This window comes from Carcharhinus amblyrhynchos, chromosome 23 (assembly GCF_965287045.1).
Source record: "Carcharhinus amblyrhynchos chromosome 23, sCarAmb.v2.hapA, whole genome shotgun sequence".
NCBI classification, from domain to species: domain Eukaryota; kingdom Metazoa; phylum Chordata; class Chondrichthyes; order Carcharhiniformes; family Carcharhinidae; genus Carcharhinus; species Carcharhinus amblyrhynchos.
This window is the reverse complement of record NC_137346.1, coordinates 34150865-34727580: the sequence shown is the minus strand read 5'-3', so window position 1 is coordinate 34727580 and position 576716 is coordinate 34150865. Positions and strand designations below refer to the sequence as shown.

General features: G+C 42.9%; 2 protein-coding genes across 27 annotated transcripts; both read right to left on the bottom strand.

The window, feature by feature from the left end:
- Positions 1 to 6499: 6499 nt before the first annotated feature.
- Positions 6500 to 77211, bottom strand: limk1a (LIM domain kinase 1a). 5 transcript variants are annotated; one of them, XM_080210392.1, is made up of 17 exons: positions 76557 to 76654; positions 73949 to 73988; positions 73371 to 73834; positions 53193 to 53331; positions 52495 to 52604; positions 51020 to 51226; positions 48217 to 48322; positions 45788 to 45966; positions 42478 to 42652; positions 35024 to 35110; positions 25761 to 25892; positions 24768 to 24827; positions 23470 to 23535; positions 23039 to 23210; positions 20325 to 20380; positions 15200 to 15357; positions 6500 to 11549 (listed from the first exon to the last, which is right to left on the bottom strand). In XM_080210392.1, the coding sequence occupies exons 4-17, from the start codon at positions 53193 to 53195 to the stop codon at positions 11399 to 11401; spliced, it is 1662 nt and encodes a 553-aa protein (XP_080066518.1). In that variant the 5' UTR covers positions 53196 to 53331; positions 73371 to 73834; positions 73949 to 73988; positions 76557 to 76654; the 3' UTR covers positions 6500 to 11398. The 5 variants fall into 5 exon arrangements, with proteins under 5 accessions (XP_080066518.1, XP_080066516.1, XP_080066520.1 ...); XM_080210390.1 differs by lacking the exons at positions 73371 to 73834; positions 73949 to 73988 and adding an exon at positions 77025 to 77211 and having other exon boundaries at positions 76557 to 76653; XM_080210394.1 differs by lacking the exon at positions 73949 to 73988.
- Positions 77212 to 101642: 24431 nt separating this feature from the next.
- On the bottom strand, positions 101643 to 426113 carry elna (elastin a). Of its 22 annotated transcripts, none has more exons than XM_080210601.1 (46): positions 425911 to 426113; positions 407754 to 407828; positions 376927 to 377001; positions 362366 to 362431; positions 360889 to 360930; positions 355075 to 355143; positions 353548 to 353577; positions 346249 to 346311; positions 345004 to 345030; positions 335197 to 335232; positions 313134 to 313193; positions 296219 to 296254; positions 282207 to 282239; positions 270453 to 270497; positions 251388 to 251423; positions 244456 to 244476; positions 231421 to 231444; positions 223720 to 223800; positions 210016 to 210051; positions 208423 to 208458; positions 207606 to 207629; positions 203814 to 203849; positions 201927 to 201986; positions 198383 to 198418; positions 197670 to 197753; positions 193490 to 193525; positions 192717 to 192824; positions 191750 to 191785; positions 189969 to 190052; positions 185558 to 185593; positions 183956 to 184075; positions 181702 to 181737; positions 180291 to 180398; positions 178684 to 178719; positions 177940 to 178023; positions 171903 to 171938; positions 170102 to 170173; positions 168611 to 168646; positions 163779 to 163886; positions 148096 to 148131; positions 146743 to 146826; positions 141738 to 141773; positions 124798 to 124845; positions 123454 to 123510; positions 108474 to 108530; positions 101643 to 103514 (listed from the first exon to the last, which is right to left on the bottom strand). In XM_080210601.1, exons 1-46 carry the CDS (start codon positions 425972 to 425974, stop codon positions 103468 to 103470), a joined length of 2496 nt encoding a protein of 831 aa, XP_080066727.1. In that variant the 5' UTR covers positions 425975 to 426113; the 3' UTR covers positions 101643 to 103467. The 22 variants fall into 22 exon arrangements, with proteins under 22 accessions (XP_080066727.1, XP_080066729.1, XP_080066733.1 ...); XM_080210603.1 differs by having other exon boundaries at positions 197694 to 197753; XM_080210607.1 differs by lacking the exons at positions 123454 to 123510; positions 124798 to 124845 and adding an exon at positions 138980 to 139039.
- Positions 426114 to 576716: the final 150603 nt, after the last annotated feature.

Sequence of the window (576716 nt, the reverse complement as noted above, 5' to 3'; positions counted from 1 at the left end):
TTCATCAAATCCCCCCCCCAAAACCTCCTGCCCCTCACCTTGAACCTATGTCCCCTCATAACTGACCCTTCAACTAAATGTCTCTCATAATCTTGTACACCTTGATCAAGTTGCCCCTCAGTCTTCTCTGCTCCAATGACAACAACCCAAGTCTATCCCATCTTTCTTCATAACTTAAATGTTCCATCGCAGGCAGCAGCCTGTAAATCTCCTCTGCACCCCCTCCAGTGCAGACACATGCTTCTGACAATGTAGTGACCAGAACTACACACAGTATTCTAGATGTGGCTTCACCAAAGTTCTATACAACTCCAACATGACTTCCCTGCTTTTGTAATCTATGTCTCGATTGACAAAGGCAAATGTCCCATTATGCCTTTTTCACCACCCTACTAACATACACTTCTGCTTTCAGAAATCTATGGACAAACATGCCAAAGGTCCCTTTGTTCTATAGAACTTCCTAGTGTCTACCATTCATTAAGTACTTTGTCAAATTATTCCTTCCAAAGTGCATTACCTCACATCTTTCAGGGTTAAATTCCATCTGCCATTTTTCTGCCCATTTGACCGTTCCATCTATATCTTCCTGTAGCCCAAAACACTCGGCCTCACTGTTAACTATCCAGCCCACAAACTTACTAATCCTACCCCTCACTTAGTCATCAATGTCACTGATGTAAATGACAAATAATAGGGGGCCTGAAGTGGGGTAATAAGATTAGTGAGATTTTTTAAACTCAGTATACATTAAGGCACTGACAGAATTAGAAGCATTCAGTTAAATGACTTTAAAATAAGCTAACAAGTGACAATTTACATATGAGATGTGGTAATTAATTCAAATAAATGATTATGACTGTGAAACATAAGTGCTGATATTTTAAATGTATTATAATTCATTTTAAAGAATATTGTACACTTTGGTCTTAAAAGCATTTTACCACAAAGCATCATGGTAAAGATCATTAGGATGAAGTCATATTTCAAGAGAATATTTGAACCTTGGAAATATGCAAGATTTATCAGCTAAAATTTTCAGATGGAAGAACACTTCATCATAATTGATGAATAAGGCTAATTCACTGTTTAGGCAAGATGGACTGGTGCCCAGATGTGATGTCACGAGTTTGGTCAGACAGTGAACTCTAAGGGAACTCATGGGAACATAATTTGAACTCTGGGCTAGGCATCTTAGGTTTCCAGGCAACAAGGGTAGGGAGGTGAGTCAAAACAGGAGTTAGCTTCTGGATTTCATGGACTAATGAAATACTATTATTTTGAGGAATGAAATGTGATTTGTAAAGTATTTGACAGGTATTATTATTGATTTGTGTTTCCTGAAGATGATTGATTTTAAGTTATTGTAAGGCGGAAATGATTGATAAGAAAAATCTATAATTGATCAGTTTTTTGAATGCATCATTAAGAATCATCGGAGAGATTCTGTCGCTCTATGCCAGAGCCACTTAACCCTTTGATCTCCTGACACTTGCTAGTTTAATAAAGTTACTTTTTTATATTAGAAAACGCTGACTTTGTGAGTCACGTATTGTCTAAGTTTTCCTGACAGTACTGGTTACCTCATCAAAAGTCTCCAACACAGATTGTTGTGATACACCCTGGGCACTGGCTTCCAGTCACTAAAGCAGTCTTCTGGTGTCATGCTGTCTCCTAAAACGGAGACAATTTTGAATCTATAAAATCACCCTGTATCCATGTGAATTTACTTTCTTTATAAGTCTCCCATGTGGGACCTTGTCCAAAGGCTTAGCTGAAATCCATATAAACTACATTGACTCAACTACCCTTATCTATACATTTGTTCACCTCAAAAAATTCATTCTCAGCCAGCTATGTATTTGCAGAGTTTGATTTTTTTATTTTTGAAAATAATATACGGGACTTTGTTTTCCTCATGCCCGCCCTACTCCCCCATCTTTGGCTTGTGCTCTTTAGGGGCCAGGGTCTGTGCGGGAAGTCAAGAGAGAGAGCGCGAGAACATGCTTTCTTAAAACAATGGAGCAGCCACTCACCTTCACATTGTCCACTACTCCTCCAATCAAAGATTGATTCTTTCCAGAATTTCCTGCTGATAGGCAACTGTGGGAGAGAAACAGCCAGTGATTGGAGGAACCACTCCTTGGTGGGTATCTCATTCAGTTTTCTTGAGGTTTGAACAGTGAGTCTGCAGGATGGAAATAGAGGCGTCAAAGGCTGGGTTTTAGTCCACAGATTGGACGTTGTATATAACAGATTTCTTCAATCACGAAACAGAAGTGTCTTTTTTGTGATATCATCCCTGGCATGCATGTTTAAATTAATACCCTAGAAGCAGATTTAAAGCTTGCTTTTAGTACCATTGTATATTGGTGATGCTGCATATATAAACTCCATCCACCAACCCTCACTATGATTCCACTGGTCATTGAAATGTATTGCAACCCTTCAAATAAAAACTTCTATCTTTTTGAAATAGTTGATTTTTGAGCCTCAATTTATTTCTCAGGAATTCCACTTGTCACAGAGCTGTTTGCATGTAGTTAATGTTTCATGTATTGTTCATTTGCTTTGTTTTCTTTTGAAAACTGATTTATTTAATTAATTCTTGGTACACTTGGGAGGTACTCCCATCACTTCCACATGTGAAACCTTATACTCAAAACAACATTCTCAATCTCTTCCTGATCAATTCCATCAGGTTTCCTTCCTCACATATATGCACACAGTTCCATCACTTCCATTCATATCTGTAACTGTAACATTCTGCACCCTCTCTTTTCCTTCCCTATGCACACTATGAATGTAATGTTTTGTCTATACAGCATGCAAGAAACAATACTTTTCAATGTATCCCAATACATGTGACAATAATAAATCAAACTTAGATTTATCTCCCATTTTAATCTTACTGCTCTCCATTCTGACACAACTGCCTATGTTCATGTTGGGTCTACATTCCTCCTAGTGCTCAGTTAGATGCTCCTCACTCTCATCCTCCATTGCCATTCTTTTCCAACTATAATTTCAAAACGTTCACACATTTTCTAGCCTGCAAGCTACTTCCACAAGCCCCCAGGCACCCAATACTCCATGTTTACTAGATAACACCCACTTACCTCTCCAGCATACATTCTGTACATATTCATTACTGTTCTGCCAAATACTACCTCCACACAAAGTAATTCCGCCCCCCACATCCTCCGCAACATGTTGATCTTGTCCATGCCACTCAAGTTGATCATCCACTACCTCCACCTGCTATGTATTCCCCATCATTTTGCTACTTGGTACTGCGTCCCATTTGTCAATAATTTCCTCCCTTAAATACCTGGTTTTCCACAAGCTACTCAGTAGCTCACAGTAAGTCAGGTCACTTCGCTTCCCCATTTTGGTGAACAATTAAATGGAGATCGCTATTTGCCCTCATGGGAGGCTATAAAGAAAATCTCCATTACTTTTAAAAGAGAACAATTTCTTCCTGCTATCCAAGCTGATCGTCAATCTTTAACCATTATTACTGAAAATGTACAGCTTATTTTGCTGTTTGTAGGAGCTTGATTTGGCAAATTTACTGTCATGTTTCCTACATTACAGCAGCGTCTACATTTTAAAAATACTTCAACTGTAAAGCACTGAGGTTATGAAAACTGCTTTATAAATGCAAATCTTTCATTTCACTCTCATCACCAACAGCATACATGGTGGCTATGGCAGCACAGTGACTAACACTGCTGCCACATAGCACCAGGGACCCAGATTTGATTTCTGGCTTGGGTGACAGTCTGTCTGTGTGGAGTCTGCACGTTCTCCCCGTGTCTGTGTAAGTTTCCTCTGCTGCTCTGGTTTCCCCCCACGGTCCAGAAGATGTGCTGGTTAGGTACATTGGCCATGATAAATTCTCCTCAGTGTACATCAGTGTCTCCTCAGTGTTTTGTTTTGTTTTGGTCTTCACGGAGGAAAATGTGAATAATTTGCCAGGTGTTAGCGATGGAAAGGTGGTAGGACTGGAGGGTCTCAATGACATTGTTGTTACTAGAGAGGTGGTGCTCAACAGACTGGAGGGACTGATTGTGGACAAGTCCCCAGGACCGGATGGAATGCATCCGAGGGTTCTGAAAGAAATGGCGGAGGTGACAGTGGATGCCTTGATGGTTATTTTCCAGACATCGCTGGATTCCGGGGAAGTGCTGGAAGATTGGAAAGCGGCGAATGTTACGCCATTGCTTAAGAAGGGTGGCAGGCAAAAGGCAGGGAATTATAGGCCGGTTAGTTTAACGTCTGTTGTAGGTAAAATGTTAGAATCCATCATCAAGGAGGAAATAGCGAGGCATCTTGAGGGGAATTGCTTGATAGAGCAGACGCAGCACGGTTTCATTAAGGGGAAGTCGTGTCTGACAAACTTATTGGAGTTCTATGAGGATGTGTTTAGGGCGGTGGATAGAGGAGAGCCGGTGGATGTGGTCTTTCTTGATTTTCAGAAGGCGTTTGACAAGGTACCTCACAAGAGGTTATTGCAGAAGGTAAGGGGGCATGGAGTTGGGGGTAGGGTGTTAGCGTGGATAGAGGATTGGTTGTCAAATAGGAGGCAGAGAGTGGGGGTTAATGGGTGCTATTCGGATTGGCGGATGGTGACTAGTGGAGTGCCCCAGGGGTCGGTGCTGGGGCCTCAGCTATTTACCATTTATATAGATGATCTGGAGGAGGGAACCGAGTGTATGGTGTTGAAATTTGCTGATGACACCAAGATTGGGGGAACAGCAAATTGCGCGGTGGGTGTGGAGAGTCTGCAGAAGGATCTAGATAGGCTGGGCGAATGGGCCAGGAAATGGCAAATGGAATTTAATGTTGGCAAGTGCGAGGTGGTCCACTTTGGTAGGAATAATGGTAGGAAGGACTATTTCTTACGGGGCAAAAAACTGCAGCAGGCGACGGTGCAGAGGGACCTCGGGGTCCTTGTGCATGAGTCGCAAAAACCCAGCCTGCAGGTGGTCAGGAAGGCTAATGGGATGCTGGCCTTCATAGCGAGGGGGATTGAATATAAAAGTAGGGAGGTCTTGATGCGGCTGTATAGGGCATTGGTGAGGCCGCAGCTGGAGTACTGTTGCAGTTTTGGTCGCTGTACTTACGCAAGGATATTTTGGCCTTGGAGGGAGTGCAGAGGAGGTTCACTAGGCTGATACCGGAGTTGAGGGGGTTGAGCTATGAGGAGAGGCTGAATAAACTAGGCTTGTACTCGTTAGAGTTTAGAAGAATGAGGGGAGATCTCATTGAGACGTATAAGATGATGAATGGGATGGATAGGATAGAGGTGGAGAGACTCTTCCCGCTCAGAAAGGACAGTAGGACTAGGGGGCACAGCCTCAAGATAAAGGGGGGGCGCGGTTTAGAACGGAGTTGAGGAAGAACTTCTTCACTCAAAGGGTGGTGAATCTCTGGAATTCTCTGCCCGTTGAGGTGGTGGAGGCTACCTTGCTAAATATTTTTAAGACGTGGGTGGATGTGTTTTTGATAAGCGAGGGGATGAAGGGTTATGGGGAGAGGGCGGGAATGTGGAACTGAGCCACGACAGATCAGCCATGATCTTATTGAATGGCGGGGCAGGCTCGAAGGGCTGGATGGCCTACTCCTGCTCCTATTTCTTATTTTCTTACCCGAACAGGCGCTGGAGTGTGGCAACTAGGGGATTTTCACAATAACTTCATTGCAGTGTAAGCCTACTTGTGACACTAATAAACAAACTTAAAAACGTTTCTGGTTATGTTCACAATTGATCCCATTTTCAATTAGTTTCAGTTATTTATTCTTCTTAATTGTGTTTAACTTCTTTATATTAACCCATGAATTCTGATAAGTCAGGAGGGAAAACTACAATCCCACTTTGAAACAATTCCTTTCAATCTTTTAATAGAGTTTTTCACCAGCAGAGGATGCTGTTTAATCAATAGCTGCTGAATCTTACTTAATAGAGGAACTTCATCTTTCTGCCTTGTTTATTGTGGCCATTTTTGTTCTGGACCTTTTCATGCAAAGCTCACAGGATGTGTATTCAGGTCAACTATGGTACAGCCAAATGTAGTATAACGCCAAGGGATGGAATACTTTCCATTTGGATATCCCATGTCAATGTTAAGCATCCCACTTAGACAAAGTACTGTTAAATGCAGTGAAGCTCTTCTACTTGCCCCTCAAGTGTGCCTCAGCCCAAACCTCAAAAGATCACCCCTATCAGAAAATAAAAAGCCATTCTCATTCTTTTCTTATTAACGTCCTCTCCTTGTGAGCTACATTTCCATGTTACTGATCCTTTGATTATATATTAAGATTTTAGTGAAATAACCTTTTAAGGATTGTTGACAGCACATTTAACATTCACAAATTCACTCAAATACTCCCCATTTCCAACAGGATTCAGTGAGGAGGAAGTCTGGCTGATTTATACCCTCGGTCTGAGATTTGTTTTTTAAAAACAGAATGTACAAGATGCTGATAAAGTTGCTGGTTGAGATGAAGCTGGTTTTATTCATTTTCCTGTTACAATACTTTACAGAATTGCTGTCATAGTCACCCTTGTGTGTAAAGTGCACTATGTTCACAGTTTCAAAACATAAACATGAGGAATGAAACACTGGAATGATATGACTAATTCCACAGAAACAATAAATTAACAATGTTAGAAAATGCAAGTTGATTTCATAAATAACATAAACCAACCACTGGTCCTTGACAGCTCTGGCTAAACAAGGCACAGATTAACTTAAGTGCGAAGAGTTTCTCAGGTTTTTCGGTGAGCACGTCTGGTCCCGTACACTGACGGCAGAGGTTTACAATGAATGTTTTGCACATGATTATCCAATTATTAACTTGTACCTTTTGTATGGCCCACAGTACAAATACGATTGCGTGAAGTTTAAAGACAAATCGATGCCACTGTATGACAGATATAATTCCTCCATTGTTACCGAAGTTTCTACCTTGTCTACAGAAGGCACCCACATCTGCCAACAGTCCAATGTGCCATTCTTCAAAGGCATTTAGACAATAAATATCACCAGGCTATTTAACCATGGAAGACATTGAAACTTGTTCCAAACATTACTCCCTTGTTGCAGGTGTTAATTGAATGCAAATCTTCACCATTCCTAAACCAGGATCATTGAGGCCAATTGTAATATGCCACTGTTAATTCAGCACTGATCAGGGATTGAACTGCTTGTCCACACTGCACACTGAACCAGCAAGCAGTCCCATTTTGGGTTTTTATTCTGGTAATTTGAATGAGTCCAACATTCAAACATGCTAGTTTCTGAAGTAATTTAAGGTTGAGAAATACACCCTTTTCTCCCTGTCAACTTTCCTTTGACTCATTTAACCATAACATTTATGTTCCGACTATGGGAGCTATTTATAAGTTTGAATTACAGAGATCAATAGGATCCCACGGCATAAAAAAGAACAGGTTGGATCCACAGGATTGCTTCGTGCTTATTGCCCATGTCCCTCTGTGCAAACTAATGGATTCAGAAACCACAAAGCATTTTATTTTGGGAGCTCAGCAACTTGCAAATTTGCACAAACACTGTCCCACCCTACTCCCTACAAAGTTTGCCAATTTCAGGGACATTCTGGGCAATAGATTCTCAGGTGCGACTGCCAATTCAGTTGGAAATTCTTACCAGCTTATTTGACAGTCAGAGCCAAACTCAATTCATTCTTCAATCAATGGCCACGCAAGAGAATTGCCCAGCATTTGTTAATGGCATTCAAGGGAAAAATCCTAAACTGATTTATTACCCTCTGTAATAGAATTAAACTAATAAGGCCCAGACATGGGCCTCATTATCCACAATGCCACTCCCATTCATCTTAATAATTGCATCTCTGCCTCCATCAAAAGTTAAACATTGAAATCAGGGTGAGAAAGCAATAACACAATCCCTTCACTGCAAGTAATCTGCAAAAGCAACAATTTCAGCTTTCTATACTCTCTTGCCATGTGTAAGCTGGTGAATATTTTGAATTGGATTTACCATTTACACAGTGTATAACGAATGGAATGTTGGTCTTCAAACTTACTGAAAACAGTTAGATGGGGACAATAATGATACAGAGCAACAGCCACTTGTAATCAGGCTGTCAACACTAAGTGCAGTACAGTGTTTTAAGGCCAAGCATTAGAGGAACACTTACAAATATTTACCTCATGGAGCCCCACATCTGTCAGGCAGATGATGCTGAGAGATTGCAGAATGCGTTCCCTCCACCTTCAGTACATCCGTGTTAGTACAGACATGGTAATACAGGACTGCGAAATATCTAACAAAGTGAATCCTGAGATACTTGGGACATTTAACTCAAATACATTATTGACATATGGCATCTCTGCATTAAGACACAGTGCTTGGAATAGCCAATTCTAATTTTCTAAACACCAGCTGGCAGACCACGGGTCAGCGCAGGAAAAGGCGGGGGATGTGTCAATCGTTTCTGTCCTTGCCTTGTAAAGCTAAAATGGCAATTCTCCAGTACACACTGCAGAGCTAAATAAAGTTGTGGCTTGGGTCCTAACGCACGGTGAAAAAAATCACTCTCAAAACAATCTTCTTAATTTACACAAGCTGCAGATCTTTCTAATGTCAACAGATATTTAACAGTTCAAAGTTCACACATCTCAATAGACTGGCACTAAGCCTATGGGTGTCTGGAAGTCTGTCTTTTACGTGTAGTAAACATCCTTATGTATGAGGGTATAATGTAGATTAAAGCCCCCTTAGCATTGTTTCATGGAATACCTTCAAATCAGGTACAGCACAGGTTAATTCAGAGCCAAGTTTCCTGTACATATTTCCCCTTGTTCCTTAGCCCAATCTCAAAACCACCATCATCCAAATAGATTATTGTACATTTTTCCAATTCCTACACTAGCCATCACTGTGAAGTTATCTTTAGGATTCGGATATTCAGACTGTGGTCACAATAAAAATGTATTTGAGCAGCGCAGTTCTTCCCCCTGCCCGAGTCTGGAGTGGGTTAGCACTCAGGTCCCAGAAGTGTAAGAGTATCTAACATCACATCACTAAGTTCCTGAAATGTGACTTGCTTTTGTCCAATGTAAAGCAGATAATCTTGAAAGCAGAACAGCCTGAGAGTTAAAAAAAAATGTACAATTGTAGATGTGAGGTGGAAGTAGAGAAGTGAAAATACAATCTCAAATGTCTATGGAAAGCAGGAATTATGCAAATTACAATTTAGAAATAAACACAAGAAATAAAGAACAGAAAACAAAGTGAAATTTGTCCTTTGGAAATAGTGTGAGTCTGCAAAGTGATGTTCGGCAGCCACAAGTGCTACATTCAGAGTCACTAGATACAGAGCAGATGGTGCTTCTGTCCCAGCCAGGCTTGGATAGTTGAATGGAAAGCTTGACTTGGCTTGAGAGCCAGCGTATTCGGCCTGGCTTCATCCCAGTCTTGGATACCCAAGGGGGATGCTTTTGGCTTTACAGAAAGTCAAGTCCGTATCTGATTACAGTTCAGAGTGGAATAAACAAGCGAGAAGAAGATGAATGTTCCCAGGAAACACAATGAACGGGAAGCTGAGTTTTTACGTCCCTGGTCTTGGAGGGCCATCTCCAAAACCTAAAGCTCAAGGAAAAGCAATGGCTATACGTTGGATGGTGCAATGATTAAAATGACATTGATTTAGACGGACACAATACTTTGATGAAAGACCAACTTCACTTCAAAAATTTCAGTGAGTGCTATATCCATGAGGTGTCAAGATTTTTCAGAGAAGGGGACCATTGTGGTCATCTTACTGATAGGTAGGAAGAGAGAGAAGGGGAGGATGAGTGTGTCAGAAGATGCAAGATAAACTACAGTCACAAACTCCAAATGGACACCTTGGAAACCAGGTGATTCAGGTGAATAGAAGTGACTGTGGTACTAGGGGTGCGAGAAATTCCTGGAGCAGAAAGCAACATTGAAGGAGCAAGATTAATAGACAGTACAACAGAAATGGAAAGGTGTGTGTGATAGAGAATGCAGAAAAGGAAGGAGAAACCATCACAGAGCTCTCTTGAAAATGGGAAAGAAGCCAAATAGAATTCTAACAAATGAGCGGCACTGTCAGATGTTGGTGCTTTGCACCTCTTGTTCCAAAAGAAGGATGAGTTGCTGTCAATGGGGATAGTGGTCAAAGCCAGAGGATAAAGCAGTGTGTAAATGGAAAGACTGGATGAAGCTCGAGGGGCTGAAGACACTCAGTGGAGTCAGGTTAGGACAGACTCATTCTCTGTGAACACTCAAGAATGAGGAAGTACAATGCAGTGACAAGATTCATAAAATATTGCAAACTTGCAGTGTCTAAAGTTATAGCAGAATTACCATTTTGAAACTCTTTCATTCCTTAAATAGTTTCATCAAGCACATAATTAATTTTTCAGTCCATTAAAGGGGTTTAATCTCAATTAAGTAGCTCCTCACTAAATGTTGCATGGCTATAAACCCTGATAAACTAACATGTTAATACTAGACCATATCCCTGATCCCTCCACTTGATTCAATAATTTGTGATGAGATGTAACTGCTGTTTGAAATTTCAGCTGTAGATTTTTCTACCCCTGTCACCAATGTTTCCAAATTGGGAATGAGCTATAACAGTTTGTCTTTCCCTCTGGACGCACAACACCAGTTTCTAATCTGGCGCTCATCATCAAGATAAGGGATATTAGTGCTTGGAATGGAAAATTTCAGTTCAGGCTCGTGCTGCCAGTATCATTCAGTCCCAGCTCAGGCACAGCAGTCAGGTGCAGTCCCTCCGCCACTCCAGTCGAAACAGCATCTCTTTCTCCACAAGATGGCAACTTTCCAACTCTCACCAGCCATCCTGTTGCCCCTCTATTAGACAGAGAGGTGGCCAAGTCAGCGGCATTTCCTGCTGAGAGTTCATTGTGCTGGATAGCACAGCCCAAATACCTTTCACACATTACCACAAAGTGGGTTTCTCTGTATTCAGAGTTGGAGCAGTAACTCTATCCTGCCACTAACTGCAGGGCTTCATTTATCTACAAATCATGTGTCAGGTGCCCTGGGTTCAAGAGATCACTGTGGAAATAGCCACTTACACCAATATCCTATAAACCGTCCCACGCCCTTTCCGTGTCCAACTGGAGGTGGCCAGCTATTTACATTAGTTGAGTAGCCTTGTTGTCCGGTGAAATGTTAAAAGCTGAAGGGGTCTTCCCGCAGGATTATAAACAGCACAGTGGTGTACTTGCAGGTTTGATTGTGCCCAGTACGCTGATGAAATGTGTCATTATGTGAAGGTGGTCAGCTGAACATCAGCATGCTTGTAGATTACACTGCAACGGTTCAGCTTTGTGTTCAAGTGGGCCAGCTCACATGGTTTCTAGAAGCTTCTCTTTGCTTCTTGAATGATTCTGGAAGAAGGAATGATTGAGCTGTTCCAGATCAGAGGTGAGTGGAAGGTGCATCTCCATGTGCAGTTTCAGAGCTAATAGCCACTGTTCCAGCTTCATGAAGGATGGCCTGTGAAAAAGAAACAAGCATCAGAACATAAGAACATAAGAAATAGGAGCAGGAGTAGGCCATCTAGCCCTTCGAGCCTGCCCCGCCATTCAATAAGATCATGGCTGATCTGTCGTGGCTCAGTTCCACTTTCCCGCCCTCTCCCCATAACCCTTAATCCCCTCTCTTATCAAGAACCCATCAACCCACTTCTTAAAAATATTTAGCGAGGCAGCCTCCACCACTTCAACGGGCAGAGAATTCCAGAGATTCACCACCCTTTGAGTGAAGAAGTTCCTCCTCAACTCCGTTCTAAACCGCCTCCCCTTTATCTTGAGGCTGTGCCCCCTAGTCCTACTGTCTTTTTTGAGCGGGAAGAGTCTCTCCACCTCTATCCTATCCATCCCATTCATCATCTTATACGTCTCAATGAGATCTCCCCTCATTCTTCTAAACTCTAACGAGTACAAGCCTAGTTTATTCAGCCTCTCCTCATAGCTCAATCCCCTCAACTCCGGTATCAGCCTAGTAAACCTCCTCTGCACTCCCTCCAGGGCCAAAATATCCTTGCGCAGGTGCGGCGCCCAAAACTGCACACAGTACTCCAGCTGCGGCCTCACCAATGCCCTATACAGCTGCAGCAAGACCTCCCTACTTTTATATTCAATCCCCCTCGCTATGAAGGCCAGCATCCCATTCGCCTTCCTGACCACCTGCTGCACCTGCAAGCTGGGTTTTTGCGACTCATGCACAAGGACCCCGAGGTCCCTCTGCACCGTCGCCTGCTGCAGTTTTTCGCCACGTAAGTAATAGTCCTTCCTACCATTCCTCCTACCAAAGTGGACCACCTCACACTTGCCAACATTAAATTCCATTTGCCATTTCCTGGCCCATTCGCCAGGACTAGCTTAATATAGTGGTTATAACAGCAACACAGTAGGCTTTGGAAGATGTTGTGAAACATGGTTTGAAATAACTTCAAAATTAAATCTAACCACCCCCCCACACTCAAAGAACAGAACAACAGAGGAACAGACCCTTCGGCCCTCTAAGCCTGCACCTAACTGGACCATCCGTTTGTATCCCCCTATTCCCAGTCTGTTCATGTGACTATCTAGTTAAGTCTCAAATGATCCTAGTGTGTCTGCCTCAACCACCTTTCTTGGTAGAGCATTCCAGGCCCCCACCATATATCTGTATTGAACATTGCCGCGCCCCCACCTTGAACTTGTGACCCCTTGTGTTTGTCATTCCTGACTTGGGAAAAAGCTTCCAACTGTTCACCCTATCTATGCCCTTCATAATCTTATAAACCTCTATTAGGTCGCCCCTCAACCTCTGTCTTTCCAGGGAGAACAACTCTAGTTTACTCAATCTCACCTCATAGCTAATACCCTCCATACCAGGTGACATCCTGGTAAACTTTTTCTGCACTCTCTCCAAAGCCTCCACATCCTTCTGGTAGTTTGGCGACCAGAACTGGACACAGAATTCCAAATGTGGCCTAATCAAGTGTTTTATATAACCGCAACATCATATGCCAACTTTTAAACTCTACACCCCGTCCAATGAAGGCAAGCATGCCATATGCCTTCTTCACCATATTTTCCACCTGTGCTGCCACCTTTAAGGATCTGTGGACTTGCATACCCAGATCCCTCTGTGTGTCTATAGTCCTCATGGTTCAGCCATTTATTGTATAGCTCCCCCTGCATTAGATCTACCAAAATGCATCACTTTGCATTTATCTGCATTAAATCCATCTGCCATTTCTCCACCCAATTTTCCAGCCTATCTATATCCTGCTGTAATTTCTGACAATGTTCATCACTATCTGCAACTCCAGCAATCTTTGTGTCGTCTGCAAACTTACTAATCAGACCAGCTCCATTTTCTTTCAAATCATTTATATATATCACAAACAGCAGAGGTCCCAGTGCACAGCCCTGTGGAACACCACTAGTCACAGACCTCCAATCAGAAAAAGGCCTGCTACACTCTGTTCTATGGCCAAGCCAGTTCTGTACCCATCTAGCCAGTTCACCTTTGATCCAGTGAGATTTAACCCTTTGCACCAGCCTGCCATGAGGGACCTTGTCAAACGCTTTACTAAAATCCATATAGACGTCATCCATGGCCCTTCCCTCATCAAATCATTTTTGCCACCTCCTCAAAAAACTCAACCAAATTTGTGAGGCATGACCTCCCTCGTACAAAACCACGTTGTCAATCGCTAATGAGACTATTCAGTTCTAAATATGTATAGATCCTATCTCTAAGAAACTTCTCCAACAATTTCCCTACCATGGACGTCAAGCTCAATTTCCCTACCATGGCCTATAATTACCCAGGTTATCCATGCTACCCTTCTTAAATAACACAACCTCATTTGCAATCCTCTAATCCTCTGGGACCTCACCTGTTTCCAATGAAGAAACAAAGATTTCTGTTAGAGAACCAGCAATTTCATCTCTCGTCTCTCTCAGAAATCTACTGAACTCCCACTGAAGAACAGAACGTCAGGCTTCCCTTAATCCCACCTCCTCATTTACATTCATTAGCAAAACTATCAAAGATGCCTGTCTTCATTATGCAAGTTTGGCAGTTGCTTGCCTCCCTGTACAGTCACCCCCAGATATGTTTGAAGAATTATTGAAGATTGAGGGTTAAGATGATTTAGTAAGAGGACGACAAATGGGCAAAGTAATAATGAATTTTCATTGAGGATAATTCCAAGAGTTCATCACAATGCTGTGAATATAATGTAAATGCAAACTAGTCAAAGTTATTCAACTGCAAATATGTCACAAATATTATAAATTGAATAGTGTAATATATTTACAGGGCAGAAACAGGCCATTTGGCCAGACACGTCCATGAAGAAAATTCATTAAAAACGTCAATAAATTTTGATGGTTAAAGGCAGCATAGTAGGCACAACAAAACTAACGATATTCCCTACTAACACTCAGCACCGCTCAACATGTCCAAGCTATTTTTTCCCCCCGAAGCTGTCAGGTCTGGGCCGATTGTAGAATAATTGTTGGCTACAATTAGTTAATAACTTCATTCATGTTATGTCATGTAGCTACCGAGATGGTAGAAGGCAGAATCGTTTTCACGGCAGTGCCATCCAAACTGTTCCATATTAAATTTTGGTGCTGCAAACAAGCCCTTTCACTCCGACTATCACTCATAACCCAGAAATCAACTTTAGTGTTAAGCCCAATCTGGACATCCCAACAGCAATGTCACCCAAATCCTTACACTCCAACTGCAGAGTCATCCAAATTCTTATGCAACAAACCATAAATGTCTTCAAATCTCCCCCAGTTGGTTCTATTCAAGCCTTGCCACCTTTTTCAGTTAATAGCACAATTCAATCTTTAGCCACCTCCATCTTTACTCATTCAAACCCTTCCATTACAACCTCAAACACATTCAGATCTTTAGCCTTAGTCAAACCTATCCATCGCAAAACCTTCCACCTCACATTTCAAATAATACCAGAAAACGCTGCAAAGTCAGGAGGTCAGGCAGCACGTGTAGAGAGAAAAAGAGTTAACGGTTTATGTCAATGAAGGCACCATTTTGCCTTTCAGATTTCCAGTATGTTGTTTTCACATTGGTCCTTACACTTCAAAGTTTGCTTAAATCATTGAGGGACCCACCTCTTTTCAGGATCCAGGTCACAGCACATGACTGCAATCGGAAAGAAAGCAGCTGGACATTCTTCAGGACAGTATCGATCCAAGAAAACAGGGACATTCAGTCCAAAATCAGTAGTCCGGGGTAGATAATCCGGGTCCGCGTTTACTCTACCAATCAGCTGCAAGTAAAAGGATCAGTAAGTTAGAAAGAAAGCAAACAGCCTCAGTAAAGCCTTAGCCCTGTCATACATGAGGATCAGTTTACAATATTGGATTCATTGCACATTTAACACACTGCCTTTAGCACAGGCTAATCGAATGGTTGCAAGCTGTTCACAGACGTAACTTCTAAAATCAAGACTAAAGGAGCTCTTTGTACAGCTAGCTGTCCTTGAGCCTTTGGACCTAATTTTAACCCTGTGCAAATGAAAGGGTTTTGGCAGATTTAAAATCTCATGCACGAGAGAAATTTCCAGATATGGGAAGCACGAATTTCAGGAAAAATTTATCATTTTGTAACTAATGCAATCATGAGGATTTTACTCAGGACAGTATAGTGGCCCAGTGGTTCGCACTGCTGCCTCGGTGCCAGGGACCCATGGTCGATTGCAGCCTTGGGGACTGACTGTGGAATGTGCATGTTCCAGTGTCCACATGGGTTTCGCCTGGGTCCTCTGGTTTTCACCCATAGTCCAAACATGTGTGGGTTAGGCAGATTGGCCATGCTAAATGTGTGGGGGAGGGGGTCTGGGTAAAACACTCTATCAGAGAGCTGATGCAGGCTCAATGGGCCTAATTTTACCATTTTCATTCTAAATGCTGAATCTTGGCACAATTCAGATCTGACTTGGAAATCTGCTCTCAAGCACCCCCATACACACTTAGCCTGAAAAAAAAAAGGTCACGGGTCTGAATTGTGCTGCAGGCGGGGCTTAGCACGCCCGAAATGATCAGCGCTCTGAACTACACAAGGACAGTTAGAAAAAAGATTTGAAAAAGAGCGCCCGTGTCAGATTGCTCCCAGGCCACAGAAAGCGGACCGGGAGTGAAAAGCGGGAGTAATGGCCCGCAGAGACATCAATGTTCCCCCTTATACACACCCTCCTGCTACCCAGATCAATCGCGACCCCCCTGCCCCACTTCCACCCCAATGTTTGCCTGCAGAGTGGCAGCGAACCCCCCCCCCTTCACCACCCCCAGAGATACATCTTACCCACCTCCCTTCCCGCAAATCCCGAGAATGATCTGGTCTCCCCACACCACCAGGAATGATCTGGTCTCACTCGCCCTGCCCCATTCCCCCACCCCCAGAGAATGATCTGGCCTCACTTGCTACCCTCCCCCGGCACTCCCAGAGAATGATCTGGCCTCACTCTCCCCACCGCGCCCCCCCCCCCCCCCCCCCAGCAGAATGATCTGGTCTCACTCCTCCTTTCCCCCCCCACAGAGGTACATCTGACCCGCCTCCCTCTCCACCACCCCCCAACCAGACAACAATCTGCCCTCCCCCTTCCCCCAGTCAAACAACGATTGGGCCTCCCCCAGCTTCCCCACCCATCTGAATGGTCTGACTTTCCTACCTTCACAGTAAAAAGTCTGACAACGCCACACCAGCATACCCACATCTTGCCTGCCTTCCCCATTCCCACCACTGATCTGAGTCAGAGAGCTGTTGGAAACTCTGAACTCATCTCTTCAGCTGATGGAGTGCCCGATTCAGATTTTTATTCAGCATGTCTATTTTGGCACAATTCCAGATCGGTGAATGCGGAGGTAAAGGGGGAAATGCTGATAAAGTTGGGTGGGCAGTTCATTAATTCAATTGAAATACATGCAAATGCATTTAAATCGACATTGTGTCCGAATCGGATCGTGGTCACTCCCGGGTCTTGGTAAAGTGGCCATCTGCGTGGAAGCAGGCGCGGATCACGTTAATAAGAACATAAGAAATAGGAGCAGGAGTAGGCCATCTAGCCCTTCAAGCCTGCCCCGCCATTCAATAAGATCATGGCTGATCTGTCGTGTCTCAGTTCCACATTCCCGCCCTCTCCCCATAACCCTTAATCCCCTTGCCTATCAAAAACCTATCAACCTGCGTCTTAAATATATTTAGCGAGGTAGCCTCCACCACTTCAACGGGCAGAGAATTCCAGAGATTCACCACCCTTTGAGTGAAGGAGTTCCTCCTCAACTCCATTCTAAACCGTCCCCCCTTTATCTTGAGGCTGTGCCCTCTAGTCCTACTGTCCTTTCTAAGCGGGAAGAATCTCTCCACCTCTATCCTATCCATCCTATTCATCATCTTATATGTGTGAGGCCATCTTAATGGCCTCACACCCGACTTTACCACACTTTCGTGCCTGAAAATGGGCGCTAGTCAATGGTAAAATCAGGCTCAATGAGTTGAATGAACTCCTTCTGTACTATAGGGATTCTATGGATTTTTGTATCCTGACAGAAGCCAGAGTGTCTTCTTTCAAAATACTTGTGTGACAATGGGTGTATCTGATATGGTGCAGTCTTGTAAACTGCAGGAAAATCTAGTTAGCCTAAGCATATATTAAACACTTCCTGAGATGAGACCATTTCAAACTGTATCACACTAATGAAGTAATGGTAGAGTTTCTGGTTGAAATACACTGAACAATGGTTCAAGGATAATGATTTTGTATCTCATACCTCATACAAGGCAATTTTTCCTCAAATGATATTGATACTGTCAAACGTCCTCCTAATGCACCCCAAAAATCTCCTTTCCCTTATAAACAATCCAAACATATTTTTCTAATGGGCATTACACAAAACAAAGCTCTTTCTATTTATTGGAGGCTCAGCCCCCAATACTGAAGCAATGTTCAAATGCAGCAAGACTTGGATAATATCCAGGTTTGGGTTGACAAGTAACATTGGTGCCACACAAATGCCAGGCAAGGATAATCTCCAACAAGAGAGAACTTAACTATCACCCCTTGACATTCAATGGCATTGCCATCACTCAACATCCCACTATCAACATCCTGGGGACGAGGAGCGTAATGGGATATTTCTCACTTGCTTTGCCTGGATGAGCACAGCTCCAACAATCCTCAATACCATCCTAGATAAAGCAGCCAGTTTGATTGGCAACCCATCCACAAACATTCATTCACTCTCTTCACCACCAAAACATAGTGGTAACAACAAGATGCGCTGCAGGAACTCACCAATGCTCCTTTACAGACAGCACCTACCAAACCCACCACCATTACCAACTAGAAGGACACGGAAGCAGACTCATGGCAACACCACATCTGCAAGTTCTCCTCAATGCCATACACCATCCTGACTTGGAAATATATCACTGTTCTTTCAGTGTCGCTGGATCAAACCCACGAACTCCCTTCCTGAGGGTGTACCTGTTGCACATGGAGTGCAGCAGTTCAGAGGCAGCTTCTGCCACATCAGGTATAATTACCTTTTAAAGAGGATGTTCTTAAAAGGGACATGCCCCGCCTCTGGGATTAGAAAGCTCAAAGTCAGGCTGTGGCTGATATATCAGTCTTCTGGTGGTCCATCCTTCAGAGGTCCCCTGCATCACAAGAGTCTTCAGCCAATTCAATTCACTCGAGAAACATCGGATACATCAAAGGCAATGGGCCCCTAGTGTCCCAGCAATAGCACTGAAGGCTCGTGCTCCAGAACCGATTGCACTCCTAGCCAAGCTGTTCCAGTACAAATCCAACATGGGCATCCATGCAGCAATGTAGAAAATTGCCCAGGTATGTCCAGTACACAAAAAGCAGGGCAAATCTTACCCAGCCAATTACCATCCCATCATTACTAATGGTCATTAGTAATGGAAGGGGTCATCAACAGAGCTATCAAGCAATAACTTGCTCACGGACACTCGGTTTGTGTTTTGCCAGGGTCACTCAGCTTCAGGTCTCATTGCTGCCTTGAGGTTAAACATGGATAAAAGAGCCAAATTCCATAATTGAGATGAGAGTAACTGTCCTTGACATCAAGGCAGCATTTTATTGGGTGTGGCATCAAGGAGCCTCTGCAAAACTGGAGTCAATAGGTATCAGGAGAAATCTCTCTCCTGGTTGAAGTCATACCTAACGCAATGAAAGATGGTAGTGGTTTTTACGAGGTTCTCTCAGTCACAGGACATCACTACAGAAGTTCCTCTGGCTATTGTCCTAGGCCCAACTATCTTCAATGACCATCCTTCCATCATAAGGTCAGAAATGGGGATGTTAACTGATGATTGCACAATGTTCAGTACTGTTCAGGATTCCTCAGTTCCTGAAGCAGTCCATGTTCAAATGCAGCAAGACCTGGATAATATCCAGGTTTGGGCTGACAAGCAGCATGTAACATTGGTGCCACATAAGTGCCAGGCAATGATAATCTCCAACAAGAGAGAAGCTAACTATCACTTATTGACATTCAATCCCTCATTATAAACGTCCTGGGGATGAGGAGGGTGATGGGATACTTCCCATTTGCTTTGCTTAGAGTACAGCTCCAACAATCCTCAAGAAACTTAAGCAGCCAGTTTGATTGGCAACCCATCAACAAACATTCATTCACTCTCTTCCCCACCAAAACATAATGGTAACAACAAGATGCGCTGCAGGAACTCACCAATGCTCCTTTACAGGCAGCACCTTCCAACCCCACCACCACTATCACCTAGAAGGACACAGAAGCAGAAACATGGGAACACCACACCTGTAAGTTCTCCTCAATGCCACACACCATCCTGACTTAGAAATACATCACTGTTCTTTCAGCGTCGCTGGATCAAACCCAGGAACTCCCTTCCTGAGGGTGTACCTGTAGCACATGGACTGCAGCAGTTGAAAGAGGCAGCTCACCATCACTCTCTCAAGGGCAATTAGGGATGTGCAATAAATGCCAGTCTAGCCGGTGACACACACATCCCATGAATGAATTAAAAAAATTATCTTGCTACAAAGCCAACACAAAATAATCTCTGAAGTCACAAAGGAGTGAGTGACAACAATCACAAAGGAAGCGAGATGGGTAACATTTGGAATTTATGTAACTAATGGATTGAAAAACTGTGATGAAGGTGGCTTTCAAGTTTTTACTTTTCATAAGCAGTCCAAAGTCGCAGCTGCTCAGTTTAATGTCTTACCTCACACAGCATAATCCCAAATGAAAAGATGTCAACTTTCTCATCATAGCTTTTTCCTGAGAACATAAAAATATCAGTAACAATCACTACCAGAGAATACCAATGAACACCAGAATGCCACCAAATACAAGTCCTGAGGAAAATCAGAGTAAAACTGAATAACTGATTTTCAACAAGCATCGTTGAGGGTCACAGGACCACTATGCAAACGGCAAAAAAATAAAATGGGGGGTGGGGGGGGAGCGGAGTAGAGAGAATACTGCCGAGTACTGGACTGCTTTCACCAGCAAATAATTACAATAGAATATGAAAAAGGGGAGATAATATTGTTACTGGATTAGTAGTCCAGCGGTTCTGGGGACACTGATTGAACCCCACTTACAGCAGCTGCTGGAATTTAAATTTAACTAATACATTTAGAATTAAAAGCTCATTTTCAAGGTCATTTACAGAGACAGCACCAATAGTTGTAAAAATGGTAAGTAATGTTTTTTAGGAAAGGAAATCTACCATACCTTAACCGGTCTGGCCTACATGTGACTCAAGTGACAAGACGTAGGAGAAGCAGTAGGCCACTCAGCCCACTGAGTCTTTTCCAACATTCAATGAGATCATTACTAATCTAATACAGTAATTCTCAACTTCACTTTCCCAACTGCCTTAACCCCACAACACTCGATTCTTTTATGATTAATATTTACCCAGCCTCCACAGTCATCTGGAGTAACAAATTCACTGCTCTCAAGAGAATAAATTCCTCATCTGTTTTAAATGGGCGATCCCTTACTCTCAGATTATGCCCTCTGGTTTCAGACTCTGCCACAAGGGGCAATAACTTCTTAGGATTCTCAGGCATTGTAGATGCTATGTCTCAATAAGGTCACCTCATTCTTTTAAACTCCAATGAGTAGATGCAATCTCTCCTCATAAGAAAATCTAAAATGGCCAAGAAAACCACGATCAAACTGCTATCAAGTCTAAAAGAATGGATGGACTGCCCAGCATTACCTAGGCACTGGCAACATTAACTGCAAACCCAGCCCTGTTGACCCTGCAAAGTCCTCCATAATAACATGTGGGGGCTTATGACAAAATTGGGAGTTTCCCCAGACCAGTTAAACTTAAATGCTTAGATTCTGAGTCTGAAGGCACTGGATACTGCAAAGGCTATGGCCCCAGACAACATTTAAGCAATAGTACTGATGATTTGTGCTCCAGAACTTGCTGTGCCCCTGGCCAAGCTGTTCCAGAATAGTTACAACACTGGCATCTACCCAGCAATGTGGAAAATTGCCATGATCATGTCCCGTACACAAAAGGCAAGACAAATTCAATCTGGCCAATTACTGCCCAGTCTACTCTTGATGATCAATAAAGTGATGGAAGGGATTGTTGACTCTGCTATCAAGCAACCCCGCCCCCACCGATTCCCAAAATCCCGTCCATCATCTACAAGGCACAAGTCAGGAGTGATGGAATACTCTCCAATTGCCCGGATGAGTGCAGCTCCACACCATCCAGGGTTAAGCAACCCACTTGACTGGCACCTCACGCACTTGCTTCAGCAACCACTCCCTCCATTCCTGATGCATGATGACAGCAGTGTGTACCATTCACAGGATGCAGTGCAATACACAGGTTCTATCGATCATATCCTCCAAACCCATGACAAACTCGACTAAAAGGTTATGGGAATACACCACTTTCAATTTCCCCTCCAAAGCGCACACCATCCTGACCTGATTTGGAAACATATCACTATTTCTTCACTGTTTCTGCCAGAATCCCAGAACTCCCTTCCTAACAGCACTGTGGGAGTACAGAAACCACACAGACTGCTATGGTTCAAAGTAATGGCTCACCAGCACCTTAGAATAACAAACGCTGCCCTTGTCAGTACTGCCCACATCAATGAAAGAATATTTAAAGAAAACAGTCCATCTCAAATTTCACACACTCAAAATGTTGACATGCCTCCAATACTCTGTCAGCAGTTAGACCTCATTCATTCAAGGCTGAACTGTCTGCACTGGGGATCAGATGCTAGCGGAAGAAACTTGGAGAAACCTGGAAAGAATATACTTACAATCCGTTTTGAATGGAACTTGGATAACCCAAAATGAACTGCAATTTCCAGCACAGCTCACTAAGGGATTTCAGATTTATGGTTGATAATCTTCCAGAGGGAAGGGATGAGAATCTCCTTTCTAACAGATTCAATTGAGCTTTCAGCTGGACATAACAGGGCTGTGTCCTTACATAACCTCCACATATGCAGTGGCAGCACCTGCTCTGGAAATCATTTCCATACTGTTTTTTTTCGGGGGCGGGGGGAGGCAGGGAAACTTCCATTCAGTTGCAGTTGGGTACAGATATGGCCAAATGTTTGAATCAGTGTACCAGAGAATTCCAGTATGATTCCTGTCCATGGTGAATAGCAGCAGTAGCACTGTGTTAGGAAGGATAAAGGATAGATCAATCAGCCAAGAAGTCCTGATTCCGGGTCATGACCCAGGCTTGTGCAGGTTATACAAGGACAGGATGTTGTCCTGTATATCTGGATGGCTTGCTGACATTTACGGCCTTGCTCACCTCTGAATCACTGGGCAGGGTAATGAGGCTTGCAGGTATAATCTCAGTAACACTTAGTGCCCCAAAGAGAGAGGGAGGAATAAATAATTGGAGAAAAGATAGTTTCCTCTTTTTACATTTACCGTTAATCATCTCTGGAGCCATCCAGTAAGGGTTTCCCACCACAGTGTAACGCTTCTTCCTGTCTGGTTTCCTCATGGTGGACAAGTTTCCTGGAGACCGATTGTCTGTCTCTTTTTTATCATCAACCATTAGTCTAGACAGTCCAAAATCAGCAACCACCACAGTGTTGTTCTGAAATATAAAATCAGAAATTCAAAAGGAACCCTTGAGGCACCAAGCATTGTCCAGGTCACATCACCAGAAACCAGGCACTGCCTGGGGAAGAACCACACCCCACTCCCCCCGCCAGGAATCTGACTGCCCAGGGAAGAACCAACCCCGCCCCCAAAAGGAAGCGAGCACTGCTTGGGAGTGCCCTCCCCACCTCAGACAGGAATTGAGTAGCGTCCAGTGCACCTTCCCCAACTTTTCCAGTTTCACAGATGCTTACCTCACGTACTAGGCAGTTATGAGAGTTCAAGTCTCGATGGATTATGTTCATGGAATGCAGATAAGACTGAAATCAGAAAGCAAACAGGAGACAGAGTGAAGAGTTTTAAAATAACTACCATTTCTGCTTTAATTTATTCAAAGTTTTGCAGCCCAGAGAGAAGGCAGCCTGAGGGGGGATCGGTGGGTGGAGGCTGATCGGTTATCATTCCCCATGATGTGTACTGCTAGGGCACCATGAAGCAGTCTCGAAGTTACGATTAAGTGGACGATGTACACATTTACAATAGAGGGCAAAGGTTTGGAGAGGACCCCATTCCCAGTCCTGATGCTATCAATCTCTAGACTGCCCTTAAAGCTCTAGGTCATGTGTCTTTTTACATCAGTGTGTGAGAGTGATACCGTACTCGTCCCATGTTAACCCTTTAGGTATCAAATCCTTCCACTAAGAGCCCAACATAGATGCAGCACTCCAGCCTCTCTGGAAAACTGATGACAAGCACCTAGCCTGCCACAAAACTGCGGTTAAATCACACAGCCACTGTAGTTTTGGGTCACAGTTCACCACTGATACAAAGTAAAAGAAAAAAAACCGCACTGGTTCAGTTTGAAGTGGGTCCTCTCGTGTGTAGGATACTTTGCAGCATTCTAAAAAGTCCACACAAGACTGAATCTGGTATTAAAATCTCAACAGCACAGTAGCACAGTGGTTAGCACTGCTGCTTCTCAGCTCCAGGAACCTAGGTTCGATTCTGGGCTTGAGTCACTGTCTGTGTGGAGTTTGCACATTCTCCTTGTGTCTGCAGTTTCCTCCAGGTGCTCTGGTTTCCTCCCACAGTCCAAAGATGTGCGGATAGGTTGACTGGCCATGCTAAAATTGCCCCTTAGTGTCCTGAGACGCGTAGGTTAGAGGGATTAGTGGGTAAATATGTAGGGATAGGGGTAAGGGCCTGGGTGAGATTGTGGTCGGTGCAGACTCAATGGGCTGAATGGCCTCTTTCTGTGCTGTAGGGATTCTATGATTCTATGAACACCAGCAATTCACAACTCGGATGTGTTCCTATGAGAGTCTGAGACAGATGACAGAATTTGGAGAGTTGCAAAGTTCAACTTCACTACATTATTGTGAGATGAACTGGAGGTCAGGGCTTCAGTCAGATGACAGCTTTAACATGTTTGAGTTATCACATCCTGTTGAAACGAGACACCCTTTTACTATAACCAACTGGAATTCAATCCCCAGAGATCATTGTTTTGTCTGCAGTTCTCTTCAATCCTCCAAAAGTGTTAGCTCCTTACCATCCCCTCAGCAATGTCCCTGGCAAAGCTCACACGATGGTCCCATGGCAAGATGCGGTCCTGTGGAGGGAAAAATCAAGGAGAACCCAGTTACATTTGTTTGTATTTTTAAAATTTGTATCAAAAGAAAGTAGTTATCAATTGTGTTTTATTCAACTGCAGTTACTCCAATCAGCCAGATTCAGCAAAGAGCTTAAGCGCCAAGAACAGAAGTTAAAAGAGCTGAAGTTGGATGCACGAAGGGAAACAAGGGTGTAATAACTTTGTGTAGTAAGCTGACACAGAAGGACACTGAAGACAGTGAAATGGGTATAAAAGGCAATGTGTTTATGGAGCAATAAGGGGCTCAGCGATACAAATGGAACACTAAGCCAGGTTCATATATAGAAAAGCGACAGGCGTGTTGGGCTAAACGCTCTTTTCCTCTTCCTATAAATTCACCTTGTTTGCTGCTGTGTCAGAAAAAATAGCAAGAGAGATATACGATGCATCCATTTTTCAGTTACAAACCAAAGTCAAACCTTACTGCTATTGTAGTGGAACAGCCTACATTCAAATCTGCAGAAACCACTTCTATGCTAAAGAGAGAGCCTGCTCACACTTAAAACAGTCAAGTGGCCATCTGAATGTGGAAATCAGGGTCAAATACCTTTCAGAAATCTGTCTCCACCATCAGTCACATCTATCATTGTCTTTAGATTAATCAATATTCAATTTCAGACTGCATGCTTGGGACAAAATGAAATAGTATTCCAAACAGCAGATAGTGTTGCTCCTCCTGAGGAGCAACATCAGGCTCCTCCTATATAGACAGGATTGTTATAGATAGTCTTTCTATAATATAGGACTTTCTGACTATGACTATGACAACAGTAAACTACTTGGCAAACAGTCCAGTAAAGTCTTCACAGACAGTTCCAAACAGTACTGTGGCTCTAGATTAGAACAATCCTTCAACAAACAGACTAGTGTTTTCAATCCATCAGCACTTACTAAATCTTTGATGATGCTTCTCAGTGTCCCTCCTTTGATGTACTCCGTAATGAAGTTCAGCCTCTTATCTTTATAAAGGACACCAATGAACCGGAGAACATTTGGGTGGTCTAGGCAGCGCATCACTTTAACCTGATTACAGGAGAGAAAGGTAAACTTTCTTAATGGGTCACATGCCACAGAAAGCCAAGTATAAAACACAGCAAACTTCCATTCTCAATGTTACACTTGACCCGAGTGATATTACAGCCATTTTATAAGCTCTACTAGTTAGTTCTCAAAGCTGAGGTTAAACACTGAACAGTGCACTCAATCTGTAACATGCTCTCCAAACAAAGTTCTCCCCGATAGTGCACTTATTGACAGAACTGTCGTGCGCATAACTTTGCCAGACAGCTCAGGAAGAGTCCGGAAGATGCTAACATGGCGGATTTTAGGCTGTATGTGGGTGTGGTGCAAAAACTAAAGGAAAGAATGTGCAAACCAGTACATTGTATCTGATCTCAATCCAACAGCCTCTTTTAGAATAGACGCCAAGATGGGCGGCACGATAACACAGTAGTTAGCACTGCTGCTTCACACCTTCAGGGACCTGGGTTTGATTCCTGGCTTGGGTCACTGCATGGAGTTTGCACATTCTCCTCATACCTGCGTGGGTTTCCCCTGGGTGCTCTGGTTTCTTCCCACAGTCTAAAGATGTGTGGGTTAGGTTGATTGGCCATACTAAAAATTGTATTTTTAAAATTTGCATCAAAAGGAAGTAGTTATCAATTGTATGTTTTATTCAACTGCAGTTACTCCAATCAACCAGATTACAGCAAACAGCTTAAGCACCAAGTACAGAAGTTAAAAGAGCTAAAGCTGGATGCAGTCCTGAGCTGTGTAGGTTAGAGGGATTAGTGGGTAAATATGCAGGGATATGGATGTAGGGCCTCGGTAGAATTATGGTTGGTGCAGATTTGATGGGCCAAATGGCCTCTTTCTGCACTGTAGGGTTTCTATGATTCTACGTTCTTCCTCTTTTGATAATAGACTAGATCCATCTAAAGACATCTCAAAACTTGTGGAGATCACCTTCCTTACAGTGAGTCCATCCCCATAAGGGTACAGAGGATTACTGGGTGCCAACTTCACAGCTATTCTGGTAGACCAATCCCCTCCTCCCAAATTCCAGGAGACTGTCAGGATCACCACCTTCTTGCCATTTCAAATTGAAAGTTCCAACGAGACTAACTGGTTGCTCTAAAAACCAACGAGACTAATGGGACTATTTGGTTGTTCTAAAAACCAATGTAAAAACATCAGGTCTTGAAGTAGTCTTGTTCCACGATCCAATTTGTGCACTCAGGTCATAAGGTCAGAAGTGGGGATGTTTGCTGATGTGCTGTTCAGCACTATTTGTAACTCCTCACATACTGAAACAGTCCATGTTCAAATACAACAAGATCTGGGCAATATCCAGGCTCGGGCCAACAAGTGGCAAGTAACATTCGCATCATAAAAATGCCAGGCAATGATCACCACCAATAAGAGACACTATCTACTGCCTCTTGATAGTCAACGGTGTTACCATCATTGAATCCCCCACTGTCAACATCCTTGGGGTTACCATTAACCAGAAACTCAACGGGATCTGCCGTATAAACAGTGGCTACAAGAGTAGGTCAGAGGCTAGGAATACTGTGATGAGTAACTCACCCCTTGGCTCCTCAAAGCCTATCCACCATCTACAAGGCACAAGTCAGGAGTGTGATGAACAAGTCCCCACTGTCCTGCATGGGTGCAGCTCCAACAACACAAGAAGCTTGACACCATCCAGGGCAAAGCAGCCTGATTGGATGTGGTGCCAATCACTCCCTCCAGCACCAATGCTCAGTAGCAGCAGTGCATACTGCAGCAATTCACTAAAGATCCTTAGACAGCACCTTCCAAACCCATGACCACTTCCATTTAGAAGGACAAGGGCAGCAAGTACATGCGAACAGCACCACCTGCAAGTTCCCCTCCAAGCCACTCATTGTCCTGACTTGGGAATATATCACCATTGCTTCACAGTCGCTGGGTTAAAATCTTGGAATTCCCTCCCTAACGGCAGCAATTCAAGAAAGCAGCTCACCACCACCTTCTCAAGGAAACTATGGATTGGCAACAAATGCTGGCCAGTCAGTGATGCCTGTGGCCCATTAGACATACTGGAATTGTGCAGTAAAAAGAACGTTACATTACACAGCCCAGTGCGAGAACACAGGAACCTCCCGTTACACAGCCCAGTGCGAGAACACAGGAACCTCCCGTTACACAGCCCAGTGCGAGAACACAGGAACCTCCCGTTACACAGCCCAGTGCGAGAACACAGGAACCTCCCGTTACACAGCCCAGTGCGAGAACACAGGAACCTCCCGTTACACAGCCCAGTGCGAGAACACAGGAACCTCTCGTTACACAGCCCAGTGCGAGAACACAGGAACCTCCCATTAGATAGCCCAGTGCGAGAACACAGGAGCCTCCTGTTACACAGCCCAGTGCGAGAACACAGGAGCCTCTCATCAGATAGCCCAGTGCGAGAACACAGGAGCCTCCTGTTACACAGCCCAGTGCGAGAACACAGGAACCTCTCATTAGATAGCCCAGTGCGAGAACACAGGAGCCTCCTGTTACACAGCCCAGTGCGAGAACACAGGAGCCTCTCATCAGATAGCCCAGTGCGAGAACACAGGAGCCTCATTAGATAGCCCAGTGCGAGAACACAGGAGCCTCTCATTAGATAGCCCAGTGCGAGAACACAGGAGCCTCTCATTAGATAGCCCAGTGCAAGAACACAGGAGCCTCTCATCAGATAGCCCAGTGCGAGAACACAGGAGCCTCCTGTTACACAGCCCAGTGCGAGAACACAGGCGCCTCTCACCAGATAGCCCAGTGCGAGAACACAGGAGCCTCTCATCAGATAGCCCAGTGCGAGAACACAGGAGCCTCTCATTAGATAGCCCAGTGCGAGAACACAGGAGCCTCCTGTTACACAGCCCAGTGCGAGAACACAGGAGCCTCCTGTTACACAGCCCAGTGCGAGAACACAGGAGCCTCCTGTTACACAGCCCAGTGCGAGAACACAGGAGCCTCTCATTAGATAGCCCAGTGCGAGAACACAGGAGCCTCATTAGATAGCCCAGTGCGAGAACACAGGAGCCTCTCATTAGATAGCCCAGTGCAAGAACACGGGAGCCTCTCATTAGACAGCCCAGTGCGAGAACACAGGCGCCTCTCACCAGATAGCCCAGTGCGAGAACACAGGAGCCTCTCATCAGATAGCCCAGTGCGAGAACACAGGAGCCTCTCATTAGATAGCCCAGTGCGAGAACACGGGAGCCTCTCATTAGACAGCCCAGTGCGAGAACACAGGAGCCTCTCATCAGATAGCCCAGTGCGAGAACACAGGAGCCTCCTGTTACACAGCCCAGTGCGAGAACACGGGAGCCTCTCATTAGACAGCCCAGTGCGAGAACACAGGCGCCTCTCACCAGATAGCCCAGTGCGAGAACACAGGAGCCTCTCATCAGATAGCCCAGTGCGAGAACACAGGAGCCTCTCATTAGATAGCCCAGTGCGAGAACACAGGAGCCTCCTGTTACACAGCCCAGTGCGAGAACACAGGAGCCTCCTGTTACACAGCCCAGTGCGAGAACACAGGAGCCTCTCATCAGATAGCCCAGTGCGAGAACACAGGAGCCTCATTAGATAGCCCAGTGCGAGAACACAGGAGCCTCTCATTAGATAGCCCAGTGCGAGAACACAGGAGCCTCTCATTAGATAGCCCAGTGCAAGAACACAGGAGCCTCTCATCAGATAGCCCAGTGCGAGAACACAGGAGCCTCCTGTTACACAGCCCAGTGCGAGAACACAGGCGCCTCTCACCAGATAGCCCAGTGCGAGAACACAGGAGCCTCTCATCAGATAGCCCAGTGCGAGAACACAGGAGCCTCTCATTAGATAGCCCAGTGCGAGAACACAGGAGCCTCCTGTTACACAGCCCAGTGCGAGAACACAGGAGCCTCCTGTTACACAGCCCAGTGCGAGAACACAGGAGCCTCTCATCAGATAGCCCAGTGCGAGAACACAGGAGCCTCATTAGATAGCCCAGTGCGAGAACACAGGAGCCTCTCATTAGATAGCCCAGTGCAAGAACACAGGAGCCTCTCATCAGATAGCCCAGTGCGAGAACACAGGAGCCTCCTGTTACACAGCCCAGTGCGAGAACACAGGCGCCTCTCACCAGATAGCCCAGTGCGAGAACACAGGAGCCTCTCATCAGATAGCCCAGTGCGAGAACACAGGAGCCTCTCATTAGATAGCCCAGTGCGAGAACACAGGAGCCTCCTGTTACACAGCCCAGTGCGAGAACACAGGAGCCTCCTGTTACACAGCCCAGTGCGAGAACACAGGAGCCTCTCATCAGATAGCCCAGTGCGAGAACACAGGAGCCTCATTAGATAGCCCAGTGCGAGAACACAGGAGCCTCTCATTAGATAGCCCAGTGCGAGAACACAGGAGCCTCTCATTAGATAGCCCAGTGCAAGAACACAGGAGCCTCTCATCAGATAGCCCAGTGCGAGAACACAGGAGCCTCCTGTTACACAGCCCAGTGCGAGAACACAGGCGCCTCTCATTAGATAGCCCAGTGCGAGAACACAGGAGCCTCTCATTAGATAGCCCAGTGCGAGAACACAGGAGCCTCCTGTTACACAGCCCAGTGCGAGAACACAGGAGCCTCTCATCAGATAGCCCAGTGCGAGAACACAGGAGCCTCATTAGATAGCCCAGTGCGAGAACACAGGAGCCTCTCATTAGATAGCCCAGTGCGAGAACACAGGAGCCTCTCATTAGATAGCCCAGTGCGAGAACACAGGAGCCTCATTAGATAGCCCAGTGCGAGAACACAGGAGCCTCTCATTAGATAGCCCAGTGCGAGAACACAGGAGCCTCTCATTAGATAGCCCAGTGCGAGAACACAGGAGCCTCATTAGATAGCCCAGTGCGAGAACACGGGAGCCTCTCATTAGATAGCCCAGTGCGAGAACACAGGAGCCTCTCATTAGATAGCCCAGTGCGAGAACACAGGCGCCTCTCATTAGATAGCCCAGTGCGAGAACACAGGAGCCTCCTGTTACACAGCCCAGTGCGAGAACACAGGAGCCTCTCATCAGATAGCCCAGTGCGAGAACACAGGAGCCTCTCATTAGATAGCCCAGTGCGAGAACACAGGAACCTCCCATTAGATAGCCCAGTGCAAGAACACAGGAGCCTCTCATTAGATAGCCCAGTGCGAGAACACAGGAGCCTCCTGTTACACAGCCCAGTGCGAGAACACAGGAGCCTCCTGTTACACAGCCCAGTGCGAGAACACAGGAGCCTCTCATCAGATAGCCCAGTGCGAGAACACAGGAGCCTCATTAGATAGCCCAGTGCGAGAACACAGGAGCCTCTCATTAGATAGCCCAGTGCGAGAACACAGGAGCCTCTCATTAGATAGCCCAGTGCGAGAACACAGGCGCCTCTCACCAGATAGCCCAGTGCGAGAACACAGGAGCCTCATTAGATAGCCCAGTGCGAGAACACAGGAGCCTCTCATTAGATAGCCCAGTGCGAGAACACAGGAGCCTCTCATTAGATAGCCCAGTGCGAGAACACAGGAGCCTCTCATTAGATAGCCCAGTGCGAGAACACAGGCGCCTCTCATTAGATAGCCCAGTGCGAGAACACAGGAGCCTCTCATTAGATAGCCCAGTGCGAGAACACAGGCGCCTCTCATTAGATAGCCCAGTGCGAGAACACAGGAGCCTCTCATTAGATAGCCCAGTGCGAGAACACAGGCGCCTCTCATTAGATAGCCCAGTGCGAGAACACAGGAGCCTCATTAGATAGCCCAGTGCGAGAACACAGGAAGCTCCCATTAGATAGCCCAGTGCGAGAACACAGGAGCCTCCTGTTACACAGCCCAGTGCGAGAACACAGGCGCCTCTCACCAGATAGCCCAGTGCGAGAACACAGGAGCCTCTCATCAGATAGCCCAGTGCGAGAACACAGGAGCCTCTCATCAGATAGCCCAGTGCGAGAACACAGGAGCCTCTCATTAGATATCCCAGTGCGAGAACACAGGAGCCTCTCATCAGATAGCCCAGTGCGAGAACACAGGAGCCTCTCATTAGATAGCCCAGTGCGAGAACACAGGAGCCTCTCATTAGATAGCCCAGTGCGAGAACACAGGAGCCTCCTGTTACACAGCCCAGTGCGAGAACACAGGAGCCTCTCATCAGATAGCCCAGTGCGAGAACACAGGAGCCTCTCATTAGATAGCCCAGTGCGAGAACACAGGAGCCTCTCATTAGATAGCCCAGTGCGAGAACACAGGAGCCTCCTGTTACACAGCCCAGTGCGAGAACACAGGAGCCTCTCATCAGATAGCCCAGTGCGAGAACACAGGAGCCTCTCATTAGATAGCCCAGTGCGAGAACACAGGAGCCTCTCATTAGACAGCCCAGTGCGAGAACACAGGAGCCTCTCATTAGATAGCCCAGTGCGAGAACACAGGAGCCTCTCATCAGATAGCCCAGTGCGAGAACACGGGAGCCTCTCATTAGATAGCCCAGTGCAAGAACACAGGAGCCTCTCATCAGATAGCCCAGTGCAAGAACACAGGAGCCTCTCATTAGATAGCCCAGTGCGAGAACACAGGAGCCTCTCATTAGATAGCCCAGTGCAAGAACACAGGAGCCTCTCATTAGATAGCCCAGTGCAAGAACACGGGAGCCTCTCATTAGATAGCCCAGTGCGAGAACACAGGAGCCTCTCATTAGATAGCCCAGTGCGAGAACACGGGAGCCTCTCATTAGATAGCCCAGTGCAAGAACACAGGAGCCTCTCATTAGATAGCCCAGTGCGAGAACACAGGAGCCTCATTAGATAGCCCAGTGCAAGAACACAGGAGCCTCTCATTAGATAGCCCAGTGCAAGAACACGGGAGCCTCTCATTAGATAGCCCAGTGCAAGAACACGGGAGCCTCTCATTAGATAGCCCAGTGCTAGAACACAGGAGCCTCCTGTTACACAGCCCAGTGCGAGAACACAGGCGCCTCTCACCAGATAGCCCAGTGCGAGAACACAGGAGCCTCATTAGATAGCCCAGTGCGAGAACACAGGAGCCTCTCATCAGATAGCCCAGTGCGAGAACACAGGAACCTCCCATTAGATAGCCCAGTGCGAGAACACAGGAGCCTCTCATCAGATAGCCCAGTGCAAGAACACAGGAGCCTCTCATTAGATAGCCCAGTGCGAGAACACAGGAGCCTCCTGTTACACAGCCCAGTGCGAGAACACAGGCGCCTCTCACCAGATAGCCCAGTGCGAGAACACAGGAGCCTCTCATTAGATAGCCCAGTGCGAGAACACAGGAGCCTCTCATCAGATAGCCCAGTGCGAGAACACAGGAGCCTCATTAGATAGCCCAGTGCGAGAACACAGGAGCCTCATTAGATAGCCCAGTGCGAGAACACAGGAACCTCCCATTAGATAGCCCAGTGCGAGAACACAGGAGCCTCTCATCAGATAGCCCAGTGCAAGAACACAGGAGCCTCTCATTAGATAGCCCAGTGCAAGAACACGGGAGCCTCTCATTAGACAGCCCAGTGCAAGAACACGGGAGCCTCTCATTAGATAGCCCAGTGCAAGAACACGGGAGCCTCTCATTAGATAGCCCAATGCAAGAACACGGGAGCCTCTCATTAGATAGCCCAGTGCGAGAACACAGGAGCCTCTCATTAGATAGCCCAGTGCGAGAACACAGGAGCCTCTCATTAGATAGCCCAGTGCGAGAACACAGGAGCCTCATTAGATAGCCCAGTGCGAGAACACAGGAGCCTCCCGTTACACAGCCCAGTGCGAGAACACAGGAGCCTCATCAGATAGCCCAGTGCGAGAACACAGGAGCCTCCCGTTACACAGCCCAGTGCGAGAACACAGGAGCCTCATCAGATAGCCCAGTGCGAGAACACAGGAGCCTCATTAGATAGCCCAGTGCAAGAACACAGGAGCCTCTCATTAGATAGCCCAGTGCGAGAACACAGGAGCTTCTCATTAGATAGCCCAGTGCGAGAACACAGGAGCCTCCTGTTACACAGCCCAGTGCGAGAATACGGGAGCCTCTCATTAGATAGCCCAGTGCGAGAACACGGGAGCCTCTCATTAGATAGCCCAGTGCGAGAACACAGGAGCCTCTCATTAGATAGCCCAGTGCAAGAACATGGGAGCCTCTCATTAGATAGCCCAGTGCGAGAACACAGGAGCCTCTCATTAGATAGCCCAGTGCAAGAACACAGGAGCCTCTCATTAGATAGCCCAGTGCAAGGACACAGGCGCCTCTCATTAGATAGCCCAGTGCGAGAACACAGGAGCCTCATTCGATAGCTCAGTGCGAGAACACGGGAGCCTCTCAGTAGATAGCCCAGTGCGAGAACACAGGAGCCTCCCGTTACACAGCCCAGTGCAAGAACACAGGAGCCTCTCATTAGATAGCCCAGTGCAAGAACACAGGAGCCTCATTAGATAGCCCAGTGCGAGAACACAGGAGCCTCTCATTAGATATCCCAGTGCAAGAACACAGGAGCCTCATTAGATAGCCCAGTGCGAGAACACAGGCGCCTCTCATTAGATAGCCCAGTGCGAGGACACAGGAGCCTCTCATTAGATAGCCCAGTATGACTACAAAAGAAAGTAGTTCTCTCAAAGCTCTTATTGTAGTTAGGATTTCTCTTATAAGGCAGCTTAGTGCTTGTTTCATCAAAAGACAGACAAAAGAATCAAAAGTATCAAGACAGGAAAATGCATTTAGCCCACTGCAAACTACATTGTAACCGTGATTATGTTATCCACTTAAGCCCTTCCATAAACGCACTGACCAGGTAGGGATGACTGACCTTCAGACATTTTCAATTCCTCATTATTTCACAAAATGTCCCTATTCAGTAGAAAACTGTTTTAGTTCATCATATGTTGGCCTCACAGAAGAGATACATGGTTGCTGTGAACTCATACTCCCATATCTACCACATCCAAATGGAGAAATGCTTCCTCTTTCACATCTTTACTCGCTATCAGTCAGACCAACAGTACATTAGTATCATCTCAGTAACATGAATGGTAACATTAAAATATTTAACCTTGTGAATAGTGTCACAGCAGAACATAAACACAGAAATGAAACTCTTACTACCAACCTCTTTCAGAAAGGTTCTTTGGGTTTCATCATCAAAGCGGATCAGTTCCTTCATTGCCATGACCTCTCCTGTCTCTCTGTGTGTCACCTGATCAGAAGGGAAAATAAAAAAGGGAGATGGATAGTGACTCCACAACTACAAAACAACCCTAACTGTGGATTCAATGACCAACCTGTGCACAGAAAAAAAAGGCATTGCAGGGCAAACAGAATTTAGAATTAAAAGGTTTATTTGGAGGTTGCAAATATTACTGAGCACAAGGCTGTTGTAAAATATATTGTAGCAGCCTGGTGGTCAGGTTACACACATATTGTATATGTTATATGTCCTGTGATGGTATAATGATTTGCATTTATAAAGTGCCCGGCACCTTTTTCATCCACCCCAAAATAGTGTAAATCACTGAAGCACTTTTGAAGTGAACTCACCATTGTAATGTAAGAAACGAGAGCCAATTTTTGTATAGCAATGTAATAAAAGCCATTTGGCCTTACAAGGCTGTTCTCTGACATTCAATGAGATCATGGCTGAACTGTGACCTAACTCTGTCTATTGCCTTCCTCTCAGGAATAAAAACCCAAGTAACAACTGATCTAGTATCAAATACTGTTTGTGGAAGACTGAGCCAAACTTAATTCTGGATAGAAGTGTTATCCAGTTTCATGCCAAAAAAAATCAAGACTATAATTGACCTCCATTCCCTAGACTTCTCAACCAGTGGAAATAGCTTCCATCAACCCTATCTATTTCCCTTAATATCTTGAAAACTTTGATCAAGTTACCATTTAGCCATCCAATTTCCAGGAAATGCAGCCCTGGTTCATATACCCCTCTCCTCAAAACAGTTAGAGTTCCAGCATTGTTCTGGAAAATTGGCACTGGCCAACCCCAACCTCCCCAGCTCCATAAGTTGTGGTGCTCTGAACTGCTTGGAGTGCTGCAGATACGGTCTGAATGGTTTTGGTATAAATAAGTGGATTACTCTTAGTTCCTGAGATACAATGACCAGCATTCCATTAGCCCTTTTGATTACTGTCTGTACCTGTTCAGGATCCAAAATAAACAGGTTATTTACTGGTTGGCACCACATGGATGTGTTGGTGCCACAACTATTTACAATCTATATTAATAATTTGTATGAAGGGACAGAGTAGCCAAATTTGCTAACGATACAAAGTTAGGTAGGAAAGTACAGACTCTGCAAAGGAGTATAGATTGGTTAAGGGAGTGGGCACAAATTAGGCAGATAGAAGTATAATGTGGGAAAATGGGAAGTTGTCCACTTGGGCAAGAAGACTAGGGCGACAGAATATTTAAAATGGAGAGGGGTACAGAATGCTGGAGGTACAGAGGGATCCGAGTGTCTTCATACGTGAATCATAAAGTTAGCAAAGAGGTATAATAAGCAATTAGAATGGCAAATAGAAACTTGGTCTTGATTTCAAGGTTGGGGGGGTGGGGGTGGTGTGGAGTACAAAACTAGGGAAGTTTTGCTATAATTGTAAAGAGCATTGGTAAGGTCACACAGAATATTACACACACTTATGGTCTCCTTACTTAAAGGTATTTGCATTAGAGGCAGTTCAGAGAAGGTTCATCAGATTGATTCTCATGAGTTGTCTCATGAGAAAAAGTTGAGCAAGTTGGGTGTATACTCGTTGGAGCTTAGAAGAACAAGATGCAATTTTAATGAATAGTATAAAGATTGAGGGGTCCTGACAAGGTAGATGCTGAAGTAAATGTCCCCCTCATGGGGCAATCTAAAACAAGGGGATAGTTTCAAAATAAGGGGTCTTCCATGTAAGACAAAGATGAGAGGAATTTCTTCCAAGACCGATTAAGCTGTGGAATTCTTTACTGCAGAGAGAAATGGAGTTTTGGTCATTGAATATATTCAAGGCCGAGTTGGACAAATCTTTGATTTACAAGGATCGTGGGGAGGAGGGAAGAGGCTGGAAAATGAACTTGACACCATGATCAGATCAGCCGTCATCTTTCTGAACGGCAGAACAAGCTGGAGAGGCCAAATGGCCTCCACTCCTGTTCCTGTTATTTGTTTTCTAACGTTCAGAATGTTTTAATGATACATGTACTAAATTCCCAAGTCTTTTCACATCTGTGCTGTTTCCAGCTTTTCAACACTTAGATTAGATCTAAAATAAATAGAACAGGGTCCCTAAGCGAATAACCTTACATTCGCCACAGTTTTATCCATGTGCTTAATCTTTGTAATTTTATTCTTCTAGAGTACTGCCTAGTTTTTGTCAGCAAACTTTGACATGTAGCTTTCTATCCCAAAGTAGTTAATGAATACAATTACTCTGGCTTCCCAGAGTTGGATTTGGGGTTAATAAAAGCACCTCCAACTTCAGCATAACTATCTTAAAAGGGCTAGAGTGAGCCGGCACGTGACTTGCCTGGCCTATCCTCATACTGGCACTCACCAATCTCCAGATGTTTCCTCATCCTATCCTTAATTATGCACTCTACTAATTGCTCATCTATATATGTTAGGCAAACTGATCTATAGTTCCCTGGTTTTCCTGCTCTCACTTTTCTTCAAAAGTAGAGTGACATGAACCATTTCCAAGCTAAAGGAATGATTCCTGAATCAAGTAAACTTTAGATGATTTTGGCTACAACAGCTGTAACATTTTCATCAACTTTCTTCAAGACCATTGTTCCTGAGGATTTTGATACTCCATCATGCCATTACGTTCATTCATTACTGTTATTTTGCTTCTTTTAGTTTTGATGAGTCTGATACTAGCTTTCTTGGGATGCCTGGCATGCTAGCATCTTCCTCAATGTAAATACTGACACAAATCAATTATTCAGCAAATCCATCACTGCCAAACTGGGTGATCACATTAATCAAACACTTCTTTTCCTAACACAATTGCAAAGGTTTTGTTTTGAATTGAATATTCCTCGCAACTTTGTTTTCATACTTCCTTCCTCTAGATGTCCTGTCTGTTTTACATCTTTCTTACACACCAGCATCTGTGCATTTTTCTTAGTTTTATGATGTCTATTACAACTTTAGATGGTTGTTTCTTTTGCCTTTTAAGGGATTACAAACTGGTTCTGTGTCAAATTAAATTCCTTTTTGAACACCACCCATTGGTTTGTTATTTTACCCGGTTTACTGCAGACATGCTCTGAAGTTAACCTTACCCAAATCAAAAATCTCCAACTGTTTCACACATTTCTCCCTTTCAAATACTTTTAAATAAATGTTCACACAGTATCAGTCTGTTTATTAAACCTGACTCAATCTAATATGAAATTGTCCACTTGTTTAGATGACAGCGTTCCAGAAATCAACTCTGGACAGTCAAGATATTCAATACTTTTCTACCATGCATTAATCTGTTTATCACAATCTACTATATGGCTGTTTCACATCTGCATTTATTAAATCTACCATTCACAGCTGCTACCAGGAAATCTGTATGAAATTCTCACCTTTGTCTTTGGTAGTACAGAGCTTGAGTGTTGCTGAAAAAAGACATTTTGTGGAAGCGTTTCCTCTTCCACTCATCAGGCCAATGGCAAAAATATCAATGTCAGAGGAAACAACAACTATATACTGTACAAGAGAGTACTGGTTGGTTGGCAGGTGAATTCTGATTCGTAGATTGCCATGAAGAATGCTCCAGTTAATGGTGACTCCGTGGCCAGAGTCTTACACTCCCCCTAACCCCTCCCCACACCCCAATTTTCCCACCAAGCCTGAATTCTTAGGTCTGCAGGCTGAAAGTGGGAAACAGACAAAATTCTCATCCTCTATCTTGGGCGGAAGGGTGGGGGAAGGGGAAGGCCTCGACTGCAATCCCGGGACTTTATTTCAGGCACAGCACTGGGGTATCTCTGTCAGCTATTGCAGCACTTTGCCAGATTGGGTCAGAAAGCTACTGGCCAATCTGAATGGCTGACAACTCTACAAGGCAGGAAATTTGAACATTTGAATTAGGAGGAGTCTTGGCCCCGAGCCTGGTCCGCCGCCATTCAGTAAGACCAGGCTGATCTGATTGTAACTTCAACCCCCATTCTCACCTATCCCAGTAACCTTTCACCCTCTCATTAATCAAAAATCTCTCTCGCTCTGCCTGAACAACATTCAAAGATTCTGCTTCCACTGTCTTTTGAGGAGAGTTCAAAAACTCACCACCCTCAAAAATAAATTCTCATCTCCCTCTTAAATGGGTGATGCTTTATTTTTATAACTCCGAGTTCTAGATTCTCTCACAAGCGGAGACATCCTCTCCACATCCACCCTGTCAAGACCCCTCAGGATCTTGCATGCTTCAAAGTTGGCGCTTACTCTTCTAATTTGCACATACATAACCAACCTTTCCTCAGGACAATCTGCCCATTCCTGGTATAAATAAAGCATCCTTGAACTGCTTCTAATGCATTTTGACCATTCCCTAAACAAGGAGGCCAATACTTACACAATGCTCCAAATGTTGTTACAACCAATACCCTGTAAAACTGAACCATAATCTCTCTATCTTTGAAATAAATTCTCCTAAAAATAAATGATAACACTATTAGCTTTTCTAATTATTTGCTCTACTCGTACACCAGCCGTTTTTAGTCCAAGAGCGGATGGAAATCCTGCCTGCTGCTAATCAGAGTCAAATTGAGTGTGAAATGACAGCGGACAGGCTGGGAGTCGAAGAAATGATTACCAAGCACTCACCATCCTGAAAATTTCAACCTATACATCAGTAAAAGCATTTCCTCCAATTTAAATCTGTTCCTTCTACTCTGTAAGTTATATAAAGAATAATTGAGTCACATGCCCCATATTGTCCTTCTACACGTCTCTTCATTCTCTCCCAATTTACTTGCATCTTAGTTTTCCCTTTACCTGTACAGCACAAAGCACAATTTCTGACTGTTACTCTACTTTCTTCCCTTTTGGTTATTTGCATGCAAGCTGCTCAAGTAAGGGTATAAAAGTAAGCCCAATCAGTTTAATCTCAGGGGTGGGAAAGCTTTGATTAACTATAATTTGGGACAAAATTAGTAGACACTTGGGCAAATCTGGGTTCATTAATAAAAACCAGCAAGCATACCATATTTAAGGAAATTGCTTGAGATTCTTTTGATGAGAAAAATATCACTGGTGTGGTGTTCATGCACTTCTAAAACCATTTGATAAGCTGCCACACAGCAGGCTTGTGAGCACACTGGAATAAAAGGGACAGTAGCAATATGGATATAAAATTGGCTGAGTGACAGAAAACAGTAGTAGTGAATGGGTGTTCTTCTGACTGGAGAAAGGTTTGTAGTGAAGTTCTCCAGGGTTCAGTGTGGGGACCTCTGCTCCTCCTGAAATATATAGATGGCCTAGGTATAGTACTAGTGTATATAGTACTATGGCAACATTTGCAAATGATACAAAACTTGGATATGAACACACGGAACCATAAAGTAGGTTAGTGTAGAACTTCAAAGGGACATAGACAGGTTAGTGGAAGTGGCAAATAATATTTAATGCAGAAAAGTGTGAAGTGATTTATTTTGGTAAGAAAATAGATAGACTATATAAAACAAAGCATACAATTAGAAACGGGATGCAGGGCAGGGACACCTAGGTACATAGGCATATACCATTGAGGGAGGCAGGACAGATTGACAATGTGGTTAATGAGGCATATGCTATCCGAGGCTTTATCAATAGAGGCAAGGGATAGACGATAAATCTGTATAAAACACCAGCTCAGCCTCATCTGGTGTATTGTGGCCAGTTCTGGGCAGTGCACTTTTCTGTATTCAAAAATCGAGGTGTCTGGATAGAGTAGATCCAATTGGTGAAAAGATCAAGCACCAAGGGACAGAGATTCAAGGTAATGGGTGAAAGAAGCAATAGTGACACAAAGAGAACTTTCTCATGTAGTGAGTGGTTAGGATCTGGAATATGCTGTCTGCAGGTGTTATAGAAACACAGTCACTGAGGCATTCCAAAAGGGAACTGGATTATTACTGAAAACAATTGCTGGGCTACTGTTAAAAGCGGGTGAGACGCATTAGGTGAAATGATCTTTCAGAGAGGGGACCAGCACAGTCTATGGGCAGAATCGTCCTCTGTGTGTTAACTATTCAATGACTGGATGATTATACTAACGTTTGTACATGAGCATTTCCCCCATTTAGTTGTTCAAAGCCCTTCTGACCATCCTATTTTTTCTTTCCACTGAAACCATTTGCTGTGTAGGTGAAATCTATCCCAGATGCATAGTTCCCTCCTGTCCAGTGTCATAGGAAAGGAAACCACTCTTTCCCACACCACTCCTTCAACTTCATGGTCACCAGCCTAATCTCCTTCTTTCTACACCAATTTCCACACGGCCTGACTAATAATCCAGAGATTTAAAAAACACAGGAAAACTGGGTTATAAAGTTTAGCTTAGCCCTTTCCCTATGTTACTGTTTCCAGTATGGATACCCCCCTCCAAAAAAGCCAATTCAAGATGTCCCAGACCCTCGCACTGGGTAGGCAACAAACCATGTGGGATTCTTGATCCTGCTTTACAGTCCCCTAGAAATTAAAACGTTGTGTGGCCCACATTCCCCAGCGTGCACTGGGGCACCAGCCGGGCCCACATTCCCCAGCGTGCACTGGGGCACCAGCCGGGCCCACATTCCCCAGCGTGCACTGGGGCACCAGCCTGGTCTATATTCTCCAGTCTCTGGAATGAGCCTGAACCCATAACTTTCTGATTCAGAAGCCATTGAGCCAAATGGACTAGAATATTGTCCATGTCCTATCTACCAACATTTCTGGCCATCTTCATCCCAGAGGATATACCATGCTATTAGATAAATACAATTAGAAGCAGTGGGCCATTTGCCCCGGTTAGCTGCTCTGCCATTTAACAAGATTGTGGCTGATCGGATTGGCCTCAACGACACTGCCCTGCCTATTCTAATAGCACTCAACCGTTTCGAACATATTCATTGAAACAGCCTCAACCATGGGGAGGAGCACCCCAAAGACTAACCACCGTCCAACTCTCCTCTTCTCAATCTTAAAATGGGACACCTCCCCTCGCCCCTGCCAAAAGATTATTTTTTATTCCTCAAATCCAAAGACACAACCTTTCTTCATGACCAAACCCTTCGTTCTAGGGATCAACCATGTGAATCTTCTCTGAACTGCTTCCAATGCAAATGCATCCCTCCTTTAGTAAAGGGACCAGAACAGAGAAAAATTAAAGGCAGAGAGACTGGTTATAATATTCTTCAGTAATCAAGTGGATAATGAAAAATAAATCACACTGAGTCAGAGGTTTATGCTGTCATCAACCCTTTCCCACATAGCTCCTTGATGGATAATACTCTCTTGGACTCAACATGCAACTGATGCTGACAGGAGCAGGATTAGTAAGTTGTCTTCAGAAAAATTCATCTCAAAGAAATATGACTTAGGAAAAGCATACCTTTATGGCTTGTCCAAAATAGCCCTTTCCCAACACTTCCCCATGGATCAGGTCAGAAGGGCGGAAGATTCGATGCATTTTAGAGGCAATCCGCAGAGATTCAGAGCGGCCCAAATCTTTCTTTTGGGAGGCAGGTGATCCAGTGCTTGGTGATTTGTCAATGCTACAGCTTCTCCTGGAGATGGATAGAGTGTGGCTGTTACAATAACTGATACAGAATGGCCCAATAAATCAGACTCTGAGTTTCCAGTCTGTGCTAACATTAAAATAACATTAATTATTGAGCAAACAGAAGGCTTAAGCCAACAGTGACAAAGTAACACAAACACATGGGAGTTACACATACTTGTTTGAAGCAAAGACAAAAGAGCAGGTCGGAGAGAGGGAAAGAGCAAATATGAAGGCAAATTGAACATAAGAAGTAGGAGCAGGAGTAGGCCACCTAGCCCCTCAAGCCTGCCCCGCCATTCAATAAGATCATGGCTGATCTGTCGTATCTCAGTTCCATATTCCCGCCCTCTCCCCATAACCCTTAATCCCCTTGCCTATCAAAAACCTATCAACCCACGTCTTAAATATATTTAGCGAGGCAGCCTCCACCACTTCAACGGGCAGAGAATTCCAGAGATTCACCACCCTTTGAGTGAAGAAGTTCTTCCTCAACCACGCCCCCCCCCCCCCCCCCCCCCCCTTAATCTTGAGGCTGTGCCCCCTAGTCCTACTGTCCTTTCTGACCGGGAAGAGCCTCTCCACCTCTATCCTATCCATCCCATTCATCATCTTATATGTCTCAATGAGATCTCCCCTCATTCTTCTAAACTCTAACGAGTACAAGCCTAGTTTATTCAGCCTCTCCTCATAGCTCAACCCCCTCAACTCCGGTATCAGCCTAGTGAACCTCCTCTGCACTCCCTCCAAGGCCAAAATATCCTTGTGTAAGTGCGGCGACCAAAACTGCACACAGTACTCCAGCTGCGGCCTCACCAGTGCCCTATACAGCCGCAGCAAGACCTCCCTACTTTTATATTCTATCCCCCTCGCTATGAAGGCCAGCATCCCATTAGCCTTCCTGACCACCTGCTGCACCTGCAGGCTGGGTTTTTGCGACTCATGCACAAGGACCCCCAGGTCCCTCTGCACTGTCGCCTGCTGAGAGTCAATTGCTGAGAGTCCAAAACGAATTGGGCAGTAATATTAAAATTCCGCACTATTAACTGGGATAAAAAGCTATAGAGGCTTTAGAATTCTTTGAAGAAAGTATCTCTCAAATACATTTTAAGATGGTAGGTTGTGGGCAGTTCTGGTCTTAGTTTTTGAAAATTAAGCTAGGCAGGTAGAAGGGACACCAGTAGCACCAGATTTTTATTGCAGTGATCATAATTCAGTTATATTTAATGTGGTTATGGAAAAGGACCTAGACAAACCAGGAAACTGATGAAAGTCAATTTTACTGATGCGATTGAATAAGTGGAGTAGAAGTAGCTACCCAAACCGAAATCGATGTCAAGAGAAGAAGACGGGTTTCAAGGGAGAGTGAGAGGGTGCTTATGGCAAATAAATGTTCCAGCAAAGAAAAAGTGTTGTATGCCCAAACCTAGACCACCCTCTGGACGTCAAAGGGCATAGTTTCAGAAAGGAATAAAAAGGGGAAGTTTTGCTGTCAGACATCTGGTCAATAATGCAATAAGAAGACAGGAACATAGGGAGTGTAGGGGTGAAATTAAAAAAGAAAATTTGAGGAATGAGAGGACATAAAGAAAAACTGAAAGATGCTTTATGATTGCATAATGAGCAAGGAGCTAACCAGAAAAAGTAGAGCCTACTAGACACAAAAAAGGTAACAAATGTGTGTAAAGGTAGAAGATGGTGCATAGTTATCAAGGAATATTTTGCAAAGGAAGGTGACAAATGCAGATATTGTAATTAAGGAGTATGAAGTAATAGATGGGATAAACATTGAGAGAGCATATTATAGGATTTAGCATCTTTGAAAATGGATAAATAGGCTGGCTCAGATGAAATGCATCCCACGCTGCTAATAGGAATAAGGAGTGAAGTAGTGATGACTTGACCATCATTCTCTGACCTTTCTGGTAACAGGCATGGTTCCCAAGCTCTGTGAATATTGTATCATTGTTTGAAAAGGGATAGACAGAGTAACAATAAAGCAGTTGGCCTAACCTCAGTGTGGGGCAAATTATTAGAACATCTCCGATAGAGAGTATGAATTGTCAGTTAGGAAGCACAAATAGATTTCGATCCAAAAGGTACAAAATAATAGTTAGGAAAGGCAAACAAGTCAATGAAGTACACAACAAATAGTAGGATACAAAGGAACACGATGCCCACAGATCCCTGAAGGTGGTGCCCCTTACCAGCCGAGGCACAGAATATAAAAGCAGGAGGTTATGCTGGAACTGTGTATAAAAATCTCTAATTAGACCATGGCTGTAGTACTACACACAGATCTCGTCGCCAAATTACAGAAAGAATGTGATCACACAAGGAAAGATACAAAGGGGAATGTAGAGTTTTAGCTGAGAACTGATTCTGTTCTCCAGTACAGAGAAGACATTTAATTGAGACATACAAATTTTGACACTGTGTTCTCACTGTATCTGTTCCTCTGTGTAATATCCAGTTCCTTTGCAAATGTAGCCACTGGATCTTTACCATCCGTCCTAACTATCAGAGTTGGAGACTCTATCCAACAACTCATTCAAAAACAAAATTCCTGTTTTTGTAATTATATCTACCAATTTACCATTATTAATGCCATGATAAAAAATACTGATAATTCCCAGGATCATGCTAGGAGGTTTTAGTCAAATTGGAATGTTAAGCATTTTAATTTCACTCAGTCAACACTACTAAAGTCTTCGGCTTTGACAAAAGGTCATCCAGATGTTGGCTCTATTCTCTCTTTACAGATGCTGTCAGATCTGTTGAGATTTTCCAACATTTTCAGTTTTTGTTTCAGATTCTAGCATCCGCAGTAATTTGCTATAAATCACAAAATAGGATAATTAACGCACTCATTTTATCTCTCCAACCTTACGGAAAAATGTCCATCTTTCACCTGATGCTTTTCCACGGCTAAGATTGAGAACTTAAAAAGGATTTAATTTCATTGTAATAGCAAGAATGATATCTTGTAAAAGAGTGTGCATTATTCAAAGAGCCAGCACAGGTACGACAGGCTAAATTAACTCCTCAGTGCTACGTTTGTGCGGCTTTAAAAATCATATTAAAGGATGGTGCAGGTTAAGAAATCAAGTGGACGTTGAGTACAAACAAGAACATTTCTTACTTGATGGGACGTTTTTTGATTGTGCTACCATCTCCATTTGGGGCAGTTGTTCTCTGTGGGCTGAAGATGTCTGACATAGGGCTGATGGTCTCCACTTGGTCGTCCAGCAATGCATCATGTGGATCATGCTCAATAGTTAACTGAAGTAAGCGACTGGTTTCCTGAATCAGGAGGTCAATCTGAGGAGGTCAAACATCAAAACAGTTCAGGATTCAAATGCAGCAAAACTTCTCACAAGACAAGATGTCGTGAAGAGGGATGTCAGGATCACTTTACAATTTATCACACCACTCTCCAGCTGTATTTGCCAGTATTACTCTCTTCACTGCTGTATGTACAAATTGGTGACATTTTGTTCTGTCCACACCTTCCTTTCCCAACTATGTAGGATTAGCTTATACCGCTTCGCCCACTTGGTGATCCCTCCCAAATATCTCTCTCACTATAATCTTAACTGTTTTATCCTGCTATTCCTCCACGCTATATAATGGTTAGTTTTCCATTCTTCCTTCAACATTAAATGAATCATTGCCTCCCCATGACTCCATCATTTCTAATTGACTTCTACCACTTCATACATGTTGTTGGCATCTCTGAATTATACCCTTACCCAAGAATCAGTATACAGCTCACATCACCCATTCCTGCTGCAATACACCCAACATTTCCCATTGAGATAGAAAGCAATCCAACTCTGTTCTCATCCTATTCTAATGCTGGTATTCAGATTCATGACTATATAAAACTGGCACTCCACTTCCATCCCTTCTATATATGTAGTTGGAATCACCAATCTGTTCCCACCAATTGTAGCTGATGGACTTGCTTGGTCCACTTTGTATGTCTGACATTATTGGTTTCTACATCCCCACAAAATGGATCTGATACTCAACTAAAATCTATGACCACATTTGCTTCATGATGGAGACCCTCTTTTGAACACAGCAATTCCCATTTTCACAGAAGTGTGAATGGAGTCAGGGGAAGTTCCGCCATTTAAAATCATTGGCTGCCTCCACTAAAATGGGATCTGAGTAGACTTGGAGTGTGAAGCCCAAAGGTTGCAGATTAGACCTGGTAAGGACAGGTCTAAACTCTGGTGGATAATTTGGATGGTCAGGTACCCCCTTGGAACTGGGCCAAGGATATCTTTGAGGGAGGACAGGTGTCCTTTGAGCTAGGTAAATGTAGGCATAAATGTGCTAATAAAGTGAATTAATTCATTACTGTTGAGCTCATTGCACATGTCAAGAGCATGTCAAAAGGCACAGTAAGAGTTCTCTAGAGTTTCAAAGAGTCAAAGGTAATCTCATTGAAATCTATAAAATATTTAAGAAGGGATACACAGAACAGATACAAGACGTTTCCTCTGGTTGGGGAGTCTAGGAACAATTTCAAAATAAGGTGGAAGCCAATTGGAATTAAGACGAGAAATCTTTTATTCAAACAGTTGTAAATCTTTGGAATTCTCTATCCGAGCGTGCTGTGGAAGCTCAGTCACCACGTAGAGATTGACAGATTTCTAAATGCCAATGACAAATGGGATATGGGATGGGTGGGTATTGTGGAAAAAAGAAATTGAGATAGATGAGCAGCCATGATCATACTGAATGGCACAGCAGGCTCAGTGACTTACTCCTGCTCTTATATCCTCAGTCACTTAAACATTCCGCTCTTTAAATCCTCAGAAAAAAAGATTTACAATGTTAACAAAGCTTGCTATTGCACAGTTGATTGGCATTTGCCCAAGGGATTCTATTACTGATTGATTTCACAACTGTCCATTATCACAGTAGAGTGTCTGCCATTTCACAGCTTGACTGAGAGCTACAAATGGTTTAGACTCTACCAAAATGGGACCATGAATTCTAGTTCTTGTTGATTAATGGATTGTGCAATTGAATGAAATGCTTATTGTTATGAGGCTTTACTTAGCTGAAGAAATGTAAATACAGTAAATGGGTTTTTATGAATGAATGTTTCATTCAATATGGTGAATCATCTTTGCCTGGATCCTGAGATCTGCCCAGTCTTCTTCCAGACCTGGCAGTCTCCTCAGTTCTTCCAGAATCGCCTGTCCCATCTTCTAATCCAGCTCCAAAATGTAGGTCAAAAATCCACCATCTGGGCATCCATTTTTAAAGGTCAGGTTCTCAGAGCCAGGAATTCTCCCACCTCTGCTCACCCAACCCAGCTTGTGGACAAAATTCCTGGCTTATGTTTCTCCCCCAATATTTAAAGTTGGCTTTTCCTAGTCTCCCTTACCCATTTCTATAGCTAGCATCTTCCCTTTTTTCTCACAGAGGCATTTAATTATGGACAGTTTCATTTAATAGTCTCACATTCAGTTTAAATGGCTGGAGTCTGAGTAAGTGTGAATTAGGATAACGAAGGAGAAAGATAGTGTAACTGACTGATTGAGTGCTTACCTCATCCAGAGGCACGTTCCTGATTGGTGTTCCATTGATTTCCAGGATCCTATCACCAACATGGATGGAGTTTTTCACATCTGGACTGATGCAGTCCGCATCGACTCTACAACAAAAGGCATTACAATTAGGACCTACTGATAGGAGGGAACAAGATTATTCTTGACTGGATCACTGAAACCTGCAAGGTTTTGATCAAGTCCCTCAATAATTAGTTATGTCCATTGGAGGCACATGGAGTCTACCCAATTATGTAGGCAGAAACAAAAAAAATCTTCTCTGAATGGGCCACACAAATCTTCAAAAATATATTTCAATTAACATTAATTGTAATGATTATAGAAGCCAGTCTTCAGGATGCATTAGATCAACCACATGCTATATAAAAAGTAAACTAAACCTGAACCAATAAGAGATAAGCACTATATCACATTGGGAAATACACTGGCCAGGTTTTTAATCCCCTTGATGAGAAATGAAACCAAGGGAATCAAATAACTTACTGTGGCAATGGACACCAACACCAAGTTAATGCATTGGACCATATCCCCATTTATCAGTATTTCCAACCACTAAGTATGACTGGTGGCCAATGTTCCTGTAAGCTGTGCATGTACAGCTGCAGATCAACTTGAAAGTAACTACACAAGCTTCTTCCAGATAGTGAAGGGACTGTACATTGAAAAAGTGTGCACAATGAGATTTTAAAAGCAACGTTCATTGAATCCCAATTGTTACAGCACAACGGACAGCCATTCAGCCCATCATGTCTGTGCCAGCCCTCTGAAATGAGCAATTCGCTTAGTGCTTTTCCCTTACCTTCTCTTCATAACCCTGCACATTCTTCCTTTACAAATTATAATCTTGGATGCCTCGATTGATTCTACACCCTCAGGCAAGACATTCCAGGTGCCAACTTGTCACACATGGAAAGATTTCCCACCCATTGTTTCTGTTGCCAATTACCTAAAATCCATGCCCTCTGCCTCTGGGCCCTTCTACCAATGGGAAGTTTTCCCCTCCATCTACTCTATTCAGGATCCTTATGGTTTTGAGTGCCTCTATAGAACCTCTTCTCAACTTTCTTTTCTCAAAGAAAAAAAACAGACCCACCTTCTCCAACTTCCTACATAATTAATCTTCCTCGTCCCTGAACTCATTCTCTCACTCTTATAATAAAACAGTGGTACTAACCATTCGAACAGACTTTCCTCCATATATAGTTGGCATCTGCTTCAGTACTTAGTTTTTTTTTTAAGATTATACATGATCGACACCTCCCATCTCTCAGTTGTGATTTTGGGATTATGGGGAGAAGGTAAGCAAGAGTTTAACATGTCAGAATTTGTATGTCTTGCTGAGTCCATTAACAATTGGCCATTCCTGCCTTCATTGATCAACTGCTGCAAATAATTTTCTGACAGCATTGTTACACTCTGGGCATCACTGAATAAAACCAAACAAATCAAACACAAGCCACATTAATGTCATGGCTACCAGATAAGTACACTCTGCAGCCACACTTTACTGATGGTGGAGGGAAGTTTGTATTTAAGCCAATGGTTGGAGTGTCAATCAAGTGGCTGCTTTTTTGTCAGCCAGTGGCTCATGTTTTGTGTTCCCAAAGCCTCTATAAGAGGGAAAAGTGAGGAGCGATGAAATTCTTTCTGCTTGCTTAGAGCTTCAGCAACACCAAGAAGTTTGACACAATTTAGGACAAAATCCTGGGATCGACAACATTTGTAAAAGCATTTTCACCATGTGGGCCGCAACGGTTCAAGAAAGGCCACCATTTTTACCTCAAAGCCAAATAGGGATGGGCAATAAATGCCAGACTTTCTAGTAAAACTCACCAGAAAAGTGAGGAAAAAGCTACTTATCTTCTGATTTTCTTCCGCCAATATTTTGATAGAAAGGTGGCCAAGATAATAAAGGGTGGAGTCAAGCAGCAGCTAATTTACAGAAAATTTCAACAATTAACTACATAAATAGTCTTGAAATATAGTTGGACCACTTTCTGCATGAGTACTACTAAACAACGCTCTATAAGAGAGAGCTGGATCCGCATCCAAATGTTTCCCAGCTGTGATTCAGATGTCCCAGGAGTATCCGTATGGAAAGAAAAAAATCAGGAAGTTCAGCAACCAAAAAGAAAACAAAACAGAGACACAGATATTGGGATGTGTGAATCTAATGTTAAAACTAGATTTCCATCCCTTCCCAGGCAAATCTTTTGCATTTAGGGCATAATACTGCTGTCACCATCCCAGCAATACAGACCACTCAGCTGACCTTTATCAGCGCAAATCACCAACTAGAATATACACAAAATCTCAACACTGCAGAAATCCCTGCAGTCGATCAGTTACTGGCACTATACTTTCTCTCAGCTTCAGCCAGAACCAGCTGTGTTACCAAAACTTCCCTGGCGTCCAGATGTTTGGCATTAAACATGCTGAATATGCTTCCAATTTGCGGAGACAATGTGATTAAATCTGAAGTTAAGCTGTTATTAATTAGGTACCATAATTGCTGGCTCTGCCTTTTGCTGCGCATTTGATAATGTTCACCTCACAACATGTACCACATTCCCAGGGTTACCCCAGAACCAATGCTGCAGGCAACCGTGATACCCATTTTGAGCTACACGTTCAAGTTGCTCAGATTCCCCCTACCATATCAACTGAGGCAAAGGTCATTGGTTGGAGAATACCTGCAAAGTGCAGGTATCCATCGACACCTCCACCCACCATGTTGGGCGGTAACAATCTCTTCCCCATTATAACCATCATTCTCAACTTACTCCTTCACCCGCACGGTGTGCACATGTTCTGAAGAGGAACTCCTGGGACTGCAGGGCTGATCGATAGACACAGAGAGGCCTCGCTTTCCCTCCGTGGAGGCTGGGATTGAAACCAATGTCACAGTGTGTGGGATCTGAGGGCAGGGAGAGGCTGGGAGAATCTGTTCAATCACAGGCGTGACTATCGTCTGATAATAGCAGCAGCCACTGCAGGAAACACAAGCAGGTAAAATGCATAAATATAAAACAGCAACAAAGATTGTTACCAAACTCTGTTAAAGATCTAAAATTTGCACCTTTGAGATACTAGGCTTCACATTAGATTGCCCTACATTCATTACCTAATCTGTGCTAAGACAATTAATCTCTATTTGGGGAAGGGGAAGGGGGAGAAAAATCTCCTGTTGCAGCTCCTTGCAGAGGCAAAAACAGGCTAGAATGGATAGGTTAGCTATGAGGCCTTTTGTGGTCGACTAACAAGAGGTGGAGAGGGAGAAAACTAGCAACAAGGAATGCTGAGGTGCCTCGAGCACTGCTTACTATATCCAAGCTGCTTCCACGCTGATCCTCTCAATGTGGTCATGATGTGGGTATGCCGGCGTTGGACTGGCGTAAACACAGTAAAAAGTCTGACAACACCAGGTTTTGCTCTGTCTGAGGCCAGAACTCTCCATTCACCTGACGAAGAGGGAAGCCTCGAAAGCTTGTGAGTCTATTATCAAATAAATCGGTTGGACTAAAACCTGGTGTTGTCAGACTTTTTACTCCTCTCAATGTAATCAGAGAAAATAGTTCCTCCTGCTCTACAGCAATTAGAAAAATAGGCAAGAACCATAGAATAATTTGAACAGGTTTCAATTTATGGACAGAGGACCTGGAACAAATTGCACGCATGGAGACATTATCAGTACAACACAAGCCATACAGGAACCACACAGTGTCAGATTTCGGCACATTATGGAAATGTTCAGTGCATCAAGAATTATTTAACACTAAAATGTGTAACTTATCTTCCTTACAATAGTGAAAACCTCAGATTGGCTCATAGATTCCCTCCAGTGCAGAAGGAGGCCATTTGGCCCATTGAGCCTGTGCTGATAACAATCCCACCCAGGCCCTATCCCTGTAACACCACCATTTACTCTGCTAATTTCCCTGACACTAAGGGGCAATTTAGCACGGCCAATCAACTCAACCCGCACGTCTTTGGACTGTGGAAGGAAACCCATACAGACACAGGGAGAACATGTAAACTCCACACAGACAGACAGTCACCTGAGGCTGGAATTGAACACAGGTCCCTGGCTCCTTAGGTAGCTAACAAAATACCCAAACTACTGCAGTAGCACAAATATAAGCGAACTAGTTTAAAATCACAAAACTCAAAAGAATTAACCCCATCAACAGCTTATCATGTAATACTAAATACAATGGAGACTTAGCTTAGGTATCTGGCCTCCACATTCTTTTCTTACCAATAGAGCTTGGAGCGTTCTACCAATGCATACGTGTCTCCGTCACCAATAAATGCACCGCACTTGAGGCACACAAAGCATTCTGGGTGGTACTTGTGTTCTCCAGCCACCTAGAAGATTAACAAGCAAAGATTCACACAGTGTAGAGTAACACACCCAGCTGATTAATGTGGCACTGCCAAGGATAACTGGAAGTGATGTTGGGAGTTGAGGTGCTTACTTTCCTGGAACACATTATGTTGATAGAATGATTGAACTATAGTTTAACTGTGCATTCTAGCACCGTCCAACGTTATATTGTGTTAGAAGGGCTAGAACAGGGCACAGTTCACACAGACAGTGTCTTTAATCTGCATCCTTTCTTGAAATCCCCCCCATCCCAGATCAGCCGGGGGAGGGTGGGGGGGGGGGGGGGGGGGGAGGCGTAAGTAATTTCTGCCCAGCGATTACATCAGTCATTCCATGTGCATCTGCGTAAGAATGGAATTCAACTAACTGCACTCCAGCTTCACAACCTCAGAACTGCACTGGGTTTGTATCAGCAGTTAGATACGGCACTCTGAGTTTGTTCATATCTGCCAAAGCAGACATGACAATTATCCCACAAATTCATGCAAGATGTCCTTATTTAAGGAGGGTATTTTAGAAAACACATGCAATCCATTACAGCCTCACCATTCTTCATGCAGACCACTTACCATGATCAGCCCTTTGGTGATGCGCTCACAGCAGCCATGGCATAGTTCCCCAAAACGGGCCCAGTAATCCTTTTTACAATACAGCCGACCTTCCTTCTCATAATACCAGTGAGAGAGTGAAATGTTACACTCACAGCACCTGTACAGACAGAGACAGGGAATTAGCCAGGTTACTTGTCTGAGCTGCCGCTTTTCCATCAGGTACTGAGTTCAGTGCCACTCACTCTCATACTCCAGCATCTGTCCAGTTATAAATCCAAATAAAATTAAACACATCAAACAGCACCTCAGTTAAATAGCACGTGAATGCATTTACAACATATAATTCAAGGTGGCACCAATTCACCACCACATCCAAGGGCAACAAATGTGAGCCTTGCCAGCGATGCCCACATTACAAAATGGACAGGTGTGAACAGGTCGAGTGATCTCAGGCACCAAGCAAGTTCTGAAGGAATGAACTGACATGAATCTTTGAGCATCTGACCAACATGACAAATCTGCCAGACATCCGAGTGTCCATGACTTGGATTATAGTGCAAGTTACAACATGAAAGGGTTGCAATTTCAGACGTTGCTTCATCAGCATGCAGAGGGTGCAGAAGGCCCCTGTGCAATTCAATGCTAAACAGAGGGGAGGGTGCTGTTCATCGCTAATCTTTAAACTGGGAACAGTCGCTAATGCCTGACCTGGAGAGCTTCCTGCTGCAAAGATTGTAAAGAATGGTGAAAATTAACACCTCATTCTTACCAGTCCTTTTCAGCTGGACACTCGAGTCTTTAAAGTGAAGTAGCCAGAATTTTAAGGTATAAATCAGATGCCTAACCCTGATTTTAAAAGCAAAATGCTTTTCGACTTTTACTAGAGCCCTTTCAATGACCACAATAATCATGCAGCCAATTAAAGTTTCTTATTGTCAGGGCACAATCCAGGACCTCCCCTACTGCTTCTGATCTTGCCCCTCCCTCCACAAGCATCAATCACTATAGCAGCATCTTGGATAGTTAAACATCCCACGCAAGGAATATCAGTCAAAGGATCTGGGATTAGTAGAAAGATTCGGCAGTCAGACAATGAATACTGCAGGGTTTAAATGTGCTCCTCCGCAGCCAGACAAGAATAATAAGGCACTTGTGCATCCATTCCTCCCACCTCTTATACGACAGAGAGCAGGGTCCCAGCCACCAGGCTAAGGAAGCGACATTATTCAGGGTTAATTTCATCGAAGCTTCAGAAGAAATTGGATCTGTCAAAGATGGGAATAAAGCACAGCTCTGACCCATGACCTCTGGACCAACTGGCGTCTTGGAGGTCAATGCAGTGATTACCCCTTCCCTCTCTGTCTGCAGTCAGCAGTACCTGCTGGCCAACTATGAGCGCATCCGGAGTTAGAGAGAATAGCTCGGAAAAGAAACTGGCACAAGCAGCCAATCTTCTCTGGCTGCAGGCACAGTGGCAAGGACTGTAAAGTTTCCATCTCTTTTTTAAAAGAGAAAGGGATAATGTGGGTAATTACAGGCCAATCAGCCAAACCACAGTGCTGGGAAAAATAACAGGGAAAACTTTGAGAGGCAGTGTGACACAGATTAAACAAGCAGGATCAGCACGCATTTAAGGGAAAGGTTATGCCTGCCTAACTCAACTGAACTTTGGGGTAACAAGGCAGGCTGAGGGCAGCACATTTGAATAGTCTACCACGGTTTTAAAACAGGACATTTAACCTTACCCCAGAATGTTCAGAATAGCAAGAGGCCAATAATTACAGAGGTAATTATTCCAGCCATACCAGTCTAAAGGGAAGTAACAAATTGGATCAAAACTGGCTCAGTGACAAAAAGCAAAAGGTAATTGTCGACAGGCGTTTTTGTGACTGGAAAGCAGTTTCCAGTGACATTTTCCAGGACTCAGTACAAGATCCAGTGCTTTTTGTAATATTGATATACTATATATCTAATAGCAAGTTAGACTTAAATGGAAAACAGCATGATTAAGAAGTCTGCAAGCAATCCAAAAATTGATAGTGCAGAAACTGTAGACTGGAAGAAGTTATCAATGGATTGATCAGATGGGCAGAAAACTAGCAACTAGAATATAATGTGGAGAAGTGAAAGACATCACACTTGGGGAGGGGATACACAATGTATGGCAGGATTGAGAGGAGTGTGGAGGAAGAGGGGGACCTTGGAATATATGTCTACAGATCCTTGAAGGTAACAGGTCAGGTCGATGAGATGTGACAGTTAAGATGGCACAAAGGATACTTTCCTTTATTGACCAGGGACACACAATACACTTATAGGGAGGTTATGCTGGAGCCGTATCAAACACTAATTATATCACAACTGGAGTACTGCACAGTACTAGCCAATGTACTTGAAGAATGTGATCAGGCTAGGAAGGGTATAGAGGAGAATTACAAGGACGCTACTGCGAATATAGAATTTTACTGCAAGTAAAGACTGGGGTCATGCTTTTTTGGAAACAGGGAAGAAGCTGAGGGGATATTAAGTTTTATAAAGAGGGGCCTAGATAGAATTGACCCATTTCCTTTAGCAGAAAGATGAATAACCAGAGGGCATAGATTTAAAGTAATTGGCAGGAGGGATTAGAGGGCAGTTGTGGAGAAATGATTTAGGAGACTGGAACTCACTGCCTGAAAAGGGTGGGAGGGGAAAAAGGCCACAATACATTTAAAGAAAAATAATTGAATTAAGCCAGATAGCTTTTCTTGGCTGGCACTGACACAATGAGCCAAATGAACCCAAGAACTAGGAGCAGGAGTAGGCCATCTGGCCCCTTGAGCCTGCTCCGCCATTCAATAAGATCATGGCTGACCTTTTCGTGGATTCACCTCCACTTACCCACCCGCTCACCATAACTCTTAATCCCTTTACTGTTCAAGAATTTCTCTTTGCCTTAAAGACAGTCAATAAGGTAGCTTCAACTGTTTCACTGAGCAGGGAATTTCATAGATTCACAGCCTTTTGAGTGAAGATCCTTGTGTGCTGTATATTTTCTCTGTTTCAGACAGAGTCCCAAGCACAAAGTGCAACCTGGCCTCTAGTCACTGCTTTGTCAGTAGGTGAAATAAATGATCAGGTGTTTTTAGTATTTCTAGTAACAGCTCGGAGAACTTCCAGTTTTAAAAATAGAAATGTTCTTTCACTTGAATGATTCCTGTGAAACCACAGGTGGACGGTCCTGGCACCATTTTGTCATGGAGGGCGTGGAAGTTCTGTCAATCTCCTGACAGCAATCTACACTGTCATTGGCTGTTACCAATTCTGCAGCTTTTGGAGAAATTCCCTCAAAACACAGCCTGTAGCGGCGTATTCAACAACAGATTGCCCCTCACAAGAGAGGCAATATAAAGAGACTGGTATGGCTGTAATAATTACCTTAGTGAAATCACTTAGTCAGTACATTGGTCTGGGTTTTAACTTGTGATTTCCCAAAAAAAAGACACAACCTCCTGCCTCATAATTCCAGCGAAATCCTCCCCAACTATTCAGGAAGCTAAGTGCTGGTCAAATACAGGACAGTGCAACTATCAATGGCCTTCACTTCCAATGTTCAGTACAATTCGCATCCAATAGCACCATCATCACTGAATCCACTGCTATCAACATCCAGAGGATTACCATGAACCAGAAACTCAACTGGACCAGCCACGTAAATACTACAAAAACAAGTGAAAGTTTCAGAATTTTGCAGTGAGTAACTCACCTCTTCACTTCCCAAACCTGTCCACCATCTATAAGGTACATGTCAGGAGCATGATGGAATACTACACACCAAGAAACTCAACACCATCTGAAGAAAAGCAACCCGCTTGTTTGGCACCCCATCCACCACCTGAAATAGTCACACACTTCTCCAACTGGCATGTAGTGGCAGCACTGTATCATCTGCAAGATGCATTGCAGCAACTCGCCAAGATTTCTTCAATGGCATCTTCCAAACCTGCCACCTCTATCATCGAGAAGGACAAGGGTGTCAGATGCATGGGAATACCGCCACTTGCAAGTTCCCCTCCATCATTCTTGCTCTCAAAGTAGTGATTGCCTCATAGAATTTGTAGCCCACTGTTTTTAGGTGTAATGATTTGAAGAAGATCTTGTCAACTCAGACTTCAATATGGTATCAGCCCCCTGCCACTCATTGGAGCAGGTTCCTCATACACTGCCCATTCTGTAGAGGGGCCTCTCACTGTCTTTTTTCAGGCAGGCTCCAATAGTCCAATTTCTGGTCTCAATGTTTGAAAACACAATGCCTCTCAAGTGAAACTCCTGGAGCCCCTCCTCAAATAGCACTGTATGTCTACACCACGTAGGTTCCAGTGCTTCAAGGCGGCAGATGGGTGCCATCTTCTCAACAGCAATTAGTGATGGGCAATAAATGCTGACCTTTCTGTACTGGTCACATTCCATGAAGAAAAATAAATTCACTTGAAGAAAGTCAATAGACAGCAACTGAACCTAAATTAAAAAATACAGCAGGCATTTCAATCACCAAGTTACAAATGGAACTAGCCAATGCACTAAAGACCAGCTGCGATAGGTCTGCAGACTAATGTAGGAAAGGGGCCTTAAACTGAGCCTACATTCACGTTGAAAAAATTGCTGAAAGTCCAAAAAAGACTTTCATTCCCCATAATTACTGGCAACCATCTGAACCTGGGAGACAAAACTTGACTGAAGACAGTAGGCTACATATTCTTCTGAGATTTAAGAAAGTATCTTCTGCGTGACAGCGAGCTGTAACTTTGTGTAGTGATGACAAACTACCTCATGGCCAGTGTGTTCAACATTGCAGATAGGTGGGAATACCTGGGATGCAGAGGTTAGGCCCTCAGAACAGGAGTATGCTCAGAGACTGCACTACAAGCATTGAGACCAGAAATTGGACTATTGGAGCCTGCCTGAAAAAAGACAGTGAGAGGCCCCTCGACAGAATGGGCAGTGTATGAGGAACCTGCTCCAGTGAGTGGCAGGGGGCTGATACCATATTGAAGTCTGAGTTGACAACATCTTCTTCAAATCATTACACCTAAAAACCAGCGGGTACAAATTCTATGAGGCAATCACTATTTTGAGAGCGAGAATGATGGTATAATAACAAAAACAGCATATTTAACACAACTCGAGTACAAAAAAAATCCCAAAGCACTTCACCAAATGAGGAAACAGGCATTGAGCCAAGACAAAATATAAGGAAGAGAAACTCTGGTCAAAAGGGGCCTTAATGCAGGAGGATGCGACAGAGTTTAGGGAAGACATGAGTTCTTGGTAGTTAAATGCACAGTCACCCACTTTGGAGTAAAGGCCAAGAGTGTATGCACCTGATAGCAAAATCAGTAAAGGGGAGAGTTTAGCGAAGATAATTTTGTACGGCTGGATGAAGTTAGAAAGACATGTTTAAATACAAGATTGGAATTTTAAATCTGAAGACCTGGGGCAAAACATAGGTTAACAAGGGCAGAGACAAGGAGGATCTACAAGCAGATGGTCCATGGGCTGTAGAGATTTAGGAAGTATCATTTACGGTGGGTGGGAGGCTGTGACAAAAAGGTGGAATAAGATGACCTTCGAGATGGAGAAGACATAGGTCTCGAAGAGTAGAATGGGATACCGAGGTAACAAACAGGCTGATTCCATCTAAGACAGCAACCAGAGTGGGCACTGGAGCTAACAGTAAAAAGGTCAGCGTTGTTTTTTGCTAACAGTTCAGGATGAAGGCTTCAGTCTGTCACTCCCTTGGATGCTTTACAGGAAGATTTCTTCCTGCTGATGTAATGATTTCAGCATTAGCTCAAGTGGCTGATGCCAACAGCATGGGTTTGTTATTCATGAAGGCCCACCTTCCCAACCTTGCCTGAGGTGTGGTGATCCTCAAGTTAAAATCACTACCAGTCATCTCTCCTCCTTTACATACTGCATTTCTGTTCCCTCAATGATACTGAACCTTTAAAACTGTGCACTATCTCAATACCCTGATCAAACTAGAATCATAGAACCCTACAGTGCAGAAAGAGGCCCTTCAGCCCATCGAGTCTGCACCGAACACCATCCCACCCAGACCCTACCCCCATATCCCTACATATTATATCCACTAATCCCTCTAACCTACACATCCCTGGACACTAAGGGGGCAATTTCTTAGCAAAGCCCATCAACCTAACCCGCACATCTTCGGACTGTGGGAGGAAACCCACACTGACACAAGGAGAATGTGCAAACTCCACACAGACAGTGACCCAAGCTGGGAATCGAACCCAGGACGCTGGAGCTGTGAAGCAGCAGTGCTAACCACTGTGCTACCATGCCACCTCACTAGACTCAATGTAAAAAATCAGATGCTTTGACCAAAACAAGATTGAGGCAACAAAGTTTTAAACTGAAGAGTTGAGAACTCATCTGTTTTTATTTGATGATGTACAGAGGGGACGAGAATGAGGGACCAGCACCATATCCCCAGTCCTAAAACATCTCCCTGGACTTTCCTCCCATCACATACAAATGCCACTTTGCTTAGGAAAAGGGAAGAGAGTCAGTGTTAAGAACCTGGCTGATTCCCACACCTGAATTAACAGGCCAAAGAAAGATTGGTTATATAGTAATGTCACTGGGCTCATAATGCACTGACCCAGGCGAATGCTCTGGGGTCATGGGTTCAAATCTCACCACGGCAGCTGCTGGAATTTAAATTAAATTTAAAAAATCTCAAATTGAAAAGCTATTCTCGTAATGGTTATCATGAAATAGTCGATTGGCATCTCAAACCAACAGGTTCAGTAACATCCTTTTGGTAAGGAAATATGCCATCCTTACCTGGTCTAATCTGGTTGATATGTGACTCCAGACCCACAGGAACGTGACTGACTCTTAGCTGCTCTCAAGGAAAATTGGCGATGGACACAAACACTGGCCTTGCCATCAACACCCACATCCTGAAAAGGTTAAACACCAAGGTTTGGCAAGGATCAGGAGAGGTAAGCATCAAGGAACTGACACTTGCCCATCTCCCACCTTTCACTGAAGCACAATTCAGTCAATCATTTTTTAAAATTTGATTCAAGGTTTTTAAAGGAAGTTTCTGGCCCTTTTAACAATAACCTTGTCTCAGTGATGCAGCAAGTAAGTCACTGGGGTGCAGTACTGATGGGTATAAATTTGTCACTACTGATGAACTACACCATCATCTAGTATTCCTTAGGTACAGTTTTCCCACAAATTTGCTGGTGCCATTCTACTCAAAAATCAATGCAATCACTGCCTTGGCTGGGCAACTGCTGATGGCAACTTATAGATTTAAAAGGTGCAGTCGGTACCTCTGACTCTGCTACCACCTCTATAAAAGGTTGAAGAACAGCAACAATAGGCAGCAACTGGGAAAAGAGCATGGCAATGGGACACAGACAGGAGGAGAGTTGCTTCTAGCAGTAACCTCTACAAAAGGGCTGAAAGGTTGATATGGATCTCAGTCTTTGACACTTGAGCATTTTTTTAATTAAAAAATAGGATGTGGGCATTACTGACAAAAGCAGCATTTATTGCCTGTCTCTAATTGTCCTTGGAAAAAGGTGATGGTGAGCCACTGACTTGACAACTGAGAGGCTTGCTTGGCCATTCCAGGAGGCAGTTAAGAACGATTTACATTATAGTGTGCCTCGATTCACATGTAGGCCAGGCCAGGCCGACTTCCTTCCCTCAAGGGTATCAGTGAAGCAGATATGTCTTTACAACAATCCAGTAGTTTCAATTCAGTACTTAATGGGTGGCACAGTGGTTTTAGCACTACTGCCTCATAGCCCCAGGGGCCCCTGTTCAATTCCCAGCTTGGGTCACTGTTTGTGTGGAGTCTGCACATTCTCCCCGTGTCTGCGTGCGTTTCCTCTGGGTGCTCCGGTTTCTTCCCACAGCCTGAAAGAGATGCTGGTTAGGTGCACTGGCCATGCTAACTTCTCCCTCAGTGTACCAGAACAGGTGCTGGAGTGTGACGACTAGGGAATTTTCACAGCAACTTCATTGCAGTGTTAATGTAAGCCTAATTGCGACACTAATAAACTAACCAAAACTAGCTTTTAATCCAGATTTATTGAATTTAATCTCCACAACTGCTGTGGTGGGATCTGAATTCATGCCTCTGGATCAGCAGTCAAAGTCTTTGGATTACTACAGCCTTATAACAGCTATGCTCCCACTGAATTTTGGTAATGTTAGGGGTAACCCTCCTTGGTGCTCAGCTACTCACCTGACTCCATGGTTTGAGGAGCGTACCCTGTAGCAGCGAGTCAGCATCATCTGTCCTTCTGGATAATAACACTCCTGAGTTTTTGTTTCTCACCACGGAATAAGTTCTAACACTCTGCAGGGAAATCCCACTGAGACAGAAAGCCTGCAGCAGAAGTAGCAGCTCGTGGACTCTGCAGACAGTTGCCTGGACGTTGTCTCTCCAAAATTAGCCCTTCTAAAGCAGCCAGAATTGGTCTGACAACAGCAACCAAACCCACTTCCTACTGCAAACCAGATCACAGAGTATCAGATAGAGTATGTGCATGGGTGGGTGGGTGGGTGCTGAGGAGAAATGATCATTGAATGCCCCTCCTTGCTCCAAAATGCCAAACAGCTTTCAGAACACAATTTACATTTGTGTCAATTTCTTTATGACATCAAGAAGGAACTGATTTGAAGAAGTCAATCTGGAAGTGGGCTGGATTCACAATAATGTAATTTCCCAGGCTTTCAAAATTGACATCTTTCACAATCTTATCCCACCATTTAAGACCCAATCAGACAGCTCCTGTCTCCTAATTCTAATGCTGCTTATTCATACAGCTGATGTGGATAGAAGTCACTCATTTAGTGCAATGAGGTGTGCACAGACTGTGGCCATGCGCAGCACTCTGGCACTTGATGTTCTGGAAACTCCATTCTATTTGTCACTGTATTTCCCAGCTCGTCTAAGGGTGCCGATATTTCAGGAATTAAAGACCAATAACTTGTGCACTTCTGAAACTAACCTGGAGGGAAAAATCAGAGTGAATTAACAAAGAGCTTCCCACCCCCCTGCTCCCCCCCACCCATCCAATTTTCTTCAAATACTTCTGTATTGGAGAGTGGTGGAAATGATGGCTTTAATTTGGCAGGGCAGTTGGAAGAGTGAGGTCATGACAAAAATCTCCAAGATTATATCCCAACTTGAGTTGGCAGCCTTAAACCTGCCCAGCTTGAATTTTGAAAGCAAGGGGGATTGGCCTTTATGCTGGTTTTGGGAAATGAAACCTTTACCAAGTGTACTACCTGGTTTGACCTAATCACGCGATTCTGCCATCAGTCAAGCTCACTGTAGGCTGCCATGGTTGATCAGTTCGACAACTCTCGCACTGAGAGTACACTGAAGTACTGCTGTCCTCATACATGAAATGTGATGTCAGAAATAGTTTTTAAACCTCAGAAATGGTGCAAAGACACAGCTCAGAAAGACACAAATGTTCAAATCTGAACAAAAGTTCAGGAAAACACTGACTTAAAGTAAAAGGACAAAGCAATAGCAGACAAAATGAAAGCAATCACATACTGAAGGCTGCAAGTAAGTACTAGGTGAGTGAACATGAGAACCTTTGGAAACTTTCTAATCTCATCCCCAGTCAAAATGAATGGTAATGGCAGAATTGGCAGTCATTCCACATACAATGGCAAAACAATGAGATTGCAACTGACTTAAATTAACAAGCCTAAACTGGTTAAGAGTAACCATACTTAACAGTGCTGGGGAGAGACTGCTACAAGGTGTATACCATGAAATCTAATCTACAAAAGCAGGAATTCTCAACCATTTATACAGGCGGAATAGACAGGTACAATTGACTGGTGAAACTGCTCAGGGAGAAGGTATCTCACTGGGTGTACAAAATATAAAACTCCCATCAAATCCAGAGGTCCACGAGTCCCCAGCAACTGCAATGGAACAACAATAATCACCAAGACCCACAGGACCAATACTCGCCAGACAAGTAACATCACCCAGATGAACAGCCAAAGTCAATGCACATGCATCTATTAAAGGAACTTGCGTGATTTAAAGACTGTTGGCACAGTACATATGCAAATACTGACTAGCAGAGTAAATAGCTGTTAATACATGATAACAGTGGGTAACAGTCACACATGATTATGCACGCAAAGTTGTCTTTTGTTCACTATAGAAAAGGGGTTTGATTTGGAACTTTTGTTTGGTATGAAAAGGGGGACATTTGGGTTTTGGGAAATGTAATCTTTACTAAGATTGGGTTTTGATGACTACTTTTTGTGGCTAAGTGTAATATCTGACTTTCCACAGTCACATGACTCTGCCACTGTCAGCTGTCATATCTGATCCTTTCAGCGTAACCTCTTAACAAACAGCACATTGAAGTAGTGCTCCTGTCCTTACCTATGAAACAGTGCTGATCTTGGTGGATCCCTGCTTATGTCTCCTGCAAATTTGGAGATATTGCATTCAATTCCTTTGTCCAAATCATTAATGTATGTTCTGAATAACTGGGGTCCCTGCAATGAACCCTGCAGTACCCCACTCTTCACTGCCTGCCACTCAGAAAAGGACCCATTTATTTCCACTCTGCTTCCTGCCTGCCAACCAGCTCTCTACCCACATCAATACATTACCCCCAATATCATGAGCTTTAATTTTGCTCACTAGTCTCATGTGGGACCTTGTCAAAAGCCATTTGATTTGATTTGTAACATGTATTAGTATACAGTGAAAAGTATTGTTTCTTGCGCACTGTACAGACAAAGCATATTGTACATAGGGAAGGAAAGGAGAGAATGCAGAATGTAGTGTTACAGTCACAGCTAGGGTGTAGAGAAAGATCAACTTAATGCAAGGTAGGTCCATTCAAAAGTCTGAGGCAGTAGGGAAGAAGTCATTTGGTACGTGATCTCAAAACTTTTATATCCCCTCCCGCCAACCCCGAATATGTCGGGGTAAGTGGGGTCCTCAATTATGCTGTTTCACTGAGGCAGTGGGAAGTGTAGGCAGGGTCAGAGTCAGTGGATGGGAGGCTGGTTTGAATGATGGACTGGGCTTCATTCACAATCCTTTGTAGTTTCTTGCGGTCCTGGGCAGAGCAGGAGCCATACCAAGCTGTGATACGGGGGGTGGCTTTAAACGCTCGAGTGTCCCCATTAACATAGGCAGGGGCATGACCTCCACTACACATCCTGAAGTTGATAACTATCTCCTTCAATTTGTTGACAATGAGGGAGAGATTGTCATTGCACCATCTCACCAGATTCTCTATCTCTTTCCTGTACTATGTCTCGTCATAATTTAGACTGGACAGGCTAGGTGCAGGAAGAATGTTCCTGACGTTGGGGAAGTGCAGAACCAGGGGGTCACAGTCTAAGAATAAGCGGTAAGCTATTCAGGACAGAGATGAGGAAGAACTTCTTCACTCAGGCGTGAATCTGTGGAATACTCTATCACAGAAAGATGTTGGGGCCAGTTTGTTAGATATATTCAAGGGGGAGCTGGACGTGGCCCTTGTGGCTAAAGGGATTAAGGGGTATGGAGAGAAAGCAGGAGTGGGATAGTGAAAGTGCATGATCAACCAATATCATATTGAATGGTGGTGGAGGCTTGAAGGGCCAAATGGCCTACTCCTATTTTCTATGTTTCAAAGTTGGTTACTTTAAATATGAGGCTTCGCAAATCTTTTAGTAGGTGTATTAACAGACATCCATCCTATTCAATAGTTAATTCCAGGTTATTACACTAACTATTAAAGTTATACTGCACTCAATCAATACTGTCCCAGTCAACTTCCTTGCTGAGGCATCCCACTGTTTTCTTGTTTACCTTGGGAAACATTATGACCAATTATAATTACACACTTCAAGATGGTTATTGAACTCTCCAAGACGTCCGATAAATGTCCATCTAAAATGGAGGGGAAAATGGGTTTAAACTGTGTGCAGTCAAGAATCCATGGCACAAACTTTGCTGCAATCAAGAAAAAGTTGGGATTCGCTTGAGGCTCAATAACTGAAGACCAGACGTGTATTTTTCTGGATTTGAAAATACGTTTAAAAATGTGCAAGTATAAACACATGGAATACATACTTAAACGCATAAAGGGGAATTGGTCAGCATGACACACACTGCTATTTCCTGGAAAACTATCGACATATTGTGCTCTGCTAGACTGTTCCCCCCACTGCACCAGACTGCAGTGATACTTCCACAGCCCTCAGGTATTTCTCTGTGAGCAGAGAGGGAGCAGGTCATTCACCCAGAGGCTGACAGTCCAATATCATTATATCCTTAAATTTCAACACTCACACTTCATAGCAGGAGTTGACAGGACAGCAATCGAGAACAGGAGCCTTGATTATTTTAAACTATATGCACCAGACCACAAATTAGACTAAAGCTGTCTCTGCACTGGCCCATAAAACATCCCCAGGAGAGCTACAGCAGTTTCTTCAAACACGCCATCATAAACTCCCACAATTGTAAATATTTTTTCTAAAGTTGGGGGGGGCAGGAAGCTATGGGGTTTAGTCAAAGCCTGATCAAAACAGCATTTGGAAGACACCCAAGCAATAAACAGAGAGCAGAAGAATGCACATAGAGGACGTAGGCTAGGGGAAAGAATGGTCATCTTGGCTCAGTTGCAACTTTCTTGCCTGAAGTCAGAAAGTTGAGGGTTCAATCCCCACTCAGATGGGAGCACATGGTGCAACACTGCTGGAGATTGTCAGTGGCACTGTCTTTTGCATAAGATGTTAAACCAAGACTCTGCCTGACCAAAGACCTTGTTTCCTTACCAACATTCCTCTCTCATCTAACATTGCCATAAACACATCACTTGGCCTTTATCTCCTTGCTGTACTTGTGAAGCACTTTGAGCCACCTCCAGACTATCAAATATCCGGTGGAGGTGTACAAACACCTCTATCTAGGTTAGCTTTCTACATTACATTCAGCAAATACCGATGGTAGGATTTGACAGACTGGGACACCTCTTCAGGTACTGTGCCATTGTAAATCTCTTCTTTTATAGCTTAGGAGAACATCCGACATTACTCACAGGCAGCCCTTTACAGTAAGAAGTCTCACAACACCAGGTTAAAGTCCAACAGGTTTATTTGGAATCATGAGCTTTAAGAACACTGCTTCTTTACCAGGTGAGTGACTCACCCCAGTCCAATGTGGACATCTCTATATCATAGAACATAGAACATAGAACATAGAACAATACAGCGCAGAACAGGCCCTTCGGCCCACGATGTTGCGCCGACCAGTTACAAAAACAATGACCCACTAGCCTATACCAATCCCTTTTCGTCCATAAACCTATCCAGAGATCTCTTAAACGCCCCCAAACTAGACGCATTTACAACTGCAGCAGGCAGGGCATTCCAATCCCTCACCACCCGCTGGGTAAAGAACCTACCCCTGACATCCGTCCTGTAGCTACCCCCCCTTAATTTAAAGCCATGCCCCCTCGTGCTAGCTTTCTCCATCCGAGGAAAAAGGCTATCACTATCCACCCTATCTAAACCTCTAATCATCTTATATGTTTCAATAAGTTCCCCTCTTAGCCGCCTTCTTTCCAACGAAAACAACCCTAAATCCCTCAGTCTCTCCTCATAGGACCTCCCCACCATACCAGGCAACATCCTAGTAAACCTCCTCTGCACCCTCTCCAACGCCTCCACATCCTTCTTGTAATGCGGGGACCAGAACTGCACACAGTACTCCAAGTGCGGCCGCACTAGAGTAGTGTACAGTTGCAACATTACACTGCGACTCCTAAATTCAATCCCCCTACCAATAAACGCCAAGACACCGTACGCCTTCTTAACAACCTTATCTACTTGATTCCCAACTTTCAGGGATCTATGTACACACACACCTAGATCCCTCTGTTCATCCACACTATTCAAAGTCCTCCCGTTAGCCCTATACTCGACACATCTGTTGCTCCTACCAAAGTGAATTACCTCACACTTCTCCGCATTAAATTCCATCCGCCACCTCTCGGCCCAGCTCTGCAACCTATCTAAGTCTCCCTGCAGACTATGACACCCTTCCTCACAATCTACCACACCTCCAATTTTGGTGTCATCAGCAAATTTACTAATCCACCCAACTATACCCTCATCCAGATCATTAATAAAAATTACAAACAACAGTGGCCCCAAAACAGATCCCTGAGGCACACCACTCGTAACTGTACTCCATGATGAATATTTACCATCCACCACCACCCTCTGTCTCCTATCTGATAGCCAATTCCTGATCCAACTTCCTAGATTACCCACAATCCCATACATCTGCATTTTCTGCAGAAGCCTACCATGGTGAACCTTATCGAACGCCTTACTAAAATCCATGTATACCACGTCAACTGCCTTGCCCCCATCCACCTCTTTGGTCACCTTCTCAAAAAACTCAATAAGGTTAGTAAGGCACGACCTACCCACTACAAAACCATGCTGACTATTTCTAATCAATTCATTACACTCCAAATAACTATAAATCCTATCCCTAATAATTTTTTCTAAAACCTTGCCCACAACAGAAGTAAGACTCACCGGTCTATAATTCCCGGCAAAGTCTCTGTTCCCCTTCTTAAACAATGGGACAACATTCGCTATCCTCCAATCCTCCGGGACTACACCAGAGACCAATGACGACCTGAATCCTCCGGGACTACACCAGAGACCAATGACGACCTGCAGTCATGGCAGTCCTTTATAGTCTAAAGGGCTGTTAATACATGTCAGAGATCTATTATTTGTACCACATTGATACTCATCAATAGCACTACAGCAGGCGTTCCAAAACTGTGGTTTTCAGAAGTCACATAGAACAGTCCAGCACAGTACAGGCCCTTTAGCCCTCAATGTTGTGCCGAGCTATGATAAAACACAATATCAAGCTATCCCACTCCCCATCATTCTGATGTGCTCCATGTGCCTATCCAATAACCACTTGAAAGTTCCTAAAGTGTCTGACTCCACTATCACAGCAGGCAGTGCATTCCACACTCCAACCACTCTGAGTAAAGAGCCTACCTCGGACATCCCTCCTATATCTCCCACCATGAACCTTATAGTTATGCCCCCTAGTAACAGCTACATCCACCCGAGGAAATAGTCTCTGCACGTCCACTCTATCCATCCCCTCATCATCTTATAAACATCTATTAAGTCGCCTCTCATCCTCCTCCGCTCTTAAGAGAAAAGCCCCAGCTCCCTCAACCTTTCCTCATAAGGCCTACCCTCCAAACCAGGCAGCATCCTGGTAAATCTCCTCTGCACTCTCTCCAATGCTTCCACATCTTTCTTATAGTGAGGTGATCAGAACTGCGCACAATATTCCAAACGTGGTCTCACCAAGGTCCTGTATAGTTGCAGCATAACCCCATGGCTCAAACTCAAACCCCCTGTTAATAAACGCTAACACACTATAAGTCTTCTTCACGGCTCTATCCACCTGAGTGACAACCTTCAGAGATCTGAGGATACGAACACCAAGATCTCTCTGTTCCTTCACATTCTTCAGAACGCTGCAGTTGACCCTATAATCTGCATTCAAGTTATCAAAATGAATCATCTGGGGTTGCGTACTCCCCCTCCTGGAGAGCAGTATTGGGTGAATGTGGAAAGGTCAACTCCCAGTCCAGGGGCACTGGTGGGACCACTCTGCATCCAACAGATTGACGCTGCCAACAGCACAAGGCAGATGGTGAGCTCAAGGTGCTTTCACTTCAGAAAGCACTTCTTACAGCAAGTGTCAAGCGTGCCTTGGACATTTATGCATGGGCTTGGCACAAACAAGGAGGCTGTGGCATAGTGGTATTGTCACTGAACTAGCAACCCAGAGGCCCAGGGTAATGCTCTGGGGATCCAGACTCAAATCCCATCATGGCAGATGGTGAAATGTGAACTCAATAAAAAGATTGACCATTTGATTCACTAACGCCTTTTAGGGAAGGAAATCTGCCGTTCTTACCTGGTCCGGTCTACGTGACTCCAGACCCACAGCAATGTGGTTGACGCTTAAATGTCCCCTCAGGGATGGGCAATAAATGCTGACTCAGTCAAGCAAACCCACATCCCATGAACAAATAAACAAAAGCAGAGCTCAGCAAGAATGAATAACACCTTTGCAATTCTATGCTGAGTTATCACACCTTGTTAGGAACATCAATTCAAAGTACCAAGTACTGAACAGAATTTAACAGAACCAAAAGATAATACTTTACCCAGCTCTCCACCATCCCCCCTCCCCCCGCCAACGCACACACCAGGTTGAGAGTAATTCTCCTAAACTATAAAAGATTTACAATTAGTTTCTGAAGTGGTCTCTCAAAGTGTCATCTTAGTGCCTGTATGTCTATTATATAGCCCTTGGTCAATATGATCCCTCCCCTTCTTGAGGTTCCAAACAAAGAAAATTACAGCACAGGAACAAGCTGTTTGGCCCTCCGAGCCGGCACCAACCATGGTGCCCGACTGAACTAAAACCTGCTACCTCTCCGGGGGCCATATCCCTCTATTCCATCCAATTCATGTATTTGTCCAGACACCACTTAAAACTCACTATCCTCATCGTAAGAACGTAAGAAATAGGAGCAGGAGTAGGCCATCAAGCCCCTCAAGCCTGCCCCGCCATTCAATAAGTTCATGGCTGATCTGTCGTGGCTCAGTTCCACATTCCCGCCCTCTCCCCATAACCCTCAATCCCCTCTCTTATCAAAAACCCATCAACCCGCGTCTTAAAAATATTTAGCGAGGCAGCCTCCACTACTTCAACGGGCAGAGAATTCCAGAGATTCACCACCCTTTGAGTGAAGAAGTTCCTCCTCAACTCCGTTCTAAACCGACCCCCCTTTATCTTGAGGCTGTGCCCTCAAGTCCTACTGTCCTTTCTGAGCGGGAAGAGCCTCTCCACCTCTATCGTTGTCCTCATTGATGACGATGGACGAACAACAATATTCATGTATTTGTCCAGACACCACTTAAAACTCACTATCGTATCTGCTTCCACCACCTCCCTCAGCAGCAAGTTCCAGGCACCCATCGCCCTCTAAAAAAAACTTGCCTCGTACATCTCCTTTAAACCTTGACTCTCATGCCTTAAACCTATGCCCCCTAGTAATTGACTCTTCCACCCTGGGAAAAAGTTTCTGACTATCCACTCTGTCCATGCCCCTCATAACCTTGTAGATGTCTATCAGGTCGCCTCTCAACCTCCGTTGTTCCAGTGAGAACAAACCAAATTTCTCCAACCTCTGCTCATAGCTAATGCCCTCCATACCAGGCAACATCCTGATAAATCTTTTCTGTACCCTCTCCAAAGCCTCCACATCCTTCTGGTGGTGTGTGGTGATCAGAATGGAACACTATATTCCAAGTGCAGCCTAACTAAGGTTCTATAAAGCTGCAACATGACTTGCCAATTTTTAAACTCAATGGCCCGGCCTATGAAGGCAAGCATGCCGTTTGCCTTCTTGACTACCTTCTCCACCTGTATTGCCACTTTCAGTGACCCGTGTACCTGTACACCCAGATCCCTTTGCCTACTAATACTCTTACGGATTCTGCCATTTACTGTATATTTCCTACCTGTATTAGACCTTCCAAAATGCATTACCTCACGTTTGTCCGGATTAAACTCCATCTGCCATCTCTCTGCCCAAGCCTACAACCGATCTATATCCTGCTGCAACTTCTGATGGTCCTCCTCACTATCCACAAATCCACCAATCTTTGTGTCGTCCACAAACTTACTAATCAAACCAGTTACATTTTCCTCCAAGTCATTTATATATATTACAAACAGCAAAAGTCCCAGCACTGATCCCTGAGGGACGCCACTTGTCACAGCCCTCCATTCAGAAACACATCCTTCCACTACTACCCTCTGTCTCTTATGATCGAGCCAGTTTTGTATCCATCTTGCCGGCTCACCTCTGTTCCCATGCGACTTCACTTTCTGCACCAGTCTGCCATGAGGGACCTTGTCAAAGGCCTTACTGAACTGCATGTAGACAACATCCACTGCCCTACCCTCAATCAACTTCATCACTTCCTCAAAAAACTTGATCAAATTAGTGAGACATGACTTCCCCTTCACAAAACCACGTTGCCTCTTGCTAATACGTCCACTTATTTCCAAATGGGAAATCCTTCCTGTCTCAAAGAATCCTCTCCAATAATTTCTCTACCAGACAAAAGGCTCACTGGCCTGTGATTACCTGGATTATTCTTGCTACCCTTCTTAAACCACAGGACAACATTGGCTATTCTCCAATTCTCTAAAACCTCCCCTGTAGCCAGTGAGAATACAAAGATTTCTCTCAAGGCCCCAGCAATTTCCTCCCTTGCCTCTCTGTATTTTGGGATATATCCCATCTGGGGACTTGTCTACTTTTACGTTTCTCAAAAACCCCAATATCTCCTCCTTTTTGATCTCAAAATGACTCAAACTATCTACACACCCTTTCCCAGATTCATCAGGCACCAAGTCCTTCTCTTTGTTGGATACTGACTCAAAAGTACTCCTTTAATATCTTGTCCATTTCCTCTAGCTCCACGCGTAGATTCCCTCCCTTGTCCTTGAGTGGGCCAACCCTTGTCCTTAAAAATGTATAAAAAGCCTTGGGATTTTCCTTAATCCTGCTGGCCAATGATTTTTCATGACCCCTTTTAGCCCTCCTTACTCCTTGCTTAAGTTTCTTCCTACTTTCCTTGTATTCCACACTTGTGTCGTGTGTTCCCAGCCTCCTAGCCTTGACAAATGCTTTCTTTTTTTTCTTTGACTAGGCTCACAATAACCCTCGTTATCCAAGGTTCCCAAAACTTGCCATATTTATCCTTCATCCGTACAGGAACGTGCCAGTCCTGAATCCTTATCAACTTACACTTGAAAGCCTCCCACATGCCAGATGTGTATTTGCCCTCAAACATCTGCCCCCAATCTATATTCTTCAGTTCCATGCACCCTTATTTTTCAGAGCTCCTCCCGTTACACTATCCAGCCACATACCCATTTGTTTCATACACTAGTACCAGCTGCTCCCAAGGTGCAAAGCCATCCCAGCTGAAGTCAGCCCCAGACACCAGTTCTTGGTAAATATTTCAGGACCACAGCCTAGCAGCTCTGCTGGGAGGGGAACAAGTGCAAGATAGCGGGAGTGGGAGCTGGATTCTCCCCGGAAGGCAATGACTGCGGTGGCTGATAATGTGCTCAGGTCAAAACCAATCTCCAGCTTGCCGAGGTTGCATCCATCAGCTACTGTGCAGTGTACAAGGGTCAACATATGGATCAAGGTTGGAGCCCTGGCCTTTCTGACCACCTATCGAGATCCCGGATTTGGGCAGCAATGAGGTCCAGGACAGCAAGATGATCCACGTTGCCCCTGACCATCTGAAGCCCACAATGATGAGGAGCTCACCAAACTGCTGGGGGTATTCACCTTAGTCTAAGGCAGGGTCATGTTCGGCAAGTTCTTGCTGCTGCCTGAGAAAACCAGACAGTCCAGCAAGGCAAGAGGACAAGATTAGAAAGAAAAAAAACCAAGCAATAGGAAGGGGACCGGAGATTGGAGCAGCAATATAGGAGACACAGAACGTGATACTGTCTTCAACACTCGCTGCTTCTCCACCAAATACACAATGATGATTTGCTTGAATTGTCTGCCCCAGACATTGAGTTTACAGGACTACTTGTAGGTGCATCTTGAACACTGGTGGTGGGGGGGGGGGGGGAGGGGAGGAGGAGGAAGAAGAAGAGGAGAGAGAGAGAGAGAGAGAGAAATGGGAAGAAGGACATGCACACATTCGTCCATACAAATGCAGGCCTGTTCACACATATACATGCACGCAGTGGGGGAAGAGGATGTTCATCCAGTCCCTTGAATATAGCGAGTTTTGCTGAAGTCTGCAATTTTTTAATTAATTCACAGGATGTGGGACTTGCTGGCCAAGCCAGCATTTACTTCCCATCTCTAACTTCCCTCAAGAAGGTGGTGCTGAGCTGCCTTCTTGAAGGGACCACTGCAGTTTCAAGGGCAACTAGGAGTGTGTGGTAAATGGTGGCCTAGCCTGGGATATCGACATCCCATTAAAAAATCCACATGATGTAGGTGCGCTCACAACGCTGTTAGGGAGGGAGCTCCAGGAATTTGACTCTGACAGTGAAGGAAGGGTAGTATATTTCCAAGTCAGGATGACATGTGGCTTGCAGACAGTGGAGTTTCCATGTTTCTGTTGCCCCTGTCAATCTAGATGGTACAAGGTGCAGGTTTTAAAGGTGCTGTTGAAGGAGCTTGGTAAGTTGCTGAAGTGCATACTACACCAGTAGTCGAGGAAGTGAGTGCTGGTTATGGTGCCAGTCAAGCAGTTTGCTTTGCCCTGGATGATGTCAAACTTCTGGTGTTGTTGGAGCTGCACGCATCCAGATAAGGAGAGTATTCCATCACACTCCTGACTTGCGCCTTTCAGATGGATAAGTTTTGGGGAGTCAGGACGTGTGTTCGTCAGCACAGAGACCTAGCCTCTGACCTGGTCTTATAGTCACAGTATTTATATGGCTGGTCCAGTCAATGGCAACTCCAAGTCTGTGGATTGAGAGAGTCAATAGATTGTGACTATCATTAGAATTTTTATGAAATATTTTAAAGACTCAGATTTCATATTGAGATTATAACATACAAAGTTTAATCAATACCTACTGAATGTTACTGCGCTGCTTTCTTTTGTTTTGGCAGACACCTGAGGGGGGGGGGAAATGTCATCAAATGTTAAAATGGCATCATTTTGGAAAACATTTTGGAAAACACCTCGGAAACTACTACACGACAGTATAAGATTCCATTATTACAGAAATGTGGATTACCGTACAAAGCATCATTGCTGTTACTACAGTCTGTTAGTACTCTTAGCAAGATTTAAACAGTGTCAGACTCTATAGTACATGCACACCCCAGTGTAAAATACTTACCTTGCAATGTGCCCAATTACTGAGCGGGATGTCAACTGTACATAGGTCAGCCACAGCCTATTGACCCCCACAATAAATGTTAATAGATGAGCCTTACAACATTCAGCATTAAGCATCAGCAAAAATAATAGAAAACAAATAGATCTTTACAGTGATGTTTATACAGCAAGTACCATAATTCAGACAGTATCACTACTGTGGAACATGTCAGACACTTCCGTCATAGCACCCACGGCCACAACAAGCTTCCCAAGTGAAACAGCATTTAACTATACTTCAATTTGGGATGCAGCATTCACTGCTCATGATCTGGCCTCCTCTACACTGGAGGAATCAAACAGTCTGGATGATCGCTTTACAGAACACCTCTGTTCAGTTTACACACGCGACCTTCAGCTTCCTGGTGCTTGCCATTTTAATTCTCCTCTACCTTGCTCCCACTCATCTCCCTGTCTTTGACTTTTTACAGTGCTCCAAAGCTCAACGCAAGTTCGAGGAGCAACAGGTCATCTTTTGATTCAGCACACTCTGGACTTACTGAATTAAATTACAACCTCTGTCTTCATTTATTTTGTGTTTTGTTGCTCGATGCTTTTATTCCTTTACATTTGGATGACTGCTGTCCGACACGTCACACCTCATCTGGGCCACATCTTTTGTTTCTTGACTTGTGCCATTACCCTACAGCTTTTGTACCAGAACATAAGGCAAAGTGAGAGATGGTGAGCACAAGAGATTAAATGACACAGCTTTTGTATAAAAGCTGTGTCATTTACTCTCTTATGCTCATCACCTATCACCTTCCCTTATATTCTCCCTACCCCTTTCTTTGCCTTTCCTACAACCTATTACATTTCTAACTTCACTATCCCCTGCTAATGCAAAATTCCTGTCTGCACATGTGCAGTGATCCGCTGTCTCCAGCATGCCAGAAAGCCCTTTTAAAACTTAAATCACTTGGGGCTTTTGATTTAGGAACTGATAATCAGGAAGTTCTTCTCCACATACGGGCCAAAACATCTATTAGACTTACCAATAGATAAGAGATTTAAGAAATCCCAATATTGCTGTGGGGGAAGATGGAGTGTTGGTAGAGGGGAAGAGAGAGAAAATGTAGGATTTTTCTGGGTGTAAGATGGGACAAATGGAATAATGAATATGATCTTTACAAGTGTAGAAATCCCCAGAACATAGGTCCTGAAGCAGAACTCAAGCAACAAGTTTGAGGGAGCACTAGAATTGTGCATGCACTGCATTGGTAACAAATGCAGTCATCTCACAGTCCTCAGTACTAACAAAAGATCACAGATTTCAGCTCAACTTTCCCCTTCATGTTAACTTCCTCTTTCCACAGATACTGCAAAATCTTTTGGAACATTTCTGTTTTTATTTACAAACAGAATGGGGAGGGTTAGTAAAAGCATGATGCTACTTATTTCAGTGTAAACTGCATGCAGTGCACATATCCTTTTTTTCATTCATTCATGGGAGATAGGCATCATTGGCTGGCCAGCATTTATTGCCCACCTCTAACTTCCCCCGAGGTGGTGGTGGCCAGCTGCCTTCTTGAAACCCTGCAGTCCACATGCTGGGGGGTGACCCACAATGCTGGTATGGAGGGAATTCCAGGATTTTGACCCAGTGACTGTGGAGAAATGGTGATATATTTCCAAGTCAGGATGGTGAGTGGCTGAGGGGAACTTGCAGATGGTGGTGTTCCCATGTATCTGCTGCCCTTGTCCTTCTAAATGGAAGTGGTCATGAGTTTGGAAGGTGCTGTCTAAGGATCTTTGGTGATTTACTGCAGTACATCTTGTAGATAGTACACACTGCTGCTACTGAGCATCAGTTATGGAGGGAGTGGATGTGGTGCCAATCAAGCAGGCTGTTTGGTCCTGGATGATGCTAAGCTGGTGAGTGCTGTGCATTAGAGTTACATGCAGTATTGTCACAATAATTATTGATACAACTGCTTGGAGGTAAAATTGTCAATACACTTGTGATATTCTTAATTCAAATTGCTCCCACACCAGGGCCCTCATGATGCTTCACCCACGCTGTAATGCAGCTTAAAAACTCTCTTCGGACACAAACCTAACAAAGGACAAAATCAAGACCTTTACATTATGCTTTCGTGTTCTAAAACACCATGGTTGGAAAATTTTCTGCTGAATTTTCATTAACATTAATACTCCCTTGTCTATGTTATGTTATTTACATCATAAAAATCAGCTGAATCTCAGGCCAGCAAGCCTCTTTTGCTTTGAGTGTGGCGGAATGCCAATTTAAGTACAGTCTGAGTGTACAGTGCACACAGAACCAGGATCTTGGGTTCCTACCTGAAGCAGGCATTGTGCCAGTCTGTATTAAGAGCCTGAAGGTACTGACCATCATAGATAGAGCGGCCACATCCTGCACAGCATGGCAAACATCCCCCTGCAACCCAAGACAGAGTGTTAACGCATACCCTAGTAACAGAGCAGAGCCATCCATCCTTCCTATAACACACACTGTGCAGCATAACCTAGGGCCCATCCGTACAGAGACAAAGCACAATGCGAATGGAAGCCAGCAAGGCCATGCCTCCTGCTGCAGACAGACGTTAACATGCAGCACAGTAACTCAATACAACAGTAAGAGATATGAACATTAATACAACTAGGTGGAATTTAATGAAATGCAGTTTCTAACAAGCAACTAGACTCATACAATATAACTGAATAGAGGTCGGGACAGTAAAGTCCTCTGAAGTATTGCAGTATCCTGGTGTTACTGACTGCACTCAGACAGTGTGTGGGACAACCCACCCTCCTCCTCTCCCATCCGATCGTCCCTCCAGGTACAGCACAGCAGCATCAACCACATCCAGAGGAGCCAGTCTGACACCCTTAAACTGGAGTAGAGCGAGCAATCTAGAACTGAGCATCCAGCACTGCAGCTCTCTGCACTCACTCTCTCTCTCACACACACACACAGGCTGGCCAACTAGCAACTGATCCTGAGACTAGGCAAAGGATTGCTGCAAACTGCACAACAATGCAATTCCTCCGCCAGGGAGGTTCACAGCAATGCAGTCCCAGCAAAGCAACACCCACACAACCGGTTCAAAGCAATACCAGCCCTGGGGGTATACACCCTTTACATCCACTTTAAAGCTGGTTTGAATTTCATACTAGTCATGACCAGACGAGATTATTTTTCGTTTCAAGCAATTGGAACTCACAGAAATAGGCAATGAGTTTTTTTTTGCTTTGTGGGCGCTGATAAGATCTTTAACAGCGCACAAGTGAACTGTTAACCGTATTAAATTTCACCTTTTAAACTACCAATGTTTCAGGAGTTGAAAAGTACAGGCCTGGAGAATGGTATTACTTCTTCTTCAGTTTCATTGGTTTAATTGAATGGGTGGGGAAATTTGATAGTTAGTGGCCCCTGCATTTGTTCAACTGTTTTTGCTTTCTGCAAATTGAAGCTGTTTAACTGTTTGTTTCCCAGGTTTCTTTAACACTCATTTGTTAGAACAGATAAATGAATTAACACTCTCACTACAAAACTTCACCCTGATCTTAACGAACTTGGTAATGTGATGTATGGAGAGTGAAACCCAGGAGCATTCGACAAACAAACGTAACTTTATTATTGTATGTTCTCTCTCATACTTGCTGCTTGTTTCCTGCTAATACATTGCATCACTTCCTTGCATACCTAACCACAGCAAGACTCCACCGTAAGCTGAAAGGGACAAATATATAACATTTCTTCCCCAGCCCACTTAATTTAAACATTCCCAAAACAAGTCCAATATAAACAGCCAATAGGTTAGTCACTTCCATCAGTTTAGGTGGGCTGAAGGTCACGGTTACTGGTGAACCTTTGGCAGTTTCATCTTCGTACTTATGTCAGCTGTGGTTGATTTGACCGGAGTTGACATGGAAACTGGAGGTTGTTGCTGCACCTGGACAAAGGGGGAGGTGTTGACTTCTTCAACGGTGTCTGATGGTTTAATGATTGCATGAAAGTCTAGATTTGGTCAGGTTGAACCTGAATTCTCAACAGGCTCCAATCTCACCAGATCTGTTTTCCCAGCCAGTAACTGCAGGACTCCAATAACGTCATCTTTGATCTGGACAGTGTAAGAGACAGCTGCAGTCTGCGCAAGGATGGTGGTAGGAACTCATTTCTCCCCTATGCAATAATTCTGAGCCAAGGCTCCTTGTGTAAAATTCTGTCCATTTGTGCTAGTCATTGTTATCGTACCAGCTCCTTGGTCTTTGGAGGTTTTACAAGATAGAATGCAGTACGCAGCTGCCTTTTTATCATGAGGAATACAGGAGAGATCTTGGTCGTGGCATATGTAATATTTTGGTAGACCAGTAAGAATTTGTTGGAATTGGCCATTGGCGAAATCTTGAGGTTTGTGTTTTTCAACATGAATAATTTGACTGATCGCCTTTGACTATATACAATTCCAAATATCACCTTGCATGGTGCTGTTCCATGCAGGCTTGCTGTTTACTGAGTTCTGTCCTAGACTATGACTACAGACTTCACTCTGAGTGGTGCCACTCTCCAGTCCCACATTGACCCTTGCTCTGCCAATCATCTCACCTTATTATGCATGCAAGCACATATCATCACAATACAACAAAATCGTATGCCTTGACAGTTCTTACAAAATCTTGGTCAGTTATGTGTGAAAGAATGATTGTGGCGCCCTATTTCTGCTATTTAGGCCACATGATAAAGTTTATTTCTCTTTCCAGCATTTCAATTCAGCATCTTTATCATCGGCCATTTTATCATATCGGTGCTTGGGTTTTTCCACTCGGATGAGTATTTCAGCAACCTTGTTCTGATGCATAATCTGTTTTTTTTTCTGTGCCTGGATTGCTGATTCTGCTGTCGTCTTCAACGTTTTTACCTCTTTGGTTAATTTCTCATTGGCAAGTTTCCTCTTTTTTTGAACCCTTACTCTCCTGATTCAATTATTCACTGGTCTGCTTCTTATTCTTGATTTACTTTTTCATGGTATTCAGTTTATTTTACATTGTCTCCTTAATTTCTCCTTCTTCTTAACTTCATTTTGAGAATTTATTCAACTTTTTAAAAAATTTGCTGTCGGTCATTTCATCTTGCTTTACTGTCTTCTCTGAAGCTTTCATTCTTTTTGTTGATTCTTCATGTTCAATAGTTCTTGGTTTCTTCTGAAGTATTTAATTTCTGCATTTCTTTCAAGGTGAATCCAGCATGGTCTTACTGGATATGGACATTTCACAGATGGAATCTTTGTTTTTTCTTGCCTTAACCTCAGTTAAAACCCTTTTTAACTTCACTGCTGGTTGGTCTGTTTCCAATGAAGTGTTGACTTATTTCCAATCTGCAATTTTCTCATTGCTCTTCATTTGGTGATGCAGTGTAGTAGTTTGGGGAAGTGGAGAGGGTATGACCAATCCCTTCCTGCTGTCATGCAGTGGGAGAGGAAGTGGATCAGCCATTGAATTAACTTAAATGACTAATTAAAGGATCTGTGGACATTTTATCCACATCATGGGGGTGCCCTGGTGTTATGTGGTGAGACTCCCCAGTGAAACCTTGTAGCACCCCACCCCCCTCCAGTGAGGTCATGGGGGGGCTCCTGGTGGCAATGGCCATCCTCTGGTTGGGTGCACAGCTCTCGGGATGCATGCTGTTGTTCTTTATAGCACAGCAGGCTCTACAATGGCCCCCTCATTAGTTTTTGGCTCCAACAGCAGGATCTTTGCCTCTTATGTAAAATTCCAACCAATGAAGCAGTCTGTGCCCATGTGCACCAAGGCCTGGACAACATTCAGTTTGGGGCTGATAAGTGGCAAGAAACAATTACATCACGCAAGTGCCAAACAAAAGTCGTCTCCACAAAGTGAAAATCAATAGCTTTTAGTGCAGGCGGATTTGAGTAAAAGAGTAAGGAACTCTTGCTGCAGTTATATAGAGCCTTGATGAGACCGCACCTGTAGTGTTCAGTCTGCTTACCTCAGGAAGTATATACCGGCCGCAGAGCGAGTGCAATGAAGGGTCATGAAACCAAGCCCTGGGATGGTGGGATTGTCCTAGGAGGAAAGATTGAGGAGACTGGGCCAGTGATCTGTAGACGTTAGAAGGATGAGAGGGGATCTTATTGGAGTGTGCAATATCCTTTCGAGGCTCGATAGTGTAGATACAGGAAAGATGTTTCTCCTGGTTATAGAGTCGAGAGCCAGTGGACACAGCTTCAGAATAAGGGGTGGGTCATTTAGTACTGAAATGATGAGGAAATTCTTCACTCAAAGTATGGTGAATTTTTGGAATTCTTTACCCCAGAGGGCTGTAGAGGCTCAGTCATTGAGCATGGTCGAAGCAGAGGTCAATACATTGCTAGATACCAATGATTTTATGGGATAGTGGTGGGAATGTTATTAAGAAAGAAGACCAGCCATGATCTAATTAACTGTTAAAACAGGCTCAAGGGGGTGAAAGGCCTTTTCCTGCTCCTATGTTCCTATCTCCTTTTGACATTCAACAGCATTGCTGAATCGCTCACTGTTAACATTCTAAGGGTCACCATATACCAAACAGGTAACTGGAACAGCCATATAAATACTGTGCCTACAAGGATTCAATCAGCAGCTGTGAATTCCATGGTAAATGTCCTAATTCCTCCCAAAACCTGTCCATCACCCACAAGGCACAAGCCAGGAGTGTGATGGAGTTCTCTCCACTTGACTGGATGAGTGCAACAATGACGCTTGAGAAGCTCGAACCATTTCAGGATAAAGCAGCCTGCTTGATTGGCAACCCATCTACCACCTTCAATATTCATTCCCTCCACCACTGACACACAGTGCCAACAGTGTGTATTATCTACAGGAGGCACTGCAGCGACTCACCAAGTTTCCATCAGTAACATCTCTCAAACCTGCAACATCTACTAATCAGAATAACATGAAAAATAGTTGCATGGGAATATTGACATTTGCAAGTTCTTAGCCATCCAGACTTGATAATATATCGTCATCCCTTCGCTGTTGCTAGTTAAAATCCTGGAACTTCCTTCCAGCGGAGAGAAAATAGAGCCAATGTTTTGAGTCGGAAGGGTCATCCAGATTCGAAATGTTGGCTGCGATTCTCCTAAAAGTGCTGAATTGACGGGAAAACTGTTCTAAATCCTGACTGTTCTGTCAGTTCAGCTTCTCACCTGAACCTCCACACTCTATGCACTGAAGAAGTGGCAGTCAGGAATCTCATTAAAAACCAGGTTGGGGGGGGCGGGGGGGGGCAGGGGGCAGGGCCTATTCACGCTGGAGTTTGACAGTTCTGGAGCTCTGCATGTGCACAGTGGCCCCAAACTGTCCATCTCCTGTTTACTGGCCAGCCCAGGATCCCCGCTGTGCTGCCCCTCCAGCTCCCTGCCCCCCCACCCACCCACAGTCTGATCGAGGGCCCCCACAGCAATTCCTGGGCCAGCCCTGACCCTCCCCATCCTGGACTGCCTCAGTGTCCATCCCCCTCACCCTGGCAGACCCCCCTATCCCCCCCGTGAGGCAGGCCCCCCCCCACACCTGCTCCCCCCTCTCCACCCCAAGGCAGACCACCTCACCCCTAGACCTTACAATAGGCCCTGCCCCTTGGCACTGCCTGTTGCCTGGTGGGCAATGCCAAGGTGCCTCCTGGGCACAGGCATTTTGCTCCTTGAGTAGTGCTGGGGGTGCAGGCTGGCACTGCCAGGGTGCCGATGCCCAGGGAGCATCACCACCTGCCGCCCAACCATTGGAAGGCCCGAATTGTCCCCTCATTCAGGCGGGGTCTCCGGCTAGTTCCCCGAGCGTGGGGAGCTAGTCTGAATCCTGCTGGAATGAAGTATTCCTGGCGGGGTGGGAGATTCAATCGGGACCTGAAAGGTCTTGATAATGAACAAATATACATATTTAAAATACATGCAGAAAATCTTTAAATGACTTACCTGCCTTCCCACTGATTTCCAGCGTGATATGACTGGCAACTGTTTGCCGGCTCTGGGAGATGCGCATGTGTTGCTGGTGCATACGCAAATCCCTGTTCAAGGCTGGAGACACGCCTCTCCCACTGTGATCCAACAGAAAAGTTGCGGGTCCCAATGGAAGAATCATGGCCATTAGCTCTATTCTCTCTCCACAGATGCTGTCAGATCTGCTGAGGTTTTTTGTTGCAGATTCTGGCATTCACAATAACTTGCTTTTCATCCCTCTCCAGCCTTTTACTTATTGCCTAGGTTACAATCCCTGCTGATGGTACTATTGGACAGTCAGGTCCCAGAATGGAACCTGGCATGACAGAATCCAACTTTATATTTTGTTTAAAGATGGGATGAACAGAGTCACAGGACTGCTGATGAACTTACTTTACTCCTTAGTTTGCAATCTTGCCCACCTGTTGTAGGCAAGCTTGCCCTTAACGAAGATAGTAGAAAGAAATATAATTAGAAGGGATGGAGTGCAAGTTGTGAAACATGCTTGTGTGTGTGTGGTGAACCTCCCCCGGAAAAGTCTGAGAATGGAGTGTGAGCAGTATTATACATGAGAGAGCAGTGATACAGAAGCGTCAGTGAGGTAATCAGTGCTGAAATGTATTCTCCGCTAATAGTTGTGTGAGATCCCTGAAGAGAGTAGCTCTTTGAGTGCATGATGCCATGAAGAGAGCTTGATATTGGAAGAGTTGAAAGGTGACTTACTGTCATGGAGCAGATGAGATCATTCACTCTCTTCCTATACTGGATGGCGTTTTGTGTGCAGTGGCTAGCTGCACTGGCATCCCAGGCCAGAGAAGTAAGGTTGGTCTGCTTTTTGGAGCTGTCCCTGGGATCGAGCACCATGCCTGCACTCCTTGTATGGAGGCCTTGAGGGTGTTGTCGCTGAAGCGAGGTGCAGCTTTATTGTTCCAGTTTGCAGAAATGTTCAACGGTCTCCTGGAGACAGGTGGACTGGAAAGAGTGAGATGCATTTGTCCGGCTAATGTCTAAATATACGCCTTGGCATTTGACCCTGCCAGATAATGACAGGCAGTCAAATCAGCTCCTGACTCACCAGTCAGAGAGATACTCATCTGTGCATAATTAATAAACTGACAATCATGGAATTGGGCATGATTTCACACTATTCCGAGTGGCAGGATATGTGCCATGGAACCCACCTACCACCACATTTACTATGGGCGAAATTTTTATTTCTGAAACTAATTGTTTCTCCACCTTTTCCATATTGTCCATTATAAACTCTCCTGTAATGGAACCACATTTGTCCTTGTTAATCTTTCCTTTTACAGTCCATCTTTATGTTTCTTACTATCTTGCATTCATATTCTTTCTTCCCTTTCTACCAGTTTTTTTTTGGTTATCGTTAACTAGATTAGAAACTGCTGCTAATCCTTTCATTTACCACTTTTTCTGGCAACTTTATAAGCCACTTCCTTTGATCTAAAACAGTGATAAGGCAACCTAGACCAATAAGTGAGGCACGTCAGCTCCCATGACCTTCATCTCAGTGGGCCACAAGACTGAAATCAGGCTTGTTCACTAATCATGACCTTCTGAATAAGATGGTAAATAAACTACTTTTGGCTAGTCATCTACTGAAGCCTCTGGTGGATCTCACTTTCCACTGATTTATTTAGAGTTTAATTCATGCAGATTCTTATTGAGTTGTTTGGGACTATAATCATTCCTGAAGACTGGCTTGGTGACTGGTGGGTTAACCCCTTCTGTTGCATCTTTTCAATTTTTCCCTTGTCTTTGATGAAAAATGGTAAAGGACTTTCCTTAAGGTTAAAAATACAAATTGGCTTAGCATTCACTCATAGTGTGATATGGTTCTTGGTCTTTAACTTACCTGCAAACAATTTGAAAATTCATTTTGAAAAATAATGCTGTTGTTTTCATCAGCAAGTTAATCTACTTAATAGATTAATTTCAGTTTTAGTTATGCCTTTCTGCTGAGTAGATAGCTGTCTGAATTTTAAACAACACAGGAATGTTTGAGGGTTTCTCAATCTTTATATTTCAACTTTGACAGGAAAAGGCCTTTGACTTTTAAGTTTGTCCTACAAGGATCCTGTAATTTGATAGATAAGTGTCGCAATGTAATCTGTTTGAGCCATTTGACTTAATCTGTTCCTGTGTTTAGTTTAAACTCTAAGAGGTATATATTGATTTTGAGATGTGTTAGGGACCAGACCAGAAATTCTAAGGTGTTGTGAAGTTAGCCTAGAGCCCAAATTTTGCATTTGATTTTGGCATTAGGCTAAGTATAAGGAATTAAAAAGAATTAAACACAGTTCAAAGGGAACTGAAGGAATTGAAGCAGGTACAGGAGGAAAAGGAGGAGGAGATGAAGAAACTAAAGGAACAGCAGCAGGAGAGGATAGAACAAATAAAAGCCAAAAAGGACAGAGAGGTAGATTAATTAAAAAGAACCAACCAGGCAAATTTATTACATTGGGATAATTTTCAAACCCAGTATGAGGGAGCCTACCAAGATGCCCACCACGCTGTCTTGGCCAAAGGTGAAGCTGAGTAGGTGATAGCACGACTGAAAGCTAAGTGCAGTGATCTGCAAGTGGCAATAAAAGCGCTACATCAAGCTAGTAAAGAACAGACATTGGCAACCGCTGACCACTCCAAATGCCAGCGAGAAATTTCATGGTTGGAATCCCTATTATCGGTTCAAAACGGATTTATGTGTATCTTTGGGACAGTAGAGGAAGAGGAGATAGAGAATGCAGATTAGGGAGAGTTAATAAAGGAGAATATTAGACTTCATGTTACGTGAACTGAGGATTGGGGTCCACCACCATCTTTCCCAGGGGAAGTCATACCCATTCCACCCCCAGATTCATCTCCAGCACCGATACACCCAGTCACGACTGAATGTCGGGTAGGAGAGTCTCTGGACCCAGCTGTTACATACACCACCCAGTTCACGGTGGCACAACTGGCTGAAAAAATTGCAAATAAAATCCCAACTTTTGATCCACACAGTTTCTTTGAGGATGCCAGGCAGCAGAAGATAACGCACGGGCTAGATGAAAGGGAAGAAGTGAAACTGATAGTTATGCGCTTAAACAAGTCTGTACGGTCTGCCCTGCCAGCCCCTCAAAGGGGAAGGAACATTAAATGAAATTAAGGAAGCGATATTGACCGTGGTAGAGTTTAATAAAGGGGGTCCTGTAGATGGGTTAAATAAATGTAGCCAGAGGAAAGGAGAACATCCGGCTGCCTTTGCCGATCGTTTATGGATCCACTTCACGGGAGGATATGGGAATTAGATCGAGCTACATTAGATGAAGCCGATTCATCCAAATGGGCTGGATATTAGTCTCGCACAGCATAGAGAAAGGCAAGAAAGCCTGCGCTAATTTTGAGGTGGTTGAGGAGTGTTTCCCCACATTTTGACCCGCAGAGACCACACACAATGAAGCATGGGTTAGCTCAAGTCTGGGAGCAGGAAGTTCAGGGATGCCCACTATCATGGTCAGAAAGAGAAGCAAAAATGCTTCCGATGAGGGCTAGCTAGGGCCCAGGATGGATAAATGAGGATAGAGGGGATCCCCAACATCAGAGAGATACAGCTCCACCTTACATAGTGGCCCTAGAGAGAGATAGAGGGACATGTTTTAATTGCAGGCAGCCAGGACACTTCAACTGAGATTGTAGGAGACCCCTGCTCCCATATACATGGTCCCGGAGACCACCAGCTTCATCGGTTAGGCCAGCTGCTAGGTACAAGAGGTAGCATCACCTGCCATGGATAGAATGTTCCGGTCACCCCATGCATACCTTAAGCACAAGTCCATCACTGTAATGATGTAATAAATGTAACCTTTCATTTGATCCAGCTAATCGATGCATTTGGCAAATGGCTACAATTAGCAGAGTGCCATCAATCATCCCAGTGGGGACATATGCTAATAGGGTTAGCACAATAGGAGAATTCTGGTTTGATCCCTTAATGATTAGTAGTGACCCAGCCATCAGGGAGGTGCTTCAAAGAAACAGTGGGGTGTTTGCACAGCATAAGCATGATTGTGGCCAGATACCTGGGGAAGTGTTAATTGAAGGGCCAGACCCGAAACTGCAGAGACAATACAGTTTCCCCAGACAGGCAGAGGGAGAGGTGGCCAAAATAATTGATAGTCTATTTCAGCAGGGGTTGTTGAGATGAGTGGCATCCACATACAATGCACCGATATGACCTGTCAAAAAAAGACAGACGGATCATGGAGGTTAAGGATCGATTATCGGGAATTAATTTGGGGGGCATGGTCGCACAGTGGTTAGCACTACTGCTTCACAGCTCCAGGTTCCTGGGTTTGATTCCTGGCTTGGGTCACTGTCTGTGTGGATTTTGCATATTCCCCTTGTGTTTGCGTGGGTTTCCTCCAGGTGCTCTGGTTTCCTCCCACAGTCCAAAGATGTGCGGGTTAGGTTGATGGGCCATGTTAAGAAATTGCTCCTTAGCATCCAGGGATGTGTAGGTTAGAGGGATTAGTGAGTATAATATGTAGGGATATGGGGCTAGAGCTTGGGTGGGATTGTGTTCGTTGCAGACTTGATGGGCTGAAGGGTCTCTTTCTGCACTGTAGGGTTCTATGACTCTATAAATAAGGTTACCCCACTCACAGCTCCCACACTAGCTACAAGTCCCATCACCATGATGAGACAGGGAGCCCAGGCAAAGTTTTTCATGATATTGGATATCACTAACAGTTTCTGGCCCATCCCTTTAAATCGGTCCTGCCAATACAAGTTCGCCTTTACCTTCCAAGGACTTGCCTACCACAGGGTTCCCATAATTCCCCACTCATCTTCCATGGATGATTAGCTACCGGACTAGAAGAGGTATCCTGACCCAAGTGCCTGCTCTACTGTCTGAATTGCTAAAGAAAAAAGCGATCTGGAAGTGGACTGCACAGCACACAGCTGCAGTAACTGATTTAAAGCGCGCCCTCGCCACAGCGCCAGCATTACTAGTCCCTGACCCAGATCTACCATACACCTTACAGGTTGCAGCCACCGACCACACACTTACAGCAGTATTATTGCAAGAAAGACATGATAGAACAGGCCCAGTAGCCTACGCCTCATGAGTATTAGACCCAGTTGAACAGGGCTTCTCTGGGTGCGAACGACACCTGCTGCGGTATTTTGGGCCTTGCAGCATTTTGCCTGTATCACCAGACTAAACCCAATAACCATTCTCACTGAACACACCCCAACCCAGCTTCTGCTGGATGGCCGCATTAAAGACGGCTCAGTAAGCCAGGTCCGCGCTGCCCATTGGACATTACTATTATAGGGCAGGGATATCGCCATAAAGCGAATCAAAGTGCCCATGTTCCTGGTAGATAATTTAAATATGGAATATAGGGGAGATCCACATGAATGTCAGGTTAGAGCCACAAAGGGCCCCACAGGTCAGTTTACCCTGAAACAACAGGAAGCACGGTCAGGGACGAAGCAAACAGCCACCCAACGGACAGACTCAGCCATGAAAATTTATGTAGACGGTTCACCCACCATAGAGGATGGGACCAGAATCACAGGATGTGGCATCAATATGGAAAACCAACAGGGACAGCCACTAATAGAACTCGCCCTCAAACTACCCAGCCATTTGAGTGCTCAAGCTGCTGAACTGGCAGCAGTTGCATATGAAGTGAGTCACCCAGATTTATTTCCAACCCCTGCTAACATATACTGTGATAGCCTGTATGTGTGCAACTAAGTTCCAACCTTAATGGGAAACCAAAGGTTTTGTCTCTGTGGACAGAAAGCCCCTACAGCCAGTCCCCTTATTAAAATATGTTCTGCAGGCCACCGAAGGGCACACATATGGAATTATTAAGGTTAGAAGCCACCACAGGACCTCCCCACCCGGTAACTGTAAGGCCGGTCATTAGCCAAGGCCGGTGCCCGTACGGGACAGTTTTAGCAGTCACCTGTAGGAGAGCAAGAAGACACTGTGGCCATCTGCCAAACAGCCGACCTGGTCTGGGTGCAGCGCACTGACAGCTCCCTAAAACAAATTTTAGAAGGAGTCCACCCAGCTCCAAATGAGAAATGGAAGGACAAAACACAGATTCAGGATGGTTTAATACTAAAGGCAGGTATATACGTAGTCCCCACCCAGGATAGAAATCAGTTCATCTACCAGTACCACAACGGATATGGACATCAGGGGATAGAGACAAAAACCGCCCAAACTGCATGATGACATCATCCATTATATCAACGATTACTTAATTTGCGCCCAGAACAACCCTGATAGGTATGCCAGAAAAGCCTTCAAGCTCTGAGGCACTATGGAACGGACACCTCTTCGGGTCATTACTGACCGGCTGCAGTCTTATTTGAATCCCTCCGGCTAATGGTGACTGCTGCTAGAATAAAACCGGCTGCCTTGATTTTGCGGGCAGGTTAAACAAGCTCTTTTCTGGCCACTCCACAACTCATCCATTTATTGATCTGAACAAAGATTTGCTCGGCAGTGGTTCACAATTAAAATTTTAAAAAACTGCGACACGCAAGCAACAATCGATATATCCAGGTCCTCCTGACCACACCACTGTTGATAATGTTCACAAAAAAACAGTTTAAATACATGTATATACATCAATTAGAAGTGATAACAGCAGAAATTACATCGATCTCCTCAGGACAACGACAGACAGCGAGAGAGATGCAACCTACGATATACCTCATCAGACTCATCATCGGGATAAGCATGTAGGACACCCCAAGCAAGATGAACTTGTGGTATCCCGGTTATTTATGGTTTGCTCCACCTGACATGGGGGAAATGTGAGGAGGGTGTGTTATGGGTGCACCCAAGAAGAGTATAATATTTGGGTGTAACAACCAGCAGCTGGTATACAGAGAACCAAATGGTAGTTCAACTGAATGTTATCTGGGTGTCACTGTCGCAGGGGATTTTCAAATAATGGGTGCCCCGAAATTGGATGTCTGGCCAATGGCCCAGAAAAAGGCCCGGAGCTCGGGTAGCGGTGCCCCGAGATACTCATAGAGAGGAACTTTGCCTTGTATGAATTAAGAACCAACCCCAGACCCATCCCACTCAATCTGTACTGAAGCTACCCCCGGACCACAGAATGGATTGATACTGAAACACACAGGGAAAACCCTGTACGACAACATTCACCACAAATTGGTACCTGTGGTGGTGGATATAGCTGGGACCCAACTGCCAGAGTGATGCCCTCCCCAATTTAAGAGATTATACCTTCACTCGACACGCAGACTGTTAATAAAGAAGATAGGAATGGACAAAAGACAAGAAAGACCCAGGAGGAAGTTAGTCAATGACATGGCCACAGCATATGGGGCAGAGGTAGCAACCATCAACACCCTTGATTTAGCTGATTTGGACAATAAACTTCGGGTTCTGAGCCAACAGGTTAAACAGACACTGAGTTCTACCAATGAGGACAATCAGCAAAGCGCTGAGGGGGAACTGACTGGGAATGCTGCCAGCAGCCACATGGTTGCTGTATTAGAAGGACACACCAAGACAATCAATCAAATTATCAAGGAAAAATTAGAGGATGATGACTGACTTTATGTAGTGCATATGGACAGTGGATGATAGAACAGCCAAGGGAAAACCCAGAGCAGGTACGCAGTGGTCAGGTTCTGTCTTGGATTAGTGATGAACAGGTGGAACACCTATTTACGGGTAAGAAACACCCCGAGTTATCTGCCAGATGTGACAGTTGACCAAAGTCTGGTTCAATGACGACTACAAAGAGACTCCAGGAAAAGCTCTGGGAATCACCATAATCACTGACGACCGGGTTGGACTGAGGGTCTTTGACGTGGAAAATATAGGAACTATCCATGGGGATATCTGGATAGGGCACGATGGCACTTTACCATATGCAGTGGAGAGAGACGGGGGCTCATAGGCACTACTCTGAACAGATGTCAGTAAACTGACAAAATAATTGCATACCCGTGCCCAGTTTTGTTAAATGAGCATGCACTGTGTGGCTTCAGAATAAACACTAGCCTAAATTGCTCAGTGGAAGCTCATAGTCTAGACACAGGCATAAGTCGGGTGGCTTACAGGAGAGATACTGTCTCACCATCTCCCTGAAACAATATCAGTATGGCATGACACATTGTAACATTACTAACACTACATTCTGCATCAAACCAGACATACCAGCCAGGGTGGTTCTCATTCAACTAATAGACATTCATAAGAAGGAGAGGATAGATTTGACAAGCTCTGACAGACTTGATGGGAGTACCATGAGAAATAAGACACAAGCCTAAAACCCCCACCAGAGGAGTTGAACCAGATTTGGATAAAACTGGCTACAGCCCTCAGAACCTTCACCAAAGTAAACGAGCAGACCCAAGAGATGAAAAGGAAAATTAAAGAAATTAAAGTCACCTCATGGTGGAATGATCTTTGGAACTGGGGCTCAAACATTCAAATTTACCCATTCATTCGCATAATGTCACACCTGGCATTTCGTACTGATTTCATTCACCCTGGTATATCTAATCATCCTCACAGTCCAATTCAGCTGATGGAAAAAGAGGATCACCCGAAGGCAGGACATAGGGTCTGTCCTTGAACCACGGTCCCCTCTAATTCAGTAGAGCAATGTTTGCAGGAAACCTGATGTGGATATGCCGGCGTTGGACTGGGGTAAACACAGTAAAAAGTCCGACAACACCAGGTTTAAGTCCAACCGATTTATTTGATATTACACTCACAAGCTTTTGGGTTAGTCCCTTCATCAGGTGAATGAAGGGACTAACCCGAAAGCTAGTGAGTGTACTATTGAATAAATTGGTTGGACGTAAACCTGGTGTTGTCAGATGTTTTACAGGAAACCTGCCATTTTGCAATTTCTGCTAATGAACAGTTGGAAATCTTAAGAACGAAATGTACCTCAGATTCACAAATAGTTATTGTAATGTTTGAATGTTTTGGTTTGTAATTGGCTTATTGTAACAATGGTGTTTAGAATACATGGTTGTTTGTATTTGTAGAGTGCTGCTGCCTGTAGCTTCTGGAATGTAAATGTGTTGAAGGAATGTATGAATACAGTACGTGCCAATGCCTGGGCCTTGCTTGACTGTTGAGTGACTGGGGAATTCCTGACAAATACTGGTCCTGAGTTTGTGATCCATCACGCTTCGCATTCAGGATCAACAGGAGGGACCGTGGCCAAACAAGCCATTTAAAATGCCGATTTATAAAGAACTCTGGGACAATTGGGCAAGAAAGCAGGCTACAGCCTAAAAGGCAGAGATAAACAGGCTGCAACTCAATGACTAAATATGCAGGATATGGGCCACCTCCAGGACAAAGGAGACTTTCTGTTCAAACTGCATTGTTTACCAGACATAGGGGCGCCTTAACCCCATATTTGGGAGGGAGGTGTGAACTCTATGTGCCCCCAGCACTTGCAGACATGGCCGTTGGGAACACACCCAGAGATTGGTGTGGCAGCACCCGATTGGTCTTTATCGATCAGGCTGATCAAGTCCTGATCGATTGATTGGTAATGGCCAAAAGGGGTGCAAAAACCAATAGGGTATGAAGGGTGCTGCACAACCAAGAATCTCTCTCTCTCTGACCCCACGAACAAACTACAACAACGATGATCATCGCCAGCAACGACCAGCACGAGGAGAGCCACCACACCCAAGAAGGAAACATAAGAACATAAGAAATAGGAGCAGGAGTAGGCCATCCAGCCCTTCGAGCCTGCCCCGCCATTCAATAAGATCATGGCTGATCTGTCGTGTCTCAGTTCCACATTCCCGCCCTCTCCCCATAACCCTTAATCCCCTCTCTTATCAAAAACCTATCAACCCACGTCTTAAAAATATTTAGCGAGGCAGCCTCCACCACTTCAACGGGCAGAGAATTCCAGAGATTCACCACCCTTTGAGTGAAGAAGTTCCTCCTCAACTCCGTTCTAAACCGACCCCCCTTTATCTTGAGGCTGTGCCCTCTAGTCCTACTGTCCTTTCTGAGCGGGAAAAGCCTCTCCACCTCTATCCTATCCATCCCATTCATCATCTTATATGTCTCAATGAGATCTCCCCTCATTCTTCTAAACTCTAACGAGTACAAGCCTAGTTTATTCAGCCTCTCCTCATAGTTGAACCCCCTCAACTCCGGTATCAGCCTAGTAAACCTCCTCTGCACTCCCTCCAAGGCCAAAATATCCTTGCGTAAGTACGGCGCCCAAAACTGCACACAGTACTCCAGCTGCGGCCTCACCAATGCCCTATACAGCTGCAGCAAGACCTCCCTACTTTTATATTCAATCCCCCTCGCTATGAAGGCCAGCATCCCATTCGCCTTCCTGACCACCTGCTGCATCTGCAGGCTGGGTTTTTGCGACTCACGCACAAGGACCCCGAGGTCCCTCTGCACCGTCGCATGCTGCAGTTTTTCGCCACGTAAGTAATAATCCTTCCTACCATTATTCCTACCAAAGTGGACCACCTCGCACTTGCCAACATTAAATTCCATTTGCCAGTTCCTGGCCCATTCGCCCAGCCTATCTAGATCCTTCTGCAGGCTCTCCACACCCTCCGCGCAATTTGCCGTTCCACCAATCTTGGTGTCGATAAGACAAATGAAGAAATTTTTCCATCACTTTTGAGTTACAGATGTGCAACAACTTTATAAATGTGGTTTGCACCTATATAAATATATTAGGTGTTCATGTGAATGGCTTGGTCAGCTGAAGACACTACGATTGTGTATGTTTGTATCTTCTTATCCCGGGTTTAGCCATTCGCCCAGTCAGTGATAGTGTCCCTTTGCGAGGGTCACATTCACATGATGTCAAATCACTGAAGCTAGGTCCTGCATCCTTGTGCGATGTTAGGGAGATATGTTAAAATCTTTATTGGAAATGTGTTACTAAAGCACTTGTAACTATTCTTCACCAAACAGTATTTTTGAGGGCAGCTCAGCAGCCTTGAAAGATTAGTGGCAGTTTTGTCTCCTCAGTGATAATACCAAAACGCAAGATATGGGCAGGAGGCAGATATACCCAACCATGTCCTCATCCGACTGGCGCTGTTGTTTCTCATTGATCTGGTGACCACTGCTTCAAGTAAGTTTTCATAACTGTTGAATCAACTTTAACTTCCCAGAGTAAACACATATAGGGGGCACTGCTGACCTTCTTAGAGATCATTGCCTGGTGGATTACAAGAGTAGAATTTGCAAGCGTGAATGCTAAACTAGCGCTCAACGAGTGATAAGTTGGAAATCTCTTTCAATGAAATGGAACAGCATTCAAGACCAGGAGAAATGTGGCCATCTTCCCATGCCTTCACTTTGATGCTCCTGGAATCTGATAGCAATTAAAGTGCCATGGGCATATCTCACATGTTTTGCTTCATCTATGGGATTATCCATGGAAACTGCCCCTCATTATTGGTTTGAGATTCCTGGGCCTCCTGCTCTTCATCTGCCAAGGAACTTTTATCCTCCTCCATTTCACCCTCTGGCAAGCGATCACCTCTTTACAGTGCCTTTATGTGAAGCATGCAACACAAAGCGATGATGCAGGAAACCCTATCAGAAGTGTACCTTAGTGTGCCACTTCAGCGATCCAAACATCTGAAATGCATCTTCAGAATACCAATAGTCTGCTTGATTAGGGACTGAAGCTGTGAGTTGTCACCTCCAAACCACACTGAAGCTGATGTGCCAGTCTCATCAGTGGCTAGTAAGAGTTTCTATGGCTATTTACATAAGAAAGGAGTTAACAAAGTGAGTGTTGATACTTTGTCAATTCTCCAGACATACTTTCTAATGTAAAGTAGGGCAATGGTGGATGAATTAAACAGCTATTTTGCATTGACTTTCACAATGGAGGACACAACAACTAACATCCCAGAAATAGTTGTCGTGTCAATCCCAGTTGATATAATAACTGGATGGGAAGATTCCAGAATGGAATCCAGACTCAAAAGATTATAACATTTAACTTTTTTTTAGAAATATGAAGGAACAGAGCCATAGCACAGTTAATTTGTTTTTAGAAATAAGAAAAAACATTTATTAAACATGAAGGCTGTGATTCTCCCGAATTGGACCGAAGTGCCCATGCCAGTGGGCAAACCAGAGTGTTTCCTGCTGGTACCACCAGTGATATGCACGTACTATTCAGAATATGGTAATAGGCCAGTTCTCCCCCATATGATTCACGCTGACTTCCAGGTGCCTGGTGCCTGATTTGCTGCAGTCGGGATTCAGCTGTTTGCCCTCTACAAGAGGGAGCAGTATTTCAGCATTCCTTCCAATAGCACTCTCACTTCAGCAAAACGCAAGCAAAAGGTTGGTAAGTAGATTCCTCGAGTCAGAGGTGAAGAGGATGTTAAAAGCTGTGGAGGAGCGGAGGGCCACTCTTTCCCCGAAAGTTGGCAGGAGACTGCCTTCAGCCGATGTTGTGGAGGAATGGATAGCAGTGACCAGGGTGGTCTTTGGTTAAGGTGATGATTCACTATGAGGCACACTGGGATGCTGCCTGGTGCCACACAAGTCTGATTCCTACCTGTTGTCTGACTGTACACTGGCGGCTGAGCCCACCTTCATGTGGCTGAATGGGCCGGGGGCTGAGGCCTGGGGGGGGGGGGGGGGGCAGTGTGCAGTGGCGGTGTGCGGTGGGAGGAACAGAAACCAAGGGGATGATGTTTAATGCAGAGTCTGGTGGATGCTGGGGAAACCAGGGCAGGTCACTGGTCACTTTTGGCTGAGTGGCCCATATCGCGCATCACAACACTCTGCGCCTTAATGTGTGGGGTTGGGGCATGGTCAGCCCTGTGGAGGAAAAATCAGAGACAGATTAGTCACAGCTGTGGAGTGCAATAAACATTTAATAGTGATTTTAATGTGTACAAATAAATTAACCCAAACTACTGCTGACTTTCACCCGTGCCCTCTTAGTGACCCTACAACTTCCATATCTTATGTGGCCTCTTGCTACATCTAGGTGACTCCCCAGGATGCACAACAGAGGCAGAAGCACCCCACTCTGATCCATGCTCCGTGGCCTGTGATGCCCTTGATGGGCATCTCCTGGAAGGCCAAGGTCTGGAGGGCCCTGGCCGACTTGCGGATGACACTGATGTAGCCATGCCATCCTGTTCATCCCGTTGTCCGTGAGATGCCCTGCTATGAGGAAGGGGAGTCTCCCGGGTAGAAGGCTCCCGTATGGGTTCCAGCAGCCCTCCTCCCTTGGTGTGCCCATAAGCACCGGGTACACTCCATGGGATGCCAGGGCAGCTGGACTGAGCTTCACAAGTCTTGGTGTCACCTGGCCCTGTCAGTCCTTTGGGCCCAGCTAGTTCTGTGCCACAGTGTGAGATCCCTCAGTTCTGGCCCCCTGAGACTGGGCCAAGCTCTTGAACCCCTCCACTACAGCATTCTGTGAGTGAGCCAGGCTCTAGAGCGCCTCAACATTAGCCCTGTGAGGCCAGGCTAAGTTGTCACCACCCGCAGAATGTCTTCAGAATATCTGCAAGAGCCACAGCCATAACTACCTGTGTCTGTGACATGCCTCTGAAACTCATGGCCATGATCTGATGTGCCTCCCGAATGCCAGCGACACCCTCAGTTGTGACCCGTTGCATCTCCAGGATTGCCTGCACCCTTCACCCATGGGGCAAGTTCCTGACTTTGCACTGCGAATGCCCCCTTTGGCCTGGGTACCAGCAGTGCCGACACCACCTCCTGTAACAGCACTCTGTTTGACTCCCCTAAACAGCCTTGCAGTCACTGTATAGTCACCATTACCCAGGTTTGATGATGCATCTCCAGCAGCTTCGGGATGACCGATCCCAGAAGCCTGGCATCTGGCTCAGGGCCAGCTGACTCCTTGCAGACTTCTATGTGCCCAAGCCCTCGGATGTTCCCACCTTCACCTGGAGTGCATCAACAGCTGTGAAGTGCACACCAGTAAATGATCCAGAAGTCTTGCCATTAACATGTCCCACCATTGTGATAGTCTGTGTGTTGGTGGATTGTATGTTAGATGCCTGTGCCGATTCATTGGTCTTATTCTCGGAGGATTCCTCATGACCTCCCTCTGTGGTGTCATCTGATGTGTTCTGGGGAATCTCAGCAGGAGGAGTGGGTGGGGTGGTGACACTAGAAGGGCCAGGAGTATCAGGATCATCCGTTGTAAGAAAGGATGTGTGTTAGTGGAAGGGAGGGACAACTGCCTGTGCACCATGGCAGTTACTTCTAAGAAGTCCTTGGGACTAGGGTTCAGCTGATGCTCACTTGCATGCTGGATGCCGATCTGGCTGTCCGTCACCATTCTCTCCTCAGCTTGCCTTGCCAGCTCCTTGGCGTGCTACTCAAAATTAGTGAACTTGCAGCTCGGGAACACCAACTCCAGTCTTCTCCCTCTCCCTTCTATTATCTGCAGTCTTCTCCTGTGGGGACATAAGGGGGATTGAAAGCATGATATGTGGAAGGGTGTAGCGTGTGAAGGGAGTGGGGACACTCGGGTGAGCTGTATCGGGGCAGTGCCTTGCCACTGGGGTATTAATTGGGGGATGCCACAGGGGTTGGTTGTTAGAGGCCCATGGGGTGTCTGGGAATGGTTTCACATTGCAAGCGCAGCACTGGTTTTAGAAAGGGATGCACACTCACTCTTCCTGCCCAAAGAAGGTCATTTTATTTGTGGTACTGTTTGCCAGTCCGACATGCCAGTGCATGGACACTCACAGCTGCAGCCACAGCCTCCCAGACAGCACTGGCTGCGCGACTCCTGGGCCGAATTCCCTTTATTGGGTTCAGCAACTTACACTTCTCCTCCACAGCATCCAGCATCAGAGAACCTTCTTTGTGCCATCTTCCTGGCATGACTGCTTGTGTGTCCATACTTACAGCTTATGTAGCACTCTGCCTTGTTAAGGGAGTCCAGCTGCAGTCAGTTTGGGCTCATGCGGCTGTTAGGTAAATTTCATGGAGAATGTAAAAACTGCCGTATTTCTGCCCATTGGGCACTTAGTTTTTTTTGGGAAAATATTAAATCCGTAATCCTGCATTAAAACAGTGATAAATGACCTAATTTGAATGAATAATTTGACAGCTGGATGGAGGTTTCCTGCTTGCTTTAAATCCCACCCTGGAAACCTGGAAGACAAGAGAATGATTCTGGAATCCCAACTTGATGTCCCATTTATAGGATTTAATTTCAAACGTACAAAAACCCACTCCCCTTGCCTGCGAAAATTCCACTCAAGGTTTCAAGATGATTACATTTTTTAAAATCAGAATCACTGAAATGAGCAGCTTCAATGTCATTTTTTAGAGTTCCAGTCTCTCTCATTGAGTCTGATCCATTCCCCGCCCAACATCCAGCCTCAATTCAAGTTAGAGATGGGTGGGCTGGCGGCAGATTTGGGGCAGGGAACAAATTGTAGAGATTTTAAATCTCCTGGATGTTGTTTTAGGTTAAAATTCAACTTTGTGATGCTATTAGAAGGTGCATTTTTATAGTGCTCCTCACGTTTTCAGAATGTCTCAAAGCACTTCACAGCTAATAATTTTGAAATGTAATTACTCTATAGGAAAATGTAGCTGTGAAGTTGTGCACAGCAAGATCCTACGAAGAACAATAAGTAGCAATAATTAACAATAAGTGTTAATCTGTTTTGGCAGTTTTGTTTGAGGGAGAATTGTTGGCCAGGACTCAGTGGAACTCCCAGTGGACGGTCCTCTATGGAGGGATCCTTCCCCACTATCTTGGGGACCTGGGGTGGAGACTGTGCAAGCAGCAGTACCAGACAATTGTAGATTGTACTGGTTCATAGGCTCCTAAGAGACATGCCCTTTTTGTACTCTTGCAGAGTCCATAGGCCATGCCCATGTTAAATGTTTTAGACTGCACAGCCTTTTGTTTTCTCAAAAATCTTTTACTGATGTTCTGTTTGTAAGAATGGACACACAGACAGTCCCATGCTCCTGATCTACGGACACCTGGTGCAGAGGGGGGCAGCAGATTGGAGAACCTCCTCATGAACCTGCTCCTGGACCTGCTAAAACTTGCCATTAACAGATACACGCAGTGGGCGACTGAGCGGTTCGCCTGACCCGACTGTCTGCCCCTGTACCGCAGCTACATTCTCGGCTGAGTGTCCCTGGAGACAGAGCATGTGGTGTCTGAGGACACTGTGAAGGCCTTCCATGCCCATTGGGCACTGCAGGGGTTGGAGTTCATAATTGACTCCTTCAATCGCATTTTGATACTTTAAGTTTCCTTTCCTCTTAGTTTTTTTTCAGGTAGTTCCCTTCCTTTTGGGAGCTGCCCCCTTTTAATTTGTCCCTTAGTTAATTTTATTTAGTTTAATTGTTTCAGCCAGAAAGATTGACTCAGTGGAACCCCCCTACTCTTCAATGACATGATTACTTGAGTGCATCACCTGTGATTACTGATGTGTAAAATGAGTAAGAAGTCTGACAACACCAGGTTTAAGTCCAACCGATTTATTTGATAGTAAACTCGCAAGCTTTCGGGGTTTGTCTCTTCGTCAGGTGAATGGAAAGAATGGAGAACTCTCCATTTGCCTGACGAAGGGGCAAACTGTGAAAGCTTGCGAGTTTACTATCAAATAAATTGGTTGGACTTAAACCTGGTGTTGTTAGTCTTCTTACTGTGTTTACCCCAGTGCAACGCCAGCATCTCCACATCAGGTGTAAAATGAGCACAGAGGAACTGACTAACATGTCAATCTAAATGTAGGACATGTTAGGAAGAGCACCTCATGGAATAAATGTTTTCCCTGGGAAAAACAGATTCAAAGATGATATTATAATGTGCTGAAAGGAATGGTGCTGTCAATTCAGGAAATTCTCAAAACTGAACATAGAAAGAAGGATATCAAAATTTATCAAGGTTAGAGTTGGAAATGTTTGTTTTCCAGCATATGGGATAAATTCCCACAAAAGAACAGTGACTACTCTGCTTGTTAAATATTTTAGATACATTTTAGGTTAAGATTAAAATCCATAGTTATAGGAAATGTTGGCTGAGAAATTATTCATTCCTCAGAAATCTTATCTGTGGATAACATTGTCTTCAATTGGGTTCTATCCATGCTAAATGGTCTATTGAAAGGATTAATTTAAATGGTGAATACACTTTTAATATATTACTGATCATTTGTCTCCTTGCTGTTTGTAGGTACTTTGCTGTGTACAAATTGGCTGCTGCATTGTCTATAAGTTATCACACTTCAAAATACATGATTATAAAGCACTTTTGAATGTCTTGCAGTCATGAAACATGTAATATCAATTCAAGTTTTTGATCTGTTTCAATATTTCTTGTGTAGAGATTAATCATTTTGTAGCTGTGCGTAAAAGATAAAGGTAAAGGTAAAGTTGCCATAGTCCCAGGTGACCATTGTTTGCTCTCCCCTTTGAGGGAGAGAACAAACTGGTGGTGATTTAAGCTGAGAATCACCACACTTAAAGTGGGGCTGAGAAGCGGGTCTTCAAGGATAAGTTGTGAAAGGCCTGTCAGTGGGATAGGTGTTATGGAAGGCAGAGTTACGTGGGGTGCTTGTTTATTTATCAGTATTATGGTTACTCACTATATTGTTGTGTGTGATTACAATGGATTGTATGAGGTGAAGTCTACAGACAGCATAGCCTCTTAATCCTTCTTGCCCTCTATCACAGAGATCTTAGATAACAGATCTGGACAACCTAACAATGGCTGTCAAGTCCGTTGAGACAAAGAAAACTCTTGGAAATAACAGCCTACCAACTGAGTTGCATTTGACTTTGTGGGACTGGTTGGTAGAACGTCAGAATCCATGAGAAAAGGCATCATCACCCTCATCTAAACCAGAAAGGGGAGGGGGGGTGTGGTGGTGGAGGAGGGAGGAAATTCGAAATTGGTGTCCAATTTCCCTGCTGAATGAAGGCTGTAACATTCTGGACTGGGGTCATTGCCGTTGGGGTCAAGTCTGCCCTCAGGTCAGTGATCCAGCCTGATCAGACCTCTGCTGTGCCCGGCAAGATCTCTAACAGGCAACTGTGTTCCTTTGTAGTGCAAGCTATGTAAGGGACATAGAGATGGACACCTGCCTTATTAACATGGAAGAGGGAAAACTTTGACAGAATATTGCACACCTCCATATTGGATGATCTCTCCACACGGTGTTTGGGGAGGGAATCCACAATTGAACCCAACTATTTAACACAAACATAACTATGCAGTTTCAATGTATAGGTGGGAATCTCAAAGCTTTCTGATCAAATCTGAAGTAAGGAAGGACTCCCTTCTCTATCTGCCCTATTCATTTGTTGAGTCCATCAGGAAAGATGCAGGCATAAGAGTGGTGAAGAACTCTGGCAGCGAAGGTATGCAGGTCAAAGCCTCCCTGTACATGGACGACATCACTATTTTGCTCAGATCTATAATCGATGTGCGGACTGATGAATATCTGCAACCAAATTGAACTGGCCTCTGGGGCCAAGGTAAATTGTGACAACAGTTCTTTGGGAACTGGGCTGACCATCCCTTGTCCCCTTTACTGTCAGGTCAGACCCCCTGAATATGCTGGGAATATGGTTCAGAAAGGTGGGGTATGTGCCAAAAACTGGGAGGAGCATTAAGCTAAAGTAAAACAGAAACTGACCATCTGGGATCTAATCAGCACCCTGTCCATTATGGATAAGAACTTGTTCATTAGCTATGAAGCACTCTTGATGTTGCTGTACGTGGAGCAGATCTGGCCCATTCCTCACTTCTTCATTGTGGTGATCACCTTGTTTCATATTCATTGAAGGGATGTGGGCTTTACTGCCTAGGTCAGCATACATTGTTCAACCTGACGGTAATGCTGAGGGATGCACTAAAGCGTAGGGCAGCTGCTGCTAAAGTGCAGTAGGGAAAGACCTCTGTCTAAGGCCTCTTAGCCATGGTACACTGAGGGGCTAGTAATCTGCAGACCCTTTCAGGCTGCATGCTTGTCATTGAACGTATATAGTTCATCAGGAAGGATGCAGGCATCAGAGCAGTGAAGAACTAAGGCAGCGAGTGTGTAGATCAGAGCCTGCCTGTACATGGATGACGTCACGGTATTTTGCTCAAATGACCAAAAAGTGCAACATGCTCCATGGAGAAAAGCTGATGCACTTCCTGCAACATCCAATTTGAAATGTTTTGGAATGTACTTTTAATATTTTATGAATAAAGTGTATTTCTGAAAAAAAGAGTCTTATATAATGGATTACCCTCGTCTTGGCCTATTGCACAGTGAACTGAAAATTGTGCAGAAAATGCTGGTGTCTTCATTTTATCATTTTCATTCACTCTGATGTCAAACTATATTTATTGTTCAATGATTTATTTACTGAAAATATTTATTTAAACATTTTGTTTATTTTTAAAGCTGTTACTGAATTATAGTCCATCCAGTATTTTCTCAGTCACACAGTTTATGAAGATACAGCAAATGGGCATTACACCAAATCTGAAGCAATACATTAATGTTGGGGCTCAAGTTCTGCTACAGTATTTATTATTACAGAACTGATGTAAAGTATTACATACTATGGCATATCACTTATCAAAGAAGTGCATGATGGAGTGAGTAGTGTAAAGAAATTGTAATCAGTATCTAGAATGCCTAAGGTGCTCATATCAAATTACTCTCTGCTATTTTGACACAGGTATTAAACTGTGTAAAGGTCTAATATTTAAACCCATTCAAAAATAGCATTGATCATAATTTCTTACAAACAATACAGTAAGAGAAAAGAAAATAGAGCCAGAGAGAGTGGACACAGTCACAAGAAGCAGAAAGCAGGAGAGAAAGGACAGGTTCAGCAAGAGTGGCTGTGCTGGGCTTCTGCATCTTCACAACTTAGCCCCAATTCAGGTACAATACAATTCAGTTAGCCCCAGTTCAGGTATAATCTAATAATTGTATGTATTTATGTCTATATAACCTATTATGATATAATTAATTTCAGAAGATGATGCTATGCTGCAAGGATTTGTAACAGCATGCACTATGGACAGAAGTTCATCTCCGAAACAGCAGGACTATGAACACATTTGCAATTCTAAATTGGGGGAAGTTAATGAGCTGGGGCTGGTCATTTTAGGAACAATATGTATTTGTTGGATAAATCTGTTACCTAACTAATTCAGTTGGAAGAATTCTAAGAGGACATTTGAATAGAAAAAAAAAACTCATTACAATTATGGAGGTAATCAGATTGTTAAAATGTGCAGAGTTCACTTCATAACCCTGATACCGGAGGTAGTAAAGCCCTGGCCACACCACTGCCAATAGTGAAGGAATGCTTGTTATCAAGCTTTGGGGTAGATTTTCTTGTTCCTGAACCAGAGGCTATTGAGCCATCAAGCTGTGTTGGACACAGGGAAATCAGGTGGGGGAAAATCAGACAAGATAGCTGGCCCAATATTTCTGACTTTGCTATGTGCAAGAAATTCATTAGCTTCCAGTGCAGGGAGGGAAAAAAAATCTGCCCCAATATCTCCCAGCTTGTATAAACTTCAAAGCCTACCAAGTCAAAGTAATTAGACCTCTCCAGGAATGTTATGGCCAGGAAGCTAGTTCGGCCTCCAAGTGCAAAATCCTGTTGACCATGTGGACAAACATATAGAAAAGCAATATGCAAAAGTTGCATTGGTCACTTCAGGCCCCACTCATCAGGTTGAGCCATCATTTGTATGAATACAGCTGCCACTCTCAAAAATAGATTTTCATCAGCACCAAAATTCTGGTAAGGGTTGGAGCTACGGCCCAGCTGTATGATCCAGGTATCGCTCACAGTACAGTTTGTAAAGCAAAGCAAAAGCAACTAAAAATTAATATCACAATTTTATAACTTAAAATACTGGAATCAGAGTCACAAAACAATACAAATCAAGTCAAGGATGGTGTTAACTATGAATGAGATTAACAGCAAAGGACACAGTTGTAAGCTGGTCCCTAAATGCTTGAAGCACACAACAGAAAGCAGAACTTCCTTGATAAAAAGTCCATTAGATATTGTTAATGAATGCAGCCAAATTACTTCATAGATGAAATGAAGAAAGTGGGGGTTGAGGGGGAATTCCATTCCACACCATCCTTTACATTCCGAATCATGCAGTAGCACCAGAATTCTTGAGGTCACTTCTTTTCCAATTATTTCTTTACTTTCTCCTTCGGCCACAATATTTTCCCATTGCACAAGGGGATCCTTCAGAAACATAGAAACATGGCTGAATTATTTCCATCTTAACCAATGGGCGTACAGAAGCAGATCAAAGTTAAAAAGTTGATTGAAGTGAATTCAGAAGGATTGTGCCAAATGCATAATCCTGAATTTTGTAAAATATGTAGAATATCTTACAACAACTTTGCTTACAAGTAGTTTCAAGTAAAAATAAGAGTTGTGGACCCATGCTTCTGTTGGCACCATGTCCATTTTATAGATGTAAAACAGACACCTAATGCCCAATATCATGGGTGATCTTTGGGTACTTATGTCAGAAGTGCACCCACCTATCTCTTGGAAAAATATTTCGCTAAATGCATTCAGAGCCAAGCCTGTAATAAACAATTAAATCCTCTGCACACACAAAGAGGAGACTTAGGGCAGTATTTAATGGAAGCAACAGGGTGGCAGTTAACAAATTTGCAAATTTCATTAGATATAAAGGATAATCTGTTCTGTGATGTGTACTAATGGCAAAGGCCTTTTGTATGAAGAACCACTCAGGCACTTGGCAGGCTAATAGCAAGCCTTTCCTGGAATCAAGGACCCCAAGGGCAGAGGTTCCACCTGCCAAGAGTTGCTAGCCAATCAGAGGCCAGTAATCTATTGCACAGCAGCACTACGAGGGAGGCCAATTCATTCGTGACTAACTGTAGCATATGTCACACACATTAGCTGTCAAGTGCCTGAGAATACTGACAGCAAACTTTAGTCCCACCCATAGCCTTCACCCCATCCACCAAGGGACTCTGCTTACAGCCTCTGCATGGCTAATCTTTATGCTTCCAAGGGGCCTCACCTAGTGCCTGCAGTCAATGGCAAGAAATAAATGAGGCCAATGGACCATTTTCCTGTGGTTCAATTATTGGTTTCAATTAGGTGCATACACTGCTTTGTGCTTTTGCTTTGATTGGAAGCCATAGAAACCCTACAGTGCAGAAGGGAGCCATGTGGCCCATCGAGCCCTGTACCGACAACAATCCCGCCCAGATCCTAAACCCCAAGTATTTACCCTGCTGGTTCTCTTGACACTAAGGGCAAATTAGTATGGCAAATCCTGCACAGCTTCGGATTGAGGGAGGAAACCGGAGCACCCAGAGGAATCCCACGTAGACTAAGGGAGAATGTGCAAACTCCACGTGTACAGTCACTCAAGGTCGGAATTGAATCCAGGTCCCTGGAGCTGTGAGACAGTAGTGCTAACTATTGTGCCACCCAGAGTGAAGTCCAATTTCTAAGCTTTGATTTCTAAGTCAGTATCAGAACTGGTCTCTTAAGTTTAATCATTCCAATAAGCAAATTCAGATAATTGCAGCTATGTACAAATTGTTGAAGTAAATCAAAGGTTTATAAATTTCATGCTCTGGACTTTCTTTTCTCTTTAAGATACTTTACATCTACAATGAAGTGTAACAGTGTCGAGTAGCACTTCTGCTTTAGGTAAAATTAGTGATCTTGCAAATTGCATGCAAAATTATATCAGTTTTGAAAAATATTTTTCATTCCCAAGTTTTCACTCAAACCTATTGCTTTATACAAAAGCTGCCTTGAATCAGCACAATCAGGCAAAGTTTTTAAACAACTTTTAAACATATAAATTTTGCTTTTGAAAGTACTCCTTGATATGGTTAAGAGTAGGAACTTAATTAATACAACTGAAAATAGGTTTATCACAAAAAAATAAGCACTTCGAATCTGTCATACCACCAACTGTGCCTAATCTATTTTTAAATTGTAGAAAACGTGAGGCCGGAACTGTGTACAGTTCTGGTTACCCTATTATAGAGAGGGTAATAATAAACAAGAAAGAGTGCAGAGAAGATTTATTAGGATGCTACCGGGACTTGATGGTTGCATTGTAAGGAGAGGCTGGATAGACTGGGACTTTTTTTTCTGGAGTATAGAAGGCTGAGGGGTGATCTTATAGAGGTCTGTAAAATAATGAGGGGCATACATCAGCTAGATAGTCAATATCTTTTCTCAAAGGCGAGGGAGTCTAAAACTAGAGGGCATAGGTTTAAAGTGAGAGGGGAGAGATAGAAGAGTGTCCAGGGGGGCAATTTTTTTATCACAGAATGTGATGAGTGTCTGGAACAAGCTGCCAGAGGTAGTAATAGAGGGGGTACAATTTTGTCTTTTAAAAAGCATTTGGACAATTACATGGGTAAGATGGGTGTAGACGGTTATGGGCCAAATGCAGGCAACTGGGACAAGCTTAGGGGTTTCAAAAAAAAGGGTGGCATGGACAAGTTGGGCCAAAGGGCCTGTTTCCATGCCGTAAACATCTATAACTCTATAAAGCACTTTTAAAAGATGTATCCAACTTCATTGGCTGAAATATGTTTTAGAAGTCCGTGAAAAGTGCAAAATAAATGCAAGTCTTTCTTTTTCAATCTTCTCTGTACCGTCTCTAGTGTGATCGCATCATTCCTGTGATGCAGTGACTAGAACTGTATGCAGTACTCCTTCTGTGACTTAGCTAGTCTTCATGTAGTTCTAGCATAACCTGCCTGCTTCTTTATTTCCATGCCTCAGTTAATAAAGAAAAGTACCCTGTATGCCGTCTTAACTACCTTATCAACTTGTTCTGTTACCTTCAGAGAACTGTTGGCATGCACTTCAATGTTCCTGTACTACTCTACACTACATCTTATCACTAAACATGTTTTTCTTTGCCTTATTTGCCCTCCCCAAATTTATGACCTCATATTTCTCTGAATTGAATTCAATTTACCATTTTTCTGCCCACCTGACCAGCATATTGATATCTTTCTATAGTCCATAGCTTTCTATTTTACTATAAACCAGACAGCCAATTTTTGTATTGTCTGCCAATTAATTGTGCCCTTAAGATTTAAGGTTAAACCATTGCTAAATACTACAAAAAGCAAAGGATCTCAGTTCTGAGGAACTCCATGGGAACTTGCTTTCCAGTCACAAAGACACTTGTCAACTGTTAGCTTTTGCTTTCTGTCACTGAGCTGATTTTTTTGGATCCAATCTTGTCATTTGCCGTTGGAACCCATTGATTCTTACTTTTCTGTTTAATCTGTCACATGGGTTTTCGCTAACCCTTACTAAAATCCATGTAGGCTAAATCAAATGGATAAGCATAATTTTGGTCAGAAATGATTTGGAGCAAGATGGTGCCTTCGTATTATAAATTCTTGCAGGCTGTTCTTGATAAACTTATGTGTTTTTAAGTATCCCTCAAAATAATTTGTCCACTACCAAGGTTAAACTGACAAAATTGTACTTGATGTATCCCTTCTTCTCCTTTTAAACAACATTAGCTGTTGCTCTCAGATAAATCTAGTTTCTTTGTTTGCACTACTAGTGTACTGTGTTTGAAATTTTTGAGAGTTTTAGCTGTTGGAACTGAGTAATGTGGTGAGTCAACAGAAGATTTTTTTCAGGGGATTCTGGCATACATAGGCTGCAATAGAAAAGTATGTAGGCTATGGAAAAAGGAAGTGATTTCATTCACTGAACATCTAGTTAGGATACAAACAACATGCAGAGAATCATGCTGGTTTCCTGGTAGTAGCAATGGCACCATCATGTTGCACCAATACTTGAACCTGTTCATTTTCAGTCAATGCATTGGGTCAAAGATTAGCTGCTGGTGGCCAAAGACTATCCTCTCCAATATTTGGAGACTGACGCTGCAGAAACCCAAAAGATGAGGTGTAATTTGTGCCATGCTCCACTCAAGGCCTTCTAAAACATTTCATCACTACCTAGACAGGGTCAGCGGTGTTCTGCAGTGTAACTCCCACACAATGTCTTACACAACTTTGGCATCCAGGGGAAAAATCCATTCAGCCAGCTTTACTGGAAGATATGGAGGTTGAAGAGCATGTGTGAAAGAACTGATGTTGAGAACAATGAAGATAAACAAGGTGCATCTTTTCTGCCAGGTGCAAGACTGTTTTTCTATTAGCTTATGCAGGCATACTCCAGCTCTAAATCCACAACATACTCTGTGCCATCATTTCTACTAAAATCCATCCCTGTCCTTTCATCATCCTAAGGAGTCCACTTAATCCAAAGCATAAGCAAGAGGCTTTCAGACAAAACTCATTACGTGGTTCTGAAATACTCATCAAATAATAATAATTTCAAAAATAACAGTAATATGCTGCGATTTTTTTTGCCTTGACACAATCTCTAGCATCTGTTTTAAGTGTCTTCATATCTACTAAGGTGTTCTTCAGGTTGCTTCAGCTCAGAAATGCAGAATGTTATAGGATCTCAAATGAAGAAGCTTGAGATGTCTGTTGTTGGCTGGCTTTTAGAGCTGTTCACTCATCAACCTTGGTGCTTATTGACCTACATTGATTCCCAGTTAAGTAACACTTTGATCTTTAAATTTTCATGTTTATTTTTCAAACCACTCCATGGCCTTGCTGCTCTCTATCTCTACAATTTCCTCCAGCCCTACAATATTCCCAAGATATCTTCATTCTCCTAATTTTGGCCTTTTCAGCACCCCTGATTTTAATTATTCCACCACTGGTGGCTGTGCCTTCGGTTGCTAAAGCCATATGCTCTGGAGTTCCTTTACACCTCACCATTTCTTTCCTCACTTCCTTTAAGATGCTCATTTAAACCTACCTCGTTGACCATCTCCCCCAATAATTCCTTATATAGATTGCAATCAATTTTAGCTGTATAGTGCTCCTGCAAAATGCTTTACCACATTAAAAGTGTTATATGAATACAAGCTGTTGTTGTTGATTTTAAGGCATACAGTATTTCGACACAGAATGAGATACACACAGTTACCACAATTCTGTTCGATTTTAGTCGTTATACTTATAATCTGCAATATGTATATTATGAGCTTAATATGATGTAGAGATTAGTTGAACTACTGAGTACCTATATTAAATAATGTGTACATTCAGTGCAAATGAATGCAGTATTAATTTCTCATACCTCTCCTATAAGGATACCCAAACTGGCTCAGTGCCCCATACTGCTTAGGAGGTTTACCTGCAACACAAAATCTGGTCCATTAAGAATTGTTTTATCAGAATGACACGTATATTCTCTTCTATGATGGGCTGGGATGACCTGCTCATTTATGAGAAAGTTGGTGAAAATACTGATGTAAAATAAAAAAAAACTCTATTGCACTCATGATTATTACCACAAGAATAAAAGCCATTATGCTTTATAAATGCATTGAAATTCATTGATACTATAATTCAGTAGTGAAGGGCAATATTGTTGTTACAATATTATTAATAGACATTTGAGAATGTGATACTAAAATTAAGGCTCATGGATGGAATAATAGGGGTGGGGAAGAGGAGGTGATATGGATAGACAGCCCCCCTACCTTCTTTGAAGTCACATTGGTGGGGATCTTTAGCGAATGTTGAATGGAATGTCTGCCCTCATTGGGGCAGAAATCCCACCCTCTGGGCCTGTTGACCAATCTCTAGCTGGGGTCTTTGATGTGGATTTATGAATTGAATGATGACTATGTTATGGGTATCTGCTCTCCACATTTTTTGTAAATGATACTGAAGATATAATTGCGTTGAAATACAGTTTTATAATCTCTTGAGGTTATTGAGGAAGTATTAACAATGCACTTATGATTAGAACAAATCAGCATGGTTTTACTAAAGGGAAATCTTATTTGACACATTTATTAAAATTTTTTGAGGGTGTAGGTATAGGGGAACCAGTAAGTGTATACTTGGAGTTCCAAGAGGCTTTCAATAAGGTATCACACAAAAGGTTAAAACACAAAAATGAGTGTTCACAGAGTTAGAAGTAACATATTAGCATCGATAGAGGATTGGGTAAAAAATAGGAAGCTGGGGGTGGGCAAAAGTGTGACTTTTTCAAATTAGCAGGTTAGTGATGAGAAACTTCTAAGCATGAGTGTTCAAAGAAACTTGGGTCTGTTTGTACACAGATTGCAAAATGCTAACCTCTCAGTACAGCAATTAGAAAGGTAAATGGCATGTTATCCTTTATTGCATGGGAATTGGAGTGCAAGGATAAGGAGGTCTTGCTAGAATTGTATACATGGCTTTGATGAGACCACATTTGGAGTGTTGTGTGCATTTAAGAAAAAATATACTTGCATTCAAGGCAATACAGAGAAGGTTCATTAAATTGGTCCACGGGATGAAGAGTGAAAACATGATGAGAGGTTGAGCAATTGTTTTTACTTTCCCTGGTGTTTTTAAAATATTTTTCCCAAGAGACCCACTTTTAGCAAATGGACATCTCTTGTGACCCACATCAATGTGGAGGATGTGTAACGAAGTATGATCTTTCCACTTTGTAGTAGCATTATACAATATACTAAACATCAGGGGTGGGATTTTTTTGGCCACGCTTGCCCCGAAACTGGAAAATCCAGCCCAAGATCAATGGACCTTTTTATGGTTTGCCCCTTGCAAGCTACAATACTCAAGGCGGGCAGGACGGGAAAATTTTACCCAGGTGTCAGTTTCAGATCCATTTTCCACTTTATATGGGCCATATTCCAGCACAAAGCAAATTGGTGTGAATATTTTACAAACTCCTCTCGTCGTATATACATTCAAAATAAATATCTCAAATCAGACAATGCACTAAGTTACTATGTATCAGCCACCACAGAAAACTGACTGCCATTTATTTGTGACAGATATCTCATTTAAGATGCACCTTTGGAATGCAGAGCTCATCAGATCAGCATGCTGCTTTTAGGTGGAAACTTGATAGGGCAGTCACTAATTATCTCTATCTGTTATCATCCCATCAATAAACTTCATTGGTAGGTGGAAATGTCACATCAATAACTACATTCTGCTGCATCTAGTAAAGTATGTGGTTAATGTGTTGATTATCCTTTCTCATATACAGCCATAATTAAAAAAAAATCTCAATGGTTTCCCTTTTTCTCAGATGTCATTCCATTTTGAAATTGATGCAACAGCAAAATATTTTTATGCACACTGGGGAAAAACGATAAGTTGGATTGTGAGATAATGACCATACCTGTCACACTCTGAAATTATAGCCTGCTTTCATGGCAGAAAGTTTGAGACTCAAGCAGAGTCTACTGACCAGACAAGCTGCTGTCTTACTGCGACAGTTACAATTTTAAATGGGATTTACTGTAAACTTAAAAATATATCTCTCTCCTAATTTTATCTTTTCCTTTCATAAAATGCATATTACTTGAATTGTATCAGGCAATACTAAGCTTTATCTCCAAATCAAAAATCCTCATGCTAGCTATGCCATCATCTGAGAGGTCATCGTTGCTATACTGCCTTCTGCAAAATGTGTGCTATAAACAGAACATCCTCCTTTTCTTTCAACAGGGTCACAGAAAATCCCATATTCTATAACAGGATCACAGAACATCCTGTGCTTTTTTTGAACAGGATCAGTTTATAGTGCGGTGAGAGTTCACCTGGCGACCCGTTTTTTTATATCCTGCGACCCACCTGCAGATCACAACCCCCACTTTGAAAAAGTCTGGTTTAGAAGAATGAGAAGTGATCTCATTGAAACCGAAAAAATTCTGAAGTGGCTTGATAAGGTGGACGCTGAGAGAAAGGGAATCTAAACATGACACAGTCTCAAGATAAGGAGACTTTGGCTGTGGATGCTCCATCATTGAATATATTTAAGGCTGTAGTGGAAGTGGAGTTGAAGCCCAAAATCAGCCGTGATTGTACTGAATGGAAGAGTAGGTAGAAGGGCCATATGATCTACTTATTAAAATTCATTCATGGGATGTGAGCATTGCTGGCTGGGTCAGCATTTATTGCCCTTGAACAGGGTGGCTTTCTAGGCTATGTAAGAGTCATACACATTGCTGTGGATCTGGAGTCGCATGTAGGTCAGACCATATAAGGGTATTAGTTAATCATTTATGCTCAGATACAACAATCAACAATGGTCTCATTAGACTTTTAGTCCAAATTTTTATTGGGTCCAAATTTTGTCATTTGCCCTAGTGGGATTCAAACTTGGGTCCCCAGGCCTAAGTCTCTGGATTATTAATCCAGTGACAATACCACTATGCCATCGCCTTCTTCTGTTCCCATTTTTGTGTTGTTGTGTTGATATAAAATCTGCTGAGTAAGTTACATGGCCTGGAAATGAGTGCAAAGGAGGTTGATTGGGGGCTAAATGTGATAATGCCTAAAAGTCTGTACAGAGATTGTGAGATGCAGTTAAACTATAATTGCTGCTAATGAAAAAGGTAATATGGCAACTTTGTACCACCTGCTCATTTCAGTGATTTCAGCATCCAGTGCCTACTGTCTTGTTGGTGACTGGACATATTATCAGGGTATCAATATGCTGTGTGGCTAGCACCACTTAAAGCTGACCTGCACTGCTTAATGCTGGCCTCTTTTAGGTACAGCTACATTATGGCTGGAGCAGGTCCTGCAGAAAGTCAGTCTGATCTAGAAAACACTGAATAATGCCACAACATGACTGAAAGCAAAGCCAAGGGCTTCTGGACTCTTCTCTGGAGTAGATGGAAAGGAGATGTTCCGTCTCCATAGCAGTCGAGGAAATTTTCCAGTCGCATGCTTAATAGGCATATAACTGTGGAGATCAAACTCAGGAATCAAGCCCTGAGGATCTGGATGCAATGATGCAAAAATTTCAATTACCTCATACGAGTGAATGAATGCATCTTCAAATGTAATTTCTTATCAACTACAAGATGAGCCTCACACACTGTACAATGCACTACCCATCCATTATTCATCTACTGTGATGATACTCTGCCTTTACAAAATGTATTTGGGTCATTTTTTTGTGCAGGATATGTTTTAGCAGTTTGTGTTATTATCAATGCCATTTTTGCATCCACCAGTTCTGTTATTATGTCAGCAGCATAATTGTTCTAATTGTTAGAATGTTTGTTTTGACTTAGGCAAATGTTGTTCTGTTATTTTATTTCCCCCAGAGTTTTTCATTGGAGGCTTAAGTTGATTAACAGAAAAATGTGACTGGGCGGAGCTAGGCTTACACAGAGAAATCAAGCTCAGATGCTGCTTGGAATTGTTAGAGGGTTGTCCCTCTTTTTCTGAGATTCTGCTGTTTGAAGAGAGTTCCGTCTCTGAAAATTGCTGTCTGGAGTCAGAAGACATGTGTCTGTCTAGATTTCATTTCAGTCCAGAGATATTAAAAGGCTAGAAATCTAGCACACGTGAACATACCTGCTTTGTGCTGATTTTTAGAGGGGATAGTTAGTTCTTAAGAATTATACCTTGTAATGTTTAAGTATTTCCAATTGGTAAGAGTTATGTTATTGTTATATTTTAACGTGCTGTTAAAAATAAAGTTTGATATAATGGAAGTTTCCTAGTGGGTCAATTGAATCATACCCTGAAGCAAAACACCTTAGGCTCACCTTAATGCCAAAATCAAAAAAAGTTGGGATTTAGGTCTATAACATACCTTGAAGTTTCTGATCTGGTCCCTAACACTACCAATAATTTCTATCCATAAGTCAGCTTCACATCCACATCTCATAGCTTTGACACACTGCTAGCTATTTAACCGTGGCAACAATCAGCCAAACATGTTGCAGGACACTCACTCATGTTCTCTCTCTCATGCAGGAAATGGGAACGCTCAATCCGAAGCAGCAAGAGTTAAATGGAGGGGACACATGCATCTCCTTCTCCCCATGGAGAAGATGGCACTGGGCATCATCGGGACAGTCATTACTGAGATAATGGCTAGCAGCTGGACTGAAACCAAAGGTAAAGGTATCTTCATTTCTTATTCTTTTCCTCATATTCTACCAATACCTCATCTCACACTCTCCTCTACCTTGCAATTATTAAATGGTGCATGCATGACATTTTTGCACCCACTTTTTTCTCATCTTGTTGACCTTGGTGAGTTCCACACAGCTCATGTGATGGCTGATAAAGCCAGAATGCTAGATAAATTTCATGGTTAATTGCCTTTTGAATATTTTGATTACTTATTCCAGAGCTGCATGGGAATCCACCTCACCTGTGAACTTGTCCAAGTTAATTTTGATTTGATTTATTATTGCCACATGTATTAGTGTACAGTGAAAAATATTGTTTCTTGCACGCTATACAAAGTATAACGTACGTAAGGAAGGAAAAGGGAGAGTACAGAATGTAGTGTTACAGTCATAGCTAGGGTGTAAGCCTAGAGGTGGATGGAATCAGGCTCAGTTCCAAGCCTGATGCCATTTTTTGCGGTTTTAACCCTCCACCCACCTCCCATGGCAGTTATGAATTTGCTCTGATTTTCTCACTGCTTGCTTTTACAACTACATGGAGCAACCACTGTGTTTTCAGCAGAACTGGAGATAAGCTACTCAGTTTCCTACACTGACAGAAGAGATGCTTGTGGCAGATGTCCTCTGCATTTTGGAGTCCATGAGGTTCCTGCCAAAGACTGACCCAGCTCTGCATGGGCAGACTCAGCCGTCAGAGTGGGAGATAGCATATGTGAGGCTCTGTCTGGAATGGCAGAGGTGGGTCCAAGGGATGAGAAGTGGGAGCACCTCAGAAAAGTTCCCATAGACATGTGCACTTCCTTTACCTTATCTCTCATGGTTGACCTGCACTTCTCTGCTAGCCAAGAGCTGCATTTCAGTGAGGTACTGAACCACCAAGGTGAGAATTTGCTTCATCCTATTAAAATGGTGGACAGAGTGTGGAGGCTATCGTTGAGGGCTAGCTTATCTGATTCTCCATGCAGCTGGCTACTTTATCCACAGAAGAGGACATCAACAGAAATGCTCAAAACATCATGGCACTCATGCTCGAGATGAGCTCCTCCCACCTCTCTCATGCTTTGCTTTTTGAAATGCTATAGGAGCACACACATTTCCCATTGCTATTCCACACATTTCTGTTTCATTCTGGAGTCCAATGCTCAGCATCTATGTCCAGCTAAACAGAGCTCACTGTGGGCTGTCTCCTCCGATGGGAACTCCTCAATATTGTCCCAGTCTCCAACACCTGCTGCTGTTCATGTACTATGCATGTCACCATGTGACAACCTTGCTACTTCTACTCTAGCACTAACTATGATGTGCATTCTGCAGGGTATGCACAAATTATATAACAGTATATTTTCTAATTGTTCATCTTCTTCTAAGGACTTCTTGGTCTGCTCCCACATCTGCTCTTCTGTTACCCTTGGGAAATGAAAGACATGAGTTAGTACTGACACTGAGAAACTCAACAGAGTGCATACCTTGGCATTTCAGTTAGTGGTGACATCAATTCAACATCAGTGATTGTTATCAGCCAATTAGTAGTATAATATCTAATGCCATCTCTACATCTCTGTGCACTCCCATCTAACCATCACTGATACTTAATGTATCCCATCAACCTCCAGTGCAGTCAGGATGACTTTTGTGGAAGATCTTTTGCCAGTTTTCTGTCTCTCCCTAGAGTTCTGAAATCAGTGAAGGCAGAAAGCCACGAGTATGAAAAGTGAAATATAAGATGAGAATAGAATGAGAACAAGTATGGAGGGCTACCGTGGATGGAAGCAAAATATCAAGAGGATAACGCTAACTGTGAAAAGAAGAAATGTTTGGAACTGCAAGATGTGTCAGAAGCGTGTGGTGGAAGAGAATGTTAGGGGAATCAAAGAGGTGATGGCGTCATGAACATGAAATGTGCTCACCTTTCCTGACCTCATGCGGACATTACATTTTCTCTGACACTGAATCTAGGTACAGGGCACCATATACCTACTCCTCATATCCTCTGCTACTTCCAACCACTCCGCCTCAGCTTGGGTGACTGAATTCCCTCCCATTAAAAGGAAATACCTTCTCCAGGGAAGAGTCAAGAAAAATCAGGGTGGCTACCTTCCCATGTTTTCCTTCCATACTATTGCCTTTGGTAACTTTCATAAATAAGGTTCCCTGCAGCCTTGGATGGCTCCTATAAATAGAATAGAATCCATAATATGCACAAGAGACCATTCGGCCCATCGGATCTGCACCAACTCTCTGAAAGAGCATCCCTCCAGGTCCCTCACCAATGTCCTGTCCCCAAAACCCTACGCATTTACCACGGCTAATCCACCTAACCCACATATCTTTGGGCACTAAGGGGCAATTTACCATGGCCAATCCACTTAACTTGCACATCTTTAGACTGTGGGAGGAAACCGGAGCATCTGGAGGAAACACACGCAGTCACCCAAAGCTGGAATTGAACCCAGGTCCCTGTGCTATGAGACAGCAGTGCTAACCACTATGCCATCCTGCTGCCAAATAAAGTGTCTTCATTCACAGAGTGTGAGTCATCATTTTACTACCACTCTATGATTGAGCAGGTAACATGGAAGCAGAATGCTGATGTCACGGCTGAGTTAAAGTTAACTGCTTAGCTCACTAGTAGAACAAATGGGTCCCTGATTCACTACCAGACTCCCCACAATTCTGCCCATTATAGCTGCACAATGTGATTCACTTAGGTGTCCATAAAAATGATTGTTGTAAGGTGTTGGGCTTAGTTTGGTAGGGCTAAGGTAGTCATAGTTTTAGGTTGTTCAACAGTAAGTATTCATTAACTACTAGAAACCATATATAATAGGTACAGTAAAGTTCCAAGTTAGGACCTGTCTCCATGCTTGCACACGTAGTTCTGTCCAACACTACGTTGACCCCTAGGTGTGAGTCATGTGTTTCCTTGCATCACTGTGTTGGCAGTGCTATATCCAGTCCCACTGCACTGTACTCAGTTGCAGTACAGTATTATGTTACACCTCTCCTCAAGACTTTATTCAACGTATTTACAAGTTATCCCAGTTTACCCTATATTTTACATCTACTACAACTTCTCCATTACACTCCCCCACCACATGCCTCTAGAGTTCATAGGTCCAGGTGGTCTGAATCTTTCCCTATTTTGTTCTCACTACTATTGTAGAGTAGTAAGCTTTGTTGCTGCAGGAAAACTTTGTTGAAGTGGAGTTTGTTCTGGCATCTGGGTGTATTTTTATTCTCTTTTGATTCTTTAGCATTGATTCGCTATTCTTTCGCAGTGCTCTGGGTGTATTTTTATTCTCTTTTTTGATTCTTTGGCATTGAATCACTATTCTTTAGCAGTGAATTGATTTTCCAATTGTAGCGATAGATAGTGGTCGGTTTATCCCACTCTTTATGGGGCAGACTACCTCTGTGCTCACAGCTATGATGTTTTTCTCTCTTCTTCCTTCCTGAGGCTTGCTGTGATGTAAGCTGGGATGGAAGATAGTTAGATAGTTATTGCTGTTGCGATGATGTGATTTCCTGGTAAGTGCATCTTGGTATTTGGCTACATGGTGTGTGCTGTTGTCAATGGATGGCCACTATTCAGTTGTGGCACTGTCATGCTGGGTTGCAATGTCTGCTCTTTACTTTAAGGGTTTATCTTTCCAATTTGCACCAGAGCTGGAGATTGGGGCTTTTCTCATTGCTGGATCGTTTCTTGATTCCAATCTGCTTGAGGCATCATGGTAACCATCTAAGTGGTTGGCTAGTCTGATCACTGGGGGGCTTCTGTGCCTGTAACAAAAATGGACAAATCTGCTTTGCAAAGAGAGAAGACAAATCAGATCTGAAGTCCCAGTCGAGATAATTTTTCTTTTTGGAGCTTTTAGAAATTTACAGTTCTATAAAAGTTATGACTTCTGCCATTTTGAGGAGATTCAGGGCTACATAGGTATCTCTGCTCAAGAGAAAAAAGACTGGTTACGGATGATGTATATCACCTCCAAGATTTGTTAGCTTAATGGTTCCAGAATCACATTTATGACTAGAAATCAGATTTTCTCAGCCTCATTAAGTATTGTTCATAACCAGTGGTCTCAGGTCACTATTCTTTGTCAAAAGGATCGTAACACTGTCTTCCATGTCCAATTCAAAGTTTGTGAGATACCCATTACCGCACCCAACCGCACTCCAAAATGAAAATTAGGATCTTTGATCTCATGATTGTATGTCCTCTTGGTGTGCTGCCTTGACCTTGTGGATACTCTTGTGATCTTTCATGCATTTTGATGTTTTAGCATTGCACAGCTTTCCAAAGTTCCTATTCAGTTAAATTGAAAGTACAGGGCTGAAACTGCCTGACATTGATCACACCTGTGAGGGTGCTTTGCTCTACAGGGCTGGCATGGTTGCTTTACTGGTTCGTTAGGGTATTGCTTTCCTTGGCTTGGTGTGTCCCTTTCATGTGTGGCTTCACCAACTGCTCAGTGATATTTGCTTTGTACCATGGTTTGTTTTCTCCCCTTAGTATGGATCTATGCTGCAAACAGATTCAGATGTGCTTCAGATCTAACAATTTGGATGGCCTTCTCAAGGGTTAGATCTTCTTTCACCTGAGGCACGTCTGAATGTGTGTCGTCCAGCACTCGTACAACTATTCTATTCCTGAGTAGATTAGATTTTGGGTCACCGAAAACATAGCCTTCAACCGTTCTTATCAACTCAGTGATGAAGACAGATTCTCCTGGCTGCTGGACAAGGTGATTAAATTTAACCCTTTCAAGGATTTTGTTACTTCTGAGGTTAAAACAAGTGTCAAATGATTTTAAAACTGTCAAATTTTGCAGATGAATTCATCCATTCCTTCTCTGGTTGTTGGACCTACAGAAAAAAAGCAGTATGTTAACTTGTTCAGCTTCTGTACTTTTATCTGGACTTAAAGCAATGATGTATTTAAGGAATCTTTTTCTCCAAAGTCCCCAATTTTGTAATTGATCTGGGTCTTTCATAAGTCCAAATTCGTTTGGAAGAGTGGATATGTGATCCATGGTTAAAATTTTAAATTGCAGATTCAGCAGTTGTCCCACTGTTCATTTTTGCACAAAGTGGTTTCCTGCACTTGCTGGTTTGGTGGGTTCCTGCAGTAATGGTATTCCCGATCTCAACATTTGCATTTTTCATCAATGGCTGATTGGACTGACTGGTTAGAATCTTCCTTGCTTTAGCGCAATGTTCTTGGGTTGGATTCCAGCTTTTGCTGGGTTATTAAAGCTGTCTATTCAGTTGCAATTCATTTTTAATTAACTATTATTTTTTCCTTCGTTCATGTGTGGACTCAGGAATCGGTGTGTTCCAACTATGAACTTAAGTGGCAATTTCTGACCACTGCAGTATGGACATGGCCAAGCAGTGCCCCGGCAATGCCCCCAGCACTGGTTGGCATTGCCAGGTGAGCAGTTATTGTTTTTCTATTGTGAGGGAAATTGAATATAAAAGTAGGGAGGTTATGCTTCAGTTATATAGAGCATTAGTGAGACCATACTTGAGTACTGTGTATAACACTGGTCTCCTTATTTTAGGAAGGTTGTAAATGTTGTAAAAGCAGTTCAAAGGTTAACTGTACCAATACTTGGAATGGGTGGATTGTCTTATGAGGAAAGGTTGGATATGCAGTGAGTGTATCCACTGGAGTTTAGAAGAGTAAGAGGTGACTTGATTGAAACATGCAAGATCCTGAGGGGGTCTTGACAGGGTGGATGTGGAGAGGATGTTGTCTCTTGTGAAATAATGCCAACGTTTAAATAAGAGGTCACCCATTTAAGATAGAAATAAGGAGAATCTTTTTCTCTCAGTTCATATGTCTTTGGAACTTTCTTCCTTTGAAGGTGGTAGAACAGAATCTTTGATCATATTTAAGGGAGGGGTAAATAGATTCTTGCGAAGCAGTGGGGTGAAAGGTTATTGGAAACAGATGAGAATGTGGAGCAGAGGCTAAAATCAGATCCACAGAATCCCTACAGTGCAGAATGAAGCCATTTCACACATCAAGTCTACATTGACTCTACAAAGTACATCTTATCCAGGACCACACCCCCCCCCCCACCCCATTCTATCCCCATAACCCCATGCATTCACCATAGCTAATCCACCTAATCTACACATCTTTGGATTGTGGGAGAAAACTGGAGCACCTGGATGAAACCCATGCAGAGAATGGTGAGAACATCCAAACTCCACACAGTCACTTGAGGCCATATCAAACCCAGATCTCTGACAGTGTGAGGCAGCAGTGCTATCCACTGTGTCACCCTATATTACGGAGCAATCTTGAGGGGCCAAGTAGTATACTCCTGCTCATACTTTGTATGTTCTTACTGATAAGCCACATAAATCCTGTGGCTACAAAAGCAGTCATGATGTGGGTATGCCGGCGTTGGACTGGCGTAAACACAGTAAAAAGTCTGACAACACCAGGTTTTAGTCCAACCTATTTATGAATAAATAGGTTGGACTAAAACCTGGTGTTGTCAGACTTTTTACTGTGCTACAAAAGCAGGTCAGAGGTTGGATATTCAGAAGAGTACCTCACCTATTGGCCCCCAGTAGCCTTTCCAAAATCCACAAGGCAGACATCAGTAGTGTTTTGAAATATTCCTCACTTGCCTTGCGAAGTGCAGCTCCAACAACATTCAAGAAGTTCAGCATCATCAAGAGAAAGTAGGCTGCTTGATCTGCCATCACCTTAAATATTCACTTCCTCTACCAAGGGTGCACTATGGCTGCAGTGTGTACCATCTAGAAAATGCATTCAAACCTGTGGTGTCTAATGTCTAGAAGGACAAGGCAGCAGACGCATGGAAACAGCACAAGCTGCAAAGTCCTCTCCAGGTCACACACCATCCTGACTTGAAATATATCACCACTCGTTTATTTTTGCTGCATCAAAATCCTGGCATTCCCTACCAAACAGAAATGTGGGTGTACATAAACAACATGGACTGCAGCAGATTAAGGAAGTGGTTTACTACAACTTTCTCAAGGGAAGATGGAAATGAGCAATAAATGCCAACTTTGCCAATGTTGCACATACCCCTTGAAATAATTAATAAGAGAATAATTGCTCCCTAGGCACATATAGTCATCTAAGAGTCCTTCAACCTCTCTCCCAGCTCTCTCCAGAAGTTGATCTCTGCATGATCTATTTTATTCTCCAAGGCATTCTGTATTCCAACAAGAATGTCTACTATTGTGCCCATGTCTGGGACCAACTGGTTTGAGCAGAACCTTGAAGTCAACAAAACTCCTTTAGCACTTATCACATCACTCCCTCTCAACTTTTGCAACTTTATATAACTACAGGAAGTACCAAACTCTTGTAGGATTAAAGCAGCAGCCAGAAGAAATCAAACAACAGCTAACCTATATATAATTAATGGTGCCTTTGAATAGCACAAGTGGGGATTTGTTCTTTCTATTGCTGAATGCATATTCAGTTGTGTGAAGTTAAGGGAGACATTAACGGAAATATTGAACTCCAAACTGGCATGGCCAGTATCAAATTAGCAATACATGATATACTTTGTGATTGGCCTGTTCTGCATATTTCTTGTGTCAGTTCACTGTGTGCATGCTAATGCCCACATCAAGAAGGTCTCTGGTATGATCCATACCAAAAGCATGCACGTATGATATGGATGCAATTTGAGATGTAAGGGTATTCAGATAGACAAAAGATATGCACGATTTTGGCCACAAAGTATTCAGCAATCTGGATCAATTAATTATGTCAATTGAGGGATGGCAGATGTACTTAATGTTGGGGAGATGTAGGATGGGGTGGAGCGGAGAAGGCAGTTAACTCAATTGTTACATTAGAACTAGGAGCAGGAGCAGGCCATCTGGCCTCACATGCCTGCTCCGCCATTCAGTAAGATCATGGCTGATCTTTTTGTGGACTTAGCTCCACTTACCCGTCCACTCACTGTAACCCTTAATTCCTTTACTGTTCAAAAATTTTTCTATCCTTTCCTTAAAAGCATTCAATGAGTTGGCCTCAACTGCTTCACTGGGCAGGGAATTCCACAGATTCACAACCGATTGTGTGAAGAAGTTCCTCTTCAACTCAGTCCTAAATCTGCTTCCCCTTATTTTGAGGCTATGTCCCCCAGTTCTAGTTTCACCTGCCAGTGGAAACAACTTCCCTGCTTCTATCTTATCAATTCCCTTCATAACCTTTTATGTTCTATCAGTTCACCAATGAGTATAGCTCCAGTCTACTCAGTCTCTCCTCATAAGCCAACCTGCTCAACTCCGGAATCAACCTAGTGAATCTCCTCTGCACTCCCTCCTGTGCCACTATATCCCTTTTCAAGTAAGGAGACCAAAACCGTACACAATACTCTATACCCATGGTGCGCCTTATACAGCTGCAACATAATCTTGCTGTTTTTAAACTCCATCCCTCTAACAATGAAGGACAAAATTCTATTTGCCTTCGTAATTACCTGCTGCACCTGCAAGCCAACTCCTTGAGATTCCTGCACAAGGACACCCAGATCCCTCTGCACAGCAGCATGATGCAATTTTTTACCATTTAAATAATAGCCCACTTTGCTGTTATTCCTACCAAAATGGATGACCTCACATTTACTAACATTGTACTCAATCTGCCAGACCCTCGCCCACCCCCTTAGATTATCTATATGCCTTTACAGACTTTCAGCGTCCTCTGTACGTTTTGCTCTTCCACCCATTGTAGTGTCATCTGCGAATTTTGACACTGCACTTGGTCCCCAACTCCAAATCATCTATGTAAATCGTAAACAATTGCAGTCCCAACACTGATCCCTGAGGCACGCCACTAGTCACTGATCGCCAACCAGAAAAACACCCATTTACCCCCACTCTTTGCTTTCCGTTAGCTAACCAATCATCTATCTACGCTAATACATTACCTGTAACACTGTGCAGCTTTATCTTATGTCATAGTCTTTGGTGCGGCACCTTGTCAAATACCTTCTAGAAATCCAGAAACACCACCATCAAATACCTTCTAGAAATCCAGAAACACCACATCCACAGGTTCCCCATTGTCCAATGCACATGTAATGTTCTCAAAGAATTCTACCAAATTAGTCAAACATGATCTTCCCTTCGTGAACCCATGCTGCGTCTTACCAATGGGACAATTTAGGTGTCTCGCTACTTTTTCCTTGATGATAGATACAAGCATTTTCCCTACTACAGAAATTGAGTTAACCTGCCTATAGTTAGCTGCTTTTTGTCTACCTCCTTTTTTAAACAGTGGCATCACATTTGCTGTTTTCCAATCTGTGGGAACCACCCCAGAGTCCAGCATATTTTGGTAAATTGCTACCAGTGCATTTGCTATTTCCCCCACCATCTCTTTTAGTACCCTTGTTTTAGTACATTGTTAGATGGTTAATGCTAACAGCACAGAGTTCGATCCCTGTTCCACTGAGGTAAATTTGGAGTCTGCCTTTTCACCTTATCTGTAGTAAAAAAAATCATGGCACTTTGCCATAAGCACCTTTGGGTAGAAAACTCAAGATGATGAGATAGGATGGAATATATTGGAAACAGAAGCATGAAATACATTTAAATGAAATGTGTTCTTGGATAATGATTGGAAGTTCTCAATATACAGATATTATGTAATTGATTAAATAATTTGCATATTAAACGTTTCATCATCAAAACTTTATGGATCAATGGTAAGGCTTCTATGTAGTTTTGGGCTCCTTGTCTTCAAAAGGATATTTGCGTATTGAAGAAATCAGCAAAAAACAAGTTGATTCTGAGAATTCGATTTTTAAAATTCTGAGAGCCAGAAATACTATGGATAAAAGAAGGGTTTAAGAAGAGCAACCAAGCACAAAAGTAAAATAAAGTACATCAGAACATGTTCTCAGTAAAATCAGTTACAATAATGCAACTGAGAACTAAGGAGATAAAAATATAAAGGCCCGGAATTCTGATCAAAAGCTCAACATGGGCAGGTCTGACCCTTTTGTATTTGCTAGCAAAACTTTGAGGGAATGGGGCTGGGATGGCTTAATTTTATTCAGTAATTTAGTTATGTTATATTCTGAATGTCAACTTAATTAAATTTTGAAATTCTTTATTATCATGCTCAATATTTGGTACCTGCAGTCTGTGGACTTCCCAATCGTCCAGCTCCAGCTCCATATCCAACTCCACCTCCTGATAAGTAATTTATTAGACTAAATTAGAAGCTAAAATTGCCTCCCACACTCAATTCTTTCCGCATACACCTGTCCAAAAGGTGCTGATATTAGCAGTCACTGGTAGCCATCTGCCATTTCCATCAAATGGTCATTGTTCTTGTGGGTGCCAAGATGACTAAATTACAATGTACATTTTCTTTAATATATCGTAACTCATTTGCCCTGCTCTGTTATACCTCTTCCTTCTTTCTATGAGCTCTATATTTGTTATTTTAGGGTACCTTTGCATTTACATTTGTTTAATTACTATAATGAGAGACTGGTGTTGCAAGCACACTCTCCTTTTTATACTGTTAAAGCAAGATCCGTTATCATAGAAGTGTTTCTATGCATCTATAATTCTCAATGTTTAAGAAACAGGAACAGGTTCAAAGATGTAAGGATGAGGAGCTGGTTCACAGATGTCAGCGTCCCACAATCTGAAGTAAACAAGTGCTAATGTTAAAGCACCTTTAATCTCCTGAAAGATATCTTACTTTAACTATGACTCAATTTCCTCAGAGCTGCTTCCTTTTTGACACTAAGTGTGTTACTTTTGCACCAAACATCTACACACAAACAAATCTGTGAAAAGTACTTTGTTAAATGACTTGTTTGCGTCCAAAATTCAGTTGGAAACTTATTATCAGCAAAAACGAACTAAAATTCCCTTAACCTCATTTTCCAAACCTTCTTGAGATCTCTATCTCAAAAATATATTCCCACTTGCATAAGCACCACTGGCTTACCTTCTACTCCTTGTATTAGTTTATCCATCCATTACTCAATCTTTGCACCAGATAGACAAATTACTGTTAGTTTATTAGAGAAGAAATTGCTGATGTATCAGTAATTATTCCACTTCTCTATCTCCTTTCTTGTACCACTAGTTTATCTCTATACTGCACTCTTTTGAAAGTGACTGATCTATGCGAAATGCAGCAGCAGGATCCCCCATTCAGTATCTTTATAAATGGTCACTTATTTATAAATAAAACCATGTTAAGTTGCTGCAGAGCTATATCAGCTGCAGTAGTCTTGAATATTTCACACGTTCCTACATAGGAATGCCATCCTAATTTGTTTAATATGAAAATTGAAGTTGTACTTAACATGGTTTCACTATCAAAACTTTCCTATAGAATAAGACCCTACTCCACATAAACTTAAATCAGCGTCAACATTATCTTTGGAAATTCACGTAAGTTTGGGCTTCCTTCATATATCAGGTATATGAAGACTTTAAAATGTAGCAGGTCCTTACCAGGTTGATAATAGGGTAGATATCCACCATACCCTCCTTGTCCAAGCCCTGAAGAAGAACCAGAGTGTGAGAAATACAATAGTGATTAATTTGCCTTTGATTAAAAGTTTACTTTGTAAATTGATGTATTTTTAAAAATTAATTTTGCAGGATGTGGCCATCACTGGTTAAGCCAGCATTTATTACTAGTTGCCCTTCAAAAGATGGTGATGAGCTGCCTTCTTGAACCACTGCGGTCCCTGGGGTGTAGGTACACTCAGTGTGTTGTTAAGGAGGGAATTCCAGCATTTTGACCTAGTGGCAGTGAAGAAACGGAGTGATCTGGAGGGGAACCTCTGGGTAGTGGTGCCCCCAGGTATTTGCTGCTCTTGTCCAAGATCATAGCAGTTGTGGGTTTGAAAAGTGCTTCTAAGGAATCTTGGTGAGTCCCTGTAGTGCGTCTTGTAGATGGTATACTGCTGCCACTTTTTGTCAGTGGTGGAGGGATTGAATGTTTATTGGAGGAGTAGCAATCAAGCATGCTGCTTTGTTGATGGTGCCGAGTTTCTTGAGTGTTGCTGGAACTGCACTCATCTAGGCAGGTGAAGAGTATTCTATTACAGTCCTCACACATATCGTGCAGATGGTGGACAGGCTTTGGGTGGGGATCAGCTGATGAGTTACTTGCCACAGGATTCCTAGCCTTTGACCTGCTCTGGTAGCCCTATACTTATATGGCTAGTCCAATTCAGTTCCCAATCAATGCTAACCCCCAGAATGTGGATAGTGAGAGATTACGTGATAGTATTGCCATTGAATGTCAAGGGCAATGGTTAAATCTTCTCTTGTTGGAGATGGTCATTGCCTGACACTATGTGGTGCAAATATACTTGCTACTTGTCAGCCCAAGCCTGGATATTATCCAGGTCTTGCTGCATTTGGACATGAACTGCTTCCGTATGTGAGGAGTCACAAATGGTGCTGAATGTTGTACAGTCATCTGCGAACATCCTGAATTCTGAACACATAATGGAAGGCAGGTCATTGAGGAAGTGACTGAAGATGGTTGGGCCTAGGATGCTATGCTGAGGAACTCCTGCATTGATGTCCTGGAGCTGAAATGATTGACCCCTAACCACCACAGTCATCTTTCTTTGTGACAGTATGACTTCAACCAGCAGAGAGTTTTCCTCCTGATTGCCATTGACTCCAGTTTTGGTAGTGCTCCATGATGCCACACTTAGTTAAATGCCTTGCTGCCGAGGGACCTCACTAGTGCCATTCAGCTCTTTTTCCATATTTGAACCAAGGCTGTAATGAGGTCAGTAGCTGAGTAACCCTGGCAGATCCCAAACTGAGCATCCATAAGCAGATTATTGCTGAGTGCCACTTGATAGCACTGTTGATAATCCCTTCCACCACTTTGCTGATGATTGAAGAGTAGATTGATGGAAGCAGTAATTGCTGGGTTGAATTGGTCCTGTTTCTTGTGTACAAGATTTTTCCAGCAACTTTCCACATTGCCAGGTGGAAACCAGTGTTGTAGCTGTACTGGAATAGCTTGGCTAGGGGTGCAGCAAGTTATGAAGCACAAGTCTTCAGAACTATAGCTAGAATATCGTCAGAGCTCATAGCCTTGGCAGTATCCAGTCCCTTTAGCCTTTTCTTGCTATCACGTATCATTCAGTGGAAAGAATCAAGAGTAGAGAGTAGGGATAAATATATCTTTTTCGGATTGGCAAGCTGTAATTAGTACAGTGCCACAGCGATCAATGATGGGTCCTAAACTACTTACAATCTATTTCAATAACTTAGACAAAGGGATGAATGTATTGTAGCCAAATTTGCTGATGACACCAAGCTAGGTAGGAAAATAAATTGTCAAGATGATGTAGAGACTGATGTATAGACAGATTGAGTGAGTGGGCAAAAATTTGGTAGAGGACTGTAACTTGGATAAATGTAAACTTGTTTGTTTTGGTGGGAAGAGTAGAAAAACCATAAATTTTAAATGGAAAAAGATTGCAGAATTCGATGGTACAGAGGGATCGAGGTGTCCTGGTACATTAGTTACATAAAATTAGTCTGCAGGTACAGCAAATGATTAGGAGGGCAAATGGCATGTGGGGTGTCTGGTAATGGTAGCCTGCATTTGCCACCTGAGTTCCCAATCAGTGCTCCAGATGATATTGGTATGTTGCCAGTAATAATGCCCGGTGCTGGACCTGGGCTAATGCTATTGATGGCACCACTTTGTCCTCCTACAATGGTTTGTGATCAGTGATGATTGTGGATTTCCACTCATATTAGGTACTGGGTGGAATTTCTTTACTGCGAAAGTTACAATCTGGGCATACTTCCATTCCGCTATTGCTAGGGTCCTGGAGACATATGTTATTGGTTGTTCCTGTCCATTTTGGCATCTGTGTGTGTCAGAACTGCGCCAACACCACATGGAGATGCGTCGCAAGTAAGCACCAACTCTATCCTGAGGCCATAATGTGTTAAACTATTTGCTGAAGAGAGCTATTGTTTGATTTACTTGAAGGCTCAGTCTTGGCAGGCACACCACTTTTAGTAACTGCTGTAAAGGATCCAAGATGGACACCCCGTTCTATATGAATTTCTCATAATATGTCACTATCCCCAAAAATGACCGTAAGTCCTCAATTGTGGTAGGGGCTGGGGCATCTTTGATTGCCCACACCCAATCCTGCAGAGGATATAGGCCTGACTTATCGACTTGTAACCCAGACAGGTAATGGGCAGTGCTAAAAAGACACATTTCTCCCTCTTTAAGCACAACCCACTGCTGAAACTCTTTTAAGGATTTCCTCCAAGTTCTGCAGGTATTTTCCCTCTAATTAAGAGATCATCCAAGTAATTGGTGACCTCTGGTAACCCTTGTAATACGTATGTTCTCCATTGTTCTCTGAAATATTGCACAGGCTGATGATACTCCGAAGGGTAATCTTGTATACTGAAAATGGCCTTTCCGTGTGTTGATTGTGGAGAATTTTTGTGAATCTTCGTCCAGCTTCAGCTGTCGGTATGCATGACTCCTGTCTAGTTTAGAGAATAAGAGTCCTCCTGACAGTTTTGCGTATAGATCCTCAATCTGGGGAATTGGCTATTTATTAAGTTGTGAGCAGCAATTTATTGTCTGTTTAAAATCCCCACAAAGACAGACCCTAATTCAGTCTTGTTTAGGAGTGGTTCTGTGAACGGGCCTGGGTTCCCTAGTATTTGAATCCTTCCTAAGGGCAGCTATATAGTTGCCTGCCCCACAGTGGTAGTCCCTTAACTCAGTTGCACTGGTGTGGGCATCTACCACTATCAGAAAACTCCGTAACTCATGTGCTCCACTTACTGCTTTTTCCAAGGTCAAAGCCGGCCATAATGCTTGTTTGCAGTCGAGCACAGCCTTTGTCAACAAATGTTTTTGTATGGTCATACTATTGATTCCACACACCAGACAGTCTCGGAGCATCTCATTTAATGTCAAATCGAATTTGCAAGCCTCTGCTAACCATCTTAATTTTGTCAGGAAATTAGTGTCTGACTCCTCCATTTCTCCTCAGAACACTGAGTAAAACCAGTACTATGCAGGATCAGAGGTGGCTTAGGGTCATGATACTCTTTTACTAAGTCTGTCAATTCCTGGAAGGTTTTTGCATCTGGTGCCTTCCGAAAAGTTAAATTGTGTATAACAGCAAAATCCACCACTCCAGGCAGTCAGCAGAATGACTCATTCCTTTTCCTTCAGGACTACATCATGAGCTCAAAAGAAATACTTCGTCTACTCTACATACTGGGCCTAATCTTCCACAGCAGGGTCAAAAGAATCCAATTTCCCGAATAGAGGCATGTTTGCCAGGCAATGGCTTACCCTCAATGTGTAGCGGTTGATAGTAAGCAAGTTCCTTCGGGTTGTTCCTTTTTCCTCATTGCCACTGTAATAAGTCCTTGGAAGCAGAAGTCCCTTCCCCAAAACCCCCTTTATTTACAATTCTGAAAACAGCGTACAGAGCGTTTTCAGTTAGCAGTCTACATTGGAGTCCCAGAGGACCTGACACTCCCATTTCAGTACAAAGCAAGAGGCTCCCTGATTAGCCCCTCAATTTGGCCCTTAATCAGGGAGCTCATATTCTAACAGGCCCACCTCAATTTCCTGATTAAAGTTGTTACAGCCTAGATCCTGTGAAATAATGAAAAGCATCTATGATTTAATGGTTCTACACAGTGATCAGAATGGGAACCAAAATTGTTTCCCCCTACCCAGTAAACTCAAGGAACACATACCAATTAAAGCACTATTTGCTGTAGCCTGGCTGAGTTCAGCAATCTGCATAAAATGGCGAAACTGATTTCATTACTTCTTGCTTCAGCAAGCTATGTTAACTGTTGTCTCTAAATGACAAGACTACAATCTGTTTACTTACCAACTACTTAAAAAATTGAAACTTATTTATGTAAGTTTATTTATTAGTATCCCTAGTATATTAACACTGCAATGAAGTTACTGTGAAAATCCCCTAGTCGCCACACTCTGGTGTGTGTTCAGGTCCACTGAAGGAGAATTTAGCAAGATCTTTTGGACTATGGGAGGAAACCGGAACACCCAGAGGAAACCCACGGAGACACTAGGTGAATGCACAGTCACCACAGAGACAGTGACCAAGCCAGGAATCGAACCCCAGGTTCCTGGCACTGTGAGGCAGCAGTGCTAACAACTGTGCCATCCTGCTGCCGTAAATGCAGCAAAACATGTATAAAAGGGAACAATTTTAACCTAACCTGATTGAAGGAAACTGGGAATCAGGTCAGCTACTTATTTTACTTTCCATTGAAGTAAATAGATAGTAATAAACAGATGTTTGATCCCATCCCATTTGGCAGGTTAGATTAAAATTATCCCACACCCCCACATATTATACATAGTGGTTAAACCTGAAAGTTCCAAGCTCATGCTTTCAGCTTTCCTTTCAGCATCTCCTTGCTGTCAAAGCAGAATTTTCATATGTACCTGTGATTCTAAGGTTTATTTTCAGCATTTACGTTTCCTTCAAGTTGTAGTTGTGTTGAATTTTTATTTGAAAATTTTCTTCAGACTGTGAGAATGTCTATCATGTCTTCAATCAATTTTATTCATGATGCATGTAATCCATGCTAAAAGAACAGGATTTACTTAGCCTTCCTCAAATTACATTTGCTCGACAGGAAGCTGCTCAAGTTGTTCTGTAAGTTAAATGCTGGCCTACATCTTTTTAAGAATGAACAAGACCCACAGTATAGCCTGGCATCTTCAAACCATATACTAATAGTGATGAGTCAAATGGCTTGATGGACATATTGCAATCACTGTAATTGCTTTATCAGATGATCCTCCAATACCTCAAGTCAACAGGAAGTGTTTAATTTTACCTAGTTTGGCTGCTTTAGCTCCAAAGCCTGGCTGCACTCCAGCTGTTCAAAAAAGAGTTCAGAAGCAAGTTATTTTAAGGAACAAGAGTTGAATTTCTTTGCAGAAATAGGGCAGTAGTACCCACAAATCTTGAAGGTTCTGTTGAACGTTTGCTTGCCTTAATCGGAGGCTCAAGTTCATGTAAGTTTACTACTACTTAAAGCCCACTAGCACTACTTAAAGTCTGTCTGCATCTCCTGCATCTGCATGAGGTGCATTTTACTATCAAGAGGGTCTAGAAATTGTGAACGGAGTTAAAAAGCAGGAGGAGCCTTGAAAAATAGTGCAGAAGGCCTTAATGTATGTTCCAAGAAATTTCCAATGCAGTGCTAGAGTCTTGGAGTAGGAAGTACACAAGAGGGGAGATAATTTCTTCCCTCAGGGGCCTGGAATCCTTCCAGGCAGATATTAAGAAGGCAGTAGGAGCAGGTAGTTATTGCAATCAATGACAGAGTCTAATCCTGAGGATCTGGATTCAGTGGCCCAAGAAGTTGAATGACCCTATATAAGTGGTCAAGGCCAGTGAATGTTCATCCTCAACACTGGTGTCCCACAGGGCTGTGTTCTCAGCCCCCTACTACATCATTATACACATATGATTGCGTGGACAAATTCCCCAACAATTTGATTTTCAAGTTTGCTGACGACACCACCATAGTGGGACAGATCTCAAACAATGATGAAACGGAGTACAGAATGAGATGGAGAATCTTGTGAACTGTGCAGCAACAATAATCTCTCCCCCAATGTCAACAAAATGAAGGAGATTGTCATCAACTTCAGGAAACATGAAGGAGAACATGCCCCCGTCTACATCAACGGAGACGAAGTAGAAAGAGTTGAGAGCTTCAAGTTTTTAGGTGTCCAGATCACTAATAACCTGTCCTAGTCCCCCCATGCCAACACTATAGTTCAAACAACCCACCAACACCTCTACTTTCTCAGAAGGCTGAGAAAATTTCACTTGTCAGCTACGACTCTCACCAATATTTACAGATGCACCATTGAAAGCATTCTTTCTGGTTGTATCATGACTTGGTATGGCTCCTGCTCTGCCCAAGACTGCAAGGAATGATAAAAGGTCGTGAAAAAGCCGAATCCTTCTTCCTCCAGGAATAATACACAAAAGTCTGATGTCACGTACCAACCGACTCAAGAATGGCTTCTTCACTGCTGCTGTCAGACTTTTGAATGGACTTATCTTGCATTAAGTTGATCTTTCTCTACACCCTAGCTATGACTGTAACACTACATTCTGCACCCTCTCATTTCTTCTCCACAAAAGATATGCTTTGTCTGTATAGCGTGCAAGAAACAATACATTGTATGTTAATGTATGTGACAATAATAAATCAAAATCAAAAAATCCTACCAACTGCACCATTGACCTCATGCACTTTCATTCATTACGTTCCCTTCATTTCCCTCCCAAGCACCTCATTCAACCACCATTCATACCTTACATTCACAAGTTCATCTCACTATTATACATTTAGCACCACTGAAAGCTGTAATCATATTCACATCTCACTGTTTGCACACATTATGCTGGCTGATTTGCTGAGGCAGCAGGAAGTGTAGACAGAGTCAATGGATGGGAGGCTAGTTTGTGTGATGCCAGCAAATGTATGACAGGAGTTCAGAGAATTTGAAATCGTCTAGAACGTTATCTAGGTAGCTTTTCCTAGTCTAACAGTTGAGTTTAAAAAAATGATTATACGAGTGAGGAAACAGAATTGTAGCATTTTGTGATGGAATTTGCAAATGTGAATCTGTGTGATTTACAAATTTAACACTGTTTTCATTGAAAACCTTTTGTGCAGCAGTTTGGAAAATGAAATTTCTTGTAAACTGGCCAAAAGTTCACTTATACAACAGTTGTAATATATTTGAATCACCCTCTCATTAAATGTTAATTTCTAAAAAAACATTCGTGATCACAAAGGCTGGGCTCACAAAAACAAAACCAGTTTTAATGTTAAACAGGATTTTAAATATAGAAACTGCCCTAACTCTTGTCTAGTTTAAATTTTTAAAATGTTTTACAAGCAATTATGCTTGAACATGTAATGATATTATTTGCTGACTCACAGAACATTGCACCTGCCATGAAGGCTGTCAGATGTTATATCAATTATTGTGCATTTACATTGGTGGTGTACATAGTTATACATACAAAACATATGAACACATAGGTCTAACACAGTTTGTGCATAACTAGAATATTCCAAAGTCTCCTTAATTTTTTTCTAGCATCTATCAAACCTCTATCTGAGCAAATATCTGTCCATGGCCATGCCTGCAACTTTCCAAAGCAAATGTCCTCCAGTTGAGTTTGTTCAGAGAATCTCATCATATGGCAGGAAGGAAATAAATTTGTCTTTTGCTCTATTAGAATTTTTGAGTGTTCTTAAACATTCATTCTTTGAAACCTGCTCCATATATTCTACCTCTTTTATTACACTTTCTGGCAGAAGTATAGACCAAAAATTGTGAGGCATCTCTAACTATAAATATAGATTAAAAATTGTAAGGCATCCTGAACATGCTGTGCCTGATTTGCATCAATGCTGATTACATCAGTTGAAACTTACATTTTTATTGTTAGAGAAGAAATACATGGAGCTGAATGTTAACTTTCACACATGCTTGCATTAAAGGAAGTCACAAGCACAGGGAACCTGGACATTTGTCAATGGCTTTTTAACACAGCTACTGTGTTTGCAGATGACTGTTAGGTTTTCCAACCAATTAGAGCAGACAGGCATGTTGACAATACACATTAGTTTTAACTCAAACACTTAAACAGACCCTGCATGGATCTGAATTGAAGTGTTATCAGAGAGCCAAGAACTGCACAGATCTCAACATGGCAAGAAGCACCATTCTTCTCCCTGGATGTATAAGCTATAAGGAACCACAAAGAGATGCTATTCCCTGTGGATGGGAAAATGAAGACAGAAGACAATTAGGCATGACTGGAAGTTGCTGCAATAGGAATGTGGTGCCTTTTCCCTGGCTACAATGTGGCAAGATGCTCAATTAACACAGTTGGGCAAGAAAATTGAGTGACATGGCATGTTCAAGTGCAAACACTCATGCTGCTTGCTCCATCCTTTCCTGCACATCTCTCCTCACACCATCAAATCTTTCAGATGCATACATACTTTTCTCTTGAGGTATCCATTCGACCAGGTACTACTGACCTCACTGCAATGTTACACTCAACTCGCACAGTAACCCTCCACAAGTGCAGTAATATAGGCCATGTCTACTCAATCTCTCGTCATAGGACAATCCCCTCATCCCAGGGACAAGTCTTAGTTGCACTTCTCCTTGAGCAACGATGTTCTTCCTTAGGGATAGAGATCAAGATCGCACAAGAGACTATATACTCTCGCAAGTGTAGAATTCTAGGGTAAGTGGAGGGGCGTAGATTGGTAAGAATGTCTGAGGGGCCATGGGGTGGATGGGAGGGTTAGAAGCATGGGACATGGGGAGTGTCAGGGGAGGGAGGGGGCAGTGAGGACATGAAGGGGGGTGTTATTTGTTTTATTCATTTTTTGTATCTTGGATAAAGTGCCAGGTTATTGAGACAGGCCTTCTGTTTAGCCATCTCTATATCTAGGAGCCTGCCACAGCTCCCATCAGAGGACAAGCTATTGAGCTTCACATGAAAGGTTGTGGATTTTTTGTACTTCTAATAGAGAAGCCTGCTTTTTTGATGTAATTCAGTGAATGTTAATCATTGGATTTGGTAGGGATAAAAACCTTTACTGATTTGCTTTTAAATGGATAAATAAATTGTCTTATGTTTGCAAGAGATGAGAGCTGAAAGGGACTGAAAGGGGTAGTGGTGATACCTTGCAATCTTGGAATTATTCTGGGTCTATGCAAAGCAAGTGTTGATTATTTTTCTGCTTTCTGTTTGCATATTTCCGCTCCTGATTAAAAACTCCTGTTTAAAAAAGTTTTACCTTTAATGCGATAATCTAACAGGAAGACATTTCTGGCAGAAGGCCCCGGGACTGGATGGAATTCATCCCAGGGTTCTGAAAGAAATGGCAGAAGTAATAGCAGATGCCTTAGTAATTATTTGTCAAAATTCGCTGGACTCTGGGGAAGTGCCGGAGGATTGGAAAAAAGCCAATGTTACGCCGCTGTTTTAAAAAAGGTAGCAGGCAAAAGGCAGGGAATTATAGGCTGGTTAGCTTAGCGTCCGTAGTTGGAAAAATACTAGAATCCATCATCAAGGAAGAAATAGCAGGACACCTAGAAAAGAATGGTTTGATCAAGCAGACGCAGCACGGATTCATGAAGGGGAAGTCGTGTTTAACAAATTTACTGGATTTCTATGAAGATTTGACTAGTGCGGTAGACAGAGGGGAACTGTTGGATGTGGTGTTTTTAGATTTCCAGAAGGCGTTCGATAAGGTGCCTCACAAAAGGTTGCTGCAGAAGGTTAGGGTACATGGAGTTGGGGGTAAAGTGTTAGCGTGGATTGAGGATTGGTTATCTAACAGGAAGCAGAGAGTTGGAATCAATGGGTGCTTTTCTGGTTGGCAGTTGGTGACTAGTGAAGTGCTGCAGGGATTGGTGCTGGGGCCTCAACTGTTTACCATTTACACAGACGATCTGGAGGAGGGGGCTGAGTGTAGGGTAACAAAATTTGCTGATGACTCGAAGATGAGTGGAAAAGCGAATTGCGTGAAGGGCGCGGAAAGTCTGCAAAGAGATCTGGATAGGCTGAGTGAGTGGGCGAGGACCTGACAGATGGAGTATAACGTTAGCAAATGTGAGGTTATCCACTTTGGTAGAAATAATAGTAGGAGGGATTATTATTTAAAGGGTGAAAAGCTGCAGCATGCTACTGTGCAGAGGAACCTGGGGGTCCTTGTGCATGAATCACAAAAACTCAGTCTGCAGGTGATCAAGAAGGCTAATAGAATGTTGACCTTTATAGCGAGGGGGATAGAATATAAAAGCAGGGAGGTCTTGCTGCAACTGTACAAGGTACTGGTGAGGCCACAACTGGAGTACTGTGTGCAGTTTTGGTCCCCTTATTTGCGAAAGGATATATTGGCCTTGGAGGGAGTACAGAGAAGGTTCACCAGGCTGATACCGGAGATGAGGGGGTTAGCTTATGAGGAGAGATTGGGTCTGTACTCGTTTAGAAGGCTGAGGGGGGGAATCTTATAGAGACTTACAAGATAATGAAGGGGCTAGATAGGGTAGAGATAGAGAGATTCTTTTCGCTTAGAAAGGAAAACAGAACTAGAGGGCGCAGCCTCAAAATAAGGGGGAGAGGAGCAGTTTAGAATAGAGTTCAGAAGGAACTTCTTCACTCAAAGGGTGGTGAATCTCTGGAATTCTCTGCCCATTGAAGTGGAGGAGGCTACCTCGTTGAATATATTTAAATCACGGGTTGATAGATTTCTGATAGACAAGGGAATTAAGGGTTATGGGGAGAAAGCGGGGCAGGCTCGAAGGGCTAGATGGCCTACTCCTGCCCCTATTTCTGATGTTCTTATATTCTTATGTTCATTTTCTGCTTTTAAGGGTGCATTAGAAAGTATGGTCAGCAATGTTTGCAACCTTTAGCGTGAAATATTGAAATAAAGGAGTAATTGTTAGTCCTGTGGCATGTTATCTATTCAAGTTACAGATCATTTTTAGTTTATTAGATTATTAGTTTTAGTGTGTACAAAAAGCAGATCTACTTATGGTAACTATCTTATGGTTTAGAATACGAGTGAAGATTATGAAAGATGGGAGGAAGTCTAGATCTAAAGCATATTATTAAATTCAAGTGCCTCACATTACCACGAACGACGTCATGCTCTCTAAATGTCAAGTTATTTTAATTTATTTTAAAAATGGAAATGAAAAACTGGTAGGAAAATGAAAGTGACCATAAAATTGTTGATTTATCTTATAAACTGAAAAGGTTGACTGATTTTTTTAGAGAAAGCAGCTGGTCTGTTTTATATGTGACTCCAATTCAACACCAATGTCCTTCTGAAATGACGAAGCACCTATTGCACCGTGGCATTTGAACTCTCTTGTATGAGCCATTTAAGAAGGGATTAAATGATTTGAATAGAAACAATGTGCTGGAGCTTGGGAGAAAGGCAGGGTAATGGCACTAAGTCATAATGTTCATTTGGAAAGCCGGTGAATACGTGATGGGCCAAATGGACTCCTTCTGCATTGTAACAATATTGGGATACTATGATAATATGAGGATCTTCGGATATAGGATGAGCTGTGGCTGTAGAAGCATTTGAAAACAAGAATGGGGATCTCAAAATTGCTTCCCTGAGCACAATAAGTTATTGGATATGATCCTGAATAGGATCAAAGGAAAAAAAAACCTCGTAAGTGCAATTTATTATTGTTGTTGCAAATTCAAATTACCTGAAGTTTGTGAAGGTGTAATTGAGGAGAGTATGTCAGAAATTGACTTTCAAGGCCATTGAGACATCAATGAAGATTGCAGAAAAGTTAGAGATGAAGTAACAGGCAAATGTTTTGAAGATTATACATAAAGACTGTCCTGGATTAGGGATGAAAGAAATTACAAGATGGCGCCAAAGAGGGTAAATTTGTATAGGCAACCAGGAAATAAGAGGGCCTAGATTTCTGGCCCCATGAGAGGTGGGCTGGAAATCAATTGCATTCATAACATGGGTCATTTATGCTTGCTAGAAGCAACATAGATTCATATGCAGGGATCCATTTACTGCAAACAAAATGAATATATTTAAGCCTTGCACCTTTTCAGAAAATACTCAGAAGCATGGGGAGCCTGTTGTTATCTCCATGGCAATGCCTCAGTCAATCTGAGTTGAGTATCAACCAATGAGTAATCCTTTGATAGTTTGAAATTTGAAATTCTTGCATTAGTCCGGATATGTGCAAGATGAAAAACTTTGACAAGATGTCTCTCTCTTCAGCTATATTAGTTTTATGTTAATGAGGAATCTGAAAACACTAAATTCTCCAGGGGATCTTCTTCAGCCTGTGTATGCCATATTAAAATTCCAGTAAATCATTATGAGAAGTTCTGCATTTCCACAGCTTGATGTGGATGTGCCAGCGTTGGACTGGGGTAAACACAGTAAAAAGTCTGACAACACCAGGTTTTAGTCCAACCGATTTATTTGATAGTAAACTCACAAGCTTTCGAGGGGACTCCCTCTTCATCAGGTGAATGGAGAGTTCTGCATTCTCTCCATTCACTCTCCATTCACCTGACGAAGAGGGAGTCCCCTCGAAAGCTTGTGAGTTTACTATCAAATAAATCGGTTGGACTAAAACCTGGTGTTGTCAGACTTTTTACTGTGTTTTCCACAGCTTGCACAGGAACATATGCAAGGGCCACTCAGCCCTTTGAGCCTGCTCCACCATTCAATAAGATCATGGCTGATCTTACTACAACCTTACGCCTACCCTGATAACCCTTGATTCCCTTGTTTAGAAATAATCTATCTATCTTTGCCTTGAAAATATTCAAAGACAATGCTTCCTATGCATTTTGAGGAAGGGAGGTCCAAAGACTCACAACCCTCAGAGAAAAGAATTCTCCTCATTTGTCTTAAATGGGTGACCCCTTATGTTTAAACTGTGACCCCCCCTCACCCCTCTCCAGTTCAACATTCTCCTACAAGAGGAAACATCCTCTCCACATCCAGCCTGTCAACATCCCTCAGGATCTTATATGTTTCAATGAAGTCATCCTGTACTCTTCCAAATTCCAGCAGATAAAAGCTTAGCCCGTCCAACCTTTCCTCATTAGACAACATGCCGATTCCTGGTATTAGTTTAGTAAATCTTCTCTGAACTGCTTAAAAATCATATATATATTTCCTCAAATAAGGAGGACAATACTGTACAGTGTACTTCAGACCTTTAAGTTACTCCTGGGCGCAGGAAAATCCAAAGTCTTAGTCAATTGATTGACAGTAAACAGGCTATAAACAACAACAAATGGGGATTGATTGTAGTGAGTCAAATCAACAGATTGTTTTCACTTAAGGAAGTCCATTTGCTTTTTAATGCACTCATGCAAAGATACTTAAGCAGCGATAATTCTGAGGCCTGCCATATCTAAAATTAATAGCTTTCCTGGTTCCTCTGCTCATGCCCTTGACAAGCAATGATTTTCTCATCATTCACTTAAATGGACAGGATTAATTTTTTTTAAACTTAGAACATAAGAAATAGGAGCAGGAGTAGGCCATCTAGCCCTTCGAGCCTGCCCCGCCATTCAACAAGATCATGGCTGATCTGAAGTGGATCAGTTCCACTTTCCCGCTTTCTCCCCATAACCCTTAATTCCCTTGTCTATCAAAAACCTATCTACCCGTGACTTAAATATATTCAGCGAGGTAGCCTCCACCACTTCAACAGGCAGAGAATTCCAGAGATTCACCACCCTTTGAGTGAAGAAATTCCTCCTCAACTCTGATCTAAACTGCCTCCCCACCCCCCACCCCCCCCCCCCCCACTTATCTTGAGGCTGTGCCCTCTAGTCCTGAACTGAACTTACATGAACTGCAATCTATCCTTCACTTACAGCAACCCTCACGAATGCAACTATCTGCAGTTATTTTTCTTCTGCTTTTGGGATTAATTTCTGTAGTGTACTGTGATACCATCATTCACACAGAATTGGGATGAGGCAAAGATACAAAGAGTGTAATGGAGGAAAATGTATTTCAGAAGACAGTTCATTACCTACTCCGATGCCAGGCTGTAGACCCCCACCAATGCCAGGCTGCAGACCCCCGCCAACACCTACATTGTGATTACAAAAATTTAATAATTGAAAGTTGTTCTAATTTAGGATTTTTTGGTCAATAATGGCTGACAGTGAAGTAATTTGAAGCAGAACCATGCTGTTTCCTAATTCCAGACATTTATATCAACACTCAAGTCAAACTGTTATTCCCCTTAATTATTATATTTCTATGTAGTAAATAAAGACTTCCATGAAAGATGGAGGAAGTGAATTATTAGAGATGTTTTCTTTTGGGTGGATATGAACATGATGCTAGTTTTCCTGTTTGTATTGGGATAAAAGATCTTATGACACTATCCAAAGAAGGGTAAAGAGTTTACCTGGTATCCTCGCCAACATTAATTCTTGACCAACACCATTAAAATAATTCTCCATTTATTGCATTTGTAAGACCTATTGATATTGCCATTTGACTGCTCCTGATGGCAGAACAGAAAGTGGGTGCCACTTCTGGTCTCTTGCTTTGCTGGTTTTCATGTGATTACAAATAAAATTTAAACTGCTGACAGCACGCATGGCAGATACATACAATTACATGGCCAGGACGCTTTTCAGTGGTGAAATACACCATCAACTGATAATGTAATAGGGACACACTGTCTATAAAAGAATCTCTTTGACAAACATGGAGGCTCTTCATCATGGCCACAACTTTCTTGCTGGGAAGAGATATGTAAGTGTCCAGAGGGGCAATGTTTTCACACAGAGGGTGGTGAGTGTTTGGAACAAGCTGCCAGAGGTAGCAGTAGAGGCGGGTACAATTTTGTCTTTTAAAAAGCATTTATATAGTTACATGGGTATGATGGGTATAGAGGGATACGGGCCAAATGCGGGCAATTGGGATTAGCTGAGGAGTTTTAAAAAAAAGGCAGCATGGACAAGTTGGGCCTAGGGGCCATGTTTCCATAAACCTCTATGACTCTAATTCCATTGCCTTTAATATTACATTGAGAGCACAAAAGTGACATGGCTGTTTTTCAAACTTAAATTACACTTGTTAATATTTCACATTGCATTGATTTCACTTTATTCATGTGTGCAGCATTGCTTTTTGTTGAGACTAGCTTAGTCAGAGAACTAAAAGTACTGGCACACCTCGTGGTTTGCATGCATTGATGGTTACGGCAGTGTTAAGGAGAGTTTCTTTATTGTGGAAGAAATAAGGTGGGCTTTTTTTGTTCACTCTTTATTTAATGTTCATGTTAGTGTTCAGTGAGGCATGGCTGAACTTGCAGGCTCAGCTGGCCGTTCTAAGCATTATGAAGGACATTGTCCAAGATCACTCTCAACAGGGATAACTGAAAAATGAACACAAAGCCCTATAAGGACTCTGCCAGCCGACATTCTTGTGGCCAGTACTTTAGGCCTCCCATTTTCTTACCTTGACTGACTGTTCCCACCATCCCACCACACCATATCCAGGATGAGAAGTTTTTCCTTCTTTATTCTTCCATGCCCCCATCCCATTCCAATATCCTCTCTCACCACTGCCTCACTCTTGCCAGTCCTGATCCTCCAAGCACATTGCATTCTGCTGCTCCCTTCCCTTATGCCAGTGCTCAACAAAGGAAACCACAGACTTCAAATACAATTACACAAAGCTTACCATTACACGTCACCTTTAAATGAATGTGAATCATGCACCACAAGATTCTCATGCACTGTTGACTTTATCATGAAGTAAGACATTATAATGAATAGTTTTAATATAATGCACAAGAATGGTAAGCAAATGTATTATAAGTAGGAAAGTGCCACAGGACAGTGTGATGCCTGACCTGTCACAAACACTTCGCTGAATTAATCTCTAAATTTAAATCCACTGTTGGGAGACCAAAATTTGAGCTCCCCTATTTAATTCATAAGAACATAAGAAATAGGAGCAGGAGTAGGCCATCTAGCCCCTCGAGCCTGCCCCGCCATTCAGTAAGATCATGGCTGATCTGTCGTGTATCAGTTCCACATTCCCGCCCTCTCCCCATAACCCTTAATCCCCTGGCCTATCAAAAACCTATCAACCCGTGTCTTAAATATATTTAGCGAGACAGCCTCCACCACTTCAACGGGCAGAGAATTCCAGAGATTCACTACCCTTTGAGTGAAGAAGTTCCTCCTCAACTCCGTTCTAAACCGCCCCCCCTTTATCTTGAGGCTGTGCCCTCTAGTCCTACTGTCCTTTCTGAGCGGGAATAGCCTCATGCCACTCGTCACGTTTCCTGCTCTTGCAAGCCCCATAAAAGTCACCGGCATAATAACTTCATAAAATTGCAAAACTTTAGGACATTCCAGGTGCTATATTAATAAATTTTAATTAATGATTAAAAGATAAAACAAATTAATGTTAAGAGACTGAATACAAAATGTTTTGTTCTACTTTAGTTTTTGGCTAGATACATTAATTTATAAATTCGATACTCAAGACAATTTTGGAAAGAAGTGAGAAGATATGATAAAGGTTCAAACCTCATTAATAAATATTCAAGATGTTTTTGCCTCATGTTACTGGACCATCCAGCTGATGTGATGTCTCAAGAGTTAGCAAAGTAAATGTCTCTAACTGGAAATGCTTCTCATGTGTAGCAGGAAAATACTTTTCTCTTTAACATGGGGATGGTTCTAATTTATCCTCAAATATATGATAATAAATTTATGATGATATAGATTGATGAATACTTCAGAATTAGGAATATTTACCTCCATATTTAGCAGCTTTATATGCAGCAGCTGCACCTGCAACAATAGAGAATCAACAGGTAATGATACAGCTGGGACTATGTTCAGGTATAACAAGAAGTATTCTGAAGATTAACAACAATGCAGCATTCCTGAGATGCAAGTCTTTTCTGAAGTTTTCATCATGAATAAAAAATACTCAAATCCAGCTAATATTGGAATTCCACTGGATGAATATCTAGATACAGTAAGATTTGTGGCTAAGAATTTTTCAGGTTTTAACTACCTCCAATACTTGTGAACTTTCAAAGTAGCCCAGAATATTTGGCTTTGCCTCAGGGTACAAAGTTATTTTATTGGTATAAGCAGAGGCCCATACCTTTTACATGTGATGCTTGGTTTGGGTGTTCCATTAAATGGATTAACAATTGGGGTTGTTCTTGGGACTTGTATGTTTTGCCAACCTGCAAGAATTGCTTCATATTTATGTCCGTCCTGAGTAGCTCCTCAATTCTGTATGTTTTGTGCTTGTCCAACAGTTCTTTCTGGAATGCTTTCATGGGAATGGATGTAATCATCAACTCAACAGTTCTATCTGCAAGCTCTGTGTTTGAAAAGTTACAGTACATTCCCTTTTCTCTGCATCTGTTGACAAAATGATCAATGAATTCTGTAGGCTTTTTTTGAAATGACATGAACTCCAGTCAATGAATGAGGAAGTTTAACCTGATTCTGAAGTGTGCTTTTAGAGATCCTTTAGCTCTCCTGCTGTTAATCCTGATGTATTTAGCCTGTGCCGACCTAGGCAAATCTTAATGGCTTGCTTGTCTGGTTTTGACACTCCTGAATCAAGGAACTGTGGCCTGAATGTTTTGGATTGCAGAGTCTTGAATGAGCATTACGTGGCTGCAAGCAGGTCTTCAACTCTTCATCTGGGAGGAAGTCCTGCCTTAGATAGCTGCCAGCCAATCTGATTGTAGGGAGTGTGAAATTCTGGCCTATAACTCTGTAAATAGCTTGAACATTTTGAGTAGCTGCATCCCAATTTAAACTGGGGAATTTTGTGGATCTGTTGACAACATACCTTAACCTTCCTTCTCCTGAAATACCTAGGATGGGCAGGGGAGTGGGGGGGGGTCACCGTATTTAAAGCTTTATCTGTACTAACCTTTTCTATTTTTATGAGGCTTTGATTTTCATTTTGTTTGAATCTCCCTTGTTTGATATTGATCTGGCTCACACCTGGGTCATTTGCCTTTCCCAACTGAGCTAGCCCAATGCTGATCCACCTGATGAGCTGTCCCACTCAATGAACTGACAGACTATGTGCTGCAATTCGCCATGTGGGATCCATCTCCTTACCCGCTTTTTACTTGAGCATTACCCTGGCTTGTGTTTTCAAAGCTTTTCTGTGCAGTCACCAGGCTGCAATTTCAACATCCTCCAACACTTCTGTTTCATAGCAGCCCAACTAAAATACTGAGGGTTGTCTGAAAGCAAGTTGCATGATCTAAGGCTATTCACTGTATTGTATCTATACTTATTCTTGCTGTCACCTGTTTGATCACAGCTCAACACTCTGTCATGTTTTTACAATGATATAAAGGTGCCAATCACTCAAAAGGGATTGGGTAAACATGCTTTGGGCCCACTTAGAAAGCATGAAGACATCAGTACTGGGCTAAGCATGCTGTTTTCTGTTCACAGGATAAAGTAAAACATAGACTGGATCACATCACACTAGCTGAAGGCATTCTGCTATCCCTTAAAAGCATATCACAATATTTAAAGAACATCAACCAGGCAAGGAACCGCTTTAAGGAAGAGCTATGTAATTGTAATAACATTAAATTAACACAGTGTGTGAGAATGTGTCCTCTTCACTTGTTAAATAATCCATAATTTGAATTTTATGCTTGGCTATTATCAATCTGTCGGTGGCAGGTGCATCTGCCCATGACAGTATTGATAAGAGTGACCACTACACAATCTTTGTGGAGATGTGAAGTCCCACCTTCACATTGAGAATAACTTCCATTGCGTTGTGTGGCACTAACATCATGCTGAATGGGACAGATTTTGAACTGATCCAGCAACTCAAGTCTGGACATTCATGAGGCACTGTGGGCCATCAACATAGCGGAACTGTACTCCAGCACAATCTGAAACTCATAGCCCGGCATATCCCCTACTCGAACATTACCATCAAGCCAGGGGATCAACCCTGGTTCAATGAAGGGTGCATGAGGGCATGCCAGGAACAGCACCAGGCATACCTAAAAATGAGGTGTCAACCTGGTGAAGCTACCAAACAGGGCCACTTGCATGCCAAATGGCATGAACAGCAAGTGATGGACAGAGCTAAGCGAGCCCATAACCAACAAATCATATCCAAGTTCTGCAATCCTGCCATATCCAACCATGAATGGTGGTGGGAATTAAACAACTCACTGGAGGAGGAAGCTCCACAAACATCCCCAGCCTCATCAGTGCAAAAGATAAGGCTGAAGCAATCTTCAGCCAGAAGGGCCGAGTAGATGATCCATCTTGGCCTCCTCCAGTGGTCCCCAGCATCTCAGATGCCAGTCTCCAGCCAATTCAATTCAATCCACATGATAGCAAGAAATGTTTGGAGGCACTGGATACTGCAAAGGCAATGGGCCCTGATAACATTCCGGCAATAGCACTGAACTCTTGTGTTCCAGAACTTGCTGCTCTCCTAGCCAAGCTCTTCCAGTATAGTTAATGCCCAACAATGTGGAAAATTGCTCAGTTATGTCCTGTACTCAAAAAGCAGGACAAATCCAACCTGACCAATTACCGTCCAGTCTACTCTCGATCACCAGTAAGGTGATGGAAGGGGTCATCAAAGTGCTATCAAGAGCACCTATTTAGCAACAACTTGCTTAGTGACACCCAGTTTGGATTTCTTCAGGGTCAACTCAACTCCTGACCTCAATACAGCCTTGGTTCAAACATGGATGAAAGAGCTGAATTCCAGAGATGAGGTGAGATGAGGGCCCTTAGCATCAAATCCACATTCGACTGAGTGTGGCATCAAGGAGCCCTAGCAAAACTGGAATCAATGGGTATCAGGGGGCAAACTCTCTGCTGGTTGGAGTCATACCTGGCACATAGGAAGGTGGTTGTGGTTGTGGAGGTGGAGGGTCAGTCATCTCAACTCTAGGATATCTCTGCAGGAGTCCCTCAGGGTAGTGTCCTAGGCCCAATCGTCTTCAGTTGCTTCATCAATGATCTCCCCTCCATTATATGTCTCAAGTGGGGATGTTCTCTGGTGATTGCACAATGTTCAACACCATTCATGACTCCTCAGATACCGAAGCATTCCATGTTGAAATGCAACAAGATCTGGACAATATCCAGATTTGGGCTAACAAGTGGCAAGTAACATTTGTGCCATACAAATGCCAGGCAATGACTATCATCTATAAGAGACACTCTAACCATTGCCCCTTGACATTCAATGCTGTTACCATCACTGAATCCCTGCAACATTCTCAGGTTTACCATTGACCAGAAACTCAACTGGACTCACCACATAAACACACTGGCTACAAGAGCAGATCAGAGGCTAGGAATACTGTGGCGAGTAACTGACCTCTTGACTCCCCACAGCCTATCCACTATCAACAAGGCACAAGGCAGTGATGAAATACTCCCCACTTGTCTGAATGGTGCAGCTTCAACAGCACTTGGGAAGCTTGACACCATCCTGGACAAAGCAGCCTACTTAATTGGCACTACATCTACAAACATCCATTCTCTCCAACACTGACACTCAGTAGCAGCTGTGTGTACTATCTACAAGATGCACTGAAGCAATTCATCAAAGATCCTTAGACAGCATCTTCCAAACCCACAACCACTTCAGTCTAGAAGGACAAGGGCATGTACACCACCACCTACAAGTTCTCCTCCAAACCACTCACCATCCTGACTTGGAAATATATTGCTGTTCCTTCACACTCGCTGGTTCAAAATACTGGAATTCCTTCCCTAATGGCATTGTGGGTCAACCCACAGCACCTGGACTGCAGCAATTCAAGAAAGCAGCTCACCACTACCTTCTCAAGGGCAACCCTGGATGGGCAATAAATGCTGGCCAGCCAGTGATATCCATGTCTCACAAGTGAGTGAAAAAATAAAAACAGGAGTTACATAGGTCATTGGGCCAGAGCTTTGAATTGGAAACCCGGATGTCTGGGTTTTCCCATAGGTATCCACAGCTTCAGGCTTCTTTGCCTGAAAGGTTCCACGATTGGCTTAACTCGTGTTTTATAAAGTTCCAGCAAGGCAACCCTGATCTTGTATTCTATGCCTCAGCCAGTAATGTTAAGTATGCACTTTGCCTTCTTGACCACCTCATATAACTGTCCAGCTATCTTCAGGGTTCTTACGCTTCGAAGCCTCTCTGTTCCTCTATATGTCTTAGTTCTAGGAAGTCCATGAAATGGGTATGCACTTGTTAATTAAAGTTGATTGAACCCATGACCGCATAGAAACCCACCAATAGTGAAAGGTAAAAACTCCCCATATAGTGTGGGTTTGACACTTTCCTTGGATCCTGATAGACAAAGTATTTGTCTCGCAGAAAACCTGACTCAATTGTTTTTTAGTGCATTCTTGCAGTGTTACTTAAGCTGTGATTACATTAAGTTCCAAAATACCTGATATTATCAGTCTTGTTTTCTCAATTATTTTGCTTGAGCCTTCCAAATCCTGTGATTTTCCACCTGATTCATTTTAATAAGCACAGAGTGGAAAACCACAGCCATTGAGCACATTAATAGATGTTAATTTAGCAGACACTTAAACTATCTGTCAGCCTTCCCTAAGTACATCTTTCATGAAGGCAGCAATCTGCAGTTAATTTTCCTTCTGCTGTTCGTATTAATTTCACTTCGTGCCATAGCACCATTATTTATACAGAAATGGGATAAAATAGATTTGTACACTTCACAAAGAGAACATGGAGGAAAATATCTTTCAGAAAACAATAAATTACCCATTCCAATGCCAGGCTGGACACCTACTCCAATGCCTGGCCGGATTCCTGCTCCAAAACCAGCCTGTGCGCCTAATCCAAGACCTACAATGAAATCACAAGAATAATGAGGAATAGCGGCTGTTATTTAATAGAGTTGACATGATGGAGTCTTGCCCACGGGCTGCAGATGTGGCAAAAACATCATGTTGCCTCTATAGGGAAGGTGCTCTGCATTAAACACCACTCAGGCACTTATTTGGAATCAAGAACACTTGTTGAAGTCCTGCCCGCCAAAAGCCATCATTTGTAGTTGCTGAAAGAACACACATTGCTGGATCCCAGACCACAAGTGAGTGATGGTAGGAGGGAGGTTACAGGATGGGGGTCATGAGGGATCGGCAGCAAGGGCATGAGGGTGGCAGTCAGTGACAACAGCCCCCTCAAACACCCAACTTTCTAATACTATGCCCCTCAATCAGACACTGAGTGCCATCTCAAATACTGATTTAAGGATAAGGAAAGAACATTAATAAAGAGAGATATTACAAGCTGTTTAATTTTTCTACTTTGGTAGGTTAGACTTTGGTAGGTTAGGTTTTCTACTTTGGCGTGACTAATTTTGAAAAGAAGTGAGAAGATATGATAAAGATTCAAACCTAATTAATGAATGCTCAAGATTTCTTTGCCTCATGTTACTGGTTGTGTTGGACCATCTGATGAGATGCCTCAAGAATTAGCAAAGGTGACAATGTTTCTCATGTATAGTCATCACATATAGAAGAATAATTCCTTTTCTTTAACATAGGAACGTAGGAAACAGAAGTAGGTCTTCAACCTCCTGAGCCTGCTCTGCTATTTAACTTGATCATGGCTGATCTTCTGCCTCAGCACCATTTTCTTCTGTTGTCTCCATATCTCTTGATACCTTTAATATCCAGAAATTTAAAGATCTCTGTCTTGTATGTAATGACTGAGTCTCCACTGTCTTCTGGGGTAGAAAATTCCAAAGATTTACTCTCTGAGAGAATACATTTCTCCTCATCTCAGTTCTAAATAGCCTACCTCTTATTCTAAGATTGCGTACCCTGGTTCTAAACCCTCCAGCCATGAAAAACATTCTTTTTGCATCTACACTCTACTTCGTGTGCTTCTATAAAATCACCTCTTATTCTTCTAAACTCTAGAGAATAAAGGTCCAGTCTTCTTAATCTCTCTTTTCAAGACAATACCTCGTATCAGTTTGATGAATCTTTGTTGCACTCCCTTGATGGCAAGTATTTCCTGAAAATATGCGTGGCTTTATTCTATCCTCAAAAGTAAAACAATTTGATAGTTATATATAGTGAATATGTCAGAAGTAGGAATACTTACCTCTATATTTAGCAGCTTTAGATGCAACAGCTCCACCTGTAACAATAGAAAATCAATAGCTAACGATATAGCCATCACCAAGATACCCTGAAAAGAGTGAGATGTTGCATTTCGGAAGGACTAACGAGGAAATACACAATGAGCGCCACTATGAAAGGAGGTTCAGGCAGCCAGAGGGATCTTGGGGTGCATGTCCAAAAATCCCTGATGGCAACATGACAGATAGAGATGGTGGTTAAGAGTATGGGATATTTGTCTTTATTAGCTGAGGCTCAGTACATAAGAGCAGGGAGGTTATGATGAAACTGTTTAAAATGCTGTTAGTCCACAGCTAGAAAATTATGCAACCCTGGTCGCCACACTATAGGAAGAATGTGATTGCACTAGAAATGGTGCAGAAGGGTTCACCAGGATGTTGCCTAGGCTAAGATGTTACAGCTATGAAGGTTAGTCTGTGATTGCTTGCCTTAAATTAGAGAAGGCTGAGGGGGAACCTAATAGAAGTGCACAAAATTATGAGGGACGTAGAAAGATATGGTAGAAAGGAAGAAACTTTTCCTCTTAATAGAGAAATCAATGACCGGGGGACATAGATTTAAGGTCGTGGGAAGGAAATTTAGAGAGGATTTGATTAAATACATTTTACCCAGAGGGTGGTGGGAATCTGGAACTCATTGCCTGAAAAGTTGGTAGAAGCAGGAACCCTCACAACTTTTCAGAAGCATTTAGATGAGCAAGAAACATCATAACATACAAGGCAATAGATCAAGTGCTGGCAAATTGGATTAGAATAAATAGGTGCTTGATGGCCAGTGCAGACACAATGGGCCGAAGTACTGTAAAGGTCTATGATTAAGGCTGTCTGTATATAGGCATGACAAAAAGCATTCCGAAGATTAACAGCAATGCAACATTTCCAAGAAACAGCTTTTTTGAAATTTTCAACATTGGCTCAATTTGAGTAATTTTTGCTCATGTTAGTCTCTGGATTTCATTGGGTGAAATCCTGGTTACTGATAATTTGTGACCAAGAAATTTTGAGAAAGGAAGACTTGCATTTAAATAGCATCTTTCACAATCACCATCTCAATGCATTGTACAGCTAATTAAATATTTTTGAAGTGTAACTGTTGTAAAGTATGAAATGAGCCATCAATTTGTGTAGCAGCAAGCTCACACAAACATGAACGTATTTTATAATCTTGATTGAGTGGTAAATATTGGCCAGAAACTGGGATATTACTGAAAAAAAAAGACATGTCAAAGCTTTTGGTCTCGCGCACATCACGGCACTTCGCAAGAATACTAGGAAGGCACCTGGAGCACTGTAACCGGCAAAGCTTTGGACCAAATGTTGAAAAGTGAAATGGGGATGGGTAGCTCATCAGCAGGTACAAACATGATCGGTCTCTTTCTGTGTTAAAAACCTATTATTTCAAAGCGGTCTACAACAATTTATACTATATGCTATAAGAGTGCTGATTGGTTGGCAGGTGGACTTTAATTGGTAGCAGTGTTGCCATAGAGAATGCATCAGGTGATAATAACTGACAAACTGGCAGGGATTGTTTGAAATTTAAACCAGATAGCTTGACCCTGATTGGTCAAGGGGAACAAATCAGTAAATGGTTGCCACTTGTTTTGCTTAGCTGAAAAAGGTACAATGTTCTTTCTGACTCCAAAGAACATGGCCTTATGTATTCAAATACGTAGCTTCCAGTAAATGCAAATGAAGTACTTTTGAACTGTAGTCACTATTGTAATGTAGGAAATGTTCAATCAGTTATAATTCATGTCTTTCATCTTCCACAGATCCTTCAAGCATCCCTCATGACACATTGCTGCAGCAGCATAAAGATTCCTCAGGGCATTCCATTTACTATTGGATCAAGTGCACCCTCCTCCAGTTTAGATACACACACTTTGGTAAGCCTGCCAATGATTACAGTGAGTTGATGCAAGGTGAATTGCACATCATAAAAGTTGGTGACAGGTGAAACAGTGCAGAACCCCATTTGAGGATATGATATTCTAGACACAGGTAGATGCAGCTGCTGAGCCTTGGGATTGATAAAGGTGACTGTTCTGGGGCAGCAGCAGAAAATGTTGGTGTGCCAGGTGGCTTCACTGCCTCAGATTAACAATGGTGTGTCTGAATCAACCCATCCCAGGAATCGCTTGCAGCAAAGTACGGACACACTTGCCACAAAAGGCTCTTCCTCCACCTCTGAAAGTGTAGAATGTTCATCACCTTCCTCTTCCTGTAGCTCCAATTCTTGTTATGTTGCTGTGTTGGACAAGATACAGCAGACCACCACCAGTCTGGAAACCTATGCTAGTTTATACTCAAGTGCACTTCTAGATCTGTCCAGCATTCTGAATTGCATCTTAGCATTTTTATTGCTTGATCAGTGACAACCCTTGTGTTCACATGAGGTACAACATACCTTTCCTGAGTGGCTGAGTTTGGACTCCTCACAAGTCTCATCAGCTAGGTTTTTAAAGTGCAATCCATGCCACCATGGAGCCACCACTGACTCTGTTTTGGAATGTGAATATCTCTGGTAGACTTGGCTGGTGCAGGATAATTGGATCATGGCAACTTCCTGATATCTCACACAAACATAAATGTTGATGGAGCAAATCTTTTTCAGCTGATGAATATTACTGTTAGGGCTGTCACGTCAATTAAACAGCAAGCTTTTAAATAAGATGAAACTCAAAACTGGCTGACTTATATCGATGAACAAATAGTAAATTTGTCTCCACTTTCAAATAGGTCAGGTTATTCATATTGTAAGATTTTGACAATTCTACTAATTTCCAGAATCTGTAATGTCAATGTATTTTATTCTGTGAAGACAGTTTAAAATCAAATGGTTCAGTTTTGGCTTGTTGGGCAACTAACAGTCAAGGAAACAGGCAAAGCAATTATTTGTGAAGAAATAAACTTATTTTATGACAAGAGCTTATTTGAGTCTTGACCTAAAGCCAAAATATGATTAGTTGTTTAAATCAGTTTGAAGGAATAGCTAAAGCAGTCTGAACTTAAGATGATCTTATGTTTAAGCAAACTATTTAGTCTTTTAATTGGTCAGTACCTCCAATAAGAAAACCCTTATTTTCTGATATTATGAAAGGAAGTGGTCTTAACTGTTGATTTTAATAGCTTTACTGTGGGGCTTGGGTTAAGATATGTTGATAAGAGAATGTGGCTTTATTTATGGCTTCTTTGTAGCTGGAAGGAGATGTGCATTTGTTTGTGATGGAATGTAAGCTTCTGGAATTTATGATCCATAAAACAGGGGCTATTGCAAAGGTGGGTGATGTGAGATGAATTGTGTCCTATAACAAATAGAAATGAATTTGGATCATCTTCAAAACAGGAAGTAGGAATGGGAGACTGGGGATAAAAGATGAGGAATTGTGATTTTCGTTGGCAGAGTGATACTGTGGCTTCTGGGAAATGATGCTTCTGTACACAGTTCAACATTCATTTCAAAGACATAAACAAAGAAATTGTCTGTGCTGACAACACCAAAATTTCCTGGCATCTTGAGAGGTGAGGAATTTCTATATTATTTTCACTGCCTCTTATTAAGAATATGTAAAATTTTGCTTAATAAATTCTACTTGATTCATAAATACTAGTTATTTGAACCTTGTAGGTCAAGCACAATTGAGGACTCAAGTGTTAGACATTAAAAATTCAGGGTTTATTAAAAAATTAGAGTTTGTTTTAATAAGCAAGGTTTTATACTCAAAATCCTAAACCTAATAATATTAAAACATGAAAAAGTGAAACAGTCAAGATTCTTTACTAGGAATAAGGGAGGGAGAATTATTTGTGTTTGAAGCAACAAGATCAATAGAATTACAATTGGGAATTCATCGCGTTCAAATAAATTGATATTTAGGGTTGCAAATATTTTGAAATGGCAGTACATGGCATACATGGTGATGTTCTGTATGGTGCAGGAAAGAAAAATCAGAAGTGAATATATTGGAGCAGTTTTGTATACTTTAGATGCAATCGAAGGTGGGGTGGGGGTGGGGGTGGGGGGGAGACGCGGAATCGATGTGTTTTGCAACGCAATTGCATTAGGATTGCACAGGAAAGGAAAATGATGTGTGAGAAATTGTTCCCGGAGCAAGTTGAGTTGTGTTTCACAACACTGGTTTAAAACGATCAGACATTTTCCAATGACATGGGTCTAATTTTACTTGTCCAAGTGATAAAACATGTGTTTGTTAATTGTATATTTGAATGTCCATCCCACATGAACCATAAAGATTTTAGTGCTACCATTGCTTAGTACATAAATGTCTCTCCAAGTCCAAATTTCTGGTGTTTAAGTCATAATGAATGAAAAAAAAGTTAAATCAAGCAATCCACATCTATGGAAGCTGACGAGGAAGCAACTTCACAAGATGAAGCACCTGATATTAGTGAAGAACAGACTATGGAGGGTATTAAAGATAAAACTCCAAAATTTTTTATCTAACCAAAAGAAAAAAATCAATGTCCAAAAAGATTTGGGAACATAACTGTAATCATTCTGTCAAGGGCAGTCTTCCATCACCAAGACCCTTTAACAATAATACAAGAAAGAGCCATACCATGTAAGCATGCAAGTCAATATGGGGGGACCGATAGGATACCTATTGGTCCCTGTTGAAGCAACAGTTTGTAACCACCACTGCTTACTTCCCATTGGGCGGGCCTTTGCTTGCTTATTAAGGAAGATCGTGCTCCATAATGCCCACGGGGAGATCTGTTGATGATTCCCAGGGCCCCTCATGACCATCATAACATCCCTCCCCCTGTAAACCTGCCGCGAGTAGGACCGTTCCATTGCTTGACAGTTGGTCTGAGGTCCGAAGACAGGACTGGATCTGGCGGTATGACTGGCTGGGAGGGAGCATTGCAGGATGACTGATACAGGTTCCTCCTTGGGTTCCGCTTCAGCCAGGATGCCAATTCCTTCTGCTTCTATCTCAGAGACTGTGTTCTTGTTATATGGAGGGGCTAATGTGGCTTTGAGTTGTGGGCAGACACTGGTAGCAGCCACCACCATGGCCAATACTGAGACTTGTTCAGGAATGGACACTCAACCCCTGAGATGGTCCAGTATTTCTTCACAATGTTACCCTGGATTTTAATTCTAAGATACTGGTCCTGCTTCCTCTGTAATGATCCCAGGGACCCAACTGCGACCATCTCCAAAGTTCCTCATGTGAATCAGGTTATAAATGATCCTTCTGCTCTTGCAGAATCATGATTTTATCTCTGGTTTTCTCTTTAGGACCGCACCCTCTCCACCAGGTTTCGTAGGCTCAGTCTTGTGTGAAACTGTCATCCCATTAACAGTTCAACTGGGGAATTCCTGTTGTTGTGTGAAGTATGGTCCGATTATCAAACAAGAATCATGCCAATTTGTCTCCATGAATGCCGCTGGGTGTTCCTTCATGCTGCATTCGAAGGTGTGCACTGCCCATTCCATCAATCTATTTGATGACAGTTGATAAGGTGCTGTTTGAATGTGCTGGATACCATGAGAGAGCATGATATTCAAGAAGTCACTGCTAATAAAGTACATGCTGTTATCAGAATCAGGACTTTTGGTATTGTGTGTGTGCAAAAACACAGTCATAATTTCTTTATGGGAGCTTGATAGTTCATGCAGACCATGTGGTGCACTTCTAACCACTTTGAGTGTGCATCTATCATGATTAAAAACTTGGAACCCATAAAGCAAGGTTGAAATGTGTACGTCCATGGCCTACCAATCCACTCCCACGGTGGCTGATGGATAGAGCTTCTGATTCTCTTGGCATGAGTTGTAACACTTCACTAAGTCTGTGATATTTGAGTCGAGGCCGGTCTACCAGATGTAGCTCCTAGCCAGCATTTTTATCTTTGATATTCCAGGGTGGCCATTTTGTAGGTAGCTGTTAGTATTGAACTCCGCCCTGAGCAAGGGACAACTACTTGGAACCTCCAGATAATGATCCTGTCTTCAACTCTGAGCTCGCCTTTCTTAGTCAGATAGCTTTTCATTTCTTTTGAGGGTTGTCCTCGGAATCCACCATGTAGGATCACATACCTTATTCTAAACAAGGTTAGATCTTTTTTGTGTCCAGGCCTTAATTTTTTTATAAAACCCTACAGTGCAGAAGGGGACCATTCAGCTCATTGAGTCTGCACCAACCACAATCCCACCCAGGCCCTTTCTCCATAACCCAATACATTTACCTTAGCTAGTCCCCCTGATACTAAGGGGCAATTTAGCATGACCAATCCACCTAACAAGCATATATTTGGACTGTGGGAGGAAACGTAGAACCCAGAGGGAGCCTCCCAGACATGGGGAGAATGTGCAAACTTCACACAAATAGTGACCCAAGCCGGAAATCGAACCCAGGTCCCTGGTGCTGTGGGGCAGCAGTGCTAGCCACTGTGACATTGTGCTGTCTAGCAAACACTGGCATTCTCCAAAAAATTTAGGGTTATCATGACTTCTTCTAATGCTGGTAGAGGAGCCAGGCTTGTGGCAACAGGAGATGACTCAGCACGTCAGCATTCGCTATCCGGGCTCTAGGGCGGTGCTCTAGAAGGTCATCATAAGCTGCAAGTAACAAGGTCCAAATGTTGTATTTGGGTGGAGGCAATGGGATGGGGGGAAGAGATGGAATACCCCTATCTTTTTTAAAAAGGCCCAATAAGAGTTTGTAGTTGGTAACTTTAATGAAATGTCAGACATAAACATATTGAATGAATGTTTTCACACCAAATATGATTGTTGATCTTTCTTTCTTGACCTGAGAATATCTCTGCTCGTCTCTGAAGGGTTACGGATTGGTGTGCAATAGGCCTTTCCATTCCGTCTTTCCAGTGATATGAAAGTGCTACCCAAACCCCTTATGGGAGAGGCATCACATGTTAGAATGAGTTCTTTCTTAGACCAATAAGTTTGAAGACAGTAACTGTTGTTTAACTTTGTTGAAAGCCTCCACTTGTGGTACCTCCCAGACCATCTTGGTATTTTTGTAATAAGATATCCAAAGAGGTTGGCATGAAACCAAATTCGGGATAAATTTTCTGTAATAATTTACTAATCCCAGGAAGGATTTTAACTCCGTGGTATTCCTGGGTGTTGGTGCTTCCTTAATGGCCTTCACCTTATTCCCTACTGGTGTAAACCTTTGCCATCTATCCGATAATTTAAGTAGGCCAGTTCAGTTGCTTGAAAGATGCATTTTCCCTCTTCAAACATACTCCAGGTCTTGAGAATCTCTGCAAGACCTTGTCTAAGTTTGCCAGCTGCTCTTGTTCTGAAGCCTTAATGACCAGGACATTATCCAAACACACTGCCACTCTATATAGCCCTTTGAGCATGTTTTCCATAACTTGCTGGAATATGCGTTCACACTAAGACGATCCCGAAGGACAAGCAAGTATACTTGTATAGTCCCTCGTGCCTGTCGATCATCATATATTTTCAAAAAGACTCGTTCAATTCAAGCTGGAGTTAGGCATGGTTCGTTTCCAACTTGGAGAATGTTTGGCCGCCTGCTAACTTAGTGTACAAGTCATCAATGGGATTCCTATCAATTTAGAAACTCGATTGACTGTTAGCTTTACAGTCACCACAGAGACATAGTGACTTGTCTAGCTTAAGAATGGGGACAATAGGCACAGCCCATTCTGCAAATTGTATAAGTCTTATTAAGTCAAAACTTTCAAGATGCCTGATTTCAGTTTCCATCTTCTCCACCAGGGAGTATGGGACTGGTCTCGCTCTGAAATATTCAGGTGTAGAATCAAGTTTGGCATAGGTCCCTTTTATTTTACCCAGTCCTTCTTGAAGAACTTGATAACTTTGTACAGTCCCTCATGCCTAGCCTGAATATCTCCAATAGATCAGCCTGATCTGTTGGAGCAAACCTCTCCCCATAAGGTTTGTCCCTGCACAATGAGCAGGAGAAGAGCTGTTTTTTAGCCTGCAAGTCTCAGGCTCAGTGCCTTTTATTTGTAAAGGCTCCCCCATGTAGGTAGCTAATCTGGCCTTTGTCTCTTTTAAACTCAGAAGTTGGATGCCTGTCTGGAGGTGTTGGAGCCCCACATGCCATTAACAAAAGAACTTTCTGATCTTTTTCTTCTTTGATATTGTTAGTGCAAAAGAAGTAACACATGCATTCTATATGTTGGGCTATCGTCTTTCTGCTGGTATCATAGGGTCTAAGGGTCAGGCTAGGCATGAAGGACTGTACAAAGTTGTTCGCTGGAGCGGGCAGCGGAGTGAGAGGGAAGCTGAGTGAGCTGCAAGGGCTTAGGATCAAAGGGCTTGGGAGAAAAGGGCCAGGTAAGTTTGACTTGTAAACTGTGTTTAGTAATTACTAAGGGGCAATAACGGAGGGGCATGTGATGTGCTGTTTCTGTATGATGTGGGAGCTAGTGGACCCCAGGGTCCTTCCCAGTGACCATGTCTGCAGTAAGTGCTGGTTGCTGGAGGAGCTCCAGCTCAAAGTAGATGTGCTGGCCTCTGAGCTTCAGACACTGAGGCTCATCGGGGGAGGGAGGGTGCCATAGATAATGGGGTGCAAGAGACATCCACACCCCCTGGACTGGCTCACTCTAAGGGTCAGGAACAAGAGGGGGCTGCTGAGAGGAGGAAGGAGGGTGGGGAGGGGAGGAAGGAGGGTGGGGAGGGGAGGAGGGAGGGTGGGGAGGGGAGGAAGGAGGGTGGGACCCAAATGCCTCAGCCTCTCAATCTGCATAACAGGTTTGAGGTTCTTGCTTCCAGTGTGGACAAGAATGAGGGCTGTGAGGTTGATGAGCAAACTGCACACTGTACAGTGATGCAGACACAGGACATAGACAAAGAGAAGGTAAAAAGGAATGTAGTGGTAATTGGGGATAGTGTGGTTAAGGGTTTAGACACTGTCTTTTGTCACAATGATAAAGAGCACAGAAGGGCGTGTTGTCTGCCTGGTGCTCGGGTGCAGGATGTCGCATCTGGGCTGCAGAGGAACCTGGAGTGGGAGGGTGAGAACCCGGTCGTTGTGGTGCATGTCGGTGCCAACGACATAGGCAAAATGCGAACTGAGGATCTGGAGAGGGAGTATGAAAAGATGGGAATGGAATTAAAAAGCAGAACCGACAAGATGGTTATCTCTGGATTACTACCTGAACCGCGTGCAGATGGGCACAGGGTAGATAGAATTAAAGAGGTGAATGGGTGGCTCAGGGATTGGTGTGGGAGGAATGGTTTTGAATTTATGGGGCATTGGCACCAGTATTGGGGCAGGTGGGACCTGTTCAGGTGGGATGGTGTTGGTCTGAACCGTGCTGGGACTAGAGTCCTGGCGAATCGTATAACTAGGACTGTAGATAGGGTTTTAAACTAATTAGAGGGGGGGATAGTGCGAGGGTAGGTGAAATTACAGGGTCTAAAGTAAAGTTGAGGGGAGTTGAGGGGATTGAACTATGAGGAGAGGCTGAATAAACTAGGCTTGTACTCGTTAGAGTTTAGAAGAATGAGGGGAGATCTCATTGAGACGTATAAGATGTTGAATGGGAATGGATAGGATAGAGGAGGAGAGGCTCTTCCTGCTCAGAAAGAACAGTAGGACTAGAGGGCACAGCCTCAGGATAAAGGGGGGGCAGTTTAGAACGGAGTTGAGGAGGAACTTCTTCACTCAAAGGGTGGTGAATCTCTGGAATTCTCTGCCCGTTGAAGTGGTGGAGGCTGCCTCACTCAATATTTTTAAGACGCGGGTTGGTAGGTTTTTGATAGGCAAGGGGATTAAGGGTTATGGGGAGAGGGCGGGAATGTGGAACTGAGCCATGACATATCAGCCATGATCTTACTGAACGGCGGGGCAGGCTCGAGGGGCTAGATGGCCTACTCCTGCTCCTATTTCTTATGTTCTTTTGTTAAAGGAGAGGGTACAGGTACGGGAAGAGGTCAAGGATGTCCCAATAATAAAGGGAGTAGGGGGCATGAGTAAGGTTGGTAGCGTTCCTTCAAATATGGTCCAGGTGAAGGCTGGGATGAAGACACTTTATCTGAATGCACGAAGCATTCGGAACAAAGCGAATGAGCTGGTGGCGCAAATCAGCACAAATGGATATGATCTGGTGGCCATTACAGAGACGTGGTTGCAAGGTGACAAGGACTGGGAGCTGAATGTCCAGGGGTATCAAGTGTTCAGGAAGGATAGGCGGGAGGAAAAAGGTGGGGGGGGAGGGTAGCTCTGCTGATTAAGGATACTATCAGGGTGGTGGTAAGGGAAGATATAGGCGCCAAAGAGCAGAACATGGAATCATTGTGGGTGGAGATTAGGAACTGCAAGGGGAGGAAGAAGCTGGTGGGTATCGTCTATAGGCCCCCAAATAATGACCTGGAGGTGGGGTGGGCTATAAACGCGCAAATAAATGATGCGTGCAGGAATGGAACGGCGATAATTATGGGGGATTTCAATCTACGTATTGATTGGTCGACCCATGTTGGACACGGTGGGCTTGAGAAAGAGTTCTTGGAATGCTGCCGGGATAGTTTCCTTGAACAGTGTGTGCTGGAGCCGACGAGGGAGCGAGCTGTCTTAGATCTGGTGTTATGTAATGAAGCAGGTAGAATTAGGGACCTTGTTGTGAGGGATCCTCTTGGGAAGAGTGATCATTGTATGGTGGAGTTTCTGATGCAGATGGAGGAGGAGAAAGTAGGATCCCAGACCTGTGTCCTTTGTTCAAACAGAGGGGAGTACGGTAGGATGAGAGAGGAATTGGCAAATGTAGATTGCGGGCGCAGATTGGTTGGCAGGACTGCTGAGGAACAGTGGAGGATCTTTAAGGAGATCTTTCTTGGTGCTCAGCAGGAATTTATTCCGATGGTAAAGAAGGATCGTAGGAGAAGAGATAATCAGCCGTGGATATCGAAGGAGATAAAGGAGAGTATTAAATTGAAAGCTGATGCGTTTAGCGTGGCTAAAAGTAGTAGGCGAGAAGAGGATTGGGAGAGGTTTAAATATCAACAAAGAATGACGAAGAAGTTGATAAAGAAAGGAAGGATAGAGTATGAATCTAGGCTAGTGCTAAATATAAAAAAGGATAGTAAGAGTTTTTATAAATATATAAAAAGGAGGAGGCTGGCTAGGGTGAACGTTGGACCCTTAGAGGATGAGATGGGGGATTTAGTGCTGGGGGATGAGGAAATGGCTGAGGCCTTGAATAGCTTTTTTGCTTCGGTCTTCATGGAGGAGGACGCGAATAGTTTGCCGGGTGTTAACAATGGAAAGATGGTAGGAGTGGAGGGCCTGAATGAGATCATTGTTACTAGAGAGGTAGTGCTCAACAGACTAGAGGGACTGATGGTGGACAAGTCCCCAGGACCGGATGGAATGCATCCAAGGGTTCTGAAGGAAATGGCGGAGTGATAGTGGATGCCTTGGTGATTATTTTCCAAACCTCGCTGGATTCCGGGAAAGTGCTGGAAGATTGGAAAATGGCTAATGTTACGCTGCTGTTTAAATAGGGTAGCAGGCAAAAGGCAGGGAATTATAGGCTGGTTAGTTTAACATCTGTTGTAGGAAAAATGCATGAATCCGTCATCAAAGAGGCATCTTAAGAATTGTTTGATAGAGCAGACGCAGCATGGATTCGTTAGGGGAAAGTCGTGTCTGACGAATTTATTGGAATTCTATGAGCATGTGTCTAGTGCGGTGGATAGAGGGGAACCAGTGGATGTGGTGTTTCTCGATTTTCAGAAGGCGTTTGATAAGGTGCCGCACAAAAGGTTGTTACAGAAGGTTAGGGGACATGGAGTTGGGGGTAAGGTGTTAGCATGGATAGGGGATTGGCTGTCAAATAGGAGGCAGAGAGTAGGTGTCGATGGGTGCTATTCGGATTGGCGGTTGGTGACTAGTGGAGTGCCCCAGGGATTGGTGCTGGGGCCTCAGCTATTTACCATTTATATAGATGATCTGGGGGAGGGAGCCGAGTGTAAGGTGTCGAAATTTGCTGATGACACAAAGATAAGTGGAACAGCAAATTGTGTGGAGGGTGTAGAAAGTCTGCAGAGGGATCTAGATAGGCTGAGCGAGTGGGCGAGGACCTGGCAGATGGAATACAATGTTGGCAAGTGTGAGGTTATCCACTTTGGTAGGAATAACAGTAGGAAGGACTACTACTTACAGGGCGAAAAGCTGCAGCATGCTACGGTGCAGAGGGACCTGGGGGTCCTTGTGCATGAGTCGCAAAAACCCAGCCTACAGGTGCAGCAGGTGGTCAGGAAGGCAAATGGGATGCTGGCCTTCATAGCAAGGGGGATTGAATATAAAAATAGGGAGGTCTTGCTGCAACTGTACAGGGCACTGGTGAGGCCGCAGTTGGAGTACTGTGTGCAGTTTTGGTCGCCGCACTTGCACGAGGATATTTTGGCCTTGGAGGGAGTGCAGAGGAGGTTCACTAGGCTGATACCGGAGTTGAGGGGGTTGAGCTATGAAGAGAGGCTGAATAGACTGGGCTTGTACTCGTTAGAGTTTAGAAGGATGAGGGGGGATCTTATTGAGACATATAAGATGATGAAAGGGATGGATAGGGTAGAGGTGGAGAGGTTCTTCCCGCTCAGAAAGGACAGCAGGAGTAGAGGGCACAGCCTCAAGATAAGGTGGGGGGGGGTGCAGTTTAGAACAGAGTTGAGAAGGAACTTCTTCACTCAAAGGGTGGTGAATCTCTGGAATTCTCTGCCCGTTGAAGTGGTGGAGGCTACCTCGCTAAATATATTTAAGACGCGGGTAGATAGGTTTTGGTAGGCAAGGGGATTAAGGGTTATGGGGAGAAAGCGGGAAAGTGGAACTGATCCACTTCATATCAGCCATGATCTTATTGAATGGTGGGGCAGGCTCGAAGGGCTAGATGGTCTACTTCTCCTCCTATTTCTTATGTTCTTACCCACTTTTTCTTGCTGGAGAAAAGTTGTTTGTTCTTGATGATGGAGGTTAACAATAGAGAAATAAATTCATTTTTACTCCTCGTCGCCAAAGTAATAATTCCACCAAGGCCAGGCTTCCATCACTAAAAACCCTTAGTAATAATACAAGCAAGAGCTGCTTCCACCGTTTATAGCATACAATTTAATATCTGAAGATCTATAGGACATTGGTCTGGATTGAAGTTACAGGCTTTAACACCACCCCCGCTGCTCACTTCCCACAGGGCTCAGTCACTCAGTAAGGAAGATCCTACTCCATAAAGCCTATAGGAGATCTATTGATCACCCCGTGCCCTTTGTGGCCATCATAATAGTAACCGATGTTCACAGTAGGTAAGTTTTCATAAGCTGTTGTACTATTGAAGTTAAGGAGAAGGGGTGTTATGTATTGCCAACCAATACATCTTTGTTTAATTAGTCACGTGGTGTGCAGTGACATCATCAGAGACATTCATTTCCCCTCGCATCCAGCCTGGAATGTAAGCAAGCAACAGCTATCTAATGGTGCTCAACTAAATGGTTAAGAAACCCACTGTGATGCAACCTTTTCATCTCTTTGTCTTGCCCTACAAGTGAGCTGACCACATTAATATATAACAACATAGTTAAGACACTTATCACAAGGTTTGGGGAAGCAAAACAAGCTCTCCGTATTGTCATGTTACACTTGAGAGATTATACCTTTGGATATGGGCTTACCATCACCAGCAGAAATCATATTCAGAATGCAGGTAAAGACAAACCTAATGAGCCACCACCTACCCCAGATCTCAGAAATACAGGAGAAACTTCTCAAACAAGGGGTAATGAAGATGGCACAGAACTGACATGCAGTTGCAGAACTGTCTAATTTGCACGTCGGAGAGACATTTTGGGTGGTACATCCTACCAAGGGAACCCGGGTCATCTGCAGAAGTATCCAAAGTGTTCAGTGAGCCTAGGTCCTTTGAGGTCATATTGGATGGAGCTACACTATGGAGAAAGAGATGCTGACTAAGGCAATACTACACTGTATAATATCCGTACTCCAATTGCATCCAAAGTTGGATTCAGAAAGTGAAATTGTGGAAGAATACCACAAAAACACAGGGTGCGGTGCCAACATACTTACAAATCACAAACATCTAGTGACTGGAAGAGAGTGTCCAGTGACATATCACAAGGATTTGTGTTAGGCCCCCTATTATTTGTCATTTATATAAATGACATAGATGACTAGGATTAGTAAGTTTGTGCATGACACAAAGATTGGCTGGATGGTAACGGTGAGATTGAGTTTCCTAGGCTACAAGAAAATGTAGACAGGATGGTCAAATGGGCAGATAAGTGACAGTGGAATTTAACCCTGAAAAGTGAGAGGTTATACACCTTGGAAGGAGTAATTTGACAAGGAAGTATTCAATGTCTGGCATGACACTAGGAAGTTCTGTGGTACAAAGGGTCCTTGGTGTGTCTGTCCCAGTGGAGCTGGATCCAAACAGGATAAATAGAAAGAAACTATATTAATTCAATGTTAATGTATTTGTCTTTTATGTTTAGTGAGAGAGTGGTATACCGTGGCAATTCAAAATAGGTTATGAGTGTGAATGTTGGGAAAGTACCCTCAAGGCTATTAAGGCATCAGCGATGGTTTCAGGAAAGGTGAGCTAAGTATCAAGCAACTGTGCTGGAGATGTAAAATCACTGTCTTAGTTTAGGATTGAATATAATTGCAAGGCTATGCAGAGACAGGGTAATCCTACATAGGTAACAAGGGAAATCAATGAGTCAGAACTAGTAATATGTAATTAAATAAGAAGCTCTATTTTCTTTACACTGCGCGACAGAAAATTTGATTTGATAATAAGCAATCACTAAAATTGTACATTGTTATACATTTGGACTTGTTAGATTCAAATAGACAAATGCAACAATACAAAGAGGAATAACATTGGAAGTTGTAACTATCAGTTTTAAATTAACCATGAATCTGAAACTCTTAAAATGTTTCTTGGAGATCTTCTTAAACTTATTTATGCTGTTTATATCAAGACGCAGTAAATGATAGGAAGTCTTACATTTCCACATTTTGAGACCTCTGATAACACTTGAGCTTAGCAGAAAATCCAAATTCAAGTCAAATAATTGAGAGTAATTAAATTGCAAACAATTCCAAATGGGGATATTTTGATTGCAATATGGTGAATCAGCAGATGCAAATATTCTTCACTGAAGGAAGCCACAGAGATTACAAAGTGCCTCACTCACTGCTCCATAGAAAACTTGAATCAGTTATGTTGAAATGTACTTATGTACTATAATGTGTGATAATTCTCTTGAATTCTACAATACCTGATATTGCCAGTTCTGTTATTTTTTTTTAAATGGTGCATGCAACTATCTACGATTTTCACTTGATTTAGTTTAGTAGAACAGAATATTCCATGTGTGTACAAAGAAGTGGAAAACCCCAGCCAGTCAGGGCACAAGTAGACTGATGATTTTTAAACAGATTTATAAACTCCAATCCATCAATTTCCTATACTGCATCTTTCATGAATGTAGCTATCTGCAGCTTTTTTCTTTTGCTTCTGATATTGTCACTCTGCAATATATATCTCCATTTACACAGAATTGGGATGAGGCAGACATTTACACTTTTCACAGAGTATAACTGAGGAAAATATTTTTTGAAAAACAGTACATTACCCACTCCGATGAGAGGCTGAACACCTACTCCAACACCAGGCTGAACACCTACTCCAACACCAGGCTGTACACCTACTCCAACGCCAGGTTGTACACCCGCTCCAAGACCTATATTACAATAACAAGAATTTAGCAACTCGAAACAATAAATTACTTCTTCATAAAGTGCAAATTTAGGAGTTTTTAACCGAAAGTGGCCGACAGTGAAAGAATGGGAACTCAGCATCATGTTGCCTTTTTAATTCTACCCATTAATTTCAACACTTAAAGCCAAGATGTTATTCTCTATGACCATTAATTTCCTATGGAGGATTGAGGAATGTTGCATTGTCAAAGGTGTTGTCTTTTGAATGAGATGACAAACTGAGGGCAAACGATTATAGCTGAGGAACAGAGTGCATACTTGGAGTTTGTGACTGAGGGAGTTTAAAGTGTTAACTTTGTTCTTAAATTTTTAAAATCTAATCTTGTGTATAATTAGTACTAATTGGAAAGTACTCTGTAGGTAGGCTGAAGTTCTTTCTTTCTTGTAGCTCAGACAGGGTAAATATATTCTGCTCAGAGAGCTGAGTAATTAATTAGCCAAATGATTGAATCTGGTTTTTCTATCTCCAGTTCAGTTGGCTAGAAATACAAGTTTTTTTAATGTAGCCTTGGCAAATGAACGCAAACTAGGAGTTTGGCAAAGAAGGTGTTCATTTCCTTTTGTTTTTCTACCTTGTTCACCTTGTAGGAATTGTTTCTTATTCTACTATTAGGGAACTGGCTGCTTGGTGAGCATCTGGTAAGTGGTTAAGATCTACTCCAGCCTTAAAATTTAAAATAATACACAAATTGGTGACAAAGTCAATAAAATTATATAAAAAACATAAATCAGTGAATAATATAATTAGGTAATGAATAAAGCAGGACAGGTGATGTGTCAAGGTTGTGGGAGCACCTGGATACTTCATAATACATCAGGGAGAGGCAGCATTTCCTGAATGCTGTAACCTGTAGAAAGTCACACCACTTAGGATAGGGTCTTTTGATTTGGTGATGAACAAGGGGATGTGACTACAAGTTTGGCAGGTAAGAGGATGCAGAGGGCAGGAGTATCATCCCTTGCATTTGTTCAGTAGGCTTGAGGTTCTCTCAGCTTGTTTGGATTAGGGCAAGGGCTGCAGGGTAGATGCGCAAACTGACCATGGCATTGTGGTATAGAAAGTCAGACATGTGGGGTAGGGTGGAAGGATACAAAAACAAATGTCGTTCTAGCAGGGTAAATTATAATGAGGGGGATTGACACAGTTCTTTTCAGCAAAGAGTGAAATTCTAGATTGCTGTGTTGCCTGTCTAGTGCTAGAGTTCAGGACATGAGTGATATGGTGGCATACTGGTTAGCACTGCTGCCTCACAGTGCCAGGGATTGGGTTCAATTCTGGCCTTGGGTGACTGCGTGGAGTTTGCACATATCCGTCCCCCGCCCCCGCCCATGTGGATTTCCTTCCACACTTCAAAGATGAGTGGGTTAGGTTGGTTGGTTATGCTAAATTGCCCCTTGGTGTCAGAGGGATTAACAGGGTAAATATGTAGGGTTACAGGGGTAGTGTCTGAATAGGATTGTTGTCGGTGCAGGTTTGCTGGGCTGAATGGCCTCCTGCACAGTAGGGATTCTTTGATATGCTCAGTGCTAGAGAGGAATTTGCAATAGGAGGGTAAGGATCCATTTTTTTGTAGTCCATAAAGGTACCAATGCCATTGGTATAAGTAAGAAAGAGGTTCTAACTGAGGATATTAGGAACTGGATAATAAATTAAAAAGGAGAAACTCAAAAGGTTATAATCTCTCAATTTATAATCTGAAGTGCATGCAAATTGGCACAGTTTGAATTAGAGAGTTGATTTTATGGATTAAAGACTGGTATGTGAAAAATGTGTTCCAGTTTGTGGGGCGCTGGTGCCAGTATTGGAAAAAGTACCATTGAAAGGGTACCTGAACCATACTGAGACTAAAGTTCTTGTGATTGCATAACTAGTGAAGTACAGAGAGTTTTAAGTTAAGTAGTGGGGGTAAGGGATCAAATGTGGAAAGGTGTAGAATGTAAAACAGTAGAGACATGGTAATGAGGAAGATACTAATTTGGGAAATAAGGGACAAAATAAAACCCAAAGAATTATCAACAATCGAGATCGGGTAGTACAAAGATGACAACTAAAGGCATTGTGTCTGAATGCATGGAGCCTTCATAACAAAGTTAACAAATTAATAGTGCACAATGAAGCAAAGAAATATGATCTGACAGCCATTACAGAGATGTGGCTCCAGGATGACAAGGATTAGGTCCTGAATATTGAGGGGTATGAGACATTCAAGAAGAATAGAAAGCTGGGTAAAGGCTGATAACACCGATAATCAAGGACGCCACTGGCGCAATAATTAGAGGTGACCGTGGTTTCGGATGTTCATTCGATTGGAGTGGAGATGAGGAATAGAAGAAGAAAGAAGTTATTGGAGAGAATGACCTACAGGCCTCCTAAACAGTAAGCACAATATAGGACAAAACATACAAGAAGAAAAAAAAAGGAGGGGTGGTGGTGGTGGTGTTGTTGTGGTGAAGGGAAGGCAATAATCTTGGTTGACTTTAAGTCAAAATATAAACTAGAATAATCAGATTGGCGGTAGAAGCCTGGGTGAAGAGTTCATAGAACCAGAGAGTAGGTTACATTAGACTTGATGGTGTGTAATGTGGCAAAATTAATTAATGACCTCAGAGTAAAGGCACCTCTAGGTAGCAGTGACCACAATATGATTGAATTTTACATCTGGTTGGAAACTGAGAACGGTTTAAGACTAGTATTTTAAATTTAAATAAGAGCAATTATGCAGGCATGAACGCTAAGTTAGCTGAAGTGAACAAGAGGATAGATTAATATAGTATCAGTGACAGATATTTCAGGAGATATTTTAGAGTACTCAGAATAAGTACATTTCTACTATCAAGAAAAATTCTAAAGGGAGAACCCACCATCCATGGTTAACAGAAGAAGTCAGAGTAAGTATTAAACTTGAAGGTGAGTAATTAAAACATCTTGAGCCAATAGAGTTTGAATTTTGATTAACAAGGGAATGAAAGATTATTGTGGGTAGGCAGGAATGTGAGGCTGAAGTTACAATCAAATCAGCCATGATTTTAATGAATGATTGGGCTAGCTTGAGGGGCCAAATGGCTTACTCCTGCTCCTAATCCATATATATGGCAGGGCAGGTTAGATGATTGGTGAGAGCATAAAGAACAGCAGAGAATGACTAAAAGGTTAATCAAAAGTAGTTAGAAATCATTAACGAGATTATAACTGGGCACTTAGAAAGATGCAAGGTAATCACAAAGAATCACCATGAATTTGTGTAAGAGAAATGATGTTTAACCAATTAAATGGGGTTCCTTGAAGGAGTAACACGTGCTGTGGATAAAGAGGAGCCTGTCGATGTACTGTACTTGAATTTCCTGAAAGTATTTGGTAAGGTGCCATATCAAAAATTACTGTGGAAAATAAAAGCTCAGTGTATAGAAGGTAACATATTTACATGGATAGAGATTGGCTAACTGTCAGAGTATGCAAAAATGGCTATTTGTCCAATTGGCAGGATGCAATGAGTGGAGTTCTGCAAGGGTTTACACTGGAGCCCCAACTTTTTACTATTTTCATCAATGAGTTAGAGGTGAGTGGAGGCATTCTAGCTAAATTTAGGAAGTAAGGGACAGAAAATAAAACCAAAGAATTATCAACAATTGAGACTGGAGGTGAGTAGGGAAGTAAGTAGATATAAAAGATCCTATGATATTATGGACACAACGGTGAGATATTCTTGCCAACATAATACCACCAAATGGTTTGACTGTGTACTTATAAACTCAGCACTAATTTTGGAAAGAATTGCATTCTTGTGATAAAGATTCAAACTCTATTAGCTTAAGATGTTTTTTGAATGTTACTAGTTGGGCCTGATTCATCGTGTTCCAAGAATTAACGAAGATACATCACTAAAATGAAAATACTTCTCACATGTAATCATTGTGGGACATAACTTGCACCCAGTGTCGTGAAGTCATGACCTGCTGTAATTACAAGAATTTAAAGCAGACATAACTGTTCTTACAAAGTTTGCGGAAACCTTTGCTGACTGGACCCTGCAATGAAAGAGTCTCTGAAGACCACAGCGTGGTGTGAATCCAGACAAGCCACACTCCTTTTTAACTAAACTGACTATCAGTAAGCATGTTGATTTAAAGGGCCCAGTGAAATTGACAGATCAGGGAGAAGGTAAGTAGATGGAATTTGGCTGATTCAGGGTGAGGTGCTATCGGGTCTGTTCGCAGCAGGGGTGGGGGGGACAGGATGTTGGGTTGGGGATCGGTTTTGGAATACCCTGAGGGTTCATTAACCAGGATGTGGCAGACTGGAGTATTTAAAATAGTTATGCTGAAGTTATAAATGGTTTTGTTTCTTCTAACTCTTTCTGAGTACTATTGGTGTATAATTGGTAGAACCATCTGAAATTAGTGATTAAATTGTTTTGTCGATAATTCCCAGCACAGTGTATTGCCCAGATGAAGTTAGCACTTCTGGATAATTATCATATGAGGATTTACCTAGGAAGAAGGATTTCCCAGTGCATCTTTGGAATATTCCCCAAATTTGATGCCGGGGAGCCAGGAAATTCCGGGTCTGCATATAGCATGAAAATACCTTTCTCTTTAATATGAAGATGGCTTCATCTATCTTCAAAGATGTAATAATAATTTGATAGCCAAGCAGAACAGTGAATATGTCAGAGGTAAGAGCATTTACCTCCATATTTTGCAGCTTTAGATGCAGCAGCTCCACCTGTAACAACAGAAAATCAACAGGTAATGATGCAGCTAAAATAAGCTTTATGAAGGCTGACCAGAAGCATTCTGAAAATTAACAACAACTGAGCAATCCTAAGTTATAATTTTTCTGAAGTTTTCCACATTTAAGACAAATTCACTTAAATTAAGCAAACACAGTCCTCTGAATTTCATTGGGTGAGTGGCTAGCTGCTTAAAATTTGTAACTAAGAATTTCTTGAGGTTCTAACTGTCTTTGGCAAGTTAATTTTAATACATGTTGAACAAGACTGATATTTGTGAAATCTCAAAGTATCTTGAGGTTTGGTTTTGCCTCAGGCTATAATAGATGTTTTAAAACATTATTATTCTATTGATCTGGCTATTAACATAGGTGGATTAGATAGGCAGGCAGCAGAGGGTCAGAACGAAACCCTGAAATCCAAGCTTCAGCATATGCATCTTTTTGTGACTTTCAAATAAGATTGCATTGTTTTGCTTTCACTCAAATGCTTTATTTAATGCCTTCAAATGTGGTAGATTCAAACACAATGAGAACTACAGGCCAGTGAGCCTCACACCTGTGGAGGGTAAATTGTTGTAAGATATTTTGAAAGATAGAACCTACAGGCATTTAGAGACACAAGGACTAATTAGGGACAGTCAGCATGGCTTTGAGTGGAAAATCATGTCTCACAAATTTAATTGAGTTTTTTGATGGTGACCAAGAAGGTGGATGAGGGCAGTGCAGGTGATGTTGTCTACATGGACTTAAACAAGGCCTTTGACAAGATACCACATGGTAGGTTGTTACATACAGTTAAATCTCTCAGGATCCAGGGTGAGGTAGCTAAGTGGATACAAAATTGGCTTGATGATGGAATGTCATGATGTGGATGTGCCGGCGTTGGACTGGGGTAAACACAGTAAAAAGTCTGACAACACCAGGTTTTAGTCCAACCGACTTATTTGATAGTAAACGCACAAGCTTTCGAGGTTTCCCTCTTCGTCTGTGTCGATATGCGCAATCTTCTTGGAGATCCTCTCTACTTGGATCTGGCGGTTTGCAGTGTCGATAGTAGTCATGATGTGGATGCGCCGGCGTTGGACTGGGGTAAACACAGTGACTACTATCGACACCGCAAACTGCCGGATCCAAGTAGAGAGGATCTCCAAGAAGATTGCGCATATCAACACAGACGAAGAGGGAAACCTCGAAAGCTTGTGCGTTTACTATCAAATAAATCAGTTGGACTAAAACCTGGTGTTGTCAGACTTTTTACTTGATGATGGAAGCCAGAGGATGGTTGTAGAGGGTTGTTTATACTGTAGATAGCAAGCTGAAATGCAGGCACTTGAATAACAAGTTAAAAAGAAAAATGGAATAAGTGTGTGTGAGAGCATTGTTAAAAAAGCAGTGTGATATGCAGAGTTTAATGGAGGAAAATGTCTTTAAAAGAAAGTAAATTACCTGCTCCGATGCCAGGCTGGATTCCTATTCCAGTGCCTGGTCGCACACCTAACCCAGCACCATATCCAAGACCTACAATGAGATTACAAGGAATTTAATAATTGGAAATAAAGAATCATTTATTATAAAATTTGGGATTTTTAGGCCAATTGTGGCCAATGGTGAAGTAATGTGAAACCAAGAATCATGTTGCCTTTTTAATTCCAGACATTTACTTTAACACTTAAGGCAAATGTGGATATGTGGTCAGGTATCTAGGTGGGTAGAGAACTGGCTTGCAAAGAGGAGTCAGAGAGTAGTAGTGGAGGGGTCTTTTTCTAGCTGGAGGTCTGTCATTAGTGGTGTGCCGCAGGGCTCAGTACTGGGACCTCTTCTCTTTGTTGTGTATATAAATGATTTGGAAGAGGGAGTAGGTGGTGTAATCAGCAAATTTGCTGATGACACCAAGATGGCTGGATTGGTGGGCAGTGAGGAGCAGTGTCTGGCAATACAGCGGGATATTGATAGGCTGGTTGATTGGGCAGATACGTGGCAAAAGGAGTTTAATCCGGATAAATGTGAGGTGATGCATTTTGGCCAGAATAATGTAGGGGGAAGTTATATGATAAAGGGTAGGCCCGTAAGCAGTATAGAATCGCAGCGAGACCTGGGGGTGCAAGTGCACAAGTCTTTGAAGGTGGCAGTGCAAGTGGAGAGTGTGGTGAAGAAAGCCTATGGTATGTTAGCCTTTATAGGAAGGGGTATAGAATATAAGAGCTGGAATCTAATGTTGCAGTTGTACAGAACGTTGATTAGGCCGCATTTGGAGTATTGTATCCAGTTCTGGTCGCCTTACTACCGGAAGGACGTGGAGACTCTGGAGAGAGTGCAGAGGAGGTTTACCAGGATGTTGCCTGGTATGGAAGGACTGGGGTATGAGGAAAGATTGAAGAAATTGGGGCTCTTCTCCCTTGAAAGACGCTGACTGAGGGGGGATCTAATAGAGGTATATAAGATTATGAAGGGTATAGATAGAGTAAACAGGTAAGCTATTTCCTATGACAGAGACACGTAGGACAAGGGGCCATGGACTTAAGGTGAGGGGGGAGAGGTACAACACAGAAATTAGAGGGAGGTTTTTCACACAGGGTAGTGGGGGTATGGAATGCTCTGCCAAGTAAGGTGGTGGAGGCAAACACGCTAGAGTCCTTTAAGAGTAACTTAGACAGGCACATGACTGAGTTGGAGATGGGTGGATATAGGAGATCCATTTAAATAAGGGTCATTAGCATTGGGGCGTCCCTGGTAATGTAAATGGGCTGATTTTTGTTCTTTGTTCAAACTGTTATTATCATGAACTATTTTTCTCCTATGTAAAATTGAGGTGGTGCTGCACTGTTAGAGGTGTCAGATTTGAAGGTCTATCTGCCTGGTTACATGAAAGGTCCAACAACACTACCCACAGAAGAACAAGGCATTCTGCTGTTCTTGCTGGCACTAATATGACTAAAATTGTTTGACTGCATATTTATAAACTGAACACTATTCAACACAAATTTTGAAAAAAATTGAAATTACGCAATAAAGGTTCAAACCCCATTAATGAATGCTTATGATGTTTTCTACCTCATGCTAATGCTTGTGCTAGATCATTTAGCTGATGTGACTTCCAAGAATTGATGAAATATAGGTTACCAATATGAAAATGCTTCTTGCATATAGACATAGCAGGAAAATTCCCATTTCCTTGACGTTTAAATTGACTTTTCTTGTTTCTCAAAGATAATTTGACAGTTATGTAGATCAAAGAAGAAGAATGTACCTCCATATTTAGCAGCTTTAGATGCAGCAGCTCCACCTGCAATGAGAATTGACGGATAATGATTCAGCTCAAACTCTGCATACAAATTCTGAAGAGTACAACAACAAGACATTCCTGAGGAAATGCTTTTTTTTGGATATTTTCTTCACTGACAAATCGTTTAAATTGAACCAAGATTGACTTTTGAATTCTATTAATTGCATGAATGCCCAGCTACTTGCGACTAACAATTTCTTAAGAGGTTTTGACTATCTTTGGCAAATTTGATCAATATTTTAAAACTAGATTAATACTCCTTGAAGTCTCAAATATCCCAAGATGTGTGGGAGCTTGGTACCATTTTAGTTCCAAACAGGATTTGTTCTAAATATTATTTTACAAGTACCTAGCAGTGGCTTTCAAGTTAATGTTCCATATATATATAGCTTGCCTAAGAATGCCTAAAAGTGATGACAGTGGTTTTGGACATTTATCTACCCCAAATTCTGTCACATGTCACATGTCACATGGAACATTGCAAGCAAGTCCATTCACAAGAACTATCTGGTGGGAATTAATGAACATGTATATGCCGCGTAAAGCTTGTGCTAACTATAGTATGTTCAGGATGTTCGTTTTCTTCCCCATTGTGTTTATCTACTTTTCTTTAAATGTCATTGCCACAAATACTCACATTAGTATCAAATTCCACATTCAAACCACGCTCTGGATAAAAACATTTATTGTGAACTCCCTTTTGGATGAACACTAACACGTTTACTGCTATCGAGCGTCACGAAGGCATTGAAAGTTCCTGGAAGCTGATTTACAATGGAACCAGGAACTTCTGATCCCCAAGAAATGGTATTTGGGAGCCCTTGTAGATGGTCCACCCCTCCCAGACCTGAAATGCTCAAATTTAGGCAGTATGCCCAAAACCTACCCTATTTCTTTCAAGGTGTTCCAAAATGGGCTTAAAGCCTGCTCAGGAGTGTAGCTCTAAGTAAATCAGGTGGAGTGTCAAAGCACAATGGCAACTGTAACATTACTCATCATGTCCCTCAAACCTCCAACATAAATCACCACCTGACAGAACTGATTTATCCCCCAAGACACAACTTATCTGCTTCTAACACAGCTCATCTAACCTAGTGATACAGTTCAACCCCTCCTAACATAGCTCACACTCCTCCAGTGCAACTCACTTCCCCCTCAACACAGCTTAGCTCAGCTCTGCCCCCCAACCCTCCCTTCCTATCTGCCAGGGAAAATCAATGAGTCACATCCAGTGACATGTAGGTACCTGTGGCTGTTTTATAGAATCCTGACAGTGCTGAAGGAGGCCATTAAGTCCATCAAGTTTGCACTAGCTCTTCGACAGGGCATCCCATCCAGGTCCTATCCTCATAACCCCACATATTTTCCCCTCTAATCACCCTAACCTACACATCTTGGGACATGAAGGGACAACTTTGTGTGGCCAATCCATCTAATGTGCACATCTTTGGATGATAGAAGGGAACCAGGGCACCTGGGGGAAACCCATGCAGACACAGGAGAACGTGCATACTCTACACAGTCACCCAGATCCCTGGCACTGTGAAGCAGCAGTGCTAACCACTGTGCTGCCCACTTGTGCTGTAGATTCACCGAATGGACTTTGATTCAGCTACTCTACACATTTTGTTTAACATTTGTTTCAAAGAGCTTTTAATCAATGGTGACTGGATTTGGCCCACGGTGAAAGATCATCCTGTTGAAATGAAAAAGCATTTCATTCATAAGATGTGTAAGACGGAGAATACCAAGAGATCATAGCTGATCTGTATCTTAAGTCAATCTACCTTGGTTCCATAATTCAGAATATTTTAGTGTAATAAAAAATCTCAATTTTGAAATTATGACCCTGTTCCTACTACGAGGGAAAGGCAGGAGAATGGTACTAAGTCATTATGTTCATCTGGAGAACCAGTGCAGACATGATGTGCTGGATGGCCCCCTTCTGCACTGTAACAATTCTATAATGATATTCATTCGATTCATTTTAATAGAAAGGAATATGCTAGGCTGGTAACACAGGCATGTAAAGCCCTATTCATTCAGAGCAGTACAATGTTCTTTTAACAGGCTTATTAATTACAATCCATTGACCAGGTCATACTACATCCTTGACGAATGGAGCTATCTGCAATTATTTTTCTTTTAATTTTGATATTAATTTCACTCTACGGTGGATACTTCCATTTGCACAGTAAGAAGTCTCACAACACCAGGTTAAGTCCAACAGGTTTATTTGGTAGCATAAGCCACAAGCTTTTGGAGTGCTGCTCCTTCATCAGATGAGAGGGAGTTCTGCCCACAAACAGAGCACATAAAGACACAAACTCAATTTACAAAATAATGGTTGGAATGCAAGTCTTTCCAGGTAATCAAGTCTTAAAGGTACAGACAATGTCAGTGGCGAGAGCGTTAAACACAGGTTAAAGAGATGTGTATTGTCTCCAGCCAGGACAGTCAGTGAGATGTTGCAAGCCCAGGCAAGTCGTAGGGGTTACAGATAGTGTGACATGAACCCAAGATCCTGGTTGAGGCTGTTCTCATGTGCGCGGAACTTGGCTACCAGTCTCTGTTCAGCGACTCTGCATTATTATGTGTTGCGAAGGCCGCCTTGGCGGATGCTCACCTGAAGATCGGAGGCCGAATGCCCATGACCACTGAAGTGTTCCTCAACAGGAAGAGAACACTCTTGCCTGGTGATTGTCGAGCGGTGTTCATTCATCTGTTGTCATAGCGTCTGCATGGTCTCCCCAATGTACCATGCCTCGAGTCATGCTTTCCTGCAGTGCATCAGGAAGACAACGTTGGCCAAGTTGCAAGCGTATATACTCTGTACCTGGTGGATGGTGTTCTCACATGAGATGATGGCAACCGTATGAATGATCTGGCAGATCATGCCGTGGTTGCTGTGGCAGCGTTGTGTGGTGTCATAATCACTATTCTCCTGAAGTCTGCATAGTTTGCTGCAGACAATGGTCTGTTTGAGGTTGTGCATTGCTTGAAGCAAGAAGTGGGAGTGTGGGGATGGCCTTGGCGAGATGTTCGGTTTCATTGATGACATGTTGAATGCTCTGGAGAAGATGCCATAGCTTCTTCACTCAGGGGAAGTATTAGATGACGAAGGGTACTCTGTCCATCGTGTCCCGTGTTTGTTTTCTGAAGAGGTCAGTGTGGTTTTCCGCTATGGTGCATCGGAACTGTTAATCATCTTTTCAGGGCATCTTTCAGCGTCAGGAGGTGTCTGTTGTGATCGCCTCATCTGAGCAGATCTTGTGTCTACGGTGGGCTTGTCCATAGGGGATGGCTTCTTTAATGGTAGCTTTACTCACCTGACGAAGGAGCAGCAAGTGCTCAGAAAGCTAGTGGCTTTTGCTACCAGATAAACCTGTTGGACTTTAACCTGGTGTTGTGAGACTTCTTACTGTGTTTACCCCAGTCCAACGCCAGCATCTCCACATCAAAGATCTTGATCAGTCTGTTGAGTTGATAGGTGTGTTCTTTGGATCTGTGTGTAACTGTCTGTAGTGTTCGTCGTTTTCAGTTGCGGGTAGACTTTTTTTGGTAATAATCCATTGTGTTCAGTATGACGATGGCCCCTCCTTTGTCTGCTGATTTGATGACAATGTTGCAGTTGGTCTTGAGAGCGCAGATGGCGATACGTTGTGCTTGGGTGATGTTTGGGCTGTCTTGAGTGTGTCTGATGAATTTAGCATTGCCACACCTCCTGATGGCTTGGGCATACATGTCGAGTCGAGGCCAGCAGGCTTCTACAGCAGTCCAATTCAACTCTTCCTCTTCAATTGCTGCACTGCGGATCTCAGTCTGTTCATTGGCTTTCTCGTTGTGTTCGCTGTTAGCCTCTTGGGGTTTGTGGCTGATTTGCCTGATGAATTCCTCTGTCTGCTGCGAGACTGATGGGGTCTATTTTGGTATTGGGCAGAAATTGAGCCCTCGTCTGAGAACTCTGATTTCATCTGGTTAAAGTGTGTAGTCCGACAAGTTGACAATGGACTTCCCTGCTGTGATACTGTTTACTACTGTGGTACTGGGGGGAGCTTGGTTGCTGCTGGTGGTGATGCCGAGTTTCTCAAACTTCCTGTTCTTGGTGTGCGTACAGATGGCATAGTTCTTTTGTCTAGTCTGCTTGGCAGAGTTTCACAGTTGGTCTGTGTCCTGAGCACAAGTTGAGAATATGGACTCTACCTTGATTTTGAGGATGCGACGTTTGCTGTAGAGCTGGTGTATCAAGTGGTTGAGGAGTGTGAGAGAGGTGCAATGGCAAAGTCTCTCAGCATATCTTGGCACTCTATACCAGCATCCCCATGACAATGGCATTGCTGCAACTGCCTCAGTGTTCAATGCCGACAACTGCCAATCTCTAGATGCAGTTTTAAAACTCATCTGCTTCATCCTGGACCACAATGTCTTCACCTTCAACAACCAATTCTTCATTCAAACACATGGAATAGCCATGGGGACCAAATTCGCATCTCAATATGCCAACATCTTCATGCACAGGTTCGAACAAAACCTCTTCACCGCACAGGACCTTCAACCAATGCTATACATTAGATACATCAATGACATTTTCTTCCTTTTGGACTCATGGTGAACAATTACTGAAACAATATGATGACATCAACAAATTCCATCCCGCCATCAGACTCTCCATGGACTACTCTCTGGAACTGGTTGCATTCTTGGACACAAGCATCTCCATCAAGTACGGTCACCTCAGCACTGCACTATATTGCAATTCCACGGATAATCTCACAATGTTCCACTTCTCCAGCTTCCACCCTAAACAAGTTAAAGAAGCCATCTCCTATGGACAAGCCCTCCATGTACAAAGGATCTGTTCAAATGAGGTGGATCGCAACAGACACCACCTGACGCTGAAAGTTGCCCTCATAAGAATAGGATACGGCACTCAACTCATTGACAGTTCCGACGCGCCACAGCGAAAAACCGCACCAACCTCCTCAGAAGACAAATGGCACACGGCGGACAGAGTACCCTTCATCGTCCAGTACTTCTCCGGAGCGGAGAAGCTACGACATCTTCTCCGGAGTCTTGAACATGTCATCGATGAAGACAAACATCTCACCAAGGCCATCCCCAAATCCCCATTTCTTGCCCTCAAACAACCGCACAACCTCAAACAAACCATTGTCTGTAGCAAACTACCCAGCCTTCAGGAGAACAGTGACCACGACACCACACAACTCTGCCACAGCAACCTCCTGCCAGATCATCGACACTGATACCATCATCTCAGCCAATGTTGTCTACCTGATGCGCTGCAGAAAAGGATGTCCCAAGGCATGGTACATTGGGGAGACCATGCAGATGCCATGACACGGATGAATGAACACCGCTCGACAATCACCAGGCAAAAGTGTTCTCTTCCTGTTGGGGAACACTTCAGTGGTCATGGGCATTCAGCCTCTGATCTTCAAGTTACGTTCTCCAAGGTGATCTTCACGACACACGACAACGCAGATTCGCTGAGCAGAGACTGATAGCCAAGTTCTGCACATGAGGACAGCCTTACTCAGGATCTTGGGTTCATGTCACGCTATTTGACTCCCACGCTTGCAAAATCTCACTAACTGTCCTGGCTGGAGACAGTACACATCTCTTTAACCTGTGCTTAACCCTCTCTCCACTCACATTGTCTGTACCTTTTAAGACTTGATTACCTGGAAAGACTCACATTCCAACCATTATTTTGAAAATTGAGTTTGTATCTTTATATGCCCTGTTTGTGAACAGAACTCCCATTCACCTGATGTAGGGGCAGCGCTCCAAAAGCTTGTGACTTGTGCTACCAAATAAACCTGTTGGACTTTAACCTGGTATTGTGAGACTTCTTACTGTGCTTATCCCAGTTCAACACCAGCATCTCCACATCATACTTTCATTTGCATAGAGTTGGGATGAGACAGATTTAGAAAGAGAATAATGGAGAAAAAAATCTTTTAAGAAGACTGTAAATTACCCACTCCGATGCCAGGCTGAACTCCTATTCCAGCACCTGGCTGCACACCTACACCAATGCCAGGCCGCAAACCCACACCAAGACCTATATTGAGATAACAATAAGTCAATAACTGGAAACAATGAATGAATCATTTCTTTATCAAATTAGTGCAAATTTGGGATTTTTTGGCAAATTATGACCAATGATGAAATAATGCAAACCCAGGAATCGTGCTGCCTTTTTAATTCCAATATTCATTTCAACACTTAAGCCAAATTGTTATTCTCCTGAACTACTTTTATTCTGTGAAAAATTGAGGAAGTGCTGCATTATTGGAAATGCCATCTTTTGGATAAAATGATAAAATGTTTATCATATTTATATGCATTATCCAAAGATTCCGCTGTCCATGCCAACATTAACATCACTAAAATGTTTCAACTGTACATTTGTAAACTGGACACTATACAACACTAATTTTGGAAAAAATGACAACATATAATAAAGGTTCAAGCCCCATCAATTAATACTCATGATGTTTACAGCCTCACTGTTTACTAATTCTGCCTGATAATTTTCCTGATGTGATGTTCCAACAATTAGCAAAGTATAGGTCACTAATGAGGAAGTGCTTCTCATGTAGTCATTACATATAGCAGGAAAATTGGTTTCACTTTAATCTAAATTTTGGCTTTTCCTAATCCTCAATGATATTAATTTAACAGCTATGTAGAGGAGTGAATATGTCAGTGTTAGATTTACCTCCATACTTAGCAGCTTTAGATGCAGCAGCTCCACCTGAATTAATAGAAAATTGACAAATAATAATACAGCCATGACTATCTATATAGAGATATGACAAGAAACATTCTGAAATTCACAAAACATCGCAGTCCAGAGAAATTACTTAAATCAAGCTAATGTTGGGCTTTGCATTCAATTGGGTGAATGTACAATTACAGAAGAATTTTCACAGAATTTCTTAAGACCGTCTTTGCACGTTTGTTTCATATTTTCTGAACTAGATTAATATTTGTAAATGCTCAAAATATCCCAAGTAGCGCAGTTTGGTTTCAAATCCTAACAGTTCTTTTAAAAAAAATTATAAGAACCGTGTTTTTAATGTTTTGCAAGTACTTAACTGTGGTTTTCAAATTAAGGTGTTCAGGTTCCTTACACTCTTCATGGTATTCTTTGCTGACCTATAGAACTTGACTAAGCATTATTTTGGGTACTCACTTGCCTTAAAGTCTGTCAGAAATCCTATCAGACATTGCCCATTATAAGCATGTCCCGTTCTCAAGAATGGGTCTGGTATAAGCAGTAGGAGTTGATGAATATGCCATATGTCAAATACTTGCTGTATGTCGAAGCTCGCATTAAAAACAACCCAATTGCCACAGAGCTCACCTGTTGACATAGCAATCCTGTACCCCCAATACAGTTCATTGACATCCAAGTACTGCTCACCCCTCTTCCAACATAGGTCACCATCCCCCACAACAACCAAGGAATCAATTAATCAGAACCTATGATATGTAAGTAAGTGTGACAGTCAAATAGAATGGCACTGTTTTGCTTATGTTAGATTGTAGTAAGTTTAAACTAATGATGAAAAAAATACTGAAATCTCACATTTATAATGTCTTCAAACTTAGCAGATTTCAACAGATAATTGTAGCCACACAGAGAGGAAAAATGTTTTAGAAAATACCTGTCTTATTTGAATAAAGAATCTGAAAACTCTGAAGTATCTTAGGATCTTCTTGGGAAGTGTATACCATTTATATGAACACCCCGGTAAATTTGTATTGGAAAGTTTTGGTACATTGTGTGCTTAGGACAAAATCTATAATCTTAGTAAATTGAGCATTATCAGGCTACAAACAATATCAAATCAGGATGCTTTGTTTGCAGTGATTTGGTGAACAAATGCAAATATTCTTCACTGAAAAGACTCTCGAGTTAACTATTGGACTGGAGAAAAGTTGAATCATTTATTTTTTAATGCACCAATGCAAGTTATTTAAGGGGTAGAAGTTGCCTAAGTACCACTATGCCAGATAATAGCAATCTTGTTATTCCAGATGTTTTGCTATTGTCTTCACTTTAATGGAAAAGAATATGCCAAGCTAGGAACACAGATGTAGAAATCCCCAGCAAATCAGAATATTAACATGTTCTTTTAACAGACTTGTGAACTCTGACCTGTCAACCTTCCTATACCTGCAGTTATTTTCCTTTTGCTTTTTATATTAATATCTCCCTGCATTTGATAATTCAATTTGCACAGAATTGAGATGGGACAGAGTTGTACATTTTTGAAAGAATTTAATGGAAAAAAATGTCTTTCAAAGACAGTTATTTACCCACTCCGAAGCCAGGAAGTGCACCTAATCCAGCGCCAGGAAGTGCACCTAATCCAGCGCCAGGCTGTGCACCAATTCCAAAGCCAGGCTGCACACCCACGCCAAGACCTATGTTGAACAGAGAAACATAGGAATTAGGAGCAGAAGTAGGCAAATTCAACCCTTCCTGCCTACTCTACCATTCAATTAGATTATGGCTGATCTCTCCCAGGTCTCAAATCTACCTTCTCACTTGTTCCCCATTTTCCTTTTATCTCTTTTTTTTTTATTAGAAATGTATCTATCCCTTTCTTGAAACTATTCAATGATTCAGACTCCACCATGCCATGGGCGCGAGTTCCACAAATTCACCACCTTCTGCGAGAACTCGTTCCTTCTCATCTCATTTGTAAATCTATTGCCTTTCAACCTATACCTGTGACCTCTTGTTTTAGATTGCCCCATAACAGGAAACATTTGGTCTACATTTACTTTATCAATCCCTTTTAAAATGTTAATACTTTGATCAGATCCCCTCTCATTCTTCTGAACTCCAGCGAGTATACATCCAAACTGTTTAATCTCTCTTCATGTGTCAACCCTTTCATCCCCTGAATCAAACTGGTGAACCCCCTCTGAACTGCCTCCAAATCCACCACATCCTTCCTCAAATAAGAAGACCAAAATTAGCTTCACCAACATCTTATGCAATTGCAGCAACGCTTATACTCCAATCCCTTTACAATAACAGCCAACATCCCATTTGAAATAACAATTTAATAATTGGAAACAGTGCATCATTTCTTTGTCAAATTAGTGCAATTTTAAATTTTTTTGGCAAATTATGGCCAGTGATGAAATAATGTGAACCCAGGAATTATGTTGCCCTTTTAATTCCAGACATTCATTTCAACACATAAACCAAATTGTTATTCTCCTGAACCACTTTCTTTCTCTGAAAAATGAAGGAAGTGCTGCATTGTTGGGGCACCATCATACAGATGAGATATATAGGCCAATCTGCCTCTTTATCTGCATATAAAACGTCAGATGGCACTTTTTTAAAAGAAGAATGAAACATTGTTGTCCTTGCCAACACTAACTTCACTAAAATGTTTTGACTGTAAACTTGTAAACTGGGCACTGCTCAACACTAATTTTGGGAAACATTGAAACCATATAATATTGGCCAAATCCCATCAATGAATGTTCATGATGTTTACTGCCTTGTGTTACTGGTTCTGTCTGATCATTTGGCTGATGTGATGTTCCAAAAATTAGCAAAGTATAGGTTACTAAAGTGGAAGTGCTTCTCACATCACCATTACATACTGCAGGAAAATTCTTTTCTTTTTAACTGAAATGTGGCTTTTCTTGGTCCTCAAAGATAATTTAACAATTATGCATAACAGTGAATAGTAAGTAGATTTACCTCCATATTTAGCAGCTTTAGCTGCAGCTGCTGCACCTGAAATAATAGAGAATTGACAGGTAATGAATGAGACAGCCATGGCTGTCTATGTAGAAGTATGAGAAGAAGCATTCTGAAGATTACAGAATATCACATTCTTGAGAAATTGCTCAAATCAAGCCAATGTTTAGATCTGCATTCAATTGTGTGAATGCCCAACTACAGAAAAAATGTGACAGAACTTTGTAAGAGGTTCTGATTGTTTTTGACAAGTTCATTTCATATTTTCTGAACTAGATTAATACTTGTGACTGCTCAAAATATCCCAAGTGGTTAATATCTCTAGTGTGGTTTGGTTTCAATCTCAAACAGTTTTAAAAAAATGTAAGAACTACTTTTCTATGATTTACATGCACTTCACAATGGCTTTAAGGAGTTAAGGTTCTTTACATTCTTCATGATGTTCTTTGATAACCTATAGAAACTGGCTATGAGTTTCACTAAAAGTGGTGATATTGGTATTATTTTGGGTGCTCACCTGCCCTAACGTCTGTCAGAAGTCTTATTAGGCATTGCCCATTGTGTGCAAGTTCCACATTCAAACCACTCTTGAATGTTAAAGTTTTTTTGTGAGTTTCCTTTTGGATTAATTATTTCATGTTTACGATGTCTAACTTCGGACTCCACAATAATTAGAAACATTGGCCCAGGTCTTTTCATTCTAAGAGAAATGAGTGCTGAGATGTTTGATACCATTGAGAGTTGCAATGATATTGGATGTTCTGGGGAGACAATTTACACTAAAACCATAGCCCAGAAATGTGGCGAATGTACAGTGTGACTGTGGCATAAAGCTGTGAACAAGTCTTCCATTTGATCTTCAGACCTTTTTTGTGCTGTAATCTTTTAATTCTTCTTCATCTCTCTTCCACGGATCACAACTTGCTTTTTCAAATAACCCTCGCTGATTGTTCCTCCCGAGCCCGTAAATGCGCAAACCCGAGCAATGTGTCCTATACAAAGCTTTGTTTTTACACCAATTTACTTAGGGCTGTTCCCAGCAGTTGTAAACCCTGCTCAAAGTAATTCAGGCGGAATGTCGCAGTCCTCAGTACAATAGCAACTCCGTCATAGCTCACCACCCGCCTCAATGCACCCCATGCCCCCAACACAATTCATCCACTCCCAACACAGCTCACATCATTCAATGCTGCTCAAAATCACAACCAAGGAACTCACTTCACGACATAGCATCCCATAGTCCTGACACATTCAACGTCTGCCTGATGTTGTTCATGCCTCTCCTAACACAGATACCATCTCCACAGCTGCCAGGAAATCAATGAGTCAGAACCAGTGATATGTAAATGTATGTGACAATTAAATAGAATGGTACTGCCTTGCCTACATTGTGCTGTAGTGAGTTTGGACTAATGATGAAAAAAAACCAAAACCTTACATTTGTAATGTCTAAGAGCTTAGTAGAACTCAGCAGACAGATAATTGCAGCCGCACAAAGTTAAATTATTTTAGAAATTATCAGTCTGATATAAACAAGTAATCTAAAAACCCCAAAATATCTTGGGGTCCTCTTGAGGGGGAATATATCATTTTTATCAAGACTCCAGTAACGTTGGTAAATTATTGTTCTGTAAATTCTTCATTTGCACATTTTAGGCCCATCATATGCTCAGGACAAAATCCAAAATCTTAGTCAACTGATTGAGCATGATCAGGCTACAAACAATTGTACATTGGTTCAGTGCATTAAAACATCCCAATGATCAAATGCAAATATTCTTCACTGAAGAGAGCCTTGAAGGTTGACAAATGTGCCTAATCCACTGAACTATAGAAAACCTGAATCGTTTAGTTTTTAATGCTCCAATGCAGCTTATTTATGTAATAACTCCCTAAGTACCACTATGCCAGATATTAGCAGCCTTATTATTTCAGGCTTTTTGCTATTGCCTTCAACTTTGATGAAATTCACTCAATTCATTTTAATTGAAAGGAATATGCCAAGCTCGTAAAGCAGGTGTGGAAATCCCCACAAATTCAGAACACTTACATGTTCTTTTAACAGATATAAAAATTGCAATCCATCAACCTTCCATCAACCTTCCCATATCTGCAGTTATTTTTCTTTTGCTTTTTATATTAATATCTCCCTGCATTAGAAACTTCCATTTGCACAGAACTGGGATGAGACAGACTTGTATATTTTTGAAAGAGTTTAATGGAGGAAAATGTCTTTCAGAAGACAATTATTTACCCACTCCGATGCCAGGCTGGACACCAATGCTTGGCTTCACACCTAATGCAGCTGCAGGCTGCACACCAACGCCAGGCTGCGCAGCTAATCCAGCACCAGGTTGCACACCCACGCCAAGACCTAAATTGTGATAACAAGAATTTAATAATGATGAATAGAGTATCACTTCATAAAATTGGTGCAAATTTATGATTTTTTTGGCCACTTGTGGCCAATGACAAAACAATGTGAATCCAGGAATCTTGCAGCCCTTTCAAATCCAAACATTCATTTCAACACTTATGCTGAACTGTTACTCTCCTGAACAACTTTCTTTTATGAAAGATGGAGTAAGTGCTACATTGAAGGAAGCACTATCTTTTGGATGAACTGATAGAGACCAATTTACATGCTTATGTGCATACAAAAAGGTCGGAAGACACCAACCAAAGAATGAGGTATTCTGCTGTTCTTGTTAACATTAAATAGTTTTGACTCTATGTTTGTAAACTAGACACTAGAAACATAGAAACTATAAACAAGGGTTGGTATTTCAGCCCTCTGAGCCTGCTTCACCATTCATTAGGCTCATGGCTGATCATCAAATTCAATATCCTGACCCTCCTTTCCCCCATATCCCTTGATCTTGTTAGACCCAACATCTATATCTAATTTCTTGAAATCACACAACATTTTCCCCTCAAATACTTTTTGTGGTAATGAATTCCACAGCTTCATCACCCTCTGGGTAAGGAACTTTCTCCTCATCTCAGTCCTAAAATGTTTACCCCTTATCCTCAAACTATGACCCTTAGTTCTGGATTCCCCCCCAATCAGGAACATTCTTTCTGAATCTACCTCATTTAGCCTTGTTAGCATTTTATAAGTTTCTATGAGATCCCCTTTACTCCTCTAAATTCCAGTGAATATAATCCTAACCAATTTAATCTCTCCTTATATGACTGACCTGCCATCCCAGGGATCAGCCTGGTAAACCTTTGCTGTGCTCCCCCCGTAGCAAGAACAGTAATTTCAAGAAAACATTTTTATTCCTATACTCAAATCCTCTTGCCATGGAGGCTGACATACCACTTGCTTTCTTTATTGCCTGCTGTACCTGGGTGCTTACATTCAGCGACTGATGCATAAGGACACCAAGATCTCGCAGTTTCCAACTTTCTCAATTTACATCCACTCAATTAATAATCTCTTTTCCTATTATTGCTACCAAAGTAGATAACCTCATATTTATCACATTATATTGCATCTGCCATGCATGTGCACACATACAGTCTGTCCAACTCACACTGAAGTACTTTCTCACAGCTCACTCTCCCACCCTACATAACATTAATTTTGGAAAAAACTCACATCATACAAAATGATCATGAATACCCATGATGTTTACTGCCTCATGTTACTGGTTCTGCGTGAACATTCTCCTGATGTGACATTCCAAGCATCAGCAAAATACTATTAAGGTGGAAGTGTTTCTCATGTGATCATTACGTATAGCAGACAAAATTATTTCTCTTTCTCCTAAATTTGTTTTTCTCAATCCTCAAAGATAATAATTAAACAGTAATGTGAAGCAGTGAATATGTCAGTAGTAGGTAGATTTACCTCCATATTTAGCAGCTTTAAATGCAGCAGCTCCACCTGAAATAATAGAGAATTGACAGGTAATGATATAGCTATGACTGACTGTCCACAGATGTGACAAGTAGCATTCAGATGATTACAGTAACAATGCACTCCTGGGTAGTATGTTTTGGGATATTTTCCTCTTAATAAATTTCATATGAATTCCATGAGCTAAATTCCAAACTGTTGAAAATGTGAGACTGAAGCATTTTTTAAGAAGTTCTGATTGATTTCAAGTTTGTTTAATATTTTGTGAACTAGATTAACACTCATGAATTCCCACAGTATCCCAAGAGGTGTGGCGAGTTTGGTTAAGTTTCCATTGCAAACAGGTTATTGTTTAAATATTCTAAAAACTAATTCTTAAAAAATGTTTGACAAGCACTTAACAATGAATTTCAAGTCAAGGTTCCTTACACTTTTCATGATATTCTCTGTTGACTCATAGAATATGGCCAAGCATTTCACAAAAAGTGGTGACATTAATATTATTTTGAGTGTTCACCTCTCCTAAAGTCTGTAGGAATCATATTTGCCATTGTTCCTTGCGAGCAAGTCCCATTTACAAGAGAGTGGCTGATGTAAACAGTAGGGACTAATGAACATGTTGTTTGTCAAATATAATAGACCTTAATTACAATATGCCCAGGTCTCATTGATCATCTTCTCTCTTGTGAATATTATTTTCTTTAAATATGTGTATGCTAATTGCCTCATTGATTCATTGTAATAGCGAGTTCCACATTCTAACCACTCTGGGTATTGAATTTTTTTTTTGACTTCCCTTTTGGATTTATTGGCGATTTATTTCATATTTATGATCTCTAACTCTCGACTCCCCAACAAGTAGAAACGTTGGTCCAGATTTTCTGAGTCCAATGGCAGCAACTGCTTTTTCATATCACCAAAGCCTTCGCTGATGGTGCAACCCGAACTGGTAAATGCACAAATTTGGGCAGTTTGCTCTATATTAGGCCCTGTTTTACCTCAATTTGCTTAGAGCTGTTCCTCGCAGTCATAAATCTTGCTCAAGGACAAGTAAGTGGGTGCCCCACAAGGCTATGTTCTCAGCTCCCTACTATACTCCTTATACACCTATGACTGTGTGGCCAAATTCCCCGCCAACTTGATTTTCAAGTTCGCTGATGACATGACTGTAGGGATCAGATCTCAAACAATGACAAGACAGAGTACAGGAATGAGATGGAGAATCTGGTGAATGGGTGCGACGACAGTAATCTCTCTCTCAATGTCAACAAATGACACTGATTTCAGGAAGCACAGTGGAGAACATGCTCCTGTCTACATGAATGGGGATGAAACAGAAGTGGTCAAAAGCTTCAGTTTTTAGGTATCCAGATAAAGGCATAGAATCATAGAGGTTTACAGCATGGAAACAGGCCCTTTGGCTCAACCTGTCCCTACTGCCCTTTTTTTTAAACCCTTAAGCTAATCCCAATTGCCCGCATTTGGCCCATATTCATCTTTGCCCATTGTACCCACGTAACTGCCAAAATGCTTCTCATAAGACAAAATTGTACCCACCTCTTCTACTACCACTGGCAGCTTGTTCCAGACACTCACCACCCTGTGTGTGAAAAATTGCCCCTCTGGACTCCCCTACCTTTGGGAAAAGATACTGACTATCTACCTGATCTGTGCCCTTCATTATTTTATAGACCTCTATAAGATCACTCCTTAGCCTTCTACGCTCTAGAGAAAAAAGTCCCAGTCTACCCTTATAACTCAAACCATTAGGTCCTGGTAGCATTCTAGTAAATCTTTTCTGTACTCTTTCTAGTTTAGTAATACCCTTTCAAGAATAGGGTGACCAGAACTGTACACAGTATTCCAAGTGTGGCCTTACCAATGTTTTGTACAATTTCAACAAGATATCACAACTCCTGTATTCAATATTTTGACCAATGAAACCAAGCATGCTGAATGCCTTCTTCACCACCCTGTCCACCTATGACTCCACTTTCAAGGAGCTATGAATATGTATCCCTAGATCTCTTTGTTCTGTAACTCTCCCCAACATCCGACCTTTAACTAAGTCCTATCCTGGTTCAATCTACCAAAATGCATCACCTCGCATTTATCTAAATTAAACTCCATCTTCGATTCATCAGCCCACTGGCCCAATTGATCAAGAGCTTGTTGCAATCTGAGATAACTTTCTTCACTGTCCACTATGCCACAATCTTAGTATCATCTGCAAACTTACTAACCATGTCTCTTATAGTCTCATCCAAATCATTAATATAAATGACAAATAACAGTGGACCCAGCACTGACCCCTGGGGCATATCACTAGTCCACAAGCCTCCAGTTTGAAAAACAACCCTCTTGAGGGTCGTCCTTGAACAACATCGCCAACAACCTGTCCTGGTACCCCAAGACGACACTATAGTTAAGAAAGTCCACCAAGACCTCTACTTTTTCAGAAGATGAAGGAAATTTGTCACGTCAGCTACGACTCTTACCAACTTTTACAGATGCACCATAGAAAGCATTCTTTCTGGTTGTATCACAGCAGAGCTCCTGCTCTGCCCAAGACTGCAAGAAACTACAAAAGGTCATGAATGTAGCCCAATCCATCATGCAAACCAGCCTCCCATCCATTGACTCTTTCCACATTTCCTGCTGTCTCGGCAAAACAGCCAGCATAATTAAGGACCCCACATACCCCAGACATACTCTCATCCACCTTCTTCCATCGGGAAAAAGATACAAAAGTCTGAGATCACATACTAACCAAGTCAAGAACAGCTACTTCCCTGGTGCCATCAGACTTTTGAATAGATCTACTATGCATTAAGTTGATCTTTCTCTATACCCTAGTATGACTGTAACAGTACATTCTGCACTTTCTCATTACCATGCCTATGAATGGAATGCTTTGTCTGTATAGCATGCAAGAAACAATATTTTTCACTAATACTAATACATGTGGACCGTAATAAATCAAGTACATGGAATGTCAAGGCACTCCAGCACAACAGTAATTCAGACGTAGCTCAGCTCCACCTCAACACATCCAAGCTCATCTCATCTCAACACAGTTCACATCGCCCAATGTTGCTCAATCCCATCGCCACAGAGCTCACCTGCCAACATAGCACCCTACACCCCAAGACTGTTCACTGTCATCAAGATGCTGCTTACCTCTTTCCCAACACAGCTCACCATCCCCCTCAACTGCCAGGGAATCAATGAGTGAGACCAATAATATGTAGTATGCGTGACAATCAAATAGGATGGCATCATTTTGCTTTCATTGTGTTGTAGTAAGTTTGAACTGATGATGAAAAAATACTGAAATCTCATATTTGTAATGTCTTTGAACTTACTACATTTCAATAGAGGAAAAACACCTTGGAAACTGTCAGTCTTATTTCAATAAGGAATCAGAAAACTCTAAAATATCTTGATGTTGTTGGTGGTGAATCTATCATTTATATCATGACTCCAGTAAATAATTATGGGAAGTTCTCCATTTCCACACTTTGGGGCCCTTTCATGTGCTCAGGACAAAATCCAATATCTTAGTCAGGTTAATCAGGTTACAAACAATTGTATAGTGCGATGTTTTGATTGCAGTGAGCTGATGAACAGTTGCAAATATTCTTCACTGAACATCTCTCAGGGATTGACAAGTTGCTTGTCCCATTGGATTGCAAAAAACTTGAATCATTTATTTTTTAATACATATATTGCGTTATTCCCTGAGTACCACTACACCTGATATTACAGATTTTTAATCATAGAATCCCTACAGTACAGAAGGAGGCCCTTCATCCCATCAAATCTGTACCGACCACAATCTCACTCAAGTCCCATTCCTGTAACCCCACACATTTACTCTGCTAATCCTCCTGACACTAGGGTCAATTTAGCATGATCAATCAACCTAACCCATACAGCTTTGGAGTGTGGGAGGAAACCACAGCACGCAGAGGAAACCCACACAGACATGGGGAGAATGTGCAAACTCCACACAGCCAGTGACTTAAGGCCAGAATTGAACCTGGGACCCTGGTGCTGTGAGGCAGCAGTGCTAACCACCGTGCCACCATGCTGCCCTTGTCTTCAACTAAGGAAATTCACTCAATTCATTTTAATGAAAGAAATATGCCAGGCTGGTAACAGAGTGGTGGCAAACCCCATTCTTTTAGAACATGAATACTTTCTTTTAACAGACTTCTAATGCAATCCATCAACCTCCATTGATGGATATAGCTACCTGCTGCCATTTATTTTTGCTTTTGATATTAATTTCACTCTGCATGGGACACTTCCATTTGTGCAGAATTGGGATGAGGCAGACCTATACACATTAGAAAGAGTTTAATGGAGGAAATATTTCTTTCAATAGATAGCAATTTACCCACTCCGATGCCAGGCTGCACACCTAATCCAGCACCAGGCTGCACACCTAATCCAGCACCAGGCTGCACGCCTAATCCAAGACCTATATTGCGACAATAAGAATTCAATAATTAGAAATAGTTAATCACTTCTTAATAAAATTAGGCTAAATTTCAGGTTTTCTGGTTAATTATAACTAACAGTGAATTACTGTAAACTCAGGAATCATGCTGCCCTATTAATTCTGGGCATTCATTTTTCAAGGCTTAAACGAAATTTATTCTCCCTAGTTAACATCTTTCTATGTAAAATGGAGGAAGTGCCACGTTGTCAGAGGTGATTCTCCTAGCCCGCTGTGCTGCTTTTGTAGAGTAGCGGGCTGGCAGACTCAAGCAGAGGCATTTTGCGAGCTCCCTGTTGGGCACCATGGCCTGTGTTTGTCTCCAGTAGCCGGATTTCAGGCACTATCTGTTTGGACCTAATAGCATCTTCCTTCCCGGCAGAAGCGGTTCACTCCAACAAGGTTTAGCATAGCTCCCACTTGTGGGGAGCTGGCAGCCTGACCCTGCAGGAGTGAAGGCAGGGGCAATCATGGCCCCCCAGAGGATTGGGGGGGGGAGGCTGCCCCTTGGGCACTGCTACCTTGGCAGTGCCAGCCTGGGCCCCCAGCACTGCCCAAGGAGAAAAGTGCCAATGCGCAGGGGGCACCTTGGCACTGCCACCAGGCATTGTGGCCTAATGAGGGCAAGGCTGATGGGAGGGCAGGACCTTTGCGGGAATGATTACTGGGGATGGGGGAGGTCCCACTGCCACTGTGTATTTGGACTGAGTGACAGAGGGAGGGAGGCCAGCAATTAGTGTTGGCAATCGGGGTGGGGGAGGATTCCATCTGCTGGTGGGGTTGGGGCTGCCAGTCGGTAGGGGGGGATCAGGAGATTGGGGTTGTCGGGGGTGGGGGAACATCGAGACGGGCTGAGGAGAGTTGAGGCTGGCCCGGGTGTGCTCAGCAGGTCAACAACAGGGTTGTTGGGAGGGAAGGGGGGAAGGCTAACAATGTGGGTGCGGATCCGTGATCGAGCTGGCCTGTGATCAGGAAGCCGGCAGTTCGGGGCCACTGCTATGCGCCAATCTTGCCGCTGACAGATCGGTGCATGCACAGTGGCCCGCTCAAAGCTATGCTGCCAGCCTCTCCAGTGGGAATAAGCCCCATCCACTGATTTTCAGCATGATTTATGCTGAGACACTCTGCAATGCACAGAGTATGGGAGATTAAATTTAAAGCTCCTGCTTAAAAAAAAGCCAGCGAGATTTACTCCAGTTTTTACATGAATTTGACACTTAGAATTTATTTGGGAGAATCTCCCCACGTCATCTTTCAAAAGATATTATAAAGGGAATCAACCTGATAGTGATGATTTAAAAGCCCCAACAATGCTTTCCAAAAGAGAATGAGGCATTCTGTTTTTCTTGTCAACATTAACATCACTAAAATGGTTTGGCTATATATTTATAAGTTGGACTCTACACAAAACTAACTTTGGATAAATTCAAAATCATATGATGGAGCTTCAAATCTAAACTATGAATGTTTGCAATGTTTTCTGACTTATGTTAATAGATATGCTGGATCATCTGACTGATGTGATGTTCCAAGAACTAGCACTAATGTGGACATTCTTGTCACATGTAGTCATTACCTATAGCATGAAAATTACTTTCTCTTTACCATTACTTGACCTTATAGATAATAATTTGATAACTATGCAGACTAGTGAATATGTCAATGGTAGGTAACATTACCTCCATACTTAGCAGCTTTAGATGCAGCAGCTCCACCTGCAATAATAAAGAATTGGCAGGTAATTAATTACACAGCTAAGACTCTTTGATTACAGGTATAGCAAAGAATATACTGAAGATTACAGCTCACGGGACTCCTGAAAAACACATTTTCTGGAATTATCCTCATTCACACAATTTGCTTAAATAAAGCCAATGTTGGCCTCTGCATTCCATAGGTTGAATGCCCAGTTGCTGAAAACTTCTGAAAATGGGATGTTTTGATTGCAGCGAGTCAATGAACAGATGCAAATATTCTTCAAAGAACAGTCCCTCAGAAGTTGACAAGTTGCCTCTCTGACTGGATGTTAGAAGACTTGGATTGTTTATTTTTTAATGCACACATGCAGGTTATTTAAGAAGTGACTATTCCCTGAGTACTACTGTACCTGAGATTACAGATGTTTAATCTTGCCTTCAATTATTAATGAGGCTCACTCAATTCATTTTAATGAATTTATTTAATGAAGAGGATAATCAGGGAAAGAATAGGGCCCACTAAGGGCCAAGGGGGAAATCTGTGTGTGGAGGCAGAGGACGTTGCTAGGGTGTTAAATATTATTAGTTTAGTGTCAAAAACTGAGTGGCATGGCCAAGTTAGGCTGGAAGGCCTGTTTACATGCTGTAAACCTCTTATGACTCTATAATTCATCTTAATAAAGGGATATTCCAGGTCGTAACGCAGGGGTGAGAACCCCATTCATTCAGAACATGAGTATATTATTTTAATAGATTATAAACTGCAATCCATTAACCTTCCTGTACTGCTTTCTTGATGAATACAGCCATCTGCCATTATTTTTCTTTTGATATTAATTTCATTCTGCATGGGAAACTACCATTTGCACAGAATTGAGATGAGACAGACCTATACACATTAGAAAGAGCTTAATGAAGGAAAAATGTCTTTCAATAGACAACAATTTACCTACTCCGATGCCAGGCTGGACACCTAGTCCGGTGCCTGGTAGCACACCTAATCCAGTGCCAGGCTGCACACCTAATCCTGCGCCAGGCTGCACACCTAATCCAAGACCTATATTGTGACCACAACATAGTAATTATAAATAGTTAATCCTTCTTTATAAAATTAATACAAATTTAAAATTTTTTTAGTCAATTATTACCAACAATGAATTAATGTATACACAGAAATCATACTGCCCTATTAATTCCAGATATTTTTCAACGCTTAAACCAAACTGTTAATCACCCTACCTAATACCCTTCTATGTAAAATGGATTGTTGGAGGTGTTACCTTTCAAAAGAGATAATAGAGAAAATCTGCCTGTTCATGAGGATTTAAAAGGTTTGATGACGCTATCCAAAGAAGAATGTGACATTCTGTTTTCCTTGCCAACATTAACATCATTAAAATTATTTGACTGTATATTTATAAATTGGACATTACTCAATGCTAATTTTGGAACAAAAATCAAGATCATTTGATAAAGCTTCAAACCTCAGCTATGAATGGTTGCAATACTTTCTGACTCATGTTAGTAGTTGTGCTGGATCATCTGGTTGATGTGATGTTCCAAGAATTAGCAAAGCAGAGGTCACTAATGTGGATGTACTTGTCACATGTAATCATTACATATGGCATGAAAATTATTTACTTTTTACCATTACTTGGCATTAAAGATAAAAATTTCATAGTTACGCAGGCTAGTGAATATGTCAATGGTAGGTAAAATTACCTCCATATTTAGCAGCTTTAGCTGCAGCAGCTCCACCTGCAATGATAAAGAATTGGCAGGTAACTAATTACACAACAAAGACTCTCTGATTACAGGTATGGCAAGGAACATTCTGAAGATTACTACAACACAGCATTGCTGAGAAATACATTATCTGAAATTATTCTCATTCATATAATTTGCTCAAATTAAGCCAACGATGGGCTCTGCATTCATTCCATTGGGTGAGTGCCCAATTGCTGAAAACTTGTGACAATGGGATATTTTGATTGCAGTGAATCAATGAACAGATGCACATATTCTTTAAAGAACAGTCCTTCGGAGGTTGACAAGTTACCTGTCCCACTGGATGATAGAAAACTTGAATCATTTATTTTTTAATGCATGTTATTTAAGAAGTGACAATTGCCTGAGTACTATTGTACCTGATATTACATATTTTTAATCTTGCCTTCAACTATTAATGAGGTTCATTCAATTCATTTTAATGAATTAATTTAATAAAGGGGATAACCACAGAAAGAGTAGGTCCCATTAAGGACCAAGGGAAAAATCTGTGTGGAGGCATGGACATTGGTCAGGTGTTAAACGAATATTTCACATCTGTCTTCACTCATGTGAATCAGGAGGTAATTATGGAACTTGGGGAGAGAGACTGTGAGGTTCTCAAGCAAATTGTCATAGGGAGTGACAAGGTATTGGTGGGCTTAAAAGCAGACAGATTTCCAGGTCTGGATGAATTATGTCCCAGGCTGTTGTGGGAGTCAAGGGAGGAATTTGCAAAGGTTCTGACCAAATTTTTAATTCCTCTCTGGCCACTGGGGAGTTCCGAGAGGACTGTAGAACAGCTAATGTAGTCCCACTATTTGAGAAAGGTGTAGAGACAAGCCAGAGAACAATAGACCAGTGAGTCTCACGTCTGTGGTTGGGAAACTACTGGAGAAGATTCTGAAGAAGGGAATGTATCTCCAAATGGAGAGGCAAGGCTTGATCAGGGATAGTCAGCATGGTTTTGTCAGAGGGAGGTCATGCCTAACAAATTTGACTGAACTCTTTGAGCATGTAACCAAGCATGTAGATGAAGGTAGATGTAGTTTACATAGATTTCAGCAAAGCATTTGACAAAATCTCACATGGGAGACTTATTAAGAAGGCAAATGCACATGGGATACAGAGTGATCCGGTAGGGTAGATTCACAATAGGCTTAGCTTTAGGAGACAGAATGTGATGACAGATGGCTGCTTCAGCGATTAGAGGCCAGTGACCAGTGGTGTACCACAGGGATCCGTGCTGGGCATCCAATTTTTCGTCATTTATATAAATGACATAGATGACTACAAGGGGGTGTAGGATCAGTAAGCTTGCCGATGACACAAAGATTGGCCAGGTGGTTAACAGTGAGGTTCAGTGTCTTAGATTACAGGAAGATAGAGACAAGATGGTCAAATGGGCAGTTAAGTATGCGATACACTTTGGAAGGAGTAATTGGAGAAGGAAGTGTACTATGAAAAGTGACACTGGGAAGTTCCGAAGAACAAATGGTTCTTGGCATGTTTGTCCATAGATCTCTGAAGGCAGAAAGGTGGGTTAACGGGTAGTGAAAAAGGCATATAGATAGCGCACTCGCCTTTATCAATCAGGATATAGATTACAAAAACAGAAAAGTCAGGATGGAGTTGTATAGAATTTTAGTGAAACCACAGCTGGAGTCTTGTGTGCAGTCCTGGTCACCACATTACGGGAAGGATGTGATTGGCACTGGAAGAGATGCAGAGGAGGTTCACCAGGATGTTGCCTGGGATGGAACATTCAAGTTATAAGAAGAGGTTGGATAGGTTTGGGTTATTTTCTCTGGAGCAGAAAAGACTGAGGGGTGACTTGATTTAGGTGTTCAAGATTATGCGGGGCATGGGCAGGGTGGATAGGGAGCAGTTGTTCCCCTAGATTGAAAGGTCAGTTACGAGGGGACACAAGTTAAAAGTGCGGGGTGGGGGGGAAAATGTTTTTACCCAGAGGTTGGTGACAGTCTGGAATGCACTGCCTGGGAGTGTGGTGGAGGCACATTACCTCAAATCCTTTAAAAAGTATCTAAATGAATACTTGGCACGCCATAACATATAAGGCTATGGGGCAAGTGCGAGTAGGTGGGCAGGTCATGACCTTTCCTGCATCAGTACAGACTTGACAGTCCAAATGACCTTTCCTGCACTGGAGTATTCTGTGATTCTGAAAGGAATATTCCAGGCTGGTAACACAAGGGTGGGATGAATGGGATGGATAGGATAGAGGTGGAGAGACTCTTCCCGCTCAAAAAAGACAGTAGGACTAGGGGGCACAGCCTCAAGATAAAGGGGAGGCGGTTTAGAACGGAGTTGAGGAGGAACTTCTTCACTCAAAGGGTGGTGAATCTCTGGAATTCTCTGCCCGTTGAAGTGGTGGAGGCTGCCTCGCTAAATATTTTTAAGAAGCGGGTTGATGGGTTTTTGATAAGAGAAGGGATTAAGGGTTATGGGGAGAGGGCGGGAAAGTGGAACTGAGCCACGACAGATCAGCCATGATCTTATTGAATGGCGGGGCAGGCTCGAAGGGCTAGATGGCCTACTCCTGCTCCTATTTCTTATGTTCTTATGTTCTTATGAAACATCCTTCATTCAAAACATGAGTATGTTCTTTTAACAGACTGATAAATTGCAGTCCATCAACCTCACATTTAGAAACAAATGGACTTACTACTGATAGACAGCATGGTTTTGAAGAGGGGGGGTTGTGCCTCACTAACTTGATCAAATTTTTTGAGGCAGTGTCAAAGGTCAGAGGGAAAGGCAGAGGTTGTTGTGTACGTGGACTTCAGTAAAGCTTTGACATGGTACCTCATGGTAGACTGGTACGAAAGGTGAAGTCACACAGGATCAGAGGAGAGCTGGAAAGGTGGATACTGAACTGGGTTGGTCATAGAAGACAGAGGGTAGCAAAGACGAGTGCTTTTCTGAATAGAACGCTATGACTAGTGGTGATCCATAGGGATCAGTTCTGGGGTGTTTGTAGTTTGCAGTATGTATAAATGATTTGGAGGAAAATGTGGCTGATCTGATTAGTAAGTTCGCAGATGACACACAAATTGGTGGAGTTGTGGATAGTGAAGAGGATTATATATATCGACTGGTTGGAGACTTGGGCAGGGAAGTGGCGGATGGAATTTAATACAGAGAAGTGAGAGATAATGCATTTTGGAAGGTCCAGTGCATGTAGGAATTATACAATAAATGGTAGAACCCTGGGGAGTATTGACAGGCAGAGAGACCTGGGCGTACATTCTACTGATCACTGAAAGTGGCAATGCAGGTGGATAAGGTAGTCAAGAAAGCATATTGCATGCTTGCCATCATTGGTCCGGGCACTGAGTACAAAAATTGGCAGGTCATGCTGCAGCTGCACAGAACCTTAGTCAAACCTCATTTAGAGTATTGTGTACAATTCTAATTACCATACTACCAGAAGGATGTGGATGCTTTGGAGAAGGTACAGAAGAGGTTTACCAGGATGTTGCCTGGTCTGGAGGGTATTAGCTATGAGGAGAAGTTAGATAAACTCGGTCTGTTCTCACTGGAATAACAAAGGTTGAGGGGTGACCTGATAGAGGTCCACAAGATTGAGTGGCATGGACAGAGTGGATAGTCAGATGCTCTTTCCTAGGGTGGAAAAGTCAAGTACTAAGGGATTTAGTTGCATGGGAAAAAGTTCAGAGGAGATGTGTGAGACAAGTTTTTTTACACACAGAGTGGCGAATATGCTGAACAGGTGGTGAGACAGGTGCGATTGTGGTATTTAAGAGGCAATTAGACGAATACATGATAGGATGGGAATGGAAGAATACGAACTCCGGAAGTGCATACGGTTTCAGTTTAGGCAGGCATCATGATCGGTGCAGGCTTGGAGGGCCGTAGGGCCTGTTTCCCGTGCTGGGTTGTTCTTTGTGCTGTACTTTTCTTTGTTCTTCATTCTTGCTGTACTGCCTCCTTGATAAATATAGCCATCTGCTATTATTTTTCTTTTGCTTTTGTTATTAATTTTATTCTGCATCGGAAACTTCCATTTGCACAGAACTGGGATGAGACCGACCTACATACTTTAGGAAGAGTTTAATGGAGAAAAAAATGTATTTCAATAGACAGTAATTACCTAATCCAGCGCCAGGCTGCACACCTAATCCAGCACCAGGCTGCACACCTAATCCAGCGCCAGGCTGCACACCTAATCCAAGACCTATATTGTGACAACAAAATAATAATTAGAAATAGTTAATCACTTCTTGATGATAAGATTAGTATATATTTTGGATTTTCTGGCCAATTATCTCCAACAGTGAATTCAGGAATCATGCTGTCCTATTAATTCCGGACATTCATTTTTCAACATTGTTAATCTCCCTAGCTAATACCCTTCTATGTAATATGGAGGGAGTGCTGCATTGTTGGAAGTGTCATTTTTCAAAAGAGATAATAAAGGAAATTTGCCTGTTTATGAGGATTTAAAAGGTTTGATGGTGCTACCCAAAGAAGAATAAGGCATTCTCTTGTCCTAAAATTGTTTGACTATTTATTTATAAACTGGACACTACTCAATGCTAATTTTGAAAAAAATCAACATCATATGATAAAGCTTCAAACCTCAGCTATGAAAGCTTGCAATGCTTTCTGGCTCATGTTAGTAGTTGTGCTGGATCTTCTGGTTGGAATTAGCAAAGCAGAAGTCACTAATGTGGGTGTACTTTTCACATGTAGTCATTATATATGGCATGAAAATTACTTTCTCTTTACCATTACTTGGCCTTAAAAGATAAAAATTTCATAGTTATGCAGGCCAGTGAATATATCAATGGTAGGTAAAATTACCTCCATATTTAGCAGCTTTAGATGCAGCAGCTGCACCTGCAATGATAAAGAATTGGCAGGTAACTAATTACACAACAAAGACTCTTTGATTACAGGTATGGCAAGTAACATTCTGAAGATTGCAACAACACAGCACTCCTGAGAAATACATTTTCTGAAATTATTCTCATTCATACAATTTACTCAAACTAATGATGGTTCAGTCAATTCATATTAATTAATTAATTTAATGAAGAGAATAACCACGGAAAGAGTAGGGCCCATGAAGGACCAAGGGAGAAATCTGTGTGTGGAGGCAGTGACCATTGGTCCGCTGTTAAACGAATATTTCACATCTGTCTTCACTCATGAGAATGAGGAGATAGTTATGGAAATTGGGAAGACGTTCTCAAGCAAATTGTCACAGGGAGTGACAAGGTATTGGTGGTATTGGCGGGCTTAAAAGCAGACAAATTTCCAGGTCTGGATGAATTATGTCCCAGGCTGTTGTGGGAGTCAAGGGAGGAATTTGCAAAGGTTCTGACCCAAATTTTTAATTCCTCTCTGGCCACTGGGGAGTTCCGAGAGGACTGTAGAACAGCTAATGTAGCCCCACTATTTAAGAAAGGTGTAGAGACAAGCCAGAGAAACTATAGACCAGTGAGTCTCACGTCTGTGGTTGAGAAACTACTGGAGAAGATTCTGAAAAAGGGAATGTATCTCCAAATGGAGAGGCAAGGCTTGGTCAGGGATAGTCAGCATGGTTTTGTCAGAGGGAGGTCATGCCTAACAAATTTGACTGAATTCTTTAAGCATGTAACCAAGCATGTAGATGAAGGTAGATGTAGTTTACATGGATTTCAGCAAAGCCTTTGACAAAGTCCCACATGGGAGATCTATTGAGAAAGCAAATGCACATGGGATACAGTGTGATCCGGTAAGTAGATTTATAATTGGCTTATCATTAGCAGGCAGAATGTGATGACAGATGGCTGCTCCAGTGATCGGAGGCCAGTGACCAGTGGCGTACCACAACCATCTGTGCTGGGCCCCCAATTTTTCATCATTTATATAAATGACATAGATGACTATAAGGGGGGGTAGGATCAGTAAACTTGCCAATGACACAAAGATTGGCCGGGTGGTTAACAGTAAAGTTGAGTGTATTAGATTACAGGAAGACATAGACAAGATGGTCAAATGAGCAGTTAAGTGTGCGATACACTTTGGAAAGAGTAATTGGACAAGGAAGTATACTTTGAAAAGTCTGACACTGGGAAGTTCCAAAGAACAAATGGTTCTTGGCGTGATTGTCCATAGATCTCTGAAGGCAGAAAGGTGGGTTAACGGGATGGTGAACAAGGCATGTAGAAGACTCGCTTTATTAGTCGGGGTACAGATTACAAAAACAGAGAAGTCATGATGCAGTTGTATAGTACTTTAGTGAAACCACAGATGGAGTCTTGTGTGCAGTTCTGGTCACCACATTACGAGAAGGATGTGATTGCACTGGAAGGCATGCAGAGGAGATTCGCCAGAATGTTGCCTGTGATGAAACATTTAAGTTATAAGGAGAGGTTGGATAGGCTTGGGTTGTTTTCTCTGGAGCAGAAGACTGAGGGGTGACCTGATTGAGATGTTAAAGAATATGAGGGGCATGGGCAGGGTGGATGGTGAGCAGCTGTTTCCCTAGATTGAAAGGTCAGTTATGAGGGGACACAAGTTAAAAGTGCAGGGTGGGAGGTTTAGGGAGGATTTGAGGAAAAATGTTTTTACCCAGAGGTTGGTGACAGTCTGGAATGCACTGTCTGGGAGAATGGTGGAGGAGTGTTACCTCACATCCTTTAAAATGTATCTAAATGAATACTTGGCATGCCATAACATTCAAGGCTATGGGCCAAGTGCTGGCAAGTGCAATTAGGTGGGCAGGTCATGATCTTTCCTGCATCAGTACAGAGTTGATAGGCCGAATGACTTTTTCTGCACTGTAGTATTCTGTGATTCTGAAAGGAATATTCCAGGCTGGTAACGCAAATGTGGGAAACCCCATTCATTCAGAACATGAGTATGTTTTTTTAACAGACTGATAAACTGCAGTCCATCAACCTTGCATTTGGAAACAAATGGACTTATTAGTGATAGATGGCATGGTTTTGTGAAGGGGGGGTTGTGCCTCAGTAACTTGATCGAATTTTTCGAGGAAGTGTCGAAGGTGAGGGAAAGGCAGAGAATGTTGTATTCATGGACATCAGCAAAGTCTTTGACACAGTACCTCATGGTACATTAATACGAAAGGTGAAGGCACACAGGATCACAGGAGAGCTGACAAGTTGGATACAGGACTGGCTTGGCCATACAAGTGAAAGGGTAGCAGTAGAGGACTGCTTTTCTGAATAGAAGGCTGTGACTAGTGGCGATCCACAGGGATCAGTTCTGGGATGTTTGTTATTCATAGCATGTATAAATGATTTGGAACAAAATGTAGCTTGTCTGATTAGTAAGTTTGCAGATATTGCACAAATTGGTGGAGTTGTGGATAGTGAAGAGGATTGTCAGAAGATACAGAAATATATCGACTGGTTGGAGACTTGGGCAGGGAAATGGCGGATGGAATTTAATACAGAGAAGTGAGGGAGAACGCATTTTGGAAGGTCCAATGCATGTAGGAATTATACAATAAATAATAGAACCCTTAGGAGTATTGACAGGCAGAGAGATCTGGGCATACATGTCCACTGATCACTGAAAGTGGCAATGCAGGTAGATAAGGTAGTCAAGAAAGCATGTTGCATGCTTGCCATCATTGGTCGGGGCACTGAGTACAAAAATTGGCAGGTCATGCTGCAGCTGTACAGAACTTTAGAATATTGTGTACAATTCTAGTCACCACACAACCAGAAGGATGTGGATGCTTTGGAGAAGGTACAGGAGAGGTTTACCAGGATGTTGCCTGGTCTGGAGGGTATTAGCTATGGGGAGAGGTTGGATAAACTCTGTTATTCCAGTGAGAACAAACTAAGGTTGAAGGGTGACCTGATAGAGGTCTACAAGATTATGGGTGGCATGGACAGAGTGGATAGTCAGATGCTCTTTCATAGCGGGAAAAGACAAGTACTAAAGGATATAGTTGTATGGGAAGAAGTTTAGAGGAGATGTGAGAGACAAGTTTTTTTCCACACAGGGTGGCGAATATGTGGAACAGGTGGTGGGACAGGTACGATTGTGGTATTTAATGGGCAACTAAGCAAATACATGATAGGATGGGAATGGAACAGTACAAACTCTGCAAGTGCGTATGGTTTCAGTTTAGGCAGGCATCATGATTGGTGCAGGCTTGGAGGGCTGTGGGGCCTGTTCTTGTGCTGTACTTTTCTTTGTTCTTTGTTCTTGCTGTACTGCCTCCTCGATGAATATAGCCATTTGCTATTATTTTTCTCTTGCTTTTGATATTAATTTTATTCCGCATGGGAAACTTCCAGTTGCACAGAATTGGGATGAGACTGAGCTATATGCTTTAGAAAGAGTTTAATGGAGGAAAAAATATCTTTCAATAGACAGTAATCACCTAATCCAGCGCCAGGCTGCACACCTAATCCAGCGCCAGGCTGCACACCTAATCCAAGACCTATATTGCAACAACAAAATAATAATTAGAAATAGTTAATCACTTCCTGATAAAATAAGTGTATATTTCAGATTTTCTGTCCAATTATCTTCAACAGTGAATTCAGGAATCATGCCGCCCTATTGATTCCGGGCACTCATTTTTCAACACTTAAACCAAACTGTTAATCTCCCTAGCTAATACCCTTCTATGTAAAATGGGGGGAGTGCTGCATTGTTGGAAGTATCATTTTTCAAAAGAAATAATAAAGGAAATTTGCCTGTTTATAAGGATTTAAAAGGTTTGATGACGCTACAAGGTACCTCACAAGAGGTTATTGCAGAAGGTCAGGGGGCATGGGGTTGGGGGTAGGGTGTTAGCTTGGATAGAGGACTGGTTGTCAAATAGGAGGCAGAGAGTGGGGGTCAATGGGTGCTATTCGGATTGGCGGATTGTGACTAATGGAGTGCCCCAGGGGTCGGTGCTGGGGCCTCAGCGATTTACCATTTATATAGATGATCTGGAGGAGGGAACCGAGTGTATGGTGTCGAAATTTGCCGATGACACCAAGATTGGTGGAACGGCAAATTGTGCGGAGGGTGGTGAGAGTCTACAGAAGGATCTAGATAGGCTGGGCGAATGGGCCAGGAAATGGCAAATGGAATTTAATGTTGGCAAGTGCGAGGTGGTCCACTTTGGTAGGAATAATGGTAGGAAGGATTATTACTTACGTGGAGAAAAACTGCAGCAGGCAACGGTGCAGAGGGACCTCGGGGTCCTTGTGCATGAGTCGCAAAAACCCAGCTTGCAGGTGCAGCAGGTGGTCAGGAAGGCAAATGGGATGCTGGCCTTCATCGCGAGGGGGATTGAATATAAAAGTAGGGAGGTCTTGCTGCGGCTGTATAGGGCATTGGTGAGGCCGCAGCTGGAGTACTGTGTGCAGTTTTGGGCGCCGTACTTACGCAAGGATATTTTGGCCTTGGAGGGAGTGCAGAGGAGGTTTACTAGGCTGATGCCAGAGTTGAGGGGGTTGAGCTATGAGGAGAGGCTGAATAAATTAGGCTTGTACTCGTTAGAGTTTAGAAGAATGAGGGGAGATCTCATTGAGACGTATAAGATGATGAATGGGATGGATAGGATAGAGGTGGAGAGATTCTTCCCGCTCAGAAAGGATAGTAGGACTAGGGGGCACAGCCTCAAGATAAAGGGGGGGTGGTTTAGAACGGAGTTGAGGAGGAACTTCTTCACTCAAAGGGTGGTGAAACTCTGGAATTCTCTGCCCGTTGAAGTGGTGGAGGCTACCTCGCTAAATATTTTTAAGACGTGGGTTGATGGGTTTTTGATAAGAGAGGGGATTAAGGGTTATGGGGAGAGGGCGGGAATGTGGAACTGAGCCATGACAGATCAGCCATGATCTTATTGAATGGCGGGGCAGGCTCGAAGGGCTAGTTGGCCTACTCCTGCTCCTATTTCTTATGTTCTTATGTTCTATCCAAAGAAGAATAAGGCATTCTTTTGTCCTAAAATTGTTTGACTGCATATTTATAAATTGGACACTACTCAAAGCTAATTTTGGAACAAAAGTCAAGATCATATGATAAAGCTTCAAACCTCAGCCATGAATGCTTGCAATGCTTTCTGACTCATGTTAGTAGATGTGCTGGATTATCTGTTTGATGTGATGTTCCAAGAATTAGCAAAGCAGAGGTCACTAATGTGGATGTACTTTTCAAATGTAGTCATTACATTTGGCATGAAAATTACTTTCTCTTTACCTTACTTGGCATTAAAGATAAAAATTTCATAGTTACACAGACCAGTGAATATATCAATGGTAGGTAAAATTACCTCCATATTTAGCAGCTTTAGATGCAGCAGCTGCACCTGCAATGATAAAGAATTGGCAGGTAACTAATTGCACAACAAAGGCTCTCTGATTACAGGTATGGCAAGGAACATTCTGAAGATTACAACAACACAGCACTCCTGAGAAATACATTTTCTGAAATTATTCTCATTCATACAATTTGCTCAAATTAAACTAATGATGGTCTCTGCATTCATTCCATTGGATGAATGTCCAATTGCTGAAATCTTGTGACAATGGGATATTTTGATTGCAGTGAATCAATGAACAGATGCACATATTCTTTAAAGAACAGTCCCTCAGAGGTTGACAAGTTACCCGTCCCATTGGATGGTAGAAAACTTGAATCGTTTATTTTTTAATGCACACGTGCAGGTTATTTAGAAGCGACTATTGCCTGAGTACTACTGTACCTGATATTACATATTTTTAATCTTGCCTTCAACTATTAATGAGGTTCATTCAATTCATTTTAATGAATTAATTTAATAAAGAGAAAGAGTAGGTCCCATTAAGGACCAAGGGAGAAATCTGTGTGTGGAGGCAGTGGACATTGGTCAGGTATTAATTGAACATTTCAAATCGGCCTTCAACTCATGAGAATGAGGTAGTTATGGAACTTGGGGAGAGAGACCGTGAGGTTCTCAAGCAAATTATTATAGGGAGTGACAAGGTATTGGTGGGCTTAAAAGCAGACAGATTTCCAGGTCTGGATGAATTATGTCCCAGGTTGTTGTGGGAGTCAAGGGAGGAATTTGCAGAGGTTCTGACCCAAATTTTTAATTCCTCTCTGGCCACTGTGGAGGTGCCAGAGGACTGTAGAACAGCTAATGTAGCCCCACTATTTAAGAAAGGTGTAGAGACAAGCCAGAGAACAATAGACCAGTGAGTCTCACATCTGTGGTTGGGAAACTACTGGAGAAGATTCTGAAGAAGGGAATCTATCTCCATTTGGAGAGGTAGGTTTGATCAGGGATAGTCAGCATGGTTTTGTCAGAGGGAGGTCATGCCTAACAAATTTGACTGAATTCTTTGAGCATGTAACCAAGCATGTAGATGAAGGTAGATGTAGTTTACATGGATTTCAGCAAAGCCTTTGACAAAGTCCCACATGGGAGACTTATTAAGGAGGCAAATGCACATGGGATACAGAGTGATCCAGCAAGGTAGATTCATCATTGGCTTAGAGTTAGCAGACAGAATATGATGACAAATGGCTGCTTCAGTGATTAGAGGCCAGTGACCAGTGGCATACCACAGGGATCCGTGCTTGTCCCCCAACTGTTCATCATTTATATAAATGACATAGATGACTATAGGGGGGGTAGGATCAGTAAACTTGCCAATGACACGAAGATTGGTCAGATGGTTAACAGTGAGGTTGAGTGTTTTGGATTATAGGAAGACATAGACAAGATCGTCAAATGGGCAGTTAAGTGTGCGATACACTTTGGAAGGAGTAATTGGGCAAGGAAGTATACTATGAAAAGTCTGACACTGGAAAGCTCCAAAGAACAAATGGTTCATGGAGTGTTTGTCCATAGATCTCTGAAGGCAGAAAGGCAGGTTAACAGGGTGGTGAAAAAGCCATATAGCAGACTTGCTTTTATCCATTGGGGTATAGATTACAAAAATAGAGAAATCATGATGGAGTTGTATAGAACTTTAGTGAAATCACAGATGGAATCTTGTGTGTAGTTCCGGTTGACATATTACGGGAAGATGTGATCGCACTGGAAGGCATGCAGAGGAGATTCACCAGGATGTTGCCTGGGATGGAACATTTAAGTTATAAGGAGAGGTTGGATAGGCTTGTGTTATTTTCTCTGGAGCAGAAAAGACTGAGGGGTGACCTGATTGAGTTGTTCAAGATTATGAGGGTCATGGGCAGTGTGGATAGGGGGCAGCTGCTCCCCTAGATTGAAAGTTATGAGGGGACACAAATTAAAAGTGCGGGGTGGAAGGTTTTGGGAGGATTTGAGGAAAAATGTCTTTACCCAGAAATTGGTGACGGTCTGGAATGCATTGCCTGGGAGAGTGGTAGAGGCGCGTTACCTCACATCCTTTAAAATGTATCTAGATGAATATTTGGCATACCATAACATTCAAGGTATGGGTCAAGTGCTGGCGAGTGTGATTAGGTATGCAGGTCATGACCTTTCATACATCAGTACAGACTTTATAGGCCGTATTCTGTCATTCTGAAAGGAATATTCCAGCCTGGTATCACATGGGTGGGAAACCCCATTCATTCAGACCATGAGTATGTTCTTTGAACAGTCTGATAAACTGGAGTCCATCAACCTCACATTTGGAAACAAATGGACTTATTAGTGATAGATAGCATGGTTTTGTGAAGGGGAGGTTGTGCTTCACTAACTTGATTGAATTTTTCAACGAAGTGTCGAAGGTGAGGAAAAGGCAGAGGATGTTGTATTCATGGACTTCAGTAAAGACTTTGACACGGTACTTCATGATAGACTGGTATGAAAGGTGAAGTCACACGGGATCAGAAGAAAGCTGGCAAGATGGATACAGAACTGGCTTGGTCATAGAAGACAGGGAAGCAGTAGAGGAGTGCTTTTTTGAATAGAAGGCTGTAACTAGTGATGATCCACAGAGGATTAGTTCTGGAACCTTTGTTGTTCATAGTATGTACAAATGATTTGGAGGAAAATTATAGCTGGTCCAATTTAGAAAGTTCACAGATGTCACACAAATTGGTGGAGTTGTGGATAGTGAAGAGGATTGTCAGAAGATACAGAAAGATATAGATTGGTTGGAGACTTGGGCAGGGAAATGGCAGATGGAGTTTAACATGGACAAGTGTGAGACAATGCATTTTGGAAGGTCCAATACATGTAGGAATAACACAATAAATGGTAGAACCCTTAGGAGTATTGACAGGCAGAGAGATCTGGGCGTACATGTCCACTGATCATTGAAATTGGTAATGCAGGTGGATAAGGTCGTCAAGAAAGCATATTGCATGCTTGCCTTCATTGGTCGGCGCACTGAGTACAAAAATTAGCAGGTCATGCTGCAGCTGTATAGAATGTTAGTTAAGCCTCATTTAGAATATTGTATACAATTTGTAGTCACCATATACCAGAAAGATGTGGATGCATTGGAGAAGGTACAGAAGAGGTTTACCAGGATGTTGCCTGATCTGGAGGGTATTAGCTATGAGGAGAGGTTGGATAAACTCAGTTTGCTCTCAATGGAACGACAAAGATTGAGGGGTTACCTGATAGAGGTCTACAAGATTGAGTGGCATGGACAGAGTGGATAGTCAGATACTAAGGGATTTAGTTGCATGGGAAAAAGTTTAGAGGAGATGTGTGAGAGAAGTTTTTTTACACACAGGGTGGCGAATATGTGGAACAGGTGGTAGGACAGGTACAATTGTGGTATTTAAGGGGCAAGTAGGCGAATACATGATAGGATGGGAATGGAAGAATACGAACTCCGTAAGTGCATACGGTTTCAGTTTAGGCAGGCATCATGATCAGTGCAGGCTTGGAGGGCCGTAGGGCCTGTTCTTGTGCTGTACTTTTCTTTGTTCTTCATTCTTGCTGTACTGCCTCCTTGATGAATATAGCCATCTGCTATTATTTTTCTTTTGCTTTTGATATTTATTTTATTCTGCATGGAAAACTTCCATTTGCACAGAATTGGGATGAGACAGAGCTATATACTTTAGAATGCATTTAATGGAGGAAAAATGTCTTTCAATAGACAGTAATTACCTAATCCGGCACCAGGTTGCACACCTAATCCAGCGCCAGGCTGCACACCTAATCCAAGACCTATATTGTGACAACAAAATAATAATTAGAAATAGTTAATCACTTCTTGATGATAAGATTAGTATATATTTTGGATTTTCTGGCCAATTATCTCCAACAGTGAATTCAGGAATCATGCTGTCCTATGTGGATGCTTTGGAGAAGGTACAGAAGAGGTTTACCAGAATGTTGCCTGATCTGGAGGGTATTAGCTATGAGGAGAGGTTGGATAAACTCAGTTTGCTCTCAATGGAATGACAAAGATTGAGGGGTTACCTGATAGAGGTCTACAAGATTGAGTGGCATGGACAGAGTGAATAGTCAGATACTAAGGGATTTAGTTGCATGGGAAAAAGTTTAGAGGAGATGTGTGAGAGAAGTTTTTTTACACACAGGGTGGCGAATATGTGGAACAGGTGGTAGGACAGGTACAATTGTGGTATTTAAGGGGCAAGTAGGCGAATACATGATAGGATGGGAATGGAAGAATACGAACTCCGTAAGTGCATACGGTTTCAGTTTAGGCAGGCATCATGATCAGTGCAGGCTTGGAGGGCCGTAGGGCCTGTTCTTGTGCTGTACTTTTCTTTGTTCTTCATTCTTGCTGTACTGCCTCCTTGATGAATATAGCCATCTGCTATTATTTTTCTTTTGCTTTTGATATTTATTTTATTCTGCATGGAAAACTTCCATTTGCACAGAATTGGGATGAGACAGAGCTATATACTTTAGAATGCATTTAATGGAGGAAAAATGTCTTTCAATAGACAGTAATTACCTAATCCGGCACCAGGTTGCACACCTAATCCAGCGCCAGGCTGCACACCTAATCCAAGACCTATATTGTGACAACAAAATAATAATTAGAAATAGTTAATCACTTCTTGATGATAAGATTAGTATATATTTTGGATTTTCTGGCCAATTATCTCCAACAGTGAATTCAGGAATCATGCTGTCCTATGTGGATGCTTTGGAGAAGGTACAGAAGAGGTTTACCAGAATGTTGCCTGATCTGGAGGGTATTAGCTATGAGGAGAGGTTGGATAAACTCAGTTTGCTCTCAATGGAATGACAAAGATTGAGGGGTTACCTGATAGAGGTCTACAAGATTGAGTGGCATGGACAGAGTGAATAGTCAGATACTAAGGGATTTAGTTGCATGGGAAAAAGTTCATTTTTCAACACTGTTAATCTCCCTAGCTAATATCCTTCTATGTAATATGGAGGGAGTGCTGCATTGTTGGAAGTGTCATTTTTCAAAAGAGATAATAAAGGAAATTTGCCTGTTTATGAGGATTTAAAAGGTGCTATCCAAGGAAGAATAAGGCATTCTCTTGTCCTAAAATTGTTTGACTATATATTTATAAACTCAATGCTAATTTTGGAAAAAATCAAGTTCATATGATAAAGCTTTAAACCTCAGCTATGAATGCTTGCAATGTTTTCTGACACATTAGTAGTTGTGCTGGACCATTTGGCTGATGTGATGTTCCAAGAATTAGCAAAGCAGTGGTCACTGATTTGGGCATGCTTGTCACATGTAGTCATTCCAAGAAACTTATTTTCTCTTTATGTTATAATAAAGGCAAAATACTGTGGATGCTGCAATCTAGAATAAAGACAGAAAATGCTGAAGAAGCTCAGCAGGTCTGATAGCATCTATGGAGAGAGAATAGAACTAACATTTAGAGTCTGGTTGGCTCTATACTTTCTCCACAGATGCCGTCAGACCTGCTGAGTTTCTCCACTATTTTCTGTTTTTGTTTCTCTTTATCATTATTCGACTTTAAAGATAATTATTTGATAGTTATATAGACTAGTGAATATGTTAGTGGTCGGAGATCTTGTGGCACAGTGGGTAGCATGCCTGCCTCTGAACCAGAAGCTCTGACTTTGAATCCTCCCCTAGGACTTGATGGCCAAAGAAAGTATATTAAAAATATGGCTGAACATATTGAGTATCAACTTGCAATATCCTTTTAACATGTCCAATGGCAGTGGGTGCTGAGAGTAGGAGAAACTCCTGGTCAACTTACTTGATACAGATGGTGCCCCTCAAACTTTAATTTTTTTCTTAGGGGCAACACGATGGCATAGTGGTTAGCACTGCTGCCTCAAAGCGCCAGGGACTCAGATTCAATTCTGGCCTAGGGTCACGTTTTCTCCATGTCGCATGGCTTTTCTCCAGGTGCTCAGGTTTCCTCCCACAGTCCAAAGATGTGCAGGTTAGGTTGGTTGGCCATGCTCAATTGTCCCTATATGTCAGGGGGATTAGCAGGGTAAATACATGGGGTTGCGGGGATAGGGCCTGAGTGGGACTGTTGTGGGTGCAGGCTTGATGAGCCAAATGGCCTCCTGCACTGTGGGGTTCTACAATTCTAGGTAAAATTACCTCCATATTTAGCAGCTTTAGATGCAGCAGCTCCACCTGCAATGATAGAGAATTGACAGGTAATTAATTGTAGAGCTAAGACCCTTTATATACAGGTATGGCAAGGAATGTTCCGAAGATTACAGCAACATGGAAGTCCTGAGAAATAAGTTTTTTGAAATTATCCTCATTCACACAATTTGCTCAAATTAATGATGATCTCTGCACTCTATTGGGCAAATGCCCAACTACTGAAAATTTGTGCCAAAATTTCTTAAGCAGTTCTGATTGTGTTTGGCAAGTTTATTTAATATTTTCTGAACCCACTTGTGAAATCAAAATATTCCAAGAGGTGTGATGAGTTTGGTTTTGTTTCAATGACAAACAAGATCTTTTTTTTAATTATGAGGATTGCTTTTTTCTCATGTTTACATCATATAAACATGCTTTCAAGTCATGCTTCTTGTTATTCTCTGCAAACTGATAGAACTTGCCCAAGTGCCTTAATAAAAGCAGTGTGATTGGTATCACTTTTGGTGCACAACTGCCATAAAGTTTGTCAAATGTCACGTTAGCCACTGTGCATAACAGGCAAGTTGCAGGAACACACCGAATACAAGCTGTAAGGATTAATGTATGTCTAAAAAGCTTGTGTACAGTTACAATATGTCCAAATGCCTCACCACCCTCTGAGTGAAAAACTTACCCCTAACATCTCCTCTGTACTTCCTCCCCAGTACCTTTTTAAACCTGTGTCCTCTCGTAGCGACCATTTCAGCCCTGGGAAATAGCCTCCAAGAATCAACCCTATCTATTCCTCTCAACATTTTATGAACATCTATCAGGTCACCTCTCAACCTTCGTCTCTCCAGGGAGAAGAGACCTAGCTCCCTCAACCTACCTTCATAAGGCATGCCTCTCAATCCAGGCAACATCCTTGTAAATCTCCTCTGCACCCTCTCAATAGCTTCCACTTCCACATTCTTCCTGTAGTGAGGCAACCAGAACTGCGCACAGTACTACTCCAAGTGGGGTCTGACAAGGGTCTTATAAAGTTGCAGCAATACCTCCCGACTCCTAAACTCAGTCCCTCGATTAATGAAGGCCATTACATCATACGCCTTCTTGACCACATCCTCCACCTGCGAGGCCGATTTAAGAGTCCCATGGACCCGGACCCCAAGGTCCTTCTACTCCTCAACAAGACTCCTACCCTTGATATTGTACTTCATCCCATTGGATCTGCCAAAATGGACCACTACACATTTATCCGCGTTGAAGTCCATCTGCCTCTTCTCCGCCCAGTCTTGCATCCTATCAATGTCACGCTGCAACTTCTGACATCCCTCCAGACTATCCACAACACCACCAACCTTCGTGTCGTCGGAGAACTTGCTAACCCACCCCTCCACTTCCTCATCCAGGTCATTTATGAAAATGACGAACAGCAAGGGTCCTAGAACAGATCCCTGGGGCAAAATTTCTATAAAGAAGAATTCTCTGTCATATTTTGGTTTTGCACTCCACACCTGACACCTCTAATTAGACCGATGAAAGTTTGAGGCAAAATAAAAAATAAAGGCTGGGATTTTCTGATCCCCCTGTGATAGGTTTTCTAGCGGTCAAGATAGCTTGCCATTGACCCCCAGTGGGATCTTCCAGTCCTGCCAAAGGCAATGGCCATTTGTGTTGCTTGCTGAACATGCAGCCAGAGAAGCCACTGTGGGGGTGCACCTTCAGCGTAACCAGAAATTCCCATGAGATTAGAGCCAGAAAATCCCAGTCAAAGAGAAGAGTACTTTGTCAAGTGTAATCTTCTGCCGCACTGTGTTAACACTGTTAGAGTCACACAGCCCTTGGATTTTTCCTGTTGGTTAGTGTTCTGTAGCTGCAAAGCTGATAAAGATTCTTTTAAATTAAGACCTTTCCTTTCACTGAGAAGACCTATCCATATCCAACAACTTGCTATGAAAACCCTGCCAACGTTTTGACAGGTGTGACAAATTATACCACAGCAGCTGCAACAATCCACAACATCCTAAAAGCATCAACATCATTTTATTAAAAAGTCAACTTGTCCTATCCCCCAATGTTAACTGATCTTTAAAAGAATTCCAAGATCTGGATTCATATCTTCGCCAAACACTAATCAGTTCTTCTTTGGGCCTATCTGTGTATTAAAATTCATTAAAATTTGTTCATTAGTTTTTGACATTTAGGGAGTATAGAGGGCAAGTTCCAAAACAGCTTTGACATTGGCAAGATCTCCCCGAGCAATTATCCCCATCCCTTGCTAGTGACATAATGGAGTTTCTGCTATGAATAACAGGAATGCCATTTGAATTCAGTAAAATGTAATTAAAAGGCCTCATGGTGGGAAAGGATTAGAGAGAAATGGGCCAAGCATGGTGGATGGGCAGGCTACCTGAAGACTTACTCTCCTGCTATAATATGGGCAATAGATCAGGGATGATAGGAAGGCGACAGACTGACAACTCACTTTATTTGATCCCCATAGTCCCTCAACTTCAAAAATGCTAACAGGATCAATGAAATTCACTCCAGTGTTTTTTTCTAGCTCCTCAAGTAAAGATTTCATTATCACTGCTAGGATTGATGCAAAACCAACTTTTGATTCGTTGCATCTCCCTTTTTCAGAGAGAAATTCTCTTTGGGAGCATAGGTAAGAATGCACCCAAAACCTTCTACCAGTAGGCAGAAAGTTTTACCTAAGCAATACCCTGGCACTGCACCCTAGCACAGCTACTGGGTGTAGTGTCATAAGGCAAAATCGGTAGTGCTGGGGGGGGATTTCCAATAGAGAGGTCTGAGGTGAAGGGATTCTGAGGAGGGGGTGGGGGATTCCGGGGAAATCATGACCATGGGCGATTTCAAAGCATTTTACAGCCAATTAGAAACTGTTTTTTAATAGCGTAGGCTGTGATTCTCATGAATTGGGAATAAGTGCCCATTTTGGCAGGAAAATGGGAGTGTTTCCCATTGGCATTCGCATCATTTGTCAGGTGGGATTCACTCATCTGAAAGGTGCTAATAAGCTAATTTCAAGCAATCTGCCAGCTGGCCCCACTATTTGGAGACAGGCCCCATCTCCCATAAAATATTAAGTTGTGCCCCCCACCCCCAGACAAAGTGAGCACCACCAACCCCTCACCAAAGAGGGGCATCCTCCCCTCTAACCACAAATAATGGGACACACCATGCAAGCATACGAGTTGGTGACCCAACTCCCCCTCCACTTAGACCCACCCACACTCAGGCCCCTTTTCTCCCCAGAACCCCACCTGCAAGCAGCCCCCTTCCCTCCCACCCCCCTCTCCCCACACAGCACCTCTCCATCCTCAGATTCCCCTTACAGCACCCTCCCCATCAGACCCCCTACTTAGGTTCCCTCCCCCTCAGATGCCCCAGTCAGGTCCTCTCTCCCTCGGACCTCCCATTCAGCCTCCCTTCAGACCACACACCTTGGCAGTAACAACACTGCACTGCCCCCATGGTACTTTAGCACTCACAGCCTTGCCTGGGGCCTCAAGTCCTCTATCTAAGAGACGTCAATTTCACCTAGGGAGAGAGCAGTTATTGCTAGATTTGGCTTAGTGGGCCAAATGAGCTCTCCCACGTTGTATAATTCTTCATACTTCTACTGGTGTGGGTAGTGGGTATGAGACTCCCTATGGGAGGTGGGTCACAGACAGAGGAGTCGTGGCTGTGGAGTGTAATAATCGTTAATTGTTACTAGTGACAGTGCATTCTATCCCTAGCCAGTGTCCACCTTCACTGTGCCCCATTGGTGATCCTAAAATTTCTTAACCTTCTGTGACCTGCCATTATATCTAATTGAGCCCAGGATGCACATCAGAGGTGGAGGCGATCAGCTGTATTCCACGCCCCATGGCCTTTAATGCCTTTGGAGGATGTCCCCTGGAGCTTGGGAACCTGGAGGATTCAGGTTGACTTTCGGGTGCCACAGATGCAGCCTGCTGTCCAAGTGATACACCGGTGTCAGGAAGGAGGGATTTGGAAGAGATGAGGATGGCTGGGGTATCCTGGGTGGTAGGTCCCATTGCTTTCTCCTCCTTATGGGTGCCTATGGGTCCCTGGGGCATTCTTTTGAATGGACGGGCAGCTGGAATGAGCTCCAGAAGCCTCTGCGTCACCTGGCACTGCTGGTTCTGGAGGCTCAATAGTGTCTGCACCATGGTTGGCAAGCCATCACTGATATCCCTCTGAATCTGGACAAATCTCTGGATCCCTCAGCAACTGGCCATGCTCTTGAGGCCTGCAGCCATGGTCTTCAGTGATGTGGCCATGCCTTGGATCCTGCCACCCATGGCTACCATTTCCTGCCCCAGGCTTTTTACACAGTCACCACACTTGCAGTGCTGGCCTCGGTGCCATGCAATGCTGGCACCCTGTCCTGCTCATGAAGGCTGTGAGACTCTTCCAAACAGCCTCACAGTTGCTGGAATGTCTCGGATATCCCTGCCTGTAATCCACACTCTGCTTCTGCAGCTGTGCGAGAACTTTTCCAGCACCCTGGCATCAGGTTGGGGGCCAGCTGTTTCTTCGATCCATCAGACCTCTGCCTGCCTGATACCTCCGATGTTCCCATCTCCATCTGATGTACATCAGCATGTGGTGCTCAACAGTAAATGACTCTGCAGCCTGTCTGCTAATTCTACCCACCAAGGTGTGTGTCTCTATGCTGATGGATGGTGCAGTTGATGCCTCTGACACTAGGTTGGTGGTGTTGGCAGGGGCAGGGGGGGAGTTGGCAGTGTCAGCACCCAAAGGCCTGGCCTAAGCTGGTACTACTCCCGCAATAGAAGACATGTGGGTAAGTACAAGGGATGAACAGGTATCTGGGCAACATTGTTCTTGAGAACGGTCTAAAAGGATAAAGGTTTTGTGCTCACAACCTTATTAGGTGCCTCCCCGTTGTGTGCTCTTCAAAGGGGTGCAGAAGCCACAGTTTGGGAGTTCCACCACCCATCATGTCCCATTCTCTTCAGTTGTGTGCCATCTTCTCCTGCTGAGAGATAAGGCGGGGGTCAGAGAATGGGTGGCATAGTTCGGTGCCATGCCATGCCAGGCAGCAGCTGTCAGACTCGGGATGCGAGAGGAATTTGAGAAGGATGCTAGGAGATCGAGTGCTGGACGGCGATGGGCTGTCAAGGAGTGGATATGTGGGAACATTACAGGTGTGACAGGCAGGACCGCTGCCAGGATACAAAGAATGGACACTCACCCTTGCGGCACAAATGAGGTCATTCATCTTCTTCTGGAATTGGATGCAAGTCCTCAGTGTCAAACTGTGGCCACTGACTGCCACAGCCAATGTCTCCAATGCTGCATTGGAGTCCCTGCTCCCGGATTATCTTCCCTCCTGGGGGTACAAGATGACCTGTTGCTCTTTCGTGGAGTCCGGCAGCCATTCGAGTTCTTCCTTCATAAGTCATGGAACTGGTCTGTGTTGCCATCTTACTGGTATGACTGGCTGTGAGTGCAGGGGAGCTTTTAAATGCAGCTCCCCCTTGTTAACAGCGCTTAGCTATGGCCACTTTGGGCATGTCACATGCTTAATGCTCCATAACAGCGTAATTCACATGGAGTGTCGCTGAATTGTGGTGCAGAGCGCACTGAAGAGACTGGTGCGGATCATTCCATTATTCCCAGCGTTATGACACAGAAATTTTTCAGGACAATTCCATCCCATAATAAAGGATCAATGTTCTGTGCAGAAACAATTTTCTGTATCTCCAGTACAAGTTTGAAACAGCTTGGGTTTTGGTGGGGTATCAGAATGACAGGTTCTGCAATTGATTATTGGATTGTTGTAGAAAGTTCCTGCATTAACTATTTTTGTCAGAATTAAATTGCAAGATTGCCTGACTTGACTTTGTTGCACCAAATTGTATTCACTAGGCCTAGAACTTTAGTTTTTGAAGAATTTGACATCAAGGTATATTTCTGGCAGTACCCAGACACACTAAATAATTCACATTTATACAGCCCTCAAGAATCCAAAAACGAAAAACTGAAAAGGAAAATAAATTCAAAGCAGGAAGTAACAAAACAGCTTTAAGGGGCATTTAAAGTCAGCAAGAATGATAGCAAGGCTGAATGGTCTAAAAAAAACACTTTTGAGGGGAGAGCATGATGAAAAATAATTAGCCGCTCGTGAATGGTGCCAAAGGTTTGCATTATTGTTCATCCTTAATTGTCCTGAGAAAGTGGCGACACACCTGCGAGGTCATTTCTGATGCAAGTCAAGTTGGCATGGGACTGGGGTTATGTGTAAGCCAGATGCTTTCTTCCTGTAAAGGACGTTAGTGAACCAGTTGTGTTATTAACATACATATAGATTTTTAAAGCTAAAGTAAATGTTCAATTTATGGGATTTGAATTCATTTATATGCTTCATATATAGGATGTAGAAGCATTAAAAATTAAGGTTGAAGATTTTAAAATTGATTTGCTGAGATACAACATTCATGGAACTGAGCCAGAACAGGATCAATGGAAAGAAACTATATGAATGCAAGTTATTCTTTGGACTTAGTGCAGGAGAGATGTACCATAGAAGATGAAATTAGAGGGAGTTTGTAAATGAACAAAGAAAAGTACAGCACAGGAACAGGTCCTTTGGCCCCCCCAAGCCTGCACCCATCATGATGCCTTGCCTAAACTAAAGCCATGTGCACTGAGAGTTCATACAGAATGGTATAAAAATTAATCCTAAAGACAATTAAGACATCAATAAGAGTTTCACCCAAGGTGGAAATGAGATAAACAGGCAAATGTTCAAGAGGTGCAATGAGATTTTCTTGGCTTAGGGTTAAAAAAAATTACGAAGTGCTACAGAGATGGGATAAACTTCCTTAGGCAGCCTAAAAAAATCAATGAGTGGAATTTTCCCTTTTTACTGCAGTGTTGCAAGGGTGGGAGAAGCAGTTTCACTGCAGATGCTCATGACATCACACTAGTGGGTGCCTCTGATTGAGCTTGCTGAACAGCAACTTAATTTTTTAAAGGTCACCACTTTTAAAGGCCACCCTGACACAAAAAAGTGAAAAAGAACACCTCCACCCACCCTCAGTTGAGGGGTCTGATATTAAGATGCTAATTTATTCTAATGGAGATCACAACATTCAATGTCAGGAGCTCTTATGTCACCGGTGGGAACAATTGCAATGGAAAATCTCACTGACGTAAAACACGATTTAACCTAGAGACATAGAAACATAGAAGATAGGAGCAGAAGGAAGCCATTTGGCCCTTCAAGTCTGCTGCACCATTCACCATAATCATGGCTGATCATCCAACTCAATAGTCTAATCCTGCTTTCTTCCCGTTAACCTTTGAAACCATTCACCCCAAGTTCTATGTCTGGCCGTCTTTTGAATACATTCAATGTTTTAGAACATAGAATATAGAACATTACAGTACTGTACAGGCCCTTATGCCCTCGATATTGCGCCGACTTGTGAAACCAATCTAAAGTCCACCTAACCTACACTATTCCAATATTGTCCATATGTTTATCCAATGACCATTTAAATGCCCTTAATTTTGGTGAATTCACTATTGTTGCAGACAGGGCATTCCACGCTCTTACTACTCTCTAAGTAAAGAACCTACCTCTGACATCTGTCCTATATCTATCTCCCCTCAATTTAAAGCTATGTCCCCTCGTGCTAGCCATCTCCATTCGAGGAAATAGGTTCACATTGTCCACCCTATCTAATCCTCTGATCATCTTATATGCCTCTAGTAAGTCATCTCTTAATCTTCTTCTCTCTAACAAAAACAGTCTCAAGTTCCTCAGCCTTTCCTCATAAGACCTTCCCACCATGCTAGGTAATATCCTAGTAAATCTCCTCTGCACCCTTTCCAATACTTCCACATCCTTCCTATAATGCAGCGACCAGAACTGTATGCAATACTCCAAATACGGCTGCACCAGAGTTTTGTACAGCTGCAACGTGACCTCATTGCTTCTAAACTCAATCCCTCTACCAATAAAAGCTAACACACTGTACGTTGGGTGCCAACTTTCAGGAATCTATGCACATGGACACCGAGATATCTCTGCTCATCCACACTACCAAGTAACTTACCATTAGCCCAGTATTCTGTATTCCTGTTACTCCTTCCAAGTGAATTACTTCACACTTTTTCACATTAAACTCCATTTGCCACCTCTCAGCCCAGCTCTGCAGCTTGTCTTTATTTATAACATGCAACATCCTTCCGCACTGTCCGCAACTCCACCAACTTTAGTGTCATCCGCAAATTTACTAACCCATCCTTTTATGCCCTCATCCAGGTCATTTATAAAAATGACAAACAGCAGTGGCCCCAAAACAGATCCTTGCGGTACACCACTAATAACTGAACTCTAGGATGAACATTTCCCATCAATCACCACTCTCTGTCTTCTTGCAGCTAGCCAATTTCTGATCCAAACTGCTAAATCACCCTCAATCCCATGCCTCCGTATCTTCTGCAATAGCTTACCATGGGGAACCTTATCAAACGCTTTACTGAAATCCATGTACACCACATCAACTGCTTTACCCTCATCCGCCACTTTGGTCACCTTCTCAAAGAACTCAATAAGGTTTGTGAGGCACAAACCCTTCACAAAACGTGTTGATTATCCCTAATCAAATTATTCCTTTTTAGATGATTGTAGATCCTATCTCTTATAATCCTTTCCAAAACTTTGCCCACAACACAAGTAAGGCTCACTGGTCTATAATTACCAGGGTTGTCTCTACTCCCCTTTTTGAACAAGGGGACAACATTTGCTATCCTCCAGTCTTCTGGCACTACTCCTGTACTCAATGACAACCTAAAGATCAAAGCCAAAGGCTCTGCAATCTCATCCCTAGCCTCCTAGAGAATCCTAGGATAAATCCCATCCAGCCCAAGGAACTTATCTATTTTCATACTTTCCAGAATTGCTAACACCTCCTCCTTACAAACCGTAATCCCATCTAGTCTAATAGCCTGTATCACAGTATTCTCCTTGACAACATTGTGTTTTCCCTGAGTGAATACTGACGAAAAATATTCATTTAGTGCCTCTCCTATCTCTTCGGACTCCACACACAACTTCCCACTACTTGACTAGCCCTAATCTTACCCTAGTCATTTTTTTATTCTTGACATACCTATAGAAAGCTTGAACCTACCTGCCAAAGACTTTTCATATCCCCTCCTGGCTCTTATTAGCTCTCTCTTTAGCTCTTTCCTGGCTAACTTGTAACTCTCAAGTGCCCTAACAATGACTACTTCTTGTGGTAATGAATTACACAGGCTCACCTTGCTCTTGTACTCGAAACCTCTCGCAATGAAGGCCAACATACCATTTGTCTTCTTTCAGCCTGCTGCATCTGCATGCTTACCTTCAGTGAGTGGTGCAGAAAGACACCCAGGTCATGCTGCACACTCCTCTCTCCCAATTAACAGCCATTCAAGTAGTAATCTGCTTTCTTATTTTTACTTTCAAAGTAAATAACCTCACATTTATCCAAATTATATGGAATCTGCCATTGATTTGCCCACTCACCCAACCTGTCCAGATCATGCTGAAGGATCTCGGCATTCTCGTCACAGTTCACTCTTCCATCCAACTTGGTATCATCGGCAAACTTTGAGATGTTACATTTAAACCTTTCATGATATTTTGCACTCCTGATGCCAGCTACGCCATGCAAACCGGAGTGCAAAATTCCACCGAATGAGTGATGGGTAAATAAATGTGGTCATTGAATCGTAGAATCCTTACAATGTTTAAGGTAGCCAATTAGGAAGGCTTTTTGATTTTATTGATCAGTAGAAAGTTTAAATTAATGAAGAAGAGACACTGAAATCATTGGGGGAATTTTAAGTCACAATCTCCCACTTCAGGGACAGCACAGTGAGTCAAAATCCCCTGAGAATCAAAGCGCAGTTCACTCCAGTGTGATTGTGCTTTCTGGTTTTCATTGGCTCTTGCTGAAGACATAATTAGGTTCATGCCCATAATGGATGAGATCCTGATTTTAATACTCGTTAATAAATTTCCATATGATTATCTAGTCCTCTCGCCAAATTATTCCCTCCTGACCAAATACTCACATGTCGGCAAAGTTCTCGACAGGTTTTTCAAACTGTAAACCTGTTGAGGGAATTCCTCCGGGGATGCAAAGGTTAAGTATAGCTCCTGGAAGAGGGGGGCATGTCCAAGCAGTACCCTGGCAATGACTCCTAGCACAGATTGCCACTCCCAAGTTGGATTCTGCCCATAAACTTTATGGGTGGAATTCTCCCAGTCTAATTCGCATGAAAACTAGAGTCATTCATGCTTTTATTTCAGAGAAGAATCTCCCACACACTGTGCACTGCAGAGGCCACCAATGTAAATATCATTATATTTCAAGAGGCTGACCCTATTGCCACTGGAGAGGTTGAAATCAGCACCCTGAGCGAGCTACTGCGCATGCTCAGTGGCCCCGCACTGATGGCGTCCCGATTGCTGGACAGCTCAATTGCTGGCTAGCCCCACGTTCTCCATAGCAACAACTCTCCGACCCCCACGGCCCGATCATTGGCCCTCCAACCATTCCTGGGCCCACCCCAATACCCCCTGAGCACGCCATGATCTCCAGGCCCACCCCACAGATTCCCCTCTCCTTTCTCCCACCGACAGTAACCACTCCTCCCCAGCCTGCCCCAATCACTGACTCCCTGCTTCCCTTACTGATCCCTATGCAGAATAACAATGGGAACCCCCCCACCCCCATGGATTGTCCCCAGAGGCCCCATCCCCTTAACACTGCCCCATGCATGATGGACAGTGGTATTTTGCCCCTTCGGCTTGTGCCAGGGGCACAGATTGGCACTGCCAAATACCAATGCCCAGGGGGCACCCCCTGCTCCTCTGAGGGTCCCCGATTGCCCCCCTTCACTCCAGCAGCGTCGGGCCACTAGCTCCTCAAAAATGGGGAGCTACTGTACATCCTGCTGGAGTGAAATACTCTGGTGGGATGAGAGATGCTAGTGGGTCCAGAGACTTTAGTCCCAGACCTGCTAATCATATTGAAATCATATACAAATGACCATTTAAATGATCTTTGCACCTCCCCACTGATCTCTGGCACGGAGCAGATATCATCGGGAATCTGGCTCTGGGAGGTGCAAGTAAGGCACGGACACTCATGCGAACCCTGCGAATCAGCTGATGCAACAATTTCCCAGCCCACTGTGCTAAGGGATGGGAAAATCGTGGCCTATGTCTTTCAATTTAAATAAGATTTAAACATATTAATACCACATAAAGAGGAATAAAAGTGAGTATTGTAACTTCCATTCTCACGTTAATCAGGCATCAGAAAACCCTACTGTTTTGTGGGAATCTATTTTAACTTGTATATACATTGTATAGATCAAGACTCCAATATACTATGTTCGGAATTTTGCTGTATTACCACAGTTTGGGACATTTTAGTTACTCCTGAAAGTGTGATACAGGCTGATAGGCTGGAGGAGGTAGATATTCTGAGGGAAGATGTATTAGCAATTTTGAAAAACGTGAGGGTTGTTAAGTCCCCTGGGCCAGATGGTATATATCCTAGGATTCTTTGGGAGGCAAGGGAGGAGATTGCAGAGCCTTTGGCTTTGATCTTTGGGTCCTCACTATCCACGGGGATAGTGCCAGAGGACTGGAGTGTGGCGAATGTTGTTTCTCTGTTCAAGAAAGGAAATGGGAATGACCCTGGTAATTATAGGTCAATCATTCTTACTTCGGTGGTCAGTAAGTTAATGGAAAAGGTCCTGAGGAATAGGATTTATGACCATTTGGAAAGAAGCAGCTTAATCCGAGATATTCAACATGTATTCATGAAGGGTAAGTCTTGCCTCACAAATTTGATTGGATTCTTTGAGGAAGTAACTAAGTGTGTGGATGAAGGTAGAGCAGTTGATGTCGTATACATGAATTTTAGTAAGGCATTTGATAAGGTTCCCCATGGACGCCTCATGAAGTAAGGAGGAGTGGGACAGAGGAAAATTTGGCCGATTGGATAAGTAACTGGCTATCTCATAGAAGACAGAGGGTGGTGGTGGATGGAAGACATTCAGACTGGAGACCAGTTACCAGCGGTGTACCACACAGATCGGTGCTGGGGCCTCTGCTATTTGTGACTTTTATCAATGAGTTGGAAGGGGGGGCTGAAGGGTAGGTCAATAACTTTGCTGATGACACCAAGACAGGTGGAGTAGTGGATGAGGTGAAGAGCTATTGCAGGCTGCAAAGAGACATTGATAGGATGCAGAGCTGGGCCGAAAAGTGGCAGATGGAGTTTAACCCTGATAGGTATGAGGCGATTCACTTTGGTAGGACAAATTTGAATGCAGATTACAGAGTCAACAGCAGGGTTCTGAGGAAAGTAGAGGAACAGACAGATTTTGGGGTTCATATCCACAGATCTCTGAAGTTGCACTCAAGTGGATAAAGCTGTGAAGAAGGCTTATAATGTGTTAACATTTATTAACAGGGGGTTTGAGTTTAAGAGCCGTGGAGTTATGCTGCAACTGTACAGGACCTTGGTGAGACCACATTTGGAATATTGTGCGCAGTTCTGGTTGCCTCACTATAAGGAGGATGTGGAAGCATTGGAGACAGTGCAGAGAAGATTTACCAGGATGCTGCCTGGTTTGGAGGGTAGGTCTTATGAGGAAAGGTTGAGAGAACTAGGGCTCTTCTCTTTAGAGCGGAGGAGGATGAGAGGCAACTTAATAGGGGTTTATAAGCTGTTGAAGGGGATAGATAGAGTGGACATTCACAAACTATTTCCTCAGATGGATGTAGCTGTTACTAAGGGGCATAACTATAAGGTTCATGGTGGGAGATAGAGGAGGGATGTCCGAGGTAGTTCTTTACTCAGTGGTTGGGGTGTGGAATGGACTGCCTGCTGTGATAGTGGAGTCAGACACTTTATGAACTTTCAAGTGGTTATTGGATAGGCACATGGAGCACACCAGAATGATAGGGAGTGGAATAGCTTGATCTTGGTTTTGGACAAAGCTCAGCACAACATTGCAGGCTGAAGAGCTTGTACTGTGCTGTAATGTTCTATGTATGTTTCTACGTTTTTTCAACATGGAACAAATCCAAAATCCTTGTCCATTATTTTAGCCTAAACATGCTCTAAATTACTGGAAATTGGGATGTTATGATTGTAGTGAATCAAATCAATAGATTCAAATTTTATCCACTTGCAGGAGCCTCGCTGACCTGCAGGAAACTTGAACCCATTGATTTTAATGCACCCACGCAGTGTTATTTAAGTTGCAATTCCTTGAGTCTTGCTATATCTGGTATTACCATTCAGATTATCCCTTTTTTTGCTTGTGCCTTCAAAATTCTGTAACCTTCACACAGTTTATTTTAATGGACTGGAATATCCAAAATTAGTTACCCAGGAGTGGAGAACCTCAGCCATCCAAAAAATGGATGGATAGTCATTCCCTTAACAGTCCTTTAAACCAAAAACAATCAATCTTTCCTGACTGCATCTTTCAGGAATGCAAAAATCTACAATTAATTTTCCTTCTTACCTTGACATTGATTTCACTGTACAATATGATACTATTGGGATTATAGAGGCAACAAAGAGTATAATGGAGAAAAATGTCTTTTGGAAGACAGCAACTTACCCACTCCAATGCCAGGTTGCACACCTCCAGCGCCCGGCTGAACACCTACTCCAGTGCCTGGTTGCACACCGACTCCAACACCTATATTGGGATAACAAGGATTGGAAATAGTGAATGATCTATTTACAAAAGTAGAGTAAATTTAAGATTTTTTAAGCCAATAATGGCTGACAGTGAAATAACATGAATCCTGAACCATACTCTTTAATTCCAGGCATTTATTTCAACATTCTTTACAGAATGAGTACTGGACTAATCACCTTAAATCCAGCAAATTAGGAGGCTATTACTTGGCTTCAGAGATTTGCATTCACGAAATAAATAAGGTTCAACACTTAAAAAAGACTGGTTATTCTTCCACGTAGGTTAGAGGAAGTGCTGCTTTGTTAGAGATATTTTCTGTTGGTGAGCTGTTAACTTAAAGCCACTTTGCCTGTAAATGTTAATCCTATTACACTATCCCAAGAAAAATGAGGAGTTCTCCCAGTGTCCTCGCCAAAATTTAATTCTTAAATAACACCACTAAAATGGTTTTACTGTCTCTATTTGCTGCATTTGCTGTATGTATGAATGCTTCCTATTGCTGATTGGTTGCTGGAGTCACTTAACTAACAATAGTAGTGCCACTTCAAAAGAATTTTAAGCTGAATAAGAATTTTATAATTTTTTTGTCACATATTTCTGCTTGTTTTGGATCATCCAGGAGTGGAAGGTCATTTTCTCGAGACAGTCAGTGACCCAGGAGTCAGGCCGGCCATGCTTCCTGGGGAACAATGGAAGTGGCAGTGAGTGCCCTTACACTTGCAATGAGCACTGGCACTCAGTGATGAAAGAAAATGAACGACCTCCTTTGAGCAGAAAAGTGAGTGTCTATCCTGTCCTGGCATCCGTCCATACTGATCCACTCCTTGATAAGAACATAAGAACATAAGAAATAGGAGCAAGAGTAGGCCATCTGGCCCTTCGAGCCTGCCCCGCCATTCAATAAGATCATGGCTGATCTGTCGTGGCTCAGTTCCACATTCCCGCCCTCTCCCCATAACCCCTAATCCCCTCTCTTATCAAAAACCCATCAACCGCTTCTTAAAAATATTTAGTGAGGTAGCCTCCACCACTTCAACGGGCAGAGAATTCCAGAGATTCACCACCCTTTGAGTGAAGAAGTTCTTCCTCAACTCCGTTCTAAACCGCGCCCCCTTTATCTTGAGGCTGTGCCCCCTAGTCCTACTGTCCTTTCTGAGCGGGAAGAGTCTCTCCACCTCTATCCTATCCATTCCATTCATCATCCTATACGTCTCAATGAGATCTCTCCTCATTCTTCTAAACTCTAACGAGTACAAGCCTAGTTTATTCAGCCTCTCCTCATAGCTCAACCCCCTCAACTCCGGCATCAGCCTAGTAAACCTCCTCTGCACTCCCTCCAAGGCCAAAATATCCTTGCGTAAGTATGGCGCCCAAAACTGCACACAGTACTCCAGCTGCGGCCTCACCAATGCCCTGTATAGCCTCAGCAAGACCTCCCTACTTTTATATTCAATTCCCCTTGCTATGAAGGCCAGCATCCCATTCGCCTTCCTGACCACCTGCTGCACCTGCAAGCTGGGTTTTTGCGACTCATGCACAAGGACCCCGAGGTCCCTCTGCACCGTCACCTGCTGCAGTTTTTCTCCACGTAAGTAATAATCCTTCCTACCATTATTCCTACCAAAGTGGACCACCTCGCACTTGCCAACATTAAATTCCATTTGCCAGTTCCTGGCCCATTCGCCCAGCCTATCTAGATCCTTCTGCAGACTCTCCACACCCTCCGCACAATTTGCCTTTCCACCAATCTTGGTGTCATCAGCAAATTTCGACACCATACACTCGGTTCCCTCCTCCAGATCATCTATATAAATGGTAAATAGCTGAGGCTTTCGAGCACCAACCCCCCAGGACCTGCCTCCAATCCCTCTGGCATGCTCCATCATAAACCTCTGCCTGGCAAGGCACAGTCCTGACATACGTCACCCAATTGCCCCCACTCCCAACAATCCATATCCTTCCAGCCATCAGGCTTTCAATCTTGCCCTTTGACCCACAGAAGAAGATGACCCATAATCATTGGGTCTTCTCATGGGAGAAGACTAGAGGTGAGGGCTCTCAAGCTGCATCTTCTTACTCCATTCAAGGAGTGTGCACTAGAGCTTTTTGGTTGAGGACAGAACTGTGACTGACAGCCAGGTTGGTGTGTGCCATGGAAGTACGGAGCAATGAAAAATTCACTCATGACCTTTCTCAATTAAGTTGAGATCTGCCCAGATACCTACCCCTTCCTTCAACTGAACTCTGTGTCCTCTGTTGCAGGAAACAACACCAATGAGGCCAGGCCATCAGGGGTCATCGCCCTCCATCCTATTGCATCACCAGCTGAGATTCCCGTCAGCTCCAAAGAAACCTCGGAGGAAATCTCCAAGGAAACCTCAGAGGAAAGCATCTACCAGTTGACACAGACATCACACACATCATCACATTCAAGCATCCACCAGAACAGATACAGTCACCACAGCAGGACATGTTAGCGAAGAAGCTTCTGGGTCACTTCCTAGTGCTCACAATACAGCCGTAGTTGTACGTCAGGCAGAAGTGGGAACATTGGTAGACTCGGGCAGCCGCAGGTCTGCTGAGCAGCGGCAGCACAGTGGCACAGTGGTTAGCATGCCTCTCAGCACCTGGGAACCGGATTCAATTCTGGCCTCGGACCACTATCTGTGTGGAGTTTGCATATTCTCCCCGTGTCTGCGTGAGTTTCCTCCGGGTGCTCTGGTTTCCTCCCACAGTGCAAAGATGTGCAGGTTAGGTTGATTGGCCATACTAAATTGACCCTAGTGATGGGGAATTAGCTGGGTAAACATGTAGGGTTGCGGGAATAGGGCCTGGATGGGATTGTGAATTGTGCAGACTCAATGGGCCAAATGGCTTCCTTCTGCATAATTCTATGAAACACTTGGCTCCCAGCCGGGTTATGGTGCGTAGAAGCTGGCGTTGGACTGGGGTAGAAACAGAAAGAAGTCTCACAAAACCAGCTTAAAGTCCAACAGGTTTATTTGTAGCAAACACCACAAGCTTTTGGAACAGGCTATCCCTTCGTCAGGTGGGTGGGAGTTCTGACCACAAACGGGGCGCAAAGACGTTAACTCAATTTACATGAATAATGATTGGAATGTGAGTCTTTGCAGCTAATCAAGTCTTAAAGCTACAGACAATGTGAATGGAGAGAGCATTAAGCACAGGTTAAAAGGATGTGTATTGTTTCCAGACAGGAAAGTTAGTGAAATTTTGCAAGTCCAGGCAAGTTGTGGGGGTTACAGATAGTGTGACATGAACCCAAGATCCCGGTTGAGGCTGTCCTCATGTGTGCTGAACTTGGCTATCAGTCTCTGCTCAGCGACTCTGTGCTGTCATGTGTCATGAAATCCATCTTGGAGAAGGCTTACCCGAAGGGTAGAAGCCGACTGCCCATGACTGCTGAAGTGTTTCCCAACAGGAAGAGAACAGTCTTGCCTGATGATTGTCGAGCTGTGTTCATTCATCCATTGTTGTAGTGTCTGCATGGTCTCCCCAAGCCTCAGGACATCCTTTCCTGCAGCGTGTCAGGTAGACAACGTTGGCTGAGATGCAAGAGTATGTACCGTGTACCTGGTGGCTGGTGTTCTCACGTGAGATGATGGCATCCGTGTTGATGATCCGGCATGTCTTACAGATGTTGCAGTGGCAGGGTTGTGTGGTGTCGTGGTCACTATTCTCCTGAAGGCTGGGTAGTTTGCTGTGGACAATGGTTTGTTTGAGATCGTGCAGTTGTTTGAAGGCAAGAAGTGGGGATATGGGGATGGCCTTGGTGAGATGTTCGTCTTCATCAATGACATGTTGAAGTCTCCGGAGAAGATGTCGTAGCCTCTCTGCTCCGGGGAAGTACTGGACGATGGAGGGTATACTCTGTCCACCGTGTCTTGTGTTTGTCTTGCGAAGAGGACCCACAGCTTGGTCCAGGCTCAGATGGCTATCATTGAAGGCTCTCACACCATGGGGCAGGCACAGTTGGGCTTCCAGAACTGAGAGAGCCAGGTGATGCAGAGGCTTGTGGAGCTCACTTCAGCTGTCCCACAGGCACTCAAGGCTGGAACTCATGCTGGCACCTTCCACCCATGAGATGCCAGCTGTAGCCAGCCCTTCAGAACACTTTCTTAACTGCTACATCTCCTGGGCAACAGGCAGAACAGGGTGGCATGGCTACATTAGTGACACCTAAAAGTCGGCTGGGGGTCTTCAAGTCCCAGCGACGCCCCCCCCCCCCCCCCCCCAAGGGATGCCCACCAAGGGCATCAAAAGCCAAAAGGGGCACAGCACAGCTGACCACCTCCACCTCATGTATGTCTGGGGTGTCACCTAGACATAGTGTTAGGCCATTTAAGATTAAGAAGTTGTAGGGGCACCAAGGGGACATGGGTGAATGCAGTTACTTTAGTCAGGATTGGGCCAGTATGCACTGTCAATAATCACAATTAAATGTTACTGGAACCCCACACTTGTGACTCCTCTGTGTGTGATCCACTTCCCACAGGATGACCGTACCCCAACCTCAGGCATAGAGGTGCAGAGTGTTGTTCTGTGTGAGAGAGGCTTTATGGTCCATTGAGTCTGTGATCTCCAGTTTCCAGCATCTGTGCCAGACCCCTGACTGCTGTGGTACCCCAAGCGCTCATCCGAACATGTAGTTAATGTCACAAGGTCACCCACTGTTGATAGGGCAGTTACTGGCATGTGGTCTTCTGCTCCAGTTCCCACTGGCTCCCTGACCAGTTCCAGCAGTCCAGTCCCTATAGGTCTGGGATAGCATCCTCCACATTAACTGGAGCCTAGCATAGGTTCCTGCATACCCCATTCCCACCTCAAGGTATTGGTTGTACAGTGGTTCCCCAGACCTTCACTCAGACATGAACCTGGGCACAGGTGTGCAGTCAAAGACCAGGTTGGAGTCAAACTTCTGTTGCACCAGGGCAGCATTACAGCATGCTGCACAATGAATCATCATTACCTCTTGACTGGACATGTTAACATGGCCAACCCAGGCCCATCACTCTGATGTGATGTCAATGGTACTCATGGTGGAGGTGTGGACAAGGGATGGTGGGGGTGTTGTGCACCACAACCTTCCATAAGCAGCAATGTGTTAACAACCAGGTGTTTTGTGATGTTGATTGAGAAACAAAAATTGACCTGGACACCATGGATAACTCCTCTGCTCTCCTTTAAAATTGCACCATGGGATCTTTTGCACCATCTCAGAGGGCAGATGGGGTCAGCTTAACCTAAAAGATAGTACGTCCACACTATAGCCCTCACTTAGTGCAATTTAGTTTTGATTTTTGTGCTCAAGTGGACTTCAGACGGCAACTCACAAACTTCTGACTCAGAGGCAAAAGTGCCAACCAAATCATGGCTTTTACTTGAAAATTTTATTTATTTTGACTTTTTATGTTACTATTTCATTTTTGGTCGCAGGCTAGTTATCAATAGAGTTGAATTATACAGATGAGTGGGGTGGAATTTTTGGTGGAAAACTCCAGACTTCCCTGAATGCATCCACATCATTCAGTTTTGTTCATCAGCTTTCCTCACCCAAAAGTCAGCCTCATTGAGATGCTTGGCTTCTGCCAATTGGTGAGGACTCTGGAACAGGTTACAGGACCAGGCAATCCCCCTGTTGGGAATTTGTCCCATCCTGATCACTGATCCCTGGGAGGGGAGTTTGAAATCCTAGGGGAGGTGTTCAATACCAGATCACATTGATATTGGGCAGCAGTGGTGAGCCCCAAGAACTTTGGGGCTGGGGGAAGCACTCCTGCTCCTCCTGACCCACAGGAGTGCAGTGAAGGTGCTTACCCTCTCCCCAGAGGATAAGCACCTAACTCTTTCAACTGTTGGGTTTCTTGAGACCTGGGAAATCTGACAGGCCACTGTTGAATCTGTAAAAGGGATTAAATCAATAGCTCCTGGACTCACTAAAATAATTAAGTTGGCAACAGCACCGAGGAGCAGGTTGGTGACCCACTCCTTGTTCCACCTTCACTAAACATAGGTGAACGATTTTCTACTCCCCCCTCCCCCAGTGTTGGAGGTGGCTCACAATTGGCCACCAGAAAATCTTCTGATCCTGCCAATGTCTACAGCATTTTGTATGGCTCACCTGTCCCACATGCGGGGAAACCACCACAGAAGAATTTTAGTCGTGGGACTGAAAGATCCCACTGGTGGGAAGGGCCAAAAAATTACAGCTTAGAAGTGGAGTGTTGATGTTAGGCTTGGGATTTTAAATATTTTAACCAAGACCTGACCTCAACCTAACTATTTTTGAATCATAGAATGATACTTGTGACAATAATCAAATCTCTTTGGTGAGAGACCATGTTACTTGATACTCCTTCAAGAACATCAACCACCAAATGGTGGGGGAGTCCAGAACTAGAGTTCATAGTTTGAGGATAAGGGGTAAACTATTTAGAACTGAGATGAGAAATTTCTTCACCCAGATGGTGGTGAATGTGTGGAATTCAGTACCACAGAATGTAGTTGAGGCCAAAACTTTGATTTCAAAAAGAAATTAGATATAGCTGTAGGGGCTAAAGGGATTAAGAGATATGGGGAAAAGGGGGGAATCAGGATATGAAATTCAATGATCAGCCATGATCAAAATAAATGGTGGAGCAGGCTTGAATGTTGAATGGTCTACTCTTGCTTCTAGTTTCTCTGTTTATCAAATCTCTATACAAATTGCTCTTTCCTCAAATTACCTAACTGGTCTTCAACTGTGGCATATTTCATTCAGCCCCTTTAATATTCCTCTTCCTCCTCCTTCAGGTACCATACTTTAAGAGGGTTTTGGTGACCATGGACATCCATTGGATTGGTCCATGCCTATTTCTGGTGAAGTATTATAGTGGTTTGATGTTGCCTTCTGCATTATGGCCGATCAGGAAACTCTCCTACCATCAGGAATATTGGAAGGATTTACCTGTTTGATCATATTATAAACATACCTTCCATGGCTACTACTGTGTCACAAGACATGCCACTGACATTAGTAATGTTGCTAGAGGAAGCACAGGATATATTTTGAATAAGTGGCCTTAGGGTCCAAGCTGAATTAGATGACTGTCTGCTTGGGGGGAAACCAACATGAAGGAGTTTTAAACTCCCAAATATAGGTCAGTACAGTCAAACAATATATTAATTGTAGAATGGTGCCACATGCTGCATTTTCTATCATTACTATTATAACAAAACTGAGCGCAGGTTAGGCCATATTCTAGTGCTATTCAGCACTGTTATGGTGGGCGGGAAGAACCACCAGGAGCGTATCAATTACATTTCTGGAATCTTTCCACGTAGTATCTGCTGCTGCAAGTAACTGCACTCTGAAAAATTTGCACTGGAATCCTGTTGGTTGGTGTGAAACTCACCTCACTGAATTTATACAAAGTTTTCAATGAAGTGGAGAAAAATTAGTAACATAACACCAATGGTCTGGGCCTGTGTTTTTTTTAAAAGTATTGCCAGTCTCTGATAGCAATATTGATGGAGAATAAGAGGAGCAATAAGTCTAACTCGGAAGGAATGGTCTGATAAAGCTCAATTAGCAACTTGGTGAATAAATATACTTACCAGGCTGAACACCACCTGGAGGACCTGTATCAACAACACAAATAATATATAAAATATACTGAGTTGACTTGTTTAAACAACATCTATTATTTTGATGGTAACTGTACTGACTAAGAGAGACTGGAGTGACTTACAATGATTACATATTGTCCAAAGTGCTCCCTCATTTTAAAAAAGAAAACAACATTCTTGGGTGGATATAGCTGAGAGTGTCAATGCCAGTAGCATTGCCCCAAAAACATAGTTACAATGCAGAAAATGAAAATTAATGATTTAACTTGAATTGTCAAGGTAATAAGACTGCTACTATAAACTGAGCTTCATTAATGACAACATTCTCAGCACTTTGAACAATGCCCAAACCCCACCATGTTCTTCACTTTATGCCCACACAATGGCAAACACGAGTCACTTACTTATAATTCATATCTCACACAAATGTACACAGTTGTCAGCTATTCCACCATGGTAGCCATATTCTTCAAACACCTCACAATACTCTCATGAATTCAATGGCCAGGATTCTCCATGTCTGTTGCCCCAACCAGGAATCCTGATGCCCATTGAATCTGGAAAATGATTTCTACTGGGCATCGATACAGTTCCAATTGTTTGAATGTATCTTAAGTGCTGCCTTTGTTCCTAATCAATGTTTATAAACATTCTGCCTTTGGTTAACAGGTTGGTTCAATTATCCACTAGCTATGAGGTTTCACTTCCCCTTTTCAAACCATCATGTTTATAAGACACTTGAGATGCATTCAACTATGAAAGGAATGAAAAACAAAGCTAGTGGGTAAGTGATCCAACCTGTCAATCAAAGCAGTTCAGAAACCAGACACCAGATGTTACTCTTTCAATGTTTAGAAGGGGCACTACTCAGTGAAACTCAATTATGCTTCAAAGAGGTTTCAGAGCAGATGTGCTTTATGAGAGAAAGCAAGAGGGTCACCCTAGTAAAGCTGGCAGGTCCTTCCTATAAGAGCACTTTTAAAAGGTCATTTAACACCTGGAGCTTATGACATTAACTAGGACCAATCTCTAAAGTGGAATGGAATGCTGCAGGGATTTTGAAGGCTTCCAATTGTCCTGAGGCATGGATATCAAAGTGATCAGAGCACTTCAAAGATTTTAAAGGACAGAGATAATAATGAATATCTTTACAGAATGGTGTCTGAAATCACCACCATTTGAGTGGACACCGCTTTCAGGGAAACAAGGACAAGTGCAGCCATGAGAACACCATCCTGGGGGAAGAGTCCTGAGGTGAACACTTGCCCCCCAACCCAAGTCCGTTTGGAGGCCCTCCCTTTACAGCCTGACAGCAGAGGGGCACATAAGCACAGTACTCACCTCCCTGTCTCCCCTTGGAGTGCAAGGTGCCAGATTAGGATGTCAGTACCAGAGGGGAAAGTGCAAGGTTGGACATTGAGGGAGTGGAACCCCTTGTGGTGCTGCATGCCGCTACGGCAATTTAAGAGTTAGAGGAGTGACCTTGCACCTGGGGCATCTTTGCTGGGTGGGCAAAGCCCATGGCCCTGGCTCGCCTGGTTCTGGTCAAAGTTGATAAGCATTTCAGCCCTGGGGTAAAGGGTAACCTCCCTAATGCATTTGTGAGTGGCAGACAGAGATGCCTCAGATATCCCCTGTGCTGCCTTGGAATGAACCGCTAGCATAAAAGTTTGGCTGTTTTGTTTACGAGCCACAGGCATTGGATGTCCTCCAGTTTCCTGGTGTGCCAGCTCATGCAGAATGAGCCAGAGATGGTCTCTGTCCCCTAGAGAGGGAGATAATATTAGATTCAAAGAAGGAACATACTGATTGGCAAGAAAAAGCAATTGCCCTGAGGATTGGGAGCAATTTAAAATTCCCTTAATCAGACCAAGGGATTGATTAAGAAAGAGAAAATAGAGTATGAAAATATGATAGTGGGGAATACAAAAACTGACTGTAAAGGTTTCTATATGTACGTAAAGATTGACAAAAATTAATGTACACCCTTGTAGTTAGAAGCGGGGGAATTCATAATGGGGAACAAAAAATGGCCGAGGAACTAAATTCTTACTTTGCTTCTGTCTTCACAAAGGAAGGCATGAATAATGTACTAGAAGCTCTGAGAAACAAGTTTTAGAGGGGCTGAAGGAAATTGGTATTCACAGAGGAAGGATTTAGGGGAAATTAATGAGATTGAAAGTGGATAAATCTCCAAGGCCTGATAATTTTCATCCCTGAGTACTTAAGGAAGTGGCCCTAGAGATAGTACATCCATTGGTGATCATTTTATAAAGTTCTTTGGACTTTGAAATGGTTCCTACAGATTGTAAGATAACTAATATAAGTCTGCTATTCAATAAAGAAGCTAGAGAGAAAACAGGAAACTACAGACCTGTGAGCCTAATGTCAGTACTGGGGAAATTGCTGGAGTTTATGATCAAGGATTTCATGCACAGCATTTGGAAAGCAGTGATATAATCAGACAAAGTCAGCATGCATTTACAAAAGGGAAATCATGCTTGACAAATATATTCCGAAGTTGTAACTTGTAGTGTTGACCAGGATGAACCGGTGAATGTGGTTTACTTAGACTTTCAGAAGGCTTTCAACAAGGCCTTACATAGCAGATTACTTTGTAAAGTTAAAGTACATGGGATTTCGGGTAGTATCTTGACATGGTTAGAAAACTGATTAGCAGACAGAAAGCAAAGAGTTGGAATAAGTGGGCCTTTTTCCAGCTGACAGGCAGTGACTAATGGGGTACTGCAGGGATCTGTGCTCGGATGCCAACTGTTCACTTTATATATTAATGATTTCGATTAGAGGACTAAATATATTTTTTCCAGATATGCAGATGATATAAAGTTGGGTGGGAGGGTGAGCCATGATGAGGTTGCAGAGATGTTTCAGTGTGATTTGGACAGGTGGACTGAGTGGGCTTATGCATGACAGATGCAGTACAACATGGATAAACGTGAGGTCATCGATTTCATTAGCAAAAATAGAAAGGCGGATTATTATTTAAATGGGTGTAAATTGAGAGAGGTGGTACTCAGTCAGAAATTGTTATAAGAACATAAGAACATAACATAAGAACATAAGAAATAGGAGCAGAGTAGGCCATCTGGCCCTTCGAGCCTGCCCCGCCATTCAATAAGATCATGGCTGATCTGTCGTGGCTCAGTTCCACATTCCCGCCCTCTCCCCATAATCCTTAATCCCCTCTCTTATCAAAAACCCATCAACCCACGTCTTAAAAATATTTACCGAGGTAGCCTCCACCACTTCAATGGGCAGAGAATTCCAGAGATTCACCACGCTTTGAGTGAAGAAGTTCTTCCTCAACTCCGTTCTAAACCACCCCCCCTTTATCTTGAGGCTATGCCCCCTAGTCCTACTACCCTTTCTGAGCGGGAAGAGTCTCTCCACCTCTATCCTATCCATCCCATTCATCATCTTATACGTCTCAATGAGATCTCCCCTCATTCTTCTAAACTCTAACGTGTACAAGCCTAGTTTATTCAGTCTCTCCTCATAGCTCAACCCCCTCAACTCCGGCATCAGCCTAGTAAACCTCCTCTGCACTCCCTCCAAGGCCAAAATATCCTTGCGTAAGTACAGCGCCCAAAACTGCACACAGTACTCCAGCTGCGGCCTCACCAATGCCCTATATAGCCGCAGCAAGACCTCCCTACTTTTATATTCAATCCCCCTCGCTGTGAAGGCCAGCATCCCATTCGCCTTCCTGACCACCTGCTGCACCTGCAAGCTGGGTTTTTGCGACTCATGCACAAGGACCCCGAGGTCCCTCTGCACCGTCACCTGCTGCAGTTTTTCTCCACGTAAGTAATAATCCTTCCTACCATTATTCCTACCAAAGTGGACCACCTCGCACTTGCCAACATTAAATTCCATTTGCCATTTCCTGGCCCATTCGCCCAGCCTATCTAGATCCTTCTGTAGACTCTCCCCACCCTCCGCACAATTTGCCTTTCCACCAATTTTGGTGTTATCAGCAAATTTTGACACCCTACACTCGGTTCCCTCCTCCAGATCATCTATATAAATGGTAAATAGCTGAGGCCCCAGCACCGACCCCTGGGGCACTCCACTAGTCACCATCCGCCAATCCGAATAGCACCCATTGACCCCCACTCTCTGCCTCCTATTTGACAACCAGTCCTCTATCCACGCTAACACCCTACCCCCAACTCCATGTCCCCTGACCTTCTGCAATAACCTCTTGTGAGGTACCTTGTCAAACGCCTTCTGAAAATCAAGAAAGACCACATCCACCGGCTCTCCTCTATCCACTGCCCTAGACACATCCTCATAGAACTCCAGTAAATTTGTCGGACACGACTTCCCTTTAAGGAAACCGTGCTGCGTCTGCTCTATCAAGCAGTTCCCCTCAAGATGCCTCGCTATTTCCTCCTTGATGACGGATTCTAACATTTTACCTACAACAGACGTTAAACTAACAGGCCTATAATTCCCCGCCTTTTGCCTGGCACCCTGCTTAAACAACGGCGTAACATTAGCCATTTTCCAATCTTCCGGCACTTCCCCGGAATCCAGCGACGTCTGGAAAATAACCACCAAGGCATCCACTATCACCTCCGCCATTTCTTTCAGGACCCTCGGATGCATTCCATCCGGTCCTGGGGACTTGTCCACAATCAGCCCCTCCAGTCTGTCGAGCACCACCTCTCTAGTAACAGTAATGTCATCGAGGCCCTCCAGTCCTACCACCTTTCCATCTCTAACATCCGGCAAATTATTCACGTCCTCCTCCGTGAAGACCGAAACAAAAAAGTTATTCAAGACCTCAGCCATATCCCCATCCCCTACCACTAAGTCCCCCTTCTCATCCTCTAAGGGTCCAACGTTCACCCTAGCCAGCCTCTTCCTTTTTATATATTTATAAAAACTCTTGCTATCTTTTTTATATTAAGCGCTAGCCCAGCTTCATAGTTTATCCTACCCTTCTTTATCAACTTCTTTGTCAATCTTTGTTGACATTTAAACCTCTCCCAATCCTCTTCTCGCCCACTACTCTTAGCTACTCTAAACGCCTCCGCTTTTAAGTTAACACTTTCCTTCACCTCCTTCGTTATCCACGGCTTATTACCTCACCTCCTACGGTCCTTTTTGACCATCGGAATAAATTTCTGCTGAGCACCAAGAAAGATCTCCTTAAAGATCCTCCACTGCTCCTCAGCAGATCTACCTTCCAACGCGCTCCCCCAGTCCACAATCGCCAATTCTTCTCTCATCCTACCGTACTCCCCTCTGTTCAAACAAAGGACGCGTGTCCGGGAACCCACTTTCTCCTCCTCCATCTGCACCAGAAACTCCACCATACAATGATCACTCTGCCCAAGAGGATCCTTCACCGCAAGGTCCCTAATTCTACCCGCCTCATTACATAGCACCAGATCCAAGATAGCTCGCTCCCTCGTCGGCTCCAACACACTGTTCCAGGAAACTATCCCGGCAGCATTCCAAGAACTCCTCCTCAAGCCCACTGCGTCCAACATGGGTCGACCAATCAATATGCAGATTGAAATCCCCCATAATTACGGCCGTTCCATTCCTGCACGCCGCACTTATTTGCGCATTAACAGCCCGCCCCACCTCCAGATCATTATTGGGGGGCCTATAGACGACACCCACCAGCGTCTTCCTCCCTTTGCTGTTCCTAATCTCTACCCACAACGATTCCACGTTCTGCTCCTTGGCTCCAATATCATCCCTTGCTACCACCCTGATGCTATCCTTAATCAGCAGAGCTACGCACCCCCCTTTTCCCTCCTGCCTATCCTTCCTAAACACTTGATACCCCTGGACATTCAGCTCCCAGTCCCTGTCACCTTGCAGCCATGTCTCTGTAATGGCCACCAGATCATATCCATTTGTGTCGATCTGCGCCACCAACTCATCCACTTTATTCCTAATGCTTCGCGCATTCAGATAAAGCACATTCATCCCAGCCTTCACCTGGACCTTATTTGCTGGAACGCCACCAACCATACTCACGCCCCTTACTCCCTCTATTATTAGGACATCCTCGGCCTCTATTCTTACCTGTACCGTCTCCTTAACTTTAGACCCCGTAATGTCACCTACCCTCACACCCTCCCCCCCCCCAATTAGTTTAAAGCCCTGTCTACATCCTCTTTACACGATCAGCCAGCACTCTGATCCCAGCACGGTTCAGACCAACCCCATCCCACCTGAACAGGTCCCACCTACCCCAATACTGGTGCCAATGCCCCATAAATTCAAACCTATTCCTCCCACACCAATCCCTGAGCCACCCATTCACTTCCTTAATCCTATCAACCCTACGCCCGTCTGCACTCGGTTCAGGCAGTAGCCCAGAGATGACCACCTTGTCGGTTCTACTTTTTAATTCCATTCCCAGCTTTTCATACTCCCTCCCCAGATCCTCAGTTTGCATTTTGCCTACGTCGTCGGCACCCACATGAACCACTACGACCGGATTCTCCATCACCATTTAAATAATACCCTGCTATTCTGTTTGTCCTTCTGATAACTTCACATTCATCCATGTTATGCTATGTATCTGCCCACTCACTTAACTTGAATAAATCACTTTGAAGCTTCTTAGCATCCTACTCACTGCTCAGATTCCCATCAAGTTTTGTGTCACAAACTGGGACTAGCAAGAAAATTTAACAATGATTCAGATTTAACTCTTGGCACATTCGTCTGCTACAAAAATTCATTGAGCAAGGAATTGAAATGTATCTTGTGTCATTTGAGAAAATTTTGACGAAGTTAAAATGGCCACAGGAAAGATGTGCACTTTTGTTGCCAAGAGTTTTAGTGGGGAAAGTGTTAGTGGTATACAAATTCCTTTCAGATATAGTACAGAAAAAACTGTTCTGAAATTATGTGCTAGAGATTTACAGTAAACTAACACAGAAACAGAATCACACTATCAAATTTGATAGAAGGAAATGACATTTGATAGTGGGTGTAGGGCTATGAATGTTGATCAAAATGTTAAAAATCAGAGAAGTAATGTTAATGGCAGAATTTTAAAATAGTTGGCTCTTAGGAATAAGATCCGCTGAGAAGACCATAAATTTTCTCAAGTAAAAGCAGCTGCAATAATGGCCAATGACTATGAATTGTCTCACAAACACATGAGTAGCAGCAGACCACTACTTGCGAATGGACAAAGAAACTAAAGAGAAAGGAAGTCCAATAATGAAGAGAACACTGGCTGTAGAGAGGAGATGGCAGAAAGGAAAAGATAGCTACTCTCCAACATATTTAACAAGACAGTGTGGAAAATAAATACGATTCAAAGGGATCAACATGTTAATTTTGTCAAAAAGGATTTGTCAAAGCAGAAAGTTGGAAATTAAAAAATAAAATTTGAACTTTGTGGACATGTATAGGGTCTTTGCAGAAAATGTAATACCACTAGGTGGAGCTTGTGCCACAGAAGTAGCTTTAGATGTATTTACTATTGGAAAAAACCTGAGCATAAGTTACAGAAACTTGACATTCAAGGGTGAAGTCTCCATATTTTTGTCTGGTAAAGCAGGGAAACAAATTAATCTCGCTAGAGATACAGGATCAACTCATTTGCAGATGGTGGTATGTGAAGGGAAGCTCCCTCTTGATGGTACACTATTTAAGATGTATTGATTAAGGGAATTTATTGAGGCTGTTTAGCTGATCTGTTGTATAAAGTTAATTTAAAATATTACTTAATTTCTAGTGTTGTTGTGAGAATTGTGTCAAAGTTGTCTGTTAATAGATTCAATTTTATACCAGGAAATGACTTTAATGGAGATAAAGTGCCATTCGCTCCAGTGATGTCAAAACAAAAAAAAATTTAAACAAATTCATTAACTGATCAAAGTGGGCATCAAGCTTTTTTGATTGATGATCAATGTGATGTCAATGAGATTATTAAAACAGCTAAGGAGGCAGTGTTAAACCTGTGTCTCCTGGAGAAGAATATTGGGATTTAAATCAAGGGAAATAACTAAAAGATAAAGTAATCCTGCATTTAAATAGGAGGAAGACAATTAAAGAGATTTTCTTTATAAATTTGGATATTAAAAAAATATATACACCCATGAAAAAGAATGGAGATCATTAGAACCCTACAGTGCAGAAAGAGGCCCTTCGGCCCATCGAGTCTGCACCAAACACAATCCCACCCAGGCCCTACCCCCATATCATACCCACTAATCCCTCTAACCTACGCATCCCTGGACAATTTCTTAGCATGGCCAATCAACCTAACCCACACATCTTTGGACTGTGGGGGGAAACCAGAGCACCCGGAGGAAACCCATGCAGACACGAGGAGAGTGTGTAAACTCCACACAGACAGCGACCTGAGCCGGGAATCGAACCCAGGTTCCTGGGGCTGTGAAGCAGCAGTGCTAACCACTGTGCTACCGTGCCACCCAAGATCTAGAATCTAGATCTAGAAATCTAGAGGTCTAGAAATAGAGATCTAGAAATAAAACCTGAACCAGGTGGTTCAAAGACTGTGCTAGAAGGTCAACACTCCGATGACAATGTAGTGTCTGATTTTAAAGAAGAACAAAAGAAATTATTGAAAGCAGTGGCTAAAAGCATTATGACAGAGAATTTCTTCTACGTTAATGATTTCTTACTTGCCAAGGCCTGAAAGCCTAAGGGATTATCAGAAATCAATAACGTTGTTCTTGACTAACTTAACCAGGCTGAACTAAATGTACAATTTTCTAACACAGGACATGGAAAACTGTAAAACCTACTCTCAATGAGGAAAGAGATGCGGTATGGTGAATATCAGAAAGTGAAGCCGCCTGTAGTAAAGTGAACTCTCATTCAGAAGAGTGTTAGAATTCCAAGAACTCATAAAATGATGAGTTTGTCATTTTTCTTCCCCCCACCCCCCATCCCCCGCCATTCCCTTACCTTTTCTCCCCCTTCTCTACATTCTACTTCTGTCCCATCTTTTCCCCCCATCTCCCCCAACATCTTCGTCTGTCACAGCTTACAGTTTCTCTGCTGTTTGGCCATTCACAGCCTTTATTCTCTCTGTGGACAGCTATTAGCAGTTTTTTCCCTTGGTTTCCGTGGCTGTGACTCATCTTTCATTCCCTCACCCTATAGTATAACTATCTCTCACTCTATGCATTTTAGCTTTGACAAAGAGTCATCTGGACTCGAAACGTCAGCTCTTTTCTCTCTTTACAGATGCTGCTAGACCTGCTGAGATTTTCCAGCATTTTCTCTTTTGGTTTCATAAACTGAACTTTAAATTCTAATTGCCATACGGAATTTGGCATGACAGGTTAAGTCTCATAACCTAGTGAAATGTAATAACAAGGGGGAGAATATTGCTTATATAGTGTGTAGCAAGTGTAAAAGTGTTTACAATATTATATTTGGTAGTGTTATAGAAAAAAATTACTGTAGTATTAATTATTGGCCATAATGCTTCTAACCTTCTAACAAAGTCTTTGAACCACTTGATTTTCGTGGGTTTTTTTTTAAGCATGAAGTGTTACAAAGGGATGCTTTGAGATGAGAAAACCATCTCCCTGATTTAACATAAAATGGAGTAATAAAGAAAGTCATGTGATCTGCTGAGTTCAGTCCAGTAATAAGCCTGAGAGGTTCAGTTATGATGAGAACCAAAGGCAAACACAAATGCATGAACCAGATTCAACAGCTGAAAACAAACGTAAACAGTGCAGCAGTCTGCAGAGAATTTATAAGCAATGGCTAGGGAACTACATGCTTACATATTAATCATACTGTGCTCAAGAAGACCTACAATGGCAATGTTTCAACCCCACACCAATACCTCTCATCTCCCACACCCAGCACATGGCCAAATTCAGCTCCAGCTCAATTTTCAAATTTGCTGATGACATCACTATAGTGGATCGGATCTCAAACATGAGACGAAGCATAGGAAAGAGATAGAAAATCTGGTGAAATGGTGCGACAACAATCAAATCTCTCCCAATGTCAGTATAACAAAGGAGCTTGTCATTGACTTCAGGAAATGTACTGGAGGACATATGCCTATCTACATCAATGGTGATGGATGGAGATGATTGAGAGCTTCAAATTTTCAGGTGTTCAGATTACCAACTATCTGTCCTGGACCCTCCATGCTATTGCTTCAGTTAAGAAAGCCTACCAATGCCTTTACTTACTTAGAAGGCTAATCCACTACAACTCTACAATTTTTACAGATGTACCAGAGAAAACATCTTGTCAGCTTGTATCACAGCTCGGTAAGGCTCCTGCTCTAACCAAGACTATTAAAACTACAGAGAGTTGTGAACGTAGTACAGTCTAAAAGGGAAACCAGCCTCCCATCCATTGACTCTGTCTGTACTTCCCGCTGCCTTGGGAAAGCAGCTAGCATAATCAAGGACCCTTCGCACCTCGCATGTATTCTCTTCCACCTTCTTCCATCGGGAAGAAGATACAAAAGTCTGAAATTATGTCCTAACAGACTCAAAAACAGCTTCTTCCCTGTTGTCATCAGATTTTTGATTGGTCCAATCCTATATTAAGCTGATCTTTGTCTTCTTCAGACCTGCAACTATATTCTACATGCTATCCCTTCCTTCTCCCCTATGTACTTTTTGAATGGTATATTTTGCCTGTATAGCACACAAGAAACAATACTTTTCACTGTATCCCAGTATATGTGACAACAGTAAATCAAATCAAATCATGGATATACCTTGTTAGAAAATTTTGATAAAAATTAAAGACTTGGATAAAAGGGAATTGATGAGAGTTCAGCTGCTCAGGGTTGTTTGATAAGCAATTAAACTTAGTAGTAGGGTAAACAGATATTTACTCAAGAAAAGTGGAGAATAATAGAGTATAGAATCATAGGCATTAAAACTACTAAAGATAAGTGTTCAAAGTAGAGACATAAAAGTGCATGTTGCATTTCCAGGCTAAAAGCATGACTTCTAAGATTAGTTGTTTGGATGGGATTAAAAAAGAGAGAAACAATACATCAGTGGCAAGGTTATTGCTACTTTGTAGAGAAAGAAGTACAACTGTTGAATAACTGAGATCAAAGCCAGACTAGCTGGAAATGGAAGCACAGCCAAAAACAGGCTTCTTGTCTAAGAAGCTGCTGAGCATTTTTGCAGTTATACTTGTAATTTAAAACCATTACATATCCCATCAAGCCTGATCTCCTCACTCTACATTTTGATGCCGTATGATCTTCCAACATTTTCCTCTCAAATGGTTCATTAATATATCCATGTGTTACAGCTCAATTCTTTTTTAATAATCTAAGAGAAACAATTCTTGTAGATTAACTATATTTTTCAGACTTTCTCCTCACACTTGAAGAATATCCAGGATTGAAATTTCACACAAATGGAGACAGGTTTTAACTTGCATATCCAGGGTTCCCAGAAGTAATTACCCATCTAAATGAGAAGCTGCATCCACTCGTGTGAATTTGTTGAGGTAGGTGCCTAAAATTTGCAATGTGCAGATTAGAAGTCCCAGGAGCAGATCTGAACTTCAATTTATTTAGTTAGACAGGTGTGACCATTTTGAGAGTTAAGATCAGTGAGATTGGTGCTAGGCATATCACTCTGTTGACATAAGCCCAAGGTTATCATTATGGGATTTATCTTGCATACTGATTTTACAGCCTACCATCATCAACGCAGGGTGCCTGTAATGAGTAGTTTAATTAACAGTTCTAAGGAATTATACAGTAGTGATGTTTGTTTTCATAAGTGATCAAGTTCTTAGGTGAAATGTTTGTGTTCAGAAGGGAAGGGATTAATTACTTCAATGAAATGTTTGTTTTCATAAGAGATTAGTTGATTGGATTTCAATGTATCATTTTTTGTATGCATTTTTTTAACTGCGACTTAATCCACAGGGACATAACTATTTCATGTCAGCATGACTCCTTGAGGTTTTCCCATGGATACTAGATGAGTTGGGATGGAGGGATAGGGCAAATAGTAATGGGTGGGGGCATGAGTTGGCACTAAGTTGGCATAGAGGCTATAAAATTCCATGAGGGTGAGGAGTCCTAGGGTGCATGAGGGGCCATTGGGGTGGATACAGTTGCATAGATTGGCATGGGGAGTATGGGGTTTGATGTGGGGTAGGTACAGGGCATAAATTGTAATGGAGGACATGGATGCATAAGAGGGCATGGGTTGCCATGTTTGGAACATGAGGACGGTGTGTGTGTGTGTGTGTGTGTGGGGGGGGTGGGGGGGGGGTGGCTGGAGTTTTTTGTTTAAACCTTCACACAGTGCCTGTAAACTACACCAGGCCTTCGGACCAGCCTGCCTCTGCAACTGGCACCTTCGTATATATACTAGGGCAGCAGGCTTCTAATCGAACCTGCTCTCATTGAACAAAACTGTCAGCTTGCAGGCATCTTATTCTTAGCCAGGTTTGTAGAAGTGGCACGTATCCCAGCTTGGCATACCTGACCCAAGAATGAAAATCCAGGTCTATGTTTTCATAGTAAGATTTATTTTGAATTATAGAACGTAAAGTTGCAATTACTGGAAATTTGAAATTAAGCAGAAAATGTTGGAAATGCTTGGGAAGACAACAGATATAAAAGAAAATGTTAGGATAATATTTCATAAGATTATGTCTGGGATATATCTAAAAAAAATTCAGATGCTCTCCTCCAAATTTATTGACCCTGAATTTGCCGTCAGTGGTTCAATTACTGACAGAATCATGTTTCACACCAAATTTCATCCTTTTCCCCACATGAATGATATTAGGCTATTTGACTTCTCCACAGCCCAGGAACTCAGTACCATAAATTCAAAGCACACATGGAGACCAATGGATTCAATGTGCTGTACATTCTGAATAAATCTGTTTTCTGTTCAGAGACAATTAACCTGGTATATTTCCAGACCATAATTTCACAAATAAAAAAATGTTGCTGTTTAAATAGTGATTATTAATTAATACCATAATTTATAGGTCAAGTAAATCAAGAACAAATGATTGTACCTGCTACACTTCCTGGAGCACCTGCATTAATAACACAAGAAAGGAAATATCAGTATATATATCAGAGGTAGTGTATGTGTTGGCTATGATTTTCCAAGATTCTTGAGATTTGAGAACATTCCTATCAGATGGAAGTTGGCAAATGTCACAGCACTTTAGCATGGATAGAAAGTTGATTAATAAATGGAAAGCTGAGAGTGGGCATAAGAGGGTCTTTTTCAAGTAGGCAGGCAGTGAATAGTGGAGTGCCTCAAGTATTGACAATCTGTATTAAGGATTTAGATTAAGAAATAGAGAGCAATGTATCAAAGTTTGCCGATTACATCAAGTTAATTGGGAAAGTAAACTGAGGACGCAGATAAGCTGCAAAGAGATATAGACAGGTTAAGTGCATGGGCAAGAAGATAGATGGCGCAAAATGTAGGGACGTGTGAAGCTATTCACTTTTGTCATAAGAATAGAAAAGGAGAATATGTTTTAAAGTGTGTGAAACTTGTAAGTATGTTCAAAGAGTGTTGGGTATTCTTGTACAAAGAATAGTTAGCATAAGTTTGCAGCAAGGAAATTATGAAGGCAAATGCTATGTTGGCCATTATTGGAAGGGGATTGGAGTACAAGAATAAAGAAGTCTTGCTATAATTGAACAAAGTTTTGGTGAGACCACATCTGGAATGATATTGCAGTTTTGGTCTCCACATTTATAAAATGAGATACTTGAATTGGAGAACATAAGAAATAGGAGCAGGAGTAGGCCATCTAGCCCCTCGAGCCTGCCCCGCCATTCAACAAGACCATGGCTGATCTGTCGTGGCTCAGCTCCACATTCCCGCCCTCTCCCCATAACCCTCAATCCCCTTGCCTATCAAAAACCTATCAACCCGCGTCTTAAAAATATTGAGCGAGGCAGCCTCCACCACTTCAACGGGCAGAGAATTCCAGAGATTCACCACACTTTGAGTGAAGAAGTTCCTCCTCAACTCCGTTCTAAACTGCCCCCCCTTTATCTTGAGGCTGTGCCCTCTAGTCCTACTGTCCTTTCTGAGCGGGAAGAGCCTCTCCAGCTCTATCCTATCCATCCCATTCAATATCTTATACGTCTCAATGAGATCTCCCCTCATTCTTCTAAACTCTAACGAGTACAAGCCTAGTTTATTCAGCCTCTCCTCATAGTTCAACCCCTTCAACTCCAAAATCAGCCTAGTAAACCTCCTCTGCACTCCCTCCAAGGCCAAAATATCCTTGCGTAAATGCGGCGACCAAAACTGCACACAGTACTCCAGCTGCGGCCTCACCAGTGCCCTATACAGCTGCAGCAAGACCTCCCTACTTTTATATTCAATCCCCCTCGCTATGAAGGCCAGCATCCCATTCGCCTTCCTGACCACCTGCTGCACCTGCAGGCTGGGTTTTTGCGACTCATGCACAAGGACCCCGAGGTCCCTCTGCACCGTTGCATGCTGCAGTTTTTCGCCACGTAAGTAATAGTCCTTCCTACCATTATTCCTACCAAAGTGGACAACCTCACATTTGCCAACATTAAGTTCCATTTGCCAGTTCCTGGCCCATTCGCCCAGCCTATCTAGATCCTTCTGCAGACTCTCCACACCCTCCGCACAATTTGCCGTTCCACCAATCTTGGTGTCATCAGCAAATTTCGACACCATACACTCGGTTCCCTCCTCCAGATCATCTATATAAATGGTGAATAGCTGAGGCCCCAGCACCGACCCCTGGGGTACTCCACTAGTCACCAACCGCCAATCCGAATAGCACCCATTGACCCCCACTCTCTGCCTCCTATTTGACAGCCAATCCTCTATCCACGCTAACACCCTACCCCCAACTCCATGCCCCCTGACCTTCTGTAATAACCTCTTGTGAGGCACCTTGTCAAATGCCTTCTGAAAATCAAGAAAGACCACATCCACCGGCTCTCCTCTATCCACCGCCCTAGACACATCCTCATAGAACTCCAATAAATTCGTCAAACATGACTTCCCCTTAATGAAACCGTGCTGCGTCTGTTCTACCAAACAATTCTCCTCAAGATGCCTCGCTATTTTCTCCTTGATCACGGATTCTAACATTTTTCCTACAACAGACGTTAAACTAACCGGCCTATAATTCCCCGCCTTTTGCCTGCCACCCTTCTTAAACAACGGCATAACATTAGCCGTTTTCTAATCTTCCGGCACTTCCCCGGAATCTAGCGACATTTGGAAAATAACCACCAAGGCATCCATTATCACCTCCGCCATTTCCTTCAGAACCCTTGGATGCTTTCCATCCGGTCCTGGGGACTCGTCCACAATCAGTCCCTCCAGTCTGTCGAGCACCGCCTCTCTAGTAACAATAATGTCATTCAGGCCCTCCATTCCTACCATCTTTCCATCGCTAACACCTGGCAAATTATTCACATCCTCCTCCGTGAAGACCGAAACAAAAATGTTATTCAGGGCCTCAGCCATTTCCCCATCCCCTACCACTAAGTCCCCCCTCTCATCCTCTAAGGGTCCAACGTTCATCCTAGTCAGCCTCTTCCTTTTTATGTATTTATAAAAACTCTTGCTATCCTTTTTTATATTAAGCGCTAGCCCAGCTTCATAGTTTATCCTACCCTTCTTTATCAACTTCTTTTTCATTCTTTGTTGACATTTAAACCTCTCCCAATCCTCTTCTCGCCCACTACTCTTAGCTACTCTAAACGCATCCGCTTTTAATTTAACACTTTCCTTCACCTCCTTCGTTATCCACGGCTGATTATCTCTCCTCCTACGATCCTTTTTAACCATCGGAATAAATTTCTGCTGAGCACCAAGAAAGATCTCCTTAAAGATCCTCCACTGTTCCTCAGCAGACCTACCTTCCAATGCACTTCCCCAATCAACATTTGCCAATTCCTCTCTCATCCTACCTTACTCCCCTCTGTTCAAACAAAGGACACATGTCCAGGAACCCACTTTCTCCTCCTCCATCTGCATCAGAAACTCCACCATACAATGATCACTCTTCCCAAGAGGATCCTTCACCACAAGGTCCCTAATTCTATGCGCCTCATTACATAACACCAGATCCAAGATAGCTCGCTCCCTCGTCGGCTCCAACACACACTGTTCGAGGAAACTATCCCAGCAGCATTCCAAGAACTCCTCCTCCAGCCCACCGCGTCCTGGAGGCAGGGCAATGAAGGGTTATACAGTTATCCCAAGGATGAGGGGTTTGGCTTATGATGAAAGACTAAGTAAATTGAACTTATTCTTTGGGCAATTTCATTAAAATCTACAAAATTCTGAAAGGGGTTGATAGGGTATACAGTGAGAAATTGTTTCCAACGATTGAGGAATCTAAACCATGGGGCCACAGTGTCATCATAAGGGACCAATTGTTTAAGACTGAGATAAGGAACAATTACTTTAATCACAGAGTTGTGAATCTTTGGAATTCTCTATCCCAGAGAATTGTTGATGCTCCATTGTTAAATATGTTTAAGGCTGTGATAGACAGTTTTTTTTGTCTCGCAGAGAATTAAGGGATATGGGGAGTGATTGGGGAAATAGAATTGAAGCCCAATGTCAACCATGATCATACTGAATGGTGGACTGGACTCGATAGGCTATATAGTCTATTCCTTCTCCTATTTTTTTGTTTCTGTGGTTGATGTGTTGTGAAAAATGCAGCAGGGCACAGTTAACTGCCAAGCTATTTTCAAATTTAAACCAAACAGGTTGACTCTGATTTTGCTGTCAAGCCCAAAAGAGGTACTGATTATCACACGAGTGAGAAATGTGGCATATGAGTTTTGGTGTCAATGTGATACCAGGTGCATAGGCTGTGCATCCAAATTCTTGGAGGGTCAAACAGCAAATATCTTTGGCTGCTCGCAAAAGGCAAAAGTACTGACTGTAATCAACCACCCCATGCTTGACAGTGTAGGATCCAATATTCTGTGATTGGATAACATCTGCTAAGCAATCTTGATGGTGCTAATAATTACATTGATAATCTTAAAGTGGCTTTCAATCAGGCTCATAGCAGTACCCATTTATGCATACTAGAAGCCACTTATATTCAGACACAGGGCCTTGTCATTTGCTGACAGAAGTGGCATGTACCTATTTCAGTGAAACAAAAGCTTTGGGGACAGTTATTCATTGGTTCATTCCCCATGGCAATATCTTGACCAGTCATCCTGGTTTGTATTTTAACAACAGCTTGGCAGTTAACTGGTCCCTGCTACATTCACCAAGGCCACATCTTTATTATCCATTTTAGAATCCATTTGCCAGCCAATCAGCACTCTCTTCTCAAGTAGTATAAACTGTTGTTACTTTTACTGTGTGTAATATTACTAACTGTCCTGATGACTGCAATACAAAATGCTTTGACACTAGGGCTGGTATTTTACAACCTCGGGCGAGATTCATAAAATCAAGCCCAAGGCCAATTGAGAGTTCCATTCCAGCGGTAAAATTCTGGTCTATGTCTCTCTTTAATGGTCCAAATCATTGAAAAACACATTTTTTGCTCAATGGGAGAATCAGTCACTGTGATATATGGTCCACCACAGAAAAATCCAAGATAAAGCTTCCTCAAGCTAAGCTTCTGGGAGAAAATAAAGTTTTAAAGTTTATTTATTCGTCACAAGTAAGGCTGACATTAACACTGCAATGAAGTTACTGTGAAATTCTCCTAGTCACCACGGTCCGGTACTTGTTCAGCTCAATGCACATAACCGATACATCTTTCAGAATGTGGGAGAAAACCAGAGCACCCGGAGGAAACCCATGCAGACATAGGGAGAACATGCAGACTCCACACAGTGACCCAAGCTGGGAATCAAACCCAGATCCCTGGCACTGTGAAGCAGCAGTGCTCATCACTGTGCTACTGTGCCATCCCTGTGCTGTGGCATTTATACAACTGTATGTTACAAAAGATCACCTAACTAAAACTAACTCCACTTTTCTCTCCACAGATGCTGCCAGACTTGCTGAATGTTATACATGAAAACAGAAAATATTTAAATTTTCCATTTGTGCTGCTCTTTAGTTTCTGGGAGGAAATTTAGTATCCATGTGGATTTTTAATTAACAGGATGTGGGCATCACTGGCTATGCTGGCATTTATTGCCCATTCCTAATTGCCCTTGAACTGAGTGGCATGATAGGCCTTGAGTGACCATCTGTGTGAAGTTTGCAATGATCTCCCTGTACCTATGTGGGTTTACTCTGGTTTCCTTCCACAGTCCAAAGATGTGCCGGTTAGATGGATTTTCCATGCTAAATTGCCCCTTAGTGTCGGGGGATTAGTAGGGTAAACACATGGGGTTAAGGGAATAGGGACTAGATGGGATTATTGTCACTGCAGGCTCAATGGACCAAATGGCTTTCTTCTGCACTGTAGGGATTCTATGAGAAGGCATTTTTTAGAGTCAACCTCATTGATGTCAATCTGGAGTCACATACGGAGCGCCACGGTGGCACAGTGGTTAGCACTGCTGTCTCACAATGCCAGGGACCCAGGTTGAATTCCTGGCTTGGGTCACTGTCTGTGCAGACTCTGCACATTCTCCCTGTATTTGTGTGGGTTTCCTCCGGCTGCACTAGTTTCCTCCTACAGTCCAAAAGATATGCTAGTTAGGTGCATTGTCCATGATAAATTCTCCCTCGGTGTACCTGACAGGTGCTGGAGTATAGCGACTCAGGGATTTCCATAGAAACTTCATTGCAGTATTAACACAAGAGTACTTGTGGCACAAATAAATAAATCTAAAAATAGACACGGACGTTAAAAATAAACACCAGGTAAGGATGGTGGATTTCCTTCCCTAAAGGACATTAGGTAAACCCGATGGGTTATTACAACAACTAATAATGGATTGTGTCTATCCAAATAATAGATATCTCTACTCATTCTGTTTGCACTAAACGACAAAATAGGTCAAAATACAGAAGACATCATCCAAACTCCACCTCCCCTCTCAATCTCGCAGCCTGGAATTCACAATCTAATTTTTATTGCACATTCTTATTAAGCCTGACCTCAGTACTGGCCCCTCTGCACATACAAAACAGACATCATTGCAATATTACTTTATATATATGGCTATGAAGAAATAAAGTTTGTTTATTTAGTAGTCACAAGTAAAGCTTACATTAACACTGCAATGAAGTTACTGTGAAATTCCCCTACTTGCCACAGTCCAGCGCCTGTTTGGGTCAATGCATTTAACCAGCATGTTTTTCGGAATGTGGGAGAAAACTGGAGCATTTGGAGGAAACCCACGCAGATAATGTGGAAACTCCACACAGACAGTGACACAAGCCAAGAATCAAACCCAGTCCCTAGCACTGTGAAGCAGCAGTGCTAATCGCTGTGCTACCATGCAAATAGAGACTGAGGCCAGACATTCCTCTGCAGTCCAAACTTGTCCACCATTCCCTTTCTTCCACACATTTCAATTTTAACTTTTTTTCACTTCTTCTATTTCACCATTATCAAAACCTTTCCCAATGGCTTCAGTATTTATTCATCTACCAAAAAATATACTTTTTAATTCAGTGTGGTAGGCTGACTGGGTTGGAAGATGGTTTCACATTTCTGTAATCCACTAGCAAAAAACTATATTCCTAGCTCTCTCTGAACATTAATAGTCAATCCATTTTTCTAACCACAACTGCATTGGGATACTTCTTAAATACCAGTATTATGCTCCTAACATGGAAGAAAAGATGTTCATTCTAGAAATGAAGAATTCTGTCAGTTAACCACACATCATAAATGAAAAAAAATGTAATTAGTCTTTACAGATTATATATTCTGGGCTATACTTAATATGAAGATTTCTTCTTTTTTAATATGAACAAAATTTTATTTTCAAAGGTTAAATAATAATGTCATGTTTTATAAACTAAGAACTAAATTTGATCTACCTCCATATTTTGCAGCTTTGGCTCCTGGAGCGGCACCTGAAATGATAGAGGATTGACAGATTTGTAAAAGAAGATATTGATTGTTTATGATGTAGATCAAGAAACAATAAAAAAAATCATTCCTGAGAAACCCCATTTGTGAAATATTAAATGTTAATATATAAATTATTTAAATTTGCATTAAAGTAGTGTGACCTTATGGTTTGATTGGGTGAATACTGATCGATCAATGCATATTGTGCACCGTGTGCCTTATTCTCCAGATTTCAGCATTCTTCACACACAGCTGGATCAGTCAATAAAGAACAAATTTCACAAGTGAGGCTATACTTCCTCTGAGATATTGCTAAAATCAGTTGTGTGATGGCTAATCATTTGTTACTAAACCATTTCTGTCTTCATACAATCTTACATCTGCACTTTCCATCTGGGGGCAGCAATCAGGAGGACGAAACTTTATTGCATTTGCTTCTCAATCTGAGGCACAATGCCTTTGTTGAATTTTAACTTCATTTTCAGCTGATGATTAGCTAACTTAGTACTGACGAGGTAGGCATTAGATTTGCACAATAAGTCATCAGGGAAGTCTCAGACAACAGTCAGAATCTGACAAAGCAATCCAATGAGAGTGAAAGGAATTTAATGAATAATAAAACTTGCTGATCCTCAAAAGAATGAAAGGAAACAGATTGATGGAAAATAGCAACAACTTGCATTGGGGCTGATCTTGTGAAAAGACACACTAGTCTCAAAAGCCCAATAACTTGAATTCATGATTAAATAGGTTTTGGTGTTGATATGTGTCCTTGGCTGCGGCAAAGCAAAATAGCACTTTTATACATCTGCTAAATCAACAGCTGATCATTGCACCAATGTTCAAATAAATGGTCAGTTATTTATTCTGGCCTAAAGCAAAAGTTGCCTATGGATATCCACTGTTCTTGATTGTGGGGTCAAAAAAGAAGCACAAAGATTCGGCAGGCCAACATTTCTGAAATTTAGAGGAACATCTCTACTTTTGGGAAGATATGGTCATGTTAGGTATGGGCACATTCAAACTTTGGACAGTGAGGGTGGAATGAATGAGAATTCTGATTGCCTAGCATTGAGGAATCTACTCAAGAGCTGCAGGGAACAAGGTGATGGTGTCAGTAAGTCATATCATTCTGGAAAGCATGCTCTCCTCAAGGCAACATGCTGTGATACTAAAAGTTGGTTTCCTTAATAAGATTTTTACTAGCAGGCTTGGCTTCAGTAGCTTTCTCATTTCCTTATTGAAAGGGTGCAATTTTTTTAAAACTTGTGCAGAAGTTGGGCTACCACTGTGAGTTACTACAAAAATCTTGGTGATATTTTACTTTTTGTTGAATGCTGTCATCTGAGGAGAACTTAGCGTTGGTAGCCTGATAGCTTCTTTGGAGGCTCAGTTTTGTTTTGATGAGTCCAGATCTACCTTCCCTATGGCAATGCCTAACTTGTCTCTATAAAGATTCGACTTGTGTAAACATAAACAAGCACAAAGGTCGTAATGTGTCACTGACTGCTGCTTGAGAAACTGGACTGCACTTTATGTTCTCAAATCAGGTGTGCAGCCTCCCTGCGCTGACAAAGAATTTGGCATGATAACATTGGGTTGGACATCCAGCCACACCAGTTTCTGACAATTCAGAAGGTGGTGGACACCAAGATTAGTAATCTTCTCATCATTTTGTAATTGCTAATTAATCAAGCTATTAAACTTCTTTACAACACAATCATTCATGACTTTTTCTTGCATTTTTTTGAACATTGTACATAAAAACGTTTGGAGGTCTTCTACACCAATTATAATGAGATGTCACAAAGTTGTGTAGAAAAGCCTGGCTTTGGACAATGGTTGAATCTACTAACCAATTCTGTTGAGGAAGATGACAACTTATGTATGCTTTTTAATTACTTGAAATATTTTTTACTTCTTCAGTGCATAATCAAGACTGCTCTGAGGGCAGGGGACCTTTACAATTCTAGTTGTTATCACAGCATTACTCTTCTATGATATCCTGGCTTATATTGATATATGGACTCTGAGCCCCATTTTGCACCATGGTTTCTATGAACCCACAAACTTTGGATTTGCACCAAACATCTCTTGCATTCCTTTTTGAATGAGTTGCAATAAGAAAACGAACACTATATTATGTTTCATAGTAACTCAGTCACAAGAGCTGACTGCATTGTGACATCTGTAAACAGACAAACATTGGGCCTGATAAACACTATGAGGTTAGAAGGGAGCATGGTGAAGGATTTGTGGTTGAGAAGCAAGCTTCCTTTCCAACTATAATTGGTCTCCTTCTTGCTAGACAGCCACAGATTGGTCATCTGATGCTATATTAGCGCAGATATGGTGAGAGCAGGAGGGAGCAGAATCCTCAGTTTCAATTGCACCTCCTTTATCCTATTGAGAAATGCCTGGAGTGTGACTTTGGGAATTTTATAAATGGGCAAATTTTAAGTATTAATGTTAAAGGATAATCTCTTTTGAATATCTACTCAAGTTTGCATTAAATATTTAACTTCAATTTACTGTTAAAATTAAATTTTTCAGTTTTAATCAAGGATAAGTAAGCTCACTGTTGGAGAGATAGGTAGAGTTAGTTAATGAGGAAGCTGTTTAGAAGTGGTTTCTCTAGCCATTAGTGTCTGACCATGCCCTGTAGAATTTCAGTTAGCATAAATATATGTAATCATGCTCAGAGCGTGGAAGTATGGCTCAAGGCAAGCAGTGTGAACTTGTGAATTGGTAAATGAGGAAATTCAGTAAAGAGAGATGTTTTTCTGATCTTTTACAAAAGAGGAGTGGTCTGAGAGCCATCCATTCACCTGACGAAGGGGCTAACCCGAAAGCTTGCGAGTATATTATCAAATAAGTAGGTTGGACTAAAACCTGGTGTTGTCAGACTTTTTACTGAGAGGGGGAGCCAGAGACCAGCAGTGGAGCCTGAAAGATGAAACTTGAAAGCATTAATTGGGTGGGCAGGTAGGTAAGTGGTTAGTGAGTTGATGAGTTTCAAGTGCTTCTAGCCTACAACTAATTTCACCAATATTGTATGCCTTTTGTTTCAATTTAATGCCATCCTTAATTTGCATAGTTAGCAACAGGTGGTACATTTTTCTAGTAGAATCCTTCTTCCTTAGTGGAATATATTGGTGTTGTGAGTAATAAAAATTTTCCTTATACGCCTGCCACTGCTTTGCTGCCACTTTTTAACCTATTTATGCAATCTGTTTTCATGAACTCTGTTTTCATGGCCTTGTAATTTTCTTTATTTAATTTTAAGAGGTTTGTTATGGGCTAAGAATTAAAGTTTAGTTTTCTCACTATCAAACTGAATGTGAAATTCCATCATGTTATGATTGCTTTTGCCTGGAAGATCCTTAACCATGAGATATTTAATCAATGCTGTCCAATTACCCATTCCCAGGTCCAAAATAGCTTTATCCCGGTTAGCTTCTGGAACATAATGATCTAAGACACTGTCCTGAATACACTGTATAGCTCATCTTCCAGGTACCTTTGTCAATTTTTGTGGAAAGGACTTTTGAGTACATGGGACTTAATAGAATTGAGGGTTATAGGTAAGCCTAGTAGGTATGGATATCATCGGTGCAACTTGTGGGCCAAAGAGCCTGTTTGTGCTGTAGTTTTTCTATGTTCTATGTTCAAATTTTATGGCTGGAATTTTCCAGCTGTTCACGCCAGTGACATCTTCTGCTCCCTCCAATGGTACACCGCTGCCATTGGTTTCCCAGCAGTGTGGGCTGCAATCAATGGAAAATCCCATTGATAGCGACAGGAGCAAAGGATCCCACCACTGGTGAGTGGTGTGCCATCTCCCGTTGCAAGAAATGTGCCACGGGAAAGCCAGTAAATCTCCCCAATATGTCTAAATAATGAAGATTAAAGACATTCACAATTATTACAGCACTTTGCTTGCAATCCTTGATTATTTTCTGTTTTATACTCTGCTCCACAGTGTAGCTACTGTTGGTCACCTTAACCTTTTATCAGTATAGGTTATAGAAAATACAAGTTTCCGAGACACTGGAATGAATAGAATAATTCAGTTTCTTCTGACAAGGGATTGCTCAGCAAACAGTGAGATTAAAAACTTGAACTCTACAGCCCACATAATTGAGGTTGGTAACAGGCAGTGGAAAGGACCTTTGAACTCTATGACCTATGTAATTAAGATAGCTAAGGGACAGTGGGCAGGAGCTTTCGGATTCTATGCACCAATGAATTCTCATGCTGCCAAAGAGTAGGATGTTATTGGCAAAAGTAAATGATTCATACTAAAATGATTGTTCATCATAACCAGCTGAGCCAGAGTAGGAAGGCAGATGATTTCTGAAAAAATGTATAAATGTAGTGCAGCTTATAACGTAATTTAGAATGCGCTGCCTCGTCATTTCTCCTTTACGTGTGGATCAGATCTGAGCAAAATAAAATACGTCTTCAACCAGAATTTACTGTCTCCATGAGTTCTTTGTATTTGCTGAGCTGTAATTAATAACGAGAAATCTCCTGAATAAAAGCCAGCATAATATTTAGGTCTCTGAAAAAGGTCCTATTGTATATTTCCCCAGTATAAATTTAAACTACCACCCATTTATAAAGAGATAGCAAAACTTAAAACTCACCAATTACTTACTTAGCTGCCCATCTAATTAATACTTCCAAGTTTCAGCTCTCAGGTTCCACTGCTGGTCTCTGGCACTCTCCTTCAGGGTGTGGAGATGCCGGCATTGGACTGGGGTAAGCACAGTAAGAAGTCTCACAACACCAGGTTGAAATCCAACAGACTTATTTGGTAGCACAAGCTTTCGGAGTGTCGCTCCTTCTTCAGGTGAGTGAAGAGTTGTATTCACAAACAGGACATACATAGATACAGACTCAATTTACAAGATAATGGTTGGAATGTGAGTCTTTACAGGTAATTAAGTCTTAAAGGTACAGACAACGTGAGTAGAGAAAGGGTTAAACACAGGTTTAAAAGGTGTGTATTGTCTCCAGCCAGGACACTTAGTGAGATTTTGCAAGCCCAGGCAAGTCATGGGCGTTACAGATAGTGTGACATGAACCCAGGATCCTAGTTTAGGCCATCCTCATGTGTGCGGAAGTTGGCTATCAGTTTCTGCTCAGTGACTCTACATTGTCATGTGTCATGAAGGGTGCCTTGGAGAACACTTATCCGAAGATCAGAGGCTGAATGCCCATGACTGCTGAAGTGTTCCCCGATAGGAAGAGAACACTCCTGCCTGATGATTGTCAAGCGGTATTCATTCATCCGTTGTCATAGCGTCTGCATGGTCTCACCAATGTACCATGCCTTGGGAAATCCTTTCCTGCAGCACATCAGGTAGACAACATTGGCCAAGCTGCAGGAGTATGTAACGTGTACCTGGTGGATGGTATTCTTATGTAAGGTAATGTCTTCTGTATCGATGATCCAGCGCATTTTGCAGAGGTTGCTGTGACAGGATAGTGTGGTGCTGTGGTCACTGTTCTCCTGAAGGCTGGGTAGTTTGTTGTGGACAATGGTCTGTTTGAGGTTGTGCAGTTGTTTGAAGCAAGAAGTGGGGGTATGGGGATGGCCTTGGCGAGATGTTCGTCTTCATCAATAACATATTGAAGGCTCCAGAGAAGATGTCGTAGCTTCTCCGCCCTAAGGAAGTACTGGACGACAAACGGTATTCTGTCTGCTGTCTCCCACGTCTGTTTTCTGAGGAGGACAGTGCGGTTCTTCACTGTAGTGCATTGGAACTGTCGATTGATGAGTTGAGCACCATATCCTATTATTATGAGGGGCGTCTTTCAACGTCTATAGGTGTCTGTTGCAATCCTCCTCATCTGAGCAGATTCTGTGTATACGGAGGGCTTGTCCATAGGGATACTTCTTTAGTGTTTTATGGTGGAAGCTGGTGAAGTGGAATATTGTGAGGTTATGCGGTACAGTGAAGTGCTGAGGTGACTACTCTTGATGGAGATGCGTGTGTCCAAGAATGCAACCAATTCCAGAGAGTAGTCCATGGTGAGACTAATGGTGGGATGGAACTTGTTGATGTCATCATGTAGTTGTTTCAGTGATTGTTCGTCATGAGTCCAAAGGAAGAAAATGTCATTGATGTATTTAGTGTATAGCATCGGTTGAAGGTCCTGTGCGGTGAAGAGGTCTTGTTCGAACCTGTGGATGAAGATGTTGGCGTATTGAGGTGTGAATTTGGTTCCCATGGCTGTTCCATGTGTCTGGATGAAGAACAGGTTGTTGAAGGTAAAGATGTTGTGGTCTAGGATGAAGTGGTTGAGTTGTAGAATTGCATCTGGAGATTGTCGGCTGTCGGCGTTGAGTACTGAGGCAGTTGCAGGGGGATGCTGGTGTCGAGTGCTGAGACATCCATTGTGACGAGGAGTACTTCTGGTTCAATTGCTCCACATGTGCTGAGTTTCTGCAGGAATTCTGTAGTGTCGTGACAGAAGCTGGGGGTTCTTTGTACAATAGGTTTCAAGATGCCCTCGACGTAGCCAGAGAGGTCCTCACAAAGGGTCTCATTGCCTGATACAATGGGATGGCAGGGTGTGTTGGCCTTGTGCATCTTCAGGAAGCAGTAGTGATTTCTAATGCAGGGAGTACATGGGATGAGAGCACGGAGGGTGTTCTGAAGGTCCGGATCAAAGGTCTGGATCAGTCTGTTGAGTTGACAGCTGTGTTCTTCGGCCTGATTTGCGGGTAACTATCTGTAGTGTTCCTCTTGTTCAGTTGTCGGTAAACTTCTTTGCAGTAATCCGTTTTGTTCAGAATGACAACCCCTCCTTTGTCTGTTGGTTTGATGACAATGTTGCAGTTGGTCTTGAGAGAGCAGATTTGCGTTGCATTGTGCTTGGGTGACATTCAGAGCTGTCTTGTGAGTGTGGCTGATTAATCTGGCATTGACGCACCTCCTGACAGCTTGGGCATACATGTCGTCCAGCGGCCTTCTGGACGAGTCCAATTCGACTCTTTCCTCTTCAGTCGCTGCACTGTGGATCTCTCTGTCAGCTATTCCAGTACATCGGCTGTCTCAATGTGTTTGTTGTTGGCCTCTTGGGGTTTGTGAAAGAATTCCTGCAGCTTCATTCGCCTGATGACAGCAACAAGTTCCATCCCACCATCAGACACATCATGGACTACTCTCTGGAATTGGTCGCATCCTTGGACACACACATCTCTATCAAGGACGGTCACCTCAGCACTTCACTATACTGCAAGCCCACGATGCTCCACTTCTCCAGCTTCCACCCTAAATACGTTAAAGAGGCCATCCCCTATGGACAAGCCCGTCGTACACGCAGGATCTGGTCAGATGAGAAGGATCGCAATAGACACCTATAGACACTGAAAGACGCCCTCATAAGAACAGGATATGGCGCTCGACTCATAGATCGACAGTTCAATACGCCACAGTGAAAAATCACACCGACCTCCTTAGAAACACGGGACACAGTAGACAAAGTACCCTTTGTCGTCCAGTACTTCCCTGGAGCGGAGAAGCTACGGCATCTTCTTTGGAGCCTTCAACAGGTCATCGATGAAGACGAGCAACTTGCCAAGGTCACCCGCACTCCCCTACTTCTTGCCTTCAAACAACCGCACAACCTCAAACAGACCATCGCCCACAGCAAACTACCCAGCCTTCAGAAGACGTGACCATGGCACCACACAACTCTGCTACAGTAACCTCTGCAAGATGTGCCAATCATCGACAAGATGCCATCATCTTACGTGAGAACAACATCCGCCAGGTACATGGTACATACTCTTGCAACTCCGCCAACGTTGTCTACCTGATACGCTGCAGGGAAGGATGTCCTGAGGCATGGTACATTTGTGAGACCATGTAGATGCTACGACAATGGATGAATGAACACCGCTCGACAATTACCAGGCAAGAGTGTTCTCTCCTGTCAAGGAGCTCTTCAGCAGCCACGGGCATTCAGCCTCTTATCTTCAGGTAAGCATTCTCCAAGTTGGCCTCTCCGACATACAACGCAGAATTGCCGAGCAAAAACTGATAGCCAAGTTCCACACACGTGAGGACAGCCTCAACTGGGATCTTAGATTCATGTCACACTATCTGTAGCCCCCACAACCTGCCTGGGCTTGGAAAATCTCACTAACTGTCCTGGCTGGAGAAAACACACACTTCTTTAATCTGTGCTTAAACCTCTCTCTGCTCTCATTGTCTGTACTTTAAGACTTGATTACTTGCAAAGACTTGCATTCCAACCATTATCTTCTAAATTGAGTCTGTATCCATGTATGCTCTGTTTATGAACACAACTATTCTCTCATCTGAAGAAGAAGCAAAACTCTAAAAGCTTGTGTTACCAATTAACCCTATTGGACTTTAACCTGGTGCTGTGAGACCTCTTACTTCTCTCCTTTGGACCACTCCATTTTTGTAAAAAATCAGAAAAACCTCTCTCTTACTGTACCAAATTCCCTCATTTATCAAATTCCCAAGCTCATATTCTGTTTCAGGCCATATTTTCATGCACTTAGCATGACAGCCTATACTTATGGTAGCTGAAATTCTGCAGAGCATTTTAGGCATTATTGGCTAGAGAAACCAATTTTACAAAGCTATCTAATTAACTAACTATTACTGTCTCCCCACTGCTGGCTTGCTTATCTCTGACTAAACCAGCCGGAAACTTAACTTTAATAGTAAACTGTGGTTACATATTAAGTGAAAACTTGATAGATGTTAGAAAGAGATTAATCTATAACATTAACACTTAAAATTGCTCATTTACAAAATTCCCAAACTCATACTCCAACGTTTCTTGTGCCTGTTTTTAAATATCACAATATAATCAGTTCTTATGATTTTGAGTTACTGTAATATAATATAGTCATAGAATTTTACAGCATGGAAACAGGCCCTTTGGCCCAACTTGTCCATGCCGCCCTTTTTTTTAAAACCTCGAAGCTAATCCCAATTGCCTGCATTTGGCCCATATCCCTCTACACCCATTGTACCCATGTAACTATCTAAATGCTTTTTAAAAGACAAAATTGCACCCACCTCTATTACTACCTCTTTAGCTTGTTCCAATCACTCAGCACCCTCTGTGTGAAAAAACTGCCCCTCTGGACACTTTTGTATCCCGTCCCTCTCACCTTAAACCTATGCCCTCTAGTTTTAGACTCCCCTACCCTTGGGAAAAGATATTGACTATCTAGCTGATTTATGCCCTTCATTATTTTATAGACCTCTATAAATTCACCCCTCAGCCTCCTACGCTCGAGAGAAAAAAGTCTCAGTCTATTCAGCCTCTCCTTGTAACTCAATCCATCAAGTTCTGGTAGCATCCTAGTACATCTTTTCTGCACTCTTTCTAGTTTAATAATATCCTTTCTAAAATAGGGTGACCAGAATTGCACACAGTATTCCAAGTGTGGTCTTACCAATACCTTGTACGACTTCAACAAGACATTCCAACTCTTGTATTCAGTGTTCTGACCACTGAAACCAAGCATGCCAAATGCCTTCTTCACCACTCTGTCCACCTGTGACTCCACTTTCAAGGATCTATGAACATGTACCCCTAGATCTCTTTGTTCTGTAACTCTCCTCGATGCCCTACCATTAACTGAGTAAGTCCTGCCCTGGTTCAATCCACCAAAATGAATCACCTTGCATTTGTCTAAATTAAACTCCATCTGTCATTCATCAGCCCACTGGCCCAATTGATCAAGATCCCTTTGCAATTGGAGATAACTTTCTTCACTGTCCACTATGTCACCAATCTTAGTGTCATCTGCAAACTTACTAACCATGCCTCCGATATTCTCACCCAAATCATTAATATAAATGACAAATAACAGTGGATCCAGCACTGATCCCTGAGGTACACCGCTGGTCACAGGCTTCCAGTTTGAAAAATAATTCTCTACAACCACCCTCTGGCTTCTCTTAAGAAGCCAATTTTGTATCCATTTAGATACCTCACCCTGGATCGTGTGAGATTTAACCTTATGCAACAAACTACCATGCGGTATCTTGTCAAAGGCTTTGCTTAGGTCCATGTAGACAACATCAACTGCACTGCCCTCATTTACCTTCTTGGTTACCCCTTCAAAAAACTCAATCAAATTTGTGAGATATGATTTTCCACTTACAAAACCATGCTGACTGTCCCTAACCAGTCCTTGCATCTCGAAATGCCAGTAGATCCTGTCTCTCAAAATACCTTCCAACAATTTACTCACCACAGATGTGAGGCTCATTGGCCTGTAGTTCCCAGGCTTTTCCCTGCAGTCCTTTTTAAACAAAGGCACAACATTTGCCACTCTCTAATCTTCAGGCACCTCACCCGTGACTATCGATTATTTAAATATCTCGGCTAGGGGACCCGCAATTTCCTCCCTAGCCTCCCGCAATATCCTGGGAGACGCTTCATCAGGTCCTAGAGATTTATCCACCTTGATGCGCTTTAAGACTTCCAGCACCACCTTCTGTATAATATGTGCACTCCTCAAGACATCACTATTTATTTCCCCAAGTTTCTTAATAATCATGTTTTTCTCAACAGTAAATAGTGATGAGAAATATTCATTTAGGATCTCACCAATCTCTTGTGGATCTGCACATAGATGACCTTGTTGATCCTTAAAAGGCCCTACTCTCTCCCTTGTTACTCTTTTACCCTCTATGTATTTGTAGATTCTCCTTTGCCTTATCTGCCAAAGCAATCTCGTGTCCCCTTTTTGCCCTCCTGATATCTCTTATCTCTGGTAAGTAACCAGAATTATGGTCACTAGTCCCAAAGTGATCCCTCACTAACACTTCTGTCACTTGCCCTTCCTTATTTCCCAAGAGGAAGTCAAGTTTTGCCCCCTCTGTAGTCGGACCATCCACATACTGAAACAGAAATTCCTCCTGGATACAGTGAACAAATTTCTCTCCATCCAACCCTCTAATATTATGGTTGTCCCAGTCAATGTTGGGAAAGTTAAAATCTCTGACTATTGTCACCCTATTTTTCTTGGAGCTATCTGTAATCTCCTTACATATTTGCTCCTCAATTTCCTGCCTACTATTTGGGGGCCTATATTACAACCCTATCAAAGTGATTTCCCCCTTCTTATTTCTCAGTTCTACCTATATAGACTCAGTGGCCAAACCCTTGGATATATCCCCTTTCAGTAGGGCCGTGATGCTTTCCCTAATCAGAAGTGCAACTCCCCCTCCTCTTTTACCTCCTGTTCTATCTTTCCTATAGCATCTGTACCCTGGAACATTGAGCTGCCTGTCCTGTCCCTCCCTTAGCCATGTTTCAGTAATTGCTATAATATTCCAGTCCCCTGTACCCATCCATACCCTGAGTTTATCTGCCTTGCCCGTCAAAGAACAAAGAACAACATAGCACAGGAAACAGGCCCTTTGGCCCAACGAGCCCGCGCCATCATCTTAACAATGTATTTTTCCTATACCTCCCTTGACCCGTGTCTATGCTTATGGTACCCCCATTGGAAACCAGATTCAGGGGAGAATAATTTAGGGACAATTTGTTACACCAATCAGCCTAAGAGCACATCTTTGGGGTGTGGGAGGAAACTGGAGCACCCGGAGGAAACCCATGCAACCACAGGGAGAATGCGCAAACTCCCACAGACACTGGCCCAAATCCATGTATCTGCACAGCTAGCAGTGATAGTCACTGAGCCATTGTGGTGCCCATCTGCTGGTCCTGTTTTAAGCATACACAAATGACGTGAAGTACTAGGCCACTCTCGAAACATCCAAGAGCAGCCCACGCACGACCCACCGTGTGCATGCCCCTCGTTAGACAACAAGGTGGACCGATGCACCTGCGGAGTAAAAGAGACAAAACATCAACACATGTAACATTAGATTTCCAGGAACATCCTGAGGCTTTGACCCTTATTTAAAACCATCTCCTATAACCCTCCATCCCTGTTTCGCTCATGTGTCTATCTAAGTACACCTTAAACAAGTCCAGCGTGCCTGCCTCCACCACCATACTTGGTAGTGCATTCCATACCCCCACGACCCTCTGTGTGAAAAACCTCCCTCTAGCATCCAAATTATACTTCTCCCCCCTCACCCTAAGCTCATGGCCCCTCGTGATATTTGTCTCCAATCTAGGAAAAAGCCTGCCATTGTTTATTCTATCTATACCCTTCATTATTTTATACACCTTATCAGATCCCCCCTTAATCTCCGTCTTTCTAAGGAAAAGAGCCCCAGTTTACCCAATCTTACCTCATAACCCAGTCCTTCCATATCAGGAAGCATCCTGGTAAACCTCCTCTGTACTCTCTCCAGGGCCTCCACGTCCTTCCGGTAGTAAGGTGACCAGAACTGGACGCAGTACTCCAAATGCAGTCTAACCAATGTTCTGTACAACTGTAGCATTAGATGCCAGCTCTTATACTCTATACCCCTTCCTATAAAGGCTAGCATACCATAAGCTTTCTTTGCAACCTTCTCCACCTGAGTTGCCACCTTCAGAGACTTGTGCACTTGCACTCCCAGGTCCCTCTGCATTTCTATACTCTTAATAGGTCTACCCTTTATCATGTAACTCCTCCCTACATTATTCCTTCCAAAATGCATCACCTCGCATTTATCAGGATTGAATTCCATCTGCCATTTATCTGCCTAATATACCAGCCTATCTATATCCTGCTGTGTCACCTGACACTCCTCCTCGCTATTCGCCAATCCTGCCATCTTTGTGTCATCTGCAAACTTGCTGATCACAGCACGTACGCCCTCTTCCAAGTAATTTATATATATTACGAATAGAAGAGGTCCCAGTACTGAGCCCTGCGGCACACCACTGGTGACAGACCTCCAGCTAGAAAAGGACCCTTCCACTACTACTCTCTGTCTCCTGTTGCCTAGCCAGTTTTCAATCCATCTAGATACCTGCCTCTGTATCCCATGAGCCTTAACCTTTTCTAACAGCCACCGTGAGGGACTTTGTTAAACGCCTTACTGAAATCCATATAGATGACATCAATGGCTCATCCATCGTCAACCATTTTTGTCACCTCCTCAAAAAATTCTACCAGATTCATAAGGCAAGACCTCCCCTGAACAAAGCCATGCTGCGTATCCCTAATCAGATCGCAACGCTCCAAATGCTTATACATCCTATCCCTAAGAATTTTTTCCAACAACTTTCCTACCACTGACGTCAAACTCACCGGCCTATAATTACAAGGGTTATCCCTACTGCCCTTTTTAAACAGCAGTACCACATTAGCTATCCTCCAGTCCTCTGGGACCTCACCTGTGCCCAAAGAAGAGACAAAGATTTGCGTCAGAGGCCCAGCAATTTCATCTCTCACCTCCCTAAGCAGCCTGGGATAAATGCCATCAGGCCCCGGAGCTTTATCAGTTTTTATGCTGCCTAAAAACCCTAACACTTCCTCCCTCGTAATGGATATTTCCTTCAACTGGTCTACAGCTCCCTCCAAGACATTACAAGACACCAAGCCCCTCTCCTTTGTGAATACCAACACAAAGTATTCATTCAGGATCTCCCTCATTCCCTCAGACTCTATGTACAGTTCCCCTCCTTTGTCCCTAAGAAAACCGATTTTCCCTCTAACCACCCTTTTGTTCCTAATATAAGAGTAAAATGCCTTTGGATTTTCCTTAATCCTATCAGCCAAAGCAATTTCATGCCCCCTTTTTGCCCTTCTAACTCCCCTTTTGAGCTCCCTCCTGCTCTCTCTATATTCCTCCAGTGCTCTCTCCATTCCCAGTTGCTTAGACCTAACATATGCCTCTCTCTTCTTCCTGACCAAGTCCTCAATATCTCCTGTAATCCATGGCTCTCTAATACTGCCTTTCCCATCCTTCCTCTTTACCGGCACATCTTTCCTGCAACCTTTTCAGTTTGCCCTTGAATGCCTCCCACTTGCCAACCGTGGACTTAGCCGCTAACAACATCCCCCAGTCAGTGTCCATCAGCTCCTTCCTAATCCGGCTATAGCTTGCCTTCCCCCAGTTCAGCACCCTCCCCTTTGGACAGCACTCATCCTTTTCCATTTTTATCCTTAAGTAGACAGACTTGTGGTCACTGTTAGCCACATGTTCGCCTACTGCAACCTCAACCACCTGACCCGGCTCATTACCCAAAACTAAATCCAGTATAGCCCCCTCCCTAGTCGGGCTAGTTACGTACTGCTCCAAGGACCCTTCCATCACACATTTTACACATTCCTCTCATTCCGAACCCCCAGCTCTAGGCACCTTCCAATCCACTCCAGGAAGATTAAAGTCACCCACTACAACAACCCTATTCTTTCTGCACCTATCTAAAATGTCTTTACAAATGCCTTCTTCCACTGCCCTTGGGCTGTTGGGTGCCCTATAGTACACCCCTAGCATAGTAATCGCTCCCTTCCTATTCCTCAACTCCACCCACAGCGACTCAATCCCTAACTCCTCCATATTATCTTCTGTCTGCACTGCTATGATGTGCTCTTTAACTAACAACGCCACCCCACCTCTCTTCAACCCTCCTCTGTCACACTTAAAACACTTATACCCAGGAATATTTAGCTGCCAGTCCTGCCCTTCCTTTAACCATGTCTCTGTCACTGCCACCACATCTAAATTCCTCACAAACATCAAGGCCCTAAGCTCATCCGTTTTACCTGGTACACTCCTCACATTAAAACAGATGCAATCCAAACCTCCAGGCCCACTTGGATCCTCCTTCCCCCGGATAATTTTCCTTTCAACCAAACCTACCCTGTCATCCAACTCGCTCCCAATCCCAGTGCCTAATAAGCTATCAGTCTCATCCCCACCCCCTCTCCCTATTAGTTTAAACCCTGCCAAAACACTCCAGCTAACCTTCCAGCTAAGATATTCGTCCCCCTCCCATTTAAATGTTCCCCATCCCTCCTGTACAGGTGCCCTTCTCTCACAAATACTTCCCAGTGATCGACAAAAGTAAAGCCCTCTACCTTGCACCAATCCCTCAGCCATGCATTCAGCTGCATGATCTCATTATTCCTAGCCATGCTGTAACTAGGCAGCAGCCCAGAGAATGCCACCCTGGAGGCCCTGCTCTTCAGCTTGGCCCCCAACTCCCTGAATTGCCTATGTACATCCCCCCTGCACTGCCTTCCTACGTCCTTCTCTCCTATGTGTATAATTACTTCAGCCTGGTTCTCTTCATCCTTCAAAATTCCCTCTATCCTCTCTGATACGTCCTGTACCCCTGCTCCAGGGAGGCAGACTACCATCCTAGAGTCACGCTTTTGCCCACAGAACCGCCTATCAATTCCTTTAACCCTCCCATTTCCTTTAACCCACCACTACCTCATTGCTAGCCCCCTTCCTTCCCTCTGAGGCATTCTGGTCCTCCTGTCTTACCTTTTGTACCCCTGTTGATGCCTTTTGGGGGGCCACTGGGGTAGTCTTTGGACCAGGACTATTCTTCTTCTTCTTCTTCCCCTTCCTAACAGTTACCCACCCATCCCATCCCCCAGGCCCTGGGACCTCCATTTGACCATGGTTCATAGCCATTATCTCCTCGTTCTCCCTGACCAGAAATGCATCCTCTAAACGCAGCTCTAATTGCCTGACCTGGGCCCTCAAACGCTGCAGCTCTAAACACTTGATGCAGATGTGGGCCTTCGGGAGACATGTTGTCTCCAGGAACTCCCACATATGGCACCTAACACAGCTGAAGCGTCTCCCCATAGACCCTGCCATGTACCTGACCACCCTTGGAATTATGTATACTGAAATGGAACACAGGAAAGATGGAACCAGTAACTCACCTTACCTAAGCCTGCTCTCACCTAAGCCCAGCGAGCCAAAGCCCTTATAGCTCTCACTCTGCTCCCAACTCACTCCACTGCCTGCTCCCAATGCTGCCCACTGTCTACTATTGCCTTCTTTTTATACCCCCCGCTCTCCCTTCCCGACAAGCCCCTCGCCTAACTTCCACTACGGAAGTAAAAAGTACTCAAAAACCCCGCGAGCTGCAATTACAGCCAAGAGCTTCCAAAGGAAAATCAAACACTCACCACAGCCACCAGGTACACTGCTCCAGAGAACAATGAGGTGGATCCATGGGTGAGTAACTGATTTATACCCCCTGCTCTCCCTTCCTGACTAGCCCCTATAGTCTTGGTTTTCTTGTTGCAGCTTATTCTCAAAGGAATATGAATCACACTTTGGTGTGAATACATAAATAATAAAGAGGGAGAAATTGAAGTATGAGGGAAAATTAACAAGAAATATAGAAATGGACATTAAAAGATTCCACAAATATATAGAAAGCAAAAGAGTAGCTCAAGTGAGTGTTAGCGAGATAGAACTTAGAACATAACAGCGCAGTACAGGCCCTTCGGCTCTCGATGTTGCACCGACCAGTGGAATCAATCTAATGACCCTCTAACCTAAACTATTCCAATATTATCCATACGCCTATCCACTGACCATTTGAACGCCCTTCAAGTTGGCGAGTCCACAACTGCAGGCAGGGCATTCCAGGCCCTTACTACCCTCTGAGTAAAGATGGGAATTAACAACAGCAAAAGAAGGAAAAAACAGATGTTTAGAACAAGTAATTTGTATTTGGCTTCACATTAGAAGAAATAAAAAGGAATAAAAATCCCAAAGATTAATAGGAAACGATGAGCGGGAAAGGGAGAGAGGAGCTTAAAACAATGGGGGAAATTGGGGACGAACAATGCTTTGGTCCATTTACCTCAGGTGGGATTTTCCGTTTTTGGGGTGTGTGCAGCTAGAAACTCCCAACCAATGACTATTGCTAGAGAAAACGCAATGAGAATATCAATGGGACATAAGGCTGACAGGTTTACTGGACTTAACAGCCTCTATCCCAGGGTTTTTAAAGAACCGGCTGCAGTGATAGTGGGTGCATTGGCTGTAATCTTTTAAAATTCTCTAGATTCTGGAATGGTCTCAGCAGATTGCAAAACCACAAATGTAACACTTCCATTTAAGGAGGGAGGGAGACAGAAAACAGGAAACCGTGGTTAGTTCACCTAAAATCAGTTGTTGGCAAAATACTCAAATCCATTACTAAATAGCTGATGGCAGGAGATTTAGAAAATTATAATACAATCACGTATAATCAACATGGTTGCATGAAGGGGAAATTGTGTTTGACAAATTTATTAGTGTTTTTTATGGTTGTAACAACTAGGGTGGATAGAGCTGAACCATGGATGTGGTACATTTGTATTTCCAAAAGGCATTTGATAATGTCATAAAATGGCTATTTACAAGATAACAGCTTATGCTGTTATAAGTTATATATCTGTATTGATAGAGGGTTGGCTAACTAATAGGAAACACAGAAAACAAATAATCCACTTTCAGGATGATAAACTAGGAATCAGTGCTGGGGGCTCAAATATTTACAAACTATTCCAGTCTTGGGTGATTTTCTGTGTTGAGTTTGCACATTCTTCCTGTGTTTGCATGGGCTTCATCTGGATTCTCTGGTTTTCTTCCACAATCCAAAGATGTGCAGGTTAGGTGGCCATGCAAAATTGCCCCTTAGTGTCCCAAAAAGTCTATGTTAGAGGGATTAGTGGGGTAAATACATGGGGTTATGGATTAAGGCCTGGGTAAAGGTGCTCCCTCGGAGAATAGGTGCAAATTCAATGGGCTGAATGATCACCTTCTACAGTGTAGGGATTCTATAGTAATGACTTGGATGAAGAGACTAGTATATTGTTGCCAAATTTGCTGACAATATCAAGACTGATAGGTAAATAAGTTGTGTGGAGGAAATAAAAAGTTTGCGTAGGGATATGGATAAATTAAGTGAGAGAGTAAAAAGTTGGTAGATGTGGGAATGTGGGAGTATAATATGGGAAAATGTGAACTCGTCCACTTTGGCAGGAAGAATAGAAAAGCAGAATATTATTAATTGGAGAGCGACTGCAGGGTGCTGTAGTAAAGAAAGACCTAGGTATTCTTGAACATGAATCATAAAAATCCAGCATGCAGGTACAGTAAGTAATTACGAAGACAAATGGAATGCTGGCCTTTACTGATGGAGCATAAAAGTAAGAAAGTCTTTCTACAACTGAGATTACATTCGGAGGACTGAAGAATGAGGTGTGATCTTACTGAAACATAAAATCTTGAACAGGCTTCAAAGAGTAAATGTAATTGTAGCAGGTAGATGAATTTGTAGCAGGTGGGGTCGGACCATGCAAAGGTCCCTTGGCCTTGAGGGGGGATTTCTGGCCTCGGGGCAAGCGCGGTTGGAAAATCCCGCCCCCAGTCTCTTTGTGATTCTCTACCACTGATGTTAGGTTGACTCGTATATAATCAAATTATATCCTTGGAGTGGATAAAACCAGATGCAAGGAAGGAAAAGTATGTAAACAACAAACTGCTACAATGGTGCAGATGCTAAGCTTTCATAGAACATGTAGTCAGTGGTCACATCGGACACCCTATTTATATCAGTACAAAATTTTATTTGTATGGTATGTAGTTTCCCTGGAAATAATTAAGTCAGTTCTTCCCTATAGCTTGTGAAAGATGCTTAATGCAGATACATGGAAACACCACCTGCAAGTTCCCTTCCAAGCCACTCACTGTCCTGATTTGGAAATATATCACTGTTGCTGGGTCAAAGTCTTGGAATTCCCTCCCTAATGGCTTTGTGGGTCAACCCACAACATATGGACTGCAGCGATTCAAGAAGACAGTTCACCACCACCTTCTCAAGGGCAACTAGAGATGGGCAATAAATGCTGGCCAGCCAGCAAAGCCCAAGTTCCATGAATGAATAAAAAGAACAGAGATAATGATCTTTGTCATCCACTTTATCCAATTTTGTACTGAAATATGTTTATACTTGTAGGCTTGCAAAGCACTCTGAGCAGTACATTATAGTCCATAGTTTCCAAAGATATTCTTAACTGATAGGTTGTTAAACTGACAATAGTCAAATCTACAAATTTTCCATCTAACATCTGGAAGACAACTTACCGGGTACAACTCCTGGCTGAGCTCCAGGTACAGCTCCTAGTCCACCTGCAACATCAGCATAGGAGAGTTACAGTCACACATACCTTCAATAAAATGACAGAAATGCCACTGAACTAGCAGCATGTTGTATCCTACTTGCATTTTATTCCATTGCCAGAACAATCAGTAAACAATGGGAGTGGTGGGGTGGGAGGAAGTGTAATAAAGTGGAAATACTAAAGCAAAGTCAGAATGGCTGACTATCCAGCATTAGTAAAAAGTCTGACAACACCAGGTTTTAGTCCAGCCTATTTATTTGATAATATACTCACAAGCTTTCAAGGGGACTGCCTCTTCGTCAGGTGAATGGAGAGTTCTGGCCTCAGACAGAGCATATAAAGCACAGACAGTTTAGAGATCACTGATTAAAATGCGAATCCTTACACCTAACCTGCTGTTCAAGACCTGAAGTGGCTGATAATGTGAGTGGAAGGAGCACTGATCACAGTTTAAAGAGATGTGTATTGTCTCCAGACAGTACAGTAAGTGAGGTTTTGCAAACCCAGGCAAGTCACGGGGGTTACAGATAGTGCGACATGAACCCAAGATCCCTGTTGAGACCGTCCTCATGTGTGCGGAACTTGGCTATCAGTCTCTGTTCAGCGACTCTGCGCTGTCGTGTGTCGTGAAGGCCGCCTTGGAGAATGCTTACCCGAAGGTCAGAGGCTGAATGCCCGTGACCACTGAAGTGTTTGCCAACAGGAAGGGAACAGTCTTGCCTGGTGACTGTCGAGCGATGTTCATTCATCCGTTGTCGTAGCGTCTGCATGGTCTCCCCAATGTACCATGCATCGGGACATCCTTTCTTGCAACGTATCAGGTAGACAATGTTGGCCGAGTTGCAAGAGTATTTACCATGTACCTGGTGGATGGTATTCTCACGTGTGATGATGGTATCCGTGTCGATGATCCGGCATGTCTTGCAGAGGTTGCTGTGACAGGGTTGTGTGGTATTGTGGTCACTGTTCTCCTGAAGGCTGGGTAGTTTGCTGCGAGCAATGGTCTGTTTGAGGTTGTGTGGTTGTCCGAAAGCAAGAAGTGGGGGTGTGGGGATAGCCCTGGCGAGATGTTTGTCTTCATCAATGATATGTTGAAGGCTCCGGAGAAGATGTCGTAGCTTCTCCGCTCCGGGGAAGTACTGGACGACGAAGGGTACTCTGTCCACTGTGTCCTGTGTTTGCCTTCTGAGGAGATCGGTGCGGTTTTTCGCTGTGGCGCATCGGAACTGCCGATCTATGAGTCGAGCACCCAGCCTTCAGGAGAACAGTGACCACAATACCACACAACCCTGTCACAGCAACCTCTGCAAGACATGCCGGATCATCGACACGGATACCATCATCACACATGAGAATACCATCCACCAGGTACATGGTAAATACTCTTGCAACTCGGCCAACATTGTCTACCTGATATGTTGCAAGAAAGGATGTCCCGAAGCATGGTACATTGGGGAGACCATGCAGATGCTACGACAACGGATGAATGAACATCGCTCGACAGTCACCAGGCAAGACTGTTCCCTTCCTGTTGGCGAACACTTCAGTGGTCACGGGCATTCAGCCTCTGACCTTCGGGTAAGCATTCTCCAAGGCGGCCTTCACGACACACGACAGCGCAGAGTCGCTGAACAGAGACTGATAGCCAAGTTCCGCACACATGAGGACGGTCTCAACAGGGATCTTGGGTTCATGTCGCACTATCTGTAACCCCCGTGACTTGCCTGGGTTTGCAAAACCTCACTTACTGTACTGTCTGGAGACAATACACATCTCTTTAAACTGTGATCAGTGCTCCTTCCACTCACATTATCAGCCACTTCAGGTCTTGAACAGCAGGTTAGGTGTAAGGATTCGCATTTTAATCAGTAATCTCTAAACTGTCTGTGCTTTATATGCTCTGTCTGAGGCCAGAACTCTCCATTCACCTGACGAAGAGGCAGTCCCCTCGAAAGCTTGTGAGTATATTATCAAATAAATAGGTTGGACTAAAACCTGGTGTTGTCAGACTTTTTACTGTGTTTACGCCAGTCCAACGCCGGCATACCCACATCATATCCAGCATTAAACATAAACAACTGTATCCACCACAACATCTAGGAGGGTACTACCATTCTTGCAATAACAGCACAGAAATACAAACAACATTCATTGAAGCATAGAGTGGTTACAGCTCAGAAGGAGGCCATTCAGCCTGTTATGTTTGTGCCAACCCTCTAAAGGGATAACTCATCTGCCTTCTCCCCATAACTCTGCAATTTTTTTCCTTTTCATACAATGGTCCAATTCACCTTTAAAAGCCTCAATAAAATCTGCCTCCATCATACTCTCAGGCAGTGCATTCCAGATTCCAACCTCTTGCTAGTGAAAAAGATTTCTTTCATGTAACCGTCACATTTTTTAAAAAATTAACCTTATAATTGTATGCTCTGATTTTCAATCTTGCACCAATGGGAACAGTTTCTCACTTGCTAAGATGCCTATGATTTTGAATAATTCTGTCAAATCTCCTCTCAACCATCTCTCCCTGTGGAGAATCATACCAACTTCTCCAATCTTTCTACTGAAATGAAATTTCTTATCCCTATAATATTTCTCATGGATTATTACTCCGCCTTGTCTAATGCCTTCACAGCTATGCTAATGTGTAGTGCTGAAAACTGGACACAATACTTCAGTTGAGGCTGAACCAGTTTAACATAACTTCCTTTTGTTTGTAAGCTTTGTCCTTATTGATAAAGCCCAGGATGTCATATGCTTTATCAATTGTATTCCCAACCTCTTTTGCTATGTTCAATGATTTATGGACAGGTGCCAGGCCTCATTTAAAATTGCACCTTTTCTTTTAAGTTGTGTCTCTGCATTCGACCTACAAAAGAGAATCACTTTGTACTTCTATGTACAATATACTGAGCTGTTCCAGTTAATTCACATACAACAGTGTAATGGTCATTATGCTACTTAACATGGCATAGTATTGCCAAATAAAGCCTACTGAACCAATTACTAGTTTGGTGTAGTGTAGCAAAAACTTTGCTGCTCACAAATAATGGCATAGATAATTCTGAATATTTTAGTATAGACATGCAGACTTGATATCAACATAATGAGGGTTCATTATTCAATTTCCATTAGTATCAAAATAATATGGGCCACTCCAACCATCACTTCTTAGGGTTTGACATTTGCACTTTCATCAGTGTCTGGAATCTATTGTCAAATCCATACATAGATAATGGCATAGGTTTATACCCACAATTTTTGGTTGGATTATAATATTTGCAGTGACTTTAAGAAACCAGGTGTCCTTCCTGTGAATGTACGAAGTAGAAAAATGCTGCATGAGCATGAAAGTGTATATAAGCCACTGGAACTCTTCTGGTATATATTACAACATGATACTACTAACTTCATAGTGTTGATTGTATCATTCATGATTAGTGTACTTAATGCATCAATAAAGTGGTTCAACACTCTGACATGGAAGTTATGCATATCTCAATGGTGCCAACAGGAGAGTATGTAGTAGGTTCAAGGAGGGACTCACAGTTAGAGCCAGAGAGTCGAGCAGAATAATTATATGGTAATATATAAATCATATATAATTGTTGTACATATTGTTCTTATTGTTGGCAATAAAGCCTTTATTGACTCAAGCCACATTGAGTTGCCCTCCTTCTACTACATTGGCAACTTTATAGTCATTGGGAATTGCAGTGTCCAGCTTGAGGGCATGGAGACTTGAGCGTCGAGAATTCAAAGAAGTAAGAAGAAGTAAAATATATTTATTCAGTACAATGTCTATAATTGGAAAAATCAAGCCATTTGATCCTAAAGTAGACAACTGGGGACAATATATAGAAAGGCTGTGTTACTTCTATTTCTGAATGAAATAACAGATGAAGAAAAATGAAAGGTTATTTTGCTTATTGTCTGTGGCTCATAGTCTTACAGTTTCCAGTGAGAATCTTATCACCAGACGCTCCAGCCACAAAAGGTGGGATTTTCTGGCCACGCTTGCCAGAAGATGCTGCCCAAGGTCAATGGATCTTTCCATGGTCTGTCCCTCACCCAGTTCAATTCCTGTGGCAGACAGAATGGGAAAATTTGCTCCCGCATCTTTTGACCTGATTGTGGAGCTGGTCAAAATCATTTAAAACCCCGTCCCTCAATCATTTTGCGGACATACAAATTTTATATGACAAACTGAGAGCCAGGAGAAACAGTCTCAGGCTTCATGGCAAGCTGTAGGTGACTGACAGAACTCTGCAAAATTGACCCAGAAACGTTAAAGGACAGAATGGTCTGTAGTATAAACAGTCTAATCATACAAAAGGAAATATTGGCTGAGATCAAAATCACTTCAGAAAAAGCTGTGGGACTGGCCCAAGTAACTGAATGCATGGAGCATGGCATAACTGAGTTGCAAGATCTACAAGGCATGCTGAACAGAGGGGAGTACGGTAGGATGAGAGAAGAATTGGCGAATGTGGACTGGGGGAGCGCGTTGGAAGGTAGGTCTGCTGAGGAGCAGTGGAGGATCTTTAAGGAGATCTTTCTTGGTGCTCAGCAGAAATTTATTCCGATGGTCAAAAAGGACCGTAGGAGGAGAGGTAATAAGCCGTGGATAATGAAGGAGGTGAAGGAAAGTGTTAAATTAAAAGCGGAGGCGTTTAGAGTAGCTAAGAGTAGTGGGCGAGAAGAGGATTGGGAGAGGTTTAAATGTCAACAAAGATTGACAAAGAAGTTGATAAAGGAGGGTAGGAGAAACTATGAAGCTGGGCTAGCGTTTAATATAAAAAAGGATAGCAAGAGTTTTTATAAATATATAAAAAGGAAGAGGCTGGCTAGGATGAACGTTGGTCCCTTAGAGGATGAGAAGGGGGACTTAGTGGTAGGGGGTGGGGATATGGCGGAGGTCTTGAATAACTTTTTTGTTTCGGTCTTCACGGAGGAGGACGTGAATAATTTGCCGGATGTTCGAGATGGAAAGGTGGTAGGACTGGAGGGTCTCGATGACATTACTGTTACTAGAAAGGTGGTGCTCGACAGACTGGAGGGGCTGATTGTGGACAAGTCCCCAGGACCGGATGGAATGCATCCGAGGGTCCTGAAAGAAATGGCGGAGGTGATAGTGGATGCGTTGGTGGTTATTTTCCAGACGTCACTGGATTCCGGGGAAGTGCGGGAAGATTCGAAAACGGCTAATGTTACGCCTTTGTTTAAGAAGGGTGCCAGGCAAAAAGCGGGGAATTATAGGCCTGTTAGTTTAACGTCTGTCGTAGGTAAAATGTTAGAATCTGTCATCAAGGAGGAAATAGCGAGGCATCTTGAGGGGAACTGCTTGATAGAGCAGACGCAGCACGGTTTCCTTAAAGGGAAGTCGTGTCTGACAAATTTACTGGAGTTCTATGAGGATGTGTCTAGGGCGGTGGATAGAGGAGAGCCGGTGGATGTGGTCTTTCTGGATTTTCAGAAGGCGTTTGACAAGGTACCTCACAAGAGGTTATTACAGAAGGTCAGGGGGGATGGAGTTGGGGGTAGGGTGTTAGCGTGGATAGAGGACTGGTTGTCAAATAGGAGGCAGAGAGTGGGGGTCAATGGGTGCTATTCGGATTGGCGGATGGTGACTAGTGGAGTGCCCCAGGGGTCGGTGCTGGAGCCTCAGCTATTTACCATTTATATAGATGATCTGGAGGAGGGAACCGAGTGTAGGGTGTTGAAATTTGCTGATGACACCAAAATTGGTGGAAAGGCAAATTGTGCGGAGGGTGGGGAGAGTCTACAGAAGGATCTAGATAGGCTGGGCGAATGGGCCAGGAAATGGCAAATGGAATTTAATGTTGGCAAGTGCGAGGTGGTCCACCTTGGTAGGAATAATGGTAGGAAGGATTATTACTTACGTGGAGAAAAACTGCAGCAGGCGACGGTGCAGAGGGACCTCGGGGTCCTTGTGCATGAGTCGCAAAAACCCAGCTTGCAGGTGCAGCAGGTGGTCAGGAAGGCGAATGGGATGCTGGCCTTCATAGCGAGGGGGATTGAATATAAAAGTAGGGAGGTCTTGCTGCGGCTGTATAGGGCATTGGTGAGGCCGCAGCTGGAGTACTGTGTGCAGTTTTGGGCGCTGTACTTACGCAAGGATATTTTGGCCTTGGAGGGAGTGCAGAGGAGGTTTACTAGGCTGATGCCGGAGTTGAGGGGGTTGAGCTATGAGGAGAGGCTGAATAGATTAAGCTTGTACTCGTTAGAGTTTAGAAGAATGAGGGGAGATCTCATTGAGACGTATAAGATGATGAATGGGATGGATAGGATAGAGGTGGAGAGACTCTTCCCGCTCAGAAAGGATAGTAGGACTAGGGGGCATAGCCTCAAGATAAAGGGGAGGCGGTTTAGAACAGAGTTGAGGAGGAACTTCTTCACTCAAAGGGTGGTGAATCTCTGGAATTCTCTGCCCGTTGAAGTGGTGGAGGCTGCCTCGCTAAATATTTTTAAGACGCGGGTTGATGGGTTTTTGATGAGAGAGGGGATTAAGGGTTATGGGGAGAGGGCGGGAATGTGGAACTGAGCCACGACAGATCAGCCATGATCTTATTGAATGGCGGGGCAGGCTCGAAGGGCTAGTTGGCCTACTCCTGCTCCTATTTCTTATGTTCTTATGTTATGAATGAGGAAAATAGTTTTGAAAGGGAATGGCTGTAGCGCAAATCAGTCCAGAAATGGGTGCAACAGTGCTTAATGGAAGAAATGCAACAATGAGGGCTGAAGCATGCTTTCGATATGGGGGAGAACACTCCTAAGAAGTTTGTTGATGCAAGAATTATGGGTGCTTCAGGTGTAATAGGAAAGTTACTTAAATGATGCAGACTGAAGATGTGTGGTGCAGGGTGAAGTAACCAGTTAGTACAAAAAAAGCACAGCGACTAATGGTTTAAGTCCCTTAAAGAAATGGGATGAGGAGCTCAGCAAGGGATCCGAGTCATTCAATCTAAACCAGATTTCTATCATCTTAGCCCTAAATCACCATCTGTTAATAAAACACCAAAGATGGAAATGGGGAGAAAAGCATAAGGAAACCTTCATAAAGGTTACACAAGTTCTGCAGTCATTTGCCTTGATGGTGCATTTCAACCCAAACAAGCCTTGAAAGTAATATACAATGCTTCACCATATGGAGTGGAAGCTATTTAACCCATTTGATGGAACAGAAAGATCCATTGCCTTTGCTTCTAAAACATTGACAGATATGAAAAAAGAAATAGTCCAAATATATAAGGAAAGCTTGGCGGTCATCTGCGCAGTCAAAGAAGTTCTATCAGTATATTTATGGCCAACATTTTACAAGCCACTGTTAGGTTTATCCAGAGAAGATAAGCTGGTGCCGCCAATTGCCTCTGCAAGGGTGTAGAGATAAGCTCTTTTGTTAGTGGCCTTTTGCTGTACGTTTCAGCATTACCCTGGAACACAGATATCAAATGTAGATGCACTTAGCTGGTTGCCTTTACCATAAAGAGTAGCATGCTAATCAGTCCCTCAAGAGATTATACTGGTACTGCATCTGGTAGGGACGTTGCCAGTCTCAACTAAACATAATATTGTCTCTTGTTATAAACATAACAAGAGACCCTGCATTGTAGGAAGTATAAAAGATTCTCATGCAGTGGTGGTGGCATGAGAAGTCAGAGTTGCTAAAACCCTATCAAAGTAGAAGGACAGAAATAACCTGTGAAGATGGGCAGTTACTGTAGGGGCTAGAGTATAGTCCTACCCTAGGGGAGATGACTCCTGTCACAAGAACTGCAAGATTCAATTGTAAGAGGAATAGATAGGCATTTCTGCAGACGCAAACAAAACTCCAGGCTGGTATGTTGCCTCCATGGTGCAAGGGTCAAGGATGTGAAGAGCAAAAGGATGAGATGTGAAGGAATAGGACCTATAAAATGTGACAGTGGGAAAGTTTGTATAGAACCGTTAGAAATAACAGAGGTGCTCAATGAATACTTTACTTCGGTATTCGCGGTGGAAAAGGATCTTGGTGGTTGTAGTGCAGGCTTGTGGCAGACTGAAAAGCTTGAGTATGTGGACATTAAGAAAGAGGATGTGTTGGAGCTTTTGCATAGCAAGAAGACTGATAAGTCGCCGGGACTGGATGGGATGTACCCCAGGTTACTGTGGGAGGTCGAGGAAAGAAATTGCAGAGCCCCTGACGATGATCTTCCCGTCATTGATAAAGACGGGAGAGGTTCCAGAGGATTGGAGGATTGCGGATGTGATTCCTATATTCAAGAAAGGGAATAGAAATAGCCCAGGAAATTATCGACCGGTGAGTCTAACCTCAGTGGTTGGTAAGTTGATGGAGAAGCACCTGAGAGACAGGATTTATGAGCATTTAGAGAAGTATAGTATGATCAAAAGTAGTCAGCACGGCTTTGTCAAAGGCAGATCGTGCCTTACGAGCCTGGTTGAGTTTTTTGAAGATGTGACTAAACACATTGACTAAGGAAGAACGGTAGATGTGGTTTATATGGACTTCAGCAAGGCATTCGATAAGGTCCCCCATGTAAAACTTATAAAGTGAGGGGGCAAGGGATCCAAGGGGAAATTGCTTTGTGGATCCAGAACTGGCTTGCCCACAGAAGGCAGACAGTGGTTGTAGATGGATCTTTTTTCTGCATGGAGGTCGGTCACCAGTAGAGTGCCCCAGGGATCTGTTCTGGGACCCTTGCTGTTTGTGATTTTTATAAATGACCTGGATGAGGAAGTGGAGGGATGGGTTGGTAAGTTTGCCGATGACACGGAGGTTGAAGGTGTTGTGGATAGTTCGGAGGGATGTCAGAAGTTGCAACGTGATGTAGACAGGATGCAAGACTGGGCAGAGAAGTGGCAGATGAACTTCAACCTGGATAAGTGTGTGGTGGTTCATTTTGGCAGGTCAAATGGGATGAAGGAATATAATATTAAGGGTAAGACTCTTAGCAGTGTGGAAGATCAAAAGGATCTTGGGGTCTGGGTTCATAGGACTCTCAAATTGGCTTCACAGGTAGAGGATGTGGTTAAGAAGGCATATGGTGTACTGGCCTTCATCAATCGAGGAACTGAGTTTAGGAGTTGGGAGATAATGCTGCAGCTGTATAAGACCCTGGTCAGACCCCACTTGGAGTATTGTGCTCAGTTCTGGTCACTTCATTACAGGAAGGATGTGGAAGCCATTGAAAAGATACAGTGGAGATTTACAAGAATGTTGCCTGGATTGGGTGGCATGCCTTTTGAGGATAGGTTGAGAGAGCTTGGTCTTTTCTCCTTGGAGAGATGAAGGATGAGAGGTGATCTGGTAGAGGTATATAAGATGTTGAGAGTTATTGATCAGGTGGATTCTCAGGGGCTTTTTCCCAGGGCTGAAATGGCTGCCACAAGAGGACACAGGTTTAGGGTGCTGGGGAGTAGGTACAGAGGAGATGTCAGGGGTAAGTTTTTCACTCAGAGGCTGGTGGGTGCGTGGAATCGGCTGCCGGCGGTGGTGGTAGAGGTGGATTCGATAGCATCTTTTAAGAGACTTCTGGATGAGTACATGGGACTTAGTAGGATTCAGGGTTATGGGTAAGCCTAATAGGTAGAGACATGATCAGTGCAACTTGTGGGCCGAAGGGTCTGTTTGTGCTGTAGTTTTTCTATGTTCTATGATGTCCCAGAGTGATTGCATGGCATTCTGGAGGGGGGAGCTGAACAGCCAGCTGTCCTGGTGCATATAGGCACCAACGACATAAGTAAAAAATGTGATGAGGTCCTACAAGCTGAATTTAGGAAGTTAGGAGTTAAACTAAAAAGTAGGACCTTAAAGGTAGTAATCTCAGGATAACCACCACTGCCACATGCTAGTCAGGGTAGGAATGGTAGGATAGCTAAGATGAATAAGTGCTTGATGAATAGTGCAAGAGGGAGGGATTGAAATTCCTGGGACACTGGAACCAGTTCTGGGGGAGTTGAGGCCAGTACAAATCGGATGGTCTGCACCTGGACAGGACTGAAACCAGTGTCCTAGGGGAAGTGTTTATTAGTGCTGTGGGGAGGGTTTAAACTAATATGGAAGGGGGCAGAGGCAATAAAAGCTCAGATAGAAACCACTAGATCAATGCTTGGTGCGATGCAAGCTCAGTTTGCTGTGATGCAGACTCAGGTCCGACCGCCACCCCAGAGCTTGGGTCCGACTGCCAGCCCGGACCTTGGATCCAACTGCCACCCTGGGTCAGATCGCAACCCTGGGCCATGGGTTCGACTGCCACCCTGGATCTTGGTTCCGACTGCCACACCGGACCTTGGGTCCGACCACCACTCCAACTGCCAATGTTCAAAGAGGCAGATTCTCACAATAGTCCAAAAAAAAGCTTGGATTGCAGAGGTGCTGTCCTGGGAGAGCAGCAGTGGCGTCATGGAAGCTGATCCTTACCCAGGATGACGGCATTCGTCTGCTTGGCACTGCCATTTGGCCAGTGCCCTTACTGGTGATCATCAGCTAGCTTCCCAGACTGCCGCAGCCCATGTTGAGGTAGTATAGTCCAAAATTGGATCCTCAAAGCCCAGTGCTTTACTGGAAGTTATTGTATGGCTCTTTAAATAGCAGTGGGGCAACTGAATACTGGTTCTTTGCAGAGTGCTAAACACATTCCATTGAAGCATTGAATCCCTACAATGCAGAAAGAGGTCATCTGGCCCATCACGTCTGCACCAACTTTCTGGAACAGCATCCTACGCAGGCCCCTCACCCTATCCCTATAAACCTGCACATATACCATGTCTAATTCACTTAACCAACACATCTTTGGACATTAAGGGGCAATTTAGCATGGCCAATCTACCTAACCTGCACAACAATGTACTTACATTGTCCAAATTTGGTAAATCAGTTGGTAGGAATGCTCTGACAAAAGTTTTGCTATGCGCATTTCATGATGACACACCATGCAAGCTGCAGTGGTAACAACTGCTGGTGTAGCATGCCAGCAAAAAAGCACTAGATTTCTGCATTGCCATTTCCATCTGTGTTATGACAAAGCAAATTCAATTTCTCTATTTTTTAGCCTTTGACCGATTCTATACCCATACTGCTACTGCCTCTATATCGCATGGGCTTCAATTTTGTTAAATAGTCTAATGTATGGTACTTTCTTAAATATCTTTTGAAAGTCCATACATACAATGATCTATTACACTGTTCCATGCCCCCATTATTACTCATCAAATAACTCAATCAAGTTAGTCATCATGATTTGCCCTTAACAAATCCATGTTGGTTCCCCTTTACAGGATGTTTGCCAAATGGATCTTAATTTTCGCCCAGATTATTTAGTGGAATTTTCTTATAATTTGTGAGAACGTCAGGTTCTGACTGAAAACTGGTGTGTATCTCTCCAGATGCACTGCAGTTTTCACACTAGAGGTTGAGCCGCTCTGACAAAAAAGAGGGGAGGGTTACATCACCATCCTGGTGGGGTGGAGCTTGACAGCCGATAAGACTGGCTCCACAGAACTGATATTAAATTCCCCCCCCAGCCCCATCCTCACCACAGCCCAATCGGTGCAGGCTCTCAAAGTGAAATATAATTCTTGGTCAGTCTTTTTTTATGGCATAGTCATTAATCATATGAGAATAAAATAGTAATATATAACTAATATTAGAATGACAGTGTATTTCAATATTAAACTAAGAAGAAAATGCCTGTACCTGCAATAGCTCCTGGACCAGCTCCTGGAACACCTGTACGTGCAACACAAGGAAGTTCAATACTATAATGCAAAATTAGTCCATTGAGTCAACATGCAAAATGAACACTGGTGCACAGACTAATGTTTCTTTAGCTCGAATCCTCAAATGATATTCCATGCAATTTCTCTTATTTAATGAATGAAGTGATTATAATGTTAGCAACTTGTGCTTTTGGGGACATAATTATATAAAAGAAAACAAACAGCCCACCCTCCAGGGATGGTTTCAATCTTAAATGCCTGGTGGCAACTCGGCAGAAGGCTGTCAGATTGACCAGGGGGTGTATCAACTGATATCCTGCTCCATTGTCTTTGAACAAATAGCAAGGACATCTGTCCTTCTTTAAATATAAACAGAGGTATAAGTACTCAGCAGGTGAGGTAGCATCATAAGAGTAATAAACATAGGTGGAAATTGCAGCTCCTCCCATGAGTGGGATCTTCTGGTCCCAAAGAAGGTGCACTGCACCACCCCTCCCCCCTCAACCCAATCCCCATGGTGGGTTCCCATGGCGTGATGGCATGACTGCGCGATCCATGCAAAACACCATAGAGATTGGGGAGGTAGCTTGAGGAACAGCACACACTTTTAATTAGCACTTCCAGGCTCATCATTGTGTTCAACGATGTCAGGTTGTAGCCACTGCTCCCATTTGTTTTGGCAGCAGTTCAAGATTGCAACAGCTCCTCCCAATGGTGAGGTGCCTCTGCCTCCAGAAAACATAGTCTGGGCAGGGGGGCAGCAGTGGCCGGGGGGTTAATACCTCTCAGCTAATGTTTTGGGTCCGATTTTTTGGTCAGACTGGAAAATATTACATAATGTAACAGGTTTTAAGCAAGCACAGTGGTAGGGAAAGATGGCGCAATTATGAATAGAACAGTGGTGAAGGTCAGTGAAAAGGTGAGGAGGCAGGAGTGATTTAAATTTCAGAAACAGATGATAGTGCCAAACAGAAGAGATGGTAATAGCACAAAAAAAACAAAATATGACTCTAGAGGAACTGTCGCAATTATGAACTACTGTCCAAACAAATGGGAGCAGTGGCTGAAATTGTTGAACTTGATGTTGAATCTAGAAGTGCTAGTTAAAAATTAATGCTGTTCCTCAAGCTTCCACTGTAATTAATTGGCAGAAAGGCAAGGAAAGAGAAGTGATGGTGAAATGGAAAATTAAAATGATAAGCGATCAGAAATTTAGAGTCCAGCATTTGGAATGAATGGAACTGTTCTGCAAAACGACCACCCAATCTCCTTCCCAATGTAAACGGAACAAAATTGTAAATAGTGAATATTACATACCAAATTGAAACTACAAGAAAATTGCTTTTCCATCTGCAAGGTGTGTTTGAAACCAAGGTGTGAAAGGGCAGAAGCTGCATCTCCTATGCCTGCACGTGGAGTGCTGGGGGAAGGGTGTTGGAGATGGTGGGGGAAGGGTGTTAGAGATGGTGGACAGATGAACCGCAACATTATGGAGTGAACAGTCCATTTGGGATATTGAAATGGAGGGGATAGGCATTTTGTTTGATGGTAGTATTGTGCTAGAGATGGCAGAAATGTTAAGAGGACCCATTGTGTGGAAGCTGCTGATTTGAATGGTGAAAACAAGGGGAATTCTATCATAGCTATACAAGGGAGGGGAAGGGGGGAGTTTAGAAGTGCAACAAATGGGAGGGACACTGTTGACGGTCTTGTCAACCGCAGTGGACGATCTTTGGTTGAGATAAAAGAAATAAAAAATACTCATGTGGAAGGTGGCATCATCATCAGAACAGATATGACAGAGATGGAGAAATTGTGAGAATGGAATAGAGTTCTTACAGGAAGAAGTATAATCAGGGTGGATATGGAAATCAGTGGACACACAATAGATATTGGTCAAGTGGCTATACCCAGAAATAGAAATTAAGAAGTTGAGGGAGGGAAGCTTGAACTTGAGAAGGGATGATGAATGAGAAAATTTGAAGCAAGTTTATGAAATTTTCCAGTTTGGGGCAAGAGTAGAAAGCAGCATTGATATAGTTCTCAATGTGCTGTGAAAGAAGATGACCTGAATAGCATTGAAGCAAAGTATTCCACGTATCACAAAATGACAGGCATAGCAAGAACCTATAAGTTCCAAAGGTGACACATTTTATTCGGAAAAAAAACTTAGAGGAATCAAAGTAGATTATTAAATAAAACAAAAAGATCAGTTAGGCAGAGGAGGGCAATGATAGATCAGCTGTGGAATTTCAGTTCCTACCAAAATCTGTTTACTGAATGCCATAGCTACCTCAACTACACTTTCTCACATTCTGCTCCCTATAAGGATTCCAACCCATTCTCCCAGTTTCTCTGTCACAGTTATTCTGATGGTGTCACCTTCCACAACAGTGCTTCAGACATGTCTTCCTTTTTCCTGAGCCAAGGTTTTCCCCGCATTGTGCTTGAGAGGGCCTTAAACTACGTTCACCCATTTCCTGCACCTTTGCCCTCCCTCCCAGAAACTTTTGGGGAAGGAGATGCAATTCCAGGAAAGTACGTAGGCTTCAGGGAAGCCAAAATAAAGCTTCCGTTCTTGGCTGATAACCAATGCTAATATAATAATTAATTTTTCCCTTAAACAGTCTTCACTTCCCCTGAGATGCCAACCAGGGTAAACCTGAAAACAAAGAAATGCAAGTTTTTCAGCCTTGTAACAAAATTAAAATAGCCAATCAGCTTCTTGGGGGCAGGTTGGTTTTTCACCTCTATCCTGCCATTGTTAAATCCAGAAATGAGCAGGTTTTGGATTTATACTTCTTAACTGACCCCAATCCATCTATTTTGGGAGTTAAAATTACCCCATTAATTTTGTTTTTGTCTCCATAGATTCTGCCTATTTCCAGCATTTTCTATTAAATTTTAGATTTCCGGCATCTGCAGTATTTTGGCCTTCTTTAAATAACTATGTAGAAAAGGTCATTATGGCAAAGTGAAGGTGGAGAAAAAAGGATTTTGATCAGGAGAAACCCAAACAGGAGAGTTTAGTTGTGGGAGCAGGAGTGATCGCCTGAGTAAAACAAGGAAAGTTTAGAACTTCCTTGCTTTGCACTTACCAGAATATCTTTGCTCTTAGTCAGCATCTTTCTGCAGCTTTAAATGATGCCTCTGCCCAGTGGTCTGTTATCATGTCCCACCAATTTTTGGCAGGCAAGGGACTGAGATATTTGGTGTACCTGTGCTATATGGATTGCAACAGTTCAAGGCCACTTACCACAACTTCGCAAGGCAAATTAGAAATGGGCAATAAATACTGTTCTAGCCAGTGATGCCCACATTTCATGAACAAATTTTTAAAAAAACATAGAGATGAGGTCCTGGAGATAAAATTGCCCAGGATTCATGCTGCCAAGGTGAAGGTTCGGTAATCAGTTGCGTCATTTTCACTGTATCTTTTATTTATTTTTGGATAGTAATATTTTGAGATATATTTGTGTGGCAGAATTATTGATATTGTTCTCAATGTGCTGTAAAGGAAGATGACCTGAATAGCATTGAAGCAAAGTATTCCATGTATCACAGAATGACAGGCATAGCAAGAACCTATAAGTTCCAATGGTGACACATTTTGTTTGGAAAAAACTTAGAGGAATCAAAGTAGATTATTCAATAAAACAAAAAGATCAGTTAGGCAGAGAAGGACAATGACAGGTCAGCTGTGGAATTTCAGTTCCTACCAAAATCTGTTTACTGAATGCCATAGCTACCTCAACTACACTTTCTCACATCCTGCTCCCTATAAGGATTCCAACCCATTCTCCCAGTTTCTCTGCCACAGTTATTCTGATGGTGTCAACTTTCACAACAGTGCTTCAGATATGTCTTCCTTTTCCCTGAGCCAAGGTTTTCCCCGCATTGTGTCACTGCTTGAAAATCATGTTATGTAACCATATAATTAATGTATATTCACCCAGGATTATTTAAATGATGTATATTTCTTGTTTACCTTGTCTTTGGCATCATGGCATTTCAAATGCAGTAGAGTGACTTTTCCAGTAGTCGTTTATTGTGTCATTAACATTTCTGCATGTAATTAATATACCTTTGGCATAACTCAAATAGCAGAAGGGGCGCATGGTAGTTAGCACTGTTGCTTCATAATGGCAGGCACCCAAGTTCAATTCTAGGCTTGAGTCACTGTGTGGAGTTTGCATGTTCTCCCCATGTCTGCGTAGGTTTCCTCCAGGTGCTCAGGTTTCCTCCCACAGACTGAGAGATGTGCTGGTTAGGTGCATAGGTCATGCTAAATTATCCTTCAGTGTCCCCGAACAGGCGCGGAGTGTGGCAACTCGGAGATTTTCACAGTAACTTCATTGCAGTGTTAATGTAAACCTACTTGTGACTAATAAATAAACTTTAACTTTAAACTTTGAAAAACGTAAAATTCTGTAATCACGAAAAGGACATTACCTAAATCCTTCCTGAACTGTTAAATGTTATAGCACTTTGTTTTTATTTCAGATTTCCAACATTTGTTATCTTTTGCAATTTAATTTATATGCCTACAATTCACTCCAGCTCCGATGGAGAATGTCCACCTCCTCAAGATGGAGATGCCCTTTCATTATCCTTGCTGCTATGCAGCAGCTACCTCTTTTGTTGGGATTAATCTTGAATTCAAGCCTATTCAACCTGTCTTCATAACTTAAATGTTCCACCACACAGCATCCTGGTAAAACTCCTCTGCACTCCCTCCAGTGCAATCACATCCTTCTGATAATATGGCAACCAGATCTGCACAGTACCCTAAGTTGGCCTCATCAAAGTTCTACACAACTCCAACATGACTTCCCTGCTTTTGTGACCTATATTTTGATCGATAAAGGCAAGAATCCCATGTGCCTCTTTCACCACAACATGTCCTTCCGATTTCAGTGATCTATGGACAAACATGCCAAAGTCGCTTCATTTCACAGAACTTCCTACTATCCTGCCACTTGCTTGTCAAATTATTCCTTCTAAAATGTATCACCTCACATTTTTCAGGGTAAAATTCCATCTGCCACTTATCTCCCCATTTGACCCTCCCATCTACATCTTCTTGTATTCAAGACACTCAACCTCACTGTCCACCACCCAGTCAATCTTTATGTCATCTGCAAACTCACTAGCCCTACCCCCCACATAGTCATTCATCTATTTCTTTTACATAAATGATGAGTTATAGGAGACCCAGCACAGATCCTTGTGGTACACCACTGGATACTGGCTTTCAAACACTAAAGCAGCCTTCTGTCATCATCCTCTGTCTCCTACAATTGAATAAGAAGTCTCACAACACCAGGTTAAAGTCCAACCAGTTTATTTGATAGTAAACCCACAAGCTTTTGGAAACACTGTTCCTTCGTCAGGTGTGTGTTCATCAGGTCTGTGTTCACACACCTGAAGAAGGAACAGGTTTCCAAAAGCTTGTGTGTTTACTATCAAATAAACTGGTTGGACTTTAACCTGGTGTTGTGAGACTTCTTACTGTGTTTACCCCAGTCCAACGCTGGCATCTCCACATCATCGTACAATTGAGCCAGCTTTATCAAATTACCATGTATTCCACTTGCATTTGCCTTCTTTATATGTCTCCCATGTGGGACCTTGTCAAAGGCTTTGCTGAAATCCAGATAAATCCTCTTGAATGCTTCAGTTGAACTTGTTTTCACCACACTTCCAGGCAGGGCATTCCAGACCAGAACCATATGTTGCGTGAAAAAGTTTTTTCTCACATCACATTTGTTTATTTTTTAAATCACTTTAATTTTATCTGATCAGGGAAAGTCAGCATAGTTTTGTCAAAAGGAGGTCATGCCTCACAAGTTTGATTGAATTTTTTGAGGTGGTGACCAGGTGTGTAGATGAGGATAGTGCAGTTGATGTAGTTTATCTGGATTTCAGCAAAGCCTTTGACAAGGTCCCACATGGGAGACATATAAAGAAGGCAAATGCACATGGGATACATGGTAATTTGATAAAATTGGCTCAATTGTAGGATGATGTGGAGATGCCAGCGTTGGACTGGGATAAACACAGTAAGAAGTCTCACAACACCAGGTTAAAGTCCAACCAGTTTATTTGATCCCACATGGGAGACATATAAAGAAGGCAAATGCACATTGATAAAGTTGGCTCAATTGTAGGAGACAGAGGATGATGACAGATAAATCCAGATAAACTACATCAACTGCACTACCCTCATCTAAACACCTGGTCACCACCTCAAAAAATTCAATCAAATTTGTTAGGCATGACCTCCTTCTGACAAAACTATACTGACTTTCCCTGATCAGATAGAAATAAAGTGATTTAAAAAAATAAGCAAATGTGACGTGAAGAAAAACTTTTTCATGCAACATATGGTTCTGGTCTGGAATGCCCTGCCTGGAAGTGTGGTGGAAACAAGTTCAATTGAAGCATTCAAGAGGGTATTACCTGACTACTTGAATAGAAACAATGTGCAGGGATATGGAGAAAAGACTAGGGAATGACACCAAGCCATAATACTCATTTGGAGAGCTGCTACAGACACCATGGGCCAATTAGCATAACAATTCTGTGATTCTATGATTTGTTCTTCGCTGATTACATTTTGATAAGAAAGATGAATACACAATAAATAAAAACAGAAAATGCTGCACAAACCCAGCTAGTCTGGCAGCATCTGTGGAGAGTGAAACTGAGTTAACATTTCAAGTCTGTACGAACCTTCTGCAGAGGGGTCTCAGGTCTCTCCACTTCTTTGAGCAGAGGCCCGAACAATCCTCATCTTCTGCCCAGCTGAACATTTTCTCTTTTAACTTGTCTCACTTCCTGCCTGATAGGGAGCAGCTGTTCCCCGCAGTTGAAAGGTCAGTCACAATAGGCTATGGGGAGCAGGGGAATGTGAGACAAAACCTTTTTAGTCAGATGATGATTGTCTGGAATGTGCTGCCTGGGTGGGTGGCAGGTTGCCTCACATCCTTTTGGTACATCATAACATTCAAGGCTATGGGCCAAGTGCTGGTAAATGGGATTAGGTGAAAGGTCAGATGTTCCTCACATGTTGATGCAGACCCGATGGATCAAAGGGCATTGTATGATTCTATGAATTCTCCTGACTCTGCTCACCTGATTCGTTGACGAAAATCCAGACGTATGATTTCAGATTCAATGAACTAAACGAGCAACACACTCATGTGGATGCAGAGGAATGAAGCAGATTGCAGAGGCCTTGATGGAGTCTAATACTATGCTCTATGCCAATATCTGAGACAATACAACACAGATGCACAGCACCAAGAATCTCTGCCTGAAGCCTGATCAGAGCTTACAATTTTGTGGTGTTGACCATTGGTCTTCAGCCATTGACAGGCCATTTGGTTAGAATGATGATGCTATCTTTCAGGGTTGCCTTTCCATCAGAAACATAGAAACATTAAAATAACTATGGCATAGGGAGAGGCCATTTGGCTTACTTTGTATTGACTGAAAAAATTGTTCATTCTTATCTCACTTTTCAGCGCTTGGTCTGTAATCACCTTAACATGACCCATGAGGTTGGCCTCTTGGAGAATGAGTTCCCTGATTGAGATAATGATTGCCTGCTTCACCTTGGCGGGCCCTGTTGCCATCTGGTGACAGAGGTCCCCAATGGAGGTCCCTCCATGGAGGGATCCTCCCCCACTATCTTGGGGACCTGGGGCGGAGGGTGGTTCATACGGCAGTTCTGTACAATAAAAGGTTAAATTGGTTCACCTGCACTCAAGCGACTTGCCCTTTTCGCAACCTTGTGGAGTCTGTGGACCATGTCTATATTTCATGTTATAGAATGCACACCCTTTTCAGTTTCCTCAAAAACCTTTTGTTGATATTTTGTTTGCATTTCAGTCCCACACTCCTGATGTATGGCTACCTGGTGCGGAGATGGGTGGGAATGAGGACTTCCTCATGAACCTGCTCCTGGGCCTGGCAAAGCTCGCCATAAACAGGTCCAGGCAGTGGGTGACCAACAGGGTCATCCAACCCAACTGCCTGCCCCTCAACTGCAGATATATTTGTGGCCGGGTGTCCCTGGGGGGAGCATGCAGTGACCAAGGGCACCATCAATGCCTTTTGTGCCTGCTGGGCACCGCAGGGACTGGGATGCATTATTGACCCCTTTAATCACATTTTGATTTTATGTTTTAAGTTTCCTTTCCACTTTGCCTTTCGTTTCGGGTTCCCTTTCTTTTGCGAGCTTCCCATTTTAATTTGTCCCCTTGTTAATTTGATTCAGTTTATTTGATTGGCTCAAAAAGATTAGTAATGATTGCCTGCCCAATCAGGGAGTCTCACCTGTGCATATTATGAGTGTCAGGATTACTGATACTCTGGATTCTGACTTTGTGTCAGAAGCACTCTTAGGGATGGAGAGAAGCTTGTAAATTAAGGGAACGTGGTGAAAGGATGCCAGTCTCTGAGGAGTTATTTCAGTGGTAATGAGGAACAAGAGTGACCCTGAAGGAACTTCCTACAAATGGCTGGCCCAGCTTGGGGGAAGCCATTCTCAGGTATCATATGTTTGTTTGGGAAGCTGGACTTATTTGACCTTGCTGCCAAGGATTGGGCCCAAAATGTGGATTGCATTTGTTACTACTTTAAAGCTAATGACATTGTGGCAGGTGAAAACAAAAGTTACTCTTCTGACTGCTTCTAGGCTGTGAGTATTTGCAGTTTAACTTTCCTTGTGGCAGCAGATAATAAAAACTTTTGAGAATTGACTGGCCTAGCGAGTGAATACTATGACCCTAAGCCACCTTGAACCCTGAGACATTGGTTTTATTTGACACTCCAGGCACCAGGGGAATCTGTTAAGGGTTACCTAACAAGGTTAAGATGACTGGTGGAAGCATGTGAATCTGAATGAGTGGTACAGTGGTTAGTACTGCTGCCTCACAGCACCAGGGACCTGGGTTTGATTCTGGCCTCTGGTCACTGTCTGTGCAGAGTTTGCATGTTCTCTGTGTGGGTTCCCTCTGGGTGCTCCAGTTTATTCCCACAGTCCAAGGATGTGTGGATTAGGTGGATTGGCCATTCTAAATTGACCGCAATATCAGGGGATTAATGGGATAAATATGTGGGGTTACAGGAATAGGGCCTGGGTGGGATTGTAGTTGGTGCAGACTCGATAGGCCAAATGGCCTCTTTCTGCACTGTAGGGATTCTGTGAACATGGTTTAATCTTAATAAAAGCCTGTCTGGTATGTAACTATTCAAAAATGCTTATTAGCTGAAGTTCAACTGGATTTCAAATAGGTGCTAATGCTGACCTTTTATTACTGGACTGCTGCAAGTGGAGCATTTGAGTTGCAAAGCCTCCCTGTGGAGGTGAACACTCTCCCATGTCAGTTTGACTGAATTTGGGGACGCTTGAGCACAGGGTATTACATAGGCCACTCAGGAAGTATCAGATACATCGAAACCCAGATCTGCCCACAGTCCAGCCCCAAAGCAAAGCCAATTTTTGACCAAATGGTTTCAAGTCCCTTCTGAATCCAAAGCGAGGCATTGTAAATTGTTGCAGATATATGGAGTGGAAACAGCAGAATAGTCCTTAAGACCTAGATTGAGGAAAATAACATGTAGGCTAGTGTCCAGGAGAGTACACTTCTACATCTGATGTAGAGCAATTAAACTGCATAGTCCAAATCAGACCCAATAAAGATAGCTGTATGGTTAAATGGACAGCTGGTATTAATGGCGATTGATACAGATGCAAGTATACCTGTGGTCAGAGTCAATGCTCCATAAAATTCACACTGAATCCTTAACTTTAATCAGCACTGAACTTGTACAAGGGAATCTTTGTGAATTGTGTGTACAACTTCTGTTCCTGTCTTGTATGAAAGGCAATTGCTTCAGATACCAATGATTGTAATGGAGGGCTCGGGACCTAGCCTAATGAGATGAAATTGGTTGCAAAAAATCCACCTGGATTGGGTAAACATTTTGCAGTTAGAAAATAGTCAGCTGGGTGAAGTCCTGCTCAATACCTGGAAGTTTGTCAGGAAGGTCTAGGAACTACAAAAGGAACCAGCAATTTTGCATGTTGACCTGGAAACAGTTCCAAATTTTGCAAAACGTGGTACAATTTGCATAAGGGGGGGGGAAGAAAATGTGGAAGCAGAAATCTGAAAACTAATGTGATGGTATCATTTTGTGAGTCCAGTTTGTGGAATGGGCAGCACAAATCATGCCAATTTTGAAACCAGCTGGATCAGTTCACCATTGAGGATTTTAAGCTAACACTAAACTATTTCTCAAGCTCGATTGCTTAGATCAAGGATCTATAAACAAAGTTGCAGTATTCTTATTCTCAAAACTGGATACAAATCATGCTTATTTGCAATTACAGCTAGGTGACGATTCACAGAAATATTCAACAATCAATATTCATTAGGACCTCTACTAACACACATGGCTACCCTTAGGGTATTGTCAGCCTGCTTGATCTTCCAGTGAAGAATGGAAAACATGTTAGAAGGTTTACTTCAGGTTGCTGTTTGTCTGAATGACTTTCCCATTACAGTTAAAACAAAGGCAGAACACCTAATGTTTTTCAAAGGCAGGCACACACCCAAGAAGGGAGGAATGTACCTTAGTACCTCAAGTTACCTATCTGGGCTACAGAGTAGTTGGTGCACTTTGGGGGACTGGGTGCTTAAAGATGCCCAGTTCCCACGTTCATCTAGAAGTTAATTTCTAGAGCTGGTGACATATTATGGGAAATTTGTATCAAACTATGCCTCCATCTTGGCTTCACTACAACTGCTAAAAAAGGATTAAGCTTGGGAATGGTCTGCCCATCAAACACTGGCTTTTAAGAAAACAGTTTTCATTGTTGAATATCTTAGCATATTGTGATCCTGACTTGCAATGCATCTCCATGCTCCAATATTTGGAGAAAAAAATTTTCATCAGTACCTTTTATGTGCAGAAATTCATGATTGACCAACCACAAGCCACTATTTTCTATGAAGAGGACAAAGTGATGCCACCGATAGCAATGGCCCAAATCCAGCAGTGGGCTTTATTATTGGTGGCCTTTATTATCAGTTGGAACACCTGTCAATGATATTAGCCCTAAAGATGTTTATGAGTAGGCTACCTTTAGCAGACCCCTCTACATTAGTATTCAAGTAGAAGTGACAGTAATGACAATGAATTTCCTGGATATTCTCCCATTGGCCACACAAAGATACATCTTTAGATATAAAAGGACCCTGTCCTCACCAGTTTTTTTAAAAAAACTGGTACTGACAGGAGAAATAGAAAGACCACTACAGCCTGAAGACAGCAGCTCACTGTAGAAGATGGCATACTGCTATGTGGGACACAAGTGGTTGTTCCAAGTCAGAGCTGCCATTGCATACTGGCTGAACTACATCACAGCCACCCCAGAAGTGTCCAAAATGAAGGTGCTGGCAAGAAGCTGTTTATTGGCCTAGCATGAATTGGACATAGTGCTCATGGGTTGGTGCCACCAAGAACAGAAGGTACCACCGGCAGCTCCCCTACACCTGCAGGAATGGTCAAGTAGGCTTGGCTACACGTGCATTCTGCAGACCCATTCTTGATGTTCCTCATCATAGTGAACACCCAAGTGGATGAACATTTGTAGGGTGCATTTGGTGACCACAATAGCAGTAGAAAAACTTTGCACCTTTTTTCTGCACATGGGATCCTAGAGGTGCTGGTATCTGCCAATGGATTGTCTTTTGCCAGCCAGTAGTTCACCTGAGTTCATGAAGTCTAATGGGATTCAATATATTAGGACAGCATCATACCATCCATCGTCACATTGCTGGCAGCCTCAATGGAGACCAAGCTATCCCATTAGTTAAAATAAAGTTGTGATTATAGAACAACCCCCATACCACTGCAGGAATAGCACCCATGGAATTGCTTGTGGATAAATGACGACTAAGCATCAAATTGAGCTTGATCTTCCCTAACCTAGCATTGGGGAGGTGAAATAAGGAACCAAAAGCAGAAGCCAGGACAACAGCATGGAGTGACAATTGAAGGCCAGTTTAAAAAGGACTGGCCCCACATGGTTACCAGGAGCAGTTGACTCTGGGATGGGGCCAGTATCCTACAAAATATATATGCAGAAAAAAAAACATTTTGATCAGGTGAGGGTCTTGAAATCACACCATCCAACAGCCAACAATGCCTAGCATGCCAAGAACAAAGACCTCCCAAGCCACTGGCATCACCTCTCCATTGTCTGTAGTTAGCACCTCAGAATCTGAAATAGTCATTGCAAATGAAGCTGCAGCCTCCCAAGGAATGGAGTGAACCAGAACGCCAATGCCCACATTGTAAGAGATGAATGTCTGTTCAATATGTCACAAGACACTCATGAGGTGTGAAAACCTTGGACCTGAATTGGGGGGGGGTGGGGCAGGGGGGTGGAATTGGTGTAATGACCCCAACAAGCCTATGAGGTTGGCTTCTTGGAGTATGAACTCTGTGGTTGGGCAGTGTCTCCTCTCCGTATGTTGGAGTGTCAACTCAACTAGAACTCTGGATTTTGACTTTGTACCAGAAGCGCTCTTAGGAGTGGAGACAAGTTTGTAAATGAAGGAAATCTGGTGAATGGATACTAGCCTCTGAGGAGTTCAGTCTGCAACATTGTAAATTTTAAATGTATTGAGAGCTTCTGCCTCTACTAACTGAGTTCTAGGCCCCCTTCATCCCTGGGTGAAAAATTCTCAATTTCTCTTTTAATCCTTCCATTGGTTATGTTTAGGTTATTGACCTCTCTTCTAAGGAAGATGGATCCTTCCTATCCACTCTATCTCAACCCCTCAATTTTATACATCTCAGCTTTCTCTGTTCCAAAAGAAACAATCCAATCTTGCTTCACAGTTTAAAATTCTCAATTTCTGGCAACTTCATTGTAAACCTCTCTAGTACTCTTTTTTTTCTCATGTGATCACATTCTTCCTGCAATAGTGGCCAGAACTGTTCAATTTTCTCACTGTGACCCAACCAGCACTTGATATAGTTCCAGAACAATATAATAGATCTGGATCTTATAAGCAGAGCACAGTATCCTGCAGAGCTCTGAGGTGTTGGAGTCACAGGGGCAGGGATGTGACAGCACTAGCTGCTGCATGGCAAGTTTAAATCCAGTGTGAATGTTTAATCCCCAGCCTTAGTCATCCTGCAGCCACATCTCAGTAATGGCTACCAGATTAAAACCATTCATCTTCACTTGTCATGAACTCATCCATCCTGTTACCTGCAGTCATTGTTGGAATGGCAAAGAGAACATTTATACCCAAAATCTAGTAGAAAGTAAGTCACCAGCTTTAAATTGTCAAAAGGACATAATTTATGAATGAAGTGTTGCAGAAGGAAAGAATATTGAATAACTTGTAACTCTGTTATCACCTAGGCAGTCCTTTTGATTTAGCTATTTGATTCCTGCTGCGCACCTTACTAATTCCATACTTTCCACATATAGGTCTCCCATTAAATATTTTGTTACTGCTAATGAACATTTCATATTGATCAAGGTCCAGGAATGTGTCTTTCACTATTCCTCATTTGGCAAGATATTTCTCAGGTTCTCCCTGTACAATATCCCTTGTAATAAAGACCAGACTTCTGGCTCATACACCAAATTCTGTGTGTATTGGGCACAATGGATATTCAGTTTATGTAACTATAATTTAATTAACAGGCGCAGCTTCTCAAATGCAAATTCAACAAAGCCAAAATATTGTTAACTGCACAGTAAAGTGAGAAGAGTTGATAGCAAGATTTGACAAAGCTGCTTGCCATATTGTAACCATGAAGTTTATTCTTTTATATGGTCATGGATTTAATAGCATTATGCTTTCTATATTGACAAGGACATTGTTCTTAATAATACTCTATACTCTACAGTAATTTAATTTTATTATGAACTATGAAAGTAGGACTATTTACCTCCAAATTTAGCAGCTTTAGCTGATGCATATCCACCTGTAATAACAAAGAATTGACAAGTTATGACAAAGCAGAGAGCAGCTTTATAGAGTAGAATTGGTAACAGTTTGTAGGTTAATAGTATTACCTCATTTCAGCTAAAAGTAATTCTTATTCAACTTAATGCAAATAATTCAAATCTCATGAACATGGAACAAGAATAGATTTCTTGGCCATTAATTCTCATTTTGTATATAGTGTTGCAATTGACTATTGTATGTCATTACCACAGGTTGCATACATAAATTTCAAATAGCAAGAGAAATGTCTCAATTGATGGCTATTATGAGCATAGAGAAGTTTACTACAAGCTCAATGGATACTCTGGCAATATTTGTTCAACCAGCAATGATTATTTCTCTGCATTCAAAGATATTAGTGTTTTTTGGGTGTAATGTTTGAAGCTTTTTGCTTATATTCCATGGAAACTATTGAAACTGTTAAAAATGTAGATGGCTGCAGCAGGTCTTCTGTTTCTAGGACTAGAATGGTGCTGATCCTGTGACAATCTTGTGGAGTGACTGCCACATCACATTTCACACTTCAGGCTCAATAATAACCCACATGTTGCTTCTGACTGGGTACAATGGACAGTGTAGAGCAAAGGGTTAAAATCAGGAGCACCTGACTAACTAGTGATGTAACATCACATGACGAAGAGACAGCTCTTTTGGGAAGCAGAAGTATAACATTGTGCAGAGTAGTAAAATGTGTGCAGGTCTCTAAATAAACATGGTTTTTATGAACAGTCAAGGTTCAGATCTTGGAGAAAAATTAGTACTGAGGCTTCATTATCAGATCATAGAAACCCTATAGTACAGAAAAAGGCCATTTGGCCCATCAAGTCTGCACCAACCACAATCCCACCCAGGCCCTACTCCCATATCCCTACATATTTAACCAGTAATCCCTCTAACCTACACATCTCAGGACACTAAGGGCAATTTTAAACATGGCCAATCAACCTGACCCACTCGTCTTTGGATCGTAGGAGGAAACCCATGCAGACATGAGGATGTGAAAATTCCACACACTGACTCAAACCAGGAATCGAACCCAGGTTTCTGGAGCTGGGAAGCAGCAGTGCTTACCACTGCGCTACTGTGCTGCCCAAGTCATCTGAAACATAAGTTAATTCAAGAAATTGGTGTATTAAAGTAAAAAGCTGTGATAATAAGACAGTACTTGTCAAAAATGGCAATCAAACTGTTAGTGTTCATTTCTCATGATTGATCAGAATTGAGGCACCTTGTGCTTCAATATTTTGTAATGTATGCCCTGAAGAACAGAATATGATAAATCAAGGCTAGATAAGGCTAACATGAGTGATCATGATGTATGAGAGCTATCACATTCAAACCTCAATGACATCTATTCCAGCTACTGACAATTTGAAGTGTTCAGAGTGATGGTCAAAAAGGGAGATTTATAGCCTGGCAGAATGGAATGAAATGTGAAGGTAAAGCAGTGCAAGTATGATAATGGGTCTGGAAGTGACTCTTGTGTAAAAAGCAATTGCATACAGGACAAAGACCCTCCAATATGCAAAGGGGAGATCTTGCAGTAGTAGTTGCATCATACATGAAAATGCAAGTAGAGGCCATGGTGTCAATCAGTTAGACATTGAAATAGAAGTTACAGAACTGGAAGTGATGTCCTCATGATCATGCAGTTTTAGTTTCCCCAACAGCTAGAAAAAATAATTCTGAAAATCTTTATAACTCTGTAGGCCACATCAGTGAAGTATAAAGCATGACACTGCAATAGGTGCAAAAGGAAAACTGGAAGCTATAAAAATGATACTTCAATTGTGATATTCTTTCAGTGAGATTTATTTAGTTGAAGGTACATTGTACTTTTTTTGGAAATGCCTTGAGCTGCTCATGGCATGCTCTCCTGCATTTTTCCTGAATGCAGGGTTGCTCCCCTGGTTGATGGTAAGGAATATGATGGATTGAGGTTATAGACTGTGATTCCACCGATGGCTCACAGTTCCTCATGGATGCCCAATTTTGAGTTATTAGATCTATTCTAAATCTATCCTATTTAGCATGGTGGTGGTGCTGCACAATAAGATGGAGGGTGTGTTTGCTGAGAATACAGGACTTCATCTTCTAGCACTATGCAATAATCAGTCATATTTTTACTGCCACAGACAGATGTATCTGTGACAAGCAAATTGCTGAGGACGAGATCAAGTAGGTTTTCCCATACTATCTATGACAGACCCAGTTGAGCAGCTATTTATTTTAGGACACAGTCTCAGTCAGTTTGGTCAATTGTTGCACTACCAAGCCACATTTTGAAGGATGTTGAGGTCCCCTATCCAGGCTACATTCTGCATCCTTGTACTACTACCACCACCACCAACCTCCTGCTGACCACAAGAGTGAATGCTGATTCATCAGCAGAGGCAGGGTGGCCAGTGGCAATCAGGAGGCAGTTTCCTTGCCCACATTTGATCTGATGTTATGAGACTTCATGGCTCCAGAGTCAATGTTGAAGATTACAACAGCAAGTCCCTCCTGACTATTACCATCCCTTGTGGGTCTATCCTGTTTGGATAAGACATACCCAGGGATGGTGATGGTGGCTTTTGTAACAATGGCTGTTAGTCATTATTCACCAAATCATGCCAATGGCTGGCTGCTTAACTAGTCTGTGGGACAGCTCTCCCAATTATGACACAAACCTCCAGATGTTAAGAAGGATTTTTCAGGGTCAACAGGGCTGAGTGTTTTTTTTAATGTTATTCATGGGATGTTCATTGCTAAGTAAATGCTACTTAATAGCACTGTTGATGACCCCTTCCATCACTACTGATTGAGAGTGGATTGAAGGGATGGTAATTGGCCACACTGGACCTCTGTTTTTTTTGCGTACTGGAATGCAGGGCAATTTTTTCACATTGCCAGGTAGATGCCAGTGCTGTAGTCATACTGAAACAGCTTGGCTAGGGGTGTGGCATCTTCTAGAACACTGGTTGTTAGCACTATTGTCAGGGTCCTAGCCTTAGCAGTATCCAGTGCCTTCAGACATTTCTCAATTTCATGAAAATTGGCTGAAGACTGGCATCTGTGATGCTGGGGACATCTGGAGGAGGCTGAGGTGGATCATCCATCCCACATTTCTGGTTGAAGATAATTGCGAATTCTTCAACCTCATTTTTTTTGTACTGATATGCTGGGCACCCCGTTCATTGAGGATGGGGATATACGTGGAGTCTCCTCCTCTGAATTACTTAATTGTCCACTGGCATTCATGGGCAGATGTGGCAGGATTTAGATGTGATCTGTTGATTCTGAAATTGCTTAGCTTTATCTATTGTGTGCTGCTCCTGGCATGCCCTTCTGCACTCTTCTTTGAACTAGGGTTGATCCACTTGTTTGGTAATGGCAACTAGGAATATGCTGGGCAATGAGGTTACAGATTGTGGTGTGTACAATTCTCCTGCTGCTGATATTACACTATGCCTTATGACTGCCTCATCACTTTTTTGAATTCATTTGTGGGACATGGGCATTGCTGGGTGGCCAGCATTTATTGCCCATCCCTAGTTGCTCTTGAGAAGGTGGTGGTGAATTGTCTTGAATTGCTGCATTTCATGTTCTGTGAATTGACCCACAATGCTGTTTAGTGAGGAAATTCCAGGATTTTGACCCAGTGACTGAAGGAACAGTGATATATTTCCAAGTTAGGATAATGAGTAGCTTGGAGGGGAATTTGCAGGTGGTAGTGTTCCCATTATCTGCTGCCCTTGTCCTTCTAGATGGAAGTGATCGTGGGTTTGAAGGGTGTTGGCTAAGGATCTTTTGAATTGCTGCAGTGCATCTTGTAGATAGTACACATTGCTACTGAGCTTTGGTGGTGGAGGGATTGAATGTTTATAGATGTGATGCCAATTAAGCAGGCTGCTTTGTCCTAGATGGTGTCAAGCTCCTTGAGTGTTGTTGGAGCTGCACCCATCCAGGCAAGTGGGGGGGTATTCCATCACACTCCTGACTTGTACCTTGTAGGTGATAATAGGCTTTGGGGAGTCAGGAGGTGAGTTACTCGCCACAGTATTCCTAGCTTCTGACCTGCTCTTGTAGCCAGTGTGTTTGTGTGGGTGGGTCCAGTTGAGTTTCTGGTCAATGGTAACCCCAAGATGTTGACAGTGGGGATTCAGTGATGGTTATACCATTGAATGTTAAGATGTGGTAGTCAGAGTGTCTCTTATTGGTGATGATCATTGCTTGGCATAGCGTGAATGTTATTTGCCGCTTGTCAGTCCAAGCCTGAATACAGTCCAGATCTTGTTGCATTTGAACATGGACTGTTTCAGTATCTGAGTAGTTGTGAGTAGTGCTGGACATTGTGCAATCATCAGGGAAACATCCCCACTTCTTTATGATGAAGGGTCATTGATGAAGATTGGTGGGCCAAGGATATTCCCTTGAGGGGCTCTTGCAGAGATGTTATGGATCTGAGATGACTGACCCTCCACAACCACAACCATCTTCCAATGTACTAGGTATGACTCTGACCAGCAGAGAGTTTGCCCCCGATACACATTGATTTCAGTTTTGCTAGGGCTCCTTGATGCCACACTTGGTTGAATGCAGCCTTGATGTCAAGGGCTATCACTCACCTCACCTCTAGAATTCAGCTCTTTTGTCCATGTTTGAGCCAAGGCTATAATGAGGTCAGGAGCTGAGTGACTCTGGTGAATTCCAAACTGGACGTCACTGAGCAAGTTATTGCTGAGCAAATGATGCTTGATAGCACTGTTGATAACCCCTTCTGTCACTTTACTGATCAAGAGTAGACTGGGCAATAATTGGCTGGGTTGGATTTGTCCTGCTTTTTTGTGTATAGAACATACCTGGGCAATTTTCCACATTGTTGGGTAGATGCCAGTATTGTAACAGTAATGGAAAAACCTGGCTAGGGGAACAGCATGTTCTGGAGCACAAAAGTCTTCAGTACTACTTGCCAGAATGTTATCAGGGCTCACTGCCTTTGCAGTATCCAGTGCCTCCAACCATTTCTTGATAACATGTGGAGTGAATTGCTGGAGACTGGCATCTGAAGTGCTGGTGACTACTGGAGGAGGCTGAGATGGATCATCCACTCAACACTCCTGGCTGAAGACTGCTGGGAATACTTCAGCCTTATCTTTTTCATATGTGCTGGGCTCCTCTTACTAGAGTGGATCGAGATCTATCCACCTAGCACTGGTGGAGCCACAACACTGTGAAAATGGGTATGCCATGGTCCTTTTTCAGTCACTATAATGTGGTTTCATTCCTTTTTTGACTGTAGCAGTTTAGCATAACAGTGGTTTACTAGGCCACTTCAGGGCATTTTATAGTCAATCACATTGATTTTAGTCTGGAGTCATATGTAGGCAAAGTAAGAATGGCAGATTTCCTTCATTAAAGGATATTCATGAACCAAATAGATTTTTGTGACACTTAATGGTTTCTTGGTCACTATTACTTGGACCAGTTCTTAATCCTGGATTTATGAATTAATTGAATTTAATTTCTCCAATTGTCATGGTAGGTTTTGAATGGAGTCCCCATAGCATTAGCTTGGAAGTCTGGATTACCAGTCCAGTGACCTTACCATGAAGCCACCATGAAAAATTTAATGTGTGGGTGGGATTTTCCACTCAACTTGCCACATGTTTTGTGATGAAGGCAGCCTGCCATTGGCCAACAACAGGATTGTCTAGTCCTGTTGTCAACAGGGTTTCCTATTGCATGCCTCACCACTAGGAAGCCTGAATGGAAGTGCACCGAGGACAGGACTGGAAGATCCCACTAGTGTACAGATGGCCAGAAGGTTCCAGCCTTTTGTTTTAAATTTCATTGTACCATGATTCCACCCCATCTGTGGAATGTTTTCCACCCAAATACTCTAGTCTCCATCACTTGTTCCATTAGAAATTTGCAAGAGGCCAGAATGGGAGAAGTGTAGAAATGAATTTTAGGAGACGGAGGAGGCCTTGAAGTTGGGAAGGACCATGAAAGAATTTGAAAACAAGATGGCTATTTAAAACATTAGGTATTTCTAGGCAACTGCAAAGGTGACAGTGAACAGAATTTGAATTAGGTTATGGGTGAACTGCAATTTACTGAGGGTGTATGGCACAGGAATGAATGGTTGAGGCAAAGAATTGTGTAAATTTTTTTATCACCTTGGAGTGAAATGCAAATGCTTTTACACCACTTCAAATTGGTATAGACTTCAAAAGGGTACAAATTAATTTTTGCATTTCTTTATCATCTTTTACCATCTAGGCTGCTGACCAATACATTTCTAAAAGTCAAACAGAAAATAGGAACAGGAGTGGATCATTCAGCTCTTTGAGTGTGTTTCATTACTCATGATCATGGCTGATTATCCAACTCAATAGCCTGATTCTGCTTTCTCCTCCATTTCCTTTGATCCCCTTCACCCCAGGAACTGTATCAAACTCCTTCTTGAAAACGTACAATGTGTTGCTCAACTGTTTTTTGTGATGGTGAATTCCACAGGCTTGTGACACCCAGTACTAAAAGGTTTACTCTGTTGCTTAGACTGTGACACCTGGTTCTGGACATCTGGTTCCACTCACATCTGCACCTTTTAAAACTTGACTAGCTGTAAAGACTGGCATTCTAATCAGTATTCTGTAAACTGAGTGTGTGCCTTTTTTATATGCTTTGTGATCAGAACTCCCCACTCACCTGACGAAGGAGCAGTGCTCTGAAAGCCAGTGGTGTTTGCTACCAAATAAACCTGTTGGACTTTAACCTTGTGTTATAAGAACATAAGAAATAGGAGCAGGAGTAGGCCATCTAGCCCCTTGAGCCTGCCCCACCATTCAAATAAGATCATGGCTGATCTGAAGTGGATCAGTTCCACTTTCCTGCTTTCTCCCCATAACCCTTAATTCCCCTGTCTATCAGAAACCTATCTACCCATGTCTTCAATATATTTAGCAAGGTAGCCTCCACCACTTCAAAGGGCAGAGAATTCCAGAGATTCACCACCCTTTGAGTGAAGAAGTTCCTCCTCAACTTTGATCTAAACTCGCCCCCCCCCCGCCCCCCCCCATCTTGAGGCTGTCCTCTCTTCCTGCTATCCTTTCTAAGCGGGAAGAATCTCTCTCTATCTCTACCCTATCCATCCCCTTCATTATCTTATACGTCTTTATAAGATTCCACACCACCCCCTTCTCCCCCCCCCCCCCCCATCCTTCTAAACTCCAGGTACAGACAGTCTATGTGCCGGCAAAGAGGAAGGATGGGAAAGGCAGAACTAGAGAGCTGTGGATTACAGGGGATATTGAGGACTTGGTCAGGAAGAAGAGAGCAGCATATGTTAGGTCTAAACAACTGAGAACAGAGCATTGGAGGAACATAGAGCAGGAGTGAGCTTAAAAGGGGAGTTAGGGTGAAAAGGGGGCATGAAATGGCTTTGGCTGATGGGAGTAAAATGTCTTTGGATTTTCCTTAATCCTATATTTGGAACAAGAGTGGTTAGAGGGAAAATAGGTCCTCTTAGGGACAAAGGAGGGGAACTATGCATTGAGTCTGAGGGAATGGGGGAGATCCTGAATGAATACTTTGTGTCGGTATTCACGAAGGAGAGGGGCTTGGTGTCTTGTAATGTCTTGGAGGGAGCTGTAGGTCAGTTGAAGGAAATATCCATTACGAAGGAGGAAGTGTTAGGGTTTTTTTAGGTAGCATTAAAAACTGAAAGCTCTGGGGCCTGATGGCATTTATCCCAGGCTGCTCAGGGAGGTGAAAGACAAAATTGCTGGGCCTCTGATGTAAATCTTTGTCTCTTCTTTGGACACAAGTGAGGTCCCAGAGGACTGGAGGGTAGCTAATGTGGTACCGCTGCTTAAAAAGGGCAGTAGGGATAACCCTGGTAATTATAGGCTGGTGAGTTTGACATCAGTGGTAGGAAAATTGTTAGGGATAGGATGTATAAGTATTTGGAGCGTTGTGATCTGATTAGGGATATGCAACATGGCTTTGTTCAGAGCAGGTCTTGCCTTATGAATCTGGTAGAATTTTTTGAGGAGGTGACAAAAATGGTTGACAATGGGCGAGTCATCTATATGGATTTCAGTAAGGCGTTTAACAAAGTCCCTCACGGTAGGCTGGTAGAAAAGGTTAAGGCTCATGGGATACAGGGACAGGTATCTAGATAGATTGAAAACTGGCTAGGCAACAGGAGACAGTAGTAGTGGAAGGGTCCTTTTCTAGCTGGAGGTAGGTCACCAGTGGTGTGCTGCAGGGCTCAGTACTGGACTCTTTTTGTAATATATATATATAAACGACTTGGAAGCAGGCGTGTGTGGTGTGATCAGCAAGTTTGCAGATGACACCAAGATGGCAGGATTGGCAGATAGTGAAGATTGTCAGGTGACACAGGATATAGATGGCAGATGGATTTTAATCCTGACAAATGCGAGGTGATGCATTTTGGAAGGAATAATGCAGGGAGGAGTTGCATGATAAAGGGTAGACCTATTAAGTGTAGAAATGCAGAGGGACCTGGGAGTGCAAGTGCACAAGTCTCAAAGTGGCAACGCAGGTGGAGAAGGTTGCGAAGAAAGCTTATGGAAAGCTGGCCTTTATAGGAAAGGGTATAGAGCATAAGAGCTGGCGACTAATGCTTCAGTTGTACAGAACGTTGGTTAGACCGCATTTGGAGTACTGCGTCCAGTTCTGGTCACCTTACTACCGGAAGGACGTGGAGACCCTGGAGAGGGTGCAGAGGAGGTTTACCAGGATACTGCCTGCTATGGAAGGACTGGGTTATGAGGAAAGATTGGGTAAACAAATATCACGAGGGGTCACAAGCTAAGGGTGAGGGGGAGAAGTATAATTTGGATACTAGAGGGAGGTTTTTCAGAGGGTCGTGGGGGTATGGAATGCCAAGTAAGGTGGTGGAGGCAGGCATGCTGGACTTGTTTACTTAGGCACATGAGTGAAACAGGGATGGAGGGTTATAGGAGATGGTTTTAAAAAGGGTAAAGCCTTGGGATAATACTGGGAATGTAATACTACATGTTAATGTTTTGTCTCTTTTAATCCACAGGTGTGTCAGTCCACCTTGTCAAACGGGGGTGGTGCACACGGTGGGTCGTGCGTGGGCTGCTCTTGGATGTTTCAAGAGTGACCTAGTACTTCGTGTCGTGGTGTGTGTTTAAACCTGGACCAGCAGATGGGCACCACAACAGCTCAGTGACTATCACTGCTAGCTGTGCAGATACATGGATTTGGGCCAGTGTCTGTGGGAGTTTGTGCATTCTCCCTGTGGTTGCGTGGGTTTTGTCCAGGTGCTCCAGTTTCCTCCCACACCCCAAAGATGTACTCTTAGGCTGATTGGTGTACCAAATTGACCCTACACTATTCTCCTCTGAATCTGGTTACAATAGGGGTACCATTTGCATACACACAGGGCAAGGTAGGTGTAGGAAAATGCTTTAAGATGGCAGCGTGGGCTCATTGGGCTGAAGGACCTGTTTCCCGTGCTGGGTTGTTCTTTGTTCTATTTAGTCTCTCAATAGGCCAACCCCCTCATCTCTGGTATCAGCCTAGTGAACCTCCTCTGCACTTCCTCCAAGGCCAATATATCCTTGCGCAAGTGCAGCGACCAAAACTGTGCACAGTACTCCAGCTGCAGCCTCACCAGTACCCTGTACAGTTGCAGCAAGACCTCCCTACTTTTATACTGTATCCCCCTTGCTATAAAGGCCAACATTTCATTTGTCATCTTGATCACCAGCAGACTGGGTTTTTGCGACTCGTGCACAAGGACCCCAGGTCTCTCTGCACTGTAGCATGCTGCAGCTTTTTGCCTTTTAAATAATAATCCCTCTTATTTCTACCAAAGTGGATAACCTCACACTTGCTAACATTATACTCCATCTGCTAGGTCCTCGCCCACTTGCTCAGCCTATCCAGATCTCTCTGCAGACTTTCCACACCCTCCACGCAATTTGCTTTTCCACTCATCTTCGTGTCATCAGCAAATTTCGTCACACTACACTCAGCCCCCTCCTCCAGATCATCTATATAAATGGTAAATAGTTGAGGCCCCAGCACTCCACTAGTCACCAACCACCAACCAGAATAGCATCCATTGATACCAACTCTCTGCTTCCTATTAGACAGCCAATGCTCTATCCACGCTAACACCTTACCCCCAACTCCATGCAACCTTTTGTGAGGCACCTTATCAAACGCCTTTTGGAAATCTAAAAACGCCACATCCGTTGGTTCCCCTCTGTCTACCACACTAGTCACGTCTTCATTGAAATCCAATGAACTTATCAAACATGACTTCCCCTCTAACAAATCCATGCTGCATCTGCTCTAACAAACTATTCTTTCCTAGGTGCCTCACTATTTCTTCTTTGACAGATTGTAGCATTTTTCCAACTACAGATGTTAAACTAACCAGCCTACAATTCCCTGCATTTTGTCTGCTACCTTTTTTAAACAGTGGTGTAACATTAGCTGTTTTCCAATCTTCTGGCACTTCTTTGGAGTCCAGTGAATTGATAAATAATTACTGAGGCATCCACTGTCACCTCTGCCATTTCTTTCAGAACCCTGGGATGCATTCCATCCGGTCCTGGGGACTTGTCCACCTTCAGTCCCATTAGTCTATCAAGCACTATCTCTCTAGTGATAGTAATCGCATTTAGGCCCTCAACTCCTGCCATCCTTCTATCTTTAATATCCAGCAAACTATTTGTGTCCTCCTCTGTGAAGACCGAGGCAAAAAATTTATTTAAAGCCTCAGCCATTTCCTCATTGCCCACCGCTAAATCCCCCCTCATCCTCCAAGGGTCCAACATTCACTCTAGCTAGCCTCCTCCTCTTTATATATTTGTAAAAACTTTTACTGTCTTTTTTATATTTAGTGCTAGTTTAGCTTCATACTCTATCTTTCCTTTCTTGATCACCTTCTTAGTCATTCTTTGTTGATTTTTAAATCTTTTCTAATTGCCCACTATTTTTAGCTACTCTGAAAGTATCAGCTTTTAATTTAATATTCTCCCTTATTTCCTTTTGATAACCACGGCTGGTTATCCCTTCTCCTACAGTCCTTCTTTACCATCGGAATATATTTCTGCTGAGTACTGAAAAGGATCTCCTTAAAAATCCTCCACTGTTCCTCAGCCGTCCTACCAACCAATCTGCACCCCCAATCTACATTTGCCAATTCCGCTCTCATCCTATCATACTCCCCTCTGTTCAAACAGACGACACAGGTTCGGGACCCTGCTTTCTCATCCTCCACCTGCATCAGAAATTCAACCGTACTATGATCATTCGTCCCAGAGGATCCCTAATTCTACCTGCCTCGTTACACAATACCAAATCTAAGATAGCTTGTTCTCTCGTAGGTTCTGTCACATACTGTTCAAGGAAACTATCCTGACAGCATTCCAAGAACTCTTCCTCAAGCCCACTGTGTCTGACTTGGGTCATCCAATCAATATGCAGATTAAAATCCACCACTTCTTACTCTGGACACCCTGCCAATGGGAATGTCCTTTTTTTTGCATCTTCACTTATCAGTCCTGTTAGAATTTTACAGGTTTCTGAGATTCCCCCTTATTCTTCTTAACTCCAGCAAACATAATATGAACTGACTCAATCTCTCCCCACACATCACTCCTGCCATCCCAGGAATCTGTCTGGTAAACCTTCATTGCACTCTCAGTAGCAACAACATCCTCCTTCAGAAAAGGAGATCAAAACTGCACTCAACATTCCATTAGTGGTCTCACCAAGGCTCTTTACAATTGCAGTAAGACATCCCTACTCCTGAAGGCCCCAATACCACTGTCTTCTTTACCGCCTGCTGCACCTACCTGTAAACTTGCATTCAGCAACTGGTGTACAAGAACACCCAGGTCTCTGCACATTTCCCTCTTAATTTATAGCCATTCAGATAAAAATCTGCCTTCTATTTTCGCTACTAAGTGGATATCCTCACGTTTCCACATCATACTGTGCTTGTACACATCACATTGAAGCATCTCAGCATCCCCCTGTCAGCTCATCCTCCCACTCAGCTTTTTTATTTCATCTTATTGCACTTAAGTCCATCATCTAAAATTATTAACATATATTGTGAATAGCTGGGGTCCCAGATCTGAACTCTGGAACCTGTCACTGCCAGCCATTCAGAAAAAGAACCATTTAATCCATCTTTGTTTCCTGTCTGCCAACCAGTTTTTAAACTAGCTCAATGCACTACAATTTTACACACTAATCTCTTATCTGGGACTTTGTCAAAAGCCCCCTGGAAGTCCAAATAAACCATATTCACTAGTTCCCCGTCACCAATTCTACTAGTTACATCCCAATTGAATTCAAGTAGATTTGTCAAATGTGATTTCCCTTTCATAAGTCCATGCTGACTGTTTTCCAAGTGCTCTGCTATAACATCTTTAATGAACACAAACTTTCCTGACTCCTCAAGGTGATGAGGGGGGATTTACAAAGTAGATGTGAAGAGGATGTTTCCTCTTGTAGAATAAAAGGTAGTTCTTTAGAATAAGAGGTGGCAGATTTAAAACAGACAAGGAGAAATTACTTCTCTCAAAGGTCATGAGTTGGTGGAATTCACTACTGCAGAGCATGGTGGATGCCAGGACTTGAATAAATTTACAGAAGAGGTGGAAAGGTTTTTGATTGGTAAAGGTTTGAAAGGCTATGGGGAATGGGTAGGTATGTGAAGTTGAGCCCAAGATGAGAACAGCATGATCATATTAAATGGCAGAGAAGACCAAAGGGGCTAAATTGCCTACTCCTTCTCTTCGTTATGATTAAGATCAGGCTGGTCCTGTTTTCCCTCTACTCCCTTCCTAAATAGTGGGGTTACATCAGCTACCAACCTTTTTTCTCTTCACATATCTCTAGAAACTTTTACAGTCAATTTTTATATTCCACACAAACTTACTCTTGTACTTTATTTTCCCATTCTTAATCAATTCCTTGGCCCTCCTTTGAATTCTAAACTGCCATAAATCTGCAGGTCTGTTATTATTTATGACCAATTTGTACGCCTCTTCCTTGGATCAAATACCACCTCTAATTTCCCTTGTAAGCAATAGCTTGGCCACCTTTCCTATTTTACTTTTGTGCCAGACAGGAATAAAGAAGTGTTGCAGTTCACCAGTGCACTCTTTGCCATTCTCTTCCCTTTAGATGTTTCTAATCCACCATAACAAACTCATAATCTCATACCATTGTAGTTTTCTTTATTAAGATCCAGAACCCTGATTTTAGAATCAATTATGTCACCTTTCATCTTGAAAAATTCTTTCATATTATGGCTGCTCATCCCCAAGGGGTCTCATCATTAGACTGTCACTTATTCCTTTCTCATTACATAATATGCAGACTAGGATGGCCTGTTCTTTAGTTGCTTCCTCAGCCAATTGGTCCAAAAAACATCCCATTTACAGGCCATGAATTCCTCCTCTCTGTATTATGACTAATTTGATTTGCCCAATTTATATGCAGATTAGTCACCTAAAATTACAGATGATCTTTTATTGCACTTCTAATTTCCTATTAATATCATCATCACTACAGTTTGAGAGCCTATATAAAACTCCTACTAATGGTTTTTTTGCCCCTTAGTGTTTCTTAGCTCTACCCATACAAATTCCACATCATTAGAGCTAATATCTTCCCTCACCACTGCATTCACTGCACTCATCACTCTTTAACCAGCAATGCAACTCCACCTTTTTCCTTTTTCTCTGTCCTTGCTAAATGAAATGTTCATTTCCCATACCTGGTCACCCTGCAGCCATGTCTCTAATCCCAACTGTATCATACCCCTTTTTATATCTAAATTATTAAAATGATCATATTTCAACAGTCAATATAATTTGTACATGAAATGCAGGACAAAAGTCCATATTAATGAATCATGATCTTACTGGATTAAGTACCTCAAAAGGGTATAAGTGCTTCACAAACTGTTTCCCAATATGATCCAATTTTAAGTCACCGCTACTTTTTCAAGCATAGTCGGAGCCAATTAATAAATCTTGGTTTTTCCAGTTATGCCCACATCCCAGCAACACCACCTTCCTATTCCACTGCTCCCTCGCTCACTCAGCAGCCTGGTCCGTCCAACAGCCTTGCAACAAAACTGAGCCGCCCAATCATCACAATGCACAACCTTCTTTGGCCCAATGGAAAAATGAACAATCTTCATTTAATCGGATTATCCTGGTCAAACAGCATTCCCTGAACTAATAAATAAAGCAAATTAAATTTTCTTTATAAATGTCTGTTACAATTTTTCTTCCAGCTTTGGCCACAGTGATGACTTTAATCTGCATATAGATTGGGCAAATCAAATTAGTCATAATACAGTGGAGGAGGCATTCCTGATCTGTAAATGGGAGTTTTTTTGGACCAATTGGTTGAAGAACCATCTAAAGAATCTAGTCTGGGAGGTTCACCTTTAATTTTTGGGCAGTCCAGAGTAAACCTAAAGGTTGGCAATCCTGTTGTATTCAAAGTGGTGAAACTTACCTTTTACTTTCCATGATTGAATATTTGCAGATTTTCTCCTTTTATTATCTTGCTGTTTGACCTATCCTTCAGAGTATTCACCCTTTTAAAATGACTACTGAATAAAGTAACAGGTATTCTTTGAAAAATAAATAGTTAATTATTGAAAATTTTGAAGTAAATGTTTGTCATTCCTTACTGATTCTGTGATGCAGACAGCAAGATCCCTAGTTGAGTATTGGAATAAGATTTTTGCCACCAGCTTCCTGTCTGGGCTCAAGATTTAAATTTCTTTGAAGCTTTTAGGTTGATACCTAATTTATTGGATTAAGCAATACACTGATATTTTGATTTTTAAAAAAAAAAACTAGGTGAGAGTTTCTGAACCAAAGTCATTGCGACTGAAAACCAACATCAGTTCAACAAGCTGATCCTTGGGCTCTGCCTGCTCCTTCTCTCTCCCTCCCTGGGTTTTGTTATTGGACAACAAATTTTATAAAATTGGGCACACAGAATGGAAGCAAACTAAAACTATCCTTAGAGCCCTCCACTAAAATCACAAACTGATCAGTAGGCAAGAGCATGCTTTCAGAATTCAAATGAGGGCTAGCACATAAGGGAAATTGGACAGGATGGCACCTGCAGGAACTAAATTAAAGAACACATTCCCAACCCATCAAAATCAGCACTTCTAAACCAGTCAAACAACCCATGGAGACACCTAAAATTTAAAACAGTTAAGGAAGTGTCTCTGGCCCCTCAAAACTCTTGATCAATAACACATCTATGGTTCAAACCCCAGAGATTCTAGACCATTGATAACCAACCAGACAAAAACAATTAACACACACTTAGAACAATTGCTCCAACGCTCAAACATTGACTTCAGCCATCCTGTTTCAAATACTGTAAATAAAGGATTAGCACTTGAAATGCAAAGTTCAGGTATAACTGTAGCCCCTTGTGGGGGAGTCTTTAGAGCACAGTCAGGACAGTCCGATTGTACGTCCTGACTGTGCTTCTCTGTCGACGTAAAGAAAATAAAGCTGCGCTGTTATTGAACGTCACTGAGTCTGTAGTGGTCGTTTCGCCCATTCGTGCTAACAATTTGAAAAACACAGATTCCACTGGTCCTCCCCTGGGTCTACCAAGTTCTGGTTCTTTCAACTCCACTCCCCAAGCCTACCAAACTGCTTCCTGTCTCTTACTCTGTCAGTCTGTCACACCCCATATCCCATGGTGCATCAGGTGGTCAGCAGGAGAATGCTGCTGGAATGAGTGGCATCTCCCCTGAGCCTGTTAATGGAAGAGATTTTTAGGGCTTTTTAAGATTCTCTTCTAACTCTGGCCACATTACAGGCTGACATCCAAAATAAATTAGAGTGAAATAGTATTATTATTCTACCAAATCATGGGAATTTCTCACCCCTGATGGTGAGAGCTGGTCAGGAGAGCCTTGAGTAACAAAGATGTGGTTGAGAGTTTCAGTGGTGAAGGTGGGTGATGTTCAGGAGGTGAAAGCAAACCGTCTTGGTGATGGAAAGGTTGCAACCTCAATTCCAAGGTTGCAAATGGTCTGGTTCGATCTCAAACACTAGTCAGAGAGATGACATATGTTATTAGAAAATGGAATTTGGGGCTGCCTCAAATGACAATGATCTGGATTTTATTACTGAAATCTCTCCCATAATCGGGCATCTTGCCTTGCCTTTCCTTTCTACCTCAACAATCTCATGTTGGCCACAACCCCACCTTCACTCTGTAGGATCAGAGACCCTCTCACCTTCATTGTTCCAATCAAGGTTGCATCCTTTCCTTCACCAAGACTGTTTGTTTTTGTTTTAGGGATGTTCCCCATCCTGTTAATATCCAGGTGAGTGGCTTTGGTCTTGATACTTGCAGAATATTCTTGCTGAATGTTGGATAAGCAGCATGACAAATCAAAGGCAGTGGAAGTTGACAGAGGTGGTGGTGTGGTTGAGCTGATTTGTTTATTCTTGTTCACAAATTGAATATGAATGTTTCTAAAAAGGTAAGCCACATTTCAAGAGCAAACATGTTTTAAAAAAAACATTGTTGGACACCATTTTCAGAAGGTGTTGCAGTGAAGCAGTCTACAGATCAAGGATAGAAGTGGGCCAAGAGTAGACTCCAGTTTGTTTTCATGTCAAGCCCTAACACTGATTTCTGATTCTCTTAATATAAAGTGAAAAACTAAATGCCATAAAGGAATGCTAACAAACTAGATTGGAAAATCAACCAAATTAAACTTACACCTTTCATTTTATTCACTTCAGACAATCTAAATTGTTTTTAATCAGAGATCATATTACCTGGAATTCCTCCAGGTGCAGCTCCTTCAAAGCCTCCTGCTCCACGCCATGGAAGTGCTCCTATGATGGAAGGACAGAGAAGTTTCAATCATCAATATGCAACAGAAGAACATATTGCAGTCTGGTAGATAGCAAGAGTATTACAAAGACTACTCATGACTATCATTCATGATAGTAGGATTCTCTAGTCCCCTGGCAACACACCCTCCTGTGAGTTTTCTGGTGGTCTGGGGCAACATCAATAGCAAGTCATTGACAACGGCAACACCAGAGAATCCCAGTGCTGGTGAACAGTGTACCATTAGGAGCACAAGTAGGCAAATTCAGCCCTTCAAGCCTGCTCCACCATTCAATCTGATCATGGCTGATCTCACTCTGGACTCAAATCCACCTCCCCACCTCTTCCCTTTATTAGAAGTACATCTACCTCCTTGAAACCATTTGACAATTCAGACTCTACCACACTATGGGGCAGCGCATTCCACAAATTCAACACTCTCTCTGCATGAAGTAGTTCCTCTTCATCTGAGTTAAATCTACTGTCTCTCAACCTATACCTGCGGGCCAAGATTCTCCTGGCCCACTGCCCCACTTGGGCAGCACAATGGGCTGAGAGACAGTCTCCCATCAGAAATTGGGACAGCTGATTGTCATATGGAATAGCTAGAGTCTCCCATTATCCCACCAGTTGGCACTTAATTTGGTTTTGGGAGAATGCCAGCCATGATGTCTTGTTCTAGATAGCCCCATGTGAGGAAACATTTGATCTACATTTACTTTTATCAATCCTATTTTAAAATTTTATATACCTCAATCAGAACCCCTCTCATCCTACTCAACTCCAGTGAGTATAAGCCCAAACTGTTTAATCTCTCCTCATACTTCAACCCTTTCATCTGGTGTTGAAATGAATTCAATTCTTTGGATGAAATGGATTCAGTTCTTTTAGGTGAATTGATAGATATTTCTATTATTTAGATTGCTTTTCTGAAATATTCATGGTCATTTAACTCTGGCATTTTGAACATCCAAAATTTTAATTGCTCCACCACTACTGGTTGCATCTTCAGCTGCTAATGTGCTAAGCTCTGAAATTCCCTCCCTAAACTTCACCACCTCTCTATCTTTCTTCAAGTCACACCTTAAAACCTACTTCCTGGACCAAGCTACAGCCTTGACATTGCCTTATATAGCTTAGTTCTAATTTTGCTTTGTAATGTTCCCATGAAGTGCCTTGGGATGTTTTAAGAGTGGTATATGAATGTATGTTTGTACGTTGCTTTTGTGTGACACAATCTTGTGACATTTTCTTTCTTAACAGCATTGCAGATGTACTTGCATCACATGGTTTGCAATTGTTCAAGAACTCCACCTTCTCGATAGCTATAAATATTGTGCCAGCAACATTCCTATCATGAATAAAAAATGTAAAAAATTCAAATTAATTTTAAATTCTAATAATTATGCCTCAACATATGCTGACTTTCTGATGCAACTGATGCCTATTAACCAAAATATTATTTTGAGTTATTGGGCATGTGGTTAGCAACACACAAGACTTGTTTGCCTTTTTCTATATTTGTACTCAACAGTAACCACAAAGAATGGAAAAGACATTCTGAAAATAACTGTGGAAAAGTGGCAATAGAAACATAGAAAATAGGAGCAGGAGTACATTATTTGTAGGCTCAAGCCTGCTCCACCATTCAACATGATCATGGCTGATCCTCTATCTCAATGCCATATTCCCATTATCTCCCGATACCCCCCTGACATTTTTGTATGGTGAAATATGTCTATTTCCTCCTTTTGACTTACCCTCTGTAGCCTTCTGTGGTAGAAAATTCCACAAGTTCACTACACTAAGTAAAAAAGTTTCTCCTTGTCTCAGTCTGAAATGGGCAGCATAGTGCACAGTTTGCATGCTCTTCTGTGTTTGCATGGATTTCTTCCAAGTGCTCTGGTTTGCTCCCACAGTATTAGGTGGATTGACTGTGCTAAATTGTCCTTTAGTGTCAAAAGATGTGAGGGATAAATGGATTGGTCATGGAAATTGTCTGGGATTACATGGAGAGAGCTCTACACACTGCCAGCCAAAGCAAAAATCATCCCTGCATCCAATCTGTCTTGCCCAGTCAGATTTCTATATGAGATTCCCTCCTATTCATCTAAACTCCAGCGAATACAGGCTATTTGACCTACCTGTCATCGTTCAACAACCACAGGAATCAATCTGGAGAACCTTTGCTACACTTCTCCAATGGCAAGTGTATCCTTTTTCAGGTAAGGAGACCAAAATGGCACACAATATTCCAGGTGTGGTCTCATGAGCTCTGTACAGCTACAGGAAGGCATTCTTACTCCTGTACTCAAATCCTCTTGCAACGAAGGCCCACATACTATTTGCCTTCAAACTGCTTCTGTACCCACATATTTGTTCTCAGTGACTGATGTACGAGGACACCCAGGTCCCTTTTAATCTCAGCACTTCTCAATCCATCACTATTTGAACATACTCTGCCATTCTGTTTTTTGTACTGGTGGACAACTTCACACTGGGTCACTGGTTACAGATTATGGGTTTGTGCAATTCTGCTGCTGCTAGTGGCCCACAATGTCTTGTAGTTGCCCAGTTGGAAAGTGAGATTACATCTGGTCCCACAGTTGTGCAGGAAGTAATGTGAGCGCTTGTAATTATGCGAGGTGTATCTTTAAGGTTTGAGTTGTATTGATTTCAGGTTTTTTTACAGTAAAAGTTAAAAACTGAAATCTTATCCAATAATTTTTCCAAATTATTAAAAGGTCAGGCATAAAGGAAAAGGTGGTGGAGTGCCACTGTTGGTTAACAGAGGAAAATGACAATAGTGAGAAAGGATATTAGCTCTGACTATGGAGTCTGAGTAGAGTTGAGAAATACTAAGGGGCAAGAAACTTTTTTGGGTGTCATATATGCAGTGATGATTTTGGGAATGGCATTAAACACAAAGTTAGAGGTGCATGTGATAAGAGGATATCAGCAATCATGGGTGATTTTAATCTGCACATATATTGGGCAAATCAAATTAGTCACAATGCCACAGAAGAAGAATTCCTGGACTATATATAGGATGGTTTTCTTGACCAATATGTGGAGGAATCAACTAGAGAGCAGGCTATTTTAGACTGCATACTGTGTAATAAAAAGTGAATCATTGTCAATCTAGCTGTATGAGACGCCTTGTGAATGAGCAATCGTAAGATAATAGAATTTATTATCAAGATGGAGAGTGAAATAGTTGATTCAAAGATGAGGGAGCTGAGTTTGAAAAAGAAAACTGAGGATATGAGGCATGAATTGGCCTTGATGGATTAAGGAGAGTTACCTAAAGGGATGACCATGGATAGGCAATAGCAAACTCATGGGGGAACTGTTCATTCCTGTCTGGCGCAAAAGCCAAATGGGTAAGTGGGCCAATCCATGGCTTACAAAGGAAATTAGTGTCCAATCCAAGGAAGAAGCATATAGATTGGCCAAGGAAAAATAACAGGTCTGAAGATTGGGAGCAGTTTAGAATTCAGCAAACAGGGGATTGATTAAGAAGGGGAAAACATTGTACAAAAGTAAGCTAGCAGGGAACATAGACTGACAGTAAGCGTTTCCACAGACATAAAAAGAAAGAGATTGGTGAAAACAAATTAGGTCCCCTACTGACAGAAATGGGAAATGTATAATTGGGCACAAATAAATGGCTGAGCAACTGAATAAATACTTTGGTTCTGTCTTCACAAAAGAGGACAATCAGATATCCCCCAGAAATGTTGGAAAATGCAAGATTTAGTGAGAGGAAAGAACTGAGGGAGATCAATATTAATAGAAAAATGGTGCTGGGAAAATTGATGGCATCGAACGTGAATAAATCCCGAGGGCCTGATGGCCTACATCCCAGAGTACTTAAGGAAATGGCTCTAGAAATAGTGGATACATTGGTGTCATCTTCCAAGATTCCATAGACTCTGGAAGAGTCCCTGCAGATTGGGGGTAGCTAATGTCACTCCAATATTCAAAAAGGGAGATAGAGAGAGAGAGAGAGAGAGCAGCGAATTATCAGTAAACTTAACTTAGGTAGTGGTGAAAATTCTTGAATCTATTACAAGGTCTTTATAGCAGGGCATTTAGAAAGCAGTGGCAGAATCAGCATGGATTTATGAAGGGGAAATCATGCTTGACAAATCTGTTGGAATTCTTTGAAGATGTAACTAGTAGAGTTGACAAGAGGGAGCCTGTCGATTGTAGTAAATTTGGACTTTCAGAAAACATTTGACAAAGTCCTGCATAAGATATTATCGTGCAAGATTAAAGCACATGGAATTGGGGGAAGTATTGAGATGGATAGAAAACTGGTTGGCAAAGAGGAAACAAAGTAAGAATTAAGGGTGCTTTTCAAATTGGCAGGTAGCAACTAGTGGGGTGCCACAGGGATCTGCACTGGGCTCGCAGTTGTTCACAATACAGTGCAGCCCCATTGTAACGTGATGGTTGAGGTCCATAAAATGTTATCTCAAATGTTATCGGGGTCATGCTAAATCAGGATCGCATTAAATCACTAAGCCGGAAAGAACAAAAAAAGGTCTATCCGTCATATCTGAAGTCGTGCTAAATTTGGGCACGTAAAATCGGGGTTCCACTGAATATATTAATGATTTGGATGAGGGAACAAAATGTAACATCTCAAAGTTTGCAGATGAAACCAAGTTGGATGGAAGGGTGAGCTGTGACGAGGATGCAGAGATCCTTCAGAGTAATCTGGACAGTTGGGTGAGTGGGCAAATCAATGGCAGAATCAGTACAATTTGGATAAATGTGAGGTTATTCACTTTAGAAGCAAAAAAAGGCAGATTATTACCTGAATTGCTGTAAATTGAGAGGGGTGGGGGGCTGTACACTGGGATGTCCTTGTACCCCAGTCACTGAAGCTAAGCATATAGGTGCAGCAGGCGGTAAAGAAGGCAAACGGTATGTTGACCTTCATTGCGAGAGATTGCAAGTAAGGAGATGGGATGCGTTGTTGCTAATATACAGGGCCTTGGTGAGGCCACACCTAAAGTATTGTGTGCAGTTTTGGTTTCCTTTTCTGAGGAAAGATGTTCTTGTTCTTGAGGGAGTGCAGCAAAGTTTTTGCCAGGCTGATTCCAGGGATGGTGGGACTGATTGACTAGATTTGGATTGTTTTCACTGGAATTCAGACGAATGAAGGGGATTCTTATATAAGTCTAACAAGACGAGACAGGGTCGATGCAAGGAAGCTATTCCCGATGGTCAGAGGGTTCAGAATGAGGAATCAGTCTGAGGATTCAGGGTAGACCGTTTGGAACAGAGGTGAGGAGACGTTTCTTCACCCAAAGAGTGGTGAGCTGTGGAATTTGTTACCACAGGAAGTAGTTGATGCCAAAATGTTGAATGTATTCAAGAGGCAGCTAGATATAGCACTTGGGGCAAATGGGCCCAGAAGTTATGGGGAAAATGCAGGATTAGGCTGTTGAGTTGGATGATTGGCCATGATTGTAATGAATGGTAGAACAGGCTCGAAGGGCCAAATTATCTCCTCCTGCTCTTATTTCTTATGTTTCCATGAATCAGTCTCAATGGAATCATAAGTCCTTAGGCCCAGATTTTTATTACAATGGAGAGTCTCTCCAACGTGGCAAAAATCTACTGTCCCTGAACATAGCATGTTTAATTTTCACAAGGGTGGGGGCTGAATTTGCATATGCATGATTCAGAGATTGCTGGTTATTTAAATCCAAATTGCCTCCATGGAAGTGGGATTCTGGATGGCCAGGAGTGTGAAAATTGCACCAGATAACAGGAGCTCTGAAACAAAAACAGAAAATGTGGAAAATCTCAGTAGGTCTACCAGCATCTGTAGGGAGAAAATGGAGCCCACGTTGAATCTAGATGACCCTTCGTCAGGTCTGAACTGGGTGGATTTATTTAGATAGCCAAGGTTAGGTAAGGTGTCCCATTGTATAGGATCCTTGGACACCTTTCTAACATAAAGCACCCTTTGTGAGAGGTAGGACAATTAAAACATTGCAGGACCTGCTTTTAGTTTTAAACAAGCTATTTCCAGAAAAACAAATTTCACCAAAAAATGCTATATCCTAGAAGCATCGTTCAGGCCATTTACTTTAACGTTTTAAAAGTTTGTTTATTAGTGCCACAAGTAGGCTTATATTAACACTTCAGTGAAGCTAATGAAAATCCCCTCCTCATACACTGAGGGAGAATTTTGCATGGCCAATGCACATAGCCAGCATGTCTTTTGGACCATGGGAATCCAGAGCACCAGAGGAAACCCACGCAGGCAAAGAACAAAGAAAATTACAGCACAGGAACAGGCCCTTCGGCCCTCCAAGCCTGCACTGACCATGCTGCCTGACTTAACTAAAGCCCCCTATCCTTCTGGGGACCATATCCTTCAATTCCCATCCTATTCATGTACTTGTCAAGATGCCCCTTAAAAGTTATTATCGTATCCGCTTCCACTACCTCTCCCGGCAACAAGTTCCAGGCACCCACTATGCTCTGTATTTTTAAAAAAAAATCTGCCTCATACATCTCCTTTAAACCTTGCCCCTCGCACTTTAAACCTATGCTCCCTAGTAAAGGAGAATGTGCAGATAGCGACCGAGCTGGGAGTCAAACCCAGGTTCCTGGTGCTGTGACAGCAGTGCTAACTATTGTGCCACCCAACTGTTACCTTTTGAAATGCCTACCCTTTAGGCATTTCAAAAACACTTTTTTTTTCATTAAAAGAATGCCCTGGAGAAATGGGGCATTTGTTATGAATTGGTGACAAAGAACCAAAAATATTTTTAAGGTTATTTGTCCAGTGGTAGGCATCTATCTTACTTTAACACCTGTATTATCCAGTCAGTATTTAAACTGGGGCATTGATCTTGCTTTAGCCTAAGCCACATTTGCAAGACTTTTTCCATATGGATCTATCTACACAACAAAGCTGGTTGTTCCTTTTTCTGGTGGTTCAGGATGTGTCTCATCAGTTTATCCTCCATTTTATTAGCAATCACTGGCACTTCAGATTATAAAGATTTATGCTTTGTTTTTTTTTGTACAAATGTTCTATGGCACTGATTTCATTGTCCAATCTAATCAAGCTATGACTTCTATTTCAAGCTTTTATGTCTGTCAGAACTATAACTACAAGAGGTTCCCCTTGAATTATCAGAGGTCCTCTCTCCAATCTGAATTTTTTTATCAGAGGGTTAGATCAGTTGGCTGTACAGCTGGATCATGATGTAGAGCAATGGCAACATGCAATTCCCACACTTGCTGAGATTATTCATGAAGGCCTGCCTTCTCAACCTTGCTCCTTCTCCGAGGTGTGGTAATCCTCAGGTTAAAATCACCACAGGTCAGCTCTCCCAATCAAAGGAGAGAGAGCAGCCTATGGGACTTTGGTGACTTTAAGTATTTTATTCGGCAAGAATTATTCCTGGAGTCATTATCATGACTTCTACTGCACTTTCTTACTTTTCACTTTTTTTTTCACCCAAATCTGCCTGTCTAAGGTCCTTGTTTCTTAGCTTTTAAGCTGAACATCCAACCAATGCTTAAATATGCAGTAGTATTTTGTGCAAGTCCCACAGTTGTCATATTCCTCCTATTTAGTCAGCCGCTTTGACTGACTAAAGGTTTACGGCATGGAAAAAAGCCCTTTGGCCCAACTTTTACATGCTGCCCTTTTTAAACCTTAAGTTAATCCCAATTGCCTGCATTTGGCCCATATCCCTTTATACCCATCGTACCCATGTGACTATCTAAATGCTTTTTAAAAGACAAAATTTTATCCGCCTCTACTACCACCTTTAGCAGTTTGTTCTAGACACTCACCACCCTCAGTGTGAAAAAATTGCCAGTCTGGACACTTTTGTATCTCTCTCCCCTCTCACCTTAAACCTATGCTCTCTAGTTTTAGACTCCCTTATCTTTGGGCAAAGAAATTGACCATCTATATGCTCTGTGCCCCTCATTATTTCATAGACCTCTATAAGATCACCTCTCAGCCTCCTACGCTCCAGAGGAAAAAGTCTCAGTCTATCCAGCCTCTCCTTTATAACTCAATCCATCAAGTCCCAATAGCATCCTAGTAAATCGCTTCTGCACTCTTTCTAGTTTAATAATATCCTTTCTATAATAGGGTGACTAGAATTGCACAGTAATCCAAGTGTGGCCTTACCAATATCTTGTACAACTTCAACAAAACATTCCAACTCCACATGGTGTTCTGACTGATGAAACCAAGCATGCTGAATGCCTTCTTCACCACTCTGTCCACCCGTGACTCCATTTTCAAGAAGCTATGAAAATGTACCTCTAGATCTTTGTTCTGTAAGTCTCCCCAGTGCCCTACCATTAACAAAGTCCTGCCCTGGTTCATAGAATGTCGTGCTGAGCTATGTCCAATCCCAAGATCAAGCTATCCCCTCCCTATAATTCTGGAGTGCTCCATGTGCCTCTCTAATAACCGCTTGAAAGTTCCTAAAGTGTCTGACTCCACTATCACACCAGGCAGTCTATTCCACACCCCAACCACTGAGTAAAGAATCTACCTCGGACATCCCTCCTATATCTCCCACCATGAACCTTATAGTTATGTCCCCTAGTAACAGCTACATCCACTCAAGGAAATAGTCTCTGCATGTCCACTCCATCAATCCCTCATATCATCTTATAAACCTCCTATTAAGTTGCCTCTCATTCTCCTCTGCTCCAAAGAGAAAAGCCCCAGCTCCCTCAACCTTTCCTCATAAGATCTACCCTCCAAACCAGGCAGTATCCTGGTAAACTTCCTCTGCACTCTCTCAATGCTTCTACATCCTTCTTATGAGGTGACACTCATTAATGTAAATACATCACCTCGCATTTGTCTAAATTAAACTCCATCTGCTACTTGTCAGCCCACTGCCCAATTGATTAAGATCCCATTGCAATTTGGGATAACTTTCTTCACTGTCCACTATGCCACCAATCTTAGTGTCATCTGCAAACTTCTTACCATGCCTCCTATATTGTCATTCAAATCATTAATATAAATGACAAATAACAGTGGACCCAGCACTGATCCCTGAGGTACACCACTGGTCATAGGCCTCTAGTTGAAAAACAATTATCTACAACCATCCCCTAGCCTCTGTCAAGAAGCCAATTTTGTATCCATTTAGATACCTCACCCTGGATCCTGTGAGATTTAACCTTATGCAACAACCTACCATGTGGTACCTTGTCAAAGTATCTTGTGTTAGTTGAGAACCCAGTCTGGATAATTGTTCTTTGATGTGATAACTCTCTCCTGTGTGTCATAATCACTTCCACTACCACTAAATAGACCTTGACCTACTGCATTCTGTTCCACAGGAATTCATCACAAAACACAAGCATTTGAGAGACAAAATGCTTTGTTTAGCTTTTCTGGCTGCTCTGTCAAAGATTTTGTAATTAATTCTGATTAATCATGAAAAATTAATGATGGTTTAATTTCCACATCTGATAAGTACTGGCTTGTCATGATGACGTTTTACATTATCAGGTCCTTTCTATTCCTGATGACTCTGACTCTCACTTTCATAGTAAGCTAAATCTCCTGAATTAAATAAATAATTCAAATGTGAAGTAAAAGATTGAACTAATTACAGCACCTTCTAAAACTGATAGGGGTTAAATCCTCTGGTCATCCAGAGTGAATTATTTGCCTGAATCACCCACAGCAGGGCGATTGTCAACTTGCAGCCTGGCTGATCATCTAAAATTTTATGTGGTATTTTATCAATAGCCACATGATTGCTTTTACTGAGTCCACTGCCAAAAGAACTTTGAACTGTGGTACTCATGACCATGATGTCTATGTTTTCAGACATATCAATTAACTTGTCATTCTCAAAACCTCCTCATTATCAGTCAGATACTTTGCTGCTGCCCAAGGCATGAGATCTATTCAGCTATTATTCTTGTTCCCATTGTGCCAAGTCTGCAAAAGTACTTTTATTCTGCCAGTCTTTAACCCTTCTGTTGTACTGACTCTTGCATCTGCTTTCTAGACTAACTTGAAATCTGACAATCATTGATTTTCCTTTTTTTTTGCATCACTGTGAATGTCTCATGTGTTCCATTAATTGTCCCCAGGATCTTTTCAAGACAGCAGATATTTGATCCAACAATGTCTCATTTTCTGAGAACCAAAATCAGAACCAATCAAATTCTGAACATGTGTCAGAGGTATTTAACATAGAATAGAATCAAAGCACGGTTACAGCATAGGAGTTGTTTTTCAAGCCAATGTTTCAGGTCTAGACTACCCTTCGTTAGAGCTGACTCATCTAAACTTGAAACATTGGCTCTATTCTCTCCCCACAGATGCTGTCAGACCTGAGATTTTCCATCATTTTCTGTTTTTGTTTCAGATTCCAGCATCTGCAGAATTTTGCTTTCCTTTACAGGAGGAGTCTATATAACTTAATTCATGCTGGCTCTGAAGAGAAACACACTAATCCCATTTGCCCACTTTTCCCCCAAAGCACTGCAAGTTATTTCTCCTTAGCTCCAATGAGTAGATGTAATATATTTGGATTTTCACAAGGCATTCAATAAGATACCACGTTATAGACTTTATGCATAAAGTTGAAAAGTAGAGTCAGGAAAAACAAGATAGTGCAGTTTGTTTGTAAAAAAGAGTGGATCATAAACAGAATGTAAAAATAGGAGAGAGTTAGAATTTTGTGCAGAAATTTAAGGAACTGGTATTTCTTTGGTTAGCCTCTGGCAGCTTTTATCTTTATCCTCACAGGTTGCAGGAACAAAGTGCACCTGTTAAATAGGAGCAGTTTGCGGATCCTTGTGCTCTTTCTCACCTGCGTTCTCTTTACCCTTTACACTATCATTACATCAACCCTGTTCAGAGCCTGCATCTCTCAATTATTTGCAAGATGTCTGCAGGATATTATTCAGATATGCCTTCCCCTTCCTTTATTACTTCTCACTTAAACTCCAGTTCAATTAATACGAATAAGAGTGGTTCAAGACAGACATCTGCTAAAAAATCTGGGGAACAATTGTGCTATCCACAAAACTCCCATATGCTAGACGCATATTATCCAGACACAGTTTTCTTTGTCAATATAAGCTTATGTTAAAAGCATGGGAGACAAAGAAATAGCAGTTCCTTAAATCTCTGCACAAAATTCTAACTCTCTCCTATTTTTACATTCTGTTTATGATCCCCACTTTTTTACAAACAAACTGTACTATCTTGTTTTTCCTGACTCTACTTTTCAACTTTATGCATAAAGTCTATAATGTGGTATCTTACTGAATGCCTTGTGAAAATCCAAATATATTACATCTACTCACTATTATTTTTGTCTAATTTTTAAATGAATTTCCCTTTTGAAATCTTTTTTATTAATATTTCATATTTCCAGATGTTTCAATATTGTATTTTTAGTTAAAGGTTATTTTTTCAACCACTGTGGCTAAATGGTTCATGGTTTGAAATACTGTATTGCCTTTTTAAAATTAGTTTTAATATTTGCTATTCACCAATCTGCCACTGGTATTTTTATTTTTACTAATAAATTTTCATGTGTTTAACAGTACCTCGTCTATCACTTCCCTAACTTCTGCTGCATGGATAAAATCCATCTAAAATTGGGTCTAGTACTTTCTAAGTTTGATTTGTTTATCTTAAATCTCATATTTTTAATCTCTTGGGATGTGATGCTTTCCAGTTAGTTTTCCTGACAAAGTCAGGTAAAATAATAATTCAATGTTTCTTCTATTTTGCTGCCATGACTTGTTTATCTTGTGACCCTATCCTGATTCTCCTTCTGTTATTTGTATATCTGTAAAAATCTTACCATTAATTTATATTCCTTGATAAACTATTCTGTAGCTCTTCTTTGCCTTCCTGAATATTATCTCAACTCATTTCCTAAAAAACTTCATAGTCCCTTTTGTCATCCTCACATTTATCGTTCGTGTTCCTGGTACGTGCCTTTTTCTTCAGTGTCAGTTTTGCCTTTATCTATGGTGTTTCATTTTTGGTTAATTTGCCTGGTCATTTGAGTGGATATTTCTCTGGAATGCTAGTAATCACTTGGATCATTTCTATCTTTGATTTTTTTTGTCCCATTCTCATTCTCAAGTGCCTTTTTGATACCTATCACTTTGCTCTTCATCTTACTTAACCATTATAATGGTCCACTGACAACATGTTATACCCAATTAATTATGCCTCGTTTGTTTCATTTCTTCAGTGAGAAAATGTTGGCAAGATTAGCAGGTTGATTATCAAACTGTTGAACCATGTCATAATGAGTCACAGTTAGAATTAAATGAGCTGTTGATGCACTTGCATGAGTACTGAATTCCCAATAGCACCATTCACTGTTGATCAATTATATCAGCTGGTCATGCCATGCACTGATTTGAGGCTACCCTTGTGTTGGGGAACATTGAAACCATCTGTAGCCCAATTGCAAGGATTTCACTATGCCTACAAGTGGTTCATCACTACTAATATACATGATCTGGGCTGGCAAAAAGCACTAATGAATAACAACAACGACCAAATTTAGGAACAGGAAAAGGCCACTCAGGCCCTTGACACTCCTACCATTTCAGTTAATCATGCCAATTTGTAATTCAGTTCCATTTACTTGCTTTGATCCATATTGTTTAACTGCTTTTTGCTAGTTAAAGATATTGATCTCAGTCTTAAAAAAACTGAATGTTTGAGATCTAATATTGAGATGAATAATAAACCGCAAGGTCAGTGGTAATATGGAACAGTTTATTAACACATCTTTATCCTAGCACAGTAGCACAGCCCCCCTTCCTACTTCAAAACACCCCCAAATATCAACATCTGTTAAAAGTCATCACAGACATAATCAGGGTTGGTGCCAACATAATATCAAAAGGAAGACACTTACAACAGAAGGCCCCTGATGAGTTATGATCATCAGAGATAGTTGGGACTCTTCTGCAACTTCCATTTGAAGATGAACTTGAGATAAGTGCATCTTTGAAAGTTTCTTTTCTCCTGTCAATCCACTAATTAAGTCCTCAATCAGAGGAAGTGGGTACTGGTCTGTGCACAGTGCTGGGCTTATGGCTACCTCAAAGTCCCCACAGATTCTCACTGTGCCATCAGTCTTCAAAACTGGCATAAAGGTGGCACCTTTGCTAGTTGAGAAGGTTTCCAGCATCCCTATGCTCAACAGACATTCCAACTCAGCCTCTACCTTTGGCCTAATCATGTATGGCACTGGATGTGCCTTCAGGTTCTTTGGACAAGTCTCTGATTTAAGCTAAACCTTACCTCGAGCCCTTGCATTTCACCCAATCTCCCTGTGAATGCGTCCTTGTATCTCTCCAGGACATCTTGTAAATTTGTCTTTAAATCCACAAGTCTGTTCACTGTGCTCCAGTTTACTTTTAAATTTCTGCAGTCAGGAATGACCAAACAAGGCAGGGTAGTCACACTTGACCACATACAACAGTAGCTCTGTGTACTGTCTCTCAGTCATACCTTTACCAGCACATATCTTCTCAGTGGCACCAGTCGCCCCATATAAATATGTAAGGTGATTTTTGAAGACTTCAAAGGCAGCTCATATACTGAGTCTGGGGACAGTGATCCCACTGCCCCCTATTTAACTCCATTTTGATTATCTTTCCTTCCATCTCTGGACCCAGAATCTATTGGCTCCTCCTCCAAACAAAATTTCTGTTGATTTGGTTCTTCTGCCTCTTTGGCAATCTGGCAGACTTTCTGTTCCCTTCTTGGCTGGCGGCATGTATCTTCTGCCTAGTCTTTAGGTTCATCTCTCTCTGACTCCCTGTTTCCTCTTTTAATTGTGCCCAACAATTCTGGGCAATAAAAGCAAGGCTATTGTGCAGCTACTGACTGGAGGCTGAAGGCAATCATTCCTTCCATCATCTTTAACCTAAACCTCAAGGATGCAACTGCAATTTGCCATAGCTACAACCATGATAACTGCTTTACAAGTGACATCTTTTTATATTGCAGTTTTGAAAAGTCTACAAAGGTCCTCTTTTTCACCTACCTATGATTGCAGCTTCCCCTCCTGTGTGAGGCTGGCTAAGTGTTAGATTGAGGGGCATATACTTGATTGACTACCTCCTCAAAAACTGCCCTCGAAGTGTTAATGCCAGCACATGTGAGTCTTTATTCCATATTTGCTTCCACAGGCAGGGTGAGGAGATCCAACCATCTTTGGATTCTTCTCATTTGGTCCAAGTAAATTATCATCTTTTACATACAGCCTATCTAATATCTGCTAAATCAATTTTTAGCCTATCCAACATCTCAAGTACCATTTCTTCTAATATGACTTGGGCAATATTTTCTTTCATCATAAATACAGATGCAAAGTATTCACTTAATATCTCAGCCATGCCCATCTCCATGCATAAATACCTTTTTAGATCCTTAATCTGCCCCATTCCTCCTTTTACCACCCTTTTAGAATTTCTGTATCTATAGGAGAGTTTTGTATTCCATAAGACATAGGAACAGAATTAGTCCACTCAGCTCTTTGAATCTGCTCTGCCATTCAATCAAGATTGGTATTTTCCTCATCCCCATTCTCCTGCCTTTTCCTCAAAACCCCTAATCCCCTTTTATTAATCAAGAACCTATCTATCTCTGTCTTAACAACACTCAATGACCTGGCCTCCACAGCCTTCTGCGGCAGAGTTCCACAGATTCACCACTCTCTGGCTGAAGAAATTCTTCCTCATCTCTGTTTTAAAGGGTCGTCCCTTTAGCCTGAGGTTATGTCCTCTGGTTTTAGTTTTTCCTACTAGTGGAAACATTCTCTCCTGTCCACTCTATCCAGGCCACACATTATCATAGAATCAGAGTCCTACAGTGCAGAAGGTGGCATTTGGCCCAGCGAGTTTGTACCGACCACAATTCCACCCAGACCCTATCCCCATAACCCCATTCATTTACCCTAGATAGTCTCCCTGATACTAAGGGGAAATTTAGCATGGCCAATCCACCTAACCTGCACATCTTTGGCATAGGGGAGGAATGTGTAAATTCCACACAGACAGTGACCTAAGCCAGGAATCGAACCCAGGTCCATGGCGCTGTGAGGCAGGTAATGCTAACCACTGTGCCACATTGCCACCCTATAAGTTTCAATAAGATCCCCCCTCATCCTCCTGAACTTCAAGTACAGACCTAGAGTCCTCAACCATTCCTCATATGAGAAGCTCTTCATTCCAAGGATCATTCTTGTAAACCTTCTTGGGACCCTTTTAAGACCAGCATATCCTTTCGTAGATATGAGGCCCAAACTGCTCACAATATTCCAATTCGGGTCTGACCAGAGCCTTATACAGCCTCGGAAATACATCGCTGCGCATATACTCTAGTCCTCGCGACATGAATGCTAACATTGCATTTGCCTTCCTAACTGCTGACTGATCCTGCACGTTAACCTTAAGAGAATCCTGAACAATGACTCCTAAGTCCCTTTAGTGTTTCTGATTTCCTAAGCATTTTCCCATTTAAAAAATAGTCTATGCCTCCATTCCTCCTTCCAAAGTGCATAACCTCACACTTTGCCACATTGTATTCCATTTGCCAGTTCTTTGCCCAATCTCCTAACCTGTCAAAGTCCTTCTGCAGCCCTCCCTTCCTCAATACTACATGTCCATTTACATATCTTTGTATCATCTGCAAACTTAGAACAGTGCCTTCAGTTTCTTCCTCCAAATCGTTAATGTATATTGTGAAAAGTTGTTATTCCAGCACTGACCCCTGATGCACACCACTAGTCACCAGCTGCCATCTTGCCATTTCTTTATATTTTAACTGTCCATCTCTTCACATACTGTCTTTATTTATGTTATTTAATTTTCCACTTACCGTCTGAATCTTCTATATTTCATCTGTTTCTCAAATGCATTATCCACCTGACAGTGGTCATATAACCCTTTTTCTGCTTCATCTTACCAACGCCTCTTTCGTCATCCAACAAAGCTCTGGAATTGTTTGCCTCACCTTTTTTGTACGCTCAGGAATAGATCTTGACTATCCGTTCTTTAAAGGGCGCTTGTTGTTTAGATACCATTTTCCTGCCAATTGCTGATTCCAAATTGCTTGGGCCAGATACTTTCTTACTCCATTGAAGTTGGCCGTCCTCCAACTAATTGGGGCAGTACGATGGCACGTTGGTTAGCACTGCTGTCTCAGCGCTGGAAACTTGGGTTTAATTCCAGCCTCGGATGACTGTGGAGTTTACACATTCTCCCTGTGTTGGCATGGGTTTCCTCTGGGTATTTGGGTTTCCTCCCACAGTCCAGTGATGTGTAGTTTAGGTTGACTGACCATGTTTAATTGTCCCTTAGTGTTACGGGGATTGGTAGTAGGGTCAATACATGTGGTTAAGGGGATAGGATCTAGAGATGATTGTCACTGATGCATACTTGATGGGCCAATTGGCCTTCATCTGCACTGTAGGGATTCTATGATTGCACCTTATCATTTTTCATAGTTAACCTAAACTATATGATGCTGAGTCACTGTTCCCAAAATATTCCCCTACTGATACTTGATTCTTTTGACCTAATGTTGCCAGTCAGTGAAGTAAGGAAAAATGATAGCAGCATTTGAACAAACCTTTCTTCTTTAAGTAAATGATTAATTAAACTGTTATGCATTCTATTCTTATCAATATTTCTTTCATCAATATTCTATGCTTACTAATAGAAGAATAATGTGACATTTTACAAATAACAGAAGTAGAAACATTTACCTCTGTATTTAACAGCTTTAGCTGCTACATCCCCACCTGCATTAGCAGAGGATTGGCATATTATGACAGTGCAAAGACCAACTACATGCAAAATCAATCAATTAGCAACTTTACACAAACCAAAAGGAGCCCTCATTCAAGATAAACCCCATTTCTGAAATATTCGAGATGAATTCAAATCATTCAACTCCAATTGACAAGGTGCCAAAATCTTTTGGATCGAGAAAAACATGAAACGAAATGAGATTACTTGCCCATTACTTCCTATCTAGTATTTAATGCACGTGCAATTTAACTTGCACAAAAGCCTGACTATTCTATTGTCTATTCAGTGACATGACAACTGGTTGCATGAATAGAATCATAGAATCCTACTGTGTAGAAGGAGGCATTTTGCCCATTGAGTCTGCACCAACCACAGTCCCACCCAGGCCCGAACTCCATAACCCCATGCATTTACTCTAGCTGGTCCCCCTAACACTAAGGGGCAATTTGGCATAGCCAATCTTCCTAACATTTTTGGCCTGTGGGAGGAAACCAGAGCACCTGGAAGAAACCCTCACAGACACAGGAAGAACATAAAAATTCCACACACAGTGACCCAAGCGGGAATTGAATGTGGGTCCCTGACACAGTACTAACCAGGGTGCCAATGTTTGAAGTGGAATTGAAGTAGAAAGGGCAAATGTTTCAAAGAATAGATTGTGATGGATTATGGCAGGACAGAGAAGCTTGCTGAATAAATGTTGCTAGAGTAGCCAACAGATTCCCCTAGCCCTATGGACATTCCTGTAACATTTCTCAATAAGTCCTTCTGGGCAGAGTGACTGGTGTATCTCAGAGTCATGTTTGAAGCATTATGAATCATAATGCAGAATGTTGATATGCAACTGCAACATCACTTGTGTTTCTAGAAACTGCAATCACAATCTCATTGAGAAGTCTCACAACACCAGCTTAAGTCCAACAGGTGTATTTAGAATCACAAGCTTTCACAGCGTTGCTAATTCATCAGGTGATTGGACTCCACTCATTTGATGAAGGAGTCTAACATGAAATTTTATATTTAGTCTCCAAGTTAAACCATTGTTTCTTTTGATTCCTATGAGATAATCTGGAAAAAAAAACAGTTTGTCCTATTTGCACAGAACAAACACCCACAAACAAAGTATTAACAATTCATTTGTTTCTTTGGTCAAGCTGGCTGGAGAAAAACAATTCCCTGTACTTTATTAAATGGTGTTATAATTCAGGTCAGAAACTCCAAGAGGTGTTATGAAGTTTGGCTGGATTATAAGTTTTGCACTTTGAACTTAGCTAGGGTCAGCATGAGAGAGTTCACTTCAGGTATGATTCAAATAACCCACTAGGGAGTTTTATTAAACAAAGTTTATTTAAGAATACAGTTAACATGAATAGAAAGAAAATTAGCAATAACATTTGCCAATTACAAACTAGAAAATAGCAACCAGGACATTGTTTAACCCTTTAACAACTAAACACCGTTCTAATGAAATGAATCCCATAAACAAAAACTTTGCCACAGGTTCTATACATACAATATGAATGCTCACGTGATGCTGGAACTTAGATCTTTGAGTGGAGAATTGAAACTCTGACTTCCCATCCTTGTAATTTCAGCAGCCCACTGGATATAACCCAGGGCAGCTTGAAGTCAGAACAGCTTCCCCAAAACACCAGGTAGAGGGAGACTCTAGGCAAGCCAACCAATAGCATATTTTCCACTCCAGGAAGGCCAGGAACCTTACTTCTAGCTAACAGCAGTATTTCTAAAATCAGGGAAAGAGAGAGAAACACTTCTTTTCAGCTTGGTGGCCGCCTCCTTCTAAACTGAACTGCAGCCAGCAGTCAAATAGAAAATGAAACCTTACATTTGTTTTTGGGAGGAACCACCTGACTTTGACTTGTCAATCCATCTTCCCTCTCAGAATGTAAAGTCATAAAAGATCCCTGATAAAAATGAACAAAACCCCATTTAAACCATTGAACTAGCAATAAAAGGACTTCTAGCAGCCAGTCCAGAAACATAAACCACAAAGGCCTGCTTACAACTGCAGAGAACATGATTTTTTTAAAAAAAAATTCTTGAAGTTACACTTATGTCACAATGGTGTCATAGGATATGTTACAAACTTCACAGATCAAAGAAATTTAAAACCTTATCAGAAAGATTTATTGGGTTCTGAAGAAAATATCCATTTCCCTTAAGAGAAATTCTTCATGACTGATTAAAAATACAAGATGGTCCATATAATTGTGTGAAAGGAAATTTTCAAGAGGCAGCAGGGTCCACTTAAAAAAATCATTAACAAAAAGGCATTGTAGATTATTCTTCACTAGATTCGAAAAATTAAGGGTCACAAGTACACAGAAGCTAGAGCAGGGGATAAGACACTGTAGGCACCAGTTTGCCAGAAGGAAGGGATTGACATTACCTTTTCTGCAGAGCACTTGGATGTTGTCTATGAAGGCCAAGCCAAAAGAAGGTTGATGAGGATTAAACAGGAAATGTTAGATGAATTAGGCACCCTGACTTGCTCATAATATGGGGATGCTGGCGTTGGACTGGGATAAACACAGTAAGAAATCTCATAACACCAGGTTAAAGTCCAACCATTTATTTGATAGTGAACTCACAAGCTTTCGGGGTTTGCCCCTTCGTCAGGTGAATGGACTCTCCATTCACCTGACGAAGGGGCAAACCCCGAAAGCTTGAGTTCACTATCAAATAAATGGTTGGACTTTAACTTGGTGTTGTGAGACTTCTTACTGTGTTTGCTCATAATAGTGCAGAGCATGGAGGAGTCCAACTCCACTTTCTATTGAGCAGAATATTGAGATAATTATTTCCAATATGGGCCAGATGGTCAGCTCAAATAAAGGGGATAGCTGGGTGAACCAGGATTGTTTGCTATGACAGTTTCCAAAGAAGCTCAGATGACTATAATGACAATTAGTTGGTATCATCTTGGCTCTAAAGCAAATGTAAATAGATAGGCACTGCAGGACCTCATTGTCTTGACCTCTGTTCACACATTGAACTACAAGACTGTGAGGGCACATAACTCAGGGACTGGCTCTATTAACACAACAATTGCAACAATGATACAAAGTATAAATTGATTGTGTTCCAAAATTGACAAATTAACACCTTTTCATTCAACTTGTCTTAATTAATCTAAAATGTTACTGATGAGAGATCAAACTACCTTGAACACCACCTGGAACAGTTCTAGATACATCTCCTGAAATGCCAGAACAGGCAAGTTACAATCATTGGATGTTACTAAGACTACCTGATACAAAGGTTGAACTGCTGCAACATACGCAACTTCACAGAATCACAGAAACCCCACAGTGCAGAAAGAGGTCATTCGGCCCATCAAGTCTGCACCAACCACAATCCCACCCAGACCCTACCCCCATATCCCTACATATTTACCCACTAATCACTCTAACCTATGCATCTCAGGACTCTCAGGAGCAATTTTTAGCATAGCCATTCAACCAAACCCACACATTTTTGGACTGTGGGAGGAAACCAGAGCACCTGGAGGAAACCCACGCAGACACGAGGAGAATGTGCAAACTCCACATAAACAGTGATCCAAACGGGAATCAAACTCAGGTCTCTGGAGCTGTGAAGTAGCAGTGCTAACCATTGTGATACTGTGCCGTCCTTGTTTATCGAGTCATCAGTCAACCTTATTCAAGAGCAAGTATACACTATCAAAATTGTTGCCTCTCATCAGCTACCCATTTTTTGTTATCCAACATCTGGGAAGCCATTTTTAAACGTCGGATTCACAGAGCTAGGAATTCTCCCAACTCTACACACCCAACCCAGCAATGGAAATCTGTGCCATAAAAGTCAAAAGTAAAATCATATAAAAGTCAATCATATAATTGCTTATTAGATAAACATTCATGCATTGTTAGGCTATTAAGTAAATCTGGTTCATTATTCATTACTAAATCTATATTGATGCCCCCTTGTTGGATCAATGACATTTTGTTGCAGAAAACTATCCTGGACACACTTAAAAAATTTATGATCCCAACATATCTGCTTATTTTAATCTATTTTTCCCCTTTAAATCTCCCATTTCAATTTGTTTCTCACCCCCCCATGTAATTAAGAGATTTAGGGTGGAATTCTCTGATTTTGTACATACCACCCTATTGCATTTTACTGTCTCCTCTAGTGGTTTTGAAGATGAAGGGACCTGTAAAATGCAATGTATAATCTGCCTGCTGCCTACCCACCAGCCTCAATATGTCTCCCATTTTATGGGGGCTATTGAAGCAATGGGGCAGCTCACTCAGCTGTTGACCTTTTGAGGGCTTTTAGTAGCTAATTAGTGACCACTTTAGCACTTAATCCCACCCTCTCTGCTATTTTACCTATGACAAGCAAATAAAAGAAAATTACTGCACTTGCTGGAATCTGAAATGAAAATGTAAATGTTGGAAAATCTCAGCTGACAGCATTTGCGGAAAGAGATAACCTGTGGGGATCATTCAGACTTCAAACATTAACAAATTGAATAGCAGAGCAGCCAGAGGAGCCAAATGACTACATCTGCTCCTGTTTAATATGGTCATATGTTTGTGACATAAAGACATTAGATTTCTGGTCCAAAGTGTCACGGTTGCATATTATACCCCATGCCATCCCATACCACTCACAAATCTCCATGCCTTTTCTAAGTGACCTGGTGAAATTCTAACCAAAGATTTTAAGATCTTGGTTTCAACAGTTTTCTCAACTTGTCCTACCACCTCCCAAAGTTTGTGTGGGTACATTGTAAAGTTCTCAGTTTTCTGGTTTAATTCCATCTGCCATTTGTCTGCCCATTTAATCAGTTTGTGCCCTGAAATCTGTTACCATTCTCCTCATCAGTATCAGGTAGTGCTGAGACCAGAGACAGTAGTACTGCAAATGTTCCACCATGTCTATAAATATACCAACAGTGTTAATACACAATTAGTGCTACATGATATTAAACTGTCATGACAATGTGAGTAACAACAGTGGTCCAAATATAGAAACACAAGAAGACCACTCTGCCCCTAAAGTCTGTTCTACCATTCACTTTGGTCACATGATTAGCAAGACTATATTTCTACACTGTACTTTTATGTAACAATATTTTGTTGCTTCTATCATCAATCAAGTAAGAAAATTTACCTCCAAATTTAGCAGCTTTGGCTGCTGCATATCCACCTACAATGACAGAGGATTGACAAATTAGACAGAATAATAACCAACGACATAGAGAGTTGAACAATAGTGAATATTATGAAGACCATTAGCACCTTTTCATTTGAGGCAAACCCGTTTCCAGAAATTTTCAATAATAATGCAAATTATTCAAATCCAACTAACAAATTATGGTACAAATGCAAAATGTGTGTTGGAAATCTGAAATAAAACCACAGGGTGGAATTTTACATTTTTGAAATGAAGTGCCTTGGCAGGCAGATTTTGTACTAAGTTTCCCGCTGGTTGGAATGATAGATATTCACACCCAATTCTGTGCATGGAATTATGAAGAGGCAAGTCTCTCTCCGCGGAAGGGGAAAAGGGAGGAAGCAACCATATCAGCTCCTTTCGGCCAGGGTATCTATGAAGAATTCATCCAAGTGCCATACCAGTAATTACAACTCCAATTCTCCATTCAACAGTCTTATACCATACTTTTCCATTGTCATGAGGCACCAGAGTGTTTGTTTAGTCTCAATCTGCTCAAAATAAACATCCCAAACAAAATTTATGAATCGTCATTACTTAATAAAATTCAATCATCACTTTGGTATTCTTAGTGCCTGTCTTCTGTGTACCTTTACATGTCCTGGTGTTCCTTAGAAATGCTGCTTCAGTGGCTGCAGCATGGCTGGTGGAAGACTGCTAACTTTCAGCTGGAGAAGACTGGAGGTGGCTTTTGAAGATAGGCCCAGAGTAGCTCAAGCTCTAGAATTGCGACCATAGTCTAAAAGTTAGAGCTAGACCTTTTGTCATTTTGTTCATAAATGTTCTGAGTCTTCCAAACAACATCTATGCTGTGTGCATGGCTGCTGTGTGGAAAGATTCCCCTGACCTGATGCTGCTGTGCATTTCTTCCAGAATCTTCTGACTGAGCGCTTAAAGAAATGCACAGCCAGCCCTGGAAAGCTTCATCAGAGTGAAAAAGTGAGGGCAAGCTCCTTTTTATGGCACCAACTACCGTATTCTAAAAAATGTTAAAGGTCAAGTCTTTTAATGAATATTATTGAATAGATTAATGAATGGGTGAGTGGATGGCTGGGTGGGTGAGTGAATAACAGGGTGAGGTGGATGTGAATGGGGTGAATGGGTAAGTGGCTGACTGGATGAAGAGGATGAGTGGGTAGGTGGTTGATGTGGAGGAGTATGTAGATGGACGGTGGGTTAATGGATGAATAGATAGAATTGATGAGTAGGTAGGTGGGTGAGTGGGTCGGTCCATAGGTGGGTAACTGTGTGAGTGGGTAGGTAGACCATTAATCTCGCTAAGTATTTTTTCTCCAGGCAGGAAATGAAAAATGAAGTTGTGCAGCTGCAGTGAAAATGTGCAACGTTCTGCATCACAAAACCAGTGTTTACTAAATAATGGGCAGGTAGGTGACTGGGTAGATGGGTGAGCGGATAGTCAGATCAGACAGTATTTGGGTGGTTGGACAGTAGTCAGATGGCTAAGGGCTGCAGTTGATTGGTCAGGACAGCAGATTGGAGTGCGGTCGATTTGTTCAGCTGTCCAGGTTTTAGACTACGTTTGAAACTTCCCTACCTTCAGGAAAAGGTATTGACTATTTAGCTGATATATGCCCCTCATTATTTTGTAAACCTCTGTAAAATCACCCCTCAGCCTCTTACGCTCCAGAGAAAAAAGTCCCAGTCTATCCAGCCTCTCCTTATAACTCAAAGTCCCGATAGCATCCTAGTCAATCTCTTCGGCACTCTTTCTAGTTTAATAATATCCTTTCTAGAATTCAAGCTCAAGAATGAACTACCAAGTTACCATCAGCATGTTTCCTGCTCCACCAGAGGCCCAAACATCCTAGACCACTGCTACAGAAATATCAAATGCCTCCTGCTCTATCACCTGCCCACACTTTGGAAAATTAGACCATAATGTTGTGTTCTTGCTCCCAACTTACAAGCAAAAGCTGAAGTGGGAGAATCCATCAGAGAGTCATGCAACGTTGGTCTGAGGAATCAGATGACCTCCTATGGGACTGCTTGTAGTCAGTTGGTTGGTCAGTGTTTAAAAACTCTGCAACCAGCCTGAACGAGTACGCCACTATAGTAACTGACTTCATTAGTAAGTGTGTAGAAGACTGTGTGCCAAAGAAACAAATCCGTGTGTTCCCCAACTGGAAACCATGGATGAACACAGATATCCACTGCTTACTGAAATCCAGGTCTGAGGCGTTCAAGTCAGTCAACACTGACCTATAAAAGAAGGCCAGATACGATCTAAGCAGATCCATCAAAGATGCCAAAAGACAATACCAGACCAAACAAGCGCCCAGGATAGCCATACCGACCCCTGCCGACTATGGCAAGGTCTGCAAGGCATAACAGGCTACAAGATGAAGGCATGTAAAATTGCTGGCTCCAATGCACCTCTCCCTGATGAATTCAATGCATTCTATCCCCTTTTTGAACAAGAGGTCAGTGAGAGCATGCCCTCCACCCTGGAAGCCCTGAATGAACCTATATCTGAGGTCACCATTGCTGATGTCAGAGCAGCATTTGTGAAGGTCAACCCATGGAGAGAAACTGGCCTGAATGGGGTATCCAGACATGCACTAAGATCCTGCATGGATCAGCTGGCAGAGGTATTCACAGGCGTCTTCAACCTCTCCTTACAACGATCTGAGGCCCCTATCTGCTTCAAGAAGACAACCATCATCCCAGTACCTAAGAAAAACCAAGCAACATGCCTTAATGACTATCGGCCATTGGCTCTGACATCCATGATTATGTAGTGCTTCGAAAGGTTAGTTATGGCAGGAGTCAATTCCAGCCTCCCAGACTACCTGGATCCACTACAGTTTGCCTACTGCCGCAACAGGTCCACAGCAGATGTCATTTCCCTGGCCCTGCACTCAACCCTGGAGCACCTAAATAACAAGTACGCCTATGTCAGACTCTTATTTATTGACTACAGCCCAGACATCAACACTATTATTCCCAAGAAACTCATGTCCAAACTCTGTGGCACCTCCTCTGCGACTGGATCCTGAGCTTCCTAACTCAAAGACCACAATCTGTAAAGATAGGCAACAACTCCTCCTCCATGATAGTCCTCAACACTGGTGTCCCATAAGGTTCTATTTCAGCCCCCTACTATACTTTTGTACACCTACGACTGTGCGGCCAAATTCTCCTCCAATTCGATTTTCAAGTTTGCTGATGACACCACCATAGTGGATTGGATCTCAAACAGTGATGAGACAGAGTATAGGAATGAGATAAAGGATCTGGTGAACTGCTGTGGCAACAATAATCTCTCCCTCAATGTGAATAAAATGAAGGAGATTATCATCGACTTCAGGAAGTGTAAAGGAGAACATGCAGTCTACATCAATGGGGATGAAGTAGAAAGGGTTGTCCAGATCACCGACAACCTGTCCTGGTCCCCCCATACTGACATTATAGTTAAGAAAGCCCATCAAAGCTTCTACTTTCTCAGAAGACTAAGGAAATTTGGCATGTCAGCTATGATTCTCACCAACTTTTACAGATGCACCATAGAAAGCATAGTTTCTGGTTGTATCACAGCTTGGTATGGTTCCTGCTCTGCCCAAAACCACAAGAAACTACAAAAGGTCATGAATGTAGCCCAATCCATCACGCAAACCAGCCTTCTATCTATTGACTCTGTCTACACTTCCTGCTGCCTCGGCAAAATAGCCAGCATAATTAAAGATCCCGCTCACTCCAGACATTCTCTTTTCCACATTCATCCTTTGGGAAAAAGATTCAAAAGTCTGAAGTCATGTACCAACTGACTCAAGAACAGCTTCTTCCCTGCTGCTGTCTGACTTGTGAATGGACTTACCTTGCATTAAGTTGATCTTTCTGTACACCCTTGCTATGACTGTAAATTACATTCTGCACTCTCTCGTTTCCTTCTCTATGAACAGTTTGTTTTGTCTCTACAGCGAGCAAGAAACAAACTTTTCACTGTATGTTAATACATGTGACAATAATAAATCAAATCAAATCAAATAATAGGGTGACCAGAACTGCAGACAGTATTCCAACTGTGGCTTTACCAATGTCTTCTGGGATTATAGTGACTTTCCTTTATATGTTAGGAAATTGAAAACACATGGGACAGAATTTCCCCCCAAATTTTATAAGTGTCATGACTTAGAGAAGACAGGAGTCCTCCATGACAGCCTTCTGACACACCCCGTACTGCAATCTTTCAACACTTAGTGAAATGAAAGAGCCTCCATGAAAATCACACAATTGTGGAACTCCCAAATGCATGAAGTGCCCACAGGCTGTGCAGCATTAAGTACAGGCTGCTGCATTTAAGCATGAATGATGCACACACAATCATGCCAGTAAAATGGCAGCACATAGGGCAGCTCTACAGTTCACAAATGGAGAGTGGAGATAGCTGCTGGATGCCATGGAGTACATGAGGGCCATTATTTACTCTTGAGATAGGGGACTCACAATGCAGCCTGGGAAGCACTGGCAGTAGCTGTCATTGCCTGTGAACTGACATGGAGGACCATGACCAATGCCGAAACAAAATGAACAATCTCCTTCAGGCAGCAAGAGTGTACTTCCAGTCCTGGCATCTGTCCCGTATGTCGCACCTGTAATGCCCACATCAATCCATTTCCTAACATCCTGCAGCCTTTCTGTGCCTGGCCCCTTTGCACCCCCATTACAACTTGTCTGCCAAGGCAGTACCAATTTATGCCACCCAATTGCCCTCACCCCAAACCCATCCATCAGGCATTCAATCCCATTCCTTGTCTCCACAAAGAAGGCAGCTCATAATCACTGTGAGCAGGAGAAGATGGAAGTGGGGTTCTTAAGCTCTGCCTCCTCACTTCATTTGAGGAGTATGTACTACAGCTTTCCGGGGAAGGTTGAGGACAGAGCTGTGGCTGACAGCCAGGTCGGTGTGCGCCACAGATGTGAAGAGCCACAAAACCTTCATTCATACGAACTTTCTCAAGTAAGTTGTAGTCTGCCAGATACCTGTCCCTTCCTTGCACTGAACCACATATCTTCTGTTGTAGAAAATGATCCAATGAGGCCATACCATCAGGAGTTATCGTGCCCCCACCGCACCACACCGTGCACCCAGCCCTTCCTGCCACCCCCTCCACCACCACCACTGCTGAGACCCTTGTCAACACCTTAGAGGACAGCTCTAAAGAAACCTTGGAGGAAAGCACCTACCAATTGATACAGGCACTATCAGCAGATATAGTCACCACAGTGGGATACGTTAGCAGTGAGGCTTCTGGCGTGCACAACACAGCCTCAGATGCACATCAGGTGCAGGCGAGAACCTCTGAGTGCTCTGGCAGGTGAGGGTCTACTGGAGCTGAGGAAAAAGCTGGCCACCAGCCAGGTGGTGGGCTGCCAAGATCAGTTCTCCTGAAGCTGCTGGAGATGCAGAGGCAGAGCCAGGGATTGAAGGCGGGCCTGTCAGCAACATTCCAGCAACTGCAAGGCTGTTTGGAGGAGTACCATAGCCTTCAGGTGCAGGAGCTGATGCTGACTTTGCATGATACCCAGGCCAACACTCCAAGGCTAAAGTCCACAGTGGAAAGCCTGGGGCAGGAAATGGTCGCCATGGATGGCAGGGTCCAAGGCATGGCCAAATCACTGAGAACCACGGTGCCAGATGGCATCCTGTAGCCCATCGAAGGACATGTGTGTCCTATACACCATGGGTCTCCATCTTTGCCGTTCTCCGGCTCCCCCCTCGGGGTGAGGGGCAGCCACATCTTGGCCCCAACCAATGGCCCCCTGATCTCATGCTGTAGCCTCTGGCCTGGACTGGCTTTGCAATAGAACATAGAACATTTCAGCATAGTACAGGCCCTTTGGCCCCTGATATTGCACCGACCTCTGAAACCAATCTAAAGCCCATCTAGCCTACACTATTCCAATATCATCCAGATGTTTATCCAATGACAATTTAAATGCCCTTAATGTTGGCGAATCCACTACTGTTGCAGGCAAGGCATTCCATGCCCTTACTACTCTCTGAATAAAGAACCTACCTCTGACCTCTGTCCTATATCTATCATCCCTCAATTTAAAGTTATGTTCCCTCATGCTAGCCACCACCATCTGAGGAAAAAGGCTCTCACTGTCCAGCCTATCTAATCCTCTGATCATCTTGTATGTCTCTATTAAGTCACTTCTTAACCGTCTTCTCTCTAACGAAAACAGCCTCAAATCCTTCAGCTTTTCCTTATAACACCTTCCCAACATACCAGACAATAACCTGGTAAATTGCCTCTGCACCCTTTCCAATGCTTCCACATCCTTCCTATAATGCAGTGACCAGAACTGTAAGCAATACTCCTAGGGCGGCCGCACCAGAGCTTTGTACAGCTGCAACATGACCTCATGGCTCCGAAACTTAATCCCTCTTTATCAATAAAAGCTAACACACCACATGCCTTCTTAACAACCCTATCAACCTCAGTGCCAACTTTCAGGGATCTATGCGCATGGACTCTGAGATCTCTCTGCTCCTCCACACTACCAAGTATCTTACCATTAGCCCAGTACTCTGCATTCCTGTGAATCACCTCACACTTTTCTGCACTAAACTCCATTTGCCACCTCTCAGCCCAGCTCTGTAGCTTATCTATGTCCCTCTGTAACCTGCAACATCCTTCTGCACTGTCCACTACTCCAACTTTAGTGTCGTCTGCAAATTCACTAACTCATCCTCCTACGCCCTCATCCAGGTCATTTATAAAAATGACAAACAGCAGTGGCCCTAAAACAGATCCTTGCGGTGCAGTAGTAACTGAACTCCAGGAAGAACATTTCCCAACAACCGCCACCCTCTTTCTTCTTACAGATAACCAATTTCTGATCCAAACCACTAAATCACCCTCAATCCCATGCCTCCGTATTTTCTATAATAGATTACCATGGGGAACCTTATGAAATGCTTTACTCAAATCCATAAACACCACATCAACAGCTTTACCCTCATCCATCTCTTTGGTCACCTTCTCAGAGAACTCAGAAAGGTTTGTGAGGCATGACCTACCCTTCACAAAACTGTGTTGACTATCCTTAATCAAATTATTCTTTTCTAGATTATAAATCCTATCTCTCATAATCCTTTCCAAAACTTTTCCCAGAACAGAAGAAAGGCTCACTGGTCTATAATTACCAGCGTTGTCTCTACTCCCCATCTTGAACAAGGGGACAACACTTGCTATCCTCCGGTCTTCTGGCATTATTCCTGTCCTAATGATGACATAAAGATCAAAGCCAAAGGCTCTGCAATCTCATCCCTAGCCTCCAAGAGGATCCTAGGATAAAACCAACTGGCCCAGGGGACTTATCTATTTTCACATTTTGCAGAATGAGCTGACATCTCCCTCCTCCTCCTCAGCAGCATGAGAATCACTGCCAGATCTATTGGCTCCAATCGGGGTTGTTCAATGGCCGGGGGAATGCGCACAACACAGGCCAGCAGTGAATTCTCACCTGAGGAATCCTAAAACCCCCCAACCTCTGCAAACCCCCCCATCCTATAGCATGGCAATGCTGCAACCTTCCCTGCACCCCAAAGAGTGATGTTCAGTGGTACTTACCTCCTTGCTTACTTACGTTCCTAAGGTGCCTGAACCACAGCAGTGATTCACACCAGTGTGCTGACTCACCAGAGAGGTAAGAAACATCTGGGAGGGGGAAGCATATGTGCTGAACCCAGTAATGATATTGAAATCTAGTCAAATTCATGCTAATAAGCTTTGCACCCATCTTGGGCACAAAGCAGTTAACATCAGCAAAAAGGGCTGGGAACATATCAAACTATTTGGCGCCAAACATTTTGAGTTGGATTTTAGCATTGCATGCTTCTTCCCAGCTTGCTGGGCTGACCAACAGCCAAGCGAGATGGTAAGACCTGAGATTTTTTTATTCATATTTGTGTATCAATATACTAAATAAGCCTAATAATAGTAGTAGAGCAGCTTCAATAATTCATAATAAGAACATAAGAACATAAGAAATAGGAGCAGGAGTAGGCCATCCAGCCCTTCGAGCCTGCCCCGCCATTCAATAAGATCATGGCTGATCTGTCGTGGCTCAGTTCCACATTCCCGCCCTCTCCCCATAACCCTTAATCCCCTCGCTTATCAAAAACCCATCAACCCGCATCTTAAAAATATTTAGCGAGGCAGCCTCCACCACCTCAACAGGCAGAGAATTCCAGAGATTCACCACCCTTTGAGTGAAGAAGTTCCTCCTCAACTCCGTTCTAAACCGCCCCCCCTTTATCTTGAGGCTGTGCCCCCTAGTCCTACTGTCCTTTCTGAGCGGGAAGAGTCTCTCCACCTCTATCCTATCCATCCCATTCATCATCTTATACGTCTCAATGAGATCTCCCCTCACTCTTCTAAACTCTAACGAGTACAAGCCTAGTTTATTCAGCCTCTCCTCATAGCTCAACCCCCTCAACTCCGGTATCAGCCTAGTAAACCTCCTCTGCACTCCCTCCAAGGCCAAAATATCCTTGCGTAAGTACAACGCCCAAAACTGCACACAGTACTCCAGCTGCGGCCTCACCAATGCCCTATACAGCCGCAGCAAGACCTCCCTACTTTTATATTCAATCCCCCTCGCTATGAAGGCCAGCATCCCATTAGCCTTCCTGACCACCTGCTGCACCTGCAGGCTGGGTTTCTGCGACTCATGCACAAGGACCCTGAGGTCCCTCTGCACCGTCGCCTGCTGCAGTTTTTCGCCACGTAAGTAACAGTCCTTCCTACCATTATTCCTACCAAAGTGGACCACCTCGCACTTACCAACATTAAATTCCATTTGCCAGTTCCTGGCCCATTCGTCCAGCCTATCTAGATCCTTCTGCAGACTCTCCACACCCTCCGCACAATTTGCCGTTCCACCAATCTTGGTGTCATCAGCAAATTTCGACACCATACACTTGGTTCCCTCCTCCAGATCATCTATATAAATGGTAAATAGCTGAGGCTCCAGCACCGACCCCTGGGGCACTCCACTAGTCACCAACCGCCAATCCGAATAGCACCCATTAACCCCCACTCTCTGCCTCCTATTTAACAACCAATCCTCTATCCACGCTAACACCCTACCCCCAACTCCATGCCCCCTTACCTTCTGCAATAACCTCTTGTGAGGTACCTTGTCAAACGCCTTCTGAAAATCAAGAAAGACCACATCCACTGGCTCTCCTCTATCCACCGCCCTAGACACATCCTCATAGAACTCCAATAAATTTGTCAGACACGACTTCCCCTTAACGAAACCATGCTGCGTCTGCTCTATCATCAATTCCCCTCAAGATGCCTCGCTATTTCCTCCTTGATGACGGATTCTAACATTTTACCTACAACAGACGTTAAACTAACCGGCCTATAATTCCCTGCCTTTTGCCTGGCACCCTTCTTAAACAACGGCGTAACATTAGCCGCTTTCCAATCTTCCGGCACTTCCCCGGAATCCAGCGACGTTTGGAAAATAACCACCAAGGCATCCACTATCACCTCTGCCATTTCTTTCAGAACCCTCGGATGCATTCCATCCGGTCCTTAACAGTGTTGTGTTCTCTTCAAAAGGTTTGTGAATAGGATTCTACCATCTTTTAATTTTGTAGACATGATAATATCAATGTTGTATTATGGCACCAACACTAATGGAATTGCAATATTATAATCTGTTACAGCATAATAAAATTAATAACAAGAAAATACTTACCAGCACTGTATGGAATCCCATAGCCACCTACAATATAATAATAATCAGTAGTATAATTGAACAATAAAATCCAAATTGGATACGGTTATACCTAGGGTGGTGTCTGAAAATCAGCTGTAAAGTATAACAAAACTGAAAGAATGGCCATGGTATTGCCATAATGCAACATTTTGTGATGGAAGGAATCATGAAAAACATCCTTTCGCTATTCCATCAACCTCAGATGCTGAATCATGGTTGAGTCGCTGTAGACTTTTGCAACTTGAAACAACTTAAGAAAGTACTAAGCATTTGTAGAACCATAGCAACAGAAAAATAAATTAACCAGGAACTAACCCAAAAGTAGTTTTTGATCTCTTTAAAATATAACTGGTGAGGGATCTATCCTGTTGCCGAACAGGTACATGAGGTCAGGAGAATGTGTTGGCTGGATTGTTAAACTCCAAAATGATATAGCAGGTGCTGCCTGATGATTCACATCATGGCATATGGTGGTGGTCTCAAGTAAGTTGAAATCTGCCCAAAAACCTGTCCCTTCCTTGCACTGAACCACCTGTCTTCTGTTGTAGAAAACGACCCCAATGAGGCCAGACTATCAGGAGTTGTTGTGCCCCAACTGCACTGCACTGCACAGCCCCTCACCCCCACCACCACTGCTGAGACCGTTGTCAACGCCTTAGAGGACAGCTCTAAAGAAACCTTGGAGGAAAGCAACTACCAATTGACACAGGCACTATCAGCAGATATGGTCACCAAAGTGGGACATGTTAGCAGTGTGGCTTCTGGCATGCACAACACAGCCTCAGATGCACATCAGGTGCAGGCGAGAACGTTCAAGCACTCAGACAGGTGGGGGTCTACTGGAACTGAGGAAATAACTGGCCACCAGCCAAGTGGTGGGTTGCCGAGATCAGTTTTCCTGAAGCTGCTGGAGATGCAGCAACATTCCAGCAACTCCAATACATGCGCTAATTCTTGCACTAATACAGTGTGTGGTGTGACTCATCCCACAAGTGTGCACATGTGCCAAATACGCCATTTTGAAGAACTAGTAGCATTCAATGTGCACTTGAAATGGATGCTAACAAGCCCAATTTTTCATCTCTTAATTCCAAATTAAGATAGTACGCTGCCCTGCTGGAAACCAGTGTCACATTCTCCATCGCTGCTAGATTGATCCCCCCTCACATTCTCATCTACATAGTCTGTATCATTAAATATAAAGAAAGAATGCACAATACATACCTGGTAGTTTAGGAGACAGAACTGGATAACCAACAGGTACTCCTACTCCAAAGCCACCATACCCTATCAGAAAGAAGAAGAAAACTCAGATAATTAAATCAGCATAGGATTAAATGTGGGAAGCATAGGATATAATGATATCTGTCTTCTGATAAGAAGGCTGAGGTTTCTTTTTCTGGAAAATGGTGATCTGTGACATACAGTATGAAAGGACAGATGTAGGGAAAACTAGAAGACATAAATATACGGTTGTAACTCTTAAATCCAATAAAGGAATTTGGGAAAAACTTCCTTACACAGAGAAAGGTTAGAATGTAGAACTTGCTACTACATGGAGTACTTGAGGCAAATAATATAAATGCATTTCAAGGACAGCTTATCAATTGCATGAGGAGAGACAGAATTAGAAATGTATATTGATAGGGTTTGATTAAGTAAGGTAGGAGGAGACTTGTGTGAAGCATAAACATCAGCATTGGTCAGTTGGTCTGAATGACCTGTTTCTATGCTATAAATTACATGTATTTCTATGTAAATCATAGGCTTATTTCTAGCCACTGTGTAATTTACAACCAGAAGAAATATAAACAATACCAACAGATATTTCTGAAATGGGATCCATTTCATATTAATTTGCAATCCATGAATTTTGATGTTTCTGTTGTCCCTGGTGAAACGTGAAGACAAGCTGTCTGCAAACCCCATTGTCTGTGGGTTTTGGCCTATTCTTAAGCAATGAGATGTGTGAATTGTACGAGTGACTCCAAGATTCCTTCGTTCATTTGATAAAGTTCTGCGTAATAGATTTGAAAAAAGTTGAAACTCACAAAATAAAGAAAAATTAGCAGCAAGGATATGAAGTTGGCTGAGTGACAGGAAACAATGAAAATGAGAATCACTGCTTTTCTTGACATGCATTAATACGTAGCTGTGCTGGCATAGTTTCAAATTTGCAGATAGTACTAAAATTGGAGGGGGATAGCGGTATATGTCAAGAGGATATAGGTTGAATGGGTGGACATGTGGCAGATGAAAGTTAATGCAAAGAAATGTGAAGTGGTATGTTTTAGTAGAAAAATAACTTTAAATGGGGTTGAAGAACAGGGTGACAGGGGATGTATGTGCACAAATCATTGAGAGTGGAAAGGCCGGTTGAGAAAGTGGGTAAACAGGCAAAAAAACTATAAAAAATTTGTCAAACACGACGGATGGGATTCTCTGGCCTCCCCGTGATGTGTTTTTCAGTGGTGGAAGGTGGCCCACTGTTGTCCAGCAGCAGGATTTTCTGGTCCTGATTGATTCCACCTTTCGCCATTGCAGAGTGTGCTGTTTGTGGGACCAAAACACCCACCGGCGTGAAGAGCTGAAAGATCAAGCCTGATATCTTTTCAACTAAACCGTGTTGACTCTGGTTAATTGTACTATGATTTAAATACATCACTAAAACTTCCCTAGTTTAACATCTTCCCAACATCTAATGTCAGGCTTACTGGCCTGGAGTGCCCCACTTTCTCTCCTCTTTCTTTCTTGAATTGCAGTGTTGCAGTTGCAGTATACAACACTGTTGCTTTACTGTATTAACACTGATTTTATTAGCAGACCAAATCACGAACTTGCAGGATAGATTCTCTGGACTAGCTTAACGCAAAATAGCCAATGATAGACAAGGTTATTATTATCATTTTTTTTAAATAATGAAGTACTTGAAGTTCCCAAATCTTTTCTGGACTGTATAAAAAGTAATAACTTTAAACAGATTGGAAGAGCAAAATAAAAATAAAATAATTTTCAAAGAACAAAAACACAAGGCTCCATTTTGAATTCTGCAGATGACACTAAACTAGAAATTGTATTAAACAGTGAAGAGGCTATTAAAAGACTCTACAAAGACTAAACAGGTGAGCAGATGCATGCCAACTGAAATTTAACATAATTTTTAAAATATTTTAAGTTTTTTAAAGTGGGGAAAGGAGAGAAAGAGAGCCATGGGTGGGGATGCATGGATCTTTGAAGATGGCAAGTTAAGCTTTGAATTTTTTTAAAAGAACAAATGGCCATCTGCGCTTTTTAAGTAGAGGCATTGAGTACAAAAGCAAGGAAGTCATGAAAAATATTTATAAAACATTGGTTAGAACCCTGCTAGGACATAATGGATAATTCTAGGCACCACACTTTTGGAAGGATATCAAGGCTTGGAGAGGGTGCAGAGGAGATTTGCTAAAATTGTATCAATAGTCTAGGACTTCAATTTATGAGATAAAAAACAGGAGGATGGCTCTTTTTAGAATAGAGATCTGGAGTGCTCTGCATGAAATAGTAACTCTGCTCTGCATGATACGATAATAACTTTTGAAAGTCTGCAGGGCTAAGAAAAAGTAGGGGACTGGGACTAATTGGATAATGTGAAAAGCTGGCAGAGACATGATAAGCCAAATGGCCTTTTTTGGTGATGTATTCTTTTATGATTCTCGAGGTTAATTGCTGGCACAAATTGTATCTTAAGCTCTCCACAGGCACAATGTATAGTGTGCGGGACAGTGGTTGGCACTGACGCCTCACAGTGCCAGGAAACCAGGATTCAGTTCTGGCCTTCTCTGTCTGTATGGAATTTGCACATTCTCCCCATGTTTGCATGGGTTTCCTTCAAGTACTCCGGTTTCCTCCCACAATCCAAAGATGTGCAGGTTAGGTTGAATGGCCATGGTAAATTTTTATTCCGTCCAAAAAAACAAGTTCAAATTGAATCCAATTCATGGTCTCCACGAGAGAGACAAAACAAGATCCAAGCTAACAAGATAAGACATTGCATCCCATCTTGGACTTGATCTGACAAACAAGATCCAAATTGACATGATGAAGCATTGTACCCCATCTTGGGCTTGATTTGATGCTTCATGTTAGCCAAAAAGCCTTCCCAGGAATGCAAATTGCAGTGTTCCTTGGAGTGCTCCGTCGCATCAGAGTAAAGTCAGGACATGTCTTCTTTTAATGGCACAAGCTGCCGTGTGGTAAATTTAAAAGTCAAGTTTGAATATTAGCAAATAGATGAATAGGTGAATGGATGAATAAGTGAAACAGTAAGGTAAGCAAGGTGGCAGGTGGGTGAGGTGGCAATCTGTGGAGGAGATAGTCAGGTTGGGTCATGCGTATAGCCAGGAGGTCGAGAATTAGTCAGTTTGGGTCAGGGGGGTATTGAGTTAGGGTAGTGCGGGTGATTGTGAGGAATTAATTATGTAGTTACACAGGAGATAATCCAACATTTCTTGGGTTAGTATCCGGGTAAATATCGCTGAAGTATCGAGTCTCCAACTCTAGCTCAGAGCCAGAGATATCACAGAGGATCCTGCGGAGCAGAGAATTGATCTAAATAAATAAAAGCAAATTACTGCGAATTCTGGAATCTGAAACCAAAAGCGAAAATGTTGAAAAATCTCAGCTGGTCTGGCAACATCTGTAAGAAGAGAAAAGAGCGAACATTTCATGTCTAAATGACTCTTTGTCAAAGCCAATAGGTATAGAAAGTGGGAGGTATTGATACTGCAGGGTGAGGGAATGAGTCATAGCCATAGAAAGCAGGGGAAAAGATTGTGAATAGCTATCCACAGAGAGAACAAAGGGTGTGAATGGCCAAACGGCAGAAAAGCTGTAAGCTGTGACAATAGGAGATGTTGGGGAGGAGTAGGGGGGAGAAATGGGACAGAGGTACAACATAGAAAAGGGTAAAGGGGGGAGGTAAGGGAAGGGGGATGAAGTAGGGGAAGAAAAATGAAGACCATAAAAAAAAGGTAGAGAGCAGTAAAAAATTAAATAAAATAGAATGAAAACAAACGGGGCCGAGTGGAGTACAGAAGTTGTTGAATTCTATGTTGAGACTAGAAGGCTGTAAAGTGCCTAGCCAGAAGATGAGATGCTGTTCCTTCAGTTTGCGTTGAGCTTCATTGGAACATTGTAGCAAACCAAGGGCAGACATATGGGCATAGGAGCAGGATCGTGTGTTAAAATGGCAAGCAACTGGAAGGTCAGGGTCCTGATTGTGTACAGAGTGAAGGTGCTCAGCAAAGTGATCACCCAGTCTATGCTTGGTCTTTCCAATATAAAGGAGACCGCATTGGGAGCAGCGAATGCAATCCACCAAATTGAAAGAGGTGCAACTGAAATACTGCTTAATCTGAAATGAGTATTTTGGACCTTGCATAGAAGAGGTAAAGGGACAGGTGTTACACCTTCTGCAATTGCATGGGAAGGTGCCATGAGTGACGAGAGAGGTGTTGGGTATAGTGGAGGAGTGGACTAGGTTATTCTGGAGGGATAACTCTGTGGAATGCTGACAGAGGTAAAGAAGAGAAGATGTGTTTGGTGGTAGCATCACGCTGGGGTTGGCGAAAATGGCAGAGGAGGAGGCTGGCAGCATGAAATGTGAGAACAAGGGGGATTCTATCCTTATTCTGGGGGGAGGGGAGGGGTTGAGGGCTGTGGCATGGGAGATGGACTACACACTGTTGAGGGCCCTGTCGACAACTGCAGTTGGGAATCATGGTTGAGGAAGAAGGAGCACATATTAGAAGCATCACTTTGGAAAGTGGCATCATCGGAACAAATGCGATGGAGGCGAAGGAGCTGAGAAAAAGGGATGAAGTCCTCACAGGGTATGGGGTGTAAAGAGCTGTTGTCCAGATAGCTGAGGGAGTTAGTGGACTTGTGATGGATATTGGTAGATAGTCTACTGCCGGAAGTGGAAACAGAAAGGTCAAGGAAGGGAAAAGTCTGAGATGGATCAGGTGAAGGCGATAGAGGGGTGGAAACTGGAAGCGAAATTGATGAATTTTTCCAGATCTAGACAAGAGCATGAAGCGGCACCAAAATAGCCATCGATGACCAGTAAAGGAGTTGTGGAAGGGGACCTGGGCATGGTTGGAACAAGGAATGTTCCACATACCCCATAAAAAGACAAACGTCACTGGGACCCATGCGGGTACCCATTGCTATTCCTTTGATTTGGAGAAAGTGGGATGAGTTAAAGGAGAAGTTGTTGAGAGATAGGACAAGTTCAGTCAGGTGGAGGAGAGTGGTGGTGGATGGGAATTGTTCAGGCCTCTTTTCAAGAAAGAAGCAAAGAGTTCTCAAGCCATCCTGGTGTGGGATGGAGGTGTAGAGAGATTGCACATCCATGGTGAATAGGAGGCAGTTAGGCCCTACAAACTGGAAGTTGTAAATATAACACAGGACGTCAGAGGAATCCCGGATGTAGATCGGAAGGGAATGGACCGGGAGGATGAGGGTGGAGTCAAGGTAAGAGGAAATATGTTCAGTGGAGCAGGAGCATGCTGACACAATGAGCCTACCAGGACAGCCCTTTTTATGGATTTTGGGAGACTATGAGGTTGGAAGCTGTGGGAGGGGAAAGCATCCGGGGGAAATGAGGTTGGTGACGGTGTTGGAGATGATGGCTTGATGTTCAGTGGTGTGATGTGGAGGTAGGAGGAAGTGTCTGAGAGTTGGTGCTTAGAGGTCAGTAAGCCAGATAACAACAGCACCCCCTTTATCAGCAGGTTTGATGACAATGTCAGGCTTGGACCTGAGGGAGCAAAGGGTGGGAAGTTCAGAAGGAGAGAGGTTGGAATGGGTGAGGGGGGCAGAAAAATTGAGATGGCCAATGTCCCAATGACAGTACTGAATGAAAAGATCAAGGGCAGGTAATTGCCCCGGTGGTGGTATCCAATTGGAGGCAGAATGTTGGAGGCACATGAAAGGATCTGTGGAGCTGGGAGAGGACTCAAGAGGTGGACATGGAGATGAAGATGATGGAAAAGAGTTCAACATCATTTTTTTACCCAGGAATTCATTGAGGTGGGGACATAAGGGTACAAAGCTGAGTCTTTTGCTGAGAACAGCACACTCAGCCTCAGAGAGGGGAAGGTCAGAGGGTATGATGTGAGAATTGCCCATTGAAGTTGAAACTTCCTCAGCAATTCTCACATAGATCAGTGTGTCAGGGCTTCCACAGGTTCGTGATGCATCTCTTCAGCCATACAAATGGTCTCCAACAATTAGAGACTGGAAGATTTAGGCTAATATCTTTGTCAGTTAACCACAGTCTGAATTTATTTAGTGCCTTCGAATAGAGAAAGATGCCAATTATTTCAGAGAAGTGCAATCAAAGTAATAGGCACTGAAACAAAAGCAGATATTCAAAGGGGTGACCAAAAACCTGATCGAAAAGGTAAATCTTATATTAGCACCGTAGGTAGAGAGACGGAGATAAGGACATGACTCTGTCTGATATATTCCATGCTGACAGTAACTAAATCAGTAACTTACCATTCCTGGTTAAGGTGTAGCACATTTCAAGAAACAGGGGCATCATATCTTAGTGAACGAATTCCTTTCAACAACCATGGTTCATATTTGTGCATATTAAGCAAATATGTATATTCATAGAATGTAATAATTCAAAAGAAAGAACATGCTGTTGACCCAAAAATTTCAGAGTACCTGAATTACTTTGTAAGTGTAATCACTATTTTTGTTAGAAAATGCAGAACTATTTTGCATACAATAATGTTCCAAAAACAATGAGAGACATGGTCAATTATTCTGTATCTGGTGGCACTACTCATGGGCAGAATGTTGGTCAGAACACTGGCAGCACTCTTTTCTTTAAAATATATCTGAACAGGCATATAGTATCTCATCTTAACATCACTTCCAAAAGCTGGTACGTCCCATGATGTAGCACCCCTTCAGTTCTGGACGTGACTGAACTATCACCATGTGTTATGACATCAAATTCCAGAGTATGGCTTGAATAAGAACCTCTGACAAAGAGCCAATAATGTTATCAATTGAGCCACTAGATTAAACCAGATTACTTAAACTACTTAACCCTCGTCCAATGATCCAGGATTCCATTTACTAACTCTAGAAATCAAGTCAAGAATTTTGCACTATAATCAGCAACTCTAGAGTCTAGCAATATTCCAAGATTTCAGCCACAAATTCTAGGGAATATCTTGTCCAGTATTCTATGAACTGATTGCTATCATCCAATGAGCTCTGATGTTAGTTAATAACTCTCGGCTAGAAATGAGTAAATGAATTAACAACATGAACAAGACCCCATTATTTCCCTTTTTTAAAATCAATATGAGTCTACATTCATTTAATAATGCAGTTGATAAGCAACAGAATATATTCCAAATTCCTTATGCATAGTGTATGTTTTTAGTCATTTATTTTAAATATTCTGCAATCTACAAGTGTTAATATTAAATTAGTTATAGATTAGGATAGTATATTTACCTGCTGGGTATCCATACTGACCACCAACACCTGCAATAACAACCAGAGTGATGAATTAGAAAATGTAATGAAGAATCAATGTAAATAGCACATCCTAAAGGTGGAATTTTCTAGCCCTTACTGCCAGTCCCACTGATGCCATCCCCCTGCAATGGGTTCCTCAGCAGTAGGACAGAGTGAACCTTCAAAATACCAAGACCAGAAAATTGCACCGGTGACCAATAACAGTATCTCTGTCACTGGGAAGCATGCAGCACGGAGGCTGACAAATTCCAGCCTTAGGTCCTGTGAAAAAAATCTCATCCAACAAACATTTTATGTTTACTATTCTCTATGCAATCTTCTTTGAGAGTCTACAATACAGCTGATGTTGGCTGGCAATTATTTAAGCTGATAAACGTTAAACATTGCATCCACATGGGCATTCAGAGAGTTATTTATTAGACATCTTGGGGAGCTAAGGGTTAATATAAATTTCTTAGAATCTTCAAACCGTAGACATGCCAAGATAAACTCTTATCTTGGCCTGAAATATCATGAGAAGTAAACATAGCTTGTTTACTGCTTTCAGGGTTTGTGGGGTAAAAATAGGATAGTCCCTATTATTGGGCATCCAGTCATGATTCGTAACCTGCCCATGATTCCAATGGAGATTGACAGCATATAAATCTGGTGCAATCAATTAAGTTTTAGCATAAACTACTGCAATTATTTACATGAAAAGGTCGCCTTCAAAGAATGAAAGTCTTGAGATCTGAAACAAAAAACAGAAAATGCTGGCAAATGTCAGCAGGTCTGACAGCATTTGTGGAGAGAATAGAGCCAAAATTGCAAGCCTGGATGACCCTTCATCAGAACTATTGTGACATATAGTTTAAGTCACATAAAATATCATTTTCAAAGAAGCATGACGTTCAAAAAATTTCCAAAGATCTCAGAAGAAACAAAGAATTTATTTTTATAAAGTTAGGCTGAGCACTTAATCAACTCTGTTACATGCACTCCAATATCAAGTATCTCATGCTTAATCAAAATGTGTCACAGTGAAAAGAAGGAAGTTGAATGAATAAAACTGCCATGGGATTTTCCTAATCTCCCACTGAAAACTCTGAAGAAATTATGTATTTGTACAAAGAAGTTTCAATCCCTATTTACCTCTATCATCTATCCAAACAGTTAATGCAAAAAAAAGGTAAGAATCAGTGCGAAGTGAAATTTCTCCAGAAGTCTCACACTGCCTTGCTCCAGTCTTAGATTAGGCCCTGGTTTGAGATGCATTTATGGTATAACCAATGTATACAGTATAACTACTGATACAAAAAAGACAATTCATATTAATATTACTGGCATAGCCTGATTTCACCACTGAATAGTATGACCTCGTACAAGTAGTGCCAGGTGTGCTTGCACCTCTTTGTGTTGATTGTTATATCTCATAATAGTATACATCAAATTAATTTTATAATACTCCAAAATACTACGCTAATATTAGAAAGTATATCAATATAAATATCAAAATTCTATTACCTGGCTTAGCTTTCAAGCCAGTTCCAGTTGGTACACCTGGAAGCACACCAAGCCCATGATTCCTTGCACCTTGAAACATAACACAAAATATTTCAGAGAAGTGTAATATTTTTATTTTTTATAATTTCAAGAACAGAAATACATTGCAATTTGCTTTAAAAAGTAAACTATTTTGGACCTAAAACTACATTAAGCACAGTTTGAATTCTGACTACTGGGTATCAATGGGGTGATAAAGGCCCTAAGATCAAAGTACTACAGTCATGGTTAAAGTTCTATCTAATCTTATCTGTTGCCATTCTGTGCAGCAACTTTATAAAGGGCATCCTGAGAGGACTTTCATTAAATAATGCAAATACTGATCTTAAAAAGTATAGGCTACCAACTGCTGTTCAGTGCCACACATGATCTGTCCATTTGTACCAGTTAGACAGCAATCTAATCACAAGAACCAATGGGAGAGGAGCAAATAGAAAAATGACAGCTTCAATTTAGATAAGAGACAGGAATATAACAAAATAAGAAATAAAAAAAATGCAAATGTGAACTGAAAAGGTTGAGAAATAAACAAGAGTGTCAGTATGAATTTAGGAAGAAAAATGTGTCTATGCCAGTTTGACAACGAATGAAGAATGAAACAAATTAAACTTAGCAAATCAGTTTATGAAAACATATCTCAAGACTTGCAATTTCTGGCCAATAAACCTGAGAAGCACCTTGCATTTTTGCCAGAAATACAGTGTAGAAGCGTCGTAATGCTGAATACAACCTGTACCTGCAGCTACACTTCAATTTCAGTTTAGCTATATGTCATAGAATTATATTCAGAGTCCTCGGCCAGAATTCTCTGGTCTCATATATACCCCTACCGCTGCCAGCAAAATCTTTAGGAGCATTTGGTGCTTAGCCAAATCCCTATTCACAGCAGCAGGACCGGAGAATCCCAGCCAATGAGGTTGGAGAATCTGGCCCATTTTGTTATGCCAGCTTCCTAGAGCTTTTGCTAAAACAGTGCAGTGTTGCAATCCAAAAACTGGAGTTGTCTGAAAAACAAACCCTTTAAGAATGTGCCATGTCACAATTTTAATTGAGTAAAATAAAAAAAATTGGTCCAGACAATTTTGCTAGGCATTGTATTGATGTAATATGGCACCTGAGTAGTTATCGCCTTCGTTACTTCAGCATTGGCCTCACTCTGACTGACCCTTGACCTCACCCAAACCATACTGACACAAACCATGGCCGAACTGACTGACCCAAAATCTGGAAAGCCGAAGTCCAGTATGGCCTTGGTCACAAGGGTGCCAGTTTTGAGACCTTGCATCTTTGTTCCACATAAAAATCAATAGCTAGGATTTTCCACTCTCGTTTTTTTTTGGGTGAGTTTGACAATAAGAGTGTAAAATCTCACAAGAAGTCCAAATCACGTTTCCTACATCAACAGGAAAGCTCGCCACGATCGTGCTCTCCCCCCACCAGTGATGGGCTATGGTCCCTGTCATGCAATGTCAGGAACCTTATTTCAATTCACTAGCTTCTCAGTAATTGGGTTTCCCCATAGGAATCATCTCCCGCTGTCCAAAATCCACGCATGATGTGAATCATGACTGCTCTCAAAAGGTGTGCATCTGGTGAACAGACCTACGAGAGGAAGTCAGAAGTGAGTGGAGAGCTTGCAAAGCAGCAAAGGGTTAGAGGGGGTACTAGGGAATGCCTTGAGGGTGCCAGGGGAAGAGTCATGGAGAGTCGGGAAGAGAGTGAGGAGCACTGGCGGGAAGAATCAAGGCCAGAAAGGGGGAAGGCAGCCTAGTGTTAAAATTACCATTCTTGAGGCTTCCTTCTGCCCCTAGTCATGGTCTTTTTGGTGGGCCTTTACACTGGGTAGGAAGCTTAGGCCAATGTGGTTGGTGGGTGGCCAGTCATCATAAATTAACGCATCCACTCAAATATTGTGGGGTGTCTGCAGGCTCATAGCTGATAAAAGCAGTCTAACATGACAGTCATGACAGAAATGAACATTCTGATGCAGCTGAGATTTTTTAGCTACAACTCAACCAACACACCTGTATTCTGACTGCTCACCCAATTATGCCCACTAAATCACCACTGATGTGTGTGAATGCCATTGATTGCCACTCAGCAGTTAATCTTTGATGCGCTGACCTCCAGATTCAGTGACTACCATGGTTTCCCTGCATCCTTGTCCAACTTGGGCAAGCATATACATACTCTGACAGTTAACAAGGGCACACTGGCTGAGGAGAGGGCTCCAACCCATGTGTGCTGAGGTGCATTTTGACAACCGGCCCCTGTTGACCAGGTTGCATAAAAGACCTTAGAGTGAAGTTTGCGACCATGTCTATATCTGAGATGAAGGCACAAGATGCAGCAAAAAGGCCAAAGCTGTGGCAACATAGTCAAGTTGCATGGAGCAAGGGTGGTCTTGTTCATTGAGGGAATACATGAAGGAATGATCAGCAATGTGCTGGCCAACATATGAGTTACTGGCCATCAAGACACAGCTTCTCAAGATGATTAGGCAAATAGTACACCCTAGGAGCAAATGCTAACCCTCAAGTCTTTCTCTTTCATATTGCCATGAGGGCGGCGAGGGAGAGGTGCGGCATATTCATAAAGAGGAGAGAAGATGTCAATGGAAATGCATGGCTCTCCAGAAGCACAAGAAAACCCAAAAGACAAAGGAGGTGTACATCAGAGAGTGGCCACTCAGAAGCATCCTCCTAGACCCAGGGTGTACAGATAGCACCTGACTTTCCTGCAGATGTGAGAATGCTGCCAAAGACTTTGCTTGTCAAGGGGACTAGTGGCTTACTAGTCACAGCGACACTCAGCTTATCTTTGACACTGCTCCAGCAGTGTCCTTTGTGTTATCCCTCAAGCCTCCACAAGTAAGGGCATCCGGATGTTGATGGATGAATTCTTCACTAGGGCACACAACCTTGTCGATTTCAACTGGGATCAGGCAAGGAAGGATGTAAGAGCCACGGGATGGAGAAGCAGCACGTTTCCTCAGATGAGGACATCAAGGTGGATGAAGAAGAGGAGGTCCTGTAGGGTGAGGAGATTGGCCATAAAGAGGCAATGGCCGGATAGGGCAGACAAGCTCAGGATGTGCTCATTGTTGCCTGATTCATTGATCCTGGAGATTGATGAAGCAAACCACTGAGCACATTTCATCATCCTTACATCCCTTCCATGAGCATTGCTCCCTGAGTAACTGCTAGCAGTACATACACCCTCACTGATAAGACAGGTGACATGGGATAAGAGCAATTGCTCATACTCCCTACATTGCAGGAAGATGGTGACAGCTTGCAGTGGGGAGGGTTCATAGATCTCCAAGGAGCTATTGTGAATATCTGACTCCTGTCTGGTTGATGGCACCTCATTTACTCTCAATGACCAGGGCCATATCATGAAAAAGTTACATGGGGAGTGTCAGCTCTCCATATTCAAGCTCATCCTTGGTGACCTGTCTGCTTGAGGTTCAGTGTCACCCAAAGGCTGAGAGTAATAGAATATGAGAGCAAGCCGCAGAGCAACATGTGTAGAAGGCACACATTGACAGTGATTAGGATGAGTGATAGTAACATTGTGGGAGATCTCATTCCAGGGGTGAGGTGAGAGTGACTGCCCTTGATATCAAGGCCATATTCAACTGAGTGTGGCATTAAGGAGCCTTAGCAAAACTAGAATCACTGGGCATCAAGGGGCAAACTCTCTGCTGTTTGGTGTCATATCTGGCACATAGGAAGATGGTTGTGGGATGTCAGTCGTCTCAGCTCCAGGGCAACTCTTCATCCTCAGGGTGGTGTCCAAGGCCCATGCATATTCAACTGTTTCATAAATGGCCTTCCCTCCGTCATAAAAGACCAGAAGTGGGGATGTCCGCCAATGATTTGCACAATGTTCAGCACTATTCACAACTCCTCAGATACTGAAGCAGTCTGTGTTCAAATGCAACAAGATCTGAACAATATCCAGGTTTGGGTTGACAAGTGGCAACAACATTCAAGCCACACAAACACCGAGCAATGACCATCATCAATAAGAGGTGCACTAACCACCACCTTGACATTCAATGGTGTTACCATTATTGAATCCCCCTACTGTCGACATCCTTGGGGCTACCATTGACCAGAAATTCTCAATTGGACTCACCACATAAACACAGTGGCTACAAGAGCAGGTCAGGCTAGTAATACTGCAGCAAGTAACTAACTCACCTCCTGACTCCCCAAAGCCTGTCCACCATCGACAAGGCACAAGTCAGGAGAGTGATGGAATAGTCCCCACTAGCCTGGATGGGTGCAGCTCCAACAGCACTCAAGAAGCTTAACACCATGCAGGATTAAGCAGTCCATTTGACTGGCACCACATTTACGAACATCCACTCCACCTATCACTGATGCTCAGTAGCAGCAGTGTGCACTATCTATAAGACTACTGCAGCAACTCACTGTCTAAGATCCTTATTCAGCATTAAACCCATCACCACTTCCATCTAGAAGGACAAGGGTAGCAGACACGTGGGAATACCATTACCTGCAAATTCCCCTCCAAGCCACTCACCATCCTGACTTGGAATTATATCACTGTTCCTTCGCAGTGGCTGGGTTAAAATCCTGGAATTCCCTCCCTAACAGCATTGTGAATCGACCTACAGCAGCATATCAAGGAGTCAGCCCACCACCACCTTCTCAAGGGCAACTAGGGATGGACAATAAATGCTCGTCAGCCAAGGAGACCCATGTTCCATGAATGAATAAAAAAAAAATCCCTCTGATAATCAGGCAGGGCCAATGCGTTTAGTCACTTTGAGAGATCACCACCAATGTGCTGGCAACCTTCCAAAAAGCACATGGAGGAAGTTCTGGATCCTGCACGCAGCCTTTCTCTGATACAGCAATCAAGTTTTCTGGCTACCACTGGAAAAAAAAATCTCATCGGAACAACAGCTATTGGAAGGGTGCAATCAGTGAGAGTTTATTTACAGATGTGACACTATCTAGAAATATTTAACATCCTTGCCCGTGATGTTCAACTAGAAATTCATAACACTTCTAATCCTGCTGCTATATCTCAGTGCATCCCCAACAGAGGTGGAGGCACCCTGATGTCTGCAATGCACAGTTTTCTGTGATGACCTCTGGAGGCTGAGACCTGGAGGACCCTGGCCTGCTTTTAGGATCTTGCTGTGTGGCAGTGCTACCTTTCTTGGCCAGTACAGCCAGAGCTGAGGCAATCACGGAAGAGGGGAATTGAATGGGCAGGACACTCCTGGAGCCATCTGGGTGGATGGCTGTTACAGCCTTTAAATGGAACATCCCAAAGTAACATACTGAAGTGATGGCTGGGTAGGCGAATCAGAGGCTGCACATCGAACCACCTTTGATCTTATTGCCTTCTTTATGCCTACGTGCCATTCAATATGGTGCAAAAAACCAGTTATTGATGCTGATGGGCTAAACACTGCTTTTCCCATCTGCCATTGGGCTTTGTCAAATTTTGGGGAAAATTTTGCCAAATGTGAGATGAACCATAAGTGTAGTTACATTTCAGAGTGAGCAAACTGTTCACTCAAACATTGCCATTTGGCTCCAAAGAAAATTAAACTTATTCATGTAAAAGAAACATTTCAAACATTGAATGTTGGAAGTTTTAGTAATATTTAAGTGCTTCAATGAAAATGAAAGGCAAAATGAAGATCTCTGAGACCACCCAATAAGCCACAGAAATGGTGCTGTGGACTACATTTACTGTACATACAAACATGCCAATTTCTACACATACCTGGATATGCCCCTGGCACGCTGGCACCTGGAACTCCAGCACCTGGAATATTGCAAAATACATAAGGTTAAAAGCCACATTCTTTCTGCATTTTGAAACATGCAATCAATTCCCAAAGCCACGCTCATTTTTTCTGAAATTCCATGCTCCAATTGGTTTATGCCCCACCACAATACCAAAATGACTCTTATCAATGTCAAGTGACATCCTATGTCTGTGACAAGGTTAAATTATCCCTCTTCATCCTTCTCAACCTTTCTGCAACCTTACTAATCACTTGCTGTATACACACTAACTTTTTGTGATTCATGTACTAGGATACTTAGCTGCCTCTGTACCACCTGTAATGGTTTCTTTTTTCACCCCAGCATTGTTACCTCTGATTTCCTCAAAGGTCTATTCTTGGTCCTCTTGTAATTCCCATCCTCATACTGCCCCTTGCTAACAGGTAGCATCATCCAAAAAGACAATATCAGCTTGCATATGACAACACCAAGTATGACCTCACCAGCATCTCCCCCAACCCACCTTCTACCTCAAAATTGTTTAGTGCTTGCCCAGCATCCAGAACTGGACTATTTAACACTTTTGGCAGGCCTCCCACTTTCTACCATACATAGATTTGAGGTAATCAAAAAACTGATGACTGTTTCCTAACTTGGGCAAAGTCCTGTTCACCCATCATCCCTCTGTTTACTGGTCTACATTGGCCTCTGGTAAAGCAATGCCACAGATTTAAACTTGTGGTTCTTCTTTTCAAACTCCTCCGTGGCCTTGCCACGTTCCTACCTCTGTAAGTTCCTCCCGTCCTACAACTCTTTTAGATAACTGCACTCCCCCAATTCTAGATTCTTGAGCACTTCCAGTTGTAATTATTCCATTACTGGTGGTGATGCTTTCAGCTGCTAAGACCCAAAATTCTAGAATTACATTCCTAAGCCCCTCAGTGTCTCTTTTTCTTTCTTTAAGAAGTTCCTTAAAACCTATATTTTTAACCAAATGTTTGGTTATCTTCCCTAATAGCCCGTTATTGGTGTTTTATTGTTCTCCTTTGAGGCGTTATGGGGGTCTTTAACTATGTTAAAGGTGCCGTAAAAATACAAGTTGTTGTTAATGTTGGTCTGTTACTAAGTGACAGTGGATATCAACATCTTCTTCCAAATGTTTATTTTCAAATCTTAACTATATGACAATTGATAAATAATGGATTTCAAGCTGGGCATATGTTGCCATCCTCATTAATTATATAAGAACAAATGGAATAGTGTGACTATGTAGCATTACTAGGGGTATTGCTAAAATATGTTCACTTGGTGTAAACTTATAAAAGCATGAGATGTACAGCAAAACAGACTACTGCCTTGAGAAAAATATGGGAGAACAGAAAGCATAGAATTCAAAGAGAAAAATAGAACAGACTGCAAAATTAGTACGAGAGAAGAAACACAAGCCTCCCAAAAAAACAGAGGATGCTTACCTAAAATTCCAGCTCCGGGTCCAGTCTGATAGGGGTATGCTGCTCCTGGAACATAGCCAGGTAATCCTGGAATAAACAAAATATTAAACTTTATCTTCTTCATATAAAACGCTTGTTACATTACCAAAATAGAACTGGCATGTACATTAACATGAAGGCATGAATTGCAAACCTGGAGATGAATTGCATCAATTGTACACAGCTGTTCTTATCACCCTCATGTTGCAGAAGTCAAATCTATTATTGACCAGCGTGTACTTTCTCATCATCTCTATGGGTGGAGCTACAAGTGCCACATGAGGAAACAGTTGCACAGAGAACTAAAAGCCCAGACAAAGGAATAGACTCTAAAAAGTTCTTAAGCAGCTGAAGGCACATTCACCAGTGGCGGAAGCCCCTTGAGTGATTAAAATTGGGAATGCACAAGAGCCCAGATTTGGGGAGTACAGAGATCTCAAGACTTATAAGGCTGAAAGAGGTTACAGGGTTAGGAAGTGACAAGGCTATGGAGAGGTTTAAAGAGTAGGGTGAAAAATGTTAATCAGAGGTGTTGTGGCCAGGAACCAATGTGGTTAGCAAACACAGGAGGATGGCTGAAAGGGATTTAGTACATGTCAGGATGCATACAGCATAGTTTATGTAGATTGAAAAATGGAAGGCCAGCCAGGAAAACAGTTGGTAGATAACAAAGGCATGGATGAGGGTTTTAGCAGCAGCTGAGCTGTGGCTGAATGGGCTAGTTAGCTTAGGTGGTTAAGAGTATGGTACTTAATAGCACTGACTGTGCAGGTTCAGGGTCAATATTGGCTAAGGTAGTTCTTGGGGGCTGTTTCTTCTGCTTGGCCCATTGTGATATCATTGAGTGTCTATTAGCAATCCTTGGAGATTTTGGATGCTGCACGGAGAGAGAGAAGCTGTGATAGGAGCATAATTTGCTGTTATTATGTAAATTAAGTAAGCAGTTTTGGAGACAGGTCAAAAGCATATTTCAGCAACAAATGAAACAAGGTGGTTGCAAACAGTCTGGTTCTACCTCAAATAGTAGTCAGGGAGAATAATATCAGTTCCAAGTCTTTTCTCCTCCAGTATAAATGTTTATCGTTTTTTCACCTGCTTCCCATAACCTTCAAATGTCCGGATGTCTTCTTCCTAATACCACAGCCAAAACTTTGGACGGGACCAGAGCAGCATTTGGTACATTTGACATCACTTCCTAAGATTGAAATTGTTTTTCTCTGACTACATATATCTCTAGTTATTGTGCTTTCAGCTGCTATACCCCAAATGCTGATGGCTTTGCAGATCCATCCATCAGTATTCATAAATGCTTTTAAATATTATCCTTTAGACTAAGACCAGTTAGCTTGGTGATAGCATTTATTTCTCTTTCTCAATCTCATTGCATTTGTCAGTTCTCGGCCAGTTTCTCAATCTATCCAAGAACTTGATAAGCATATCTCTAATTGTTTGCATTTCTTCTGAAAATTTATAAAATTTTGATTTTGTTCCCTGTTCCACCTTATTTATATGCAGTCTATTTTTACAAAATATTTCTTAGGTTCAGCAAGAAGATCTTTCAATGCGACAGTCAGGCTAGTCTCTTGGTAGACCTTCCAGATGTGATGTGTGTGGATGAGGCAATGATTAACTTATTCATGGAGTTTATAAAACCACTGGAACTAAAAACAAAGGGGGTGATTCTCCTAGTAGTGCTGAATTAGCAGCAAAACTGTTCTAGATCGTGACTGTTTTTTCAGTGTAACTTTAGGTCCGAGTGTCCCCACTCTGTGTAATGCAGAGGTCACAACTGTGACTATCATTAAAAACTGGAGTGGAGGGGTTGTGGTTTGGAGGGATGCTATTCATGCCAGAGTCTGACAGCCTCAGAACTCTGCATACACAGTCACCGTGATCTGTCAATCTCCCTGTTTGCTGGCCAACTTCATTGCTGACCAGCCCAGGGCCCCTGCAATGCTGGCCTTCCAGCAACACCCCTCCTCCCACGGTCCGATTGCAGCCCCCACAATTCCCGGGCTAGCCCTGACACCTCCTCCCTCATTCCTGGTGATGTGGGAGATGCTATCGGGCTTGGCAAGTTCCACGTCAGGTTCAATAATCACATGTAGACTAAATTTACAATATATTTAAAACAGATTTAAATCACTTACTTCCCACACTGCCAGTTTCCAGCACATCCCTGACTGTTCCCTGGCTCTGGGAGATGTGCATGCATCGGGAACGCATGCGCGAATCCCACTAAATGACCGCCATGCGATTCTCCCAACTGGACCCACCAGAGAATATGCGAAATATGGGAGAACCGCCCACCCAATGGGTGGGAACTTAAGCTTGCACTCTCCATACTTGAAGGAATTCCCTTTTACTTAATCAATCCAACTTTTTAAATTCACAACTATTGATCATCTAAGATTGAAGATGCAATGATAAGAATGGTTAAACAGAATCACATCAGGTGTTTGTGAACAAATGTTTTTGACCATGTACAAGTCAGCCTATATCAAAACTATATATTATCTTATTATACAATAAAGAAAGCCTCAATTTTAACTTCAAAACTGTGAATAAAACTTTCTTCCTATGATTATACTGATATAGTTACTTCTTGTTGCCAGTCATATGATGAAAGCAATTAGTCATCATTCTGCTCTGGTTTTTCTTTATTCATGGGACATTGGTGTTGCTGGCTGGTCAGCATTTATTGTCCATTCCTTGTTGGCCTTTGGGCAGTTGAGAGTCAACCACATTGCTGTGGCTCTGGAGTCACATGCAGCCAAACTGGGTAAGAATGGCAGATTTCCTTCCCTACAGGACATTAGAGAAGCAGACGATTTTTTTGACAACCAACAATGGTTTCATGGTCACCAATGGATTCTTGATTCCAGATTTTTTACTGAATTCAAATGCCACCATCTGCCATGGTGTGATTCAAACCCGGGACCCCAGAACAGTACCACTCGGCCATCACGTCCCCACATGACCTCACCTGAACCACATTAAAAGAATTTACATAAGAACAAAAGAAATAGAAGTAATTCTCATGATTCAACAAGACCATGACTTATCTCCTATCTCAACTTCACCACACAAAATTATCCCCACATCCCATAATTCCCTTAGTACTCAAAAATCTAACAACCTTTGTCTTGAATGTTCTCAAAGATCGAGCATCTACAATATTTCAGGGTAGAAAACTGCAGAAATCCACAACCCTTCAAGATAGAGAACTACAAAGATTCACAACCATTTGAATGAAGAAGTCTCTCCTCATTTCAGCCCCAAATGGTTGACCTCTTATTTTCAGGACTGTGATTCCTCTAGGGGAAGTCGTGTCTGACAAATTTACTGGAGTTCTATGAGGATGTGTCTAGGGCAGTGGATAGAGGAGACCCGGTGGATGCGGTCTTTCTTGATTTTCAGAAGGCGTTCGACAAGGTACCTCACAAGAGGTTATTGCAGAAGGTCAGGGGACATGGAGTTGGGGGTAGGGTGTTAGCGTGGATAGAGGATTGGTTGTCAAATAGGAGGCAGAGAGTGGGGGTCAATGGGTGTTATTCGGATTGGCGGTTGGTGACTAGTGGAGTGCCCCAGGGGTTGATGCTGGGGCCTCAGCTATTTACCATTTATATAGATGATCTGGAGGAGGGAACCGAGTGTATGGTGTCGAAATTTGCTGATGACACCAAGATTGGTGGAATGGCAAATTGCGCGGAGGGTGTGGAGAGTCTACAGAAGGATCTAGATAGGCTGGGCGAATGGGCCAGGAACTGGCAAATGGAATTTAATGTTGGCAAGTGCGAGGTGGTCCACTTTGGTAGGAATAATGGTAGGAAGGATTATTACTTACGTGGCGAAAAACTGCAGCAGGTGATGGTGCAGAGGGACCTCGGGGTCCTTGTGCATGAGTCGCAAAAACCCAGCCTGCAGGTGCAGCAGGTGGTCAGGAAGGCTAATGGGATGCTGGCCTTCATAGCGAGGGGGATTGAATATAAAAGTAGGGAGGTCTTGCTGCGGCTATATAGGGCATTGGTGAGGCCGCAGCTGGAGTACTGTGTGCAATTTGGGCGCCGTACTTACGCAAGAATATTTTGGCCTTGGAGGGAGTGCAGAGGAGGTTTACTAGGCTGATGCCGGAGTTGAAGGGGTTGAGCTATGAGGAGAGGCTGAATAAACTAGGCTTGTACTTTGTTAGAGTTTAGAAGAATGAGGGGAGATCTCATTGAGACATATAAGATGATGAATGGGATGGATAGGATAGAGGTGGAGAGACTCTTCCCGCTCAGAAAGGACAGTAGGACTAGGGGGCACAGCCTCAAAATAAAGGGGGGGTGGTTTAGAATGGAATTGAGGAAGAACTTCTTCACTCAAAGGGTGGTGAATCTCTGGAATTCTCTGCCCGTTGAAGTGGTGGAGGCTACCTCACTAAATATTTTTAAGACGCGGGTTGATGGGTTTTTGATAAGAGAGGGGATTAAGGGTTATGGGGAGAGGGCGGGAATGTGGAACTGAGCCACGACAGATCAGCCATGATCTTATTGAATGGCGGGGCAGGCTCGAAGGGCTAGATGGCCTACCCCTGCTCCTATTTAGAACATAGAACATAGAACACTACAGCACAAACAGGCCCTTCGGCCCACAAGTTGCGCCGACCACATCACCTACCAACCTACAGACCTATCTATAACCCTCAATCTCATTAAACCCCATATACTCATCCAGAAGTCTTTTAAAAGACCCCAGCGAGTTCGCCTCCACCACCACTGACGGCAGCCGATTCCATTCACTCACCACCCTCTGAGTGAAAAACTTACCCCTAACATCACTTCTGAACCTCCCTCCCCGCACCTTAAATCTGTGTCCTCTCGTAGCGACCATTTCAAACCGGGGAAATAGCCTCTGAGAGTCCACCCTATCTATTCCTCTCAACATTTTGTAAACTTCTATCAGGTCGCCTCTCAACCTTCGTCTCTCCAGGGAAAAGAGTCCCAGCTCCCTCAACCTAACTTCATAAGGCATGCCTCCCAGTCCAGGCAACATCCTTGTAAATCTCCTCTGCACCCTTTCAATAGCTTCTACATCTTTCCTATAGTGAGGCGACCAGAACTGCGCACAATACTCCAAATGAGGCCTGACAAGGGTCTTATAAAGTTCCAGCATTACCTCCCGACTCCTAAACTCAATCCCTCGATTAATGAAGGCCAGTACACCATACGCCTTCTTGACCACCTCCTCCACCTGCGAGGCCGATTTAAGAGTCCTGTGGACCCGGACCCCAAGATCCTTCTGCTCCTCAACACTACTCAGACTTCTGCCCTTAATAGTGTACTCGTTCATCCCGTTGGTTCTGCCAAAATGGACGACAACACATTTATCCGCGTTGAAGTCCATCTGCCACTTCTCCGCCCAGTCCTGCATCCTATCTATGTCCTGCTGCAACTTTTGCCATCCTTCCAGATCATCCACAACACCACCGACCTTCGTGTCATCAGCGAACTTACTTACCCATCCCTCCACTTCCTCATCCAGGTCATTTATGAAAATGACAAACAACAAGGGTCCCAGAACAGATCCTTGAGGCACTCCGCTGGTGACTGACCTCCATTCAGAAAAAGCCCCATCCACAACCACTCTCTGCCTTCTGCAGGCAAGCCAGTTCTGGATCCACAAGGCCAAAGGCCCTTGGATCCCATGCCCTCTCACCTTCTCAAGAAGTCTTGCATGGGGGACCTTATCAAACGCCTTGCTGAAGTCCATGTACACTACGTCCACGGCACTTCCTTCGTCAATGTGTTCAGTCACATTATCGAAGAACTCAACTAGGCTTGTAAGGCACGACCTGCCCTTGACAAATCCATGCTGACTATTCCTGATCATGTCAAACCTCTCCAAATGTTCGTAAATCTTGTCCCTCAGAAGCCTCTCCATCAGCTTACCAACCACTGAGGTCAGACTCACCGGTCGGTAATTTCCCGGGCTATCTCTGTTCCCTTTCTTAAAAATAGGAACTACATCCGCAATCCTCCAATCCTCTGGAACCTCTCCCGTCTCCATTGACGACGCAAAGATCATCGCCAGGGGTTCTGCAATCTCTTCCCTCGCCTCCCACAGTATCCTGGGGTACATCCCATCTGGTCCCGGCGACTTATCTACCTTGATAGAATTCAAAAGTTCCAACACATCCTCCTCCTTAATATTCACGTACTCAATCCTTTCCATCTGCTGCAAATCCATAACAAAATCTCCCAGATCGGCTTCCACCGTGAATACTGAGGCGAAGTACTCGTTAAGCACCTCCGCCATTTCTTCTGGTTCCACACAAACCTTTCCCCCCTCACCTTTTATCGGTCCTATCCCTTCTCTTCTTATCCTTTTACCTTTCACATATTTATAGAAGGCCTTGGGATTCTCCTTAATCTTACTCGCCAAGGTCTTCTCATGACCCCTTCTGGCTCTCCTAATTTCCCTTTTAAGTTCCCTCCTACAGTCCTTATACTCCTCAAGATCTTTAACATCTCCTAATTCCCTGAACCTCTTGTACACCTTCCTTTTCTTCCTGACTAGGTTCAACACATCCTTTGTGCACCACGGTTCCCTCGACCCACCAAAACCCCCTCGTCTCATCGGAACGTTGTCATTCAGAGCTCCAGACACACATTCCTTGAATATCTGCCACCTTCCTTCGGTACTTTTCCCTAAGAACGCCTCCTTCCAGTTTATTTGTCCAAGTAACTTCCTGACTTCTTCGTATCTCCCCTTACCCCAGACAAACACCTTCCTAGCCTGCCTGATCCTATCTCGTTCCAACGCAATTGTGAAGGAGATAGAATTATTTCTTATATTTCTTATTTCTTATATTTCTTATGTTCTTATGAAACATTTTCTCAGTCTCTATCCACCCTGTCAATGCCCTTGAGAATTTTATATATTTCAATTGGATAACCTCTTTCTCTTCTAAACTCAAAGGAATAGAGAGGCCTAGTCTGCTGTAAAGAACCAGTTTACTGAATCTTTGCCGCAACCCTTTCTTAGGAAAGCATATTCTTCTTTAGATAAGGAGATTTTGGGCTTCATCTCCATTCTCCCACTCACTCACTGTATTCCTTAATTCTCTCAGAGACCCCATAGCCTTAAATCTATCCAATTATGAAGTTCACAACCCTCTAGGGTAAAGAATTACAAAGATTCAGAACCCTTTGACTGAAGTCATTTCTCCTCACTTACATCTTAAATGATTGCCTCCTTATCCTAAGAATTTGTCACCATATTTTAGACTCCCAGCGGAAACAATCTCTTCACATACCAAGCACCTTCAGAATTTTATTGGTTTCAATGAGATTGTCTTTCACTCCTGTAAACTCCAAAGAATAAAAGCCCAATTTGCCTGACCTATCATTATGGGACAACCCCCTCATCCCAGGGACTAATAAAGTAAACCTTCATTTCATCACCGCCAATGCAAGTGAATAATTTCTTAAATGCAGTGATCCAAAAAAACACACAGCATTCTCACCAAATCCTGTACAACTGTAGCAAGACTTAATAATTATTGTACTCCAATCCATTTGCAAAAAAGGCCAACGTTTCTATTGCCTTCCTAATTACATCCTTTATCTGCATGCTAACTTCCTTTGTTCCTTCTATATGTACACCCAGATCTTGAGGAACATAAACAACAACAAGTTTCACACATTTAAGAAGTAGTCTGCTTATTTTATTCTTACAATCAAAATGAATAACTTCATGTTGCTCAACATGATACTCCATTTATTATTTTGTTGCTCACACACTTCAGCAGTCTATATGTCTTCGTTGCCTCTCTGTGTTCTCCCAAAGATCATCTTTCCATCTACCTTAGTATCATCAGCAAACTTTAATACATCATTCTCTGGCTGAGACTTTCTGCAACCTCCACTCACCCCCTCCCCGACCCTGACTCCCCCCCGCACCCCCCCCCCCCCCCCCCACCCCGACCCCCGGCCCAGCCCACCCCCACCCCACCATCACCACCATAGCATATTTTCTGGCGGTGCAGCTGGCTCATCATTGTCTATCAGCAGAATTTGGTTCCATACAAGTAAATGGCCATTTGGTTTGTTTGCAGCCATGTCACTGGGGAAATCTACAGCAGGTATCAATAGGTGCTATTCTGGTTGGCAGTTGGTGACTAGTGGAGTGCCACAGGGATCGGTGCTGGGGCCAAGAACATAAGAAACATAAGAACACAAGAAATAGAAGCAGGAGTAGGCCATCTAGCCCCTTGAGCCTGCCCCGCCATTCAATAAGATCATGGCTGATCTGTCGTGGCTCAGTTCCACATTCCCGCCCTCTCCCCATAACCCTTAATCCCCTTGCCTATCAAAAACCTATCAACCCGCGTCTTAAAAATATTGAGCGAGGCAGCCTCCACCACTTCAACTGGCAGAGAATTCCAGAGATTCACCACCCTTTGAGTGAAGAAGTTCCTCCTCAACTCCGTTCTAAACCGCCCCCCCTTTATCTTGAGGCTGTGTCCTCTAGTCCTACTGTCCTTTCTGAGCGGGAAGAGTCTCTCCACCTCTTTCCTATCCATCCCATTCAACATCTTATATGTCTCAATGAGATCTCCCCTCATTCTTCTAAACTCTAACGAGTACAAGCCTAGTTTATTCAGCCTCTCCTCATAGTTCAATCCCCTCAACTCCGGAATCAGCCTGGTAAACCTCCTCTGCACTCCCTCCAAGGCCAAAATATCCTTGCGTAAGTGCGGCGACCAAAACTGCACACAGTACTCCAGCTGCGGCCTCACCAGTGCCCTATACAGCTGCAGCAAGACCTCCCTACTTTTATATTCAATCCCCCTCGCTATGAAGGCCAGCATCCCATTCGCCTTCCTGACCACCTGCTGCACCTGCAGGCTGGGTTTTTGCGACTCATGCACAAGGACCCCGAGGTCCCTCTGCACCGTTGCATGCTGCAGTTTTTCGCCACGTAAGTAATAGTCCTTCCTACCATTATTCCTACCAAAGTGGACAACCTCACATTTGCCAACATTAAATTCCATTTGCCAGTTCCTGGCCCATTCACCCAGCCTATTGAGATCCTTCTGTAGACTCTCCACACCCTCCGCACAATTTGCCGTTCCACCAATCTTGGTGTCATCAGCAAATTTCGACACCATACACTTGGTTTCCTCCTTCAGATCATCTATATAAATGGTAAATAGCTGAGGCCCCAGCACCGACCCCTGGGGCACTCCACTAGTCACCAACCGCCAATCCAAATAGCACCCATTGACCCCCACTCTCTGCTTCCTATTTGACAGCCAATCCTCTATCCACGCTAACACCCTACCCCCAACTCCATGCCCCCTGACCTTCTGTAATAACCTCTTGTGAGGCACCTTGTCAAACGCCTTCTGAAAATCAAGAAACACCACATCCACCGGCTCTCCTCTATCCACCGCCCTAGACACATCCGCAGAGAACTCCAATAAATTCGTCAGACACGACTTCCCCTTAACGAAACCGTGCTGCGTCTGCTCTACCAAACAATTCTCCTCAAGATGCCTCGCTATTTTCTCCTTGATCACGGATTCTAACATTTTTCCTACAACAGACGTTAAACTAACCGGCCTATAATTCCCCGCCTTTTGCCTGCCACCCTTCTTAAACAATGGAGTAACATTAGCCGTTTTCCAATCTTCCGGCACTTCCCCGGAATCCAGCGACATTTGGGAAATAATCACCAAGGCATCCACTATCACCTCCGCCATTTCTTTCAGAACCCTTGGATGCATTCCGTCCGGTCCTAGGGACTTGTCTACAATCAGTCCCTCCAGTCTGTCGAGCACCGCCTCTCTAGTAACAATAATGTCAACTGTTTACCATTTATATAGATGATCTGGAGGAGGGGGCTGAGTGTAGTGCGACAAAATTTGCTGATGACACGAAGATGAGTTGAAAAGCAAATTGCATGGAGGGTGTGGAAAGACTGCAGAGAGATTTGGATAGGCTGAGCGAGTGGGCGAGGACCTGGCAGATGGAGTATAATGTTAGCAAGTGTGTGGTTATCCACTTTGGCAGAAATAATAGTAGGAGGGATTATTATTTAAAAGGTGAAAAGCTGCAACATGTTACGGAGCAGAGGGACCTGGGGGTCCTTGTGCACGAGTCGCAAAAACCCAGTCTGCAGGCGCAGCAGGTGATCAAGAAGGCAAATGGAATTTTGGCCTTTGTAGTGAGGGGCTTAGAATATAAAAGTAGGGAGGTCTTGCTGCAACTATACAGGGTACTGGTGAGGCCACACCTGGAGTACTGTGTGTAGTTTTGGTCGCTGCACTTGTGGAAGGATATATTGGCCTTGGAGGGAGTGCAGAGGAGGTTCACTAGGCTGACACTGGAGATGAGGGAGTTGGCCTATGAAGAGAGATTAAATAGACTGTGTCTGTACTCGTTGGAGTTTAGAAGGATGAGGGGGGATCTTAAAGAGACGTAAAAGATAATGAAGGGGATGGATAGGGTAGAGATAGAGAGGGATTCTTCCCGCTTAGAAAGGATAGCAGGACTAGAGGACACAGCCTCAAGATAAGGAGGGAGGGGACAGTTTAGATCAGAGTTCAGGAGGAACTTCTTCACTCAAAAGGTAATGAATCTCTGGAATTCTCTGCCCGTTGAAGAGGTGGAGGTTACCTCGCTAAATATATTTAAGTCACTGGTAGATAGGTTTCTGATAGACAGGGGAATTAAGGGTTATGGGGCGAAAGTGGGAAAGTGGAACTGATTCACTTCAGATCAGCCATGATCTTATTGAATGGCAGGGCAGGCTCGAAGGGCGAGATGGCCTACTCCTGCTCCTATTTCTTCTGCCCTTATGAAGGACTAGAAGTTCTGCTGGCAGGAAAAGCCGCAAAACTCCAGCCACTGGCTCTTCATCCAACTCATTACTTTAGATTGTAAATAGTTGAGGCCTAGCATTCATCCTTGTGACACAGCATTATTCAATCTGTCAATTTGAAAATGCGCCGTTTAATTCTACTTTCTGCATTCTATTCATTAATCAATTCTCTATACATGTTAAAATACTACGCACAAGAGCCTTCATCTTGCCTACTAATCTTTTGTGTGGCACCTTACTGAATGCCTTTTGGAAATCCAGATATACTCCATCTACTGGTTCCCCTTTATCTAAGCTATTAGTTACATGCTGAAAAACACAAATTTGTCAAACAGGATATCCCTTCAGTAAAAATATATTGACTTGTTCTAATAATATCTTGCTTTTTTACATGCATTGTCAAGAGGTCCTTTGTAGGTTCTAGTATTTTCCCCAAAAACTGATGTTAGGCTAACTGGTCTGTATTTCACTGGTTTTTCACTCTCTCCTTTCAAGAAAAGCAGTGTAACATTTGCCAACTGTTTTAGAATCATAGAAGGTCAAAACGAATGAACTGACCATTTATGCAGCTATTCCTTTAATACTCAGGTCCATGGAACTTGCTGCCACTTAGTCCTATTAATTTTTCCAGTATGATTTCTTATATTGATTTTTCAAGTTCTTCATTCTCACTAAACTTTAGGATTTCCCATTACTTATGGAATTTTTTTGCAACTTCTACCATAAAAATAGATGCAGAGTAGTTATTTCAATTCTCTGTGCCATTTCCTCATTTGTCATTGTATTTGTCATTATATTTCATCTGTTTCTGCCTTTAATGGACCCAAGTTTACTTTCACTATTTTATTCCTATTTATACGTCTATCGAAGTGTTTACAATTTGTTTTTGTATCTCTTTGTACTCTACTTTTATTTTTTTCCTCATCAATTTCTTGGTTTTTCATTGCTGAATTCTAAAATCTTCACAATTCTCTGATTTACTATACTTTTGACAAAATTGTAAGCCTCTTTCTTTGATCTTAACTCTCTTATTAGCATGATTGGACTACTTGGGGTTGATTCTCCCATTGTGACCTGCAAATTTTCTGGCAGGTCCAGTCCAGAGAATCATATGTCGGCTAGAGCCAGGGAACAGTCGCAATCAGGACTGTGCTGGAAACTGAGGGGAAGAGAGGTAAGTGATTTAAATCTGTTTTTAATGTATTTTAGATGCAGTTTTACATGTGATTATTGGGCCTGGCACAGAACTTGCCGGGCCCAATGCATGTCCCACCTGCCAGGAGTACTTCAAAAAACTCCAGGTTTTTGTATAGTTCCCCACGTTCAGGGAACAGGTGGGAGACCCTGCCAAGTGAAGGGGGCACAATCAGGGACCCCCAGGGCGGCGGGGAGTGGTACCCCCTGGGCATGGGCATCCTAGTAGTCCCAGCTTGTGCCCTCTGGCACTGCCCATGCATAAAATGGTGCCACGGACATGGACTAAACTGTCTACCTACCTCCAATGGTTACTTATATAAGATCAACTTATTGAACTTCCACTGATTGCATTCAACTTACCTATTGAATAACTGGCTTTGTCTCTATGCAAAGATAGTGCAGCAGCTCTGCTCACATAGGCAGTCTAGACTGTCTATCCTTCTGATGTAGTTAAGTTTGAAGACCCTTCAAAATGCCACTGCTATTCATGTAGTCAACTGACATTAATTTGGTCCAGTTTTCCAGCTGCATCCTAGTTCCAAGCTCCTAGCACAGGATACCGACACATTAAAAATTAATATTATAATTAATAGTGCATAATATTGCAATGATGTTAGAATTCTTTGAGCAATGTAGGTCATATATTCCCAGACTATCATGAATGTGAGCATTCTGCAATTTTGAAATTGATGAAATGAACTCTGCATACATAGGCCAATGAGTTTAAACTAAAAATTTAGTAGAAAACCATTACAATTTTGGAAAAGCTACATATCAATGTTGAGTTTTTAAAATTCTCATCCTTCCTCTGAAATCCCTCCATGCCTTACCCATTCCTGTCCCTTCCAACTCCTCCAGTTCTCCAATACTCTAGGATTTCTGCCACTCTCTAACTCCAGCCCTCTTATGCATCACCAGATTACATCACTCCACCATTGGTGGCCATACTTTCAGCTATGTCATAAGCTCTGAAGTTATCCACCTAAAAGCTTTTCTAACTCTGTCTGCTCTTTTAAGACAATCCTTAAGACATCTATTAAGCTTTTGGTCACCTCACCCAATATTTCCTCATGTAGCTTAGTGTCAAATTTTGTTTGATGATGCTGCTACAAAGCATATATGAACATCTTACCATGCTAAAGGTCTTGCTAAATACAAATTCTTGATTCATGAGCTGGATGGAATCAGGCTATAGCTGGGAGGGTCAGCAAGGAGTGGCACATGTTAGAAGGAGTGGGTCTATGTCAGGCTTTTTTAAGGGAGAGGGGTAGGAAAAAAAAAGCGATTTTGATGGGAAGAAAGATAATGCCAGAGAAAGGGGAACATCTGCTGATATCAGGGCATTGGCCCTGTTAGGGTGAAATCGAAGTGATGGACACATAATGGTTATCTGACATACAAAGTGGACTCTGGGAAGGGACGTTAAGAAGCACTGTCTTTGGGCACAGACATTTACACAAAGACTTAAAACCTGTAGCGTTTAAATCACTGCAGGAAACTGGTCAGGCCTCGAGGCACCTTAAAAGAAGAAATAAGAGCAGATCCAGAACAATGAGTTTGATAATGAGATCAGCCACTGATGGGGACATAAATGCATAAATGTATATAACATAATCAGTCATTGATAGAGGACATAACTGCATAAATGTATCTACTCTATGTATAATGATGTGTTAACTATCAATGTCCATATCTGTCTGCTCATAACGATGTGTTAACTTCCATGTCTATATCTGTCTACTCAACTTGTAATGATGTGCTAACGGCTAATGTCCGTACTGTCTATTATCTAAAAAGTATAAAAGATGCTCAACTGCTATTGTGTAGTTGAGAAGGTGGCTGCTAGTACTGCGGAGTGTCAACGCTTCTCCCAAAGCTTTGTCCGAATAAAACTGTTTTGTTGAACCTCCAAGTCTGACTCTAAAGTGGTGAATTTCCCAAAACAGCCCAAAGGGAAAAAGTTTATAAATTCAGCACTTGTCAGTCTTAACTCCATGGCTGAATTAGAAGGTTGTGGATTCAAGTCCCACTCTTGGAACCTGAACACACAATCTCAAAGGACACTTAAGTGCAGTGAAAAAGCAGTATATAGTTTGAAGTGCTATCCTTTGGATAAGACATTAATCAGAAGCCTTTCTGCCTTCTCAGATGGACAAATATCTGATGAAGATTTCTCCTTGGTGTCTTAACACTCAACCAACATTGCTAAACTAGATTATCTGGTCAACTACCTCAATGCTATTTGTAGATCACATTGTGCACAAATTGGCTGCCATGTCTTCAACAATGATTGCATCTCAAGATGATAATTTAATTGGCTGTAAAGCACTTTGGGATGTTCAGAGGTCATGAAAAGTGTTATATAAATTGATGTTCTCTTTTCCTCTATCTTACTCTGACATTTCTTATTTTATTATAATTAACATTAGCTGATCACTGAATCACTATAAAAATGTACCCCATGAATATATTACCTCTTCCTGGAAGTTTGGCTGCTTTAGCTGCAGCAGGTAGTTGCTGTAAAATTCCAGTTCCAGGAATCTGCACCCCTGCAATGAAAAAACAGGGTATAAGTTATTGGTTATTTAGAAGTCACAATTTAGGTTTTCAACTGTGAAGGCAATTTTGGGACAACTTAGCACTAATCACATTTTAGTTACCATCTGCTTACAATATGTAGTATTTCAGGTTATGGATTCAGAAAGTCATGATCCACAAGACACTCAACCTTGTCTCTCTGCCTCCTCACCTGATACAAGTCTGTTCCTGCATTTTCCAAATCATTGTCCAATTTTAGTTTTATATTGAGCAAACATTTCTCCTAGCTTAATACAGAAAAATTGAATTGAGTTTATCCAACTCTAGCCAGCATTTTCATTGATTTTGAATGCAGCAAGTTCCTTACTTGATGCCTCAAACTATAATCAGATGCATATCCTCAGTATATGCCTGAAACCCAACCTGAGCATTTTCCTCACATATGTTCCATTACCAAGACCACTTCCTTCTACCTCCAAAATATTGTAAGTCTCTACCTTTACATTTCATTCACCATCACTAAACTCTAATCCATTCCTTTCAAACCTCAAAGATTAGATATCTCTAATGTATGTCTGAATCCATGGCTTAATGGCTTGTATATTTGAGACAGAACCAAATTGAAAAGAGAAACCAACCCTACCACTTTCTCAGGAAAATTAAGTCTGAAACTGTTATATCATTGTACACTCTGGCATTATTAAGAGATTTCAGACTTTGTTTGGAACAAAAACTTATTTATTAATAAAGAGAAACTTGATATAAGGGTTTTCAGCTCGAGACTACTCTAGAATCCTGCATGCCTGCGAGATGACTCTGCCTAAGACTCCACCTTCAGGGCAAACACTTGCTTCCAGTTCCTATTGGTTCCTCAAGTCAGGTGACCTTTTTGCTGTACTGTCTTGAAGAGATAGATGCCACATGTGCAACATTCCATCCTTTTTAACTTTCTTATACAATCTTCAAAATCACTTTACTCAACCCACATCTAAATAACATTACACACAGAGGTTAGACATTTGTAAATTGATGTAGCGATTATTCAGTGTAGGGATCTCGGAGGATTGCATTTAGCTTGACCCTTTTTCTAGAAAGCTTCAACTATGAACAGTTCCAAATCTTGGATGGAATTCTTCTATTCAGGCTTGCTGCTTTCTGACTTACATCCTGGACTGTACACTGACAAAGACTACACACTTTACTCTGTGGATGGGTTCACTTCCCAATCCACTGTTGATCCTTTCTTCTGTCAAGCAACTTACTCTAAAAAGCATGCAGCTACTATCATCACAATGCAACACACTTTTACAACTTGACACTTCAGGCCCGATTTTACCACTGCATCGCGCCTGTTTTTAGGCGTGAAAACTTGGTAAAGTCGGGTGTGAGGCGTTTAGTGTGATCTGCACCTGCATCCACGCAAGTGCCCACTTTACCAAAGGCTGAAAATGGCTGCGAATGTATTTGCATTAACTTAAATTGAATTAATGAGCTGCCCACACAACTTTATCAGCACTTCCCCCTTTACTATCGCGTTCACCCATCCAGATTCGGCGTGAAACAGACATGCTTGGCAACAATCTCTTTCGGGCGCTCCAGCTACTGAAGAGGTGGGTAAGTTCAGAGCTTCCGGTAGCTTTCTGAATAAGGTTGGTAGTGAGGGATGGGGAAGGAGGATCAGGTTATTCTCTGGTGGGGGGGGGTGTGGGAGGGAGGCCCGATTGTTCTCTGGTGAGGGAGGAGTGGAGAAGGGAGGTCCGACTGTTCTCTGGTGAGGGAAGAGGAAGGAGAGTCAGATATATCTCTGGTGGGGGGAAGGAGGGAAGCCCGATCATTCTCTAATGGGGGAGGGGAGGGAGGCCCGATCATTCTCTGGTTGCGATGGTGGGGGGAAGGTAGGATGGAGGCCAGATCGTTCTCTGGTGGAAGGGAGGGAAGGGTCAGATGTATCTCTGGTGTGAGTGGTGGGGCGGGGGGGAGGGAGAGAGACTCAATTGCTCTCTGGTGGGGGGAGGAAGGTGCCTGATCATTCTCTGGTTGGGGGTGGGGGGGTGGGAGGGAGGCCAGTTGGATCCTTGGTGGGGGGGGGGGGGGGCAGGGGCAGAGGGATTGCTGCCACTCCTTGGGCGATCGGTGTTGGGGGTGGGGGGCGGTCTGGGTAGCGGGAAGCTGGGTGGATAAGGGGGACAGTTGGAGTGGTGTCGTTGGGAATGAATTGCTCTCACTTTTCAGTCCTGGGCCATTTTATCCGCTTTTTGCAGCCTGTGAGTGATAGGGGTGCGTTTTTCAAATTTTTTCACTGAACATGCGCAGTTCAAAGCTTTGATCGGAGCTGCAGCATTTCAGGCGCGAAGCCCTGCACACAGTGCAATCCAGACTCATGATTTTTTTCAGGCTGTGTGTGCATGGGGGCACCTGAGAGCAGTCTTCCAAGTCGGATCCAAATTGTGTCTAGACTCAGCACTTAGAATCAAAACGGTAAAATTGGGCCCTTCTTGCACAATCTCGATTGTCGCTTGCTTAGGAAATTGTCATGGTGCATATTTCTGGTACTGAGGTCATGTGATAGAGAGAAGTTAGCAGTTAAGAATTGGATCTTGTCATGTTTAGTTATTTCAATTGGTAAAAATTAAGCTAATTCATTAGTTATACTTCAACTGCATTGTTAAAAATAAAGTTTGTTTTGATACAAGCTTCCTAGTGTGACTGTAGAATCCTACTTTTTGCTTACAGTAATGCTAAAATTTAAAAAAATGGCATCTAATTTAACTTCACAATATACCTTGGGGTTTCAGTCCCTAACACTGACTTTCACTTGTGCTTTTTCTCTCAACTCTATTTACCTTTAATTCACACCTTCAGGCTCTAACCCAGTTCCTTCACCGCTTGCTGGTATATTATTTCTTACTGGCTCTAACAGATATCCTAGCTACTTCCATCTTTTTCATAGCACTTGTTTTTCTTTTAGCTTTGACGAAGCTGGGCCACAAACTTAAAAGAGCAGTAAAAGAGGTGGGGGAGTGGCATTGTTAATCAAGGATAGTTTAACGGCTGCTGAAAGACATCTCAAGGATGATCTGCCGACTGAAGTAATATAAGAACATAAGAACATAAGAAATAGGAGCAGGAGTAGGCCATCTGGCCCTTCGAGCCTGCCCCGCCATTCAATAAGATCATGGCTGATCTGTCGTGGCTCAGTTCCACTTTCCCGCCCTCTCCCCATAACCCTTAATCCCCTCTCTTATCAAAAACCCATCAACCCGCTTCTTAAAAATATTTAGCGAGGCAGCCTCCACCACTTCAACGGGCAGAGAATTCCAGAGATTCACCACCCTTTGAGTGAAGAAGTTCCTCCTCAACTCCGTTCTGAACCGCCCCCCCTTTATCTTGAGGCTGTTGGTTATGGTTGAAGTTAGAAATAGGAAAGGATCGGTCATGTTGTTAGGAGTTTTCTATAGGCCCCCAAATAGTAATAGAGATGTGGAGGAGGAAATGGCAAAGTAGATTATCGATAGGTGTGGAGGTCACAGGGCAGTTATCATGGGTAACTTTAACTTTCCAAGTATTGATTAGAACCTTTATAGGTTGAATAGTTCAGATGGGACACATTTTGTGCAGTGTGTGCAGGAGAGTTATTTGACACAATAAGTGGATAAGCCGACAAGAGGTGGGGCCATATTGGACTTGGTACTGGGTAATGAACTGGACCAAGTATTAGATTTGCCTGTGGGAAAGCATTTTGGAGATAGTGACCGTAATTCGGTGTCCTTCATTATTGCAATGGAGAGGGATAGGGTCACACGGCAGGGCAAGGTTTATAATTGGGGCAGGGGTAATTATGATGTGGTTAAGCAAGAATTAGGGAGCATAAGATGGTAACAGAAACTGTCAGGTATGGGCACAACTGAAAAGTGGAGCTTTTTCAAGAAACAAATGCTGCATGTCCTTGATTGGTTTGTCCCTGGCAGGCAGGGAGGAAATGGCTGAGTGAGGGAACCATGGTTCACAAAGGAGATTGAATGTCTTGTCAAGAGGAAAAAGGAAGTGTATGTAAGGATGAAAAGACAAGGTTCAGTTGGGTCGCTTGAGGTTTACAAGGTAGCTAGGAATAAGTTAAAAAAAAGGCTTAGGAGAGCTAGGAGGGGGCATGAGAAGTCCTTGGTGGGTCAGATAAAGGAAAACCCCAAGGCTTTTTATTCTTATGTGAGAAATAAAAGAATGACTAGTGTGAGGTTAGAGCCAGTCAAGGATAGTAGTGAGAACTTGTGCATGGAGTCAGAGGAGATAGGTGAGGCATTGAATGAATACTTTTCTTCAGTGTTCACCAAGGAGAGAGGCCATGTTTTTGAGGATGAGTGTGTGATACAGGCTGATAGGATGGAGGAGGTACATGTCCTGAGGGAAGATGTATTAGCAATTTTGAAAAACTTGAGGGTCAATAAGTCCCCTGGGCTAGATGGGATACTTTGGGAGGCAAGGGAAGAGATTGCGGAGCCTTTAGCTTTAGGGGAGGTGGATAGAGTGGACGTACAGAGACTACTTCCTCAGGTGGATGTAGCTGTTACTAGTCCTCACTGTCCACAGGGATTGTGCCAGAAGACTGGAGAGTGGCAAATGTTGTTCCTCTCTTCAAGAAAGGAAATGGGAATGACCCTGGTAATTATACGCCAGTTAGTCTTACTTCGGTGGTCGGTAAGTTAATGGAAAGGGTCCTGAGAAATAGGATTTATGACCATTTGGAAAGATGCAGTTTAATTCAGGATAGTCAGCATGGTTTCATGAGGGGTAAGTCCTGCCTCACGAATTTGACTGAATTCTTTGAGGAGGTAACTAAGTGTGTAGACGAAGATAGAGCAGTTGATGTTGTATACATCGATTTTAGTAATGCGTTTGATGAGATTCCACAAGGTGGGCTCATGAAGAAAGTGAAGAGGTGTGGGATAGAAGGAAATTTGGCCGATTGGATAAGTAACTGGCTGTCTCATAGAAGATAGAGGGTGGTGGTGGAGGGAAAATTTTCAGACTGGAGGCCAGTTACCCACGGTGTACCACAGGAATCAGCGCTGGGTCCTCTGCTATTAGTGATTTTTATCAATGACTTGGAAGAGAAGGCTGAATGGTGGGTTAGTAAATTTGCTGATGACACCAAGATTTAGTAGAGTAGTGCATGAGGTGGAGGGCTCATGTAGGCTGCAAAGAGACATTGATAGGATGCAGAGCTGGGCAGAAAAGTGGCAGATGGAGTTTAACCCTGTTAAGTGTGAGGTGATTTATTTTGGTAGGACAAACCTGAATGCCGATTACAGGGTCAACGGCAGGGTTCTGAGGAATGTGAAGGAGCAGAGAGATCTTGGTGTTCATATCCACAGGTCTCTGAAGGTTGCCAATCAAATGAATAGAACCATGAAGAAAACTTACCGTGTGTTAGGGTTTAATAAAAGGGGGTTTGAGTTTAAGAGCCGTGGGATTATGCTGCAACTATACAGGACCTTGGTGAGACCACATTTGGAATATTGTGTGCAGTTCTGATCACCTCACTATAAGAAGGATGTGGAAGCATTGGAGAGTGCAGAGGAGATTTACCAGGATGCTGCCTGGTTTGGAGGGTAGGTCTTATGAGGAAAGGTTGAAGGAGTTAGGGCTTTTTTCTTTAGAGAGGAGGAGGATGAGAGGTGACTTAATAGAGGTTTATAAGATGATGAGGGGAGGTGGATAGAGTGGACGTACAGAGACTACTTCCTCAGGTGGATGTAGCTGTTACTAGACATAACTATAAGATTCATGGTGGAAGATATAGGAGGGATGTCCAAGGTAGATTCTTCACCCAGAGAGTGGTTGGGGTGTGAAGTGCACTGCCTGGTGTGATAGTGGAGTCGGACATTTTAGGAACTTTCAAGCAGTTATTGGATAGGCACATGGAGCACACCAGAATGATAGGGAGTGGGATAGCTTGATCTTGGATTTGGACATAGCTCGGCACAACATCAAGGGCCACTGGGCTTGTACTGCGCTGTACTGTTCTATGTTCTATGTTCTATTTACTGTAGTTCTCGGAGAAATTTATCCAACTATTTTTGTTCTTCACTCTTACTACTTTTCTGTGGCTTGTCTTACTTATAGACTGACTCCAGCTTTATTGATTGTTTATAGTTCACCGCCACAACTTCAAGGAACTTTTCTTTATAACACAAAAGGGCGGGGCACAATTGAGTCATGATTGCTTTTGGCTCTTTACCATCATTTAAGATCTTCTGTTGCTATCTTTCTGGGTCTTTTGTTATTGCCCTCCTTTCAAGGTCTTCCTCTCCTGCGGTCTTTTGGTGTGTTTCTTTTGGGGTCTTTCATTGTCTCCCTGGGGTCTTCTGTTGCCCTTATTCTGGCCCTCCCCCTCTCTGGGACTTCTCAGTACCATCCTCTTGGGGGACTTTTACTGCCTACTCTGAATCTGAATTGCCACTTTATTGAGGGCTTATTACCTCCACTAAGCTCCAGCATTGCTCTTTCTTAAGGTCTCAATTAATGCTTTGAGGTCTTGCATTGCTTACAGACCCCATTGTTAGAATTGCCCTCTATTTTTAGAGTTGCTTTCTAACTGGCATCTTCTCTGATTCTGTGTCCACTGTCCTTTCTTCTAGTTGTTTCATTAAATGTTGTACAACTTCAAATGCCTTACCGCTTTCAGACTGTAAACCTTCCTTTTTTTAGAAAAACTGCAAGAGCTGCTGTGTTTCTTTCTCTGTGCTTCTCTGGTTCTTTTGGAGTTTTTGCAGGAAACTACAACTCCTCCTTTCGGGACCCTTTTTAAAACTTTTAACATCTCTTTAGCTGGTGGAAGTCTTTTTCAATGATTTCTGCAGCTTTTTAAATGTTTCTTAGCTGTCTAAATTATCCAGTTTTTTGATGCACTATTCTTTGTTGTTAATTAATTTCGCTATCATCGGCGCTGTCCATTTCAGGACCCTTATCTTCTTTTACGTTAACTTATATTCTTAACTTTCTTTTAAGTGGGTAGAGAATTTTCTTTGTTCCCAAAACTGTCAATCTTCAATGCTTGTAGCCCCTTAGTGCAGGGATAGTTTCCTCAGATTGGAAGATCTGTAATCCAAGCATTGCACTGTTTTATGCTATTGGGACAAGTTTGGAGTTTCCCGAGACTTTTTCTTGTTTTATTTCTGAATTTGTTTAATTGCAGACAATACTTTCCTTCTTTCCAGAATTCTCCTTTTTAAATCTGAAACACAGCATTCTTCTTGCTGGGTATATCTTCCTTTTATTTCAAAAATGCTTGTCCTTTTTTAGCTCAAGTTTTACTTTTCTTGCTCCTGAAGACTAACATCTCTTCATTTTATTTTTTCTTCTCTCTTTCCAAATCTCTTGACTCACCAGCCATGCCACCAAGTCTGTTATTTCATCTGCCCTCATGGTCTGGCACTACCTGGACAACTCTCTGGGCCTGATTGTAACATCACGTTGCACCCCGTTTTTGGGTGTGAAAACTTGGTAAAGTTGGGCACGATCTGCGCCCGCTTCCTGGCCGATTCCACCTTGGGGGTGGAAGGCGGGTCCGCTGCTATGCTGCTCGAGATAGGTGGAGGAAAAGGGGAGTCCGCTGTCACTCTGCCTAAGATTGGGGAAGAGGGAGCGACTTGTGTTCAGTCTAGGTGGCGAGAGGGTGAGAAGGGGGTCAGTAATGTCTGTGGGGGCCGGGAGAGGCATTATCCGGGTCGGGAGGGACGTGGCAGGGGAGCAGCAGTCTGTTATTTTTTTTCTGTGCTTGTGCAGTTGGAGGCTTAAATCGGAGCTGCAATGTTTCAGGCGCATTAAGCTCTGCTCACAGGCTTCTGTAGCGCGATTCAGAATTGCTGATATTTTTTCAGGCAGAGTGCATATGTGGACACCTGAGAAGAGATCTAAATGTTGGATCTGAAATACTCCAAGTATACTCTGAAATACCCCAGCACTTAGAATCAAAATGGTAAAATAGGGCACTTTGAGTCTGTTTGCTGAGTCTATTCACCCAGAGCAGACACTTGGATGGGTATCTCTCTTTTAGGATCCAGGAATTATTTATTAATAAAGAGAAACTTGGTACAGGTTTTTGAAGCTTTAGACTGACCTGGAGTCATGCTCCAATTGTTATGATGTTAATTCCATGGCTGTTAGATAATCCTGCCTGAGAGGACTCACTCACTCTCAGTTCCCATTCGTCCCGCAAATCAGGAGACCCTCTTGCGCTGTATTGTCTTAGGGACAGACACCACATACACAACAGAAACTGAGATTGGAAGCCAAAACTTTGGTGGAACTGAAACTAGTTAAAACTATATAAAAGTGCAAAGAGCCATTAGAGTTCAGACGATGAACATAATGGTGCAGTGGAAGCAGGCTGAAGAAGATGGAGTCTGGATCCAAAAGTGCATATTAGGCAAATACTCTGTTGCTTTGGTTGTTTCTGCTACTTGAAGATGAGATTGGTGGATCCAAACCATCAAAACCACTATAAGCAAAGAAAGATTCTGAAAATGTGTGCCATTTTGGTGACGACTATGCCCATGGAACTTAGGTTGGTTGTGTGCTAATGTCAGCTGGGGATCAAACTAATTCCTAGAAGAAGAGCTGAAAAATAAGTAAACAAATTGAAATTTTGTGAGATACTGGAACTGATCAGTTGTTGATGATGGACAATGATACAAGTTGTATTCCAGATAGTTTGATGAAGGAAGAGGTATTAAGAGAAAGTATTCATGGAATTTATAAAACCTGTTCCTTGTGCTGAAGTCAATTTACACAGTGACTTAGTAAACAGAATTGTTAGGGTGTTAATTATTCCCCAGTTACCTATTGAAAGGATATATTTTGTTCTCGGTAGTGATTTGGTTAGTGGAGACAGTAACATGGTGATGGCCGTATTGCAGCAGATGTTTGATCATGCTGATTTTAGTAAACTCCAAAACAATTACTGTGACCAAATATGAGAAGCTTACTGCCGATAACAAGCAATTGAAGGAACACTTTATCAGCGTAGAGAAGCAACTTCCACCACAAATGATGAGTTTGCTAATGCAAAATAAAGATTGAAAATCAGTCACAGGAAGTAAAACACTTGAATGAGGACTTGATTTGTCTAAATCATAAATTGGTATCAAGTAAAGGCCACAAAGGTAGCTCTTCAGTTAAAACTTGATGAACTGCAAGCAGCAGAAGTCTCTATGAGGTAACATAAACATCAAAACTAATTAACTGTTGGAACTCCAATGAAAAGAGCAATGAGAATCTTGAAGTGTCATGCATGCTGGAGAATAAGATAAGATGTGTGGTGTTGAAGGGTCAATGCCCTGAGACACTGATTTAAAGTGCTTGCCAGTGTTGGACATAGATACAGCAATTGGAATTCAGGCAAGTGAACGGTTTACTATTGTTTAATAAACATTATATTCTTCACGCAAAAAGTTCATTTTCAGATTTCTGTGAATTTGTCAGTTACTTATCTCCACAGTTTTTAAAAAAAAGTATGTTAGAATCCATCAAACCAAGTTTCACTCTTGGATCTGACTTGTTCAGTATCATCAGCTGGGATTGTAACAGCCAGGTAAATGTCAGTGTTGTAGCTGTACTGAAAAAACTGGCATGGCCAGTTTTGGAACACAAGTCTAAATATTGCTAGAATATGTCCAGGGCAAATAGCCTTTGCCATATCCAGTGCCTTTAGTCATTTCTTGATATTAAATGTGAATCAAATTGGCTGAAGATGGTTTGGCAGAGATGGCTGAGATGGATCATTCACTCTGACCTTCTGGCCGAAGATATTTTCATTTACACTAATGTGCTGGGCTCTCCCATCCTTGAGATGGGATATTTGTTGAGCCTCAATTGTCCACCAGCATTCATAACTAGGTGTGGCAAGGCTGCAGAACTTAGATCTGACCTGTTGGTTGTGGGGTCTCTTTGTACTTACAAGTGGTTTTCTGTACAGCTGGTGCTGCTTCTGGTATGCTCACCTGCACTCTTCACATGGCACAAAACATTTTTAAAAAAACAAAATGTTTTTGAGGAGACTTTAGGTCTCTCAAAACCTGAAGAAACTAGGATTGCTTTGCACCATGCAAACTTCTTGAGATCCGAGAACAAACATAGGATGTTCATTTGCACAGTCGAACAACCTACTGCCTGTTTAATGTAGAAATGTAGTAGGGTACTCCTCCAAAGGCCTGACTATAAATTGATTCAGATGGGAAAATGGGGTCACAAGGTTCCCACTAGGTTTTCTTCTTTTCAGATGAGAAAAGCCAGCAATGGAAAATCCAACCTTGTTACCCATGATTTATCGAAGAAAAATGGCATTTTGGCCATTCTTTTCAAAACCTGCTCCAACATGCAGGGTTGTTTGAACGGTATCCTCTCTGCAACTGAATGTCATGAAGTATTCTATAGATGTCTAAATGGTCATGACTGTAATTGATGAAGTGATTGTGCCATGGTGAATCACCATTGGCTGATTCTTGCAAAGTCTCTTGACATTCTCAATAGGATCCTATGTTCAATAAAGTAAAAGGCAACTTTTACCATTACTGGCAGTACAGCATTGATGTGGTTTGCAGCTATAGATTGTAACATAAGCAATTAATTTTAAATGCCATACATTAATGAGACAGTATATATTATCAATGGAAGTGATGCAATATCCTGATCCTGTTCTCTCTTGTGGACCTCAGGGCAAAATGAATCCGCCTTAAGTTATTTCTTAATAAAGTTAATGTTTTCCTTACCTCAGCAGATTTTCTAAATATTGTGATAACATTAGACTAAGAATATTGCATAGATCAAGTTGGAGGAGTTAATTTCATGATTTATTTACTTAATCAAAGCTACACCTGCCTGTTGGCAAATCTGAAAAAAAATGCATAAATTAGATGCTTGGAGAAATCATAGAATCTTATAATGCAAAAGGAGGCAAATCGGCTCATTGATTCTGCACTGACCACAATCCCACCCAGGCCCCATCCCCATAACTCCATGCATTCATCCTAGCTAGTCCCCCTCACACTAAGGGTCAATTTATCATGGCCAATCCACCTAACTGGCACATCTTTGGACTGTGGGGAAAACAAGAGCACCCGGAGCAAACCCACGCAGACACGGGGAGAACGTGAAAACTACACGCAGACAGTGACCCAAGCCAGGAATCCAACTTGGATCCTTGGCATTGTGAGGCAGCAGTGCTAATCACTCTGCCACTGTGCCATCCAATATTGCTTAATATTTTGGTAATTTTGTTCACACTTTGTTTTGCTGAATCATTAACATGCATTAAACCAGTTCATTTTTGTAATATTTTTAATAAGTTAGGAAAAAGTGATCAATGATTTTTTTAAAGCAATCTTTGCACAATTTATCCTTTGGGAAATAGTGGTGGAAGAATCCCTACACTGATTATCAGCCTGTTGAACCATATTATGAATACCCCTTCATGGGCCAACATGTCTTGGTGAACCCAGAGTTCTGATCCAGAGATGGTACCACTGCACCACAATGTTAATATACAAAATTACTGCACCTTAACTGCACGTGGACCCAGCAATAGCTCTATCGCACAAAGAAGTAGCATCTATTCCGTTCAGAGTCTTCTTACTGCAGGTTTTTCTTTTCATTCAAGAATATGCAACTACTGATTCTTTCCATCATTTGTGTCAATCAAAATAGATCATTCACTTCTGCTTTATCAGTATGGTTTTCCCCATCTCACTAGATAGTTGAGTATCTGATGAATGTTTGTGACTGACTCTGCACTGTATGTTAACATGACGCAAAATTAGAATGAAAGATAGATTTTTGATGCCTAGAATTTCTTCAAGTGGCGTAACAATTCCAAAGTGACCGATTCGCGGCTGGCGGTTGGAGAGTAACCGACTCGCGGGGTGGCGGTTGGACAGTGTTCGGCTCGCGGGGTGACAGTTGGAGAGTGAACGGCTTGCGGGGTGGCGGTTGGAGAGTGACCGACTCGCGGGATGGTGGTTGGTGAGCGACCAGCTTGCGGGGTGGCGGTTGGAGAGTGACAGGCTCGCGGGTGGCAGTTGGAGAGTGACAGTTGGAGAGTGACAGGCTCGCGAGTGGCAGTTGGAGAGTGACAGGCTCGCGGGGCGGCGGTTGGCGAGTGACCGGCTTGCGGGGTGACAGTTGGAGAGTGATTAAAGTTCGAGCTTACAAGCGACGATCCGCCACTGATGAATTCGCCTACTTGGGATAACAAGTTAGTCTCCCGCTCCTGAATGTTTTGCTTCTGTCCGTACTGCAAGATTAGTGTAGGGTTAGCAGTTACTGCTTCCCAGACCTTAATACATAATTAGATAACTTAATTTGCCTTGTGCAATTTTAAAATAATGTATGTATGCAAAAACCTGAAGCGAGGGAGGACAATTTTATAATGGAAAGGGAAATAGAGAGCTGGTATTTTTGGTAAGTATATATTTGGCTTTCAGTGAAAGGTGTCAGATTTACTGCAGTGTGAATTAGCCAGACTATTTTTCGGTACTGAAAATTTTCAGCATTTAACAATTCCAATACAATACTTGTCTGTAAACAAATACAATTTCATTGTCGCCAGAGTAGGATCACCTAAAGAGCAATGCTTGCAGTTAGTAGAATTTTAATAAATGCATCATTATCGAAGGTGTAAATACAGTCCAGCATTATTCCTGAACCATAATGCCAGTTAGAGATGTGTTGACAGAAGGGAATGTGATGAGAGGGTTTTGGGTAGGTGTAGGCTGATTCAGGAAGATAGCTGAATATTTTATAGTTGCAGGGAAGGGACAGCAACTTCTCTGAATTATGTTTAAAATTTTTAGAGTTTATTTTATTAGTGTTACAAGTAAGCTTACATTAACATTGCAATGAAGTTACTATGAAAATCCTCTAGTTGCCACACTCCGGTGCCTGTTCGGGTACACTGAGGAGAATTTATCATGGCCAATGCACTAACCAGCATGTCTTTTGGGCTGTGGGAGGAAACTAGAGCACCTGGAGGAAACCCATGCAGACATGGGGAGAATGTGCAAACTCCACATAGGCAGTGATCCATGCCAGGAATCAAAACCGGGTCCCTGGCACTGTGAGGCAACAGTGCTAACCACATCTATTAAAAGAATTAAGAAGAATAGAGAGGCTAGGCTAGCAAGCTAAAGTCATGTTCATAGAGAAGAGTTTGCCAGGAAATTAATCCCAATCTCTGAAATTATCTTAGTCACTCAATAAATGGAATTGGAAGGCATGAGTGGCAAGAACATTGGTGTTGGAGCATCTGAGAATAAGACCAAGGAGGAAGAACAAGATCATGAAGGCTGGAAAGGTCACGGTTTGATTTGAAAGCAAGGGTAAAACATTTAAACCCAGCCTGCCAGAGTACAATGGAGGTTGGAAAAGACAGGAGTGATGAAAATATGGAAGTTATTGTGGGGAAGGACCTTCATACAGGGTTGAGATAAGAAGGCTAGCTAGCAGGGTATTGGGTCGGTCAAGATTGAGATGAAAACAACTAGTGTCATGATGTAGAAGGACTGGGAAGATCAAGGAATATATGCTTCAGACAAAGAGAATTGCAAATGGTTACAGTTGAAAGAATGAAGTTATGTAATCAAAGTCCAGTCTTTTCAATAAAAGCAAATTACTGCGGATCCGCAATCTGAATCCAAAAGAGAAAATGCTGGAAATTCTCAGCAGGTCTGGCAGTATCTGTAAGGAGAGAAAAGAGCTGATGCCTTGAGTCTGCTTTGACAAAGGGTCATCTGGACTCGAAACATAAGCTCTTTTCCCGCCTTACAGATGCTGCCAGACCTGCTGCGATTTTTCAGCATTTTCTCTCATTCGGCCCAGTCTTTTCAACTTTCTGTACAACCCTCAAATCTAGTCCCATTCTAAAAGACCAATTTATGCTAGTCAAAGCACTACAAGCATCCATACCTCTAAAAACAAAATAATTTCATTATATAAGGAAAGAAAATCTGTCAAAAAATTCACATGACAATAGTCTGCACCAAGTTTTAAACTTGCTATCACCACTTTTGTTTCAGTCACCATTACGAGTACCACAAAATGCCGAAAATAGCTGACCAAATTTATATTGATAACCTGAAGCTAATCTTGAGATTGAAAATCACGGGAACATTACCATATTTCCTGATATGAACGAGTATCAAGTAAGGAACCTGGCTTGGAGTACATTCATAAAAATTGGGGGTTATATTATTAACCTCACTCAGTAGCCTACTTCAAAAACATTCATTATCATGTCCTCCCTTTATAGAAGAGGGCCCTTGATACCGACGAGAGGGAAAGGACTAGGGAGGAGAGCCAAACCTGGCATTTTGACTCCTGCGGTCTTTCTGGTTGCCATTTTATAATTGTGGGGAGGGGTGGGAGTGTGTGCATGTGTATGTGTAGCATGCATCTCAAATAATGATCATGTTCTTTACAATCCTCGATTGAAGCTGCAAGTGAGGAATAGGAGGGAGCCTCATAGGACGCAGTGTCACATACTTGCTCAGCACTTAGCACCAGTGCAGATTCATCACCTCGATGAGAGTGTGTAGATGGTCAGACAGTCAATGTTGGATGTACAGTGTGAGATATATGCAGATGTGGCAGAGCTTCCAGGGAGATCATTTTTGTCAATGTGCACTTTGGAGGAATCCATCTAGGCCATGAATGTATGATCATGCATTCTTCAAAATGGGTGGCTTCCTCCATTAAGAGATTGGTGGCCATCACTGAAGGCCAAATTCAGCAGCAAACTGATGTGATACTGGATATGCATTCTGACCTGCATTCCATTGCCTTGTATTGAGCTCCTGTATCCATAGCCAAGGTGAGGGGGGATAAGGTGCTTTAAGTTGCATCCAGGTCCTGGTTTCTCTGGGGAAAGCAGGGAGGGTCAAGTGAAAGATGAGAAGCTACTATTATATTGGTGTTGGGGCACTTCTTGGAATGCTCCTGATGGGGATAGTCTCTCCTCTGCCTATCTGCCATTCACATCAATGCCCCAAGAGTGTCAGGGCAACAAATAAAAACTTCTGCCATTGTGGAGAAGACCACCATGCCAAGGCTCTCAAGGGCTCAGTTAACCAGGGTTAGTCTGTCACAGTCATCTCAGACACAGGGGCATTAGGGCCAATAGCATTTCTCCAGCATGACTGGCAGTGAGGAGGCTGAATCACATGGTAAAGGAATTTACGAAAACACCTTAATCACACTTAGGTTCACAAAGGCGATTATACATAATCACCTTTGTTTGGATGTCTTTTCTCGCCTATCTTTTTTGTTTGGAAAAAATATTGCTTCTATTATGTGTTAAATGATTGTTGTGTGTACTTACTGCCCTGGTTTGTGAGTGGTGTCCTGATTTGGATTTGCACAGAGCAATGACTTCAATCAGGTCACTGAGATTGGCCTATTGGAATATAAACTCCTTGATAAAGGAGTCAATTGATGGGCCAATTAGAGAGTCTTTTACGTGCATTTAACCAGGAGTGTCAGTTCCTCTGGGACTCCTGAAGATTGACTGCTGACTGATAGCAACTAATGTACTGCTGGAATTGTAAATACAGGGATTTTGGTGAAGGGACTTCTGCCTCCGAAGACTTATTACATATTAGTATGTGGGAGAAACCGAGAAGATGAGTACAATAAAGATGTTTTCATGTCACAAATTGCACATTACTAGTTAAATCTTCACAATATAAGTGATACTTGAATCCCTCTTCCACCCAAAGCTGATTGCACACCAATTTCCACAGCTGCATGGCATGGTTACCCCTCCTCCTACTCAGGTTCTTGCTAAGAACATAAGAAATAGGAGCAGGAGTAGGCCATGTAGCCCCTCAAGCCTGCCCCACCATTCAATAAGATCATGGCTGATCTGAAGTGGCTCAGTTCCACGTTCCCGCTTTCTCCCCATAACTCTTAATCCCCTTGCTCAGATGCATGAAATTGCATCTGAGTTTAGGTGGTTAGGTTTCCAGAGGAGAAATCAAGTCTATTCAATTTAATGCTATGCGCTTCCCCCCTTGCCCTGATTCAACTCCTGGAGGGGGGTGGGAAGAGTACAATTCTGGACATGGACTTCAAGTTATATGAAAGGATTAAAGAGGGTCAATAAAGATGAAAGAACCTTTTAGTAGATCTTGGCATTCCAGCAGAAGGCAAAAAGAAATACAATAATAATGGGTAAGTGAACCCAGGGATGCCTAAGAAACAGTGATTGGTTCCTTCAGGTGTGACTTGATCATCATTTTACTGTACACTGGCTAAAGTTAAGAAGCAGGGCCTTTGAAATTATACACAAAAGAATTGAGGAAAAGGATAATGATAACTGTTATACTGGTCACACCGAGTTTTAATTCAATGTTGAATGTGTTAGGTATAGTGCTTGTATTTCAACTGTATGTGGGACAGGTTGGTTAAGGAATATAAAAGCTACTTGTTTTGCATCTGGTGTAAACAAAATAAGATCACAAGAGGGTTGTAAATTCGTGTGAAAAGTAGCTGGAGTAAGAATGTTCTAAGTGCTGATGTAGTCTCCAGAGAAACTATTGAGTAAGCTTCTGTGAGAAAGCTAAAATTGAAACTTAACATGGAGTGTGACAAAGCAATTACTTCTGAAAAATCAACTGATCTGCAGTTTACCCAGCACAACATTTTATCTGTTAAAATCTGATATTTAGGCTATCACATGATGTAAGCATGGGAGCAGTTTTTGCAAGCTCTGGTGCTATTCATCTATTAATCCTTTTATTTTATCCTGATGCACAATCCATAATTATTTTATGCTGATGTTTATAATCTGCGCTATATTGTTGGAAGATACTAGCTAAATCTTAGTGACAGGGAGCAGAGTTAAGTCAAAATCCTCATTTGATTGAGGCAATCGGAGCTGGCTGGACGGGGCCCAATTCGCAATGGTGGTTGTGCTGGTGAGCAAGCCTACGCTCACATTGAGATGATGCACTGGAGGAGAGAATCCTGTCAATTGAGAGCAGTTTTCTTGGTGGGGACTCACCTTCAGTCCTTGGAATTCCTGTGCATGTTATGTTGAATAGCCTAGTTGATGCAGGGAGGAGGCAATGAACTCCCAGCCAAATTTGAGAACTGGCTGGCATGCTTTCACAATCTCGGTTTGAAGGATGTGCATTTTGAGTTCAATGGAGCACATTGTATCTGGTCTTTGAGGTCTTGGGTCGGTTGAAGAGTCGACGACTGGTTTTACGTTGCCTTGTAGGGCTTGAGGCAGCCAGTCGGGCGGTGGGGTTGGGGGGGTCTTCACCACCCACCAGGGTCTAGGTTTCTTTTTACCAGGTTTTTGTGATGACCTGGCAGAGGTGCACAGAATTTGGTGAAACTGAATGGATTCTGGAAGTTGCTTTGGCCTTTTCAAGCTCCATAGATGGTTATATTATCCTGCATGACATTTGAGCACAGAGGCATTTGTTGCCTTTTCTGCAAAAATCAGGTTGTCCATTTTTTTTCTCTTATGGTAATTGTCTACCAGCATGTTTGGATGGTAGAACAAGGGGGTCTTACTTTAATGTGCTCTACCATTTGCATTCAATCTTGGTTTTCGTGTGGTGCTGAGGAAGTAGAGTGGGTAAGGGGATCTATCCACTCTGATTTTGGCCCTGTGTCAAATTCTAATATCTGGGTTTCTATATTTACAAGATGAGGGACAGCATGGTGGCACCATGGTTAGCACTGCTGCCTCAGCACCAGGGACCCAGGTTCTATTCCCAGCTTCAGTCATTGTGCAGACTCTGCACATTCTCTCCATGTCTGCATGGGTTTCGTTGGTGTGCTCTGGTTTCTTTTTACAATCTGAAAGATGAGCAAGTTAGATGCATTGAACATAAGAAATAGGAGCAGGAGTAGGCCATCCAGCCCTTCAAGCCTGCCCCGCCATTCAATAAGATCATGGCTGATCTGTCGTGTCTCAGTTCCACATTCCCGCCCTCTCCCCATAACCCTTAGTCCCCTCGCTTATCAAAAACCCATCAACCCGTGTCTTAAAAATATTTAGCGAGGCAGCCTCCACCACCTCAACGGGCAGAGAATTCCAGAGATTCGCCACCCTTTGAGTGAAGAAGTTCCTCCTCAACTCCGTTCTAAACCGCCCCCCCTTTATCTTGAGGCTGTGCCCCCTAGTCCTACTGTCCTTTCTGAGCGGGAAGAGCCTCTCCACCTCTATCCTATCCATCCCATTCATCATCTTGTACGTCTCAATGAGATCTCCCCTCATTCTTCTAAACTCTAACGAGTACAAGCCTAGTTTATTCAGCCTCTCAACCCCCTCAACTCCAGTATCAGCCTAGTAAACCTCCTCTGCACTCCCTCCAAGGCCAAAATATCCTTGCATAAGTACGGCGACCAAAACTGCACACAGTACCCCAGATGCGGCCTCACCAATGCCCTATACAGCCGCAGCAAGACCTCCCTACTTTTATATTCAATCCCCCTCGCTATGAAGGCCAGCATCCCATTCGCCTTCCTGACCACCTGCTGCACCTGCAGGCTGGGTTTTTGCGACTCATGCACAAGGACCCCGAGGTCCCTCTGCACCGTTGCATGCTGCAGTTTTTCGCCTCATAAGTAATAGTCCTTCCTACCATTATTCCTACCAAAGTGGACCACCTCGCACTTGCCAACATTAAATTCCATTTGCCATTTCCTGGCCCGTTCGCCCAGCCTATCTAGATCCTTCTGCAGACTCTCCACACCCTCCGCGCAATTTGCTGTTCCACCAATCTTGGTGTCATCAGCAAATTTCGACACCATACACTTGGTTCCCTCCTCCAGATCATCTATATAAATGGTAAATAGCTGAGGCCCCAGCACTGACCCCTGGGGCACTCCACTAGTCACCAACCGCCAATCCGAATAGCACCCATTAACCCCCACTCTGTCTCCTATTTGACAACCAATCCTCTATCCACGCTAACACCCTACCCCCAACTCCATGTCCCCTGACCTTCTGCAATAACCTCGTGAGGTACCTTGTCAAACACCTTCTGAAAATCAAGAAAGACCACATCCACTGGCTCTCCTCTATCCACCGCCCTAGACACATCCTCATAGAACTCCAATAAATTTGTCAGACACGACTTCCCCTTAACGAAACCGTGCTGCGTCTGCTCTATCAAGCAGCTCCCTTCAAGATGCCTCGCTATTTCCTCCTTGATGACAGATTCTAACATTTTACCTACAACAGAATGCTAATTCCTCCCTCAGTGTACCCAAACAGGTGCTGGAATATGATGACGAGGGGATTTTCACAGTAACTTCATTGCAGTGTTAACGTTAACCTATTTGTGACACTAAATAACCTTTAAACTTGATATTTCCTTTCCTCGGGATTGTTCGTAGGTCTCCTCCTTTCTATTTGGGAGCATGCTGAGTTAGTTGTATGATATGGGGGTTGTGTAATTTTTACCTTTTTTATGTGCTTTAATCCTTGCATTTACATCACAGGAGTATATTTTTTGGTAGTCTTACAGCAGGATGGTGGGTAGGTGGTTTGATATTGTCTTATATTTCCTCTGTTGGTGAGGAAAGCCCCCCATTAGAACTATTGATTTTGCATTTTCCTTTTATACCTCTGTTATTTTGGAATAAAGAGTCCTTGCTCATCCCCTATGAAGGCACAGATAGATCATGTATTCTCAAAGTCTTTTTTTATGTAATTGGCACCTCTGGTGTTGGAGTAGGGGGAGGCAGAAGTATCACTGGACTAGTAATCCAGAAAGCTAGGATAATCAAGTTCGATGGTGGAATTTAAAACTCTAAAAATATCTGGAATTAAAAGTCCAAAATTGACTGTAAAACCATTGTGGGAGCAGTCCACCCAATTCACTAATGTCCTTTAGAGAAAGAAAGCTGCTGTCCTTACCTGGTCAGGCCTATATATGACTCCAGATGCACAGCAATGTGGTTGACTCTTAAATGCCCTCTGAAATGGCCTAGCAAGCCACTCAGTTGTATTCAACCACCTTAAGGAAAACAAAGGAATAAAATTGGACGGACCACTTGTTGACAACCTGGGTACCGGAAATGACAATGGGAAATCCAACAATGCAAAGTCCTCCTTACTAACATCTGGGAGCTTGTGCCAAAATTGGAAGAATTGTCTCAGATTAGTCAAACAACATCATATCCTACTTTACAATGTCCCAGATGTCACCACTCAGGTGTCACCACTCATGCCAGTCTTACTGGCAGAACACAGAGGTAGCAACACAGTGATTTATAGTCAAGAGGGAATTGACCTTGGAGTCCTCAACATGAGGTCTCATGGCACCAGGTCAAACATGGATAAGAAAACCACCTGCCAACTGCACCCCCCACCCCCGCTTCAGCTGATGAAGCAGTATACCTCCATGTTGAGCACCATTTGGAGGAATCAATGAGTGGCAAGGACACAGAATGTAGTCTGGATGGGGGCTTCATTGTCTATCACCAAGAGTGACTTGGTGTTTCCACCACACACTGAGCTAGTTGGATTCTAAAGGACATAACTGTTAGACTGGACCTGTGACAAGTGGTGATGGAACGACAAGAGGGAAAAACAGACTTGATCTCACCCTCACCAAACTGTCTGCCACAGATGTATCTGTCCATGAGATTATTAGGAGGAGTGACTACCCCATACAGTCCTTGTGCAGATGAAACTCCATCTTCACATTGAGGTTGCTTTCCATCATGTTGTGTGGCACTGCCACTATCCCAAATGGGAAAGACTTTGAATGGATCTTCCGACTCAAGTCCGGACATCCATAAAGCGCTATGGGCCATCGGCAGCAGAACTGTACTCGACCACAATCTGCAACCTCATGGCCTGACATGCCTCCCATTCTACCATGATCTCCAAACTAGTGGTTCAATCCTGGCTCAAAGAGGAGTGCAAGAAGGCATGCCAGGAGCCGTATGTAAAAACCAGCTATCAACCTGGTGAAACTACTACTTGCATGCCATACAGCATAACAGCAGTAGACAGAGCTAACTGATTCCATAACCAATGGATCAGACCTCAGTTCTGCAGTCCTGCTGCAACCAGCTATGAATGGTGGTGGGGAATTAAAAAACTCACTGGAGAAGGCTCCAGAAATATCCCCATCCTTAATGATGGAGGAGCCAACATATATCTGTGCAAAAGATAAAGCTGAAGCATTTGCAACAATCTTTACATGCCAAATGGATGATCCCTCTCGGTCTGCTCCAGTGGTCCTCAGTACCATAAATGTCAGTCTTCAGCAATTTGATTCACTCCACACAATATCAATAAATGGCTGAGGCAATGGATACTGCAAAGATTATGGGCCTTGACTACATTCTAGCAAAAGTACTGAAGACATGTGCTCCAGAACCTCCACATCCCTAGCCAGGCTGTTCCAGAATAGCTACAACACTGGCAACTACAGGGATTGTTGCTGCAGGCTCGATTGGCTGAATAGCCTCCTTCTGCATTGCAGGGATTCTGTCTATGAATGTTGAAAATTGCCTAGGTACATCTTGTACGCACAAAACAGGACAAATCCAACCTAACTGATTACCACCCCATCAGTCTACTCTTGATCATCAGTAAAATGATAGAAGGGGTCATCAACAGTGCTATCAAATGGCACTGACTCAGCAATAACCTGCTCAGTTTGGGTTCCACCAAGGCCATTTAGCTCACTCAACCTCATCACAGCCTTGGCTCAAACATAGACAAAAGAGATGAATGCCAGAGGTGAGGTGAGAGTGACTGCCCTTGGCAAAGGCAGAATTTGACCGAGTAAGGCATCGAAGAGTCTGAAGTCGGGGGTAAACTCTGCTGTTAAGTCATACCTGGCACAAAGAAAGATGGCTGTAGTGGTTGGAAGTCAGTCATCTCAGCTTCAGGGCATCAGGCAGGGGTTCAGAAGATGCTGCCTAAGGAACCTTGGTGAGTTCCTGCAGCGCAGGGTAGTGTGTGTTCTAGGCCCAATCATCTTCAGGTGCTTCATCAATGACCCCCTTTCTGTAGTGTGGTCATAAACGCTGATGTTTGCAGAAGTACTACACAATGTTCAGCACCATTCACAACTCCTGAGATACTGAAGTAGTTCATGTCCAAATGCAGCAAGACCTGGACAATATAACGGGTATTATTATGAGAAGTGGCAAGTAACATTTCTGCTGCACAAGTGCCAGGCAATGACCATCTCCAACAAGAGAAGATCTAACTATTGCCCACTGAGTATAAAAATTGGCAGGTTATGCTGCAGCTGGACAGAACCTCAGTTAGGCCTCATTTGGAATATTATGTACAATTCTGGTTGCCACCCTACCAGAAGGATGTGCATGTTTTGGAGAGGGTACAGAAGAGGTTTACTTGGTCTGGAGCATATTAGATATGAGGAGAGGTTGGATAACCTCACTTTGTTCTCACTGGAACGACTGAGGTTGAGGGGCAACCTGATAGAAATTTACAAGATAGATTGGCAGGGACAAAGTAGATAGATGCTCTTTCCTAGGTAGAAAAGTCAAGTACTAGGGAACATAGGTTTAAAATGTATGGGGAAAAGTTGAGGAGATGCGTGAGGCAAGTTTTTTTTTTAAAGAGGGTGGTAAATATGTGGAACGCACTGCCCAAGGAGGTGATGGGAACAGGTAGGATAGCAGCATTTAAGAGTAAATGAATAAATAAATAGGATGAGAATGGAAGGACATGGACTCCATAAGTGCATACGGTTTTAGTTTAGTCAGGTATCATGATCAGTGCAGGCTTGGAGGACCACAGGATCTGTTCCTGTGCTTTGTTTTTTATTACTTTCGGTGAATCTTCCACTAACACCTGGGGTCACCATTGACCAGAAACTGAACTGGACAAGTCACATAAATACTGTGGCTACCAGAGCAGATCAAAAGCTTGGAATCCTGCAGCAAGTAACTCACCTCCTGACTACCCATCCCTCCCAAAAGACTTTTCGCAAGGCACACGTCAGGAGTGTCATGGGATACACTCAACTTGTTTGGATGAGTGCAGCTCAACACCATTCCAAAAAAAAAGCAGCCTGTTTGATTGTTTGTAGAAGGGGTAGCATTCAATCCCATCACTGAGGAACAGTGTTAGCCATGTGTTCCATCTACAAGGTGCACTGCAGGAACCCACCAAGTTTCCTTAGGCAGCACCTTTTGAACCCATGACTACTACAAGAGCAGCAGATACCTGGGCCTTCCAGATTGTCCTCTTGAGGATTGTTCAATTGACAATTATACCCTCGGGGTGGGGAGGGGTGGTTCTGAGGTTCTGCTGCTTTGTTTCTTTTTGTTAAAGTGTACACTGTTAGATCATGTTTGGTGCCTATTGGCCAATTCTGGTGTTCCTCCCTCTGGATTTTCCTGTCTTTAAATGTATAGGTGAGGTGCTGATTTGATATATTTAGTTCTAGAGGTTTTCCGTTATCTGGTCCAGAGAAGGAGAATTGTATCTCCCCCTGATAAACCCTGTTAATGGGTATCTTGACAATTTTTTCTTCAGTGGGTAGGGCTTCCTTGATGGCAAATGGTTTAAGTTTTCCAGTGATGGTTGGGCCTATCAGTGCCTTTGATATCGCTGGCGAGTAGTGAGGTCAGTAGTGCTGTGTAAGAATCCTTGGCTCACTGGCTCCTGTATACAAAAGTGTACACTGTCATGTCACATCTTGTACTGATGACTGAATCCTGATGTTGCTCTCTTGGGTATTCTCTCATTGCTTGGAGATCTTAGAATGCTGAGTTAGGTCCAATTGGTTCTATTTTATCCCACAAGGGATCTCATTGTGTAGCTCTGTCTTTGTTACCCTTTGAAGGAAAGTGAGCACCATGGTGCCATGTGTTCATGCCTTTATCCTGAGGTTCCCACTGTTCCCACTCTAGTAGCCTTACGAAAGGAGACATCAACTATAACAATTACAATGATTGATAATCTGAACCATTTTTATGACTATTTGCTGGACTTTTCTATATGTTTAAGTGGAATAATGATCTATCTGTACTGTTTTGGGGATTTGTGTCCTGTGGTACAATGTAAAACCTCTAATAAAAACATTAAAACAAACTGATTTCTCAGATAATTCATTGTATTAATGTCATAAGAAAAAGAATGTTTTTTTCTCTCAAAGTTACATAAATAATTTACTCACCATACTTGTCAAAGCTTAAAAATCCTTCTAAATGATGTAGATGTAAATATTGAAGAGTATACAAAGCTAAGGAGCTCATAACTATGAAATCTGTAAAACTACCAAAAAATGATCTCATTATTAGCTGTCCATTGGTATGTGACTAACAAGATAATTGCCATGGCTGTAAAATGTATCAGACAAAAAATAATGTTTTCATCTGGCACTTTGTAGATGTTTTTGTGACAATGCATCATAGTGACATTTAGGCAAGAACAAAAGGGTGATTATCAACAAAGTCATAGAGAAATGGAGAAGGACCATACTTGGAACACAAGCGAAATTTTGTGCTGATAGTGGCAGGGAAGTGAGGGAGTGGTCATAAGTTCAGTAATGTGTGAAAATATGGTCATCAAGGTCATAATGCCAATGTGAAAAGTCCTTTTAGAAATGGATTTGATCAATGTATGATTTCTCTCTCAAAATACTGTATAAATTTTAGGTGATCAACCAGACTCAAGTTAAGAGCATATGTTCTTATGTTCTTATGTTAAAATGGTTTTTAGCAGTATTTGTTGAAACCAATGCTGCTAAAAACATATTTCTCATTAGAGAAGATTATAATAATGTTTTCAGCTTTGAATAACCCCACTGTAACAGATGACTCAGCAAAGTGAAGATATAATTTGAGCCCATTTTGAGGCTTTTAATAGAAATCTTACAAGGTAACAGTTCTGCTACATATGGTTCTTGCCCAGTAAAAGCAAGCTATTTTCAATTATCCTGTTTGTTTGCCTGCCTTGGTTTGGTTTCTAATACAATGGCCAATAAAAATATTCTACAAACGTAACTTTAGTTTTTAATATCAGTTGACAAATGATTCTATAGTACAAACTTCAATATTATAAACAAAGAGTAAACCTTTAGGTGAGGAGAAATTTCTTCTCCCGGGGATGGTGAATGTCTGGAATTCACTTGCACAGAATGTAGTTGAGGTCAAAATGTTGTCTGAGAATTCTTGTACAAGAATAAATTAGATATAGTTCTAGGGGAGAAAGGGATCAAAGGATATGGTGGTGGCTCGGGGGGGGGGGGGGGGGGGGAGGAGACGCAATCAGGATATTAAATTTGATGATCAGCCATCATCAAATTGAATGGCAGAGCAGGCTCAAATGACTGAATGGCCCATTGCTACGTCTAGTTTCTATTATATTGCAAAATACAAACTGCCCCATTTTTTAAAAATGCATTTTTATAACATTAAAACTTATGACATGGTAACAGAAGAATTGGTGAAGCGGAAGGAATAGAATTTTCTTCCTACTATCAAAGCAGTTAGAGCCATAGAATCCTAAAAGATTATTATTTGACCCATTGTGCCTGTGCTGGATTGTTGATAGTGTCCAAATAACACCATTTCCCTGCTCTTTCCAAAAGCACTGTAAGTTTGCCCCCCTTAAGTATTTATTCCTTTTCTTTGGAATACTGCTGTTGAATCTGTTTCAACCACATTTTCCAACAGTGCATTGTGGAGCATAACACATGAATAACTTTATTACTTTGGTACTGTATTCACAAGGCCAAAGGTCATCTCCTTCAACACCTTCCTCAACATTTCATGTCACTGTTACAAAGAATTTGTAACGTCATCTGCTGGACATGTGCAACGTTTTGAAAAGAATGTTTTGTGTGAAGCAAAGAACACTGGCCTTCAGCAGCTACTTAGTTACGGCCACAAGTCAAATTATGAAGACATTAGGCTGGAGTTTACTTACCTTCGCTGGGCATGTTTTCAGTGGTAGCACATAAATAGGATGGGTGACTACTCCACCAACTTCCCACCCAACCCGAGCTCATCCCCATAATATTAGGGGAGCACTGCAATTTGGCAGTCCGTCTGCCACATTTAATTAAATAATCAGGGATCAATTGAATTTGTTAACAAACCAATTGACCCTGGTAATATGTTCCCCATGCCATAATAGGGTTGGCGTGGACAGAAGTAGGCAGACTTCTCAAAGCTGAACCTTATTTTAAAATTTTTTAACCATGGATTAGTAATCCAGTCTTCCAAATTTATTTGGGTTATCCAAAGCACAGATGAATTACAGAACTGGGGACTTTGGACAGAAAGATTCTTTATATACATGATTGATTGTTCCAGGTCTGGATATAAAAACAGAAGTTGACCAAGTTAACACAATGTTTTACTTGGCAGGTCTAGTAGTGGATGACATTGTTGATAGATAAGGAAACAAGGATCAACTGTTAAATTTGTAGTACTAAAATATTTTAACTGAAGAAATATAAAAATGTGTCCAGCAGCCAGGAGAATCTGTCAACTCATTCACTAATGGTCTATACAGCATGCTGAAGGCTGTGAATATGAGGGATAAAACAGTTGTTAGAGTTAGCAGACGATGCACTCTCATGCATGCTGAAAGCAAAGGAAGATCTAACCGTTGAGAAAGCTATCCAGTTTTTCAGCAACTAACTCGGTGAGGAATCCAGATCAATTTTAAGAGGAGAAAGTAAACCTTAGTACAAAAAAGACCCCACAGCACACAATCAGGAACATTCCAGGCCAGGAAAACAGTACCCTAACCAACCAGCAGAGCAACCATGCCAATGCTGTGGAGCAAACAGCTCCCACAGGCAGGATCAATGGCCTTTAATTTCAGTTTATAGCTTTCAATGTAACTGAATTGGATGTTTTGGCAAACTGCAAGGCCAGAATATCCAAGGGTGACTAATAAGGTTGAGACTGCACCCTGCCTTGCTTTTCTGGTGAGGTCAAAGCTATAGGAATTTTATTTTGGAACAGTAACATATTAGTCAATGACCATCTGACAAACTTCAAATTGGACACAGGAGTCAGTGGTATGATTGTATTAGGCAAAGAATCATGGCTGAGAGACCGCTGGCTTTGAACAGCAGACACACTACTCTTCAGGCTTGAGGAAATCAGATTTCCAGTGATGGGAATGATTCTGGAACCACTATGGTATGGCGGAAAAGGAATTTGAGGTAATGCACGTTATTCAGGAGCTCAAACGAGAAACAGTATCTGGACTGGGACTTAACTCTGAACAATCTTTTCTTTGCGGAGTAGGTTATCCATTTTCATTGGTCAGACCAGCCAACCGCTCAAATGGTTAGCATAATCATCTAGTGAAAGATAGACAAGAGGCCAACCAACAACCAAAAGAGCCTCAACCACAGAACACAACAATTATTGATCAACAACATGACCATTGAGCTGCAACTCCAAGCCAGCATGACATTGCTCCAGATACTGGAACCAAGCTGCCATCCATTAACAGTATGCCACACAGCCAAATGCAACCACATCCTTGTCAAAAGGAAGACCATCTTCTGTCACAGAGGGCATTATGATGACACTCACGACAAAAGAAGAGAAGGAAAAAGCATCATCATGATAAGCACAACATTTGTCCATCCTGCAAGAAGTAGAATGGAACAACAACCACCTAACACCATAACTGTCAATCAAAGAGCATGATGATACCAAGGAATGGAAAAAGAGGACAACTTCCAAATCAACCAAATTTAGTGACAGCCTTCCATTCTTTTTGAGAATTGAATGAGATATGGAAGTATTGTAAGACCTCCAGACTGCCTGAACATATAAACTCAGACATTAAAGGGGTGATGGAGTCGTCACCACAATGTAAATATATATAGAAGCATTGAAAATAGGAACAGGAGTCAGCCATTTAGCCCTTTGAACTTGCTCCACCATTCACCATCATGGCTGATCATCCAACTCAATGCTTAATCTCACCTCCCTCCCCGTCCCCCCAAATCTTTTGATCCCCTTGACTCCAAGAGCTATATCTAACTCCTTCCTGGAAACACAGGCTGGGATTGCCCCAAAAAGATTCTAAGTGCTGAATTCACGTAAAAACTGGAGTAACTCCTGCTGTTCATTTTAGCAAGATTTACAAAATGAATCTCCCACATCTGGGCACTGCAAAGTGCTCTGGCATGAATCACAATAAAAATTGGGGGTGGGGCCTATTCCCACAAGAGGCTGGCAGCATAGCACTGAGTGAGCCCCTGTGCACGTGCCAATCTGTCAGTGCTGACATTGGCACATGCACAATAGCCCTGCACTATTGGCCTCCTAATCAATGGCCAGCCCCACAACCCCATGTTGCTGCCCCTTTGACCCCCCCCACCCCTTCCCCCTCCTGATTGCTGGCCTTCCTGACAACGCCAGACCAGCCCCTCCCAGAAGGCCAGTTTGCCCAATTTCTGCACCCTCACCCCATGGCAACCCTGACCTCTCCCTTCCCACCCCCTTGCAGTCTTGGCACCTCCCCCTGCCCACCCTGATGGCCAGCCCCAATTGGTTCCCACTGTCTTTAAATCCCCAGTGTGGAGTGGCAGCTGTACCCCATACACTCACTGATCTCACCCCTTGGCACAGCCCCATAACTGGTAGGCAGTGCCACTGTGCTTTCTAGGCACGGCCTGGCTGGCAATGCCCAGAGGTCATCCCCTTAACCCTGACCTTCTGGTGTGTCCTCTCACTCCAGCGAGGCCGGGCTGCCAGCTCCCTGTTAGTAGGGAGCTGTTGTAAACCCTGCTGGAGTGAACCACTTATTGGGGGGTGGGGGGGGGGCGCCGGGTGGTGGGAACGAGAGAGAGAGAGGGAGAGAGAGAGAAAGAGAGAGAGAGAGAGAGAGAGAGAGAGAGAGAGAGAGAGAGAGAGAGACTGGGGGGCCTGAGACTTCAGTGAAGGTGATCTTCCCCCACAGCAGGACGGGCAAGCCATGCAAAATTCTGCATACATCAGCAGGAGCAGAAAATCTTGAAAGGGGCCAATGGCAAGCTGCCTCCGCCATCAGAAAACATGCCATGGGAGAGCAGAAAAACCCCACTCAAAGTGTGAAAGGCCACAACGCAGGGTATGAATCAGGTCCAGTGCGCTACCAGCTTGTCCAACATCTAGTAGGGCTCAGTCAGGAGTCTGCTTGCTGGATGCATGTAGCTCTAACACCTCTAACATCTATACTAGGTCTTTGGGCTAGTATAGATCAAGGCAGCCATGTTTGTATCTGCTTTTAAAACAACAGCAGAAGCTGTCCAGGCTCAGGAACACCATAAAAGATATCATTGAACCAGATACAAGACAGACAATGCAGCCAAGATAAAATAATAATATCTTGAAAGAGGAAAAGGAATCTCCCCAAAAAGTATTCCACCTACAAAGTTCACTTGAGAATCAACCTCCTGACAATTCAATTACAAGAAACCTCATGGCCTACTAAAATTCCTCTGCTTTTATCCAACCTCCAATTCCAATTACTATTTGGTCTACACTCTCATCAGCAAGTGATAGAATCTTTCGCTAACAGGGCTATCAGGAAGCACTTACACATCTATAATTTGCTCAACTTGCTTCCACCAGAACCACACAATTCTAGAGCTTACAGATTGGGTCCAAAAATGGATCAATTCTAGAGGTGAAGTGATTGTACTTGTCTCTGATATCAAGGCAGCAAAAGACCAATTCTGGCATCAAAGAACACTAGTTAAATTAAAGTCACTGGTAATCAAGAGAGAAAGTCTCCACTGTCTGGAGTGCAGCACAAAAGCAAGATGGTTGCATTATTAGAAGTCAGTATCACAACTCCAGGGTATTTCTTCATGTGTTTCACAGGGTAATCTATTCCAGGGCAAGCTGTTTGCAGCTAATCAATGACCTTCCCTCCATTCAGTTCAAAAGTGGAAACGTTTGTTAGAAATTGCAAATGCCCATTTGTAACGGCATCCAACAAAACCTAGACAACATTCAGCTTGGGCTGCAGTTAACTCAAGTGCTAGACAATGACCATTTCAATAAGAAACAGTCTAAACATCTCTCCTTGACAACACCATCACTGAATCCCCTAGCATCAACACCCTGGATTTTACTGTTGACCACAAATGCAAGTTGGTCAGAGGTTGAAAATTTAGTGTCAAGTAACTTACCACCTTGTCCAACATCTACTAGGGCACAATCAGGAGTCTACTTGCTGGATGCATGTAGCTCTAAAACCACAAGCTCAACGTAATCCAGGACAAAACAGTCCGCATCCACCACCTTAAAAACTCTGCCTCCTCCACAGGTTTAAAGTGGCAGCAGCATATACATTTGCAAAGATGCACTACTGCCATCCTTTCAAAAACTTTCCAAATTTGCAGTTTCTTGCCACATAGAACGTCAATTCCAACAGGAACACTGCTGCCTGACTTTGAAAATTTTGCTGTTCCTTCATTATCACTGGATCAAAATCCTTAAACTCCCATCCTAACAGCAATATGGATGCATCTACATGGACTGCAGCTGTTCAAAACTCAACACCTTCTCAAAGGCAATTAAGGATGGGCAACAAATGTTGGCCTTTTTAATGATGCCACCCTCAAACAAAAAGAAAATCCTCAAAATTTGCCTTATGTTAGTTTTAACTGCCACTTTATTCCTGCAATTTCACCTGGAAATTTCTGTTATTTTGAAAATCAAAAAAACTCACCTGTTCTAGATGAATACTTTTACTTTATACATTGAATCTTATTCTGAAAGCACCACTTACCAGCGCTGCGGAAGTACGAACTTGGAAGAAAGAGGCGTCCAAGTGTCCCTTGAACTCCTGCTGCTCCAGGAACGCCTATCAAACCAAAACAGAATTAATTGTAAATGGTTCCTAATCTTCAAATATAATTCATTTTCAAATGCATGAATCTTCTGTTCAGTATTCATTCAAAAAAATTATCCTGATGCTTCACTGAATTTTAGGAATAATTTAGTGCCAGGTTTCTTTGTAATGTATGCTGCAATATCTAACAATAAATTAGTAAATGTAAAAAAAATTGATGCATTCGATTGTGCACACATTTAGACAGGCTGCATAAAGACCTAAAATGACCTTGAACCATAAGAGAAAAATAAAGTGCAATGCTGATTTTCAGTACAAATATGGTGGAAATTTGCTTGCAAACAACGTCAGCAGGTTTTAATGTAACATAGTTCTTTAATTTTTGTGACAATTAGCTAAACCTTTGCTGGAATTCTGTTTTTCATTATTTGACATGTGACATCTCACAAAGACCTAAGAATGCTAGGTTCCTACATTTATGCCAGTTCCAAATAGGTAGTAAATGTATATACAGGTTTAGAGACAGAAAGACCCAACATTTGATTTGTTCCTTTTTGCAAAATCTTGCACTGTATTCTCTGTCCTTGAAAAAAAGTCTCATAGCACGAGAATAAGTAATGACAAAAAAGTGCTTTCATGATTGCAACTTTTAAACAATGACCTAGATTTTCTCAGCAGTGGCAATAATGGCCAGATTGCCACTTCACTCAAATTCTCTTTACTTGACATTCCTGCACATGTCTTTCGGTATCTTCCAAATTCGGCATTCACAGAAATGCATAGCATTTCTCTTGGAGCTCTTAAAATGGACTAGAGTCAGCCTTTTAGCTGTCATTTGGTAACTTTAAAGATCCAATTTTAATGCTTGTGATGGGTGAGTAAATGGGTACGATGGATACATGGGGGAGGTATCAGCTGTGTAGTTACCTAGGTGTTAAGAGGTTTTAATCTCGTTAAAAGGACACAAAGCCAATTTAAATCTTAATGTCTTCATTTAAATCCTATTAGCAGGCCAGCTAGAAGTTTCCAGCCTCCCAGAAGTTTCCAGGTGAGAGATCTCAACAAGAATGACTCATGGTCCCCATCCAATGGAGACCAGACATGATGGCTATGCTGGTGGAATTGGAGGTCATTGAAGCCCCCAGGTGGTTGGGGACATGGTTGGGCAGTGCCCACTTGGCACCTTGGCATGACCCAGTGGGCACCATTACTGTGGTAAGGACAGTGCCATGGAGATGAAGCCAGAGTAGGGTTGGGATTATGACAGGGGAGAGCTTTACAGGGGGGAGCAAAGGGGGTGATCAGCTGGAGGGGGAGGATCAGCAAAGAGGAGTGTGCTGTGCAGGGAGCCATGATGGGGGATTCACTGAGAGGGTCCCAATGTCAGTGACCCATGTTGCCATGGGGGTTACACTGTCACTAATGAAGGCCCCCACAGGATATGAGCCAGTTAATACAAGTACTGTGAAGTGACTTACTCGTGCCTGCTCCCCTTTGTTGAGGGATTGTTGAGGGTGGTGAGGGATTGGAATGCCCTGCCTGCTGCAGTTGTAAATGCGCCTAGTTTGGGGGCGTTTAAGAGATCCGTGGATAGGTTTATGGACGAAAAGGGATTGGTTTAGGTTAGTGGGTCATTGTTTTGTAACTGGTTGGCGCAACATCGTGGGCCGAAGGGCCTGTTCTGCGCTGTAATGTTCTATGTTCTATGTGGTACCTTAAAAGCTAAATTTTTCACATTATGCTAGGGAATACCTCTTTCCTTCTCTGATTCCATTATCTGTCCCATTTATGTGTCCAGTTAACTGTTTCATTCAAAAACATTATGGTTACTGAGTTCAATAAACTTCTTTTGATGCTGCAAAGGTTCCTTGCGATTATGGAGATTCTAATCATCATCATCATCATCTTCCATTTGGACTGTTCACCTGCATCTGTTGGCTTTTCCCTAGTACTCCAACTACCCACTTCTAAATAGGATGACAGCAGTCCCAGGAGGTTAGATGTTTGCCATTTTGCTTTTATTATCAAGCCATATCACTCCCTTTCAAAAACCTGCTCAGTCCTTTGACTGCAGCCGCTTGCTTCAATATGGGAGTTATGCCTTCATTCCACCTTTCCACTATTTGTTCTCCCTCCACTGTTTCTGAAGTCCTGCTAGAATAATTTAAGTTAGTTGTCCACAGTATTTCTGATGGAAACAGCCCCCAGTTGTAACTCCATCACAGTTAAGCCATTGTTTTTGGGACCAAAGAGTTACTGGTCTAGTTCCCACAAATTTGATTGAGGGAATCAGAGTTAAATATAACCAAAATGTGTTCTTAGCATAAAAGTTGTTGAACGAATTGTATCTAACACTGCAGTGTATCTGCAGTCTTCGAATAATACACCTGATGAAAATGTCACTGATTAGTTTCAAGTGTTTCGTCCCAGGAAATTGCCTGCAGAAAAGGAAAATCATGACGGGTGTAAAACATGTTGTTGACCTAATCGTGGTCTGCTTCCTGCCCAGCAGGCACAATTAAAATAACAGACTAAGGAATAAGTCACACAACTTCCATTCACCTTATAGCACACCCAGTGAGAAAATTACCCTTACTAGTGCATTTGTAAAATAATGAACTGTTAGCATACAGAAAAGAATCCTCCCTATGTCAAAACAGAAATATTCCAAAAAGCAGAACAAAAGCATAGCATAAAGATACAACCGAGAACTTCCTAAATGGCGAAAAGCTAAAAATGAAGATCCATAGAAACTTGGCGAAGTCAAGGACATACATTATTAAATCATCATGAACAATTACACAAAACACTCGAAGGGTAATTGAATTCTGGCCTTTAGTGGACTAGAAATCAAGCTATGGTGGAGGGTGCTGATGTTTTGGTGCAGCTATCCAAATCCCTGGTTATTCCACAACCAAAGTACTGAGCAGTTCTGTGCACCATAATTTTGGAAGGCTGCATTGAAGTGCAGCATAGATCTACTACAATAATTCTTGGACTCCAAGAGCTAATTGACAGGAGTGATTACACATTATGGAATTGGAATCCCTGTATTTTTATTTTATTCTTCCATGGGAAATGGTTTTTGATGCTAGTCCAGCATTTATCATCCACGTCTAATCAATTACCTTTGAGATGATGATGATGGGCCACCTTAAACTGCTACAGTCCACCTTAGAGTCATAGGTTTCTGATGCAGGTATGCCCATGTCAGGAAGGGATGGCAATATAGCTCCAAGTCAAGACGGTATGTGGTATCTTGAAGTTGGAGGTGAACTGTTGCCTTTGTCCTAGGTGATTGGTTTGAAAGATGCTGTTGAAGGAGCCTTGGAAGTTGCTGCAGTGCATTTTGTAGAATCAACTGCTGCTCTAGTGCTTCAATGGTGGAGGCAATTAATGTTTAAGGAGGTGCATTGGGTGCCACTCAATCAGATTATTTTATCCTGGATGGTGTCATGCTTCTTGAATGTTGTTGGAGCTGCAGTCATCCAGAAAGTGAAATATTTCTGGCTTGGCCATTGACAGCCCGTGCAGATACAATGGGCTGAATTACCTCCTTCTGTACTGTAACAGTTCTGTGGCTTGTGTCTTGTAGATAGTAGACAAGTTTTGTGGAGTTAGGAAGTAAATTACTGTCTGCAGAATTTCAACCTCTGACCTGCTCTTCAAGCCACGGTATTTATATGGCTGTTCCATTTCAGTTTTCAGTCAACGGTAATACCCAGTTGATGGTGGGGGATTCAATGCTGATGAATGTCAAAGGAGATGGTTAGATTCTTTGTCAAAGATGACCATTGTCTGGCATGAATGTTATTTGTCACTCATCAGCCCAAGGCTGAATGTTGTCCAGATCAGTATTTGAGTCATCGCAAATGATGCTGAATATTTTGTAATCAGCAAAATCCCTACTTCTGACTTTATGGAAGGAATGTCATTGAAGCAGCTGAAGATTACTGGGCCTAGCTCATTTACCTGGTGAGTGCCTTCAATGATGTTCCGGATTGCAACGATTAACTTCCAACTACAACTGCCTTAATTTGTGCTTGGAATGACTCCAACTAGAAGAGAATCTTCTGATTCCTGTTGATTGCAGTTGTGCTAGGGCTCCTTGATGCTACACTTAGTCAAATTTGCCTTGATGTCATAATGGTCATTTTCACCATCCCCCCACCCCCTTGGTGTTTGGCTCTTTTGTCTATTGTGCTTAGTGGCTCTAACAGAAGTTAAACTGAGCGTTAGTTATTGAACAGATTATTGATGCGCAAGTGCTGCTTGATAGCACTGTTAAGATCTTGCACAGAACAGGTACGTAATGACAAACATTTCTGCTGGTTAAGGAGCCAGGAACAAAGGAGAACCTTCCAAAAATTAGCCATTCCTTTTAGTAGTAGTATTAAGAAACATTTCTACATGCAAAAGATATTAAGTGTTTGGAATTCTCTTCAAAAAGGCAGTTGATGGAAGATCAACTGTTAAACCTGAGGTTGATGGATATTTGTTCACAAAAGGTATTAAGGGATAAGGGAAAGATGTATGATGAAAGATGTCATAATCTCATTGAATGGGGGAAACCATGGGCTAACTGGTCTACTCCTATTCCTATGTTCCTGATGGATGAACCAGAATTCTCCCAAGTGTTGAATTTGTGGGAAAACTGCAGTAATTTACATTGTTTTTTTTCCCCAGGGAAGTTCACATTAGAATCTCCCACACTGCAGTGCAGAGGCCACCAGCATGAATATTATGAAATTTCAGGGAGCGAGGCCTATTCCTGCCTAGGAGGCTGAAACCAGTGGGCCTTTGCACATGTGCAGTGGCCCCAAGCTGTCAGCCTCCTGATAGCTGGCCAGTTCAGGGATGCCCACAAGGCTGCCCCCCAAATCCTCCCACGGCCCACGCGACCATTCCTGGCCCATCCCTGACCCACCTGAGTGGCCTTGATTTCCAGCCTCTCCCCCTCCCAGCAGTCCCAACCACCATCCAGCCCCCAGGCAATGCTGACCCCAAAGCACATCCAAACCTTGAACTCCCCCACTGCTGTGATGATCCCCCTGTTGTGCAGATCCCCTGGGAGATAGAACCCCCTTGCTCCACCCCAGCCCCGATTGCTGACCTCCCTCCTGCCCCACCCAATCCTCATGCAGAGTGGCAGTGGGGCACTGCAGCCCACAGATTGCCCTCTAGGCCCCACCCCCATGCTTGCCACACCTCTTCACCATCTTCAATCAACTCCCACCTACACTCTCCCTACTTGTGTCATTGCAGGACAAACTTGACAAGCATGAATGGGTAGAGCCAGCTGAAGACATACCCGAGCTCAAAACCTTCACACCTTTTGAGGAGCAAGCTTTGAACTGACTGGGGAGGAGTAAGACTGTGCTGGTGAAGTGGGGCAGCAGAAAACATGAAAATCCTCATGACTCACTATCATTCCCCAAGTACCAAGCGAATTACCAATATTCCCTCCTTATACTCTAATGCACTAATGTCATCACCCTTCTCTTGCAGGCTGACCAGCTGAACTGGTCAGGTCATTCTCATGCTTCCTAGACCCATGGACTCAAGCAGCTCAGAGGCTTCTCCAACCCCATCATGGAAGAAGCATTGCAGCTGTCACCCACACCCAGCACCACCACCACAGATACTCATCTTGGTGGGTGACTAAGCTGGTGAGTCACTTACTGGTGAGCACCTCACAGCTGAAGATGCACAGCAGGAGGAGGCAAGGATGTCCAAGGGAACCAGAACTTGGAGGGATGATGGAGGCCCCTCTGCTGGGCCCCTGGATTTAGTCATTCTACAGCTGTTGGAGCTGCAAAGGCAGAGTCGTGAATATCAGGAAACAATGACAGCATCCCTCCTCAGACTGCAAGGCCAACTGTAGGAGTCCCATTGCCTTCTGTCTGAGGCCAACACTGCAAGGGTAGTGACTGCAGTAGAGACTTTGGTGCATGCAGGACATGCACTCCATGACAGGGGATGGCCGCATCATTACTCAGCTTATGATCTCCATGTCTGGGGCATGAGTTTCAACTGCATACTGCAGGCAGGTGGGAATCCATAAGAGTCAGTGCCAGAGGACGGCGGGGCTTCTGGATCTCATCAGCTGCCCTTCTATCCCGTGAAGGAGCATGGGGGTCCAAACGGAAAAGGCTCAGCAAGAGTACAGACCTGGACCTTAGGCATCTCCAAACAATCTGACACCGCCCCCCCTCCCCCACCCACCACCACGAGAGACATGCTCAGTCCCAGACACCAAGGAAGGCAGCAGTCAAACATCTGTGCTGCCCAAAAGCAAGCCTGGGCCCTGTGGGTCCCAGCCCCCAGGGGATGTCAGTCAAGGTATTCCCATAGGTCTTGGGATACTTGCAGATGGCCTAGGTGGTATTAGCTGAGTTTCTGGATTAATAATCTAGCGATAATACCACGTAGGCCATCTGCAAGTATTCTAATTCCACCATTTGTTATGGTGGGATTCAAACCCAGGTCCCCAATACATTAGCTGAGTTTCTGGATTAATAATCTAGCGATAATGTTTTGGGGACCTGGGTTTGAATCCCACCATAACAAATGGTGGAATTAGAATTCAATGAAAAGTATCTGAACTAAAAATCTACTGATGATCAAGAAACCATTGATCGTCAGACATATCTATCTGGTTCACTATTATCCTTTAGGGAATTAATCATCTTTACATGGACTGGCCTGTGTGTGACTCCAGAGCCATAGCAACATAGATGATTCAATTGCCCTCTAAATGGCCTAACAAGCCAATCACTAAGTCTCAAAGAAATCAAACCAGATGGACTACCAGGCATTGTCTTTTCTGATGCTTAGATCAATGACAAAACAAGCAGCCCTGTCGTCCCGGCAAAGTCCTCCTTACTAACATCTGAGGACTAATGGCAAAATTGGGAGAGCTGTCTCACAGACTAATCAAGCAACAGTCTGAGATAGTCATTCATTACAGGTAACATCCCATATGCCACCATTATCATTCCTAGATATGTCCTATCCCAGTGGTAGGGCAGACCAGCTGACGTGATGGCACTGTGGTATGTATTCAGGAAGGAGTTGCCCTGGAAGTCCTTAACATTGACTCCAGGCCCCATGAAGTCTCATGGCTTCAGGATAAACATGGGCAAGGAAACCTCTTACTCATTACCATGTACCATCCTCCTTTGGCTGAATCAGTACTCCATGTTGAACACTTGGAGCAAACACTGAGGGGAGCAAGGGTGCAAAATGTACTGTGGGTGGGGGATTTTAATGTTCACACCAAGAGTGGCTCAGCAGCAGCACTTCTGATTGACCTGGTTGGGTCTTAAAGGATATTACTGTTAGACTGGGTTTGCGGCAGCTGGTGAGGGAACCAAGAGGAGGGAAAAATCCTTACCAATCTGCTGGCTGCAGATACATCTTTCCATGGCAGTACCAGTAAGAATGATTAGGCCAATTGCCTGCTCAACTAGCATGGACGTTGTACCATGAGCTTCTTTGTAACAAGTCACAGCTGATGTTTGTGGCCTTAGCACTGGTATCATCAGCTACCTCCCGAGTGCGTACTCTTGTCCCTGAGGAGCCATCACTCTAGCTGCTTCTCTCCTTCTAAGACGCTTGGTATCTGACAGCATCCCAAAAGGCAGCTTCATGGACACTCCCTGAAAATCATACTCACCTGCATGAAGCACATCGTGTGATTGCGGATGAGTTGCACATTGAAGGAGAAGTATCCCTTGCAGTTCTTAAATGGCATTGTGCCATGGAGCATGCAGGGCCACGTGGATGCAGTCAATCAAACCTTGCACCTGGGGCAAGCCTGCTCAGTGAGTGAAGTCCATGGCATCTTGGTTTGCTTGGTACTAGTCCAAGTTAACATACAGGTGAGACCTCACAAAGGGCATCTGGAACTTCCCAGACACATTTGTGGGTGGCTGACTGGGATACCACACAGGTCACCAGTGCTGCCCTGGAACAAACCACTCGTGTAGAAATTCAGAGCAGCTTTGACCACAGGCAGCGGGTGTCCTCACACCATATGTGGTGCCAGCTTTTGCAGAATCTGGCAGAGGTGGTCCACCATCCTCTGGCATAGATGCAGCCTCCTCCGGCACTGAATCTATGACATTTGCAGGTATGAGGACCAACATTAAATACACTCGGCTGTTATCTACAAGGTGCACACATTGTGGTGCTGCACCTAGAACAGCGACAGGTGCAGCCTCTGCTCCTCCGCAGGGCGCTGGTCCTGGCCGGGTGCCAAGGCAAATCGGAATTTCTGCTGCTGCTCTTTGGTGATAATGGGATAGCCAACTTGACAGGCTCCATGACCCTCCAGCCCATGCCCAAGCACTCACCTCAAATCCCCCTCGCAGGTTCATGCTTATGTAGAGCTGTTGTAAATGGCATGGGGTGAAGTCATGCCGGGCCCACTGAATACCGATTGAAGGGGGTAAAAGTCCTGGAGAGAATGTTATTTAATGACATGATAATGTATTAAAATGAGCTGCTTTGGTTCCCTCAGTATGTTTCATAAGATCCGAACTTGAAAACTCATTGCTGTGGATCGCGTTTTCTGAGTCTCTCTAGATTTTGAGTCTGTGCTGCTATTCCTGTGGATGGAGAGTACCGCTCAAAATCGCCCCCTTAGTCATTTTGAGAGAAAATTCCACCCTCTACTTTTATGATAAAGTCAGTGATGCACAAGAATCTCTGGTACTCAATTTTCATTCATTTAAAAATAAGATACAAAACGTTGACTCATTTTTCTCTAGTCTCTCCCATTTCTAAGCTCATCTTTTCCATGGGACTTCTTTCCAGAGTGTTCTTATAAGCCGTTCTCCTATGGAATGATTTTATTTTATTGGCATCTTCAGGGCTCTGATCACAAGCTCACCATTAACCAATTTTCAAGTTAGACCCTTACCAATTACCTAGCGCGGAAGATTTGTTTTCAACTCTTGCAGGAGGCAAAACATTTTCAAAAAACTGTACATGAGCCAGGCATTTCAACAACTCTTGCCAGAAGAAGATTTGAAGTGGTATGTGACCATCAGCAGACAGAAAATGTTATCCAAGTCCAATCGTATGACTTCTGGCATAAGTTTCAGTAAAATGATTTTTCAAAGGATGATGGACAACCTGTTGCAAGACATTCCTCAGGTTGCAGCCTACTTGAATGACATCTGAATTCAGGGGAAACTGAGGAAGAGCATCTCAAGTTTTCAAAGGTTTTCAAAGACTGGAGTGCATCTGAAGAGCAGCAAGTACATTTTCCAGGCACTAAGTGTCATGTATCTAAGTACAGAATCATTGCAGAAGGCTCATTTCCTGCCTTGCCCTTCCCGATCACTCCATTCTCCATCAGATCTACAACCTTTCAATATGTGTGCATTCTTCAAATTCTGGTCTTGAGTGCACCCAATATTAATCATGCCATCATTGGCAGTCATATCTTCAGCTATGAAGACCCAACGAAATTGAAATCTCCCCCTAAACCTCTTTCCTCCTTTAATCTTGTCCTTAAAACCTATCATATTTGACCCCGTTTTTGGCCATCTACCTTGAATCTTTTCATGTGGCTTAATGTCAAATTGTGTTTTATAAAACTCTTGTAAAGCACCTTGGGATGCTTTTCTGCATTAGATGGTATTATGCAAATACCAACTATTGCTCTGTTACCCACCAGAGAGAAAAATCAGGGTAGTGGCCCAGGGATTTCAAATGCATAAGACCTGATCACAACAGTTAAAATTATCCACTACTTTGATTTTTATGGTTTTGAACCTTTCCAGAGAGCCTCATCAAAAAACTTGAACTTACATATTGTTTTTCACAACCTAGGGATGTTCCAGATCATCCACCTGGGGTCTTGAAATTACAAAGTGCCCCACAGCATTTTAAGTAGATGATATTTCATCAGATCTGAATAGAACCGTTCTGATGAAAGGCCACCGACCTAAAAGCTTGGCTCAAACATCCAGTGAAATCTGGACTTAAGTCTATGTCACGTGTCAGGGCCTGGAAAGTCCTGTTGCACACATGCGCTGTAATTGTCTGGGAGGTTTAAACTTCCAATAGGCTGATTTGCACTGCCTGTTAGACCAGATATCTGAGACTTGCATGGATTCCACACCTTCCATGGGACACCAGGATGAAGAGCAACTTTCAGTATAGGTGTGTATTTTCTTGAGTTCTCTGCCTCTGGGTAAATACACTTTACACACTGGTAACTGTATCCAAACTAACTGAATTAAATTTTATCTTCCCAGTTCTTAAGACTTGAAAGTCCCTGCAATAGGTCAAATTCTACAATTAGAGTTATGCTCCATTTTCTTCTGCATTACTCTAGCTTGTGGGAAACACATCTTATTTAGCATCAGGAACTTTTGGAATAAAAATGACATTTCACTAATTCTTAGGTCAGAAGAGAAATCATCATACACCAATACAGTGATGCAAAATATCTATTCTAACTTCAAAATTTATGAAATATCATCTCACTAAATGCTACAGTTAAAATTATACTCCATTTTCTTCCACATTACTTTAGCTTGTGTAAAACACATGTGCTTTTACTGCCTTCAGACTGCTTTTACAAATGGAACACAACTTAGGAATTGTAGAACTGGGTCAGACTTCACCAAATTTTGCTGTCAATCTTCTTGAAATGCAATCAGACCTCAAATTGTGAATAATTGTAAGGTTGACTGCCTTTAGTGAGCATTTAACCCAAGAGGGTTAACATTTTGGCACTAAGCCAGTGGGAAGGATGCGGTCACAATTTTAAACTCCTGCACACCCATTTCTTGAGTGCAGGCAATGAGAATCAGCACTGGTGTATGAGAGGGAGATGCATCATCGATAACTCCTTTAGAACTACAAAATCCAGATTTCACCACAATAAAACAACTTGTATGAAAACTAAAAGGAATAGAAGTTCTAACTTTTGTGTATGAGAGAGAGGAAAGTTCTTGAACCTGTTAGATTAATCCTGCTGATATGGAACTACCCACATCATGCTATGCTATGATAGAAAATGGACAAGCCCTCCGTATACACAGGATTTGCTCAGAGGAGGAGGATTGTGACAGACACCTCCAGACCCTGAAAGATGCCCTCATAAGAACAGGATATGGTGCTCGACTCATAGATCGACAGTTCCGATGTGCCACAGTGAAAAACTGCACCGATCTCCTCAGAAGGCAAACACGGGACACAGCGGACAGAGTACCCTTCGTCATCCAGTACTTCCCCGGAGCGGAGAAGCTACGACATCTTCTCCGGAGTATTCAACATATCATTGATGAAGACGAACATCTCGCCAGGGCTATCCCCACACCCCCACTTCTTGCCTTCAGACAACCACAAAACCTCAAACAGACCATTGTTCGCAGCAAACTACCCAGCCTTCAGGAGAACAGTGACCACAATACCACACAACCCTGCTACAGCAACCTCTGCAAGACATGCCGGATCATCGACATGGATACCATCATCACACGTGAGAATACCATCCACCAGGTACATGGTAAACACTCTTGCAACTCGGCCAACATTGTCTACCTGATACGTTGCAAGAAAGGATGTCCCGAAGCATGGTACATTGGGGAGACTATGCAGACGCTACGACAACGGATGAATGAACATCGCTCGACAATCACCAGGCAAGACTGTTCCCTTCCTGTTAGCGAACACTTCAGTGGTCACGGGCATTCAGCCTCTGACCTTCGGGTAAGCATTCTCCAAGACGGCCTTCACAACACACGACAGCGCAGAGTCGCTGAACAGAGACTGATAGCCAGGTCCCGCACACATGAGGACGGTCTCAACAGGGATCTTGGGTTCATGTCGCACTATCTGTAACCCCCGTGACTTGCCTGGGTTTGCAAAACCTCACTTACTGTACTGTCTGGAGACAATACACATCTCTGTAACCTGTGATCAGTGCTCCTTCCACTCACATTGTCAGCCACTTCAGGTCTTGAACAGCAGGTTAGGTGTAAGGATTCGCATTCTAATCAGTAATCTCTAAACTGTCTGTGCTTTATATGCTCTGTCTGAGGCCAGAACTCTCCATTCACCTGGCGAAGGGACTAACCTGAAAGCTTGAGTCTATTATCAAATAAATCAGTTGGACTAAAACCTGGTGTTGTCAGACTTTTTACTATGATAGAAAATACCAGATTTCTATAATATGGTCTGACAATGGCCACTGTCAAGGAAAGGGGTTGCTTAGATGCACAAACTTAAAATCAGAGGCAAATTTGGGTCCAAAAACTTTTCACTATTCACAACTTGATGGGACTGCTTCGGTCCAACTTCATTCCTATCTGTCCAGTTATAGCTGGAGAATCATGTGCTATGGTTTCTCTTTCCACACTGTTTGCTTTAGAATTGTGGAACGATCCATCACTAGTCCCGTCCAAAATTGCAATGGAACTGCCATCATCCCATTGCATTTTTATCCTGTACTTGAACAGACAAAGGCATCTTTTCACTGCTGAAACAAGCAGCTAACCAAAGTATTGTGCCAAGTGATTACTTCAGTCATAATTTAACACCAGAGTAACTGTGCAGTGCAAGCACCACACACCATAACAATGCAGATCATGGCCAGTATCTCTTAAAAGAAACAGTTTAGGTCACTGGAGAAAAATATTGTCCCAGTTCAAGTCATTACACTCAGCCTAACTCAAAAAGTCCCATTCTGATCCCGCAAAAGGATAACCAGAATGGTTTGAAGAATGTAGATTTTCTCAATTTCAACATTAGTTACAATTCATTGCCATTTACAATCGAAGTTGGCAGCCTGAGGAATTCTGTCACAGCGAGGTAGGAAGTAAAAAGCAAATACACATTATATATAAATCACCACACTGAAAGTGAAAAAAGATTGTGACTGGCATGTGAGATTAAAGGAGAAATAAACATTTAAGAACAAAAATTTTTCAAAGCTAATCTTTGGATTAAAAATATGCAAAGTGGAAATTTTCTTCCAAGGGAGTGGGCTTCAAACTTGTAAAATGTGTCTCAGTGCCAGAGAAGTTCAGTGATACGGCAATAATGTCGTAATTAAACATTATTGAACAGGAGTAAGTGCATTTTAACATTTTTACAGCAAGAATACTTGGTAAATAGTTGAGATTCAAACAAATCAGTGATCTGCACGTCAATTCCATCTGAGAAGGGTGCAAAGTACACCCTGTCGAGGAGTACAGTGTCACTGACAACAAATTCTAGATTTCTGAGTTCAACTTAACTTCTGCAGACCAGCAAAAGTTTCTATCATTTTTACACAGTAATGACTGTGAATGTTGTTTTGGCAGGCATTATAAACCCAAATTCCAAGCCAATAGTTTTTTCCTGCAAAGTTAAAAGATAAGTAAAAATGCCATGGTTGAACTACGTATCTATATATTTAAAATTTATTACTAGTGTGAGCAGTGTCTACATAATTATTTGTTTAATTGCACTTTTATTAAAATTTATTTTTATTTGCACATTTTTCTACACTGGTGAGAATTTTGTTCAAAAACATAAAGCACCTGACTGGGCCTGATTTAAGGTATTCAGTGGAAACAATGCAGAGCATTGAATTAAGGATCAAGCTGCAAATTAGTCACTTATCTATCCCTTATCCCACTAGTCTGGCCCTCCTTTTAAGTCAAAACCATTGGTTCAGCTTGACAGGTGGGGTTCCTGATTTCCTGCCCCAAATCAGCCCATCCTAAATTAGTGAGCCATTGACACTGGAAATGCATAGACAGTTTGCTAATCAAATTTCAATAAACCACAGAAATGGTTTGGGCCTCCAGCTGACAACATGGAGGCCTCTATCACATTAAAAATTACCTGGGCAACATCTGCAACATCATTTTTACAATCTTAGGCTGGGTGCAAGTCACAGATCTACTGAATTATGTTGAATGTTCATATGGCTAGATCAAAACCTGAACTTCCTTCCTTAACACCACTGTGGGCGTTCCTGCATCACAAAGACTATAGTATTTCACGAGGGTGGCTCACCACCATCTTCTCAAGAAGAATTAGAGATAGACAACAAATCATAGGCTGGTTTGGCCAGCCATGCTCACACTCTTTGAACAAACTTTAAAACATAATTTGGAATATCGGAAATGCTACTGAGGCACTATTCATGCCATAATCTCATTCTGATTTGCTGTAAAATTAGGCAAATTTACAGAAAAGTGCACAAGGCTCAAATGTAACATTTCTACTTTGAGAGACATAAAATACATCTTCTGATCAACGTTAAAACCGCATTGCCTGAGGTTGATCACAACGAAAAATGCCCACTTGCCTGGATACGTTTATGAAGGCCAGACTTCTGGCCCACGCTGGACAGAAAAAAATCCAATCCAGCAATATGACCAGAAAGGCTAAATACGAAAACTACAGGTATGTTGGAATAATTGTTCTGATGAAAGGTTGGTATTCCATTTTGTTAAAATATTTTAGCCCTTTTCAAATTTAGGTGCTTGGTATTTGTTCTATTTTAGCTTTGGGGCAATTGTAGTTAGATTTCTGGTAAGATCTAATACCGATATTTATATTTGAGGATCAAAATGTAAGTTGTGACAAAGGGTAGACTACCTTTTTAATGTGATTAAACACTCAAAGAATATAGTAATGAAATAAATAAACTGTCAAAACTGAAAATCTGAAACTAGAAAATGTTTGAAATGCTAAGCAGGCCAGAAATCTATACAAAGAGCAATGAAGAGAATTTGCGTGGTGCCCACGTCCCCCTTTTTATGGAACTAGCTGCTCTAAGGTAAGTTTTAATATTCAGTGTGAATATTAATGAATGGATGATGCATGAATTAATGAATGGGCGGATGGTAAAGTGGGCAGGGTGGCAGATGTGTCAAGGCTAGATCAAGTGCGGGGGTGGGGGGGCGGGAGGGAGAGCCAAACGCTGAGAGTAGTCGGGGTTCCGGGAGAGCAAGAGAAGTTCGTTGTGAGTATTGGAAGAGTCATTTGCGTACTTACCCAGCAATTAGACTAAGATTTTTCTACCTAACATCTCACAGGTATCTATCCAGCTCAGTACGTCGTAACTATCAACTTTCCAATTTTGGAGCGGTCTTGGGAGCAGGGAAATCGCGCATTGGAATTTCAAACTTCCCGAGCAATCTCTATGGACTCAACGCATCGGGACTTCCGAGGGGCCCCAGCATCTTGAAATTGGGCCGTAAAATTTGCTGAACCATTTTAGCTCAAATGCAATCTTACTTGAGCGTCCTAATTTGGATAGCATCGTCAAAATTTCTCCAAACGAACCACTGAGCGGTGCTATTTCTCGCTTTCTGTAACTTGAAGATCCGTTTGGTTGACGCTTCTTTGTTTAGCCCACTAAGTCTCTTCTGTCTGTTCTATTCCTAACTCCGTAGCTTGACCTGCTCTATACTTCGCATTGCTTGTGATTAAATCCTGCTTGCACTGCATCTCCAGGACGAGTTTACCCGGCTCATTTTAAGGTTAATGAGGTATGACGTTGGGACAATTCGGCCGAGATGAGATGTTGCGGTTTCTTTAGTACCACGAGAACAGCGATTGATGCTTGCAAGCATTGGGCGACAAATTACATTTCAAATAAAAAGTCTGCTATGACTGTGGATGTTTCTCAGTATTGCTTGGGATAAAGGACAACCACCAGTTCGTTTTTTTTCTCGAGACGCCTCATTTACTGTTAACGTTCCGTTTTCAATGCGAGTTTGCTGCAGTTTTACATAAAATTGGTGTTTTAATTACAATGTAGACATATGGTCACTAAATAGAGGATTAGAAAGATTGTAAAGACAATTGTGCCTTTACCGTTTGATGGATAGGAAGTAGTAAAATGACTCGTATTTATCCGACGCATTTTAGGTACGGCTTTGCACCATAATCTGAATCAAACAGATGACTCCGATGAAGGATCCCAACTGAAGTATGAACTTATCTTATTCTGCCTGGCGTGCTGCGTTCCAACAGTTTACGTTTCAAAAATTTTTGAAATAACAGTAGGAATTTGGCATTTGTCCCTATTCCGATCCAATCCAGCAATATGATCAGAAAGGCTAAATACGAAAACTACAGGCATGTTGGAATAATTGTTCTGATGAAAGGTTGGTATTCCATTTTGTTAAAATATTTTAGCCCTTTTCAAATTTAGGTGCTTGGTATTTGTTCTATTTTAGCTTTGGGGCAATTGTAGTTAGATTTCTGGTAAGATCTAATACCGATATTTATATTTGAGGATCAAAATGTAAGTTGTGACAAAGGATAGACTACCTTTTTAATGCGATTAAACACTCAAAGAATATAGTAATGAAATAAATAAACTGTCAAAACTGAAAATCTGAAACTAGAAAATGTTTGAAATGCTAAGCAGGCCAGTCCAGAAAGAAACAAAAATGAAAGTTCTGACTTTGGCTCTCCAGTCCAAAAGTAAACATATTTTGGAGAAGCGGAGGGGTAGAATTTCGGTTAAAGCATAATTAGTCGGATCAATTAGAATAATTTGTTTTAAAATATTGTCTAACCGGGCCTGGGGATTACTGCGGTGACATTAGCAAAGCAACACTCGAGTGTGTCCGAATTTAATCTGTTCTCTTTTAAACACATGTAAACTCATTTATTTAAATGGATTAGATCCCTTCCAAAAAGGGCGCAAAGGAATGTGGCAATAGCAACTCGAGTGTTTCTTGCCTGGTATCATTGATAGTCATTTCTGTGTTTCTAACACTTCCTAACATGACTTCAAAATAAATGGACTAATAATCCCTTTCTAGAGGCATACATGGAGTTTACACTTTTTCCACAATAAACTTTCATATTGGGAATAAATGGCTTATCAAAAAATTATCTAACAAGTTTGGGAAAGTTCCAGCAGGTGGATAAGTCATTGGTTGGCTGGTGTCAAGTGTGCGATACGTTTCTGAGGCTGTTTCCAGCTCTTGCATAGGAGCGAACTAAATTGAAGCTCCTATTGGCAGTACAATAGAGTAGAGACTGCAATACAGTAGAGACTGCAAAGAAACACTAAGTGCCAGAATGCTTTGGGTTGTGCACAGCAGTACTTCGGCGAGGAGTAGGCAGGGTTTCATCATGCGTTGCATTTCAAAGCCCGGAGATTTTCTTGTTTTGCCAACTTACAAATTATAAAATGAAAATGCTACCCTTCTCTGTCTGGATACAATCGCACACTGATCTTACAGAAAACCCACTACAAATACGAACAATTAGCTCCAAACCGCAACTCAGCGTTCACAAGTATTATAGAAACATATGGCGAGGGCGGGGGGGGGGGGGGGAGGTGGGAGCGGAGTGACAGAAAACAGCTTTCAAAATTCATTCATTTAGAGTGAGGTTCTTTTTTTGTTTTTAAAATGATCTCGTTTACTTTAGAATACTGAATAATAAAATCAATTTCTTAGTTAAATGGATTTTCATTTCAAGACTCTGGGGTCATAAATCTCATTGCTAACAGTCCATGATGGCGAACAGCTCTGGCAGGAAGACGCGCGCAAGCACCCATATAGCCCAGGGGCTGGGGGGGGGGGGGGGAGCGCCAGACATACATACCCAAACTACACAAAATATGTAACAAAAAAAAACACCAAACGCATTCTGACCCGAGAAAGGGAAGGGCAGAAACGGGAAAAAATGCACGGAAAAGGAGTCTCGGTCAAAGATAAATAAGGAATCAGAAGGTCACACACTTTCTAATTCAACGCCTGTGCGTTGCACCCACAGGAAATGTTTGCAATATTGATTTCTATCGCTAAATCCATATGAACTAAAACGATTGACCTGTAGTGAAAAGATGTGTTTAATCAGAGAGTTTGAGCTGGGTTTCTCAGAGCAGCGAATAATAAAGACAACATTTTAACAAATGAGTGTCATGTTCAAAACTCACCCAATATCGCCTGAAGTTATTATAGCAAGATCGCCTGTGCAACATTCAAAGTAAGCACTATTATTCCTTAATATTTAAGTAGAAGATAGATTAAAATAAAATACAACTTGCCGCCAGCGTCATTTTATGTAACCTGTAAGAGATAATGCATTTGCTATGAACACTCACCCCCTTGCAGAGACGTTTTGATGAAGATTAAGAGCAGGTATCCCTGTAAGAGCGACATAGCCATCTTGTTGGCTACTCCACAAAATACTAACTCACTCCAAGTCCAGCCGCTTTTATTCACTTGACCCTAATTGCCACTTGTAAGAGACGGATGTGGACAATACGTAATTAGGGACCCGACTCCGTCCTAGTAGCCAGTTGACTTTTCTCTGCTGTTCTCTTTTTTTTCTGGCCAGCCCTGCCAACATTACAAAACTCTTGCCAGAATCTCGGCAATTGCGTCTGTTTTCTCTGCCAGGTCGTTTGCGTGCGCTCTGAAACTTTATTAGAGAGAAAAAAAATGACAGCAAGTCAGCCAGATAAGGCTGTTCAAATAGTGCAAGCAGTATGGGTCACAACATGCGGAAAGATAAGCTAGTTTACAATTTGAGCCATAATTCAATTGTCTGCATTGTTTCTACTGAATACCTGACAAGCAGGCCCAAGCCAGGTATTTTTTTAAGATATCTGTCATCACGGTAACAAGGTGCGTTTGGAAATAAACTTTTAATACCAGTTTATCTGGATAGATAGTTATATAAGTACTGCTTACACGATAGCCAATTATAACGAAAAATATGTATTTAGCACAAATACAGATAGGTGGTAGTTTTTATATTGCAGGTGTACACTGGGATACACACAGATGGATATATGTGGTATGAAGAAAAGAACTACCAATTCCGGAAATCTACACAATGAAGGCATATACATCATACACATAACATGTTTCACTAGCTTCAGAAAAATAATAATTTAAGTTATAGTCTATGGATTGAAATCATTAGATAGTTATACACATAGGGATATATATGTAGAGCTATATCATGTATATGCAAACATCGCGATCCATACATACAGATTTGAATACGCAACTAGATATAGTGATACGTATGTTCGCCATGATATATGCCATCAATTAAATTGGCCGCAGAGATAGACATATAACTATGATACACACAGATAATTGAATTGATAGATTTGATAAACGTCGACAGAAGTGCAGGTACACCAAACCAAGAGCAAAGTTAATGTAAATAATTTAAAACAAAAAAGGGAAAAAAATAATATTTTTCAGGTGAAGTACGCCTGGCAGCAGTACAAGCCGATAGTTTCTGCATGATGTCAGTCAAATAGCTCGAAGAACGCGTGGTTTGCAGACTTTTGATTAGTTTTGCTGCTAATGTCAGATATGTCCTTTTCAATTTGACAAGATTTTAGTCACTTTGTTGGCTGATTCTGTACCATTCGTCTAGCTCGCTGCCAAGTGTGACATTTTATTATTTATTTTAAATAAAATAATTTATTTTCTTTTCTAATGCTTCTGGTAATATTACTGAACTTATGTCCCTTCTCAATAACTGTTGAGATAATTTTTCACCATTGACACTCAACGATCTTCAGAAAAAATGGAATACTTCCAGGAGACTTCTCTTGACCTATTCTGCTATAGTGAATACTATTCTGATTTTGAAGTTTCTTATAACTTTATCCTTTGTACCTGATGTCATTCTCTAATGAAATCATATTTCGCATTTTTTATTATATTAATATTCTTGGTTGGATAAGTACTCTAGTTATAGCCCGACTAATGTTTTATATAGGTTCTTTTTTTTTGCTTTTATATCTAATATCCCTGTACATACAATCCAGAAATCCAGTTTCCCTTTCAACATTTCTTCCACCTACAGTCACTCTTTTAAAGAGCTGCTTATCTTCTGCTGCATTCGATGATTATTTTATTCAAAGTTACATTTCCATGATTTTCTCTGAATCAATTATTTCACATTTATCTACATTGCTAGGGGCTATATGTGATCCTCGCTAGTGAGGATCTCCACAGGTGAGGCTGTTACGGCAAGTGAGCCCAGACAATTGTGAACTAGGCTCTCTAATCTCATTAAGATGAGATGATGAATATTATAATCAGTCTCACACCCTTTCTGATCATGAGGCTGATTACGCCAGCATACCAGGACCAGTATGATTGCCAGAGGTAAGAAACTGGGCATGAACCCAGTTTTTTGCCTCCTTCGCAATATCACTGGCAAAGTGTGATGAGTATGAAGATCGTCCCCACTGTATCTGAATCCAGACAGCATTCATAATAAGACAGATGAATTTACGGCACGAATACAAATAAATATGTATGACCTGATAGCCATTTCAGAGATGTGGTTGCAAGGTAACCAAGGCTGGAACCTAAATATTCAGGGGTGTTTGATATTTTGGAAGAACAGCAAGCCAGGTGTTTCTGTATCTCTGATAATGGAGGTTGACTTTAGAACAGCAGTGAGAAGATCTTAGTTCAGAAGATCAAGATCTGGAATCTGTTATTTAATGTTATGAAATAACAAAATTAAGAAGTCAGTTGTAGGAGTAATTTATAGTCCCTCTAACAGTAACTACATTACAGGAGAGAGCATAAGAATCAAATAGTAGGGGTTTGTAAGAAATATACTGCAATAATCATAGGTGACTTTAATCTTTGTATAGATTGGATGAAACTGATTGGCAAAGGTAGCCTGTAAGATTAATTCATAGAGTCTATTCAGAACAATTTCTTACAGCATTTCACATTCTAGTGTCAACCAGGGAGCAGGTTATTTTAGATCTGGTAATATGCAATGCAACAGGATTAAATAATGCTTTAATAGCATAGGACCCTCTAAGCAGAGTGACCATAACATGATAGAATTTCACATTCAGTTTGAGGATGAAAAATGTGGTTCTAAGACTAGTGTCTTAAACTTAACTAAATGCAAATACAGGAGTGTTAAAACAGAGTTGGTTGTTTGCTGGAGCAGACGAGTGAAGGAGCAGAGAGAGAGCTAAGATTTTACCTGTTAAAAACCTGTTTAAAATAAGTTTAAAGCACTTTGTTCTTTGTAGAACTGTTTAAAGCATTTATTTTATTGTATTTACTGCTTTAAGAATTCTGAGGGAGTGTTTAGCAGGAGTTGTGGACCAGCCTGCTTTAATTTAATTAATTATCAGGTGGCCACACGGTGAAGCCTTCCATTGTTTGCTGGAGCAGACGAGTGAAGGAGCAGAGAGACAGCTAAGATTTTACCTGTTAAAAACCTGTTTAAAATAAGTTTAAAGCACTTTGTTCTTTGTAGAACTGTTTAAAGCATTTATTCTATTGTATTTACTGCTTTAAGAATTCTGAGGGAGTGTTTAGCAGGAGTTGTGGACCAGCCTGCTTTAATTTAATTAATTATCAGGTGGCCACACGGTGAAGCCTTCCATTGTTTGCTGGAGCAAACGAGTGAAGGAGCAGAGAGAGAGCTAAGATTTTACCTGTTAAAAACCTGTTTAAAATAAGTTTAAAGCACTTTGTTCTTTGTACAACTGTTTAAAGCATTTATTTTATTGTATTTACTGCTTTAAGAATTCTGAGGGAGTGTTTAGAAGGAGTTGTGGACCAGCCTGCTTTAAATCAGCGCCAGGTTTAAAAGGAGGCCTGGTGTAGACAGCGGGCAGCGTCTGAGCGGGCAGCGGAGTGAGAGGGAAGCAGAGTGAGTTAATAGGGCTTAATATCAAAAAGGGTTTGAAGGATAAAAGGCCAGGTGAGTTTGTTTGAAAAAACAAGGAAAAAAATTTTTCTCAAACCCACTACAGTGAATAATGGAGGGGCATGTGATGTGTGGTTTCTGTATGATGTGGGAACTGGTGGACTCCAGGGTCCTCCCCAGTGACCATGTCTGCAGTAAGTGCAGGTTGCTGGAAGAGCTCCAGCTCAAGGTGGATGAGCTGGCCTCTGAGCTACAGACACTGAGGCTCATCAAGGGGAGAGAGGGTGCCATTGTCAATGGGGTGCAAGTGACATCCACCCCCCCTAGACTGGCGAACTCTAAGGGTCAGGGACAAGAGGGGGCTGCTGGGAAGAGGAAGGGGGGTGAGGAGCGGAGGCCTCAGCCTCTTAATCTGCAAAACAGGTTTGAGGTTCTTGCTGCCAGTTTGGAAGAGGACGAGGCAGGTGAGGTTGGTGAGCAAATAGCACACGGTACAGTGATGCAGCAGGACGTAGGAAAAAAGAAGGGAAAAAGGAACGCAGTAGTAATTGGGGACAGTGGGGTGAAGGGTATTGACACTGTCCTTTGTCACAATGACAAAGTGCACAGAAGGGTGTGTTGTCTGCCTGGTGCTCGGGTCCGGGATGTCGCAGCTGGGCTGCAGAGGAACCTGGAGTGGGAGGGTGAGAATCCAGTCGTAGTGGTACATGTGGGTGCCAACGACGTAGGCAAAGTGTGGACTGAGGATTTGGGGAGGGAGTATGAGAAGCTGGGAATGGAATTAAAAAGTAGAACCGACAAGGTGGTCATCTCTGGGCTACTGCCTGAACAGTGTGCAGACGGGCGTAGGGTTGACAGGATTAAGGAAGTGAATGGGTGGCTCAGAGATTGGTGTGGGAGGAATGGGTTTGAATTTATGGGGCATTGGCACCAGTATTGGGGTAGGTGGGACCTGTTCAGGCGGGATGGGGTTGGTCTGAACCGTGCTGGGACCAGAGTGCTGGCGAATCGAGTAAAGAGGACTGTAGACAGGGCTTTAAACTAATTAGTGGGGGGGAGGGTGCGAGGGTAGGTGACCTTACGAGGTCTAAAGTTAAGGAGAGGGTACAGGTAAGGGAAGAGGCCGAGGATGTCCCAATAATAGAGGGAGTAGGGGGCGTGAGTACGGTTGGTGGAGTTACGGCAAATAGGGTCCAGGTGAAGGCTGGGATGAAAGCGCTGTATCTGAATGCACGAAGCATTCGGAATAAAGTGGATGAGCTGGTGGCGCAGATCAACACAAATGGATATGATCTGGTGGCCATTACAGAGACGTGGCTGCAAGGTGACAGGGACTGGGAGCTGAATGTCCAAGGGTATCAAGTATTTAGGAAGGATAGGCAGGAGGAAAGAGGGGGGGGCGTAGCTCTGCTGATTAAGGATAGCATCAGGGTGGTAGCAAGGGATGATATTGGAGCCAAGGAGCAGAAAGTGGAATCGTTGTGGGTGGAGATTAGGAACAGCAAAGGGAGGAAGACGCTGGTGGGTGTTGTCTATAGGCCCCCGAATAATGATCTGGAGGTGGGGCGGGCTGTTAACGCGCAAATAAGTGCGGCGTGCAGGAATGGGACGGCCGTAGTTATGGGGGATTTCAATCTGCGTATTGATTGGTCGACCCATGTTGGACACGGTGGGCTCGAGGAGGAGTTCTTGGAATGCTGCCGGGATAATTTCCTTGAGCAGTGTGTGTTGGAGCCGACGAGGGAGCGAGCTATCTTGGATCTGGTGCTATGTAATGAGGCGGGTAGAATTAGGGACCTTGTGGTGAAGGATCCTCTTGGAGAGAGTGATCATTGTATGGTGGAGTTTCTGGTGCAGATGGAGGAGGAGAAAGTGGGTTCCCGGACACGCGTCCTTTGTTTGAATAGAGGGGAGTACGGTAGGATGAGAGAAGAATTGGCGAATGTGGACTGGGGGACTGCGTTGGAGGGAGGGTCTGCTGAGGAGCAGTGGAGGATCTTTAAGGAGACCTTTCTTGGTGCTCAGCAGAAATTTATTCCGATGGTCAAAAAGGACTGTAGGAGGAGAGGTAATAAGCCGTGGATAACGAAGGAGGTGAAGGAAAGTGTTAAATTAAAAGCGGAGGAATTTAGAGTAGCTAAGAGTAGTGGGCGAGAAGAGGATTGGGAGAGGTTTAAGTGTCAACAAAGATTGACAAAGAAGTTGATAAAGGAGGGTAGGAGAAACTATGAAGCTGGGCTAGCGCTTAATATAAAAAAGGATAGCAAGAGTTTTTATAAATATATAAAAAGGAAGAGGCTGGCTAGGGTGAACGTTGGTCCTTTAGAAGATGAGAAAGGGGACCTAGTGGTAGGGGATGGGGATATGGCTAAGGTATTGAATAACTTTTTTGTTTCTGTCTTCACGGAGGAGGACGTGAATAATTTGCCGGGTGTTAGCGATGGAAAGGTGGTAGGACTGGAGGGTCTCAATGACATTACTGTTACTAGAGAGGCGGTGCTCGACAGACTGGAGGGGCTGATTGTGGACAAGTCCCCAGGACCGGATGGAATGCATCCGAGGGTTCTGAAAGAAATGGCGGAGGTTATAGTGGATGCATTGGTGGTTATTTTCCAGACGTCGCTGGATTCTGGGGAAGTGCCAGAAGATTGGAAAACGGCTAATGTTACGCCGTTGTTTAAGAAGGGTGCCAGGCAAAAGGCAGGGAATTATAGGCCAGTTAGTTTAACATCTGTGGTAGGTAAAATGCTAGAATCCGTCATCAAGGAGGAAATTGCGAGGCATCTTGAAGGCAATTGCTTGATAGAGCAGACGCAGCACGGTTTCATTAAAGGGAAGTCGTGTCTGACAAATTTACTGGAGTTCTATGAGGATGTGTCTAGGGCGGTGGATAGAGGAGAGCCGGTGGATGTGGTCTTTCTGGATTTTCAGAAGGCGTTTGACAAAGTACCTCATAAGAGGTTATTGCAGAAGGTCAGGGGACTTGGAGTTGGGGGTAGGGTGTTAGCGGGGATAGAGGATTGGTTGTCAAATAGGAGGCAGAGAGTGGGGGTCAACGGGTGCTATTCGGATTGGCGGATGGTGACTAGTGGAGTGCCCCAGGGGTCGGTGCTGGGGCCTCAGCTTTTTACCATTTATATAGATGATCTGGAGGAGGGAACCGAGTGTAGGGTGTCGAAATTTGCGGATGACACCAAGATTGGGGGAACGGCAAATTGTGCGGAGGGTGTGGAGAGTCTGCAGAAGGATCTAGATAGGCTGGGCGAATGGGCCAGGAAATGGCAAATGGAATTTAATGTTGGCAAGTGTGAGGTGGTCCACTTTGGTAGGAATAATGGTAGGAAGGACTATTACTTACTTGGCGAAAAACTGCAGCAGGTGACGGTGCAGAGGGACCTCGGGGTCCTTGTGCATGAGTCGCAAAAACCCAGCTTGCAGGTGCAGCAGGTGGTCAGGAAGGCGAATGGGATGCTGGCCTTCATAGCGAAGGGGATTGAATATAAAAGTAGGGAGGTCTTGCTGCAGCTGTATAGGGCATTGGTGAGGCCGCAGCTGGAGTACTGTGTGCAGTTTTGGGCGCCGCACCTGCGCAAAGATATTTTGGCCTTGGAGGGAGTGCAGAGGAGGTTTACTAGGCTGATACCGGAGTTGAGGGGGTTGAACTATGAGGAGAGGCTGAATAAACTAGGCTTGTACTCGTTGGAGTTTAGAAGAATGAGGGGAGATCTCATTGAGACGTATAAGATGATGAATGGGATGGATAGGATAGAGGTGGAGAGACTCTTCCCACTGAAAAAAGACAGTAGGACTAGGGGGCACAGCCTCAAGATAAAGGGGGGGCGTTTTAGAACGGAGTTGAGGAGGAATTTCTTCACTCAAAGGGCGGTGAATCTCTGGAATTCTCTACCCGTTGAAGTGGTGGAGGCTGCCTCGCTAAATATTTTTAAGACGCAGGTTGATGGGTTTTTGATAAGAGAGGGGATTAAGGGTTATGGGGAGAGGGCCGGAAAGTGGAACTGAGCCACGACAGATCAGCCATGATCTTATTGAATGGTGGGGTAGGCTCGAAGGGCCAGATGGCCTACTCCTGCTCCTATTTCTTATGTTCTTATGTTCTTAAATAGGACAGGAACAATAGGTTAAAATATAGGACAGTTGAGAAGTATAGCAGATATTTAAAGAAATATTTCAGAACTCTCAACAAAGATATCAAGATGCCAGCAAACATTGAGGGGAAAAAAGACTTTATGAGAAGGTTACATCATTCATCGCTAACTAAGGAAATTAAGGATCGTGTTAAATTGAAAGAAAAAGGGAGCAATATTGTGATGATCGGTGGTAGAACATAAGAATGTAAGAAATAGGAGCAGGAGTATGCCATCTAGCCCTTCGAGCCTGCCCCACCATTCAATAAGATCATGGCTGATCTGTCGTGGCTCAGTTCCACATTCCCGCCCTCTCCCCTTAACCCTTAGTCCCCTCGCTTATCAAAAACCCATCAACCCGCGTCTTAAAAATATTTAGCGAGGCAGCCTCCACCACCTCAACGGGCAGAGAATTCCAGAGATTCACCACCCTTTGAGTGAAGAAGTTCGCCCTCAACTCCGTTCTAAACCGCCCCCCCTTTATCTTGAGGCTGTGCCCCCTAGTCCTATTGTCCTTTAGAAACCAACAAAGAATGGCTTAAAAAGAGGGAGAAATTGGAGTGAGAGAAGGCTAGCTAACAGTAAGAGTTTCTACAAGTATTAAAAAAGAAAAGAATAACTAAATTAACTAAAATAACTAAAGAATAGTGAAATTAAACTAAGTAATAAATAAGAATAACTGAAGTGATAAAGCAACATCCAGACTCAAAACATTATCTCTATTCCCTCTCTATATATGCTGTCAGACCTGCTGAGATTTTCCAGTATTTTCTATTTTTATTTCAGATTCCAGCCTTCTCAGTATTTTGCTTTTAACTAAAGTGAGTGTTGCTTCCTTAGAGGGGGAGACCATGGAATTAATAATGGGAACCAAGGAAATGGCAGAAGCATTTGACAAGTATTTTGTAATTCTCTGCACTGTAGAATACTTTAAATTCAAGAGATAAAAGGGATGGAGGAACTTAAAACAATTGCAATCACACAAACATACCAGGAAAATGGTCAGAATCAAAGGCTGACAAGTCCCCTGGACCTGATGGCCTACATCCTAGGATCTTAAGTGGCTTCATAAATGGCAGATTTCTAGTAGGGCACCATAAGTGTGCCAGGCAGTGGCAAGAGGGTGTGGCCTGAGTGTGGTTGGGGCAATGGCGGAGATGTATGCACAATGATGGGGAAACCTATGCAGGTGATTGTCAGGAGGGGGTTGTGTAGTGCAGGAGGGGTATGCAAGGGAGATCATACAGGGAGGGAAGCGTGCGGTGGGTTACGGTGGGGGTCGTGATGAGGGTGCATGTCAGGGGTCAATCGGGGATTTGTCAGGAGGATCCTGATGCCTTGATACTGATGACCCATGTTGGTTTGCATGGGCGACAGCGCCACCAATGATGGGAGGCATCTGACATTGGGAGTGGTGTGGGGAAGGATGGTGGTGGGAGGAAGTCTTCTGGTTCACTAGGAGATCGGCTTGTGCAATGGCAGCTGAATGTAATGAAGCCATCTTCCACAGCGCACTTAGTTCTACCACCCTCCCCCCCAACACCATCATTCACCCCTCCCCAACACCTCACTGACACTAGCATACAGTTCCCAATTGTCAGAAAAACTGAGCACTAGAAGATTGTAGTGCTGAGTTCACCCAAACATTTTGATGACACTTAGGACATGATCTTATGACCTCATCCTGCCTGACTTTCGGTGAGGTGAGGTAATACAATTGGGTGAGAGGCGAAAAACAAGAAATGCGTCCAGTTTCTCATCTCCTCCCCCGATTGTACCAGCCTTGTTTTGCTGGTGAAATTGGCTTTGTGCTCAGAAAGGGCACAAAGCCAATTTAAATATTTATGACATCATTTACATGTCCTTAGCAAGTCCTGGATGCTATCATCCGGGCTCACTTGACCTTACCTGCTTGCCAGTCAAGCTTCTTTAGCAGTGAGAATCATAACTGGTCTCCACCAGTAGAAGTTAAGACATGGTGTCCTTGCTGGGAGAATCAGAGACCATTGAAGTTCCCAGGTGGTCAGGGTCACAGCTAGGCAGTGCCAGTCTGGCAGTGCCCACTGGGCAGTGTAGCACTGCCCATTGGCACTATAACTGTGTCAAGGGCAGTGCCAATTTGGTGGGGCCTGCATGGGAATGGAGACAGAGTAGGGATGGAGCTATGAGAGGAGGGAGCTATGAGGTAGGAGGGATGGAAATAGCTCTGCAGATGGGGGCGATCAGTGGAGGGAAGGGGAGAACTTTGCAGAAGAAGGGGGATCAGCGAGTGTGGGGTGTGGAGGGGGGAGCCTGGGATGAACTCTGCAGAGTGCTGATAAGGGTGGGAGAGAGGGAAGGAACTCTGCAGGATTGGCAGTTGGGGTGGGAGGAAGGGAACTCTGCAGGGGTGCAAGTCAGTGGGGGAAATGGGGAGAACTCTGCAGGTGGGGGAGATCGGTGGGGGAAAGTGGGAACTCTAAGGGGGTTGGAGGGAAGGGGGCTTTCTGCAGGGGAGGGTAATCGGGGTGAGAGAGAAAGGAAACTCTGTAGACAGGGGTGATCAGTGGGAGGGGGTTGATGATGTCCGTGAGGCGCCTGGGTGGGGTCCTGATGTCTATGAGGTTGGGGGTGGGGTGCAATGTTCTTGGTGAGGTGGAGTCCTGATATCCATGGGGCAGGTGGGGTGTTGGCAGAAGATCGCTCAGTGATCTTCTGAGATCACTGGGCGATTGGGGCAACTGTGCAATGGCAATCCAAGAGCTCACACAAGCCTAGAACTCCTGTTCCTCTGCTGGCGAGAATCACATTCTGGCACTTTTTTTGCACTAATTGCCATAAGATTGCAGCTCGCCAAAAAAAAACAGTGCAATTCTCTCCTGTTTCTTCACTTGTTCAGCGCTTAGAATTTTTTTTGTAAGATCATGCCCTTAGAATTATTTCGGGAAAATTCCATCTGAAATGTCAATTCTCTCTGACACAAATGTTTCTCTAAACCTTGAAAAGGAAGTAGCAGTTAACGTGAATACCAATAAGAGACACTTAGTTTTGAAGACCTTTTATGCATGTGCTATCCGAAACCGATAAGGACACTGCCAAAAGTGTTTCTAACATTGTACCGATGGAAGCTGTCAGAAAGAGGTCTTTCCTCTGCTTGTTTTTAACTATATAAGCTGATAAACACTTTTAACACCCCATTACATTCCTTCCATGTAGCATGATTTGAATTGCATCATCCTATTTGTGATTGTATAAAAATTGTACTCACATAACTATGGAAGTGGTTATAAAAGTGTTTTAGATTCTTGCAACAAAATCTGTTCCTGGAATTCACTGCACCATGTATCTTTAAAGCTACAAAGTGTGAAAATATTCCAGTATACCTCTTACCTTTGCAACAGTGTAATCTCTAATTCACTATGAAGAACATAATGAAGGTGGCACTACTATAACTAAATCATGTTATTTGTAATTCACCAGTATCTGAAACATTCACACATTTCAAAGTGGCCATTACACAAAGTGCAATAATATTCGGGTTTTCTACACACATCATGTTGCCCTTTGAGATGTTTCAACACAGTCAAAGAAAATTACAGACATTTAAAAATGGTAATTACGAATGGTGCAAAGGTATTTAAGTTGTCTACATAGATCAAGTCACACTCTTGAGGTGCTTTAATACAATTGTGATACATGTAATATTCACTGTATACATTTATGTAAGTCATAAAGCCTGAGGGGATACTATACAATTCCAAATAAACCTTGTTATTTCATTTCAGTGGAGATCAACATTTACAGTATTACACAATAACCCTAAACCTTCCCTCTTCATATTGAGCCTTCAGACTCTATCATGAGATTGTATTATTGAGTTAACAAAAAGTTTTGATCCCACATTTGGTTCCTCGTCTCTGCTGAGATGTCTCATTTCAATTAGGCAACACTTGGGTTACTGATGTTTGTCTCAGGATCCTCTTGGAAAGTGAGGGATAGAATCAAAGAACTTCTGTTCTATAACACTATTAGCATAGTGCGTGCATGCAGGGATTAAATGAGGATAAGATCAGACTGGGCTGTTTAGTCCACCATGATCCAATAGCCTGCTGTCACTCACTGAAGAATGTTATCTGAGCAAGAGGCAGTACATTCAAGTGAGGAGAGAAGAAATTGAAAAGGGAAGGGCTTTCATAAAGTGGCAACCACATTAATAGAGTACTAGTCTGTCCTGTTCACATTCAGGTAAATAAATGCTTCAGTTTGTTCAAAAGGAATTGCCTTCAGAAAACTAAACATGGTTCTCTTTTGAGTTGCCAATGAATTTGGGGTAGTGGGAAATATATTTGATTTGATTTATTATTGTCACAAGTATTAGTATAAGTTCTTGTTGAAGACACAAAATGTATCTGAAAAACAGTATAAAATCAAGGGGCAAAATGAAAGGAGAAACTTAAAATTATCACATCATAAAGAAAATGTACGAGGACCGGGGTTCCCAAACTGAAGTCTGCAAATCCCGAGTGTCTCCAAGGAGTGCACAAAGCTATACCTATGCATATATTAGAAATTCAGAAGAGACACACAGTCACAAATACATTTGCCAGTTACATGACCCCATCACATTAAGCCCAGGTCATACCACTCTTTCATGGCCCCTTAACATTAACCCTAGAAGTAGTACACATTTTAGGAGTAAGTAATTTGGTAATAATTAAAAACTTTTCTGACTTAAAAAAGTTATGCATTGTCATTTTTAATGGGAGGAATTATGCTGGAAAGCCAGTCATAGATGCCACCAGAAGAATGCATTATCCATGACTAACTAAGGAAGGTAAGAATGGTTTCACATTGGAAGAAAAGACATACAATGATATGAAGATCAGTGATAGGCCAAAAGATTGGGAAAATTTTGGAAACCAGCAAAGTATAACTGAAAAAAAGCAATGAAAAATGAGAATATGAGAGTAAACAAGCAAGTAATATTTAAAAAAACGGATATTAACAAGTATATAAATAGAAAGAGAAGAGCTAAAGTAAACATTGGTTTTTGAGAGGATGAGACTAGGAAATTAACAATGGGAAGCAATTAAATGGCAGACAGGGGTTCCCAATCTTGAGGGTCTCCAAGGAGTGCACAAAGCTGGTAGTGTAATTTTTTTAAGGTAAGAAAAGTTTTTAATTATTACCAGATTACTTACTCCTAAAATGTGTACTACTTCCAAGGGTTAATGTTAAGGGACCATGGAAGAGTGGTATGACCTGGGCTTAATGTGATGGGGTCATGCAGCTGGCAAATGTATTTGTGACTGTGTGTCTCTTCTGAATTTTTAATATATGCATAGGTATAGCTAGGAAAGACTGTTTACATTTGATTTCTGTGCTCCCACTTATTTCACAGCAAAGAAAAAGGGTGTCAACATTGTGAGAATATTTGGGTTTCCTAAAGCTCTTGGGAGGTCACTTGGGATTCTGCGGCTCAAGAAGTTTGGGAAACCTTGTACAAGGAAAATTAATGGGACTGAAAAGAGACAGGTCCCTGGACTTGATCATCTACATCCAAGGGTCTTAAAAAAAGTGGCTGCAGAAATAGCGGATGCAGAGGCTGTAATCTTCCAAAATCACCCAGATTCTGGAAAGATCCCAGCAGGTTGGAAAACTGCAAATGTAACATCTCTATTCAAGAAAGGAGGGAGACAGAAAGCAGGAAACAATAGACAAGTTAGTCTAATATTAGTAATTGGGAAAAAGCTGGAATCCATTATTATAGAAGTAAGAGCAGAATATGTAGAAAATCATTAATACAATCAGATTTAATATGTGAAAGGAAATTATGTTTGAAAAATGTAATAGATTTCTTTGTAGGTATGTAACAAACAGGGAGGATAAAGAGAACAAGTAGATGTATTTGGATTTCCAAAAGGCATTCAATAAATTGTCACAACACAAGATTAGAACTCATGGTATTGGGGTATAATGTAGTGGCAAGGATATAAGATTGGATAACTAACAGAAACAGAGTTGGGATAAATGAGATCATTTTCAGGTTGGTAAACTAACTAGTGGAATGGAATGTCACAGGGATCAGTGTTGGTGCTTCAACTATATGTTACCCATGTTAAAGATTTGGATGAAGGGACTAAGTTTATTGTAGCAAAATGATACAAAGTTAGGTAGGAAAGCAAGTTTTGAGGAGAGTTTGCAAAGTGTTTGCAAAAGATTGAGGTAGGTTAAGTGAGTGGGCAAAAATTTGGAAGATGGAGTATAATGTGGGAAAATGTGTGAGGCGATGGTCTAGTGGGATTATCACTCAACTATTAATCCAGAAGCTCAGCTAATGCTTTGGGGATTCGGGTTCAAATCCCCCCATGGCAGATGCTGGAATTTGAATTAAATAAAAGAATCTAGAATTAAGAATCTACTGATGACCATGAAACCATTGTCGATTATTGCGAAAACCCATCTAGTTCACTAATGTCCTTTAGGGAAGGAAATCTGTAATCCTTATCTGGTCTAGCCTACATGTGAGTCCAGATCCACAGCAATGTGACGGACTCTCAACTGCCCCCTGAAATGACCTAGCGAGCCACTCAATTCAAGGGCAAGTAGGGGTGGGCAATAAATACTGGCCCAGCCCGCGATGCCCACGAATTAGTTAAAAAAAAGTGAACAGGTACACTTTGGTGAGAAGAATAGAAAAATAAATATTATTTAAATAGAGAATACTGAATACTTTGGTGTAGAGGGATATGGGTTTCCTTGTAAATTAATCTCAAAGGTCACAGCAAGTAATTAGGAATGTGAATGGAATGTTGACCTTTATTGCAAGGGGGATGGAATATAAAAATATGATATAAAAAGGATGGCATATAAAAGTCTTGTCATAAGTCTTGTACAGTGCATTGATGAGTCTGTACCTAGGGCAGGATTTTCAGGCACCTCCAATGGTAGACTTGCTGCGGTGGGTGGGCAAGTAAAGCAAAATCCCATAGAATCTGGTGGGTCTTGAGGATCCTGCTGGCAGCAACGACTCACCACATTGGTGCAGGAAAACCTGCCACGGGGGCAGGGTGCAGAAATCCCAGCCCTAGAATACCGCATATAGTTTTGGCCTCCTTATTTAAGGATGAAAATACTTGAATCGGAGACAGTTCAGAAAAGATTCAGTACAGTGAATTCTGGGATTAAATGGTTGCTTTATGAAGAAAAATTGAGAGAGTTGGGCCCATATTCTCTGGAGTTTAGAAGAATGAGAGATGTCAATGTAAGATTCTGAATGGGCTTCACAGGATAGATGCTGAGAGGATGTTTCCCCTCATGGGGGAATCTGTAATTAGAGGGCACAGTTTCAAAATAATGGGTTTCACATTTAAGAAGGAAATGAGGAGAAATTTCTTCTCTCAAAGGATCCTTAATCTTGGAAATTTTCTACCCCAAAGAGCAGCGGAGGCTGGGTCATTGAAAATGTTCAAGGTTGAGTTCAACATATTTTTGATCTACAGAGGAGTCAAAGGCTTTGAGGGGGTGGGCAGACAGGAGATTTTTGTTAAGCTCACATTCAGATCAGCCATGGTCTTATTGGATAGTAGAACAGACTCAATCTATTATGTTTAATTGTGGCAGTAGAAGCAAGACCTCCTTACTTTTGAACTCCGATCTCCTTGCAGTAAAGGTCAACATACCATTTTCCTTCCTAACTGTGTCCTCTAGTTGTGTGTTAACTTTTAACAGTTCATCACTATTTAAAAATAATCTATTCTCCCTACCAAAGTGAATAACATCACACTTCGTATATTATATCCCATCTTCTTTCTTGCCAATTCACTTAACCTATCCACATGCCTTTGCAGATTCTTTGTGTCCACCTCACAGCTCACTTTCACATCTAACATTTTATCATCAGAACTTGGTGCCCTCATCCAGATTAGTAATGTAGATGGTAAATAGCTGAAGCCCCTTCACTGATCCTACTACCACATTACGAACAGCATGCTAACTGAAAAATGACCTGTTTATTCCCACTCTCTGTTTTACCATTATTTACCTAATTCTCTGTCCATGTGAAATAATCCCCAAGAGGCTGGTGCCCCTTCACCAAATCCAGATTTATTTACAATAGTTCATAATAATCAGACAAGTACTTTCCAGTACAGAGTATGTACCCTGAGTACCATTAACTCAAACATCCCATGTTATATACTTCTGCAAAGCTCCTGGATTTGACAGCATTAACTGCCTCAATCAGGGAGCTCATATTTTAACAGTGCCCCTTCATGGACCTCATTAAAGTCATTATACCCTTCCCCCTTTAGGTTTGAGAAACCTCAGCTGGTCATTTGCCTTACAAACCTCTTAGGGCATTTCAACACCTCCAGCTCTTGTTAGAAGTAGGCAGGGTATAGTGGACCAGAACTCACCTTTTTCATCTTGAGATTCACTCTCTTCACTGGGTGACAAGGGAGACACCACAGCTAAGTTCACCTTGTCCATTTCAGACTCCGAGGTTCCAATGGCTGGAGATGGAGAGCAGGAGTTGATGGGTCCCAGAATTTCTTCTGAGTCTCCTGATGTGCTAGGTATAGATTGTTCCTGCATGACCTGGGGCTTAGCAATTTTTAAATTATCTAGGTGTTTATCTAGGAGATAGAATGGAATCTCCTACCTGGACTTTGCAGGAAACTAGTCCTGTCCATTTGTAACCATGCGGGGTCATTCCCATGATTCATTAATGAAACCTTATCACTCGCCTTTAGATGAGCTGGTGCTTTTGTTGCCTCAGCACTGTACTTCTTGATGCCTCTCCCACCTCCCCCCCCCCCCCCCAGTATTTGAGAATATCAGGCCCAACCTGGTGCGGAGTCATTTGCACATGGGCAACTTGAATGGACTATTCTGATAGTTGCATGGGGATATCATCCTGGAACCAAAGAGGAATCTGGACAGTTTGGAGTCCAAGGAGGCTACGGGCAGTTTCTTTAAACTTACTTTTAACATTTCGACTACTCTTTCTGCCAGGCTGCTGGATGATGGGTGATATGGTGCCATGTTTGACTTTTTAAAATAAGTGGTAAAGCATGGTGTTTGGTTGGAAACTAGCAGCTCTGGGACATTGTGTGTCACAAAAGAGGTGCAATGTTTCTCCATTGTTCTTGTGTGTGATGAATTCACCCTGTATACGTCTATCCACTTTGAATGGATATCTACCATTACCAGGAACATTGAGCACATGAATCGGCCAGCATAGTCAACATGTTGCCATGTTCATGGCTTTCCTGGCCATTCCCAAGGGTGCAAAGGAATTGCAAGTGATAATTTCTGCCCTTGTTGTCTTTGCCAACACTGACCCATGGATGCGGTTAAGTCTGTATCTATGCCTGGCCATAGACGTAACTACTTGTGTGCATTATCATGTTTGTCAGTACTGGGTGGCCATGACTAAGTTCAGCCAGGATGGGACGGCAGCCCTGACTAAAGATGACAACTCTGGGGCCCTACAGAAGTATGCCATCTTCCACAGTGAGCTGCTCACTCCAACTACAATATGGGTGGAACGCAGGCTGTAATGGCCTTTTTGTTTTTCTGTCAATGCTAGTTGTTTCAATTTCATGAGAACTAGGTCTTTTTGTATCTACTGTTGAATATTATTTGCTGCCACTGGGGAAGTTTCCAAAACATCCATTGTCATCACCATCTCTTCTAATGGAGGTATTAGGGTGTATGGGGTGTCAGGGAGGGGTAGTACCTCTTGTGGAGAAACATGTCGCGTCCTTTTCAGGGCACTTTGTCCACCCTTTGTCCCCACCTGGCACTCAGTTCTCACCTGTGGCTCCCCGTAGCTGTTTGCATGTGACAGCGGCACACCCTGGGCAACAGCTTCGACAAGCTGGCTAAACCAGGTGAGTGTGGCTGACGGGTCTCAACGTTCGGTGAGATAGGGAGATATCTATCCCAGCATGTGAAGACAGACTCCGGTGGATTGAGCGGATGAGACCAATGGAAGGTCCAATGATCAAGAAGGCGGTCTCTGCAAGTGTCATGGAACGCGAAGAGCAGGACAAGATACAGAAGACGTCCTGATCATCCACTGCGCCTAGTTCCATTTCCAGCTGTCGTGACTCTTGTCTTGCCACTGGATCCAGATGGGAATTGGGAAGAGAGAGTGAGGCTGGCGCTGCACAACTCTCTCTCACTTTAATCCAAATCAAGCGCTAGTCTTGTCACCATCATCACATCATCATCATCACCCTGTTCAACCTTTGAAGTCCTGTGGCGATGGGCGAGTGTCAAAGCAGCAGGTGCAGATACACTGGGAGCTGTAGTCACAGACCTGCAAACAGGCAGCTCAGGTCTAATGGTCGTTTTCCGCTGACCGAAGCAGCAGTGAAACTCGGCGAGTACCTGAGCAACTGAGCAGTCCTCTTCAGGAACGCACTGCTCACCTCCATAGAATGAGGAAGGAGCTAGAAAAGGTGCCCTAAACATTGCCTGCTTCGCTACACCCTGGCCAGTTTACCACGGCTGGCAGTGATCCCATCTTGCTGTCGAACAAGCAAAATAAAACACAAGGTGACGCTGCTCACCATTGGCAAGTGGAACATGTGCACTCTTCTAGATAACCCTACAGCAGACAGGCCAGAGAGAACAGCCTTAGTTGCCAGAAAGCTTACAAGGTACAATATTGACATTGCAGCCCCAAGTGAAACTTGTCTTGCCAACGTAGGTCAGTTGGCTGAAACTGGAGTTGGATACACTTTTTTCTGGAGCAGTCATGGCAGCAATGAGCGTTGTGCTGCTGGAGTTGGATTCGCCATTGGAGTCACCTTGTTCGGAAACTTGATAGTCTAAACAAAGGTGTGAATGACCGGCTTATGACATTACAGCTTCGGCTATAGAACAGAAGTCAAGCCACCCTGACCAACGCCAATGCCCCCACAATGAACAACCCAGACGAGATGAAAGATAAGTTCTATGAAGAACTGGACGCCTTACTATCAGCAGTGGGCAGTACCGACAAGCTGATCTTGCTTGGAGATTTCAATGCAAGAGTACGGTGTGACTCTGCAATCTGGCAGGAAGTCATTGGGAGGCATGGAGTGGGCAAGTGTAACAGTAACGGCCTACTTTTAATGAAGACCTGTGCAACACATGACCTCCTCATCACCAACACAACCTTCTGTCTGCCTACCTGTAACAAGACCTCCTGGATGCACCCCCACTCTAAGCATTGGCATCTTATCGCCTATGTCATTGTCAGGAAAAAAGACAGGCAGGATGTCAGAGTGACCAAGGCCATGTGTGGTGCTGACTGTTGGACAGATCACAGGCTCATTGTCTCCAAAATGAGGCTCCACATCAGACCCAAGAGGTGACCACAAGGTTATGAAAAGAATCAATGCGGCTAAGCTAAAGAACCCCATCATAGCTTCAGCACTGGCTGAAGACTTAGAAATCAAGCTTCTTGACCTACATCTCGCAGGCAGCGCTGAGGATGACTGGGAATGCTTCAGGGATGCTGTCCATTCATCCACGCTGAAGATGCTTGGGCCCTCTACCCGCAAGCAGCATGACTGGTTCGATGAGAATGATGAGGAGATACAGGCTCTACTTGTTGAAAAGCACCGTCTTCATCGGGCCTGTTAGAACGACCCATCATTAGCTGCCAATTAGCCAATTAGCTGCATTCCCAGTCATCCTCAGCGCTGCCTGCGAGGTGTAGGTCAAGAAGCTTGATTTCTAAGTCTTCAGCCAGTGCTGAAGCTATGATGGGGTTCTTTAGCTTGGCCGCATTGATTCTTTTCATAACCTTGTGGTCACCTCTTGGGTCTGATGTGGAGCTTCATTTTGGAGACAAAGTGTTTTCAGGACAGTCCAGAATAAACTGCGTAAAATGCAGGATGCCTGCCTGAGTGCCAAGGCAGACGAAATACAGGGATATGCTGACAGAAACAACTTGAAACGGCTCTATGAAGCCCTCAACACTCTCTACGGACCTCAATCTCTCGGGAGTTCCCCCTGCTTAGTACCGATGGTATAACTCTCATTACAGAAAGGACTCAGATCCTGCAGAGATGGGCTGAATACTTTGAAGCCATCCTCAACCTACCGTCATCTATTAATGATGAGGCAATAGACAGGATTCCCAGGTCATTATCGACAGCACCATGGATAACCCACCAGTAGTAGCCAAAGTCACAAAAGCTGTCAGCCAGCTATCCAGTGGCAAAGCCCCAGGGGCAGATGCCATACCCACAGAGATCTACAAAGCTGCTGGTCCTGTACTTATTAAGAAGCTCACCGAGTTGTTCTAGACCTTTTGGAAGCAAGGATCCATTCCTCAGGAACTTAAAGATACTTCCATCGTACACCTCTACAAGAGGAAGGGCAATTGGCAAGTGTGCAACAACTACCGAGAGGAACCTCACTGCTCTCCATCACAGGAAAATCACTCTCAAGAGTCCTGCTAAATCTGGAGCTGAACCTGCTTCAGAGTCACAGTGTGGCTTCTGCAAAGATCATGGGACTATTGACGTGATTTTTGCTGTATGCTAACTTCAGGAGAAGTGTCAGGAGCAGAATCGCGAGCTCTATACAACTTTTGTTGACCTCATGAAAGCCTTTTACACTGTCAGCCGACAAGGCCTGTGGAGGATTATGTTAAAGTTCGGCTTCCCCCCCCAAATTCATTCAGATGGTACGCCAGTTCCATGATGACATGATGGCCAGAGTACTGGATGGCGGAGAATCCTCTGAGGCATTCCCAGTCACCAATAGCATCAAACAGGGCCGTGTGCTCCACCCACACTGTTCAGCATGATGTTTACTGCCATGCTGAATAGTGCCTTCCAGGACAATGTTGCTGGAATCAGCCTCAAGGACAGAGTGGATGGGAAGCTCTTCAACTTGAGGAGACTTCAAGCTATTGCCAAAGTGAAGGAGACTGTTCTGAGAGACTTCCACTTTGCTGATGACTGCGCCCTGTATACTGGCTCAGAGCAAGAGATGCAAGTCAGTATGGATAAATTTTCCACGGCTTGTGACAACTTTGGACTCACCATCAACATTAAAAAGACCAAAGTCATGCACCAGCCTGCTCCTCATGCACCGTTCACAGAATCCATAATCACAATCAAAGGGCAGAAACTACAGGCAGTGGACCAGTTCACTTATCTTGGCAGCACCCTCTCCCAAGCAGTGACTATTGATACAGAAGTTAACTGCAGAATAGCAAAAGCAAGTTCTGCTTTCGGCAGACTATGCTCCACTGTATGGGAACATCGAGGATCAGCCCCGCAACAAAACTGAAGGTCTACATGCCATGGTACTCACTATCCTCCTGTATGCCTGTGAAAAGTGGACTGAGTATCGAAGGCATGCAAGACAGCTCAATCATTTCCACATGACTTGTCTTCGCAGAATATTATGCATCAGATGGCAAGACAAAGTACCAGACACTGAAGTTCTGTCTAGAGCAAACCTACCATCAGTCCACATACTGCTGATGAGAGCGCAGACCCAGTGGGCAGGTCATGTCATCCGTATACCAGACGAGCACATACCCAAGCAGCTCCTTTTTGGGGAACTCTCTGCTGGAAGACGCTCACATGGAGAGCAGAAGAAACATTACAAAGACACACTCAAGGCCTCACTGAAGTTGCTTGATATAGACACGACCACTTGGGAAACGTGGCACAAAACTTCCCTAGCTGACTCTGCCTCATCCACAAGGTGCTGAAGCAAAACTTAAGCACGAGCTGCGTAAGTCCAGAGCCACCAGCACAACAACTGCAGTGTCTACACAAGTCTGTCAAATATGTGCCAGGACATTCTGTGCCTGAATTGGCCTGATCAGTCATTTTCTGACACATCGCATCCAGCCTCAAAATGACTAATGGTGTCGAGATCCTCATTGACGATGATGGATGAACAACATTTGGGGTACCACTAGTAGGGTCTGCTAATGGTAGTGGGCCCAAGGCATCTGCATTGGCTACTCAGCCTCCTGGACAGTGTTCCAATCGATAATTTAAGGTGGCTAGTAATAAAGATCACCACTGGAGTTGGGCCAATGCTAGGGGAGGCATGCCTTGTCCTCCTTTAGCTGTCCTAGTAGTGGCTTGTGGGCCATGATAATGATGAATTTTCACCCATATAGGTATGAGTGGAATTTCTTAACCTTGAATATCACCACCTACATCAATATGTCAGCATATTTACGTTCTTTATGTTCTCATTCCCATTCACTATTTACATTATAGCCAAGATCCTGGAAGCATATGTTCATCTCCATTTTACCACCTGTGTTCCAGTACTGCCCTGATTCCTTATGGGGAAGAGACGCAGGTCGGTAGTTGTTCTTTCCTGGGATCATAATGTGCCAGATGTTCAATGAGTAAGGCTGTTGTTTTACTTCACTGAAAGCCAAGAATTGACTGGAAGCCTGCTCCCAGAGTTAATCCATTTTTAGTAGTTGGCGTAATGGGGCGAGGATGGAAACAAGGTTGCATGTAAATTTCCCATAATAGGTTACCAACCCCAGAAATGATCTTAGCTCTGGATGGACATGGAAGCTGGAGCGCCTTGGTCATCTGCACCTTGTCTTCCAAAGGATGTGGACTAGAGATGTCTACTCTATAGCCCAGATAGGTCATTTGGGGGGCGTGGAATACAAATTTCTCCCTTCATAGGCATTCGTGTGCCTTGGAAAATCAACTTAGAACTTCCTTAATGTTCTCTAGATGTTCCTTATTCATTTTTCCAGCCAGTGAATAACTACCTAAGGTTAAATTTGTAAGATGTTCTCCATCACTTGCTGGAAAATTGTGCTTGCCGATGATACTCCAATGGACAATCTAATGGATTGGTAAAAAACATTATGAGTATGAATTGTTGAATATCTCTGAGAATTCTCATCCAGCTGTAATTGTAAATATACATGGTAAGATCACCCCTTAGAGCTAATCCAGGTGGACCTCTCACAACCAATTTCGTCCCATTAGGCTTGGGCCTGAGCCCTCACTACAATCATCAATATCCGAACCAGTTGCCTTTCATAGGGACAGAGTTGTACCTACAATTCACAAAGATTCCCCTATGTAGATTTGCAGCCTTGCTGAGGTCTTGATTAAAGCTAAGGGTTGGAATCCAGAGTGAATGAAGGGTCAACCAGACTCAAAACATTAGCTCCATTCTCTCTCCACACGTGCTGTCAGACCTACTGAGATTTTCCAGCATTTTCTGTTCTTGTTTTGAATTCTATGAAACACTGATTCTCCAACCACGCCCATATCTACCTCCATTAGTACTGGATGTCCATTTAACCATACGTTTACCTTGATTGTGTCTCATTTCGCAATGCAATTTAATTGTTCTAAATCAGATGTAGATGAACATTCTATAAGGTGTGAACTCACCTGGATACTGGCCTATGGTTGTTTTTCCAAATCCAGGTCTTTAAGAGCTCCTTTGCTGTTTTGACTCTGCAGACTGGCAACACTTACAATACACTACAGGATGGCATTCTGAAGGAAATTGTAACGTTTGGTCGCAGTTTGGCTTTGCTTTGGGCATACCTGGAGTTATGTGTATTTGGATGCTTCCTGAGTGAGGCTATATAGTCGCCTGCACACAAGTGATGGTTCCAGAATTCAGTTAAACTGACATGGGTGTCCTTTTCTATTGGGAGTACCTTGCAACTCATATGTTCCACTTGCAGCATTTTCCAATGATAAGGCCAGCTGTACAGCTTATGTAAAATCCAGTTGAGCTTCAGCTGATAGGCGTTTCTGAATAGTTACCTTATTAATCCCACATACCAGATTGTCTCTAAGCATCTTGTTAAGTGTTAACCAAATTTACATGCTCCTATCAGTTACCTTAATCTAGTTTGGGAATCCGTAACCAGGCTGTCAGGCTGCTGAGTAAAATTGATAAAGTCACAGAATTAGAAGTGGCTGGGGCTGTGTTATTCTTTAATGGGTTCAGTCCATTATTGAAAGGTTTTAGAATCCGGTGCCTCAGGGAAAGTTAAACTCTGGATGATCGCAAATGCTGAAGCCCCAGAGGCAGTCAGAAGAATTGCCCATTGTTTCTCGTATGACATAATGTCGTTCACCCGAATAAAGTAACACATGCATTCCACATATTGGGCCCAGTCTTCAATGGCTAGGTCAAACAAGTCTAGTCTTCCAAATAAAGGCATAATGCATAAGAATTGCCTACCCCAACTTAGGCCATCTGTTGCAAGTGTGTTCCTTCAGAATCATGCTTTGCCTCATCGCCACTGAAATAATTCCCACAAAACCAATGTTCCTTCACCAAATCCAGATTTACATTAGTTAATAATACTTAGATAGTTACTCCCCAGTACACAGTATACACCCTGAGTGCCAGTAACCTGAATACTCCACATTATATACCCCTGATGGGCTTCAAGATTGGACAGCATTAACTGCTTCCATCAGGAAGCTCATATTCTAACAGGTACACTTTGTGGATGTCGTTAAAGTCATTATACATGTAAACATATTAACCCAACCCCATGAACCCTTATTCTTGAGCTACAACCTTTCATATGGCACCTTCTTAAATGTCTTCTGAAAGTTCAAATGTACTACATCCGTTGTTTCCCTTTCCTACCTGCTAGTTACCTCAGAAATCATCAAAAAAATCATTTGTCAAACCAAAACCACGTGGACTCTGCCCAATCATATTATGATTTCCAAGTGCCCGTTATCATAGTAGTGTTACATTTATTACCTTTGAATCCACGGACAGCATTACATACTCGTGGAAATTTTAGATCATAACCAGTACATCTATTATCTGCAGCCTCTTCCTTTGGAATCCGAGGATGTAGACCATCTGGTCTTGGAACTTGTTGACTTCTGGTCTCATTAGTTTATTTTATACTTTTAGCTTGACTAATATTAATTACTTTAATTCCCCACTCTCATTAGACTTAGTTCCCCAATATTTTCTTCATTTTTGTATCTTTTTCATACCTTCTCCACCCAAAATCCTTTTAAATAACTCTGCCGTTTCCTTATTCCACATTTTAATTTCCAGTGTTTCAGCTAAGAACCCATATTTGTTTCTGCTACTGTCTTTCCTTTTGTGAACATGTAAGAAGTTCTTAAAATATGCCTTTACATTTATTGCTAGTTTACTCTCATATTCTATTTTCTGCTTTATCAATTTTTTTGTGTGTAGCAACATTAGAACAGCTGTAGGCTATTTAGCCTTTTCAGCCTACTGCACATTCAGTGAGATCATGGTCTCACTCCAAATCCATACTTTTGCCCTTTGGCATCTTTGGCTCACAAAAATCTATAATTTTTAGTTTGAAAATTAACAATTGATCTAACAACAATTGCCATCTGTGGAAGAGAGTTCCAGTCATGCAGCCCTTTGCTTGAAGAAGTGTTTCCTCATTTCGTTTGAAAGATCTGGCTCTAATTTTTTTAACTATGTCCCATACTCCCCAAATACTGGAAAGGATTTCTCTTAATCTATCTGTTCCCTTTAGTATCTTGAAAACTTAAATAAAATCACTCCTATTTTGTGTAATCTTTCCTTGTAATTTCACACTTGGAGTCCAGATAGAGTTATGGTAAATTTCCTTCCGAAGACCAATTTATTCTTCCTAAGGTGTTGTGTCCAGAACTGCCCATAGTAATTCAGGTATAATCTAACCAGGGCTTTATATAGCTGCAACATGACATCTATCCCCAATATCCTATTTCCCTCTACATAAAGGTCAGCATTGCATTAGCCCTTTTGATTAATTTCTGTAATTTCCATGACATTTTAATTCACCTGGACCCCAAGGTCTGTTTGACCTCCACTGTTGCTACTTTTTCAGCATTTAGAAAGTACCATCTATACTTCTTAGTATAAAGTGGATGATTTTACATACACTACATCAAAAATCATTTGCTATTGTGTTGCCCATTCACTTTAACTATCTATATCTCTTTACAATTTTTGGTTTCATCTACTGTTTACCATGTTCCCTACCTCCGTGACAACACTAAATTTGTGCATGTGACTTTTTTACCTGTCATCTGGCATTGACAACTATAGTGAATACTTCAGGCTCCAACAGAGATCCTTGAGTCATATTTTGCCAATTAAAATATCACTACTCTTTGTCTCCTTCCAGTCAACCAGTTGGATTTATTCAAGTTAATACCCAACTTTTGTCCTGATATAATTTTCTATTTCTGTTATTTAAGGATCACTCTCCCCAAATGATCCCATTTTATGAGAATACTAATTAATAATTTCTCATGGTAAAGAAAATATTTAAGAAAGCCTCTTCTTTGATTGTTCCCATGACATATTGTTTTAGCAAATTGTCTCAAAAGCATTCCATGAACACAGTCTCCAAAGCACTTTTGTCAAGTTGATTTCTCTAGTCTATATAAATATTACAGGACACATAGGTGTCTGTGAAACAATGCTATGTTGATTGCAGGATTTTTTGTAGTGGTGTGGGGAAAGCTAAGCTGATTTTTCAAAATTTATTCATGGGATGCATTGCTGACTAAGCCAGCATTTATTGTACATCCCTACTTACTCTGGAGAAGTTGGTAGTGAGTTACCTTCTTGAATTGCTGCAGTCCATATGGTATAGGTAGGCCTACAGTGCCATTCAGGACATTGACCCAGCAACAGTGAAGGAACGGCAACATATATACAAGTCAGGATGTTGTGTGGCTTGGAGGGGAACTTGCAGGTGGTGTGCTTGCATGCATCTCTGCCTTTGTCCTTCTGGGTGGTAGTAGTTGTGAATTTGGAATGTGCTGGCAAAGGAGACTTGGTGAATTTCTATAGTGCATCTTGTAATTGATACACATTGCTGCTACTGTGTGTCAGTAATGGAGTGAGTGGATGTTGAAGGTGGTGGATGGACTGCTAATCAAGCGAGTTACTTTGTCCTGGATGGCGTTAATCTGCTTGAGTGTTGTTTGAACATCCAGGCAAGTGCAGAATATACCATCACACTCATAACTTGTATCTTGCAGATCATGGGCAGGTTTTAGGAAGTCAGGAAGAGAGTTACACATCACAGGATTCCTAACCTCTACTGGTCTTGTAGTCACAGTATTTGTATGGCTTATCCAGTTCAGTTTCTGGTGAATGATAACTCACAGGGTGTTGATACTGGAGGGTTAAGTGATGGCAATACCTTTGAATGTCAAGGGGTGATGGTTAGGCTCTCTTTTGTTGGAGATGATCATTGACTGGCACTTGTGTGGCATGACTGTCATTTGCCACTTGTCTGCCCAAGCCTAGATTTTGTCCAGGCCTTGCTGCATTTGGACATGGACCACTTCAGTATCTGAGGAGTTGCAAATGATGCTGAGTATTGTGTAATAGAAACATAGAAACTAGGTGCAGGAGTAGGCCACTCAGCCGTTCGAGCTGTCACTACCATTCAGTATGATTATGGTTGATCATGCACTTTCAGTATCCCACTCCCGCTTTTTCTCCATACCCCTTGAGTTGTTTAGCCACATTGGCCATGTCCAGCTCCCTCTTAAACATATCTAATAAACTGGCCCCAACAGCTTTCTATGGTAGGAAATTCTACAGGTTCACAACTCTCTGAGTGAAGAAGATCTTGCTCATCTCAGTCCTGAATGGCTTACCAATAATTCATAGAATGTGACGTCTAATTCTACACTTCCCCAATTTCTGGAACATTCTTCCCATATCTAGCCTGTTCAATCCCATCAGGATTTTATATGTTTCTATGAGATCTCCTCTTCTAAATTCCAGTCAGTACAAGTCCAATCGATCCAGTCTCTCTTCCTACATCAGTCCTGCAGTTCCTGGAATCAGTCTGGTGAACTTGGCTGGACTCCCTCAGTAACAAGAATGTCCTTCCTCAAACTAGGAGACCAAAACTGTACACAATATTCAAGATGTGGCCCACCAAGGTCCTGCATAACTGCAACAAGATATCCCTACTCCTATACTCAAATACACTTGCTATGAAGGCCAGCACGCCATTAGCTTTCCTCACCGCCTGCTGTAGCTGCATGCCAGTCTTCAATGACTGTTCCATCATGACACCCAGGTCAAAATTTGCACTTCTCCTTTTACTAAACTGCCACCATTTAAATAATAATCTTCCTTCCTGTATTTGCCACCAAAGTGGATAACCTCACATTTATCCACATTATATTGCATTTGCCAGATATTTGTCCACTCAGCCAGCCTGTCCAAGTCACCCTGCAGCCTCTTAGCATCGTTCTCACAGCACACACTGCCACCCAGCTTAGTGTCATCTGCAAATTTGGAGATTTGCATTCAATTCCTTTGTCCAAATCATTAATGTATATTGTGGACAGCTGGGGTCCCAGCGCTGAATCCTGCAGTACCCTACTAGTCACTGCCTGCCACTCTGAAAAGGACCCATTTATCCCCACTCTCTGCTTCCTGTCTGCCAACCTGTTCTCTATCCATGTCAATACATCATCCCTAATACCATAAGCTTTATTTTTGCTCACTTGTGTGGATCTTATCAAAATCCTTTTGAAAGTCCAAATACACAACATCCACTGGTTCACCCTTGTCCATTCTACTGGTCACATCCTCAGGAAATTCCAGATTTGTCAAGTACAATTTTCCTTCAGTGAATCCATGCTGACTTGGACTGATGCTGTCACTGCTTTCCAAATGCTCAGTTATTACATCCTTAATAACTGATTTCAACATTTTCCCTACCACCGATGTCAGGCTAACCGGTCTATAATTCCCTATTTACTCTCTCTCCTTTATTAAAAAGTAGAGTTACATTAGCTACCCTCCAATCCACTAGAATTCTGGAAGAATTCCAGAAGAATTCTGGAAGAATTCCAAAGGAAGAATTCCAGTGGATTGGAGGGTAGCTAATGTAACTCCACTTTTTAATAAAGGAGAGAGAGTAAATAGGGAATTATAGACCGGTTAGCCTGACATTGGTGGCAGGGAAAATGCTGAAATCAGTTATTAAGGATGTAATAACTGAGCATTTGGAAAGCAGTGACAGCACCAATCCAAGTCAGCTGGAATGCTGGAAAATGATCACCAATGCATCCACTATTTCAAGGGCCACTTCCATGAGTACTCTGGGTCGCAGAGCATCAAGCCCTAGGGACTTACCCAGTTTTAATCCCAGCAATTCTCCCAATACAATTTCTTGACTAATAAGGATTTCCTTCAATTCCTGCTTCATTCTAGACTTTCTGTCACCTAATATTTCTGGAAAGTTATTTGTGTCCTCCTTAGTGAAGACAGATCCAAAGTATTTATTTAGCTGGTCTGCCATCTCTTTGTTGCCCATAATGAATTCACCTGATTCTAATTGTAAAGGATCTGCATTTATCTTCACCTGTCTTTTTCTCTTTACATATCTATAAAAGCTTTTGCAGTCTGTTTTTATGTTTTCTGCAAGTCTGCTCTCATATTCTACTTTCTCCTTCAGAATTAAACCTTTCACATCCTCTACTGGATTTTAAATTTCTCCCAGTCCTGAGGTTTGCTTCTTTTTTCTGGTCAATTTATATGCCTCCTCTTTAGCTTTAACATGATCCCTGATTTCCTTTGTTAGGTATGGTTGAGCCACCTTCCCTGTTTTACTCTTACACCAGACAGGGATGTACAGTTGTTGAAGTTCATCTATGTGTTCTTTAAACGTCTGCCATTGCCTATCCACTATCAACTCCTTAAGTATCCGTTGCCAACTTATCCTAGTCAATGCACGTCTCATACCATCAAAGTTACCTTTCCTCAAGTTCAGGACCTAATTTCAGACCTAACTGTGTCACTCTCCATCTTAATGAAGAATTCTACCATATTATGGTCAGTCTTCCCCAAAGGATCTTGCTCCACAACGTTGCTAATTAATCCTCTCTTATTGCACAATACTCAGTCTGTGATGGCCAGTTCTCTAGTTGGATCTTCGGCATAAAACAAAGAAGAAAGGACAGTACAGCACAGGACTTCACAGGGCTCTGTGTCGGCCCACCAAGTCTGGGCCGATACAGAGGCCTCTCTAATCTAATATTTTCTTGCCTCTATGTGGTCCAAATTCCTCTATTCCCTGCTAATTCATGTATCTATCCAGATGCATCTTGAATATTGTTATAAAACCTGCTTCCACCACTTCCTCCAAAAGTGTGTTCCAGGCATTCATTGCCTTGTGTGAAAAATTTACCCCTTACATCTCTTTTAAACTTTTCCCCTTTTAGCCTATGCCCCCGAGTAATTAATCCTTCAACCTTTGGAAAAAACTCTATCATTCTATCAAGCCTGCCATAATCTTGTAAACCTCAAGATCAGATCTCCCCTCATTTTCCAACACGCCAATGAAAACAATCCAAATTTGTTCAACCTTTCTTCATTGTCCATATCCTCTGAACCAGGCAACGTCCTGATAAATCTCTTCGGCATCCTTTCCAATGCATCAACATCCTTCCGGTATTTTGGCAATCAGAATTGTACACAATACTCCAAACGCAGCCCAACCAAAGTCTTATACAACTGCAACATGATTTTCCAATTCCTATACTCAATGACCAACCTTTGAAGTCCAGCATGCCACATGCCTTCTTGGCCATCTTGTTCATCTGAGTTTTCACCTTCAGGGAGCTGTGGATCTGCATGCCTAGAACCCTCCGTAAGCTTATATTTCTAAAGGCTTTACAATTTACTGTATATTTTCCTTCTGCAGTAGACCTTCCGAATCGCATCACCCTTCATTTGTTGCGGTTAAATTCTATCTGCCATCTTTTGGCCCAGGTCTCCAGCTGATTTATATCTTGCTGTAACCTCTGACAATCCTCCTCACTGTCCGCTATCCCCCCAATTTTTGTATCATCTGCAAATTTACTAATCAGACCACCTACATTTTCCTCCAGATCATTTATATTTATAACAAACAACAGAGGACCCTGCACTGATCCATGTGAACACTGCTTGTCACAGACCTCCAGGTAGAAAAGTACCCTTGCATTGCTACTCTCTGCTTTCCATGCCCAAGCCAGTTTTGTATCCATCTTACCACCTCACCTCAGATGCCATATGACCTCACTTTTATCAGCCTGCCATGAGGAAACTTACTGAAGGCTTTACCAAAGTCTATGGATGCCCCATCCACTGTTCTGCCCTGGTCAATTTTTCTTGTCACTTTCTCAAAGAACTCAGTCAAGTTTGTGAGATATGATCTCCCCTTCACAAAGCCAAGCTTCTAATTGCTAATAAACCTATTCTGTTCCAGATGTGAGTACCCAAGGATTCTTGGGATCCTTTCCCCAAGAATTTTCTCCAATAATTTCCCCATCACCGATATAAGGCTCACAAGTCTGTACTTTCCAAGATTGTCTCTCCCGCCTTTCTTAAACAGACAAACAATGTTAACTACTCTCCGTTGGTACCTCGCCTGTGGCTAAATAGGATAGAAAGATTTTAGCCAAGAGTTCAACAATTTCTTTCCTCACCTCTCTCAGTATTCTGGGATAGACTCTATCTGGCCGAAGTATATTGGTCGAGAAAACCAACCCTTATACATTTCAAGAAACCCTCCTCCATCGCATTGCTACCAATTTGGTGAGCACAATCAATATGCAGGTTGAAATCACCCATAATAACTGCACACATCTCTAATTCCCTGCTTGATGCCTTCCCCAACCTTACTACTATTTAGTGATCTGAACACAAATCATCAGCAGACATTTCCACTTAGGACCTTATGATAGAAAGAAAGTCATTGATGAAGCAGTTGTATGGTTGGGCCAAGGACTAACCCTGAGGAATTCCTGCAGTGTTGTCCTGGAACTGAGATGATTGACCACCAACAATAATTTTCCTTTGTGCTAGGTAGATTCCAGCCAGTGGTGAGTTTTCCCCCTGATTGCCAATGACTAGTTTTGATTCAGTGTGTGGATGTCAGATAACCTAACTAAATTTGCCATTTTTAGGCCATCCTGGGCATCCTAGGCTGTCATTTGCATTGCTACTGGTCCCATGGCTACATTATATTTTTCCTCCTTCTCCTGCTGTTTCCCCTCATCCTACTTTAAGTTTATTTATTCGTGTTACAAGTAGGCTCACATTAACAATGCAATGAAGTTACTGTGAAAATCCCTGAATTGCCACATTCCGGGACCTGCTGCACCTCTTCCTCAAGTTTTTCTGATCCTTGTCTGAAGAGGTTGCTTCTTCTGAAGATCTAGTATTCGCTGAAACATTATGTTGCACAATGTGCAGCATATCATATTCATTCTCAAACTCTGGCTGGTGTCGTTTGAAGGCACCTCCAGATCTGTCCAGGAACCTGAAGTGCAGCTTCAGCATCCCAATTATTTGCTCAATGACATTTCTTGTCATCATATGGTTTTGATTGTTGCTTGGGATTCCCATAGCTTCATCAACCATATCAAGATAATTTACAATTATTTCCTGCAGATCCCTGGATGAGGCCAGAAGAAAGCACTTAAAGGCAGTGGTCACTTTGATAGCTATTAGTAAAAAATGGCTACCAGGTAGGTGCTTTGGGCAGTAGGTCACTTTCAAGTAGGCTGTAAATGTCTGTGACAATCCGATGTGATTCTTTGGGGTGATACTGATGTCTAAATATATGCCAGAAGCTGATCTTCTGCCTATAGCTCTGTGTTGTGGGAATTGTCAGTTTCTTTTTTAAAAATCATTAATTGAGTGTGAGTTTTGCTGGCCAAGGCAGCATTTATTGCCATCCTTAACTGCCCTTGAGAAGCTGACAATGAAATACTTTCTTGAACCTCTGCAGGTGGTCTGGTGTAGCATATCCATAGTGGTGTTAGGTAGGAAGTTCCAGGATTTTGACCCAATGACACTGAAGGTATGGTAATATTGTCCAAGTAAGGATGGTGTGTTACTTGGAAAGGAAGTGGTAGGTGGTGGTGCTTCTGCTGCCGTTTCCCCTCCACACGGTAGAGTTTGTGCATTTGGAAGCTTTCGCCTGCTGCACCTTTTCTCATATTCTCTCTTTCCTGTGGTCTGTCAGGAGAAGGCTCTTGTAGTGCATTATGGAACAGTTGCTGATCTGAGATGTGGCAGATGGAAAGACGCAAACATCCAGAATAGTGAAAGTGACCTCTAATGTAGAGTACTTCCTCCAGTGTAGTGAAAATCACCTGCAAAACAGTAGAAATCACCACCAAAGTAGTGAAAATAAACTCTCAGAACAAGCACTATGAGCAGAAACCTTTTACATAGGCAAAAAAGGAAGTATGTCATCTCAACACTTACATTTTTTGCCTGCTATTTGTTCAACTGCCTTGATTGCTAATGTGGTCTTGCCTTGTTTGCATTGGTGAGTTTCAGGAAGCCCAGGAAACTTGGGCACCACAGTTAAAGGTGAAAACCCCTAACAAAATAGCTCTTACTTATCTCATAACATAATATCATGTTTATGAATATAAACAACATTTATAAATAAATATTGTTTATATTCAAGTAATCATCTAATGCCCTTTTGAATGCTTCAATTGAACCTGCGTCTGCCACGTTTCCAGGCAAGGCATTCCAGACACCAACCACTTGTGCGAAAAAAAAATTGTCACATCATATTTGCTTTTTCAAATCACCTTAAATCTATCTCTTTTTATCCTTTCATGAGCAGGACAGTTTCTCGCTATCTACTCTGTCCAGCTCCCTCATAATTTTGAACATCTTTTTCAAATCTCCTCTCTCCCTTCTTCTCTCCAAGAAGAATAGCCCCAACCTTTCCAACTAGCCTCATAGCTAAAAGTTCTCATCTCTGGAACCATTCTTCTAAACGTCTTTAGATTTCTGACAGACAAGGGTATTAAGGGTTATGGGGAGAAGGCGGGAAAGAGGAACTGATCCACTTCAGATCAGCCATGATCTTATTGAATGGCGGGGCCGGCTCAAAGGGCTAGATGGCCTTCTTCTGCTTCTATTTCTTATGTCTTATGTCCTGTACTCTGTCCAATGCGTTCATATCCTTCCTATAGTGTGGTGCCCAGAACTGTACACAGTATTCCAGCTGAGGTCTAACTACTCTCTTGTGTAAGTTCAGCATAATCTCCTTGCTCTTGTACTCTGTGCCTGTATTTCTAAAGTTCAGAGAACTTTATGCTTTACATGTTCTCTCCACTTGTCCTGCCATCTTCATGCAGTTATGCACCCAGGTTCCTCTGATGCTGCACCCCTTTTAGAATTTTATCCCTTATTTTATGTTGTCTTTCCATGTGCAAAATGCATCACCTCACACTTCTCTGAACTGCATCTGCCACCTATCTGTCCAGTCCACCAACTTGTATATATCCTTTGTGGGCCAGCTTGCCCGCAATGTCCATTCTCACTTCCTTCAATATCCTTGAATGTTTCTCAATTGGCCTTAGTGCCTTGTCAACTTTCAGTACCAACCATCTATTCAACACTTCCTTATCAATTTTGAAAACTTCAAAGGACAGAATTTCTTCTATTGTCGTCACCTTCTAGTAGCATCTATCTCCTTAGTAAAGATGGCTGCAAAGTATTCATTTAGCATCTCAGCCATGCTCCTGTCTTCATGTGCCTCCTCTTTAGGTCCATAATTGGTCCTACTCTTTTTACCATCCTTTTACTATTTATATACCTATAGAAGACTTTGGGATACCCCTTTATGTTAGTTAGTATTCTTTCCTCAAGATCTCTATTTGTTTTCCTAATGTGTTTTTCCTCCTCTGAACCTTCAGTAGTCCTTTTGGTTCTCAATTGTATTTTCTACTTGACACCTGTCATAAGCACACATTTTCTTCTTTATGTTAATTTCTATCTCCTTTTCCAACCAGGGAGTTCTGGATTTGTTTGCCCTACCTTTGCCTTTGAAGGGAATATGCCTTGACTGTATCTAGACCGTAATTGCATAAGATTTCAGATAGTCATGGATAAGGACAAGAGTGGGCGTCGGGTCAGAATGCTTAATTAGGCAAGGGACAAGCTGGACAGTAACTGGGGAGTGTGGATTAGGACTGGCTATTTGAGGGCAAATCCACACTTGGCATGTGGGAGGCTTTTAAAGACCAGTTGATTGAAGTACAGGACAGGCATGAAGGATGGAAATGGCAGAATTCGGAAACCATCGATGACAATGGAAATTGTAACCTTAGTCAAAAGGAAAAAGAAAGGTCTAAAGACGGCACGGTGGCACAATGGTTAGCACTGCTGCCTCACAGTGCCAGGTGTTTCTTCAGAAGGAACTCTTCAAAAATGCAGATAACGAAAATACAACAAAACTTACTCCAATTTATAAATCAAAGAAAGGGTTTAATAAAGAAACATCATTACTCTAAACTTGGAGCCTCGCCCTGGGCCACGCCAAGCTCTCTACAATTCTACATAGTTTCTTATTTATAGTAAATCAGCTGGTCAGCTAACTATTACATCACTTTGCAATTAGTTCTGTGGTTTACTGGGTCAGCTGACCCTTACATCATGATCACATTGATCACATTACATCCAATACAAAGTTGTCACCGGTTACAGTCTAGCAGATTTCCTTTATTTTATTTTTTTTAAAAGTTTTTCTTCAAAATAATTTACAACAACCATCTGTTGGTATTCTTAATAAATTTCTAGTACCTGCACCACCTATAGATACCTATAGATTTATACTGACCAGTTAAGTTTGGAAACTTCATTGTTTTCCAGCACATGCTTAATGTTGCTCAATTCTTAATCATTTTTCCACTACACTTCTTGTTGAGTAAACATTGTCCCATAAAGATCAGTTGTCCACATAACACTCAATTGGTACTTTCTTACCCGATGTGCCCATAAAAAAAAATTCTGTTAATGTGTCAGACAGATGTATCTCCATATCCAACGCCTCCAGTAACACTAGGGTTTCAGCAGCCAATGTGCTTTTGACTGCCCTTTTTATTTTCTTTGCTTCCCAGGCCAAGGGGCAATATTTTCCTTCCTTACCTACCAGGAATGTTATGGATCAAGCACCACTTGAATGTCCATCTTGTAGATTGGCATGTGAAGCATCACTAAACACAACCAATTTCATATCTTCCAGTTCTCCTAGTGCTGGGAATTTAATTACACACTCCTCTAATTTTAACTTTTTAATTTTTTCTTAACCTTCAAGATCTCTCTGACTGTAGCGTGCTTCAACATATTACTGAGTTCTAGGATATTATAACTCCCATCTGGCCTTGTCTGTGTGCATAGCCAATTCAGCTATCCTATCATACTCCTCAACAACTCTGTTTCTTTTTCGTTGGCCCATTCCTCTTTTTCCATTCCTCTTTCTGGTGATGGGAATGGGATCAACAATGTTTAGATATCCCTGTTGACTCATCGTTACACCAGATGTATTTTGTTGGATTCAAGATCAAGATATCGAAAAGCATGAGCTGCTTGATTTCCTACTTCAAATTCTGTTTTCAGCTTCTCAATTATCCTTTTTTCAAATTCTTCTGTGCCACCCCATAGGAAATCATCCATATGCTTTATAAAAATTCTAGCTAATTTTCCTTTAGCCTTCCTGCTTTTAACTGGACACAGCCAGTCTTCAATAATCATACAGAGAAATATGTTTGGAATTTTTTCCAAACCCAAACCCTTAATCCATATACACATTTATTTAATTTCCACAAATATTCCTGTGTATTACCTGCTTCTTTGGGTGGCCTCAGAAAAACTTTTCTTTGAAATGTTTAGCCCTGCAGAAATGCTGCTTTGATATTCATTGATTTATACATCCAGTTATGAGATGCTAGAACAGTGAAAAAAAAAGTCAGTATCACTTTCCCTACTGTGGGTAAATCAACCTAATTTCTCTCCCATCCAAATGTCCCTTATACCCACAGGCTACTAATTTGGCTTTAGCTTTATACATTTCCTCTTGCAAAACTTTCTCTGTGCAAATCCACCTATGGGACAAAGCAGGCTGCCCTTCATCTGATACCTTGGTGTACACCCCAAGCTCCTTCCAACTATCCAGCTCCCTTTGTTTGGCCTCTCTTACTTCTGCGAGCTTCATTTTGTTTGCAGCTATCAATACTTGCTTATCGTGAAGGCTTCTACTCCTATTTCTATCACTGGTTTGATTCCTAGCCTTTCTCATTAAACTCCGGCCTCTACTGCCATATCTGTTTCTATCAGGGCTGCCACTCTCAGACTGCTGTTCTCTGTTGACACACCTTCGGTCATAGATTCATGACATTTTCCTGGGTTCACAAGTGCTTATTGTCACATCCTCAGGATTTAGGTCTCGCATTTCTTGTTTCCATCTGTCCACCCCATTTTCCCAACTATAGCTTTGGCTTCTTTCCCTCGCTCTTGGATGTTGAGCCAGTGTTTGTATTTTCTTGAGGCCTTTCCTGCTGTCCCGATTATAGTGGCATCTGACCATCCCCTTGACCCTTTGGGTATGTATGATACCACTGTGCCTACTTTGGGTAGCTGAACCTTTAGTAGCAGCTTCATCCACTGCTTCACTGGTACTTTATTGATCATCAGATTCCCTCTCATCTATTGATGACTGATCCTCATTATAACTCAGGGTATAAGGTGCCTCCTGCACTTCTGCATCTTGTTCAGATGTTCCAAATTAATACCCAAGGCCCACTACTCTCGAAGACTGGGCTTGCACTTGTTAGTTACAGGCAGTATGGTTTTGTATGGGAAGATCATGTCTCACCAACTTGATTGAGATTTTTAAAGAGGTGACAAAGGTGATTGATGAGGGAAGGGCTTTAGATGTAATTTATATGGACTTTAGTAAGGTGCTTGACAAGGTCCCACATGGTAGACTGGTACAAAAACTAAAATCACATGGGATTCAGCTTGGGCTGGCAGAACTGGTTTAGTTATAGATGACAAAGAGTAGAGATGAAAGGGTGTTTTTCAAGATGGAGATCTATAGCTAGTAGGATTCTGCAGGGATCAGTGCGTGGACCTCTGTTGTTTGTAATATACATAAATGATCTGGAGGAAAATATGGCAGGTCAGATTAGTAAGGTTGACAATGATACAAAGATTGGTGGAGTTGCTGAGAGTGCTGGGGATTATCAGAGGATACAGTAGAATATAAATAGATTGGAGACTTAGGCACAGAAATGGCAGATGGAGTTTAATCTGAACAAATGTGAAGTAATACATTTTGGAAGATCAAATTTAGATGTGAATTATACTGTAAGTGGCAGAACTCTTGGGAACATTAACATACAGATGGATCTGGGCATGCAGGTCCACAGTTCTCTAAAAGTGGTAATGAAAGTGACTAAGGTGATTAAGAAAGCATATGGCATTATCAGTCAGGGAATTGAGTACAAGAGTTGGGAAATCATGTTGTAGCTATATAAAACTTTGGTTAGGCCACATTTGGACACAGAACGGCATGATAGCACAATGGTTAGCCCTGCTGCCTCATAGTGTCAGCGACCTGGGTTCAATTCTTGTCTTGGGTGGAGTTTGCGCAGGTTTCCTGTGGATGCTCTGGTTTCCTCCCACAGTCTGAAAGACATATTGATTGGGTGCATTGGCTATGCTAAATTCCCTCTCAGTGTACCTGAACAGGCACCAGAGTGTGGTGACTAGGAGATTTTCAAAGTAATTTCATTACAATGTTAATGTAAAACTACTTGTGACAATAATAAAAATAAAACAAAATATTGTGTGAAGTTCTGATCACCACACTACCAGAAGGACATTGAAGCTTTATAGAGAATACAAAGGAGGTTCACCAGGATGTTGTCTGGTCTTAAGGATGTTGGCTATGAGGAGAAGTTGAATAGCTAGGATTGTTTTCACTGAAAAGACGGAAACTAGGGAGAGACCTGATAGAGATCTACAAAATTTTGCGAGGCATAGACAGTGTGGATAGTCAGAGGCTTTTTCCAAGGGTGGAAGTGTCATTTACAGGGGAGCATAGGTTCAAGGGAGAGGGGGAAAGTGCGGAGGATGGTTTTCACACAGAGTGATGGGTGCCTGGAAAGTACTGTGCTGCCAGAGAGTTGGTGGAAGCAAGCACATTAGCAACATTTAAAAGGCATTTGGGTTTATGAATAGGGAGAAAATAGGGAGGACCAAATAAGGGCACAATTTTTTTTAGTTGAGTTACGGCATCACGATTGGCGCAGGCTTGGAAGGCCGAAGGACCTGTTACTGTGCTGTACTTTTCTTTGTTCTTTGTTCTCTGTTCTCTGTTCTTGCCCCATTGAAGTAATCTCTCCCTCAGTTAATTATTTTTATTCTGGATTGCTGGTTTTCCTTTTCTATCATCATTCTAATTCTTATAATACAATACTACCTCCTAAGTATTCCCCAAATGACACTTGGCCTGGTATTTTATGACCTCACTTGAGAGTCCAGAAATGGCTGTGTCGGGTACATTAGTGACATGACATGTCATTAATATTTTAATTGGCTTTGCACCTTTTTGATCGCAAAGCCAACCATGCCGGCAAAACGCAGCCCAAAAGATGGCTTGCTGCATGAGACTGATTCAAGCCCAGCATAAGATCCTCATGCACTTTCTTCCCAGCTCACTGCGGGTTGGAATGATTTGCCCTAAATCTCTCTACAATTCTACAACAGCAAGCGTTTCCAACTCTAGTTGGAGGTTTGATCACTAAACATCTGCATTATTATTATATTTAATGATTGGAACTCCTGTAGTTGAGTATTCTTTGTTCATGGTTTTGTACCAACAACTGTTGTACAAGAAGTTCTGAGAACCAAGAGACTGCCTGTAAATGTGTGAAGAAAGGAGATACAATTCATTGGTCAGGGGAAAACAGAGGTATGAGGGACATTGATTTCACCCATCACTAATTGTCACTGAATTAAATTGCACTGATATCTGGTGTGGCCAGTATCTGACTCCAGACTCTCAGTAATGTGGCTAACTCATCATAGTAAACTCAGCTCAGCACTAACATTTCTAAAGCACTTCCTGGACACAGAGCTACTACAAGGGAGCTTTCATTGATGCTGGTGCTCAACTGTAACTCAATTCTCAACTAAGATGATTTTGAAGAACTGTAATTGAAAAGTACAGTGGAGTATTTCTGGAAGTATTGTAGTGAGCTCCAGGATTCCAGGCAGTGTTGCTCCATCCTCAGTGGAACAGTATTAGGCTAGCTGGCCACCCAAACAGTGAAACAAATTTTGGTGATGTAGTTGCAATGCCACTTGATCTGCTAGTCTAAAGGAAGATGAGCAGAGACAGCAGAAGGAGAAAGCTCAATGCCCTCAAACAGCCTGGAGCTGGACGCCATCATGCTCTTTGACAGTAATCCGGCATGCCACGCAATACTTGCAGCATCTCACTGTGCGTACCCATCAGTATTCTTCAGAATGCCAGTCCAACAAGGGCCTCATCTGTGACCTCTGAAATAAAACTTTATCTGCAGTGTAGATCTTTGCTGACTGGCAAACAAACCATCATTTATCCGTGGCAAAGTTGAAGCCCACCTTGATGACTCACCACGCAAAGAACAAAGAAAAGTACACCCCAGGAACAGGCTCTTTGGCCCTCCAAGCTTGTGCTGATCATGATGCTCTAACTAAAAAAATCATTCTGCCCTTACTCGCTCCATATCCCTCTATTCCCTCCCTATTCATGTACCCATCCAATGCTTCTTAAATGTTGCTCATGTACCTGCTTCCACCACATCCCCTGGCAGCACATTCCAGGCACCTACCACTCTCTGCATGAAAAACTTCCCCTGCACATCTCCCTTAAACTGTCTATGCCTGGCATAATTTTGTAGACCTCTATCTGATCTCCACTCATCTCCTTGTTTCCACCAGGATCAGAATCTGCATCATCTGTGCATGTCCTGACTCAATATTCATTTCCAAGGAATGTGCAATGCCAGTAGGTGAACTGGTAGCTGTGAGTCTCAGATCAGATGACTTGGCCTCCTCATTTGTGCTATGCGGTTGCATATGGATGAATAGGTGGCAGTTCTGCTTGAAAAACGGAAGAGGAAGGTTGACATGAGTGAATGGGGCAGAGTGGAAAGCAAGAAGTCCATAGCCACACCATGCGCAACTTGCTCATCTTGGTAGAGAGCAAGCTGGATGTTTGCTGAGAGCTACATAGCTGTAACATACCATCATCTTTGATATTCTCAGCTTCAGATGTGATACAACTACCTACAAGATGCAAAACCCATTTCCGCTGTAAGCTCAGGGAATGCAGGAATACTTGTCCTCCTCCTTTCTGTCGGATGCCATTTTATCATGAAAGAGTGGAAGGAGTATGTCAGTGATTGTGCTATACTATGTTTGAATCATATACCAGCCATAGCTGAATAACTAGAGGTACTTCTAAGCAGTGAAAGGAAGATGGAAGGCAGGTAGCTTTGAAAGGTATGTGAGGATGGTGTATATGAATGTTAGGCCTGAGTCCTAACTGTTGGTTGGTGAGTGATGGGAATGTGGTGCATTGATCTACATGATGGCAGGAGATGAGATCTGAAGATCTCCTTTGCAGCTGTAACTGGGAGCTCTACAGGTTGTGTCACCAACCTGGTGCTAAGGTTTAGGACATCTCATGGCTGGAGGGGTGCTTGGAGTTAGAGGGGGAGGATCTGGTTAACACAGAAACCAATAGCATAAGTAGGACCAGGAATGATGTTCAACTAAGAGAGTCTGGGGAGTTAGAATCCAAATTAAAATGTAGAACATCAAAGGTAATCCTCTCTGGACTGTTATCAGAGCCATACACCAATAGTGCCCTGTCTATTTAAACAAGACTCTGGACATATCTCTAAGAACAAGGGGTGCATGGGGTGAGGTAGGAAGTGTTTGGATGGAAAATGAATTAGAAATCAAAAGAGAAAGTGAAGATATGCAGATTGGGATTGGAAGGACAGAGAATTTAACATAATTTTTATATTAGCAAATAAAGTTTTTGCAGGGAACAGAAGTTAAAAAATGAAATTAAAGGTGCTTTGATGCCAGTTCTGATCACACAGTGAGGGGATAGGGTTGCTAGCCTGTCTGGTGGGTTGGAAGGAGGGGAGGTTATTTTTTTCTTTTTAAAGGGCACCCTGATCTCAGTGCTGCTGGGCTCTGCTGGCCTGTTTGGGCTGCACCCCTTAACATGTTAGTGTGAAACACGCCCATCTGCTTTTTTGACAGAAGATCTGGAGAGAAAACCGATGTGTTTCTCTCCAGAGAAACATATCTGTTTTTAGTCAGACCCTGACACTTTGACAAATTTTGGTAAGATCACCTCCATGGTTTATTATTAATAATTAATTATTAAAAGATCTACTGGGAAATTATATTCACATTATCATTTAATTCCATGTTGCACTGGAAAACGACATCTTCCAATAACAAACAAGAACCTTATACTGGGAGTATTTTAGAAATGAGAAAAGGGCTACCAAAAAGTTGACAAAAAGGGAAAAAAGAGAATATGAGAGCAAACTAACCAGAACTACAAGATTTTGAGCATGTTTATGGTGTATAAAATGGAACAAGGCAATTAAAGTAAGCATTGGTCCATTAGAAATAGCAACAGGAGAAGTTATTGTGAAGAATAAGGGAATGATAGAGGCATTGAACAAACATTGTGTGTCTGTTTTCACTGTAGAAGAGATAAGTTGCATACCATAGATATGGAGAGTAACATAAGGGCAAAAAGGAATGATGAAATTAAGGTTATTAATATCAGTAGAGAAAAAAGTATTGGAGAAACCCAAGGGACTAAACTCCAACAGATGTCCAGGTCCCCGCAATAGTCTATATTAAAACCCTAGGGTTTTAAAATAATTATCTGTAGATATTAGATGTGCTAGCAATGATTTTAAAAAATTCTTTTGATTCAGGAAAGATCCCTTCTGATTGAAATTTGGCAAATCTAACAATGCTTTTCAAGAAATAAGGGAGACAGAAAACAAGGAACTACAGCCTAGTTATCCTGACATTTGTATTGGGAAAATGTTGGAATCTATTATTAAGGAAATTTAAGGAAATACATTTAGAAGAGTATAGAATGATTGGAACAAGTCAATGTGGTTTTACGAAAGGGAAATCATGTTTGATAAATTTATTAGAAGTTTTTGAGAATATAACTGGTAAGGTAAAGGACGGCACGGTAGCACAGTGGGGGCGGCACAGTAGCACAGTGGTTAGTGCTGCTGCTTCACAACTCCAAGATCCTGGGTTTGATTCCCGGCTTGGGTCACTGTCTGTGTGGAGTTTGCACATTTTCCTTGTGTCTGCGTGAGTTCCCTCCAGTTTCCTCCCACGGTCCAAAGATGTGTGGGTTAGATTGATTGGCCATGCTAAAAAAATTATCCTTAGTGCCCTGAGAGGCGTAGGTTAGAGGGATTAGTGCGTAAATATGTAGAGATATGGGGACAGGGCTTGGGTGGGGTTGTGGTCGGTACAGACTCGATGGGCTGAATGGCCTCTTTCTGTACTGTGGGTTTCTATGATTTCTATGATGTAAATAAAGGAGAACCAGTAGATATATATGTCTGGATTTTCAAAAGGCATTCGGTAAGGTGCTGCAGAAAAGGTTTTTAGACAAGATAAGGGCGTGAGAATAATGTATTAGTTTTGATAGAGAATTAGTTAATAGACAGGAAGCATTGAGTGGATGTAATTAGCACATTTTCAAGTTGGCAGGCTGTGACTAAAGAAGTGCCACAAAGATCAGTGCTGGCACCTCAGTTACTTGCAATCTATATTAATGGTTAGAGGAAATGACATGGAGTAAGATATCTAAGTTTGTTAATTATACAAAGCTCGGTATATCAATAAACCTTGGGAGGGTGCAACGAGGCTGCAAAGTTGTATATACAGGTTAAGTCAATCGACAATAAGATGATAGCTGGAGTATAGGTGTAAGGTTACTTATCTTAGTTGTAAGAATCTAAATTCACAATATTTTTATATCACGTTAAACTTGTAAATGTTATGGTTAAAAATACTTAGGATATTTAGCCATAGGATATTTAGTGATGTGAACCAAACTGAAAATCCTCATTCTCCTTAAAACTTGCTTGATTAGACCATTAAACTTATTTACAAACTTATGCTTTTCATTCCATAAATGTGAAAATTGGAGTGAATTGGTGAACTTACCAAAAGCATTTACACACAAAATATTTATTTACAATTCTTCTCAGTGTTAGAACACCAGCAATCCTGGAATCAATATTGCTCATGATGTGGCTATGCCGGTGTTGGATTGGGGTAAACATAGTAAAAAGTCTGACAACACCAGGTTTAAGTCCAACCGGTTTATTTGATAGTAAACTCACTAGCTTTCGAGGGGTTTCCCTCTTCTTCAGGTGAATGGAGAGTTCTGGCCTCAGACAGAGCATATAAAGCACAGAGGCCAGAACTCGCCATTCACCTGAAGAAGAAGGAAACCCCTCAAAAGCTAGTGAGTTTACTATCAAATAAATCGGTTGGACTTTAACCTGGTGTTGTCAGACTTTTTACTATCAATATTGCTGACCTTTTTCACATGTAGTCTGACTTATTCCCTTCCATAAACCATACAATACTTTCAGGGGAAATTATTTTTTAAAAGGATATCAGCTTTGGGGCTTTTTTGAGAATTGTAGTTACAGTTCTGTATTCTGTCCACTAGATGAAGCTAAACAATAATTATTACTGCTGAAATTTACACAGAGCTGAAAATAATTCATTCTTGTCTGTTTATCTGTGAGAAATGTGCGTGTTGGGAATGGTGTTTGTTCTTGAATTTTAATTATTATCAATTTTAAGTATTAATAAGTCAGGTATAGCTTGAAGCAAATCAAAGTAAAGCTGCATATACACTGCAGCAGCAAACCACTCCTAAATCATCTATTGTATATATTAAGTGCAGAATTAAATGTTTTTTACTGTACCAAAAGTGCACCTTAACTCCAATCTCAGAACATTCCCTGTGAAACCAATACAACACTTCCATTTCCCAAACTTTTCTTCCCTGTGGTCTTTGAGTAAGATTGCCAATTTAGTGTTAAATTATGGGTAATTTTGTGTCATGTACTTGCGTGCACTAGGGACTGAATTGAAACTGTTCCAAACTAATTTATCATGGGATTCTTAGTTTGCAGAGAGGAAACTTTCATTCCATTGTTCTTGGTTGGATTCAAATGTGGATTCCAAAGATGATAATCTTGTATTGTGAGCTGCTGCATCAATCAACCCTTTCCTTACAGCAGTTGTAGTCAATCAGCTTCTGGCCTTTGACAAAAGATTATCTAGCCCTTTTTCTTTTACCCTAGAAAAGATTCTTTCCTCAACTGGGTGAGGTTTCAGAAGGAATTTGAACCTTATTGGAGGATTGTTACTAAATTTCAGATGCATGACTTCCTCAATCATGTGATTGATTTAAGTTGGGTGGTGTCCCAATGGAACTCAACAAGAAATCAGTGTTACATTTTGGTGTCAGTAAATGAAATGTGCTTCCTGGAGATTTTAAAGTAAACAGAATTCCTATCAGAGTCAGGAAGCAGTAAATTGTTAGTATTGAAGACAAAAAGGAGTTTCAAATAAAAGAACAATGGGTGGAATTTTATGAGATTTTTTTTTCTAACCGTCCAGCTAGTCTGAAAATGGGAGAGTTCTTGATTTGATTTTCGGGCGAGTTTTCATGCCCAATCTTATGCACTCTGTCTGTGAAATTTTGAACTAGTCTGTTTCTGGCCACAAAAGGCAGTGGGTGGGGCTTAACTCACCCAACAGCCTGCAGCTCAGACTGGAGCCACAAAATGCACATGTGCAGAGAAAGTGAAAAATAAACTAACTCTCCTGGCAAAACTCTCTCGGGCTGGATACAACCACCGTCTCCCCCCCGCCCGCCCCCGCCCGAACAGACATTGAAGCACCTCCCCCCAACATTACTGATCCTCTTACCTTCCCATTCCCAACCCAACTAGACCAACTTGCACATGGCCTGCACATCAGTCCCTGGTCCCAATGGCTACCTGACGTGATCTCTCTCTCTCGCCCCCAATCATCACAAATTCCAGCCCTGCCCCATTAGCACACCTGCAAGTGCTGACTTGGCTTCCCCTACGTGGTAACAAGGCAAACTGCATTAAACTTGCTGGAAATCTTTAATGGGTTCTTAACTCAAACTGTTTGCAGCTGAACGACCTAACAAGGGACAGCTCCATAAACACCCCAAAGGTAGACAGGCAGTTAACACTTAGGTTATCTGAATCAGACCTACACATGTTGCTGGAGGTAAAGAGGGACATCCTCTTTCCCCCCCCGCCAAACAGGGCATTGTCCCAGGAAAAGAGATGCAAATGCAGTCTGGGAAGCTGTGGCCACATGTCTCAGTGCCAGGAAGAACTGGGAAGTAGTGCTGGAATAAAATGAATGACGTAGTCTAAAGCAAGGGTAAATCTTTAACCTCATCTAGCATCTTTCCCCTAAATGACCCCTAGAAGATTCTCCCCCACCCCCAGCACCCTGTGTGCCTCCAGCCCCTGACCCCCAAGCCCAAGAGTATCACAGCACTTCCCTCCCCTCCCCCCCCCACTGCCCAACAGTATCACAGCACTTGCCCTCTGAGGGTCACTTCCTAATACCCTGCAGGACTTGTGCCATCAGATATTTCATGGCCCCTTCTGTCCCGATGTGGGTATGCCGGCGTTGGACTGGCGTAAACACAGTAAAAAGTCTGACAACACCAGGTTTTAGTCCAACCTATTTATTTGATATTATAATAGCTTGCGAGTATATTATCAAATAAATAGGTTGGACTAAAACCTGGTGTTGTCAGACTTTTTACTGCCCTTCTGTCCCCACAGGAGAAGAATGTCCATAACTGCCATGAGAGGACAATGACAGGGGGTAGTGAATCTGAGTCGTCACTCCCTTTGAGGAGTGGACACTGGGTCTTGTGAGAGATGAGAGAATGCGGACCATTAGCGACAGCATGGTTGGGCTGCAGCATAGAAGTGATCACCTGCCAATCCTCCACTTTATGGAGAAATGTCAAGTAAGTTGCATGCAGCCCAGATTCCTCTCCCTCCCTTGTACTTAACATTGTGTCCTGTATTGCAGGAAGGGATTCAGATGCGCCTGGGCCATCTGCCATCACAACTCAGAGGATTCCTTGGAGGAAATTGGTGAAGAGATACTTGAGGCTGGCACCAGTTTGGTGTCATCTTCCACCATGTAATTCACCATCCCAGAGACTCTCACATTGATCAGTCAAATTAGTGGCGAGGCATCTAAGTCACTCTCTGGGACGCACGGCACATCTGTTGATGTATATTGGGTGGAGGATGGAATGTTTGAGGCCTCTGGGACACAAGGGCCTGCCCAGTCACAGCAGGACACATTTGAAAGCCTAACAGGCTTCTTAAGATTCTGTAGCCCATGGCTGAGAGGCTCAAAAGCTTGGGGTAGACCCAGCGAGACAGTGTTGAGACACAGCGGGTTACAGCTGCAGCCTTTGAGGCCCAGTCACAGAGGGCCATAGCTGAGGTGTTGCAGTGTGTGGCCCAGTCTGAGGGCACTTGCTGTGGCCATTGAGAGGTGGTCCCTGACTCAGGTGGCATTGCAGAGGGCTTGACCACCATGGCCAGAATGCAGGTGTTCCTCTAGGAATGGCAGGGCTAGATGATACAGGAACTTCTGGAGCTTACTGTAGAAGAACCATCGTCCCACGGAGTGATGCAGGGGCCCACAGGAACTCCAAGGGAGGAGGAATGGCTCGAACCCATGCAGGGGTCTTCCAGCCAGGAAACTGTGGTTGTGGCTACAACTTCTGACTCCCCCTTTCGTGACATTGGGGCATCTCAGGGTCAGCAGGATGAAGAGATGTCATGAATACGTCCCAGACATCTAGAAGGTGGCCAGAGCCCTCAGGGTCCAGGCCCCAGAGGACACTCGCCAAGGGCATCACAGGTCACAGAGTGAGGTAAGCAGCTGGCCACCTCCACCTCCAATGCACATTCTGGGGAGACATCGAGACATGGTGATAGGTCACATAAAGTTAAGAAGTTGTAGCGGTACTATGATAGCATGACTTAAAGCATCTTCCATGGTATCCCCAGAACCCACGAGAGATTTTTTTTTCCCACCTCACCCACCCCAAGGCCTTGTATGGGGATTTACTGATCCATTACCCAGATGTGGGCCCAGGTGCCAGCGTGCATGCAGAGCACAGTTTCTCAGCTCTCTGAATCATACCTGACGTTTGGCTGGTGAAATCGGCTTTGCACCATCCAAAGCGCCAACGGTTCCCAGATGCTATCATCTGGTCTCACTACCTTAATCACTTCACTGATTCAGGTTCTCCCAGTGAAAATCATGAATGGTCATCTCTACCAGTGGAGACAAGAGCGATGGCTTCACTGGGAGGAATTGCAGGCCATTGATGTCCCCTGGGTGGTCAGAGGCAGGACTGGTGCCCTGCGAGTGCCCACCAGACACACTAGCAGTGCTCACCAGGCATCATAACTGTGCCAAGCGAGTGGGGCTTGAGCCTTTGGGGTGGAGCTATGACAGGGGGTCAGAGGGAACGGGGTCTCTGCCAGTGGGAGGGAATGGAGGAATTCTGCCAGGTTGGGAGGGAATGGGGGAAGTCTACTGGAGTGGGAATTTGGGTGGGAGGGAACTACTGGTTTTGGCGGGGGGGATGCGGTGAGAGGAGAAAACTCTCTGCGGGGGGAGTGATCAGAGTTGGATGGAAAGTACTCAGCCAGGGGTGGGGGTGGAGTGGGGGGGTCATTGGGGAGGGAGGAAACTCCGTAAACGTGACCGATCGGCGGTGGGGTGGGGTGAGGTGGAGGAGCATGTTCTCCTCTATGCTTCCTGAAGTCAATGACAGTCTCCTTCATTTTGTTGACATTGAGGGAGAGATTATTGTCACCGCATTAGTCCACCAGATTCTCTATCTCATTCCTGTACTCTGTTTCATCATTGTTTGAGATCTGCCCCACTGTGGTGGTGTTGTCAGCAACTTGAAAATCGAATTGGAGGGGAATTTGGCCACACAGTCATAGGCGTACAAAGAGTATAGTAGGAGACTGAGAACACAGTCTTGTGGGGCACTGGTGTTAAGGATGATTGTGGAGGATGTGTTGTTGCCTATCCTTACTGATTGTGGTCTGTGAGTTAGGAAGTTCAGGATCCAGTTGCAGAGGGAGGAGCTGAGATCCAGGCCATGGACTTTAGAGGTGAGTTTCGTGGGAATAATGGTGTTGAAGGCTGAGCTGTAGTTGATAAATAGGAGTCTGACATTGGTGCCTTTGTTATCGAGGTGTTCTAGGGCTAAGTGCAGGGCCAGGGAGATGGAGTCTGCTGTGGACCTGTTGCAGCGGTAGGCAAACTGTACTGGATCCAGGTAGTCCAGGAGTCTGGAATTGCTTTGTGCTGTGACTAGCCTTTCAAAGCAATTAGAAACCCTACAGTGCAGAAAGAGGCCATTCGGCCCATCGAGTCTGCACCAACCGCAATCCCACCCAGGCCCTACCCCCATATCCCTACATATTTTACTCACTAACCCCTCTAAACTAAACAACTCAGGACGCTAAGGGGCAATTTAAGCATGGCCAATCAACCTGCACATCTTTGGACTGTGGGAAGAAACCAGAGTACCTGGAGGAAACCCACACCGACATGGGGAGAATGTACAAACTCCACACAGACAGTGACCCAAGCCGGGAATCGAACACAGGTCCCTGGAGCTGTGAAGCATCAGTGCTAACCTCTGTGCTATTGTGCTGCCTTCATAATGATGGATGTCAGAGCCACTGGATGAGAGTCATGGAGGAATGCTGTTTGATTTTTCTAAGATACTGAGATGAGGTCATCTTCTTGAAGCAGATAGGGACCTCGTCGTTCTAAAGAGAGGTTGAAGATGTCTGCAAATACCCTGCGCCAGCTAACCTGCACAGGATCTGAGTGGTCATCCGGGGTACCCCATCTGGGCCAGTCTCTTCCCTTGGATTGATCTTCGAGAAAGCTGCTCTGACATCTCCAATGGTGACCCCATATACAGGTTTATCCATGGCTTCCAGGGTGGAGGGCATTCTCTCACTGACCTCTTGCTCAAAACGGTCATAGAATGCATTGGGCTCATCAGGGAGGGGTGCGTTAGAGCTGGTGATTTTACATGCCTTTGTCTTGTAACCTGTTGTGTCTTGCAGACCTTACCATAGTCAGTGGTAGCCTGTGTGGCTAGCCTGGGACTGTAGCTTGGCCCGCTACTGGCTTTTTGCATCTTTGATGGATCTCCTTAGATCGTAGGTCAGGGTCATCTGACTTGAAGGCCTCAAACCTGGACTTCAGCAAGCAGTGGATATCCCTGTTAATCCATGGCTTCCTGTTGGGGAACATGCGAATTTGCTTCTTTGGCACACAGTCTCCTATGCACTTACTAATGAAGTCAGCTACTGTAGTGGCATACTCCTTCAGGCTGGTCGCAGAGTTTTTAAATACTGACCAGTGCACTGACTCCAAGCAGCCCTGTAGGAGATCATCTGATTCCTCAGATCAACATTGCACAATTTTCTTTGATGGATTCTTCGCTTCAGTTTTTGCTTGTAAGCCGGGAGCAGGAGCACAGCCTTTTCATCTGATTTGCCAAAGTGTGGGCACGCAAGAGAGCGGTAGCATGTTTGATATTTGTGTAGCAGTGGTCTAGGCTGTTTGGGCCTCTGGTGGAACAGGAGACGTGTTGGTAGCTTGGTAGTCCGCTCTTGAGCTTGGCCTGATTGAAGTCCTCGGCCATGATGAACAAGGCTTCGGGATGTTTCGTCTTGAGTCTATTCATAGTTGTGTATATTTCGTCCAGTGGGATCTTCACGTCCACATGGTGTGGGGTGTAAACTGCCGTCAGGATAACAAAGGCAAACTCCTACAGAAGTAGTAGGGACGGCATTTTTGCATCAGGTATTATAGGTCTGGGGAGCAGAAACTTGCTAGTATTGCTATGTCTAGGAACCATGAGGTGTTGATTGGGAAGCAGACCTCACTGCCCCTAGCCTTGCCTGAGGCCACTGTATAGTCCATTCGATGGATTAATATGCTGGGGGATGGGGACCTATGTAAGGAGGGATCAAGGACAAAATGTGGGGAGAGTGTTCCAACTACCTCAAAAATCAGGTAAAAAAGTTAAAAGGACGGAGAATTCGGGAGATGTTGTTAATGGAAGTGTTAGAATTCAAAAAGAAGATACAAAAAACCTGCATTAGGGCATTTTTCAAATGCTATGAGCATTCAGGTAACAAGATAAATGAGTTGACAGCACAAATCATTGCGAACAAGTGTGATTTGGTGGCCATTACAGAGACATGGTCACAACTGGGAGTTAAAGATCCTGGGGTATCAGACTATTCGGAGGGAACGATGGGAAGATAAGAGATGTGGAGTAGTTCTGTTATTTAAGGATAACATCAGGATTGGGAAATCTTTAAAGGTCGACAGAAAGCCACGTAAAAAGCTATAAAGAAAAGCAAAAAAAAACTAGCTCAAAATATAAAAACAGATAGCAAAAGTTTTCTACAAATATATAAAAGGAAAAAGAGTGGCTGAAGTAAACATTGGTCCTTTAGAGATGGGAAGGGGATGTAATAAGTGGAAATGAGAAAATGGCTGAGGCGTTGAACAGGTATTTTGTGTCGGTCTTCACAGTGGAAGACACAAAAAATACCAAAAATTGATGACAGGAAGGCAATTGCAGGTGAGGACCTAGAAACAATCATTATCATGATAGAGGTAGCATTGGGCAAGTTAATGGGGCTAAAGGTAGACAAGTCTTCTGGTCCTGGTGGAATACATTCCAGGGTACTAAAAGAGATGGTGGGAGAAGTAGCAAATGCACTAGTGGCAATGTACCAAAATTTGCTGGACTCTAGGGTGGTTCCTGCAGATTGGAAAACAGCAAATGTGATGCCACTGTTTAAAAAGGCGGCGGGGTGGGGGGGGTGTGCAGTGGTGGTAGACAAAAGGCAGGTAACTATAGGCCGGCTAGCTTAACTTCTGTAGTAGGGGAAATGCTTGAATCTATTATCAAGGAAGAAATAGAGAGACATCTGGATATGAATTGTCCCATTGGTAAGCCGCAGCATCGGTTCATGAAGGATGGGTCATGTTTGACTAATTTGGTGGAATTCTTTGTCCGCTGCACATGTAATATTCTCAATGGGGAACCTGTGGATGTGATGTATCTGGATCTCCAGAAGGCATTTGACAAGGTGCTGCACGAAAGACTGCTACATAAGATAAAGGTGCATGGTATTAGGGGTAACATATTAGCATAGATAGAGATCGGTTAATTAACAGAAAGCAAAGGGGGGGGTAAATGGGTGTTTTGTTTGGTTGGCGATCAGTGACTAGTGGCATGCCTCAGGGATCAGTGTTGGGACAGTGTTCCCAACAGCCCACGGGAAGTTGAGGAACAGATATGTAAGGAGATTCTGGACAGGTGCAGAAAAAATAGGGTTGTTGTTGTGGAAGACTTTAATTTCCCGTGTACAGACTGGAAATCGCTTCGGGCTGGGGGTCTGGATGGGGAGGAATTTATAAAATGCGTACAGGAAGGTTCTTTGGAACAATATATTGATAGCCCAACTAGAGAAGGGGCTATACTGGACCTAGTACTGGGGAATGAGCTCATTCAGATAATCAGAGTTTCAGTAGGGGAACATGTGACCACAATTCTGTAAACTTTAGGATAGTAATGGAAAAAGATGAGTGTTGTCCTATGGGTAAGGTGCTGAAAGTGGGGGAAGGCTAACTACAGCCGGATTAGGCAGAAACTGGTGGCTGTTGATTGGGATAGTTCGAGGGTAAATCCATATCTGGCATGTGGGAGTCTTTTAAGGAGCAGTTGATGGGGCTGCAAGACAGGCATGTGCCTATAAAAAGGAAGGATAGGAAAGGTAGGATTTGAGAGCCATTGATAACCAGTGAAATTGTGGGTCTAATCAAAAAGAAAAAAGAGGCATTCGTGAGGTTCAGGCAGCTAAAAACAGATGGAGTACTGGAGGAATACAGAGAAAGTAGAAAAGAACTCAAACAGGGAGTTAGGGCAAAAGGGGGCCATGAAATGTCCTTGGCAGAGATTCCGCAGGGCTCTCTGTTGGGACCTCTGCTGTTTGTGATACATATAAATAACTTGGAAGAAGATGTAACTGGTGTGATCAGTAAGTTTGTGGATGACACAAAGATTGCTGGAGTTGCGGATAGTGATGAACATTGCCGGAGAATACAGCAGGATACAGATAGGCTGGAAAATTGGGTGGAGAAATGGCAGATAAATGCGAAGTGATGCATTTCGGTAGATCTAACGTAGGGGAAAACTATACAATAAATGCAGAACCATCAGGAGTATAGACACACACAGGGACCTGGGTGTGCAAGTCCACAGATCCTTTAAAGGTGGCAGTACAGGTGGAGAGAGTGGTGAGGGAGGCATATGGCATGCTTACCTTTATCGGACGGCGCATAGAGTATAAAAGTTGGCATGTGATGTTGCAGCTATATAGAACGTTGGATAGGCCACATTTGGAATACTGCATCCAGTTCTGGTCACCACACTACCAGAAGGATTTGGAGGCTTTGGAGAAAGTGCAGGAAAGGTTTACCAGGATGTTGCCTGGTATGGAGGGTCTTAGCTACGAGGAGAGATAGGGTAAACTGGGGTTGTTCTCCCTGGAAAGACGGAGAATGAGGGGTGACCTAATAGAGATGTATAAAATTACGAGGGGCATAGATAGGTTGAACAGTGGGAAGCTTTTTCCCAGGTTCGAGGTGACAAACGCAAGAGGTCACAAGTTCAAGGTGAGAGGGGCAATGTTCAACACAAATGTCAGGGGGACATATTTTACATAGAGGGTGGTGGGGGCCTGGAATGCACTGCCAAGCAAAGTGGTGGAGGCAAACACGCTGGGATCGTTTAAGACTTAGCCACATGAACAGACTAGAAATAGAGGGATATAAACGAATGATCTAGTTGGGCGCATGAGCGGCGAAGGCTTGGAGGGCCGAAGGGCCTGTTCCTGTGTTGTATTGTTCTTTGTTTGTTCTTTGCAATTGTTTACGATTTACATAGATGATTTGGAGTTGGACCAAGTGTAGTGTGTCAAAATTTGCAGATGACACTAGGATGAGTGGCAGAGCAAAGTGTGCAGAGGATGCTGAAAGTCTGCAAAGGGATATAGATAATCTAAGTGAGTGGGTGAGGGTCTGGCAGATGGATACAATGTTGGTAAATGTGAGATCATCCATTTTGGTAGGAATAACAGCAAAATGGACTATTATTTAAATGGTAAAAAAATGCAGCATGCTGCTGTGCAGAGGACCTGGGTGTCCTTGTGCAAGAATCTCAAGGAGTTGATTTGCAGGTGCAGCAGGTAATTAAGAAGGCAAATAGAATTTTGTCCTTCATTGTTAGAGGGATGGAGTTTAAAAATAGTGAGGTTATGTTGCAGCCATATAAGGTGCTGGTGAGGCCAAACCTGGAGTACTGTGTACAGTTTTGGTCTCCTTACTTGAGAAAGGACATTCTGGCTCTGGAGGGGGTGCAAAGGAGATTCACCAGGTTGATTCTGGAGTTGAGAGGATTGGCTTGTGAGGAGAGATTGAATAGACTGGAGCTATACTCATTGGAATTCAGAACAATAAGGGGAAATCTTATAGAAGCAGGGAAGTTGTTTCCACTAGCAGGTGAAACTAGAACTAGGGGGCATGACCTCAAAATAAGGGGGAGCAGATTTGGGACTGAGTTGAGGAAGAACTTCTTCACACAAAGGATTGTGAATCTATGGAATACACTGCCCAGTGAAGCAGTTAAGGCTACTTCATTGAATGTTTTTAAGGCAAGAATAGATAAACTTTTGAACAGTAAAGGAATTACGGGTTATGGTCAGTGAGCAGGTAAGTGGAGCTGAGTTCACGAGAAGATCAGCCATGATCTTATTGAATGGGGAGCAGGCTCAAGGGGCCAGATGAACTACTCCTGCTCTGAGTTGTTATGTTTTTGTGTAATGCCACAGGTCAAAAAGGAGAAAGGCAAAAAGTAGGATACTATAGACCAGTAGTTTAACATCTGTAGGAAAACCATTGAAAGCTATTATTAAGGAAGTGGAAATGGGACAGTTGGAAAGTCAAAATGCTGACTCTGATGGATTGCATGGCTTTATGTTGAGTAAATCATGTTTGCTGGAGTTCTTTGTAGATGTCAGAAGTGGACAATGAGGGTCCTGTTAATGTAGTGTATGTGGACCTCCAGAAAGTTTTGATCAGGTAAGATCTCACAGGGTTGATGGTACAATATTAGATAGAGGATTGGCTAATCAATAGAAAGCAGAATGGGGATAAATGGGGCTTTTTTCTATTTAGAAAGCTGAAACTAGTAGTTTGCCACAGGGTTCGATCCTTGGGCCCCAACTATTTACAATCCATATTAATGACTTGATGTCGGGATAGAATGTACCATAGCCAAATTTACAGTTCACACTAAAATAGGTAGGAAAGCAGGTTGCAGTGAGGTAATGTGGAATATGGATAGGTTAGATGAGTGGGCCAAAATTTTGCAGATAGAATTTAATTCGGGCAAGTGTGAGGTTAACCATTTTGGTTGGTCAAATAAAAAGATAACCTATTATTTAAATGGAGAGAAACTTCAAAATGCTTTGATACAGAGGGATCTGGATGTCCTCATGCAAGAAATGCAGGAAGTTAGTATGCAGGTGCAGCCGATAAGGAGGAAAGAAATTGGAATTTTGGCATTCATTGCTAATGAAATAGAGTGTAAAAGTAGGGGGCGGGGGAGGCTGTTGCAACTGTATAGGGCATTGGTGAGACATGCACAGTTTTGGGTACCCTTACTTGAGGAAGGATGTAAATACATTGAAGGCAGTTCACAGATGGTTAATTGGATTGATTCCTGGGAAGAAGACCTACACACTGGAATTTAGAAGAATGAAAGGAGGTCTAATTGAAGTATATAAGATGCTAAAGGGGAGTGACAGGATAGACATGGGTATTTCCCCGTGTTGGGTATCCTAGAATGAGTGGCCATAGTTGTAGGCTATGGGGTGACAGATTTAAAATAGAAATGAGGAGGAATTACTTTACTCAAAGGACTGTAAATCTTTGGAATTCTCTACCCCCTTCTGTTGACACCTGCCTGCTACCCCTTTGTTCTGCCCCCTGTCTCAGTGCCTCTCTACGCCACCCAGTGTGCAGCTGGACTCTGAGGCCTCCCAACACCACTGCCCCCTCCCACCCCATAAAACAGCTAAGCCCTTGCTCTCCAAACCCAATAAACTCCCTGACTCTCAAACTACCCACTCATGCAGCACAACCCCTGTAGTTGGCTTCCTTCCAAGCTCGCCCATTCCTCTCTCCCCTTGGCCTTCATAGTGGCCAGTGGCAAACTGTGCCCTCACTCTGAACACCCCTTTGGAAGTGAACTTGCTAGTTCCCCATTTTTAAAAAGCTGCACGACTTCATTTTGCTGGCACCAGACCATTCAATATCAGGGGAGGTTACAGCAGGGATGCCCTCTAATAAAATGATAATGAGGTTCCCAGTGTGTCTGGGTGGGAAATGTTACATAAATGGTGATGGGAATTATTGCTTTGGGAAATTTTACAGTCCGAAATCCAATTTTTCGGCTCTCATGGTATTTTGCACCCCCAATTCTGTTTCTACTTGCAGCAGATGGATGCAGAATCTGGACTTTTATCTATAGATAGTAGGTCAAGCATTATTATGGTGTGATCAAGGGTTACATAGATAAGGTCAATGGTGAAGTTGTCAATGTCAAGGGTCACCAAGGGAAGATGATAGAAGAACCGTGGAAGATGGCAGGTCAAGAATAATTGTTGAAGGCAGGGGGGAGAAGCAGATGGCAGTTCATGTATACCAGGGAGCTGACCAATGGTATCGCGGGGAGGAAATCTCCAGGGTTAGTGGTCAAGGATCTTGGGGTGAGCTGAAGTTGACCTGAAGGCAGAGCAAGATGCTGGAGTGAGGTTTGAGGATGATGCAGAGAAGGTCAAAGGTGATTGAGGAAGGATGCAGTGTGATGGCTTCCAGTTTCATTGTAAGTGGCCACTGACATGGCTGCATCATCAGGAAGAATTTACAGTTTGCCTGTTAATCTGTGTATTTTATATTAATCTTGAATGTTACAGTATAAAGAATACACATTGTAGATTTGTTTTACTTTTCTGAATTTGTATATTAAAGTTTATTGTATTTTTTCAAATCCCATGGAATCTTGTGGCTTTATTTCAAAAGCAGATTTCTTTAAGCTCAACTTTTAATGACTTTAAACAAAATGTTATTAGTCCCTAACCAGACTTCCCACCACATTCTGTGGTCTAGCCAAGGATTGTAACAATCTCTATTAGGTTTGTTATGGTCAATTCCAGAAGCACGTCATCAACATGTGGTTCAGCATAACCCTGGTCTCCAGCAGTCCTCCAGGATCTCAGTTGCTACATCCTCCCTCAGGTGCAGTTATATCTGTGATGCGCTCACTAGATTATGGCCCTGGGCCTAATTGTGAATATGTAACCAATGAGGCAAATGTCTCTCTCCAGTGGAGGGTGCAGGGGACTGGCATGATGCTGCATCCTCAGTGTTCTGCATATCATTCTTAAAGGTGGAGATGGAGCTTAATAAAGGTTGCCCCTTGTTTTGAGGACCTGCAGTGGTGAACACAAAGATTGTCTCAGTTATACACAATCATTTTTCCCACTAATGCATCAGACACATCTCCTGTTTGCCTAGTTGTTCATGCTAGATTGGAGTCAGATTCTTTTGAAATTCCAGCCTGTGTGTCTCACAGGATCATCCTCCTTCCTCCTCAACCATTTCCGCAGCCTCCTTTTCTACAGTGATCTATATCAAAACATAGAAAAAGAAGAGGCCATTCGGCCCTTCAAGCCTGCTCCACCATTTGTTATGATTGTGGCTGATCATCCAATCCAATTGCCTGATCCCATCTTCCCCGCATAATTTTCCCCTTAATTCCTTCACCTCAAGTGCTATGTTTAACTCCTTCTTGAAAACAGACAATGATTTGGCTTCAATTACTTTCTGACCTAGTGAATTCCATAGGCTGACCATGCTCTGGGTGAAGAAATTTCCCCTCATCTCTGTCCTAAACAGTCTACCCTATATCCTCAGGCTGTGACCTGGTTCTGGACACCCCCACCATTGGGAACATCCTTCTTGCATTTATCCTATCTAGTCCTGTTAGAATTTTATAGGTTTTTATGAGAACCCGCCCCCCCTCGTTCTTCTGAACTCCAGCTAATACAATCCTAACCAACTCAATGTCTCCCCATATGTCAGTCATGTCATCCCAGGAATCAATCTGGTAAACCTTCTCTGCGCTTCCTCTGGAGCAAGAACATCCTTCCTCAGATAAGGAGACCAAAACTGTGCACAATATTTCAGGTGTATCTTCATCAAAGCCCTGTATAATTGCAACAAAACATCCCTGCTCCTGTACTCGAATCCTCTCACTATGAAGGCTGACGTGCCATTTACCTTTTTTACTGTCTGCTGCACCTGCATACCTGCTTCAGTGACTGATGTATGAGGCCATCCAAGTCTTGTAGCACATTCTCCATTTATGTCCATGTAGATGGTGATCTGCCTTCCTGTTTTTGCTACTAAAATGGATAACCACAATCATCTAAATTATACTGCATCTTCCACTAATCCCAGTCAGTCAAATTGTCCAAATCACACTGAAGGATCTCTGTATCCTCCTCACAGCTTGCCCTCCACCCAGCTTTGTGTCATCAGCAAATGTGGAGCTATTACATTTAGTTCCCTCATCCAAATCCTTAATGTATACAGAGAATAGCTGGGGTCCCAGAACTGTTCCCTAAAGTATCCCATTAGTCACTGCCTGCCATTTGAGGGGAAAAAAGACCCATTTATTCCTACTCTTTGTTTCCTGCTGCCAATATTCTGAGATATGGATCATTCTATCCCTCTTTCATTGTTCCCTGATATTATGAATTAATTTCTCTTGCCAGTAGACAGATGAATTGTGTCATCCCAGTCGGTGAATAACCACTTGGAGGATGCAGACAGCAGTAGATGTGCCCTCCCTAATAGGTGTTCCACACATACACTGTTCTATGAATGGTACAGCTTTCATAGAATGAACTGGTTCCCACACAATCAGTCTATATGTTCCATTTGATGCTGAGGTCTACAACCCTTGTTCTAACTATCTGGTATCCTTCTAGACTCACACATTTACATTGCTTAATGCTCTTAAGTGTACTTTGCAGTGATTACTTATCCTTGTGAAGCACTGGTCCTTTATCCTTTTCTGCATTACAACCAGTCACTCTTTTAGATTGTATAGCTGCTAACCTCAGCTGCCATCTTTGATCAGCTTGCATTGGTCAGGTGGGGGACCTCCCACTGCTATCACTGAGAAAACAGCACCTCCAGGCGGTCCCAGATAGCCAAGAGGAGAACCTGTCAGTTGGCATCACTGAATTGTGGGGCCATTTTTGCCTGCACTTGGACATTGCACAAAACATTTAGTGGGGTTACAGCAGGTCATTGGGATTAACAGATGATGAAAAATAACAGCAGAGTTAGGGATTAAATAGGACAATTCAGAAGTAGTGTCCCACTTAGAGAAGTTCCTTAAAATCAGGCAGATAAATGTTGCTAGATGGCAGGGAATGGTTTCCTGTCTGGATGCTGCTTAAATATGGGGTCAGGACCTTTGACCCTGAGGTAAAGAGTGTCTGACCAAGCTCCTTGACTAGAAATATCTAACTGACTGGCTGCAATGTGATCATATGTGGCCAGCCATTCTGACTGCAAGGAGAATTGCTATGCAATTCCAGTTCCACTGTTGAGACCCTGGGGCAAGAGAAAGATTTTAGTGAACCTAATTTCTTGTAGTACAGCAATATCACATTGAGTCTTGTAAATTCTTTGCCAATCATGACTGCCTTGCATGTGTCATCAACCTGCAGAAGTTCATTGGTTAATACCAGGATATGTATCTTTATGTTCCAGCTTGCAATGCGAAACACTGGCGTTTTCTTTGAGTTTGTTTCACCTGGTGCAAAAATTAGGAACACACATATCAAGAAATTACACTCTAAGCTCCAAGCACTCATTGAAGATAAAAGATCATGGCAGAATAGCAGTAACTATCTGAGGACTGCCTAGTTTGAGGCAGGCAGCAGCTATCCATTGAGATATGATGATCTCTCCCACCATTAGACGTAATCCCCTGGTGTTCATGCTGTACACCATTTAAGAGACAGCTTATAACCAGTAACAGTTTCTTCCTATGTTGTGCCAACATTAACCATGGAGCTGGCATATCTCATCCAGAGTGCAGACCTGGATAAGTGGTATGGAGACAATAACTTGGTGAAGGATCAGAACCTGCTCTTAGCATTGCTAGTATTGTCCATAGGAAAGGGTGAAATTAGTAGTATTTGTAACCAACTCTGCTGCAAGAATTGCCAGAAAACTGCCTGATAGATGACAGATTATGGCCTATCATCGTAGAATCCTGCAGTGCAGAAGAAGGCCATTCAGCCCATTGAGTCTGCACCAACTACAATCCCACTCAGGCCCTATCCCCATAACCCCATGCATTTACCTTAGCTGCTCCCCTGACAATGAGAGGCAATTTTTACCATAGTCAATCCACCTAACCTACACATCTTTGGAGCATGGGAGGAAACCTGCGCAGACACGGGAAGAATGTGCAAACCCTACACAGATAGTGACCTAAGCCGGGAATCGAACCCGCGTTTTTGGCACTGTGAGGCAGCAGTGCTAACCACATCACCCCTGTGAGGGTTTGCCTCTTAGCAGCCTTCTTTCCTGAGACACCCACAAAGCATTGATAGTGTCAAGAAGACCAAAATTATGGGATCGCATGTAGAAACTCCACTTTCTATCAAGACTAGCAACTTCACTCTGAAGGTGATTGATAACATGGATCAGCAATTAACCTTGATGCTGAAATCAGCACAAGGATTGCCAAGGACATAACGACCATGTTGAAGTTGAGAACCGTAGAATTCCTGCTGTGCAAAACAAGGCCATTCAACTCACTGAGTCTGCACTGACTCTTTGGAAGAACATTTTAACCAGATCCAATCTCCCTGCTCTATCCCTGTAATCTCATGCATTTATCTTAGCTAATCCACCTAACCTACAGAAGTTGAGTCTGGACCAACAGCAAGCTAACCTAACATAGTTATGCGTATGCCAGGCTTTGGCTCCTTTACCGTATCAAAGCATGGACAACTTATTCAATCTTAAGAAAAGCGGCTGAACAGTGTTCATGTCTGTTGCCTCAGACAAATATTGAGTACCTTGTCGAATATAGTACACTAGCATAAAGGGATCCCCAGCCCATTTGTTCTCTTGTGTCAGCAACAATGCCATTGGTTGTGTCACATGGATGGATCACAGTCACATCTCCAAAGGCATACGCTATGGCGAGATTGAGACTAAAAATGTCACCCATGTCTACGATACAAGAATATCTTCAAGAGAGACCTCAAGGTTATTAGATTGGGTGGGAAGTCGGGATGGAAGTGCCTAGAGACAAGCAGCTGGAAAGAGCGTGGACAAAAGTGTATGTGAGAAATGACCAGTTACCAGAAAGGAGGACCCACTGGAAGGAAAAATCATCAGTCAACTTCAGTCCAAAGCTATTCATCTGTGCCAGCTACTGAAGTGACTAACATTCACTCTACAACCACAACAGATGATGTTCAATCTAGAAGTGGCATATGCCCTTGATGCAGTCCTCCATCTCCTCAGATGGATAGATTACATCATTTCTAATGTGAGTGCTGGGATTGCTTCACTTCCTGCATTTTCTCATGGAAATGTCAGGAATTAGATTGTGTTATCAAGCAAGAGAGAAAGATATAGTATGTGAATATCAACAAATGAACATCTGGAGTGATGTATCCAGTGAACATTAGGATTTTGTCCATTAAATACAAAAATCTGGATATAGTTTCCTATAATGCACATCTGCAAATATATATTTTATTATATGGATATTTGGATGCACTAAATACTTCTATCTTTATGGATGCAATAAAATCACATGCATAGTTAAAGATTCAGTTACATTATTCTGCAGAAGAAATTCCAGGCAAACTTACCTGGTTGCTATAATATTGGATATGGTCCTAATAATTACACAGTTGTATTTATCATTTGTAGCCATGTGTAGCTGTTTCTGTGATTCATCTAAGCCTCATACTAAATGTGATTTGATTGAACCTGACAAAATTTGTTCTGAGTAGAATGTCTTAGAGTGTAGTTCAGTTTGGCTTGTCTAGATTTTTGTTGAAAGGTTTTTATGATCAGATAAAGTTGTTTCCAGCAATGACTCTATTTCCTTGGTATTCCATGGCTTTACAATCTTTTCACTCATTCAAATGTTGTACAATTTCCATTTTGTAAACTCACTGTTTAGTTTGGCTCATTTTTTATATATGTTGGTTTAGTCCACTATAAACCTTTTGTGCAACATTCTACTTGTGTTTCCTTCACAGAACAAAATCTACAATTGTATAGGTAAGCAAATAAGTGTTATTCACTATTCATTTCACACAAACTGTAATAGTTGGGCAAAGTTTCTTCTCAGACCTGTGTTCAAACACACATCAAGCAGAGCGCACCAGGAGTACGCTCCACTCAGACACTCCCTACATTTTTTTTGATCAAGTATATTATTAATGGATCTTCACCAGACATGCATTGCAACTTGTTATTGGTCACACATCAAGCATGGGATGGAGTTCAATAATTGTTCTAAGCTTTAACAATCTATAGAATCTTAAAGTACAAGGGCATTATGGTATCCAGTCAGCATTTGTCACTTCATGTACCTTGACACATTGGGTCTTTTATTACTGTGCGGTCTATCTGCATGTGTTGACTTGTTGCACTGAGATTAGTTTTTTGAACTGTGAATCTGTCTGCTTGTTGAAGAATCCTTTAATGCTTACTATGGTTGTGTGATTATATGCATGTTGAGGGTTTGGGGTGCACACTGACCCTTTTAAGAGTGTGGGTCATGTGACCTTGGAGGGTGGGGTTGGTTCCTCCCAGTGTGGAACCCAGTTAAGCTGTCTAGAATTCGACTGTAGAACAGTGCAAACTTGAGTTTCCCAGTGTTTAAGTTTGAGGCCTACTTTGTGGTTGTTCTTGCGTAATACTTTGCTAAATACGTATATAACAGATAGCATTTCAGGAAAAAGTAGGGCATGCTGCTTTGAAGGCACCGACATAAAATTGTTGTCAGAAGGAGAACAGTCTTATTTCCACAATATGGACAAAGCCATGACCTGAACAATATAGCAGGAAATGGCTGACAGAATCATTGTCAGTGCCAGGCCAGAATACCTGGTTACATAGAAACACAGAAGATAGGAGAAGGCCATTTGATTCTTCGAGACTACTCCACCATTCATTACGATCATGGCTGATCATCCAACTCAATAGCCTAATTCTGTTTTTTTTCCCCATAACCTTTGATCCCATTTACCCCAAGTGATATATCCAGCTATTTCTTGAATACATTCAATGTTTTGGCATCAACTACTTGTGGTAATGAAGTCCATAGGCTCACGACTCTTTGGGTGAAGAAATGTCTCCTCATCTCCATCCTAAATGGTCTACCCTGAATCCTCAGATTATGACCCCTGGTTTGGGGCTCCCCCACTATCAGGAATATCCTCCCTGCATCTACCCTGTCTAATCCTATTAGAATCTTATAAGTCTCTGAGATTCTCCCCTCATTCACCTCAACTCCAGCCAAAACAAACGTAACCTAATCAATCTCTCCTCATACATCAGTCCAGCATCCCTGGAACCTTCGCTGCACTCCCTCGAGAGCAAGGACATCCTTCCACAGAAAAGGAGACCAAAACTTCACACAATATTCTAGGTGTGGTCTCACCAAGGCCCTGTATAATTGCAACATATCCCTCTCCTGTATTCAACCTCTCACAATGAAGGCCAACATGCCATTTGTCTTTTTTTAACCATCTGCTGCACCTGTATACTTACCCTCAGTGATTGGTGCAGAAGGACACTCAGGTCCTGCTGCACACGCCCCTCTCCCAATTTACTACCATTCAGGTAGTAATCTGCCTTCTTGATTTTGCTTCCAAAGTGAATAACCTCACATAGGTTGCAGTACAAATGAAATCATATAATATCTCACTAGTAGGGGCAAGAGACACCAGCACATATGCATATGTTCTCCATCAATATCTTCATCTTTGACCACTTTCTCATACTTGTTTTCACAATCCTCCTTGCCGGTGCTACCTATACCTGTTATGGTACATTTCTTAACCCCCTCGAGTATCAAGAGTTCTGCTTCACAAGAACATCACCAGAACAAGCCACTAACAAATTTATGGTATCCATAATCCTTTACAAATGTTTTTATTATGCTAATTGAATCCACTTTCCCTCATGAGCTAGACATATTTCATTCCTGTAACTTCATGGCTCCCCAGAGTTGGATCTGAAGGGTTCCCCAAAGATGCGTTGAGGAATTTCTCTAGGAAATTCTTTGGTAAGGCTTCATATGGCAATTATCCAGAAGCGCTGACTTCCCCTGGACAATTGTTGTGTGCTGGGAACCGTCCAACAAAACAATTTGAATCATTAACTTAGGATGCTATTGCAGTTTTACACTCATAGTTACTCTGAAAGAGAAGTAATGACTCAGCATAACTATTTTAAAGACCCAGAACGAGCCCCACATAGGAGAACCTCCATACCCTGACTTTCCTCCAGGGGATCCCTGTACCACCTCCACCTAAATACCCCACTCCTCCATGGTATTCTTCACCCTTTGCCACCCACCTGCACAGGATTCCGCAACCTCCACTTTCACTCCCCACCCCTCTGTTGTCTTGATTTTCCATCCCAGCAGGACCCAAACCCCCCTCCCCCACCAACCAAAGTCAATCCGAATTCCATTCCCAAACTGAATAACCACCCTTTGACCTGACCCAGCCCCGCCCCTAGAAGACATGATCAACTCCTCACTTGACTGAAGTACATCCTTGATGCTTAACACCACGCCCCCCCCCCCAACAGTGATGTCCAAACTCCATGCTGATGTCCGAAATGCCCAATGTCAGAACCCTCCCTCCCACTCAGACTTTGAACTGACAATCACTCCCATGTCCAGCTCCCCTGTGATGTCCAAATCTTCTACCCCATGTCTATCTCCCAACCCCCATCCACTCTCAGTGATGTTCAGAACCCACCAGATGTGCGATGGAAAGATCTATTCGTGATGCCTGCGGCCTTTGTGGCCATGATAGCATCTCTCCTCCTTGCATTTCTCTCAGGAGCTTCCGTTGCTTGTCGCTTGGTTGGAGTCCATCGAAGGCGGTGGTGGGTCAGGTGGTGTAAACCAAACAGGAACCTTCTCTTCCAAAGGGAGCTTTGCATGGTTACTGAAGTGGGACCCATAAGGCGATTCACAAAGTCCATGTGCATACACACTCATGGCCTACCAAACCATTCCCATTGGGTAGGGAGACTGAGGATGGGTATTTTGGTTTTCCTAATACAGGTCACATTGCGTCATTAAATCTGTGATTTCAGAGTGAAGAACAGGCCACCACACGTAACTCCTAGCCAGCATCTTCATTTTTGATACTTCCGAGTAGTGATTATGTAGCTCTGTTAATACTGGGGGGCGGGGGGGCGGGGGGGGGGTGGTGGTGGGGGGTTGGTGGAACAATTTCTCAGGACCCCAAAGAATGATTCTATCCTCAATACTATGTTCATCGTTCTTAATGAGATAGAATTTCATTTCTTTGGAGTGTCCTTCTTGGAATCCATTATATAGGATCACGTGTCTTGTTTTAGATATTGTTGGATCTTTTTTGGGTCCAGGCTTTAATTTGGCTTGTTGGCACTGAGAGGGTCTCCGAAAAGGTCAGTCATCACAACCTCTTCCAGTGCTGGTAAATGAGCCAGGGTTGCGTGCAATAGAGGGTGACTCAGTGCATCAGCATTAACCATCTGGGTTACAGGGCAGTATTCCTAAAGATATTCATGGACTACCAATGACAATGTCCAGCATCTGAATGGAGATGACTGGGGGGGGCGGGGGGGGGGGGGTGGGGCGGGGGGGAGAATTGCCTTGTTCTTCTTGAAAGAGCCTGTTGCAGATGATTATTATAAGAAATAATCTTAGGAGACCCAGTACAAAATTATTATTAACCAATGTGTTGGGAGAGCACAGCTTCAGAGAAGATCCTCTGAGTCATCCTACCGATTTGAAGAACCATGAAATATTTATATATTGTAAATGATATAGGTAAGGCATTATTTACATTCCAACATTGTCTGGTTTAGGTTTTACATTAAACAATTTGCAGATGTTCACAAGGCATCTATCCCAAGAACTATGTTTTTCTTATTTCCCTTTTGTTCCTTGGAGTCTTTTCCCTAGTGTTTGTTGCTACCAGACTTGGCTTTGCATTGCAAGCATTGCCTGCAAATTAAAGAGGTCTTCAGACATATGAGCTAGCTGTTCACCCTCATAAGTAGTCTTTTTTTATATCAACATGTTCTTTTCTCCTGATCATGAAATTTTACTTAAAACATTCTAACAGTTTTACATAGATTCTCTAGTTCCTTGTGATGAGACATTTTAACCTTGAGATCCCTTAATAACCCATACTCACTATTTGCCCTAAGAATTGTTGTAATAAACCATATTCATTATTTCCCTCGAACAAGGCACAATAAGGCTTTGTGGTCGGTAACTACAGGCCTATCGATGTATTTGGTGTGAAGAATTACAATCAGCAGCCCTGACTTCTGAATCTGTGAATACCGTTGCTATGCATCCAAAAGGGTCCTGGAAAAATGTGTGATGGGCTTTTCCATCCTGCCTTTCCAGTGACGTGACAGTTCTGCACCAATCCTGTATGGAAAAGCATCACAAGTTAATATAAATGATTTCTTCTGGCCGAAATGGTCCAGTAAGTTAGATGACAGTAAATGACTTTTAACTTTGGAAAAAGCCTCTGCCTATGTAGCTTCCTAGGACCATCTCTAATATTTTCGTAGTAGGGTATGTAAGGAGGCCAAATTTGGGGTAAGTTTTCCATAATTCACTAATCCCAGGAAGGATTTTAATTCTGTGATGTTCCTTGGAGTTTGTGTTTCCTTGATGGACTTCATCTTACTGTCTACTGGATGTAATTCCTTGCCATCTACTCAGTAGCCTGAATAGATTAGTTCAGCTGCTTGGAAAACAAATTTCTGCCTGTAAGTGAATCCTCACTCTGGAAACTACTATCTGAGAAAAGAACTTCCTCCTCATCTCTGTCTTAAATGGGTGACACCTTACTCAGAGGTTATGTCCTCTGGTCCTAGACTCCAACAAGGGGAAACAATCTTTCAACATCTACCCTGTCAAATCCCCTTGGGGGGTGGGGGGGGAGGAATCTTTCGGGTCGTCAAATCCTCTTGGAATCCTATTTATTTCAATAAGATCACCTCTCATTCTTCTAAACTCCAACGAGTACAGGCCCAACTTACTCAACCTCTCTTCTTAAGAAAATCCCTCCATATCTGGGATCAGCATAGCGATGCGCTGGACTGCCTCCAAGGCCAATATTATTTTCCTAAGTGTGGGCTCTCTTGCTCTCTTGCTCACTGAACTCCCATTGCTTTATGGGCCCTCTCTTTCTTTCTCTTGAGTTCCCAGTGCTTTATAGGCTCTCTCCCTCTGAACTTCAACAGTTTTTGGGTGCTCTCTTCCTCTGAACTTCTGTTGTTTTATGGATTCACTCTCTCTCTCTGAACTCCCAATGCTTAATGGGCTCTTTCTCCCTGAATTTCCACTGTTTTATGGGTTCAGCCTCTCTGAGCTCCTGCTGCTTTATGGGCTCCCTGTCTCTGAACACCCACGCTTTTTGGGTTCTGCATCTGAACTCCCACTGCTTTTATGGGCTCTTGCTCAGAACACAATGTGCTGCAAGTGATTCTACAGATTCTTGCAACATGAGTTGCAACAACAATCAAAAAATGTTGTGAATAGCTTTCCAAATGATTCTCTGTTCTCCTGAATGCCCTTTCATCCAATGATATTTCAGAAAACTGATGATCAGCAGGGAATAGGATGTCCTTTCCACAATCCAAGACTAGCTCTTTCTGGGACTGTTCTCAAAAATACAGAAACATTTCAATCCAGCATCTTCACTTGGACAAACAGCTGGTCACCACCTACTAATCTCTTGCCAGTCTAAGCACACTAAAAAGAATTACTAGCATTGGCACACAACTCATAAGGGGAAGGGAAAGCATCAGGGTGGCAGTCAGTAGATACAGAGACATAAACAGAAAATGTTGGAAACATTCAGAAGATCAGGCAGCAACTGAGGAGGCAGAAACAGTGTTAACATTTCAGGTTGATCTTCCATCAGCACTGTAGAGATACAAGTCTAACAGCCTACAGGGAAGCATAGAACTGACGTGACGGAGGGTGTAGTATATGGTTTTGGCACATCTTGGTTAATGTGGGACTGAGTAAAGTACGTCCATACACACACACTAATGTAAGGGAATACATCATCCACGCTTAGAGATCAATCTGGATGCATGTAATTCTTGTAGTTAACAAATACATGCAAGATTACAAAAATTTCACAAAAACCTACATAATGGCATGCAACATTTCACAGCATGGCAGCAGTGAATGGAAAAACCCAAAACCTCACAAGCTAATGCAGAAACATTCTGAAGAAACTGAAGAAACATTCTGACCTGAAGAAAAGCTCAAGAAACAGACACACTGAAAAATTGCCAGGAAACAGCTCCAAAGAAAAGTTGGGAAGCTGAGATCAGAAATTAAAAATTCCTCACTGCAGCCTCAATGTCCAGGATGCAGAGTTAGTAGACTTTGTAGAGATGAGTCAAAGCTTTAACATTTCAGGATACAGTAAGTCCTGAGAAACTTTCAGATAATTCCAAAATTAGAAACTACAGTTTAAAAACTCCATTGGAAAAATCAGATTGACTCAATGTCTGAACACAGCTTGAGTTCGCTCTGGAAAGAAAATAAAAAATAGTTAATTTGTAAGAATCATAACTGAAGAATCAACTTTAAAAACCAGAAAGGACCAGGATTCAACATTTCAGTCCCTAACTATAGGACTGAAATGGAGTGGGTAAACACTTTGGGGGAATTTTCCCATCCCACCACAGGAATTGTAGTGGGTGGGGCGGCTGACCATGCAAAGGTCCATGGACCTCAGGTGAGATTTTCCTGTTTTGGGGTGAATGCAGCCAGAAAATCCCTCCCTTTGTCTTTAAATGAACAATGGCAACATCTTAAATTTCAATAAATCATTAAAGCTGCTCTTACATTTTAATATTTTTTTTAAACTGTGGATCATAAATTGCTTTTCCAGATCAATTTGAGTGTAGCTAAGGCCCAGATCAATTACATAATTGGGAATGTTGAAGCAAAATATTCCTTGGATGCATGATTACTTCAGCTCTAGATAAATATACAGAAAAATGAACTATATTCCAGAAGATAAAATAGTTGAAAAGGTCGCAGTGTAAACACAAGATGATTTGATTTCCCATTATTGGTGTACAAGCCCTCGATTCTGGGCATAAGGGACTGACTAATTTAGAAACCTGGTCAACATTTAATGTCGATTTACGCAGCAATTGTATGGGTCTGATAATGCTTAGATCTTCAAGGTGCACAAATTTGATCTCCACTTTCTCTAGAGAGGAAGGAACAGATCTTGTTCTACAATATTTGGATGAGGCATCGGGATCAACATAAATTTTTGCTTTGGCTCTTCTTATCTTTCTAAGCCCTTCCTGAAAAATTTCAGGAAGGGCTTAGAATCTGTTAATAACTTAATACATCACTCTTCAGCCGAGCTGGAAGATCTCCAACAAATTTAATCTGATTTGCTGGAGCCAATCTCTCCCTATTAGGTTCAGTTCTTGCCAATGTATGACGAGTGGCAGTTGGGCTGCCATAGGTCACTAAGGTCATTGTAGTGCCCTTTATCCTGAGTGGTTCTGACAAGGCCTGCTTTTTTCTATCTCTGATATGGCATTGGAATGGACTTTTCCCTGAGTTACTGTGTGACCCCTTACCTGAAGTGTAGAAAGCTTCTGAACCACTGCTGACTGGGCCTGACTAACAGGAGCCCTCTCGATACAAGTCCATTGTTTTTCTACTGTACAAGAGGAGAAATCCCACCTGCTTAAGAACCGATGCCCAGTCCCCCATCACACCATGAACTGTCAGATTTTGCTAGCATCATACCTGCTCACCTTGATATTGTGTCAATATGATTCACCCTGACCAGTCCTACACACTTTCAGGCCAAATAATCCATAATAACATCCATTTTGTCTAGGAACTGACCCACAATTCCCAGAGAGCTGGTCTGTCGATTGCCTTTTTTCCCCTAGATTGGGAGATGGCATTTGACAGGGTGGATCACGAATACTTGGTTGGGGCTCTTTGGGCAGTTGGATTTGGGATCTGACATCTGTACAATACTGTGAAGTGTCTGATCAAAGTTAACAGGTCCTTGATTGCATTTCTTCGCTTGAGGATAGGAAGTCTTTCCTGTGCTTCTTGTGGAGGTGGTTGATGAGTGAATTATGCCAATGACATTCTCTTTATAGCCAAAGATCCTGTTGGCCTGCAGAGGATGCGCACTTATCAGCAGGTCTATGCTGCAACATTCTTCACCAGGATTATATAGGAAAAATGTTCTGGACTTCTGTTGGGGCAGTGACCAGATGCCCTGTGGCTCAGGCCTTTTGCCTGGAGCATAACCCACCTCCTTTACTTGAGAGTTTTCCCAGGCCCTCCTGAAGAAGTCTGACAGGCTAACTACCAGTGTCACAACTGACTTAGAGACATAGGAACATTAGAACATCAGAATTAGGAGCAAAAATAGGTAATTCAGCCCTTCAAACCTCCTCCACCATTCAATCAGATCATGGCTGTTCTCCTCTTGATCTCAAATCCACCTCCCTACCCGTTCCCCATACCCCTTTTTTATCAGAAGTTTATCTGTCTCCCTCTTCAAATCATTTAATGATCCAGACCTCACTGTGCTATGGGACAGCGAGTTCCAGAAATTCACCACCTTCTGCAAGAAGTAGTTCCCCCTCATCTCAGCTTCAAATCTACTGCCTGTCAGCCTATATCTTTGACCAAAACTAGACACAATGTTCCAGGTGTGGTGTCACCAACACCCTTGTAATAACACTTCTCTACTTTTATACTCCAGTCCCTTTGCAATTAATTCCAACATCCCATTTGCCTTTTTTATTACATGCTACACCTGCATTTCGATTTTATGTGATCCATGAACAAAGATACATAGATCCTTCTGCCCAAACACATTTAGATAATAATTTGACTTCCTATTTTTTCAGCCAAATGGATAACCACACATTTATCCACATTAAACACCATCTGCCAAAGTTTGGCCCATTCTCCAAGCCTATCTATATCCATCTGTAAAATCTTCATCTTCTTCTCTTTGCCTGCTTCACCACCTATTTTAGTATTATCTGCAAATTTTGCTATGTTACAATCTGTCCCTGATTATAAACAGTTGAGTTCTGAGGACCGACTTTTGCTGCATGCCATTAGCTACAGTTCACCAGCCAGAGAAGGACCCATTTATCCCAAGCCTTTACTTCCTGTCAGTCAGCCAATCCTCGATCCAGTCTAGTACTCTACCCCATTCTCCTGCGATCTCACCTTCTGGATCAGTCTTTTATGCGGCACCTTGTCAAACCCCTTTTGGAAGTCTAGAATACCATATCCATGTGTTCCCCATAATCCACTTTGGTGGTTATGACCTCAAAGGACTCAAGCAAGTTTGTCAAGGATGACGTACCCTTCATAAAACCAGGGAACACATGGATATGGTATTCTAGACTTCCAAAAGGGGTTTGACAAGTGCCGCATAAAAGACTGATCCAGAAGGTGAGATCGCAGGGGAGTGGGGTAGAGTACTAGATTGGATCGAGGATTGGCTGACTGACAGGAAGTAAAGGCTTGGGATAAATGGGTCCTTCTCTGGCTGGTGAACTGTAGCTAATGGCATGCAGCAAAGGTCGGTCCTCAGAACTCAACTGTTTACAATCAGGTACAGATTGTAACATAGCAAAACTTGTCTTTCCAAGTGTTTATTCATCTCCTCCTTAACGACTGACTCCAGCAACTTCTCCACCACAAAGGTCAAGCTAATTAGCCTATAGTTTCCTACTTTTTGCCTCTCTTCCTTTTTGAATAGGGGTGTCACATTAGCATGTTTCCAATCCACTGAGACCTTTCCAGAATTCAAGGAATTTTGAAATATCACAACCAATGCATCTACTGTTGAGGTGCTGTCCGACAAGGGTTGAGCATTGATCATAAACCAACAAGTGTCATTATGTTGTAATACAGGCTAGTCACATAAATCCAAGCCCCTTAATTTGTCATGCTACAAAAAAAAACTAGTCATAGTCCCTCCATCTGGGACAAAAGGACATACAGGATTTCTCCTGTAGTGCTGTCTCCCGCTAAGGGAGGGTGGTCAGCCGCTGGTGTGCTTTTGCATCCAGACAATTTTTCCCCCTTCAGAACAGTAAAGAAACCATAGAAAAGTTACATCACAGAAGGAGGCCATCTTGTCTATGCTAGTCCAAGGACACCCGAATGCCCAATACACCCAGATATATTGAGCTTCCTCCAGTTGGTGCACACTGATGACATAGTTCTTCCATCAGCTGCATGGCCTCTGTCGACAGGCAATCCCTGATTATAAAACAAGGGTATCATTTGACATCTCAAGTTATTAAAAGCAATCAACTTACATTATTATCATCAATTAAACTTCAAATGAAATCACAGTACTCAAACATCATTTGCAACCATTTAGCATCATTTAATTGGGTTCAAGGCATGCAGAAGCACTTACCTGACCTAAAAAGCAATTATAGAGATTTTTCATGAGGAAAAATTCCAAGTTATATTAATCATGAAAAGACTTCACTGAGTTTCAGATATTAGTTGATATCCATAATATCCTTCCATTGATTTTTCTAAATCCCAGCTGATACAGTATGTTATGCATTGTGCCAATTTTTAACATAGGGTCAGTCATCATGGATGACTGACATGCAAACACACTTCCCTTTTCTCTCACACCTGTGATTTTAAGAAAATAATTTGAACTCTAAAGGTAAAAGTTTTGTTTAATCTCACCAATGTCAATGAGACTCTTCCATAACTACTTGACCAATCATGTCCCTGAGGCAATAGCCCACTGGATCTTGGTGAAGCCATTTCACATCTTCCTCTTTCAGAATCCTATGGGTTCCACTGAGTTTACATAATGTAAGCTTTTGTGTTACAGGCATAATTAATGCATTATGGCGGGAACACATATTCAACATGGATAGTATTGCAAGATTATCATGATGGGGTGGATATTGAGTTAGCTAATACATCCACTGTTAAAAATAAAAATGTGTTATATTCTGTAATTTTTCCAATTCCTATACATGAGTGGCCACACATGTGCATGCAGCTTATGTTACCTTATTCCTTTCCATACAGACAGAAGTACACAGGAAATTCAGGTGCTTATGACCCATCTTTTTGGTCTTTTGTTACAAGCAGATTGGTGCAACATTCAGAAAAGTCACCAAAAAGCCCTGGAAAATTTAATCGAGGGGCAACCAATCAGAATAGTCATGTAAAGTGATTCTAAGATCTGAATTGCATCCATGAACTGATATCGCAAAAGTAATTTTTAGACTTATGCTTTTTATGTATTTGATAATTCGACTTGAACAAGAACATAAAAATGGTGAGATGTGGAATGATTTGAAAATGAGGCCCAAAGTCAAAGAAAATGCGCAAATTGTCGGCACTAAATGTGTTACCATTGACTATCGATAAATACTTCATGTTCTGTTATTACTTTCTGTATTAAAGTCCAGTAATGTAATATAGAGGGATATCATTTTTTGACATAACAGACGGAAGTGAGACAGATAAAGAAAGTGAGTGGATTAGACTATTATTGTGTTTAGAATAGTTGGCAGCTGTACTGGGTGCCTTGAAAAAGGAAAAGTGGAACATTAGCACCATTAACCTCTCTACTTGGGGATACAGATTTTTCTTTGCAAAGTATGTTCATGTTGGAATGAAATAACTGTCATTAAAATCATTGTTTTCCTCCCGCTCTGAGTGGAAATTACCTCAGCAATAATAATTAAGATGGAATTGCACTTTCAGAGGAACAGAAAACATAATACTTATAATAATTTCCTCTATTAAGATATGGCAATATATGGAGATTCCAAATCTACTAAACAAATATCAAATTGACACATCTCAGCCAATAGTAATGAAAAGGACTTTGTGCGCTACTATGTAACCTGTATACCTAAGGTGGGGCACCTGTTACTTCTGTTGCTTGAAAGTTTGTGGAACATGATTCACCATACACAAAATATAATGTCTTGTTAAGTAGATCTGTTCTCCAGGGAAATGTATTCATTACTGGGCCCACTCCAACAAACCAGAGACCTGGGCCAGTAAAACCTTGGCATCAAGGACTACCATTGTTTCAAGAAGTAATTTTTTTTGTGATGCCATTTTCATTAATAACATGATATTTTGGCTTCAAAAACTTTAAACTGTTAACTACATGTTTACCCGAAAATAGCATCACTCAATAGCGCTCCATTTTACTTATCTCCCTTTTTTAAAAAAGTTCATTCAAAGGGATGCTGGCTTTGCTGGCTCGGCCAGCATTCATTGCCCATCCCTAATTCCCCTGAGAAAGTGGTGGTGGGCTGTCTTCTTGAACTGCTGGAGCCCATGTAGTGTAATACACCCATAGTGCTAGTAGATAGGAATTCCACGTTATGACCAGCGACAGTGAAGAAATAGTGATATATTTCCAAGTCAGTACGGTAACTTGAGGTGAACTTCCAGGTGGTAGTGCTCCCACCTGTCTGCCATCGTCGTTCTTCCAAATGATACTGGTCGTGAGTTTGGAAGGCACCATCTGAGGAGCCTGGATGAGTTCTTGCAGTACATCTTGGTGGTATGCACTGCTGCTAATGTACTTCGGTGGTGGAGGAAGTAAATGTTTATGAAAAGGGTGCCAATAAAGTAAGCTGCTTTATTCTGGATGGTGACAAGCTTCTTGAGTGTTAGAGTTGCATTCATCCAGGCAAAGGAGAATATTTTGACACATCCCTGTCTTGTGCCTTGTAGATTGTGGACAGGCTTTGGAGAGTGAGCAGGTAAGTGACTTAACATATTCTCAGGGTAGAATTTTCCCAAAAAATGACTAAGTGTCATAACAGCAAGAAAAACAGAGCGATGCACTCTGTTTATCTGGTGCAGACTGGACTGCAATCGTTCCAACTTAGTGCATTGATGAGACCCTACGTAAAACACATCGGCATGACATCCCCAGACTTGCCCGAACTGTCTCTCTGTTAACAAGGAGGAGCTGCATTTAAATGTTTCCATGGAAGTCACAGCCAATCGCTCCAGGAGGATGGCAGCATGGAAAGCAGCACCATGCTTTACGAGGCAGACCTTAGAAGGCTTCTGGATGTAGTGGAGGAGAGACGGGCAACCTGTACCCGAAGAGCTAGACAACCCAGGGAAGCAAATATGGCCTTTGTTGCAGTGGCTGCAGAAGTCAGTGTCCACAGCCTGACATTGAGGAGTTGCACCCAATGCCACAAGAAAATGAATGACTTCATTTGAGTTGCAAAGGTAAATATCTAACTATGACATCCTGGCATCAGTCCCATCTGTAACACGTGGAATGTCCACATCAATCCACTGCCTGACCCTCCATGGCCCCCACCCCTGCCTCCCACCCCCACTAGCATCGTCCTCAAATCCCTCTGGCACTCTTATCACAACCCTTGCCAGCTGACGCACGGTCCCAACATATGTCACATGCCTCACACTGGATCCACCAGCCATCAGGCTTTCATCATCCCCTTTGTCCCCACAGGGGGAGGGAGCAAGAAAAGACATGGTGACACTATGACACAATGGTTAGCAGTGTTGCCTCACACCACCAGGAACCAAGGTTCAATTCCAGCCCTGGGTGACTATCTGTGTGCAGTTTGCACATTCTCTCTGTCTGAGTGGGTTTCCTTGTGGTGTTCCGGTTTCCTCCTAGAGTCTAAAGATGTGCAGGTTAGGTGGATTGGCTCTGCTAAGTTGTCTCTTTGTGTCCAAAAATGTGTAGGTTAGGAGGATGAGTGGGATAAGTATGTGGGGTTATGGGATAGAGCAGGGGGTTGGCCTGGTTAAGATGTTTTGCTGGAGAGTTGGTGCAGGCTCAATGGGCTGAATGGTCTCCTTCTGCACTGTAGAAATTCTATGAGAAGTGGGGAAATTCCCAAGTTGTATCTCCTAACTACCTATGAGGAGTGAGTGATGGAGCTCCTAGGGGAGGCACACAAGAGAGCTGAGTTCCTGTCAGGTCAGCCTTCACTAGAGAAGTGACGCTCCACAGAACCTTCATCCAAATGATCTATCTCACATAAATTCTAAGCTTGTCCCTCCCTTGCACTGAGCCATGTGTCTTGACTTGCAGGAGAAACACATAATAAGGCCAGATCCTCATGATTTGCCACAAGAGGACACAGGTTTAGGGTGCTGGGGAGTAGGTACAGAGGAGATGTCAGGGATAAGTTTTTCACTCAGAGGATGGTGGGTGCGTGGAATCAGCTGCTGGCAGTGGTGGTGGAGGCGGATTCAATAGGGTCTTAAGAGACTTTTGGATAAGTACATGGAACTTAGTAAGATAGAGGGTTATGGGTATGCCTATAGGTAGGGATATGCTCGGCGAAACTTGTGGGCCGAAGGGCCTGTTTGTGCTGTAGTTTTTCTATGTTTCTATGTTTCTTGTCAGCATCTCCCTGTGACCGCCGCCGGCACCTCCTGAGGAAAGCACCCATCAGGCATCACAGGCATCACTCGCACCATCCATCCCCGCAGGCATACACTTCAGTAGGCTGAATTAACAGACAGGCTTCAAGGTGAGCACCAACAGCTGCAGATGCACATCAGTGGAGGTGAGAATGTCCAAGAGATCAGGCAGGCGGAGATGCAAAGGCAGAGCTGAGAACGACAGGAAGGGATGTCAGCAATATTTTGGTAATTGCAAGATCGCTTGGAGGAATCCCACAGCTTTCAAGCACAGGAAATGGTATTGCATGGCATCCAGGCCAACATTGCAAGAGTGGCAACCATAGTAGAAAACCTGGGGCAGGAATTGGTAGCCATAGGTGGCAGGGTCCAAGGCATGGCTAAATCTCTGAGGACCATGGCTGAGGGCCTCAGTAGCATTCTCCAGACACAGGAAGAATCTCAGAGGGGGTCCAGACTCAGAGGGCTATTGTTGAGGGCTCACATACCATGGTGCAGACAATGTTGGACCTCAGAACTAGCAGCTCCAGGTGATGTAGAAACTTCTGGAGCTCACTACTGCTGGCCCTCTGTCCCATGGGTACCCTGAGGAAGGAGAAAGTGCAGGAGGCCATCCCAGGGCCTTCCACCCAAGAGACTTCAGCAGTCTCTGGCCCATCAAAATCCCACCCCTTCCCCCACCACCACTTCCTGAGCATCTCACGGGCACCGGGCTGAATAGGGTGGCACACCGCATCTCCAAGGTTGGCCAGGGCCTCCCAGGTCGAAGCCCTTCAGAGGATGCCTGCCAAGACCATTAAAGGTCATGTGATGCCAACACAGGAGGCCAACTTCATCTCCGATAAATATCCTGGGAGTGTCACCTAGATATAATACTAGACCACACAGGATTAAGTTGCAGGGGCAGCAAGAGGGCACAGATGAGGGCAGACAGTGTAGTTACGCGTAGGGTTATTGACACTGTAAATAAGCAGCATTAAAAAATATTGCACCTAATTCTTGCAATCTGCTCTAGGCATGGCGCCAGAATTTGCCTCCTTACCTCTGACCTGTTCTTCTATATAGATGGTTAGTTTAGTTAAGTTTCTGGCCAATGGCAAGCCAAGGATGTCGTTTGTGGGGAATTCAGTGATGTAATGCCATTGTATGTCAAGGGACAATGGTTAGATTCTCTATTGCTAGAAATGGTCATTGCCTGGCACTTGCGTGGCAAGAATATTACCTGCAACTTTTCAACACACGTCTGGATATTTTCCAGGGCTCATTGCATTTGGTAACTGATTACAGTATTTGTTAAAACATGGACAAAAACGTTGAACTCCAGAAGCGAGGTGAGAATGACTGCCCTTGATATCAAGGCAACATTTGACTGAATATGGCATCAAGCAGCCTGAGCAAAATTGGACTCAATGAGAATCGGGGGGAAACTCTCCAATAATTGGAGTCATGTCGAGCACAAAGGAAAATGTACTTGATTAGTTATAAATGATGCTGAACATTGTGCAATCATCAGTGAACATCCCCAATTCTGACCTTATGATGGAGGGAAGGCCATTGATGAAGCAGCTAAAGATTGTTGGACCTAAGACATTACTCTAACAAACTCCTGCAGTGATGCCCTGGAGCTGATGATTGATGTCCAACAACCATCTTCCTTTGTGCTCAGTTTGATAATTATACTACAATTATGGCAGGAAAATATTCAGGTCCACAAGCAATATTAAATCATGCACAGGGGCATGCATTGTTCATTCCATGTTTCAGTCATTCCAACAATTTAATCTGTTATACTGCAGCTGAATCCTGTGAGAAGCCCTTACATTTTTTTGATTTTGTTCAAAACTTGAACGCCTTCTTTTCAATTTCCACACAATACTGGAATATGTTGCAATCACACTTGGAGCAGCAACAGGGAAAATATATGATGGCAAAAATAATTTGTGACACCAGATGGTCCACTCTTACAGTTGTTATTTTGGTTTTGAAACTGAATTTTGTTGATATAAAGGAAACCTTATCAGACATCAAATTCAGAGAAAAAAAAACACAGCTGAAAGCAAAACTCTGAGCATAGAAGTTTGAAAATTATGATATTGCTGTTTTAACTGTCTTGTGGACCCACTTCTAAGAATTAATGTTCTCAGCAGATCACTGTAAAATACTGATACAACTTTATTGAATGCTGCACAATTTTTAGCCTGTTAAAAGTTTTGTCATGGAATTTTGAAATGACTATCTCGGTAGGAGCAGAGGCACTAGCTTTAATAAAATATTGGTTCCGCTGATGAGAAGCGTACAGATGCAGGATGTTATTTTATTGATTTAAGGTGACTTCATTGTCTCTAGTTTCAAAGAAAATGCAAAGATCATAATTGAAACTGTCAATGTTATTGGTGACACAATAATATTGCAATTTCAGAATAGAAATGATACTGTGAAGAAAATTGTTGGTTTATTTTGTGCTCTTTTCAACAAAAGTTTGGATGAGAGTGCTAAAAGCCACTGCACTAAAAGTAAGTAAATACTACCAGGAGAACAGAGACACAAATCTTAGTGCAGATGAAGTGAAATAATTAATTAATTTCATTGATAATGATGAGCTCTATACTTCAACATTCAAATAAAAAAAATTCAGATTAAGTCGAATCATGGTCCCCAAATGAGGGACAAACCAGATCCAAGCTGACAAAACACAACATGGCATCCTATCTTGGACTTGATTAAACAAGGTCCAATCTGACAGGATGAGTCATTGTACCCCTTCCTGGGCTTGATCTTGATCTTCACCTTAGCCAAAAGGCTGAGATGGCTTTGAAAAATTACATTATTGAAAAATTACAGAAGTTACAGATAAAGCCTTGGTTTAACCTTATTGGCTATCCTGATCCTTCACTCTATCCTAGCTTAGACAAACCATGATCGCAGGTGTCAATACACCACAAGTGCAGTGGACTATCTGGCACCATCTGATTTATACAGACTTGTATGTGATGGTTGCAGGCAACCTTTCCAACTGTAAAGTAAAATGTATTTATTAGTCACAAAGATCACATTAACACTGCAATGAAGTTACTGTGGATTTCCCCTGGTTGCCATAATCTGGTGCCTGTTTGGGTCAATGCACCTAACCAGCATGCCTTTCAGAATGTGGAAGGAAACTGGAGCACTCGGAGGAAACTCACATATACATGGGGAGAACATACAAACTCCACACAGAAAGTGACCCAAGCTGGGAATCGAACCCGGGTCCCTGGCGCTGTGAAGCAGCAGTGCTAATTACTGTGATAACATGCCAGCCATATGTGGAAACCATTCTGAAAATATTTTGAAGAATACCTGTCACAAATGTTCCTGGTGACTGTTGTTCCTCTGTTTTGAAAAGAGTGAAAATTTTCTTGAAGTATGATGTGTCAGGAACATTTGACAAGTTCTGTAAGGGAGCAAACTGTAATATCTCAAAGCTTGCAGATGATATCAGGTTGGTGCGAAAGTGAACTGTGATGAGGATGTAGAGATACTTCAGCATGATCTGGACAGGTTGGGTGACTGCTGCGAAGGTTTATCAGGCTGATTCCAGGATGGTGGGACTGATGTATGAGGAGAGAGTGACTGGGTTAGGATTGTTTTTGCTGGAGTTCAGATGAATGAGGGGGCATTCTCATAGAGACTTATAAAATTCTAACAGAACTACACAAGCTAGATGCAGGAAAGTTGTTCCCAATGGTGGGGGAGTCCAGAACCAGGGGTCTCAATCTGAGGATATAGGGTAGACCATTTCTTCACCCAAAGAGTAGTGAACCTGTGGAATTCATTACCACAGGAAGTAGTTGATGCCAAAACATTGAATGTATTCAAGAGGCAATTCGATATAGCACTTGGGGCGAACAGGATCAAAGGTTATGAGGAGAAAGCAGGATTAGACTGAGTTGGATGATCAGCCATGATTGTGATGAATGGCGGGCAGAGCAGGCTCGAAGGAAAGAATGGCCTCCTCCTGCTCCTATCTTCTATGTTTCTACATTTCTATGTTATTCATGGCTTTGTGAAGAAAAAAAACTACCTAAATTATCCTGCCAACAAACAAAGGAAGAAAATCTTAAATATATCTTTCTTTCATATTCCCTTGCTTAAATCCTGTTCTCCTGTTTTCCACTTGCTGGTCTGATGGAATGGCTGTTGGCACATGCAGATAGTTCAAACTGCCATGTCCCACCCTTCTCAAGATTGGTGTCTAAAAAGTCTCTTCTGGGAAAAGGAACAGAATCTTGACAGAGACAAAACCCCACCACTGATATTGGACTTGAACTCACTGGAATCCACTTCATTGGAATATTTGCTCCTGCACTGGCCTGTGCTATAGTCATGTCATTGGCCGATTTTACCATCTTGTTGCTCATCAGCTACTTCTATGTTAACTGCCACAAGTCACACAGATCGCAATATTGACCATCTCTTTCCTCATTCTGAGAACAGGTAGGCTTGGGTTTCAATTCAACAATTACATGTATATTTTTTTCAATTAAAAAGCACTAAAGCTTTAAAGCAGTGATCAATTTATGTATTTTTGTGGCTCGTGCCTTGTGTTTTATGGTGGGTGGAATCTGGGAGAAGTGAAGATATTGAGGGAGGGAAGTGACTTCATTGAGATGGGGTATGACATCATTGTGGGCAGGACGTTATGTCACTGGATAGGTGGGGAGTAACATTATTAAGAAATTAAGGTTAATAAAATTACATCTAGGTCAGTATCCCTTCGCCAAACTTAGATTTATTTACATGGTACCTCCTCGTACAGAGCATAAACTTGGAGTTCCAGTAACTCTGACACTTCACGTCATATATGCAGGCAGAACTCCCTGACTGGACGTGCATTAGTGTCTTAATCAGGAAACACATAGTCAAAGAGGTCCACATTGAGAGCCTCATTAAAGTCATTACATCCCTCCCATTCCAGGTCTAAGGAACCTCAGTGTTTCGTTCACCTTGTGAGCCTTTAAGGAGTTTAAGCACTCTGTCTGGTTCCTTAACCTCTGTGACCAAGGTAGGCAGGGTGTAGTGAACCAGTGCTCATCCCTTCCTTTTTGAGTGCTGAGGAATGGATTCAGGTCCTTCTTAAGGTGGCAAAGGAGTAGACCCTGCTAATTTTGTCATAAACATTTTGGACTCAGAGGTTCCAATGACTGGAAACGGAGAGCAGGAGTTAGCAGTCCAAATAGATTTTATGCAGCTCCGGATATGCTGGGCAGCATTTGTTTCCGAATGGCCTGAGAATGTAAGGTTTTCAAATAGTCCAGGTCTTTCTCAGGATGGCATCCCTCCGTGGACTTTGTATGAAATTGGTTCTGTCCTCAAGTCAACTGTACCTTGTAACCATGAGGTCCAGTTCCACGATTCTTTAATATACTTTATCAACTTTAAGTGCCTCTCACAGATGGCATTGTTGTGGGCTTGGGCACTAGACTTCTTGGTGTGTTTCTACCCTTCCTCCAGGTTTGAGTAATCAGACTCAACCAGGTGCAGAATTGTCTACCCATGGCAGGTCATGTTTAACTAATTTAGTGGAATTCTTTTGGGACATTATGAGCATGGTGCACACCAGGGAATGTGGTGGATATGGTGTATCTGGATTTCCAGAAGGCATTCGACAAAGTGTTGCACAAAAGGCTGCTGCATAAGGTAAAGGCCTATGGCATTACAGATAATGTATTAGCACGGATAGAGGATTGGTTAACTAACAGAGCAAAGAGTGGGGATAAATGGGTGTTTTTCTGGTTGGTGGTCAGTGACTAGTGGAATCAGTGTTGGGACTGCAATTGTTTATAATTTACATAGATGATTTGGAGTTGGGGACCAAGTGTACTATGTCAAAGATCGCAGATGACACTAAGATGAATGGTAGAGCAAAGTGTGAAGAGGACATTGAATGTCTGCAAAGGGATATAGATAGTTTAATTAAGTGCAAGGATCTGGCAGATGTAGTACAATGTTGGTAAATGTGAGGTCATCCATTTTGGTAGGAATAACAGCAAAATGGACCACTATTTAAATTGTAAAAAACTGCAGCTTGCTGCTGTGTATAGGGGCCTGGGTGTCCTTGTGTATGAATCACAACAGGTTGTTTTGCAGGTGTAGCAGGTAATTAAAAAGTCAAATGGAATTTTGTCCTCCATCGCTAGAGGGATAGAGTTTAAAAACAGGGATGTTATTTTGCAGCTACATAAGGTGCTGGTGAGGGCCACACCTGTGTACAGTTTTCGTCTCCTTAAATGAGAAAGGATATACCGGCTCTGGAGGGAGTGCAGAGGAGATTCACTAGGTTGATTCCGCGGTTGAGGATTATGAGCACAGACTGAGTAGGCTGGCATTAACCTCATTGGAATTTAGAAGAATGAGAGGTGATCTTATAGAAACATATAAAATCATGAAGGGAATAGATAAGATAGAAGCAGGGAGGTGAAACCAGAACTAGGGGCATAGCCTCAAACAAAAAGGAAGCTGATTTAGGACTAAGTTGAGACTGAACTTCTTCACCCAAAGGTTTACAAATCTGTGGAATCCCCAGCCCAGTTAAGTAGTTGAGGCTATCTTGGTGAATGTTTTTAAGGCAAAGGTAGACATATTTTTGAACAGTAAAGAAATTAAGGGTTACGGTGAATGGGCGGGTAAGTGGAGCTGAGTCCATAAAAAGGTCAGTCATGATTTTAATGGCGGAGCACATTTGAGGGGCCAAATGGCCTACTCCTGTTCCTAGTTCCTTTGAGAAACTCAGCTGGCACTATTTGGATAGCTACACAAGGACTGTTCTGTTTTCCAACCGTAATCTGGAAAGTTTGGTGTCCAAAGAGGCTATAGGCTGTGTCTTTAAGCTTGCTTTCAAGGCCTGAAAACATTGTTTCCATAAGGCATTAGACAATGGATAACATGACGCCATCGAAAATGTGTCAAATTCCATTCATAAATAAAGTGAATTCCTGGCTGGTAAAGGACGATCCATGATCGGAAATCAGCACCTCTGGGATCCTGTTTCTTGTGAAAGAGCCGCAGAGTTCCTCTACTGTCATTGTCATATTTGACAAGTGCACCCTGTGTACTTCCATCAGATTGGAGTAGGCATCGACATTTATGAGGTACATTGAGCCCATGAAAGGAGCATCATAATCAACGTATGCAAGTTCACGGTCTACCTGGTCATTCCCAAGCATATAGAGGAGCTGATGTTGATAACTTCTGCCTTGTTTGCATTGATGACACTAACATACAAGCGCAAATATATCTGTATCCATGCCTACCACCAGTCGTAGCTCCTTGCGAGCATCTTCATTTTGGTCACTCCTGGGTGGCCATGGTGAAGTTCAGCTAGGATATAATGGTGGCCCTGGCTTGGGATGACACCCCTTGAGTATGCCATCTTCAATGGTCAGCTGCTCTCTCCGACTCTGACATCCACCAATACAGGTGGAAATCAGGCTGTCACAGCCTTTGGTTTCCCTCATAGCACTAGCTGTTTCAATTTAGTAAGGACTGAGTCTTTTTGAGTCCACAGTCGAATATAGTTTGCTACCACTGGAAGAGTCTCCAAAAAAATTCAGTGTCATTGCATTCTGTTCCATTGCGGGTACTACTGGTGGTGTGTCTGCTAATGATTGCTGACACAGGGCATCTGCGTTGGTGACTCAGCCTCTTGGATGGTGTTCCAAATGGTAATTGTATGTGGCTAGTAATAATGCCCGCTGCCAGATTCAGGTTAATGCTATGGGTGGCACTGCTTTGTTTTCCCTTAGCAGTCCCAGTAGGGCAACGCAGTGATTAGCACTGCTGCTTCACAACACTGGGGACACAGGTTCAAGTCCTGCCTTGGATCACTGTCTGTGCAAAGTCTGCACATTCTCCCCATGTCTGTTTGGGTTTTCTCCGGGTGTTCCTGTTTCCTCCCACAGTCTGAAAAACGTGCTGTTTAGGTGCACTGGCCATGCTAAATTCTCCCTCTGTATCCGAACAGGAACTGGAGTATGATGACTAGAAGATTTTGACAGTAACTTCATTGCATTGTTAATGTAAGCCTACTTATGATTCTAATAAATAAAGAAAATGATGAATTTCCACCTATAAAAGTGGAATGTTTTTTACCACCAATCGTTCTCTTTCGATGTAGGTATATTTGCATTCCGCAATAGCCAAGGTCCTGGAAACGTATGCAATTGGGCATTCCTCTCTGGCCACCTATGTGCCAATACCACCCTGATGCCATATGGGGATGGCAGGTAGAAATAGTTGTTTCCTGGGATCAGAACTTTTGATAAGGAAAACTGTTGGTTTACTTTATTGAAAGCCAAGGTTTGGCTGTAAGACCACTTCCAAGATTGATTCTTTTTCAGTAGTTGGTGCACTGGAGCCAGAGCGGAGGCAAGGTTGGGTATAAAATTCCCCAGTCCTGATTGAATCTCCCATCCGCCAGGAGTTCTTCATTCTGGGAGTTTAGACTAGTTCACCATATTCGGGGAACCAGTCGGAGACCCCGCTGGAATGAAGGGGGGCAATCAGGGCCCCAGGGGGTCAGATGGGGGGGGCGGGGGGGAGCTGGTGACCCTGGGCATGGGCACCCTGGCAGTGTCAGCCTGTGCCCCCTGACACCGCTCAAGAGTCAAAGTGCCCATGCTTAAGGGGCACTTTGGCACTGCCCATTGGGCATCGGACAGTGCGAAGGGGGCGGTGTGTATTGTGGGCATGGCCTAGGAGCAATTGGTGGAAGTGGGGAGTCCCATTGCTACTCTACATTGAGATCAGTCTGGGATGGAGGGAGGGCAGCGTTTGGAGCAAGCTGAGCAGGACGTTGGGATCTGACCTTGGGGGGATCAGCATGGGGTGGGGTCTGCTGGGCTGAGGGGGGTGGGGTATCGCCACTGCTGTGGGAGGGGGGGTTTGGGCTGTACGTCAGGGCGTTCCGAGACGGGGGCGGGGGGGGGGGGGTGGGAATCAGGACTGATCTGGGAATTGCTGTGGGGGCTGCGATTGAGCTGGCCAGCAAATGGGAGATTGACAGATCGGGGCCTCTGCGTACGTGCAGAATTCCAGAACTGTCGGACTCCGGCACAAATAGGCCCCGTCCCCTAATGAGATTCATGACTGATACCTCTGCAGTGCACAGAGTGCAGAAAATCGGGTGAGAAACTGAAGTGAGAAGTCAGGATCTAGAACAGTTTTCCCACCAATTCAGCGCTTTAGGGAGAATCATGGCCATGCACTCTATCTTGGTTTCTAGTTCCTCATACATGAGGATGGTTTCAACTGGGATCTTGGGTTCATGTCACGGTACATGTAACCCCACCATTTGGTTTGGACTTGCAAAATCCTATTAACTATCATGGCATGAGACATTTCGCACCTCTTTAACCTGTACTTAACCCTCTCTCCATTCACATTGTCTATACCTGTAAAGACTTGATTACCTGCAAAAACTTGCACTCCAACCAGTATCTTGCACTTGTGTCCATGTTTATATATGCCACATTTGTGAACCCATCTCTCCACTCACCTGAGGAAGGAGCAACACTCTGAAAGCTCGTGATTCCAAATAAACCTGTTGGACTTTAACCTGGTGTTGTGAGACTTCTTACATATTTTGGATATGTAGAGTTGGAGTCCACGCTATCGCAAATGGAGGTAACTATAACTCTTGAGACAATATGACCTTTCCATTTTGTACACAGCCATTCATGTGATTTGTCTGATGGAGGTTAGTAATCTGGGGCTGTATTTAGTATGCCTGCTGGGCCCAGAGCCTAAGGAAAACTGGATTTAATGTAGTCTAAATATTGTACCATGTCATCTGCTTCATGTCAGTGAAGGAGAAGGAAAATATCTTTCTCATTTGACAGGGCTAGATTCTAGTCCAACCGATTTGTTTGATAATACTCACAAGCTTTCGAGGTTTCCCTCTTCGTCAGGTGAATGGAGAGTTCTGGCCTCAGACAGAGCATATAAAGCACAGACAGTTTAGAGATTACTGATTAGAATGCGAATCCTTACACCTAACCTGCTGTTCAAGACCTGAAGTGGCTGACAATGTGAGTGGAAGGAGCACTGATCACAGGTTACAGAGATGTGTATTGTCTCCAGACAGTACAGCAAGTGAGGTTTTGCAAACCCAGGCAAGTCACGGGGGTTACAGATAGTGCGACATGAACCCAAGATCCCTGTTGAGACCGTCCTCATGTGTGCGGAACTTGGCTACCAGTCTCTGTTCAGTGACTCTGCGCTGTCGTGTGTTGTGAAGGCCGCCTTGGAGAATGCTTACCCGAAGGTCCGTTGTACATTGGGGAGACCATGCAGACGCTACGACAACGGATGAATGAACATCGCTCGACAATCACCAGGCAAGACTGTTCACTTCCTGTTGGCGAACACTTCAGTGGTCACGAGCATTCAGCCTCTGACCTTCGGGTAAGCATTCTCCAAGGCGGCCTTCACAACACACGACAGCGCAGAGTCGCTGAACAGAGACTGATAGCCAGGTCCCGCACACATGAGGATGGTCTCAACAGGGATCTTGGGTTCATGTCGCACTATCTGTAACCCCCGTGACTTGCCTGGGTTTGCAAAACCTCACTTACTGTACTGTCTGGAGACAATACACATCTCTGTAACCTGTGATCAGTGCTCCTTCCACTCACATTGTCAGCCACTTCAGGTCTTGAACAGCAGGTTAGGTGTAAGGATTCGCATTCTAATCAGTAATCTCTAAACTGTCTGTGCTTTATATGCTCTGTCTGAGGCCAGAACTCTCCATTCACCTGACGAAGAGGGAAACCTCGAAAGCTTGTGAGTATTATCAAACAAATCGGTTGGACTAGAATCTAGCCCTGTCAAATGAGAAAGATATTTTCCTTCTCCTTCACTGACATGAAGCAGATGACATGGTACAATATTTAGACTACATTAAATCCAGTTTTCCTTAGGCTCTGGGCCCAGCAGGCATACTAAATACAGCCCCAGATTACTAACCTCCATCAGACAAATCACATGAATGGCTGTGTACAAAATGGAAAGGTCATATTGTCTCAAGAGTTATAGTTACCTCCATTTGCGATAGCGTGGACTCCAACTCTACATATCCAAAATATGTAAGAAGTCTCACAACACCAGGTTAAAGTCCAACAGGTTTATTTGGAATCACGAGCTTTCAGAGTGTTGCTCCTTCCTCAGGTGAGTGGAGAGATGGGTTCACAAATGTGGCATATATAAACATGGACACAAGTGCAAGATACTGGTTGGAGTGCAAGTTTTTGCAGGTAATCAAGTCTTTACAGGTATAGACAATGTGAATGGAGAGAGGGTTAAGTACAGGTTAAAGAGGTGCGAAATGTCTCATGCCATGATAGTTAATAGGATTTTGCAAGTCCAAACCAAATGGTGGGGTTACATGTACCGTGACATGAACCCAAGATCCCAGTTGAAACCATCCTCATGTATGAGGAACTAGAAACCAAGATAGAGTGCATGGCCATGATTCTCCCTAAAGCGCTGAATTGGTGGGAAAACTGTTCTAGATCCTGACTTCTCACTTCAGTTTCTCACCCGATTTTCTGCACTCTGTGCACTGCAGAGGTATCAGTCATGAATCTCATTAGGGGACGGGGCCTATTTGTGCCGGAGTCCGACAGTTCTGGAATTCTGCACGTACGCAGAGGCCCCGATCTGTCAATCTCCCATTTGCTGGCCAGCTCAATCGCAGCCCCCACAGCAATTCCCAGATCAGTCCTGATTCCCACCCCCCCCCCCCCGCCCCCGTCTCGGAACGCCCTGACGTACAGCCCAAACCCCCCCTCCCACAGCAGTGGCGATACCCCACCCCCCTCAGCCCAGCAGACCCCACCCCATGCTGATCCCCCCAAGGTCAGATCCCAACGTCCTGCTCAGCTTGCTCCAAACGCTGCCCTCCCTCCATCCCAGACTGATCTCAATGTAGAGTAGCAATGGGACTCCCCACTTCCACCAATTGCTCCTAGGCCATGCCCACAATACGCACCGCCCCCTTCGCACTGTCCGATGCCCAATGGGCAGTGCCAAAGTGCCCCTTAAGCATGGGCACTTTGACTCTTGAGCGGTGTCAGGGGGCACAGGCTGACACTGCCAGGGTGCCCATGCCCAGGGTCACCAGCTCCCCCCCGCCCCCCCCATCTGACCCCCTGGGGCCCTGATTGCCCCCCTTCATTCCAGCGGGGTCTCTGACTGGTTCCCCGAATATGGTGAACTAGTCTAAACTCCCAGAATGAAGAACTCCTGGCGGATGGGAGATTCAATCAGGACTGGGGAATTTTATACCCAACCTTGCCTCCGCTCTGGCTCCAGTGCACCAACTACTGAAAAAGAATCAATCTTGGAAGTGGTCTTACAGCCAAACCTTGGCTTTCAATAAAGTAAACCAACAGTTTTCCTTATCAAAAGTTCTGATCCCAGGAAACAACTATTTCTACCTGCCATCCCCATATGGCATCAGGGTGGTATTGGCACATAGGTGGCCAGAGAGGAATGCCCAATTGCATACGTTTCCAGGACCTTGGCTATTGCGGAATGCAAATATACCTACATCGAAAGAGAACGATTGGTGGTAAAAAACATTCCACTTTTATAGGTGGAAATTCATCATTTTCTTTATTTATTAGAATCATAAGTAGGCTTACATTAACAATGCAATGAAGTTACTGTCAAAATCTTCTAGTCATCATACTCCAGTTCCTGTTCGGATACAGAGGGAGAATTTAGCATGGCCAGTGCACCTAAACAGCACGTTTTTCAGACTGTGGGAGGAAACAGGAACACCCGGAGAAAACCCAAACAGACATGGGGAGAATGTGCAGACTTTGCACAGACAGTGATCCAAGGCAGGACTTGAACCTGTGTCCCCAGTGTTGTGAAGCAGCAGTGCTAATCACTGCGTTGCCCTACTGGGACTGCTAAGGGAAAACAAAGCAGTGCCACCCATAGCATTAACCTGAATCTGGCAGCGGGCATTATTACTAGCCACATACAATTACCATTTGGAACACCATCCAAGAGGCTGAGTCACCAACGCAGATGCCCTGTGTCAGCAATCATTAGCAGACACACCACCAGTAGTACCCGCAATGGAACAGAATGCAATGACACTGAATTTTTTTGGAGACTCTTCCAGTGGTAGCAAACTATATTCGACTGTGGACTCAAAAAGACTCAGTCCTTACTAAATTGAAACAGCTAGTGCTATGAGGGAAACCAAAGGCTGTGACAGCCTGATTTCCACCTGTATTGGTGGATGTCAGAGTCGGAGAGAGCAGCTGACCATTGAAGATGGCATACTCAAGGGGTGTCATCCCAAGCCAGGGCCACCATTATATCCTAGCTGAACTTCACCATGGCCACCCAGGAGTGACCAAAATGAAGATGCTCGCAAGGAGCTACGACTGGTGGTAGGCATGGATACAGATATATTTGCGCTTGTATGTTAGTGTCATCAATGCAAACAAGGCAGAAGTTATCAACATCAGCTCCTCTATATGCTTGGGAATGACCAGGTAGACCGTGAACTTGCATACGTTGATTATGATGCTCCTTTCATGGGCTCAATGTACCTCATAAATGTCGATGCCTACTCCAATCTGATGGAAGTACACAGGGTGCACTTGTCAAATATGACAATGACAGTAGAGGAACTCTGCGGCTCTTTCACAAGAAACAGGATCCCAGAGGTGCTGATTTCCGATCATGGATCGTCCTTTACCAGCCAGGAATTCACTTTATTTATGAATGGAATTTGACACATTTTCGATGGCGTCATGTTATCCATTGTCTAATGCCTTATGGAAACAATGTTTTCAGGCCTTGAAAGCAAGCTTAAAGACACAGCCTATAGCCTCTTTGGACACCAAACTTTCCAGATTACGGTTGGAAAACAGAACAGTCCTTGTGTAGCTATCCAAATAGTGCCAGCTGAGTTTCTCAAAGGAACTAGGAACAGGAGTAGGCCATTTGGCCCCTCAAATGTGCTCCGCCATTAAAATCATGACTGACCTTTTTATGGACTCAGCTCCACTTACCCGCCCATTCACCGTAACCCTTAATTTCTTTACTGTTCAAAAATATGTCTACCTTTGCCTTAAAAACATTCACCAAGATAGCCTCAACTACTTAACTGGGCTGGGGATTCCACAGATTTGTAAACCTTTGGGTGAAGAAGTTCAGTCTCAACTTAGTCCTAAATCAGCTTCCTTTTTGTTTGAGGCTATGCCCCTAGTTCTGGTTTCACCTCCCTGCTTCTATCTTATCTATTCCCTTCATGATTTTATATGTTTCTATAAGATCACCTCTCATTCTTCTAAATTCCAATGAGGTTAATGCCAGCCTACTCAGTCTGTGCTCATAATCCTCAACCGCGGAATCAACCTAGTGAATCTCCTCTGCACTCCCTCCAGAGCCGGTATATCCTTTCTCATTTAAGGAGACGAAAACTGTACACAGGTGTGGCCCTCACCAGCACCTTATGTAGCTGCAAAATAACATCCCTGTTTTTAAACTCTATCCCTCTAGCGATGGAGGACAAAATTCCATTTGACTTTTTAATTACCTGCTACACCTGCAAAACAACCTGTTGTGATTCATACACAAGGACACCCAGGCCCCTATACACAGCAGCAAGCTGCAGTTTTTTACAATTTAAATAGTGGTCCATTTTGCTGTTATTCCTACCAAAATGGATGACCTCACATTTACCAACATTGTACTACATCTGCCAGATCCTTGCACTTAATTAAACTATCTATATCCCTTTGCAGACATTCAATGTCCTCTTCACACTTTGCTCTACCATTCATCTTAGTGTCATCTGCGATCTTTGACATAGTACACTTGGTCCCCAACTCCAAATCATCTATGTAAATTATAAACAATTGCAGTCCCAACACTGATTCCACTAGTCACTGACCACCAACCAGAAAAACACCCATTTATCCCCACTCTTTGCTCTGTTAGTTAACCAATCCTCTATCCGTGCTAATACATTATCTGTAATGCCATAGGCCTTTACCTTATGCAGCAGCCTTTTGTGCAACACTTTGTCGAATGCCTTCTGGAAATCCAGATACACCATATCCACCACATTCCCTGGTGTGCACCATGCTCATAATGTCCCAAAAGAATTCCACTAAATTAGTTAAACATGACCTGCCATGGGTAGACAATTCTGCACCTGGTTGAGTCTGATTACTCAAACCTGGAGGAAGGGTAGAAACACACCAAGAAGTCTAGTGCCCAAGCCCACAACAATGCCATCTGTGAGAGGCACTTAAAGTTGATAAAGTATATTAAAGAATCGTGGAACTGGACCTCATGGTTACAAGGTACAGTTGACTTGAGGACAGAACCAATTTCATACAAAGTCCACGGAGGGATGCCATCCTGAGAAAGACCTGGACTATTTGAAAACCTTACATTCTCAGGCCATTCGGAAACAAATGCTGCCCAGCATATCCGGAGCTGCATAAAATCTATTTGGACTGCTAACTCCTGCTCTCCGTTTCCAGTCATTGGAACCTCTGAGTCCAAAATGTTTATGACAAAATTAGCAGGGTCTACTCCTTTGCCACCTTAAGAAGGACCTGAATCCATTCCTCAGCACTCAAAAAGGAAGGGATGAGCACTGGTTCACTACACCCTGCCTACCTTGGTCACAGAGGTTAAGGAACCAGACAGAGTGCTTAAACTCCTTAAAGGCTCACAAGGTGAACGAAACACTGAGGTTCCTTAGACCTGGAATGGGAGGGATGTAATGACTTTAATGAGGCTCTCAATGTGGACCTCTTTGACTATGTGTTTCCTGATTAAGACACTAATGCACGTCCAGTCAGGGAGTTCTGCCTGCATATATGACGTGAAGTGTCAGAGTTACTGGAACTCCAAGTTTATGCTCTGTACGAGGAGGTACCATGTAAATAAATCTAAGTTTGGCGAAGGGATACTGACCTAGATGTAATTTTATTAACCTTAATTTCTTAATAATGTTACTCCCCACCTATCCAGTGACATAACGTCCTGCCCACAATGATGTCATACCCCATCTCAATGAAGTCACTTCCCTCCCTCAATATCTTCACTTCTCCCAGATTCCACCCACCATAAAACACAAGGCACGAGCCACAAAAATACATAAATTGATCACTGCTTTAAAGCTTTAGTGCTTTTTAATTGAAAAAAATATACATGTAATTGTTGAATTGAAACCCAAGCCTACCTGTTCTCAGAATGAGGAAAGAGATGGTCAATATTGCGATCTGTGTGACTTGTGGCAGTTAACATAGAAGTTTACTATCAAATAAATCGGTTGGACTTAAACCTGGTGTTGTTAGACTTCTTACTGTGTATACCCCAGTCCAACGCCGGCATCTCCACATCATGATTCAGTTTAGTCCATTTAGAACGGATGTGAGGAGACATTTCTTCAGTCAGTGAGTGGTGAGCTTGTGGAATTCATTACCACAGGAAGTAAGTAGTTGATGCCAAAACATTGAATGCATCCAAGAGGCGACTGGATATAGCACTTGGGGTAAATAGAATCAAAGGTTATGGGGAAAAAGCAGGTTTAGGCTATTGAGTTGGACGATCAGCCATGATCATAATGAATGGCGGAGCAGGCTCAAAGGGCCACATGGCCTCCTTCTGCTCCTATCTTCTATATTTCTACGTAAGGTGTTCTGGTCCTGTCATCAAATCTGCCTGAGAAAAAGGGGAGTGGAAAATCCTGGTCATAATTTCATTTGGTTAATAACATGGAAGATTCAGTCATTTAAAAAGCTGTTTCAAACCACAGTTGATCCCTGGGTTGGATTTCTCTCTTCATGGCAGGGTAATGGTGAGATGGGACTTCCATCCTCCTCTGTACCCCTGCTACAAACTTAACCCATTTTCATTGTTAGCTACTCATTTATTATACAGAGTGAGTTCCTGGCAGGATCCCTATCACCAATAAAAACTTCTACTGCTAGTCAGCAAATCAATTGGTGCTGTCAGTACTGGAAGCTGTGCAGCATTATATAAAGGAACAGAAGATCACTGAAGAGGGGATTACAATAATGTTCAAACTGCAACTGCGGCCGATGCCTAAGGAAGTAGACATGTGAGGCAAAGCTGAATAAGGATGAGGCCTCAAGGCCACTTTATTCCTCCAAACCTTAGATCCATCACTACCTTTACACCTAAGAAACAGACAACCCTCACATAGTAGTGGCAAGCAGCGAACAATGGAAATGAGCCAGAATGCTCCTCTTTCCTTTTCAATGTAGCATTTGAATATTTTAGGGATGGGAGGGATGGAGTGACAGCTGTAAGGGGTCAAAGTAGACACAGTGGAGAAAGATCAGGGGGCAATTCTCCCAAACAAATTCGAAGTGCCAAATTCACTTAAAAATGGAAGTAACTCCCGTTGGTTTTCTTTAGCAAGAATTTCAAAATGAATCTTCCACACCCTGTGCATCACAGAGTGCCTCAGAGAGATATACGCTGAAAATCCTGCTGGAGAGGCTAACAGCATAGCACTGGGCGGGCCATTGCACATGCGCCAATCTATCAGTGCCGAGATTGATGCACGCTCAGTAGTTCTGCACTGCTGGCCTCCCATTCGCTGGCCAGCTGAATCGCTGGCCAGCACAGCAACACCCCCATCATTGGCTTATTGATCCCTCACATCCCTCCACCCCCTGATCAATGGCCTCCAGGATGGCCCCAATGACTCCCATCACCCCCACAGTGCTGACCCGCACCCCTGACCTGGATGGCCAGCCCCCAAACATCCACTTCTCTCCCTTTGCCTGCAATTCACCAATCTCGTGCAGAGTGGCAGCGGGACCTGCCACCCCTACTAATTGCACCCCATTGTCAATAGACTCCTCCCCCTCTGGCTCCACCCCCTTGGCACTGCCCGATGCCTGGTGGGCAGTCCCAAGGTGTTCCTTGGACATTGCCACTATGCCCCTTCAGGCATAGCCTCCAACACTGATGACTCCAAAAATCCTGTCCCTGGAGATGTGTGGAGGCCATGGTGCCCAGCGAGATGCCCGCTAAGGAGCCTCCACTGATGTCCCCTGGTCCACTGTGCTGCTAGATTAGCACAACAAGCTGGGGGAATCACCACCACCCCCACCCCCCACCCCAGGTCAAGAGGCAGTAATGGGCCTCATCACCTAGTTTTTCCACCTTGTAAATCATTACATCTGATTTGGAAAAAAATAATGGAGAAATGCACATGAACATGGGAAGAGACATTGAGAGGAACAGAAAAAGCACCCTGTAAGATCTATACAATTTTCTCAAGCATATCTCTAATGTGTCTTGCGTCTCATCGGAAGATGGTTTTCTTATCATTTATACAGTGATCATTATCCCAAGAGGCGTTGAATGGCCCTGCCCCCGACCTCCCGGGAAGTTCAATGACCTCTGGTCCCACCAGGAAGGCCATCATGCCTGATCTCCAGCTATGCTTCATTTCAGTTCCAATAACATTGTCGAAGGAAGAAAATCCCAGGATCAAGACTGGGATATATTTGATTAAAATTAAGAAGCAATAGATGTGCAATTATATTATTTGGCATATTTTGTAGGCCACCAATGAGTGAGAAAGATATAGAGGAATAAACTGCCAGGAAATTGAAGAGAGATGGAAGAATTATATCGTTGTTATGATGGGGGGACTTTACTGTCCTTCAGATAGCAATCGCATAAAACAGAGACATTAAGTGTTTCTAGAATGTGTGCAGCAAAATCTCTAAATTTCCAGCCCAATGAGGAAGGAGACATTGCCGGATCGGTTTCTAGGAAGTGAATTGAATCAAGTGGATCAAACAGGGGGACATTTAGGAGACAACAACAATAGGATCATCAGATTTAAGTTGGCTACGGAAAAAGCTAATCTAGAGTAGGAATAATTAATTCTTAGCTGCAATAGTTTGAGAATAAGAACATAAGAACATAAGAAATAGGAGCAGGAGTAGGCCATCTGGCCCTTCGAGCCTGCCCCGCCATTCAATAAGATCATGGCTGATCTGTCGTGGCTCAGTTCCACTTTCCCGCCCTCTCCCCATAACCCTTAATCCCCTCTCTTATCAAAAACCCATCAACCCGCTTCTTGAAAATATTTAGCGAGGCAGCCTCCACCACTTCAACGGGTAGAGAATTCCAGAGATTCATCACCCTTTGAGTGAAGAAGTTACTCCTCAACTCCGTTCTAAAATGCCCCCCCTTTATCTTGAGGCTGTGCCCCCTAGTCCTACTGTCTTTTTTGAGCGGGAAGAGTCTCTCCACCTCTATCCTATCCATCCCATTCATCATCTTATACGTCTTAATGAGATCTCCCCTCATTCTTCTAAACTCCAACGAGTACAAGCCTAGTTTATTCAGCCTCTCCTCATAGCTCAACCCCCTCAACTCCGGTATCAGCCTAGTAAACCTCCTCTGCACTCCCTCCAAGGCCAAAATATCTTTGTGCAGGTGCGGCGCCCAAAACTGCACACAGTACTCCAGCTGCGGCCTCACCAATGCCCTATACAGCTGCAGCAAGACCTCCCTACTTTTATATTCAATCCCCTTCGCTATGAAGGCCAGCATCCCATTCGCCTTCCTGACCACCTGCTGCACCTGCAGGCTGGGTTTTTGCGACTCATGCACAAGGACCCCGAGGTCCCTCTGCACCGTCGCCTGCTGCAGTTTTTCGCCCCGTAAGTAATAGTCCTTCCTACCATTCTTCCTACCAAAGTGGACCACCTCACACTTGCCAACATTAAATTCCATTTGCCATTTCCTGGCCCATTTGCCCAGCCTATCTAGATCCTTCTGCAGACTCTCCACACCCTCCTCACAATTTGCCGTTCCCCCAATCTTGGTGTCATCCGCAAATTTCGACACCCTACACTTGGTTCCCTCCTCCAGATCATCTATATAAGTGGTAAAAAGCTGAGGCCCCAGCACCGACCCCTGGGGCACTCCACTAGTCACCATCCGCCAATCTGAATAGCACCCGTTGACCCCCACTCTCTGCCTCCTATTTGACAACCAATCCTCTATCCACGCTAACACCCTACCCCCAACTCCAAGTCCCCTGACCTTCTGCAATAACCTCTTATGAGGTACTTTGTCAAACGCCTTCTGAAAATCCAGAAAGACCACATCCACCGGCTCTCCTCTATCCACCGCCCTAGACACATCCTCATAGAACTCCAGTAAATTTGTCAGACACGACTTCCCTTTAATGAAACCGTGCTGCGTCTGCTCTATCAAGCAATTCCCTTCAAGATGCCTCGCAATTTCCTCCTTAATGACGGATTCTAACATTTTACCTACCACAGACGTTAAACTAACTGGCCTATAATTCCCTGCCTTTTGCCTGGCACCCTTCTTAAACAACGGCGTAACATTAGCCGTTTTCCAATCTTCCGGCACTTCCCCGGAATCCAGCGACGTCTGGAAAATAACCACCAATGCATCCACTATAACCTCCGCCATTTCTTTCAGGACCCTCGGATGCATTCCATCCGGTCCTGGGGACTTGTCCACAATCAGCCCCTCCAGTCTGTCGAGCACCGCCTCTCTAGTAACAGTAATGTCATTAAGACCCTCCAGTCCTACCACCTTTCCATCGCTAACACCCGGCAAATTATTCACGTCCTCCTCCGTGAAGACAGAAACAAAAAAGTTATTCAGTACCTTAGCCATGTCCCCATCCCCTACCACTAGGTCCCCTTTCTCATCCTCTAAAGGACCAACGTTCACCCTAGCCAGCCTCTTTCTTTTTATATATTTATAAAAACTCTTGCTATCCTTTTTTATATTAAGCGCTAGCCCAGCTTCATAGTTTCTCCTACCCTCCTTTATCAACTTCTTTGTCAATCTTTGTTGACATTTAAACCTCTCCCAATCCTCTTCTCGCCCACTACTCTTAGCTACTCTAAATTCCTCCGCTTTTAATTTAACACTTTCCTTCACCTCCTTCGTTATCCACGGCTTATTACCTCTCCTCCTACAGTCCTTTTTGACCATCGGAATAAATTTCCGTTGAGCACCAAGAAAGATCTCCTTAAAGATCCTCCACTGCTCCTCAGCAGACCCTCCCTCCAACGCACTCCCCCAGTCCACATTCGCCAATTCTTCTCTCATCCTACCGTACTCCCCTCTATTCAAACAAAGGACGCGTGTCCGGGAACCCACTTTCTCCTCCTCCATCTGCACCAGAAACTCCACCATACAATGATCACTCCTAGAGAAATTGGAATCAAAGATTGACAGGCAAAATTGTCAATGTGCAGACTTTAAAGAGGAGGTAATTTGGGTACAACCAAGATATATTCCCATGAGTGGGAAAGATGGAGCAAACAAACCTAGAGATTCCTGTGTCATGAGAGAGTTAAAGAGTAAGATGAAGCAGAAAAAGGATGCACATGATAGATGTCTTGGCAAAACAGGTAAAAACATAGCAGACTTGCAGCAAAGTTCGAGCTTGTGGAACAAAAGAAACAGTCGCAGTATGGCTATGAAATTGATTGAGTGATTAAATTGATTGGGAACAGAAAGTAGTGGTGAATGGTTCTTTTTCATATTGAAGGAAGGTTTATAATGGGATTTCCCCAGGGGTTAATGTTAAGACCCCAGTTTTTCTCAATGTATTCAGGGATTATTACTCAGGAATGTTCCAGGAATGAGGAACTTTGGTTACATGGATAGATTGGAGAAGTTGGAGTTGTAGAGAAAAACATTGCAGGGCAATAGAGAAAAGGCAGATAATGGGACTAGCTGAGCTGTTCTTGCAGAGGGCTGGCACTGTCATGATGAGCTAAATGGCTTCCTTCAATGCTGTAATGATTCTATGATTCTATAAATGTTTCCTCTCCTTTTCCCTATTTTGGACTGTTGTTCTTCCTCCTCTTCCATTAAAATAAAGATTAGAAATCCTTTGATTTTGACTACGGTTAGCATGGAAATTTCGCAGTGGCCTCACAAGAAAGAAGAAAAGGAACTGGAAAGAAAGAACTTGCATAGATATAATGCTTTTCATGACCTCAGATGATCTAAATGAGGTACATTTTGAAATGTAATCACTTTCCTATTATAGAAAATTTGTCAAAGATAAGCTAGCTTGCTACAAGTAACAAACAGTAAAGAAAGCTCCAAACTTTGTCTTCTAAGAAAATGATTACATTTAAATATTCTGAGCTAAAGGCTCACTTTCCACCTGTAACAATTAATGATGAAAACAAGCATACTACTTTTATTTTGGTCAAGTTCCCATTGATGCATTGGCAGTACATATTGCAAGATGCCCGATTGGTAAAGTCACCATTATCCCAGATGATCATTGGCTGCTCTTCCCTTTAAGGGGGAAGAGCTGACTGGTGACCATTTAACCTCAGGATCACCACACCTTAAGACAGGGGCAAGGTTGAGAAAGCAGACCTTCATGAACAATCTCAGCTGAACTCAAACTGTTGGTATTGCTCTTTGTCACTAATCATTTGTCCAGCCAACTGAACTGAACCAACCTTGATAACTGATCAACATAGATGCCATGGGGTAAAAAATTGGTGTAATGGTTCCAGCTACAATTTGCAAACATCAAAATGTTAAAACACCATTCCAGCACTAATGAGACACAGAGAATGACATGTAAAATTGGAGCCGTTGTTGAGTTTTAAATTAAGAAAATTATAGCAATTCCTTCCTTTTCAATGCCTTACAATCTCCTTCTTGCCATGCAACCAATAGGACTTCCTGCTCTCCCATGCAATCTGCCCTCTCTCTTTGTCACATATTCTGCTCCCTTTCCTTGGTATCTATTTTCTTTTGGTCACTCCAATGGCTAATGTGCTGAACATGCTCTCCTCTTCTTCGCATGCCTCTTTCACTAATGCCCTGAATTTCTCATTCTGTATACTAGATACAAAAACTCTCTGTACCTGAAGACCAAGCTCCAATATACAAAAATGGTAATTTAGGCAAGAACAAAGAATAGTAGAGCACAGGAACAGGCCCTTTGGCCCACCAAGCCTGTGCTGATCACATTGTCCTATCTAGACCAAACTGTCTGTATCCCTCTACTGTGCCTGTTCATGTATCTATCTAGATAAGTTTTAAATGTTGCTAACGTGTCTGCCCCAACCACCTCATTTGGCAGTGCATCCCAGGCCCTCACCACCCTCTGTGTAAAAAAAAATTCCCTTGCACATCTCCACTGACCCTTTCCCTCTCTTATCTTGAACTTGTGCCCCCTTGTAATTGTCATTTCTGCCCTGGCAAAAAGCTTTCAACTGTTCACCTTATCCATGCCCCTCATAATTTTGAAAGCACATTAGAGGAGAAAGCAGGGTGGGGCAAGGAGTTCAATCAATAAATCGTAAGTGTGAATGTAGTGCACACAAGCCCCAAGAACCATATAAAATCCATATGAAAAGTAAGCAGTTGACATAAATAAGACAAAGCGATGGAGCCTGGCTGAAAGGTCTTTCAAAGGGAATTAGCAATGATGCAATGAGCCAAATGTTCCTGTGCTGTAGAATTCAGAATGCAAGTGGTACAAGTTATTTCAGTTTCTACATTAGCCACCATTATCCCCAACCTTAGTTAGATTGTAAGTTTATTGCTAATTTATGTGGTGCCTATTTATGGGTAAACCTGTGGTATGGATAACATTGTGGCATAATCTAAACTTTTTAGTTGGATTCTTGCAACATGTTTTTATCCCATAAAGTTAAGCTGGACTTAATGTAGACCTAAAAAATTAAAGGTCACTTTTCTAAAGCAGCAACCCAGGTTGTCAAGCAAAGGTTCAAAAAATCGGATCTGTTTAACAGAGATCTGATCAGTGTTGTGTGCTGAAAGCTCAAACTGGCAGCAGTACAGATCCTTTCTAAGGTAACCTGGCAAAGGTTTCTCCAATATAGGATCAAATTACCCTCATAATGATCTAAATTGTCAGATCTTTTTAGGGCGTGGAAGCCTTTTTGTGCCCAGTTTAACATGGTGTGGATGATTGGAGTGGCAGAAACTTGACCAAAACTCAGATTTCATCATAAAACACATCAAAACCAGATGGAAAATTTTGTTGACATCCTCACGCACTACCTTTTGCCAACATCATTGTCTGCAACCATGGGTCAACTTCTACATGACACCAATAATAATACCTTCTACATTTCTACTACCACAGCTGACAACTTGCAATGATATCAAGCATTTAAAATAAGAAAAGTCCCAAGCAACTTCACAAAGCTGTGAGAAACTAAGCACTGAAGCACAAAGGGATGATTAGAATTGATACTCAAAGCTTTGGTAAACGGTGTAGAATTTGAAAATGTTTTAACTGAACAAATGGAATTGAGAAAGTCAGAGATTTAAAGAGAGAAATACAAAGTCTGTAATTTTGAGTTCTATACTGGAATCAATATCATAGAGGCTGGATGTGTTCAGAATGGTAGATCCAGTACTTCTGGCTGATTCCATTATAGCCTGCTCAATGCCACATGCTGGTAAGAACACTATAGCCTAAGTGTGATGAATACCTTGGAAGCTTTGACAGTGGACAGGTTGTAATGTTAAAACATCTCATATAGACCTTATACATGTTCTGCAAACTTGTACCACAAAGGTCTAATGATAATAATGAGGGACGGCATTCCAGCATGATTAAAGGACCAGTTATCCAATTTCTGCTATCCTGAATTCCTGCTGTCCTGGCAGCAGTCACAAAACCTTCAAGCTAGGTAAATTTATCGTTCCTGTCTTCTTTGGGTTACCACAAAGAACTGGTAGTTAGATGCTTGGAGACAGGGAAAAGCTTTCTACACATTGCTCTTGACTCCCCTCTGCAATCTGACCACAAGGATGATGTGACTACAATGAGAGCAATGCTGCCATCAGGAATGTCTTAGAGCAGAAACTTTGCGCTCACAAGCAAGAGTTCCACTGCATGGAAGCCCTACAGTGCTGACTAGGGCATATCTCCAAATCAGTGGGGTCTTCCATGTCCTTCACAACCTCGTTATTTTCTCTTTCTAAAAGTGAGGAGGATGCTTGCCTAAAATCAACACATAACAACTTATTTATCTAACTCACACTGAACAAATAAATTTAACTCTTAAGAACCTGAATAAATCCCTTCTAACTATTAACTTTTCCTGAATAAAACAAGAATTGAATGATATGCTGTTCCAATAAACATAATTCCCACTCATTAGCAAATAGAATTTAGTCACTCTCTAAATTACATCTAGGTTTTGTGTCTTCCAGAATATTCTGGGCCTTCTCTGTTGATTCTTCTGTCTGAAACTTCTTTCTTCTTTGGCACCTTTGCTCTCTAGATGGTGCTTTCTCTAGATGAATCTGAGAGCCAGCAATTCTGTCTCTCTGAGAGCTGTGAACTGTTATCTCTGGCAGATAGCAGTTGCTCTCTCTTTTTGTCTCACTTTCCCCTTTTATACCTGTGATGATATATCAATATTTTTCACAATAGGATCAGTCCTAGGTTGTCAAAACCATCAGATTTAAATTTAATAGATTCTTGGTATCTAAGTGCCTGATTCAAATAATTGACTAAATTCAAAATCCTGTCATCTTGGTAAAACTGCTGCTTGGCCTTTTGATACAAACGTTTCAGTCTGAGGCACCATAGTACTTGCATTGATTTTAACTCTCTAAACACAGTAAAAACACTACCTTTTAAAGGAACCATGCAATGCATGCTCCCTTGCATTTTACAATTTTATAAACATCAATCTACAATTAATCTACCCAACTTCTCAACACACCCAACTCCGCAAATCACAGCCTCTCTCCTCCTTTCAACCTGTTTGAGCGAGGTCTCCAGTACTGCATGCAAGCACCTGACAGTCCCTCTTGGTTATTGCTGCCTAGGAGTCCTCTCTGTGCTTGCTGCCTGGGAGTCCTCTCTCAGTTGTTGCTCAATTTGATTTGTTTCACCTTACAATCATTTGTATTGCAGTCAGTTACAGCTTCTTTTTAATCAGTGCAGCTTCCCTTTAAGAGTGAGAGACTGCCTTTAAGAGATGCAGGTTGCTAGGCCTCTGTTGAATATTAAGCAATGTCTGTTGTGCTCAACTGAGTGCTGCAATAAACCATACGAGGGAGCAGCGTAAAGCTTCCATGCTGCCTGTCTCAACGAGAGCGGGCTAATTGTGGATCTCAATCATGCAGCCTATCTTATCTATCTCAATTTTGACAGCTCCAAATATCCTAACAAACATAAGTTTTTTTTAAGGAGAAAGTATCAGGTTTGTATTATATTTTGTGATGTCTTATTCCATTCCCAAATGATTAAGATGATTGTATTTCATTTCTTTACTAGAGAAAATAGTACATACCCCGATAGTTTCCAACTGTGGGGTCATAACTTCCAAAGGGGTCACAGAAACAACACATGGGGTTGAAAGCTCCCCCTCCTCCAAGGCAACAATGACAACTGGGGAGAGGAGACTCTGACCTGGCAACTCTGGAGCCCTTTAACTTTCGGAAAAGCATCTAGCAGCAAGTGCTATGCAGACTCAGATGCCTATGCATTGACTTGACAGAGGCGTAGGTAGTCAAGTGTAACTCAGTCAATGACTACAGGAGATACTGAGAGATCATGTGGCTGAACCTGGAAGGTGAGTGGCAGTTTACATTTTATTGTGTTTCTGCTTCTGTTGTACAGGCTTCTTATCCATGGTTAGTGATTCTGCTTCCCATGAACCAGCAATAAGATTAACATAGAAGGGGGCGGGGGGAGTGGGGGGCACGGGGATGGGTGGTGCAGTGGTGGTGAGGGATTAGGAGGGGGGCTTGTTGAAAGACAGGCTGATTAGGTAGATTACTGTATGTATGGAGGGAGTGGAGGGAATGGAGTTCACAAGAGGGGGTCAATTATTCTGTGGGATGGTGCTGTGGAAAAAGGGCTGATTATTGTGTATTGATGAATGGGAAGGGGAGAGGGGTTGATTATCGTGTAGGTGGCAGGGAGGAGGTGGAGTATGATTTCTTTAAATGTGCAGAGAGAGAAGGGTTGACCACTTTGTGGCAGGAGAAGGAGATGAACTGATTACAGTGTGAGGAGACCAGGTAGAAGGACTTCATTGGGTTTCTGTCATCATGGAATATGGAAAGTTTGGCTGAAACCTACTTGAGTGTATATAATATTTTTACTAAGTACTTAAAACAGATTTTCACTTTATGAACATTAATGATTATATTCTGCTATATGTTGATTTAGCATTGCTTTTATTTGCTGGTGTCAGGGATTATGCTAATTTTCAAATGTTAAAATAGGAAAATTTGGAAAATTTGCTGGACATCACCACGCTCCCCCGCCGCCCCCGAAAATCATATTCTTCCTAAGATGTGGACTATCTAAAAATAAGCATAGTAGAGATCAGATGGAGTTTGACCAAGGCTCTGCACAATTTTTAAGCAAAACTTCCACTCCATTCTAATCCAGTTTCCCTGAAGATAAAGGCCCCATTAGTCATTAGCCTTTAATGATTTATGTAATCCTTGCTCTCATCTGCACTATTTACTATCCTTTTTAACTTAACGTCATCTGAAAACCAGAATATGAAACTCCACATTCCTTCATCCAAATCATGAACATTGATGATGAAAATTTGAAGTCCCTTGATATATATCTGAGGTGGGCCATCCGGATTTTCTTGACATGCAGATACTGGCAACACCACTGAAAATCTAGAAACTAGAGCCTGTCCTTTATGGTAACATCTACCTCAATTAAATTGCTCAGGGTCACAACAGGAAATAATTTCACCTTAGCTAACAACATTTGTCAAACCCCCTGGGTATGCAACCTTTATCCATGCAATCAAACCCCAGTGTTAAAATAGGGAGCTAATTAGTGCATGCAGATCTTACGGCAGAAAGTGAATCCAGGGATGAGGAGACCTGACTGATTTAAATAGCTCTGTCTCAACTGAGCAAATTTTTCTGGAGTGTGCCGTCAGAACTCAGTCAGATGCACCATCTGACAGGCAGAGAGGAGCTGGATGTAGCAGAATCTCGGGGATCTGTCAGAATAGGTTCTGGCTGTCAAATGAGGGTAATCGGGGGTGGGGGGGAGTGCTCAGGAGGTAATCTTGAGGGAGGCTTCTGAAGATGACCTGTTGAAGACTTTCTGGTCAAGATCTGGGGGATGAAATTCAGAATTAAGGAAGGCCTGTGTATTTCTTTTGAGGCCTGGAGAAGCACTGCATTTCCTGTCCACAACGGAACTTAAAATTCAAGTTTTCCAACTTAACTGCACTCCACTTCTGACTCAATCCGGTTTCTGGCAGGATTTGCTTGATGAAGAGGGCATCACGTTTCCCCCACCCATGCCACTGATCAATATTGCACTCAGGTACCAATAGTTTTATCTGCAAGGTATCTGCTTGCCTGCTCAAAGAAGTAAGTAATACTAATAATCTCTTCTGTGAAGCATTATTGAATATTTTTTAGAAGCTGACATGGTAACGTTTGTATCTACTCACTTATTCACCTTTTTGATGATTTCCTGAAGAAACGTAACGAGATTAGTCAGACATGACTTGCTGTTAACAAAGCTAAGCTGGCTTGCTTTGATTAACTGATATATGTTCAAGTGCTGACCCTTTATACTTATTGACGCTCCATACTTAATGACAAATTCTGGGAACTTCCCCAATTTATGTTTAGTTGATAGGCTTATAAGTTATTTGGTTTCCGTATATCGTCCTCCTGAAATAAATTATGTGAACAAATTATTGTCCAATAATATGTAACTTTATTCAATTATAAAAATTATTCAATCCAAAACATTGTTTAGGAACAGGTGAGTTTTTATTGGGTGCTGTTATTTTGATCATCAATTCCAAATAGGTACCAGATACTATGGTAGCAGGGTCTTATGAAACCTAAAACGTGGTCATTTTTGCAGTTTCATGAGTTTCCCCAGGCCCAGGTAAGCATCCCATATTCAGCTTACTGTGCTATGGCCAAAAGCAGATTCAGCAAATTTCTTGTAGTGATGATATAAGAACTGGAGCGTAGAGGGATAATGACTGAAAGACTATGAATCTTTTGGGAGGAAGATATATTTCTTTTCATTCATGAAATGTGGGCAATCATTGATTGGGTCAGCATTTATTGCCCATCTCTAATTGCCTTTAACTGAGTGGCTTGCTAGGCCATTTCAGAGGGCATTTAAGAGACAACCACATTGTGAATCTGGAGTCACATGTTGGCCAGACCAGGTAAGGAATGCACGTTTTCTTCCCTTAAGGACGTTAATGAACCAGATGGGTTTTCGTGATAACCAGCAATGGTTTCAGGGTCATCATTAGATTTTTGATTACAGATTTGTTTTACTGAATTCAAATTTCAACAATTGCCATTTGAACCTTGATCCTCAGAGCATTACCCTGGATTACTAGTCCAGTGACATTGTGACTATACCATTGCATATATGAGGAAGGCAAACCACCCACGTACTCTCTTTCTACACATATTGTTCATTAGAATTGAAAATGGGAGTTTCATACAAACAACTGAAGAAGAAAGCTCAAGCCCATGAAGCATGGAGAAATGAGCAGAGGATCTGTCTTTAGGAGATCATCACTACTAACAGACATAAAGGTTGGCACTCTCCTTTCATAGAAGGCTGAAATTGGTTTGAATGGTAATAGAAATAATGGGAAAATCTGCCAAGGTCCACTGCTACATCCATATCCATATCCAGAACAACCACCAACTTCCCCTTCCTCACTTGTTACATGTAAATACCAGCCATGAGACAGGCTTTCGGTTCCTAATCTATTTCCCTCCTACCCATCCCTATAGTGCATCTTCCAGAGATCAGCTGGAGAAGTTTGGTCGTAAATTCCAAGATCCCAAGTTGAAGAAGGAAGGTTGTGAAATGGCATTCTCTTTCTTGATGCCTGCAAAAATTAGAGCTGAATTATTTTCCGATCTTTTCTGTTGCTTTAGATAGTGTCCTGCTGCTTTGATTATTGGAGTACTGGTTTGTATTTCAGCACCATCAGGATTTTCTTGACTTGCAGAGGCTGGCTCCTTCTGTGTAATGTGACTCTGGAAATTAGAGCCTGTCCTTTATGGTAAGTAACATCCACCCCTGATAAGCAGATCACAACAGGATGGAAGAAGTTTCACCTCAATCTTTTGAGCACAATTAATAATCCAACCTAAATAATATCCTGCATTCTAATACAAGGGTAGACTGATGTGAGGGCAATCCCAACAATTGTGGGACAATTTGAAAAAAAAACACCCTAAAGAGATTGTTTGGAATTTCTTTTCACAGACATGCTGCATTAAATTTTGCTTCAAAGTACTGGCTGTAATTTTTTTTGGTTTTGTTTCAAAAAAATGTTCTAATTATTTTCTGATAAATGTGTGCCAAGTACATTTAATATTTTAATTGAGTTATTATGTGTTCTTAGAAATCAGTAACAACATTTTCACGTTGGAAATTGAAAACAGAAATTGTGTAATTATCATTTGAAATAGTTATAAGATGAGAAATGAAACAGAACCAGATATAAGTCCAACTCTAGTTGTTTAGTTTCAATGTTAAAACATTAAAATGTAAGAAAATGTCATGAATGTGAATAGGGATTAAATAGACAGTGTGGATGGTGCTGATTATATCTGCATAGTAATGTAGAGCATGTGACCACCTCACTAACCTCACACAGTGCAAGAAAGTGAGAGTTTTGAGATTCTGTTTAATTCACATTGATTGTAAATGAAAATCCCAAGTTTGAATGGTGCAAGAATAGTCAGCAATAACAGAATTCTACAGTTTAAGATAAGCAACAGTATAGTAATTTCCTTGCTAATCTTCTCTTCTAAAGCTAGTTTAGCTCCTTACATGCTTATGGACATATTCAAGGGGTGATCTTATGAAAAAAATTCTAAGTCCAGAATGAGCCTGAAAATGGGAATTTCAAATCTGTTTTTTGGTGAGTCCAAGTATGATATCTTAGAGCAGAAAAATACTCAAAATCTGCTTCTCGCCACTAGGGAGCAAAAGTGGTGCTTAAATCACCCAAAAGCTGACTGATAGCAGCAGTTGTGCATGTGCAGGTGTCTTTGTTCTGATCAGTAGAGAGACCTGTCATGGCCTCTGCTGCTTTCATGAGGCTTCTATAGCCTAAAGCAATCACACCCCCCAACAAACGCAGGGGCCCGTGGTCGATCATGAGACCCCCTGTCCAGAAAGATTGACCTCTGCGCTCGAAAAGATTGACTCCCATGAGCCCCCCCACCCATGGCCTGGACTCATCCTCCCCTCCTTCTGCCAATCTGAAATGCAAACTATCAGCAGGCCCCACCACACCTGATTGGCCCACCCTTGTCTGGCCCTGCCCAGGCCCCACTCCCTCACACCCTGCCCTCTTGTTGGTGCATGGTGCCTTGTGGACACTTTCTGGCGCAATGTGAGCAGTGTTGGAGTGCCAAGCTGGCACTGCCCAAGGGGTACCTCCCCTTGCCCTTAAGGGCCTCTGGTTCTACCGATGAGGCTGTCACATCTGGTACTCTTTGGTAGGCACCAGCTGTGGCCATAGAAGCAAGCGATCCCAAATGATTCAGTCCCGAGATCACTAATTACCTTTGAAATTACATTTAATTTAAATAATTTATTCAGCGTTGCACCAGAAATGGGTGTGACGCTGATCGTGCCAGATATTTGGTGCCAGAAAGATCACGGGAGGGAAGAAATCAGATGCAAACCTGATTTCTCAGGTCTCTCATGATCTTACCAGCTCACCCTGCCCATTGGCCAGTGGGGCGCAATGGTAAGATCACCTGCTCAATGTTTATTCTGGGTTCAGTACTATAGCCTCCTCCCATGCTATAATGGGATACAAAATAGAGTAATTTTGTAATTTTGAATAAGGTCTTTGATCTTTGAGACTGAAAGGCTTTCTTTGGATTGTCTCAAAAACCACGCAAATTCACATACACTTCAACAGATCTAACTGTAAGAACACAAGAACATAAGAACATAAGAAATAGGAGCAGGAGTAGGCCATCTAGCCCTTTGAGCCTGCCCCACCATTCAATAAGATCATGGCTGATCTAAAGTGGATCAGTTCCACTTTCCCGCTTTCTCCCCATAACTCTTAATTCCCTTGCCTACCAAAAACCTATCTACCCGTATCTTAAATATATTAAGCGAGGTAGCCTCCACCACTTCAATGGGCAGAGAATTCCAGAGATTCACCACCCTTTGAGTGAAGAAGTTCCTTCTCAACTCCGTTCTAAACTGCCCCCCCCCACCATATCTTGAGGCTGTGCCCTCTAGTCCTGCTGTCCTTTCTGAGCGGGAAGAATCTCTCTACCTCTACCCTATCCATCCCCTTCATTATCTTATACGTCTCTATAAGATCCCCCCTCATCCTTCTAAACTCCAACGAGTACAGACCCAGTCTATTCAGCCTCTCTTCATAGTCCAACCCCCTCATCTCCGGTATCAGCCTAGTGAACCTCCTCTGCACTCCCTCCAAGGCCAAAATATCCTTGTGCAAGTACGGCGACCAAAACTGCACACAGTACTCCAGCTGCAGCCTCACCAGTGCCCTGTACAGTTGCAGCAAGACCTCCCTGCTTTTATATTCTATCCCCCTCGCTATAAAGGCCAGCATCCCATTCACCTTCTTGGTCACCTGCTGCACCTGCAGACTGGGTTTTTGCACTCATACACAAGGACCCCCAGGTCCCTCTGCACCATAGCATGTTGCAGCTTTTCGCACTTTAAATAGTAATCCCTCCGACTATTATTTCTGCCAAAGTGGATAACCTCACACTTGCTAACATTGTACTCCCTCTGCCAGGTCCTCGCCCACTCACTCAGCCTATCTAGATCCCTCTGCAGACTTTCCACACCCTCCACACAATTTGCTTTTCCACTTATCTTCGTGTCATCAGCAAATTTCGACACCCTGCACTCAGCCCCCTTCTCCAGATCGTCTATATAAATGGTAAATAGCTGAGGCCCCAGCACCGATCTCTGTGGCACTCCACTAGTGACCAACCGCCAATCAGAATAGCACCCATTGATACCAACTCTCTGCTTCCTATTAGACAACCAATCCTCTATCCACGCTAACACCTTACCCCCAACTCTATGCCCCCTAACCTTCTGAAGCAACCTTTTGTGTGGCACCTTATCAAACGCCTTTTGAAAATCGAGAAACACCACATCCACCGGTTCCCCTCTGTTTACTGCACTAGTCACATCCTCATAGAATTCCAATAAATTTGTCAAACACGACTTCCCCTTAACGAATCCGTGCTATGTCTGCTCTATCAAATAATTCTTCTCAAGGTGCCTCACTATTTCTTCTTTGATGACGGATTCAAGCATTTTTCCAACAACAGACGTTAGACTAACTGGCCTATAATTCCCTGCCTTTTGCCTGCTACCTTTTTTAAACAGCGGCGTAACATTAGCCATTTTCCAATCTTCTGGCACTTCCCCGTGATTCCTTTTGGCATATAGGCTGCATTTTGTGTTCAAACTTTCTTTCAGGGTTGGCTGTTTCTTTCATTGTCTTCAAAATTTGTTAAGCCCTGTCATGTATTTATACACTGAGCAATACTGGGAAGAGGCACTGGTGCAGATGGCACACACCTCTGGAAACTACATCAGCTTGGAACCGACATGATGCACTTCAACCCACCCTGCAATCATAAAGTGCTGCGGGGATGACTAATGAGGGTGGAAGTCCAACCCTCATTCCCAACAGCACCAGGAAACTATCATTGACCACTGCTGGGACTGTTGGAGAAGAAAGAACCCAAAGGTTGGACCTCAGAGCAGGTAAATCCAGGTTCTTGGAACAGGAGGATGTGGCTAGGTTAGGGAGAGGGGCATTGTTAAGGAGGGCTTATCTTTAAAGGTGGGAGTAGGTAGGACAGAAGCAGGGGTTCCACCTCAGGGAGTTGCCCCACAAATGACATAAGGCAGATCCTGAACCCTGCTTGCCCCCCCTTCTCATTCTTTAACAGTTTGAGGTTAAAAAAATGGCTTCCCACTCCTGTCCTGCTGTATCCCAAATTATTAGGATCGATTGGCTTGACAACAATTGTGGCCTTTCACATTTTAGGTATTTTGAGATGAGGAACAATCACAATACAATGAAAGATTGAGATTCATTTCAAATTTGTTGAACACCATTGAGACTTGATATCTCTACTGTCCATGACAAGGCAAGGAGATTAATTGGTTGATATCATAGTCTTGGTTGTTTCCAGTTCAAGATTAATGAAAGGACATGAGTTTCATAGGTGGCTGGAATTTTTCATATTTTAATTCAAAATTTTCTTGAATTTCAGGTCATGCCTGCAACCAATATTGCCAAAGTCACATGACGTGTTGTTACCCATCTTAAAAATTGTTGTAAAATTAGAAAATGCTGGAAAAACTCAGTAGCTCTGGAGGCATCTTTGATTTGATTTAAATTTTTATTGTCACATGTATTGGGATGCAGTGAAAAGTATTGTTTCTTGCACTATACGGATAAAGCATGTGGCTCATAGAGAAGGAAAAGAGAGGATGCAGAATATCATGTTACAGTCATAACTAGGAGATAGAGAAAGGTCAACTTAATATAAGGCAGGTTCATTCAAAAGTCTGGCAGCAGGGAAGAAGCTGTTCTTGAGTCAATTGGTTCGTGACCTGAGACTTTTTCATCTTTTTCCTGACAGAAGAAGGTGGAAGAAAGTATGTATGGGTATGTGGGGTCCTTAATTATGCTGGCTGCTTTTCTAAGGCAGCGGGGAAGTGTAGATGGAGTCAATAGCTAGGAGGCAGAAACGGGGTTAGTGTTTTGAGTCAATATGACCTTTCTTCAAAGCTCTGTTATTCAACTGAAGTCAATTTTATTGTTGGTGCTTCTTCTATATTTGCACAAAAATAAGACATAAATTGCAGGTGAAATTCAACTTAGACAGGGGTGTAGATTGGATTGTAGCAGATTGGCCAGTTTTAATATCCCCACATCATGTTTGTCTTTTCATTGATTTCAATGGTGTCACTGTTGAGCACCATGTTGTGTTACACTATGTTTGTTGTTTCACTGTAAGATCTTGAGATGTTTGAACATGAACAATTTGTTATTTAACAATTTTGAGATCCTATTACTGACTTACATGGTGCTGACTCCATGCAGGCTGCTTCTAGATATTTTCTCTGAGCCTATTACTATGTGATTTGATTTACCATATTCTGGGTGGTGCTAAACTCTAGTTCCATGTTAATCCTTACTCTGCCAAACGCCTTTGCTCCAGAATTGCATGCAGGCACATAATACAACATAACACAAAATTCCCAAATTTGAATTTTGCTCTCATCATGTTTTCAATAGAAAACTTTATTTAAAATAATGCAGAAGGATACTGAAAAGACATTCAGACACTGAATACCACCTCTCACAGCTTAGAATCCCCCTATGTTTAGTATCTTGCCCAGCAGAATATTCCAGACATCTGTTACTCTGCACAAAGAAATTTCTTCAGATACAAAATCAAAATATTGGAAATTTAAATCAAAACAGAATATACTGGTATCTTCTAATAGTCCTCCACATGATATGATATAGAGATTAATAGTGATAGATCTGCTATTAGTTGTCAATTTAGACTTAATGATAGTTCTCTTTGAAGTTTATGCAATCTGTTCTGCTATTCTGCCAATTTGCCGCTTAGTGTAATCTTTATCCTATCATGTTGCCTAAGGGTAATGGACCATTTCTGAATCTAATCCTGAAGGAAAATTAGCTGTTTTTCCAACTGTTTATTCATGTTCAACTCTTTTCTTTACACTCTGCATATCAGTATACAGTTTTGTTATTGCTGATAGCTCTAACAGTTTTTGCTGAAGTAGCATTCAACACTTTTTCCAACTTCTCAGACAGAATTTTACCATCCTGCCCACCGTGGGAGTGGGTGAGGGGCAGATGATGGAAAGGTCTGTTGACCTCAGGACAGGATCTTACTGTTTTGGGTAAACAAGGCTCTAAAATCTGCTTCTCATGTTTCTCTCGGGGCATACAAAATTCTGGAAAGAGTCTTTTAAGGCATTGACTGCTGTCAGTGGAGGTGGGGTGCAGGTTTGGGGGAGTGGGAGGAGGGTGGGTTGGGGGGGCATAATGCCTAGGTGGTGTGGAGGAGGTATGATCCGACCATTGAGTGATGGAATAGGAGATTGGCCCTCAGTGTTCAAGGGTTAGGGGTGTTCCCCTTGTCTACCTGGGGTCCTGATTCTATGGGGTGGGAGAGGGGGGAGGGTGGGAACTGGGTGTGGAGCATTTACTTTGACCTTGCAGTCATGGCGCCTTTTAATAAGGGTGCACCGATTTCTGTCGGTGCACCTTGCTGGCTCTTATGATGCCCCGCCCCACAAGAATGACAGTGCAAGACATGGCCCTCGGTTTTTTTTTGACAATGTATCAGAAGAGCTGGAGAGAAAACCTGGCCGTGTTTCTTGGGAACATGCCATTTTTCAGTCAGAGCCTGACACTTTGCCATTTTTTTTGGGAAATTCTGCCCAGTTAAAATTTTGAATCCAGTATGACTTTTCTTTGCAATTGATATATCAACACTCTTAGACTGCACTGTTCAGACATGTGCCCTGTTTGTGAACAGAACTCCCATTCACCTGACGAAGGAGCAGCACTCCGAAAGCTAGTGGCATTTGCTACCAAATAAACTTGTTAGACTTTAATCTGGCATTGTGAGACTTCTTACTGTGTTTACCCGAGTCCAACACTGGCATCTCCACACCAGACAGGGATTATACCAGAGTCCTAATCCTCTTTTAGTGGGCCTGTGATGAAGAATACTTAACCTTGAAAGGTGAAACCACAATTATATAAGTATTGGATACAGCATTTCATAAATATTTAAAGATCATTTTTGCATTTCTTGTCCTTCCTTCAGATGCTCCTTAGAGCCTCAATGCATCGGACCAAAGCATGAATATAATTCAGGGCAAGTCAGGGCATAGTAGTATTGTCACTGGACTAGTAATTCAGAGACCCAGGGTGATGGTCTGGCGACTTGTATTCAATTCCCAGCAGATTGAGGAAATTAAACTCAATAAAAAAAAACAGCTGGAATTAAAAAGTTTAATGATGACTATGAAACATTGTCCACTGTCATAAAAATCCATCTGGTTCACCAATGCTCTTTAGTGAAGGAAACCTGCCATCCTTACCTGGTCTGCCCTACATGTGGCTCCATACCCACAGCAATGTGGTTGACTCTTAAATGGCCGAGCATGCCACTCAGTTATATACAAAGGAAACAAATGGTATGAAAGCAGACAAAACACAGTATTGACTGAGGCACCATAAAATCATAATGGCAAACCCAACCTTGTAGACCTGCATCGACCTCGTTACTACCAACAGGACTTGTACCAAAATTGGGAGAGCTGTTTGAGGCTAGTCAAGCAACAACCTAATGTGGCCATACTCACTGAATCAGAGCTCTTCAAAATTTAATGAGCAAGGCATTTAAATAACATGGCAAGTTGATAGTTCTTCAAACCTCATTCAACCTTTGAAGCATTATATCTGATCTTAAAAATTTAAGTCACACACCATGGGAAACAGACCAGCGGTAGAAGAAATGGGTTCTATCGTCCATTTGTTCAGCCAGCTGAGTTTTGTGAATTTATGACACTCTGTAATAGAAAGGCCATCAAAAAATTCTTGCTTGTAGGAGTGGGTGGAGCCCAAACTTGCCAGGGAGGCCAGATGTGGACTTGATGCACCAGTGTATGGGTGACCTGATTTCTCAGCATACTGGGAGATCTACTGTTTCTCCTTCCCCATCCATGGACATGGCCTTCACCCGATGGAAGGCCTCCTACGCCTCCCGCCCCCATCATCCCATGGACACACAGGTAGTCACACCTGGAGATGGCACCAAGGAAGAGTGCACCACGAATCAGTGATATGTTGATGCAGAGCTGGGCCATCTGCTGGATGCTATAGACAAGATAGGCAATAACATACCTCTTGGATGGGCAATGACCCAGGAGTTGGACTACAAATGTAGCCTCGGGTGCTGTGGCAGCACCATCAGTGCCCGCATTATGGCATGGAGGACCAACGATCAGTGCCAGAAGAAGATAAACAACTTGCTTCAGACAAAAAAGATGAGTGTCCATCCCCTCCTGACATCCGTCCCATTTATTGCGCCTGCAATGTTGAGCTATCCCCTGATAGCTCACAGCCTTCCAGCATCCGATTCCCCAATATCTTCCTCTAAACCCTCTGGCACCACTAATCATAACCACAGCCTGCTGAGGCACAACCCCAATAAACTCCACCCGATCATCCATTACATTCCATGCCCTTCCATCCATCAAGCTCTCAATCCTCCCCCCCTTATGTCCCCGCAGGATTAGCAGGCCCATAACTGCTGGGAGCATGTCATGGAGGTGGAGTCCTTGACCTGCATCCCATCATTGCCATTGAGGAGCATGCCATGGAGCTGGTGGGGACAGTGAGGAAACAATGGTCAATGACAGACAGGTTGGTGTTCACCATGGAAGTGAGCATCTGCAAAATGCTAGTTCAAATGATTTATTCCAAGTAAGTGGCATTCTGCCCAGACACCTGTCCCTCTCTTGTACTGAGCCTTGTGTCATTTGTTACAGGAAATTACCCTGATGCCCCATCCCCAGGATACGCTGGTTGACATCAATGACAACACCTCAAAGCGAGGCCTGAGGAATGGCTGGGAAGTGGGAGGTTTTCAAAAGTGTGTTAACCAGAGTTTGAGATAAGCTCATTCCTTTTAAAGTGAAGGGGAAGGACTGTAGAAGTAGGAAACCCTGGATGATTCGGGACATTGAGGCCATGGTCCAATATAAGAAGGAGGCATATAACATGTCTAGACAGCTGGGATCAAAAGGATCCCTTGAAGAGTGTAGAGGTTGTTGGAGTAGAGTTAAGAGAGAAATCAGGAGGACAAAAAGGGAATATGAGATTGCTTTGACAGATAAGGCAAAGGAGAATCCAAAGAGCTTCCACAAAAGGGTGAAAAAATAACTCGGGAGAGAGTAGGGCCTCTTAAAGATCAACAAGGTCATCTATATTCAGATCCACAAGATATGGTTGAGATCCTAAATAAATATTTCTCATTGATGCTTACTGTTGAGAAGGACAAGGATATTAGGGAACTTGGGGAAATAAATAGTGATGTTTTGAGCAGTGTACATATTACAGAGAAGGAGATGCTGGAAGTCTTAAAGCACATCAAGATAGATAAATCCTGGGACCTGATGAAATTTATCCCAGGACTTTGTGGGAGGCAAGAGAGGAAATTGCAGGCCCCAGGCAGAAATATTTGAATCATTGATAGCTACAGGTGAGGTGCCTAAGGGTTAGAGGTGGCAAGTGTTGTGCGTTTGAAGAAGAGCTGCAGGAAAAAACTTGAGAGGTACAGACTGGTGAGCCTAAATTCTGTAGTGGGTAAGTTGTGAGGTATTCTGAGAGACAGGATCTATAGGCATGTGGACAACAAGGACTGATTAGGGACAGTCAGCATGGCTTTGAGTGGAAAATCATATCTCATAAATTTGATTGAGTTTTTTGAACGGGTAACCAAGAAGGTAGATGAGAGCAGTGTAGTCAACATTATCTGCATGGACTTTGGCAAGGCCTTTGACAAGCTATTGCATGGTGGATTGTTGCACAAGGTTAAGTCTCACAGGATCCAGGGTGAGGTAGCTAATTAGATACAATGGTTTGATGACAGAGTGTGGAGATGCCAGCATTGACAGAATACAGAGTGTTGATGTAGAGGATTGTTTTTCAAACTGGAGGCCTGTGACTAGTGGTGTGCCTCAAGGATCAGTGCTGGATCCACTGTTATTTGTTATTTTATTAATGATTTGGATGAGAATTTAGAAGGTGTGGTTAGTAAGTTTGCAGATGACACCAAGAATGCTGGCATAGTGGACAGTGACGAAGGTTATCTAGGATTGCAACGGGCTCTTTATCAATTGGGCCAGTGGGCTGATGAATGACAGATGGAGTTTAATTTAGATAAATGTGAGGTGATCAATTTTGGTAGATCGAATCTGGGCAGGACCTACTCAGGTAGGGCATTGGGAGAGTTATAGAACAAAGAGATTGACGAGTACAGGTTCCTTGAAAGTGGAGTCACAGGTGGACAGAATGGTGAGGCTTCGTTTCATTGGTCAAAACATTGAATACAGGAGTTGGGATGTCTTATTAAAGTTGTACAAGACATTGGCAAGGCCACACTTAGAATACTGTGTGCAATTCTAGTCACCCTGTTATAGAAAGGATATTATTAAACGAGGAAGAGTACAGAAAAGATGTACTAGGATGCTACTGGGACTTGATGGCTTGAGTTATAAAGGGAGGTAGGATAAAGTGGGACTTTGTTCCCTGGAGCGAAGGAGGCTTAGGGGCGATCTTATAGAGATCTATAAAATAATAAGGGGAACGGATAAGGTAGATAAATAACATCTTTTCACAAAGGTAGGGGAGTCTAAAACTAGACAGCATAGGTTTAAGGTGAGATGGGAGAGATATGAAAGACTCCGGAGGGGTAATTTCTTTAAAGAGGTTGGTGAGTGTCTGAAATTAGCTGCCAGAGGCAGTAGTAGAGGCGGGTCCAATTTTGTCTTTTAAAAACCATTTAGACAATTACATGGGTAGGATGGGTATCGAGGGATATGGGCCAAATGTGGGTGGCATAAATGCTTAGTGGTAAAAACTGGGTGGCATAGACAAGCTGGACCAAAGGGCTTGTTCCTATGCTGTAAATCTCTGTAGTCCTATAACTCTATGACGTGCATCCACCACACGATCCACCAGTGCAGATACCATCACCACGGTGGGTCATGTTAGCGGCGAGGTTTCTGGGTCACCTACTAATGTGCACAACACCAACGTAGATGCACCTCGGATGGAGACGGGAAGGCTGAGGTCTCAGGTACACAGAGATCTGCTCAAGGATTCAGTGGCCCCAAGCCAGATGCCAGGCCTTTGGGATCAGTCATACCAAGACTGTTGGAGATGCATCAACGGAATCAAGAAATGGAGCGGCTGTCAACAACACTGCAGCAACTGCAAGGCTGTTTGGAAGACTTCAAAAGACTTCTGTTGCAGAAGATGGTGCCAGCACAGCATGGTATCCAGCACTGCAAATGTGGCATCCGCAGTGGAAAGCCTGGGTCAGGAAATGGTCCCCATGGATGACAGAATGTAGGCCATTCTGGAAATACAGCGGGTCATGGCAGAGACACAGTGGGTCATTGCCAAAGGTGTCCCTAGCATTCTGTCTCACATTGGGCCATGGCCACAGGTGTCTGAGGCATTCTAGAGACCCAGCTTGCCATGGCTGGGGCACTCACAGACATTCTAGGGATACAGCAAACCCTGTCGTGAGCCTCAACAGCTTAGCCCAGTCTCACATGGCTAATGCTGAGAGGCTCCAAGCTTTGGTCTGATCTCAGAATGCTGTGTGGAGGGGCTCCAAAGCTTGGTACAGTCTCAGAGGGCCATTGCTGAGGTCTTGCACACCATGGGGCAGAGATAGCTAGGCCTCCAGGACTGGCAGAGTCAGGTGACATTGAGGCTTTGATGCATTGATCCAAATAAGTGCCGGAATGAGGCGACTCAGGGAATTTCACAGTAACTTCATTGCAGTGTTAATGTAAGCCTTACTTGTGACTAATAAATAAATAAATTAAACTTCTGGCTAAAAGTGACAGGCTACTCTGGTATCCTGAGCACCCACTGACCATGAGTCAACCCCACTGCCTCCCGCCATCCTTCCCCAACCAATACCCGCACGCTCATGCCCCCAAATGTTATTCATACATTGGTCCAAGTACCAGTGTGCAGTCAGAGAATAAGGAGTAATCAGACTTGTGTGGCATCAAGGCAGCATCATATTGTGCCACATAGAAAGTTGTTGTCATCTTCCAGCCTGAACCAAAAACCTGCCAGCACAGTCAACCCATGACCTTCACCTAGTGTAATGCCATTCAGACCCATCAGGGTGTTGGGGTGTATGGGAGATGGGGGAGGGTGGGGGGAGTAGTAACGGTTTCTGGGGTATGCAGGAGGGTAGCAATTGCCAGGCTGCAAGACAACTAGTGTGTGAACCTTGCTGTGATGAGGACTTCCCTTCCTGCCCTGCCCTGTTGGATCCTCATCAGCACCATTTGTCCTACATCCTCTTGCTCCTCCTAAGCCTCCTCCTCCACATCCTGCTGGTGCTGCTCACTATCTTCCTGCTCCTGCTTCTCCTCCTCCTCTTCCTCCAGGAAGTCTCCTGCTGTTGTGCCAGGTTGTGGAGTGCACGGGGGACAACGATGAAGCATGAGATCCTCAGGAGGCTATACTGGAGGGCACCCCCCAAAGCAGTACAGGCAGTAAAACTGCATCTTCAAGGACATTTCCACTCGACACTGGATCAGATAGCGATGTGGGTCTCCCTGTAGTGGGTCCCTGCCTTGGTCTGTGGGCTCTGCACAGGATCTTCAGCCATGAGCTCAGCAGGTATCCCTTGTCCCTGATGATGCCTCATAATCACAGACAATCAGCATGTTCAGGGAATGGAACTCCTTCCTATTGATGAAGTGCAGTCCTGGGCCATGTAGGGATCACAAGGAGACATGTCTGCCATCTAACACCCCCACCACCCCCAGTTCGTACATGGAGCATGCCAGCAATGGTGGCGACGCCTGCAGCCCAGGCTTGCTCTTGGGCCTGGCCCACATCAAAGTGAATATAATTGGCAGCCCGAATAGGGCAGCTGTGACCTGTGGATGCAATTGTGTATTGATGACTGTGAGATGTCACAGATATCTCCACTGGAAGATCCCAAAGACACAGAAGTTGAGGGCTGCTAGGACTGAGTATCCTCCAGTCCTCTGAAGTGCCAGGTCTGCGAGGACTCGTCAGATGTGCCATACTGTCTCCTTAGCTGGAGCCTGAGGAAGCATATTACTTCCGTCATCCTTCAGGTCCTGTAGACCCTGGGTCTCTACCTCCTCCTTCCTTGAGGAAGGATGCACTGCCACATCCTGGCTCTGACTGATAGCCTCCTACATTCTTGCTGCAGCATCTGGCCCTGGCTGGCCTTGCAATGGACGTCGTCATCGTTCTCGTCGTTATCATCCCCCTTATCCTCCTTCTCTTCCTGCTTCTCCGAGTTCCCCTCCTCCTCCTCCACCTCATCCAGCACCACCCAATACCATCGCCACTGTCATGCATTAAATCATTGGGTTGCCTACCATTGACATCCTGGCCACAGCAGACAAGGAGAGCATGCAGGTGCATGTGTGGATCTGCCTGTTATGGACCCATGAAGCATAGAGAGGGATGCAGCCTCTGTATTGCCTTCCAGGTATGAGACAGGGCAGCAGCTGCCAGACCTGCTGCCTGTTACTGTTGGTGAGGCCTGGGATGCAAGGTCTGCAATCAGCCGCAGTGCCCATCCAGCAGAGTAATCAGATAGATATTCATGGGATTGGTGGTGGGCCTCATGTAGCATATCTGGGGGTGTTCTCTGCACAGCCAGGGGAATGCATGCACCATGAGCCTGCAGCCAGTGGCGACCACTGGCCTGCAAGACCCCTAGATCGTCACGGCCCCCCCCCAAACCCAGCACCCATGCAAGCCCTCCACCTCAGCCAGCACTTGGCTAAGCCCCCCACCTCACTCTGGTGGCTGCTGCTCAATTTGACTTGCCTCCTCACTCCCTTTTGCTACTGCTGCACTTGGCCCAGAGTTTGATAGACCATCTGTGAGTGACATCAGCATGACATCATGCCAAAGATGGGGGAAAGGGCTATGCCAAACTCTCTAATGATATATTAATGAAGTTAAAATAACTTACATTGACATTGCAATACAGATTGCACTGGAAAAATGGCCTGGGAGAATCACGGAAGACCTGACGCTGGGGGCATTTCACATTTTTCACCTCCCGCTCATATTTCCCACACTGCTATGCTACTCAATCCACACAGGGGGGTGAAAAAATCCAGCCCACAATCTGCCATAAATGGGAGTGAAATATCTAAGCACCACTTGGGATGAGGCATGGAGTTTCCCTGAGTCCACAAAATTCCAGGTCCATGTGTACAAGACCTTCTGACTCAGAAACAAAGTGCTACAAACTGAACTCATTTGAGAAGGTTATCTAGTGATTTCTTTGTGTATTTGTCCTTCACCAATGCAAAATCAACTATTGCTCGAAATTTACAGATTATGCAATGTCCAGAACACTGTTCCAATTGTTTGTAATTAAAGATTGCCAGATTTACCTCAACACCTCTATCTCAGCTTCAGGATCAAAATACTCCCTACTGATATAGGATATAAATCCACCATCAACTGTGGTACTGAGACAACCAAAACAGAACATAGTAGATATGACCCCCACAGCCCACTGTGTCTTCCAATAGTTGATCTCAGCCAGAGCAATCGTAGGGCATTATTGTTTACCTTAGCCTTGAATGGCAAGGGAAGGGACAAATACTCAGCGATCGTGGAAAATACATATGTTAGGATATTGGTGGAAAATGGAATTGGTCTCAACTGGGATGTTCTACAGAGAAATAATCTGTTGACAGATTCATTTCCTGTGTAATAATGTCCAATGCTAAACACACGGTGAAACTTGTGTTTCATTTTCTTTCCAATTCCACTTTGCTAAGTGGGCCAAATTAGAACCTGCTTTCTTCTCTGGGATGGCTCAGTGCCATGCAAAATAAATTCAATGCAGCTGCTATGAATGCTGCACCTGAAGTAGATTACAAATCAATGAAATCCACAGTACCCCACAATGATTTAATTCAAAAGCATTTCCTGATATCTGTGTATAATTCACCCTAATTACAAAACTGCAGTAACTAAAAGCATGATGGTGTTTATAAGCTGAGCTGCCAGTCAGTCATGAATTAAGAGCTCTTCCATGATTTAAATTTGGAAGTGTTGTGTTAGAACAGTTAATTACACACAGAATTTGTGATAAAAATTAGTGAATATTCAGAAACACACAGATTAATCAAGGATATTTACAATGGATTTGTTAAAATCAAGTTGTTTGACAGGTTTTTGAAGAATTGACTTACTGAGTGCATCATGATAGAGTTAGTTGCGATATGTGTGGACTTTCAAAGGGTATTTGTTAAGGTACTGTTCTGACAGGCCTATTACAAAGACTCAGGCAAATGATACAACTGAAAGGGTACCAGTGTGAATAGAAGTGCTTAATAATCAGAGCACAGGGTTCGATTAATGTATGCTGATCAGAACAGAACTTTGGAAGTTGTGTGCCGCAGATATCAATGTGGGTTCATTTTTATTCTTTGTCTTCATAAATCATCTGGATATTGGCTTAAGAAATATGATCACAAAATTTGCTAGCAATGCAAAAGCAAATTTTGTGGCAAATCACAAAGCAGATTACAAATGACTTTAGAAGGACAAGAGGCAGACAAGTGGAACATGCAATTTAATGCTGAGAATGTAGAAGAATACTTGATCATAGATGTCAGGGTGTTGGTTTTAATCTGAGCTAATGCAGCTTTAATTATTTTTGGGTTGTTCCCTGGGTTTCAAAGTAGGGTTTGATTAGGTTCATTAACAGATGCTGAGTCATGTGCTATGGGAGGAGCTGTGCTCACAGAGACATGCAGGTATTTTCTGCTTGGGTCTACAAGGAGCAGGAGCTCTGCTCTCTCTCTCTTTCTTGAGACTGCAGTTTGGGACCTGCTAGAAAACAGATATATCTCTCCAGAGATATTCTGGAGATTTGAAGACTAGCAACGTGTGTACCAGCACATCAGCATGTTTGCTAATAATTTTGAAGAGGTGTTTAGGCCAATGAAGAATATTGTTAAATTGGAACTAATACAGATAATCCAGCAGTTATGAATGATATGTTTTCATGTTTAAGTATTTCAATTTGTTAACAGCTATGCTAATTATTTTTGTGACGGTTAAAATGTACTGTTAAATAAAGTTTTATTTCAATGAAAGCTTACTAGTAGGTCAATAGAATCACACCTTATCCTCACACTAATGCCAAAATCAAAATAGTTAGGGTCTAGTCTGACTTCTTTATATACCTTGGACTTTCTAATCTAGTCCCTAACAAACCAGCAAAAAGGTAGAAATGGCTGCATGTGTTTCCCCTACAGAAGAGAAGGTGCTCTAGAAAAATGAAGTGAATGTCACTGAAGTAATGGCCAGCTGCATGGCTAAAAACATCAAGGATAATGGTATGTTTCTGCCTTATATGCATGTTCTCAACTACCACTTCACCTTCATTCACAATCTGTGATGATATACAAGCTGCAAATGATATAACTAACTATGCACCCTCTTGTTTTTCCCATCCTCACTCCTCCCTTATGCCATTTGTGTATTAGTGCTTTTGGACAGCAAGTAATGCTCAAGGTGAAGGTTTAGAGAGCAGGCTTTTGCAGAGCACATACCATTATTTGATCTCTTGCACAGCCATCAGCTCATAAAATGGCACTTCACATACTTTAGAAGTGGTATCATGGTGTCTCACCTCACATTAGATTAACTGCAGGGGATGCAGAAGAGGACTATGATGGGTCAACCTTCAGTAAAGGACTGATGGGCATGTATACAGAAATGCTTGGTGCATTGTCAAGACTGCTGGACAGCTAGTATTCACTGTCAAGAAGCATGGAAGCATTTAGCTCCAAATTGGCACAACACTTTGAGCAGAACTTAGAGCCTATCCTTTCCACAGGGCAAGTGGTGGTCAACTTCATGACAGCATTTATAGACACAACCACAATGCGGATGATGACCTATATCACAGCTTATTGCAGTATAAGCAGAAGCCGCACAAAGTTTGAATCTTAGACTAAGGTCGTGAAATCCTCCACCACAATCACAACACCAATGTTTTGCCTGTTATCTGTCAACTACCCAATCAAGCTACTGCTGCTAAAGTTGGGTTGGTGCAATCTGAAGACAGGCCTTCAAAGTCCAGCATTGCTCAAGTGCATCCTACAAGGCCATGTAGCTTTCCCCATTGAAAGTTAGCCTTCTACCAGCAATGCTTCATCCATGAGATAGAATTGTGTAGAACTAACGAGGATACACAAAACAAGCATTCCAGGAATGAAAAAGGGTGGTTGGTTGAATATTGTGTGGGTCATTGATCTGTTATTGGATAAAGTTGAATTGGAATGGTTGATTTGTGGTATCTTTTATTTTAGGACAATGATGGTCTGTCACTGAGGAATTGTAAATTCAGAAAGTATTGAACAATGGATATCTATGGTTTCATTTATGAGAATTGGAATCTGACGACGTGTTCATGGAGAACCTAGTTGGAAGATGGATATGCTGGTTGCCTTCTTCCATCCTTTTCTTCCTCTTTCCCTTCCTCCTCAGCTGCTTGCTGATTTCATGGTGACAAGGACTGCGTCGTCATGCTGACCAAGTTGTGGAGGATATAACAGATGACAATGAACTGAGATACCTGCTCAGACAAGTATCAAAGGGATCTGCCAAAGTAGTCCAGGCAGTGAAACCATTGCTTCAGATTTCTGAAGTTTGCTCAATGAAATTCCCCACCACAACATGGCATAAGTTGCATGCGTGTTGACCACATGTAGGGTTATGGAAGGACATTATCTTCCAGTGAGGTTATAAATAACGCTTGTCATTGTGCAGCAACCTTGTGTGTTAGCATGGTGGTTTAAAAAATAATATCACATCGACATAAGAAATAAGAAATAGGAGCAGGAGTAGGCCATCTGGCCCTTCGAGCCTGCCCCGCCATTCAATAAGATCATGGCTGATCTGTCGTGGCTCAGTTCCACTTTCCCGCCCTCTCCCCATAACCCTTAATCCCCTCTCTTATCAAAAACCCATCAACCCGCTTCTTAAAAATATTTAGCGAGGACATGTGCAGGATAAATGGATCATGACTTCTCCCAGGTTAACAGACTTTTCCAACATACTGTCCATGGTTTGTGTAATAATGCACTTTCAGAGACTTTGTTAATGAACAATAAAGGATTTATTTACAAGGGTCTACAAGAGCAGCAGCATGTCTGCTGCTAGTTCTGGAATGCCTCTGCCTAAGAGAACTCTTCCTCCTGGGGTGATTCCCCATTCTGAGTCCCAATTGGTTACCCAAGCGAAGTGACCCTTACTTTGCTAAGTTGTCCTTAAAAATACAAATACCACAGTGAGTTTGCATAAAAACTGTGTCCCATTAAATGAGTGGAGTCCTATGCAGTTGTAAGACATCTCAGCATTCAAATGGAGCTCCAACAAAATCATACGTGTATAGGTGAAGGCACCCTGCACCATGAGGAAGCATTGAAATTCCTCTCTTGCTTCTTTGCCTTCTCTTGAAGCACAATGAAGTCCCCTCTGCTGACGTACAGAAATTGTGACCTTTTTAATGCAGCAATGGGCAGCAAACTGTTTGATGTTTGTAATGTCTCTTGTTCTAATCTGGAAGTCACTGAGGAAAAATTTAGGGCTGCAGTAGCACTGTCCTCATCCAGCTCTGAGGCTACAGGTCTGGTTCCAAGAGACTTTAGGTATGTAAAATCCTCTTACTGCTAGCCTTCATTCTCCTCTGTCTGTGAACAGCTTGTCTTTTTATATTGCTTCTGCTCCATGTCCTGACTTTGCAGTCTAACAGTCTGCACCAGTAGCCTCCATGATTGGGAGCAATGGTGCCCATGGCGGTGGATTTCTTCTTCCTCTACCTGGGCTAACTTGTTTAGGCAGGGAGACCTCCTTCTTCTGTCCGTAGGGAAATGAGTCTTCCACCTCACTTGAATAGCCTGGGGAAAATGTGAAGGGAGTTGTCAATGAACCATGGAGCACCCAGGCTTTCAAGTGGCAAGCAAATTACTCCTTGGGTTTTCTTCTGAGGATGGAGATGGATTGACTGTTCGGACGTTGGCGGATGGATGAATGTTCACAACCTGATGAAGGGATGGCTTGTTATTGGCTGGTGAAGTGGTGACTATTCTGTGAGAGTTTCTACCCTTTATAAAACATACTCCTTCAAGACCTTGACTCACAAATTGCAAGAGAACAAATTGACTTGTGATGTTTAATGGGTTAGTTTATTTATATCACTACTGCAGATTGAACAGGGGTACAGTTCAAAAATGATTGCAGGAACTTTAATGATTACAGATTTAACAGGTTGAGAAAAGAAGGAAATTAAAAACACAACCTCTAAGCACTTTGTTATTTCATTCACAGCAAATCAACTCTTACCTAACGTTAGAATTCTCAAATATGTTACTTTTACTTTTGCAGGTAAATACCTCACCAATATCTAGTTCAAATATGCCACTAACTGTGGCCATACAATCAATAGAAGTGTCTGGCTCTTCTGGTTATAGATTATTCTCCCAATGATCAGTCAAGCATGCTCTTTGAGAGGTTAGGGTCCCAGATCAAAACCCCAAGATATATTATGAAGCCAGATTAGACCCCAACAATTTCTCTAATCTGGCATAAATGTGAGGAAAAGATGTTTCACTCCAGGAACAGTTTTACTGACCAATTAGTGATCTTTTATCAAAACAAACTGTATTCATAACAAAGTCAGGACATGGATAGTTTAAGTATAGTCTAACAAAATGAAACAGTTTAACTCTTAACAGTTGACCAATCTTTAAACATGAATAGAAACAACTCTAATGTCTACCATGATTTTGGTTCAACATAAGCAAAATTCTTCTTACAGTCTTAGTATCATAGAATCCCTACATTGAAGAAAGAGGCCATTCAGCCCATTGAGCCTGCACTGACCACAATCCCACCCAGACCCTATTCCTGCAATGCTTTATACTTAAAAATCCTTTTAAATGTGGGTAGCAATTACAAATATGCTTGCTATAATGAATGTACCCTGTTTTCAGATATACAGCTTTCAGAAGTCTGAAAGATTCTTCACCCAGAAAAGCCAAACGCCAACTCATTTCTGCAAAAACTTTTTTTCTTTTTCACATAGATCCAGACTGCGCATAAACCGCAACATCGCACGACCGTGTCAATCATTCTACTCTGAAATCCCTGGGGAACTTAAGTGAATACAAATCATTAACTCTACTTAACATAACCACTTGCAAGGTTGAAATGAGTAATTATCCTGCTCCCAGCATCTGATCTGTATTCCTACCATACTACCTGTAGAAAAAAGAGGAACTTTAAAACATTCTCCTGAAACATTTAAAAATACACAATATATATATACTTACAATTTGCACCTTTTCATCACAGAGATCACCTTCCAACAATTAATGGGATCTTCTGCCTTCAGCTGCAGTACAGGTCATGGTGTGTTTTATCATTTGCATTCTTTTTCATTCAGGGAATGTTAGTTTACAATGTTGAGAAGTCATACTGACGTCGGAAGCTTCTTTGAAATTGTAATATCCAATTATATTGTGCGGTCTGTATTTAAATCATGGTTTGCATCCTCCTAGAAAGTTGTCCTTTTTTTTACTTTTTCCAGTAATTTTACATTATGTGAAAACCCCTTATAGCCAAAGTTTCAGGAAAAAGTATTTATATTTTGCTGGAACACCTTACCTTAATTCAAGACCTGGTCTTCATAACTAAAACACTAGTGGTTGTTTTCCTTGATGGTGTTTTTTTTAAATCTCAGTTTGCCAAGACTTTTTTTAGAAAAATAACTGCACAACAGTTGCTCTCCCAGTCCAGGTCATTTTGCTGCAAAACATGATGGAAAGCATTGCCATTCATTGCCCTGAAATCATGGAAAAGGATTTCTTTTTTGCCCACAGTTCGGTGACTGACAGAAGGATGAATGTTTACAGATTGATGGAGGGGTGACTGTTCACAGGCTGAAGGAGGGATTGACTGGTCACAGACTGATCAAGGGGCAACTCTTCACAGGCAGGTGCAACATACAGGCATACAAATAATCCTTGAGTCTGCTCTGCCACTTAATAAGAGCATAACTGATCTGATAGTAACCTCAAATCTGCATCCCAATTATCCCTGATAACCTATCAGCCCCTTGGTTACATTGTGCAATTGTCAGCGAACATCCTCACACATTACTTTATGATGGAAGCAAAGTCATTGGTGAAGCAGCAAAAGATAGTTGGACCTAGTGCAGGGCTCTTCGGGCGATGAGGGAGGTATGGAACATCATTAAAGCAAAAAAGTGTATGTATGATACAGGTTAGGTGAATCAATGTGGCTCAATGGGCTGATAATCAGCTCGGAAATCCTTCCGCCACTTCCTCACTATTCCTCAAAGAGTAAAAAAAGGCAGTATGGATGTGAAGATGTACAAGAGAAAAAGGGGTGAATTCTTCAAGCAAGAATACATTAAATTGAAAGAGGAACTGAAGAGAAAACTAAGATTGCCAAAGAGAAAAAATGAGAATTGACTAGTAGTTATCATAAAAGGGAACTTTAAAATCTTCACTGGTATACAAACAGTGGCCTGAATCTTCTGATTGGTGAAAATACTGTACACATTGTCACATCCCACACAGAATTTCTTCACTAGATGCTAATGTCCATTTCTTCCAGCATCTTCCAATCCTGGCTGAAGGATACAGGCAGTGCATTGCCTCCCAAGTAAGCCCAGCAGATTACAGTACAGTCAGGGAAGAGAAGACATGTCCCCTTTTTTACGGCACGAGCTGTTGTATTCTGGTAAGTATTTAAAAGTACAATTTTTGGATACGGATTAATGACTGAATGTGTGAGTACATGGGTAGGTGGGCAAGGTCAATGAATAAGTGGGTAATGGCATGGATAGATTGATGTGAGTGACTGAGTGGATATCCAAAAAGTGAAGTGGTCAGGTGGTAGCAGGCTAGTTGGGTTAGATCGAGCGTAGTAGGGTCTGGTTGGAGGGCTAGTTGGGTGGTTGGTGCTGTTGTCATGTTAGTCCAGGGTGTAGTCAAGTTTTGTTTAGGATAGTTGGTTTATGGGTCATCAAAGGAGGTAGTTTGGTGGTCAAGGGTTAGTCGTATGGGGTCAGAGTCACTGGGTCTGATACAGGGTTCTATTTGCGTGCTTGGGATGTTGTTGGCTTGTGTGTGAAGTAATTGGGCTGTTAGGAAAGTAATCAGGTCATGTTATGGGGAGTATCCGGGAAGTTGGTGGTTGGGGTGAGACTGGATGGTTGGAGTTAGATCAAATCGGGGATAGTTGGATGATAATGTGGTAGACATGTCTGGTAGGGATGTACTTTGGTGAATGGGGGTAGTGGGTCATGACAGGGAGTTCATTCTGGTCGAGGGTATTTGAGTTGTCAGGGAAGGTAGTTGTTTCGGTCAAAGGGTAGTCAGGTATGGGGTTTAGTTGGGTAGGATTGAAGGGGATATTGAGCTAGGGGTTAGCCAGGTGTTCGAGTGGGTAGCCCAGTAGCTGAAGGAGCTTGATTGGAGTTGATGTTACTCAACTGTTAGACCTGGTTTTAAAATATCTTTTAGTTCCTGGGTAACAATTAAAATAAGTCACTCATACAAGTCTCCAACTCTAGCTCAAAGTTAGCTCAGAGACATTCATGTAGGGTCCCAGCCAATAATGAATTTCCCATCAGAAGCTTACATTTCTTGAGCAATTCCCACAAATGTCCATGCATCAAGACTCCTACAGGCTTCTAGTATGCATTAACTGTCATACATCTGGCCTCCAATGATCCAGCAATTGGAAGAGTTGGGCTAGCAGGTGGGTAGTAAGAGGTGGGGTGGGGCCTATTGGAGACAATGAAGGTGGTATACCCAGAGAGGCAGGGGAAGACAAGAATACTAAATTAGAATTTTGTATCAGTATTTACTGAGGAAGGGAATGCTGACAAAATACCAGAAGAAGCAGAAATTGTAGAGGTAATGGATGAGGTGAAAATTGATAGACTGGATGTATTGGAGATGTTGGCTTTGCTTATATGTATTAGTGGCTTGGTCCAGATGGCTTAAATTTGTGGCTGCTAAAGGAAATTGGAATAAATGTAATGGAAGGGCTTTCCAAATCTTCCAATTTTCCTTAGAGATGGGGGAGATGCCAGAGAATTGGAGAATGGCTAATGGGACACCCTTTTACAAGAAAAGTTACAGGGACATTCCCAGTAACTTTACATCAGTGATGGGTAAAGATTTAGGAACAGTAGGCAGACAAAATAAATCAATAGGCACTTGAGAGTTTTGAATTAATTATGGAGAGGAACATGGATTTGTAAAAGGTGAGGGCATCATGCTTAATTAATCTCATTAATTTTTTTGATGAAGTAACAGAGAAGGTTGATGAAGGGAAAGCAATGGATTTTGTCTTTATTGATTTTTAAGAAAGCTTTCAATAACATATTACACAAAAAGTGGTGACGAAAATTGAGGATAATGGAATAGAGTCAGCTTGCAACTGTATAAAATAAAAGCTTACGGGCAGAAGACAGTGAGTCTTGGAAAATGGTTGTTTTTTTTCAGACTGTAAGTTGGAGTGTTCCTCAAGGTTCAGTGCTGCAGCCACTGTTTTTACTATATATATATGTAAACATATTTTGTAAGTTTGATATTGAAGTGGAGTAAAATTTCATAATTTGTCAATAATACTGAACTTGGAGATGGCGCAGACGGTGGGAATGAGACCTATCAACCACAACAGAATATACACAGATGAGCAGAATTCATAGACACGTTGCAAATGGAATTTATAGCAGAAAAATGTGAGGGAGTGCACTTTGACTCAATGACAGTTTTAAAGACTGTACAGGGGAAGATGGATTTGGGGTTTCATGTGCTTAGGTCTTTGAATGTGCCAAAATATATTGAAATTACATAGTGTATGTTATTATGGAAGGAGTGGGTGTCAAGAATCAATTATGCTCAAAACCACTCAACTGTCTTCCATAAGAATTCCTCCTCATTCGGCTCCCGTGCCTGAAAGGGGCATTAGTGACTACGGACTTCGATTGGATTGGTCCATGATTATGCTTCATAAAGTACTACAGTGGGTTCTGATTGCTTTATGTAATATGACTGACTAAGAAACTCTTTTTAAGTTTAAAGCACTTTGTAGTAAGAACTAACCTTGTAGAACTGTTTAAATCATTTAAAAGCATTTTTGTGGGCTTTTTGTATTTACCGCTTTAAGAATTCTGAGGGAGTGGTTAGAAGGGAGTTGAGCGGGAGCAAGCTTTAAATCAGCGCCAGGTTTAAAAGGAGGCCTGGTGTAGACAGTGGGCAGCATCGGAGCGGGCAGCAGAGTGAGAGGGAAGCAGAGTGAGCAATTAGGGCTTAAGATCAAAAGGGCTGGGGAGAAAAAGGGCCAGGTAAGTTCGTGTGGAAATTTTCAATACTACTGCAGTGATTAATGGAGGGGCATGTGATGTGTGGTTTCTGTATGATGTGGGAACTGGTGGATCCCTGGGTCCTCCCCAGTGACCACGTCTGCAGTAAGTGCAGGTTGCTGGAGGAGCTCCAGCTCAAGGTAGACGAGCTGGCCTCTGAACTACAGACACTGAGGCTCATCAGGGGGAGAGAGGGTGCCATTGTCAATGGGGTGCAAGTGAGGAAGGGGGGAATGAGGAAGGGGGGTGGATAGAGGAGGAAGGGGGGTGGGGAGCAGAGGCCTCAGCATCTCAATCTGCATAACAGGTTTGAGGTTCTTGCTTCCAATGTGGACGAGGACGAGGGAGGTGAGGTCGGTGAACAAACTGCGCACGGTACAGTGATGCAGCAGGACATAGGCAAAGAGAAGGTGAAAAGGAACGTAGTAGTAGTTGGGGATAGTGGGGTGAAGAGTATTGACACTGTCCTTTGTCACAATGACAAAGTCCACAGAAGGGTGTGTTGTCTGCCTGGTGCTCGGGTCCGGGATGTCGCATCTGGGCTGCAGAGGAACCTGGAGTGGGAGGGTGAGAATCCGGTCGTTGTGGTACATGTGGGTGCCAACGACATACGCAAAATGCAAACTGAGGACCTGGGGAGGGAGTATGAAAAGCTGGGAATGGAATTAAAAAGTAGAACCGGCAAGGTGGTTATCTCTGGGCTACTGCCTGAACCGAGTGCAGACGGGCGTAGGGTTGACAGGATTAAGGAAGTGAATGGGTGGCTCAGGGGTTGGTGTGGGAGGAATGGGTTTGAATTTATGGGGCATTGGCATCAGTATTGGGGTAGGTGGGACCTGTTCGGGCGGGATGGGGTTGGTCTGAACCGTGCTGGGACCAGAGTCCTGGCGAATCGTGTAAAGAGGACTGTAGACAGGGCTTTAAACTAATTGGGGGGGGAGGGTGCAACGGTAGGTGACATTACGAGGCCTAAAGTTAAGGAGAGGGTACAGGTAAGGGTAGAGGCCGAGGATGTCCCAATAATAAAGGGAGTAGGGAGCATGAGTATGAATAGGCTCCAGGGGAAGGCTGGGATGAAGGCACTTTATCTGAATGCACGAAGCATTCGGAATAAAGTGGATGAGCTGGTGGCGCAGATCAACACAAATGGATATGATCTGGTGGCCATTACAGAGACGTGGCTGCAAGGTGACAAGGACTGGGAGCTGAATGTCCAGGGGTATCAAGTGTTTAGGAAGGACAGGCGGGAGGGAAAAGGGGGGGGGCGTAGCTCTGCTGATTAAGGATAGCATCAGGGTGGTAGCAAGGGATGATATAGGAGCCAAGGAGCAGAAAGTGGAATCGTTATGGGTAGAGATTAGGAACAGCAAAGGGAGGAAGACGCTGGTGGGTGTCGTCTATAGGCCCCTGAATAATGATCTGGAGGTGGGGCGGGCTGTTAATGCGCAAATAAGTGCGGCGTGCAGGAATGGGACGGCCGTAGTTATGGGGGATTTCAATCTGCATATTGATTGGTCGACCCATGTTGGACGCGGTGGGCTCGAGGAGGAGTTCTTGGAATGCTGCCGGGATAGTTTCCTTGAACAGTGTGTGTTGGAGCCGACGAGGGAGCGAGCTATCTTGGATCTGGTGTTATGTAATGAGGCAGGTAGAATCAGGGACCTTGCGGTGAAGGATCCTCTTGGGGAGAGTGATCATTGTATGGTGGAGTTTCTGGTGCAGATGGAGGAGGACAAAGTGGGTTCCCGGACGCGTGTCCTTTGTTTGAACAGAGGGGAGTACAGTAGGATGAGAGAGGAATTGGCGGATGTGGACTGGGGGAGCGCGTTGGAAGGTAGGTCTGCTGAGGAGCAGTGGAGGATTTTTAAGGAGATCTTTCTTGGTGCTCAGCAGAAATTTATTCCGATGGTCAAAAAGGACCGTAGGAGGAGAGGTAATAAGCCGTGGATAACGAAGGAGGTGAAGGAAAGTGTTAAATTAAAAGTGGAGGCGTTTAGAGTAGCTAAGAGTAGTGGGCGAGAAGAGGATTGGGAGAGGTTCAGATGTCAACAAAGATTGACAAAGAAATTGATAAAGAAGGGTAGGATAAACTATGAAGCTGGGCTAGCGCTTAATATAAAAAAGGATAGCAAGAGTTTTTATAAGTATATAAAAAGGAAGAGGCTGGCTAGGGTGAACGTTGGACCCTTAGAGAATGAGAAGGGGGACTTAGTGGTAGGGGATGGGGATATGGCTGAGGTCTTGAATAACTTTTTTGTTTCGGTCTTCACGGAGGAGGACATGAATAATTTGCCGGGTGTTAGCGATGGAAAGGTGGTAGGACTGGAGGATCTCAATGACATTACTGTTACTAGAGAGGCGGTGCTCGACAGACTGGAGGGGCTGATTGTGGACAAGTCCCCAGGACCGGATGGAATGCATCCGAGGGTTCTGAAAGAAATGGCGGAGGTGATAGTAGATGCCTTGGTGGTTATTTTCCAGACGTCGCTGGATTCCAGGGAAGTGCCGGAAGATTGGAAAACGGCTAATGTTACGCCGTTGTTTAAGAAGGGTGCCAGGCAAAATGCGGGGAATTATAGGCCGGTTAGTTTAATGTCTGTTGTAGGTAAAATGTCAGAATCCGTCATCAAGGAGGAAATAGCGAGGCATCTTGAGGGGAATTGCTTGATAGAGCAGACGCAGCACGGTTTCATTAAAGGGAAGTCGTGTCTGACAAATTTACTGGAGTTCTATGAGGATGTGTCTAGGGCGGTGGATAGAGGAGAGCCGGTGGATGTGGTCTTTCTTGATTTTCAGAAGGCGTTTGACAAGGTACCTCACAAGAGGTTATTGCAGAAGGTCAGGGGACATGGAGTTGGGGGTAGGGTGTTAGCGTGGATAGAGGACTGGTTGTCAAATAGGAGGCAGAGAGTGGGGGTCAATGGGTGCTATTCGGATTGGCGGTTGGTGACTAGTGGAGTGCCTCAGGGGTCGGTGCTGGGGCCTCAGCTATTTACCATTCATATAGATGATCTGGAGGAGGGAACCGAGTGTATGGTGTCAAAATTTGCTGATGACACCAAGATTGGTGGAACGGCAAATTGCGCGGAGGGTGTGGAGAGTCTGCAGAAGGATCTAGATAGGCTGGGCAAATGGGCCAGGAACTGGCAAATGGAATTTAATGCTGTCAAGTGCGAGGTGGTCCACTTTGGTAGGAATAATGGTAGGAAGGATTATTACTTACGTGGAGAAAAACTGCAGCAGGTGACGGTGCAGAGGGACCTTGGGGTCCTTGTGCATGAGTCGCAAAAACCCAGCTTGCAGGTGCAGCAGGTGATCAGGAAGGCTAATGGGATGCTGGCCTTCATAGCAAGGGGGATTGAATATAAAAGTAGGGAGGTCTTGCTGCGGCTGTATAGGGCATTGGTGAGGCCGCAGCTGGAGTACTGTGTGCAGTTTTGGGTGCCGTACTTACGCAAGGATATTTTGGCCTTGGAGGGAGTGCAGAGGAGGTTTACTTGGTTGATGCCGGAATTGAGGGAGTTGAGCTGTGAGGAGAGGCTGAATAAACTAGGCTTGTACTCGTTAGAGTTTAGAAGAATGAGGGGAGATCTCATTGAGACGTATAAGATGATGAATGGGATGGATAGGATAGAGGTGGAGAGACTCTTCCCGCTCAGAAAGGGCAGTAGGACTAGGGGGCACAGCCTCAAGATAAAGGGGGCGCGGTTTAGAACGGAGTTGAGGAAGAACTTCTTCACTCAAAGGGTGGTGAATCTCTGGAATTCTCTGCCCGTTGAAGTGGTGGAGGCTACCTCGCTAAATATTTTTAAGACGCGGGTTGATGGGTTTTTGATAAGAGAGGGGATTAAGGGTTATGGGGAGAGGGCGGGAATGTGGAACTGAGCCACGACAGATCAGCCATGATCTTTGTTGGGTGGCGGGGCAGGCTCGGGGGGCCAGATGGCCTGCTCCTGCTCCTATTTCTTATGTTCTTTTGCTCTTACTGCCTCTCATTAGACATATTGGAAAGAATTATAGGTTGATACTCAGCCTGTTTGGCCAAGTTCTGAACACACCTTCCATGGTCATCAAGTTTTGAAATAGGACTTGTACCTGGGTCTTCTGGCCCAGAGATAGAGATGCTTCCAGTATTCTTCAAGACTCCATAAGGTCTACTATGGCTAAAATACATGAAGACTTCATTTAAAGCGACAATGTGCCATCACCTCTCAATATTAGGGAATGCATGCTATTGGTGCAAAGTGTCAATGTTGCCTTTTGAAGGAAATTCTGCACATCATCAATGCCATGAAAACTAGGAAGGAATATCAGCATTGAACAATTTTAGTCCAAACAACTAGAAGATACTCAAAAATCACGGAGACAATTACATGCAACTGTAGTTAATGGCAAAATGGTGACAGAAAGTTGAAAGAAACAGAAATGTTCATCTTTAGATGACATCTTTATTTGCTTTCTCGATATCTTGCAACTTCTTAACATCCTCTCCATATCTCTATAAGTCATTATATCAATATGGGTGTAGCTAAATACACTGTACTATGTTTCATCCATAGAATGACCTCTTTAATAGTAAGGTAGAGCTGGATGTTGTCAGCATATATATGGAAACTGTCTTCAGGTGATTTCACCAATCAATGTGCAGCATGCAGATGAAAATGATCAGGGAGCCAAGTATACATCCTTGGGGACTCTAAGGTAATGGTGAGGGCATAGTGAATAGTAGAATTGTTGTTTTGTTACTGTATTAATAATCCAGAGGTTTCAACTATTACTTTAGAAACATAGGGTTGGACATTACAGGATGGCATGGCTCTGGCACCCCAGGTCCATCATAACCCCCCCTCCCCCCTTGGCTAAGAAGTCAGTGGTGAGCTCTCTTCAATTCTGGCGTGTCCCATATCAATTTGACAGTAGAAACAGTGTTCATTCCTTTAAAGCAAGTCATCCCTTCCTTGGGATGATGGGAGTAGTGGTCACTGCTAGGATTATAGCCAGCCCCACAATAGAAGAGTCTGGACCTAATGGTAAGTCCGGGTAAGTCCTGTCCAAAGCAGGACAAATCAGCCAATTACTGCCTAAGTAGTCTACATCCAATCAAAGCGAAATAGAGAAAAGTGTCATTAACAGCACAATAAAGATTAAGGTGGCAATTCTCCCAGCCTGCTGTGCTGCTCGAGTAGCACAGTGGGCTGGGAGATATCACAGGAGGCCTGTAGCAGGATTCACAGCCAACATCCAGCCGACCATAAGACCCCCAAGGACCTTTTTTTCGGCATAATCAGCCTCGCACCAGAAATCAGCGCAAGGCTGATTACTTAATGGAAATGAAAATTTCCACATAAGGAGCCAGCCCGGACGGTATTTTCGGGGCTCACAAATGTCAGGAGAGGTTCCCATCAGCAAGGATTAAAGCTGGTCTCTATCAACAGGAACCAAACATGATTGTTTCTTCAGAAGGAAATCTTCAAATGCAGACAATAAAAATATAACAAAACATACTCCAACTCATAATTCAAAGAAAGGGTTTAATAAAGAAACTTCATTACTCCAAACTTGGGGTCTTGCTCTGGGCCAATACAAGTTCCCCACAATTGCCAAGAGGTTCTTATTTATAGTGACATGATATCACATCAATCCGTAATTGGTTTCATGGTTTACTGAGTCAGCTGATTCTTGTTACCATTGGTCACATTACATCCGATACAAAGGTGTCACTGGTTACAATCTAACAATGATCATCCCGCTGGTGGAGACAAATGCCATTGAGGCCACCCAAGAGGTCGGGGGTGGGAGTTGCCAATTGGGCAGTGCCAGCCTGGCACCCTAGCGATAATGATGTGGAGATGCTAGCGTTGGATTGGGATTAGCACAGTAAGAAGTCTCACAACATCAGGTTAAAGTCCAATAACTTTATTTGGCAGCACAAGCCACAAGCTGTCAGAGTGCTGCTCCATCAGGTAAGTGGCAATTCTGTTCACAAGCAGGGCATATAAAGACACAAAACTCAATTTACAAAATAATGGTTGGAATTGAGTCATTACAGATAATCAAGTCTTAAAGGTACAGACAATGTGAGTGGAGACAGGGTTAAGCACAAGTTAAAGAGATGTGTATTGTCTCCAGCCAGGACAGTTAGTGAGATTTTGCAAGCCCAGGCAAGTCATGGAGGTTATGATAGTGTGACACGAACCAAAGGTCCCTGTTGAGGCTGTCCTCGTGCTTGCGGAACTTGGCTATCAGTTTCTGCTCAGCAATTCTAAGTTGTCTATGTTGTGAAGGCCACCTAGGAGAACGCTTACCCGAAGATCAGAGGCTGAATGCCCGTGACTGCTGAAGTATTCCCCAACAGGAAGAGAATACTCCTGCCTGGTGATTGTCAAGTGTTGTCGTAGCATCTTCATGATCTCCTCAATGCATCACGCCTCGGGACATTCTTTCCTGCAGACTATCAGGTAGACAATGGTGGCCGAGCTACAAGACTATGTATCATGTACCTGGTGGTTGGTGTTATCACATGAGATTAGTTGGATAGTTAGGGCTAATCAGTTTGGATTGCGGCTGATGGGAAAGGAAGCGCTCAAGGAGTCAAGAGAAGAGTCAAGGGAGATAGTCTGGAGGGGAGTCAGGTATGCAGTTGTTTTGTTACCCAGGAGTTTGACTGATATTTTTCAGTCTAATAGGTCCTGGGTAACCATCAGATAAATAAATTGGAACTGTTCAACTCTAACTCAGAATCAGAGACTTTTTTTGAAAGATCTCAGGGAGCAGGCTAGGACATCAGATGTTCAAACTTCCTGGTCAATATCCACAGAGTCAGTGCATTCGTACCTCTGATGTGTCCCAAAGCACTTCTTGAGGGCTACATCTGGTCACTGACAATCCAGAGACCAGAAGATCTGGGCCAATATATAGAAAACAAGATATGAGCCACACATAGTATGTTCTTTGACCTCAAATCACTAGTCATTGAACAGAAGTGTCAGACCACAGACTTTGTGCAAAAGAAATGTAATACTCACTGTCTGGGAATCTACCATTAATGTGTGATTTGAAGTCAAAACTTGGGACAATTATTTAAATGTATTCAAATAAACTTAATACAGGTGTTGTAAAAATTGCCAAATTTTGACAGATGTAGCTTAAACTTGTTTCCTCTGCAGCTCCAAAGTTTCTGCTGGGACCAGATTATGAGTAGAGTGCTGTTTTCCATCAATATCACCTGTTCTTGAGAGCAAACTGGCAAACATTTGGTTTGGCACCTGTTTATTCTAGCAGCCTTTTCCCAGTACCTTATTTCTTTTGGCATTCAAATGGAAGTTCTCTGTTCCTGTCCAACATTAATGACTCTGACTCAGAGTGGCAGAAATATGGGGAAATTCTGTGTTTTCACATTAGATCCCTCATTCCTGGGCAGTGAGGGTATGTCTGTTATGTACAGCATGGAACCCTTGTGACTTGAGCAAGGACTTTGCTGGAGATTTGAAATGACAGTGCACAGATGTGACACTCGGCCTCCTTGAACTCTTGGGAAATAAGTTGATTTTAGGAAGAGAATGTGAGAGCCAAAGTCTACTGCAAGGAAGTCTGGGAAGTACTGGCTCTCCATTTTATGGGAATCATGGTCTGAAACCCACTATATGGCTATTGTGCTCTGTCTTTCCATGGAAGCTTGTAAGTGGTGTTGACCTCAAAACCTGCACACTTACTGACATATTTACATGCAAGGATAATGACATATACATAGCAAGGACAAAGACATAGAAAGCAAGGATTGAAGTACATATCCATAATGACACTTACACAATATAGATAATGATGTATATTCATCCAAAATAGAGGCATTCACTCCAATCAGCAGAGCTAGAGAGGCTCACTCACATCAATCAAGCAAGGTTATTGATGTGCAATATGTTCACAGGGTAATGCCTTTCTGATGTTAGTTCATTGACCTCTTGGTTGTAGGATGGGGTCATTTTCCTGTGGGTCATTGTAAGGGAGCGTAGAGGAGGGGAAACGTCACAAAGTATATTCTCACGAACATAAAGCTGCCATGCAAGGATGACTGAGACTGGCAGTCTCATGAGTTGAGACCTGTGAGTGAGGTTGTGGAGCGTCTTGGGAATTTCAAAGATTAAAAGGGAAGATGAATGCCCTCCCACCCCTGTGGACAAGCATTAAGCAAGAGAGACATGTTGGTCTGAACGAGGAAATGTGTTTAATAGTGAATTTTTACAATCAGTGCTATTTTCTCTCTATCTACATCTGTGTGTCCTCTACCTTCTTCACATTCCATGGCCACTCTCCCCTTCTAGGTGTGTCCCCAGAAAGCACATCAGAGCTGGAGGCAGCCTGCTGCATTCTGTACTCTCTACCTATGATGCCTTTGGTGGTCCTGAGGACCTGAACCTGGAGAGTCCAGGCTGACTTTCAGGTGTAACAAGTGGCCCTATTCTGCCTGCTGCCCAGGAGATATGCTGGTGTCAGAAGGAGGGATTCAGAAGAGCTGCAGACCGTTGAGGTGTCCTTGGTAGAAGGCCCCGTGATGGGCTCCAGTGCTTCTTCCTCTCCTGGATGCTTGCTAGCCCTTGGGCTACTGCAAGGCATGATGGAGTAGCTGAAAAAAACACTACCAGTCCTGGAGCCTTGCAATGTCTGAATCATGGTGGTGAAGACCTCAGCCATGGTCCTCTGTGACCAGGACATCTCCATCTGTGACTGGGACATGCTCTTGAAGCTCCCATTCATGGTCTTGTGCGACTAGGCAAGCCTTCAAGTACCTCAGCAATATTTACCGGTGCTTGGAAAATGATCTGATGTGTTTGGGCCCTGTGGTCTTGCGTCTCAGCCATGGACATTGCAGAATAAGCAACTCTTTGACGTCATCAGACTTAGATTGGAGAACTCGCCCAGGCTTTCTGCTGTGGACACCATCCATGCAGTGTCGGCCTGCACGCCATGCAATGCTGGTAATGTCTCCTATGAAAGTAGGCTTCCTGTGTCCTGTACTTGGCCCTACTTCTGCTGGAAAGCCACTGATATCCCCTCCTGTGAAGTTTAGTTCTGTATTTGCGTTTCAACAAGTGATGGAGTGACCTTTTCCTGGAGTGGAGACACTGCCTCCTGAGATCCAGCAGCTGTTCGATTACTGCACTTTCCTGCTTTCTTCAGCAGCTGTGTGGTTCACACCAGATAGTGACCCAAAAACCTGTCTACTATCATGTCACATTGAGGTGATTGTCTCTGTGATAGCAAATGGTGCTGATGAAAGCAGTGACGATAAATCAATGTCCTTCCTGGTGCAGTGCTCCAGTGTGCCCGGAGAGGCTGTTCGGGGGGTAGTGAGCCCAGTTGGGCTGGTCTAATCTGATGGAGATCCTGATCAGCATTGGCTAGGAAAAGGGAGTGGAAGAGGAGAAACTCATTTGGGATAAATCTTTGGCTTTGCTGTCTGCCATGTTTGCTCATAAGGCTCCCCCATGATGTCCATTATCCAATCCTCAAAGAGGGTAAGGATTCTAATTTCGGGCACTACCCCATCCATCTTCTGCCACTTTCTCTTGTTATGGGCAATCTTATTCTGTGGAGTGATTCAGAGGACATTGTGAGACACTCACATGGAGGTATGAGAGAGAGTTGTTAAGATCAGGTGGCATGTGTGGACACCACATCTTGCAATGGAGGGGTTGTGAGGGGATTGCTGAGGGGTGACCCTCTGAAATGGATTTAGTTGTTAGGGTCGTGGGTCGCTCTAAGGTATCATGTGAGGAAGCTAATAAAACGATGCCAGGGGAAACGGTCAGGAGGGATGCTGGGGACAGACAATGGATGCTCACTCTTACATTTATAAGGAGGTCATTCATCTTCTTGTGACACTTGGCAGGTCCCTCTTGTCAGGCTGCTGGTGCTTACAGCCTTCCGCAATCTTCCAAGCTGGATTCAAGATGCTCAGTGTAGATCTTCAGCCCACAAAAGGAAAGAATGTGGTCCATCTCCTCTCCACAGCATTTAGCATACAGTCCAGGTCCGAGTCCAGGAACCTTGGGGCTGACTTACTTGTCACCATCTTTTTGCCTGCAGTGACAGGCTATGCTGTGGGGAGCATTTATATGGTGCACCCACTTGTCAAAGAATCACTCATCTGGGAAGTTGGGAGCAGCATGATTCATGTAGGTGGAGAGACAAGTCATTAATATGAGTTGAATAGTGCCTGGGAAGCACTGCCAGTGCCATCATAAAGTACCATGGGTTACCTGCTGGCAGCAGCACTTTGTTCTCTTAGAGGAAGATTGTGGCCACTGTTATTGGTGGCACATAAAAACAGTAGCTCAGATCCTGTCCACAGGGAACTCAGCCATGGAGCCAGTAACCAAAACTTAGCTATCTTCACCTCAAAGACACACACTGCACCCAGAACCATTGTTACAGGGCAAGAATAGCAGTCAGATGCCCCCAGAGCCCCTCACCTCAACTGCAGATCCCTAACCTCCCACTGCCTGCATTAAGTTGGCTAGCTCCAAAGCCAGCCACAATTTCTTGGTCCTGGTTACCCAGAACCACAACTAGTAGCATCAGGTGATCCAGCGGTGGTGGCATCCTGGTCTTTAGGAGATAGGCAGGCAGGGTCCAAGTGCATGAGTTGGAATGCGAAGGAGTGAGGGAGATATAGATTCCACAGGATGAAAGCATGAGAGAGATTCCAAGTGAGTGAGAGGTAAAGTAACTCCAAGGGATAAGAGAAAAAGAGATACTCCAAGAAGGGCATGTGGGAGTGTGTGAGAGAGAAAGAGCAAGTGCGACTCCATGGGCCATGGAGAGAGAAAAAGATTCCAAGAAGGGTGTGCATGAAAGAGAGAGAGAGCAAGACTCACTCCATGGAGTGTATGAGACAGAGAGAGAGAGTCCAAGGAATAAGGGAGAGAGAAAGACAGACAGACTTTTTGGAGGTGAGAGACTTCAAAAAAATGAGAGACTTTGGTGAGGGGGTAGGAGACTGCAAGGCTTGGAAAGTGAGATTGCTGAATGCATAAGGAAGAGGCGGATGGAAAATGGGATAGCGCTTACTCAGATTATTGTGCAGTATGTGTAAATAATGGTGGAATTATGGTCTTGGCATTAACCTTGGCACTATCTGCAATAGTGGGTTGACTAGCTATCTTAAAAAATTAGCCTTGATATATTGGGAAATATTTTTGTGTATCCTCTCTGTCTTAATTAAGTAAAATAGGTGGGATAGAACTGGGAAACTGGCATGTTAGCTGGAGGCACAAAATTCTTGTTCACCTCCATGTCTGCCCCTATCTGAAGCTAAAAGTTTAATCCTATTTGATAAGCAAACTCCATTTTCTAACTGTTTTCCAGATAAATACGTTTCTCCAGAATTCCTTATTGGATTTATCAATGACTAACTTACATTTATATTTAAAGGAAATATTTTCATAGAATCTCTATAGTGCAGAAGGTAGTCATTCACCCATCAAGTCTGCACTGATTCTCCCAGAGAACATTTTACCCAGGCTCACCCTCTCCCATCCCTGTAACCTTGCACTAATGACCCTATTGATGGCCCCTGCTGATGGTCCCCTGGCTAATGCACCTAACCTGCACATCTTTTGACTGTGGGAGGAAACCAGGGCACCTGGAGGAAACTTGCGCAGACATGGTGAGAACTCCAAACTCCACACATTCACCCAAGGCAGGACTTGAGCATAGGTCCCTAGCGCTGTGAGGCAGTAGCGCTAACTACTATGCTTTCATACCAGCCTTTCGATATTGTATGTTATGGCATTGCAGGCTTCTTTGCACAATGGAACAATATGCCATGAATCATGCATAATCCATTCCAAGCAATACAGTAAAATACACCATGCAACAGTAAACCATATGCAAGGAACATGTGTCAAGTAATATTTCATATTGCACAATACAGTATGTTTAATTCCATAAGGTACAATCAATACTGTACAATGAACAACATAGTAAGGCACAGGACAATGTTGCACAATGTACCATCTGGGCAATGCATTTTTGAGTGCCTGTGTGAGTGAGGGCACTTTGCAGCATTTTGTCATGCTCTTTAAGTTATCTGTGATATGCTGACACATGGGAAACAGATGTTAGTTTTGTACAATATCACTGCCATTACATTAATATAAATACATTAGATTCCATTCATCAGGCATTCCTGCAGCACAGACTAAATGTGGGAACATTTGCTTGAGGCTCTGTTTAGACTTTTGATTGAAGCTGATTAATGATGGGAAAGGGCAGTTGAATGCCTCAGTTCATAACTCTAGTTTTAGGTTACTTAAGTAGTTTCCAATTCTCCAGTTGTTTTTGTAGCAAAGTTTATCTGATCATTACTTTTTTGGAAATTAGCGCAGTGTTTTTATACTGCAAAAAATCAGTAAGGTTATCATTGTAGATTTATAACTGTATTGAAAGCCAAAAGAACAATGTTTGTGTCTGGAGCTTCTCAATTTGACTTCAAAATCATTTATTTAGTTTTAAAAATGTTGCCTTTCTTTCTGAAGTGCTTTCATTCTTCAGACAGAGGGGATGTTTTCAGAGTTCATGCTAACAGGTCTTCCTTTGATTTCTCAATATGCATGATCCACAGATGAGGCTCCTTACTTGTGAAATGAATTTTTAAAAATAACTTTATTCTCTCTAGTAGATGGCAGTTAACTGAGTACCTTCATTCAACTTTAAGATCAAGTGCAAATCTTGCAGTTCTGATTCAAAGATCAGTGGCAGCAAGGGATTCTAAGAGGCTCTAAGTATTCCAACATTTGCTCAAGTAAGATTTTCAATAGAACCTAGTTGGACATCTGGCAGCAAGTGGAAATTTTCAGTCTTCACAGTGCACCTCTAAAATTTGGCAAATAGAATAAAGGGCTTAATTACAAATTATGTTCTTCAGTGACACATTTAAATTCCTTTATTTGATGAGCTTTCGTCAATGAATTATAACTGCTGGGGTTGTTAGAGGGGAAGTGTCTTCATGAAAAAGCATTGAATAGATTTTTTTTATTAAGGATAATGTGAAAGGCGAAGGCCACAGTGCAGGCCACCAGCAAGAACGAAAACTGACGAGGACTATCATAGAAGACAAAAAGTAATGATGAACAGTTGTTTTCTAGACAGGAGGGAAGTATATGTGGTGACTTCTAGGGGGGCAGTATTTTTTTGATGGACATTAATGACTTTGACCTGGGTATACAGATTTCAGCAGGATATAGACTATGAAATGTGCAGACACATAAGAAATGCAACTTAACACAGCAAAGTGCTAAGTGAGAATTGATGCAATCTTAAAAGAAATGCAGAAATGGAGAGATCTGGAGGTGGATGTATACAAATCTTTGAAATGAAGCCAAAAGAGAAAATGCTGGAAAATCCCAACAAATAACCCATGATTTTGTGGCTATGGGCCCGATTTTACCAATCGGAGGCTAAGGGCTGGATCCAGGTGTAAAACGGATCCGAGCCTGGAATCCTCGTTCCAGCGCGCCCATACAGTTTTTGCCGGCTCCGATCCTGTCCACATTGTGGGCGGGGCTAAGCACTGCCGGGACGATCGGAGCTCTGAATTGCACATGCGTAGTTCAAAAAAAATCTGAAACAGCGTGCCCGGGTGCGAAGGAGAAAGTAAGAAGTCTCACAATACTAGATTAAAGTCCAACAAGTTTATTATAAATAAACCTGTTAGACTTTAACTTGGTGTTGTGAGGCTTCTTATTGAGTTTACCCCAGTCCAACACCGGCATCCCCACATCATGAAAGACACAAACAGCAGAGAGACCGGCGGGGGGCGGGGAATGACTTGTGATCAGACCTCCTAACAGGCAGCCCACCCCCCCAATAAGACCCCCCCAGGAGGCAGGGTCCCCCGGAAGGCAGCACCCCTGATCAGATCCCCCCGGGAGGCAGGCCACCCTGGCAGAACACCCCCCCGCCCCGATCAGAGCCCCGCGGGTGGCAGTCCCCCACAATCAGACCCTCCCCAGGAGGCAGTCCCCTCCCCTGCAATCGGAGCCCCCCCCAATGGCTGTCCAATGAGCGCAAGTCAGAAGGATGATGGAGAGAGAGTAGCAATCGAGGTAGGTTGGGGGTGTGCCCTGCCAAGGGGAGCCTGCCTCCCAGGGGGTTCCGATCATGGGGGGGTGGGGACCGTGTCTGCTTCCCGGGGGGATCTGACTGGGGGGTGGGGCTGCCTCTGGGGGGGGCGGGGGGGAGCGGGGCGGGGTCCGATCGCGGGTTGCGGTGGGGGGCTGCCTCCCCGGCGGGTCCATTCGTGTGGTAGGGGGGGCAGCCTCCCTGGTGGGTCTGACCGGAGGGGGGGGTGTATGCTCTGCCAAGGCGGGCCTGCCTCCCGGGGGGTCTGATCTGGGGTCGGGGTCTGCTGGGGGGGCTTGCCTCCCACGGGGGTCGGATCAAGAGGGGGGCAGGTCTGCCGGGGTAGTTAGCGCGAGTTCTGCGAAGGGTGTTCAAGGAGGAGGGGCTTCGGAGGTTCCCCTGCAGAATAGGAACCGGCCTCAGATTTTTATTCTGCAGGTTGATAACAGCGCGGATCCGGAACAGACCCGGAACAGTGCAGGCCACCAGCAAGAACGAAAACTGATGAGGACTATCATAGAAGCCAGTAAAGTGTGATTTGGTGGCAGAGTTTGGCACGCGGTTCATTAAGTCAATTTAAATGCATGCTAATGCATTTAAATCGTCGGGCCGCCCGATTGGGGCGCAGACCGGATCTGCGCCCGAATCGGATGTCAGTAAAGGTGAGATCTGCTCAGATTCTGGTGCAGATCGCGTTACAGGCCTGATGCCCGAATTTACCATGATTTTGCGTGTGAATATTTGGTAAAATTGGGCCCTTTGACTCATCTTTCGTACCCTCAACCTACAGTATAAATATCTCCCAGTTTCTATGACTTTTAGCTTTGACAAAGGGTCATTTCGATTCGAAACATCAGCTCTTTTCTCTCCTTACAGATGCTGCCAGACATGCTGAGATTTTGCAGCATTTTCTCTTTTGGATTCAAATTCCAACGTCCGCAGTAATTTGCTTTTATCTTTGAAATGAAGGCTGTTTAAAATGGCATACTTAAAAATTGGCTTTATAGGTGGAGAATTGGAGTACACAAGCAAGGAAGTTAAATTAAACCATTATGAATTGCTGATTAGATCCCCAGCTGTAGTATTGTGTTAAATTCTAGGTACTGCACTTTAGGATGAACACCTCAGCCTTAAAAAGGTTGCAGTAAATAATTTTTAGAATGCAACTGGGGATGAAGGACTACAGTTATGTGGGCTGCAGAATCTGTATTGTTTCTCTTAAAGCAGAGATAGTTAAAAGAGAGGGTTAATAAAGGTGTTCAAATCATTAAGAATTTGATAGAGTGAAGGAGAAGAAAATGTTTTCATTTCAGAAGACTTGATAACAAGAGGAAACAGGTTTATGTTTTTTGGCACAAAAAAGGCAAGGTAAGGATGAAAACATACAGAGTTGTTATCATCTGCAGTGCAATGCTTAAAATCAGAGGGTGGGGAAGTAAATTCAGAAGTAATCCAAAAGGGAATTAGATAATTACTTGAAATAGAAAAATTTACAGGGCACGGGACAACTCTTTCAAAATGCTGATGTAAGTATGATCAGAATAGTCTCCTTCTGTGCTGTATCATTCTATGATTCAAATTTCTTCATTCTCAAGGGACTTAAAATTGTTCATTATCTTCATAGGCACTTTCTTTCCCTTTGGTGAATAGTCTGAAAATGTTGGAAATATTGGCGGCAGTTTATCAACTTCTTCAACTGCATCCTGAATGCCTTTCCATGACCAACAAGTCTTGGAGTAGGACTTGAACCAGAATTGGAGTTCTACGAGGATGTGTCTAGGGCGGTGGATAGAGGAGAGCCGGTGGATGTGGTCTTTCTGGATTTTCAGAAGGCGTTTGACAAGGTACCTCACAGGAGGTTATTGCAGAAGGTCAGGGGACAGGGAGTTGGGGGTAGGGTGCTAGCGTGGATAGAGGATTGGTTGTCAAATAGGAGGCAGAGAGTGGGGGTCAATGGGTGCTATTCGGATTGGCGGATGGTGACTAGTGGAGTGCCTCAGGGGTCGGTGCTGGGGCCTCAGCTATTTATCATTTATATAGATGATCTGGAGGAGGGAACCGAGTGTAGGGTGTCGAAATTTGCTGATGACACCAAGATTGGAGGAAAGGCAAATTGTGCGGAGGGTGTGGAGAGTCTACAGAAGGATCTAGATAGGCTGGGCGAATGGGCCAGGGAATGGCAAATGGAATTTAATGTTGGCAAGTGCGAGGTGGTCCACTTTGGTAGGAATAATGGTAGGAAGGATTATTACTTACGTGGAGAAAAACTGCAGCAGGCGACGGTGCAGAGGGACCTTGGGGTCCTTGTGCATGAGTCGCAAAAACCCAGCTTGCGGGTGCAGCAGGTGATCAGGAAGGCGAATGGGATGCTGGCCTTCATAGCGAGGGGGATTGAATATAAAAGTAGGGAGGTCTTGCTGCGGCTGTATAGGGCATTGGTGAGGCCGCAGCTGGAGTACAGTGTGCAGTTTTGGGCGCCGTACTTACGCAAGGATATTTTGGCCTTGGAGGGAGTGCAGAGGAGGTTTACTAGGCTGATGCTGGAGTTGAGGGGGTTGAGCTATGAGGAGAGGCTGAATAAACTAGGCTTGTAGTCGTGAGTTTAGAAGAATGAGGGGAGATCTCATTGAGACGTATAAGATGATGAATGGGATGGATAGGATAGAGGTGGAGAGACTCTTCCCGCTCAGAAAGGATAATAGGACTAGGGGGCACAGCCTCAAGATAAAGGGGGGGTGGTTTAGAACAGAGTTGAGGAGGAATTTCTTCACTCAAAGGGTGGTGAATCTCTGGAGTTCTCTGCCCGTTGAAGTGGTGGAGGCTACCTCGCTAAATATTTTTAAGACGCAGGTTGATGGGTTTTTGATAAGAGAGGGGATTAAGGGTTATGGGGAGAGGGCGGGAATGTGGAACTGAGCCGCGACAGATCAGCCATGATCTTATTGAATGGCGGGGCAGGCTCGAAGGGCTAGGTCGCCTACTCCTGCTCCTATTTCTTATGTTCTTACGTTCTTATGAGCCACAAGACCTCCTATTTAGTGTTATGCTTGAATATGTTTGGAGATTTGAGAGACTAGCTCATCAATAAATGGAACATATTGAATTACACAAATGTAAGAAGTAAAGGAAAGCTAAAGTCCTATAGTCATCACCACCAAGAATTTGGAGTAATCTAAACAGCTGGCAATATAGCAAAGCAAAATGGAAAAACTATTCAAACCATAATTCTTACCTATTTAGAGACAATTTCAATGTTTCCTTCATGTCCCCATGAATAAATTGCTGACTGGAGTGATGCTTATACAGATCAAAAGAAATGAGTTGAATTTCAAGTTTGTGCTAAATTACCTGACCTCATTTGCGACAACATGAAGGCATTACATTGGAACATCAGCTCAGGTCACCATCCAATGACTTCTGCTCAGCAATATGTGAATGTTGGGTGAGAAAATAATTATATTTCCAGGTGATGGTCATCACAGTCCAATAAAACCTTGATGCTACTGTCTAGGTTCACACGTAACAATTGGCCAGTGAGGTGGAGTACTGGAGAGTGCTTATAGAACTGTAAGCTGCTGAGAATGGCTTCAGATTTGGCATATTTCTATCTGCAAACAATGATGGGACTGCAGCCACAGAACTTTGATGAGGTCAAATGAGATGATCTGCGGCACTTCTTCTGATGGCTGAATAAGTCCAATTCTGGAAAGGCAAAACCTGTCACATGAAATTCTTCCTTGCCACAAGTATGTTTTGGAACTTCTGAAATCACATTAGTCATGATGGCCCACATCTGGGGTCATAATTTGCATTGATTGTCAGCTAGAATTCCCCACTTGTTTTAATTGATATTAAGGTCTTTCATGTCTCTTTTAACATTACCCTTGAATCAGAGCTTTGGGTGCCCTGCTGGTTCCTTGCTTACAGTCCAAAATGTAAGAGAGGGAAAAATCTCCCAAATGCCTCTGATGATGTCACCATGCGACATACACATAGATGAATTGATTTACAACACATAACAACAATTACAGTGTTCTTGGCACTGATGAGGAAAGGGAGCATGACACAGGCAGGGGACCCGCAATCCATGAGCCCTTGAAGCTGGTCTTCTGTTTAGGAAATTAATGTAGCATCATCAACACGCTGAAGTTCTTTGATCAGACAGTACATTTGCCTTGTCTTTCAGCCTTGTTGAATTGAGGAGTTACTCATCTGATCATGTTTGGAGGCACATTCCTTTCATGCCAGTAGGAAATCATACGTCAGAGGAAACAGAAAAAGATACAAAACAGAGTAGGGCCAAAATGTGGCCCTGTTTTGCCCCATTCTTGATCTCAAAACTGTCAAGGATGGAGCTGTTGAACTGAATGGCGCTACGCATGTTATCATGGAAGAACGGAATAAGACTACAAAGCTTGGGAGGACAACTGATTTTCTCTTGTATTTGGTAGAGGCTTTCCTCACAATGTCAAATGATTTTGTGAGATCCATAAAAGCAAGGTAGAGTTTTTTGTTTTTACTTTTCTCTGTACTTCCCTTGAAGCTGATGTAGGGGGATGATCATGTCTGCCTGCTCTGAAGCCATATTGTGCTTCTGGGTATATTATGTTGGCTATTCAATCGGGACTTGTTAGAATGACCTGGCAAATGCTTTCTTTGTAGTGAGGAGCAAGATTCTCCATTACGCTTTGCATCTTTTCTTCTTGCATTACATGGTGATAATTGTGTCACACATATCCTATGGGATAGTCTCCTCTCTGAGGAGGATGAGGAGGTGATATAGTTATGGTAGTAGGTGGGGCGGTCCATACTTGACTATCTCAACTGGTGTTTCATGCTTACCAGGTGCTGGGGAATCAATGGCCTTTTCAAGCTCAATTAATGAAGGTTCCGCATCATGTTCATACATAGTAGGTAACTACAGAAGATCATCACATACCTGCAGAGAGATATTCATCACATATTATAGTCTGGAGAAATTCGCTATCTAGTAGGTCATTTGCTTGTTCTTCCCCATTTGCATCTTTAAGAGAAACAAGAAACATTTTTAAAATTTTTCAATGGAACCTCTGCTCAATATTATGGTTATAACAGAACTGAGAAAACAGCAACTACCTGCATACTTCAACTTCACTGGTCTGGAGCTACATGTACCCCAAAGCCCTGCTGTGGAGCAGACAATATAATTAGAAAAAATCTGGGGTTTATGCTGCCCATCTGGAAAATGTGTAATGTTTTTACAAATAATTTACTGCTAGTACTGAACTGTTAGAAGGATTAACCATGCATATCAGTTTTAATTCCTTTTTTTAAATGCAGGCAATAAAATAGAGCATAGCGATTGAGAAACAGTGCTGAATTAACACAGCACACAAAAAGTGTGACTCTGAGTTGCAGAGCTCTTGCAAAGCTGAGTAATTTTCAAATAGTTCCTAAAGCAATGACTGAGATATCATGTGGTTAGAGGTAGAACAGCAGACTAGAGTCCATAAACCTGCAGCTGCACAGAAAAGACACCAGACACAGAAGAAGGGAATCTGGTTTTTGCCAGATGCCCCTGGTCAGAATCCAAGTCTGGACTCAGACATATAA

What these genes read in the sequence shown, in the direction of transcription:
- limk1a (XM_080210390.1), bottom strand. Translation starts at nt 77,082, where the DNA reads ATGTGGTTGATGCTGCTGTGCTGTACCTGGAGGGACGATCGGATGGGA. An exon ending in GAACGCTCCAAGCTCTATTG is followed by an intron (nt 51,227 to 52,494) that starts GTAAGAAAAGAA and finishes TGTTTCCTGCAG; the next exon opens with TGGCTGCTGCTATTATCAGA. An exon ending in ATAACTGCCTAGTACGTGAG is followed by an intron (nt 23,211 to 23,469) that starts GTAAGCATCTGT and finishes TTTATATTTCAG; the next exon opens with AACAACACTGTGGTGGTTGC.
- elna (XM_080210601.1), bottom strand. Translation starts at nt 425,974, where the DNA reads ATGGCTATGTCGCTCTTACAGGGATACCTGCTCTTAATCTTCATCAAA. An exon ending in TCAGCCTGGCATCGGAGTGG is followed by an intron (nt 171,939 to 177,939) that starts GTAATTTACAGT and finishes TTCTCATTGCAG; the next exon opens with GTGGAGCTGCTGCATCTAAA. An exon ending in TAAAGCTGCTAAATATGGAG is followed by an intron (nt 170,174 to 171,902) that starts GTACATTCTTCT and finishes ATCTCATTGTAG; the next exon opens with GTCTTGGATATGGTGCTGGG.